Consider the following 487,587-nt stretch of genomic DNA (forward strand, 5'->3'; position numbering starts at 1 on the left):
TGAAATATTTTGTTTCAATTCTGCCTCACACAGTCCAGCAAGAACCATCAGCTTTTCCAACTGCCCATCCAAATCCACTGTGTGAAAAAACTTCGTTTTGACAGCAGCCACTAGTACCTCTACATGTTGCAGTGAATGGTACACCCAAGTAACTTTCTGCAAATACAGATTTTTCTTTCATTTAATACAGCTTTGTATTAGCTGAATATCTGTACAGTCAGCTACTTGGGATGAAGTCACAAAACAGAATGCATAAACTATTGTGTTTTTCTTCTGATGTGTGATTATAATTTTTTTCTCTTACACGGATTATGAGCCACTATATTTTGGGAGATTATATTGTAATGACCTATTTCAAAGAAGAACCTGTTCATTTGATATGAAAATAACAAGTTTAATAAAGCAACAGTTGCAACATTTGGGAATAAAAATATTTTGATTGATCTCTGTATGTAGGTTACATTACAATTTAGCTAAACTTTCAGCAACTGCCATCTTAATGCTTATGTCTGATTTGGGCACCCTTTTTATTTTTGAGGTTCCAGTTTAAGTAATTAATTTCTAGAATGATAATGGGAAAACATGACAATCATTCAAAAAAATTACTTCACTGATTTTTTGGAGCAATAGTTTCGTCTCTGACTTCAGCTTAGACACTACAAATTTAGCAGAGGTAGCTTTTCTATGTTTGCTTGTCTCAAACAAGGTATATGTCTTTTATTGTTCTTGAGGAAAATTTTGCATATGGCAAATTAGCTGCCCTATGTAAATAAAATTAAATCACTAGTTACATGAAAACTTGCTAAAATTTGTAGACGAGATCCCTGGAGATTGGATGTATACTGCACCTGTTCCAGTCTGTGGTTAGGGATTTCTTCTGCAGTTGGTGCTCCTCGCAACTTTGAAACACAAATCAACACCGTGAAAGAAAGGTTTGTACTCTGGAGATGGAGACTATCCAGCTCCTCAAATAAAAGGTCTGTAACTTTAATCTCAAGTCTATTTACAGGAAGTCGGAGGGAAAGGTGAAAGAAGCGTTGCAGAAACATGTTCTTACTGTCTGAAATATAACCATGGTCAAATTTGCCTCCTGTTAGGCTTCAGCTGTCTAACAGTTAGGGGTTTTTTGAGTAGTGATTTAAGATACATTTCTGTTGAACAAATAATTTCCTCATTAAATTTAAGAAGGTACTTTGTCTTTATCAAAATGGTCTTCTCCTGTGTGATGGTTTAGCCCGAATCACCACACAGTTTCTCGCTCACCCTCCCCCTCCCCAGTGGGATGGGGGAGAGAATTGGGAAGGAAGGAGAACTCGTGGGTTGAGATGAAGACAATTTACTAAAATAACAAGGGAAAACTACAATAATAACAACAGAATATAAGGATATTAAAAATACACAAAGTGAACAATATGTGCTTTCTCACCACCCGATGTCCCAATGACCGATACAGCCCGTCCCAAGCAGCGATCACGGAAACAAAACCGAGCAGCAAGCAAAGGAGCAAAAGGGAGCCAGCGAGGTACAGGGAACAATGCCAGCAAAAAAAGCAGGAAAGATAGATGCCAGGAAGGCAGATACCCACCCTCTCCTGCCCCTACTTATATACCGAGCATGACGTTTATGGCATGGAATACTCTCTTTGGCCAGTTTGGATCAATTATTCTGTCTGTCTTTCTCCCAGCTTCCTGCATCTGCAAATTAGCAAGACTTGGAAAGCAGGACGGTGTCCTTGGTCTCATTCACAGCAACTGGTATCATCAGGGTGTTTATCAACATTCTTCACACACGAAATCCAAAACATACCAGCTACTGAGAGGAAAAATTAACTCCATCCCTGCCAAAACCAGGACAGTATCCACCCCTTATTCCATACCATCCACGTCATGCATATACATATATATATATATATACACACACACACAGATGTAACTCCTTCAGTCTATGAGCTATCCCTCTAAAGTCTGTTGAGTTCATTTAGTCCATGACTTTGGGTTCCATCTGTCACGACAGTCTTTCAGGACAAGAGAGATGGTATGTAGTATGGGGCTGTTGCATGCTGCATCTGGAACTCGCAGTTGGTACATCTGGCGTGGCTGATGTATCATGTCCATGGTCTGCGAGCTGAAGATGTTGATCTTGAGGAAATTGTTGGGCGCCAGTTCCTGTTCCATCATCGTTGCATCTCTCTTGGTTTTATTGGAGCTCATTCTTCACTGATCATGGTGTTCCTTCCTGCAATACCTGTGATATGACATACAAGAACTATAGAAATTATTATATACAGTTTAAATTATTGGCTGTTCTCACCTAAAATCAGATCTCCTCGAGGTACACATCAGACTTCCCCATCCTCCCGCATCACCCACCAAGTACATGCAGGTCCTTGAGCAAAAGCAATCCCAGGGGTGGGTTTGCCTTTGCCCAGGAGAGGAATAACCCAGACCGTCTTTCCTAACATATTCCTTAGATGCACTACAGGGACTTTATCACCTCTACAATATGTAACTGTTCTGACTGGGCAGGGCCAGCTCGATTGGTGGATCCCCAAGTGTTAACTAACCAAGTGGCTTTTGCTAAATGTTTGTCCCAGTTTTTGAAGGTCCCACCACCCATTGCTTTCAGTGTAGTTTTCAGCAGTCCATTGTACCGTTCAATCTTCCCAGAGGCTGGTGCGTGACAGGGGATGTGATATACCCACTCAATGCCGTGCTCTTTGGCCCAGGTGTCTATGAGGTTGTTTCGGAAATGAGTCCCATTGTCTGACTCAATTCTTTCTGGAGTACCATGTCGCCAGAGAACTTGCTTCTCAAGGCCCAAGATGGTGTTTCGGGCAGTGGCATGGGGTACGGGATAGGTCTCTAGCCACCCAGTGGTGGCTTCCACCATTGTAAGCACATGGCGCTTACCTTGACGGGTTTGTAGGAGTGTGATGTAATCAATCTGCCAGGCCTCTCCATACTTATACTTCAGCCATCGTCCTCCATACCAAAGAGGCTTTAACCGCTTGGCCTGCTTAATTGCAGCGCATGTTTCACATTCATGGATAACCTGTGCAATGGTATCCATGGTCAAGTCCACCCCTCGATCACGAGCCCATTTGTATGTTGCATCTCTTCCTTGATGGCCCAAGGTGTCATGAGCCCACCGAGCTAAAAAATAGTTCACTTCTGCGTTGCCAGTCTAAGTCCACTTGGGAAACTTTAATCTTAGCAGCCTGATCCACCCTTTGGTTATTTTGGTGTTCTTCTGTGGCTCGACTCTTGGGTACATGGGCATCTACGTGATGTACTTTTACAACCAGATTCTCTAGCCGGGCAGCAATATCTTGCCACAGTGCGGCAGCCCAGATAGGTTCGCCTCTGCGCTGCCAGTTGCTCTGTTTCCATTGCTTTAACCACCCCCACAGAGCATTTGCCACCATCCATGAGTCAGTGTAGAGATAGAGTTTTGGCCATTTTTCCCGTTCAGTGATGTCCAAAGCCAGCTGGATGGCCTTCACCTCTGCAAACTGACTCGATTCACCTTGGCCGTCAGTAGCTTCTGCAACTCGTCGTGTAGGACTCCACACAGCAGCTTTCCACTTCCGATGTTTTCCTACAATACGACAGGACCCATCAGTTTACAGGGCATATCTCTTCTCATCTTCTGGTAAATTATTATATGGTGGGGCTTCTTCAGCACGTGTCACCTCTTCCTCTGGTGGCATTCCAAAAAATCTTTGGAATCTTTCTGGCCAATCTGTGATTACTTCTAAGATTCCTGGGCGATTGGGGTTTCCTGGGCTCGCTGTGTGATCAGTGCAACCCATTTACTCCACGTGGCATCACTTGCATGATGTGTAGAGGGGACCTTCCCTTTGAACATCCAGCCGAGCACTGGCAGTCGGGGTGCCAGGAGGAGCTGTGCTTCAGTACCAATCACTTCTGAAGCAGCTCGAACTCCTTTGTATGCTGCAAGTATCTCTTTTTCAGTTGGAGTATAGCAGGCCTCAGATCCTCTATATCCCCGGCCCCAAAAGCCTAGGGGTCGACCTCGAGTCTCTCCTGATGTTCTCTGCCAGAGACTCCAGGTAGGGCCATTTTCCCCGGCTGCAGTGTAGAGGATGTTTTTCACATCTTGTCCTGTCCGGACTGGCCCAAGGGCTACTGCATGAACAATCTCCTGTTTAATTTGTTCAAAGGCTTGTTGTTGTTCAGGGCCCCATTTACAATCATTCCTCTTTCGAGTCACTTCATAGAGAGGGCTTACAATCATACTGTAATTTGGAATATGCATTCTCCAGAAACCCACAACGCCCAAGAAAGCCTGTGTTTCCTTTTTGTTAGTCGGTGGAGCCATAGCTGTTATTTTGTTGACCACATCCATTGGAATGTGACAACATCCATCTTGCCATTTTACTCCTGAAAACTGGATCTCTTGTGCAGGCCCCTTGACTTTGCTTTGTTTTATGGCAAAACCGTCTTTCAGAAGGATTTGGATTATTTTCTCTCCTTTTTCAAAAACTTCTGCTGCTGTGTTGCCCCATACAATGATGTCATCAATGTATTGCAGGTGTTCTGGAGCTCCACCCTTTTCTAGAACAGTCTGGATCAGTCCATGGCAAATGGTGGGGCTGTGTTTCCACCCCTGGGGCAATCGATTCCAGGTGTACTGGACACCCCTCCAAGTGAAAGCAAACTGTGGCCTGCATTCTGGTGCCAAAGGGATGGAGAAGAATGCATTGGCAATATTGATGGTGGCATACCACTGGGCTGGATGATAAGTAATATCTTCCTTGAAGGGATATCTTTCCTTCATACTTGACAGGAGTCGCCTCCAGAGGCAGAGAGCTTGTGCTCTCCAAATCCAAAAGATACCAGCTACTGAGAGGAAAAATTAACTCCATCCCTGCCAAAACCAGGACATCCTGTGACACAGTGTCGTAGCTTAGCCCCACTCAGGCCCAACCTAAGCAGTCTCTCTCTCACTCCCACTACCCTCCAAGAGAATAGGGAGAGAGAATATAAGAAAAAAGGCTCAAGGCTTCAGATGAGGACAGGGAGAAAGCCTTAAAGTTACCCTTACAGGCAAAACAGACTTGACTTGGGAAAAAACATTTGTTTATTATTAAAACCAGAGCAGGATAATGAGAAAGAGAACAAGATAACTTTCCCCCACCCCTCCCTCTTCTCAGGCTTAACATTATCTCTACCACCTTCCCCCCACCCCGGGCAGCACAGAGGGAAAGAGGGAATGGAGGTTATGGTCAGTTCATCACATGTTGCTTTACGCCACTCCTTCCTCCTTGGGGAAAGAACCCCTCACATTCCTCCCCTGCTGCAGCGTGGGGTCCCTCCCACAGGCTACAGTCCTTTGTGCGCTGCTCCGACAGGGATCGTTTTTTCCACGAGGTGCAGTCCCTCCAGAATGGCTGCCCTCCACGGGCCACAGCCTCCTTCAGGCATCCACCTGCCCCAGCATGGCGTCCTCCACGGGCTGCAGGTGGATCTCTGCTCCTCTGTGGGCCTCCATGGGCTGCAGGGGGACAGCCTGCCTCACCATGGTCATCACCACAGGCTGCAGGGGAATTCTGGCCAGAGCTGCATTTCTCCTCCCCCTCCTTCTTCCCTGACTTTGGCATCTGCAGCTGCTCCTCTCAGAAAAAAATTCTTCACAACAGGCAGGCAGACTCCCTCAGGTTCTCTTCACATCCCTTCTCCTCTCCACTTCTTGCAGCCGGGCTGGGCTGAGTCAGGCCCAGATGGCCACCTGGCAGGAGGCCAGCAGGTGATGGCCGCAAGGCTCACAGGGCTCGAACCTCCCCCTCTCTGCTTCTTCACATCTTTTTTTTTCTTCCTGTTTTTTCCCTTCTTAAATATGTTACTGCAGAGGCATTATCAGGGAACATTCTGCTATCAGTTGTCTCGTCCCTGGCCAGCAGCAGGTCCACCCTAGGCCCAGATGAGTCCACTGAACAAAGAGGAACAACTTCTAGAAGCTTCTTACAGAAGCTGCCACCATAGCCCGCTCACTAAATAAAACCAGGACACACAGAATCACAGCGTCTTACCAAAGCATTATTCAACTTTGGAAGGTTGAAGTATTATGACAGTAACATTGATACTAGCTGTAATTGAGACATCTGTAAAATTGAGATTTTATACCATTTACTTAAATCTCTTTCAAAAGGTCATTATAGTCAGTTTATTATATAGTGATCTCTCCAATCCCCTGCTGTTTAAACATTGTACCCATAGGAGCAGAACTTATTCTGACATTTCAAAATTTTTAGCAAGCTACAATACTATTTCCTAGACAATACCAATTTGAACAAATTTTAGTACAAGTTAATTACATGTTTTATGCCTACATGGCCATATGCATGCTAAACTGGATTTGTTTCAGGCAGAGATAGCGTCCAAGGTCCTGTGATAAAAAGGAAAACTTTCATTAAATAAAAAACTGAAAAAAAAGCCCACAAAAGAATGGCAACTTTTATTCCATGAATGAATTTGGTTTTCTTATGGAAGAAAAAAGGGCCTTTATTGTACATCACAAGACTGACTGCAGCAATACTGTACTAGATCATGTTAACTGTATCAGGCCAGGTAAGGGGCAGGTACAGCTGTACAGTGACCTCACTTCAGCTCTGGTCCATCAAAGGAGCAGTGGATCAATCGGTCTTTACGTGCAAGGAAGCAGCTTTTTTAAATTTGCTTGAGACTAATGTTATGTTCAACTACTCGCTTTTGATGAGACTTACCACTGAAGTCTGTATTTTTGCCTCAATGGGACTGGGGTAGCCATATTGCTTAATTGTCTGGTAAAATTCCCTGCTATTAAGAAAGAGCAGTTACAGCATTCCAACGTTCTGTCTTAGTTTACAATTTGATTATAAATTTGCTTGCCAGAATTGCTACTTTTTGTATGTAAGCCTTTGCATCCTCTCTAGTCCTTGAAGAGAAGCTAAATGATTTTGAATTCTCTTTCTCCATTTTGTGCTTTCAGAAAGAGAAGTCAAAGGAAGGTGATGTCCTCCAAGTGTTTTTTACAATTTTTTTTTATATTTTAGAAGTGGACAAATTAAACTTAATTGAAACTTCGTACAGCCAATTCCAATTCATGCGGACATGGAAAATTTCAGTTTGAGAAGGAGTAACTCGAAATGAGTAAAAGAATTACAGCATAGGATCTCATCAGTTTTCATAGATAAATCTACAAAACTATCATGTTAAAAGCAAACAGATAACACTACCTCATAGCTAAGTATACTTAGAGTGACAATGAACAATGTTCCAAAATTGATATTTTTACTAATTTGCTTTGACTAGAAGGGCCATAACTAAAGCTGTAGTCATGGAAGTCCTGGCCCCAAGAATGATTGAAATTTGTTCTATTACTGCTTTGGAGCTGTTGGAAGTTACCTCACCAACTTCTTCCACTTCAGTATAAAGTTAAGTGGGTAACCAATAGTGGGCTTCCCTGGCAGAACAGGAATGACTTCAACTTCCACAGCCATCAGTGCACTTAATTGCAGCCAAAGACCAACTTAGCTCACATGTTACCAAAGACAAAGCTGAAGAGTATGTTAGAGCAGCATGCATTTAAAGTGTAAGGCCACTATGACATTTAGAAATCAAATACAAATAATTTTCAGTAAATCTATTAACTACAGAATGTCATTTTAAAAAGAGTGTTCTCGAACAGCTTGATATTTTACCTGATTATTAAGCCACCTGTCAATTACATTAAACATTCTGTAAAGCTTAATATACAAGCTTTTTGGCTATTTCCCATGTAAATTCTTCTCTCCCAAAGTGCCCATAGCATGCTGTTTTCTGATAGATTGGCCTCTTCAAATCCAGCTCCTTTAATTAAAAGAAAAAAAAAGCAAGTGTTACACTTAACTCTACTCCAACGTATGTTATGATTTAGACACATCAGAGAGATAATCAGTATCACCTTGGAAAGACAATAAAACCTAGATATTGTTTCCTTGCCCAGTCACCCAGATTTACAGCAAGAAAGGTAAGGAGCTGATGGTTTCAATTTTAAAGTGACTAGGAACAGTCAGATTTCTTCCAAGGTATGAGATGCGGTAAGTGTGCAATTAGGCTTTAGAAGCATTACAATGCAGAAGCATTACAATTGGAGTAAAGTTCAGCTATACCTGTTAAAGCATCAACACACTTTCTGTTATTGCAACTCGGATATAGAGTATTTTCTAATGCTACTGTGCTAGAAAGACAATGATGGTCTCAAAAGAAGCAGCACAAAGTCACTATTTAGAACAGGGCTTAAGACTGATTATGTCTAGATAAATAATGAAGGCGCAAATCACGATTATTGCTTTTTAGCCTGCATAATACAGCGGATTGCAGCTGTGCTAAATTGTTAGCCACACGTATCTACACAGAAGTTTCCCTTCATGTCATGAAAGGCCTGAAACATTTTCTTCTACTTGGGCTTTCTTCTATTTGGCATTGTATTATTGAATTATCTGGGAAAGCACATTTAAAATAGATGGTTCATATAGTAAGCTGCTGGAGAGGAAATTGGTGGAGGAATGGCAAAGTAAGGAAAGAAGCACAAATACTAACAGAATAATGAATACATTTCAGACGGTGAAGAGGTTACACATTCTTGCACTTATGGGGCCCTTTATGATGTACAGCAGCTAAGTCTTGTTTTAAGTAATATTTTGTGCAACATGATCACATGCTCTACATGTCATTTGTATGACCTGAATACAAAAGTCATAGAAATGGGAAGGCTGACTAAGTAAAAAGTAAGACATCATGAAGTACTTTGATGCATAGTTGATTAGAATGGATAGCCAGCACCATTTACAGGATTTTAAAAATTGTGATGTAACTTTTAACAAGGAAATGCTCACTAAACCTCCTTTCTTCCCTTCTAACTGCCTTCACTGCTCTCAGGGCTATGGTAATGTATTTTTTAAAAGCAGCATTTTTGAGCACAATCAAATCAAGGGGAGTGTCTGGAAACCACCACACAAATTACTGATGGTGATGAACAGCCACAATGACAAAGGCAAAGATGAGTTTTGACTATAGTTGTGAACTGGTAACACTTGGAAAACATTACCTAGCAACAGAAGTTGGCATAACACCTTGCATTATCTCAGACTATTAAAAATGAAAGTTAGCTCTACTCTTAGCATATACATTCAGGAAACATTCTGAAAAGGCATGCAAGAGGTTGGTCTCACTGGCAAAATGTCAATATACCTTGTCAGAAATGTCTTTCTTTCTTTAAGGAAAAAAAGAGACTTCCTATTCACTAACATGTTGACATTTCTCCCCTCAGAGTCAAATACACTCAAGATGCCTCTGGAATATAGACTGGAATGATATTAATAGCTCTGGATTTAAAAGAGATGTGAATCATTAAAAGCATATTCCTCAAACAATGAAACAGCTAACATGTATGGTTTAGCATTTTAAAGCAGAGGTTTTAAAACTTGCATTGCTCAAAGTGACAAAGTGGTTCCTCTCTGCATGGAGTCAAGTTCTTGCTGGTATCTATCTCAGGCTTGAGCTCCCATGTCAATTTTACAAAGTTTAATAAGGGGTAAACTCACAGTGTGGCTACTCCCTTGAAAGAGGAAAGAGCGTTTCTCTCCTTTAGTCAGTATTTTATGAAACTTTTAATAAGTCCAGCTTCTCAAGTTTGATGAAAATCAGCCAAGAGATTTGAAAGTTCTTCAGGACTGAGAAAATGAGCCTGTACCATTAGGTCTTAGGAAGCTGTGCTAAAAATAGGCAAGAAGCTCTACCTCCTAGAAGTTCACATAAAGGATCACATGAGTTAGTCACAAAAGGGAGAAGGAAGAATGCTAGGGTCAAATTACAGCTCCCTGGAATGTAGATGGGTAACTGCTGATAAGGATAGGTGCTGATCTGCCTCTCTCCTTCAGCCCTTTCTTCTCTGAAAGAAAACGGTCATTCCCATGCTTCTTTAAGTGAAAGGAACATAGCTGGTTTGGCTGCAGGAGGCAATATAAGTAGGTTTGGGTTTTCTTGTCCTCTATAACTTCATGGTATCCTCAATGACGCTTCCGATCACAACTGAATTTTCACTTCACAAGAGCTCAGGTGGGATTTTTATCTTGTTCAGTTTTTTAAATGGCAATATTTCAATGGCTTACCAAATCTTAAGAGAGCATTTAAGAAACCTGTATTGCTTTTTAATTAAGTTTAGTTGACTTCAAACAGACTGCACAAGTTTGACTAACAACTAGAGACAGGCTCTGTGTTCAGTTTTTCTGATGCAGAAGATAGGTTACACTTAGACCTCATGAAGAAGCTAGTCACTTAAGGGCGTTCTTTTCTCTTCTGGGCTAATGGCCAAGATCTCCAGAACAGCAACAGCAAACACCATACTGCCACTATTGTGGTAGAGTGACACTCAGCTTCTGTGCATGTGTAAGGGCAAAATACACCACATAACATCTCACTTATTTCAATGGGATTGCTTGTGAAGTGAGGGCACTAGAACCTTTCTGTCTTGTGGCAGCTGCTCACAAGTTGTTGCCAGCTAAAGATCAAAGGCAGGCAGACCATGCTGACTGCGGTATTTCTTTCAGAAAGAGCCAACATTTCTGGTGCCTTTCAGATAAAGCAGGAATTGGGAGCATTTCACACCGTGTAAACAAACTGGAAAGCCTAACTACATCTAATGTTAAATTTTTTTTTTCTAATTTACCAAGCACACTACCACCTGGCTAATGAAGTGCAACACAGCACACTACCAGAGATAGTGGGAGATGTAACATGGTATAATTTAGACTAGAGGAACTTATTCAGTACATTTTGTGAGCAGATTTATGAATTGGCCCTTGTATGTTGTACTGGCTGCTTATGTGAGGGAAGAGCAGAAATGACAGCAATTACAGATTTATGGGGCAGGTGACTTTCATGAAGTTAGGAGCCAGAAACTTTAACATTAAAATGTTAAAGAAAGCATTAAAAATATGATTCCCTTCAGTAAATACTAATAGCATGCAAACCTTATGATAGTTCCAAGGCGTAGATCAAAGTTTTTCTGCACAATCTCAAGCAGTTCTTCTTCAGATCTGTCTGATGTTCCATAATGAAACACTGAGATTGCAAGAGGATGACTCAGACCGATAGCATATGATAGCTGTAGAACACAGGCATACAACCCAAACACAGTTAAAACTGTCCTTCCTGCTTTTTTGCTTAAGGAAAGGATATGCTATGTATCAGGGAAAGATTTCACGCACACCTTTTATGCATAAAGAAAACCAGGAGATATGTTTTTGTTATTTGTCTTTTATGTGAGAAAATTATCTGTTTTTCTCAAAGAATGCTCAGCCTGGTCAAATATCAGACCTAACTGACATTCCTTAAAAGCAAAAGAGGTACTTTCTAATCATCCTCAAATAATGCCATTCTGCATCCATCAGCCTCAGCTGGACACAAGGATTTCATGCCTTTGAGACTGGAGAGTCTGAAATCTACAAATATTTCTGGCTTTTTTTTTTTTCCTGTGGCAGATAAAATATTATCTAGGACAAGATGAGAAAAAGCTTTACATGTTCCTAAAGCACTCAGAGACTTGTTATCCCAGAGTGAGTTATTCCCATGTACTCCCTTGAACTTCATTCAGTATTGCCATATACTTTTTTTAAAATAGCTATCGAAAAAGTAGACAAAATAACCAAGGAAGTATTCTCACTTCATTCAAAGGAATTTCACTGCTTTCAAAGGAGGACAGAGGAGCTGTATAGGTCCTTTCTGACATCCAAGAATCACACTAGCCTCTTTTCACCACATCACAGCACTGCAGTGCACAGCACAGAACTCACAGGTTCTCCTGAAATGTATTTGCTTTTATCATTCAGTCTCTTTCCAAAAATACAGTCCTGCTGCAGCATAGGCTAATACACGCTTCATCTTCTTCCATCATGGTGTATTTGGATGAAAATATATTCTGAATGTCACTAAGCAATGCAAACCATTCTGTGGCTTTCACTGATCTTCCTCAATGTGTCTGCTTTCTACAGGTTTCAAGAAGTACTAGTCCAATGGCTCAGTTCTATCTATATACTTCTTCGTAAACAATAAGTTATTTTTATTAGAAACTGCCCTAATTATTATTATCTTCCCCTTAGCTAATTTTGAGATCATGCTAAGTCTGTTTTTCATTAACGAATAAGCTGACAATTCTATATCACACTAAATAAAGCCTACATGGTATTTGTGATAATATACAGCTAATTAGTCTGCAGTTTTCTCCATCATCCATTTTGCCCTTGCAGTATGAAAAGGTGGTTAGCATGGAAACAATATCCACAGCAAAGCCAGCTCACTTGTCAGCCTCAATGGAGGCTGGCAAGGTCTTACTGTAGCACACAGACTGGGCTGAAAACACTTTAGCATTTCCACTTGATACATTTTTCCTTTTGTTAATCTTCAATCTAGCCTTCCCTGACTCCATAGGACATTTGCTTTTCTGCTCTCCCATCTTCCTCTCTCTTCCCATCTTACCTTCATTGCTAATATCTGACATCTCGATAGTTTGCTGTTAACAAAATCAATCTTGCCTTGCCTAGAGTCAGGCTCAGATATTTAAGGAGGGTCTCTGGGAATTACTGGAATAATAACATTCGCATCTAACTCAAGAATTAAGACAGTGATGTATGTGTTCAAAAATGCCACTCAAAATGTGTGTACCAAGAAATCAGAAGTTTATCTTCTGTGCCCTCAGGAAAAAAAAAATTGTCAACAATTTGCTAACTATCACTATTTGTGCTTGGCTTATTCCCAATCTCCCCTTTCCTTGACTAACTCTAAACTTGAAGTTTAATAAGGTATCAAACACATGCATAACATCTAAGGCAAGGGGCCTTGTTCCTAATTGGGATTTCTGGATACTTTGTCATTGATCATAACCACATCCAGTGGGACTCTCCTCTAGTCCACAGACAAAGTAAAAGGTTTTGAACAGACAAAACATCAGCTACATTACTGCTACTTTTTACTGTAGTAATTTGTTGTACTGTGTTAAAGTTATTACATAGCTGTTACTCAGAATAAGTATGTGTGTAAACTAGTATTGCAAACTGCCTAGACAAACCTCAATTGTTTAGCATCCATGTTGGGTTCATGTTTAATAGTGAAACTGTTTATGGGTCAATAAACCACCTCTTTTGACTTCTTAGACTTAGTATTATCAAAACTTCATGCACAAGGAAGGTACTGCATTTCTTCAGAGCACATAAGACTGATGAAAGTTGTTCTTGTTTTAAACTCTTAAAAATAATTGAATTTTGCTTTTAGTCTCATCTCCTAGTAGTATTCTAGGAACACACAGTAGAGAACTCATGGTAAGTTTAAGGTAATTTCAAATACAGCTTAAAATGGTTTGAGTTACAACTAATATGATCACATAGTACAGCAGGCTGCACAACTACATCTAAACACTGCTAACATAACTGTCTGTAATGTGCTGTGCAGCCCAGGCTGGAGTGCTGGGCATGCATGTATGTGAAGAGGATCACTAGAGTTGCTGGAAGTAAAAGCAAGGATGATGCAAAGAAGTACCTAAACAAGGGATGGCAATAGAGTTGGAGAGAGAATGCTACTGAGAACACACTCCCTGTTTCAGGACCATCCTGGCCTGTGTCTTTGGCTTCCCTCAAAAGGTTTCTTAATAACACACTCTTAAGAGGAGAAACTTGCTGGAGCCCCATTCTAGTATGAGAAATGCTTTTTTGAAACTGTAGCGGGGCTGTGACCGTAGTATGCATTCCCAGAGGGTGACATATGAGACAGAATTTCTGTTATGGTGTATTACTTTCATGGTTGCTCTTACCTGGATTAATACTCTTTTACAGAGACCGGCTTTCACCAGAGATTTTGCGATCCAACGAGCTGCATATGCTGCAGAACGAAGGTGATAAAAGGGCTGGAGCACCTCTCTTATGAGGACAGGCTGAGAGAGTTGGGGCTGTTCAGCCTGGAGAAGAGGAGGCTCCGGGGAGACCTTGTAGCGGTCTTCCAGTACCTCAAGGGGGCCTACAAGAAAGATGGGGAAAGGCTGTTCAGCAGGGCCTGTTGCGATAGGACGAGAGGTAATGGTTTTAAAATAGAGGGGGGTAGATTTAGATTAGAAATTAGGAAAAAATTTTTTACAATGCGAGTTATAGAACACTGGAACAGGTTGCCCAGAAAGGTGGTGGAGGCCCCATCTCTGGAAACGTTCAAGGCCCAGCTGGATGAGACTCTGAGCAACCTGACCTAGTCAGGGATGTCCCTGCTCCTTGCAGGGGGGTTGGACTAGATGACCTTTGAAGGTCCCTTCCAACCCTAACCATTCCATGATTCTATGATTCTATGAACTTTGGAGGGATCTTTTCCAGAGAATGCACCTCCACCATGGGCTCCCCAGCCTCCATAGGTATCAACAATTATCTTCCTCCCAGTCAGTCCAGCATCACTCTGCAGGACAAACAATTGAATACATTTATGAGACACAGTTTATCCAATCCCATACTACGTTATTTGGTACAGCTTTGTTTTCTATTTGCCATAGATATGACTCATTGTTCACAGTGTTTGCCTTCATATTCAATTGTTTAATTAATAAGAGCTACATGACTGGAGTATTTTTCAGAGATGCACTAAGCCACCTGTGCTGCTATCACTTTTGAAGACTGATAAGAATGTGGCACAACTGTAAACATCAGAAAAAGTGCGCTCCCTCCAAATCAGAAATCATAAAATACTGTCTCTGGATTACTGGCCAGTAACTTCATTCAGTAACACGTGATGGAGGCCAAGAATTTAAAGACAAAACCCTTCCTGAAAAACATATGACCTAAAAGGTTAACAAGCTTCACACAGATACACATACTAAAGGGGAAGCGGGGGCTTCACAGAGCTGCAGCTCATTGCTGCCAGCACAAGAGTACTGAGAAATTCTAGCTGAGTTCACCTTAGTGGTTCACTAGCAGCACAAGAAGCATTTGGTACTACTGTTCTTTCTTCTCTATGTCTGCTTGTGCCCCTGATAATGGAGTCCCACCCTCTTGTATGGACTTTTGCCTGCCTCCTACAATTTGATGAGCTGATGCAACTTGTTCAACTAGCAGAGAATTACTGCCTTTCTGTCAGATTACCAAAGCTGGTGACTGCAAGCTGATAAATGGACTCCAGAATTTTGAGAAACTCCATTCTGAAAGAAATAAACTGCATTAACCCACTGATTTTCAATCCCCACATAAGTAATATGGGGGTAAAGTTGACATTTATTCCTCAATGACAGTGGTATCCCTACATCATCCCAGTGGGATCATAGTCACACCTTGTAGTTTTAATCCTTCATTGAACTCTTAATACAAAACTAGGAGTTTTGTGCAACAAAACTTTTTACAATTTCACAGCCGTGACCTGCTTACCTAGTACCAGCACCTGGAAAGCAGAACACATGTCAAATTCTAATGAGTATTGAGACTTAACACATTAAGGTTTCTTTTAAATTTGTCCAGCTTTCTGAATAATTTTGATGTAGAAGATCAGATCTGTTGTTATTTCTGGTTTTAATTTTTTTTTTTGTGAAAGTGAAGAGATACTTCCAGTCAGGTGTTTTAGCATGTAACTTAAGGGCTGGCTTTTGGTCATTTAAAGTACTTTCTGGAAGCAAGACGAAGATCCAAGAATCTTTACATTTGGCTATCCAAGTAGGTACAGCTTCAGTTTAGATGCCACCTGTCCAGTAGGAAAACTCCAGTAGAAGTAACTGAAGCTTCCTTAAAAATATATAGACTTTCTTGGTTAAAGGTATACCAGTTCATTGCACTTTAGTGCAAAATAACATTTAGAAACATGTGGCAAAGTAGAATCCAAGTCTGTATAGAATCTTCTGTTTGAAAGTACCGTACCTTAGGACCACCTTCTACAAACTTTTCACTTGGAAGGAGATGATAAATTGTGCCCTCATCAAGATACTTCTCTGGAATGACTTCTTTAACAACTTTCTCCATTAGCTCCTTCTGTATTTGTTGTAGAGGTATGTCTGGGGAATGATGTACTGAAATCACAAGTGTGTGCACTCGGATGGGCTCCACTGCGCCGTTACTCTCCTTGTATTCCATTGTGACCTAGACAGACAAAAAAAGAACAGTGAAACAGTGAAGAGTCAAGGCCAAGAGCACCAGTTTGGAAATGGTGAATCTCACAGTTATTTTCTGCAGCAAAAAATAAATAGATGAAAATAAATGGGATGAAAAATGGTGGATTGTTACTAATGCTTAAAATCTATGTAAGAAAAAAATATACAGAAAGTACTGAAGTACTACTACCAAAAGAGTTAAATCTTGGTATTATATTATTATAATTATATATATTATATTTCAGATATAATTATTTTACATAATATATATTATTAATTATATTAATATTCAATATTAAATGAGTCAACACAAAGAAGCAAAATAACAACAAGAAAGCTACAGAAGCCTAAGATTTTACCAACAGATGCTAAAATAATTCACAGTTTGTCATTGTCCTGGTTTTATTTAGTGAGGGGGGGCTATGGTGGCAGCTTCTGTAAGAAGCTGCAAGAAGTTGCTCCCCTTTGTCCAGCGGACTCAGCCAGGCCTAGGGCGGACCCACCACTGGCCAGGGAGGAGACAACTGGTAGCAGAATGTTCCCTGATAATGCCTCTGCGATAAAGTATTTAAGGGGAAAAACAGAAAAAAAAAAAAAAAAAAAAAAAAAGATGAGAAGAAGACGTGAAGAAGCTGGAGCAGGGGCAGAGAGGGGGAGGTGCGAGTCTTGTGGGCCTCACCCGCTGGCCTCCTGCCAGGCGGCCATCTGGGCCCGACTCAGCCCGGCCTGGCTGCAAGAAGTGGAGAGGAGATGAGATGTGAAGAGAATCTGAGAGGCATCTGCCTGCCTACTGTGAAGAATTTTTCTCACGAGAGGAACGGCTGCAGACTCTCTGGGGCAGGCAGATGCCTGAAGGAGGCTGTGGCCCGTGGAGGGCCCGTGCTGGGGCAGCCATTCTGGAGGGACTGCACCCCGGGGAAAAACGACCCACGGCAGAGCAGTTCATGAAGGACTGTAGCCCGTGGGAGGGACCCCACGCTGCAGCAGGAGAGGAATGCAAGGAGTTCTTCCCCTGAAGAGGAAGGAGGAGCGTAAAGCAACACGTGGTGAACTGACCATAACCCCCATTCCCTCTTCCCCACTGTGCTGCTCAGGACGGGGGAAGGTAGTGGAGATAATGTTAAGCCTGGGAAGAGCGAGGGGCTGAGGGGGAAGTTATCTTGTTCTCTGTCTCATTATCCTGCTTTGGTTTTAATAATAAACAAATAGTTTTCCCCAAGTCAAGTCTGTTTTGACCGTAACAGTAAGTTTAAGGATCTCTCCTTGTTCTTATCTCAGACCTCGAGCCTTTTTTCTTATATTATCTCCCCCTATTCTCTCGGAGGGTGAGGGGAGTGAGAGAAAGACTGTGTAGTCTGGTTCCGATCGGGTCTAAACTACGACAGGCATGTTAACATACCTTCAAATAGTGAATCACCAAAGTAAAGCCAAAATAGCTTTTGGAGGACTCTGCTAAAATGAGCAGCTGTAGACCATGATGTGATAGGCTGTATCCTTTGCTACCTATTGCACAGCTTTTATGTACAAGCAAATATATACTGACATTGCTTTATCCTTAGTATGGGTTTTCTTACAGACTAAGAAGACCTCTTCACTTTCCGACCCTTCACAAATGCTTGGATAGATGCATGATAAAGAAATCAGTCTATTCACACGTTCTGTGCACTGCTGACAACAACCCATGTTGCACCACAACAACAGCAGCGGTATAACTCAATGCAGTTGAGAAATTAAGACTAAAACACCTTGCTGTCTTGGAAATGCCACATGTATGGCTTTCCTTCCCTCACATGAAGATCTCACAGCCTGGAACACAGAGAACTTATGCCTTTGAGACTGCCAAGGTGCATCACTTTTACAGTAGGCTCTGTGACTCATTCTCTCAGCTCTGCAACACAGCTGTCAGTGGCTCTGACCACTGATCAAATATAGTATACATGAGGTTTGAATCAACAGCCCTGTTTTATCTGAGAAACCATAGTTCTGTCCCAGTCCGTGCTTCTGGAATGCTGGTATTTATTCAGAAAAAAAAACAAACAAAAAAAACCAAAACAGCTGATTGTCATTATTTGGTTAATCTTCTTATAATGTCCAGAGGAAAAGAAGCAAAATACAAGTGTTAGTTTGAAGAAACCTGCTGAGACACTGATAGAACAGTTTAAACAAATAATGTGTGCAACATGCAAGTGTATCTTACAAAACTCACATGACCTTGAAATGTGAAAATGACAGCACCATTTTTGACAAACATGAATTCTGATTTAGTAGCAGACAGAGTAAATTATTTCTATTGTTTCTCACCTTCACAGTTTATGCATCTATGTTACAAACCTGTGTTTTCCCATCTGGTCTAACCCATGGCCATGTTCCATTCCGTTCCAAAGCCTTTATCCTTGCAGTCAGTTTGTGTGCCAGGAGGACTGTTAAGGGCATACATTCCTCAGTTTCATCAGTGGCATAGCCAAACATCAAACCCTGCATTGAAAAACAGGGAACTGCATTGAAAAATGGAGAAATAAGCCACTTGTTTCATGTTCTCTTTCAATTTCCACACCTCTCTTCGCCAAATAGTACTTTAAACCCACCCAAGCCTAGAAAGAGACAGCAGTAACATGCAGAGTGAATACACTTTGACATATAACCAGCCTAAAATAACATTTATGTTTCTGCATGCACAAGAATCAGAGCCATAGCAGGGTCTGGTTCCCAAGAATGACTGCTCTAAGCATCGATAAGAATCGACTGCAAAGGCTTAACAGACAAAGTTCATAAAAGACTGCTCAGTCTTCTCCCCACACATGACAACTAAAATAACACAGCATTTGGTACCCAAAGGACTTGAAAGACAGAAACTGACATCTACTGATAAAAAGCTTAATTGTAGCTCTATCCAGCAAGGCCACTGTATATGGAAAAGCCACTTTCACTGAAACTAGTGAAGGCTGTGTTACTTTTTTGTACTTCTAGTGATTAAGAGAGTGCATATTCTTTAGCTTCTAATTTTTTGACTTTGCACAATAGCTTTTAGGGAAAGGCTCTGGTCCTATGCAATTCTAACTTCTTGTGCATAAACTAAATTTGAATAAGTGCCTTGAATTACATCCCATTACCTGATCCCCTGCTCCAATGTCATCGTCACTTTTCCCATGGGAGACAGCATACTTGATCTCTTTACACTATTGTTCTAAGGCCACTAAAACTGTGCAAGTCTTATAGTCCAGTCCTAGTGAAGGGAGTTTTGTAAAGTTAGGTCATACATTCTTGAGAGTTCACAAATTGCTAAAGAAGCTTTTAGGTATTATCCAGTAATTTCAGCTAAAACTTTTAAAACTCTATAGCAGTAAGCTTCCTATATTACATTTTGTATTGCTAACAGAAACAGACAATCAGCACATTTATATAATCGTCGCAGCATGTGGGCAAGTTAGTGGTATTAGTTCAAACTTGAGCACTTGAAACTGAGAGTATAAGTGCAATCCTACAAGCTGCCCCACCAAAGCTTGTTAGATTGCTTATGATGACTGGGGTTCAAACCATTTAGATATTTGTCGTAGTTCAGCCCCGATCAGGACCAGACTACACAGTCTCTCTCACTTCCCCCCCACCTCCAAGAGAATAGGGAGAGATAGTATAAGAAAAAAAGGCTAGAGGTTTGAGATAAGGACAGTTAAAGTTACCGTTACAGGCAAAACAGACTCGACTTGGGGAAAGCTATTCATTTATTACTAAAAACAAAGCAGGATAGTGAGACAGAGAACAAGATAACCTCCCCCCCAGCCCTCCCTCTTCCCAGGCTTAACATTGTCTCTACCACCTTCCCTGGTCCCCTGAGCAGCACAGGGGGGAAGAGGGAATGGGGGTCGCAGTCAATTCATCACATGTTGTTTCACACGGCTCCTTCATTGTCTGGAGAAAAAAATCTTCACATTCCTCCCCTGCTCCAGCATGGGGTCCCTCCCATGGGCTGCAGTCCTTCATGAACTGCTCCAGCGTGGGTCGTTTTTTTCCACGAGGTGCAGTCCCTCCAGAACGGCTGCCCTCCACGGGCCACAGCCTCCTTCAGGTATCCACCTGCCCCAGCATGGGGTCCTCCACGGGCTGCAGGTGGATCTCTGCTCCTCCATGAACCTTCATGGGCTGTAGGGGGACCACCTGCTCCACCATGGTCTTCACCACAGGCTGCAGCGGAATTCTGGCCAGGAGCTGCATTTCTCCTCCCCCTCCTTCTTCACTGACCTTGGTGTCTGCAGCCATTCCTCTCACAAGAAATTCTTCACAACAGGTAGGCAGATGCCTCTCAGGATCTCTTCACATCTCATCTCCTCTCCACTTCTTGCAGCTGGGCCGGGCCAAGTCAGGCCCAGATGGCCACCTGGCAGGAGGCCAGCAGGTGATGGCCGCAAGGCCTACAAGGCTTGCGCCTCCCCCTCTCTGCCCCTGCTCCAGTTTCTTCACATCTTCTTCACATATTTTTTTTTTTGTGGTTTTTTTTTTTCCCTTCTTAAATACCTTGTCGCAGAGGCGTTATCAGGGAACATTCTGCTACCAGTTGTCTAGTCCCTGGCCAGCAGCGGGTCCACCCTGAACAAATTCCAGCAGCTTCTTACAGAAGCTACCACCGTAGTCCCCTCTCACTAAATAAAACCAGAACAGTATTAAAGCTGGGAGAGGAGACTGGAAAATGTTACCAGAAACTAGTACTCAGTTTTTCTTGTACTGGTGTCTAGGGTTCAATAGAATTAGAATAAAGCTCCATATATGATGCATGAAAATGGAAGACTGAAGTGGAATAGTCATGTAAGGGGTTCAACTGCTGAAAGGAAGCTACTTTGGGAAATATGTTAAGAATACATAAGCAATTCCCTTGGGTGTGAACTTGAAGTTTAGTAGGCATATGCACCTCAAGGACAAGCAACATTAGTGTTAAAGCTTTCACTGTAAAAACCTGCAGATGTAACCACCTTCTGACACTTGTGCAAACACTAGTTGTTCTGTATTAGAGAAGCAAGAGGTACCTGGCACTGTCTTTTGCCAGTATGACACCTTAAAATAGCTCCTTCAGTACCAGGCACTAAAAAATGCTTATCAACGTCTGTGCAGTTTTCTCCTAGGCCTGAATACGCATTTCATTTTATCTTCCAGAGTATTATAAAAACATGATTTTGGCCAGATGCAGAACAGACCCAAGAATGAACACATGAAAGATCTCACTCACCTTTGGAAGAGTCATCATAACCTATCTTCTTAAGGGTCTGTCTTACAATTTGTTGGTAATCTACTATAGCCTCAGATGTGATCTCTCTACAAAGCAAAATCATTCCAGTTTTTGCTACACACTCTGCAGAAAAAAGATCAAACATAAGAATTTTACTGCTACTATTTTACAGTTACACAGGGAGATCCTGAAGATGGTTCAATGAACAAAGGATTAGTCATAAGGGAAACTCAGTGTAAAGCCTTAGTATAGACACAGGTCTGAGTGGAATCACTCTACTCTTCAGCTGATACAAACATTAAAATGCCTGCATGGGGCAGGGCTTCCATCTTGCCCAATTATCCTATCTCCACAGTGGCCAGTAGCAAACGTCTATAAGAACAGGTCAAGTATATAGTGCTGTTTCTCCAAATACTTCCCTGGTCTCCAACAATTTCAGCTCAGAGTCTTCCTGAAGCTACAGGGACATAATTTATTAACATTACCAGTCTTTGACAGATTTTTGTTACAGTAATTCACCCAGTTGCTCTTGGCAACTACGAAAACTTTTAGCATCTAACGGATCCCAGAGCAAAAAAGCTACGTAACTTCATTACAAATTTAGTGCAGAATAATTTCATATTTTATTTCATTGTTTGTTTCAAGCATCTGCCTGCCCTCCAGATTTTTCTGGTTTTTGTTAAAACATACAGCAAACAATCACGAAAAAATCACCACATCAATACAACCTACAACTATATAGTTCTATTTCATATTCCATTCAATCCTCTCTTTTCCAGATTGGGAAGGCCTAGGCTATTCACTGAAAGGCACTGTATGGCTATGATGGTGTTTGTTACTCTTGCCATAAAAGCTTACTATAGCCTTTTTGGGGATGAGGAAAGAGAAACAGATTGCACACAGTACTCAAGACAGACAACCATGCATTTATGTGACTTAGTGATGTTTTCAGTTCCATTCTTCATTCCTTTCCCAGCAAGCTCAAGCCCACTGGATTTTTAGTGCTACTGAGCACCGACTCTTTTCACAGAAATATATGTCTATTATGACCCCAAAATCTCTCTTTTGAATGCTCGCAGTGAACTGCAAAACTTAATTTATATGTATTCCTTCCCCCTTGCATTAGTCTGCAATGAATTTCATCCATGACTTTTATCATCCTGTCACCATCTCACCTGAATGATTTAATTTTATTTCAGGATTAAATATTATAGGCAGGAATATGCTATAAAATTGCACAGCTATGGACTGCAGCATCACATAAATATAATCAAGCTGGCTTTAACTGGCAGCTTATCTTAGATAATTCAGACAAGCAGCTGAAAACTTAGCACAGGGCAAGCTTTCTCTGTTTGTCTGTAAGAGGAATTAAGTCTATATTAAACTATTAAGCTACAGCCTAGCTGGCATGCTATCTTTGAATTACACTGTGGACACAGTGAGAGCCTATAATAATACAGTAGCCCTAAATGTATATAGCACATCAGCCCCAGGTAGTGATACCACTACAGTGCAGGGTATCCTGGTGCCATTACTTGCACACTCAGTCTTGTGCCCCTGCTCTACTGACCAGCAGTGCTCTTCCCGTCTGCTAACAACCTAGCAGACCACCAATGTGTGCAAGGCGTGTATGGTGCTGTGAATCCTGCACTGAGGGAAGAGACTATATTACAGGTGTGAGGCAGAGAAGAACTCCCAGCTTCTCTGATGTGGTCATTACAGAAAGGCGAAGCCTCTCTGGAAGGACGCAAAGTTGGGGAACTGGGGCTTAGAAAGATGGAAGACTAAGGCTGCAGTCACCACCAACTAGAAACTCTCCTAGGTGCATTACAACCAAGCAAACCTGACAGTGATCCAAGACTTCATGGCATGATGATGCTTTTTTAGTATCAGGATAAGAGAGATTCATCTTCCTGCCTTTGCTTTCCATGCTGACTGAAATTTAATTCAACCAAAACACGGCTCAGGAGCTGCACTATAACTGCCATGTATAAGTGCGCCCAAACAACACCCCCATCTGGTCTACTCAAGAGAAAGTTACTGTATAAGGGTTTGGGGTCTTCACTGGCAGGTGATCTTACATGTTTAAGTCTCCCCAAAATAATATTTTGAACACCATTAGTAGGTAGAAACTTTCACTTTCTCTTTTGTACTGTCTTGGTTTATGGTTAGGTTTTTTTTTCTCTCTTGACTGTCATTTGTTGGGCATACTGGGAAGGACTTTTTTTTCAATCAAGCATTTGGCTTCACTAAATCAGAGATTTAGTAAAATATTCAGTAAAATATTTTTCTGCCTTCTGCTTTATGCTACTTGCAACCAGTATTCTCTTGCTTGGCTTTACTGATACTCAGTTGGTGGGAAGCACAAAGAGAGACCAACTCTGTCCTGTTAAAATGAGGCAGTGCCAGTGTAATAACTTCGTATGCAAAAATTGCTGATCCTGAAAGACCAAGCAGCAAATAAAACTCAGAAAGCCACAGATACATTTTTCTACCAGTAGATAGAACCTAGTTTCAACATCTCCGTTAACTATATTTCATAGTTTTGTAAAATACAGTGTTATAGTGACTTACATTTACATAATGCTTTGAGATTTTTTTTTCCCTGAAACTTTGAGGCAAGGCCTGCACAACTAAACAGAAATTCTAATATTCACCCATTAAACCCTTTATTGAGAGTCATAACTGCCTTCTGTTCTCCAGCCCACTACTTTTTCAGCAAGCTCTGTGTCTCATAAATCAATTTATCTTTTCCAGATCTACACTTTAATGTTATACTCAAGTTTTCTGACTCCAGTCAACAGCTTTGACATGTTTTGGTTTTTTTTTTCCAACAGATTACAGAAATTAGGTATTTATCTATGTAATCATGTCACATCTCAGTCTTCTTTTTTAGTAAGACAAACTGATCATGTTTCTCACATCTCTTATGACACTTTTTTCAGTCCTTGTCATTTTTGCAGCATTTCTCTCTTACTATCTCCAGCTTTTCAGCAATTTTGGAAGCATAACTGCCTGCAATACTCAAATACATGCTTCATCAAGTCTAACACACATGCTAAATCCTACCCTCCATGTCTCCTCATGTCTATGCATTAAGGATCACATGAGATTTTTCAGAAAAAGCGTCATATTAGATTGTATTTGTGGGATGCAGCTGGTCCTCTGTGTTGTAACTATGGCCTCAATGGCTTGTTCTAAGAAAAAAATGACTGCATTCAGAAAGCTCTTTAGACACATTGCCCTTCTGTGTCTATTCCCCCTTGGTAACCCAGCTCATTCCAATTTGGTGGTATATTCTTAGCCTCTGGAGCAGGCAATGTTGCCTAGTGACAACGTTCATGTAGAATATAGAGTAGTCCTAACAACAAGGCCCAAGAAAAAGGCAAGCCACTTTGATCAGCATTACATTCAAATGAACTGTGCCCTTATCTTCCTGTGCACAAAGGGTATCACCCTGCTTCTGTAAAGGCGCAGTAAGTATCTATTTAGCACTTATGGATTTTGAGTTTTATTAACACCTTTTACTTTATGAAAAAAATGCATCTTGACATACGTCTTTCCTCAGTTCTCTTTTTCCCTAATTTTCTTAGATTCCTTATTATCATTAGCCCTGTCAACCACAGTCTTCCCTGATACACTGGCTTCTCCTGATCTACTTCTTACACTTAATAATTTTTAATTTGTACTGGAGTTCTATGTATTTCCTTTTTTTCTGTTCATTTTTTTTGCAGCTTTTTTCCTGCCTTCCCTTCTCTTCTGAGTCAGTGTGCCAGAGTTGGCCTCTTGACTGATTGTGAAAGTGTTGACAGCCAGTCAGCTATTGCAAGAATTTTGGATTGTGGGATGTTATGTCAACATGGATTACTTGTTGTACTTCATTAAGCTGTTTTTCTATCTGTATTGTACTTACCACAGGCAACCTTGGCATTTGGATCAATACTGAGATGAGCGTCTAGAACAGTATCACTTATCTGATCACATATCTTATCTAGAAGTAAAAATAAGACAGACGTAACATTTCTTTTTTGTGATAACAACAAAAATTGATTTATTAACAAAATTTCATTTCCACTGGATAAGAGACTTCTGTCTATTGAGCACCTGCCCAGAGGCAATTTTAGAAACTTCTATTCTGAAAGGTATGTCTTACCCTGTTTTCACTCCTCCCCTCAAGTCAACCCTAACCAACATTTTACTATCATCCACACAGGCCAGCAGCCTCCCACATGAGGGGACAATGAAAAAGGCCTGCAAAGGCATCCTGAAATATTAGTTTCAGGAGAATAGACAACATAAGTAGCAACTTTGGAAGAAGTATTTAAGCTAAAACTTTTCTGTAGGGGTTTTGCATTCTTCCCCTCTTTATTTTAAACTTCTACAGCACTGTCCGTATCAATGAGCCAGATGCCTATATTGTTTGCAACAGCCTACATAATCATAAACATACCTGCCAGTCTAAAATAACTTCTCTTGCAGGAGTGAGTACCATTGGATATGTGTGTAGACTTGAGGGCCCAAAGAGGAAGTTAATAAAGAAGCATAACTGAATGTGCACCTTAAACTACTTATTTACTTTTCAAGATAATTTGCTCTGGAAGCAAATGTAGAAAAGCAAATCAGAATGAAATTGTAAGTTAAGAGCAGAGTTATTCTTTACCTCAAAAGATCTATAATTCAATGCAAAGTTTAAGTGCAAATTCAATCTTAGTATGAGAACTGTAGAGTAGTATCTTCCAGTACAATTTAACCGCAAGGAAGAGTGGAACATGCTACCCTGTAGCTTTGAATGGATGAGCCATTGTGCCATCAATACTACCTCACTCAAATACAAATCAAAACCAGGCTAAAAGCAAAGCACAAGTGCTAAAAATGTATCTGCCCCTTTTATTCACACAGGGTAGAGTGATCTTAGTGTCACTATGAGATTTGCTTATAGAAGTGCACAGATATCTTTCTTCACTGGCATAATTTTCACAATCTGAATGAACAATTTCTGTAACTTTATGTTTTGTTTCTAGTGTTCTCCCCAATCAAGCTGAAGCTAAACATTTAACTGTGTGTTTCATAAATATTTGCAAAGTAAGTCCAACAATTTAGAGGCTTGAAAGAAAGAAAAACAACCAAAAAAGCCAACTTAATAGCTGCAAAGCCTGTCTTCAGCTATTTGTGCTACACTGATCCCCAGTTCAAGCATTATCTTACTGAAATTTCCTGCTAGTGTATTTACTCAGAGAACCAGAATCCTCGTTAGTTACTTAAGTTATATTGCACCTTCACTGATAAAAATTAACCACAGTTTGAAGACACAAGGACATAAGATGAAAGACAGAAACATCATAAGGTCATAATTTCAGACCCAGAAAACATTTGTGCAATCAAGTATAAAATAAGTAATGCCAGGTTCCAAAGTTTGTCATCCAGATAATATGTCAACAACCTTGCTTCAAATGGAATCCTGAAGATTGTGAAATTGATTCACATCAGAAGGTGCAATGCTCAAGCAGGAAGGGCATAATCTGGAACAATTGGTATGTTTTACTGCCTTCAGCTATTTGCACCATTACAACATACAGTGCAGTGTTTCAAAGCAAATAAGTGGTTGTGGTTCAAGATATGCTACACACTGCAGTGGTCTTGCAGCTGTGGGACTGTTCACTAGAGGCTGGGCAGACAGACTAACATAACTTGTCTCATACTGTACCATTCTCACCTAATGAATAAGAACCCTGAGAATATAGATACACAAGAAAAACTCAGCTTCAGTGTTTGACACCACCTTCATTTTCTCCCTATTAGGTTTTTTGTCTTTCCTTCTACTATGGAAAAAGTAGGAGGTAATGTTATATTTAGTCTTAACTTTAAAATATTCCATTTGAAGGTTCCACCGTAAAAGAAACTGTTGCTACCTTTACTGTAAATTTGAGTCACTAGTGTGTCTGCTGGAGGGCCAAACTTCCTCCAGACCATCCGTTAACATAGTTTCGAGAGACATACTTGTGTACACAAAGCTTTGTGAAAAATAGCTGAATTTAATTAATAGCAATTAGACCTGAAGCATTGTTTTACAGTCCCAGACCTGGAAAATGTCATGGCTTAGTACAGCCTTCAGAATATGTAAATTTATGTTAGGGAGAGCAACATGGCAAAGAGGCATACTATAGAAGTATCTGGAGTGCAGCTCTGATGAAAATCAATGCTCAGTGTTCCAAACATTTCAGAGATTCAGAGTTCAATGATCACCTATAATAAACTTGCATAAAGTAATATTTTTTTTATTACAGAATTAAAAATGAAATTGTAATTCCAGTATATGTGGCAGCTCCAAATCTACCTGTAGAAGACATCTCCATGCTTTTTTCTCTCAAGCAAAAGCTTAAAGTTGTTTATGCCAGATTGTATTGCATACTAAACAAATAAGATAAATTATTGTCAAGCAAACAAAGATGCTAATCTGAGGTCTACTCAAAATAATTGTTTCTTTCTTTTCTCCATGGGGGAGATATGACAACTTTAATCAGATAGCATTCTTCAGTGCAAGTATTAATAAAAGCAAAGATTCAATCTGCATTTTTACTTACCAGGATGTCCTTCAGCAACAGATTCTGAAGTAAACAGAAATCGTTTTTCTTTTTTTGACTTATGAATTGACATGTCTTGGTTTCTTTAGTGATCCTGCAAATAAGAAAGACCCAAAGCAACTGGACTACAGAACAAGTACAGGCAGAAGGTGAAGTGAAAAGGTTAATGTATCTATGCAAACAGCTGATGTAATTGCTTCCACATGTTTGTTCCTCAAAAGTTCAATAGATTAAGACTGATCTGTGTGGATTTTACAATACACTGCTACAAACTCCTTTCATAAGACTTTTGTGTTTGGTTAACCTTGGTTCTGTTAAACTTTGCAGAAGTGTTATCATTATGTGAAATGTAAACATAGCTAAGCCCGAGTTCATTGCTTTTACACTCTTCCCCGGGCCTCCATTCTTACTTTTTCTTCCAAGTGCTAACTGAAAAGCACTTAAAGATAGTAACACAGCACAGAAATTTTATCTGAATTTGTAAGGGCAAAATGACGCTTTCTCCTAGGCATAATATTCATACATTATACTTGACTGCAGTAGTGAAATGTGCAGAAATGTTATGCGAGAACAGATGTTCATAACAGCTCCGAGTGGTAAACTGTGCTCTTCTTCCCCACTACTGTCAGTGGCTAAGTGAGGAGCTGTAAAGCAACCAACAGCATGCTCTGTAGAAACAGCAATGAAGACAGTGGGTTTATATTAAGTTACCTTGAATTTTGAGTCTAAAGGCTATGCCATCGCTTAATAAATCTTAAACTTGTCGATGGTCAGGCTCTCACAATTCCTTTTACAGATGCATTTTCTCCTACTATTAACCTTGGTGTAAAGATAATAGTAGGAAACAGCTGGACTCAAGTATCTAAACTAAGCAAAGAAGTGCTGCCCCTTTGGAAGCACTGTTTGCCTTTGGTTTATTCGAGAACACTGTGCAACAGCACACCAGAGCACTTGAGTACAGCACAGTGTCACAAAACTACTAGGAATGACAACAGGTGTGTCTAGTCTTAAAACCCCTTGTCCTGCTAAGCAGCTCTACACTGCTGCAATACATTATGTTGACCTCAGCTTCTCTAAACCAATAGTAATTTCTGAAAATGTGCTCAGTAACCTAAGCATGATAAACAGCGACAAGAGTGGTACTCAGATGCAGGTACAACTTCATCTACAACTCAAGGCTTTACTACAGGCCATCACAGCCTCTACCAGGCCACCAGCAAACATCTCCCAAGACACATGTATTCATTCTGCAAAGAAGTCTTCACTGCTAGGAAGCAGCATGCCTTCACTGCAGAACACTTCCCAGTAGCAAGGTACATGAGGTAATAAAAGCAGAAATGAAGGCAAAGCATTTAGACAAATGAGTTCAAGCCAACTCTTAAAAAATAAAGCAAATTTGTATTTCAGCTACAAGAATGCACTGCCTAACTGTGGTAACTTAAGTGGTATCTTGTGTGCTGCAACAGGCCAGTCACTGTCAGTGAAAACCACCACTCTACAGTGATACATGAAGAGGTAACTTGGTTAGAGGAAAGAGACCATCTGCGCCCTTTTTTAGTTTTGCCTTTTCTTTTTTATTGTAGGAACAAAAGTTTTCAGCACGTAACACCAAAAAAAAAGCAGTTCTCAGAGGACAAGGGTGTTTGCTTAAGGGTGCGTGAAAGAGAGCAATAAAGAGGAAGACTTCAAACCACAGTTAGTAATTACCAGAAGTGCCCTCTGAAATCCATTAACTCATCTATTTCATTGCCTTTCCTTAGCCTCAGAATTTATTATGATACAATACAAAATTAAACTACATCATACAGAGATTTTTGTACCTAGAGGTATTTCAATTCTGTGTAATAAATACACTTTGAGCTCAAGTTGCATGTTCCATAAAACACTTCATACAAAGCATAAAAAAACATTCATATGAAGAATTTTAATCTCCCCCATTATTAATTCATATTATGCTGCAGTCTAAAATACTTACACTTTACATTGTGTTTTATACACTATTCTAATTCAACATATGCTCCTTAGCATGTTTTATAATGTAGAGTATACATATACAGCAACTGCAGCCTCAAATGTAAAAAAAAAAAAAAGAAAATATAAAGAACAGTCAACCTTTGTAACTGAGAAACCGGAAAAACAGCATCAAGACATGCCAGAGCAGAGGGAAGAGGAAGGCAGGAGAAACATGAAAGCAGGAGGATGCTGGAGATGGAGGAGGCACAAGAGAAGTTGCCTGAACAGGACTAAAGTAGAGAGACACCCATGCAAGGACAGACGTACAAAAGAAAGTATGCCTCGGAGGGGTCTGCAGATGGTGGAGGAGCTCATGCCAGAGGAGTGGAGCCAGGAGCACAGAGAAGCCAAACAAATGCAATCACAACACACTGAGCCCAATCTCATGCTCCTCATCGCCTCACCCAAGGGAGGTGATGGGTGGGGAGGAGAGGAGTCCAAAGGGAAGCTGGGGTGTTTTCCCTAAGTAATCTTTCATCTTCTTTGTTTTTCAGTACTAGAATGAGTAATTAGTTTGTTAATTGGGAATAAATTAAGTTAAATTCCCAGCAACAAAACTGTTCTGTTGCCTGTGACAGTGGGGTTATGTTTTACAAGGTAGCTGTCCTAGCCAAGATTCATCTGCCACTAGTGGATTTGTTAGAGGAGTATCAATTGCTTCTGTAAAAGTCATGTTTTCCTTTGCCTCTTTTGCTGGTGTTTCTTGACCAAGCATAAAAAACACCATCAGTGTCACCAGATTGAGAAAGCTCCCATGGAAAATAGAGAGATGAACTGGAAGACCTTTTAAAAAGGTGATCATTTCAGCAGCTGAACTTTCAATATTGCTCTGCATCCCAGGGCCTCATGAAAAAACTACTGTTGGAGCCACAGAACTGTACCTGTCCCAGCTGAAGTCCATGCAGATTCTGCTTATACTGGGCACACCAATTCAGTATTTCAGACAAAGGCTTGCCCCTTTTTGTTTGGCAAACTTATTTTTTGCCACAGTCCTGCTATTTTCTCTCATCATCTATACAATACTTCAGTTCAACTTCCTTATGAAAAGAGATTGAGTTCCAAGATGTCACAGTTGAAGTGGCTCTTGTATAACCAGTCACTTCTTCCACAGTCAGTTCAACAACATGTGCTCCAGCTCAGACCCCTCAGGCCAGCCCCAAATGAAAATGCCATTCATTCACATACCTGCCTCAGGAAACTTCTGCAGAACAAATGCAGTTCTTAGGGGCAAATGTGTTCAGGCCCTTCTCTCTGGACTGTTTCTGGCACTCCACCAAGATCTCCCAAAGTGATTTCCCAGCCCATTCTTTGCGAAGGCCCACTGCTAGTGCCTGACCTAAGTCTCCCCATCCATGTAAAAAACCACCTGGCTGCTGCTTCGGTCCTGGTGAGGCTGATGCATGGATCAAACTCTACAACTCGGAGAGAGTTATAAAGCAGGCATGTTTATTCGGTGCCAGGTGTGTGGGGGATCGCTTCTCCAAAAGCACACACACCGACAGCACATTTTACAAAAAAATTATATGGTGCAGGTATACATATCCATAGGATTGCACAATACAGACATACATATGCATAAGTGAGGCGGGGTTATTTAAATGCTTGCGTTAGCTTTTCAGATCTGTCCTTGGTGGTCATTTACTTCTTCAGGGGTCTTATCTTCCTCTAGATGAACTTTAGTCATTCACCCATGCTCTCCTTTCACTTGGTGATTTCAGCAGTTTCCCAGCTTCTGACCGAATTTGTGGTGGAACTAACATTCCGTCCTTTGCTAGACATATTAGTCCTTGACAAATACCAGTTTCTTGACAAATACCAGTTTCTTGACAAATACCAGTCCCTGATAAGCTTAAGTGAGTTTCAAGGCAAACAGGATTGTTAGGCATTATCTAACAGAGAGTTAGTCTCCTAAATCAAGCAGTATGCAGACAGTTAGTCTTTTAAATCAAGCAATATTTAGCAGACAGTTAATTCCCTGTATCAAGGCCTCCCAGCTTTTCAGCTCTTTCCTCTGGCCTCTTCTTGCTTCTGATTGCAGCCAAGATTCCTGGCTTTTCTCACATTCTTCTTCCCAGGAAGATCGCTCAAAGTTTCAGGCATATCATGCTCTCAGGCTGATCAGTTCTGGCACATAGGCAGGTCTACCGCATCGACCTACTTCCTTGCAGACCCCAACTGGTTTAAGGGCTAACTTCCACCAGACTTAGAAATACCTCTCTTGAGCAGAGTCTGGGGCACAGCTGAGTGATTTCCACAGGTACTTTCAACTATTGACTAGATCGTACTGTGTTATTTACAACTCCTATTTATGAATTTCAGACATTTCCATAGCAGTTTTAGAGTATCTGCTGGACTCATCCTTCCCAAAAGCGTATTACAAATTAAATTTGTAGTATGTACTCAGTTGGGTACTTCCGATCCAGCCTCTGTACTCTTAGCTTCAGTTGACACAGGAACTGGGGAAAATCAGTTACCGTCTACTGGAGGCAGCATCCTGTAGTACAAGAATGCAGTATAGTGACATTTTTCAATCTAGAACATCTTGGATATCTAATTCCCATCAGTAAGCTGACCCAACTGTTTATGAATTAAACTGCATTCTCAACATATTTTCAAATTGGAATCTGTCCAAACCTAGAACGTTTTCACCTCATCAAAGCAGGTGTTTGCTCTCTGCAAGTTGAGTTCTTCACATGAAATCTGAATTCTTGGCTGCTTCTCTGGATTTCTCTTATGAAATCCATTATTTAGTGAATAACCTTTCCAGAAACTGAAAAGACAAAGTTTATGATTATACAGACACTGCCAGACAAAAATCTATCACAAATTCAAGTATGTATCCTTTGAAGACCCTGATTCTTTTCCAGTTACAGCAAAAGACTTTAAAAATGCAAATATGTCTCTTCAATAAAACTACTTTGCAACAGTATTGGAATCACTTCAGTTAGAGCACAACTTGACTAAAAACTATAAGCCTTATATATTCTAAATAGACTATAATTACAGTCTGAACTAAATGTGTCATCAGAATAAAAACCTGAACATAAACCAAAAGCCTTCAGTTCACAATTCCAAAGGACAGAAGGTGGCACATAAAACATATGCCAAATGGTTTGAAGTGATGGGACAAGGTTGATTAGGCTGGGAAAAAACAAACAAACAAACAAACAAACAAAACCCAACCATAAACCAGGGGGAAAAAAAGTTGGAATTCAGATGCTGATTTTAAAATATAATTTGTAAAGACAGATGAGAATCTATCTACAGCCTCTGCTAAGTGTACTTTGGCATAGATACATTAGTTTCAAAGAGCTTTAGTGGCATCTAACACACCAAGAGGTAATTTATCACACCATTTCCGACACATGGAGAAAGAGACTCCACAACCCAGAAGGTTGTAAAGTAGGTACACTTTATTTTCGATGCACCGGCCGCGCGGGGAATCACTTCCCAAAAAGCTGCACGCTTGTGTCAGTGGACCTTTCTATATTTATACACAGGGGAGTTTACATATTCATAAGGATTGTGAAACGCCTATACATATTCATAAACTTTCCCCGAAAAGGCGGACCCATTCCTCGAACTTATTTCCCTAGTCCACGCCCCGGACTCCTCGTTGTGCCTGCGCGGTGATGTCTGGTGGGTGCGTGCGGGGGTTTTTGGGGGTGAAGGCACCGAGAAAGAGGAGGTTGAACTTTTTACCTCTGGGTCTTGGTATGCCATTAATTGTTCACGGCAGCTGTTTGTCATCTATCCGTGCCCCCGATGTTTCGCCAGCAGCTTGTTTGTTCCTGCTGTCCTTGTTAGTTTGAGTAATATCTTCCTTCTTCGTGATTAATTCCGTATACTTACATCGTGTGAGATCAAATAAGCTACATATTTTACCATCTATTGCCAAAAATTATCCTTAATTATCATGCTGCTATTTTCGGTGTTTTCCGTCCCTATCTCATTTCTTCCCCTCGGAGCCTACCACCTCATGTCACCTGTACCAGTCGTCAACTTTAGGATTTCAAGGCACCAACACAGACATTCCCAGTTGTAAGGAGAATCACCCTCCATCCACGCTTACTCCGTTACTTGCCGAAGCAGCAGGACTCACCCGTGGCAACACCGCGCCGCCTCACTTACGCGACCCTTCAAACCTCCCCCTCCCGGGAAGGCCGGCGCCTCCGGCCTCGCAGAAGGCCGCGGGCGGGAGAGCACCGCCCCCGCCCCAAACCCGCCCCGCCCGACGGCCGCGGTGGGCGGAGCGCAGCGGGTCCATGTCGGCACAGCGGGCCGCGGAGTCGGGGCCCGGCGGCGGCGCGGAGGAACAAGCCGAGCCGGTGCCCGTGCGGGGCCGGGGATTGGAGTTGGAGCTAGGGAGCAGTACGCAGACGTCGCACCGGCTGCTGGCCTACAGCGACGCGCTGCTCTCCATCATTGCCACGGTGATGGTGAGCGCCCGGCCCGGCTCGGCCGCGGCGTGCGGCCTGCCCGACCCGGCCCCGCCAGGGAACCTGGGCCCGCGGCAGGCTGGCGGGGCTGGGGGCGGGCTGGCGCCGCGGGGAGGCCCGGCAATTGCGGCCAGGCCCGGGGTCCGCCCTTGGCGGAGTGAGGGGAAAAAGCCCGACCAGCCGCGGCGTCTACTGGGCGCTGCGGATTGCGCCCGTCTGCTCAGCGAGCTGCCTCCCAGCCCGGCGCTTTCCAGGAGCCGTGCTGGCCTGTTCCCCCCGGTTCCCTGCCAGCAGTCCTGCCGCGAAATGTCGGCGCCGGTCCCGGAGCCAGGGAGCCGTGTGCCGGTGAGCGCGGCCGGCCATCGCTAGACAGCAGCGCACAGTGGTGGCGGGGCGTAGGTAACAGTGTCGTCCCTCTGCGGCCGACAAGCGGTTCTGTCTGCCAGATTCGCAGGCTTGGTAGTAGCTACGTGATCCAGGAATGTGTGCGACCACCTGAAGTTTTTTGGATTTTAATAAAGCTCTCCATAAGGAAAATAATGTCATGTACTAATAACGTTTTGTTATTTCAGATTTTGCCTGTGGCTCACACAAAAATACATCCTGATCAGGTATCATGTCTTGTGTTGTTTCTCATGTCCTTACAAGCACATATGACATCCTATTTTAGCATCTTCACTTTCAGACTTTGAGAAAGCCCAGACCGTTAAGTAACATTAAAGCCAACAGAAATTTCCCTTAGGGGCAGGAGCTGATGAACTTGGTGTGAAAAACTTAAATACTGAAGGTCTGTGTAATCTGCAGGAGTTGTGAGATAAAGCCTGAATGTGCTGTACGTTGTACACCATAGATTGTATCCAGTTACTTCTGTATGAAAAATCAATTGCCCAAATGACCGTCATTCGGAAAGCATCTGCTGTTTTTGGTAATACATCATCACTTAGAGAAGCCGCTTATATAGTGCAAGCTGAATGCTGGTTTTAAAATCAGATTAATAATAAATGTAATCAGAATAAACAAAGGTGGAAAAAGAAGACTAAGGAAAATAAACTTAATTCTGAAAGAAACAGGAATGTTAGGAAATATTTGAGAAAGTTTACAGGGTTTTTTTAAATCAGGGTTCATTGTTCTGCTCTTAATAATAAACCTAGACACAAATATTTTGTCTCATTTCATTTAGGAAACTCAAGTATGATCCATAACACTGCAAAAAATCCCACATTAGTCTAGGTAAGCCATCGTGGTGCTACATGCAAAATTTGCTGTGGTTAAGTCCTTCCCTTCCTCATTGTTAACAATCATCACAAGATTGTTTCTGCTCCAGAAGTCAGTGCTAAGAAAATAAAAGAGGCATTTTGTCGCCAGCCCTCCTATGATGAAAGGATGACATTGTACAAACAGTGATAAGAGATTGCATAAACGAATCACGGGGTGAACAGAGCATTGGGAAGCCCTTTTACAGATTGAAGAGATGTGTTGGTACATCATATGACACATTTCAGCATGCTTAAAAGTGTCTAATAAGCCAGTTTCTCTGGCTTCTCGTGGTAGTAAAAAGATTGTTTTAAGAGAACTGCATTCTTGGCAGGCATTTTCAAGAAATCTTTTACATGACTGCATGTCCTTCCTCATTTGCAGATACTGCTATTAATTTCACAATGTAACACTTAACTTTCTTTTCTCTGTCTTTGGGTGTCACAGAAACTAGGTGAAAGTGTTCAGCAACTTCTTCTAGCAAAAATTGCAGTCTACTTGATGACCTTCTTAATAGTCACAGTGGCATGGGCAGCTCATGTAAGGTAGGAATACAGTCTTTAAAGGTACATAAAAACTATTGCTTAAAAGGATGGGAGGTAACCATGTGTCTGATACCTTTCTGACGCAGATATATTTCTAAATTGTCTTTTGTTGGATAATATAAAAAATTTGTTGTAAAGTAATGCTACTCTGAGCAGTCAATAACTGTACTCTTACACCACTGACACAGTGATACAGAGAAAACCAAGCATTATGTATCTTCTATATTAGAGTTACTTTTGATTTACTTCATATCCTTGATGGAATTAAACTTCTAATTATGCTGAAAAAGTATGACTTTATAACTTGGGTGCTACACAAATAGGGGAACTGATACAGTACAGCTGGCCTAAAACTTGTCTGTCTTAGTCCTCAGCAGTGGTTTTCACAAAATCAATTGTAATGTTGCAGATACTGCATTTTATAGAGCTGTGGACACTGCCACCTGCCCTTGTCTTGGTAGTTAAAAAATTGACATGCAGGCATCACACTGGACTCAGGGCAGTTTTTGTTTTAATTTTGAAATTTACAAATGTTGCTGTATTCTTTCCTTAAGTAAGTGGATTGACTGCATTCTAATAGAGGTGGGCAATCTGTAATTCAATACTTGAAGCTGGTACTTCACATCAGTGCTTTTATCACATTGCTTTTGTTTGCTTTTGTTGAGGCTTAGTCTTTGAATAGTTTAGGGTTTTGTGGAGGATGATTGGTTCCATTGATTCTAAGTGACTCTTCCGTGGATCAGGAATTTAATTAACAAGGTGTGGGGCAGTTTGGAAGAAAAGCTTATTTTCTTTGCATGATGATAACTATACTGTATCTTCAGGAGAAATAATTTTAAGCCTTAAAATTCTGAAAATATATTGGCCCTAACAGCTCTGTTCTCCCAAGTAAACACAGAGAAAATCAGAATGATAGCTCTTCACAATGGCATGTGAGACAAAGAAAAATATGAGACTCTGGATGGACTCTGAACATTTGGATTTACTCTGAAAGATCTGTGCAGTGCTACTGCAGAGTTCAGATGCCTACACAGCATTGCTTTGTCTGACAAGCTAAAAGTCAGTCTGGTTCCTGTATTTTTGTTTTGGCATCACAGTATCAAATGGAGTTGTTGATGTTCTTATGTGAGCAGTGAACAGTGCTTGTTGGTGAAAGTCTGCCTTTGTTCATGCTTTTAGAAGCATTTGTTTGAGCGGTGAGCACAGGCTGTCGGTCTCCATTTAGTTCTGGGCCTTGCCCATGTTTAAGTAAATAGGTGATTAATTGACTGTTGTCCTGTGGCTCTCAAGCCTTATGCAGCTCACTAGCAGTTTGCTGGCTGTCCTGTCTGACACACCTGTGTGTCAAGTGGCAAAAGATAGAGCTGTTCTGGAAAAAACTGCTATGCAAGAAAGCAGACCAGTGGCCTGCCCTGTGACTTGGCTGCACTTCATCCTATAGTGAAATGGAAAGTCCTCCAGAGATTCGTCATCAACTCCTACTCCCAGATCATCCCCATATCTTCCATTTTCCCAGGAATATCCATTTGTAGCTCACTGCCATGTTAGGTTTTCGGTATGCGACTCGATAGGTCAGAACTGACATCTGCATCACTTCTTCACAGATGAATTGACTCTTAACAATGGTGAAATTTACTTCAAAGTAAATACATAATTTCAGGAAGGATAGAGTAGGGGCAGAAAAAAGCCAGTTTGCTACATCATATGCCACTTGTCCTTCAAATAGAAATTATGTTCTTAATAACTGCAAAGTGATTAAAATTGACTGTTTATGTCTTGCTTTTCAAATTTTTCTAACAAATTATGTCTGTGTTTGAGCTGATGAGTTTTGGTAGCACCTGGATTACTTTTATAAATTCTAGAGCAAAAGAAATCTAGTTTCCCTATAATATAAGCATACAATTTGTATAAAAATACGTAAAAAATATTTTGGGAGCTGGCTTGTTCATGATATCTTGTCTTACCTTGACAGATTGTTTCAGGTGATAGAGCTTATAGATGATGTCCTTGCTCTTCTAAATCTGGTAAGTCTTGTCAGACACACTGGATGTTTAACTAGCAAATACAGGTCACTTTTTCTTAAGTCTTTATGTACATATTCAAAAGTTTCTAATTTAAATAGCATAAGTCTCCCAAATTTCCAAGTCAGGAAAATACAAAGAGCTTGAATTCCTCCTTGCCAAAGTGACTGACTAATAACTAGCTTGCATTTAACTTGGACATGTTTTACTGCAAGCGAAAGAAGCTCTGCAACAGGTTAGTCTGAAGTTCATCTGAGGGAACTGAAGCAGCACCTATGGCAAAAACTTTTGATTGTTCATCTGTATCCAACTGAAGTATCTGTCCTCCAGGCTTAAGAAAAAGAAATGCTATGTCTTTTGTGGAAAAAAAAATGTTAGTGATATGCTTGAATTAGAGTTTTGTTTTCAGTCATTTCCCTGTGTAAGTTGCTCAGAAATCCATTCTGAAGCTTATTTGAAACAGAGGATTATATGTGCTTTCAAAAACTACCACTGAGAGACCAATGTTTGAATCAATGTTTTGAGCTTTACACTTGCCTAAATCTTGTATCTTAAAAATTCTTCTTTTCAAGCCACCCTGTAATATCTTGGTTACTAGTAGTTGTAATGGGATGCTGCAATGGTGAACATATTCTTGCGTTTAGCTAGAGCTTTGTATTTTACTGTATTATTTAAAGTTATGTTCTCTGACGGTGTGCAAGCACATAGTTAATTTAATTTTGTTAATAAAGTACTGAGTTTAAACTCCATGAGATAATACTACAGGAAATTATGTTGGAGGACTAGCTTAAGCCATGTAATTCTTATCTAATGTAGCTTTCAAAGCAATACATTTCTTTGTGCGTGAGGTATTTTTCTTGATTTGGCTTTTTTATATATGAAATATTTGTGATGAGAGATTAGTGGTTTTGACAAACCAGAAACACTTCCTTAGGAACTGTTGTTGCCACTTTAGAAAGAAGGCTGATAAGAACCATAGCAAAACTTTTACCTGTGGTATTGGTAACAAAACAAGTGTTTTGTAAAATAAGCCTGTACAGTTTGGATAGCAAACATGGAAGAGGTATACAGAACAAGCAATTTGTTACAGTCAGAGCTCAGCAAGTTCAGAAATGTGGGTTTTTTTCGTGATGCAGCACAAGCATTTGATTTGTTTATGTTGCATTCTCTGGACACATCTGTAATGAGGGAATTGCTTGCTTTTTATTTTACCTAGTGTTTCAGTACTTTTTTTTTTTCATTTTTAGGCTTGTATGATGACTATAACTTTTCTGCCATACACAGTAAGTACTTTTTCTAAAATTTGGCATATGTTTAAATTACAGGGTTTTTTTTTCCTTTATTTATTTGGAAATGCTTTACCAAAATATTCAGAAACCCAGGAAAGTGTTAGTGTAGTATAAACCCTGAATCCATTTTAATAGTTAAGCCTTACTTTTTTAAAATTCATAGGACATGTTTTAGATGTGGCCAAAAAATGGGTATTCTCAAAGAAAAGTTATAATAATGGAAAGCCATAGTTTCCCATTGTTTCTTTTAAAAAAGCAGCTGTATTAAAAAATGTCATAGTTGTTTGATGACAATTTCTCATTTTGCAAGGGAACTAAAGCTGTGATTCAAACTCCTCATTAGAGGACAGAACAATTTCCTGTTGTAATCTGGATGGAGTTTTTGTTACCACTTTTGACTTATTCATCAAAGTTGATTCTGGCAGCCAATCATTCATTTTTTTAATCTGCAAATTTGATATTCTGCACAATTTTTGGTCAGATGACCTTTAGACCTAGCAAGAGTATTTGCAACTGAACACCATATTAGCAGAACAAAACAGGTGCACGTCTTGAATTTTATTGTATGTGTAACACAGATTTGTGTAACAGGCACCTGTTTCTCTGTCAATATATCTGTGTTATATATTAGTCTGCAAAGAGTACAGCTGTGATCACTAAAACGATCTTTATCAGGAAGAGCACATACTTTTTATGTTGCCTTGAAGCTGAAATAATTTTTTTGAAAGTTGTTGATGTTACCTTAATACTACTCCCTGCTTCCCCCCATACCCAATGAAGCTGCAGAAATTAATACAACAGGGAGCCATGAAGGCAGAAAAATTAAAAGATTTTAAAAGATATCCTTATTTCAACAACTTTTGTGGTTATGACCATCTTGTCCACAGAAAACACTGTTAAACCTTATGCTAAGCTACAAGCCAGACTGTAGTTATTATGGAGACATGATGTCAGAGAGGTTGAGGTTTTGCAGAATCAACATGAGAGCAAAGCCATCTCTCAGATGCCTGTGGTTGGGATGCCTGCATGTATTTGTGTCTAGAAATTGCATTTACTGGAATTATGTTGAAATGCAAAGTATTATTTGGGTTTTTGAGTTTCAGTATTGAATGAAAAGTGCTTTCATTTCCCTACTGTTATTCCTCCATTGCTTCTTAATTAAGTATTTGATCTAGTTGCATTGTTTTGTAGTTTTCCTTGATGGCCTCCTTTCCAGAGGTACCTTTTGGCATTTTCCTGTTCAGTGTCTGTGCTGTTGTCATCGGCCTTATACAGGTATTTGAGCTATCCATTTACATTTTCATTTTTAAATAGGTTTTCTTGGGTAGAACTAAAATTATGTTTCTTAACTATGACTATATTGCTAAATATCTTTTTTTTTGCTTGTGTAGCATTCTTTGTCAAAGTTGTGACTGTTGTAATAATAGAGTATCTGTATGTAAGATGAAAGTTTGCATTGCCACTGTCCTGTAAAGGTGATCTATGCCAATAAATTAGCTGATCTCAAGGTCCACAGAATAGTAAGTCCTTTCCCACTCTTTAAAAATGCATTGGGGAAATAGCAGTTGACTGACTTCTTGTGCTGAGGTTCTTACTGAGACATGCAGCCTCAGTCCAGTGGCACTGGGTTTCTCTTGGTGCAACGTCTTGCCTCTTTCTGTTCCTCATCGTGGCGGTCTCAATTTCCTCTTCATATAAGATTCGTGGTCATTACAAGCTCTGCAGAGGAAACTGAAATCTTGGCATGCAGTGGATTGTGAAATCTCAGAGTTTCAAAGACCATCCCTCCATGTGGGAGTTAAGAATAAGGTTGAAAGTGTTTCAGAATTCTGTAAAAATTTACAGTTTTATATTTGAAATCTTGCATATACTTGTATGTAATAACTTCAATAATGCTCTTCTTGCAGGCTGTCATAGTAGTGTATGGATTCTATCACCCACACTTACTGAATCAACAGATACAAGTGTCTGAAAATCAGAATTTCTATAAACATCATATCTTAAAGATTATCCTAAGAGGACCAGTTTTATGCTTTTTAGCAGCCATCTTTTCCTTTTTCTTTATTCCTTTGGTAAGTTCTCCTAGTTAACTGAAAAATTTGATTCAGCAGTTTATATTGTATTTAGAACTGTGCATTAAAATAATGATGTCCATGTCAAATATGCAAAGGTTCTGTGGTGGTGTAATCATGGCTGCTGTGTTGCGTTGAAGGTGTTCAGTTCAGATTTTATGAGTTTGGAAAGAATGTTCTACTACAATATTTGCTTTACTTGCTCTGCCTCATGTTTTTAATGCTTCTCTTAATTAGAAGCAGGTCTTCTAAACTGTAACTTAGCATCCTGTTCATCATAAGTAGGTGAGATAATGTGGAAGGTTACATTAAATAAACGTTACATTGCACAAACTAAAGGCAAGTGAATATAATTGCTACCCTAACTCAAGGTGTAAAAGCAAATAGAATAAGCAGACTAGTTAGCTAACTTGCATCTCAAAGCAAATGTTTTTGGCTAAGGCCTGCTCTTAGGCAGCCTTTTTCTTTGTTGTCTTTGTTAAATGGCAGTGAGTTGCTCCTACTTAGAATCATAGAATAGTTAGGGTTGGAAGGGACCTTCAGAGGTCATCTAGTCCAACCCCCCAGCAAGGAGCAGGGCCCTCTCCAACTAGATGAGGTTGCTCAGAGCCCTGTCCAACCTGGCCTTGAATGCTTCCAGGGATGGGGCATCAGCCACCTCTTTGGGCAACCTTTTCCAGTGTTCCACCACCCTCATTGTAAAAAAAAATTTTCCTTATGTCTAGTCTGAATCTACCTTCTTCTGTTGTAAAACCATTACCCGTGGTCCTATCACAACAGGCCCTGCTGAAGAGTTTCTCCCCATCCTTCCTGTAAGCCCCCTTTAGGTACTGGAAGACTGCTGTAAGGTCTCCCCAGAGGCTTCTCTTCTCCAGGCTGAACAGCCTCAATCTCATCCTGTCCTCGTAGGAGACGTGCTCCAGCCTTCTGATAATCTTTGTAGCCCTCTGGACTAGCTCAAACATGCCCACATCCTTCTTATAATTATTAGTAACTTTTATCTTTCTCAGAACCCTCACTTGGAACTGAAACCTAGGTTTTGGATGTATCCTGGCTTTCTTTCTTCTGTCTCGTTCTTTAGGAAAAGGTGTATTTACCTGAATTTTGGAAAGATTCCATGGGAATCAGCAGTGTTTAAATAATCCTCAAATTTAGGACGGAATGAGATTGCTGTTGGTAAAATGGACAGTTATGAATCCAAATATGAAAAGGCCTAATTTTGACTGAAATATGTTTTCCTCTTACACCTTTACTTCCCTCTTCTCCCTTGCCTTGTTCACTAGTGTATTTTCTTTTAATATTAAATTACAGTGAAATTAGTCTCCAAGTTGCTCTTCTGCTTAGACCTGTGCAAGGCCTGTGAACCACTTATGACCCACTGAGGTGTCTTTGAGACACACATAGTAGAATCATAGAATATTTCAAGTTAGAAGGGACCCATAAGGATCACGTGGGATAGTTCTCCAACTTCCAAAGAAGTAATGACTGCATTTTTGTTGGCAGAATTACTTCCCTTTTTGTTTTAGCTTGCTTCATTACTGATACTAAATTAGCTATCAAAAAGCAGCATTAGGGTGCATGTACATTTCACATGAGCCTTTTCCATGTCATGAAGTCGAGGTTTGTTTTTCTTAATGTGATTATACCTAAAGATTGAGAGTAATAGTTTCATATTAAACTTGGAAGGTAATTGATATTTTGATAACTAAATTTTAACTATGTTCATTTTCCTCTTCATAGTCTTATGTACTTCTTGGACTCGTAATCATTTTTCCACACCTCACTCGATTCATTACATGGTGTAAAACCAAGATTTTTGGTGAGTAACATATTCGTAGGAGTATGTTCAGACATATTATTAGGTTGTCAACATGTTATCCAAAAAGCCTGGAATAAAGTAATTTTAGTTCGAATCCCATTTTCAGTCTTGAAATATAGTTATTTTGGGGTTTATTGCCATGCTTCCAAACAGTTTCTCCCTTGCTCCCTGGTTTCTCTTAATTTGTGCAAGGCACAACACATTCAAAGATCATTTCTGACTCCAAAACCTTTCTGGTTTGTCCTGAATATGCATGTGTATGCACACACACATGAGTACATGAATGATGGCTGCAGGCCAGTTATCCCTTTTCCCTCCTTAAAAAGGGAGCATGGGTATTGAAGAATGTAGGAAGCCTGTATCACTTTTTTTCCCAGCAGTACTGTATGGTCCCACATGTTCAAACTGGCAAGCAAAGCACCTATAAATCAAAATTTTTCAGGTTAATTAACTGTTTAGGGTGTTACATCTCGTTAATCTAACTGCTGTGGTCCAAAGGTGTTGCCCATACACATGGCTTAAGTTAGCTTAAATCCATGCTTCCTTCCGTCACGCTCCTTGCTTATTTTCTTTCTGACCACCTGGTGTCAGCACTAACAACTGCATAACCACACCAACAGCCGGAGTTACTCTTAAACTGTGCTGAGAAGGATTTTGCCAGTGCCAAAAGAAAAGAGAAGGTGGTACTGTGCAACCTACTCAGCCAAAAGGGGGAAGTGTCCATCTTTGAGAACAATATAAACTGACCACAAAAACACTGAACAGTTCCCGAGGTGAGTCGGGAGAGTTGGTGAGAAAAATAACACCTTTGTCCTTCTGTTCCTGTTGTTCAGCCTAGTACAAGTCCATCTGTGTACACTGCAAATGGGAACATACTTTTAACTCACTCATGGCAGCACTAATAGACAGGGAGGCAGAAATGCTCTGAAAAGGCTAAAGCAAGACTCTCAGAGCCAGGGAATAATCACACATAAATGTTACCTGTGCCTACTGCAAATGGGGGCACTGCAGTTTGCAGTCAGATCATGTCTGTGTATGTCTCACCCCATCAGATGGCTGACATAAATGAACTGCTCTATTGACTGTAATTTAATAGAGCAAGTGTAATCACACTTGCTTTTCATTCACTTTTCTCCTTACTTCTTCTGGAAGCTGTAAGCTTTTGCTTTGTCCAGTCTATACTCTGGAAGTGCTGCAGCTTGGCTAGCTGGTCAGTTCAGAGTCCAGTCTTTAGTGATGTGTTTGACATTTCCTATAAATGCTCCAGACTCCCACTTTTTGACCAAAGACTGGATTTATTTTAGAGCAGGCCATTTGATGTTGCAGTGCAGACACCATGCTCCAGTGCATTTTTTCTCCCATGCAGTATAAGTTCTCCATAGTGTCTTAGAGGATGAACAGCTATTAGGGCTTCCCAAGGCACAGAACCTGATTTGTTTAGCTCAAATGTTTTGTTCAATTACAGGGTTGAGTCATTAATCACTTGCTAGAAATGGTCTGCCATACAGTTTAAAGGATAGAGGGGTTTTGTCCCTGAAGCACTTGTTGTCCTGAAAGCAACATAAATATCAGTGAGAGGTATAGCTGCCGAAAAAAGTGGAGGGACTGACTTGTGCGGATGAAGAGCATCCTTCTTTCTACAGATTGTTTAACTACCTTGTTTCATCATACCTGATTTTGTCTTTCATACTACCTTGTTTTTAATTTCATCTGGATTTGTTTTCAGGTCAGAGAGAGGAAGAGGAGGAACACCACAGCTTAGAAACCTTTACTTTTTACCTCAGTGAGCCTCTGAGTAAGGAACGGGTAGAAGCATTCAGTGATGGAGTCTATGCTATTGTAGCAACCCTGCTCATTTTGGATATATGGTAAGGCTTTGTGTTGCCCCTTACACTTTTTGTTGTTAAATATAATATTAACTTTTGTCTATGTGTAATATTTGAGGAAATAAAATTAATCAAACATTGTCTTTGACATCTAAAACCTGCAGTGGTTACTTTAAGTATGATTTTCTGTAAAGGTACAGAACACAATCAAAAGGTATTTCTAACACCCCCATTTCAGCAGACGTGATCATCAGTCCATTTAATGTATGTTGTGGTGTGGAATCTTGAAGAACAAAGCTTCCTTTTTGCTTAGTCATGTTTTAAAATGAAAGGCTTTTATCAACAAAAGCTGTTTAGTCAGCAACTTTATTACATTAACCTAAAGGAATCGCAACTTACTTTCAGATTTCCTTTCACATCTAATTTATTTGCAGAGCTGCTACTTGAAATGCTGTCTTTAAGTTACAGATTAAGAGAACTACCAAGTTGATGCCTGTTATTCCCCACTTGCTCAGAGTAAAGCAACATAGTGAGTGTTGCTCCAGGTGTGTTTTTATAACAGTAATATGCAAAGTAAAGTAAACTTTCTCTCCACAGTGAAGACAACGTCCCCGATCCCAGAGAAGTTGAGGAGAAGTTCCATGGTAGCCTTCTTGAAGCTTTACGTGAATATGGGCCCAATTACCTTGCCTACTTTGGCTCATTTGTAACAATTGGTCTCCTGTGGTTTGTCCATCACTCACTTTTCCTTTATGTAACAAAAGCTACACGATTAATGGGACTGCTTAATATACTTTCATTGGCTTTCATTGGTGGGCTTCCACTGGCTTACCAGCTGACTAGTGAATTTGCAGAGAAGTCTCACAATGAAATAGAAGCCATTCAGGTGAGCTGTGTTATCACTTTCTTTGCCAGCATATTTCAGTTTGCAATATGGACTACAGCCCTACTCCACGAAAGGGAAACTTTGCATCCTTTTGCTAGATATGGTGGCAAGGAGCATGCCTTCATGTTTGCCAAGCTGGCTCTCTACCCTTGTGTAAGCATTGGGGCCTTTTTTCTAACGTGCTTGTTAAGTGAATTTAGTACAGCAATTTTCCATCTTATGCAGATTGTAATCCCATTTGCTTTTCTTGCCTTGCGCATTTTTGTTAGAATTTCTTTAACTGTCATAAAGTCTATGATGTCTCTCTCCAGACGGAAGGTTATATTGTTAGAAGAAGAGGAGGCATGTTTGTCTCCTGCTGAAACACTGTCATAAATTTCCATGCAGTGCATGTGAAGTTGTAATGTTAACTTCAGTTCTTCTAACTCACATTATCTTCATGTGTGGATCATATTGAGCTAAACCAAAGCCTGCATTGGCCATAGCCGGGACATTTGTAAGTTTTAGCTGCTCATGCTTGAGGCTCTTTCATCAAAACATGTAATTGAAGAAAATTAGTAAATAGAGGATACAAAGAAAAGCATGTTCCCCTTCCTTTAGAGTTACCTTTTTGGAAAAAATGCTGCTTGACATGTAGCGGCAGTGATGATCAGTTAAGAAGTGCACAAACAGACACTCAGCAAGACACCGTTTTTTCTAACATATGGCAGTCATTACGGCAGCCAGACACAGGTGTAGAAGCTGGTTGTGCTCCTGTAAGGTAGGAAGTGAGGCTTGGAAGACATGGAGACCTCTGGATTTCTGGATGGTGCATCCTGGTAGAACATTTGTGCATAGAGGTTACTGGTCTTCACACCATTCCACCTCCCCACCCCCACCCCCTTTTTTTTTTTAGCGGTTAGAATGTGACTTGCAGAGTCACAAACTTGTCATAGCATTTTGAAAACTACATGTGTTTGAGTGGCTCTGAGCATGAGTTTAGATGGGAGTTGGAATTGTGACCCATATGCAGTTGTCCATGCTACCTGAACACAACTTCTTCAGGCATATCTGTTCTTTTAAAAAAGGATGTATTTAACAAATGAGGATTCACGTGGCTATGTATCCAATGTGTGAACTAGCTTTGATATCTCCCAGGGAAGACATTCAAAGACTTGTGGGACTAGCAGTAAAATTTCAGTTCTGAAGCAGCTGCTCATCTGAAACAAAAGGCTTGGATTTCTCAGATTCCTTGTGTCTGTTTTCATGCCTATTGAAAGGAACATCTTTCTGTTATTCTGAAGGCATGATATCATATTCAGAGAGAGTATGACACTTTCCTGCCACATATAAGTGTTCCCTGTCAGATAAGGGAACCCTCCCTAAGTAGAGGCTAATTAAGGGATCCCACAGATTTCTGAGTGTCAGCAAAAGAAACTAACGCTGCAGAAGTTTTCAGTCCATGGCATGTTGGGTTTTTTACACTTGTGTGCAGTTTGGTAAGCTTTATGCTTATCAAATGTTACTCTGCAGAGGACTGTACAGAAGGAGTGAGCAAAGTCATCTAGTCTCTGTCCTGGGAGCCTTTACATTTCTTTTTAGCAGAGCCATTAGTTTGTACCTTGAACTGTCTTAGTGCTTGATAACTTAATGCCATATTTAAAGGCATTTGAGGCATTTAGTTGTTCCTCTTAAAAAAAAAAAATACTGTGGCAAAGTATGCCACATTGTTAGTGAAAACAAATTCAGTCTTGAAAATACTTGTGCTTTTGGTTCGAAGCACCTTGGTAGCAATATGTAATTGTTAGTATTATGAACTTCTTGTGAGAGAGTATGTTCAGTTATTGAAGGGGTTTTATACGTGGTTGAGGTTAAATGACTTGCAAGAGGATTCTACATTGCGTAGCACAGGGTTTTTCTGATACTTAATAAAAGCACTTTTGGTTCTATATGGTTTTGTTTCTCATGCGAAGTGGGCACACAATAAGCAGTGAGTATATGTATTTGTAATAAATTTCAATCAGTGAAAAACCAAAACTTCTAGCCCTTTATTTATGCTCTTCAGGTGAAACTTAAATCTGATGTCTACAATGAAAATTATGTTTGATCTATTCTTTTTTTCCCCCTCAGAATCATCAAGGTCCTTTCCAACGTCAACCATTCTGTGATTTTGTGTGAAACATTCAAAAGCTTTTAATATGATTTAAAGAAATGTTGATTCTATTTCTGTTAGTACTTTAAGAAGATGAGACCTGAAACTGAATCTGACTGAGCAGTTGCATTCCAGTGTTTACACAGATGCTTTGAAGGGCAGTGAATTGCAAGGAACTGTATTGGCTAACGCATTTTTCGGGTTTTTTTTTTAACTCCACTTGCAAGTAAGTCATTTGTTGTGCAGAAATAACTTTTTTTTTTTTGTGCTTGTAGTCAGGATACCATTATTCAAATGAAATTCGGTCATATCTCAGACTCAAAACTTGAGGGCAAACTTGACCTGAGATTTTGTATAAACAGAGTCAGTTTAGAATTATTCTGGTTGTTTTGGTAAGTTCTGGATAAATAAACAGCATTTCAGACATTAATTTGAATTATGTGATTCTCAAGTAGAACATTACCAAATCTAACTGTCACTAGCAGTTCTTTACAGAATTACTAATGACAACAGGTCTCTGTCGCTAGAAAAATTTAAGGGAAATACTTATATTATAAGTATTATATATGATAATTATTATTATTATATATAATTATATTATATATATAATATAATTATATATTATATATTATATGATATATAATACTTATTATAATAATCCCAGAATTACAAAATGGATAGGGTTGGAAGGGAGCTCTGGAGACTGACTAGTCCAGACCTCCTGTATAAATAGGTTGGCTGGAGCTGGTTGCTAAGGACTCTGTCCGGTCAGACTTTGAGTATCTGCACAGATGGAGACACCACAGCCACTCAACAGGTCAGCCTGTTTGAGTGTCCAATTGCCCTTAAGAGTGGGGAAAAAAAGGGGGCTCTTTTTTCTTCTATTTAAAAGGAATTTCCTGTATTTCAGTTTGTGCCCATTGCTTCTCATTGTGTCACTGGTCACTACTGAGCTCAGTATTTGCGCTATTCCACCATTCCATAAGCATTGACAAGATCTCCCTGATCCTTATCTGGCAGCTGCATATAATCCCAGCTCTCTCAGTCTCTCCTTGTATGAGAGATTGTCCCTGTGTTCTCTCCATTGCCTGTTGGTGGACTCGCCTTAGAATGTCTATGTTTCTCATGTAGTGAGGAGGGGAGAGGTGGACACAGCATGCTGGACATGCTCTCTCCAATCACCTCCCTTGACCTGCCAGTAGCACTTTCCCTAAGTCCAGGAGGGTGCTAAGCTTCTTTGCCAGAATAATAGTTTCAATTGAGTAAAATCTCCTAAATGCAAAGAAGTAAAATTGCAGTCAAACATTGCAGTAAAACTTCCCTTCTAATGACATTTAAGTTTTTTGCCTGTGGTACTGATACTGCCAGTCAGGAACAACTGCCACCTAAACTGAATAGATCAGGTTGGACAAAATGTGGTCATGCATGGGAGGGTATTTGAGAATTCCATTGTCTCTCGGTTCACAATTGTGATCCAATAATGATGGCTGTTTTGTTTGTTAGACCAGTCGGCCTTGTTAATGGATTCATATTCAAGATTAATACATTTGAGACATTAAAAGATGGTAACAGCCACTTGCAGCACTCTTACCTTTGCCTTCCATAACAAACAGTGCTAGCTGAAAAAGTCTGTTAAAGACTGCCGAAGGATGGTTTCAGTTTGGAGTCTTCAGAATAATTATGAGTATACAGAGCTGTTCTGGTTTTGTTTAGTGAGGGGGGGGCTGCGGAGGCAGCTTCTGTAGGAAACTGCTAGAAGTTGCTCGCCTTTGTTCAGTGGACTCGGCTGGGCCTAGGGTGGACCCACTGCTGGCCAAGGCCAAGCCAATTGGTAGCAGAATGTTCCCTGATAATGCCTCTGCGATAACGTATTTAGGAAGGGGAAAACAGAAAAAAAAGGGAGAAGACATGAAGACTCTGAGTGGGGGTCACCTGCCAGGTGGCCGACTGGGCCTGACTTGGCCCGGCCCGGCTGCAAGAAGTGGAGAGGAGAGGAGCTGTGAAAAGATCCTGAGAGGTGTCTGCCTGCCTGTTGTAAAGAATTTTTCTTGTGAGAGGAATGGCTGCAGGCACCAAGGTCAGGGAAGAAAGTGGGGGGAGCAGTAATGTGGCTCCTGACCAGAGTTCCCCTGCAGCCTGTGGTGATGACCATGGTGAAGCAGTTTGTCCCCCTGCAGCCCATGGAGTCCCATGGAGGAGCAGAGATCCACCTACAGCCCGTGGAGGACCCCATGCCGGGGTAGGTGGATGCCTGATGGAGGCTGTGGCTTGTGGAGGGCCTGCTGGGACAGCTGTTCTGGAGAGACTGCACCCCATGAAAGAAATGACCCACACTGGAGCAGTTTCAGAAAGGACTGCAGCCTGTGGGTAGAGATAATATTAAGCCTGGGAAGAGGGAGGGGTAGGGGAAGGTTATCTTGTTCTCTGTCTCATTATCCCACTGGTTTTAGTTTTCCTCAAGTCGAGTCTATTTTGCCCGTAACGGTAACTTTAAGGATTTTCTCCCTGTCCTTATCTCAAACCTCAAGCCTTTTTCCTTATATTATCTCTCCCTGTTCTCTCAGAGGGTGGGGGCAGTGAGAGAGAGACTGCGTAGTCTGGTCCCGACTGAGGCTGAACTGTGACAAGAGCTCTTGGTGTACTTTCAAAGCATGACAGTCATAGTTCTTTGCAGAGATAGGATCTGTGTTTAATCACTGTAAATATTGTAAATGTTTTACAACCTTTTTCATTTTATTTGAAAGCAACTGAGTTAGTGCAAATAGTTCTCTTACAAGTATTTTTTACCATTACTCAAATGTCCATGTAAGTTTGGAGCAGACATAGTACAAGTTTGGCATCTGATAAACTGAGAGCAGCTCTTGCAATTGGATTTTTCAGTAAAATAAAGCCAGTCACCAGGAATTTTGGACTTGCTCCATTTGATTTTTCAGTGTGAAGTACTTGACAGTAGCGTGTAAAGCTTAAATTCACTGTAGGAGCTTGGTTTGCAGCCTTCAGCTTGGTATCTTGTGGGGTTGCTCAGCACAGTGTCAGGTAACTGTGACCTATTTGTTTGCTACTATTAAATGGGGCACAAAGATAAAAGTTTTTGTGGCAAAAAGAAAACACACGGATCTCTTCAGACTTGTCATTTGAGATTTTATTGCAGGTAACTACATGGCGCCATTTACTCCTCCTTTCTTCTGCATATGTGATGGTATAGCATCACAACTTGTAGTCCAAGTTGCCTGCTGCATCAGTGCAGGAAGACTAGAACAACTGTTCTTTCTGTGTATCATCAAAAGAAAAGAAGAGCACTAGTGATTTTTCCTCAGAGATTTAGTGCTTTCTGTTTAAACTTCCAGCACAGGGATGTCATTCAATTGCTCAAAGTCATTTAAAAATGGAGTATTTTGTTGCTTTGGATAAATCAAGCTCAATCAGTAACTCAGTTTGCCCTTCTGCAAAGCAAAAGCTCAGAAAATGAGTTACTGCTAATTAATAGAGGCACTGGCTAAAGAACACAATCTGCTGTTACTGACATACTCCTCTGTACAACTGATTTTTTAAAAGATGTAAAGCATGCTTCTTTTTTCTCACTCTGTCTTAGGAGTTTGGAACTTTTAACATACGGGGCTTCATTGCTTTTTTAAAAGTAACTTGTATTTAGCACCCACATTCACGTGTGTGACAAAACCAAGCCAGCACTGAATTTGTTAGCCTGGTCATCAGAAGGCATTTCAGGCTAGTGCTACACAGAAAAGGCTAGTTAGGTGGCTGATGAAAGTTAACTGTATTCAGAATAAGTGATGCAGTAATCCAAGACCGCCACAGTTCACAACTTTTTTCTTTGTGGTAGTAAGTTGAAAATCACTTCTGGCTAATAGATGATCTAACTTGAATTGTTTGCTTTTGAAACTGGTATACTGGAGATGCCAGACTGGGTTCTAGTTCTCCAGGTGCCAGTCTCCCAAGTTACTGTGTGTTCTCTTAACAGGCCAGCCTCCTCATAGTTACGCTACTACTGCTTTGTGTGTGAGAGATTTATAACATGTAATTAGTCATGCCAGAGTCATATATTGAAGGATTTTAAAACTCTAATCTGGACATGCTGAATAGGCACTGTGCCACTGGTGACTTCGCTCGTTTGTTACTGACTTGGCATTGAGCTTTGCGGTGAATTACTATGCCATTACAACTGATACCGGTGCTTGGAACTAAAGTGATAGCCATCCAGCAGTGACCTCTTATTTGTAATGCTGCAAGTGTCCCTCAGACTTCTTGCTACTGAAAGTAAATTAAAAAAAAGACATGTTTTGTTTTGGTTTTTTTAAAGTAATAGTGTTGGAGATATGCAGAGGTAAGCCAAAGAATATGATTCAATCCCTGACAGCACGGGAGGCTCTCGATGCCGCTCCTGCCGGCTGCGGGGCGTCGCTGAGAGAAAACGCCGAGGCCTTTCCCCGTGGGCACGGCTCCTCTATTTTCTGTCACCTGGGAGCGAGTACGGTCCATTTTGTGGCGTGATGACTTCTCACTCTTGGATGACGTGCGACCAGACACTGAAACACAGCCCCTTCTGGTCAACACACCGCACAAAGCACCCACCACTTCCACCCTCCCGGTGGGCGGGGCCTTCTCGTCCTTCCGCCCCGCCGCCGTTCTGTACGTGTCACTTCCGGCTGCGGCTGCCGCCAGGATGATTCCGCCGGTGCAGGTCTCGCCGCTCATCAAGGTGAGGGCGGCGGGCGGCTCTGCCGGCGTCGTGTGGGCCTCCCGCTGCGAGGGGTCAGCCGGCGACCTCGGTGGGCCGGGGCGGGCGGGAGGCAGGCAGGCGGCGGCGGGAGCCTGGCCTGGCGGTCCGTGAGATCTGAGCGAAGGGCGCTCCTTGTCTCTGCCTCCTTTAGTTCACCCGGTACTCGGCCCTGCTAGTGGGGATGATCTACGGCAAGAAGCGATACGGTGAGTGTGGCGCCCCGGGCGGCCTCTCTCTCTCTCTCTCTGCCCCACGCGGCCCACAAGGGCACCTTGAGGCGACCGGTGCGGGCCGCGCAGCCGCGGGCCCGGCCGCCATTTCAGCCCCGCCCCCCAGCAGCGGGATCTGCGTAGACCTCGCTGAGGTGTCCCGCGGAGACGGGCCCTTCCTCGTTAGAGGTCACGGGCTTGCATGAAACGTGCCTTTGTGCCAGCCAGACTGTTTTTTTCTTTCTGAGTGAGTGAGCTAGCACGCGCAGAGCTTTCTGCTGCCTTCTAGAAATTGTGTTTTAAAGCAAATGTGTTACTGACAGACTATTTAAAGCCTATCGCTGAAGAAGAGAGGAGAATAGAGGCTGAAGAGAAAAAGAAACGTGAAGAACTTGAGCGGATTGCAAAAGAACTTGCAGAAGGTAGTGTCTCAGTTTAATTTATGCATCGCACGCTGAAGTGCACACACTGGCTTGTAAGTGGACTGCCATTTTATTGCAGTGTTTCTAGGAGAAATTCAGGCTTAACAGCTAGTGGGCTGCAGACCCATGTGCATCCATGGAGCAGTGGTTGGGGGTTATGTGAAGGGTAAATAGTACTGCTGTTCAACGGGTTTTCTGGATGTAAGCGTCTGTAGAGGAGGAGTTAGAAACACTTTTGCAACTGAACAGGACTTCTTAAATGGGTATCTGAGTTTCTACTGAGAAAACAAACTGCTAAAAGCTGCTGGTAATTCTGTGAGGAATAACTAGAACTATGCATTAACTGTACTCGGAGGTCCCTTATTCAGCTGCACGCAGCAAACTTGTGATCCCTTTTCTCCATGCAAAATAGAAATCTTACATGTGACTGATGATCAAAACCAGAAGTCATAGCAACTATTTGTGATTGCAACTCAGAGTTCTAAGTGGTATCGCTATTGTAGTGTTAGAGCTGAACTTTATTTGTGGTATCTCTTATGTGAAGAGAGTATGCTGGAGGTAGTCAATTGGAATTAGTACTGCTGCTTTTTTCCTCATTCTCATCCAACCTATAGTATTCCTGCTGCAGCATGCTTTCCCTTGTCCTTAGGATTATTTCTTGGGTCCCCTGTGTATTTCTAACAGAGGATTTCCGTCCCTCACCCCCTTTACAGAGGAGTGTGCTCTCTGGCTTGAATTCTTCTAGGTTTTTTTGGGTGGATTTAAGAAGAACTTTAAGAAAATTGATTAATAATTCAAGCTGTTCTCAGTGCATGTACACACTTAGTAACTATTTCCCTGGGAAGTAGGGACATTTGCATTGTCCTTAAGATTAATGTTGAACAAAACCCTTTTAAATGAAATGAACTACACATATATAAAATCAAATATGCAAGTTGCTGAATTATATTGCGTACTAGATATAAAGCTATTTTGTACGGGTGTTTTACCATCTTAAATGGAGACATAGTCTCCATTGGCCATGGACTGATTAAATGGGTCTTTTATATGTTTCAAGTTTAGCTGAAACTTTTTGTATTTTTGGAGATGGAGGCTGTACTACTGTGTTGCTACTCCACTTGTTAATGGAATTCTGTGCTTTTTTTTTTTTTAATGTCTAATGTCAGATGTCTGATCTGCTTTCCCAAACATTGTTCTTGGTGTGATTTTCCAGTTAGAAGAACAATTGTTAAAATTTAATTCAATGCAATGCAGTTGTTGAAGACTGTTCTTTAAAGTTGGATACTGGACATATCTGTAATGATAAGTTTTTCTTTTCTCGTGTTATTTGAATTGTCAGTTCAGAAAAACTGTCATTTACTAATGAGTAAGCCAGAAAAGTGCCTTTGCCCCAAAGCAGTGAAATAAACTTCTATTGAATAAGCAGAAGCAGGAATAATAAAAAACTGACTAGAAATAAATGGCATACTTAAAGGTAGCCTTTAGTCTCACTAATACTTTGCATATTTTAGTACTCCATGGGAATGACAAGTAGTCCTAACTATATTTGTTTTTCTTCCCTTCTAGCAAGTGAAGAGTCCATTTTGAAATGAACAAAAGATTGGATCTTCATTTCACACCAGGAAATACATGGCAAGGCTCTGAACTATTCAGTGCTTGGTGGATGCTGCATGCTATTCTATCAATAAAGTACTTAAAACACTCCAGCTGGTTATTTTTTGAGTGAATTGCACAGAACAACAGCAGAAGTAGTTACAGAATGTGACGGGAAGTATTTGTCACAAGCTGGCCATTGCTGCAGCTGAAACACCCCGTTGTATTCCTCCAGCAAAAGGCAGTCAGTACACCTATTATTCATAGATAATGTTTGTGATCAGAAAATAGATACAACTTTATGTGGGCAGGTGGTGGAGGTGGGCATGGCATGGGCTGCCTGAACCTATTAACTGGCTTGCCTGGGAGTTGCTGTCATTTTTTTCAGCTTTGTTATCACAGCAGATTATTGCACAATTCTTGCAGTTGACAGTGCAGTCAAACTTGGTTGTGATTTGTCAAGCCATGCTGAAATTTGAGGAATTAGTCCTGACAGACGTTTTTAAACACATACTTTTTTCAGATTTTCAAATGTTGTTCCCCCAAGCTAAGAACAAGTTACAGTCAAATTGTAGTCAGTCACTTTTATAAGAAGTAAGTGGCTATGCAGGTGACTGATGTTTAAAAGATTAGTGCCCTTTAATTTGAAATCTAAGTCTGCTTTTAGCATGTAAGCTACTAAAGCACCTACTGAGCTGTACAGACCTCGGATGTCCCAGGAGAAGGTAAAAAGCCTATCCCTGTAGACTGTGGTGTTGAGTGACTTGTTTTGAGTTACTGTTTTTTCTCAATGCAGATAATAGTTGTAATGCTCAAAGATTCAGGAGGTCTGGTTTCTTATTTGGACATTGGCTAGATTTCCTTTTCTGACATTGCAGATTACGCAGCTGAAACAGTGATTTCGGATATAAATTTTTCTAAGCGATAGCAATCTTCTCAGGAATTGTTGTCATATGTTTTATTGAACTAATTGCTCTTAATAAATATACAATCTCATGCTTCGGAAGAAATAAATCCTTAACTACTAGTTACTCAAATAATTAAGCAGTCCTATGGAGTACAAGGAAATGAAATAAAATTGGATTTCAGTAGAAAGTGTAACATTGAATGGGATATTTTCAAGGAGAAAAGAGGAAACAGGAAAATCAGCTAGCTATTGTTATGAGTGGGTTTTTAGTTCTTGGTTTGAATGTGAACGGCATGGTATTGAAATGATTAGGTGATGCCAATGAAAGTAAAGATGTAGACTGCCAATTAGTTTAAAATTCTGTTTCTGTAAGATAGAAGTAATGCATCATATCCAGACCTCTTCGGATAACAGGATGTTATACTTAAAAGTCAATATTCTTCCAAAAGCCTCTTATTTTCAGGAGCTGTAAATGAGATCTGAATTGTCAGGAAATTACTTTCCTTTTTTAAAAAAAAATACTGATGCTGCTCAGCCCATGTCTGTGCTGCCAGTCTATAAGCTGTCAAATGATGGTAGCCCCGACCAGGACCAGACTAGGCAGTCTCTCTCTCACTCCCCCACCATCTGAGAGAATAGGGAGAGATAATAGAAGAAAAAAAGGCTCGAGGTTTGAGATAAGGACAGGGAGAGATCCATAAAGTTACCGTTACAGTGAAAACAGACTCGACTTGGGGAAAGCTATTCATTTATTACTAAAAGCAGGATAACGAGACAGAGAACAAGATAACCTCCCCCCCACGCCTCCCTCTTCCCAGGCTTAACATCTCTACCACCTTCCCCCCCCAGGCAGCACAGGGGGGAAGAGGGAATGGGAATTTCAGTCAGTTCATCACATGTTGCTTTATGCTGCTGCTTTGTTGCCGGGGGAAGAGCTCCTCACATTCCTCTCCTGCTCCAGTGTGGGGTCCCTCCCACAGGCTACAGTCCATGAAACTGCTCCGGTGTGGGTTGTTTCCTTCACGGGGTGCAGTCCCTCCAGAACGACTGCCCCACCGGGCCCTCCACAGGCCACGGCCTACTTCAGGCATCCACCTACCCCAGCGTGGGGTCCTCCACAAGCTGCAGGTGGATCTCTGCTCCTCTGTGGACCTCCATGGGCTGCAGGGGGACCACCTGCTCCACCATGGTCATCACCACAGGCTGCAGGGGAATCTTGGCCAGGAGCCGCATTACTCTTCCCCCTCCTTCTGCACTGACCTTGGCGTCTGCAGCTGTTCCTCTCTCAAGAAATTCTTCACAACAGGCAGGCAGATGCCTCTCAGATTCTCTTCACATCTCATCTCCTCTCCACTTCTTGCAGCTGGGCCGGGCTGAGTCAGGCCCAGTTGGCCGCCTGGCAGAAGGCCAGAGGGTGAGGCCTGCAAGGCCCACAAGGCTCGTGCCCCACCCTCTCTGCTCCTGCTCAGCTGCTTCACTTTTTTTTTTTTTTTTTTCAGTTTTTCCGCTTCTTAAATACATTATCGCAGAGGCATTATCAGGGAACATTCTGCTACCAATTGGCTCGGCCCTGGCCAGGAACAGGTCCGCCCTAGACCTGGCCAAGTCCCCTGGACAAAGGGGAACAGCTTCTAGCAGCTTCTTACGGAAGCTACCACCGCAGGCCCCCCTCACTAAATAAAACCAGAATAGATGGTTATGTGAAATATGTGGTACTGAAAAACCACTCAGACTCAACACCTTGGATTCAGCTGCGACTCAATGCGTGAGCAAAATGTGATTATAACAGGGTGCTTATTTACTTCAAGCTGAAATACCTTTACTGCTGTTATGTTAAGGGCTGGCCGTAGAGGTAGGCACTGCTTTTATCTTTGGGTTGCTGGAGCTGAACCCTGTTACTAGAACAGCCGTGGCCTCCTGCTCCCCAGAGGGCTAAATGTGCTCACCCTCACCTGCTCCTACAGTCCCACCTTGTTAAAGCATAGAGTGTGCCAGAGAGGGGGGGGATTTCATCCCTCCCCTTCTTTTTCTTCTACCATGATGTTTGTTTATGCCAGCACTGATGTAGTTCCCGCTGAGGGCAGTGTGGCTGCTCTTGCCAGAGCTAAGCATGTACTTCCTGGTGAGTAAATGCAGTGCTTTGCACAGAGCAGGATCCCAGCCGATGCAGTGGCGTAAGAGGTCTCTTTTTCATAGAGGACACAATGCAGTGGCCATACACAGGGATTTCTGGAGATCTAGCCACCTAGAGTTTTTGCTTGCCTAGTTCTAGGACCACAAATGACTGGATCTGAACTCTCCTGTTGCCCGTTGCATCATGCCTTTGTTACCATCCTTCCCCTGGAAGCTGTCCTGCTTTTGGGGCCAATGTCTCTCTTGCAACCTAGCTGATAAATGCTGGGCTGGGTTTTAAATGTGAAAGGGGTGAGTTCTTCATCTGCAGCCAAGGATGTCTGTCAGAGCTGTAGGGGTTAGGGTAAAGGAATCCCCCCACACAGGATGATGCAGAAGTGCCACCCTTTCCATACAGTCAAAACCTGGCTGCAGGGCCAGGCAAGAAAGCTGTCCCTTGTAATACCTCTTACATTGGGTTAAATTTCCATGTGGATGGGAAAGGTGTCACAAGCCTCATTACAGCCACCCCACAGTGACCAAATTACTTTTCTGCCACCTCATTCTATCCAGACAATAGATGATTATCATGTTCCAGACAAAAAAAAAAAGCCAATGCTAAACAGTTATAGTAAGTAAAACACTGCAGCAAGACTAAAGTACCTGTAAACACTAACACATCTTAACAGCATCACTTAAGAAAGTTAACATGCAAAAGGACTGAAATGGTGTTGCAGTTTAGCCCCACTCAGGACCAACCTAAGCAGTCGCTCTCTCACTCCCACCACCCTTCAATAGAATAGGGAGAGATAAGAAAAAAGGTCGAGGATTGAGATAAGGACATGGAGAGATCCTTAAAGTTACTGTTACGGGCAAAACAGACTCGGCTTGGGGAAAACAGTTTGTTTATTATTAAAATCAAAGCAGGATAATGAGAAAGAGAACAAGATAACTCCCCCCCCCCCCTCTTCCCAAGCCTAACATTATCTCCACTACCTTCCTCCCGCCCCGAGTGGCACAGGGGGGAAGAGGGAATGGGGGTGCGGTCAGTCCACCACTCGTTGCTTTACGCCGCCCCTTCCACCTTGGGGGAAGAGCTCTTCACATTCCTTCCCTGCTCCAGCATTGGGGTCCCTCCTATGGGCTACAGTCCTTTGTGAATCTGCTCCGGCGTGGGTCGTTTTTCCACGAGGTGCAGTCCCTCCAGAACGGCTGCCCCAGTGGGCCCTCCAAGGGCCACAGCCTCCTTCAGGCATCTGCCTGCCCCAGCGTGGGGTCCTCCACGGGCTGCAGGTGGATCCCTGCTCTTCCATGGGCCTCCATGGGCTGCAGGGGGACAGCCTGCTCCACCACGGTCATCACCACAGGCTGCAGGGGAACTCTGGCCAGGAGCCGCATTACTCCTCCCCCTCCTTCACTGACCAAATAAGGCCCAGTCGGCCGCCGCCGCCGGGTTGAAGGCCAGAGGGTGAGGAGTGTAAGGCCTACGAGGCTTGCACTTCCCCCTCTCTGCCCCTGCTTCAATTCTTCACATCTTTTTTTTTTTTTTTTTTTTTTTTCCCTTTCCCCTTCTTAAATACATTATCATAGAGACTTTATCAGGGGATATTCCTTCACCAATTGGCTTGGTCCTGGCCAGCAGTGGGTCTGCCCTAGGCCCGGTCAAGTCCCCTGGACAAAGGGGAAAGTTCCAGCAGCTTCTTACAGAAGCTGCCACCGTTGCCCTCCCCTTCACTAAACAAAACTAACACAAATGGATGAGTGAATTGTAAATTTTTTTTTAAAGAAAAGGCCGAGGGGTTGTTATATGACATAAAATGATTAAGCAATACAATTTTAGAACAATATAATTTTTGAAAATTATAGAAATATTAGGCAGTTTTTGCTCTCCATATAACTGCATTCACATAGGCTAATTGTTTCAAAATAGAGGGAGATAGATTTAGATTCGATATTAGAGTGTGGCCAGCAGGTCGAGGGAGGTGATTCTCCCCCTCTACTCTGTCCCTGTGAGACCCCACCTGGAGTACTGTGTCCAGCTCTGGAGCTCCCAACATAAGAAGGACATGGACCAGTTGGAGAAGGTCCAGAGGAGGGCCACGAAGATGATAAAAGGGCTAGAGCACCTCTCTTATGAGGACAGGCTGAGAGAGTTGGGGCTGTTCAGCCTGGAGAAGAGGAGGCTCCGGGGAGACCTTATAGCGGTCTTCCAGTACCTCAAGGGGGCCTCCAAGAAAGATGGGGAGAGGTTGTTCAGTAGGGCCTGTTGCAATAGGATGAGGGGTAATGGTTTTATGATAGAGGAAGGTAGATTTAGATTGGATATTAGGAAAAAATTTTTTACAATGTGAGTTATAGAACACTGGAACAGGTTGCCCAGAGAGTGGAAGCCCTATCCCTGGAAATGTTCAAGGCCAGGTTGGATGAGGCTCTGAGCAACCTGATCTAGTTAGGGGTGTCCCTGCCACTTGCAGGGGGTTTGGACTAGATGACCTTTGAAGGTCCCTTCCAACTCTAACTATTCTATGATTCTATGATCCTATTAGGGAAACAGTTTTTACAATGAGGGTGGTAGAACACTGGAACAGGTTGCCCAGAGAGGTGGCTGAAGCCCCATCCCTGGAAACATTCAAGGCCAGGTTGGATGGGACTCTGAGCAACCTAATCTAGCTGGAGATGTCCCTGCTTCTTGCAGGAGTGGTGGACTAGATGACCCTTGAGTGTCCCCTCCAACCCTAACCATTCTATGATTCTATGATTTCATATGTAATCTATTAATCCTTAGAGAGAACTGGTAGTTTTAGGATTGTCAGGAAAATTTCTTATTGTTTGTTAAAAGTTAGCCTAGCATATCTGACATAATTAAGAGGGATGGTACAACAAAGGTAGGCCTCGAGGACTGAGCATAAAACAGGCCCTAAGCCAGTACTTTGGAAGTAGAGAAGATCAAGGAACACCGTTACCTGTTCTCAAGACCATATATGCAGATTTTAAGGAATGTTCAACCAGCATATTTGAGGAGGGGGCTCTCTGATGACCCCGAGGACCACCAGATGACCCTTGATTCAAAAGACTGAGCATGTGCAAGTGGGTGGGTAATATGATAATGATTTCTAGGAAAAGTAATGATTATGTATCAATATTCCGGGAATTGTTGATGGTTATGTATGAAGTTACTGAATATATTCCATTTGGATTTTTAGACCAGCATACACATTAGGTGGAAGGATCTTCTCTGCATCTGGTGCTGCAATGAAGTATGCCTGCTTCTTAATGCTACATTGGTGTTAAGGAGTTTGATTCCCGATTTTAGTGACAGGGTGAACTAATTGTTGAAATACTGGGAAAGACAGCCTCATACTCAGAGGTGCACTGCGAACAGCCTGGAGACAGCAGACATGAGTTTCAGCAAGTATGAAGAAAATTCTGACACTAGTCCGGAGCTATTTTTTTTCCTTGATTCTGTGACAGGCTTCGTTACTGCATTTCATACACGTCCTATGAATAGGATTCATACAGATGTTTGGATCCAAAGCTTTGGTTTTTTCATGGATAAAACACAGGGAAGAGAGAGGCAAGCCCATGGAAAGTAAAGATAATCCATCTGATTATCAGTTTTGGAAGCAGTCACCTGAAGGTGCAAAGGGAAAGAGTTCTGCTTTGCGCCTGCAGCAGACTAAGAACACTTACGTGGTTGGGTAGTGTTGCTGAATAGTGGTTTCCTGGATCATACATGATCAGACTGCTTGCAGTTGAAGGAATTAAATCACAGTCTTTAGCTTCTGCAATCCTGAGAAAGCCGTTAGAATTGCCTCTAGAGGAAGGGAGGGAATGTGAGAATGGACTGGAGATAAATCTGAAGACTGCTGCAGAAATAATGGGCATGAATTATTTTCCAGATTGCTAGGGATAAGAGAAAAAAATGAGATGGATGTGTTAAATGAGAGATAAGATCCTCCATGTTTACCCTGTAATCTGGAAAACACTGCAGCCACTTTGTCTTCTGCTGGAACTAGGTTTATCTGATTCCTCTAGTGCTCTGCTGCTGCTCGAGAGGGTGTCTCTATTGACTGAATGTTTTTACTAATCTTACCCATACTCCACCTTAAGGTTTTGTGGAAGGAGTAGAGGAAGAGGTACAGAGAAAAAAAGGTTTTTCTCTTGCAAGCATTTGTGATAGATGCAAGCCACATTCAGCCCAGACAACAACAAAATCTTGCTTGGGTCCAATACTCTCTGCGCTCTCACGGAGGTTTTCTTAAACAGGATCTGGAGCTGTCCGAAGGAGAAAGCCACTCTGCTGAATGCAAGACATGCAACCCATCTGCCTGGAGGGTGCAGCTGGGATCCATACCCCACTTGTGGCATTCAGCACCATTCCTTTGAAGAGCTGGGTGGAGGTTGAGCTCTTCCTGTCCAGCCTCCCTGGGAGGGGTGCCGCATTTCCCAGCCTTAGTTGGAGTCAGACTGTAGCCAGCTGGGAAGAGACAGTGAACACTTCTCCCAGATGTGTGAGAGGTGGCTGAAGACAAGACCACAGTCTCCACTCTCCCCAGCAGTTTTTCCTTCCCTCTCTGCAGGAACTGTCACCCTCAGAGCTCTGCCAGCAGCAGAGGCCTCATCTCTGCTCCCACATCTCTGTCGGTGCCAGATCGTGCCCCTCCACTCACAACCGACCAGCAGCCGCAGCAGTGGACTAGGGTCCAGCAGAGGTAACAGCTGAAGGGCACCATGTGCCCTTTTTCAGAAGCAGAGCAAAAAGACCCTATCTTGAGTTAGCTTGTACTACCCCTTCCATCTGGGACAGGAGATGATGGCCAAGTCGTGGCATTAAAAATCCATAGGTAGCTTCCCACTCAGGCAAGCCCCTTCTTCTGCATAGAGCGAAAATTTACTCTCCACTCCTGAGCTGCTCTCTGAGAAACCTCCCCACCAGTCTCACTGAGAATGGAGGTCTGTATGCACTATCTCCTTCAGTGAGGCACTCACAAAACAGGTCCCCTCTCATCACCCACCAGGTTTGACAGCTGCATCTAGTCAGAGGTGAAAACAACTCCCTAGGGTAAAGTCAAATACACCAGAAACAGAGCTAAACTGCTCTACAGCACTCAACAAGGAGCTGATTGGTCAGGAAACCTCTCCTGAAATTGTGTTACAATGGCATCACTTTTCTCTCAGGCCTCAAAAAAATGCTGGAAAAAATCTATTTCTTGGCCCTTCCCTTCTCCATGCCCAGTAAGTCCAGGAAGCCAGCTCCCAGCTGCCAAGTGGGAGCACTGCAGGTGGGAATATGCCAGGTTTCACCTGCATCTAACTGGATAATGCCTCCAGTGGGAAGCAAATTGCAAGTGGTGTGGTTGCGATGGGACAACAAGATGTAGAAACATCTGTAATAAGGAATTGCTGACCAGAAAAGACAGTGATCTCAATCTTCTCAATCTTTTGGCAAAGTGGCTATGTGGTTAGATAGTACCCTTTTGACAAAAAAAAAAAAAAAAAAAAAAAAATTAATCACCTGGCCTGCATAGTATGAAAAAGTCAGTGTTCTCCTCAGACACTCAGCGTGTGTTATGCAGTGGGAGTGAGAGCCACAGTGAGGTGCAGAAGGGAAGGGCAGACTGCCCGCAGCTCTGGACTGTACCTGCTGTGGCTGGACATGACCTTTGTGTCAGACGAGAAGACAGTGTGAGCAGCAGATGGAGCATCTCATCACAGCATCTCCCCAGGTGTGGGGAGGGAAGAGTTTACTCCCTCCTGCCAGCTGCACCTCTCTGGGGTATTGCATTGTGCCATTAATGCTTTCCCTGGATAAGCCAGCCCAGGAGGCAAGGGGTTGGACCCTATCCCAGGGTACCATGGATGAATGACAAGTGCTACCCTGCACTTTACTGTTGGATAATTTCAGACTGCAGCTGTATGTCATCTTGCCAGTCCTTTCACCCCACCCTGCACCTCCTCTCAGCTCCACCTGTGCAAACATGCTGCTTGCCTATGGACTTGCAAGTATCACTTCAGCTTCGTGCCACAAATGTTTCCCCTCAAAGGAAAAGTTACTGATGACTGTCCAGCTGAGATGTAACTTCTGTGCAGAAGACAGGCAAGAACTCTGCAGCCACTGAGATTAAGTTGTAGTGAAAGAAATTTTACCTACAGATCGTATCTGTCAGAAACTGATATAATAAAGGGGGGAAATGAAAGATTTTGGCTTGCTGTTTCTCCTACTGCTCTCTGATTGCTGCATGCAGCTTCCCGCAGCGACATGAGAGGCAGTCAGCTGCAGAGCAGCTAGGACATGCGATGTACAGAAATGGTCCAACAAAATGGAGCTGTGTGCTCTGCCTGGGGTGCCCAAGGTGCCATGAGCAGACAGGGGAGTGGCAGAGAGGGACACACAAGCTGGTGGGGAGACAGGGAGGAGGCTTGCCGTGTCCCCACTGGTGGGCCACAGCTTCCTGTGGCACACACACACGAGGTCCCTGCTGTAGAGGGGCTCCTGGGCTACCCCAGCACCACTGTTGCAGAAGGGAGATCTTCCTGCTCCCATGGAAACGGGCCATCTGTGAGAAACAGTCTCCTCCACTGGCACTCCTACCCACGGACACCCCTCTGCATGCGTGCATGGTCCCTCTTGGAAATACAGGGCAGCACACCTGCCCTGACACTGTGCAGGGAGAGCTGGGCTCCCAGGTGCATGCAGGCAGATGAGGCACGGCTGCCCACAGCCCTGCATCCTGCCAGCACTGCTGGGCACTCTGGGCAGGCACCGTGCATTCCTTGTGTGAGATGCCCCACTGGAGCACCCTGTGCCGCTCCCAGCACCTCGCAATGGGAGCAGGTAGCAGGAAGATTAGCCTTCTGGCTTGATTTCCCAGAAGATGTGTGAGGACATAAGGAGCTTTTCTTAGTATTTAAGTGTACAGTGATCTTTAAAAACCCACTGCTCATCACTCTGCAACATGATAACCTTGTGGCATTTTTCCCGCTGAAAAAAGTGACTTGCTAGACTTCGTACACCGTATGATGAAAGCCTCCTACATGGTTCTTAATGAAACTGAGACACACACCATGAAATAATTACTAGTGGCGTATTTAGCTTTCATGCAAGTGGGCCGCTTTCTGTATTTTCATGAAAGACAACTTGCTGCTCACAGAATTGCTGCATAGAGGATTACATCTTCCTTACTACACTGAGACATGGATTAATGATCACCAGGTACCACCACAGCTCTAGTTTTCCTTTTACTTGCAGTATTTTTGTAATGCAAAACAAGATACTGAAGGGTAAAAGCACTGAAGGTAGCAGGAGTAATAGAAGAAGAAGAAGAAAATCCCCAGCAAAACATATCTTAAAATACTTTAAAAAAAGAGAGAAAGAGGATCAGAGAAGGGTGTCTCTACTGCTACAAGAGTGTAGTTAAATGTTCTAACATGTTTGCATAAATAAACATGAAAACTAACTCTTATCTGAAATAAAAGAGTACAAGTCATCAGTCTTTCAAAGTCTGGAGGGGAACCTAAAAACCAGACATCTCAGAACAGGAGGAGGAAAGGAAGGAGGGTTGGTACTGATCGGAAAAGGACTGCACTAGATAACATTGGCATGACGAGGCAAAACAGAACAAATTTAGGAAATGCTATGATTCAGGTTGCTTGGGTAACTGTAACTGAAACTGTAATGGGTAATGATAACACAATCACCTGTTAACAGAGCAAGCCTCGGTTAGCGCACAGTGTGGATCCTGCTCGTGAAGATGACAGCTACTGGGCATTGCACGAATGGCTCCATGCTTTAGAGCAGCAACCTATCCAAATTCTTGACATAAGTGCAGAACTATTATCTTGTGACTGTTTCTTGGATTTACATGGAATTGGAACTTTTTAGAGCAGTTCAAAAGTTTACCATGGTCAGTTTTCATGCTTTATCCTTCCCCACAGTTTTCTTTTTGATATCCTAACAGATACAGGCTTAGATATGATAAATTTGGCTCTTCTTCAGTTTTCCTACTCTGGCACCTATGGTTGCATGCATTGTCAATTACATGGGGTTGTATGGAGCAGGATATGAATTAAACTGGCCCCATCAGCTTTGGGGTAAGAAGTGTTTCAGTGCAGGAGAAATGATCTTCCATAGTCATGCAACCTGACTTACTGGGCCAAATGTTGTTCTGACTTGCCAAATGCCATCTGACATCAGGTGCATTAAATGAAGCAAGAGACAGGACAGAACTGGCTCCTCACCATCAGGAAGAGATGCAGTTAAGGCAAACGAGATCTAGCCCTTCCCTGGTTGGTCGTAAGCCTAATTAAAGTAGCAGAACAGTCCAATCAGGATCGCATTTGTATGCCATGATTTTTTTTTTTTTTTAAAAAGTGTGGGCATTCTCATTTTGGGTGGCATATATTGCATTGATAATAGGTCTAAAGTATGCTACAGGTTTTGGAAGCTGGAGCTGTTCCTCCATTACAGGTTATTCCATCTGCCATATAAAAAGAAACATAGAATTAGAGGTACAGTCATAAATGTTCTTCTCAGTCATTACAGGAGTTTTTTAGCACTTTAAAGTTATCTAGTGATCATAGGTCATACCTATAGTACCCATATCTAGAGCTGTTTAATGTACAAAGTAATTGTAAGGCTACTTGGAAAGAGTGTTTTAGAGCTAGTAGAAACCTTTCTAATTTAAATATCCATTACAGTGTCAGGAAATAAGTCTTCAGAAATTTTCCAAATCGTACCTAAAGCACTGACTTTTGGTATTTTAAGTTAATTGCTGTGAATTAAGCTGAGATAAGATATCTAGACAGCTCTAATAATTTCTAAACTGTGTCATTTGAGGAATTTCAACCCCACGGGTTGTTGGGATTTTTGTCCACTTTGGAACAAAAGGAGACTTCAGATGCAGTCTCTGTAGAGTGGAAGCACCAAGTTCTGACGGATGTTTGCTCAGACACTTGGGAGAGGCCAGGAGAGCCTTCTGTTTCCACCTTCCTGAGAGTCAAACTGAACCTTAGGCTATCAGACAAACTTTCACCCAAAGCCCACTGCAGCTGATGGATTTCAGTGCTAGTCAGGCTGGGCCTACAGAAGAAGAAAAACAGATTTGACCAATATATATTGCTACTAGGTACTACTACTACTGCTTGCTTCTAGGTTGTACCTAACCTGGGCTAGAAATGGGGTGAACTGTAATTCCTCAAGTGTTCTTCCTTGGAGTGTGTTAGCTTTTCTTAACCTCTTCTGCTTCATGACCTTTGGGCAGACCCTGTGTACAATGGGATGTCTCCCTGCTCTTTTACAGGGACATACGTATACTGTAAAGGACTTTCTGCTGTCTCCAGCTGCATGGGCAACTGCGCTAAATGTAGTCTCACTAGTTTCTCAGGCACTAGCTCCTGGGCATTTGAGCAGGTGGCATTTTTGACAGCCTGTCATAGTGTCAGGTTTGAAGACAAGGTGTCTTCAACCTTGCCAGTGGAGCAACATAGAGGAAACTTGCTCTAGGAATCCGACCCTTTGCCATGTCAGCAAAGCTTGGAAAGTATTGGATAAGTATGTTTTTGAGTTAGGAATGAAAAGCTAAGTACTGTTTCTGACCTTTCTTTGCAGCCATTTTCTCTTCCTCTCTTTTTTTCTCTTCCTCCAGAGCTTTCATTTTTGCATCATACTCATCAGCACGGGTCTTCCACTCGTTTCTGTTATTCAGCAGCCCATCAAGCATAGGCTGAATTTCCTCATGGAAACGGGAAAATTCCTAACCAAAACACACCTGTCAGCACAACACAGTGCAGAGGCAGTGCTTGTTCATCATGTCACAGAACAGACCGCAACACCTTGCTTCTCAGGTTGGCTCATGTAGGGGAAGTGTTAACAGTGCAAAGAAGGACCATGCTGAAGTGACCCAGAGAGGGGCAGTTGTTGTCTCCTCAACCTGTCCCTCTTCCCATGAGTAGTGTTGCTGCACCGGGACTCACTGACCCGGGATTTGAACCCCTCTTAAAAAGGATGGGGTGTGCAAGGGTGGGTTTTGCATACCTTATAGACAAATGTGCACACAAAGTCGATGAAACCCACTTGAAGCTTTGGAAGCTCAGCAGCTTTCCTCCGGTCCATCATGGGCTGTGGGAGGACAAAAGTTCACCATGATTTATGGGAACAATTCCCTGAAAAACACACCTCTATTTTCTCCCCAAAGCTGCCTTCTTGTGTCAGCCTGGCAGTTCTGCCATGTCATCCATAAAGGCTGTCCATCACAGCCATCTCCCTCCGCTGCAGAGTGAAGTGGGCTCATTTCCTTTGCCATTTTAGCAGAAATTTTAGACAGCTCTTTTAGTGTCTGTGGATGAGAAGGACAGAGAGTTTTCCAGTTGCACCTCTCCACCAAATACATGAGACAAATTTCATGTTATAAAGTGCTGAAGAGGTTTTCAATTCTCTAAAAGATAACTGAAAATTAAATTATATTCTTACAAGGCCTTTTTGCTTACTGCATAATTTCTGATGCCTCTGTAGGTAGAGGGGGTGTATGAAAGTCTGCTTAAAGGAAACCCAAATCACACAGGTGGAGGCTGCATCAAGGAATGACTCTGGGCTCTTTTAATGTCAAATTTAAGTATTTGTTACTGTAGCAGAAAAATATGTTATGAAACACTGCTTTAAGGCACTTCTATTTACCAGAAATAATTTCTGGACTCTGCAGTTTGTGTTTGTAGTTTTTCTCTTTATCGGAAACTCTGCTCTCCTCTACAATATATGTATTTCACTTTCCTTTTCTCTGTAAGGGACCAGCACAAAGTCTCCAGAGGGACAGTCACTCCTTGCTGGTTCACAGCTATGGGGACTTTAACTATATGGAGAGCTGGACAAGAGGCTCTGTCACAAAGGGTCTTCCCTAGCTGAGTACCCACTTTTCCAACAGATTTTGGCAGGATGGTGAGTTCAGGAAGAGTCACAGTGCTCTGAGAGCAGCACTGCTTGTGGTAAGTTTCTGCTGAGACCTGCTGTCTGAAATGAACTGCCTGGCTCTCGCATGGTACTTACAATAGGCTGTTGCTGAAGGACGCTTATTTCTAAGTCTCCTTGCTCCCAGAACTCAGCTGCTACCAGGAGAGCTACCTACATTGCCAAGCAGGGAAAAAGAAAAGTTAGCACCGACTTTGGCTTTATAACTTGATGTGCTTCAGGTCTCCACCATGAAGCAAATCTCACTTCCAGCCCCTCTGTTGCTTCATGACCAAACCCAGCCCCAGACTTTATCCTGTGAAAGGCAGCAGCGGCGATGGGACTGCACCCATCTAGTAACAGCTCAACAACCTTATTGCACTGGAGCTCATTAGTTAGTCCACTGCTCACCTAATAAGAAACACTTCCAATGTGTCCCCCTCAAGGATAATATGTCTCTTGGTCATAGTTGTAGCTGCCTATTATGATTTCTTCAGCTGTCCTTTCTCCATGCTGAACAGGGAGGTGGGTTTTGTTTCTTTTATCCTCCTTTAAATTTTCATGTTTCTTACTTAGCAATTGCTCAAGTACAGTTCAGGAAGGAACTCATAAAGAAAATCAAACAACTGAGCAGGTATTGCTGTAAAAAAACAACCCCTACATTAGGTGCCAAAAAACCTCACTGTAACCCAAGGAGCTAAATACTTGGGGTTTTTTCTCTTATTTTTTTTTTGGTATCATGAATTTTCTACAGAATTCACAACTACTTCACTACTTGGTTTACCTATCAATACCATAGTTATTCTGAAGTCCTTTTGGTAGTTTTGGTAGGAGACTTTGATTTAGCTTCTAGGCAGCTTAGGAAATTGCATTACTTTGAAATATAAGCTAGAGAAATCTAACAGCACCTGACCTTACTCTGGACTTCCCAAGGCTTTGTGATTGCTGACAAATCACATGCAGTCATCATCATGGCCCTAAAAACAGGAAATAAATTAGTTTCTTCTCTACAGCCTGCATCCTACCCATTGCACGCTCAGGATGCTCATACCCTGATACTGTCAGGTATCCCCTCTTCCCTGCTGAAGTGATAGACAAAGAAAGACATGTTGCAGTTACAGCCTTGGCTCTGATGGGATTGCTGTCTTGGTTAAAATGGATTTACATTAGGGAACTGCTTGCTCTGGCACTGGGATGTTTGCTGCTTTAGTCGTTGCTGGGCTGAACTTCTTGACTTTGAAATGACATCTTTGGCTCCCTCATGGAGGTGTAGCAGTACAGACTGCAGTCAGGTTGCTGGTGTAGTTCATCACCAGTGCAAAGCATCCTGCAAAGCGTCTCTCTGGTCAAAACAACAGCATTGTGGAACTCCCATTGGTTGCCACTGGGAAGAGCAACTAATGGACTGGATTCCTGTAGATGTGCCATTGCAGCGTGCCCCTGCTTGTGGCCTACAGGGTGGTCTGGTAGGAGTATATAGCCAAAAGGGATCCTGCATCTTGTTAGCAGTTTATTTCCAGAAGAACAGTCCAAACTCAGTCTCTTATCTGGACAAAGAACCACTTTAAGCTTTTTTTCCCTGTTTTTTCCCTGCTTCTCCAGAAGATCAGATTTGAGTGGACAGTAAAGTATTATGTGCTGATTTTGCACTAAGTGTCATGCAAAGCATGTTCTGGAGCTCTCACTAGGTGACTGCATCACTAACCTTTCCGGAGCTGATTACTCACATGACAACCTCTTTCTTTGTTGTCTCCAGAGACAGGTATTCAGTCCAGGCAGTCTTACTATCATACGTCTTAGACTCGTCAACGATCTTTTGAAACATTGTTCTCTTTCTTTGAGGAGAAAAAAAAAAAGATAAAATCTCCAAAACAAAGAAACAAATTTGTTAAAACAGATGGCTGATCCTGGTATTGATAACTTTTCCAGAAGGGTTTCCAGTAGCTGCTGTCCTGGTATTTAGGTCCTCAAGGAAGCCCCCAACAAAACCAAACACCATCACTTGCCTCTCTTAAGTAGGAAAAACTATTGTAAATGACTTAAAAATAAGTATAGTGGTGAGACTTGAGCAGGAACTTGAAAGAATGAGCTACTGCAAGTTATGTCAGCTAAGAAACGCTTCCACCTTTGTTGGCAGCAAAAACAGGCTTTTCCCCTGAATGTTAAGCAAACTGCAGAAAACCTAGAGCTGGCTGGAGTATTTGTAAAGCTACCTAGCTTTATATACTTAGTCTTACCTTGTCAACTTTATTTATATACCTAAATATATGTAGCAAGTTCTAGGGAGGTGTTTACATACAACACTCCCACATTTTGAGTGACATGAAATCTGGAAAAATCTGCTGTTTCAATGCTAGCAGACACAACATTTAGGCCAAATTCACAAAGTGACTTGATTATGTATTGTGTCTGTATAATTTTACCCGAGACTGATCTCAACCAAGCCTTCGTTGCAGACTGTGGACTAAGGAGGGCGAAGATCACCTTACCACCAGGTAAGGAAGTGGTGGCATCTGCTCCCAGATAGCCACCCTACTTCCAGAGTAAGAGGTCTGGGTATTGCACCCTCCCTCATATTCCTCTTTCATGGACTGTTTATATTTTGCATAATCATTCTTCAGTGCAAAACACAGAAGCAGTCTCTGGTCTTGGCACTGTATTTCAAAAGCGTATTTTGAAATCTCCTTCCTAACTAGGAAGTCATATGTTGTTGACTTCCAGCCTTACATCCCAGGGAGTCAGCACATGCTGCTCCAAGATGTTTGGCATTTTTGGCTTTTGGGTGTGAAATAGACTATGAACTGGATATTCACCTACAATGGCCACTTGTTATTTGAGTTGCACTGCTCTCCCAGAGAAGTTAGTGTAGCCCTGCCTGGGCTATTTGACATTTTTATTTGACATCTTTTAGTGCTAAAGTGCTAGGTAAAAAAAAAAAAAAAAGAAATTAGGGATCATATAGCATCGCCTTGCTGGAAATAGAGGGTTAAAAAGTCATGTATGTGATCTAATGAGTAGAAGTTCAAAACTCTTTTGGACAATTTGAGTTCTTCCCACGAGCTGTGATGTCAGTATTAAAGGCAGCCTCCCAGAGCCAGTGTCTGTGAAGAGGATTGCTGCACAAGGGAATTCTCAGAGCAAAGCATCACATTTTGCTTTTGTAAAGTACCAGCTGCTTTCTGCCCTTCACAGACAGTGTACGTGACCAACTTACTTGAAGTAGAGTGCCAGGTCTGTTGCTATAATGGCAATTTCCATCAGGTGAATCATGTGCTCATGCTGCCTGCGGTTGAGGTTCTGACATATATTCAGTGACTGAAAAGCAAAGCAAAGGGAGCTGCGAAATCCAAGCTCTGTGTTGTTGTGAGTTACTGCCCATCTCACTTTCTCAAATATGCTCACTTTGTTGTTTTTTTTTTTTTTTTTAATAGCTTCAGCTTCCTCCCCTAAGGTGCAAGGGTGGCTAGCCCTGTTCACCATGTGTTGGTGCCTAGTCTCCACTTTTGTCCACTGAACAGGGTCAGTCTTCTGAAGCTTTTTACACAGTGTGTGCCCAAACCCTGTTCCCTGGCCCCATTGTGAATTTGCCTGAAATTAAAAGTTAGCTAGGAAAGTGTGTCAGCCATGGCCCTGTCAGAGCGGCAACAGGAGGACAATCCTGTATTTAACTTATTCCTGTGGGGATAACGTTATGGGTCCTGAATAAACCAAGGCATGTATTTAAGAAGGCTATATGTTTTGGTCCCGGGTGAGCCTAGAGTACTTGGGGAGTATGGCAGCTGCAGTTCCTCAGGTATCTGCACCAGAGAAAGGTCTTGTGCTAAGCTGGCAACTCTGTTGTTGCTGAAAAAACTTCCCTGAAAGTAAAGTGTTCATGTCCTTACATTACAGTTCATTACCAACCTCTTCAGAGAGCAAGAATTTTCCAAATTCCAAGTGATGTCTTTCTAAAATTGAGGATCCATGAAGTTTAGCTAAAGGATTTTGAGATCTGGTTGCATAAAGGAAAAATTACAGATGTTAGTGCAGCACTTAAAATAAAAGGAAGTGTCCCATTTTATATTTTATTTTGTCATACATACAAGTTCAACTAATTTTAAAAGGCTTAAGAATATTTTTTAATAGCTAACGATTTCAGTCTAGTAAAAGACTTTTGTGACACTGCTTATAACTATTTGGACACTGTATAGAACAGTCTTCCAACTACAAATTTCACGCAAAATGTTGTTTATGACTGGCCGGTTATTACTCAGCATCATAAGCTTGTTTAATTCCTGAGTAACTACATGTTCTTGGACAATCCTAACTGAAAAGCAAGACCCTCTTGTATCCAAAACACCAGCCAGCCTGACTTACCTTTTTCCAAAGCTCCAGAAAACAATAAGGCAGTATAGCCAGCAAGCATTGCAGAAGAGCTGTGATCTGACACTACTTTAAGTGAGCAACAGAGGCTTGACTGGTCAATGAAATTATGCAACTATTTTTTCTGTAGGTAGTAACTACCTACTGAGAGCAGTACCCTCATACTCATAGGTGTTTTGTTTCTGCAGGTGGTAACGGCAGTGCCATGTATGGTGCTTTCTCCAGAGATACCTTCCAGCAAAAAGCAGGCTTCTTACATCCAGGATGCTCCTGGTGGCATCCTGAGTTTTCTATGATGCTCAGGCTACTAAATGCCTGTGCTGCACTTGTTCCACCCTGTAACGGTAACGTAGAGTGTTGCTTTAATCAAAGGAGGTTTGCTAGGAAGTAAAGAAAGCCCCAAAGAGCACTGCAAAATTGTGGTTTCCAAACTGGCAAAGCATAAGCCCAAGTGTTGTAGCAAGGTGAAAAGCTAGGTTATTTGCAAAAGCAGGTTGCTACCCCTCTGTACAAAACAGAGCTGTTTGCTGTGATCACAGCCAGATCCCACTCCATGTGAGAGCAACAGAAAATGGTTTGAAGTGGTAGGAAAGTGCTTACTTCATTTGGTAGAGGTTGTTGGTTCCCCTGTGGTCAATATCGTGGCACAGAGCAGCAGTTACCATTGCAAGGGCTTCAAGGTCTGTGTAGTAACGCTTCAGTTTTCCAGTCTGGAAGGTGAGAATTTGCATGTTGTCTGTTAGTTATCTCTTACAGGAAAAGGTACTGAGCTGTTACTGCTCTGTGCTGGGGGTCTTCTCATGGAATCAGTCCAGAAGAACTGAAAATACTTGTGAAGCTAAATGCAATACACAGTACACTTAGATTAAAATGAGGAAGCAGCTGGAAACAAAACATTTCAGACTCAAGTAGGCATGTGTGTCATGCATATGTGCTTGATGCCCACCTCCGATGTTGGCTACCTGCTGCTACAGCAGCCTTATGCCCTAGGGACACCCAGGTCCTCATAAGCAACCCTCCAGTCACTGGACACAAAGTACTTTGCAAAGGGGCTCTGCATCTCTCTGAGTGATGGGGTCTCCAAGCTGAATTACCTAAAGGATTTTCCAGGGGTGATAGGCATAATTCTGTTGCCAGCTGTGTAGGTCATACCACCTACACTGGCTCCTGGTGCTGGTGATCCCTGGTGTGGTGCAGCAGTCTGACTCCTGTTTTTCTTTTTGGGGCACCTGTTGCCCTGAGACCATGGGAGAAATAGCACTTGCCATATTCCCACTAGCGACAGACTTACACCTGTGTCTGTCCTGCCTGGAAATAGAAAGTGTGAGGTTGTCTCCATCCCAGCCAGCCAACTTCAGTCTGGCTCTTACTGTCAGAAACTACTGGAGGAAGGGAAGTCTCCTCTACCCTGCAGAAGGATTTCATTTGGAGGCTATTCAACACTATACACATCTGTACCTATTAGAATTAAAGCACTCAATTAATTGGGCAGTATTGGCCTCAGCTTTAAGTGTAATACAAGGACTGCCACTTAAGGCAAACAGAGAATTCATTTAGCAGGATCTGTGCTAGGAGTGACAAACTGTTATCCCATACCAGCATTCAAAGGGAGCCCAGCACATCTCCAGGGTGCAACAGAAGACGGCCTGTAAATAAAACTGTGCCACAGTATTAACTGGGTTGGTGTTACCTTACCATCAGAAGGGTGAACATGGTCTGCGCAACGTTGAAGCCATGGCGCCAGTTGTGGTAAGTTATCTTCCGGTAGCCTTTGCTGACAGAGTACACAAACCTTACCAGAACCTGCAAATTTGGAAAGAGGATGTCACTTTGCGTGATGAAGCTGCTGCCTGTTGCTCTTGCAGTAAAAACTATGTAAAGGCATCATGGATGAGGTTCAGATCAGCTTTACAGAGGTGGCCCCAGAAAAGAATCAGAAGCTGTAATATCATCAGGCTTCCCTGATGGTGAGGTTATAGTAAAGCCTAGTAAAGAGCTAAAGGGGACACTAAAATACAGCTTTCTGCTTTCTAATGTAGTTTTCTCTCTCTCTCTTTTTTTTTTATTTTCAAAGAAAAATAAAATTACAGAGATACCTGTGGGGGAAACAAGAAACAGGAATGTCTACAGGAAAAGAGATTTCATCCTACTCTTTGTGAATTTATTGACTTTCTGCGTTTCTTCATGTTGTCACTTCTAAGATTTATCCCTCCCATATCTTGTTATTTACTAATATTGATATGTCTCTTCAAGAGATATGGCTCCATACATGTAGAGATAGGTGGTGTGTATATCACCTAAACAATTACAATGTAGGGCATTAAGTAACAAGCTGGTTTTTTCCCTCTGTATTCTACACCTCCATCTGTACTGCCTCTTGTAGCTGTACAGGTTTTCTCATTAGAGAGCAAATTAATAACGAATGAGCATTCATTTTTAAAACTCTCAACCGCTCAGAGTGGCAGCAAATAATGACTGTTTTTCACACCTGTATCAGGGGTTAGTTGTTCCAGATTAGATATTATTAACACTTTTTGACATTTACATGCTATAAGTAAGAAGCACGTAATTCCCATTCAGAGCCCTTCACCTTCAGCCCTTCACCTTCAGCTACTTCGCAGGCTGCCTTTCCAGGGTGAAAGCTCTTCCTGCAGTTACGTCCAAGTCCCACTAGATGGAAGCAAACCTCACATGATGTGCTGAGAAAACCCGTGGGGCGGCAGCAGAGCTGCTGAAATGCCAGTTTCTCAAGTCCTACAGGGACTTGAGCTGTGACCAAAGCCGTGAACTTGCACATCAGGGACTACGGGGTCCTTGTTCCCACAGGGTCACACCACTCCTGTAATCAGTACTGCTGGTACCAACTGCACCGAATGAAGGCACGTCCATGTTTACGGAGGAAAAAGAGCAGAGGGACCTGCAAACGTGGGTTTCAGCGTATGTTGGCTGAAAGCTATAGGATACATACTATAGCAAATTAAACATGTATACAAGTATGTGCTGCCCCATGTTGTGCCTGGAAACTGCTTTTACACTCCGGCTGTCAGTGGCATTAGACGCAGCAAATGCAACCAATTTTTTGCATGGTATAGCCCCCATCCATAGAGACCCAATAGCAAACGCACACCTGTAGCAGACAGTGCAGAGCAGAAGAGTCCAGCTTCATGCTCCAAACTCGCATGTAGCTATCAGGGGCTTTGAGAGGGATTTCCCTTCCCTCAGCAGAGCAAGAGGGCTCAGGACACAGACCCCTCTCCCTGCAAGCCCCTGTGAACCCAGATCTCTGGCCACTCCACAAACTATGCAGGGCATGCATGGGGAATTCAGCCATGTGAGGAATCTGCTGACCATTCAAGATGGGATTCCCTGGGTGTTGCCAGCTCCTACCTCTTGTGGGATCTGGAACTTTTTAACCACGCCAAGCTCGTAGTACATCTGAATGCCACACTTCACCAGCTCCAGCTCAGTGCAGTCAAAATCGGAGAATCTGAACTCGTAGATTTCAAACTTGGTGGGCCCTGGGAGTTCTTCTTTCTGTAAAAGAGGTGAGGCAGTTTGTTGCTGTGCTATATACGCCATTCCGAGAAACCCCTGGAATGAATTTTGCTTAATAAAAATTTAGCAGTCTGATACTTCTGGGAACTTTTACTTTTAGAATGTAATCCATAAATAGATTGAAATGCAGCTTTTCATAACACCCTCAGTGGTGGTGGAAAGAGGGAGGGCATGTTTGGTTAACTGCAAGAAACACTGTTTTCTGTTAAGCACTTTTCTTGTTGATTTGATGTAGTTTGGAGACTCCAAACTTGACAGGCCTTACAGGAGAAGACTTACAAGCCCTCTGTATTTACCCTGGAGAAAAAAATCCATGACAAATCAAGGTGGCTGATGCGTTTCCAGATGGACTCTGAACCCCCTGAAGTAAAGTGGCAGACAGCAGGTACTCCCCGGGAGCTGGGGAAGGCATTTGCTACCATCTGAGTAATAATAACCTCAAACTCACACAGCAGAGGAGGGCAGGGCATGCTTTGCCTTCACCCTTCACCAGGTGCCCTGCCGATGTGTACCAGTGTGCCAACACTGGGAACTCTTCCCTGCATCCACCCAGGCAATATTTGATTGCTAGGGCTGTCTGTTCCAGCAGTACATTGCTCTTACCAGGATGCTTGCCAGCTCCTCTTCCTCACACTCACTTGGCTCCTTCCCCAGCTTTTCTCGCGTTGGCTGCAAAGAGCATGGATGTGTTAAACTGATGGCTGAACCCCACTGGACTTTGTACTGTGCAGCTTTGGTGCAATCTTGGGCAGTTCTCATACACAAATTGTGTTTTCTTCCTGGACCTTACTTCTGCTTCTGGTCTTTCAGCCCATTCTTGGTAAAAATGGTAAAAATGTTCTCCCTCTCCTTGATTTTGGTTGGTGTTTCCCCCACTTGCAAATGTCGCCCTAGAGCCAGTGTCCCAGCTGGGTCCTCTAACTCCACATTCTCTGCACTAAGGAGGTTTTGCGGAATAATTCAGCTTCTCTTCCACCCCTACAGCCCTGCCTTGAGTAGCACCTGTGTGAGCAGCACCTCCAGGGCTGGCTTTGTGGAAGAAATTAGAAAGGACACAGTGTGGCAGCGTGCCGAGGTGGAAGTGAGACCACAGAAACACGACAAAGACTTGTTCTGCTGCTGTGCAGTAACAAGAGCTCTGGGTGCTACCTCCACACAGTGGTGGCTGGAAGCATTTCCATGGCATGGGAGACCTGTGTCTGTGCTGTAAGCCATGGGCCAGGCCAGTACACTTGGGGGTGTGCTGCATGTTGCGAGGCATTACCAGAATTTCCTGGATTTCATCCTTGTCACATTTTACATGGTAGAGCACCATATCCTGAGCAATGTCCTTCCGGTTCTCCAGCTTGTTCATCTTATCATACGTGTCTGTGTTGAGTACAGACCAACCCAGGAACTGTGTCAAGGACTTGGTGAGGAGAAAAGAAGGAAATGGTGAAATAACCAAAACATCTCTTCCTCAAAGACACAGAAATGTAACACTGCATGATATATTTTTAGCGAAACAGAAGTTCCACTTTGGCCACAAGTCTAGCAATAAGCAACTATGTTTTTGTTCCCAACCACTACTTGCTCGTCAGCAGAGCAGCTCCTCAACTGTTGAATCTGCCTAGGCCTCCAGAGCATCCATGCTGTGGAGGTTCAAGGACCCTCTGTCCAGTTCAGCATATGGAAAGCTATTTCTGTGTTGTTGCAAGTGTCTCCATGCCTGTGGAAAGGCTGGTGTCACAATGGTGACAGCAGATCAGGAACCCTCGTATTGAGTTTCTTTGCAGTCTATTTCAGGAAACATTCTGATTTATAAGAGATGCCAAGTGCTCAATACCTATATTGCATTGAAACTGGCACAGGAGCATTTCTAAGCAGCAAGGTCTTTAATTACAGCTTCCATTGGTAGTTTCAATAACTGGCCATCCTTTGTGTCTTAGCTACACAGACAATTTCCATGTAATTTCTCAAAGTTGTTGCCTAGGCAGTGTGAGCTAGCTGCCGTGTACGAGAACACACGTCAGAATGGTCATGTTAGCACATCGTAACTGCTTATGGCTAGGTGTCCAGTCAAAGAATGCTGAAACAAAATGGTGCAAACACAGCTGCGTTTTCAAGACCAAAACTCCCCTGTATTTCATACAGTTTCTTTCAAAACTTTCAAGCTGATGCATAATACCTCTACAAGCAACAAAGAAACTTACTTAGCTGCAAAACACTGGGGGATGCTTTGCAGATGCACAATGAGCAATAGTGACCTCTCTCAACCATATGAATTACTTCCAGTTGCAGCAAGGAACTATACCTCCATGAGGGTCTCGTCCTGTTCGTCAAATGGCTTCCCATCTTTTCTGTTATAAAATGTGACAACGCCAACAATTTCTTCCTTTTTGTTGACTATTGGCATGGAGAGAACATTTTTGACAGTCCATCCTGATTCATCTACAGGACCTTCCTTGAAGCAACAGCAAGCAGAAAGACACTATGTTTTTCTAACTACATCAGCACTCCCATTTTACATCAAGACTGCAGGCTAAATAAATATTTATATGCCTAATATTGAGTCTAAGTTACATTTCTGCAAGCAAAGTAGAATCCTTGATGGGACTGGAAGTTTTCACGGTACCTGAAAATTAAACATCTCGTCTGCAGCAGCATTCATAATGTTGCAAATCTAGGGGATCACACAAAAGAAAAAATTTTACAATATAGGCAATGAGAAATTTAAATAAAAAAAAAAAAATTATATGAGAAAAATTATATAAGAAAGCAGTATTAGTATGGCTTCATCTCAGAAAGCCTTAATGAAGCCTAAGTACTTACAAATCCACTTTCTGCCACATAGGTTGGCAGTCCAGTAACTAGCGCCCAGTGATCCGGGGTAGGATTTCTGAATAAAAGAAAAACACATAAAGGAAATTAAGGATATGTGTTTACTGAAGAATTACAATGGAGCTGAAATGTATTGAGCTGATGGCACAATCCACGTCTACATGTTTCACCCTCAGCTACTAAACAGTCCTATTACTTTCAAAGGACCCATGTATGCATGCAAAAATTTTTCACATAAGTAAATGCTTTTCCTTCAAGTATTCAATACAGAATAACTCATAAAATATGACAGTCTGCGGAGACTTAAGAAAAAAAGTCATTCCTGGGAGTGGGGGCTATGTTTCAGACCAGAGGAAGATAAAAGGAAGTTCCTGTCTAAGAACATCTGCCAGCCAGAAATTTTGAACACTGCTATACCTAAGCAATTGGAGGCCTTTCTTGCAGCATTTACATTGATGCAGAGTTTGGCCAGAACTGGGCAAAACTCCTGTAAGGTAAGATTTGTCCAAGATACCCAATGCTTCTCTGAAAAATTCAGCGGCAAGAAGAAAGGTTGGTTTTCAGAAAGAGGGAGTCTCACAGTGGTGTCGAGAGAGGAGGAAAGGCCAGAGAGCCTTGAAATGGGGTCAGTGACCAGAGGATAAGATGGAACAGGTAGAAGCCTCCAGCTTCCAACCTCTTTCTGAAAACCACCCTTTCTTCTTGCCATTGAATTTTTCAGAGAAGCATTGGGCACCTTGGACAGGGAAGCTGGAAGATAGGCAGGGCAGCAGGAGTCACCATGAGAGGTTGGGAGGACAATAGAGAGGTGAGGGCCAGGGCTAGGATAGCAGGTGCCTCAACACAAGGGCAACCTGGATGCCAGGTTGCCATAGGTAAGATGCCAAGGAGGAGTGATACCTCAGCCTGGCAAGGAGACTGGCAAAATCAAGGCAGTCAAGGCAGTTCACTTTCACATCTAGAAAGAATCACTGGTTGCAGCGACTTTTGGATCCCAATGTCCTAGAGAAAATCTTTGCCCTGTAGAAAAGTGAATCAAAGCATCAACTTAAATTCTGGCTCTCTTACTCAGTCTTTTATCAGTCCTTTACATATCATAGAATCATAGAATGGTTTAGGTTGGAAGGGACCTTAAAGATCATGTAGTTCGAACCCCTCTGCCCTAAGCAGGGACACTTTCCCCTAGACCAAGTCACTCAAAACCCCATCGAACCTGGCCTTGAAGATATCCAGGGATGGAGCATCCACAACTTCTCTGGCAACCTGTTCCACTGCCTCACCACCCTTACAGTAAAGATTTTCTTCCTTATGTCTAATCTAAACTTACTGTCTTCCAGTTTAAAGCCATTACCCCTTGTCCTATCACTACATGCCCTTGGCAAAATTCCCTCTCCAGTTTTCTTGTAGGTCCTCTTTAGGTACTGGAAGGCTGCTATAAGGTCTCCCCAGAGTCTTTTCTCCAGGCTGAACAACCCCAGCTCTCTCAACCTGTCCTCATAGAAGTGCTCCAGCCCTCTGATCATCTTCGTGGCCCTCCTCTGGACCCACTCCAACAGGTCCACATCCTTCTTATACTGGGGACTCCAGAGCTGGACGCAGTACTCCAGGTCTCCTCATCAATGTCTTTAAGTCACAGGGAACCTTGGTTTTAGCTACACTCTGTGGCAGTACCTAGCATACAGAAACTGGGCACTTACGGGATGACTTTAATGTCTTCTTTTCCATGTAATATATAATCAATGACCTTGTAAAAAACTATTTCCTACAAATAAAAAGAAAAGCAGTGTTAAAATCAGCAGTAAGGCAATCCAGCCAGACAGGAGAGGGTTTAAGAACTCTTGTTTTCACAATACCCTGCCATCTGGGGTGCGAGGTCCTGAGTAGGGGGGAACTTCTCCCAACAGGACTGGCCACAGGTCAAAAAATTCCTGTTTTTAAAAAGAAAGAAGTATTTTTAGAGTAGAAAAGTCTGTTCTGCCCTAAGCCTCAAAGTAACCACTGCTCTACCCTGCTGGATTTGGTACTGTGTAAACAAGGCATGAAATAATAAGACTAGTTAAATACTAGGCAGGGCATATCTGAGTCAGGAAGTGTCAAGTGCATTACATGGCTGTGTACAGTCACACACTGCCTATAAACAGGATGCTGCTTCATTCAGTGAACAGTACAGGCTGTACTCCCAGAGCAAAAGGCTAAGTCAATATTTTATGTGTTCTTCATTTTCCAGAGTGTGACCACAAGGCTGTTCTACTATTTGCTAGCTTGCTAAAGAGAATTTTTGTTTGTTGTTTTTCTTAGACTACATTATAATGCTGATCAAAGTGCGTTTAGCACACTAATGATCTTTTAATACACCTCTTCACAAGATAGCATGCTATATAGGATCTGGCAACGTGGTGGAGATTAATGTCCATGCTAGCCTCAATCAGTCTGACCAGGGAATAAAGAAGGGCTCCTATGACAAGGATGTATGTAACCCCCTGCGTAAAGCTTGCCAAAAGTGCAAACAATCCTACCAAAGTAACCAAGTAACTTCGCTTCTGTCAGCTTATTTTCATTAAGCCAAATTTCACCTAAAAGCCTGGACAACGTGCACATGGATGAGTCCTTGAGGAAGGTGGCTGCTTTCTTGCTGGGGGTTTCCACTGGTATCTCACTGGACTTCTGACATCCACACTTTGTGAGGCTGTGCTTATGTTGCCAGCTTTGACCTGGATTGCCATGGTCAGACACATTTGCCCTCCCATTGTCTTTCCAGCCTCTGGCTCCTTCAACAGTCCCATTCCAGTGATAAACCTTTCCCTTTCCCTCTCTTTATTTTTTTTTTTTTAATCCCAGGCTCTTTGTTTGCATAATGGGAAAAAAAAAAGCCAACCAAAGCAGGAATAATGAGTCAAAGCTAGCTTGCACTTTGGCTGCCCCAGCAAAACTCTCTGCACATAACTGCTCCATGGATAGCAGCAATGCAAAAATATGTACAAAGATGTGAACACTCACCTTCTGCTTCGTCATGTCCAGGAGACCTACTGAGTACCGGTCACAGTTCAGGTATGCTCTCACCGTGTAAAAAGCCTTGTGGAACTGCCTCTCAATGTCTGTCAGTTCCTCAAAAACCTTATTAGCTGACCACAACAGCACCTGCAGGATGAAATCCAAATGTAAACAGAGCTAGGCTTCCCAAATGTGTTTGGAGCAACAAGGAAACAATTGAGTTTTTATACTACAGTTCCTGAAAAGTGCAGTAGCAACCTATACTACAAAATGTAATAGCATTGCTTAGTCCCACTGGGAATTACTAGGGAAAAATGCACTCTGAGGAAGAGTTAGGTCATTATGGAGTGCTATGTAAAAGTCCAGTCTTTAAAATATAGCACAAAAAAGTAGTAGCACCAGACAAAGAGATGACTCCACTTACATTTTATACCCATAAGTAAAATCTTGCATCCAAAACCAGTTAACACCAAAAGTGCTGCAAATTATGGAGGTCAGAGTTGGAATATCTGAATTAACATTTTCCTCAAAGGCTGGCGTAGCTGCTTTGTGTGCACATCAGCATACGATCCTTTTCCCCATCCCACGCCCTTAAGAAAGCTATTGCTGTTAGACTTTTTCATTTGTGAAAATGGAGGCTATGCAGTGAGTTAGGCAAGTACTTCTGGTGGCACAAGGAGGGTCTTTATGGGCCTAACAGAAAACTTAGTTTTCTCTGAACTGGTAAGGAAGCCATCTATGCAATTGCCTAGCTGAGCTAGAGCATGTGAGCCTGTATCTGAATGTGTGTGCTTTGCTCTCCGAGTCCAGGAGACATGAGAAGCAGTGCTTCAAAAGCACTGAGAACTGCTACCTGAAGCTGACCGGGCCTGTGCTTTGAACAAGAAGTACTGTTACATGGCCACGATCAGAAAAACTGTGTCTCACCTCTTCACTGGGTATTAGTAGATATTTTTGACAATTCTCAGCTGCATCAGTCTCTGTTTCTAATCCATAAATTGAGACAACTCTGCCACTCCTATAAAGTCTGAGGTGTCCAGTGTCTGAGCATCCCTCAGATAGGATAGTGGTGTTGTCATACAAACCATTAGAGGAAAATGAGCAATGGGGTTTTTTGGCATTTTACAGCATGCAATAAGTAATGCTGAAAGCCACAAGCCCAGTGAGGAGGACTGAAAGAAACACCTGAAGAATGGCCGGTTCATGGAATGATGTAAAGAAGTTGAGCAAAATATATTATATTGTCTTCTAATAAGACTCTTACACAGTATCTGAGCACAAACAGACTGAACTGTCTTTGCCCAAGCCATTTTACTTACAGTATCCCCCAGTCTTTGCAGCTGGGACTTGCAATATTAAAATCCTAGACCTGCTTTGAGAATGTAATTTGCTCACTCTATACTTCAGTACTTCTAAGTCTAACACAATGCACCATATTAACTCTCACAAAGACCTTTAGATCTAGATGACCAAAGGTCTCCCAGTTGAACTATAGATAGAATAGAATCATGGAATCATAGAATAGCTGGGATTGGAAGGGATCTTTAAAGGTCATCTAGTCCATTCCTTCTGCAAGGAGCAGGGACATCTCCAACTAGAACAGGTTGCTCAGAGCCCCGTCCAACCTGGCCTTTAATGTTTCCAGGGATGGGGCATCCACCACCTCTCTGGGCAACATGTTCCAGTGTTTCGTCACCCTCATTGTGAAAAATTTCTTCCTTACGTCTAATCTAAATCTACCTTCTTTCAGTTTAGAACTAGCAGATTGTCTTGCATCTCGTTCTTGCTTTCCTTCCTTTCTGTGGGACCTGCTGACAGAGCAGTGATATATGAACACAGGACTCCTGAGTTCAGCCACAGACCAGAGCACCCTGCGGGAGACATTAGACCTTCTACCTCTTGGATCTCCACTTTATCTTCTAGCCCCTTCCTTACCTTCCCTAGCCCTACTACTAAGCCCTCAACCAGAATAAACCTTTGCTAGTTCTACTTCAGTTTAATAACTCAGCATTGCTAGATGGCTGTATCACCTTCATGGTTTTGATTACTGAACAAAATTAGACAAAGCACAAGAGATAATGAATTAGTAAGTATAAGCACTGTCCCAAAGCTTCTAAAATAAACTTTCATTCTGCATCCATTTTGCTGAAACCAGCATTTATTCTCCACAGGAACCACCACTGCAGACAAGAGCATGGCTGCCAAGATCACAGAAGCTATTGCATGTTTTCTTCAATGACATCCAGTCATCTGCTGCAGAAAGTGATTGCATGGATTCACATCCATCCCAATAAATTTGAGAGTCCTTTCATAACACAAGTCATGGTAAAGAATGGTGGCTGAATTGTTTCAATTCAGAATACCCTGAAACCCTCCTCTATGTTTATTTCTACTGAGGAAGGCCAATACAACAGGCATATGAGAATCAAATTACTGGCACTAAAGAAGAAAGTCAATAGCACTTTTTAATAAGTGGATAAGGTAAAAATGCCACATTCTTAATTGTTTTGGGAAATCTCTTGATGCTGCTGGCTGAAGTGGTTAAATACGCCAACAGTGTTTCATAGCCTGAGTTCAACAAAACATCTGGAACTCAGTCCTGCTGAAGCTGGTGCCACTGCGTCAGCTCCTGCAGTTTTGCCAACAGCAGCAGGAAGAGAGACTAATGAAGCACTCTGGAGAAGAAGCAGTATCTGAAAGTGGATGAGAGAAGCTTTTTCTTTCTGCTTTTCAGGCACAAATTTCTGCACCATGTCAGCTACACCTCTGACATCAAAAGAACACACTGATTTGATTTTGAGATACGGCCCAATCTGCATTTTTGCTCTTACCTGGCCTCTTCGAGTCTCACAATTGTGAAGATAACTCAAGTGATAAATTTTCAAGTTCAAGGAGGCAAAATTCAGGTACTTCAGAAAAAGCTGAAAAGGCAAACAATGAGATTGAGTTGAATGCAGTAGCAGACTTGTGTATACTGGATTTCATAACACCCCTTTAGGAACGTCATGGTAATTCCCCTAGATAAATGCTTTGCTTTGCACTAATGTGAGATGAGGCTTATCCCACTGTAACTTCCCTGAAAGATTTCTGAGATAAGCATCTTCATAATAAGCTGCTTCTGCTGGAAAGTGAGTCCACTGTAGGAAAATTTGCACCAGTGGATCTTCACTAAAGCAGACATCCCTAGTGTAGAAGAGTATGTTACATGGCAAAAGTGACCACTGCTTGATAGAAACTGAGCTACTGACCACTTACTGTTTCATCAGAGCTGGTGAAATGTGGGCCGTTCAGCTTATTAATAGCCAAAATAACAGCAACTAAATCTTTGCCATTCAAGATGGGTGTCGCAAGGATGTTTTTCGTAGTGTAGTCGGTGAGCTCATCAACAAATGGACTGAACTGGGCACACTGTTCAACAGAGAATTTACAAATTAAGCATTTTCCACAATATCTGTAGTCTTAATATCAAGTCAAAGCACAGCCTCTCAAAGTAAGCTGCCTAAAGAAAGTGTTGCTTAAAAAATTATTGAGGAAGAGAAATGAACTAGCAGTAAATTGGATAATGTACAGGTGATAAAGCTAGTATCAAGATAAATGCCTGTGACTTCTGACTGCAACACATACACTTTTTCACTTTTTGGAAAGATATTGCAAATCATGATTTTTAACATGTCAAACCCAGTCAGAAAAAGGAGGTTCTCCTCTGGCCATTCTCACATCACTGATATCCTTCATAGTACCTCTTCTATCATTTCCTCCAACTTCTCATTAACACTGTGAAGCGGGTATAGCCAGTTACCACGCACCTCTGCATAGCTACGGTTTATAAATCAGTGCTGTCTGGTACAGTCACGGGGAAGCTGACTCATCCTTATTTTTCTCCTGCTTTTGCCTGAGCCCTGAAGCTGCTGGCAGCTTGCAGCCTCCATGAAGCCATCTACTTCTCATTTCTCTTGAAAATGTTCTCCCAGGCATTTCCTCCCATGTTGCTGGGCCTTTGTGCATGGGATGGGAGACGGTAAGGAAGGTATCCCAATGGAAGATGCAGCTAGCATCCATGGTGTGTGGTTCCTAGCACTCTCCTCCTGCCCCTGAGAGTGACCAACCCTCTTCTGTCCAAGGAGCATTTTGGCAGCAGTTGCAATGCACAGATAACACCGCTATGGGCTGGGCTGCCCAGGCAGTCACCTATGAGGGAATGGCCATTCAAACCACTGGGAGAGTGCTCAGTCTTGCCATAGCGGCAGCACAAGGGGAACATGTCCAGTTGTTCTTTATGTGAATGTCACTGTCTCCTCAACACAGAAGAAAACAAAGCAGAGAAAAGGTAGCGTGGGGAAGGCAGATGCCCCGTCATCTCACCTGCACAGAGCCTTATTGACACCATCATCACCTGCCAATAGGGAGTGCAGGGATGGTCTTGCTGACCGAAGATGTTCTCCCTGCTCAGCTGAATAACTTGTCAGCTATAAGTCCTCCTAGTAGGGTAAGAAAAAGCCCCACAGCTCTGATCACATTCAGAAGGCTGCACCAGAAGGAATAATCACTCCCTAATGCATCTTCTCCCTACACCTCCCCCACTGCTGTCTTTCCCTGCCAATTGAGGTAGACCAAGCATTTAGTCTCTGGGTCTTCTTCAGAGGAATTGCCTTATGGCAATGCCCGAAAGCACTGAACTTGGAGTACAGCTCTTGCCTCACAGCACTGAAATCCTTCCATATTCTCAGAGAAATGTCTGAAGCCAGTGAGCTTTAAAAAGTTCAAGTCACATTCTAATGCTTCCCCCTCCCACCAAAAAAAATAGTTGCAAAACCAAATCAATGTCTCAGTATGTTCTGTGGAGGACAAGGAAGCTTTTGCTGAAGCATTTGGATATGCTTGTACTTGAGCAACAAAGGAATGGATAAACAGATGGCCTCTTTGTAACGAGCAAACAATAGATGGAGTAATCTCAAATGCCATATTTGGGTCACATGGATTTTAGTTTTATACTGATGATTAGAACAAGCGGATTATTATTACTGCCATTCAGGTTTACATGATTCAACCCAGGAGTATAGGGGGTAAATATTGTCATGAAGGCATAGAAATAAAACATTAAAGTTCCTGGATCCCCCTGGTATTTCTGTGTGTAGTGTTTACTGAAAGAGGTATTTGGTCAGAGTTTGTCTCTTGCTGCTTCTGATGAATATCACCCATACACAGGTTGCAGTTAACCCACCTGCTCTGATGTCTGCTCCCTCTCATTGATGAAAATGCCTCTAAATGCCCTTCGCCCACACTTCATCAGACAGCAAACATTTTCAAATGTCATTTGTGGTGGAAAACCATTTCTAGACTCACTGTAAAGGATTTCTCTCTCTTTGCCAATTACTTATGGAATATAAATGTGTGTGGACATTTCCATGTGCCTTCAGTGTACTGTATCTCACTGTCTCTTCTACACAGGCAAAGTGTGACTGTGCACTTGTTTGCAGGCATTAACACCTAATGTAATTAATGTGCTTATCTTCACCTCACTCCACAAATGCAATTGGAAGCAGACAGACTTGCTACTGGTGCTTTGGTTTCCGCTACCTAGCTATTACACTGCAAGAGGTCTGACCAAGCACTGAGATGCCCTGCTACCTCTTGACTCCTTTGTACTATTAAGCATGTGAGCCTCTTTTCTACCAATTGAATGAATAAATGGCAAACCTACCTCACTGACATCCTTGATGTTCATGGTTTTCTTGGTTTGTGCAACGTAGCCCACAATGCCTATGTCCAATGGATAGACAATCTCGCAGTCTGGGGAGACCAGGCATTCCTCCAGGGTGCTTCCCTCTTGGATGTTGAAAAGCCTTGTTGCCAGTTCAGGTGTGCCATTTCTCTGCCTGTACATGAAAAGACTACAGCGGTCAGCGTGAATAAGGGACCTGATTCTTCTCAAGGTCTTGAAAACAACTTTCTCCATGTTGATGCTTTCTTGCATGTCTTGGATCAACTCAAAAAGGATTTCACTCTCATTGCTATCGCAGGACTCTGTTCTTAGTTTCTTCTCAAAGTACTGCTTGGCAAAATCAGGGTTGCCATCAAGAAACTTCTCCACGTCGTCTTCACTAATGCTCATTGTGAATGCCCTAGGTCTTGTGGTAGGTAGTAGTCCAAAGATGTGATCTATGCAAACAGCACTCTAATTTCTGATGTAGTTCCTAAATTTTTGTAATAGAAGATGTTGCTTCTAGAATGACCAAGGGTGAGGTAACACTGCAAAGAGAGCTAGTCATCAGGAAGAGGTATTCCTTTATAGTGCCGAAGGTGAGTCTGTGGGAGGACAGATCTTCTCAACCAAACAGATTAGATGACCTCTACAAGAGCTCGGGGTCAACTTTCTTCTTCTTAATCTAAATGCAAACAAAAACGGAGTACTCACAATATCTGAAAACACTCTCCTTTCTCTTGATAAGCAGAACACTTACTGAAACAATAATATTGAGGCAGCAGCAACAAGGAAGAACTGCATCTCCTAACATTGAAATAAGCTCTTTAAAGTCTAATTAAATATACACTACTTGGGCCTAATCCTTGGCTAACAAGGTGAGCATCTTATTATTTCTGCTCTCCCAGCTCCCTGCCGTAGTAGGAAGTGAATCCTTAACAAAAGAGCACACTGGTCAGAAGAAAAATAGTGAGGCAATGATGCTCTTTGAGGGCTCCCTCTACTATTGCATGGTTCTTTATCTACTGCTGTAAGAGCTGTTCTCAAACAGGATTGGAAGCACCAATCCTGAATGCTTTAGTCCAGGATTGGATCCAAATTTGTGAGGTCTGTGGCCTTTTATTCTTACTAGTAAGAACCAGGAAAGGAAAACATGCCTCTTAGTGGCAACCCATTAGGAAAGAATCCAGAGAGCTTCAGGTTAGGGTGGCTAGGTTGAAACACTCTAAGGAACCATGGGAAGCCCTGCAGATATAGAAAAAAAAAACCAACAAAAACCAATGTCCAGGAAGGTAGAAAAATTTTACTCATCACTATCAGTGGAGAAAGGGTGGGAATTATGACTGTGAGGAACAGAAGTTTTTTCACATCAATGAAGCCACAATGCTGAGGGTGGCAACATACTGGGAGGCAAAATGCCAAGGAGGTCACCACTCTTCCAGGGAATTAAACAATGGACAAGGGTTTTCGTCAGTGGGGAACAGGGATAAATCCCATCCACCGTGTTGCTGGAAGATAACTGAGGCTCATCTGCTCAAGGAGTAAAGGTGCAGGCTGCCTGTCCCTGTGAGCGTTGGCACTACTGCCAAGAGTGATGCAAACCAGCCACAAAATGTGCCTGAATATAAATGTGCGTGCCTTGAGGGAGGGTGAAGAGAAGGAGCTGTGGTGGCAGTGTTAGACATGCTTAAGCAGGTGGGCCTGGAGCTTAGGAGACACACAGGTGGAGAGAGCCTTGACTCCCATCAGAAGGGACGACAGAACAGGTAGCTTCTGATCCATCCGTGCCCACCCTTGAAACAGGAGATGAACACCCTCACACAAAGGCTTGCGAGTATAGGGGAAGGGACTTAAGAGATAAATCCTTTCAGTAATTTGCAGGTAAAACAGTGGAAACTGAGACAAAGATCTACAAATCTATTATTTATAATTCAATTTTCTCCTATTCCCTCTTTCAGTTCTCTAGATCACTGGAGCCGCAGTAGGAAAGTTGTTGGGTCAGCTGGTTGAATCTTAGATGCCTTTATGCTAGTGTGGGAGAGACTTGCTCTGGTATTTCTCATAGTTAGGATATAAAAACAGAGTTATTGCTCAAGAAGACTTGGAGGAGGTGATGTGTGCTAGGGGTGCATACACTGCCTCCAGTGTCCGTGTTCTAATGGATGGACAGGCACCTGCGCAGCACTAGCAAGATGAATTTCTGCTCCAGGTCTCCAGAATGAAGCCTTTTTGTGAGCAGCGAGCAGGATTGTTCCAAGTACAGGACTTGGTGGCAGTGGGGAATTTTAATAGCCTGACATCTGTAGGCATGGCAATGCTTCAGGTGGCAGGCCATTCAGCAAGGTCCTGCACAATGCAGCAGTTTTCTGGGTACAAAGGGTGGCAGAAAGAGCAAGAGGAAATATTCTTTGATTTTGACCAGAGGCAAGTCAGAGAACTGGCTGAGAATTTGAAGGTGAAAGACAGTTTAGATGAGTGAGATGAGTAGATGAGAGTTTGAAACTAGAAAAACCAGACCATTTTGTAAATTATGTGCTCTTGTTAGTCTTAAGCAAGAGGAAAACAGACAGAAAGTGCATAAGCATGGCGAAATTATTGAAGATGAGTGTAAAAATACCATGAATGAGTAAAAATGGAAAGTCGGAAAGGTCAAGATCCAAAATTAGATTAGGTTAAATTAGGAACATGAAGGGCAATGAACATATTCTTTTATCATATTGGGAAGAGTAGGAATATCAGGGAAAGTATTGAAGGACTGGAGTGCTTAGAGGGTTGTGTGAAGTAACCTCTGAGCTGTTAATGGCTTTTTCTGACTATTAATAGAGGATCTTCTGAGATCCTGATATGCTGGGAAAAGGTAGATGTAATGATTCTTCCAGCAAAACAGGAAAGAGGAAGAACTGGAGAATTCCACAACAGACTGCTTTAAATCTAGCTTCTAAGAAAATACAGGAACAAGTACGTTTCTGTAAATAACTACAGGAGATAAGTAACAGCAAATGTGGTTTTGTCAAAAGCCAATTGTGTCATACTGGCATAATTTCCTCTATGCCAGAGTGAGAAGTTTATGGACAGAATGAAAGTTAATGACTGTCACAGCTCTTGACTCATCAGGAAAGAGACACAAGATATTCTGTCTCTTAAGGTGAGAGCTTAGATTAAATACTTAAAAAGTGGTAGCCAATCTGTTTGGAAGCTGAATAGTTACTGTAAGAAGCTCACTAATGAAATGTAATAACTTCTTGAGTAGGATCCTCTGCAGAGGCTGTCTTAGATGTAGAGCATCTCAGTATTTCCACTGATGGGTGGAAAAATGCATATCAGCCAGCGTATGAGCTGCAGTCAGGTGTCTGTGCATGTGTTTGAGCACCATCTTAAAACTAAATTGCAAACAGGCGTGTACAGGAGAAGAGGACTAGAACTCACCAAGGGTGCATGGAAAGCCCTACTTATGTAGAGAACAGTCACCTGGTGAATTCATGGGGATGAGTCACTATCTGGGCTTATCACAGGCTCAACATGTGTCATCACTGCCAGGCAGAAGGAAATGTACCTCCATTAGGATGAACCTTCTATTGTATAATAGATTATTCCAAGTTGTACTAAACAGACATGTCACCTGTAAGACAGTGGGAAAATGTGACCTCTGAGGAAAGACTGAGGTTTGTTGTGTCTCTTTTGAGTCACCTCTTTTCTAAAGAAAGCAGTCCCTGAATGTATAAAAGGCTACTGCTAAGAAAAAGGGAACAGCATGTTCTTGATAGTCATATAGGACAGGAGATTTCAGATCTGCACTGGAAAGTCTTCCACAACAGGGGGAAAAGGTGGCACTCATCTCATCTCAGATACACCTAGAAACAGAGATGCCATCCTTTTTCCCAGTGAATGCCTCTTGTCAGAAGTGATGCACATGTCATGACACCTGCCTGCTGGAAGCGGTATGCACAAACAACTTCTTACGGCTGGAGGGAAACCCATTTTTCTGTGAGTCCATCCTCCCACAGTCCACTGCCTCTCAGGCCAGTTATATTTGAGGAAACCACTACCTGGACACCAGGAAAAACTCCATTTGCAGCAGTGTAAACTTGTGAGATGGGAGTAATTTTCTGGATTATTAATTCACGATGAAAGTTGGAGGCATCCTTCTGCCTTCCAAGGCCTCCACTCCCATATCAACCTGGGCCATTCCAGTGTGCTGTAAAGTACAAGCCTTGTTTCATTCCACAATGAGGGGGAGGAAAAAAGACTGGGTAAATTAAACCCAAATAAAAATCTTGCTGGGGACTAATGCATTTTGGATTCTGGTATCCCAAAGGCATGATATTTGAGTTTTGAAGAAAGTCTGAAGCGAAGTGAAATGCAGCTCCACTTACAGTCTAACATACTGTGGCCTGGCAGTTTTTCTGATCTACTGGACTTTCCCTGTGCCAGGAGGTCAGATTCGTGAAAGGAGAGATTATCTCCTTGGAGCTCATAGCCACTTCCCTGAATTATTTCAATGTTCAGGAATCAGGCTGGGTATGAAATGGATATCCCAGCACAGAGCTATACAGTCATCAGAGGATGTATTCAGAATGCTCTGTGTCTGAACAGAAGGTCCTTTGGGCTTGATAACAAATGGTGTTTTCCAGGCTGTATGGCTTCACTCTTTATGTGTAAGATGACATAAACAGGTTTGGTGGCTGTGTGAAGCAAATGCTTGTATCCCTCAAAGGGTTGTGATTTGGGAGCTGAAAAGTTGCAAATGAGTGAACTATTCATACCGAATCAAAGTTGGCACTCTTTTGGATCCAAATCTCCCAGGTATTCATGCTTTGGTATGAAACGTTCTGTTCAGTTCAAGATAAATGTTTTTGTTTTGAAACATTTGTAAGAAAAACAAGCAGTATCCAACAGTGACACTCCAGGCTCAAAATATGAAAGATCCAAGCTTAGTGTCTTCCTCTGCATGCAGGGTTTGAGACTTAACAAGATTTCCCCTTAACAAGGGGAAAAAATAAAGGTCCTAAAGTACTGAGATTTATAGCAGAAGTGGAGAAACTGAGGTAATATTGGTTAAGCCTAGTCAGGGCTGCATAACGGCAGTGCAATTGAAACCATGTAGGAATGGTGGATGGAAACCTAAATCATCAGTGCAAAGGGAACCAGCAGGGCCAGAGATTAATCCCTTGGAGAAAGGTGGGCTGACATCCCCAGAATTTAAGCGTGGTACATAGGTTGCAGGTGCTTCAGGGAAACTGAGGTGGCACCATGAAAGCCATTGCTGGCCTACCAGTGATAACTGAGGTGGATACAGTCTAAGCTTGCAACAGTATAATGCTGTTTGATTGGACTTAGGCAGACAATGGAGGATTTTGGAGGAGGATAAGGCTGCTATTTTAGGAAACTTGCACTAGGCTGTCACACAGTATAATAATATCTGAGGACATGTGGTTGCACACATTTTTTTTCAATAGCTTTAAAACTGAATTGCAGATTTGGCATAAAACCTCTGCCTTGTTGGGTGTTGGTGGATGTCCTTTAAACAGTGTTTCAAATGGAAACTCCAAATGCTTAGGCTGCCCTGAAGGCTTTGCTGGTGGCTGGGAAAATGAGCTAGAGCCTCTAGGAACAAAATTTCTCCCCTCACAACAACTCATATCACAGTCTCTCCCCAGCCCTGGAATGGACACTGTAAAAACTCCAGTTGTGAAGTAAAATCATCCAGCTAACGTGGTGTGAAGTAAAATCATCCAGCTAACTGCCCAAGAGAAGCTGTGGGACTGTGTCCAAAGCAGATTGTGTAAAGGTTGCACTAACTGCAAAGCAGAAAGAGTGATGGCAAGCATTGGAGATGTTAAGTCTGAAGACGTTTTTGCTCCTCCTTCATAGGAAAAGCGTTTTCCTTCTAACCAAGAAGCTGTGGGGAGGGGAGCTGCAAGTGCCTAATTTGATTAGACATTATCCTTACAGGATGCTGCATTGACAGCTACACTCAAACCTTTCTGGCCCACTCATCCGTTGGCATAACAAGATTGCAGCTTATCTGATTTGCCAAGTAATATTCTCATGCCACCTGCTTGTATCCAAGAATAAGCTTTCCTGCCTGGAGCCATGGGAGCCCAGTGAGGATCAGAGCTGTGTCCCTCATGCCTCCTGCACCAGGAGCACCTTCTGCTCCTAAAGTCCAGTCACTCCTCCAGGCACACACAGATTGTCTCTTGTTGCATTGAGGACTAGTGTGCAAGACCTCATGGCTGTTGCTCAGCATCCTCCCCTGGCCTTCCCCTCTGTGACTGGCTGTGGAGCTTTAGATGGCACCACAGCAAGACACTTGGACTCTCGCCCCCCCGTGCCAGGCACTGCTGAGGCCCCATTCCTGCCTGCAGCCCCAGCTTGCGGAGCTGCCAACGAGTGGGTGACTGCCTCAGTCTCCCTGCAGGAACCCATGGGCAGGGCAGTTGGAGCTGGATGAGGGGTGGAGGGCACTCAGGCAGGTCTGGAGAGGGTACCAAACTGGGGGAGCGGAGGGCAGGGCTGCCCTTCAGAGGGACCTCAGCAGGCTGGAGAAAAGGGTACCAGGAACCTCCCACAGCCCAGCCTGGATAAGCACCAACAGAGGGGCAGGATGGCAGCAACAGGGACATGTATCAGCTGGAATGTGTGCATGAGCAGACCATGAGCAACATACATGTTTTAATGTAATTTGGCTGTTACACAGAAATATAGTAGTGGCACACAGAAGCACAGCTTAGTGGTGAACCTAGGTCTGCAGAAAATGCAGCTTGAGCAGAAGCTGGTTATGCTAGAGCTCTGTTTTCTTGCTGGCTGGATGGGTAGTATCTGAATTGTAGCAGGATTAAATGTTAAATGTTTGTAATAAGGTATAAATCCCATCCACTACTGTAGACAGGAGAAAGTGTGCTGCTGGGAGTTCAATTGCAAAGGGTGAGCAATGTGGTTTAGAGTCAAAATTAATACCTGGACACTGGACATCCCTCAGAAAATTTTGCTTGCATTTTGGCCAGAATATTGGCTTCATCTTTTCATGATCAGGGAACATCAACCTTCCCCGTAATTCTTTTGGAGAGTTACTTTAAAATTTGTGTACTACTTTAAGTATTGCATTGGTGAATTGCAGGAAACAGTCAGAGACTTGAATCTTAATGATTCTCACTGAAAGGAGGTGGTGCTATGGACACATATATAAATACAAAGTTTTACTTTAGATCAGCAGTGTGGTCTGAGTAAGCAAAAATCAATAGGCATGCAGGGTCAGCCTGACAAAATGCTTTCAAGCTCCATAAAATGATAAGACACAGAAAGTACCTCTTCAGTTTAATGGGAGGCTGGTTCTCAGTTAATTGTTTTATTTTATCTCTGAAAAAAAAAACAACCTCTCCCTAAATGCAGAATCTCACAAACTTTTAAAATAAATGCCAGTATTTTCTCTGTTTGTTTTAATAATTGCCTAGTGTTAAGAGGAGCTGTAAGAACACCTGCTATGCAGGAAGTACTTTACTCAAGGGAATGGACTCTGCACTGCTCAGCACTGCAGCACAAGTCCTGTATTTCCAAAAGTAGCAGCACTTCACTTGCACTTTAGCACTCAAGTCAGTTTGGGATTTGACAAGTCTGGCTGTTGTTTTTTTGAGAGTTATCTATGAGAAAAGATATCTTTGCCATGCCAGAAGAATAGAAATGTACCTGAGCCTTGAGTAAGTCCACCAGACCTAGCATGGCGATATGCCTTCGTGTCTTTATCCTCCTTGTACACATTGTAAACATGCACAGATTCTCTTCCTCTTAATTTTATGGAGAGATGGCTCAGTTAAAAAAAAAAATTACAATACAGCAATGGCAATTTCTGCAATAAGACTACATAAGTTTATTATCTTTCAATTGACAGATTGTACTCAAAGCTCTTAGCACAAATCACTGAACCTTGAGTAAGAAGATTACTTAGTTGGTCAAATGTCCTGTGAAACTGAAGAACAAAAAAGATCATTAAACTCCTCCCAAATTCTACCATGTGCACTCCTTGTGCAACCACCTTCCCCAAATACTCTAGCATCGGAATTAAGGAAAGCACAATAGTAGAACACATGAAATTTTAATAAGGAACACTAATAACACAATATAGGTGCTCAGATCTGCCCAGAACTAGGTTTGCTCATGCAGTGTCAGGAGGAAATGATGAAGGGGAGAGAATAGGCCCGAAGAAAAGGTTTGTAGATGTCTACAGAAAAAGGGGGCAGCATTACAGATAAGTGAAGTCACTTAGAATCATAGAATCATAGAATGGTTAGGGTTGGAAAGGACCTTCAAAGGTCATCTAGTCCAACCCCCCTGCAAGGAGCAGGGACATCCCTGACTAGATCAGGTTGCTCAGAGCCTCATCCATTCTGGCCTTGAACGTTTCCAGGGATGGGGCCTCCACCACCTTTCTGGGCAACCTGTTCCAGTGTTCTATAACTCGCATCGTAAAAAATTTTTTCCTAATTTCTAATCTAAATCTACCCCCCTCTATTTTAAAACCATTACCTCTCGTCCTATCGCAACAGGCCCTACTAAACAGCCTTTCCCCATCTTTCTTGTAGGCCCCCTTGAGGTACTGGAAGACCGCTATCAGGTCTCCCTGGAGCCTCCTCTTCTCCAGGCTGAACAGCCCCAACTGTCTCAGCCTGTCCTCATAAGAGAGGTGCTCCAGCCCTTTTATCATCTTCGTGGCCCTCCTCTGGACCTTCTCCAACTGGTCCATGTCCTTCTTGTGTTGGGGACTCCAGAACTGGACACAGTACTCCAGGTGGGGTCTCACCAGGGCAGAGTAGAGGGGGAGAATCACCTCCCTCGACCTGCTGGCCACACTCCTCTTGATGCAGCCCAGGATGCGGTTGGCCTTCTGGGCCACAAGGGCGCATTGCCTGCTCAAGTTGAGCTTCTCATCCACCAGCACTCCCAAGTCCTTCTCCTCAGGGCTGCTCTCAATCCATTCCCCGCCCAGCCTGTATTTGTGCCTGGGATTGCCATGACCCAGGTGCAGGACCTGGCACTTGTGGGAAACATGGCCACAATGGGGAAAAAAAAAGGCAGAGAATATGACTGTTTAGCAGAAGCAGAGAAATTGACTCTTAACTTCAAGAGTAAAGAAACAGCAGAAGAGATTATAAAGTAATAAGGAATAAGAAAACGGCTGTTGAATCCATAAGAAGCTCTGGAAACAGCCAAGGACTAAAACCTGGGAAGGAATATGGAAAGCATGGATAGTACGGTGATTAAAAAGAGTGGTGATGAGCCAGGAGGGCTGTGGGGCAAAAGCCAAGACAAAATGCCCATCAATCCTTCTGGAATTGGTTATTGAGGAAAATCCTTAGGCCTCTCATTGGGCAAAATCCTGGGGATAGAGTATTTCTGCAAAGCAAGGGGGCTGTTGGGTAGGGGGAACTCAAGGCTGAAAGTGTCCCATGAGGAGTATTTCAGAGTTTGCTTCTGGCTACATAGATAGGGACAGGTGAAGCTGAGTGATACTCAACACAGCTACTTCAGGATAACTAAATCCGGCTGGGAAGATGCTCAGGGAAATGTATGTTTAGGTGAGTTTAGAAAGAGGCTGATGGCACACTGCGATAATGAAGATGGAGGTGGCTCAGGGATAGGCCTTGCCAGGATGAGGTGATATTGCTGGGAACAGGAATGCAATTACAGAAAGTGGCTTTAACTCAAAGGACAGACTACTACGAACAAGTAGGGAACCAGAAGTGTGGGACTGAGCATAGACACCATGGGTAAGAAGAGGTCAAGCCAAGAAATCAGGTGAAGAAGCTGGGAGAGACTGTGTAGTCTCAGCGCACACAGCAGAACAGTGTAGAGAGGGGTGCAACATTGGCAGGTACACGGCTGCACCAAAGAGGAAGTCAGTACTTATCTACAAGAGACCAGCATCAGCGTTGGTCACACAAGTGTTCTACTGGTTGTAACAGGAGTGGCTGTAGCTCCCCATGGTGGAGGGGAGCCACAGAACTGCAGTAAATCCTGCAAATGTTTTAACAGTGTTTGGGCACATTGCAGCCTGTCTCCTTCTTCTCTGCTTGTGGGCAGAGGGATGTTTAATGTTCATTTCCTGCACAGAGGTAGCTACAGCGATGGCATTTTTAATGGGCATTAGCGACTATCTCTTTGAGGCATTACTGGAATTTTCAGTGTTTCCAGCTTGTTGCTCAGTCTGAAGTGGATGTAAGCTTGATCAAGTGTATTCCAGCTGCAAGTTTACAGAGGTGGTAAGAGTTTGGGACCCTGAGAGTTGACTGGAACCTCTGGGCTGCTCTGTAAAACAAATCATTTTTCTATGTAAGCACCCTCAGCTTACAAGAAGCATGCCATGGTGAAAATGATGAAGTTTCCTACCCATGGAAAATTTACCCTATCTCAGGTCTTGCAGGTTCAAGGAAATTCAGCTGTTTAAAGCATAAAACAAACAAACAAAATCCTCTGTGAAAAAAATATTTCTATCATCTTTGATAGCTTAGAAAAAACTTAACAGTTGTTTTCCCTTTTCCAAAGCAGTATAACGAAGTCCATCCTTTTCTGATACAGAGGAAGCAGAGATAGAAAGCTGCAATACAGTTGTATGTGAAACCTTTTGTCTTGTTCTCTAGCTCTGTGACTCTAATCAGCCTCACATTCACACCTGCCCTCTCCTTGGACCTAAACCTTCCCGCATTAGCCTGCTTCCGTCTTCTGTTGCAGATGGAAAATTAATGCTTACTAAGGCCAGGTGCATGGCCTTTGGCTGCATGCATCTTAAGATTCCCCTGGCTTCAGTAATTTGTGCTTCTGGTTTTAGCTTTTAAATCCATCATCAGGGCTGGCATGGACATCCTGGCTTATCCAGAACTACTCAAGGTCTGTGCCAGCAGTATCACTTTTGTAAAGCACCTTGAGAGGCATCCATGTAAGGAGCTGTAAATATCCCACCGGCGTAATCTGGAGCAATAATCTGGAGGCAGCACTTACTGTTTTCAATAAGCAACAGAGGACACACATTCTGCCCTTACATCATGCTTTGCAACAGGTTAGAGCCTATAGATTTATTCCTGCATTTTTGGTGTTTTAAGCTATTTCTTGAACAGAAAACTTCATGAACAGAACTTCATGAACAGAAAAGGAACCAGACTTAGAATACCACACACATGACTTACACCTTCAGGGATGTTCATGTACCTTCTGTGCCTCTTCTTTTTGCAGGGCATCCTGGGAGTAACACCAGGGATTAAATTAACTGTCATGACTTGGAGAGTGAAATCCAGCAGCTCACTGCTCAAGCTGCAACCATTGTCCATACAGCTGTTCAAAGTCAGGACACGGCACAAAAACTGATCTGCCTCTTTGGCCAGTGGATCCCTTTATGTTAAAATCCCACTTCAGGAGAGATTTTAGCCAGCTCTGCATTCACCCTGTGCTGCCAAGGCAGGGAGATGCTGAAGGGTCTGGGAAAGAGGCTGTAACTTAGTTTTGCTGCCAAGCCCTTGCCAATGTCCCTGAGAAAACCATTCCCTCAGGCTGGCTACTCATTACAGCAGAGGAGCTGAGGCTCCTCGACTCCTCCATGCTTTGAGCAGCCTCCTGTTTTCACTTGTGAACTGGGGGCACACATGTCTGTCTGTCTGAGACGGGTTGTGTGCAAGGGAGCACGTGAGCCCCTGCTCTACAAATTGTCAGTCAATACCTTTAGCAAGAGTGACACTATCATACTTCAGAAGGGAAAGGTGCATTTCAGTTTACGTCATTTAAAGCTGTGAGGTATTTGAATGGCACCTTGAAAGTCATAAGGCAGTGATTTATGATGCTTTTTTTATCTAATGATCGAACACACCCAAGAACCTTATCCTTGAACCACAGAGGAACAAACTTCAAATTATTTCCTCTTCATCTGTATTGCATCACTCTCTTCATTGGGAAAGATCAGCATTTCTGAGCAGAAGTCACAGAAACAGAGAACCTCTTAGCCAATGGCCTTCAGGTGGTGTTTCACTATGGGGAGGCCTTATTTCTCCTGCTTCCCATCCTGGTAAGGGGGTAGAGCAGACTATTGCTGTCCTCTCAGCCCTTGTCAGACCTGGGACTGGGGTGCGGGTCCTCCAGCAATGCAGAACAACTACATATAGATGTTCTCCAGCACGCTGGTAAACAAGCCCACAACTTGATTGCCTGCTGGACAGCAGAGAACTTAATGCCCGATACAGGAGGCTATTTAGAGATCCCATATTGTGCCATCGGCTGCTGAGTAGGCACGTTGCTAAATCTGAGCTGGCAGTGCAATTGCAGTAATTCCCAGAGCAGTTTACCCAATGATTATGCCAATAATAAGGCAGAAGGAGGGGGCTGCTTGGGGTAGGAAAACCAAAACTGCTGCTGTTGTATTTCACAGGATAGGGCAGAAGATAAGATTAATCATCTCGCCTGTATACCTGTTTTACTGCAGGCCATTAAAACTACCAGTTACACTTGTGCTGAGTCCAGTGCACTGAATATATGTTTTATTTGTCCAGGTCACCTCTTATATTAAAAAAAAAATCCAGTTTTGATGAGCAGGTCTGGAACAGGCCCTTGGATATCTTCTTTGACAACCAGACCCTGCAGTGCATCTTTGTTTTTATAAGATCCATTTCATGTTACATCAAATTTAACACGACCAGGAATACACTTCAATGCCGTGATGCCTCCCTTTTTTTTCTCTGCCCAGCACAAACTACCACAATACTGTGAAAATGAAGATCAGTTTGATTTTGTTTTCTTCTTGCTCTAAACAGCAAATAATGCAGTGACAGATGTTATGGTCACCAAACAAAATCTTGGGCTGTGATTAGCTATTATTAGCATGTCTCTAATCTCCAGGGGATTAAGTGGTCACCTAAGCATGGCTTCGAGTGTCACCTATGTCTCACATGGACATAAACTAATCTGTTTTGTTGGAAACAGATGAAGTGATAAGTGTTTCAAAGCCCTTCCAATTTACTGAAAACACTGCAGTTCATTCTCTCTCAGATCCCTGTGTCAGGGTGGAAAAGTGCCAAGGGAAAGTCTTTTGAAAATCTAGTGGGCATCTAGCCTTCAAAAAGCACTTTAAGAAGTTACTTTTTATGTCATTCTTCAAGTGGCCAGAAATTTTAAAGAAATTAATTGGGCTTTCTGCTGATTTTCCTTTAACTTCTAAATGAAGTAAATGCTGTTGGTGATGAAGACAGAAGTACAAGGAATGTGTGCCAAGGGAGCTGAAGGTAGGCAGCACAGTGTCTGCACAAGGCCATAGGTAACAAGCTCTGCCTGAATGAGCAGAGCTAGTTAGCTTCACACTGGGTGCTGGAGGCCACCAGCCCTGTGCAATCCTTTCAGGGACCATGCTCATCCCTAGAGCAAGGGTACATACGGTGAGCAGACAGCTGTAGCTGAAGGATTAGTTTGGAAAACTGCTGTTTGGCATCTTTCTAGAAAATCAGGCCAAGGAATCCAGGCAGGACAAGGTAGATCCACACTACCCAGGATGCGAAGCAGTCGGTATCTTGTCACAGAAGCTAGGTGTGTGCCGTCTTCCCACACCTCCAGGTCTCAATGTCCCTGGATAAACCCAGCCAAAAGGCCCAGGGAGAAGAAGGGGCGATTGTGCATAACACTGGCCGGACCCAAAGTGCCCCACCTGCCCCAAAGAAAGCCATTTATAAAGAGTCAAGAGCACAGGGTGTGATGGTGTGGTCTCACCATGGCTGCGGAGAGCATGGAGGCTGCACCCAGCCCCTCCATCAGGCAGATGCAGGCATGCTGTGGCACTTGGTCCTGGTCTATGTCAGCCTGGGATGGGTGCTCTCATCTTGCTTTTCCAGTTACCAGCAGGTCACTCCCCTGTGAACTTGCCCAGGCTGCCTTTGAACTCACATAGATGGTGTGCATGCAAATTCATAGAGCGCATGCAAATTCATAGAATCATAGAATCATAGAATGGTTAGGGTTGGAAAGGACCTTCAAAGGTCATCTAGTCCAACCCCCCTGCAAGAAGCAGGGACATCCCCAACTAGATCAGGTTGCTCAGAGCCTCATCCAGCCTGGCCTTGAACATTTCCAGGGATGGGGCCTCCACCACCTTTCTGGGCAACCTGTTCCAGTGTTCTATAACTCGCATCGTAAAATTTTTTTTCCTAATTTCTAATCTAAATCTACCCCCCTCTATTTTAAAACCATTACCTCTCGTCCTATTGCAACAGGCCCTACTAAACAGCCTTTCCCCATCTTTCTTGTAGGCCCCCTTGAGGTACTGGAAGACTGCTATCAGGTCTCCCCGGAGCCTCCTCTTCTCCAGGCTGAACAGCCCCAACTGTCTCAGCCTGCCCTCATAAGAGAGGTGCTCCAGCCCTTTTATCATCTTCGTGGCCCTCCTCTGGACCTTCTCCAACTGGTCCGTGTCCTTCTTGTGTTGGGGGCTCCAGAACTGGACACAGTACTCCAGATGGGGTCTCACGGGGGCAGAGTAGAAGGGGAGAATCACCTCCCTCGATCTGCTGGCCACGGTCCTCTTGATGCAGCCCAGGATGTGGTTGGCCTTCTGGGCTGCAAGGGCGCATTGCCTCCTCCTAAATAGTGGGGAACCCTAAACAAGTGGCCTGGAATGCAACACAGTTCACACCAGCTACGTGGCAAGGTTGCCTGCTTCTGTTCAGGAGTTCCTGGGCAAGCAGCTGTAAGTGATCTCTGCAGCAAGTTCAACACATCCAGAAGACTTCAGCCTTATTCTGTATGTCCAGATTGTTGAATCAGCACCAGGAGGTTCAGGATTCCCTGGACTTACTCCATAGTAACTACAGCATTATCCCTACTGGGAATGTCCAAGGCTCCCCAGAACCCAGCAGCCCAGTGGGAGAAGTAATTGCCAGGGCTGGCAGCTCCTAGATGAGTGCCTGATGTCTTCTATCTCCCAGGTGAACCTGGCTAGAAAGAGTATGTGGGCAGCCTTTGCAGCTGGGGAAATTCTTTGTGCACTTGGGAAAATTGTAAGAATAGCAGGCACACTTTGCTACCAAAAATGTTTTTCTAGCCATTTCTGCCCTTTTATCTCTTTGTGCTTTATTGCATGCCCATGGAAGGCTTCTAGAAAGATCATTGTGGCAAGGAGAGAGCTATCTATGTAACTGGAAATATTGACAAGATGAGCTGGAAAGAATGTGTATAAGGATATTTCAGTGCACAGGAGAACTAGGGATTCCAAGATTTTCATGTGAACATGAAGGCAGAGTCTTGATTTTTGCACTCAGTGCAATGCCCCAGTAGATAATGCATAACATCTTTCTACTCTTCCAAGGATCACCTTAATTTGAGGATGCAAATATTGGAAGACTTAATTACATATCTACCCCATGCAAGTTGTCACGAACACGTGCCTATGCAGATGAGTATGTATAGTCCACGAGTTTCTCTGGTTAATGCTCTATGCTTATTTTCCTAACACGTGTTAGAAGCAGAGAGGCTTCTGTGAGACAAAGGTGTGGTACAATCACATCAGCAGACTTATTATCTTTCTAGGCAGCTTTTTCCATTATGTAAAAGCTGTGTTTATATTAGTATAGCAGTCAGACCCACCAGCATGAGGATTACAGTTGGTTTTTACATAATGGATTATCCACGATTAAGCGTTTTATTCAGGCACACGAGCAAAAATAACCAATTAGTGACTTTGCAGATTCATTATTTAAAGGCAGCTGGAGGGCAATTGACACAAAACTCTCCTGCTGACTGCAGCCCAAAGACTGAAGCAGAGTAGCCTCAGGGATCTCTGACGTCTCTACCCAACAGGTAGGTCTCTCTTCAGCAGAGGCAGGCCAGATTAACATCTCTTGCACTAGGGAAGCGCAGCTTGCATGGCAGCAACTAGGAACGGAGTAGCCGCTCGGGTGTTCGGAAGTCCTGGGTTGGTCGCTCAGCTTGGATGCTGTAAGCAAGTTTCAGGTAACTGTGTTTTATCTGGGCATCAGAACAGGTATTCAAGGCCAAGTACTCTGCAAGAATGTATATACAGGTGCTCTCTTCCCAAAGCGTGAGAAACAAATATGCTGGGATACAGATGAGGAGATAAATAAAGCCATGGCCACCTTACAGCTGTGCTGCAATGGCAGATCAAGCCTCTAGAAATGGAATATTATCTGTCATGTTTGTAGAGGTCTACTGTCATAAAGAACATGGCTTTGCTAGCTTGAAAGCAAAGTAGACACTCACCATGAAATAATTAGAAACAACATCCTTACAACTGACAGTGCTTTACCAGAGCTCATCAGAATATTATTCTTCTTATGAAAACAAACATTTTTTAAAATTTAAATTTTTATCAATTCTTACTAACCTTATCCAGAGTCTGATTTGATTTATAATGTAAAAATATCATGAACTGCAATACTATGACTGACAAGTAAAATACTCTTGCAAAGTAGTTGCCATTGATGCTCAGTTTTGGCTGGATTTAGGCACCACAAAGACCCAGTGGTTTCTCAGTGGAAGAGCTGGAAGTCTGCTTAGCATGGGAAGAAACTAGTTTTAAAATGAGCAGAATGGATACATAGGCACAAAACCAGCTACCCACATGTACTGTGTGAAATAAAACTCCGCGTTTGCTTTTGTCTTGCAGAATGAAATACGCACAGTATGTTTTCCTGGCCTCGGTCTTCTCTACTGTTGAATATAGCCTAGCTCAGACCTGTGCAGTGGAGTCTTTCTCTGTGAAAGACAATTTTGATCCAAAAAGGGTAATTATCAACAGGATATGTGAAGAAGCTTCATATATAAACTGTTTTTCCAGATTATGGGTTGTGTTAATCTAAGGGGGTTCCTCACCAAGAAGTTAACTTCTTTTGTATGTTGACTCTCAGTCACTGTTCCTGTAGTTTGCTTTGCTCACTACTGTTTAACCTTCTGAGCATAAAACTGGCCTTTAAAGTCAAAGATATTATTCTGTTAGATGCATCTTCTGTTAGCTCAAAGCTCAGTACAGATGTCAGCTTTCAGCAGGCCTGTGAATGAAACAATTTATAGCCCTATCAAAGAGAAAGCCCAAACACAAGCCCTAAGGGATTTGCATCCACCCCCAGCCATCCTTGGGAGTAATAGCAAACTGAAAATTTATCCATCTGGGTATCCTAACTCTTGTTTAAATGTAACATTTAATCTGTCTGCCTCTGAGGAGGAAATCAGGGATAACTAGGTGTTGGAAAGATATGTGTGCTAGTACCTCCTTTGGCTGTCCCTCAGGAAACATCACTTCAGCCATAGCTGTGGTGGGCCCAGCACTTCCTCTGTACAAGATTTGCTTTGGTGGAAACAAACACATATCTGGGGAGAGCTTTGTGACCATCCTAATTTTAAAAGGTCTGGTTTTCTCAGGCTCCTGTATTTGGCAGTTGCAGACTCTGTTTCAGGCTTAAACATGTAACTTGCCAAGCAGATCTCAATAGAAGAAGAATGAAATTCAACACAGCTAAGTTCTGCTTTCCTTAACATTTCTCCTGAAAATGTTTACTGATAGTGTGTACTGATCATGTGTACTGATAACTTTTGAGGGCCTTCCTGTCTGTTAGTCACCTGTTTAGATCTTGTTTTCATTTTGCCAGATACTGCTTGTATATTTTCAGGGACTCATTTTTTCCTGGAAATTTTCTTGCCCGTAATCTCAATTAATTTTCCCCTGCTGCTAGTCTCCCTGACACATCCCTTCCTATTCATAGTGCACAGACTCATCCTTTTCTGCTTGGCTGGGTAGACCCTTTTCACCATCAGAGATCAACCGTGGCCCCCAGCAGCCACAAAGAGTGCCTCCAGCCAACTTGCTCAAGTCTTTGTTGTTGCAATTTGGTATTGTTGGTGGCATCTTCCACAGAGAAGCAGGGGCCTAAATGGGAACAGGGAAGAACCAGCCTGACTCCCAGCAGGCATCTCAGGATGGGAGAAGATTTGGAGTGGGGTCACTGTGACAGGAATGTCTCACGTGACAGCAAGTACATGCACACAGAAGTGCAGAGCTGCTAGACCCACTCCTCGAGGCACGGGCTCATCAGAAGGCATAGCAGTACTTGTGTGCTGCATACCCACCCAAGCTCAGATTTTCTCTATAGGCCAGTCTATGGGTGGTTAGGAGGGCACTAAGTTTACAAAAACGCTTTTGTGCTAACCTTGCCATGGTGATTAATCCAGATATTAATATTCTTTCATGTTAGTATGCAGGGAAATGGTACGCCCTGGCCAAGAAGGATCCAGAAGGCCTTTTCCTTCAGGACAACATCTCTGCTGAATACACCGTGGAGGAAGATGGCACAATGACAGCGTCTTCCAAAGGCCGAGTGAAGCTTTTTGGGTGAGCTCTCTTGACTTTCAGCTCTGGCTGCTGCCATGAAGTACTAGAGGAGGGGGGCATGGATGGTGATCTATCCCGAGCACACAACACAGCTGGGTTTTCTTCATCAAAAAGGGAAACTCAATCAAGGTAATATATTAGAAGCCAGAGGTTAGATGCTTTTGAATACTGGGTCTCAGCCTTGCTCTGATCTGGGTCCATCACAAAACTACTGCATAAAGTCAATTATAAAGTCAAATCTTGAATGATGGAACGGTTAGGTAAATGAATTGCAAGCAAGAAGAGAAGCTAGTGAAAAGCCTGTGGGGCTGCAAGGGCAGGGCAGCTCTCATTTCAGTAAAAGGTTCAGGGGTAGGGGTAGAGTGTAAGTGAGCATTACTTTCACAGACCTTTCAACACAGTGTTGGATGGACTTCTGAAGAAAACATGTGGCCAGCTCCTGAATGCCACTATGATGCCTGAATAGATTGATGGAAAGAAGCTTAAGAGTTTGGCCTGTTGGTCACGGTTACTAAAAGGAATTACAGCACATAAAGGGATTAAATGCCTTTCTGAGTGTAGAAAATAAAATCTGGGGCTTCCAGAAGGCTAGCACTAGATCTGTTGTGCATTAGCTGTCAAAAAATGACTAACTGCATGAATAATAGAGTGAGTAGCTACGAACCTTGTAAGTCTTAAAAGCACAGCACTCTAGGATATTTTCGCATGGGGCAAATGAAGCTTTGCAGGCAGCTCACGTAGTGCAGGTTGGGAGATTCTTGAAAGGACTGCGTGGGGTCTCAGGGCTGCTGGGAATTTAGTTCTGTGATGGCAGGGTAAAGGGGAAGCACAGCCTGTGCAAGGCAAGGAATGCAGACTCTTCCACTGCTTCATAAAACCAGCTAACGCTTGACAAACTCTGCTAAGACACAGGTGGTATTCAAAACAACCTGGGCATTAGAAGAAATGGACAAAGAAGACAGGATGTTCAGGCACTTACAGGGTTCCCCACTGTTCACTGTGTGAAGGCTTGAACAGCGGAGTGGCTGTAATTATTTTTGTGCTTGTTAACAGTCATTCCTGTGCCAACAGAGCGAGGAAGGGTTAGAGAGACGAGAGCCAAGTCCCCACCTCCACCCAGGAACACAGCACATGAGCCTAAATGCAGGTCAGCTCACTCTGCAGGCTGCTAGCAGGGAGCCAAGAAAAGACCTCCATCATTTTGCTTGGTGGCTGTCCATTTGTACAGAAACGAGTGGTAAAAAAGCCTGTGGAGCCGAAGGAGGGTCAGAGCACTGCCCCAGCTGCAGGGTAGTTGCACAGCAGATGGGGGGCCAGACAGCAGCAATGCACTGTCAGTGATGGGGGGCTGTCAGAGATTTGCACTACTTAATGACAGACAATGACTCTCCATAAAGAAAGGCCATGCCCGTGCCTGACATAGTTGTGCTAAACTGTAGTCTGGTTCTTGCCTGAGTTCTGAGTGAGGGACACCCATTTGAAGATCACATGGTGCAGAGTTTTACCTTCAGTCTCATGGATCTTGTTGCAGGTTCTGGGTGATCTGTGCTGACATGGCTGCTCAGTACACAGTACCTGACCCAAGCACTCCAGCAAAAATGTACATGACCTACCAGGGCCTGGCCAGCTACCTCTCTAGCGGTGGTGAGTGAACTTCAGCCCCTCCGTGTTGGTCAATAACTTACAGGTGCCCAGAGTTGTGTGTTTCAGTATACGAATGGGAAAAACACTTGAGCTCATATTGCTCCAAGTGAAGACTAAACATCCTTTTTTGGATGGGACGCTTTACCCAAGCAGTGCTTTTTATCTCTACAAAAGGGGCAGGACCCAGAGACTCCCCAGAGACCTCACCTATGCACCATATATATATTAGCAGAGAAGATGCAGCTTAGAGGCAACAGGGCATGCACACAAATTTTGTACAGCCAAGTAGGGTGTTGAACTTAGGGAAGCAATACTTCCTGCGCTCCACAGTGGTCATTATAAAGGTGCTGAGGGTTAGTCATCCTTCTACTTCTCATAGCTAATGGGAGGCAACATGTGGACCCACATATGAACTCCAGCCAGGAGGACAGCTGGACTCAACAAAATGGAGCTGTTAACTGAAGTAACTCTTGCAGCAACTGCTACTGCTGAACCTCAGTTATGAACTTTGCACACCCCATACTTTGTGCCCAAGTCTCCCGTAGCTGTGGGACTCCAGCTGTGGAAGTTGGGCAGACCTGGCCTCCTAATGTGTTAGAAAGAAGTACATTCATTTAGTACTGGCAAGTAAGCCACATCAAAATGCACTCAGTTGAGCAAGGCTGGAAAACAGGTAGCATGTTTTGCTGAGGCTTCTTGTACAGGAAATTTAATCTGTATGGCCAAAATTTAATCTGTATGCCCCACACCCCCATGCTTGAGCAAGAAACAGCCATTTTTTGCCACTGAAAACCTGGAAAGTTCTAGTCCTTCTTCCCAGTACTTCTAGCATAAGAAACTAAAGGTGAAAACGCACTGAGCATCATGGTCTCCAGATGCCCTGTGCTTGTCCCAGTTCTTTACTTCATGGTGTGGAGATAAGCTGGATGTGGGAGGTGACTTTAGATCCTTTGGGAAGCTATTCCTGCCATGTGATGAAGTGAGGCATCTCCCTGTGGCATGACTAGGTCCACCTCTGCTCTGTTTTGCCCACCGTGACAAACAAGTGTGTTCTGATGTTTCAGGGGACAACTACTGGGTGATTGACACTGACTATGACAACTACGCTATTACCTATGCCTGCCGCAGTCTAAAGGAGGATGGCTCTTGTGATGATGGCTACTCCCTGATCTTCTCACGCAACCCCCGCGGCCTCCCCCCTGCCATTCAGCGCATTGTGCGTCAGAAGCAGGAAGAAATTTGCATGTCTGGCCAGTTCCAGCCTGTGCTTCAGTCAGGTACTTCTGGATAATTAGCAAACTCACTGAAATGGCTGCATGGGCAGCATATAGAGCAGGTGATCACATTTGCTGTAAATGTGACAGAATCATATCAAACTAGAGCTGTACTCTTTTTTTTAGCAATGGTTTTTTAACATTATATCTAATAAGAAAAGAGCTACAAAGTAAAGTCCACGCAAGGGAGCCTGTCATAGGGTGGTTCTGCAGCCTTAATTTTGCCCTTATAGAAATCCTGTGTGCTGAAACTGGTACACTACAAAAAGAAGATCAGCTTTCTTACTTTAATAACAGCACAGGGACAGGTGTAACAACCTGGAAACGCTTGTCTTTGCCACCTGGATAAGAGCATTTTACCTCAGGTCTGTGCACTGCCCTCCAGGAAAGGAGGAGAAGCTGCCTCCAGGAAGAAGCACCCTCACTCTTCTCAGCTTCCAGGATTCATGTCCTGGGCGGTCTGAGCAGCAGAGACAAGGGGCTCCAAGCAGTGGTTCTGACCGTGTCTGCTGGCAGTGGGAGTCAGCCGTTGTTGTGCCACATACATGTGAACAGAGCATGTCTAAAGACCATTTTGAGACAACTTTTTTTTTTCTGGAGGCATGGGAGCTATCTTCTAGCTCATATGCTGTCCATGTGGTAATTTTTTAGGGCTATGCTGGAGGCAGAAATTCCTCTTTGAGTGGCCACATTGCCTTGCCTGGAGATTGGCCCTTAACTAAGCCAGAGGCCTGAGGACCTGGACTGGGGGACTGCCACAGTAACACACGTGTTCTACACTGCTGGACAAGAAATGGCAGCTAAAATCTTCTGAACGGCACATCATTGTGTGAGCCAGTTCTCCACTACAGAGCAGGTGCTGCCATGACCCAGTGCGGTCCCTGTCCCATGCCCTTCCATATTTCTTACTGTAGAAGAGGGAAGGGGGCTTGTGGGCTTATGCCTAGGTGCTCGCATAAGCTGAAACTGGGACTAGCAAAGGCTGTGCAAGTGCTATGCCAACAGACAGAGCAATGCAAACAGCAACTTTTGCACCCCCCACATCTTAACCTTGTACTGTGATTCAGAAGTACCCTAGGAAGGTGGTAGCTACAGCTTCACTGAAGACTAAAAGGCTGTTAAAGCACTTTGCAAGTTTGCATACAAGGACTAAAGTTTACTTTTCTTTCTTTCCAGGGGCCTGCTAAGGGTACACTTCTGATCCTATCCTTAAGCACAGAAACCAGACCTCTTGATCCTGAAGTTGCCACTCAGCTAATAAAAAAAAAGAAAATCATAGTATGGACAAGTGTTTTTTTCCTGAAAAACACATGAAAATATTGTGGGTTTTGTAGATTATGTGCAATACAGTCATATTTGAATTTTCAAGGGGATATCTAATGTGGCATTTCTCAATAAATTTTTTTTTTTTTAAATCTCTGGAATTGCTTTTTGTTACCTGCTGTCCTGTTGGGGAATAGGAAAGGAGTGGCTGGCCCCAGCACAGGCAGGGCAGTGTCCCTCCCCAACACCAAGCATGGGGAGCAGGGCAGGGGTGGTGACAGGGACAGGTCCCATGACAGTGATGATCATCAGACAAACGCAAGGTGACAAGGCAGGTCTGGAGTTCACCTCGGAAGTTCAGCCAGCAAGCAAGGGCAGCAAGGCACAGGACAGGGCACAGGCAAGCCTCTGAGGCGGCTCTGGCCAGAAACGGGACTGAAGACTGGGTCAGAGGCAGAGCTACCTGCAGCAAGGCTTGCAAGGGGCAGAGGCCTGGGCTGAGCTGAAGAGGGTCTGTGGTCCAAGGGCAAGAGCTATGCAGGTGGAGGCTCCACGTGAGACTGTGCAAAGCAACGAAGGCTTGTGAGTGCCTGCAGGGTCCTGGCATACACAGCGTAACTCTCCCACCAGCAGTTCTATTTAAATTCTGAAGCCAAGAAATCCTCTTGAACAAAAACTCTGAGATGAGGCTGATAGTGTGATCCTTGCTGCCTGGTAAAATCTTATGGTTATTTCTGCTACATCTGAATAGTCAAAAGTCTGCCCACAGTACTTCTAATTAGCTTCTGAATCACAAATGCAATAAAGCAGATGTTGCTTTCAATAACACTGGGATATTGCTTTAAATGAGCAGTTACTGGCATTTCTAACAGCATTGGCAGTAAATTACTCCCCACTGCCTTCATAATCCACCCACCAGTATCTGAGACATACAGAACTGATGATTTTATGGGCAAGAATTTAATAGAGGGAACAAAAAGAATAGTATATAGACAATTTTATGTAAAAAAAGGGTAACCTTAATCAGCATTTTTGACATCTGTTTTACACTGCTCTTAGTAAAATCACATTCACTTTGAATGTTTCCTATGAATAAAAGTACCAGCCTAGAACACCCCAGCAACCTCCTGAACCATGCAGTCTGCCAGCAACATAAATTTTTGCAAGTCAGTCACCAATCAAAGAGGGAAGACCACCCTGAACAGCCCCTGCACCTGAGGCTTTCAAAAGGTATGTAGCATAAGTTTGATACTGAATGAAGACCTTCAGAGTACTACACTGTAAAACAGCTGCTGCAAGATGCTTGCACAATCTTATCTACAATATCCAATGATTATCTGCTGCATCTGTTGGAAGGAGCATAAGAACCACTGACTGCATACCAGAGATACTATCCCAGGGACGCAGGAAGTCTCTCAAGCTTGCATTTCCTGGGATTTTCATCGAAAAAAAGGAGTTCCTTGCTCTTCTTGTCTAGAGAAAGCTACCCTGATGGGGAACAAGATGGTGAACTACCATCTAAAACTAAGGACAAAACCAGAAAAGCAGCAGCAAGCAATGCAAACAAAAAAACACACAGAGACTACTGACTGTTGAAAAAATATCAGCTGCTTGTGCTGGACTAAGTGCAAGGTCAGTGTATTGATCAAATGTTCACCTCTTCCATGAGGAAGTATTGAGGTGGAGATCTGTGACCTTAGGACTTGTATTGCAAGTGATTAGACAACACTAACCCCCAGCTGAAGGAGCCTGGGCTTTGGCCAGGACATTCAGACCAATACTATCAGTCCTAGAGAAGGGGGATTTTTAATGTCTATGGTTATAATAACTGTATGACCAGAGCAGATGGGAGTTCTAGCAAGAAGGATCTATATGCAGGACCAAGTGCATCCTTATTGTGCTAGGTATAGTCTGTCCAGGTAAGTTAGGCAGTAAAATCCCTCCTCAGACACACAAGGTTGTGCCTCCAAGTTTGTAGGAGGATAGTGATGATTCAGGGAGAGTACACCATGGAGTTATACATGCCCCAGGAATCTGTCTTGATCTTTGAGGAACTGGAGGAACACAATCCCATCAGGATCACATGCAGGCCCTTGACATATGATCTGGTAAGTTAATAAACAGACGGGAGTTTTAGCTCATACCCATTTCTCTCCACTGACTGCAGGAAATGCGAAAGAAAAGCTAGGGTAGGGCAGGCAGCTACGAGTGTATTCGGATCTGGTTTAACACTTCTGTTGTTATTCCCCTGAGTTCAACATAAATCCTCTAGGTTATATCTGCTGTTTGAGCTGGCTGATGAGAAACAGTCTATTATTCCTGGTTTTAAGTGTGTGTACAGGTTCCAAGTCATAATTTCTGTCCTGCACAAACCTTCCACTAACAAGAGAAAAGAAAAAGCTGTTTACAAATGAAAAGGACTATTGTTTTGTCCTCAGAAGTTCCTTTAGTGCTGGCAGAAAGGCTAGGACTGTGCAAGAGCAGGATGAACCCTGCAATGATACTGTCCTCCAAATGTTGGTGAACCTCCCCCCAGCAAGGACACTGCAAGTCCTGAGATCTGATGCTGCAATATCATGTTGAGTTAGACTAGCCTTCCCTGGGCTGTGGTAACTAAGATAATCTATGCTTTTAAGTTCCTTGAAATTTCTTATGGTCATACTCCCTTCATGCTTCATTTTCATGTAATGTTGGAACTTACACCAATCAAGCCATCTTCTGTATCTTGAGAACAGGCTTTACTTTCCCAGATTAAGTTGCTGCTTCTAGAACACAATTATTAGATCCTATTTTTACAGGGTTCTTGTGAAAGATTAAAAACTGTTTTTACTGGTAGCACAAAAGATGGTAACAAATGCAGTATATACACAATTAGACAATATAAAACACTCCTTTGAAAGGTATTTCCCTGGCATTGATTTTAACAAATAGTTGCAGAACTGCTACATAGCCTCAGAAGCTTTTGCGTGAAGAGCAGGCAAACAATTTTACCATGCAGTTGCAGTTAAATTTTCCTATTTGGATTTATGGCCAGCAAGAGACATACCCGAGCACTCTGCAGTCTTGCTTTTGTTCTGGTGCTACAGAATTACTAAGCATCTGCTACTTTCACTTAGCACTATGCACATCTGGTACTTCTGAAAACTGAAACTGTGAGGGGGAGCTGATCACTGCCCAGTAGTGAAAGAGATAGTAGTGTTAAACATGCCATTTTGGAAGCTCTATCAGACAGAGTCAGTGACAGATAGTTACAGAAAGCTCAAGTTTCAAGTATTAAATACCATTTTTCTGTAGACGTTAAACTGTAAAAAAGATAAGGGCAGCCCAAAACATCTATACTTTGTTGGAAATAAACTCAAGCCTCAAATTCTCTTCTCTGCTGTAGTTGTTTAGACTTGCTCATTGTTTAATGGAGTAAGTTTATACCAAAGCAGTAAAGAAGAAGAAGAAGAAGAAGGAAAAAATCTTACTGAACATTCAAAACTTGTTTCTGAACAGACAGTGCACCATTTCTGGTCAGCTCTGCTTTACATGTATGTTTTCCACTGCCAGGAAAATACCTGGAAAAGCACCGTGCCTTCCACACTTTGGATTATGTTTAATGTAGAAGCCCTAAAAGAGGGACCTAGTGACAGATTTTCAAAGTGGCTGGACTTGACCCTACAAAATTGGATTTTATTTGCATGTACAACATGTTAAGCTCTGCCCTTACAAATAAAATTTCTGCTTTTTTTTTGTGGCTTCAATATGCAATACAATAATGTATGAAATTTTACCTTGAAACTTTAGAGAAAACAGCACTCTTACTTTGCTTTTTAACAAGACAAAAAAAGTAAGCATGAGAATTACAAATCACTTCAAAGAGGCAGCTGCAAGCCTCATATCTGTTACTGCTAAGAAGCAGAAATCCTGGGCTAGCAGAACTCCCAGCCTAAAAATCTTCTAAAATATGATAACTCGCCCTAAAGGAAATCCCTTGCTATAGGGTCAGACTTCAATGCATGGCAAGAGTAAGTGAATTGCCATTCTCTGTTCTGTACCTTTTCAAAAGCCTAACATTCCAACAGGACTCATCAGCTTTGGATCATTTGCCTCATATACGCCATTACTGACCTCACTTGTGTGAGGTATAATTTGTCTGCTTAATAAACCAGGGCAGTGATTTTTGATCTTCTGATTTTCATGATCTGCACTGGTATACATTTTCTACTACATCCCTGCAGAGCAAAAATCAATACTGTTCATGACGGCTATGCTTCATTTTTTTTCAATCGCCTGTAACTAGTGCATGGTCCGTGGTTTGATAAAGACTGTTATATTCTAATTACCAGTGTGGGAAAATTTTAAAGCAGAGGGCTACTCAAATAGGACATCCTAACAGGGTAAACTGTCCGCTCAAGCTCCTGTATCTTCCCTTGCTTCAGATGCACTGAAATCTCTCAAGGACCTATACCTGAATATTTTTAAAAGTAATTTTTCTTGTGGTTCCACTTCATACCAGCAAAACAATATGTCTTAACTGCTAGATTTAACTGTGTATTCTAATTCTTGACTTAGGGGCAGTTATAACAACTTTGAAATGTATTTTTATTATCTCTATCCAAGTAGAACTTCTCACCAACTTTTCTCAAACTGAAAAAAATTATCAATTAAGTAGGCTCCAGTGGCCCTCTTCTGTTCTGCACAAGCCTTTAATGCCAAGGAACTGGCAGATTAGGATGTGACAAGCAGTCCTTATTCAAATTTCAGTGAGGTAAGAAATATTTCATCTGAATTCTGCAACAAAATTAATGTTTTAAGGCTAACTTTCAGCATAAGCACATTAATAAGTAGCCAGAGGTAAGGAGATACAAGGCCTCATCTCATGTATACTGACTTTTTGTATATGTTTCTTTTCTGTGCTGTAAAAGCGAGGCCATTTGAGGTAGCTCAGCTCTCTTCTACTGTGCGAACTTGGGGTTTTTTTTTGTCTGAGACCTAAATGTTTCATCAAATATGCAGTCTTTGTTGTTATGTTGGTGAGGTGGCTGATGTCAGCAAAGGGAGCAGTAGGGGATTTGTTTGTGTGACAAAGTTGCTCCTCTTATGGAAAACACTCCAGCTGTTTTCACTGGCATTAACCTTCCCTCTAGAAGCATTTTAAAGGCACAGTTCAAACTGTGCCAGTTGTGAAAAGGGGAGAGTAAAAAAACACCCTTGCAATTTCAGGGAACTTTGCTGTTACGTAAAGTGTTTGGCAGCTGCAAGGACAGTCAGAGGTGTTCTGTAGTCCATGATCTGGGGCTATCACACACTTGAGCAGATGCTTTGCAAAGCACAGAAACTCAAACTATTTTTGGTTAATTTCCTAACTTGTTCTCAATAGCAACCCTGTTACATTCAGCAGTGTGCTCTCCTGTAATAAAAAACCACAAAAGGCTCTTACTAGCATTTCATCTTTCTCCTGGCCACCCAAAGCCAAACCCCAGGTCACTTACAATGTGAGAGGGGAGGCATGCTGGGGAAGACATGTTAGCTGTAATGGCTGCAGATTAGAGAAGCTCATACAACTGAAGACATAGCAAATGCTCTGAAAGAACCCACAGGAGCATGTGTGACTAACTGGCAGGGAAGCAGGGATTCTTCACTTCACGCTTTGGATGCATCTGGTTGCTATGCGCTTTTCCATCAAACCATTATGTCAAGATAGCCTGGCAGCTGAGGCAGGCAGTTCACTCTCAGACAGGTTCTCCTTGCGCCGTTGCCGCCACTCTCACTCATACAGTGAAGCAATGGTCCCGTTCCTGCTGCAGTTTGTGACTTCTAGAAATCTTTGGTTGTCCTAGTCATTAGCTCAGTGTAAAATATGGAATAGTAAATATTTATTCCCATAATTCCCAGGTACCAAGCTGAATCCCAGTCCTATGGTAGCTTCTTAACAATTGTACCAGTTGGGTTGTCAGTTGTGGCTGATAACCAGCCTTTTGAGCTTTGAAGAGTTAATGGGGCAGTTGCTTCTAACTTGCATTCCTAACTTGCTTCATCAGGTCTTTTCAATACTCCCTCCTCAGCTTGGGAGGAGTTTATTTTTCTGGGGAGTTGTCATTTGCAGGGAGCATACACTGCTCTGTCACTAAGCCAGGCACCATTCTTCAGAGTCACTTGAAAGCTTCAACATACTCAACAGGATGAGAGGACAGGCCTGCCTTCCCCCAGTAGTCAATGGCACGCACTCTGTAAAAGCCGGAGACTGAGCTTCCTGCAAATGAAAAGGTTAGAAATGGTCACTGTGGAAGGCTGACACCTGTGGTGCTTGGAGGATGTGGAACAGGCACTACTTCTATAAAATGTAGGTTTGTGGAACGGGCTGGGTAAATTAAATCAGTTCTATACCCTATGCAAGTGTGTCTGTGCCTGTATAACTAAAAATGGTTATAAATTCCTCATGGCCAAGTATTGGCTCTCTTTCTTTGCTGCACCAAGGACTCTCTCTCTCTCCATTAGGATGTGCAAGTGCAGCTACAGGACTGCTGTCCCAGCAGTCCCTTTGGAAGAAGGCTATGATATCTTCTGCAACCCATAACTAGTAAGTTTTTTTTTTCTGACTTACTTTTCTACCCGAATTATGCCTTTGGAACAGGTAATGTGGAGACAGGATCAACAAAGAAGCAGAACAAGATGTATGCAGGCTGACTGAAAACCCTCTGCTGAACTCAGGAAGCAGCACCACTTGCTCCAAAGGTATGTGAGTTGATGTTCTGTGGCTCTGCTGGTTTTCATCCTTGATTCAGTTCAAAGAACATGGCCTTCACTAGCACACTCTTTAACCTCACAAACAATATAGATGTTTTTTCTCATCTACTTACTCAGTTTTAATATGTGCTTTAGTATTTTTTTTTCCTAAAAGAATGCTAGAAATAATGAGTGTCTAGCAATAAAAGCTCCTGAGATGTGAGAATTATTCAAGTAGTCTCTTTTTTTTGTTTGTTTTTGAAACAAACAATTAAATCTGGTAGGTATCCCAAATGTGCAGCACTAGATGATAATGAATCCTAATTTTGGAGATTTGCCTTAGCTATGACTTACAGTCTTTGCTTACCTGTGTAGTGTTTACTTTACAATAATAGATCTGAACTTTATTATGCACCCACTGCTGCTGCAAAGCCTTTCTCAGGCTAAATTGAGCTTGTGTTTCTGGCAAAAGCCGCTCTGAATTGCTCCTTATTAGTACCACCTTGAGGCAAGATCTGTCTGTTTCATACAGCTTTTATCAGTGTTTATTAGTAATAATTGTTGGACAGTAACATTGCAGATCAGACTGGTTAAAAAAGCCTAAAAATCAACAAAAAAATACCCAAAGAAAATACTACTACCTTCTTTCAGTGTTTTTCACCTGGGTATGTTTCTACTGCATCTAGGCTGTACTTGAGGAGAAATGACCACAGGCTCTGGGAGAAGCTTTCCCTCTTGACAAAGATGAAACTCACTACTCTCTGATGTGAAACATCTAAAACTGGCAGCTAGTCAGGGCTAAAAAGAAAGCTCTAGGAAACACCACAAGAGGTGTCTCTCCTTGGTTAGGTGTGGAGATACCCAGGACTCTCCTACTGGAGGACATCTTCTGTTCTTACAAGGGAGCACCTTAATAGCTTTTATTGCTAAGCCATAAAAGGGACAGGTGACCACAACAAGAGCAGAATTGCGACCTTCCCCTGGAGCCATTCAGAATGTGGTAAATGCAAGACAACCAATCCCTCCAGGAAAGGTGGATGTGACCTCCCACTTATTTGTGTGTTGATATCATATCCTTAGGCAGTCTAACACCTCAAGACTCAGTGATACAAAGCAAGTATTACCAAGGCAGTTTGTTCCTACTGCCCTACCCCAAAAGCATTGTACAAATTTAGGTAAAGGCATGGCCAATACCTGTGAGACTGAGCCCAAACCTCAGACTTGCCTTGATGTGAGTCTACTATCAAGAGCACACCACCAAGCTCTGGTCAAGTAGAGCAATTTTTTTTCGGTTCTCATTTTTGTGTCCTTCTATACCAGCTACAAATAGAGACAAAAGTGCTGCTTTGCCTCTCAGGGAGCTTGCCAGGCCTGCAGCTGGGTGAATTCTGTGACAAGAAGCTTACTCATAGCAGTACTCCTAATAAAGTCGTCAGGACTATTTGTCAATTAGTACTTGTCTTTGAGAATAAGGCTTTCACTGATAACATGGTCCTAAAGGAAGAGATGTGCTTTTATTTGCGATAAGAGTGTATGTATGTCACTAGCAAGCTACATACCTTCAGTCGTTACTAAATGATGTTTCAAACACTCATGAGTGGCACTGTTAACACGACAGATTACATAATATGTGTATTCTTGCCTTACCTGGACTGTAAACCCAGAGAGTGAATATTGTGTCTTTGGCATTAATCCGCCGGTATGCTTTTCCATCTGGTGAGAACTGCACTTCAAATGTCTTTATACATCTAGAAAAGAAAACCAGACAGCTCAGTAAATACAACTGATAATGTGGTGAGCAATCAAATCCTTATCTCAGAGCCATTTCAACAAAGGCCAAATATAGGAAATATTCAGTTGATGCATTCCTACCAAATGTGGGATGGAATAAATTGTCAGTATTAGGAAGAACCACAGCTCCAAGATCCCACAGGAGAACACCCAGGCTGACTTTCCATACTAGGTACTTGCAGCATCACTAACTGTCAAGCATCTTTTACTCCCAAACCAGAGGTATCGAAGGCTGAACAGTCTAGAGAGACTGGCTTGAAAAGGAGCTAAGTCAGTGCTTCCTGAGGGAGTCTGGATGTACACTGGATTGCCTCTGATAGTTCACCTACAGAGGGTTTCCAGTCTAGTACAGCTTGCTGGAGCAAGGAACTAGAAGTTTTCTCTTCCAGCTCACCTCCCTTACAGGGATGTGCAAGATTCCACCTAGGCATCTGTTGCTAATGTAACTTTTATCATGGATCTTCCTGTCTGCTATGCTGAAGGTAAGTCCCTCAAAAATGCCATCGGATGCTGAAGAGCAACAGGAAGATTCCATTGCTCAGATTGCAAATTAGTTAGGGTTGCTCTCCATAGTTCTGCACGTAGGTTCCTATAGTTCATTTTGTTAGACAATTGCTCTGTAGCATCTCTCAAAGAGCAAGTAGTTATTAATTTGTGAACTTGTTTCACTTTGTAGGACTGGTGGCAACTTAGGGAGTAATGTGTTGGTAATTTGGTTATATGAGCTTTACTTTAAAAGCTACTTACTTTGAATTTACACAGCCATCTTCCCACAACACAATGACTTGCCCCTTTGTGAGAGGGATCAAACGAACACCAGTCACCTGTCCAAAGACACATGCCCATGTAAGAACACTGCACAAACCAATCAGATAGGTTAGATTTCTGTGTTCATCCTTCCTTACTAATTATTTGCTTTGATTCTTCCAATTAACACTGGAGAAAAAAACCAAAATTCCTGGCTCTGTGGCTTTGGAGCTTATGTCTTCAAACTCTCAACCTTGCAGAGGATCTTCAGAGGCTCTGGGCACCACTATGAACATGAGTGGGATTGAATGAGCAGATAGAGATGTCAAATCCATAACAGCCATGATTCCATTTTATTTTTAGCTATCACTTATTAACTGGAGAACTGTTGTCAAGCCTGGTAGCACATGATATGATTTTAAAAAAGATACTGCACTTTCCAGTACTGCATTATTATTTTCCCACCATGGATAAACTCACACTTATCATAGTGATGGCTCCTATCACTTGCTGTGGAATGCTTTATCTTGAATTATGCCTTGGAGAACCTTCTCATCAAAAGAGAGAAGAATTGTTTATTTACTAAGTCTAACATGGCACTTTTAACAAATAATAGGTCCAAATGCTAATCCAACTCTTCCGAGTGAGCAGGAAGCAGTTTCTAGTTTGGTGAGACTGACAGTAGAATATAACACATACCTGATCAGGAACTGATCTGGGTCTTGCACAGATGTGAATAAGAAAGACTGAGGGAACGGGAAAGTCTTGCTTCAGTGTCAGGATGCCACCTTCAGGAAACGGGAATGGGCCTGTTACCACTGGGTCCTGTGGAGCCAAAGAGAAGTGTTGTGAATAATCTTTCATTACAGCACCTAAAGGCCATCAGTCTAAAGTGACTGTGTATTTACTTTGGGACTGTAAATTTCCAATAGAGTTGGTGCTGTAAGTGGCTTACAACCATCAAAGTTCCCCAAGTTGAGAGACTTTTCCATCTTGCCTGTCCTCCAGCTCTTCAGGAAGCAGAGGGTTTGTTCATCTCACAAACTGGGTTGATCACAAATGCCCTTTAGGTGCAATCTGTCACTTTTAGTAACCTCCCATGGATGCCTTTCAGATTCGTGGTCTTTACAAACCACACCCCTGTCTCTTAGCTATGGATTCCCAGTGTGCAGGGAAAGCTATTGCTAGCTACAACAACCACTCAGCTGATCTCTGAGCATGAGGCTTCACCAGATGGCCAAAAGTATCTAAAACCTTGCTGCTGCCCTGTTGAAGGAAGATCTGGCTTCTATAGTATCCCATAGGCCTTCACAATAGTGGGTTACAGTGACTGGGAAAAGAAGACATAGTACTATACACCAAAGTCAGAAGGCAATTACTGACTATGGGCTTCAAAGGGAATAAAGGTGGCCTCCTTTATTTTAACCCCTGGGTCTGAATGTATAGGGAAACTATGGGAGAGGGAGCTAAAGTGGCAGGCTGCTCTCATATTCTCATATACAGTAAGTAATCCAGGCATGGCTTTACTCAGTAGGGAGCAGAGGAGTCCTCAGGGAGAACTCCTCAGTCCCCTCTGGGGTGCATTCAGAACTGGAAAGGATGAGGGAAAACTGCAGGTCTCCCTGTGAGCCCCTCAAAGACATCAAGTGTCTTCTGGACTTGCACTAGGTAGCTTCCAGCTCAGGGAGCTGTTTGTTTTCTGTTACTGAGGGGGGTTCATTTCAACTCTCTAATGCTGCAATTTGGCTCTTCTGTAACATACACAGGGCCATGTGACTTATTTGGGGAGACAGAACAGAAAGGGTCTCAAAGGTCACTGAAGTTTCAGAGAGAAGGTGGAACTTGCTCTGGAGCAACTCTGACTACTTAGTTAAGGGTAGGCCAGTAGCAAAGAAGCTGGTGATCTACATTTAGTCTCTGATATAATATAAACGCAAAAGGATCAGTTGTGTGTCAGTTACATTTCTCTGTGTGACTGCAAGTGCATTTTTATATGTATACGAGATACACATTACTGTGGGCTACGGAAATTTTGACTACCTGAGCTGATTTCTTATCTCTTTAGCTGTAGCTAACCAACTCACCAGCACTTTACCCATACAACACTTCAAGCAAACACATGGTCATACCTCAGCATCCCTTATTTGCTGGAACTGTTCTGGGGAAGGAAAATCAGGGCTTCCTAGCTTCTTCCATGTCAGGTAGGGATTGGTTTGGTTGTTATCCAGGTAATATGTTGCATACACCAGCTCTTAAGGAACACAAATGAAAGAGAGTAAACTCTTTACTTGGATTTAAAGACTAGCAAGAATAAATTTAGCAGAAGGTGTTTAGGTCTACCTTTTCAAAAGTGATTTCAGCACTTCGGAGGCTAGTTGCCACTGGAAAGTCACAAGGCTAGCACTCCAACAAGGCTCTACAATTTATATTTGCCAAGTTTAAATTTCAAGCTATTACTTTCAGAACCAGAATTGAAACCGTCTTATTTTTTGCACAGGTGCTGCACACAGTTGTTGGACAACCACTTTAACTGTGTAATCATGTGGTCACGTCAGCTGTCTTGGAGTCATCCCAGTAAAGGAACTGTTGCTTGGCAATATCCAGCCAAGGACACTGAGATTAATAGCTTTCCAAAAAGGTAACACTTGCAGCTGCCATTAAAGGTAGGGTCAAAGCACAAGCATTAGGAAAGAACCTCTCATAGAAGAGTACCATCATATCTCAGAAAATCAGGGAGTGCTCAAAAGATGAGAAAGTTAGCAAATGAAACTCACTCTTCAATAAAAGGCAACTCAGCAGTAGTGTTTCAGCAGATGTTCTGTCCTAAAGATCAATCATGTGAGCTGCCTACATGCTGTTTGTTTACCTCTAAGTTTGGGGAAGTGGGTGGCATTCATTATGACAGTGCTGATGTTCGATGAAGTCCTGTTATCTTCACTTGAATACATCAGTAGAGTAGCTTGCCAGCTGTCTGAGGGTTGCATCTCACTTGCAGTGTGTACAGATGCCAGGACACCAATTGTGCCGTTTTGAGTGCTTTTGCCTTCACTGCTGTTTACTTCTGCAAAGATCTGTTTTTCTCCTTTAAAAAAAAATGTGACAACTCCGTAAGCATCACTGCTAGTCAGTCCTGTATCAGCTTCTGACATGGGAAGGGTCAAAACATGAGGATCTATAGGCTGAACTACGTTCTAGCTTATTTTACCAGGTATAGCATTCAGTCACACTTATTTTACAACAGCAGAGCATGCACATACTACAGCAGTTCTTATGCTTAGCAGTTCAGCTAGCAACATCTAAGCATGTGATTTAGGATCTTTCTTTAGTATGCTGCATGGGTCTTCCATCTGTGGGGATTTCTTAGACATTTGCAGCCTGATGTGATGGCACAAGACGGAAATACCAGTCAACAAAAAAGGAGTGCTTGGCATAGAGGATATAAACAAAGCAGTAAATCAAATCAAATGGATAACAGACTGTCAGGAACATCTCCTAAGCTATTAATATCTCAGAGGAAATGAAGTTTCATTTTCTTAACACAGCAGGTAAACAGAGGGTAGAAGAAATACTGCTTCTATCATAGAATTATAGAATGGTTTGGGTTGGGTGGAACCTTGAAGATCATCTAGTTCCAACTCCCCTGCCATCGTCAGGGATATGATACCAATGGTGAGATGACTGGAATAATCTCTCTTAGGCAGGAAGCTTTTAGGTAGAAGAGGTTATTAATGTGCTCCTTAATCAGTAGTTACTATACCTAGCAGTGCCAGCAAGCCCATGACAGTGAGCACTGGTTTCCGCACCATCTGGACATGAGGTGGCTTTGTGTTGTTCATCTGAAAACGTGCTGTCAGAGTCCGCTGTGTAAAGTAATGAGGGTAGTAGCTCAAGAAGGCATTGTCATTACTCAGCAGTGTGTAGTTGATGGTGTTGTTGGCTTTGGAAATGAGCAAGTTTTGATGCTGGATGATTACCTGCAAAGTCATAGAGAAGATGGAACTTCACCCTGGAGAAAATCCAACAAATACATGATGTCTGTATTTTTAAAAAAATCTTTACAGCATACTGAAAAAAGCAGTCACTCTACCATTTAGAAAAGCTTGCAGAACTAAACTGTTCCTCGCAACTCTTGGAGAAACTATTCTTTAGGTGGTACACTAAATACTGGAAAATTTGAAGTATTCACAGTTTTGCCAGTGGAAAGTCTCTGGAGTAACTATTACTAGTACTCTGCATAACTTATGGATATATTTCCTTGGCTACTACACTACACATGACGCTCCTCTGTCTTGAATATTAAATTAGTAATCTGGATTTACCATCTGAATTAAATCTAAATGGCTCTCCAATTCTGACATTACTTTGTACCCATTACATGAGTGTCTGGGAGGCTGGTCCTGGATTCTGTTCCTTAATGAGTCATTTTACCTACTTGGCGCTAAGATGGAACTTGTTCTCCGGGTACTGGGTGCTGTGCTGCTTTTCTGTAAAATGTAAGAACTCCCAAGCTCTCTGTCTACCAAATTGTGCTCAAGTATCAGAATCAAACAGGACTTCAGAAGGCTGACAACTGAAAAGGCCTCATAATTGTATCCCTGAAGGAACACAGCACTCCAGCTGCTATCCATCCAAGTGTTAATTTTCTGTTGGACGTGTCTTTTTTTCTCCCTTCCTATTGCCATGTCTTTATTAACACTGTTGTTTGCTCTCACAAATTCCCTGCAATGCAGTTAGTGACTTGTTGCTTTGGAGAAGACTGCTTTTGTATGCAGCTTAAAGGAGCTGGGAGCCTTTGTCTCTACAGGAGCAGCTGATAAGACATATCTTGTTTCCGGGTGACATACATGCTCCCAGATTTGGGAATTACTACTTTTCACAGGAGCATTTGGACTCTGGATGCTGTACGAGGTAGTGGCTCACAAAGCAACAAACCCACAGTGGGAAGTACTGCTATGCAGGGCAAGAGCTAAGCATGCCCTGGGGCCAGGCTACAATTCCTGCAGGGGCAGGAATGCTAAGCATTCTCTTCTCCTCCTGCTTTTCTGATCAACAACAGCAATTGCTAGCAGTAATTAATAAAATCATGTGTACAGACATTATTCAAAACCAAAGAATGGGCTTATGCTGAGAGTTCAAGGGACTTCTTAATTATACCTGATGTCTCTTGATGAGATAAATTTATGAAGGAGCTGGGAAATAGTGTCTTACATAAAAGAGGTGATAGCTAGCAGTAGTGAGATGACAGCAATAATATTATATGGAGAGAGGATGCGTGAGTATAGTCTTATCATAGAATCATAGAATAGAGGACCTTTACAGGTCCTCTAGTTGAAATGCCCTCCAAGAAGCAGGGACATTTCCAACTAGATCAGGTTGCTCAGAGCTCTCTTCAATCTGGCCTTGAATGTTTTCAGGGATGGGGCATCCACTACCTCCGTGGGCAACCTGTTCCAGTGTTTCACCACGCTCAGTGTAAAAAATGTCCTCCTTTTACCTAGTTTGAATCTACCTCTTTCTATTTTAAAATCACTACCTCTTGTCCTATTACAACAGGCCCTGCTGAAAATTTTCTCCTTGTTTCTCTTATAAGCCCTCTTTAGGTACTGGAAGGCCACTCTAAGGTCTCTGCAGAGCCTTCTCTTTTCCAGGCTGAACAGCCTCAACTCTCGCAGTCTCTTACCAGGTGGATCTAACTGGCGAACTGTATACAATATCTGACACATTCTCCAACATATACAAAGCTAGTTCTCAGGTTTTTTGGTGTTTTTTTTTTTTTAAGAGAAGATTAAGAAAACTAATACAAACTAAATAAAGCTACTGAAACTAGATTATTCAGGGAAACACCAGCAGTATCAATAGGGAGCTCTCCTTTTGTTGGATCTATTATTCTGAGCAGCTGCTTAAAAATTGACTGTAAGTCTATTTTTGCAACTTCATTACTGCACTGTGACAAGACTGTCAATCAACTGAGTTACCTTTACAACCATAGCTGCATAGGCCACATCAGCCCGCCACAGTTGGGGAATGGACCATCCAACCATTGGATCTGCTTCATCGTTGTATATGGCAACAGAAGCAAAATTTGGAAACAGCTTCTGAATTTGTTCAACTGCTTCTACTTCTTGTTGCAAGATGGAGAGAGAACTCCCACCTCCCTGCAACAATATTTCACATCTGCTTAGTGAAAGTGAGCAAGCAGTAGTAAACACACAGATATAACATACAGACATAAACATATTCTGAAAACGTGTTTCTGGAGTCCCTGGGGAGCTGTGGGCCAGACATTATTAGTATTTTTACCTAATCCATTGCAGCATGTCTTGTTTGCATGAGCTCCTCCTAGAATATAAAATGGAAAAGAGGTAGAGGAGTTGTTTCACCTGGGAATTAGGCAAAGGCAAATTTGCTTTGAGTTGAAGTCTTGCCACTGAACATCATCAAAGTTTCATTAGAATAGGTAGCTATGCTTCCTGCTATAGGCTGGATGCTCATCTGGAAGCCAACTTCATAAACGAGAATAAAATGTAACTTGGAATGTGCTGATTAAAAAAATAGCCTTAAACTGAAACATGGACTGACCTTCTTATGGAGAGAGATGTAGTCCAGCCTTACACCAGCTTCCCCTGTGAAGAAGTTGGTTCCATTGTAGCAATGACACAGAAGACTCCAGCATATGGGTGACTTGGGTAAGGGGTGGAAGGAATCCCCAGGGCCTCCAAATTTTAGTAGAGGACTGGCTGCTCTTAATCCTTCTGAGCAAGCATCATAGTAGTTAAGAAACCCTGAAGCCCAAGCAAATGCGTATGTCAAAGATGATAACTCAAAACAGAACTTTGATCTAAAACTACAGGGACATGTTGTAACTCTATTACTGCATTTATTGGCAGGACCTCACAAACTGGGGCTATTCTTTCCTATGGACTGACAACATGAGAAGACATCAAAAGCTCAGCTGCATTCACAAGGTTCTTCCAAAGGTGTTGTGAGGACAGATTCCCAAAGCATGCATCTATCAATGAACAGTTTTTCTCCTACTCCACCCTTCACCCCCTTATCCCCAGTAACCTTACTTTATATCCAAATAATGAACTGCGTCTTCTCAGTGTAACTCTTGTTTTGTTTTCCCTCTTATACTATCCCTGCAATTATACTGATGTTCAAGTAGGGAACAAAGTATAGTCAGTAACGTGACCTTAACAAAACAGACTAGGTATACCTTTCACATTCCTTATCTCTCCTATCTACCTTATTTCTTTGCCAGCATCTCTCCTTTCCCACTGTCATCTCTCCACTCACCCCACAAACTTGTCTCACTTTACTACACCAGTAAGTGCTTCAGAACATGCTTACCTTTCACTGTCATAGACACATTGTCAAAGTCATGGTGGTCTGGTTCATTCCACGTTTCAAAATTCCATTTAGCAACATGCTCCAATCCGTACCTATCTGTAGGAGAGGCCTCATTTATCAGTGAGCTGCATATTCAGACAACCCTATTAAACAGTCACCAATCCAGACAATCCTATCAATTAGGGCTGCAGGTAAGGTTAGGCACCACAGGGTAAAAATATTCCCTATTTTTAATAATGAGGGAAATGTGATTTTGGTCGTTTCAAAATGATCCCTAATTTTCAATGAAATACAGCAATATTTGAAAAAGATGAAAGGTGAGAGGGATGTGATATGAATTACAGCCTTGTGGTTAGGGCACTCACCTAGCCTTAATTCAAGCTGAGGCTTCCATCTCATTAGAGATATTTGAAGCTGGCATTTGGGAAGTATTCAGGTTATCATAGTCCTAGAGGAAGCTGATGATTTACAACCAAAACCAACATAACAAACTTAAAAGTCAGTCCTCAGAGGTAGGCCAAATGTGCTATCCAGAACACATTCAAGATGTTGGTCACCGATCAGAAAAAAAAGGGGCTATTATCCCATTGTCTGTTCAGGCACGGGTTTTTTTCCTATTCTGTGCTGAAATTCAGGGTCTTGAAGTTGATCACAATACACAGAACTTTTTGAAGTAGTTAGAAGACATTACAATAGAATAAATAACAGGGCTTTTTTCTTCTTTTTCTCCTTTTGAACTCACCTATGTATCTGCTGGCCAGAAGTGTAATTAAGTCTCTCCATCTTACTACCTGTTCTTTATCTTCAAAATCTAAAAAATATCCTGATGGATTCCCCATCAATTCAAATCCTAAAAAAGACACAAAAGATTGGTCTCCTTTTTTTTGTCAAGACTATCTTCTTTTGATTAACAAAAGGGTTATTGCATTATCTGAAACAAACTTGTTGATGAAGCAGCATCATTAAATGGGCTTTCTCTCTTGTTTCTGCATGTGCCCACCAGGAATATTTCAGATTTGAGGTTGCTCATGCTTGTTACTTGTCAATGACTATACTAATCAATACTAATATTTACCATGATGAATTCACGGCTCAGAGGGAACTTAAACAGTGGATGTTTGCAAAAATTCAAGGGAAGTTTTACCTTGCATCTCTAGCCCTTTTAGGTACATGTTAATGTGTACAAAACTTTCTCCTCTCCAAGACACCTGATTTCCTAATTCATACACCTCAAACTGCTGTTGAAAGCAATGTAAAACCATTTATGTTCCCTCAATTGTCCTAACAGTGTTTTGCTTACACTGTTTAAATTTACACGGACATGAGATAAAGGCAAGTAGGAAAAGAATAAATTTTTATCAAAATGTGCTTTGGCAAAGCTCTCTAAGAATTTTCTGATGATTGCACAATACAGGCAGACAGATGTAGTAAGTTGTGGAGGTAGAGAGCTGCCCTTACCTGGAATTAGCTTATTTTCCCACAAGCAATCCATAAATTTATCCAAGGCAGTGAAATTGTAGTAAAGTTTCCCATTCATCACTCTGGAGAATACAGGTAATAAAAAGTACAAATGTAATTATTATAGCAAAGGTGGCACTTGGTTGCAGATAATGGGTCAGATGGCTGCCTTCTTTTGGCTCTCATAATTTACATGTAACTAGGGTTCTTGGAATTGTACATAAACTTCCTTCCTCTAAAGTCAGGGCTGTTCACCATAGTTAAGTCATGTTTCTTATCTAATCCATGCCCTTTTCCTATTCCAGCAGCAGAAACAGATGAATGCAATGAACTTCCTTGCTGGATTTTGAGTTTTTTAACAGGAAATTCAGATTTCTAAGTCTTTGCTGAAGTGAGATTTACCTAGACTTTTTTTTTGCTTATTGTTTTTTCAGTTTCCATTTGATTACCTACTGCTAGGCCATCACGATTCCACCATGTCTCATAAAGTCTTTCTTAATGTTCTCTTAATTTTCAATATATAATACCACTTTCTTAGCAGCACTTCTTATGGGTTCAGCTGAGAAATAATTTTGTATCTTTCAAAGAATTCTGAATTTATACACACAATGTCTAGAATTTTTCCTTCATTGTTAGCATTTGCTTACTATTTCTCCCGTACTCCTAGAATCTCAGGCTGCAATCCTTTTATTCATCTTTGAACACATGTGTTCAAAGACTTAGGAGCAGCTCCATGATGCATCCCTTTGTGTCAGTGAATCTTGCAGGAGCACAGGTAGTAAAATTTAGGCATGCATCTGCATGGGAACATTGGAGTTCTTCTATCCAGGGGACAAAAACTGACATTTGCAATTTATGTACTGCATTTGAAGATACACTTTGAATTCCTGAAAGGCTTTTCTTACCTGGTACCCAGTGAAAACAAATGTAATGTAATATGTGGACTTCTCATAACTTCTGAACTTGTGGCCTGATTTAACTGAAATCTGACAGGGCAGGAGAAGTTTTGCCAGTATGAAGTGCCAAATAGGAATTAAAAATGAACTTCTATTGACTATATTCTGGTAATGTGACTTACTGCCATTTGGCACAAGCCACAGCCTTGGCCTGGTGCCCAAATTCTGACCTTAGTATGTCTTGAGCAAAAGGCTTCATAAGCACCCTTGCGACAAGTCCAGCCCTGGTCAAATATGAGGACTGATAAAGGTCTTGCCAGCACCTCTCAAAGCTGATTTCTCCAGCCTTGCCAGAGCACTACACCTAATTTCTCTGGTACAGTGCAGCTTGAGCTCTGCCTCTCCTATCTTGCCTACTCTTTCCTAGGCACCTTGCCTCTTCTTGGGTGGAAAGCTGTACAAATGAACTGCAGATGCAATGTCCTAGGCATAATGGAAGGGAGAGAGACAATCACCTACAGTTCCTGTAACTCACTGGTGCTATCAAGGCAAGCTGGGTACACAGGATAAAAAGTTAGAATGGGGGAGTCAGTCAGCAGATCTCTTAAAGCAACATGGGGCTCCGTGCTGAGATTCACAACTTGTTACTGTCGGAGCCTCTTAGATTGAGGCACTTCCTCTGTGCTTTCTTGCCAAGGGAAGGTTTCAGTGAAGAACCTGTAATAGCTATCCTGAAGTTCTCAGAGCGTTAAGAAGGGCTGACAGAACTGCCTAGTGAATAAAGAAGGGAACTGTGCAACCTGGAGACACAAAGTACCACAGGCATCTCTGACTAGGATCTAGAAGAGGAAAACAGGGCAGGCAAAACAAATGTAACATAAGTCATATCCATTGCACCAGCTCCACCTGTGATGTAACCAAGAACACAATCTTAGACCCAGCACCCTCACACTCTTTTGCCGAAGACCTGAAGCTAGCTTTTAAAGTATGTCCTACCACCACGACAGATGTTGTCATGTCTACAGCCACTGATGGGCTTGCAGTTCCTGCCAGAGTCAAATGGTATAGCTGTGAAAGAAGCAAATAGTAGAAATATATTTATTTACTTCAGTACCCAGAAGAGCATTTTAGAAGCTACTGTTGAACTAACGAATGGCCATTTGGAACTAGGGAGGGTTTTTTTGGCTTAGGTAGACATTTAAAAGAAAGTCTAAAAGTCTTATTACAAAGTTCAAAGACAACCATTTTGTTACAAAAGGTAGCTCTGCTTCCTCAGATCCATTAACTATTTCCAGTTGTACCTTGTGTTCTATTGAAATATTTGCTTACACGCACACTTACAGTCAGTGAACATAAGAATGATTAACTCTACTGTCTTGTAAAAACTTAATAATGCCATTTAGATAATAGCAAGGGAACTAGTGTCTTCCCAACTTCAGTCTAAGGTCTACACACTACTATGTGAAAATATTTGGGTAAATAAGGCCTTCTATGTGATGCATGTACACTTAAGATCCCAGCACATTTACATTTTCCTCCTGTATCAATTAAGTAAAATATTTAAAACGGAAAGCCATTGCTAGTCATGACTGAAGTGACAGTACATGAGATCCTCTGCTATGTGTGTAGGTGTAGAAGCACTTCTTGTCCTTTGGCTGATCTGTCACCTTATGAGAATCTTTTCTTGCTTGCAAATTGATGAGGCAGTATGCTCCTATTAATAAAATGATTAGCTGACTGATAGGATTGTGGCTTTCTCTGATCTTGATCTTATCCTTACCCATACTACTTTTCTGATGTGGAATTGATGCTTTTTTTTTATAACCGATACAGAATTACTAGAGTTTGGGTTGCATGATTGCATGCCGTGCAGTGTCTGGAAGCCACGCTGACTGCCACGCACAAGGCACAGCAGGAACCTCACAAGCTGGTATTATTTACAAATATTCTGCATGGGGAAGATTGTCTCAACTGTCAAACTGTTACCAGGAGTGCTATAAATATAATTTTAGGACACTGAAGACCAGATCAAAACTGTTACAGGCATAGGATAAGGACAGGCATGTGATATGTCCTGATCCAGGACAAATTCACTTGATATTGTCAAAGTCATTCAAAACCGCTTTGTACATCTGACCTAGGACCTGCTGATCACATACCTATTATTGGACCCTTAGTAGCAAGTTCGCAGACTTTTAGTCTTCTTCCCTTTTTTTGCCTGCTCCTCTTCCGGTCTCTCTGCCCTTAAGTTATGCTTTCTAGACACCACCGTCTTCATTTATGAACACAAAGAAGGCTATGTCCTTGTCATTTCATCTGAGTGCTTGCCAGACTGGGATAGTTCATCATTTGCTGCTGGGTATTTCTGATGTAGAGCAGCAATTGCTGTCTTGTCAGTGCCTGGTTTTCCAATGCTCCTCAACTGGGCTTTTTCTGGGACACTTGCCAGATAAGGCCTTCCTCATCTTCAGCTATAACAAGCAACTAAACTACAGCACATTTATTGGCATCCTGGCACCAATGCCCTTATAAGCCTCAGGCCTGGGGCTGCTATACTCCAGAGATTGCTGCCTGCTGGTAAGGTGTCTTTCTAGTCTTTGCCACGGTCTCAGTTCCAGACCCATTTGTATGTGCTGCCTCTTGAGGGCAACAACTGTGCTGTGAACATGAAGAGCAGTGATGAGTATGGAGGGGAGTCTGCTGGCTGTCACAAAATCTTGTGGCTTGCCTCCTTGGAAAGGCTTGCTTTGTGGGCCACTGTTTGCTGAGTCAAAGGTTACAGGCTCACATTAACAGCTTTCCACTGCCTCCCTTTACTGGAGTAAGGTTTTTCCACCACGGAGGAAAATTCTTTTCAGGTACATAGGCAGCTACTGGATAGCTTGCCAAAGTGTTCTAAGATAATCATGTTGTGCTTCTTATCCATGTCACTTTCAGTCTACTCCCATTCATGAACTTCATCTCTTGGGAGGGCAAGGGTATGCTAGCTTTGACTATCAACACTCTGCATCACAGGCAGATCTGCTCCAGTTAGCATAGCTGTGGATACTGCTCCTCAGCCTACAGCTACAACTTCCCTCCTGTGCCCAGCATCTGCTACTTCTCTTCTGTCCTGGATTGATCCTGTCCAGTTGCACGCCCTGGAAAGCAAGTGCACACACAGACATTGGACCAGATATCTTATCTTCAGAGAAGAGAGTAAGAAAAACACAGGCAGGGAGTGTTTCCATTCCTGACAATCTTCAGTCAAGTACTGAATCTCTGATAACATGTCAAGCTAACTTTATCAAACTTTATTGTAATGTACCGAACAAAATTTCCTGGGATAGGAAGCTTTGTGGCTGACCCCTGTCAGTAGGTCACAGCCCATTTAGGAACTCAAAGGTAACATGTAAGGTAACCATCAACAGAGCTATTCTACTGAAGAGACTTTTGTGTGGCCTAGGACTGATATGATCAGGAAATATCCACATACTGGAGTAGCACCTTTCTCATCCTGACACTCTCACTCAGCTAGTGTGGACTCCCTTTGCATTTCTGGTGAACACAGTTACCATGCACATGAGAAGTTAACAGTTACGATGCACATCAGAAGTTAACATAATCTAGATTGCTTTTACCAGTGTCTGAGAACAGCCTCTCTTCTGGTAGACGAGCCATAGTGACTGGCTCACACCACTCCCAAAGCAGCAAATCCTGCTTACATCCTCATGGGGAGCTTCTGCTGGGAAAGACTGCATGCCCAGTGCCAAATACAGCCAAGAAATAGGGACAGAAAACCGGCACATGGTGTTGGCAGACAAGAGATGCAAATGACATCTTAACAGTAAATACAAATTTTCTGCAGGGCATTGGCCAACCTCAGACTTGAAAGGTGCAGTCCATGAGGGAGCCACCTAAGAAAGACTCTGCTACATGTGAGGTTTTCTGTGTTACAGTCTTACAGAGAAGTGAAAGTGCAGTCAGTCAAAGATACTACCCTGCTATGGTGTGTGCTGAGATAATGATCATATTACATACCACTATGCATCTCATAGAGACGCTTAGCTGTGTGCCAGACCACCTTTGTTTGGCCTTCTAACCTGGTTCCTGCAAACATCTACTCCCTTGGCCATGGTGCCAGGATCTGGACCAGTGGTAACACCGTCACTGTTGTTCTGATAAGTGTAAATATACATGATAATTAAATTCCCTCTCTCAAAAGTTAATCAAGAGTAAGCAGTTGTTGCAATAGGTCACTACTATCAGGAGCATCCTTAGACACAGTGTCCCAAGGAATTACTTACTGCCTTTCTAGAGTCTGTGATGCCGTTCTAGGGATCATAAAATTCCAGAACAGACACCAGTGCCCATCTAACTTGGAGGAGCTCAGTGTCCAAAGCCAAGATGTTAACTGGAAAGATACAGGAACAATCACCGATAAACTACGCCAGTTCAAACCCTTACTGCTACCAGGTCCTCCAGAAGGAACTGTCTTCAGAAGTAAATGTCTTATTTTTTTTAGCAAGGAGAGCAGGCTGCTGAAGTGATAGTGAAGTATGTAAGCTGTGAGCATAGTATCTTCAAGATGAAGGTCAAAAGCTCTGGATAGGAAATCTCAGCAAGTTTACAACAGGGCAACTTGTTGCCCTCCAGGTCCCTCTTACAACACAAAAGGATCTTGCCTCCTTGTTTTTTACTTACTTTTGCAGCTATGAGGAATGAAATGAAGACAGTTTAAAGTACAGGCTGTTACATAGACCTTGTTTGCTCCAAACCCACCAATTACCTACATAAGCTTCTTGTTCTGCTGAGTACTTTAAAAACCTCTGGACCTTAAAAGCAGGTCGTAAGGGACTGTGAGTACTATGGAAATGATACTTCAGAGTATACAAAGGGCAGAATAGCCCTCATTAGCATTACCTTTCCAGAGACTGCCTTCTCAGCAGTTACTGCTCCAGGTTTCCTCAGTGTCAACCAAAAAAACCCTACTAGATTGGCACTTCAGGTTTAAGCACAAGATCATTAATGAATAACTATGAAATCAGCAGGCTTCTGGGTTATTAATAAACAACACTTCCCCCTTCTGAATTCAGTGGAAGCTGACAATACAGTACTCATTCACACTAGAGCTGCTTCTACATGTTCTTGCTCCACTCACTCTTGCCTCCTATGATTATTACAGGTGTGGTAAATTGGCTCCCTTCTGTGAAATTCCCACATCCCAAAATAACCACGATCACTTGACCTTTTGCAGGTTCATGAACACTGATTCTTCCTCCGCAGCGGTCCTCACGCAAAACACAGCCTGTGCTTTTCACACATGCTTTGCAGACCAAAAACCTAATTCAGAGGCTTTTTCAAAGTTGCAAGGTCAAAAGCAACTTCACTGATGCTAAAGAACGGGCATATGTTAGCACTTCCAGGTTTATTTATTTGCATTAATATTTCTCTGCATTTGCTTGTCAGCTATATCATTTGTGTAAGCAGGGACTGAAAATCTCCTTGCTTTACAACTATGGCACAGCTTCTGCACAGAGTCACAATGCCAAAAACTTCCGTCCATGCTGGGCCCATACAACACATAATTTACTCACCTTATAGTGTGAATAAGTCAGCCTAGTGATAATGGCAGGATGTGTAACAAAAACATACAGCCAGGCAGCATCCAGCCCTTGCTGATGTCACAGCTTGTCACAGTTAATCCATCCACACAACCAAGCAGCATGATACATGCGCAGAAAGAAGGATGAGTATGAATCTTTGTGGTTTAGGAACAAACTGGCTTCAAAAATGCAAAATACAACATCCTTTATTTATTGGAAATCATTGCCTCTTCTACAAGCGAGCAAGGAAGCTGTGCATTCAGCTGAATCTTTTTATTTTTTCAAAATACATAAAAATAGAATTTACTTCGATTTATACAGCATCTTAATTAGCTCCTTTCCTCTTTGAAATCAACGTTATTTGACCTTTACCTTGCAAAGCAAATCCCCAAATCCTTGTTGTGATCTGGCAAACACTGAACGCTTTCAAGCTGATGCTAATCACAGACTATGATTTTCCATTTCTTACTCAGCCTGCTTTTGTGAGCACAGTCTCAGTCCTTCTTTCAGCAACGAGTGTGCTGTATGGGGGGGGGGGAAGAGAGAGGCAGACAAAGCATCAACAGCTTCCTGTGCTGAGGTGAGTTAGCTTGCTAGGAAAATGTTGTTAGATTGTTGTGTCTCTTCCCCCCCTATTTCCCTCCTTTTGAAACAAATTCAAGATGTATAAGAGGAAACAGGCTATGAAAGGTTAGCAATTCAGGCAAAGCCATAATGTATTATAGTATCTGGCCTCTCCAGACATGCAAACATTTCTGATCAGATCATCTAGGCATGGATAATTTAGCCTGCTGTGACATCTTGTTGTGATCCCTTGTTGAGATCTGTTGTGTCTACATTCATTTATGAAGGGGTGTAATCAAATAATGATAAGGCAAATCCAGTAGCAGGAAATGCTTTTTGGCTGATTCTTCACTACAAATGTAAAGGCTCAGTCACTGTATGTGAACTGGGCTGCTAGAAGATACTTTTCTTTCTGATTGAGTTTGATGTATGGAAGTTATTTCCTCCTGCATAACATATGACTACAAGTAAAATGTTCATTGTGATTTTATGCTGTGCTTGATGATGGAACTCCAAATAATGTCATCTATATGCAAAAGCTTTGGAAAGAGGGGATAGGGAGACTAAATCCCCAAAGCAGATTAGAGGGCTAGTTTTCAGATGCACAAGAAAGAGGAACTATAATCAAGTGCTAAAACTAGCTTGCTTCAGGCACACGTAACTCCTTTTGACACTGACTGGGAAAGCTGTCACTGAATTTTTCTTTCCAAGCAGCAGCAGAACTGTGCTCTGTATGCATCCAGCATTCTAATTCAAGCACTCAGCCTAATACTGCACCTTCAGTAAAGAGTCTCCATGGTACATATTTGACTTACCAGTTTCATTTCACATTACTGTTATTGTCACTCCTTCATTTTCACATCTTTTTTGTTTATGCTCCTTCTGCTCTTCTGCCTGTTATCTGTATGTGGAAATACAGTCTAAAAGGATGGTAATCCAACTATAGCACAGGACATAGCTTACTTACTGTTGTGGAACACCACAACAAGGAGTTGAAATTATTGCCATCCCTGCTGTCAAATATGCAAGAAGAACCAAACTCAGCAATGCTCTACTTAGTCTGCTGTCCTGGGTCTGGCTAGGACAGAGTTAATATTCACCTGAGCTGGGTGGAGAACTGGAGCTGGTGGCCCCTATGGCTGGGGCACCTAGCTGGGATAATTAACTAATTAGCTAACAGCTGAGGTTAATTTACCCAAATTAGCCAAAGGGCTATTCCATCCCATCTGACATCATGCTCAGTATATAAGAGAGGAGGGTAGTGAGGGTAGCCTCCTACTACTTGGAAGAAATTAGGTGTGGAGATTTGTTGTAAGCCATTATACTGTATTTGTATTCCATCACTGTTTTGTTTTCTTCTGTTATTGCTGTTAAATTTACCTTTTGTTCAATCTCAACCCACGTGTTTTTGCTGGTTGTTTTTGTTTACCAATTTTTCCTTCTGTCCCACTGGAGGGTAGGGGGAGTGAGAGAGAGACTGCGTAGTCTGGTCCCAATTAGGGCTGAACTACGACACTGCTCTGTACATCTTGCAAGAACTCAGGTTGCTCATAGGTTCCACTCACATGCTGTAACTGGACCTGAAACTTTGCATTAATGCATAGTGTGCTGCTTTTATTAGGTGTTTTTATTAGCTGCATATTATGGTTCTCAAAACTTGTTTCCACTGGGTGAGATCTGTATTGAGGAGCAGAAAACTAAGAAACAGTCTAAGAAAATAAGAACATGGAGCTAAATACTCAATGTGTAAAGATTTGCAGCTAGACTTCTCAGCTGATGTACTTCTCTAATGTCTAAAGTACAGACAGCATATGGTGTCTGATGAAGTCCAGCTGCTCTTGAATCTATTTGCACGGCAGATGTACTTTCAGCTGTGTCTTTCTGGATCAATCCTTGCCTGTCCACTGGCAACTGTATGTCTATCTTGAATACATCACTTACTTGCAAAATGAAAAATAGAAGACATCTTCACTAAATGATACTGAGTTAATTTCCTAATTTACTGATGTTTAATAACTTACGATGGTGAAAAAGCACAATGAATATGTCATCCATTGTCTTGCTCTTAATCTCACAGAATTTTTGTGGTTTCTGAATACTTCAGAACTGACAAATGAGCACTACAACCTAACCTGGAAAGAGCAGCTCTTTAAATGGCATCTTAGTGCCTTCTCTTGACGCTTGAATGTAAAATATAGCAAAACCTCTTACAGTTAAGGAGGTAAACCTAACCAATTGCATTTATAGACAGTTTTCAATGAGATACTAACATACAAGTCTCTTCAAATTGAGAGCTGATAATTCTATTCTGAGCTTGGTTTTCGCATTACAATTCAGGCTAGTGATGTATAACAATACATCACTAGCCTGATTAATATGGCAGTCATAGCTCTTCCACTCCATGGTCTTCATGTTCATGTATAAGCCTTTTTACTTTGTTCTTTCCCCATCCCAAACAACTTCCACTACTACGAAAAATGCCTCCCTTTTCAGTATAAAAGTGCATTATATTCTGTGCTAATGAAAAATGAAAATTTACCTCACAATGCAGTAAGAAATTCTCTATTTTCTTTGCACACAGAAATGGCCTTTGAATATCCAGTTAAGATTACATGTGAATGAAGGAATGGGTGAAGAAGCTACAGTATTCCTGAGATATTATCTTGCTGCAGTAAATTTGTTTGAGATTCACAAGCATCAGTAGTAACGTTCACCCTATACCAATCAATAAGCAGGCCTTGGTTCCACAGTTCTGGCTGTTTACAGATAAAATAATAGGCAGCTTTGTTTACGAGGCAGACAAGCTCAGACATTTTACACTCAATGGTAGCTGAAGGTATGTAAAGTCTTCCTAGACATAAAATTTTTTAGCAAACCCTGTTCCATGATGTATTTTAATAAAAATCCTTTTTCAAATGACACAACTCCATTAATGAGCAAGGGCAGCGCAACACTGTGTGTAAGAACAGTTCTACCTGCTACCTATCCTAACTACATGTAACACATCAGAGTATTTTTCTAATTGAAGTAAGTATACAAAACCCCTGAAACTGTTAAAGCTAAGCCAGGACTTCACTTCTATTTGACCACATAGTGTAACTGGCTCTATTAAAACAGATTAGCAGGGAAGATGAAGAAAGCAGAGATTACCAGACCCTGTAATGTAATGACTTTAAGCTTATCTTCTACCTGTAATTACACTCCACAGGACAAAGATTTTTTTCCAGTGCTACTATTTATTTATGTTATCACACTGTAAACACCATTGGAGTAATATCATTGGACGGACCCAAACTATATTACGATAGAACTTCTAATCTACTCTTGTAAAAAGCTGTGCTCCTGAGGAACTGTGCTACTGTGTGCTGATAAGAAATCTGCTGTGGAACTACTGCAGCTACTTTGTGCCTTCAGTCTAATCAATTGGTTCTATGTTCATAGTGGGAAACAGAAGGAGGGATGTACAGTAAATGAGGGACTTACTCAGTTTTGAATATATACATACTTGCATTGAACTTTGCAAATCTCAGAATTTCTGCTGCAGCAGGGACAATCTCTCCTCTCCCATATACATATCACTTTCAGCTGCACCGGACACTTGCCACAGCTAGGGAAGGAATGTTAAGCATAGCAGATAGGGGCTTTTGAAAGAGTGGACACTTATTTTTAGGGCTCCCATCTTTCCTATTAAATAGCAACCAAATGTGTGCTTTTTAGATACATCACCTGGTCACTAGGCTATAAAGGTAAATTGTAGACTAATTGAGGCTTGAGGACATCTTAAATAATGCTTTTTATAACTCAGTGAATGTACGAACTTCAAATACTTTCACAGAAGGAAGAACAAGGCCATCATGTTCGCACAATGTACTTTTGAAAATTAGATGTTATTGATTGTAGCCCAGTAAAGAAACACTTTTAATCTGTCCTGTATGAATAATTCAGCATTATTTTTTATGTATATAATTAGGTTACTAGATATTAATTGTATGCAGTAATGCTGTGAATTATTCTGAAATCTTCTGAAACCCTCAAATAAATATGTCAACAAAGTCAAATATACTTTATCTCTTTACAGCATGTATTTCATAAATACCTTCAGGTAGATTTTGCTTTTAACTTTCTGTAGTTCTTAATCCAGTTAAAATTAGGCATCTGTTCATAAAGATAAATAGTAAGTTACACAAAGGAAAGTAATCTGTAAACTCTCAATTACTGGTCAATGGTCATCTTTTTTTTTTTTTAATGTAGTTTCTATTCTTAAAGATAGATGTTTCATTGTAGCATGTCTTTTGGTTATTTTGATCAACTGCCATTGTTTCTTAAATACACAGTTGAGCACTTGACATGGAAAGGCAGTCCTTATAGAACCTTGTCCTACTTTGTTAGTGTCAGTGGAACTCAACCAGGACACCAGGAGCAGCCCAGAAATTATTGTTGGACTGAAGCCTTGATGAATGGCTTCATGCTATTGAGTGTGAACTAGCATCTCCATAATTAAAGCACTGATGAACCTTCTGCTGTCACTACGTCAGTATGTTAAGTAAAGCTTGTTCATCATAAAATGTAGTTTCCTCAAAATGAGATTATTTTCACAATTCCTAGAGGGAGAATAAGAGACTGCTTCATTTTGTCACTTTTGTCCCTATGTGGAATTGTCCTGTCCACAGATATTTATCCCCACTTGAATGGTGCTGTGCCTAAATACTGTTCACATATTTCAAAACTACAATTTGAAATTTCTTTATTTTAAAATTTCAGAAAGTGTTATTTTGAGACTAGCCTGAGGCAAACCAAAGTTACAACCTACTCTGTATGGTAGGGGTCAAGTGATAACCTGAACATCTTGTAGGACTCTTAGAAGAATGATACTAGGAAAAGTGCTGTTGGAGAGAAATGCAAAGGATTTTCTTTCAAAACATATTAAGTGGGGCAAAACCCAATTATTCTGCAAATTCCAGGATGGCAAATACTAGAAGTTGTAGAGTTTGCAAATATTGGAAACATGTTGTAAAGGAGAACTGATTAGGCAAGCTTACTTTGGTCGTGAAGTAAACAGTATACACATTTTAAGGTGTTATTAGAGAAGATGACTGTTGGTTCTAAGAATTAGGTAGTAAAATGGATGAAAGGACAAAATTGAGGGACTGAATTTAAGTCACTTTATTTTCAAGAAAGAAATACTGTAGGCCTGAAAAGAAATTAAAAGACATAATAGAGCCACTTTCTGTCCACAGGACCAAAGAGATACACTATCTTATTGCCACCAGTGTGCAAAATTCATTACACTGATTAAGTGCACTGCTGCTCCCCTTTTATTCTAAGAGCTACCTTGGGAATGGCAAAGGGATATGAATGCTTGACAAGTCTTTCTACAGGAAAGGGACAGGATTTTACTTAGATGATCTTCCTTAGCTTTTGGGATTAGAATGTCACAACTACTATCACCAAGTTTGATAAACAGTCAGTAGTTTTAAGACTTCATGACTGGTTTAGCATCACAGAAGTGAGATGTGCTTCCCTTTCTGTTCCACCCTCATGTAGGTGTTTTGACTTTTCATTTCCATAATTTTAATGTTTTCTTTTTATTTTTAAAGAGCAGCAAACAACTTTTTGCATTGAGATAAAAGACAATGTTGGAACCTGGCACTCTGTAGACACAGCTGTGCAGTGCACCTCTCTGCAAGCGCTCCTGCTGACAGGGAAGGAGGAACTATCTTTCTCTGTCCAGCAACACAGCATTTTTCTGGCTTCACACCTTCCACCTCAGATTCTTACTGCATGCATGTTCATGTTCTTCCTTGGCTGAGAAACATACATGTTTCCTCATCCCTTAGGTTGCAGGTTAACTGAATGCAGTTCCTGTGAGTCCTGGCCTTGTGCCCAATCTGTTAATCTACACTGCTTAGTAACCACTAAACATTACCATTGTCGAGGGGAGGAGATGGATGATTATTTGTCATTTGGATAGGTCTGCACCTATCCAAATTGCTCAGGTAACAGAGAGGGGACTTCATCATTTATATACCTCACAAAGAATTAACAGAAAGTCAATCTTTGTCCTGTTGATCTGCCTACATTTCACAGTCTTTGGTTTACACAGAAGCAACAGAGATCTCGTGCTCTCAGTGCGCTGACATGTAAGAAAGGAACTCTGACTTTCAGCAGTCCCATCCTGTGTGCTGAGCAGAACAGTACTTCATCCAGCCTGCAAAATGCACAAATCTCAGGAAGACTGCAGTTCCATTCTTACACCTTGAATGTGTAAAATCAAAAGCTAATGCTATATGAGGATGCATAAACCAGATCAAATCTCAGATGAGAAGCAGCTTCAAAGGTCAGAGATGTGTTAGCCTGAACTCAGCATAATTTTTGGATCAGCATTAGTTAATTAATAATCTTACTCATTATTTAAACTCAAATCCTCAGCAAGTGTTGCATATACATCCAAGTTTTCAGAGTGACAAAACACTACCGAGCAGCAAGCTCAAGATTCCATAACCACCCATTCTTTCCTTGAGGAATATTTAGCTAATAATTATCCTTTATGCAAATAGAGCAATGCCTGACTGAAGACTTTCATGCATTCCACCGTGCAAAACCAGAGCTGAACATTCCTGTCAAAAAGCTATCCAGGTAAGAGATTTGACTTCTCTCCCACACCTCTGAACTCAGGTTTTATTTGTTCTTTGCCTGTTTTCAAAGGTGGAAAACTGCCCCTTTTCAGTTATTTTGCATACCAGTATTGCTTTTTAAGTTTTGACATTATTCTGTTCTTCGTAAATATTGCTTACAAGGTACATACTGGGCAAAGGTTTGTAAAACACGTAGTTAGCTGCAATTAGTATGGAAGTAAATTTTCCTGCAAACCCTGGTCTAAGAGTTCAAGACCAGTCAGACAGTTTTTACTTGTACTTAAGAAAAGTGGCTTATACAAAGCTTATCTGGTTTTTAAAGCATTAAATTATTATTAGAACTGAGAATTTTCTAAGTGATTAACTATGAGAAAGGGTTTCCAAAATATTGTCCTTATTGCATGTAGTAACGCAAGATACTAGGAAAAGCAACAGGTAAAAACATGAGAACAGTATATCAATTTATTTTTCTCTACAACAGCTTAATGTGACTAAACAAAGTCCAGCAAAACCACAGGGCAGAAAACAGAGCTTAGTGTTTAGCTTTGTGACTGATGACTAAGGTCTTGGGAAGTTGTCTTGAAACATTTTTTTAAAAAACAAGACTTTTACTTTGGACCAGCTACCTTTCCAAATGCAAGAAGTCTGATTTTCAAGAATGGTTCTTTGATCCCACAGAAAATGTCTTTTTAGTGGTGATGCCCTAGGACTCTCCAGAAGAATAACACTGCCTTGCCATCAAGTGCATGCCAATATTTTGACCAGCATGTTCTGGAACCCCTGAACAAAACCAGTCCCTGGAAAACTACTGAAACTACTTTATAATAATAATTTATTTCTAAGGTCTGATAATTCCCAAGGATGATCTGATGAGACAGCCTTAACAGCAGTTGCTGGCTGACTGTGTGAGTTCTATTGTAGCCTGCTCATCACCTGTGGCATTGTTACATGTCATCTTGCTCACTAGGACACTGGACTGAGAATCCTTGGGAAAATATGAATTGAATCACAGCTGCTGGTGAATGCAGGCATTTGAAAAAGAGCCTAACCTGCCTTGGAAATCCTAGATCAATTTATAGCTGGAAGGAGAATTTGTGAATTGAAGATTTTAATTAGAAATACAAAAATCTGAAAGATTGCTTGACTCTCAGAATAATTCCCAAGTATAGCAGTGTTAATTTGAAGAGGACTTAGACTAATGTACTGGCTTTCCTGACTCGTAAAGAGTATTTTTTTTCTTCCTTCACTTTTTGATTAGCATAACATTGAAACCCAATAGGAAAATGTTTTGCAGCGACAATATTTTCCCCAGACACAGTAAAAAACTGAGCCCATCAAGTTTCATACAATTTTCTTAAAAAAGAAAAAAACCACTGTGCTGTTCGTTGCCTATAGCCTGAAAGGTCACTAGGTCAGTGTTTAAATAAACGGTTTTGGTTGCTGGCACCTTGTTTAAGTCTGCCTCAAAGTACATCTAGGTCTTGGTGCTCTAAAGCTGAAAATATAATAGGTTATCCAAGACAGAGAGAAACATTCATTTCACTTGTTCTGTTTTGTCACTTGATCCTTTCTAAAATTCATCAGTTATGGCAACATTTTTAAGTAATTCTGCACAACAAAAGTAGATTAATAAATCAAAGCAGTAGGTGCTGAAGCATTATTGTATTATATTATATGCATTTCAGGGGATTTTCTTTTAGACTAGTCAGGTCCCACAGACTAAACATCCTCACTACATCTGTTCAAAGAACCAACTGGTCGCTTGGGTTTTTATGCCACCACAAAGGGTCAGAGTGCACTGGGGCAGAGCTTCTGAGTACTTTTCTCTGAAAAAAAGTCTGGTTTGCAAGCATAACATGCCTCTGGACATTCAATCTACAGACTGTAAATGAGGCTAACCAGAGATTTTTTTCAAAACTGAACAGTAATGTAGTCATAGCCATTAGAGACCAAGAGAGGTTTCTTACAGGCAGAAAAAGTTGCTGATATGAAAGATGAGTAACATGAACAGTTTAGCTCAATACTTACAAGTGTTTTAAATCAAATGCTTAGCTAAACTGATGTCTGTCATGCTTTTCTCTGATTTATGCAACAAAAATTCAATGAAACTTCACATAATAAATACAAAGCCTGCTGTATCCACATTAGTTTTTAGCTCATTTCTCATGGTTTGAACTCAGAGAAAACTGCAAGCATCACCTGGCTCAAACTATATAAAGGGCTCTATCCTAACTTACACTTCCAATCACTGCTTCAGCAAGAGTTAGCAATTCTAGTATAGAGTTGTGATACCCTGTCTGAGTTCTGTCTCAAATACAGCATTTAAGAGATCTCCTTAGCATTGAAAGGCAGGCCCACCCTGTCTACTCCCTCTTGGACTTTCTAGAGTTACAGTACAGCTTCAGATTTTCTGGTGGACAATCAGGATGGGGAGACAAAAGGATGCATCAGAATACAGTTTTTTGGGGTCCTGCTGTTTCACAAAGAACAACTCATCCAGTCAGAATGGCTATATATATATCAGCACAAACTGCCTTCCAAGGAATCTGCAAAGAGAAATCCCACTGAACACGTTGTGATGAATGTGTCTTCTCCTGCAGAGATTTTGTCAGGTCAGTGGCATGGTGGAAAGACAGAAAGAAAGGTGGGACTGAGGCCAGAAGGAAAGTCAGCAGTTTGTTTGGCTTGAATAGTTCTTTGCTTTGTTTCTGTTTTTCACAAGATAAACTGAGTCACGCATTAATCCTGAAAGACAGTGGTTCTGCTCAAGCAGGTTAAAAAAAAAATACCAGCTTTTTGCTTTTGTTCATGTGGTTAAGGGCAACTTGACAAAACTTAACTGTGAAGATTCCAAACATCAAAATACAATTAAAAATAACCAAGACTACTTTTTGTTGTAATGATATGGATGATACATATGTATACAAATGTACATACAAGTAACTTTCACTTGTATTAAACAGTTGAGAATGTTCTAACACCAAAGCCAAATGCAATGGACAGACATGTTCTAGGCTATATACTGCTTCATTTGTGCATCCCTGTTAACAACAGTTCTTTTAGCAAGTGATGGGAAGCCTTCACTTGAATGAAATGCAAATGTTACATTCTGTGAAGCTCTGAGGGGTGAGGGGGTTGTCCTTTCTCTTACAGACAACTTACCGTGGGCTGTACTGAAAATGGGTCAGTTTGGCAAACCAGTAGAGGAATCTATTTACTGACGCCCCTAGGGCTCCTGAATATTGCTTATTGCTACTGTGGAAGGACAGTGTTGTATCTCAGAGCCAGAATCAGAAGGCTGGAGTTTACTCATGTGTACATGAGTACACAGATCTGCTCTCCACCCTCCTGCCTTTGGAGATGGTAAGAGCATAGGAAGCTCCCAGCTCTCTGCTAGGCTGCACAAATATACAGGGCATAGCATGCAGTCATTGTGGAATCTCATTTTCTTCAGGTCAAGCAACTAAGTTATTACTGAGCTACAGGCACCACAGCCTGAGAATTCTTGGGTTACATAGCCAAAAAATGTAACAACACCCTTTCTATTATTTGGTGTGCTTTAGTATGTTCTAAAAGCAACAACTAAACTCTAAAGATTAACAGTTTCTGGAAACAAATAACATCACATTTTAGAGCTGTTCATTTGACATGGATTCTGAAAGTGCACCTAGCAGAATAAATAGTTATTTACAGGAAGAAAACCATTATTTTCAGGAAAAAAAAAAAATTTAAGAAAATGACCACCTGCCAGTATTTGGCTGTGTTTTAGCTTGAATGCATTTATTCCACCAGGAAGATTTTTTTGACCTGTGTCTAAAATGCATCAAAACTGCTGAAAAGATAGATGTTTTATCATACTAGCTTATTTTTGGTTGGCTTTTACAAAAAGCTACCATTATGATTATCCAGTAAAGCAGTACAGCCTAGATATATTACTAAATTATCATTCATACACAAGATCTCTTAACAGATTTCCGGAAAGATTATATTCCAATAACATTATGTATTAAAAATTATGATCATTCCTCAGGAAGCTGCACAAACAATGCACATGTGTGAATTTTAATGAGGTTTTTTTTTGTAAATACAAATTTACTTGCAAGTCAATTGTGTGAGTTTAGAGAGAGGCAGACAGCAACTGTACAATTAAATATATGAGCCTAGTGTACAGAAGCCAACGCAATCTTTTTTATGTAGCCAATCAAAAGCATTCACTGGATATTGAATTGCCCACTAGCTTTTAAGTATGTAGAACAAGGGCACTGTGTTTATTTCTTGGCTGCCTGAATTCACTTGACTGTACGAAGTGGGTGGCATTCAAATAACACTTGCTGTCCTCACGCACAAGCCTCTCATTCTCCAAACTAATTTAGGTAAGACAGGAAGCGTTGGTTTTTTGCATCTTAAAAATGAGTGTCTATTACAGTTGGTAGCATTCTGTATTTGGTACACTTTAATCATATGCTCTTAAGTATTTCTCCTGATGTTGTAACTTTTGCCTTTTCTCTGACATTTGCATTCTAGCAAAGACTAGATACAACTTATTTCCTGTCCAAGCAGATCTTGCATAGCATTATCACACAGTACATTAGAGTCTAAAGTAAATTTGTCGTTACTGATAAAAAAAAATAGCTATCTTTCTAATTAATTACATTCAATTGTAATTGATTTTCCTTTATGATGGAAATAAACCTTACTTACAAACATAAAGAAACTTACATAGTGGGAGCTAAAAACTATGTAATATAATTGAGATGGATAGAAATCTACTCATTTTTAAAAATATATTTAGACTACTGCGCAAGTCATTTTCAACTTCAACAATCAGTCCACAGAGCTCCAATAAGAATCTCTTTTCTGCCTTTTACCAAATTATGAATCATGTATCTGTAACGCTTAAACATCCTCTATCAAGTTTGGTTAAACTTTGCAAGAAATCATGCTGTGTCATTTAAAGTAATACCTGGGAACTTGTTTAAGACTTTTGCACTAATTAGAGATGCATATCTTCTTATTGTTCTCTGTTTTCTGGCAGAAAGTATTAATTAAAACTTGAAAAGAATTTCTAACCAGAATAGACAGATGACTTTATAATAAGACATTCTCTATTTGGAGTGCCACAGATCAAAAGCTTACAGGCTGTTGGTAATCCATTCTTTTGCTTATCAATTATGCTTTCAGTTGGACTCATAAGCCCTTTGTTTTTTCTCAGCTTGGAATTCTATACTCTAATTGGGTGTTACCAAACATTAACAAATGAAAATACAATTCTTAACCAAAAAAAAAAAAGAAGTATGAAATTTACACAAAGAATGATGACTTCTGTCACTAAAGTCTAAACTTACTATTAACTGTTAAAATCATTAAAATATACTGACAAGAGTACTGTGCCAGTGAGTGTACTTAAAGTTTTAGGAAACTGATGGATACGACTTCTGTCTGTAGATACTGAAAGACGAAAGAAACAGCTTTAACTTGTAAGTGAAGACAAGCTTTGACATTATATTGCAATGTCACACCTGAGATCTGGCTGTTTATGACACTGGGAGTGGCTGGGCTTGAGAAGTTCTTCCTTCCTAGAGATTCTGCATACTGCTGTATTAGCACATACTCTTTTCTTCTAGGTCAGTATGAGGCATTCCTTAGCTCCCAGTACTTACATATGGGCATCCACTCTTGGAAGTGTCTTCTTTCTTTCTACTGCAAACCAGAAGACAAGATTTGCCACTTGGAGTAGTCTGTTTCACATTTTCCATCTTCCTGCTCCTAGCCTTATTTTTAAACTGTTTAAAGTAGGGCACTTGCATGTGAAACTATTTTGCCTCTCAGTCATGTCCCCATCTACTTCCAAATAATTTATGAATGCACTAAGCTAATTTCAACTTAATTTGACAATTGAGCAAAAATGCAGAGATTGAGTTTGGTGAAAATAGTTGTGTTCATAGAGGCAAGAGACACCAAAAGCACCTCCATCTGGAGAATACAAATTTTCCCAGTCTTTATGTATCAGAAAACCAACATGAGGAAGAACCATAGGAAACACCGCTTGGACTCATAAGCCCATTTGTTCTGATGCCCACAGCATTATTTTATATTACTCTATTATTTACATTATTTATATTATTTACATTATTTATATTATTTACATTATATTACTGTTCCTTGGAGAGCAAAGCTAGGGAACTATGGATTTAAACTTAAAAATACTAACACGTAGCACTCTTCTGAGATGGCAACAGATTCCATGACAGTGTATGGTCCATACGTTGCCAAAGCGGTATCTGCAAGGAAATGCTTAGTAATTAATGGAAGCTGCACATTAAAACAATCTACAATTCAACAGGTTCACATTATGTAGCAGCTTCTAAGAGTACATCAATGGTTTGTGCACAAGACTAAATTGTTGCTCTCCTGAAAACTCTGCTTTACAGGTTGTCCTAGCAAAATTTTTCTCCTGTGCACTGAGGACAGCTGCAGTGACAGATCACTATATCACATGAGTTCCACATCAATGATGACCGATTCATTACGAGAAAGACTATAGCCTTCCTCACTAGTATATGTTTACTTCACACCATCAAGTGCTGCCTCTGATGACAGAGACCAGAGATGGAGCATTTGGAAGAGCTGAATGAAATATTTGTTGTACAAATAAATGACTAATTTAACTCCATTTTTCCTTAGTAAAACAATCTGCATTCAGTCAAATGTACTTGTACATGAATGCAACAAAGGGCTCAATCTGCAGATTTATTTCTTAGTGTTGTGTCACAGGAGCCCTGTGTTGGAGTTCTTGTTGGGATGATGCTTCCTTAAAAGCACAATCAGGTGATAAACCTTTAGTGTTAAGCATTTGTGCTAAAAAACCCTTAATGAACTGCGATCTAACAGCCGTTTTCTTCACTTTGCAGGAACACATACATGAAGTAAACATTGGGACAATGGAAAGACCACTTGAGGCTAGCAGGATGGAAAACAGCACCTCTTTCTGCTTTCTCATGGAAAGAAAGACTCATGTCAAGATTAATAAGAAAGAAGTCATGCTAGCTAAGCTGAGGAAGAGCTTTTCCTGTACCCCAAAGAAGATGAAGAACTTTGTCATGAACTTTCTTCCTGTTTTACGATGGCTTCCCAAGTACCCCTGCAAAGAGTACATTTGGGGGGATGTTATGTCTGGGTTAGTGATTGGGATCATTTTGGTGCCCCAAGCAATCGCATACTCACTGCTGGCAGGTCTGAAGCCCATTTATAGTCTTTACACTTCATTCTTTGCCAACATCATCTATTTCTTAATGGGCACATCTCGTCATGTCTCAGTTGGCATTTTCAGCTTAATAAGCTTAATGGTAGGACAAGTTGTGGACCGAGAACTTCTCTTGGCTGGGTTTGACTTGAATGATGATGCCCCACCAGCCCTAGGTCACGGCTCTCTGCAGAACGACAGTCAGTCCAACACAACTGCCTTCAACCTTACAATTGCAGGGATGAATGCTGAGTGTGGGAAAGAATGCTACGCTATTGGCATTGCTACAGCCTTGACATTTGTGGCTGGAGTGTATCAGGTAAGTGGTTGTTGACACCCAGCGTCAAGGTATGAAGTTCCTAAAGATTCTTTGCATGGCCTTAACTTTGGTTTGATTCTATTTCAATGAGAGATACAGCATCAGTTCACTTGAATGACCTTGGACTGTTTTCTCCAGGAAGCTTAATGGTAGGCAACTCAGGAATAGCATGAGGTAGGCAGTTTTCTTAGCTACTAGCAGCACAGGTAAAACAAGAGTCTTCTGCAAGACTGTTAACATCGTTTTGATACTCTACTGCCTCTTGGCCTTGCTGCTTTCATGGGACCATTAATCTAATACAGATCGTACCATGAAGGAAATTCCCAGGTAGCTGTGTACTTCAACAGTGAAGAAATAATTCTGTTTCCCTAGCACTTTAATAAAGGTGCAGACCCACTCACCTACTTCTATACAGATTCAGAATGTGCTGCTCAGTGTTTTGCTAGTGGATACTATGTTCTACCAAACTGCTGTCCAAAGATAATTCAGAAGCAGAAAGGACAAGAGAGGAAACAGACTGACTAACCCACTTTTCAGATAATGGCTGTGCTGGACTCTTTGAGACTTAACAGTGTGCTGCCTGTCACAAGAACATCAAAAGAACACAGAAGGAAGCAAGATGAACATACTTACCTATTAATTGTATATACATAGGAATTCAGAAAGAGCTAGCTATCTTCCTGTATACTAAGAAATTTCAGGCCACGTTTATGAACAACAAAATGCCCTTATGAAGCTGTATTTTCTAAAGCCACCAAAACAAGGAGAAGCAACTAGTTAAGGACAGTATCCTGAGATCTGGGAAAGTCTGCAAGCTCCTCTGCCACTTCTGACCTTAGGCATGCCACAACGGCTGTCTGTGCTCCACCTTCCCTTCTCTTCACAGGGCTAAAATTAACAGCTGTTTAATACAACAGTGCCACTGAAGTAGGGATCTTAGCTGTTGTCATTCAAGTTCTGTTTACAATGCAATGGTTGTAAGTTTTAACTTTATTCACTTTAAGATAGCAAAAAAAGAAAATCTGCTGTGGTGTAACAGAAGGATTTTTGGATCCCCTGTTCTTTTGCATGGGAAATAAAATTCAGATAAGCTACTTCAGTGAAGTCACTTCAGATGAATGCTGGAGTTAGAGAGTTTGACTGACCCTGTCTCAAACTCTTTATTCACCTCTTGGTTTTGTAGTATCCCACAACACTAAAAGAATCACATGTTTTAAAAGCAGACTGGAAACATCACAGGATAATTCCTGTTTTAAGATTCAATAGCCAAATGCTATTTGCCTCCAGCTCGTTCCCTCCCATCTGTACTTAATCATTTGCAGCATCATTTAAGCTCATCTTTTTTTTTCTTTTTTTTTTTTTTTTTTCTGTGTCTCCTCAGGTTCTAATGGGGATCTTCCGTCTGGGTTTCGTATCTATGTACCTATCTGAGTCTGTACTAGATGGTTTTGCAACTGGTGCTTCCTTAACCATTTTAACAGCTCAAGTGAAGTATCTGATTGGAATAAAAATTCCACGTAGCCAAGGGCATGGGATGCTTGTTATTACCTGGATTAACATTTTACGGAACATTTCTCAGGCTAACCTTTGTGATGTCATCACAAGTGCCATTTGTATCACGGTGCTGGTCACTGCTAAAGAACTGGGAGATCGGTATAAGCATAAGCTGAAATTTCCTCTTCCTACAGAGCTGGTAGTTATTGTTGTGGCAACACTGGTGTCACACTACGGGAAGTTAAATGAAGTGTATGCATCCAGTGTTTCTGGAGCTATTCCAACAGGATTTATTCCTCCCAAGGTACCACATTTCAACTTAATGCTCCGAGTTGCTGTAGATGCTTTGCCTCTTGCCATAGTTAGCTTTGTCTTCACTGTATCCCTTTCTGAAATGTGTGCAAAGAAATATGCCTACAACATCCGAGCCAATCAGGAAATGTTTGCTGTGGGGTTCTGCAACATCATTCCTTCTTTTTTCCACTGTTTTGCAACCAGTGCAGCTCTGGCAAAAACACTTGTCAAAACATCTACAGGCTGCCAGACGCAAGTCTCTGGAGTAATCAGTGCAATGGTGGTTTTGCTCGTGCTGCTCTTCTTGGCACCTCTCTTCTACTCCTTGCAGAAGTGTGTCCTAGCTTGTATCATCATTGTCAGCCTCCGAGGAGCCCTGAGGAAGTTCCAAGATGTGCCAGCACGGTACCAGGTGAACAAGGTGGACACACTTGTTTGGGTTATTACCATGTCTGCCTCTGCCTTGATCAGCACAGAAATAGGGTTGTTAGTTGGCATTGTCTTCTCCATGTTATGCATCATTGTTCGGACACAGCGGCCACGGACAGCCCTGCTTGGTCAGATCCCAGACACCAGCTTTTATGAGGATGACTTAGAATACAAAAATCTCTCTTCGGTTCCGAAGGTCAAAATATTCCGTTTTGAGGCCCCACTTTACTATGCAAATAGAAACTACTTCCTAAAGTCTCTGTACAGATTGACTAACTTAGATCCTAACCTAGAAGCTGCTAGAAGGAAGAAATACGAGAAAAAAGAAAAGCAGCATCTGAAAAGGGGAGATCACACAACTGCTAATGGACTGAGCATTGGAGAAACCACTCTGCAACTAGTTCCTAAGCAAATCGATTTCCAAGCCCTTGTTGTAGATTGCTCTTCCATCTCATTTTTGGACACCACTGGAGTTAATACTCTAAAGGAAATCCTGAATGACTACAAGGACTTAAACATTTCTGTTCTCCTGGCTTGCTGCAATCCCTCAGTGATAGACTCTCTGAAAAGAGGAGGTTACTTTGGAAAAGATTTTGGAACTATGCAGGAAATGTTGTTCTACAGTATACACAATGCTGTACAGTTTGCAAAAGACCAAAAGCTTCCAGCAGATTGCTCAATTTAATCCTGTGTCTTCCCTGACAATTTACTACAAAAGTGACAGATGAGGAGGGGCAGTTGGCAATAATTAAATTATCAGACACACACTGTAGGCCTTTCTCGCCTAAAGAGCTCTGGTGTTTGTCAGATGCCACACAAAACAGCCACTGGGGATGCAGTCATGACCAGGATGGAATAGGCTGGATTATTACCTGCACCTTCACTTCAAAAGGCAGGTGATGTGCAATACAGCAGTTTGGGATTGATTTCCCCCTTGTACCATGATCATGTGTGACCCAAAATATATGTCATGAGACTGTTGTGCTGGAAGGTCTGCCCAGTGTCAGCTGACTCTCCCAGTGGTTTAATGGCTGGTTTGTGTTGACGGATAAGCCATCTCCAATGAAAATGCAATGGATCTAGCATCTTGGACACATAATGGCTTAAATTCTGGCTTGCAAGGCCCTGCCCCTTCCATCATTCTTGATGTGGTCCTAAACAATTCCCACTATTTGCATACAAATAAAATGTACAAAATACTGTGGAATGTAGCATGTCTCTCCACCTTGATTACATAGGTTTAATGGCACAACCTGCCACAGGAGAAGAAATCATGATCTATCACAGGTTTCTCTCAAAATTATAATTTCCAAAAATTACTGCTGGAGGCACCTGCGTTATTGGCTTCAATCTGTGGTAATTAGTTACTAAAAGTTTTGATGTCCCTAATGATGCTGGAAGAAACATTACTCTGATGCACCATTTTGTAACTAGTAAGAGGATAAACAGGACATGGCTTTAACTGGCAGTCACAAAGTTACTCAGGTAGTTCTACTATCCTGTAAAAATAAGTTGCCTCTGGTGGGCAGATGCAACTCCAGTTCAGGGACGCACAAGGATCAAACATAAAACCTCGTAACTCTGATGCAGCACATCATGTTCTTCCTACAACCGCCTGCCTGGGTGCAAAGAGAAACAAGAAAAGAGCGTTGGGTGGGAAGGTGAATCTGATCTGCCTAGAAGGGGAGTGATGGGTCAGTTAGAACTGCCTTGCTAGTCTTCTTTGATGCAATGCTAATGAAGCTTTACAGTAGCATACCTGGGCTCGATAAAGTGAGCAACACTTTGTAAGCTGTGCATTCTCATATGCTGGAAAAACTCCACCACTCCTTATACAAGCTACAGACATTTTAGGGTTTTTTCCTCCTATCTTATTATTCCTTGATTTGAGGTCCACTAAACCATATTTTCCAGGGCTGGGCTACTTTTTTTAATAATTTGTATCATCTGCTGTTCATTCTGCTTTCTGTCAAATGATACCCCTAGAGAAGGTTGTGTGGTTATATATGCATGTTCTCTCTCCACAAATAAGCATAGATTTAGATTTTGATTGTAACACAGTCAGTACTCAGTGTTCTGGCCCATGGCATTGGCAGAATATCCTCTCTCATACTCAAGCTTATAATTACTTGCACAAAAGTAATTGTGCTTAATTTGTCCTAAAGATAGGACAGCTGCCCTATCTTTCTCTTCTTATTCATGGCTGGTTCACATGCAGGAAATTCTGTCACAGCTACGCCTCTTACAATTACTAGACTCTAGAAAGAGGTTACATGTATGCAAAGTCATTTCTCTGCTGTGCCATTTAAAAAAATGTCAGGCTGACACATCATGTGACTGACTTATTTCAACTGTTCAGGTCAGTGAATGAAAGCACATTCAAACTGAGGTTCTTCAGGTGGCACAGAGCCTGTCTGGCTCTCAAGAACAAACATTTTGTTAAAGGAAAAGCAGTGCATTCCCAAAAGACAAAATAAAAAATGTCTTCAGAAGGATTGAGAATAGCAAAATATTAGGTAAGTGATTCAATGTTGACATTTTCATGCACTCATCATAAAAAAGCATATCAGCTGCACACATTAGTACTGTCAGAGAAGCAAAATCTGACAGAAATGTCTCTCAAGAGATTAAAGGATTGGCCATTGGCAGCATTTTCCTGCAATAAAACAGTTTAATTACATTATTCTCTAAATTGCTGACTTGGTATGACTAGCTTATTTCTGTCATAAAAGCAAATGGGCAGAGCCCAAGGACAAAGTATTAGTTTGTGTCTGCTTTTGTTTGTAACCATTCTTTGATTAGGGCATATCTCTTTTTAAGGTTCTGTCAGGGCCTAGCATGAGGAAGTTGGTTTACCAGAGTAAATACTGCCATATTCATACTGCCAGACAGTATGAATACAGACATTCTTAGGCTGTTGTGCCAAAGCAAGTCGTTGGAAATCAAACTGTTTCAGGACAAAACCACATACATCCTAGCAATCTAGACTTCTTTTATCTTTATGGGTCAAGCTATAAGCCTAGAACATAAAAATGCAAAAACACCCTAAACTCTAGATCAATCTAATTTTAAAAGAGAAAAAAAAAGAGAGATTCCCACAGAAGGTGTATCCTTGCAAGAGTTTCTGGAGAAAAATGAAGAGAGGCTGCCCTTCTCTTATCCAGCAGGCTGAGAAATGAAGAATCAGAAGTCTTCATCAAATTTATTGCAAGAATGGCAGTAAAGGATACCTAAGCAAAGCAACTTGGCTATGTATAAGAGGGAGGGGGCTTTAAGACTTGTAGTGGGAAGAAACTATTGACCGGAAGAAACCATACGAAAAATTTTCTGTTTCAGTTTCATTGGCAGAGCTGGCTCACAAGTTGTGCTGGACTTCGTCAAACACAGCTGGGAAACAGCTTTCAGTGCTATGATGTAGGGATGCTGGGAGACTGTAAATTATTTCTAAGGAGTATGTAAAAGGTAACTAAAAAAAGAAGCCTTTTTCTGGCATATCTATGTTTGCTATACTGTGTTATACCAAGATTAAGGTTATGAAGACTGAAAATGTTAAAAACCGCTGATACTCTTCTCTCCTATTCTACCAGGAATTAGGTAACATAACTTGGAGAGGAACTGGGGATAGGCTTGTAATTCCAACTAGGTTAATACTAATGTTGAAATAAAATCATTATATGCCTTTAGGAAATGTTATATCCATGTCATGTAGATTGACTATACTTCTGTTAACTCTGGTGCCTTGTATAAATCACGTATTTGACAAACTTTAGCACTGCTACACAAGAATAAGAAAGGGTTCTTATTGCAGACTGTGTGCATCCCATGGAGCTGGGCAAACAGTTGGGAGTCTTCACTTCAAACTCTCCTGTTGACTAGTGCAGCACAGCACAAATGTATGGTCTAGGTGTCAAGAATATTCCTGTGTCACATGACCTAGAGACAAATGTGTGCTTTTGGTTGGAAAATAAAACTAGTAATTATTTGAAAACAGTTTGCCTTGTCGTATCCTTTCATGGGTGGTAAAATAACAGGATAACTTGGAATAAAGAAAAAGCGGTGGGTTCGCTGTCCTGGAAAAACGTTAAAATACAGGGATGCACTCGGCATTGCAGGATGAGAAGACATAATGAGAAAGGGCATTACAGAAGTGAGAGCAGAAGATGTCAGTCTTCTATGTGAGCACATCTGCTTCTTGGGAGGAATGTTTATTGTACCTTTTTACAGATGGCACAACTGTGAGGAAAAGCAATGCCTGTATTGTTAGCCTTCCATAGTGGTGATACCTCCTAATCCTCTGTTTTCTCTAAGTACTCTTCTTCAGTCAAGTATATACCATTACTTTCCAAGAAATCTTCTCTACTCACCAACCCCATGATATAACACAGTTTTGCTGTTAAAGGTTCTCACTCAAAATCTCTTTACATCCTTCTGGAAACCACTGGTTCAGGAAGAGAATTGCACATGGACAGAATTCAGCATCAGCACTGAACTCCTCCTGTTTGGACTTGCATTCTTGCCCCTGTTGCTGTTTTCAATCCCAATGTTTGTCTGCAGGCTCCACACTCCCTCGCTTTCCAAACAATTGCTGCCACTTAGTTCACTGTGTCCTTCCACAACTTAAATGTCTTCTTGTCTTTGACAAACACACATTTTTGCAAAACCAGCTGTTTTAGCTTGGTTCTAAACAGCATTAAAGTTTGTAATTTCTGCATGTCAAAGCTGGGCTAAGTATTGAGGCTGGTGGGTTAGAATCCTGCAGTCACTCAAGGAACTACAGTTTTTTGTGCTTGACTGCTAAGTTTCCATGCTCCTAGAATTTTGATTGTGTCAAGGAGTGCGTCAAGGATTGTGTGAAGGACTCAGTCCCTCACTCCCTATAAAGGATGAGCAGAATCCATAACAGATGCATTCCTTTCCCTCAGTCATTTGGAAAGCCTAATCCAAGATATGGCACAGCTGAGACAGGCTGCCAGGAGGAATTCTGGCCTTTGAGTGTAGATGTGGCTACTTTCTTTTTACAATTACTCACTGTTTTTTTTTCTGTAAGTCAATTGGTCACAGAAACCTAAAAGATGCAAGCCATCTCTCCGGAGAAACCTCCAAGATCTAAGATAGGGACTCCAGTGAGGGCGAGCAGTGACAGTTGTCCTTGCCTCGGCTGAAGCTGGGTCACCGCAAGAGTAAGTACAAAACCCACAGCCCAGTAAGAGAGGGAGACACAGCACAGGAAAGGGTGTTTACTGCGAAACATCCACAGGGAAAGACAGGAGTGAGAAGCTGTGTTACCTGCTATCTTCACAGATGGACTAACATACAGAGGCAGCTCTGGGGTACAGATGCAATACTCATCTGCATGCAGGAGCTCTGAACACCTTCCTAAAACTATATACATAAGCACACTCTAATACCTAGGAAGAAAACTTCTCATTTCTAATGTACACTCTGAAACCCACTACTTCTCTGCTGTTCTGGTTTTATTTAGTGAAGGGGGGGCTACGGTGGTAGCTTCTGTAAGAAGCTGCTAGAAGTTGCTCCCCTTTGTTCAGTGGACTCGGCCAGGCCTCGGCTGGACCCGCTGCTGGCAAAGGCTGAGATAGCGGGTAGCAGAATGTTCCCTGATAACGCCTCTGTGATAACATATTTAAGAAGGGGAAAACAGAAAGAAAATAAAAAAGATGTGAAGACACTGAGCGGGGGCAGAGAGGGGGAGGTGGGAGCCTTGTGGGCCTTACAGGCCTCACCCTCTGGCCTCTCGCCAGGCGGCCAACTGGGCCCAACTCGGCCCGGCCTGGCTGCAAGAAGTGGAGAGGAGATGAGATGTGAAGAGAATCTGAGAGGCATCTGCTTGCTTGTTGTAAATAATTTATTTTGAGAGGAACAGCTGCAGATGCCAAGGTCAGTGAAGAAGGAGGGGGAGGAGTAATGCTGCTCCTGGCCAGAATTCCCCTGCAGCCTGTGGTGATGACCATGGTGAGGCAGGCTGTTCCCCTGCAGCCCATGGAGGCCCACGGAGGAGCAGAGATTCACCTGCAGCCCGTGGAGGACCCCACGCTGGGGCAGGCGGATGCCTGAAGGAGACTGTGGCCCGTGGAGGGTCCCACTGGGGCAGCCATTCTGGAGGGACTGCACCTCGTGGAAGAAATGACCCACGCTGGAGCAGTTTCACAAAGGACTGCAGCCTGTGGGATGGACCCCACGATGGAGCAGGGGAGGAATGTGAGGAGTTCTTCCCCCAACAATGAAGCAGCAGCGTAAAACAATGTGTGATGAACTGACCATAAGCCCCATTCCCTCTTCCCCGCTGTGCCGCCCGAGGTGGGGGGAAGGTGGTATAGATAATGTCAAGCCTGGGAAGAGGGAGGGGTGGAGGGAGGTTATCTTGTTCTCTGTCTCATTATCCTGCTTTGGTTTTAGTAATAAATGAACAGTTTTCCCCAAGTCAAGTCTGTTTTGCCTGTAACAGTAATTTTAAGGACTTCTCCCTGTCCTTATCTCAAACCTCGAGCCGTTTTTCTTATATTATGTCTCCCTATTCTCTCAGAGGATGGGGGCAGTGAGAGAGAGACTGCGTAGTCTGGTCCTGATTGGGGGTAAACTATGACATCTGCTCATACCCCATTTCCAGAGCCTGAGCTCTCCTTCCCCTTGTTACCTCCCCAAACTTAAAACTAGTAAATTCCCATCTTCCCGTGTCTGGGACTGCAGATGCAGTAATGATATGGATTGTAAATATGCTCAGCTCAGCAACAGCTTGAGCCAGGCAGAACCTTAAGAGCAATTACAACTTTTGATGGGGTTTTTATGGTTTGTCTTTCTTTACAGACCAACCACTCCTGTTCTAGACACCTCTATTTGGTTCCTTCCACTGGGAATATTGGTATGAGTGTGTTTAAACTGAGTTAAATGGGACCTGAAAGGCAAAGAATTCCAACATTGTCCTCCCAAAGTCTGACATGTATTTCCCTAGAACTAGAAATGTTATTATGTATAAAAATCCCTTTGGAAGAATGTATTAACTAGTATTAATTAAAGCCACTCTGTTTTAGTTGTCACTACCTGTCACAGTGCACAGGTGGGTTCAGGATGCAAAAAAAAATCTCCCAAGTTCAGTGGAAGGAAGATAGAAGTAGTACTAAAATAGTGGCAGCTCTCATTTGGACCTCTTAGTAAGTCAGGCTTGTTTTAAACCTCGTGGGACTTTTTTTGCTATATCATGTCTCCTAAATGAAACAACAAAAAAGTAAGCCACCTTCCTAGTCCCTCACCACTGTTCTTAGAATGGCTAATGGTTAGCAAAGCATATAACAGGATGCGTGAGAAGTCTTGTTTGGGACAGTACTGCCACCTGAAATCCTTTGGTAAGAAATTCCATCCCATTCCTAGCTTTCAGCACTCATCTACCTGGAGAGGGAGTGTAACACTATAACCGGAACATTAAACCCAGACCTACGGCCAGGGGGAGCTCTAGGTATGTGAACAGCCGGGATGCGGACAGGAACTGAACTCTAAAAAGTCTGGCTTCTCCCAGCAGCTCATCTCAGTACTGAGTAGCTGCTGCTGTTACTGCACTAAGACCAAACTCTGCTGAACTTGAAGGAACGGCAGTTATAATGCCTAATATGAGTCTTGAAAAGAGTCAGAATGACCATTGCCTGGAATCCAGCTGAGAGACCTCTCCCTAACACTGCACGTAGATGCCTTGACTGCGAAGCAGTACTCTGCTTAAGGAACCATTGCAGACTCCTCTAGAGCTCTCTTTTCAAAGTTGTGCCAAGCAGTATTTTAGAAAGGATGCACCTAGTTAAAAAAACTGCACTAGAACCTTGTACATGCAATGGTCTAGGAAACCCATTTCTGACACCCTGAAACCTCTCTGGAGGTCATGGTACAACTGTGAATCAAAATGCCGAGGCCTGGACATGGCAGCAGGGGAGACTGATAGGGACTTAATTAATGTCTTAACATCGCTAGACGATGGAAAGAACCAAACCACACCATCAGCAATAGAAATTACATGAGATGTTTGGTTTTGGTTTTTTTGTTGTTGTTGTTTGGTTTTGGTTTTTTTTTTTTTTGAAACCACCATGGATCCACAGGTGATATAAAATTGACAGCAAATTTATAGTGTTATTGTTTATTTACTCTGCTCTGAGTTGGAGGCGTGGAAATCCATTTTCCTGCTGCGTATCCAGACCCCAGTTCCACTGGACCGGGATCGCACAGCCACCAGCCCCACGAGGACCTAGTTGCCAGCCTCACTAAAAAGCAAAAACTGAACTGTTTTGCTGAAGAAAAAAAAAGGTCGCAAAAAAATGAACAAAATGCTTAGCATTTTGATGGTGCTTTATCTTGGGGCATTTATGATGTTATGCATTGCAATAGTTTTGTTGGTTTATCTTTGTTTACCTTGTGATTGTCCTTGCAACCAATCACTCACTTCTTCTGATCTCCCGGAGCCATAAGCCTCAAACTCAGCCTGGGACACATGCTTATATGTTAAGATCATTTATTCAGATAAAATACTCTTAATAGCTATAAGATAAGATAAGTGTTGTTATTGAGATATGTTAAGATCATTTAGTTAGATAAGATATTATTAGCATTTAGATGTCTTTGTACACTCATATAAAGTTTAGGAAAGAACATTTCTTTCTTTCCTTTTAGTTTGGTAACTTGCCTGACAAACAATAATGTTTAAAATTGTATATATCTTTTAAAAAATTTATTATTATTCTTTTCTCTTTTTTTTTTTCTCTCCTTTCCTCTATCACTTACGCCACCATGGAACCCTCTCCCTGGGGCAACAATGTTGAGCCACGGGGTGGTGTAAGAGACTGTGTCGAATGTTTGTCTCAACACTGTCGAAATGCCAAACCACCACTTAAGCAATGGAACATCAGTTAAACCACGGGCCCGTTATCTTGCAAGCCAATCCCTGATCTCTTGCAAGCCAGTCAAACCACAGGACTAGAGGCTTCCTGTTTTAAGGACAATGAATATGCAGTGAGAGAACAATAAAAGGACAGAAACAACCAACATCAAAAAGGAAATCATCATCAAAAGAACCATCATCGACGGAACTATCATCGACAGAACCATCATTGAAGCAACATAGGAACCAACATCGGAACCAGCATCGGACGGAACGTTTTCCCACTGAGTGAACTGGACTGTCGGGACACCGCAGCTCCACAGTGGTAGCTATTGCAACAAAACTCTTTTCCCTCTTTCCCTTCTTTCTTTCTTTCTCTTGCATTTGCAAACTTCTTGTTGGGCAAATAAAGTTACCTCGTACTTGACTCCGTTTTGAGTCTTAATCCTGTTCCCGAGAATATGAGCAAAACCACGCTCCAGTGTGTGAGAGGTCGGTCCAGCCACCCCTAGCCTCCCAGACTCATCTGAGCTTGGCTAGAAAGCAAGGGGGCCTTCCTCTCATCCAAAATTGGAGCGTGACAGAGACATGCAATGACTGTAGCATATGACCTAAGAGGGTCTTCATAAAACTTGACCAGCACACTCACAAGACTCTTCAAATGAAATGAAACCTTAAACTACTTCTTCAACTGTTTTTAGGATGTAATGTGTACAGGTTATCCCTATCTTTCTCAATACAAGCTTTCTCTTTCCTAATCTCACACACCCCCAAACTGATTCCCCTCTATTGGCACTAACCTGACTTCCAAGGAAGCAAAGACATGCTCAGCTTGTAATTATACTAAAATATATATCAAACAGAGCACTTGTTGGACACTTTCATGTGTCACATTTTTCTGGATTTTGACTTACCTGAGAGCAACTAATTCCAGTAACCAGTGAATTCTAACTTGTTCAATGCCGCCATGGGGAACAGAAGAAATGTAGGCAAGGTTCATCTCTTGGTCTTTGCTGAGGTCAAATAGGTCAGCACGGCTGTGAGGTAAAGGAGGGCTTCAAAAAAGGAGGGACAGAAAAGAAACAACACATTGCAACATTAAGTAGCAGCCCCACTGGGTATCCAAAGATCCCTCCACTAAGTCCCCAGACCACATGCAAGATCCTCCCTGACACAAGGACTACTGTCTACTGTGAGATGAAAGCAAAATGGAGTTGTAGGTTATTTGGGCCTAATTGGCTACACATGTAGTTTAGCAAAGCAGAACACAACTCAGGTGCATCTCATTGCCACGCTCAAAGGAAAGTATTACAAGAGTCATTGCTGCACAGGGAGCAACCTCAGGCAGCAGTGGCCTGAAAAAGCCATACAACGGCAGTCATCTTGTCTCTGAGTAACTGATGATAAAGGGAGCTCAATATCCTTTAGGCTTTGGAGTGGAAGTCAGATTTTCTCAGGTCTGTAATAAGACAAATATGGGCGTCACCTCCCTCCTGAAGTCCATGCAATGACATCAACTCCTGCTCTGCTGAAGAAGCTACACTTACTGGAAGAAGGACTAGACCCTCAGAGCCTCCACATTCTTCAGCCATGTTCAATTCACCCCTAAGCATAAGGCAGCACAGGAGTATGTGGTTTGAGGTTTCTATGCGTGATGCTGAAAGCAGTTTAACCCGCTCATGGCTATACAGCAATGACCATGTTAACGCGACTTTGGTGTCTACTTATTCCACCAAAATTAACAAAACACTGGGGCAAATTTCTGCTGCCTCTATCTCCACAGATGGAGGGAGATCTCATTCCCATCCTCCACAAGTCAGAAACTTAGAACATTGCCCAGTTTGCTGGGTTTGGGCATCCTTAGAAACTCTCATTAAGCCTCCTGGCAACATTCAAATTCTGAATGTTAAAACATTTGTATTATAAGAAAAATAAAACAGTACTGTCCGCAAGGTTTGGTAAAATACTTCCACATGTCTTCACATTGCAAAGAGTTGTCTTGTGCTCTAACTACAGACTGCATAATAACCACCTACATGAACAACTAATACAGTTTATAGTTTGCCTGCTGTCATCTGTCTCCTCTGAAAGGTGGGTCATCTCTGTGCTGACTGTAATAATGCTGGGAAGAGTCATACTCTCATTCTCTCCTCCTCTGTCCTCCTCCACATATTCATCCCACCTCCAAGGACCCAACTGAATGAACCTACTACTGTAGAATCATTTGTGCCCAAATGGGGAAAAGCCTGATCTCACCTGGACAAGAACCTGACACAACTTTTGTCCTAGCTAAGATGCTGCCTATCTATTACCCTATCTCCTTCCATTACCTGAAAAAGCAGATCTTGATACAGATTACATCCTTGTAGTGCTTCCGCACCAGGAAGACAGTGTGTGGTGGATGTGTCTTGCAAGAAGAACGCCTAGAACTAACAGTCAAGGAAGCTTTGGCCAGACCTATTTAGGGACTGTGACAATGGAAACATCAAAAAGGAAAGGGAATGAGCTCCGAGTATCAACATACACGCTGTTCTGGGGAAGAGGAGGGACTTCACACATTCGAGGGCCCTGGAGGCAAGGGAGCAAGTCAGAGAGGGGATGGCAACAGGCTATGTCTTGTGATCTGCTTTGCCTACATCAATTGGCCACATCCTACAACCAGCTCCAGGCAGGTAACACGCAACAAGCTAAGTGGCAAAGGGCAGCGACATGCCGGGCCCTCTGACCCAGCAGTGGCAGGCCCGGAAAAGCCTAGGTTCCTCCAGAAAGGCCGCGTCCTTACAGCCCGGGCATCCTTTGCACGAGGAGGCCAAGGCAGCTGGCTCTCGCCCCGGCTGCTCCTCGCCAGCGGTGCGTGGCCTAGCGCCGGCCGCAGAGCTGTGCGCGCTTACCAGAAGCCAGTGCTCCTCCAAAAGTGCTCCAGGGGCCGCTGGGCTCGCCGGACATCCACGTACACCACGTACCCGGCGAAGCCCGCGCCCAGCTGCACTACCAGCCACAGCAGCGGCCCCATCGTGACACGAGGAGCCGAGCGGAGCCGAGCCCGGCCGAGGGAAGCCGAGCCCGGCCGAGGGAAGCCGAGCCCGGCCGAGGGAAGCCGAGCCCGGCCGAGGGAAGCCGAGCCCGGCCGAGGGAAGCCGAGCCCGGCCGAGGGAAGCCGAGCCCGGCCGAGGGAAGCCGAGCCCGGCCGAGGGAAGCCGAGCCCGGCCGAGGGAAGCCGAGCCCGGCCGAGCGAAGCCGAGCCCGGCCGAGGGAAGCCGAGCCCGGCCGAGGGAAGCCGAGCCCGGCCGAGGGAAGCCGAGCCCGGCCGAGGGAAGCCGAGCCCGGCCGAGGGAAGCCGAGCCCGGCCGAGGGAAGCCGAGCCCGGCCGAGGGAAGCCGAGCCCGGCCGAGCGAAGCCGAGCCCAGGCAAGCGGAGCTGAGCCCAGCCGAGTGTAGCCGAGCGACACCGTCGCGCTACTGACGCACCACGGACGCGACGCTAGGCGCCTACTCACGGGGCGACGGCCCCCAACGGATCCAGCCGCAGCGGTTCTCGCCGGCTCTGCGGTGTTTAATTCGCTTCAGGAAGCGCAGCTCGGGTAGTTCGGATGATAACGTCTCCACCTGAAGCTCGAGCGCCTCGTACTGTGTTGTCGTGGCTCTTCTGGCCTGGCTGGTGGCCGGGAGCTGCTTCTCTGAAGTTGCCGCTCGGTGTGCAGTCATTGCCGTTGTCCTTGCCGTACCTACCACACGAGGGGAGCATGCTCCTATGCTATCGTTGTGTCCTTGGGCTCTGTGTTGACAAAGCTGTCGGAAAGAGTAGTATTCTATAGTGGTGCGGGTGATCAAAACAGCCTTCCCCGGAAGAACGTGTGAGCAGAACTGAAACCGTTTGTTTGTTTTTTTTTCAGGCTATACGTATTTAAGGATCTCAGTATGGCAAAGAGCTTTAAATGCACTTTATAATAGAGAGGCTGTAGATTTGCTTTCTAAATGCTTCTTTCTTATGGCATGTATTGGAAGGCTGAGTTTTCCCTAAGGATGGGACTCTCAGCATCCTTCTGTTTTATGTATGGTACTGCCCTTGGGAATCTCTCCTTTGCCAGCTAGGAGAGAAAAGTGGGGAACTGGGCTTCCTTTCCACCTCCCCAAATACTGCAGTAGTATCTAATTTTGTGTTCATTGGTTCTGGTTAATTGTGTGAGTGAGGCACTCCAGTCTGATTTCATAGAATCATAGAGTAGTTTGGGTTGGAAGGGACCTTTAAAGGACATTTAGTCCAACACCCCTGCAAGGAGCAGGGACATCCCCAACTAGATCAGGTTGCTCAGAGCCTCATCCAACTTGGCCTTGAATGTTTGCAGGGATGGGGCCTCCACCACCTTCCTGGGCAACCTGTTCCAGTGTTCTACCACCCTCATTGTAAAAAATTTATTCCTTATTTCTACTGTGAATCTCCCTCCTTTCATTTTAAAGCCATTACTCCTTGTCATATCACAATAGGCCCTCCTAAAAAGTTTCTCCCCATCTTTCCTGTAGGGCCCCTTTAAGTACTGAAAGGCTGCTGTAAGATCTCCTTGGAGCCTTCTCTTCTCCAGGCTGAGCAGCCCCAACTCTCTCAGCCTGTTCTTATAGCTCCAGCCCTCTGATCATCTTCAGATGATCTGGACTCTGGACTCTATTCCTCTATTTCCAGTAGAGGCTTTGGTTTTAGCAGGGGAAATCATTGGCCCCTGTAACAGTACCCGCAGCAGGGAAACTGCAGAGAGCTGCCAGGCAAAGAGCTGGCCTGCAGATGTTCTCCAACAAGACAGTAAAGTGACAACTATGTAAATCAAGGCTACCAGTCCTAGTGGAGCAGCCAAAATTTGCCACCCTAAAAGCTCTGGTATGTCTGCCCCTTTCACCAGAGCTCTCCCTGAAGCAGTTGTGCCAGAGCTAGCAAAAGGGAAGTCAGACAGATATTTACTCCTCAGCTCAAGAATATTGCAGGTAGGAAAAGACTCTGCACAAGTAAGTTTATGCCATGTGTAATCTTACTTGAGCAGGGAAGTTTCCTGTTTCACAGGAGTGACTAACTGGGACCTGTCTCTAGAAATTGCAAAGTGACTTGGTTCTGATTGCTGATATGTTATTCCTCTGTTTGCAGCTTCATCTGTCTTTGGTCCCTGTGGAACTTGTGAGCTTACAAGAATTACAGGCTCAATGCAGGCAACAGCATTACACGCTGGAGGCTCAGGCAGGAATGGCAATCTGGCATTATGACTTGACTCTGGCAAGTGGGATTTCCCTAAATTCCCCATGGATGCTCATGCTGTGGCTCAGCTCCAGTATTCCAATGCCTTGGAAGAGCAGCAAGGCCCAAGCTGAGCTCTAGTGAGGTTTCCATGCAGGATATTTAAGAAATTCCCTTTATGTTGACAGTTTGGCAGCCAGGGCTTCCACAGGGGGATACTTTTCTCCTCCAAACTCTCTGTGTTCTGGGAAGGTGTTAAACCACTCAAGTGGGATCTGGCAGCCTCGGGGCCAGTAGGCAGGAGTGTCAGCCCTGTGCTGCTAGCTGCATCCTGAGCTGGAGCAACAGCTCCCTTTGGGATGAGTGCCGCTGCGTGGCCTGCAGTGAGGGCTGTACACATTTTGCCAGGTGGAAAGGATGGTGCATGGCTGGGAGGACCACACTGACATTGCCTCTCTTGTTGGCTTCCCCTCCAAAGGGATAGGCTGGCGGAGATGAACACCTGACTACCAGTGTCATACTGTGGTTTGTTGCGTATTAACAGCAACTCTGCACCTTGCTGCTTTTAAGTATGGAGGGTTCATTGTGGGGCAGGCACAGGTACCAGCACCTCCACCACCTAACTGCAAGGGCATAGAAGCTATTGCTTGCAGAGGAAGACAAGGTGTCAAACCAAAACTATGTCCCTTGGCCCTTCTCAGACAGGATATCAGGCATGTTGCAGAAAGTCCTGAAACACAACAGAGCCATGGATGCAGGTGGCACTCTGTTGTCATTTTAAAAGAACTGTCTGTTTGAGCTCAGGGAAAGACTCTTCCTCAGGAGTCTGACAAGACCATGATCTCCAGAGCATTTCCAAGAAGGTCTTTCTCAGAGTAAAAGTGCTTTCTTTCTTATTACTTAGTTTACCTAAGATGTGATCAAGATGTCTTGTTATCACCTCTGCAGAATACCACAAATTTAAAAAGTGTTATGGGATGCTTGCAATTCTAGGCACCATCCATGTACTTATGTCTAATATCCCAAAGCTGGATACCTTCAAGGACAGGATTTGACGTCTCTCTGCATTGCTGATACCTGTCATTCTGTCCTGGCTTTCACCCAATTAGCCTGGGGTTGCTGAATAAATGCTTTGTCATTTTTCCAGGGACATGGACCTTATAATCCAGATGTCACCTCCTAACCCACCTTGATTCAGTGTGACTCAAGGAGGTTGCTTTGCTGCAGTTCAGCATTGTACATCTATTTTTTGTCTTCAGATGTAACATAGTATATATAATTCTGTCATTACAACTATTAGGCCAAGGGCTTTACATTAACCTGACAGTGTGTTGTCTTGGCCTGAACTTGTTTTAGCTGTGGTAATGATTCTTTGGTGGTTGAGTGACTGTTGCCTAAATTTTTTTCAGCTTAGATTAGTGAATAGCATTGAATGTGAAATCTGTCAGGGTGCAGCAAGGGCCAGCTGCTCCCTTAGGCAGAGAGATCCAGGGGTCTAACAGGGCTGGCAGGGGCCTCACCAAGCCCCATCCATTGCCTCTGAATTGAGGAGCAGGGCAGGCACTGAAGTGGCAGATGTGGTCAGCCCGGGGTCCAGAGCATTGAACCTGTACCAGGCAAATTTATGGTGACAGGACAGCTCTGAGGTCAAGCTGGAAAGTCAGTCTACAGATCAGCGTCCAGATCAACGAGGTCCATGGCTCAATGTAGGCACTTCTACAAGATAGCTGAGGTAGAGATTAAAGGCCCCAGGCTGAGCTGAAGTGGGGGTCCTGGCCCATGGGCAGGGGCTGTAGGTGGGGGCCTCAGAGGAGGCTGGTCAGGGTCATTGAGGGCTATTAGTGCACTTAGGCCCTGAATAAAAGTCTGTCAATACAGACAGTCATTGCGTAGTTCCTTGTGTTAACCGAAGTTGGGGAAGTTGTGTTGCAAACAGTGGCAACACTTACGTTTTGTTGATGGAGAGAACTACTGTGGAGATGCAATGTTCTTCCTATGCTGGGTTATGTACTTGTTGTGGTTTTGCTAGTGAGGGGGGGCCTAAGGTGGTAGCTTCCGTAGGAAACTGCTAGAAGTCGCTCCCCTTTGTTCAGGGGACTTGGCCAGGCCTAGGGTGGACCTGCTGCTGGCCAAGGCCGAGCCGATTGGTAGCAGAATGTTCTGTGATAACGCCTCTGCGATAACATATTTAAGAAGGGAAAAACAGAAAAAAAAGAAAGAAGAGAAGATGTGAAGAAGCTGAGCGGGGGCAGAGGCGCAGAGGGGGAGGTGCAGGCCTCATGGGCCTTGCAGGCCTCACCCTCTGGCCTCTCGCCAGGCGGCCGACTGGGCCCGACTGCAAGAAGTGGAGAGGAGATGAGCTGGATGATGTGAAGAGATTCTGAGAGGCGTCTGCCAGCCTGTTGTGAAGAACTTTTCTTGTGAGAAGAATGGCTGCAGACGCCAAGGTCAGTTCAGAAGGAGGGGGAGGAGTAATGTGGCTCCTGGCCAAGATTCCCCTGCAGCCTGTGGTGACAACCATGGTGGAGCAGGTTGTCCCCCTGCAGCCCATGGAGGTCCATGGAGGAGCAGAGATCCACTTGGAGCCCGTGAAGGACCCCACATCGGGGGAGGTGGATGCCTGAAGGCGGCTGTGGCCCGTGGAGGGCCCGCTGGGACAGCCATTCTGGAAACACTGCACTCCATGGAAGAGATGACCCATGTTGAAGCAGTTTCACGAAGGACTGTGGCGTATGGGTGGGACCCCACAACAGAGCAGGGGAGGAATGCGAGGAGTTCTTCCCCCGACCATGAAGCAGCAGTGTAAAACAACACATGATGAACTGACCGCAACCCCCATTCCCTCTTCTCCCCTGTGCTGCTCGGGGGGGGGAAGTAGTAGAGATAATGTTAAGCTCGGGAAGAGGGAGGGGTGGAGGGAGGTTATCTTGTTCTCTGTCTCATTATCCTGCTGTTTGTAGTAATAAATGAATAGTTTTCCCCAAGTCGAGTCTGTTTTGCCCGTAACGGTAACTTTAAGGATTTCTCCCTGTCCTTATCTCAAACCTCGAGCCGTTTTTCCTTATATTATCTCTCCCTATTCTCTCAGAGGATGGGGGTGCAAGAGAGAGACTGTGTAGTCTGGTCCTGATCGGGGCTGAACTACGACAGTACACTTCTTCCTCAGAAGTATTGTGATATTGGGCTTGATGCTGGTGTGTGCTTCCTCTGCACTTAACCTGAGAGGGAAATAAATCTGAAAGATTTTACTGCTGGTTGTAAAATTCTGTGTTTACTCCACGGTCCCTGAGCAAAGAGCTACACTGTGTCCAAGTGTCAAGGTTTAACTGGGATCTAATAAAAACAAAGCAGACTTTATTAACAAAATGTACCAAAATAACCACAAGCAGGGCTCAGACAACCACCCCTAGCCTACCTGTGGCGAAGAAATTGGCATGCCAAGGACTCAGCTTGTAAACATGTGGAGATGGTTCCCTCCCATGTCAGACATGACGATTTCCTGGGAAGCCTTCTGGGCAACATGGTCTTTTTTGAAACTGTCTCTGCTGGCTGTCACAAAGATGGAGCTGAAAGCATGGCTCTGGCCTATTCTTTTTACTTCACTTTTCGGCTCTGCTGAGCAAAGCTTACTCTGTACTTATGCACAAAGCCTTTGTAATGTTCACACAGAGTGACCTTGAAGTTAGAACAGGAAAAAACAACTCTTTCCCTCCATCACCCATGCAATGGGCAAAAATGTGAATGACCAAAAGCAGATAAGAGGGCCATGTAGCTTCAGAAGAGCACATCTGTCAGGAGCTTGGTTCTGAATATGGGGAGGAAAAAGTGCCTGCCGGGATAGAAGAGAAAGGATTCACGCCTGTGTAAGGACCAGGTAGAACCCTGTTGAGTTAGCTTTCATTGCAGATCTTGTGCTATAAAACACGGTCATTTTGGTAGCAGTGCAGCAGCAGCAGAAGCAGAAGTGCCCATCAGAAGTTTTTGGTCTAGTTGTAGGAGGAAACCGTACTATCTGCCACTCTATGATTCCTTATGTGCTTTGGGTCTGAACAGGACGGGGTGGTCAATCTTTTATTCTCTCTTAGCAGCTTTTTTCTGCATGAGTGGGAACCACAAAAAACCAGAAGGGAAACTTTTAAATTCTATGGTCCAACAGTGGAAGTGCTAGTGCTACCATTCAAAGCATGTTAACTAGTGGACCTTTCACAGTATTGAGTTGCACTTCACGGTACTGAACAATTGGAAATTGAGTCTAGTCACTTGTAGCAAAAGCAAATTCTTGAACTATGGTTACAGTTTCCAGGTGCTCCCAGTTGCTATAAGATTTGTGACAGCATCTGTTTTGCAGCTAAGCCAGGATAGAGTATTTATTATTTATATGTCTGTTCTTAACAGGTCAGTAAACTTATAATATGTTGTTATGCTTGGTAAACAGAATCCAACAGACACTTTTTTTTGTGTGTGTGAATTAGAATTAAAATTATCTGTATCTGGTCTGACAGCAAGTCTTGGAAATCTATTATGCTGATTGCATTAATATCAAGGATGGTTCATCGTTTGAACTTTAAGTTCAGGTTAGATGCCAGTCAACATATTAATTAATATAAGTTTGGAAGCCTGCCTCTAAAATGGAAAGGCACAGGATTTACACATTCTCACTTGTTTCTTCTACAGGGTGTTTTGTGTGCACTGTGGAGAGGCAGAGGCAAAAATAATAACAAATCACAAAGTGCTCTACAAAAATCAGAACAGCTGCTCTTTGAGTCCTTTGAAAAGCTTTCATGGGCTCATTTTGTCAAAACAAGTCAGCCTAACTGTACTCAATTAAAGCTGTATTTCCATTACAATGCTATTTGCCTCTTTGACACTGAGTATAGCCTTAATTTCCATATAAGACCTCCTGTGGCCATCACATGAACTCATGAGGCAGCTCTTCCAGTTAGGAACCATGTCAATAATTGAGAATATAAGTACTCTCCCAGCGCTGTGTTTGTAAAGTGGATAAAGAAAACTAAGGGCATTGGGCCACCACCCTTTTCAAAACAAGGAATAAAGATGTTTTCCTCTGGCATATGCTCTTCTCAGGTGTAGGTCTGTATTGCTCATAATCAGTCAAGAAACCAAAGTTCAGAAATAAATGCTCTGGCTTTCACTCTGCCATTGCTACAGCAAACATGTGGTTTGTCTCTAATCCCTTTTATATCCATCTTATATAAGCCTTAATTAATGTTTAATTCCTTACCAAAGTCTTCCATTAGGGACTCAGTTTATTCTGGGAGGCATAGGGCCATCACAACTAACATGTATCATTTCTTTGACAGTTTTATGGTTCAGTTGGAATAATTTGCAGAGCTGTCCGTCAGTATCTTCCCTGCAGCTTTGCAGCCTTTCTATTTTTGTCATGAACTGTGGAACAGGCCACTAAGTGATACTTAGAAACTAGAGGAATAAAGTTCAGAAAAGCCACAGGAAATACTTTACCTAATGATTTATTAATTTGTTTTACTTTGTTTTGCAAAGGCCATTGAAAGAGGAGCTGTGCTTCAGAGACATCTCCTTAGCAGTGCAGGACTTGCAATATTTTTCTGCTACAGGTTTACACAGTTCTCCTCATCGAGTAGTAGCACTGTTACTTCTCTGAAGCTGGGTAGAGGATGACAAACACCTGTGCTGTCTTAGCGTGGGCTTGACAGTGCACTGTGGAAGGCTGGTAAAAGCCTTTGCATTCTCCAAGTGTTTGGACATCATGTGGTAGGGCAACAGCAGGAGAGAAGAGAAGAGATGTCAACAACTTCAGCCATTTGGTAGCTCTGCAAGCTCATTGCCTTGCAAAACAAGAACAAGTCTGTGCGCTTACCCCTCCAGGGCTGTTAGACAGGATAATCTCTAGCTGTCTGTGGAATGGCTATGCCTCTCCTCTGTGCTCCTCAAAGATCTCTTTAGGTACTTGCATACAATTCTCAGGCATATCCCTTCCCTCACACTGCCTGGTTTAGACTCATAACAGACCTTGTCTCTTGACAGATTTATCTGTAGTTGCAGTTATACACAAGCCATAAGTAAATGGTGACAGTTTGTGATAACCTTCTAATTTCATTGCCATTCCAAATTATAGTGCAGAATGTTCGTGCCAGCATTTCATACAGCTTCTTCTAAAAGAGGGATGACCAGTCCCAGGGCAACAGCCTCTTGCCAGCTGCTCCACCATTTTATACAGTGGTCTCTAGAGGCTTTTTGTAATGGCAGGGAGAGCCTACTAAAACATAGAGTGAACTCATGTGAAAAGAAAAGCTTGGGATTTGCACCTCAGACTTGTATTCATGCTTAACCTGATACAGAATGAGAGAAACAAGTCCAGAAAAGTATGTGTGCATAGTGGTACCCAGGCTAAAGCAAGATGGACTTGTTGGGTTGCTTGAAAGATTGTTGTTATGCTTGCCCAGAGAGTTCAATTTGAGATGTAGATTATACTTGGGGTAGGTTATTCATGGGAACACTTCTCAGGTAAGGTTTTCCTGTTTGCCCAGTGGTAGAGCGGATGTGCTCAAGTTAACTGAGTACTCATTTTCAAGGAGTGGAACTCTTAACACGCTTGTTGAACAGGACACAAGTTTTTGAACAGAACGCAAGGTCATCCAGCTTCAGAGGTTTGCAGATGCTTCCTTCTTTTGCACAGTTAGACTTCTCAGTTTTACCACTTTCTGAAAATGAACTGGTAAACTCCTTGGACTGGAGCACAATTGCTTTCCTCCAAAGTGCAAAGCAGCTTTAGAAGCTCAACAGACCAGTGCTGCACACTCATTTGGGATTTTATGGGTATATGCTTCTGTACCAATACATGCTGTGATGCAGCCTAATCTGGACAGGACAGACTCATCAGAGGGTTTAGATTAGCATAGTGCCTCAGTTTCAAGTATGCTTTGCACTCTTAGGGTCCAGCCTATCAACATTAGTAAAAATTCATATGCATGCACACACACAAACACACAGATATATATTGCCCTTACCAGGGAAGTCAGCTCTCAATTTCTTCTCAATCAGAGAAGAATATCAGAAAAGAAAACAGAAGAAACCGAAGAAAATCAGAAGAAACAGAAAGAAAATCAGAAGAAACAGAAGAAAATCAGAAAATCAGAGAAGAAAATCAGACCAGCAAACAGGTCTCCTTGGAGTGATGACATCTTGTATTATCATTTTTGTACATAGTGGCTTCATTTTTGTTCATGGGGTGTATTTTACTGCTCCCAGATTTCAATGTTACTTACTCCTTGCAGTTTTTATCTTACCAGATGGGCGAGAAAGGATGTTTTTTGAGGGGAAAAGAGGATGCAAAAGAGCAGCACTGGAATCTCTACTTTCCAAACCATATCCTCTTCTTTGGCTTGTATTTTTCAAATTTCAGCCACACTAATAGGAATTTATTCAGAGTCATTGGAATCTTTGAGTTAAAGGGAAAAGGATGAAACAAACTATAGAAATGATAGAAACAAAATAGAACTCAGTAATCTCTTTGATAGCTTTTTATGTGACAAGTAACAAAATGTTCTGTGGGTACAGGCTACCAAGGCAGTAAAATCTAGAGATGTTTATCAGACTGGCTTAAATTTTTTCTTTTTTTCGCCTACCACAATTAATCATTTTCTTTTCAAGAGAAATCACTTTGAAAAATACAAATTAGGATACTTGAAAAATTTCTGAAAAAGTAGCTGGTAACTGCTGTAGAGGTGGCTGAGCAAAATGAAGTGTCTTTGCAAAAAATATATCTCTTCTTCAATTTTTGCCTTCTTTCCAAATTTGACCTTGTCTGAATTGCAAGGCTTCTAGCTATCTCTTAACTAGGGGGTCCTGTTGGCTGAGCGAGCAACATTTTAGTTCCAGCAGACGTTAGCTGTTGCTGCTGCTCATTCCTCATGAGTCTACTTAGGGGATTTAACACCTTGCTTTTCCTTGTTAAGCCGCAGCTCATTAACAATGTAAATATGTTAGACAAGCAGTGACGTGCTCTTGCCTGTCTTGGTGCTGATGTTTGACATGGCACCAACTTGCTGTGATGCCCAGTGAATCACAGTTGCCACTTTCTGTCACTTCTTGCTCTTCCTCATATTTTCCCTTGATGTTTGCATTTGTTGCCCTGGAACTTTACAGTTGAATTTGCACCCCTGAAGCCAAGGGTGTCCTGCCAATTTATATTTACCTTCTTCACTACTTTTGATTCAAAACTGCTGGACCTTTTGTAGTATGTATGAATGACAATCAAAATCTGCCTGGCCTGCTCTGCACATTCCAGGTCAACACATGCTTCAGCCTTGATTGTGACTGCATATTTATATTCGTCTTTCCACAGGTAGTGCAGGCTGAATTAAGATGTTCTTAATAAGGTGCTACTGGATGCTCTGCCAAAAAGCAAATCACAGCCTGACTATATTGCTGACTACAATCATATGTTTTGCTCCAATTTTTGCTTCATTAGATATCCATGTAGATAAGTCAGGAGCTCAAATGTATATATATACAATATTATAGTTAAAATGCCTTAAGGCACATAGCATAGAAACTAGCATAGAACCTGCTGGACAGCCTCTGGAGGCCTGCAGAGGAATGGTCGTATTTTTCCTCACTTCTGTCACCCAGTTTTCTCCTTAAATAGAAAAAAAATTATTCCTATTGTTCATGTAAGTCTGCGCTATTATCAACCTGAACATCTTCCTTTTTACTTCCTACTTTGCAAATTTTAGGGGATGTTGGGTGGTACAAGCATACAGCAAACAGAGAGTCTATGCCAGTCTTAGAGTCTAGAGAAGATCTAAGAGTCAAAGCATTGTTATCTTGTTGTGCCAGATGGAACAAGGGGAAGGAAAAAGTTTGGGATCTCTCTGCCCTAACCTAAGCCACGCAGAAGGCAGAGTTAGCTAGCCCCTGGCTCTTAGATGTCCAAATTCTAAGTCAAGCTCTGCAGCAGCAAATCTGGTGATAGAGAAAGCCTTGAAATGGATATCTCATTTCTAGCTAGCTAGAGTTAGATGGAATGAATCCCCCATTAAGCAGTTTGTCTACTTCTCCCTGAAGTAAATATAGGAATATCTTGGCTCTGCCAAAACCTCTGCTGAAACTGCATCACAAAGACTGTGGCATGGCAACTGATCACCAAACACTCCTGTCTAATCCCAAGCCTATGCACAAAACTTTAAGCCGGTCCCCTTCAGACATTGCCTTGCTTATAGTTAATAGTCAGTGGCAATACTTGTGTAACTAAAGCAGATGATGGTTTTAATTTATTTTTCCGCTTCCTCCCTCTCTCAGTCACAGTGCTCATTATGAAATTGCTGTTATCCTTTCTTCCTTACAAATGCTTTTTCAGAGCACAACAGACAAGATAGTTTCTGACCATAATGACATCAGGCTTTCTCTGTACACTTTTTGGCCAGAGGCACAGGAGGTATTGATGGTTCAGCCTGTCCTAGAAACGTCTGAACTCATAAGGTTCAGAAAACCATACTTTAAATGAAGTGTACAGATCTCTGTAGCCATCAGACAGTCATTTAACAAAAATGAAGCGTTGCTACATGAAGAGGAAAGTCAGTCAACTTTGCTGATGGCCTCCATGCCTCCCTCACTAATATGAAGGTGGACATAGGAGAGCCAGACAAGTCCTCCAACCTACCAAGGACAAGATCCTGTGGCTTGGCTCTTATTAACCTGAATGCACTCATTTGTGCTTTCAGTTACAGAGTTACTGTTTTCTTGGTGAGACTGCTCCTCACATAGCAGAGGATAGATTTTTTTTTCTTTCTTTCTGAATTACCAGAAGATTTGGATCTTAATTTGTCATCCATTTAAATGGGAATGGGCAGCTGGTCTTCTTTGACAGCCTTGAAGTACTTTCCTTCCAGATGCAAACATAGCCCTAAGAGGTTAAAAACTCCTAACTCAGGCACCCGAAAGTAACGTGTTTCAGGACTACTGGAGCTTTGGTTACTTATACTGCAGTGTCTTTGTTCTTTGAACCTCTGCAGGTGGTGATTGATTAAAATTCTGTCAGTCTCACAGCTGTCTTTCTCAGTACACTTTGTTTGAGAGCCAGCAATTAAGTAATGAATAAAGTCAATTAAAAATATTTTCAGCTGAAGTCTGGATTTTTGGCAAAGTAGAATCATAGAATCATAGAATAGTTAGAGTTGGAAGGGACCTTCAACGGTCATCTAGTCCAACCCCCCTGCAAGAAGCAGGGACATCCCTGACTAGATCAGGTTGCTCAGAGCCCCATCCAGCCTGGCCTTGAACGATTCCAGGGATGGGGCATCCACCACCTCTCTGGGCAACCTGTTCCAGTGCTCTACAACTCTCATTGTAAAAAATTTTTTTCTCATATCTAATCTAAACCTACCTCCTTCTAATTTAAACCCATTACCCCTTGTTCTATCACAACAGGCCCTACTGAACAGCTTCTCCCCATCTTTCCTGTAGGCCCCCTTGAGGTATTGGAAGACTGCTATCAGATCTCCCCAGAGCCTCCTCTTCTCCAGGCTGAACAGCCCCAACTCTCTCAGCCTGTCCTCATAGGAAAGGTGCTCCAGCCCTCTGATCATCTTTGTGGCCCTCCTCTGGACCCTTTCCAACTGGTCCATGTCTTTCTTGTGTTGGGGGCTCCAGAACTGGATGCAGTACTCCAGGTGGGGTCTCACCAGGGCAGAGTAGAGGGGCAGAATCACCTCCCTCGACCTGCTGGCCACGCTCCTCTTGATGCAGCCCAGGATGCGGTTGGCCTTCTGGGCCGCAAGGGCGCATTGCCCACTCATGTTGAACCTCTCGTCTACCAACACTCCCAGGTCTTTCTCCTCAGGGTTGCTCTCGATCCAATCCCCGCCCAGCCTGTATTTGTGCCTGGGATTGCCACGACCCAGGTGCAGGACCTTGCACTTGGCCTGGTTGAACTTCATGAGGTTGGCACGGGCCCACCTCTCCAGCCTGTCCAGGTCCCTCTGGATGGCATCCCTCCCTTCCAGCGAGTCGATGGCACCACACAGCTTGGTGTCATCGGCAAACTTGCTGAGGGTGCACTCTATCCCACTGTCCATGTCGCCGACAAAGATGTTGAACAGGGCCGGGCCCAACACGGACCCCTGAGGGACGCCACTGGTGACCGGTCTCCACTTGGACATTGAGCCGTTGACCACCACTCTCTGAGTGCGGCCATCCAGCCAACTCCTTATCCACCGAGTGGTCCATCCATCGAACCCATGCCTCTCTAGTTTAGAGAGAAGGATGTCGTGCGGGACAGTGTCAAATGCCTTGCACAAGTCCAGGTAGATGATATCCGTTGCCCGTCCCTTGTCCACCAATGCTGTTACCCCGTCATAAAAGGCCAACAAATTGGTCAGGCACGATCTGCCCTTGGTGAAGCCATGTTGGCTGTCACCAACCACCTCCTTGCTCTCCATGTGCCTTAGCATGGTTTCCAGGAGAATCTGCTCCATGACCTTGCCAGGCACAGAGGTGAGGCCGACCAGCCTGTAGTTGCCCGGGTCTTCCTTGTTCCCCTTTTTAAAAATGGGGGTTATGTTCCCTCTCTTCCAGTCATCGGGGACCTCACCAGACCGCCACGACTTCTCAAATATGATGGCCAGTGGCTTGGCAACTTCATCCGTAGTAGTTCTGTTTGCAGACAGATGGCACCATTTTCTAAGGGTAAAAGGGTCCTCTCCCTGCCCTTCATATAAATTAACCGAAAATTGAAATATTTCACATAGGAGGCATATCATGATGATATTTCATGGGAGATGTCACTTGGCTGCTTGCTTTTCTGAGGCTACTATATGTCACTGTAGTCATAGCGTGCTCCTCTTCTCCTTGCTAGGAGCTCTGTCAGAGAGTTGAGGTTTGTCTGAATACTTCTTTTTATCATTTTTCATTTTTGACTAAAAGGAAATTAAAATGGCCTGTGAAAATGTGCATAATGTTCTGACAAGCTGTAGAACTGGGCTCATAAAAATAGCTCTGGGCTGTTTGAAACAACACTGCTAAGACCTGTTGGCACAAACTGAGTACAAGTTCTGTGGCACAGTGCAGACTCAGTTTTAGAATCATAGAATCATAGAATGGGTAGTGTTGGAAGGGACCTTCAAAAGTCATCTAGTCCAACCCCCCTGCAAGAAGCAGGGACATCCCCGACTAGATCAGGTTGCTCAGAGCCTCATCCAGCCTGGCCTTGAACATTTCCAGGGACAGGGCTTCCACCACCTCTCTGGGCAACCTGTTCCAGTGTTCTACAACCCTCATTGTAAAAAATTTTTTCCTAATATCCAATCTAAATCTACCTTCCTCTATCTTAAAACCATTACCCCTTGTCCTATCACAACAGGCCCTACTGAACAGCCTCTCCCCATCTTTCTTGTAGGCCCCCTTGAGGTACTGGAAGACCGCTATCAGGTCTCCCTGGAGCCTCTTCTTCTCCAGGCTGAACAGCCCCAACTCTCTCAGCCTGTCCTCATAGGAAAGGTGCTCCAGCCCTCTGATCATCTTCATGGCCCTGCTCTGGACATTCTCCAGCTAGTCCATGTCCTTCTTATGTTGGGGGCTCCAGAACTGGACACAGTACTCACCAGGGCAGAGTAGAGGGGGAGAATCACCTCCCTCGACCTGCTGGCGACACTCCTTTTGATGCAAGCCAGGATGCGGCTGGCCTTTTGGGCCACAAGGGCGCATTGCCTGCTCATGTTGAGCTTCTCATCCACCAGCACTCCCAAGTCCTTCTCCTCAGGGCTGCTCTCAAACCATTCCCCACCCAGCCTGTATTTGTGCCTGGGATTGCCACGGCCCAGGTGCAGGACCTTGCACTTGGCCTGGTTGAACTTCATGAGGTTGGCACAGGCCCACCTCTCCAGCCTGTCAAGGTCCCTCTGGATGGCATCCCTCCCCTCCAGCATGTTGACAGCACCACACAGCTTGGTGTCATTGGCAAACTTGCTGAGGGTGCACTCTATGGTGAGGGGTCTGGAGCACAAGTCTTATGAGGAGCGGCTGAGAGAGTTGGGATTGTTTAGTCTGAAGAAGAGGAGGCTCAGGGGAGACCTCATTGCACTCTATAGCTTCCTGAAGGCAGGTTGTGATGAACAGGGGTTTGGCCTCTTCTTCCAGGCAACAAGCAGGACCCGAGGAAATGGCCACAAGTTGTACCAGAGGAGGTTTAGATTGGACTTGAGGAAAAACTTTTTCTCTCAAAGAGTGGTAAGGCACTGGAACGGCCTGCCCAGGGAGGTGGTGGAGTCTCCGTCCCTGGCAGTGTTCAAAAGGTGGCTTGATGAGAAGCTACAGGATATGGTTCAGTAGCTGTGGCAGCAATGGTAGTGGGAAGACGGTTGGACTAGATGATCTTATAGGTCCCATCCAACCATGTGATTCTATGATTCTATGATTCTATCCCACTGTCCATGTGGCCAACAAAGATGTTGAACAGGGCCGGGCCCAACACGGACTCCTGAGAGACACCACTTGTGGCCAGTCTCCACATGGACATTGAGCCGTTAACCACCACTCTCTGAGTGCGGCCATCCAGCACTCCGATAACAATTTTCTCTTTCGAAGTGGAAGAAATTCACCAGAGATTTGCATCAGTTCCTACAAGAGAAGGAAAATGCCTCCTGAGACATATTCTGACCAAAGTTCTCACTTGGTGGGAAATCCAAGCACACTTATTGTGCTTGATTGCATGTCAAGGGTCTGACATCAATGCTTCTTTAAACCTGCTTACTTTGATAGGTTTTCCTGGAGTCAGAAGAAAAACATTTATACAATTTCTCAGTTCTACATTAAATTTTATCAGGACTGTTGAAGTCTGACTGACCAAATTCCTACCTATTTTCGTCATTCATTTTACTCCAAAATTTCTCAAGATTTTGCGACTTTAGTTTTTTCCAGAAGGGCTCTTGCTGACCAATTTGCAGTGAAATCTGATGAAAAACAGAAATAGAGGCTTAGTTTCAGAAGAAATTATGATTGTGAATATGCCTAATTGTCCAGGAAGTATCCCTTTGTGGTTAGTGCCCTGAAATCCATATTTTCCTTATCAATTTTTAGTTGAGGGAGTGTTTTGGCTGTTTCAGGTGTTCATGTGATCACTGAGATCTTTTTCCTCCATGCCTTGTCTCCCATGCCAGTTTAGATATTGACTCTTTTGAAGATGGGCTATCTCCAAGTGTGTTTGTGCAGAGGTCACGCAAAGTTGGTCTTTTTGACAATAGAATATTTGGCTGCCTGTGCATTACAAGACTGTATCTTCACTGCCCACTGGCTTTGAGAAACATTTGTAAATCATTCCAGTATAAGGAGTAATGACTGAAGTCTTGACAACTTTCAGACAAATTTTATGGCCTCTTTACTACCAGTGGAGAAGCTATGTCCTTCACCATTTTCATCAGCTGGGAAAGCATTTCAGATTTCAGGCAGAGGTAGCACAGTTGTTTTTAAAGGGTTGTTATTTTTGTTACAGGGGAGGTCTGAGAAGTGAATGTCAGAACTCCTGCTGACATGCATTTTTCACCTCATGCATTTACATGTTCTCTCAAATGGCTTTTTTTTTTTTTTTTTTTTTTTTTTTTTTTTTTTTTTTTTTTTGTAGTGGCTGGGGTGCCAACTGGAAGCTAGACGTTAGAGTACCCAGTGCATTGTTAAGGTTTTTCTCCAACATCAGCAAGGTACAAGGGTTTACTTAGGTATCCAACCTGACAAAATCTTCTCCCTCACTTAGCTTCTTTTCAATTTCTGTCCTCTGACAGAAAATTAGTGACAGAGGACTGTCAAGCTGCCTCGTCTAGATTTGGTGCATTTCTGAGGTTTCTATCCCAGGTGGAATCTGACATTTAATGAGACATGAATGGATACAGTGTTTATCACCATATAGTCAAGCGTTTGTTATCTCTGCTGCGCTTGGACATGCTGTGGGCAGGAAGCTTCCAGGAAATACACTTGTATTGAGAAGATTTATCCTGCATCCCTCTCTTCTGCTTGTCCAAGTGTTCGGTGTTCTTACTGCTCCAAATTTTGGGATAAAAACTGGGAGAAGTACTGTATTTTACTTACTACCTGTCTGAGAGTTTAATTTTCTATCTATGTTGCTAATGGTTAAAGCAGGAATAGAAAAACTGTTCTTTATTACAGCCCAGCTTCCTATTCAAACAATATTTATGTCATAACATTTTTTCTTCTGTCTACTCACTGACCTCTCCAAAGGCCAGTTTATGTTGAATTTTAAAGATAATTATCCATTTTGCCCCATCTGAAGGAGCAACAGACAGACTGCATATATCCCATTTGGAAGTAGCCACATGGCTAGTCAGCCTATATACATTAGTCCACTAATTGGCATACACATAGCTCCTGCCTAGCTTCTGCACATACTGCTTTGTACCCTGTAGGGATCTAAAAGGAAGCAGATGGAATGGTTAAAGCTGTTGAGGTATGAGAAGTTCAGAGACAAAAGATGCATGGGCAAGAAATAAGGTTTCATTAGTCATCCAGCTCACTGACCAGCCCATTTCCCTCATGAAAACAATCAGCATTTTTAAAAAATTACTAGTATTTTTTTCACACTAATTAGCTTAAGGACTTTTTTTTTTTTTTTTTTTTCCAGTTTCCAGCAATATAGTTCCCTATAGATTTTATTGTTTCCTCTGAAAAACACCCATGAATTTGCAGAAATACATAAGTTTGAAATGTCAGTCCACTAGAATATGGCCTCAGAAAAGGTATTCAGCCAGCATTTGAGTGTATTATTGAATTGTCAGATCAGCAAGAGCACTGTTTGGTATGCTTTGCATGGCTCAGTTCACATGGTGCTTAACTTACCTGCTCCTTGCAAATGGTCTATTATTTAATGAACTCATAAGGGCTAAATTTGGACATTTGCATTGTCATTTTGAGCAGCCTAAATTTCAGTTCATTCTTCCAAGAAATAAATGTGGATGAAGAAGAAATCTGGCTACACAGATTTGTCTGGATACACAGACAAAGACACAGTGTCCCCCAGTAATTATTTTCTAGGGCCATCATACTCCTCCTCATTTCCAAGCAACTGTTCCTGTTGTGCTAAGTGCTCTAATCTTCTTTTTCTTAATCTGGTTTAAACTAGGAAATTTCAGACCTTCAGTGTGGGACTCTTTATTGCAGTCATATTCCCATCACTCCCTTGCTCAATCTGACCTTGTATCTTTTGTCCCAAGACACCTCCCTTTCCAGTCATCATACTCATTGCTATTGTATTTTTCATAATAATATTGCTACTATACCGATTATTATCAATACAGAAAGAGGACATTAGGAGAGCCCCCTGCACTTGCTGAATCCAACAATCCATCATTTCAGGGTATTATGTCATAGCATCCCTTTAAGCATTTCCATTTACACTTCTGCTTGATGTGGTTATTTCCCTACTTATGATATGTTACATTTCTTAGAAGTTAAATGTTAGGTATACTAGCATCCCTGGAGATGCTGCAGATGTCATTGTAGGATTAGGTGACTTCCAAGAGATCCTACTCAAGCCTGTGTGGTCTTTAAATTATTTATGTTATCACAACTATGTACATAAACGCAGAGATCATCTGCTGGTTTGTCTCCATTATATCCCTTTGGAGTTGCTTCAAAATAGGTCTTGATTTTCATTTTGAGATTAAGGAGAAATGGTGTCTATGGCAAAGAAGTTAAAAGAAGGTACAGAAACATCCAATCGACCCCTCCTTACAATGTAAAAGTATGTTGGTACCAAATAAAGGTATTTACATTAGTGAAGTGTGGAAACATGTATTTTACATGTTGAAAACATATTCCTGGGACTTTTTTTCATTTAGTAGAATGCTAAAAAAGCCAAACAGAGATGATTGGTTAGGGTTTTAGTTCCTTGAAATGGATCAGGTTTTATCAGCCTAGCGTCATCGTTTAGGGGGAGGTGTGAGCCTTGTGGGCCTTACAGGCCTCACCCTCTGGCCTCCTGCCGGGTGGCCAACTGGGCCCAACTCGGCCCGGCCTGGCTGCAAGAACTGGAGAGGAGATGAGAAGTAAATAAGATGTAAAAAGGATCCTGAGAGGCGTCTGCCAGCCTGTTGTGAGGAACGGCTGCAGACGCCAAGGTCAGTGAAGAAGGAGGGGGAGGAGTAATGCAGCTCCTGGCCAAGATTCCCCTGCAGCCCATGGTGAAGACCATGGTGGAGCAGGTTGTCCGCCTGCAGCCCATGGAGGTCCACGAAGGGGCAGAGATCCACCTGCAGCCCGTGGAGGACCCCACGCCGGAGCAGGTGGAGGCCTGAAGGAGGCTGTGGCCTGTGGAGGGTCCATGCTGGGGCAGCTGTTCTGGAGGGACTGCACCCCGTGGAAGAGATGACCCACGCCGGAGCAGTTTCACGAAGGACTGTGGCCCGTGGGAGGGACCGCACGAAGGAGCAGGGGAGGAATGCGAGGAGTTCTTCCCCCAACAATGAAGCAGCGGCATGAAACAATGCGTGATGAACTGACCATAACCCCCATTCCCTCTTCCCTCCCTGTGCCGCTTGGGGTGGGGGCGATGGTAGTAGAGATAATGTTAAGCTCGGGAAGAGGGAGGGGTGGGGGGAGGTTATCTTGTTCCCTGTCTGATTCTCCTGCTAGTTTTAGAAATAAATGAATAGTTTTCCCCAAGTCGAGTCTGTTTTGCCCGTGACGGTAACTTTAAGGATTTCTCCCTGTCCTTATCTCAAACTTCGAGCCATTTTTCCTTATATCATCTTCCCCTATTCTCTTGGAGGGTGGGGGAGTGAGAGAGAGACTGCGTAGTCTGGTCCCAATCAGGGCTGAACTACGACAAGGTACAAGAAGAGTTTGTCCAAGCTGGAGGTCACTGAAGCTAAAAAAAGCCATGCTGGTTGACTCCATACGTACAATGGAAGGTGCTTTGAGGATGTTGCCATCAGTGATGTTTTGGCTTATAAAAAATGATCTTTGTGTTGTACTTTGGGTACTGCAGCTGCTTAGCAGGCAGCATCATGGAAACAGGCATCCCCATTAGTATACTTGGCTACTCAACTGTCTGACTTATCAAACTTTATAGCTGGGGCAGCAGGGGGAATCTGACAAAGGTGGTTCAATCTCTTTAAAACAGAAGAAAAAGGAAGAAAGGATTGTATCACAAAGGAAGCTACTGAACTGAAGCAATTCTATGCTCAGTATGTGGAAATGCCCTAATCAATGCAAGCTACAAGGCCTCTTCCCACCCATAATTTAAAATCTGACAAAAAAAAAACCCTTAATATAAATGATCCTAAAGCATGAGCACACTACTGTGCACATTCACACACAGCTGTTGAAGTTCCATCCCTACTCACACTTCACATCTCCTGCACACGAGAAACCACTGGTCAGTGCCTTGTGGATCAGTGACTAGATGATGTTGGCACCTGAGATCCCAGAGCAGGAGAGAGGCCAAAGCTAGGGCTTACATGTGAGTGAGATCCAGGCTTTGCTGCAGGGAGTGCAGGAGGTGAACCAGCTGTATGAATGTACTGCTCAGGGTGTGAAACTTGAAAAGCTGGACTGTACTAACACTTAAACAGAGGGTAATGACCTGAAGTGTTTCTGTAATAGTTGAATGTCCACCAACGAGGCAGTGAGAACTGGATTCCTAATGTTCTGATAAATGCTTTATGCCAGGCATCAAAGAAAACAGGAGATCCCAGCTGCACTCAGCGCTAACACAGGTTAATAGAAACATTCTGCCCTGATGAAACTGTTATCAGCACAGACAAGGCAGGTACAGCACGTGAAAGGTCAGAGCAAAGAGCAATATAATGCTTTGTTCTTCAGTGCCCTGGGAAGAGCTGTGTTTCTCCACTTCCCTATGGCTGTCACTCCACAGAAGAAGAAGAAAAAATGGAATGGAGAAGTGCTACTGTTGGTATTGCTTCTATGCAACTGTGGGAAGTTCTATTGGATCTCAAAATAATAAGGTTTGGCAGGCTGGTGTCACCACTTGAGTTTCCATGTCAAACTTTTATGGAGAAGATATGCCAGATTTCACACAGGTGGAAGTGCGTGGCTCTGCAGATGTATGCACATACAGGAGAGAGGACAAAATAATGTATTTGGAGTTGTCTGAGAGTGAGGGTGTTTGTGCATGTCTCAGTGTGAAGATGGAAGGTGCTGCTTCGGCACCTGTGGAAGCCAACATGTTTATGCTTTGTGCTGTGCATTTCAGTGTTGAACACTAAGCTACGGCAGGTGGAGCAGGCTTCAGAGGATGAAACATTAGTAAAGGAAGAGAAAGGGGAGCACAGGGAGAGAGAGGCAAAGCAATTTCAAATATCAGGATAAAGAGGAAAAGGACGGAGGACTAGAAAGACAGAGGTCATAGCAGGCATAAAGGGAGGAAAAAGAGTAAGAGCAAGTAACAGGAACAAAAAGGAATAAGAAAAGGAGGAGAAAATTTACCACTCTTCTCTTGCTCCCCTGTCTTTCTCACCACCTCTTGATCCTCTGGTGCTTTGTTAACAAGAGGAACAGAGGCAGGAAGTTGGGTAGATAGAGAAGAGAGGAGAAAAAAAAATGAGAGAGGAGAAAAGACAGAATGAAACAGGTTTGGAGGAGAGCAGCAGGTTGGGAGTGGAGGGCTTTGTAGTAGTTGAAGTGTTTTCAACATGGGTGGATGCATGGTGAAGGGGAGAGGGAGGAAAAGAAAGTGGGTGCAAGGGGGCAGGCAGAAGCTAGATCACTGAGGGATGACATAGAAGACAAGAACAGTGCCATGATGAAGTGGTGGAAGAATAGCATGAGAACACTAAACTGACTGAAAGGTGGGGAAGGAGAGAGGTGGAATTTACACTTAAAGCCCATCAGAGAAACATTTGCCTACTGAATTTGGGGAAAGCAGGTAGGGCTGGGGGAATGCAGTTCAGAAACTGGAACGTTTCCATCCCTGGAAACATTCAAGGCCAGGCTGGATGAGGCTCTGGGCAACCAGATCTAGTCGGGGATGTCCCAGCTCCTTGCAGGGGCGTTGGACTACATGACCTTTGAAGGTCCCTTCCAACCCTAACCATTCTATGATTCTATGATTCTATGAAACAAAGAGCAGGAGTAACCAAGAAAAACAGCTGAGACAAAATACCTCCTGGATGATGTCAGAAGGGAGAAGGTAGGGAGCAATGATTTGCTCTGCCTTAGTAATAGATGGACACTTGTTAGTGAAGGATAACTCTGACAACACAATTAATAGATTCTGCAGTTTTCCCTCCAAAAGGTATAAATCTTTGTGATCATTTCGCCCAACTACTTGTGAGAAAAATGTCTCTTGGTAATTTCCACTTTGAGCCCAATACTCACCAAGACAGAGCACTTCTTTCAGAGGGTTGTCCCAGAGATGGCCTCTGCTCCCTGCCTAAGGTCTGCAATGCCTTGAATGGTTAAAAAGCCTGCTTTATTTGTACTGTCAACTGGAGTTATGCCTGACAAAGGATGGCAGCTTAGCTTGAAAGACCTGGAAGGTGACAGTTTCCAACTGCCATGAATCAGAACAGAGCATTTTAAGGCAAAACGTCTATATTCATAAGCAGCAGAGTGCTTTTGAACAGCATGCAGCACAGGCATGGAAAAAGCACCAGTCCTCTGCAAGCTAAACTATTCCTTCATCACTCAGAGCCTGCAATGCAGCTTCATGCCCCAGCCTTCAGAGCTTGTCCGTCGTTTGCCTGCTCAATTAAAGCATCAGAAATGTCTCCTCTGTCTGTGAGTTTTACCAAGTTCCCTGTCAGTAAGATGGTGGGATTTAACTGAGACTTTCACTTTCTCATTAGAATTTCCTTCCTCTAGCATCATTTTTATTAGCAGTAGGTGTCCCATGCCCAAGGAAGTGCTGTGTGTGAACACCCAGATAGGAATGAGCTATATAGCTGAGTTTATTATTTCCTTAACAGCCGTCTCCTTGCAAAAGCAATAAGTGGCAGAGTAGACATAGCATGCAATGCTGCCGAGATCCCAACCATCTTCATAGCTATTTCAGCACAGCCATAACAAGCAGAAGTAACAGGTAACCCTGAGCAAGAAAACAATGAGAAGCAGCTCCGCCCCCCCCCCCCCCCCCCGCCCCGCCTGCAGTGTTTCTAGACCAGCAATGTAAGGGAGAATGGGTGCCCCTAGGTGCAAACTCACCAGGCTAGTGGTAGGTAGCAAACAGACAACAGGATTGGGAAGTTAACTCCTATATTGGCTTCAGTGGCTTTTCAGCAAGTGGCCACTGCATGAGTGGCTCACCATGGAGAAGATGTTTGTCACAGCCCCACTGCAGATGAACCCATTGCATTGTCAAAGCCTATAAACAAATCAGATATGGCTCTCCAGCAATGGACTACTTAGCTCTAGAGGGAAAAATCAGCCATTCAAACCTAGGCCTGCCTCCGAAAGTCAGGATCTGTCATTTGCATTGCCAATAGCACTGGGGCATGTGACTTTAGCCAGAGTTACAGGGCACACAGGCAACCCTCCAAATGGGTCCTGATCATTTTTTTCACAGTCAACCATGGAACCTTTGCAATATCACACTCCAGTGCTGAAGTGCATCCATGTGCTAGAAACCTGTACAGTGGCCAGACTTTGTGCATCCCTGTAAGCTGCTTGTCCTCTTTGGCCTGAGCCGCCTCACCTGAAGAAAAAAGACTGGAGATTTTGCTCTGAATCAGCATGTTCTTGGAGAGAAAAGTACATGTGAAAGGATTAAATCAGCCCTTTTTTCCACACTTGAAGGGCAAAGGAGGAGTGAAAGCCTGTCACTATGTGCTTGCTGTTTGAACTGGGCATGTTGACACCTTCCTTGGCCAGTTTATGTTAGATTCAATTGGATACCCTCCCTAGTGGCAAGGATTCACAAACTTTTTGCTCCACTTACAACTGTCCTCCTTGTCACTGAGGCAGTACCTCAGCTGGTCTCTCTGGCCTCTCCATCTGGATGCCTCATCAGCTGCTTCTCGTGGTCCAATTTGAACTCTTGCCTTCCTCTTCAGCCTTTCCCAAGGGCAGCACCCACTTCAGCAAGCTCCTACCAGCAGGGCAGATGTGGCACAATCTCTCCTGCCATCTGCTCACTGAATGATTGGTATTGCCTCCTAACTCAGCCTGCTTCCCCAGTCCCTTCCCTCCCCATAACAAAGCAGCTCTTTGCTTCAAGTGTGGCAGTAAGGATCACCTTGCCAGCTGGCCTGCCATTGCTTTCCTTTCCTCTGGAGGCAAAGCGCACTCATTACCCTCACCTCTGAAGATCTTTCAGGTTAACACAGATACGCTTTTGCAAATATGTTAACTTCTCACACCCCGTTCCCTGATCCATCTGTTTTTTGGAAGAACAAAGAGTTTGGAAATGTCAGAATATTTTAATTTGGGGTTAGTTTGATTTCAAATTGCATCTGACTATGTTACTGTATGTCATCATTCTACAAGAACTGGACTTTAACAGGAGTACATATGCCATGACTACAGCAAGCCACAGGTGTCCTGTGATGCCAAATGACTGCATAGTTCTGTTAGCTACAGTGTACCATGGGCAGCATAAATTCAAGAAGGAAGTAAGAACTTCATTGCATAAGGTGAGGGAACTGCAAGGTTAGGGACCTGGGCTGTTAACATCATTCTAACAAACATTACAACTTGGGAAATCCAGTCACAAAGCAAAATGGTTTTTGTGTTTTTTACTTTTTCCCCTTGGAAAATGTTGGCAAAATGGAAATTTACAAGAAAAATTATTATGCTGAAACCCACATTTTCATCTTAAAATAATTTGTAAGGAGAATTTATATCTAACTTCAGCTTGGAGATGCCCCATAGCATGCCTTGTGGCCTCTACTTCACTTAAAACCATGTTTAGTTTGCTGCTGGTTTTTAGTCTGCAAGACAACTCCTAGCACATCAAACACTCTTGTGGGTTTTTTTGGTTTTGTTTTTTGTTTTATCCTCTCTCTGCTCAAGTTTCCCTGACTCCAGTGGGGAGGGCCTCTGTTAGTAAGCCTCCCAAGGTTGCCTTTTCATCCCTCAAAACTTGCCATGAGCAACTTTGTCTACTTCAAATATCTTCTCTATGCAGGCAACTTGTTCCCAAGTCTCTTTCTTCCAGAAATACCTTGTCCCTTGTACCCATATTTTAACAACTTGAGTAGAAGATAAATCACTTTCTCATCCTGAGCTGCAGCGTTGCCTCTGTGGGCTGCAGTATGAAGGGCATCCTTTTTCTGTTTATGGTTTTTCTCTTCTCTCCAGGCTTACACAACAATGTAACTGCCTGGAAATCAGCAGCATTTCTGTTTTGATCCACTCACTGAGGTTTGTCCGTGCTGGATTGAGCACATATAAAGGAGATTCCCTGTCCGAGCTGCTTTCTGGGAGGCTGAACGGCATGGAATAACCTGTGGTACCTTCCACTTCTCTGCAGTTAAGCAGGCCCTCAGTTGCTCAGACCCTTTTCCTACACATTGTTTTCAGGCATTCCTGTTGCAAGGATATGCATATTGAATGCTTGCGGAGTGAAAACATGTTAATCTCTACAGGATCAGGATCTCCAGTTTTTTTACTTGTGTGATTAAGTGCAACACTCTGCCCCGGTGAATGTACCCTGTTAGATACTTTTGTGGCAGCATCTTATGTTTTCCCTTTGTTCTACTGCTCCATTTCCCCACTAGCAGGACACTGGCACCAGAATCACTGCACACCAGAAAAATGATAGAAAAATCAGTGTTGTGAGCTGACTCGTCGGTCAGGAAAGAACTTAGCATGCTTAGTTTTTCCTGTCAGGTGGCGATAATAAATCTACTTGCCTTAGATTTATTCACTCAGAATACTGTTGAGCAGTTCTATCACATGATGCTGTGCTTATTTCAGGGTTCATATGGTTTCTAGTAGATGTGTTAAAAACATATAGCGTGCATTTCTCCTGCTGCAGATTTAGTCCTCAGCCAAGAAACTGAAGTTGTTTCCTCTCTGCATATGCTGACAGACTCACTCAGGTGAGCACCAGGCAATAGCTAAAGCAGCTGCTTTAACCAGTAAGTAGAGGGCTGAATTAATTCCTTCCCCCCTGCTCCTCGCTGGCTGCCCTGTGTTTTGCTTCTCTCTCTCTTCTGCACTCTTATACATTCCCCCAGAGGCAAGGGTGCGGGTGACTGGAAATGTGAAAAGTCACCTGATAGGATGCTACCCGAATCCCTTCTCTCTGCACGGCATAAGCTCTCCTTGCCCGGTGAGAGTGGAAGCAACTCTGCAAGGCTTTGCTCAGCTCAGTGGACTGCAGAGTTTGCTGCAAATACAAAACTGAAATCCATCTTTGTACTACCTACTTAGCATCCAGGGCGCTTTATGTCTTCTTGCCTTCTGTTTCTTTCACCAAAAGAAAGGTGAAAAACCTTTGCAAAAGGAAGCTCTATTCTGCTGCTAGCAATGAATCCTGAGAGGTGGCTGTGTTACTCTGCTTTCTGTGCGTGGGCATTTGTGTTCACATCCTTGATTAAAGGTAGGCTCTCTTTGATACTAGTCTCTAAAATATTTTCTAGTCACTGTCTCCGCTTCTATTTTCCTGGAATGAATTCAATGCAAAGCTTCTACCAGCTATTTCTAACCTGAATTTTGTAATATTCAACAGTACTTTAAAAGAGATAAACCAATACTAGTTTTCACACATAAAACTTCATTTTTAGTTTGATAACTGAGTAACTGTTTCTAGCAAAGAATGAAAATTAAATAGGAGTCCTATTAATTTTGTTTGGTGCTTGAATTTTGCAATTGCGTAAATAATGCAGGCTAAAGATGTGCACGTTTGGTACTCACCCCTTCAAAAGTGAGAAGTCAGTATATTTGTGGTCACTGTTGTTTGTGATCTATGGTTAGATATGCTACAGTGATTTCCATGCACAAGTCTCACTGAAATGCAGCAGGATTTCTGCTTTTAAGTCACTACATCTTTTTGGAAAGCCTCACTTCTGCTGATGACCAAGGTATGTATGAATTATAGTGCTTGTGTTAGCAAGGCATAAGGCATTGTCTTAAAGCAGCACCAATGGGATGAGAATCTATAACTGAAGTATAAAAATGGAAACCCTAAATACTTGTCTGATTCTGTTATTTTATTTTAAAGCATGCGTCTGTTAAGAACCAGTACGAAAATTTCATTTGAAATATGATTTTAGACTCACCGGCTTTAGTCAGAAGACTTTGGTAAGAAATTCATGTTCCTACAGTAGGGTACTTCTAGTCACAGTGTGATGGATGATGATGAGGAAATCTGAAAAGGAAATTACAATTTCCTTTTTGAATGGCACAATACATTATATACAAACATCCAAACTTTGCAGACATTCATGTTATCTTCTCTGAATGATGCTAAAAGGATGAAACAAAACAGCAATTCACAGAAGTTTTTCTAGGATTTTCTTTTCATACATGTAAGTCACCAGTAATGAACATTCCAGCTTTTCAATTTGATAATCCCCTGAATCTGAACATGCTTTGTATCACCTTGGAGATAGAAATGTCTTTTTTTTTTCAAAAACAAGGGAAAGATAGCCTAAGCATGAAAACAATGCCATAGGCTGAGACTAAGCATCTCCCTATAGAACACATCTGTGCCACCACAGGCCCACAGTGTTCACTGAAGGAAATGGAAATTGCAATTTTATGTCCTATACTGTGCCAGAGGCCACCCTGCCTGACATAAACCCCTTCTATGTTTGAGATTTTCACAGTCACAAGGCTTATTGTCATTGCTTTCCTGACACTTTCAGTGCAGTCTGGGACTAGCACAAAAAATCTTGACCATGTATCTGAAAATCTAATTTTTCCTCAGTTGTATTGGTAATATATTTGGTATCATCATATAGCTTTGGTAACACAGCTGTGCTCAATATGAGGATCGAGTTCTAAATCTTTGCCTTATAAAGTATTTTGAATTTATGTGCTGAATTATAGTAGTTCATTGAAATAGCAAAGCCATTCAAGCAAAATATTTTTCTGAGCTGATATTGCCAGAGTCCACATGATTTAATCTTTCCTTTTGAAATCAAAGTTTGTAGCCTTTAGCACTGTGAAAATAACTATTTCAGGTTTGGGCTGTATGTAACAGATTAAGAGCATTTTTCTTGACTCTGCAGTGAGGCAGCTCAGTGTCTGTCATATACCTTATTCCCCCTAATCTATCCAGTCTTGACTAGGCTTTACAGCTATGATCTGCTTGTTCCCAAAGAACAGCTCTGTCTTACAAACATGCATGCTATTCTGTAAGAAATTTTAGTATTTCCACTTATTTTTTTCTCATAGAACCTAATAAATGAGCTTCCTTCAGAGCTGAAATTGTGCTATCTAAAAGGCTGAAATAGCAAGCATGAGGATAAAATGTAGTTATAGTTTTTAAGACTAGGAGACATCATTATAATTGCCTAATCAGTGTCCCTGATGTAGATTTTTATCTAGTAGTTGCAGCCTCAAGCTTTTAATTTGTAAGTAGCTATACTCTTCATAAATGCTCAGTTTTACCATTAAAACTCCCAAAGATTAAATCCACCACATTTATACTTTTTCTCCTTCACACGACCTTATTCTAGTTCAGTCTGATACCGAGGTGGGCCAAATGGAGGCTGATAGGCTAGATCCAGCTGAGGAGACTTTTCAGTTCAGGCCATTACCTTACACTTTGAGGAGGCAGGGAGCAGTGGACTGCATCCTGCACAATGCTTTTAACTGACAGCGTACTGGCAGCCCTCTTCTCTCTGTGCTCCAGTGTCGACAGGATCCAGAAGCACAGGATCCAGAAATATAGTTCAGTCTAGCGTGTTATCCAGCACCTTCTTTCCCTCTTCCTTACCTCCGACATAGCCATTCTTTATCTTTGCAAACACAGATACAACAGCCTGCGAATCAGAGGAACGGTTATTTCACAAACTCTTCTCCCAGTACAACCAGTTCATCAGGCCAGTGGAAAATGTGTCTGATCCTGTCACAGTGTATTTTGAAGTGGCCATTACCCAGCTTACAAATGTGGTAAGACTCATTACAGAATACTGCTGAGATTTGGGGATGGTTGCAAACACACACAAATTGCTAAAGCAGCAGATGTGATTGTGATGGTTGCGCCTACAACTCTTGTAGCTGACATTGTCATGTGTGCATGTGTATATACTGAGTGAGACCTTTGCTGTTTTTTTCTGCTAGCTGAGTTGTTCCAGTTGCTCTAACAAGCAGTTTCAACTATACAAATTTCATTTGCTTACTTTGTAGCGTCAAATCCCTCTGCACCGGACAGCAGCCTCTGGCACCTACAGCAGCAGTACCAAACATTCAAGTTTACTCTCCATGGGGCTAGCCTACTCCAAAGACATCTGGTTGTGTCCGCATTGTCTAGCATGTGGCCTAGTTCTCCTGTGGGACCAGTATAATTTTCTCGGTAGTCCTGAGAGATTTTTTTTGCATGCTTTTTCAGTCTGTTTGTTTCTGACATAAGAGACGTGCAGCTTGCAGAGTGGTGTTTTAAAGCATGGAGCTGGGGATGAATGTTGTGTGTTGTGGGGTGCCCTGTATATAAGGGTGAGTGTGTCTGAGGTGGCAGACCTGCTGGGCAGGGTAGAGGGACTGTGGAAGAAGCAATACATGACTTTAACACCTGCTGAAGTCTGCTCCATGAAGAAAATGATCAGCAGAACAGACGCTGAGTTTTGAGTCTGAGGTACCTAGTTCAGTCCATAATGAAGTGGCAGGCAAGCAGTGAGGAGCAACATTGAACAGCAGACAGGGAGCTAAGTTATCTGAGAGTATAAATGAAGGCATTCTAAGTCCTCATGGTGAATGCAGTTGTCACCTTTTGGAATTCCTTTGTCAAAGTATTTTGTTTCCATGTTACAGGTCTGTTGGCAAGTTTCAGCAGTTCTGTCTCATATTGCATCCCCTGGCTTCCAGTGCTGTCTTTGGAGAAAAAAAAAAAGGAACATCATAAGTAAATCAGTTGTGTTTTCTCAAGAAAGAGTAATGATTTTTACAAGAACTTAGATAGTTTAACCCATAGACAGGAACCCTACAGGCCTTTCAAAATTATCTTAATGCTTAATCTTCAGTGGGCAATGTTGAAAATTCATCTACAACATTTTCTACCTTTGGCTTGTAAATATCTTAAATTTTTTGAGTCCACATGCTTAAAAACTAAGAACTACCCAAAGCAATATTCTTGCAGATGTTTTAATTGTGAATGTCAACCTGCGTTCATAAATACATGTAATATGAATCTTTCAGAATACTTTTAGTCTGAAGGCTTGTTAGAACAGGATCCAATATTTTATTTTTGTGTCTCTTGCAGCACCTTCCTGATTCATCACTGATTGATAATGGCAATAATTGACTGTAACAAGAAGGTTTCAGTACAACAGTACCTAATTTAATGCTGGTTTACTGCATCTTCTCTAGAGGTTTGCCTAGAAATGCAAGAACACTGTGGTACAGATGCCATTTTCCTTGAATCTTGACTAGTACTGTATTGCGTAAACAGCTTCTTAAAAACTGAATCCAGCAGAATACATAGCCACCAGTAGAAACTTATTCCTCTGGTACTGGTCAAAGGAATTTTCTGTTCTCCAGATACTCAGGCCCCTGGCACAGCAGTGCAGCTCTATGTGTACCTGATATTTGTGGGGTATAATTTTTCAGTACAGCTTTAAAAATTTTCCAGTAGAGCTGCACATGACTGTGCACGATATGTAAGCCCCTTGAAAATGGCTAGAAAAAAATCTGATATCAGTTAATGTGGAATTCTAGTTTCTTTTTTTTATCAAAATAAGCTTGTGGCCATCTCAGGATACTATAACTGATTTATGGAATGAAGATGTGCATGCTTGTGTTTTTTTTTTTTCTAGGATGAAGTCAATCAGATTATGGAAACAAATTTGTGGCTAAGACACGTAAGTGACTGCATTGCATTTCTCATGCATTTTGTGTTGATATGATGATAGGTGTGTTACCTTGTAAGCGACATTGGTAGAATACATGCTTGTTTTGTAACATGGGTTTTAAAGGTATGAATAAGGAGAAGCTCTGTTAACCAAAGCCACATTTGAAAAAGTAATTTCTTCATTCTTATTTCCAAGAAGTTACATCTCCAATCTTTCCTGTGTAGTATATTCTCGTCCAACTTTATGATCATTGATTTATCTGGTAAAGCTAGCTGGATATACCCATTAAAGAGTCCTTAAATATGCAGCTCTGCAGTCTTAGGTCACCTCCGTATCGAAGATTCCAAACAAAAAGTTTATGAACAAAAGGAACATGCCTTCATTTTTCCTGATGGCTTTAGCATTTATACATAGACAAAGATCCTAATCTGCTGAGAAAAACAAGCCAACATCCACCAAAACTGGTTTCCTTCAGGCACACTGGTTGTGGTGCACACAAAGCTTTCTGTAAATCATACTGTACTTACGATCAGGATCTTCAGGGTAGGCTCCGAGCGCGTGGCCCCATGATAGGCCACTAGATGACAATGCAAGAGAGCTGCTGGGCATCCCTCACTGCCCCTGGCTTTGTAATTCAGTACCGCTGTGGAACCAATAATGTCCCCTGTCAGCATCTTCCTGCTAAGGTGCATATGTACCTCCTTTCTCATTAGGATACTGTTCTCCTTTGATGTTGGCCTCTTAGCCTGCAGCGTGCACTCTCATAACAGTAGCAGCAGGGCTATATTTCCTCTCTGCAGTGGGGAGGTAATGGTCCGTACTGATGTAGCAAGACAGAAGAAAGATCTCAGCATGTCAGCAATGGATAACAATTGCCCCATCCCCTCACACAGGAGAATGCAAATCAATGTGAGCAATATTAATGTACATCCAGTGTTTCTCCAGGTCATGGCCTTGTTGTCTTCCTGACCATTGTCCCTTCCTACATGTGCTGTAATTTCAGTCTTTATCATAGCCTGTCATTTTACAGATATATATGAAAAGCAGATATTTGCTGATAGTATAAGGTTTAAAAATCCTTGTCCACTCTTCTTTCAGATTTGGAATGACTACAAATTGCAATGGGATCCCAGAGAATACGATGGCATTGAATTTGTTCGGGTACCAGCAGATAAAATTTGGAAACCGGATATTGTCTTGTATAATAAGTATGAGGAATACTTTTCCATTTTACCCTTTCTGTCCAAAGCATCCTCTTGCAGTGTCCATGAAAGACATTTTACTTTCACGGTAATTTTATTTTCTTTGCCTCATGTATTTTTCTAGTGCTGTGGGAGATTTTCAAGTTGAAGGCAAGACCAAAGCCCTGCTTCGCTATGATGGAATGATCACCTGGACTCCACCAGCTATTTTTAAAAGCTCCTGTCCTATGGATATTACCTTTTTCCCATTTGATCATCAGAACTGTTCACTGAAATTTGGCTCATGGACCTATGACAAAGCCAAAATTGATCTTCTGATCATTGGATCCAAAGTAGATATGAATGACTTTTGGGAAAATAGTGAATGGGAAATAGTTGATGCTTCTGGCTACAAACATGACATCAAATATAACTGCTGTGAAGAGATCTACACAGACATAACATATTCCTTTTATATTCGAAGGCTGCCCATGTTTTACACGATAAATCTGATCATTCCCTGTCTCTTCATCTCATTCCTGACTGTATTAGTTTTTTACTTGCCATCTGACTGTGGTGAGAAAGTGACTCTTTGCATCTCTGTGCTGCTTTCTTTGACTGTATTTTTACTGGTGATCACAGAAACAATCCCATCTACTTCTTTAGTAATTCCCCTCGTAGGTGAATATTTACTCTTCACTATGATATTTGTGACTCTGTCAATTGTCATCACAGTTTTTGTCCTGAATATACATTACAGGACTCCAACCACACACACGATGCCCAAATGGGTAAAAACTGTCTTTCTTAGCCTGCTTCCCAAAATCCTCTTGATGCAGAGGCCACTAGAACAGCAGAAAAAAAACATCTCCAGAAAAAGCAAGAACTTATCAGCTGATACGTCAGGCAAGTCAAAGCACAACAAACACAAAGATAATAAATTGCACAAGGAGCAGCAGTGCAGTCACTGTGTTAAGGCAACTGAACTTACTACCGCCAAAAGAAGACGACTGAGCCGTCAGTCACTGAAATGGATGGCAGAGTATATGGAGTACTCCCCAGAAGTGAAGGATGTTATTAGTAGCATTCAGTTCATCGCAGAGAACATGAGGTCTCAAAATGAAACCAAAGAGGTAAGGGAGGTAACCACTTAGCTGGGCAGGGAGCCACACTACCAGCACTCCACAAGAGAATAGCAAGTGAAAACATGATCTAGGTGGGCAGCCCAGAGGAATTGGAGTTGTTTGGTCTGGAGAAGAAAATTTTGAGACCTGTGAGTGGGTCAAAGTTTCCTACAAAAAGGGAGGATATAAGTCATCCATTGGGGATGGGACAAGAAAAGTGATCTCATCTGTTCTTGCTCTAATCCCAGTGGATCATTTAACCAGCAAGATAATTTTAGGTTAAACATGAGACTCTCCCTTCAAAGGAAAAGAAGAAGTCAGCCTGTTGCAGCCATGAGAACTGAACTTTGATCAGTAGTGATTCAGGCAGAGTTGATCCTGCCATAGGGGAGGGGATAGGCTAGATGGGACCTTTTGAGATCTCTTTCAACTCTACTTCTATAGATTCTCAGAAGCAACCCTCTTCCACTGCTTACCAACTGCTCAGCCCTGGTAAGCAGTGACATCTCAATACTAAGTGTGCTATTTGCCAAGCGGAGTGCTTTTCTGTTTTAGTGATGAAACATGTGAATCTGGGAACTGCTTTTTAAAGAACAAGGCTTGTGTAGCAGAGCAGTAGTTGATCTGGAGCTATTCTCAGCCAGTGATAAATCTGGTAAAGATATTCCTTTCCGAATGCTGTTGTCTGTACCTTGTTTCAGTCTAGTGTGTTCTGATTTTTTTACAGTGATTTGACAAATTGTGGCTTCAGTAATGCAGTACTTTCAGCCAGGACAAACATAAAAGTTGAGTTTTGGGGGAAGATAGCTGAATAAAAACAGATAACAGATGCATAAAGACAGATTTAAAAAAAAAAAAAAAAGAGAGAGAGGTATTTAAAAATGAGGCTTGGCATTTGAATTAATGGATTTGCTTATGTGAGTTTATAAATCTTTCAGCCTAACTGAGATTACTGTCATAGAAAATTATGCACGTTGGAATTCAGAGAATTCTGAGGCCATGTCCTCAAGTGTAGAGACGAGCAACTAAAAGCAGCTCCAACAAAGACTATCTGACATCCCCCCACACTCAGGTCTCAGAAGGAATAGGAATTCTCTGACACTTCAAGATGTTTTAAAAAACTGTTTAGAACCTAATGAAACATTTATCTCCAATCTGTCATGAAATATTTGCTTTTGATTTTGAAGTTTTTTAGATGCTCTATGACAGCAAAATCTATTTTGAAATTAAATACTGCTGTATTTGTATTGAAAAACACAAATACTTTGTCAGGGAAATATTGAGAGGTATTGCATCAGAATGTTTTATTGAAATCAGCCCAAATTCATGCAACTTCTGTGCAAGCCTTACTGTGCAAATTACTTTTTTTCCTTTTTATGTCCTGCAGAAGAAGTTTCATCTGAAAACAAAGTCCATAACTTTCTGAGTAAAGTGCTACAGTTAAGACTTGGTGACTGAATTCATAGGATGAGCGGGTAATACATGCTAGCCCAAAGCAAAAGACAGGAATCTAACAGCACAGAGGAGGATGGAGATTGAGCTCAGCCTTTCTTAGTACCTGTACCCTTAATGTTTCGCTTGACCCCAACAGTTTAGCCCTACTCTCACTGCCACGCAGGCTGCATAAGACATATCCATGTACCATACTCAGCTGATTTCTCCAGTGCACTGCAAAAAAAAAAAAGAGACGTTGTGTGAAGCAGTCTGAGTAACATGCCATCTTGATTATATAGCTCATAATAAGTCTCCCATTGCCAGTTTTGCTGATTTGTATTTTGCAAATCTCTCCTGCCACATGAAATTGTATTCTTGGTCTGGTGTGTACATCAGCAGCTCTGTATCTTACCTTTCAAAACATAATAGGGATGGGATGCAGGATCTTTAATTTGGAAAAGCCCTCTCTTTGGAGAAAAAGGGGATTTGTTCTCAGACAAGCACTAAGGAAATTGTTCTGCAGGCTGCTTCTGCTTCAGCCAGGCATACAAAGCCATGTGGGTGATACCCTGCACTATTCCTGTATAACTAAATGTCCTTTAAAAATTGTAGCAGCATTTACAGTAGCTGGAGTTCTTGCTGTATTTTCTTCACAAGAAGTGCAGCAGCAGCCTTTTGGAGGAAAATATCAAGAAACTGGGAAAACAAGTGGAAGGTCCCTCAGCAGAGAGCTCTTAACCAGTCACTAGTTTTATATGAGTGAATGTTCTTCTGATGCAGTGGTCCTTGTATGCAGATGCAGTTTAAAGGCCAGCAACTTCATTGAATGTGGTTTTAAGGTGTGTCTCCTAGACATACAAAATCCACTGGGACCTGCTTAGCCTGTGACACTGTGGTTTGCTCAGTCAGGGCACTTGCTTTGCTATAGTCCATGTGTCCAGCTGTCCAGTTTGCTGAAATCAGTGGGGCTTGACTGGAGTGACAGTGGAGCCAGAACAGCAAACTGTCTCTTGTGTGGGCTGTCAGGATAAATCCAGGGTCTAGTGACGTGCAGCCATGGTGATTCTGCCTGCTATGAAACCACCCCACGATCAGGTTCTATTTGTTAATCCATCACAGCCATGGCTTGCCCATAGACTTTAATATTTGCAAAAATTCAGCAGACTAGGACAGTGTTCAATGTTCTCAGCCGAAAGTGATAAATACTATTTGAAAATCAGACTCCTCTAAGGACTCTTGAAAACTGCAGCAACTATAAGCATGATAAGCAACATTATTGACTGCATATGTGTTCTTCCTCACATTCAAAAGCACAAGGGACGTTTCTACTACATAATGTCAACTCACAATTGCATGTTACCTTACATGTAGTTTATCCTTTTCTTTTTTTTCTTTCTCTTGCAGGTGGAAGATGATTGGAAATACGTAGCTATGGTGATAGACCGAGTATTTCTCTGGGTATTTATAATCCTTTGTGTGTTTGGGACTGCAGGGCTCTTTATCCAGCCGCTAATAGCAGATATGTAACTGGATCCACTGCTTTTTGTCTGTTTTTGCTCTTGTTTTGTTTTCAGTTTCAAACTGTCGCCTATGTTTCTCTCCTCTTATGTAACCCCTCTGCACATCGCCTACTCAGCACCCGGCCACAGAAGAAAGGAGGAAGAGAGGGAAAGGTCCTCTAGAAAAGCAAACAACCCAAAACAGAATGAGAAGACGATTGAAAATGGGAGATGAGCATGTGGTCTTTCTATGGTGGAACATTTGGGATTTTTAGAGTGTCTGCCTGTCTTTACCTCAGTGAGATGAGCAGTAACAATCACACTGAGAGTCACAGAAGCAGACTGAATTTATTGAGCTTTTCCCTTGTTTTCAGTACAGGGGGCTAGTAGGACAGTTCAGGCAATTCTGAGTTCATTACCCAAGGATGACTCTACCTGGCTTCATTTTTCTCTTCTGATTATAACTCTTCCTCAGCTTCAAGTTAATTTATATTTCTCTCCTCATATAGCAGCTAGCCTTTGGTATCACACTTAGATGAAGTACCACAGTCCAGCTGACTGGAACAATGCTCTTTATTGTGTTCTTGTGTCAAGGCAGACAATTGAAATAAAAGTACAATCAAACCAATCTCTTGACCCTGTAACATTTTTAATACAATCTTAAGATGCATTATGGAAAACCAGAAAAGACCTGAACTATTTGCGGTTACTATGTAAGGCATCCACATTTGAAATCCACATTCTTCTAAGATCTTTAAAAACTAGTTATTCTGCCACTTAACTTTGTGTGTGACCAAAGTCACCTTTACTTCCTGGTACTGAATATCAAAACCTCAGTGAGATGCAGTAGGATGTCCAAGCCACATTTCTCTCATCAGGTTAACAGCAGTCCCAGTCCACAGGGTCTACTCTGAAAGCATGCTTGCTCAGGCTCATACGTAAGCCCAACATGGAAGGGTTTTTCCCTGCGTAGCTACTCATCACAGATAGAATTGGCTTGCAGAACTGGATTGATCTGAGTTTTCCTGTGTTTTTAAAACCCAAGACCAACTTGAATTACACACATCCCAGGAGGAGAAGGCTGGCTGTTGTGAAACCTATGCAGAGCTGGGTACCTCAATCCAAACAGCTCTGCAGCAGTTTTCCATTTGCTGGCTCCTCATGGGTCAGTGCTGTGTATGCAAACCGGCAAGTGTAGTGACACTTCCTTTAGGGCTGAAGCTGCTGCTATGTAACCATGCTCCCAATCCTAGTGCACTTAATCCTGAAACACTTTAGATGTGCACCTGATGTGGTTTCTATACTATATGGACAGTTTACCCTCAGGTGCCTTGTCTATTTAGGTTCCTGTTGGTTTTGTGCTGCTGTTTCTTCTCTAAAAGACACCATCCAATTAAAGCCAATGGCTTCAAAAGTCCTTCTATCTTATAGGAGGCTCTCAGTTTAACTGTACAGTGTCAGTGCAGTGTTTTCAGTGTCTGCCATGTATCAGTCTCTCCTTTGAACATCACCAGTCCTTGGAAAGTATGACTCCCTGTTTCCGATGTCCCTGACAGGCCTTTTACTCTTTTTTGATGCTCCATAATAAAGAGAATAAATGTATATGTCAGAGATAAAGATGGACTGACAAAAATATAATCTTAATCCAGTAGTTGAAATATGTAAAGTCATTATTTTCTAGAAGAAAACCATATTTTCTGTAATCCCCCTGAATGTTCCATAATTATATAGTGACTGGCAAACAGATGTGTGAACAAACATGTGTTTTGTCAGCCTGTTAATTAAATATTACTCCTAGGATATACTTTCTTGAAGAATTGGTATTTTTAAAAAAAAAAAACAAACCGGCTGTACAGTGTGTTTAGAGATGCTACTAAATTACATTTATTATGCTGGCCCTTTAATCAGAAAGGAGGGGAGAGAAAAGAGAGAATTTGAAGAGGAGAGCTGCATTCTGAGCCTGAAAGCTTCATTTCTACCCAAAAGGCATCTGACTGCCAGCATTCACTGTTGCAGTCTGTGACTATACAAACAATGAAAACACTGTGGCTCCAGGTGTACTGAATTGGTGTCTTAGGCATGACAGCTACTGCCAGAAAGCTGACTTAAGCAAAATCCCTAGCTTTCTGTCAAAGCATTTACAATTGTACAGCTCTTCATCTCCAGTTAGGAGGCTTCTGTGCCCCAGTACCACCTCCCTGTCTCTGTCATTTACAATACCACTTATCTCCCTGTCTTGCCTCTGGACCTCAAGCACAGGGTTTGGACAGTTTGGCTCACCAGCCGGCTCTCCTAAATGTAGGATTTACGAAGTCATGTTCTGTCTCTTTCTGAGTGTAGTGTTTCCCCTGCCTTCCCCCCACGCAGTAACTTTTGGAGCCTTTTTTTTTTTTTTTGGTCATTTTCAGCTGCATTTGACATATACAAGATTGGGAGCCTTGCATACTTCTGTCAGCTTTGTGAAAGTGGTTGGCTGGTTATAGAGAATGGGACTAGGGGACACAATAAACATCTCACCTTGGAAGAAGCTGCAGTAGGGGTCCACCTCTGAGCAGACATTGAAGAACCCACACTAAAGTGGCATTTTTCCTTGGCTCAACTCTTGGGGGGACCGTCTATCTGAAACAGCTGGAAAAGTTTCAACCAAAGCTGCTGCCATCCCAGATGCTGAGTTGGGTCGCACACCACCCTCAGCACACAGGAAAAGTACCCATGTTCACTGCAGGGGACACAGGTGTGTCTGTTCTCACTACATCAGCTCCCAAGCCACATCAGCAACACCCCTTATTACATATAGCAGTGATAAATGTAGCACTGGCAGCCAGAAATCGCCTTTCCTTGGGAGCGATGGCATCTATTAATTAATTTTAAAAGCAAAGAAGCAATTTGACAGCTTGACCAGCTCATTACATTCTCTGCCCAAGGGAGATAATCTTTTTACTTTCCTCCCTCTAAAAGGCTCAGAAGAGTTTGTCATATTTGTCTCTTGGTGAACGGATGATACACATGGTCCTGCTAAGCAGTGCCAAGTGTGCATCCCTGGCAAATCAGTGCCCAGAAATCAAGGCAGCACATGTTGAAGAAGTAGTAAGGCAGAGGGTTGCTGGGTTTCTTTAAGATTTGAAGTTTGCAATGTTGTCATCCATAGGCAGAGTACATGGAGCAGAGGGAGGGAGCCCATCAGAGGATTGTCTGCCCAAATGTTGTCCCTAGTTGTGGGTTTTGGAGGCAGGCCAGGCTGTGGGATGTGCTGAATGCATTTGTGGGCCAGTGGCAGAGATTCAGGGGAGCTCAGAAACAGTCAGCACAAGGAAATAATGAGCAGTGAGACTACAGATGTAGCGGTTCCAGATGCAATGTTAGGAAGACCGGAGGCCAAAAGCCATACTTGTGCAGTGCTCATACATTTCCCTCTCCAAGGACCTAGCCCTGCTAACCTTTAACAGCATAAGCCAGAATAAACAGCTTAGCATCAGTACACAGTCACATGAGACCCAGCCATGTGTTGCCTGCAGGCAGGCAACTGAAATTTCACAAAGTGAGGACAGGGCCATCTGCCTGCTGAGCACCTGAAGCACGTGCCCAGAGGAGGATTTTGTCATCTGTCATGATTAACAGGCAGACCTTGGCAGCAGTGCTTAGAGGGAAATCTACCACTACTTGATTTCAAGAGTTTGTAAATGCTGGGAAGAAGAATTTCCTGGTTGTTTTCCTGTGGATATTTCACAGTACTGGCCCAGGGAACAAACTGACTTAAACAATGTAGGAAGAGAGGAGCAGCTGGTGGTAAGCTCAATGTGTAAGATTTTTATACCAGTGTCTTATATTAAGACATCTATCTGTATATGCTAAACTATGCTAAATGAGTCTGTTCTAGGGTCAGGCAATATAACAACCAGATCTGAACACTCCCTCCTCAGACTCACACACAAAGCTAAAAAGTTATTAAGACTTTCAAAAAATTTGAAAACCTCAGTTCGAATAGATTTGAGACAAGGCTTTTAAAATTGGCTACAATCTAGACTTTGTTGACAACAAAACAATAACAAAGCCCAGCATATGAGCATGCTCATCCCAGGAATCATTTACTAAATAGATCTTTATTAATAATGATTGCACAAGTGAACAGAACTTTCTGCAGTGACACAGCAAGATGGGATAATATTAACTAGCAGAACTCTGGTGTGCACACACAATCCAAGCATAAGAATACCTCCATTTTTAACACCTTCTAACCTTCATCTCTAAGGAGAAAGTATCAAGGCTAACTAAAGCTTTAACATCAGATTCACATTTGGATTGTCAAAAACTGCATCTCGAAATTCCTTGTTAGCCTTGAAAACCTCTGCAAGTTCTGAATGGGATTTTCTATCACTTCACATTGGCAAAACACTGCTCCAGCAAAAGTGGTGAGACCTTCACTTGTGCCTTTTCTGTCAGGTCTTATTTACACTTTTAAGAGGTGTTTCTAATCGTGCAGAAGGATTGCATTTAAAGGACTCAAAGGAATGAAATTCTGAATTGCCTGGGAAACCTGAACACCCAAAGATACACATCTTCCCAGAAGCCAGCCCAGCAGCTCTCAGGAGAAACTCCACTTCTGCACCAACTACAAGTTTCATTTGCCAGAAATTATGTCTGCAGCTTCCCTCCAATTGAACTACTTAGAAAGATCACTATTGCCTTACAGAGTGGCACAGCCACCTTTCTCCATGTGATATGCTTCAGGTGATATTCCACCTCTGGTCTTGTGAACAAGCACATGCAGGAATAATAGTTTCTAAATGCGGAGCATGGGGAAATTCCTTAATTGTTCAGCCTTTTGGTATATTACAGAGCAGAAGGCGAAATGGCAAATAATTCTGAAAAGTCAGCAACACCTTGCAGCTTCCTGATGACCAAGAGGAGAGACAAAGTGTGCATATTATAAAGGCTGGTAGCAGGTGGGCAGAGTGGCAAGTTCTGCTACTGTTGAGCTGATCCTGCAGCAAAGTGGGGCCACAGAGTCAAGGTTTGTCCTACATAAAAGGTATTTGTACTTTTCCTGATGCATATGCTGTGCAATTGCTAGTTCTGACGTAGGCATAAAGCAACCTGTAGAGACTTTGTGGCTTTTGCTTGGAAATGTAAATAAACTAAGTGCTGATTTGTGTTCCTACTATAACTTCTTTTACAAAGTAGCATTTTAAATGACAGATCTGCCAAGTATAATCATTGTGCCAGAAGTGCTATTTTAAATTTTAACTAATAATCTTGGCTTTTATTGTAATATAACCAAGCTACTAGTAAAATACTTATAACCCAGTTGTGCAATCCCAGTTCACTTTAGGACTCAGCTGTGCATCAAGCCCTTCTCTGGCTTCAACCAAATCTGTGACTGGTAGAGTTGTATGAAGATAGAAAGCACTAGTCATTGCTTGCTGTTACCACCACCTTCCCTCGTTCTTGCTGTTGCTTCCCATCCTGTACAACAGAGACCAAGCTTGAAGGCACCACCATCACTTGGCAATATACTTGTACGCTACTGTGGGAGTATTTTCTACAAAGTGCTGTTCAGCCACATCTGTAATGCAGGAGTAAAGATGAGAACTGAACCCGTTACTGACACCACCAGAAATAACCACAGGAAGATCCGATCCAGAACTTGAGCTACGAATTTCCAGTCTTGGACAACCTGGGAAGGAGAGAGGGAAAACAAACAGAAACAGTAATGAGCTCAATCCTTTGTTGATATTGCTACATGTATTTCCTCTCCAAAAGTTTGTTTTTAAAATTAGACTTTTGTAGTGTGCTGTATCCTAACACTGACATGGATCACCTTTTCAGCACCCATAGCTGCGAGTCACTTAAAACACCAAAACAATTCCATCATTTTAAGCACACGGTAATCAGACTTCTTTCAGCCTCTGCAAAAGCTTTTAGCTAAGTGCATATGTGAAAGTTTACAGACTCAAGCTTGAAGATGGCTTTGTAATGAACTGGGTTTCTTTTCACAGAACTGCTTTTCCTTTGAAGTGCTGGGACTTGGCTTTAGCAAAGCACTGTCATGCAGACATTTCTTCCAATACAAGTGGTCCCATTGGCTTGTGTTTGCTTAACTGCTCTGATGGCTCAGGTTTGTGCATTCAGGAGGGGGATTTTGCATTGTGAGTACTGGCACAATCCTACAGACACGGAAAAAAAAAAAAGGTATTTATGAAAGAAATTCAAGGGACTTTTTTTTTTTTAAATTATTTCAGCTTCAAACAGACGGCTGCAGTCATGTACACCATATGCTCACATACTGCACGTTAGATTTACTGTTCATCTTTCTGCTGAAATATTCTCAGCATAGTTTAAACAAAGCTCTGGCTTTTTCTAGGAGAGTGCTAACAGTTTTTCTCTTTCCATATGCTGCTAGGTGCATGGCTTTTCTCATGATCTCACAATTGCATGAGATGTAATTTTTATGCATATTGTAATTTGCCATCTTAACAGCCAGGTGGATTGTTGGGAGGAGGAGAAACACAGTACTTAGGGACTAATTTGAACAGATGTTAGTGAAAATCCAGAAGACCTCCACTCAAAACAGGTCAGCTATGCCATGTACTGTTGCTGGGAGGTCAGGACTGAGACCTAGCAACTGCCATAAATCCTGCCTATAGCTGCTGTGAAAGATCCACTTTCAAAGCATGTGACAATTCACAGGTTTTCCAGATTAATGTCTATCCCAATTTAAGCAGAATGAGGTTATTAAAATAATCCCAAAACAAGAATTCCTCCAGGAGAGGCTGCTGTGGCCTCTTGGGTCCATGAAGAGCATGGACTTTCACAGCACAATATAGTTCTCCTTGAAGCAATGTGTTTTCCCAGAAACCACATAATTTATCAAGCAGGGGAAGAAGCTCCCAGGACATGTCTCAGATGAGAGTAGGAGAAGAGGCAAAGGGAAAGGCATGCAGAAAAGGTAAAATCTTGGAAGCCACTGCTGTCAAGGAAATTGTGATCCCTCCTTGCCCTCCCTTCACCTACCTGTCTGATGAAATGCTCCTTTTTAACATGCCTGGAAATGTATCGAATGGAGTCAGCTGCTTTTTCCAGAAAGGCAATTACAATTTTCTCTCCGTCTTTTGCTTGCCCGTGTTTCTGCTTCCCTGGGAGCTTTGATTTCAAGGTGGTTTCCTTTTCTTCCATCTCTGAGAAGGAGTAACGATCTACGTGGCCCTTCATGCACAGCAACTGAGGCAACTTCTGGAGGAAGAGTCTTTTAACCCAGGGAGCCATGGGATGGTAAGTTGCTGAGGAGCGGTGGTGGACGTTGATAACAAACACAGTCACGATGATAGAGAGGGTCACAAAAATCATGATGAACAGCAGATACTCACCAATCAGGGGGATGACTTTGGAAGAAGAAGGGATTATTTCCTCAATCACTAAAAGGAAAACAGTGAGGGAAACTAGAACTGATGTAGACAATGAAAGTTTTTCTCCTTCATCTGAGGGCAGGTAAAACACCAGGACAGTTAGAAATGACAATCCCAAACACGGGATTATTAAGAAAAGAGTATAAAACAGCGGAAGGCGTCTCAACACAAACGAGTAAGTGACAAATGGGTAAGAGTACAGCCCATCCTTCCTGTTGCCTTTCATACCTTTGGCATTTAAGATCTCCCACTCCCCATTATCAAAGAAGTCTTTCCTGTCTACATTTTCATCCACTAAAATCAAGTCCACCATACTGCCGTCATATGTCCACGACCCAAACTTCATGGAGCAGTTCTGCCTGTCGAAGGGGAAGAAGGTCACATCCATCGTGCAGGAGCTCTTATAACTGGCTGGTGGCATCCAGGTCACCACTCCATTGTACTTCACTATGACTTTGGTCATCAGGGATCCTTCAAAACGTCCATCAGCACTGTGAGTTGGACAGGAAGAAACAGGACCAAGTTCAAGACTCCATTTGACCCAGTCCTAGCCCCTCACAGCTCCACTTTCTACCCATCACCTGGAGCGCATTTGTGAAGCCAAGCTTCACGATGGCTGACATGCCTTGCCCAAGCTCTGGCCTAAGCCCGGAGCAAGGAACCATACTACTCACTTTTCAAACAAAACAATGTCGGGAAGCCACAGAGACTCAGAGGGGACACGGATGGCAGTGATCCCACCATATTCCTCTGGATTCCAGGAGAGCTTGTGGTCAATCCATTCCTGTAACAAGCCAGCAGAGTCCTCTGCCCACTCATACACAACAGCTTCATCCCTCCTCCCACCACATGCCTTGGAGGGACTGCATTGCACAGTACAATGGGCAGAACTCAGTATAAGACTGCTTGGCTGCAGAGAGGATGCTGGGCAGGCATGGCTGGGAGACGTTAGTCCCCATAAGCACTGCCCCTCCAGCCACAGGTGGGCCCCATCAACCCATCCTTTTGCAGGCAAAACCTCAAGGCAGGCACTCCTGGAGGGCACTGACTCTTACTTCACTCATCACCCTGCCCAGGCCACCTGAGGGCAGTCCAAAGGAAGGACCCACTTCGCTTGGGTATGGCACCCCTTCTTCCCTCTGAGAACCAACCCAGAGTGGTTTTGTCTGGCACTGACCCCATAGGAGAGCCAGCTAGCATGGTACAACTACCCAAGTGTTGGAAAGGTGGCCTTTAATTGCTTTTCAGTGGAGACTCACCTTTTTTTCAGTGAACAGAATACAACACCTAATATCTGTATACTGTCGTTGCAAATGAAATCATTGTTCTTTCATCAGAAGGACCTGCACACTATTGCAGGAAAAATAATATGACACCATTGTAAAGCATTTGGTTAACACTATAAAAAAAAAGCAGAATCAGGTGGAGTCCTATCCATTTTCATCATGCTGAACTCCAGAAAAAAATTTCTCTTTTTGTTTTTCAGGTGGAAAGATTCTAGCAAAGTGGCTCTAGCAACCTGGAGATTTCCACAGAGATGCAGTGAAAAAGCAGCTCTGTGATCCCCATTCATTATTGATGGGGGTTTTCACTTGCCCATAGGAATAGCAGTGAGAGAAAGCAAGAGCTGGAGACTGTAGTCAATAGCAAGAAGCAGAAGATGAACTACTTTCCGTTAAGCTCCAGCACTAAGAGCTCCCTGGGCATGTGGGGCCCTCAGCCTTCTCTGGGCAATTTCCTCCACGACTTAAAGATGAACCAAAAAGTAATATTCTCTACTTCTTCTCCCACCATATTGTTCTCTTCTTACTTGTTTGGTTCCACATGCTTTTCACAGCTATACCTACAGATGCTTGTTACTGCAGTCCTTTACACTGTGACAGCAACCCAGAGCCTCAGTAGAGAAATAAACACAGACAGTGAGAACAAGTGTCTTCATCCCCCAGGTGCAGGTAAGGGATGGGGCCCATGAGCAGATGCCTGGCAGACCCCTCTCAAAATCTGGCCCAAGGCATAAAGAAAGAAGGAAGTTGCCAGTGGTACCATGGCAGGATTAACAACCCCACTGCTTGCACCAGAAGACATACGGACCCATTCTCTGAACTGCCCAGGAGGCTGGTGTCTCCTGTCAGGCATAGCCCTCCACTCCTGGCTCCTCCTGCTGCCCAAGGAGGGATGGAAGCTGTTCTGGTGTGGAAAGAGAGGAGGGGTCATTGCTGCTCTTAGCCTCAGCAGCAGGGACAGACCACACCACTTTTAGAATGAACTTTTCTCTGCAGATGGGTATCTACCAGATGTTTCCAGTAGACTGGGCTGTTGGATGGGCACAGACTCACACATGTCCTGGACACCTCCTTTAACAGGTGCAAGGGGAGTTAGGCTGGACACACAGCTGTTATGTAAGGGGATAGTCAGGACTGACAGCAGCAGCCAACACAGTCAGCTCATAGCCTGCACTAATACAACAGAAGCAAATATGCTGTGGGCAACCCAGAGACATAATCATCCCTCTGGAGTCGAACTGGAGCAGCCTGTTAGCCTGGCTTATTTGCTGCAACTGCAATACTCCTCCCTCCTCCCTGCCCTGCATTGATGTCTCTCACAGCTGAAGTGCCCTTTCATGTCTGCAAGGCAAATGGTTGCGTGTCTTCTTACTAGAGCAGAAAATAGATTGTGTGCAGCCTTTGAAGATGAACAGCTTAAAATGGGAATCTCCCTGTGGGCTATGCTGACATGAACTGTAGCAGCAGATGCAACAGACTCTTTCCTCTCTTCTCTCTTTTTTTCCAAGCTGCTCTAGATGCTCCCATTGCTCTCCCCTTCCTCCAGTTCTCCCAAATTCCTATCTCTGGGCTGTCTCTTGAGTGCTTAACCCACAGCAAGCGGACCAAGAAACACTGGACCCAGATTCTCAACCCTTGCTAGTAGACTCCATAGCTTTGCCCGAACCCAGATACTTTCTCAGCAACCACTAAAAGTTCCTTTGCACTGTGTGTGTTGGCCTGCATGCACATCATCAAGTCTCACCATCCTCAGCATCTAAATTTTTTTTGTAAAAAAAAAAAAAAAAAAAAAAGAGAACCCTTGGATTTAAGTTTTCCTTGCTTAAGAAAAGGAGAACTCCTTCAGAGAAATGATGACTGTGATTCCGCCTTAACCTCACACACCCAGGGTGAGGTCTTGACTTCCCTGACCTCCCTAGCTCATGCAGAAGGACAGGGTCTCTGTCATTAGAGAGTTCTGTTTTGTTCTAGTGTTTTTCTCTTTTCTCTTCCCAAAAGAAAAAAATTTTTTAATGCTGCTTAGTTTTATGGACCTTTTGCCAGCTGTTGTGCTTACGCACTCCAATAATGTCCCAAGCACTGTATTGTATGTGGGACTAGTTCACACTAAGCCTGTGGGAATGCGTGACTCCCAAAACAGGACACCTGGGTAGGTCCTTCTTTTAGCCACAGAATGAGGCAGAAGGATCAGATAAAGTGGCTTTTCCCTCATCTTTCCTCACACACAAGAGGCAATGAGTGGATGGTGGCATGTCCCGCCTTCCTGCAGCGTGTTTGGAGTAACCTGCAGCAGAACCTGATTTTCCACAGCAAGAGTGGTGATACAGGCTCCAGGCTATGCAATACTAGTCAATGGTGCAATACAAATAAGGGGCTCAGCGTGGATGGGCTAACCCAAAATGTCCCCACAGAGGTTCATGTAGCAATGGAGAGGGGATCAGTAGGTGACTCTCTGCATTAGCTTCTCAGGCCTAATGCTCTTGGGCAACGGGGCTTGCATTTGGCCTGCTAATGTGAGTCAATACTTCGGGTCCCTCTCTTCTGTAGTCACAGTAATCTGGGTGATGATGACACCCAGACAGAGGGATGAAGGCTGCCCCAGGGCATAGGAGACTTTGCTGTCCTGGATGGAGCAAGCAGACAAGTCTTCCCTGTGAAGAAGGAGATGGTCAGACCCACGAATATTCTGTGAAAGACTGCAAAAGGCTGTAAAATCATTCTGGTGACACTTGCAGGAATAGAGAGAATGATAAGAGTGAAGTAGGTTGTTTTCACACCTGCAGACTGCAGTGCTTGGACCCGCAGGGGGAAGTGGGTGATGCAACCTGCAAGGAGAGAAAGAATGGGAATGGGGAGAGGACAGACAGGGGGCCAAATGTTGCCTTTGTAGGAGGGTTCTGCTGTCTGCCCAAGAGGCTACTCAAACAAAGCAAGGAAGCCAAGATCTGCCCCTGTGCACGTGAGGGGCAGATGAAGGAGAGGAAAATGTAACACCATAGCTCTTTCAGGGCAGACTCTCAGCAGTTGGATTCAGATCAGTGGCAAATTTCACCAGCAAAAGGAGAAATTCCTGCCCTCCCAGCAGAGAGAAATCTGAGCTGCTGCTTCTTCTTCATCTTTGCATATAATGTCCATATGGCCTTTAGGGGTCCTGCTCCGCCCAGAAGCTCACCCTCACTGTAGCACTACAGGTACAAGATAGAACAAAATCTGGGCTGCATTTCTCCTCCAGCAGCCCAGTGACCCCTGGGAACCATTTCCCATGGCATCATTTCAAGTACGTCTTTGGTTTTATGTTCTCTGCCTAGGATCAGCTGACATGTTTATAGATACTCACATGGCTGAGAGACTTAAAATAATAGACACAAGGTCAATAAAGCAGTGCAATGTAATCTAAACCAAATGCAGTGCCCTTCAGGAGTGAAGAAGAAAGGAGACCTTCAACTTGCACCTTTCCCTTGTTTTTAATAAATTATCGTCACTTCCAGAACCAAGTATGTTAGAGATCTAATTAATTTGCCACAGATTTTAATTTTGGGGGTAAAATGCTGGTCTTTTCTTTCTCTTTACTTATGCTGAAGAAGAAACCTCTCTGAGGCACTACTATTAGCTTGGGCAAGAGAGACACTATTTGCATGACCTCTAAGTCTGAGATAGGGCACACACAGCATCCCAGGGGCAGCCACTGCAGTATCAGGAGATGTTGCTTCCTCAAAATACAGCTGGCTTCAGTGCACAGCTGGGGTGCAGGCCAGGGGAAGAGGGTACCCTGTTTCCTGAAGGCCCCCCTACCTGCCTTTCTGCCCCTTTATGCATTTGCTGGAGCAAGAGGAGTAAAGTAAAAACTTCAGGCAAGGTAACATGGTGCTGCTTTTGTCTGGCCACTCAGCATTACAAAAGGGGATGGATGGTGCCGTGGGCAGCAGGCTGGTACAGTTGCTCAGCTCAGCAGCCCCACACTGAAAGGGGAGGTCTGATTTGGTCTAATTTACCTGCTTCAGCCACACGTTGGTTGTCATCAGCTGATTCTTCTCATCCTAGGGTGACACAAGGTAGAGATTATTGCAATAGCAAAACAGCCATCAGAAACAAACCCTATGCCTGCTGGGTCCAACCCTGTGCTGAGCAGAAGAGATCCCTATGGTCCTGCTCCCCCATGGGCCTGCTGTCTTCAATTACTGTTGGGAGAAGTGAACTGACTTTCTAGGTGCTGTCCCTGCTCTTCCTGGGAGCTCCTGAGGCTAGAAAATGGAGGTCTGGCATTTCAGAGCAGATTGAAGGCATCGGATGCCAAAGAGCAGGAAGGCAGCAGGGCTCAGCCAGCAAGTGGGGTCAGGACACATGTGGTTGATAGCTCATCTCCCCACACTGCTCACCCTGGAGTGAGTTTGGGAAGATACAAGCTGAAACGTTGTCCTGAATATGTAAATAAAGCACAAAAAAGAGTCTGCCTTCCATGGCACAAAGCAACACTGCCAAGGGCTGGGGCATGCAAGGAGCACACTGTTGTGTGAGTACCTCTGGGCTCTGTGCAAATTCCAGTGTGCACTGCAGTGACACACAGTAAAGGGAAGGGAAACTTTCCACCTGGGCAAAAACATGGGATTGTCTTGTTTGCTTCTAGTGTCTTATATGAGTGGCCAGCTGGCTCAAGATAGCAGCTGCCTTTGGCCTGGATACAAGCTTGCTTAGAGTGAACAACGTCCAACCAGCTCCTCAACCCTGCACTGTAGCTGCCTTACCATTAAATTGCAGACATAGGTGCCATGGACTGTCTGGCATGGGCTGTTTGATTAATACCTGATCCAATGAGGCCTTATTCACTGAGAACAGCAGGGAAAAAAAGACTTTCAGGTCTGCTGCGAGACAAACGAGTCCTATGGCCCATGCTGTCCATGGTCGTATCACCAGCACCACATCACACTCAGCATTTCATTGGCTGACCATCACTTTACATTTTGTGTGTAAGGACAAAAAAAGCCAACAGCATCACCAGGTGGATGCACAAGTATCTATAAAAGAAGAGATGTTTTACCAAGTCCAACACAAGACTTACCACATCCACAAGCTGTGATATCTTTAACCCAAAAAGGACTTTGATAGTGTCATTGGAGTTTTCCACAGGGCGGACCCATTTCTGATAGCCTTGAAACAAATGCTTGAGGAGCGCGTCCTCATTTTCAGCGACTGAACTGAAGGCAGCCACATCTGGAAGACAGCAACAGAGAGTGAGACGTGCTGGAAAGCAGACATGGAGAATGGCATGACCTGAAGAAGTGAGGCAGAGTGATGATGTGAGACAAATTTGCCTCTGGGCAGCTCTTGTCAGTAAAATCTGTAGAAATTCAGATGCACAGACTCTCAGCAGAGCCAGGGCAAGGGGAAGAGAAGGCAAAACAGCCCAAGCCCAACCAACATACAAAAATATCGTCAGACGAAAGCAGTGATGACTTTGTACTAGGTTTCTGTTTTCTGTGGTCTTTTTGTCTTCAGTCAATGCACTTGCCCAGTCTTTCTGATCTATTATTATTTAGAAGATCTGGAGGCTGAGAGCATCAGGCTCTCTTTCACTCTTGAGTAGTAACTATCCAGCCTGATAAATGCCACCCTGAGAAAGAATTCAGGATTTTCAGATACCGGTGGTGTACCACAGAAAGCTGGGGCCATGGGAGAAATCTAGTCATGGTGGGGCAATCCTTGTCTGTCTGGCTTGCAGCTAGAAACAGCAGCAACACACTGTGGGCATTTTAGGGCCCAGGGATTTCACTTGCACTTGCTTGGCTCCTATGGCCTCTCTGAGATGGAGGCTTCTCTGCACAAGGATGGGCTGGTGGGATTTCCTCGCTGGAAGCTGCAGAGCTTCTAAGCCAGAACTGGGGGCACCTCAGGCAGCACAGGAGGAGGTGGATGACACAGTCCAGGCCAGCTCTGCCTGCAGCCAAGCATGGAACCATCATGATCTGTACCTGCAAGACCTGGGACTCTGCTGGCCACAGCCACCATGCTTCCCGTTCCACCTGCTACCGTGAAAGGGGAAGGGCAGTTCAGATGCTCCATCCTCTCCTAAATGCCAGCCTCACTCTCTGTCATGCTGAGGTCCTGACATGACCGCTACCTCTTCCCTTGTGACAGGAGAGCCCTCGCAGGAGGGCACAGCTGAGGGGCTCACACATGCTGTGCAGCAAACCTCATAGATAAGGCAGCCCTTAGCAGGGTCTCTGTGCCACAGGGAGAGAAGAAAAGGCATCGGAGCCCAGCAGCCCCTCCAGAGAGAAAACCAGAGGCAGAGGATAATGTTCAGCCACATGCATGGAGGAAAAGGAGTGACCACAGACCACCATCACTGTCCATATCCTCTTACCCTCACAGCTGTCGCCCATCTCCTAGACGAGACAGGCTGTGCAGCCTCCTCTCCCTTGGCTAGGTCTATGTGAGACCATGGGCAGGGGCAGACCTGGTAGGATGCAGTGCAGCTGAAGGACTGCCTGAAGAAAAACCTGCTTCCATACCAGAGGTTCCCATCAGGCAAAATAATTCCCTAACACAGTCTGGATTCTCTCAGGATGGCACAAGGTCCAAGCAGCAGTGTCATCTGCCACTCCCAGCCACAGCAAACACCCATTCCTCTTTGGGAAGCTGTAAACTCTGAAGCCTCTCATAGGATAACAATTACTTTACTATCAGACGTTCTAGCATAGGCTGTACTTGTCCTGTGTTGTTGGACATGCAGCTGTGGTGGGGTTACCAAACCCCAGGGAGGTGGAGGCCAGCTGGTCAGAGGGAGCTTTCACACTCCTTTCCACCTGGGATGCACCACAGCCGGGAATGGGCTCATCCCACTGCCAGCACAGCTTATAGCAGCCTCTGCGGCCACCCTTTGTCTTGCCACTCTGTCACAGTCCTTTGAGGTCTGCTATTATGAACCGGGAAACCCTTTCTGCTTGCTCCACAGTTTATCTTCATGCCAGGGCTAACCCTACCTCCACCGCAGCAAATGGGGGCCAGAGTCTGGGGTCTGATCCAGGAAACTGGACGGCCTGGCCACAAGTGCCAGACAGGCATTGCATCCAGAACCAAAGGAAGAGAAAGAACCTATTTCTTCCCACTCACTACCCACAACCTCAGTGGCCCAATCCCCTGACACATTACGAGTCTTTTCAGAGACCCCAGATTCCAGACGTTTCACTTTCCTTCTAGGTTCACAGTTGTTAAATACAGGAAATTTAATGCGAAAGGCATTGAATAGAAAAAATCCACAACCCCAGAACATGTAGGTTCAAAACCAGCTTTGTCTTAATGCTGGAACACATTGCTCCAGGTTTGAGTATAAGTCCCTGCACACACATATTCAACCACACACCCCATGGGCACAGTGTCTGTGGCTGTGTATGAACTCCCTCACAGGAAAACGGTGCTGTTTCACAGCCTGTACCTCACATGAAGTCTAAGGCCCCTAATGCTCTAAGAGGGCAGAGCAGAGAATGGTAAAGCTAGTTTTGGGGGCTAAATGTGTTGATTCTCAGCTGCTGGGGAGGCCACGGAAAAGAGTGAAAAACACTTGAGAAGTCTCACAGAGAAGAAAGCCAGAAGGAATAAGATTGGTGCTCTTATAAGACAGCCTCAGTACTTGCAGGGAGACAATTTAAAAGCAGAAGTTTTTCATGAGAAGACATATGAAGCAGAAAAAATACCTTGACAGCTTCTTTGATCAAGCTCTGGCTGATGATTAATTTAGACAAAGCCACAGAGAAAGTACTGAACACAGTAGCACTGCCTTTTAAGAAAAGCACCCATAGGACACAGGCATCCCTGAATTTACCATATGGTGCCCAGAGAAGGCAAAGAGTTTGGCAGGTTACCACGCGTACAAGTAACAGAGCACTTTTTGCCATTTCCTCTCTGCCCCAGGCTCCCATTTCTCTCTGCGGTCTGTGCCAGGAGCAGTTCCCCACAGGCGCAGGAGCAGGACTGCTGGGGCAAGGAGTCTGCTAAACAAACGTGCAAAACACCCCGAGAAATACAGTCAGGACACTCAGCCTTCCATCAGCTCGCCTAAGGCATTTCAGTTTTCCTCCTGGTGATGGAGATTCTCCCGTAACTCCCTTTAGCAGTGAGGTCGAGCTTAGGATTTTTTTTTTGTTAACTTCTACCCAGTGAGCATCCACCACACCCTAGTTATTAAAACCCCATTGCCAAACTGGCTGTGGTTGCAATACAAAGGCAGCAGCTGATACAACCCTCCTTTGCTAGTCAGACAGTGGACCAAAGGAAGCCAGCATCTACCTTGTCCCAGCAAGCAGCAGATAACTGGCCAGCAGAAAAGAAATCTTGAACATCTGCAGCTCAGCTTGCAAGAAAAAGAAATTGCACTTACCTGAGCGGCTCAGACACAGCACAAAGAGCACTAGGCAAAGCATGGGCACCTCTGCGGTTTCTCCTTTGAATTGGATCTTTTGTTTTCATAAGCAAAGCAGTCTCATCCTGGTAGGAAACTAAAACAATCTAATTAAAAATCAAGGCAGACAATTGAGTCTGCAAGGCAAGACAGCACCTTTTGAGCCTTATCTTGGCTGATTATGATGCTCTGTAAATCACACTTCATTGATTTTCAGTCAGCTGTCACATCCCGTAAGCCTAAAACAGGGCTCTGGGTCCTAAACTCTGACTGATTTGTTTGTGGCAGTATTTGTGTGGCTATAGCTACTGTGATCTAGAAGCAAAAGCCAGGCAAGGTTTTTAAGGAGGAGAACTGTCTTTTATTATGCTGCCAGTTACAGCTGGGGGAAAAAAAAAAAAAAACAGGTTGTGGATCAAACCCAAAGACAGATCACATGCCTGAAAGATTGTCTGTTTGCTCCAGCTGTATCAGTTAGTCTAATAAAAGAGACAGTCTCCCTACAGACCTAACTTAGCTTATTAATTTTCCATACTACACTTGCTGTTTTACGGCTATTAAATGGATTTTGGGAAGAAAAAAAACCAATAAAATGTAAATGGGAAAACAGAGCTGATTTCTAAATTTGTATCATATCACTCATGCACAAAACATCACAGACAACAGCACAGAAATACTTGCACAGTACTATGCATTGGCACAGCTGAACAGAGTATGTTGCCCCAGAGCCTTGTATTTAGCAATAAGAGTGATTGGGCCTTTGATTATTTAGCCAGTTCCTCTGTAGGTGCCACTCCTCCTCAGTGACACCTTGGACAAGGTTCCTTCCAGAGGTCACCAGAAATTGCTGATATAAAAAGGCACAACGGTTCCCCTTTTCTGGCCCCCCTGCCACTCCTCTGCCAAGAGATCTCGGGATCTTCTTGGTTTTCTTCCCAAATTGGAAGTGATGGAAAGTCACTTTGCCATCTCTCTCCAAACACAGCTTTTCCTCTGAACTATTAAAGTTCAAGAAAGAGTGATGCAAAATTCTTTTAGTTTGCACCTAGATCTGAAACTCTTCCTGCTTTAATTTATTCTTTCTGGATATGCCTGCAGCCCAGAAGGTGAGCCACATCCTGGGCTGCGTCAAAAGAAGCGTAGCCAGCAGGTCAAGGGACGTGATTCTCCTCCTCTACTCCACTCTCATGAGACCCCACCTAAAGTACTGTGTCCAGCTCTGGAGCCCCCAACATAAGAAGGACATGGACCAGTTGGAGAGGGTCCAGAGGAGGGCCACAAAGATGATCAGAGGGCTGGAGCACCTCTCCTATGAGGACAGGTTGAGAGAGTTGGGGCTGTTCAGCCTGGAGAAGAGGAGGCTCCAGGGAGATCTTATAGGAGACTTCCAGTACCTAAAGGGGGCCTACAGGAAAGACGGGGAGAATCAGGGCCTGTTGTGATAGGACAGGGGGTAGTGGTTTTAAAATAGAGGGAGGTAGATTCAAACTGGATAAAAGGAAGAAATTTTTTACAGTGAGGGTGGTGGAACAGTGGAACAGGTTGCCCAGAGAGGTGGCGGATGCCCCATCCCTGGAAACATTCAAGGCCAGGTTGGAAGGGGCTCTGAGCAACCTGATCTGGTTGAAGATGTCCTTGGTCCTTGCAGGAGTTTGGACTAGATGACCTTTAAAGGTCGCTTCCAACCCAAACTATTCTGTGATTCTATGATTCTTTCTGCCCCTTTGCTGGCAGAGTAATCCCACACATATTTTGCAAACAAAACCATTAATGACTATTTGCATATCCTCACAATTTGTCTTCATTCAACTGATACACATTCATAACCTAGAGGAATTTAATTGCTTGCTGACTTTTATATGGGAAGCCTGTTTTTTTTCAGCAACAGTTGGGCCCATTTCTTGCAGTGTCCCAGATTTTGGTAAAGTCATAAACTATGTGATTCAGATTTGCCTTATCTAAGATCCTCACAGAGTATTGATAACTAGCAGCTGTAACCCTAACAGATTTTTCAGCTTCCTGTGTAATGAAAAAGATGTTAATTTCAGTATGGTTCAAAATCATGTTCTTGTAGTGTCCTACCATGTTATTCGTGCTACTGTGGACTTGCAGCCTGCCTCATCTGTAGCTCTCGGGCAGGCCACTGGCAGCAACTCAGTAGCTTTGTCTTTTCCACTACTGTACTACACGTGAGAAATCTGCAAGGGCCCTCCTTAGCATCTCGTCTCTGCCAGTGTTCACCTGGCAGGGCTGGAGGAGCAGCTGATTTCCTCTGCACCTTTCCTCATCCAAGCTGCAGAAAGCAACTAAAAACCAACAATGTTATCAAGAGAGTATCTTGAATGAAGTGTCTTCTTATCACCAGCTGCCATCAATACCAGACTGCCCAGTTTACCCATTATATCCAGATCAGGCATAAGCACACAACTCATCAAGGTGCACAGGTCCTTTTTTTTTATGCTGGCATCAAGAGAAAGCGGATGTCTGGCTGAAGTGATGTGGATAGACAGCACCACAACCTGCCACAAAGTTGAGCGTGGACTAAACAATCATCCTGCCTGATGCATATTTTTCTGCAACAAAGATACCCCTTACAATTGTTCTGTGTAGGCTACCCGATGCTTTCCAGCATGTTTCTGGTCCTGTACAGGGCTCAGCACCCTTAGGCATCACCCATCATCTTTGCTGAACCACAACTTCATGACTACAAGCCTCAGCCTTTGCCCATTGACACCTCTGATTGTAATTGCTGCCTAAAATCATGTCCAGGCACTGCTCTGTTAGACAATGCTGTATCACTAACTGGAGAGAAATTTGTTTTCATACGGCTTTAGCCTTCTGCCTTGAGGTAATCTATTAGTTGGCTATAGAAGTAGGGGTTTTTTTGCTATGACATGGTAGTTGCTTGGAAGGAAATATATATCCTTAATATATCGTTGCTTTACCATTGTCTCCACTCACTGCCTAGATTGTGACAAGAGGTAAGGACCTAGCTTGCCTAGTTTTTGGCTTCCAGTTATCTGGCAACCACAGAAGGGTACTGGAGAAATAAATTCTGTTCGCTTGCTGATGATGCTTTCTGTTTACAAGTCTTTATTCAGCCATGATCTCCAAGATTGTGGGAAGGGAGATACGCATGAATACTCCATTTTACAAGCCAGGCATGAAGCATGGGGAGCACCCACTTTGAGCTAGCAAAAGAATTGCTGGGTAAAACCTGAATCTTCTCTGTTGAGAACCTGCCTTTGCTTTTCCATGGAATTTGAAACCGCTTTCCCATGGGTTTCATAGGATTTGAAACTGACACGAGGCTGCAATTCCAGGCTGCAAAGAGCTGAGAGCTGCCTGAGCACAAGCCCTGCTGGAACTGGGCCTCACTCTCTGGGTAGCTCAAAGCCCTGGGGAAAAAGAAAAAAGGGGAAATCCACCTAGAGGCACAAATCCATCAGTTTGAGCCAATGTTGTTAATATTAGGAGCACCTGAAAACCTGAGGTTATGACAGAGATTGCCAAGTCGTGTTACCTGTAAGCATCATGCAGCTGAGTGTGGAAAGCACATTTTCCAACGAGAGGTGGCAGTACTGGCTGGTGACCAGAGGGTGGGGAACTTGGACTGAGGGGAGAGGGAAGCTGGGGAGGAAGGACATGTATGGGAGATGCAAACCAGAACCGAGAGGCCCCATTTCCAGAACCAAGAACCCAAGAGGGTTTTGCAGTGCTGCCAGAGTTGTTAGCTACAGGGAGAAGGTGGCCGCATTGGATATGAGGGAGGAGGCTCCTTCCAGGTGGATGTGCCTTCTCCTTCCTCAACCTGTCTCAGCTTCCCTGGTCCCTGGGGCTAATACACCAGGAGCCAAGGAAGGCACACCTAGGGTACCAGTATCTGGGATGGAGCCAGCCTCCTCAGAATTTCCAAGGGAGGACTGAGTCACCTTTGTGCCATCTCACACCGCCCAGGGAGCCAGCAGGCAAACACCAGCCACAGTGATGAGGGACAGTTTCTGGAACAAAAGTAGGGGTGACAGGGCAGCACTCCTAGAGCCCGATCTTTTCCCCAGTGCTTCCCCTCTGACCCTCTCTGCTCTGGGTCCTTGCTGTCAGCAGACACCTCTCCCCATCAGCAGCTTCCTAAAACGTGCATCTTCTCCGAGCGGGGGATGTTTTCAGCCCAGCTTGCCAGCAACTTTTGTAGCACCAGGCACTTCCACATGCCAGAGGGCGCAGCGTTAGCTGGCAGCCATCCGCCTCCCCGCGCACCCTGAAGCCTCTCTCTCTCCTTCAGCTTCCTGTCCCTGCTGTTCCCGCTGTCACTCATCTTGGCTCGCTCGCAGGCCCCACCGGGCACAGCCCCACTCGGCCTCTCCCTTCCTGCTCTTTGCCCTCCATCCCTTCCTCCTCTCCCACGCACCCACGGGGAGCTGCAACCGCATCCCACCGTCCTTCATCCCTCCCGCGGTGCCGCAGCGCAGCCGCCACTTTCCTCCTCCTCCTTTTTTTCCCGTCTCCTACGCCCACAGAACGTTCTTTCCCCTTCTCCGTGCCTTTTTCCAAGCTCCGCGCTGTTTCAGCACCGCTCCCTGGCAGGAGCTGGGCAGCGCAGGCAGCACCACCTAGGGCCCAGGTTGTACCCACGTCCGTCGATATAACCGGCCCGTCTGACTATTTTCGGGCTGCCACGTACTGTGAGCTTTATTTGGGAGCCCAGTGTAATGTCTGCCGTTTTGAAAAACTCATGCTTTGAATTATACGTTTGTAGCTGGAACTTTGCATGGCGTTAATTTGGGCTAGATAATGAGTTCTAACAGAATTTTGCACTTGCACACGGACCCGGTTGTGGCAGCAGTTACAGCTTGCCTTCGAGAGATTTAACCTCTTCCACATAGGGGACTTGGGGAAAATGGTCTTTGTGTCAGCTAGGGAACAAGCAGCTGCCTAGCACAGCAAGCTGGGAAAGCACTGTCAGGAACCCTTAACAGAGGCCGATGGAAGAGAACTGATTCTCAACCTCATTCTCCCAGTCAGGGAGTTGTTTCAGTGGTGACCAGGCTCTGCACGTACATGGACAAGATTTTGCAGAACACGAGCCATTCCAGTCCTGGATTTCCTTGGTGCTTTCCTACTGTGACAAACTCCTGCCTGCTCTCCTTCCCATTTCCACCACGTTTATGTGAATGCAGACTTGAGACAGCTTTGAGTCCCTGTGCCGTCTGACAGTGGCACAGGCTCTTCAGCACTGTGTGCACATAAATATGTCTAATAGATGGTGCATCACTCTCTGCATTAGACTATTTTTCCTTTTTCAGCTCTAACTTTACAGTGAGGTCTCATTCAGGACATGGCACTGTATCTTGGTGCTCTGTGGTCAATTCCTGTGTTTTGATGACACCACCTAGCTCTGAAATACGATAATTTTTACAACTGTTTGGTCTGAGTTGATAACTGTAAACAAAGATCTGGCTCAGCTCTGCTATTTTCTCAGCTTTGTCTTTCCATTTTAGCAACCTTATCTCTGCTTTGGTAAACTCTCCTCATAGCCCAAATTTTATCTGCAGCATCATGGACTTGCTGTTCAGATGTCAAGGCCTGGAAGACTTCAGGGGTAAGCAAACTCTCAGCAAGGGTCAATATTTTGCAAGGTGTGAGAGAAAACTCTGTTTTGAAGACAACTGCTCTGGGAATGATAGAAGCCTGGTTCATGTCTATCCCTGCATCGACCTCTCAGCCTCTGATTTTCAGCGGTAACACTTGGTGCCTGGAAGCCCTTATCCCAACACATGCAGTGCTCCATGACAAAAGGGAGTGCCATTGTCCTCTTTTTTGCTTTCTCCTCACAATTTAGTAAGGTTTTTTTATCCCCAAGGCAATGGTTAAACCCAAAGGGCAATTCCTGCCATGTCCTATGGCCTCAATAAGCTGCCTGAGTCCTAGCAGCAGCTTTGTTCATTTTATCGACTGCTCCTTGGACGCGGTAGTCCCACCACACAGTCTGAACAGTGGTAGCTGACAGACTTCCTTTCTGGAGTGGCTACCATGCTTTGCTTTGCTCTATCTGGTGTGGGAGGGTGGGGAACTTCCTTGGAGACATCATAGCAAAATCAAATACTCTGTCAGAAATGAGGCGAGGTCTGCAAGCTCTGTTCCTGCTGGTGTTGGAGGGCATTTGTTCTTTATAATCTTATCCTGAATTAGTAGACATGGTTGCTTTGTGGGTTCACATCAACCATACATGATTCACAGAGCGCTTCCTTTTTAGCTTTAGAAATATATCTGGTCATAGATAATAATTCTCTATATTCCAAAAGATGAAAATGTGACATGTTTGCTAGGAATGCTGGGAGACTCATATTCTTTTGTCTCTTTCTTCATTATGTTACTGGATACTGTTGTTCCAGTGCTTGCGTCTTCTTTCATGATGTTTCAATGAAAAGAAATGCAATTGCTGTTGTGCATTTTCTTCTGCTGCTCTAAGCCTCTTGCTACTTGTTTGGATTACAGAAAGATAGTTATTTCCATAGTTAACTTCTTCATCATATGCATTTTCAGTTTGTGTATTAGGAGTTGCGTTTCTGTGGAAAAATGTTATATATTATATACTCAAATCTGCAAGTACACAATAGCATTATGAAATTGTGCTTCAGCAATACCCTCATATTTTAATTTTTGTACATCATGAGTTGTTCAACCTTTTTTTTTTTTTGAAACCTACTACTTTTACAGAAAACAGCATTGTCTCTGCCATATCCAGCCTCACAAAACTCAAGGGCTGAGAAGCATAGCTCCTCAACATGGGCTGCTGAGCTACAGAACAGATGCCTGCGCTTTCATCTTTGGCTTTCAGAAATAAAATGGAAGAGGACAGGAGTGAAAAAAAAACCAAAACAAAACAAAATAAAAACCCCAAAACCAAACAAGTGTTAAATCCTTGCTTAGGTCACCACTCTCTGGTTGATTCAGACTTGTTCTGACCATTTCCCTTCACCTTGAGGGCTCTTCAGAAACTTTCCCCTGCCAACCATTCATCAGCAGCATGCCTCATCACCCCTTACATGCCCTCCCTCTCAAAACTGGAGCCAGAAATGTTAAAAGGCTCCCTGTTCAGCTGACGGACAATGTGAGTGCAGCCACCTCATTCAGGCACTGTTTTGCTGTGATTCTATGTGCCTGAATTTCCAGATGCCCACTGAATGAGAAGATGCTGAAGTCTTACAAAGGAAAACTGAGTCTGTTCCACTTAGAAGTGCTACATCTCCAAATGGTGGCTGGGTTTGCTTATGTTAGGAGCCACTGGCAATGCCAAGCATCTTCAGCCACCCAGGATCCAGGCTGTGAGCAAGGCCCTTGATGTTTGAGATGCACCCATGACACCAAATGGTTGCCCAACTCTTGCCCAAGGTCTTGGCCCTGGGCTGTATGCAGCCTGGACTCATATTTTGGAGCTGTGGCACATCAAGAGCAAAGTCTTCCCCACTCAGCTACACTACAGCTAAGAATTTTACAAAGTGGAAGTTTTAACATAGCAGTCGGGACACTCAGTTGAATGGGTCAGCTCCTATGAAGTGCGTGCATTTTATTTCGGATCATCCCTGGTTAAAAAGCAGAAACTGCTCTGGCAGCAGCCAGTCAGCAGGCCAGGCGTCACCTCTGTCAGAGTGGTCACCCTAACCAGCATTGTAAAGCCAGCTTCTCCATGGGAAAACAGTGGTGGGGGAGTTTGCAAGAGGTTCTTCATTTAATATGTGCCACTAACTCACTTCTGTCCTTCTCTAGTCATGTCACAGCAGGGCTCAAATCAGCCCACTGCTGTTCTGAAGACTACCTGCTGATGGTTTGAGCTTGGGTGTGAGCCTTCTAGCCAGAGATGCCTGCTTGCCATGCTGAGTCTGTATTGTTTGGATTAATGAAAAATAATGTATAAAGAATAATATTAATTCCTTCTAGAAGTTTCTTAAGATTAGATAGAAATGCTCCCAAGTAGGGACCAAAGAGATAGAACATGTAGGATTATCATTTTGAACATCTGTGGCATATTTTGGATTTCCATTTTCACTGGCTTGTGAACAGATAGTACACTTAAATGTAGACCCAGAAACCAGCTTTCACATACAATAACTTCTGGAGCTTTCTATCCGTAATGATGTATAATATGAAGCCATTATTTCTAGTTCAAAAGGAGATATATTCCTTAAAAGTCTTCCTATGTGCTTAAAATTTAGTGTCATGTACCTCCAGGTATTTGCTTGTTACATTAACATTTTTCACAGTTATGCTCATCAATATATACTGTCAAAACCCAGTTAGACTTCTCAGTGGCACAAATGAAACACTGGATATTAGGTGATCTTACAGTGTTTTTTTTCAGTTTTCATACCAGATGTCTAAGCATATTGACTACAGAAGAAATAAAGGCCTTGGACATGCACGCATAATAACCTGTATCTACAACAGAACACTTCTGAGTAATACCAATTAGCCTGGGACTATGGGAACACTTGATGTTAAACATGAGTGTAAACAAAGCAAAGTATCAGATGCCTTCACAGTTTCTGAGTGAAGTCAGAGTGTTTTTTATGTGTTTTTCAAAAATTAACTTTTAGGCAATAGATAAATCATAGCAGAAAGGATGTGAAGGTAATGTGATCCAGTAAAATGTCCTGTAATTATTTGGTGGCATATATAACTGTGTAAGTTCATCGAATAATTTAAAGTTTTGAAAGAGCAAACAGAGAAGTTCTGAGACCCAAAAAGCTATCAAAAAGTTTTGAGACCCCACATCTAGTGGATGACATCTTTGATATCTGTCATTTATCTTGCTTCTGACAAGCCAGAGAAACTGAATACAAAACTCAAAAGTTTACAGATTCACCTCACTAGAAAGCGTAATTTATGTTATTTATAAAAATACGTAAAAACTAAATTTTACTTTCCTACCATGTCAGAATATCCTATTTCCTGTAATTGTTTTAATGGCCTGTCTGTGCCAGAAGAATTAACCTAATTAAAGGTATTTAGGTAACTTCATCTAATAGCAAAAAAAAGGCTGGGTTCGAATAACTCCCTGAAGTGGGAGGACAGTCCAACAGTTTGTGGGTGTTAGTGGGATGTATGGGACCACAGCCAAAATGCTCTCCAGACGGCTTGCACAGCACAGGGGGGCTGGGGCTGGGAAGAGATCCAGCTCTCCGAAGGAAGGCTGATAAGGGCAGGGCCAGACCCCGGTAGGTCAACAGATGATGGGGAAGAGTGCCAGGAGACAACTTGACATGGCGCTTGTAGAGCTTGCAGAACAAATGCCACCCCCACTGAACTCCACTAAGGCCCAAAAAGGCCTTTGAACTGCCTCGAGCCCTAACAAAACAAATTGGGCTGCTGTCACCCTTCTCCGCGTTATCACCCTTATTTATCCTCACCGAGGCAACTCCTCACATTCACTTACAGTGCAGTGTGCCTCAGATGATGTTTCAGTCAGCCAGTTGACCAGCCAGGCTGGTTTCAGGAGGTTTGCAGTGTCTTCAGGGTCTCAGCAAGGCCAGAGAGCAGGATGCGTGAACACCAGATGCATCAGATAATTAGCAAAATCAAAAGGAGTTAAAAGAAAGACTGCAGGAATGCTTCAGAGTTTAATTCCTCTACAGGTAATGGGGGTGACTATTTGGCTAGGAATGCTATCAGACACCTTATTCACTCAGGAAAATAACCATTTGTCATTGCAGCTGGATTTTACCTTACTGTAATCTCACAGCAGTGCAGCAGACAGTCACACTGCTGTGGAGTCCATCTCCCGTTGTGACATTATGAGCAAACGCTTAGCAGCTGAAGCTATATATGGCTGCATGACTTTGTTGCCAAAGAACAACGCTGTTTAGTCTTGTCTGAGACAATGACCCTGCCCTCTTCTGCACACAGCTGATAAGAAAAACCTACAGTGGATTTTCCAACAATACAACTACACCATTTTCAGCAATATAAAGAAACCCCTGCCCCGTGGGACTCAGTGAGGCTTTGCCCAAAATGTTCAGACTCAGGCTTTCAGCATTTCAGCACAGGACTTTTGCTGTTGATTTCTGAGGGAGAAAAGTGTAATTTTCCTCAGGAATCTCTCAGCTCTCCTGAGAAGCACTGAGCTCACTTTTATAACCCCTATATTGTTTTATATATAGGAAACAAGAGACAAGTAGAGTAAAAGTAAAAACTGAGCTTGAAAGCACAGAGAGTAAAATGCATTGAAATAATAAGCAAGACTCCTCTTTCCTCAGGCCAAACCCAGAGGAGTTAATGTTGACGTGGAAGTCACGGACACTGCATACAACCAATATGATCAAGCAAATGCCAATTTATTTTTAATACATCCCGGTTAATATAGCCCTTCTAGTTCCGTATCATGTGCAAGCTCTCTACTAATTGGCTAACTTTATCATGCACGCGCTCTTAGCTAAAATATGATCCGTTAAGTCTCTTTGTTCACGCGCACAGTCCTCTCCACCTGCATCCTGCTTTGCTTTCTGCTTTCAGTCACATACAGCAACTTTTCTTCCTCTTCTCAAGGTTGCTTCATCACTTTCTCACAGGCAGCCTCCGCGATTTCCTTGAAGCCTGCTGCTCACAAACATAAAAATTCCATTCGGTCTGGATTGCTCACTAAGTGTCCCTGATTCTCCAGATATCCAACAAGTTAACCCAAAGGAGTCTTCAGCTGAGTCTCATTTCATTCCAATGCTGTTTCCAACAGTGTTTTGCATTTCCATCTCTGTGGCACATTTTATAGTATGAAACAATTAAAAGTTACCAGTCCGTAATAAAAGGTTTACTGCCCTATGTTCCAAATAACCCAGTGCACAATTGCTCACAACCTCTATACCTGAGCAGGTCAGTGTCTCATATTACTGTGTATAAGAGATGAGAAAAGTCAAATACGGTAAGAAACACAGACGGTTAGACTCTGAGAGTATTAACAGAAAAGATCAAATGAATCTTGATGAGAGAGAAGAGTGATGCTGTAGAGGAGCAAGGCACACAAGATAAAGCCGGAGAAAATGAGATAATGTCAATATTAGAAAAGATTTCTAGTGAGGAGAAAAGTCTTGCTTCTACAGTCATACCTCACCACTGAGGTGATGGATTCAACAGACAGCATGTTTATAAGACTTTGTGGTGATTGTACTGTGAAAAACAAGCAAGGCCAATGTCATCTACTGCATGTGTAGGCTTACGACTTCTTCTGTGACTGAAGGAGTAAAAGGTGTTGGAGGAGGCTGGGTTTTGATTTGTTATAGGACTCTCGTCTGTCAGGCAGCATTGGAAAGAACCGAAGAAAGCACCATTTGCAGATATTAGTTTAGTTTAGTTACATCTTATGGTCAAAGTTATATACATGTCAATTACCTGGCAGCTATTAAGCTGGTATATCATGAAGCAAAAAATGTAAGTCATAACCACCAGGACAAGAGGTAAATGTCGATAATGATGGAAAAATGTTTATCAACAGAGTGATACTGTTAGATTAATTATAAGCTTGCTGGAATATTTGAGTGTAAAAGATATTATCATACATATATATATATACACACACACACTTTTTTAGTTATATGAAAATTTACCACCAGGAAATCTGATTTTGTCAGCTGATGGCAGTATCAAAGAAAGATAACTCCACTGATACTATAACTGTGGTTTGTGTGTGTGTATATTTTAAATAAATTACTTCCAAATAACTAGAGTTCCTCAAGCTGAAATATCTGCATGCACATTCACTTAGGGGCACAGGCATGTTTCCTACTATCCATGACAAGGACATTTCCATGCTGTAGTACCTGTAGTGCAGAACCTGCCCAGTTCCTCGCCATGCTGGACACATAAATAAACTCTGAGCCATTTCAGTCCCTTGTCAGTTAAAGAAAAGAAAACTGATAAAAAGATTTTCCTGTCTGGATTCGAGAGAAATGAAGATAAGAACTGAATGTACATGCAGACTACAGAATTTTAGGTTATTGATAAATAAATTATTTTTCAGTCATTGGACATAACACCACAAGTATTAATTCATCTGCCAGTGACTCCTGGAGTCCCTCAGATAAACCACCATCACAAAATCACTGGATAAAACACCTTATCAGCTCAGGACAACTATAAGATGAGGCTACAAATGTATATCAAGCTTAAAATATTAGAAATTGAAACATTTATCAGTAAGGCCAGCCTCTGTGGCCTGAGCTTATGTGGCATGTGCTCTGGTGAAAGCAGAAGACTCCACCTTGGTTTCACACAGCCAGCTTGGGAACAACTTTCTCTCTGTTCAGATTTTCTTTGCGTGCAGGTGCCATTCCTCTGGAAGCAACAGCATCTTTATCAGTGACGTGATGAATGAAGCGTCTGATCCTATCAATACAAGAAAAGAAGAAGAAAAGAAGAAAAAAAAGGAGAAACAAAGGAGAAAAGAAAAAGAGCAAGAATTCTGGAATGAGCTGTGAAGGTAAGTATCCTGAAGCTTCCTCCTTTCCGTGGTTATTATCCTAAACCTGAAAGTGCAGGTGGAAATCTTGGGATTTCTTAAGCACAGAACAAGATCCCTCCCTCTGAACATCAAAAAAAGTACCAGCCCTGAAAATTCTTTCCTTTCTGAGCCACGGGTCCAGACTGCAAAGCACCTGAAGCCAAAAAACTTCACTTCTTCTTCCTGCAAAAGACATATGTGAGGAGACTCCAGAAAAGAGGCAGTGTGGGGATATCTGGCTGACCCCTACAATGGAAGAAGGCCCAGAGGAGATCGGCAAGAATGATGAGCTCAGGGAAGAATGTAAGGAATAATGATGAATTGTCATAAAGCAATCTGAAATTATCTCCACACAAGGGGAACTGGATGGTAACCTTTGTTTTAGGCATACAGCTGTATCACTCAGTGATCAGATTGCATAAACAGGCTTCCCTGATATTTCCTAGTTGAGAGGAATGTTTTCCTGAGCTAGGCAGACCAGCCTGGGAGGGGAGCCTGTTTGTGACTCAGCCCAATAAAAAGTATAAAAACTGAACAAACTTGGAAGAGAGCAATTGGCTCTAGTTGGGTTTAAACCACAGATTTCTTCCCAGTAGCTGGGGAACAGCGTCATGCATGTAAGCATTTAAAGACCAGTAATGGCAATTTGTACAGTACATTTGTATCATGATTCCGCTGTAGACTGCAATTGCTATACTATGCTTGTGCTGTGATTTCAGTATATTGCTGTATCACTCTGCTAAATCAAAATCCTGTGCATGGCTATGAGAACCTGGTCAGTCAGTATTGGACCCTGGCTGGGGGATTGTAAACGAGCCCAAGACAAAAGAAGAAACCATTACTGAAGGCACGACCTCCTCCTTTTTCTGGATTACCTGTCCTAGGTCACTGAATTGAAGATCCCCCAATAGGAAGTCACGTCTTTCACAGACTCAAATACTGAAGAGCTGGTTCATCTATAGATGACTAGTATAGCCACAGACCCCAAACCTTTAATAGTCACATCTAGGAAAACCTGAAGGGAAACAAGAAGCCTGCCTAATTTGCTCAAGTCCTCCATGACTTTAAAAAATAAAAAAAAAAAAAGACAAAAAATAAATGATGGTATTTTCCATGCTTGTCCCTAACTAAAAGACCTTTTATAGACCACTAACTAAAAGACTTTTTAATGGACCACTAGAACCAATTAAGGTGCAGGGGACAATCACTTTTTCAGAGGTTCCAGGAATGTGTGACCCCAAGCTTTACAATCTATTTTCCCTGTAGAATGAGAGGAGGAAGCTACAAGAGAATCACTAGACCATTTTGCATGACTGGCAATAAAAGGCTTGATACTCAATGCTAAATGAACTAATAGTGGCAGGACTGTGGAGAGATTTAATTATTGCAATTATTTAATTATGACAATAAATGTATGTATTCTCAAGAGAGGTTCTTGAAAATTTCCTTCTGAGTAACTGATTTAAATGTTTTCTTTGACTTGAGAATATTTAAGATTACTTTCCTTTGGGAACTGTTTCAAGTTATTCATAGTGGATCAAACAACAACTTTGCAATACATTTTTTTGCACCCTTTTAAAACTCCTTGAGTCTGTATTACACTGTAAGGCCTTTTGCCCAATTTGTGCAACAAAGTGCTGCAGTTCCATTGAAAGATGTCTGTAAGATAAAATTCCCACTGAAATCACTGTACAGGCACAAAGAGAAATCTGTAACATCAATTGCTGTCATCATCATATTTTTGAATCATGTGTCCTTTTTTACTCTTTGTCATTTATTAATAAATCATTATCATGGCTGAAATATGGCAAATAACCTGCTGTGCTTAAAACAGCAGGAGTTACAGACCTGAACTTGCAGTCGACAGACTGTAAGCATCAGTGTGCCTTGGCAGATTGTATTCTGGTTGTTAAAATTAGACAGTAGCTCCAAACATCCCTTTCCACCCTGCCTGACAAAGGTGTAAGCTGGCAGGAAACAGATAAGCCTATAGACTAAAACCTAAGACAGATCTCAGGAAAGAAGTAAAGCAAAAGGGCAACTAGGAATAACTGCCTGTGTTGTTCCAAATCAGGGTTCTTTTACCCAGTGTGCAGTACACCAGTCTTACACAGAGTGCAGAGGTATTTATTTATTTAATTTCTGCCCAGAGATGGGTGCTAGGTGGTAAATCCACAAAGCTAGACACGTGGTTACAGCATTACTCCTCCCCTTCCTTCTTCACTGACCTTGGCGTCTGCAGCTGTTCCTCTCACAAGAAATTCTTCGTAACAGGCAGGCAGATGCCTCTCAGATTCTCTTCACATCTCATCTCCTCTCCACTTCTTGCAGCTGGGCTGGGCCGAGTTGGGCCCAGTTGGCCGCCTGGCAGAAGGCCTGACGGTGAGGCCTGCAAGGCCCACAAGGCTTGCACCTCCCCCTCTCTGCCCCCACTCAACATCTTCACATCTTCTCTCCTTTTTTTTTTTTTCTGTTTTTCCACTTCTTAAATACGCTATCACAGAGGCGTTATCAGGGAACATTCTCCTATCAATTGGCTCAGCCCTGGCTAGCAGTGGGTCCGCCCTAGACCCAGCTGAGTCCACTGGACAAAGGGGAGCAACTTCCAGCAGCTTCTTACAGAAGCTGCCACCACAGCCCCCCGTCACTAAATAAAACCAGAACACACTGCTAGGTGCAGGTACCAGCTATGGCCAACAGAAACAGTAAGTGATGTAGTCCTTTTTTTTACAGGTTGTGTGAACATACAGACCACACTTTAGGAAAAAAGGAAATATCAACAAATGCTTGGGGAACATATTATGCTTATTAATTTTACATAAAATCTATTATTTCTTTCGTAGCCTGGTCGGTAGTAGGCAGCCTTCGTCTTCTCTTTCTATATTGCTATCAATCAGAGAGATTGCAGTATAGCGTTGGGTAGGGCACACTGCAGGAAGTCAACTGCTGAAAGACAAATCAGTTGTTTTCGTGCCAGCCTTTTTTCCCCACTTCAGAGCTCTGTGATACTGACAGCCCCATGGGCCTAGCAGAGTCCTCACCTAACTTTTACATCACCACATCAGGAATTAGAGAGGGGTTCTTTTTTAGGGAGAAGAAAAGGAAAAAAAAAAGTTGCTGCAGGAGAAATTCAAGTCCATTGTCAAAATGGACTGCATCTCTTCTTAGAAAAATCCTTTGATAATAAGAAAGGAAGTATAAGCAATTGGGCAACAGTCCCCTCTTCAGCCTGAAGAGACTGAAACCCTCAAGACAAGGAATAATTGCCCCTCTCAATGGAAGGAAGATTTACTTGAGTCAGCCATTAAACCAACTTCATCAACATGAAAAGCTTGAACACACAAGACTCTACACACCAGACATCAGCATGCCTTAAATTTACCTTCCTGGCTTACTTTTGTTGGGATGCTTCTCTGGAGGTTTATGAAGCTAAAAATACCTGAAGGAAGGGCCCAACAAGCACAGCAGCCAGAGCATAAGGTGGAGGGAGATCATAGAATCATAGAATCATAGAATGCTTAGGGTGGGAAGGGACCTTCAAAGGTCATCTAGTCCAACACCCCTGCAAGGAGCAGGGACATCCCCGACTAGATCAGGTTGCTCAGAGCCTCATCCAGCCTGGCCTTGAACGTTTCCAGGGATGGGGCCTCCACCACCTCTCTGGGCAACCTGTTCCAGAGTTCTATAACTCGCATCATAAAAAAATTTTTCCTAATTTCTAATCTAAATCTACCCCCTCTATTTTAAAACCATTACCTCTCGTCCTATTGCAACAGGCCCTACTAAACAGCCTTTCCCCATCTTTCTTGTAGGCCCCCTTGAGGTACTGGAAGACCGCTATCAGGTCTCCCCGGAGCCTCCTCTTCTCCAGGCTGAACAGCCCCAGCTCTCTCAGCCTGTCCTCATAAGAGAGGTGCTCCAGCCCTCTGATCATCTTCGTGGCCCTCCTCTGGATCTTCTCCAACTGGTCCATGTCCTTCTTGTGTTGGGGGCTCCAGAACTGGACACAGTACTCCAGGTGGGGTCTCACCAGGGCAGAGTAGAAGGGGAGAATCACCTCCCTCCACCTGCTGGCCACGCTCCTCTTGATGCAATCCAGGATGCGGTTGGTCTTCTGGGCCGCAAGGGTGCATTGCCTGCTCATGTTGAGCTTCTCATCCACCAGCACTCCCAAGTCCTTCTCCTCAGGGCTGGTCTCAATCCATTCCCCACCCAGCCTGTATTTGTGCCTGGGATTGCCATGACCCAGGTGCAGGACCTTGCACTTGGCCTGGTTGAACTTCATGAGGTTGGCACAGGCCCACCTCTCCAGCCTGTCAAGGTCCCTCTGGATGGCATCCCTCCCTTCCAGCGTGTCGACGGCACCACACAGCTTGGTGTCACTGGCGAACTTGCTGAGGGTGCACTCTATCCCACTGTCCATGTCACCGACAAAGATGTTGAACAGGGCTGGGCCCAGCACGGACCCCTGAGGGACGCCACTCGTGACCGGTCTCCACATGGACATTGAGCCGTTGACCACCACTCTCTGAGTGCGGCCATCCAGCCAACTCCTTATCCACCGAGTGGTCCGTCCATCAAACCCATGTCTCTCTAGTTTAGAGAGAAGGATGTCGTGCGGGACAGTGTCAAAAGCTTTGCACAAGTCCAGGTAGATGATGTCAGTTGCTTGTCCCTTGTCCACCGATGCCGTCACCCCGTCATAGAAGGCCACCAAATTGGTCAGGCACGATCTGTCCTTGGTGAAGCCATGTTGGCTGTCACCAACCACCTCCTTGCTCTCCATGTGCCTTAGCATGGTTTCCAGGAGAATCTGCTCCAAGACTTTGCCAGGCACAGAGATGAGGCTGACCGGCCTGTAGTTACCCGGGTCTTCCTTATTCCCCTTTTTAAAAATTAGGGTTATCTTCCCTCTCTTCCAGTCATCAGGGACCTCACCAGATGAGGAGATGGGGATCTTTGGCCAAGATGGAAGGAAACGGTGCGGAACATTAAGAGTATGAAGTTAGCTTTGTATTTTCAGAAGCAGCTCATGTAATGTAAGTTACTCTAAAGAGAAGTTACTTCTCCCCATCCCCAGCTCCTGGCCCTGCCTTTTTCTATCAGATCTGATACTGCTGGTCTTCCTCTGCCTCTCCACTACATGCCAAACCTGCTGATTTATTGAGCTGAATCACCCCAGAGAAAGGAGCAACTGGCACCAGAACCAGTGCAACTAAGAAGGGTGGTAATGGGAGTACAGAGCCAAACAGTGTGGGGGGGGAACATGGGGATGGCAGAGGCACCCAAACCCCAGGGGTGTGGTATTGCAGCAACCCACCATGCCTCAGGAAGTCACAGTTCAAATTCCCAGAGAATAAGAGAGGGTATTTTGCAGAGAAAACAGCAACAATCTGCTATCTGGCCATACATGCCAACAGCATCACAACAGTTTTTTTAAACGTCCTTTACTTGTCACTTTTTCAATTTGAGCATTCTAAAGTTTATTTTAAGTATAAAGAGTAACAGCAACAAGACTTGGGAACACCATGACAAAAACCTAGCATCTAAACCAGGAAACTACTTTAGAATAAAGATACAAAACATCAAACTAGTTTTGGCAAGGTCCTGGGAAAAAAAGAGAGAGCAGTTAAAAAAAAATATCTAACACACCATTTGCTTTTTATTTTTAATCTGGTACAATAAATGTACACAAAAGGATGCATCAGCATTTTTGCTCATCTTAAGTACACTAAATCATAGAGAAAGGGAAAGTAGATACAAGGCATAAGTGAGGTCAGAAGTATCAAGACTGGTTCAAAACATTTCAAAATGTCATGCTAATAGGACATTAAGGGAAGCTTTTTAAAGCCATCATGAACAGGGCGTGATTAATATCAGAGCTTGATTAATATCAGAGCTAGAATCCACACTACACAAGTGTATGACATGGACCAAGAAAAGTCATTTTCCTCATGTCTAATATATCCAGGAATTTCAGCTGTGAAGGCTATAATAGGGTTAGCATGATGCCATTTTCTCAGATTTTGAATGAGTTAATTGACTAAACAAATTATTACACAGTAAGTGTAAACTGCTGCACTACTTCGTCAAGGCAGTCATTTTTAAAAGAGTCTTAATAAGGCTGAAGGAGAGGCAGCATTTGAGATATTAAAAACCAGTCTAGCACCAAGCAATTCCTAAAGTGTAATTCCATAACTGCCTTTTGGTGGATGCCTTTTGGGGAGTGAAGAGAAAAGAAAACAAAACAAAACGACCCAGAGTATACTGCAACAAAAGTCACAAATGCCCGACACCCGGGATAAGTAAAAAAAACTTCTTCATTTCCTGAACCTACACACAGTTGAGAAGTAAGTTAAGACCAAGAATTTCAAAGACGAGGACAAGATCCTACCCATTACAGCACTTATGGGAAGATCACACTCCAGCATACTGGGGACTGTATATTATCAGGGTACTTTTGAAAAGCAGTCATCCTGAACAGGACATTGCCTTCTTGACCCTACCAACCGTCCAATAATATGTACGTTCAGTGTAGCACTGCACTTCAGAAGTATCTGTAAGTGCCCTCAAAACAAAAGCCTCTTCTACAGCTCTTGTCAGCTATGTTAATGAATTGTCCTCATCTCCCTCACAACACACACATGGTGAAAGTTTACTCCAAAAGAAATTGTTCATTTACATACGTCACCAGGGATCCAGGAATTAAGACTTTTTTGCAGTGCTTTGAAGGCATAGCAAACTGAGGCTGGAAGTTTTCCTAGGCTGAAAGGTTTATCTTGTCTTTATCTTTCTGCAGCATTTGCAGGTGTTCTTAGCTGGCCTGATTCTGCTCCTCCAGTGAAAACTACTTCCTAGGGATCACCAAAGCCAACACTAAATGCCTTGACAAAGCTTTGCACTAAATGTACAACAACCTCAGCCTCTCTCTCAGCCAGATTCAGTTCCCCATCCTCTGTAAGCATAAGACAGCCATTGTAAAAAAAAAAAAAAATTTAACAGATTTTAAATGTATTCAACCTTGCATCCTTTCCTTCTGTAAAGCAATTCAAATTTTGTAAACTGAATACATACTCTAATTCTGAGATGCTTGTATTTTCAATACATTAATAGTGTATCAAACTGAAATGACAATGAAAAAAGTAATCTCATTCATATGACTGCTTATTTACTGTTTTAGAATTCTGAAGAGTCTTACATACAGAATTAGAGAGCATTTACTTTTTAAACTGAATTTCTTGCACTAGCAATGTGAAAGCTGATGTTCATGACTTCTACGCAGGTACCTCTACAACTTCAAAATAGTCATTGGGCAGAATTACATAGCCTTTTCCTGCCAATATGTCTTTTTCTTTCTGAAACTGAACAATCTCTCTCAGTTTTTCAATCTGTCTTTCCTGACGCCGGCATCGCTGTTGCGCTGTCTTCAGCTTCTTCCGCAGTTTTTCAACTTGTTCCTCCAACTGCTGAATTCTTTTTCGCTGATGAACTGTATCCTCTACGGTATAATTGTGATCACAAAAAACAACAAGATTGCTAGGGGTCTGGAGAGGAGGCATCAATAATCCAATACTTGGATCTACAAATCTGGCATCTATTTGAGATAAAGTAAAAGAAGGAGTTGATGGAGATGGTGGTAGTACTGGAGTTGCTGATGGTGGTGGCGGCGGTGGTGGCGGCAGCAGTGGCGGATCTTCTGGCTGTTCTACAAACTCTTCAGGCTAGAAATAACAAGAAAAAAAAAAAGTACATTTTCATGCTTAACATTGTTTAAAACACAACTCCCTTACTACAGTCCCACAATAACATGAACAACCAGAACTGAAATTAATAAAACAAATTTCAAAGCCTACATTTTCAAAATTAACAAACAGTTCTGGGCCAGTTTTGTTTGGCTTCTAAACTGGAGATATTTTTAAGCAGTTTCATTTTCAGGGTTCTTTGAAACTCAAGTCCGTGATGTCTCAAATAAATCAAAAACCCACAGAATGTAGAAATTACTCTCACTTGAAGACTTAGGTCCAACACATATCTGCAATTAGCTAAGAAGCAAGAACGGAGGCTGCAGTTCTGTAAGGTGGAGTTCAGCTGACCATCACTCATCACTGCCATCCCATTCCCCCTTGTTCCTCCTTCTTTCTGCTGCTTCTTACCATTCTGTACTTTGAACCTAACCACTAACTTAATCAAAAACACAGCAGAAGCTGATAATCTGCTGAGACAGAATAAGGGTGATCTATTCATGGGGCTGACAAGCTGGCAGAGCAGAGAAGTAGACGCAGCAAGGCCTGCCTCTCAACAACTGGAGGGGACTGTGTCACTGATTTTGGGCTGCAGCATAAGGGTTTGGTTTCAAGAGACATAAGACAAAATAAATAGCTCTTCAACAGCAAAGCAGCCCTCCCAGCCCTCGTGTTTACTCTTTGCTCAAACATAGGAAGTTGCTAAGATGACAGAAAGCTATCCACTCTCCCTCATTACTTCCGTTCATTATTAAAAGTCAAAGCTATGCAACACAAGGTATGGCCTACACCTGCAGTGGTGTGCGGAAGGAGTGAGAAACAGGACTGCATGGCTGGCAGATGGGAGAAGCACGATTCTCCCTTTTGGCAGCGGCAGAATATCGATTGGCTCAACTCCACACAAAACTGCAGTCTTTATCATACTGCTCTTGATGGGTTCACTTGCACGGTTCAGGACAACACCTCTCGAGTATAGGCCACAGCAGAGAATCAGACTCTTGCTCCCCCAAAGGAATGCTGGATAATTCAGAAACGCTTCCCTGTACATGATTATGAAGAAACCCACTGCTTAAACAGAAGAGCTTGCATATTGCCTGTCAAAAACAAAGCCTAAGAAATTCTCAGTGAAAGAGGCACCGAACCCGTCAACTAACTACTCATCTGTTGCCAATATTAGTACCACATATAAAATGGGGGCAATGTTGACTATAAGAGCAGCTGACAATCCTCATCCTCTAAATATCAAGCTCACCAGATCTGAAGGTTATGTCATTTACATCCTTGACTTAACATGCAAGCAAGCTAATACTTGATACTGGAGGGTCTAGATATCCCTCTCGTACAAACTGCCACACCTGGCAGATAGTAATTGAGAGAGCAGTTTTGTGATTAGTGTTGAAGGGAAGTTTCATATGTACTCAAATACTACTGATCACTTGAAAGTACAAAATCAGCCAACCACCACTCTTATTTCTCTACTATAAAAAAATTGCTGCTAACAGTCTGCCTATCTAATTCACACATGAATATGCTAAAGAGTTTGAACCTATCAGCTACCACTTTCAAACTTTTCTACTGAGAAAACTACATGGCAAAACCATAATTGGCAAAGAGAAATTCACCCTTGATGGAAGTGCAAGCAAAAATCAGATCACTGCTGGATAGCTGAATTCTCACACAGACTTCTATTGGCAGCTTATCCAGCACATGCTACCTCTATAAATACATTACTATTGCCACAACGTATCACAGAGAATAGACCACTGGTATCACCGACACATCATAAGTGAATTCTAATTACTTATTACAACCAATAAATGGTTTTCCTAAGGTGTACGTAAAGAAAAAAAAAATGTATTTCAAATTACATAATGCAAAAGATAAAAAGCTGTATTTCAAAAACAGTGTGCATTCAATTCCAAAACAACCACTAGTATTCTTCTTTGTTACTATGCTACTTCTTGAAGATATATTTCATTTAAAAGCGCTGTGAGACAAACGGGAACAGCACTAAATCCTTTTCTATAATTAAAAGGCACTCTTGTGTTTTTGTAGATCCAGGCATGGGGAATGTGGCTCACCACTAATCCTGATGTACCAATCACTGTTTTGCAGATAACCCTATAGACCCTACTCAGCTTTCAGGCTGTCAAAAATTTTTCAACTATTTTACACATGACAAAGAAAATGTGTGTCATATAGGTAGCAGGGAAATGTAATCAAAGAAAAAACTTTACACAGCTGTTATTTACCTGTAAACTGTCTCTCTTCCCTTACATAGCTTCTGCTTATATTCTCTTCTCTGTTACCAGCCACTTTTCATCTCAAATACATTCCCTTTTTATTTCTGCATCAAATCCAATATAAAGAGCAAAATCAAAAAAAGTCCCAGTTTTCCTCTGTGCACTTCATCCCATTACAGTCTTTCACCCCGCAGAACTATCATATCCATTCTCTTCTTTGCCACTTCCTCTATGACAGAGTGCCAGATCTAATATTTTAGATCCTTTGGAGCAGTTAAAAATCAATCTTTCCAATTCTTGTCTTGCAGTTATTACATCAAGAAGGAAGAACTCATAACTGACTTGCATCTCACAGTAAGCTGCTTTAGCAGCACAGTGAAAGGAACACAGGAGACGACTATCATCAGAAGTTCAGAGAAAGAAGTAAGGGCCTGGTCTGGTTTATGAATCCAAGGTATCTATTAAGGCAAGACTGAGATGGTTTCAGCACAGATAGACAGCAGGTGCAGTGCCCCTCTGTTTGCATCTCACTTCAACTCTGTGAAGCCAGAGCCTTTTAGAGAGGACAGTTAAGTTTCAGAACTAAGGTCCGTCATCTCTTCAACGTCTGCAGTAGCCACCAGTCAGCGTGGGAGAGCACAGTGTAATTTACAAGCACTACTCAAGGCTCTCTAAAACCCCAAGTATGCCACAAATATAGTCGAACAACATAACTACAGGGCAATACTTTTTTACTTTGCCCTCCATTCTATTTAATTCAACACAAGGCTTTAGCTGAAGCTGTACTTTGCAAGCTTCTGTGTATGCATACGAGAGCAGATCAGAGCTACTTCATGTCTGTACAACGCTCTCCATGCTCCAGAGCCTTGGACAGCCTACATCCCTGCTCTTGTCAAAGCAAACAAGAGCAGCTGTTGGACGTGTTTCAGCCACCACAGCCCTCCACGTGCCTCCAGGTGCACACGCTGAGCGGGTTTCCTTGACCATCTGCATCTTCTCCCAGCTGCTCTGCTACATCAAGCCCTGTCAGGCTAACAGAAGCAATACACACATGTTCCGGTATCTTAAACCACGAATGCTTTGGGTTTACCTTTTCACTGGGTTCAGTATAACAAAATATTGTGGGCACAGCATTTTCTTTCAGAAGCTTGTTGTTGCATTCCCTTTTAAAGCAGTCGGGAGTAAAGTGTTCTGAACAAATGCTGCTATACTTGGTTGGCTTGAAGTTTTTCCTTTTAACAGCAGCTTCCCATTTCTTGCAAAGATCAGGTCTGGTAAGAGGAAACCTGTAAATAAGAAGTACTTTCAGCTTTTCTGGAAAGCCTTTTAGCACAGCTCTGACAGACTGCACGATCGCCTGTTTTTTCCTCTGATGGGCTTATCCTCGCAGCCCAACCCCTCCTGCCAACCCACACCTCATGCACGGGCCGGGATGGGAGTCTCAGCCCTCCGAAAAACCGGGAGGGGGAGGGGGTGTCCCCCTCTCCCTGAATCAGGAAGGGACCCTCGGGACGGGAAAGGCGAGGCGCGTGGGGCCCGGCGGCGCTCCCCCTCCCCCCTCGCTGGCAGCGGCCGACCGCTGCGCCCGCGCTTACCCTCACCCCCCGGTAGGCCGCGCGCGCCCCCCACGTTCTCACAGACCCCGCGCGCCCCTCCCCTCTGGGCGGGCGGGCAGGCGGGCGCGCGCGCCGCGGCCGCGGCCACGGCCACAGCCCCAGCCCCGCCTCCGCGCGGCCCCGCCTCGCCCTGCCGCCCGCGCTCACTTGTGGAAGGAGATGGGCTTCTCTTTGTCGTATCGGTTCCGGCAGCGGTAGGCGGAACAAGACTGCACCATCCTTCCTGCCCCGCGCCCGCCGCGGCCCGGCGTCGAGCAGACGAGCTCGAGCCTGCCTTTAAATCACCCCCGGGCGCCCATCCTTCCTCTCCCCCTCCCCCCCCCGCCCGTGACCGTCCGAGAGGTACAGGAACGGGACGCGGCCTCTCCCAACTCCAAGATGGCGGCACCAGCTTCAGCGCGATTCTCGCGGTAGCTGCGCGCGCTGCGCTCGCCTATTGGCGGGGGCGGAGCCTCCTCGGTGAGCCCTCCAATCGGAACGCCGCCTACCAGCGCCAGGCGAGATTCCCCCTAGCTACGCCCCTTTGCTCGCGCCTGCTTCCCCCCCCCCAGCCACATCTGGGCGGCCCCGGCGGGGCTGAGGCAGAGGGCGTGTTCTGTGCAGACCCGCGGGACGCGGCGCCGAGCCCGAGCCCCGGGCGCGCCCCGGGCAGAGAGCTGCAGCGGCCGGCGGGAGCTGCGCCCGCGCTGCGGTCCTGCGGCGGGCAGTGGGGGCCCCGGCCGGGGAGGGCTCGGCTCGGGCGGCGGGCAGTGCGCAAGGCGGCTGTCAGACGCGTAGGAAGTTGGCTCTGTGAGCACCGGGGAGTTTCCAAGCTCTCCTCAGCCGAAAACAAAACTAAACAGAACAGGGAAGGGGGAAGAAAAATAAAACGACAAAAAGACCACATTGCCATAGCGCATGGCTGCATTAAGGACACACAAAACGGCTCTGTTTCACTCGCTGAAACTTGGCTTGCAGCTTTATTGGCAAATATGGGATAGTAATCTAAATAAATTGATCTGTTGTTACAAATAAGTTTATTGCAAGCAGCTTCTGCATTTTTCCGTTCTGTAGGTTCACCTTCTAACTCTGGATTAGATTCTCGAGTAAAACCACCTGACAGAGCTGATCAACAAGTCTCATCAGCGGGCTGACAAAGGGACCTACCTGTAGTGTCATCTCTGTCATGTGTCACATTGTACCTAGGATTTTTCCTGACGATGACCCCAGACCCAAGTGAACCTCCCTGTCTTTTTCTCTTTCCCCACTCAGGCCCTCATTTTCTTCTCAGTCTACTTTCGCTCTCTGCACTTGCTTTGTAAAGGAAAGAAGAGAAGCTGTACTGACTTCAGCTTGGACTGGCTTCAGCTTCTCTGCCCAGGCAGCCCACTGTGCCCAGCTGCAAAGAAGGTACCAGTCACCGCCATTTGCTTGCCCATTGATCGGACAGGAAAAGCCCCTACGGCAGGCAGCTGCAGCAATACTTCCACAAAGCTGCTCACGTTAGCTGTTTCCAGTACTTGGTGCTGGCTGAGCACTGCTAGCTCTGCCCCTCTGCTGCTAGGTCAGCCAAGAGACAAGGAAATAAAAATAAGCTCTTTCTAGCACCACCTTCCTCACCAAGAAAGACAAGCTTACTCCTCCCCTATCCACGCAAATGCCTCCATTTCTGGCTTTTGCCTGACAGCTTTTTTCTCACTGGAGTCTGGCTGCCGTCAGTTTTCTGGGCAGTGATTCTGCCACTGCCTCAGGGAGCAGCCAAACAGGGCTGCCCCATGGGAACATGAGCTGGGGGTGGCCAGAGCCGAGGCGGTGGTCCTTGCCAGCCTGGGCAGAGTCCTGCAGTGCCTGGGCAGAGCAGGCACCCGTGGCTGGAGCCACCGACACACCCAAACGAGATGAGGTGATGAACCATGTACAAGGTCCACCTAGGGAGTCCAGGCAGGAGCAGCAGGAAATGGTGCCAGGAACAGGACTAGAAATGCAGGCCCAAGGTCCGCCCAGCAGGTGGGCATGGAGAGGTGGTCGCATGGGCACTGGCGACCTAGCTGGGCAGGGGCTGCAGGCCTTGGGCTGAGTTGAAATGGAGCTTCTGCCCCATGGGCAGGGTGTGCAATTGGGAGCCCCAAGGTAGGCGAGTCAAGGTCGTGAAGGTTAATGCGCTTAGACTCTGGTTCTCCTATGGACCCAAAGTGGCATGTCTGGGGCAGAGTCCTTCCTGACATGACACTGGTGTCTCTGCCTCCCCTGCTGCCCTCCAGGATTTTGGAGTGAACCCCAGCAACAGCGTGGCTGTGCAGACAGTGGGGCAGCATTGTCGCTAGAATGTGGGAGAAGGGGCATTTGGTCTTGTTGTGCAGGGAGGAAACATCTGGGGAGAAAGCAGGAGGAGGTTGCAGAAGGTTGATGCCTAACTGGGGAAATGCTATTGAATCCCACTGCAGATGGGGAGAATGGGTGAATGTGTCGATGAACCACTGAGGGCCTTCATGAGTAAGCCAGCTTTAAAGATAGCTTTCAGCAGCTCTGTGAGGATCATGTTAGTATCCCCAGCAGAAGGGGTTCTTAAAAGACTGGGTGGAGAGCAATTTCCTCATCTTGTAAGAATTCTGGAGACGTGGAGAGAGGCAGGGGGAATCGTCTCAAGTGAAGATAACAAATAAATACCACCCCCAAACTGAAAATCAGTACTTTCATGTTTCAATAATGTTGAAAATACATCTGAGCTCTTTCAAACCCTTTCTCTAAACTTTTTTTTTTCCTCAGAAGAAAAGCTACATCAGATCCATCTCCTTCTTGCGAGTGGCTGTTGCTTTGACAAGCAGGCACATTTCCCAACGGTCGGGCTGCCCTAGCCTACTTTGTCGCGAAGCGTTAACCTGCTCTACCCGGTGCCCGTCCATCGCCGCCCCGCGACGCCAGCCGCCACGCGTGGGTGTTGCTCGCTCTCCTCCTGCGGGACCCGCGCCCGTGAGTGATATCAACGGGAAACCCCTCGTCCAGGGCGCAGCCCCCCGGCAGCGCCTCTTCTCCCGCACAGCAACTGCGGGGCAAGTTTCCGGTGCGCAGCAGAGCGCGTTCCCCGCGGGAAGCCCTTTCGCGCAAGCCCGGCGGGCCGGGGGAAGGAGCGGGGGCAGGGTGGGACGGGACCGGCGGCGGGGAGGGCGGGCAGCGGGCCTGGGGCGTGGCGTCGGGGCCGGAGGCGCGGGGAGGCGGTTCAGTCTCCGCTGCCAGCTGAGGGTGGCGGGCCACGCGGAGCAGGCGCCCGGTCCGGTCCGCCCCGCCACGGGCCGGCGAGGGCGGCAGCATGAGCGGCGGGCGCAGCGGGCGATCCGCCGTGAAGATGGAGGCGCCGTTTTACCCCGAGGAAGGGCTGGAGCTGCTCCCTGACTTCGTGCCGCTGCCGGGTTTCGGCACCGCCGGCGGACCCGCAGCCGATGCGGCGGCGGCGGGGCAGAAGCTGCTGCTGGGCGCCGGGAAGAAGCGAGACCTGTCGGCCCCCGCCCCGCTCCCGGGGCCCTTCGCCCTCCGCCCGCCCGCCGGTGCCCGCGGCAGCGCGGCGGCTCTGCGCTTGCTGCCTCCGCCGCCGCCGCCCGCCGCCCCGCCGCCGCCCGCCGGCTCCGCGGAGCCGGCGGGCGGCGGCGGGGCGGCGGCGGCGGCCCGCGGCGGCCCGGAGGCCGCGTTGGGCTCGGCTGCCGAGCTGCCGCTGCTGAAACTACCGCCGGCCGCCGACCTGGAGCAGCTGCTGATCCAGGGGGGCGCGGGGCTGGGGGCCGGCAGCCCAGGGCCTGCGGCGCCCGGAGCGGGTAGCAGCGGCGGGGCGGCGGCGGCGGGGCCGTTCCTCTACCGGCAGCCAGTGACGCAGGAGCAGGAGGGTTTCGCCGACGGTTTCGTTAAGGCCCTGGCCGACCTGCACAAGCAAAACCAGCTCTTGGCGGCGCCACCGCCGCTCTCCACACCGGGACCCTGCTGCACCGCCCGACCGGGGCCGCCGGGAGCCCCCGCCGCCGCCGACCCGCCGGCCGTCTACACCAACTTGAGCGGTTTCAACCCGGCGGGGCCGCTGAGCCCTTCCGGCAGCGCCTACCCTGCCGCCTCTGCCCCACCGCCACCGCCAGGCCTGGCCTTCGGGTCGCCCGGCCTGGGGAGCAGCCGGCTACCGCCGGCGCGGTCGCTGGAAGAGCCGCAGACGGTGCCCGAGGTGCCGCCGTCGGCGGGCGGGGAGGGCGGCAGCAGCGCGGCGACGCCGCCGTCGCTGTCGCCGCTGGACGCGGAGAGCCAGGAGCGGCTGAAGGCAGAGCGCAAACGGCTGCGGAACCGCATCGCCGCCTCCAAGTGCCGCCGGCGGAAGCTGGAGCGGATCGCCCGGCTGGAGGAGAAGGTGAAGGCGCTGAAGGGGCAGAACGCCGAGCTGGCCGCCACCGCCAACCTCCTCCGCGCCCAGGTCACCCAGCTGCAGGGCCGCGTCCGCAGCCACCTCTCCTCCGGCTGCCACATCAACGCCGCTGGCCATCCGCCCCCCGCTGCCGCCGCCCAGCCCCGGGAGGCCGCCCCCGAGCCGGCCGCCGCGCCGGAGCCCGGCGCCTGCTGAGGAGGGAGGAGGCGACGCAGCCGCCAGCCGGGGCCGAGGTGCTCGCCCGCCGCCCGCTCTTCTGCTGCTGTTGTCCTTATTTGTTATTAATTATTATTATTATTATTTATTTGCGCCCAGAGAAGGCGGTCGCAGGATGCCAAGCGTTTCCCAAAGGTCTCTTGTCGATGTTGCAAGCTCAGCAGCGAGGGGTCTCCGTGGGTGGTTTTGGGGCAGGTGGTTGGTGGTTTTTTGGTTTGTTTGTTTTTTTTGTTTTTTTTTTCAAGTGAAGTACTCGAGGTCTGTGGAGATTTCGGAAATTAAGGAAATTCCTGTTTACAGAAAGATTCAGCTTTATTTTCATGGGGGATATAAAAAGTGTGTTTCCTAATACACCTTACTGGACTGTATAGCGACGGATACGCTTTTCAAAGTTTAAAAAAAAAAAAAAGCCAGAATCCTACCCTTTTGAAAAGATGTGCGTGTATATATATATATTTAAAACATAATATGGCTATGTATATTTTCTTGGTCTTGATAAAGAACTTTTTTTAAAATACTGTCTTTCTCTAGAGCTTTAATTTGCCACTGAGAGTTAAGACAACTATGTGGGTGCACTTGCACTTACACAGCTTCGGTTTTAAAATCGAACCCTGGAGGGGAATGACTTTTGTTGTAAATCTCAAGGAGGATGAAATGCATTGCTGACTGAGTTGTATGAAAATACTTTTCTAAACTATATGCTCCATATTTCTTGTGCCAGTGTAAACTTGGGGCATTGATAATTATTTATTGAGACTTGAACACTTTTGAACGTTGCCTAGATCTTATTTTTCTAGATAACATATTAGTAGTGAATACGGTTACTTTGGCAAGAAAAGTTTTACTTTTTTTCCTTCACTGTGTACATTCCAGTAGTGTTTGCTCTTTAGGTAGTATAGTAACAATACAGTGCTATATGGAAAAGGGCTCGGATTTGGGGTGGGTTAGCCACAGAGGTAGTAGTTCATTGTATTCTGTTTGAATAAATCGCAGAAACATTATGAAGAAGTAGATTTATTTTTTAGTAGAGATCTGTATATCTTGCTTCTTGGTCTACTTTGTTCTAAAGAAACTCTCTGCAATACTCTAGAGACGGAAAGAGCCAGCGCTCGAGTGCAACATGTTTTTCTGATTGGGAAGAATTGGTGGGGTTTATTTCTTTGTCAAGATTTTACTAGTAGAAGAAAGTAGCGAAGGAACTCTTTCCTTTGATTAGACATAATCCTCAACAAGTTTTTGAAAGCTTTAGATCCCTTGCTTGGTACTGCTGCCTCCCTTGCATCTGCTGCACCCGTGTGTTTTGAGCATAGCCGCTAACATCGTGCGGCCGAGCCCTGTGGCATGCTGCCGTGGGGAAGGGTCTGTTGGAGTGTGATGGTCACCCCACCAGCAGCCCCTCAGTGCGAGGGCCACAGGCCAGGCCTGCTGCTGTCGGAGGGCAGAGCTTCTCCTGAGCAGATCCAGCTGCGGAGTGGGGCCCCGCTTCCCTCTTCAAAACTCTGCGAACAACTCTGCTTGAACTCACAGAGGCCAGACTTACATGGGGATATGTGTCTGTGCCAGCTGGTGAAAATGGGGGATTACATGAGGAGCCAAGGGGCATAGACATCTTTATGTGTACAAGCCATTGCTCAGATCTGTTAAACCCACTCAGGAGCTGTAAAACATCTCTTACTTCTTCTGAAGGCTACGCTTGACGCTTTGAAATGCAAGAAGAATGGGATAGACTCACAGTTTTTCTTGCTTTTATTGGGGATACGTGAGTGCTATCTGTTCAGAAAGTTGAGCTGCAGCTGTCAAGTGCGTGAGCTTTTCCTTTTAGTGCATACTCGTCCCTGGCACATGTGTCAAATGACATAGCAATGCATCGTAATGGTGTTATTGTAGCTGAGATGTTCTGAGGATATTTATTTTCTTAATGCATATGCAAATAAGATAGAAGCCATATTAATAATTGTGTAACTGTCACCAGAGCCTTTTTTGGTGGTTGAAATGATTGCCTGTAACAGTACATTCTGCTGTTAGAAATACTAATGAATAGACAAAAACTGTTTTGATCTTCACACAAGTTTAAAGACTTCTTAAAGGCATTCTGAACTGGTCAGCATGTAATCTGTAGCACTGCCTGATGTAGAATAACTGGGTGGAAAAAAAAAGGAATTTAGTATATGACAGGCATCACCTATCTGCAGAGATGCTGCAAGAGAGGAGAAACTGATAAAGACTCCCTTCTCCCCTCACACTTCACAGCCTTTTCCTCGTGAGAGAAGTGATGCTGCCTGGTAGATACATTGACACGAGATGCTTCGCTTTACTGTATATGTAATGAGGTGGGATGTTTTTAAGGAATCCTGGAAAAATAAGTAAAAATTATGTGGGTGGACACTGCTGTTTCAGTTCTTGTATTGAGTTTAGGACTAGGTAAAGATCTTGCTGTAGGACACGGGACAGTGATAAATGTGGCTGTGCAGTAATTGTTCTACTGGTTTCACCGTTCCTGGTCAGAGAGAAGTGGGGGATCTGTAAGACACAGGAAATCACTGCCATGCCCCTTCCCAGCCAAGGGGAGGGCAGCATTATAACCAGTTTGCCCTTTTCAGCATGGTAGTGTTGGAGCTGGAAACTCCCAGGCGTTGCCTCTCTCCCATTTGAGCTTTCTGCAAGAGTAGTCCTGCATCCAGCCTTTCGAAAATCTCGTGTGGTAATTTCTTTGATGACCTGTGTTCTAGCTGACATCTGTTAGGTGGTAGAAGTGCTGTCGGGCTGGCTCTGTTACCCCGATGACTGACCAGAGGTTGCTAGTAGGGGTTGCTAGTAGAATAGCTGCCAGAGGCTGCTATTCTGGTAGTCCAAAAGAAATGTGTTTTCTGTAGAGTGGCAGCTTACCTTCATAAATGCCTTATTTTATCTGGTATTTAGGCTGAGATGCAGGATCTGACACTGACGTGACCAAAGCCTGAGAATAGTGTGGGGTGGTGGGTTTTTTTTTTGCTGTTAATTCTGCCAGAGGTTGCTGCCCCTACAGTGGAGGTGTAAGTGGATGGCCTAAGCACCTGACAGTTTGAACCGATAAAACAAGACTCAGAAGTGCTAGCGTGCTGCAGCTGTTAGACTTGACTTACTATCTTCTAAAATGTGTCAGTACTTTGACTTTTACCACTCTCCCATTCCTTAATCTTTAAATCCGACTTCTTTAATTTCTCCTGCCTCTTTTGTTCAGTTCGTTGCAGCATTTTTCACATCTGTTTCTTTCAGGTTTTGATTTTCTGCCTGAAACTTTGGTCACTGTGAGATGCTGGGTAAACATTTTCCAGACTGTTGATATGATTTGCATCAATGTAGCTCCTGTTCAGTAACTGTAGGCAAGTTGGCTATGTAAGTGTCACTGTAAAAAAAAAAAAAAAAACATTTAATGGAACCTCAGTGCTTCTTATTATTTTTCTCCATCCTTCAAAACTATACTATGTTTTGTTACACTTGTGCACACTACTTGCTAGCCTTTACAAGGGTTCTCACTATGTGACTTGATTTGCAGGCTACTCTCATGCCCTTCTGATCTGGTTTTGCATTCCAGGCGTGAACCCATAATGAATAAACATCCTTCGTTGTTTCTTTGCTCTAGGTGTAATCTCTGCTCTGGACATTATGCCGTCCCTTCCTTTGTCTGTTTTGCTTGGTGGAAGCTTGTTCCTGTGCACATCTCGCTTGCTGCTTATCAGCAGATTTTGGACACTTCTTGATCTAGGTGTGAAGTGCCTTTCTATTTAGGTGCTACAGCAAAATAGTTTGATTCCTAAATTACTTTTATTTATTTGAATTGTTACTGGATCTTTTCCATCTTGAGGAGTAGGAGGAGAATGTGTGTGGTGAGGGAAGTCTTGTTCACTTCTTCCTTGGGCGGAGGGAGGAGCTCCCAATCAGATCTGGCACTGCTTGCTGTGAATGCGGGGAAGGTGCTCTGCTAGGCCTGATCCAAATTATGTCATTACTAGAAAAGTTGATTGGTTTGCTCCTCAGCATAGAACAGGTAGTGAAATCACTCAGTCACACAAGGAGTCCAGACAGGTCTGGGTGGTTGGTGTGTTGTTCTTGCAACTTCCACTGTGACTCCGAGTCAGGCCCATTTGGCAGGCTTAGAGGCCAGTTCCCAAAAGACAAGTACTTTGCATGCTTTGAGAAGTGTAGGTGTTTGGGGGTGGAAGTTCTGATTACAGAGGGGTGATTCTGGTCATGGTGGTGGTGACATTTTTTCATGAGCCTTTAATAGTCCTGCAAGAGGACTATTAAAATCCTCAAAGGATTTGGACTCTTCACTGCATTTCAATAAATCGTTGTTGACTATCATGCACTGTTCAAGATCAAAGAGTGGCCCTACTACAGTTTTCCGTTATCTTGGTTCATGTTTATGTCATTACTGAAGGAAGAGTCATAAGACATCCTTTTTTTGGTGGTTGTGTAAGTATCTGATTGATTGTGTCCATCTCACCTTTGACAAATCTAATCCCTGAGGTAATGTGCAGTTTGCAGCTGTTAAAATGGAAATTTTATTGGCAACTAATTTCTAATCAGTTACATAACTTGATAATACTTCCCAGATTACTGTATAGTGTTGTTTGGTGGTGTCTGAAGTACAGATGAATGCTATGTCTGAATTACTAGTTGTGCTGAAAATAGTGACTTGGCTGCCATAACCTGAGTCTTGGCTATTTGCATCCAGTAGTGTCTTATAGAAAATTTCACTGTATCTGAAATTAATATGCAAGGAAAAAAAACTCTATCTGTTTGTAATGTAAGGCATTCTTCAATGCTTTTCATGTGTCCTTCTGCTTCTGGAGTGTAAGTTAAAAGAAAAAGCAATGAGTTACATTTTCATTTATGTGCAGCTGTAACTGCTGCTGGATAATTTGCTCTTTCCTTACTTGACTCTCTAAGTACATTTAGCAAGTAGTCAAACTGAAGTATGACGTATCTGTGTACATATTTGATTGGTACAAAACCGTTTCCATTTTCCAAGTATTTTGCTTGCTGTTTTACTGTAACTGAGATTGAGTGTTGTAGAGTTCCTAGGCTGTTTTGACACTCTCTGGTCACTTCATCAGTATTGTGTGCAGTGACTGTGCATGTTTCAGTGGAGGTGGACCATAAAATCTGTCAGGGATTCACCTTTTTTAACATTTAGCAAGACCTGTGTCAGCAGAAAAAGCCTTGAACAGAAAGCTTTCACAGGGCATAATAATCCTGCAGACTGATCTTTCCAATGCCACAGTCACTTGCTGTGGGGCTGCAACAGGGTTTACCATACCCAATGCAGTGTGGTAAATTTTCCTACAACAAACTGCAGAACCTAAAGGTTCTTATAAACTTGTTAAATCTTACTGCACATGATGAAACTTTACTGTGAAGGTGTTGATGAATTAAATCTGAATTTACAGAGGCTTAGGCCGTTACGGTATATTACAGGAGATGAGGTCCTGTAAATTCTCAGTTACTCCTATCCTGTGTTTCAAAGATCTCTCTGTTTTTATCCTGCCTATGAAGTGGCTTGCAGCTGTTTGTGCTATGAACCTTCTCTGGTAGTAACTCAGAGGCAGGACAAAAGCAACTTCTGCACAAAGTGGTCATGTGTGACAAAACTAAATGTAGGTTTCTGAAAAACACTGCGACAATGAGTGCACAGTGGAGAACCTGCTGTGGTCTGTGTGTTGCTAAGGGGGTGTAGAAGCATATACACCTAATTTATAATGAGGGCGGCTTTCCAAGACATTGTCGCGTTGACTTGCTACAGGCATTGATCCTTGCTGCTTGCTTTAGTCTGGAAGCAGTTTTCCTAGGCTATTGCATACCAGAAGGTTTACTTTCTGTATCAATACAGTTGCAAACTGGATCTCTGCTTGAACATTAAAGCAGTCCACTGCATGTACGTCAACCAGAATGCCATGCTCTAGTTGTCTTTGCAGGTTCCTGCTGAGGATACAGTGGTGGAGAGAGGAAGGAAACCAGCCTAGGATCTGTATCGTTACACCAACACCGTGCATTTTTGAAATGCAGCTTTCTGATAAGTAGTCTTGACAAAAATGTGTTGCTGATGTAAAAGCACTGAGTCTTGGTCTTGTGCCTGCAGGGAATTCGAGTTCTTGTGCTGGAGTTCTGCTTTGGGTGGTGTCCTCCCAGCTCAGTGGTAGCCACTGATATGGGGAAAGCCAGCAAATCCAACCTGTATGAACACATTCTACTGAAGCACACACAAATGTGCAAACACCTGACAGGGTGTTGTGCACAGACACTAGCATACATAGAGAAGGGCATGGCCAAATGGAGGAACTGCGATTTTCTTATCTGCAATGGTACAGGATGAGGCATCTTCATACTCTTTGTCGTGGTCGAGTTCTCCCACTTGAAAACTAAGCTGTAGTTCTGTGTGTGATTGCAAGGTGATTTTTTAGATTTCCAGTCATGTGGAGGACTGTCAAATTCTGCAATGCTACATTAAGACAAAAAAGATCCTTTCTTTTAAGTCACATTTAGCCTTAAAGTAATCTGAAGTGCTGCAGTTCATATGTAGTAATTTGCTGCAAAGTGAAGGGAAAGTTATTATAAATAATGTTTGCAAGGGAGTCGCCCTGAATAATTACCTACCTGCTGTTTGCTTTTTTGTCTTTTATCAGAAGGTCTGTATCCATACCGTGGCTAGCTGTAAATTGAGCTTTGCTCTGAATTTCTAGTCCTAGTAACAAACATGGTCTGCAATAGTTTAAGGAGTATGTGTGCTGGCTAAATGGCTTTTCTGGAGGAATTGTAATTTCTATAAGAATGCTTTGGAGTGACAGTTGACTATGAAGCCTTGCTAATACATGGAGATAAAAGATACGACCAGTTCACTGTGCACTAATACACTGCTAGATTCTGATATTTAGCACACTGCTGAAAAGATTTACTTCTACTGTTACTTACTGGTTTAGAATGAGTTCAGGGTGGAATTGTAAGCCGCTTAAATAAGGTCGACATGGTCCGGAAAGCTCTGTCACTGGAGGTCAGTAACAGACCCTCTGTTCCTCCCCGAAAAAAATATCTTTGGTTGCACTGTTTATTTTGCTTTTGCAAGTTTGGTTACTTTTGCAGATTAAGTCCTACTTCACTCTTCCCTTGAAATGAATTTTAATAAATTTGAAAACCTTTCTGCTAAGTACCTTGAAGCATCTCTTGCAACTGTTCACTTACAATCAGTGAGATTGTGGTATTACTTCTGTCATAGATGGAGAAAGCTGAAGCGGTTAAAAGTCAGGCTTCTCACTGTGTCCCTGTTCTTAGACGACGGACTGAACATGCAAAAAATCATAACCAGTAGCGGAAATGTGTATAACTGTTTGTTACTATTTTCATGTCCTCTCCAGAAAGCTTCCCACCACCCTGAGGGATGTGCGGCCCTCCTGCCCGACATAGAAAATTGACCTTTAAGAATGAACAGTCTTTAAAAAAGAAGTCTTACAATCTTGTGGTTCACACTGAGCCTTTTGAAGGATAACACGTTGAGTTTGAGAATCTTTCCCACATCTCTGTTTCGTAAATCCCCAGATTTTCTTGTAATGCAGGACACAAGAAACTTGATGGCATAGAGCAAAGTTAACAAATTGTTCAGAGGGCATATTTAGGATACTCTCCCTCTTTTTGCCTAGTAACTGCTAGGGAGAGATACCAGTAGAAGATACTGATATTAAACTCACCCTTAATGAATAGAGCTGGAGGTTGAACTCCTTGTTTTTTTCCAACTTTTACCATTCTGTCTTTTAATATTCTTCATGGAAGGGTGACAGAAATAGTGTGAAAATACTGACTACTGGAGAGTTAAATAATCTTGTAATAGATGTAATATGTCACATAAGCTATCGCCATAAGTAGTTAGGACACCTATTTAGAGTCTGCAAGATGACACCTTCAGAGCAGTGATTTCTAAAATGTTGCCTAAGTGTCATTGCCAGTCCAAACCATTTTATGCCAGTTACTGAAATGGTATTGAAAATAGTTGCGATATTTGAAAGTCTTGCTGGGCACACTGTAACTGAAATCACAGCACAAGCTGGTGTGTGTGTGGTATCTTTCTGGTAGGATACCAATTTCCCAGCCGGCCAAAAGTCTATTTTTTTATTCCTTTCCCTATGGCAATAGTTAGAAATGATAGTGGGAGGAACCAGCAACAGGAAGAAAAAACAAGGAATCCAAGGAAGAAATAAAATGTATCTCCGATACAATATTTAATGGTAATATGGATTGTATTTTTAAGTGGCAGAGAATTAAGATTGCTCTTCAGAATGCTTTTTAGCTTATCCTGTTTTGTTATTACTGCTTAAGTGTCTTCTAAACTTCTCGTTTTAGGAAACTGTGCCCCTCCCTCTTTGGCCTGGTGACTGGTAATTTCACACTTACCCTTATTTATTTAAAGCCATGGCAACCACCATACTGAAATATCATCAAGTAAAATCCAGGTCTGATTGCTGACTAATGATGCAAAGGTCTGCTCTCTAATAAAATGCGGCTCTTGAAGGACGAGCTCCTTAAGGCAGCTACGCCCTGTCTTCAAGCGTTTGCTCTAATTTCAAGGCTTCTCCATGTGGTGTTGCTCAACATGTAGCAAAACAAGTTCTTTCCAAGCCCCTTGAGCATTCCTCCGTATGTAGCAAATTAGATGTTCAGTCTTTGTTATCTTTTTCCTCCTCCCACCTCCCCCCAAAAAAAGAACGCCACCAAACCTGGAACAAAAGACCCAACAAATGCAAATTTCGGAGAATTGTTTTGTTTTGTTGCAAAGCGCTATTTGTTAATTACAGAGCTATCAATGTAAACACTTGCTTGCACCAGTGATTTTGCTTCAGTTGCACTTAGCTGCATTGTAGGGTCAAAGGGAAGGCAGCAAGTGTTGCAATACAGCATTGTGCAATTCCTGGCTTCAAATAGAAAATGATGAGCAAGTCTGAATAGGCCTCTCACCCATCAAAATTTAGCCAGTGATTGTTAACGCTCGTGCTCTTCTTAATTAGGAATGGGTCTACTGGCTTCTTGAGGTCAAAAGGAGAGAAGGGTAGTGGTCTTAAGAGAGGGCCGTATCAGGGCTGTTCTGGTGTGAAAGGCCCTGAGCCCCCTGGGCCTTAAAACTCAAGTTAATATGTTGGATTACCTCTAGTTTATGATGTCTGAAGATAATCCTTAGGCTCCCTATGCAGGGTCTTAACAGGAAGGGTGGCTGGGTCTGTATTGCTGAATAAGTCTCGTCAGTGGAGTAGATCTTCAGTTTTCTGTGTTTTTCAGTCTGTGGAGATGTAGGATGTTCTTCCTGCACAGTTTCTCTTTCCTGGAGCAGTTCATCTAAGTTTGGCTTATTCTTCCTGCAGTTTCTGCCTAGACTGAAAACCTATCTGAGGTTTAGGGGACGACACACGTGCCCTTGCGGTGTGGTGTTTGTGATGGCTAATGTTGTATCACTCAAAATATTCCCCCTGAGAAAGGAGCAGCTCCAGAAAAGTGCAGACTAGGAAAGAAGAAATTAATCATTCTTTGAGCAATATCTCTTTCCATCACTTGAGTAGGGCAACTAACTTCTGTCAGCTAAAAAGGAGAGAGCTCTTGGGCAATAGGACCCAGCTTTGAAAGCGCTCAGTGGTTTCTGGTGCCTAGTTCTTGCTGAACTTCCGTGATGCAGAAAATGTTTAATGCCTTGCAATATTGTGTGCTGGGGCTGCTCCTAGGATCAGGCAAGTCTTATGGTTCTCATTGGGATTACAGTTGTGCCACATGCTGATCAACAAACCAAAGGGATCTCCTGAAAAGGAGAAGCAGCCCCTCCTGGCTGGGCAGCCACCAGCATCCCCAAGCTCTCTTTTTGTCCAAAAGGAGAAGTGTGAGCAAACTGCCACTTCTACAGCTCTCAAATCCAAACTGTTTTTTCCCAGACCTTTGGGCATGGCGCTGAAACTTTTTCGTTCAGGATAGCCATTCAAAACGAAAGATGGAGACAGAGCAGTGCAGATTTGGCTTTGCTCTTCCAGCAGCTTACGTGCTGGAAGCTTACTAGTCAGTGGGTGGTTGTCTGCCTACATCCTTTCCTGGGTTCTTATAAGTTGGGTTTATGTGTACCTTCTTATTCTGCCTTATTAAATTAGCTGGCACAGAGGAAGCCTCTGAGAAACCCTTTCAAAATCTTCTGCTTCAGGAAGAATTTTTAAAAATTACAGTATTTGAATACATTTTTAAAAACCCAAAACGAAAACAAAAAAAACCCCACAACAAAACAAATTACTTTGCATGGATGCAGAAACACTTCCCCCTTTTTAAAAATCTGGTTATTTTGGGGAACTTTTCAAAGAGGTGTGCTGGCAAGGACATTGCACACAGACAGAAGTAATAATAGTGAAACAAAATTTGGTAGCTACTCATTTGCTGGATTTGATCGGGAGAGGTTTATCAAGGACACTTCTGACAGCATTTTTTCTGATGTAGTGGTATTTTTTTATGTTAGGAGAAGCTACAGGGCTTAATACTATACAACTGAGGATTATGTCCATTGTAATTTTTTTAATGTTACTTTTACAAACTATGTAATAGTATATTCAAAACACTTATTTCTGAGACAAAGTGGACAATATTAGTTGGCATCTTGCACTTGGTTAAATGTAAGACATTTCCTTAATTTAGTGATGTGTTTAGAAGAATACTGTAACGTACTGAGTATACAACGGTGATAACTGTGTTTACAATAATTTTCCAATTCCTACTGTTCAGTGGTAGCCAACTTGTTTAAGAATTAAACGTAAGGCATACTGAATTGGCAATCTTGGAAAAATTTAACTCAATGCTGCTACCGCTAAATATTGTGGGATGGATACCATGGGTTTAAATGGTAGCAGAATTGTATTCCAAGCCTCTGTCTTAAGTGCTTACGACTAAAAGGCGACTTGCCTTGTGCTCATTTATGTATCCCTGTCTGTAGTACATCAGTTAGAAATCTGTTAATTATTGATCTGTAACACTAGGACCTTTATGGAGATCACAGTGGATTTTTTGTTTGTTTTAGTTTGTTCCTAAACAGACATTTAGACATTTTGGAATGTATAACATTGATCCTTGTGCTGGAATTGTTTACATGCGAAAAGGTATTTATGATTTTTTGCAAACTGCAATGTGCAATTTTGTACATGTGTTTTAAACTAAAGAGTTTATAAGGAAGATATTGTATGTATAGTACTTGGACATGAGTATTATTTCTTTGATATAATATCTAGAGGAAAATTAAAATTGCTTTATATTCATATTTGTGGCTGTGTTCTTCATTATTTCAGCAAGAAATTTAAAAGTCAGCTTAAGGTATAGTTGTAATTTTGTTGGAAATTCCAAGAAGAATTTGCTTATCTGGGCTTTTTAAAAAAATACTTTAAGATCATGCTTAATGTGCTGTTTCTTTTAATTGTATCAATGTTTTGAAGTGCAAGGAAGGAAGAATTTATTCTTGTAAAAGTGCTGCTATTCTGGATAACTTCCCTATATGCTAGTGCAGATGCAACTCACAAAGTGAACTTTTTAAAAGCAGAAGAGAAGAGAAAGTCCAGCTGTGGTGACATCAGATTTCAGGCCATTATGAAGAAAAGCTGACTGGAGTCATCAGCACTGTGGGACGGGATTCCAGTTGCCCGTGTCTTGACTTTTCAGCAGAATGAGAGATTGTTAGAACTTTTTTTTTTTGCCATTTAAACAGTTCTGAAGTCACGTCTGGAGTAAATCTGTTGAATAAGGCAACTCTTTTTCTGTCCTGTGACTGTTCTTATGCCCGTTGCTACATCTTGACATATTCCTGAAGGAGATCTACTCAGTAAACATTGCCACGTGCTAAAAACAGTTCTGAAGCCCCAGTTGAAAGCTCCCCTGCTCTGGGAAGGCAGTCCTGCCTTCCAGATACATCCTTCCAAGCTGACTGATGAGGGGAAGGACTGAGTGCCAAGCCCTGCTAAAAATGCTCTGAGGACACGAAGTTCAAGCAAGAGCTGAGAAACATGGCAGTGCCGGTGATGTTGGCTACGCCAGCTCATACCCCAGCATGTGTCTAGACCCTGGCTCGTTCTCTAGAGGTGCATGGATTCTCTGCCACTGAAGAAATGGTAGAGGAACTGATTTCTTCTGGTTGAAGATATGAATACAAAGATTTCAGAAGCACACAAAAGTTAAGAGGGGAGGAAAAAAGGAAACTGTGAGCGCACTGTAATTCAAGCTGTTGTACGTCGGCATTTATGGTTTATGACTGCATAATCGGTTTGGTGCGGGATTACTCTGACTTCTAAATGTGAACCATGCCGCCCTCTGTGCTCTGGGAGTTACTTACCACTTTTTAATCTCTGTGTTTTTCATGGCTACAGGCTGTGTTTCACACACGCTAGCCAGACCACTCCTTGCAGATTTCCACTCCACTCTAATACAGATTTCTTCCTTGGAGGGTCTGTAGCACTCTTGCAATAGTCCTGATGCTTTCCAAATTAAATACAAAGGGTAGGCAGAACAACAAGATGGTGAGGGCCTTTAAGAGATGCTTGAGGGTATTATTGCTAATTTTGGATGTCAATTTGAGCTTCAGAGCCTAGTTCCATAGGAAAGTGTTCTGAACATGTGGGTAGGAACCGATCTACTTGTTCTCTTTAAGCTTTCAGTTCTTCTGGCCTCGAGTGTCTCAGAGTGGTGCCTGCAGAAGTGCTGGGGAGGAGACAGTTTAGACTGATTGTGCTCTGTTATGCACAGGGCATGGAGTAAAAGCTGGGTGCTTTGCCTTGGTTAAATAACCTGCAGGATCTTTTGCCTCTGAGAGTGTCCCTTTCTCCTCCCCCTCTGCCTCTGGAGTCATTGCTAGAGTGGAACAGACATGGCCCTTGCATGGCTTCCAGAATTGGTATCCTTAGGTAGTAATTGAACAGGTCATCACTTATTCCTGGGTACTGCCCATCCTCTAGACTAAGTGAAGTGCAGGCCCAATGGTGCTCTTGCAGCCTACTCTTTCTTTTCCTTCAGCCTGGGTGACTCAGGTTCTGACATATGCCCTTCAGGTGGAACTGGCAATTGAATCAGTTGCCAGAAGTCAAATAGCAGGTGACACACAAAAGCTGTGAGCCTCTCTCACTTGTCCTGATGTGGGCTGCTTAATTTCTGTTTCACCTGCAACTGGCTGCATTAAAGTAATTTTAAAAAGTTCTCCCTTTCTCTGGTGTGACGTAGCAATGTGCAAGATATGACACACAAGTTGTGTTGGGTTTCCCCCCACCAACTGTAAATGAGGTCAGGAAGTGTAAATGACGAGATTCCAGCACATTTGGGCAGATGTCTCATCATCTGAGCCATCCTGCCGAATCCAAAATTTGTGCCTTTGTCATTCTTGCTGCAGCTCTCAAATGTCAGTCGCAGAAAGACATTGCTGCTGAGGAGGTGGGAAGCTGACGACTGTAACTGATGGGTGCATCAGTTCAGAGAGGTGGTTGGATGGATGGAGGCTGTTCTCTACCGTCAGCCTATGGTCTGCAAGTTGGGCAGGGCTGGAGGCCTGATTGCTGAGAGTCCAAGTCGCAAAGGCCAGTCCCAGCTCCCTGGATACATCTCGTGGCCAGTGATTTGACTGCAATGGGTAATGCACCCTGATGATTAACTTTTGGAGGATATCTCAAAGCTCATTCTTCAGGAATAAAGTAACCCACACCAGGAGATGCAGGAGGACACAAATAGGGCAGCCAGATCACGTAATTTCTGACCATCTCCTTGCAGCTTTTAGTAATTTGAGGAGTCGCCTGGTCTCTGAGCCATGCTGTTGTGTTAAAGAAGTCCTGCTGTGCTTGGACCTGGCAGCTCCTGTGCATTGTAGCCACAGAGTCACCCACATAACCCGCAATACAGCAGCTCTGAACACTGCGCTACCTAAGCTGAATAAACCTGGGATTAAATGTCCATCCTTTGCTCATCTTGTTGGTTGGGTTTTTTTTTAATCTTTGATCAAGCAAGTCTTTTGCTTTGAGGCCTGGTAGAGCAGTCTCTCTATTTTCTGTAGGGAGCTTGCTGCTTCTGGTGACTGGCAGGCAGGACAGCAAAAAACTCAAGTCATCCATGGCCCTGAGCTTTGGGCCCAACTGAACGGAATATGAAGTGGGTTGTTAGCTGTATCCATTGCGTCTGCTTAGCAGCCTCAGTGAGGGGCCCTAAGCAAATCTTACCAGTGAAGGGGGTTTCCAGGTACCTGTGGCCTGCGCTCTATAGTGGAATAGCTGTGCCTCTGCATCACCCTATTCCTTAGCAAACAGCTAGACCTCCTGATGCTCTGCAAGTATCCTGATGCTTATCCACAGTTGCAAAAAGAAATTCTTTGCCTTCCTCTCCACCTCTTTCCTATCCTTTCTCTATGCTGGAGCTCTCCTTTGGTGCCTCCCACTCGTTGCTTTTCTCTAACCCTAACACTGCGTCTCCATCTGCTCCCTCCGGCTGCAGCTGGCAGGCTCCCCAGCTCCCCGGCTCCCCTGCCGCTCTCCTTGCCGTCCTTGTCTAGGTGTGTGAGGGTACTCTTCTGCTGTGCAGCCCTCTTCTGAAGAGAGAAGGATGGAGAGAGTACATGCTGGCAGGAGCGTTCCCCTTCACGGTCTGATCTTTTGAGGTACAAAAGAGAAAAATCTCCATTCCATGAACTAGTAAACTGATGGACAACCATAGCTATGGAGGAGAGGTGCTGCCATGAGCCCGCAGGGTTAGCGTGGCCTTACTGTCCTGTGCTGGGCAGGAACAGGGTAAAGCCACAGTGAGAATGTGGCCCTAAACACTGTGTAGGCTTTGTGGATTTGCCCCGTGGCTCTGAGGAGCTCTTGGGTCTCACTTCTCTTTGGGGTTCATGTTTAGTGAGCTTAAATGGGGAGAAGATGAAGGAAAATCCCAGACAGAAAATTACACAAAATTGAGAGTAGTGTAAATACTTTGGGGTAAAACACCAGCATGGGGAGACTTGTAACTATTCCTCAAAACACACTTCAGAAAATCAGCATCTTGAAGGTAATTAAGAAAGTGCAACAAAGGTGCTAGATTACTTCTGCTGACTTGCCACAGGGCAAGGCTCTCCAGCATTTGCAGCTGAAGATTAAGAGTTGACTGGGAGGCAATGTATTGCAGTCCCTTTCTCTTCTCACTGTAGTCTTTTGGGGAGAGATTGAGATTTATCTCCAGGTGCTGGTCAGCTGGGCTGATCTCAGGAGAATAATAACTCTCCCTCCTCACCTAGAATTTCTCTCTTTTGCAGTGCAGCTGTTTTTAGTGGGTGGTGAACAAAATGCTTCCTTACTGACTATTCTGAAGTCTGTTTCCAGAACACCTGAGAGCATGCACTGTGGATAAGACAGACACAAGCCAAAACCCAGCTGTGTGAATGACTCTCTCTCTTATTAAATCATTAAACATCTTTAACCCTCAATATCTCCTTTGGACCACCCCATCCCTTTCTGAAGGTGTTGGAGCCCCACTCATCACCGATTCTGGAGGTTTTAAGAGCCCATGGACTGCTGTTTGGAAACAGCCATGTGGGCTTTGCAGTGCCTGCGTAGTTATGGCTCTGGCAGCATGACTCATGACAAGCCTTTCCCAATGCCTTACCAATTAATCCTTTCAGTTTCTTTAAATGAGACACGGGGCAAATGTGACTCATTGTCGTTTTCTGGAAATGACAAGTTTGCAAAGCGTGGCTCAGGGGAGTGTCTGGCTTGTGCCATACAGCTGGGATCGGTGTGCAGCCATCTCCTGCTCTCGCTCCCTTTCCCTTCTGCTTTCAAAATCAGCATCACTACTTTCCTTTTGAGACCCCAAACCAGGAGAGACTTTCCAGTGTCCTCTGTTGCCTTTATGTGAAGTGAATGTGCTGGGCTAGAAAGATAAATTGCTTGAAGGAAAGAATTTACTACGTGTCAAACTATGTGCTGTCTTTGCTTTATTAAAACCACACACTTTGATTCCTTGCTACACACATCAGCTTTGCAAGAAGCTGCAGGAAGGTGAGTCCCTCTTTGGACAGATCTGTGGCTGTCACAGCTGTGCACTGCGGTGCTGGCAGTGGGGCTGGTGCATTGTGTTTACCCTTTTGTACTGCTTCTTGCTGCTGCATGCCACTGCAGCAGCACATCGCCTCCCCAGAGCAGGCATCCTGCAGCAGAGCGTGTCCATCTGGCCGGGAACTGCTACAGCCAGTGGTGCCTGACCTATCGGTGTGCTGTTCGCCCCTGGTACCTGCCAAATAAACTGTATGGGGCCTTCTGCAAGGCTGCTGCTCCACTCTGACAGTCCTCAGGGTCAGCATTAGCCCTGGTGTTAGTCCTGCCTAAACCTCCCTGTGGTGCATCAGGGCCATCTTTGCTACCACATAGGAGCACCCTGGGAGTCTTTGCTCGGCTGCTGTGTAACAGGAAGGGTTTAGCTGCACTTCTGGGCTTTTGAGGCTGTGAGGTCAGGAGAGGGAAGAAAAAAAAGAAAGAAAAGGATGAGGACACCCAGGTGGCCTTCCAGGCTGTTTCTGGCACAGCACTCCTCATGTTCCACAACTAATAATTTTGCGTAGCTTGCATCTCCTCATGGGGGCACAGCCTGATGGAATAAAACTACGCATGTAATTAAATGCAGCCCTCCCAAGTGACAGCTCTGCACACAAGGCACCTTCAGGTGGGTGAAAAAGGTGGAGCCCCAAGCCTCCACTTGTCTGGGCTTGCAGCAAGACCAGAGTCCCAGCAAACCAAGGGACAAGGGCCTAGCATTGAGACAAAGGTCCACGGAAGTCAGGCCTGGTTTCTGCCTTTGCTCTTTGCCTCGTGGTGCTTACTGGGCATAGCTGGCGCACTCTCCAGCAAGGATGCACTCGTTGTGAAGACTGCAGGTGGGTTTGACAGCCCAGATATCTCTGTCCCTGAGTTGTCCCGTCTTCCTCCATGTTTGCCAGCAGCGGGGAAGGCAGGCATGCAGGAGACCAGTGTGCACAAGGCCTGTGCCCTTCTGACTTGGTATCTATTTGAACACCCCAGAGTGTGGGTGGAGTAAGCACCATGTTCAAGGCATTGAAGTGAGAACCTGAGCAAAGAGGAGTGAGGTAGCGTCTGAGACCACAGAGCAAATATTTGCCTGCAATGCACTTCGGCAGTTCAGTCAAAGGCAGCCAGCAAAGGGTGGAGAAGTCCAGTGGCGACAAGGCACTGCTTGTCTGCTCAGCCATGCAGAGGGCATAAGTGCAAAGCCAGGGCCATCCAGGCCTCTTGGGCAGCTGTAAAAGGTGAAAAACAGCAGTGGGCCAGTCACAGCCAGCCTATGCAAGTCTAAATGCCCTCTGAGCACAAGTATGAGCATCGTCTTAGAAGTGGCTCACCTGCCTCTGATCTGCTGCTTTGTACTTCTGAGAAGCAGCTTTCTGGGCAGGGAGAGGGAGGGAAAAGACCTTCCTGTGCCATTTGCCATGTCTGCAGGAGGAGCTGCCTGTCACTGAGCTCCAACTGGGGATGTTGGGGTAGGGGAAAACAGCTGGCACCCCATCTTGAGCCTCCACACCTACTGTTTGTTTACTGCATGGTCAAACAAACTGCATTTCCTTCCTGCTGGGTCTGTGGCATTGAGTGTTTCTTGATCTACCCAGCTGGGAATCCTTCTGCTACCTGGAAAAGTTCAAAGGCAGATGACCGCCCTGCTTTCTCTCCATTTTCCGCCGCAGAAAAAAAAACCCCAACACTTGGTCAGGCATAATTAGACCCACTTTATCTTCAAGGGATCAGGTGAAAAAAGGCAGAAAATAATATTTGGTGGTGTCTTTTTCTGAGCAGTAGCAAAACTCAGGCTCTGTCTGGATCAGCAATTGGGGTTGGGGTGAGGGGGTGACCTATTTTTTGTACCTGGTTTGGCTGTTTACAAAACCTGTGTGTATCCTGCTTCCTCAGGCAGATTTGGTAGTGCAGGGGAGGCTTTGTCCTGGTGGTAACAGCTGCCTTGGACCCAGAAGTGGGTGTTCTGAGGAGACTGTGTCTGTGTCCCCTCCAGTGCTGGGAACCTCTGGAGCGAGGAGCCTTGAGTCCAGGCCAGGCAGGATGCAGAAGGACATCTTTGTGTTTCAAACTGCCCCTCTCCCAAAAGGTTTCAGACAGTTTCTCCTCAGTTTTCTCCCAGTCATCCTTTCGCTTTGGAAATCCACACTGAGTTGGATACCACCCTCATGTTCAGGGGTGAAATGCTGTTGATGTAGAGCTGTACTCCTGGAGAGAAGCCTCCTGGCCCCTGTGGAAATTAAGAAGGGCTGGATAATGCACTCTGACACTTGAAAAGCAAGAGAAACGCTCACTTGTGTCCCCAAGGGATGGTTTACTCTCCATCCCTGGACTGGATACCAGTCCTGCTAGTAACTGCTAGGGGTAGGAGGAGACCATGGGGTGGGGAGCCCCACCTGAGGTCCAGCAACCATGGCCTGCACTGGTCCCTGTGCCTCTGCCTTTCTCCCCACCTCTGAGCTGCACGCAGCACAGGCTCTGCCCCCCGGGGTAAAAGCCTGCCCTCCACAGGCATCCCCCCACACTCCCTGGAACACCCGGGGAAGGAAGGGCTGTTGGTACTGTAGGGAAGGAGACCGTTTTCTCAACCAAGCAGTGCTTCCTACGAGGTAATGCAAAGGATTTTCATCTGTGTTGCTTTGCACTGCCTGGTTGTCCCAAATCTGTTGCAAGCTGAAAACACGATGCCAGGTTCTGGGAAACTGCTGGTCCAAGGTTGGTGAGTCCTTGGGGCCACTTGACGCAGCTCTCTGGCTGACAGCAGCAGGCACTTCAGAAAACAGAGACAGGATAAAAGATCTTCCTCCATCTACTGCTGATGAGCATTTGGGAACTTTCAGAGAGAGAGATTGCTCTGTGGCCTCCACATTTAACAATTCTTGTGGTACTCATGCCACAGATTTGTTGAGAAGCTTTTGGAAACCTCACAAACTCCTGACATTGCCAGCTCTGGCAGCAGAAGTTAACTGTGCATTCTGTGAAGCAGCTCATCCTTTTGCTGAGTTTAGGACCTATTCTCTGCTAACTCTGTGGGGTGTCACCCAGACCTGGTGGCATGAGAAGCAGTGAATAGTGGTTTCCCTGTTCACATTTCCTATTTGAGTCCTGGTTTCTTAGATCTCTGCCATACCTTCTCTATTTTGCAGGTTAAGAGTCCTAGTACCTTTGCCATGTCCTGGCACAGACATATTCCATACTTCCAGCTCCTTGGAGTCTATCCTGTCCTGTCACTGCACCTGTCTTCAAATGGGGAAATCAGAAGTAGGCAGAGGGCTCACAATGCAGACACACCAGAGAACTAAATAATTACCTTTATTATCTTCCTCATAATTCTCAGCCTTTTGTTTCCTTTTCTGACCACACTGAACCATTCACAGCACCTCCTGGGTCTCTTTCTGAGTGGCAACAGCTGACATGGAGTCCATCAGTCTGCAGCCAAGGCAAGGGCTGCTGTTGTCTCATGCACACAACTTGACATTCATCAAAGCTGAGTTTCATCTGCCACTTTATTGCCCAATTACTTGAACACTGTGGGAGCCTTCTGCTGTCATTAAGTAAAGAGCTTGGTAGATTCCTGGCTGCCAGGTAAGCCTTGAAAATGTAAGTAAGGGAGCAGGATCCCTGAGTTTGAAAAGAGTCTGAAACAAGAGCACAAAGGTATAACTTACCCTGTCCCCAATGTGCTACTTGTCAGAAAAACAGAGGAAAGATTGATATGCTGAGATCTATTCCATCTACTCTTATTTGAGTTGTTTTCCTTTCGGGGCCGGCTTTGGAAATACTAAGGCTGCTCCAAACCCTGGATTGCACTTCATCACCCCGTGTTATTGCTGGGGAATGGTGACTTTCCCCACAGCAGATGGAGCACTCATGTGACACTTCATACACTATGTATCATCTATTTACATCTTTTTTTACATTAGCAACAGATGGCTTGGCATAATTATTTTTTTTTTAATTATGAGGAAAATGTATCTAAAACTTCACACATTTTCTGGAGCCTACAGTTTTTACTTTTACAGCACTAATGTTGAGGTCTTCAGCAAAAGGACCTCCCTCACCCTTCCACTGCCTTCTGTAAAGAGGTGTCACAGTAAAGACGCAGGTAGAGAGGATAGCAATAAGCAAGCAGGAACTCTTCCAGTCATGCAAGGGGGAGAGGAAAGAGCAACTCTGAAGCAAGACAAAAGGGAGAAGAAATGGACTTATGGGCAGTAGTATAAGGGGAGGGGAAGAAGAGACAAACCCTACCTTGAAAAGTTGATTGTACTCAAGTCTCACAAAAGCACAAGCAGGCTTCAGAAATATAAAACTTACCAAAACATGAGCTCAACAGTTGTTTCTTCTTGTTCCTCTTTTGGCATATGAGGCTGTAGGCACTGAGTCCCTGCTATCAGATTTTTCTTGGGAAGTACAAGGCTTAGTGAGGAGGAGGGTTAATGTAAACCAGGACTTTCCCATGCTTATGTGACCTCTAAAGCTGGGGCTGGAAGCAAGCTGCCAGCTTGGTTTGACTTAGCAGTGCTGATGCTGTCGGAAGAGAAGAGGCACTTATTAAGGCCATAGGAAGAGATACAGGATAGATAAAGAGCAGCAAAGGTACTGAAATATCTTCATCAGACTACCTTTGCCTGGAAAACAAAAGGTCTCTGGATGACTAGAGGTGAAAGACCTCCCCAAAATTGCCAGATGCCAACATCATCCTTGTGCGTAGTGTCAAGCCTTGTGCACTGGCTATGTGCAAGGCTGCTGCCATCTGTTGGGAGGTGGCTGGGGCTTGGTGGGAGAGGGCTGTCAGAGGAGAGCATGAGAGGCTGTTGAGACACGGAATTTAATCTGCATCTTTACTGCGAAGGGCCACATCAGAAGGAAAGGAGCCCTCCATGGGGTAGCGCATCTGCCCACAACCTCATCAATGCTGCAGAAGCGTCCATAGGCAGGTATCTGATCTGCCTTGTGGCAACAGGAACAAGTGAAGTACAGCTTTGGGTGGAAAATATTTCTGAACACAACAGTCCCTGCAAAACACCTCTTGGAGAATGGGCACACAGGCAACACCAAGATCTGCAGACAGAACTCTCAGCAAAGGCAGCAGGACCCCTTGGTGGCTAATGGGCCAGTGGGCACTGTGTTTTCAAGCAGGTCTTTCGCAGCTGAGGCATGTACAACTGCTGTCTGAGATGTCACTCTTTTGCTAGATTATTTTGACCCATGGACCTTTGCTGCAGTAAATCAGATGATGCGCCTACTTGTTCTTGCTTGGTGTTTCTTAGCAAGCAAACATGGTATGGTGGGTGGATGCAAAGCTAGTTTACATTTTTACACTAGTTTTACTCCTCTGTAAATCCTACTCAGTAATGACTAATCCCCAAGTTGATTCCCCTTTCCCATTTGGATTATTTTATTTTCACTAGATTTAGGTACTTAATAAAGTTTAACCATTTAGGGTCTACCTGTTGTGATTTTTCACATGCTACAAGGACAAGTAGCTGGCTCTAAGGCAATAAGTACCCCAGTACTGCTTATATGTAGAGGCAAATCCCAAGTTTATGGTAAAGGCAAAGGCATTGGAGATTATAGGACACAGCCAAGAAAGCATAAATACTTAAGGAAAATGCACTGAAATAGCAGATTGCAAAAGAAACTATGCCAAATGCCTACAAGGAGTCAGGGGAGACACCAAGACTAGGTGCAGTAACCTGAGGAGCTCACCCATCCTGGGCTATTTGTGAAACTTCCCATAATGGCAGGATAGCTTGGGCTATGAAGCTTCTGCTTACTTGCCATCATCTTTACGGTGAAGAACACTACCCAGGAGTCATTCCCCTGAGCCCAGGAAAGGAGGACACAAGCAAGCTGATGCTATGCTCCTTTGTGAAGAGGAGCTAGTTCATCCCCACTGGGCTCAAGTCACTCTGCCTGCAGCAGCTCAAAGAAAGGCAGTAACAGATGCCTTGAGAAGCCGAGTGGCCCTCAGAAAAGCTGGAGAGCCCCATAGCCACATCTGAGCATGAGAAGACCCACTTTCCTAACAACGCCAGGGGTACTGGGCCAGCTACCACTGCCAGGTCAGCCCTAGGCCCAGGAATTGGCTTGCCTCTCTGGCGTGCAGAGAAGCCACTCGGCAGCACTGAAGGTGCAGCGGGGTAGGTCTTGCCTTGCTGTTGCTCCCCTCCCATCCCATGCTTGCCAACATAGGGATCCATTTCCCAGGGTGCAGCTGCAACATGGCCTTGCTTTTTGGCTGCCTCACACTCCTCATGGGATCAACATGAGAGGCCCGGTTAGGATCTGATCTTGCTGACCTTTGGAAGATAGCATACCTTACTGGGGGCTGTTCTTTCAGGCATTTCCTGGCAAGCAGGTGGTCCTCTGGCTCCCTCTGTCCCTCTCTCTCCTCCAAAGCATAAAGATCTGCCTGCTTCCTTCTCCCATTCCTTGGCAATGGAACTCCTGTGGTGCAATCTCCTGGCTTAGGAGGAAGTGTTTCAGCTATTCCCTACTCCCCTCTGCCCCAGATCTACTGTGCTGTCTGCAGTGTCCTGCAAGTCAGTGAGGCACTCAGTGGGGACAGCAGCCCACCGCTGAGCAGAAGGCAGAGCAGGAAAAGGTCTACGGGGGCTGGCTAGCCTGTCTGCTTCTGCTGCTGATCCCAACATCTAAAATTACTGGCATCAATCACCTGATTCTTCTGAGCAAGGTGAAATGAATCAACAGGAAAGATCTGAATCCATGAAAGGGTTTGCCTAGCTGCCCAGAACAGGAAGATAATGAGATTTCCAGAGAAGCAGCTTTGCCAACACCATGTTGCCAGGCCTTGTGGTTTAATCATGTGTCTAATATGTGTTTTTTTTTTCTAGGGCTCTTGCAGTTGCAATATGTTTACCGAGTTCTCTTTTCTTTTTTTTTCACATTGAGACAATCCTGCTTGTGGGAGCTGTGAACAAACCCATGAGAACAAGAAACCCCGGGGCTCAAAATACCTGTATGTAAATAAAGGGTAACACCACAGAGGTTATTTTCAAAGCAATGCCTTGGTTTTCCTCAAGAAAAGACTTGCACGACCATCTCAGTGACAGAGAAAACCAGTCTCTCTGCATGTGACTGAAACTGTATGCAATAGCTCCTTAATTAGGCTCTTCTCCAGCCTCCCAGGAGCAAACACAGCCCTAGCTAACTGGAGGTCTGCTTTGATGCCATGCTTCTTCTGCTTCTTGTTCTGCACTTGCAGTTATCAAACCAGGAGGCACTGCTGCGGGAAGGTACAGGCATAAGCTAGAACAGTTGCTGGACTTCAGGTCCTTCATCCTTCCTGGGGAAAGACAGCAGACCGACAGTGCCCAGCTCCTTGCATGGGGAGGAGGCAGAACCACGGGGCTGTGCTGGACTGTCTTCTTTAGGCTGCCACATGAGGAATTTAACCATTTAACCAGAAGTATTTCTACCTTCCATCTTGATGGATGGCCTATAAGATGCAAGGGGTTGGCTGAAGGGGATATTCAGGGGTAAGGTGTGAACTGTTGTGGTACATTAGCAAGTGATTAATCCAGATTTGCTTTGTGATCTTTACCATGGTCCTTACACACCACAATAAGAACATGGGAGGAGAATGAACAAAACTACAAAAACCTACAAGGAAAAGAGAAATGAGACTAGAGCAGCTTCAGGTAGGTTGGTTGGTTGGTTGCTCAAAACCCTAGAAAACATACACCATAAACTGTCATAAACCAGCTCACTGATGAGGCATACTATGATAGTTATTCTAAGTCAGCTTGCATTAAACTGGATACTTCCTTAGAGCCCAGGCACAAAGGCAACAGCATTAGACAACACCAAGCCCTGGCGCCCAGATGGTGAAAAAGGCAAGAAAGACAAAAGCGTGACCTTTCACTTTGGGGAATAAGGACATGTCCCATGGGGTCATGGGAGGTCTCTCCCTGAAAAAGGCAATTTACTCAGGAGTGCTTGGCCTGGATTATTTTCAGGTGGCATGGATTATTTTCAGGTTCTGCTGCCCCCCCATCTTGGGAAAAGAAGAAATAAGTTTCCAGAATGAAGGCAGAAAGGAGGAGGGGGAGAAAATGATTCTCAGCTGTGAAGCACAACATATGCTAGTGTGAAGCTAAACAGCTTTCCATGCAACATATTCTAGCCAAACTATTAGTAACACCTGATACACCCATGGTTCCCCTTCAGTTACCTGCCAGCAATGAGCAATTGACTCAATAGTATCAATTATGTTCCTTTCCCCGCTCCTTCCCTCCCACCAATTAAGCATCTGTTAATCATGAGAAATAATCCGCTTCTTGGAAAATGTGGGACAATGACTTTTTGTAATAAAATGGAATATTATTGAAAATAGTCATTAAGGTGTCCTGAAATAAGGTGGAGCCGTATCACTACCCCAAGGATTTTAAGCAATCCTATTTACCAAAACTCCTGGGGAAAGGTAAGCTGGTCAGGTCTGCCAGCTGATGCATCTCGGTAACATGTGTGAGGAACACCAGCAGCAAGACAGACCAGGTCAGATCAGGACTTCTCTGATCCCATGCCTATTACAGCCCGTACCAGTTGGCTTGAAAGCAGACACCTTTTCATTTATCTGCCCCTTCACCAGACAGGACTAGCTGTGCAGAACCCAGTCCCCACAGATGTTAGTCTGCCTTCAGAAGCATTCCAGCAGAGGAGGCAGTTCCACCAGTTCCCCAGACAATATCCTCTCCCAATTCACTTTAGCAAGTTTCTTCTCATCTAAGTCTTGTTTGCTGCAATTCAACTCATTGCTACTTCCTCCAGCTATACCTAATGCATATTTAAAGACTCAGCCTACCCTATAAGCAAAATATCAGTTTCTCAAAAATTTTCCCATGGGTGTATTTTCTGGAGTTTTCATCATTCTTGTGCCTTTTACCTAGTATTAGCCTATAAAGGAAGAGAGAAAAGAAATTGCCTGTTTGGTTGGCAGCTGGAAGAAGAAATGCTACGTACAACTGCTACTGTACAACAGACCTTCTAAGCCAGCCATTTACTCTAGCAGCCTTGGCTGAGGAAATCCTGAGTGTTTAGCTGAGCTTTCCACAGCAGACACAGTGGCATCAGATGGAACGGCAAGTGTGTACCCATCAGACTTTCAAGATGATTTAATAGGTTCCTACCAAATATATAATTACATGTTTTTCCACAAATGCTGGAACTGTGTACCAAAGCAGGCTACAAAGTTCACTTCCGAGTCCAGAAGACTTGGCCTTGGTCTTCCCAACTCAACTTCCCTCCTCAACTTCCTCCTGCAGGCAACAGAGGAACCAACAAGGAGGGGTGCCATGCTTGACCTTGTTCTCACCCACAGGGAGGGGCTGGTGGGGGATGTGAAACTTAAGGGCAGCCTTGGGTGCAGTGACCATGACATGGTAGAGTTCAAGATCCTTGGGGCAGCAAGGAAGCTATGCAGCAAGCTCTCTGCCCTGGACTTCAGGAGGGCAGACTTTGGCCTCTTCAGGGATCTGATGTGTAAAGTGCCATGGGATGCATGGCCAACCACATCCTGGGCTGCATCAAGAAGAGCGTGGCCAGCAGGTTGAGGGAGGTGATTCTCCCCCTCTACTCTGCCCTGGTGAGACCCCACCTGGAGTACTGTGTCCAGTTCTGGAGCCCCCAACACAAGAAGGACACGGACCAGTTGGAGAAGGTCCAGAGGAGGGCCACGAAGATGATAAAAGGGCTGGAGCACCTCTCTTATGAGGACAGGCTGAGACAGTTGGGGCTGTTCAGCCTGGAGAAGAGGAGGCTCCGGGGAGACCTTATAGCAGCCTTCCAGTACCTCAAGGGGGCCTACAAGAAAGATGGGGAGAGGCTGTTTAGTAGGGCCTGTTGGGACAGGACAAGGGGTAATGATTTCAAAATAGAGTGAGATAGATTTAGATTAGATATTGGGAAAATTTTTTTTACAATGAGGGTGGTAGAACACTGGAACAGGTTGCACAGAGAGGTGGTGGATGCCCCATCCCTGGAAATGTTCAAGGCCAGGTTGGATGAGGCTCTGAGCAACCTGATCTAGTGGGGGATGTCCCTGCTTCTTGCAGGGGGGTTGGACTAAATGACCTTTGAAGGTCCCTTCCAACCCTAACCATTCTATGATTCTATGATTCCCAGCTAAGACTTGTTGGACATTTCTTAGCAGAATGGATCATGTCTTCCAGATGCCCAGGGGCCTTTTATGGCATGAATCAGCACAGGCCAGTTGCAGCACAGGCCAGCTGCATCCAGTTGTTCTCTGCCCCACCCCAACCTCCATCCTTCCTGGAAACCTACAGAGACTATTTGCTGTTTCCTTTAATTTACTTCACTAACTGGACTCTAATTCACTTGCTTTATGCTTTTGTTTGCTTGGAGGATTGATACATGAAGGTACTGATTAATAATCTGTACTGGATTGTCATCCTGAAAGCTTAAATCTGAAGGTACTGGTCAGGCTGCTCAGTGAAAAGATGTTGTATGTACAATATACTTTTGGGACCAAGATCTTAGATATTTTGTAATCCTTCTAATGACAATAATAAATATGAAAAACACTGAGTTATCTCTGAACATCCTGTCCACAGACACTAAAATAAGAACCGATCATGACTGCAGAAGAGCTACTGCTAACTTTATCCCAGGGAAGGGGGAAAGGGGGCAACAGAACAATTTCCCACCCAGAAAGTCAATAAAATAAATGAAGATAGTATCTTACTTTAATAGCAATTTATTATCATTAAAAGTAACAAGTAGGTTTAAATCCTTTCGTCTTAAAAATCTAGTTTAACACACAGGTCAGTGCTACAGTTCTATGAAACCTATGGCAAAATTGTATCCCCAAATCGCACCGTTCTGCCTCATCCTCATAGACATCAATGGTGTGGGACACAAACAACACAGAAACAGATCACTCTATACAGCACTTGTCATAAGGATTATCATTAGGCCTCAAGAAGCTACAAGTTATTCTGCAAGAGCTATTAAGTAAAACTTTAGTTTTCCCCTTTCTTAATATTGCTGGAACAATCAAATATTCACACAGTTTTTGATGAAGTCATAAGACTTTACAAAACTTTGTTTTTTTTCACTGTATCTCTTCTTTGCTGCTAAAATTTCCTTTTTTATTTTTTTGCTTTTCCTCTGTTAGTGACATGGCTGCCCCATTCCAGGAGACAAAACCACAGCAAGTTTGCCAGTACTCAGCTCTAGCATTTACCTTTAATATTGCTGCCAAAACAACTTGGCAGCACACAGTTCAGAGTTCAGAAATACTACATGCTCATGTATTAATCTCCAGCTTCTTGGGAGCTCTAGAGCTTAAGTTAAGCTCAAGCTAAGTACCCAAGATAGCTAGCTTACATCTAGTTTAGATTTGTGTAAAGGAATGGCAGCCAGATGCTGCAGCACAGATGCATCTTCACATTACAGCTGTTCTCAAAAAGGCCTGAGCAAGTCATAATACTGTTCCTCAGTGGCTTGCAGGATCAAAAACTGTCTCCACAAGCAAGTACGCATATTGGTGAAAAGGGAGGATGGTCCTAATTCTATAAAGGATTTAATGTCTTCAATTTAAGGTTACAATGTTACTCAGTATTCAAAAGTAAGCAGAAGCCTCTGAGTGAAACCTTTCTGGCTAGCAGAAATGTAGTGGAGGAAGAAGCAGAACACAGGTAAACTTTGTATAGCTACACAGATGTGGCTTGCACATTTTTTCAGGTACACAAGAAGGTCTGTTCTTCAGAATCCCTTAGATGGATATTTCTGCATGAACTTCACAGCAGCATGTGGAATTGGGGAGCTCAGTGAAAACAAATCAGTAAGTAGCTTCATGTACATTTATATCCACTCTGGATTTAGAGATTCATGGGAAGAAGTATAAACGCAATCACAGGATAAACATATGGAGGAGGTACTAGATCAACAGATTCTTTGAACAGACTCCAGATATTCTGGAACAGTAGGTCACATTCTTCTCTAAGCAGATCCACAAGTTAAAACTCCAGCAGAAAAGGAGGTGTTAAATTTACTCAATTAAAAATATTTTTTTTTGGAGTTTGCTCTCAGCTGGATCTCTTGGGACAGAAAAAAAAAAAAACAACAAAACCAAAACAATGCTTATAGCAAAACTGCAAAATCCTATCTTACCTAACATCCTAAACTACTATCTTACTTTGTAAATGTACCTAACAGTTTATGAATAGCCCACACTTACTCAGTAATACCTTAAGGACTTTTAACTGAGGTAGCCACCAAACCATCACCATACATTATCGATGCCAACACAAATGGAAAAGCTCAACTAAGATGCTCAAGAAGAGTTAGTCATTCTCCATCTTGCTCTCCTCCTCCCACTCTTGTCTCACTTCCTGTTTCTCCTCTTGCCCATCTCTAACAAACAGCTACAATCAAAATTCTGCTTTCCAGTTCACTTGTAAAATGTCTTTGGATTTTCAAAAGCAAATTTTCAAATGAAAAAAATCAGTGAATTCACTTTTAAATCAATGTAATTTAAAACACTAACACTGAAGGACAATCTCCAACCTCAACCACTGACACGTCAGAGGTGCCAGCTATATGATCTTCCTGCACATGCCTAGGTGCTAGAAGCTGTGGAAAGACGCCTGCATTGGCAAAACACAGAAGTTGTGAAAAGGTCCCTTTCATTGTAAGTCTCATCCCATATATGTAAACACTCCAAAATTCACCTGTCTAATTACTGTCTTTCAAGTACTCAGGAAGTTAAAATAAAACTGCAATTATCATTCCTTTAGCTAAAAAGTAGATCTAGAATATCCTTGACCTTTCTAGTGGCATTCAATTCTTAAAATGAAAATATTTTGAAATATAGGCTATGATAGCCTATATTCAAATTCAACATGAAAAAAAAAATCCTCTTTAAGCACAATTAATACCCTGGTATTTTTGAAAATATTTCCAGGATTTTTTTTGTGGTCCCTTATCACGGATCTTTTTCAAGGTAATTCAGAACCCCCTCTACCCACATCCAAATTAACCAACCAACCAAATGAGAAAACCTCAACTGAAAAGCAAACGCCCCAATATCTAAGTTGTTTAATACTTGTATTGCAGAATGTACATTCAGGTAAAGTTCTGTAAACACCCAGTTCTGATTTATTTTCTTCAACCACTATTTAAAATTTCAGGGTTCTCTCCATTGGCTAAATGCTTTAATGCAACTAAAGGAATGCAAACTCTCACTTCAGACACACTGCATTAACCCAAAGCAGCATAAACCCCCCATTTCCAAGACACATACCTGCCAAATAAACAAGCCTGAAGAAAAAAAACAATGCTCCTGTTTAAAAACAGAGCACTAACCAGTCTGGCATGCGTAATATTGGTTTCTTTATCTAGATCAGATACTGTGTGTATATTCCCAAATATAAAAATAAAATTGTATGAATGCATGCAACTGTACATAGTGCAGTTCAAGCAATACTGAGGTGTTCTTGTTTTTGTGAAGCATGTGGACAATAGCAAATTGCAGGGTAATAATTGTAATGTGATGCTTGGGTTTTTTCTTCCACAGAGACATACAAAGCTACTTCTACTTCAAAAAACTCTAGCCCATGACAGGGAGATATTAAACAATTTAGCCTTGAAAACTGTACTGTGAAGAATTTCTGATTTCCTTATGTCTAGATTACCCAATGGATTTTTTGTTAGAAGTCTTTTACTAGAACTCCTTTTTTCACAGGAGTTTCTACATACCCAAAAAAGTGCTTTCTGCTTTGATTACATCTTGTTCATCAGGTGGCAGTAGATGAAGGTAGTTTATTACATTAAAAAAACTAACCTCATCCTTATGGAGTGTATGTAATACACAAATTAAAGATTCCAGTTAAGGATCACCACATACTAACCCTTCATATTTGTATAAGATGACCAGCTATGACATTGTAGCTACTGAAACTGTACATAGGCACCTTGCTATATGATACTTATGCTATAGTTCTCTTTTTAAAAACATTCCACAACTGCCCCTGCACTTGTGTCATTTTTGTCCATTTCATCTGTTCAGCCGCTGTGTTACCACTTCACGGTACATGATAGAGATATATATCAGCAGGAGAAAAATGACAAAGAAATCATCCAAGAACCCCAGAATTCCAAAGAGGGCTTCAGGAAGAAAATCCAGAGGTGAAGCCAGGTACAGCAAGGCTCCAAGCAAGCACAGGAATATTCTGATGCGAAACATCCAGAAGAGGCCCCCAACAGAAAACATCTCCCTGAAAGCATGCCGCAATAAAGTGGGCAGATCCATAATTCTTTCTATAATCTGTGAAGAAAGAAACCAAAAGTTAATATTTTTACTTTAGTAAGAGGCCCACGCTAAAAGGGTCTTTTTTTAGTCTGAAATTTCTATTACTACATTACAGTTTTGGAATCTATTAGTTTATAAGAATTAAAACAAGAAAAAGTAAGACAAAACTTCCTGGATTTAGTTTTGCTGGGTAAAAAGTCAGATTTAGCATACATGTTTTCAAGAAACAGTCAAACTGTATTATTCTATACCATAAAACATACATTTAACTCACTACAAAACACATTGGCATCTATTAAGAAGGAAAAACAATGACTACTGGAGTAAACCAAACAACTGAGAAAGTGAGAAAAAGCAAACAGGTTAACTGGAGTGAAATATTGATCAGAATGGAAGACAACTAGGGATGGTGAGAAAGAAACAATAGGTAAAGTAGAATAAGTTCCAGATCTTCAGAAAAAGAACATCTCTCCTGGCATATAAGCAATGATTTGCATAAGTTTCCAAAGGACAGATCAAGTTTCAAAGTAAACTAAAGAACCTTTAAATGAATCCACCCCAGCTCCTTTCCAGTTCTCTACTATGACTCTGTCATCTTAGTGATGGATTGCTCAGTAGAAAATAGTCAGGTTTTTGTTGTGAGGTGTAAGGAGGGGTGACCTTTGAATTTTTTTTGATACTCGTTCCCTTTCTACCGTACACAGTTTCTACACAGAGCCATGACATAAAAATAAATTACTGCCAAGGCTGAAAAAAGTTCTCTAGAAAGGAATTTTGTATGTGGTTAAGGCAATACACTGTGTATAAATCAAACACAATTTATCTAGTCTGATTGCTCTCTACAACTACCTGAAAGGAGGTTGTAGCGAGGTGGATGTTGGTCTCTTTTCCCAGGTAACTAGCCGCAGGACGAGAGGAAACGGCCTCAAGTTGCATCAGGGGAGGTTTAGATTGGATATTAAGAAAAATTCCTTTACTGAAAGAGTGATCAGGCACTGGAACAGGCTGCCCAGGGAAGTGGTGGAGTCACCATCCCTGGAGATGTTAAAAAAATGTGTAGATGTGGCACTTTGGGACATGGTTTAATAGGCATGGTGGTGTTGGGTTGATGATTGGACTTGATGATCTTGGAGGTCTCTTCCAGCCTTAATGATTTTATGATTAGGGCTTTAATGCAGACTTCTGACATGATGCCAGGCAGGTCACTAGGGACTAGCCACAGAGCCCACAGAGAAGTCCAATGGAACCTAAAAGTCAGTTTCAAACTATTCTGGATCAAAAGCATAAACGTTTTGTGGTTTAGAATAAAAAAAAAATTACCACCTCATACCTCTTTCATCTCTTTTGGACTGTAAACACTTCTTGCTAATGTTTTGTTACTATATCCAAATTCAATGAACAGATGAAGACAAGCAGGGAAGTAACTAGGCATGTGTGAGCATTTCACCTCGCAAACCAGAACACGCACATAGAAGACACAGAACTTCAACAGTCTCTCTTAGCTATTTATAACAAAAAAAAAAATCCCGTTTTCTTCACTCAGAAAGCAGAATAAATACTGCAATATAATCTGAGAGGAAAATAAAAAAAATCAAGACAGTACATAGCTTGAAATCTCAGGAGGAAAGGCACAGAATAGAACTTCAGATTCTTCTAATGAATGTAAAGAGATCAATCAAGTGAATATTCTTCCTTGCATGTCATGTATTTCATTAAGTATTTTTATGACTAGTTACTAATCCTTTCAAATTAACAGGTCAAAATTTAAAAGAGATTAACACACGAATAGGTAACACAAGGCTTATTGTTTTCACTCATAACAAAAAAGCAAGTTTCTATATATTTCCTCAAATTACAAATAAATATTTTCAAGGTTGTAGTTTGCCATAACTATATAATCATGAATTTCCTACGGGAAACTTGCAGAGCCCCTAAGCATCATGAAGAGAAAATTAATATCCCAATGAAAAAAACAAACAAACAAAGAAACAAAGGGAAAAAAAAACCAAAAAATGCTGTTAATCTCGCGTGAACTCACTGACTTCAACCCAAATTTACCCAGAACTTACAGATCTGGGCTGTCCTGAGAATCTCCGATTGTAATCATTAACATCTTGAAATACTTGGGTTGCATCCTGCTGATCTTCACCGAAGAGTGGTAAAAACAATGTAACCTAGGCACAGCAGGGAGATTTTGTTATATGGGCAACTGACTTTTAAACGCAGGCATTGTGAACTATAAATGAAAATAGTAATCTTCAGCTAACTATATAGAACAAACTATATTTTTTGAATATTTAGTAGCAAAACAAAATGAAAACTACTAACATGGATACTGCTGGTAAGTTTTAACAACTTCATTACTTATAACTGTTTACAGAATATTAATTTTTTAAAAAGATTGTTTAAAACAAGCATAAGAACCCTCCTTCTGAGAGAGGCTTACAGGAAATTTTTCTAAACACTTAAATGGTTTATTTCTCAGAATAAGAGATGATTTCAAGAATAAAGTTAATTTATCAAATTAATCTAGTTTTGTTTCTTAAACTGAAAATCAAAAAAAGCAACCAATGAGGTAACTCTTCTTCCATCTTTAGAATGGCCCTGCATTTCAGCAAACAAGCAGCAAAACTCACACTTTTGCATATAGATGTTCATACCAAGACCAAGGAGAATAATACAGAATAAGTTAACAGAAAAAGATATTAACTGTCAGCTGTTTTGTAAGCACAGATAATTCTGCTGTGTTCTTGGGTTAACTTTCATGCAAACATAGAAAAATATGTGAGATCATATTAACATATCTTTTGTTCTATTTCTCTAAAGGAGTTTCTGAAAACTTAAGACTTGTTTTTGCAAGTGATGTTCAGGAATAAAATGCAGATTATCATAGGAAACAGAAAATGCATAGCACCTTAAATTATTACAGGCTTCAAAAGCTCCCTGTGTACCTGGCTACTGAATATATATCTTGTATCCATGCACCAGTCACATTTAGGAAAAGATAGCACAAGCAGATCTATATTCAACTCCTAGCCTTGTGTTCTGGTTTTATTTAGTGAGGGGGGGCTACGGTGGCAGCTTCTGTAAGAAGCTGCTAGAAGTTGTTCCCCTTTGTTCAGTGGACTCAGCCGGGCCTAGGGCGGACCTGCTGCTGGCCAAGGCCGCGCCAATTGGTAGCAGAATGTTCTATGATAACACCTCTGCAATAACGTATTTAAGAAGGGGAAAACAGAAGGAAAAAAAAAAAAAAGGAAGAGAAGATGTGAAGACACTGAGTGGGGAACAGAGAAGGGGAGGTGCGAGCCTTGGGGCCTTGCAGGCCTCACCCTCTGGCCTCCTGCCAGGCGGCCGACTGGGCCTAACTCGGCCTGGCCTGGCTGCAAGAAGTGGAGAGGAGATGAGATGTGAAGAGATCCTGAGAGGCGTCTGCCTGCCTGTTGTGAAGAATTTCTTGTGAGCAGAACAGCTGCAGATGTCAAGGTCAGTGAAGAAGGAGGGAGAGGAGTAATGCTGCTCCTGGCCAGAATTCCTGCAGCCTGTGGTGATGACCATGGTGGAGTAGGCTGTTCCCCTGCAGCCCATGGAGGTCCATGGAGGAGCAGAGATCCACCTGCAGCCCGTGGAGGACCACACGTTAGGGCAGGCGGATGCCCAAAGGAGGCTGTGGCTCGTGGGGGGCCCACTGGGGCAGCTGTTCTGGAGGGACTGCACCTCATGGAAGAAATGACCCACACCGGAACAGTTTCATGAAGGACTGCAGCCTCTGGGTGGGACCCCACGATGGAGCAGGGGAGGAATGTGAGTTCGTCCCCTGGCAAGGAAGCAGCAGTGTGAAGCAACACGTGATGAACTGTTAACCCCCATTCCCTCTTCCCTGCTGTGCTGCTCGGGGCAGGGAAGGTGGAAGAGGGAGGGGTGGGGGGAGATTATCTTGTTCTCTGTCTCATTCTCCTGCTAGTTTTAGAAATGAATAGTTTTCCCCAAGTTGAGTCTGTTTTGCTTGTAACGGTAACTTCAAGGATCTCTCCCTGTTCTTATCTCAAACCTCGAGCCTTTTTTTTCTTCTATTATCTCTCCCTATTCTCTCGGACGGTGGGCGGAGTGAGAGAGAGACTGCCTAGTCTGGTCCCGATCGGAGCTGAACTACGACACCTTGCCACAAACCTTCTATATGACTCATGTTGTACATGTGTACATACTGCTATTCCTCATTTATAAATCAGACCTCACTTTTCTTACTTCACAGGGTGAGAATGAATGCATAACCATGCAAAGAGTACCACCCAATTTACCTGTTATTCAGAGGAAGTTAGAAGAATATCTATGTAAGGACAGACAATTAAACAATCACTTATTTCCCCCTTTTTCATCTTCCTCACCTTTATTTTTTAAGTCTCTCTGCTCACTGGCTACCCTCTAAACCTATTAATTCTTCGTCTAGTCATACCGATTTTTCTTTCCTTCCTCTGTCTTCTTACAGTCATTTCTCCTGCTGACAGACACAATCAAAGCAGGATATTATGTACGTGCAAGGGTGTGAGGCATATTATATAATTCATCAGAAGTTATTAGCTCTATATTTGTACTCTGTTAAAATAAAGACATACTTTTGCTAAAACATACACTACAGGACTCAGAGATCCTAAGTGTTAATGAGTTGCAGGGACAAATTTCAAACTGACAATGTAAGTTGTGTAGGAAGGAAGCTAATTCTTGCTCTACAAAGCTCAAATTAATAATATATACAAACTAAAAATAGGGACAAAATAAGAAATTGACATAGATATGTTTTTTTTTCGTAGGGAGAGAGGGAATGGAGAGAGTATATTGAGTATATGAGTATCCTACTTCACAGAAACCAGTAGTATACTGCCTACTGGCAGTCTTCCACAACAGCCAAGTCTTTCAGATGTAAGTTCTGGTAAAGAAGTTATATAACATCTTGAACAGAAAGCATGGAAGAATTGTAGATAATATCTTATGATTTTCTGTTTTCATATACTCCTTTACAGAAAAATGTCTGAGTTACCAGTGCTGTTCACTTAAATTTGAGTTGCAGGAACAATTTGTATTTTTTGAGCCATTTGGCAAAGCAAAAAGTTTTAAAAAAACTTTATGTCCACGTCTCACATATCCATATTCTTTCAGCTTCTCAGACTTCTGTCTGTATCACCATTGCAGTTCACAGGTAAGGGCTTTTTGGTAAGCTACATTGGGTAGCCAAACTATCAAGTTCATGATTACTTAAAATATTACCGTTTGTCTGCAGATTGGACAACGGATGGCACCCAGCCATGAGCCATACCTCCAGTAGGCAATAATGCAAGAACCTGATAAAGGTAAGTTACAGACATTTAAACTTCTGAGTTGAAACATACATTGCATGAAATAATATGTTACACACCAAGGAAAACAACAGAAGTGTATAAGCAGTTAGGTTAAATCTGTCTTTTCTGGTGTAATTTTGCATACAACATTCACTGAAGATACCAAGAACCAATATGTTCAAATTCAATGCTATTAACGAGAAAAATCCTGAATAGGTTCAACTGCATCATTAATTTTAAGGTATTATTTCTTGAAAAGATAGAAAACTTCTTAATCATTAACAGAAGAAGCAAATAATTAAAAATCTTACCAGTTTAAAATTTAATAGTCACAAAAACGTCAACAGATGTAAAATTTATCCTAAAAAACTGGCTTTATTATCAGAGTTTCAACAGGTGAAGGGATGTATAAAAATCTGAATACTTTAACTGCTTTCCAAATTTGTAAATTCTTTCTTTTAAATGACTAGATATGGTATGCACTATAGGCTCCATAAAACTAGATTAATGCAGTGAAAGAATCTACTGGGAACCTGAAGGAGAGGAAGCAAAATGCTGCATAGGCCATTTGTAAGTAAATTTGAATAGCTGGTCCTCAAAAAAAAGGCAAACGCTATAAGCATTGTGGACTTAGTCTTAATTCTTCAAGACTTCCAAGAAAAAAACCTCACTCTGAGATAAAGATAATGCCAAGCAGAATTTCTTACTCTTTCTAAACTAGCTTTTTTTAAATGGTACATTTGCAAATGTTTTTCAGCCTCTTCAGTCTTTTTACCACCTGGAAATAAATAATACTCTCTGTCCTTGACATTTTTAAATTAACCACAGTTTCAATCCTGACAGCATAGAAAAAAAATACAGCACACTCTCAAAGGGACTGTTTATTCACAAATGTATTTTCTCAACAACTTCTAAAATAATTATTTGTAATGCAGACTAGAAGACAAGCTGTTAAAATCAAACAAAGCTTTGCATTAGGGTGACTGTACTAGTGCTAAAAGTTTGTATTTCTGTTCTGGCTTTATCTTTGGATTTCTTTCTGGTTTTACCTTTGGGGCTTGGGTTTTTTCTTGCTTACCACAGAAGAGATGTCCACAGTTTGTTTCTATAGGAAAAGTAGCCTGTTGCAAACAGACTGGACAGGACATATCTGTATAGAAGTGATGTCTATCACCAGCAGAAGCATCCTGCTGGAACAGAAGAGAAATGCAGAGTGTTAGATATACTATTTTTATACAAACCTACTGAGTTTAAAAAATAATAATAAATACACTGTTCATTTACTAAAAGTCAGTCAAATGCAAAACTATGTGAAATGAAAAAGAAATATATTTAAATTAAAAAATCAAGAATACTTAAAATACAAAAACTGATTCACTAAGCAAGTTGTTGTGACAAGCCCACTATTTTCCCTTCATCTGTTACATAAGTATGTGCTTCAAGCCAGTTAAAGACTGCAGAGAAAGAAGGTACTTGGTCCTTCACATTAAGTTATGTCAGCATAACATATCTAGACTGTTACTTTGTTATACTAAGTAGCAGGTAATGGAACTGCATTGCTTACGAGTTGCAGTATTTAGTGTTCCTAAGCACAAGTATAGACATCAGCTTATATATGTCACTGTCATGAAATTATTTTTGTCTCCATTTTGCCATATTTGTCTTCTACATAAATATGCACTGTAGTTAAAAATTTGTCATTATTTCAATAAGTATTTGATGAAACACTCTCCTCAATACTCTGCAAAAGTATGGCTTTTCACCCGAGGGCTGGGACTCAGCAATTTCCAGTAACTTGGCCTACACTCTCCCATTCTCTCTGCTACATGTCAGAACTGGATGCAGTCATGGAACCATAGAATGGCTGGGGTTGGAAGGACCTTTAAAGATCATGTCGTTGAACTCTGTTGCCATAGGCACGGACATCTGTCAATAGATCAGGTTGTTCAAAGCCCTATCCAACCTGGCCCTGAACACTTCCAAGGATGGGGCATCCATAACTTCTCTAGGCAACCTGTTCCAGTGCCTCACCACCCTCACTGTAAAAAAATTCTTCCTTATGTTCCATCTAAACCTAACCTCTTTTAGTTTAAACCCATTGCCCCTTGTCCTGTCATTAAAGGTCTTGATAGAAAGTTGCTCTTTGTCAATCTTTGTTGCCTGGCTTTTGTTGCTGTGCCATTGTTCTGCTACACACAGTTTATCAGCCTAAACATCCAACCCTTGTCCTGTGGCAGTAAGTACTCCAGATTTCCTTTCCTTTATCACTAAGTTCCCAGGAACATTGCAGGAACAATCATCTAACTTACTCCACCTTGTGGGAAAAACTTGTTTGAAAAAAGAACCAGCCAAGTATTTAATTTTAATTACTTAACTTACCCATAAAAAAGCCTATGTTATCTCATTACTTGATAAATTTCAAGGATGCCTCTGTACAGTAAGCTTCCATAACTTTCAAGACCAGTTTCTTCCAGAACCTCAGAGAAGTCTACACTACTACAAACCAGATAGTTGTATGATGCCAACGCTTAGCACAGCACCTGCTCAGTTTGAAGCTGCTGACGAAGAGCTCGCACTAGCTCTTGATTTTCTGGGTGTATATTCTGATGTTCACTTCTGTGAAAAGAAACATAAGCAGTAAGAAAAATTGACCACCAACACTGAAAAGTAACTGACTGGGGGGGAAAAAAAAAGAACTTGAACCAAGGGAAAAAAAGCATTCTTTCCTGCTCTAAAGGATTTTAAAGGAAGTACACAAATAATTAAGGAACCAGAACATTTATTCTAGATCTTAAACCTACTCTGGACATTTAAAGCTGTACAGCAGCAAGATTTTTCAGAGAGACTCCACAATCAATCATTAAATTATGTTAAAACTAGATTGTAATCTGAAAAAAAAACTAAGTCATTAACCTGCAAAAAATCAAGTTGCTTGAAAGCTTTTATACTCATCATGGAGAAATATTTTTTATTTTTGTCTCCATTACTAATTTTTGTATTGTTGGTCTACTTGTAAATTTCTTATTTTTTTTTCACTCACCAAGTTAGAGAGTTTAAAAATCCTAATTATTTTAATTTTATCTGCTACATGAAAGATTAAGACATAACATTTACCTAAGAAGGGACAGGCAAACTCTTAGATTTAGAATGTTGAATTTATGTAACTATCAGCAGACTGGATATAAAAAGAAATCACTCTTTTTAAATCACTCTTTAAAAAGAAAGACTCTACAGGCAAAAAACCTACAGGTTAGAGATGCCAAGGGGAATCAAAGGGAAGGGACTCATTGAAAAAAGGAGGCTGGCTATATTACAAGTCTGAAATTCAAAAGCACAATGGGAACAGAACTGTAATTAAAAATGATGGTGACAACATTAAGATGTGTTGAGCTACAATAAATATGCATCAACAGCACCATATTAAAAACTTAATTTTTATGCTTTATTTATTCATATGGATTTCACTGGTGACACATTCTCCTCAGCACTGTTGAGGTCTTAGCTGGATTCTGTTTTCCATTTTAGGCTAAATGCATAAAAACACATAAAGAAGTTGGAGGAAGTTCAGAAGAGAATAAGAACTATTGCCCAAGTTTTTTAACCATTAGAGAAGGAGTGAAGAAATGTCAGTTCATATAGAAGACCACTCATGGAAAGAAAAGAGGACAGGAAAAAGCTTTCATTCTACAAATATGAGCAATTATTTCCCACAGTTATCTAAGGTTGGTGGAAAAACATTTCTAACTGCTAAGTGTACAAAATCAGAAAAGGCTACCTCAGAGTATTGTGGTCTATGCTGGACTAAAAGTTAAATCAAGAAACAGGTTTCACTGCTTCCAGAGATGATCTAGGCAAGTTGATCCTCTGCCCGAGCTGAGGGCTGGACTGGTTGAATTTTTAGGACGTTTTCTGGTTGCAGTTCTATTTACATAATTTCCTTTATGGTCCCATTTTGTGGATCTTGTCTGTCATGCATGTTACATGTATAAAAGTATTTGCCTGTTAGGATGCTACAAATGAGCATATTTTGCACTTTCAGTTTGCCAGAAATCTGATATATACTGAAATTCAATTCAAATCACACACAAGTGGAAGCTGTCAATTATAAGCCAGTTTATTCTGATTCCTTCATGAACAAATAATGCAAATTTGCTAATTCCTCTTTATTTAGTATAGTGAAAAGCTATACTAAATAAAGAGGAATCTTAAGTGCTCAAATTAAAAAAGGTAGACATGGTAAAGTTACCTGAGCAATATTAACATATCATCCTTATAAAAATCCTTTATTTATATGACTTTACTCTGGTATCACCTACTACACCGAATACATGAGAGTATTTGTAGAGCTGTAAAGGTACAGTATGTACAACATCTGTCACCTATGCATAAGATGCTGAGGTAAGCAGAACACTGTGCAATGTCCAGGAAGGGACAGGCTGAGCTCAAGACATTTCCAGTTCATAACTTCTGTCATGCAAGTAGTGTGAGAAAATAAATGAAATAAATGAAAAATGGTACGGTCCTATGTAATTAAAGGCATTTTCAAACACATGCCAGAAAGAAATAAAGTTAGATGCAGAGGCTTTTAATTTTCCCTTTTCTGTTAGCACTCCATAACTTGAGGAAAAAAGTCCCACGACATGGAAAGACTGTACTATATATCACAAAGGGCCCCACTAAACTAAAATTACCAGAAGGAGGAAGGCTGCCTACTCATTCAGTGTGCAGTCTCACACAGGGAAAGTGAGCGACAGTACTTATGGGGACTTGTGTATCACTATGCAATGATAGTCAGTTAATTTCCAAAGATTAAGATCTGCTGAAAATACTGACCTGATCTTATAATCAAACCATATAATGGGATAGAAAAATGAGAGAAACAGACCTAAACCTGCAGATTCATAAACATGGGTTAAGTAAGTAATCTGGGACAGACAGGGAATCTCTGATACAAAACATTGCAGGGTCAGGCTACCTTTAATCTGCTGGATAAACTAAACTTCCACAGTCTCACTTGTAATGTGACAACCTACTCACAAGTTTAAAAGATGATGAAAAAAGTCTGGCTGCATTTTATCAAAATTAATAACTCAAAAGCATACAGGCTTTGCAAAAGTATCTTATAGTAACTGAAGTAAACATTTGCAACTTGGTATACATGTTAATTACTGCTAATAAGTTTTGCCACCAAAAGCACACAGACCTTCAGCTCATGCCCTGATGCGATGCTTCACTGAGTTCTCTCTGCTGGAAACAAGTAAAGCAACAATATCTCTCAACAGTTCTTTCATATTCCACTTCTGCCTCCTAAAATCTACTGCAACATACACTCCTTGCTGCCTGTTTTCCCTTTTTATTCTGTTCCTGCAACCTTATTAATTACCCTAAGCTTTCTTTCATGTATTCTAATCCAGGGCCTGCTCCTACCCAACTTAAGTATTTCAGATGTTGCATGCAGAGGCACAGGTGGCAAAAGACTGACGTAACAGACACAATATAAGGAACAGACAGGTCACTGTATTGCCTAAGATAACCAGAGAGGAAAAAGAATAAACTCCTTTTCTCCCGTACTCCCCCTTCTGTGCTAAATAAATAAGAATTACTATACTTTTTGTACTGTACACATTTTCTACTGTACTGTGCAGATTTTCACTGAGACAATACAAAAGAGGTAGAGCAAAAATGCTGTTGAATACAGACAATTTCAGAAGGTGCCAGAAGGCACAGTGGAGAGCTGAGAGGATCCTGATAGGACTTTCAGTAGTCAGTCATATAATGCAGAAGTAAACAAGCTTCAAGGCTTCCAAAGTGTGGGAGCTTTGTGTGCGAGTTTGTTTGCCCTTCCAGAAAATAAACCATCAGAGAATGTAACAGAATCTACAAAAAAACATTTTACTCAGCTCATTACACTGCAGAGGTAGTTAGCAACTAGCCCTTTTCTGCCTCACTAAGCGATCCTTCATCATCAATGAAGGATCTCCGTCTCCCAGAACTCGAATCCTGAGTGAATTCCTCTTACTCTTGCCCATGGCTGACCCTTGTTCCACTCGCTTGTTTTCATGTTCCTAACTTACTTTCCTTCAAGAAGTTAAAAAATAAGGTATTTACTTTTAAACTAAACCCTTAAAATTCAAGTTACAGATGCTAAAAATGTCAATACAATGGGTAGAGAAAGCGTAAGAGAGCAGAGGTAAAAGAGATTCTTGAAGCCACCTGAATAACTGAAACAGCCTTGGAAAGAAAAGCAAGGTGAAGTGCATACGTTTCTCTTAGATTCCTTTGCCGTCTCCTGGTCCTGAATAGCAGCACTGCCTTGCAGTTCAACCAACCTTTCCCACTTCTGGTTTCTTTTGTGGCTTGTTCTCAAATACCTCCTGTCCTGCTAATACTTCTCATACAGATAGATCCTCCACAGCAAATTCCATATGCCAATGTGTCATTAAAACTGAGTTCTCTTAGTTGCTAAAACTGTTCTGTATTCAGAAGTCTACAGACATCTGTAAAAAAACCCACAAAGCTAATCTGAAGCTCAGATTTACTTTCCCAAAACACAGAGGCTAAGATATTTGCTAGGTTGCAAGGAAAAACTCTGAAGTGAAAAATAAGCTTTGATTACTTGACCATTAAAGTTATGGAATTCTGAACTTAACATTTGACTTTATGGAAAGCATATTAAAGTCCATTGTTTTCCAACATATTCATTTATAAACACATCAGTCAACTTATTCAGGTTTGAGGGTTTTTTTTTTTGAAGGAGACTGCAACTAGAACATACATTGGAGGGTTATACCCAATCTTATTTGTGGAATCACTATTGACAAATCTGTACTTTGTAACCAAATATGACACAGAAGCCACAGACTGTGAATTCAGCCATTTTCAGTCTTAAGGAACAATGAGCATTATTGCCTTTGATCATCTGAAGATAAGGAAGAGTTAAAGTTCACTTCTGAGAAACACATAACTTCATTCTAACTACAAATTAAATTGCGAAACTCTGCCAAGCAATTAGTTAAACAGAGTAAGTGATCAAACAATCATTTCCTAAATGTGACAAAATCACACTTGTTTTGCACACTAATGCGAAAATTTGTTGAGAAAGTTAGAATTTTACAAATGCAGGTATGTAGGTTAATTCCTGTCAACATATTCTCACCTTAAAAGCGTATATACCAGAGCTGCAATGAAAGTGAAACTGAGCACAACTGCCACCAGTACCTGGTCACTTATTCCTTCTATAACTGAATCATTATCTAGCTTCAAACTCTGAACTTCTGCTTGGTGACTGGCCATCACAGCTCTAAAACATAAAAAGAAATATATACATACATATATATATTAAAACATACATGCGCACACATACATTTTAACCACAGTTACAAATAGTATGTATACACATCTGCTCATACACACAATAAATTCCTGAAACAACAGATTAGTCATTGCTGAAGGAAAAAATGGTAAAAGAAGGAAAAGATGCATTTTTACCAAACACCGAGCTTGCTGCAGAGGACTGTAAAACATTTGTCTTGTGCAGTAGCAAACAAGTCTTCAAAACCTATGTTGTGATCTAAAGATTTTTTTTAAAAAAACATCAGTCAGATATTTCACATGGGAATCTTTACCAGATAACTTGCTTAGGAATAGGTCATTGCTGAATTAGACATATTCTAAGAAAGGTTTATTTACCAAAAGTATAATGACTCTGCATTATCAAGAATTTTAGCAGTCACACAACACATCACTGCTGCTTGGCTGAGACAACGTAATTTTTAGGGACCTAATTTTCAACACTTATGTGAAGAAAGATACAAGGACGTTTGGGGTTTAGCTGTTTTTAGAGTATTAAATGCTCATTTGGATACACAAGAATCTCTTGATGCACTTTATATTTTATCTGTCTTTTCTATGCATTACCGTCCTTCAGCTGGAAACATGCGAAAAACTTGAAAGAAAGAGTATTATCAGGCTTCCCTAGTTAGATTTTTTTTTTTACATTAATTTCACATATGTAACAATCAGAATGATTTGCCAATGCTAGCATTTATTACCCTATAGCACTAACCTACGAAATAAAATAGTTCCCAGCACACTACTAAATCACTCCTGTTGCAATCAGGAAGTGAAATTAACTACAGTTGTGAGTATTATGAAACCAGAAGAGTGAAGCTAACCTAACTCTGGCAAATGACCAAAAAAGTCATATTGAAGCTGTGTCCATACACAACTAAAGTACTTTTCATATAGAGCTGACATAAAATCTCAGCATCAGTTTATGAGGTCAGGTAAGACTGGTATCATCTACTTTACTTCGTAGTCCAGTGTGTGTGTCTTAAGCTTGCAAGCTTTCATCAGTGTTTCTCTCATGTCATGTTTTAATTTGAACCTTGCTGGCTACTAAACCTCACCAGACACTACCTGGCCCTGAATTAATTGCAAAACTGAAATGGAATACAAGTCATCAGGATTTTAGCGCATACCTGTAATGACTACCCTGGCAAGATTTCAACATGCCAGTCTACTGCCTATACAAAAGTGACATCTTTTCCATAAGATTGCTACTGTCACTCTCCAGATCTTTTCTTGTATGAGTTGTGGAGCTTTTTGCAAGCTTCCTTACATTTGTGTGAGACACACTCTGTAGAAGCAATGCAAGAGAAGCTAGTATATTCCAATATTACTGTAAAAAACGGTAAGCAGTATAATTAAGTATCATAAGAGCAGAGAAAACTCATGGAGAATAAAGATTCCTTTAATTGTTGTTGTATTTTGGGGCTTCCTATGTGAAAACCAGAACAAAATAATGAAGTATATATGAAGTGAAACAATAAACTAAGTTATCCTAAGTGTCCCAACCTGAGTTAAGACTATTTCTGTAACTATAGGTGTATTTTTTGCTAATTACAGCTTTCGACAAGCAACTTTGTCATAGTCTAACTACTGAAATGTTGATTAATATTTGGAAAGAGTAACTTTTCCCAAAGGTGGAACACCAGCAACTCATCAAAAGTTTAAAAGTTTAAAGTAGGTCAATATTGACACAGGTTTCATATATAGTAATGAATAAAAGATCAGATCTTTGTGGAAAGGTTTTACAGAGGAAAAAGGGCCTACACAAGGAGTTTTTTCAGCATTTTTCTGAACAGCTAGTTACACAATTATATTGCTAGAGTTAAAGCCATGAGGCTAAGGTGTTGTGGAAGTTTTCTGAGAAGCATTTTCTTGCTGCTGAGGATCTGTGGTGCTACAATGCCTCCCCAGCTCAACATTCCCAACCTGTATACTTTATTTCTTTGCATATCCAATTATGAAGAAGCCTCTGTCTCTTACAATACATCATTACAAGAAGTGCAGGACACTTATTTCCTGCAATTGTCTCGGGTCTGGCCCCTATATTTTCTCTCCTTAAGTACCATCATCAGTCCACTGTGTCACACTGTCATTTATGGGTTGACCACTCAGTACAAAATTAGAAGTAAATGGCAAGGAATTGGTAAGTGATGATTCCTCCATTGTCCTGCATCAGCTCTGTTAGAATAGACCAATGTTCTAATAACAATTACATCCCATTAAGTGTTATGCACTTTTTTTTTCAGAAATACACACTGTGGCAGATACATAGATGCTTTAATTGCACCTTTGGAAGGCAAGTGCTCACACTGACACCTGAAAGGCTTCCTGTGTCACTGCTTGCTTGGTGCACTCTGAAACCAACAGATGAATTGTTAGTATTACACAAAAGTTAACTCAGTTTTCCTGAACAGCCTTCAAGCCATCCTCTCTAGAGCTCGCTCTCCCTCTCTGCATGTTCCTTGCAACAACACTCTTAATCCTTATCTTCCTACCATTAATAGCACTTACTACACCTGCTTGCCTTTATTTCTGCTCATGCACTCTTCTTGAAATACCAAACTGTGGTGCCAAGGTTAGCAGCAGAATATGAGTAAGAAATACACAGATCCTCACCTTCTCTTCCTTCTCAAACACAATGCCAGTTACTTATATCTACTTCACACCTTCACTTACCACACAGGACTTTTCCAATAACCATTTTCACACAAACTTAGTGTCCAAAAGAAATTCCTGCACAGTCTTTACAGCTACACAAAATCCCACTCTCTTAAACACTTTGCCTTCACTTATGTATCAATAGTGCCAAGATGCATGGGGGAGGGCGGTGGGAGAGTGGAATCTCTGCCTCAGTCTCTTTCCCAGCTGCTTCTATTGCTGAATTCTAGAGAAGATCAGCTATCAATGCTTAAGGCTCATGTTGTTCATGTTTTAGCTTACTTGCCGCTTCTGGACAGTCAACTAGTGCTGAGCATATTCCCCTTGTTATCTCTAGCACTTTTTTCTGAATCAAATCATTGCACAGGAGGGCTGGTATGAATTGTGTAGACTAGGAATGACAAACAGAAGGGTTTTATTTCAAAAGATTAATACTCACTTTCTCAGAATAGTCATTCAAGCCTCAGTAGAGACAGTCTCCTCCCACTCTTATTTCTGTGTTAGCATGTAAAAAAAGCAATGGCTACAAAGACAACACTGCTAAAATACACTATTTGAAAATCATCTGACTGAAGGAGGAAGGAATTTTCTGATCTCAAGTCAGTTATGAGCATTATCAAACAAAATATCTACAACTGTAAGCTTGCAGTTCATGTTTCTTCAGGTGCAACCCCAATAGCCAATAAACACATCTGCAGTGGTTTGACTGTATAACAGGCTAGCTATAGCTAACAGTCCTAAAATAGCTGCTAAGGAATCTTGCCTCCCAGTGCATGTGTTTAGCAGTGGTGCTCTTTCAGCTGGTATAACTACTAAGCAAGGCTATATGAGACGTAATTCTTAAATGATGTCATGAAGACCTTTCAGTCTTTGGTGATAACCAGCACTTACAAGGATTAAGTGTATGTCAGAGAAGACTTCTATAACTAGACTTCATCACAGATATCTAATCTCTCCTAAAATAACCACCACTAATAATTTGATGTAATTTAATAGCAACTTGATGTAGTTTGTATTCATGTTAATCCATGACATCTGTCTGGTTATGCAAAAGTAACAGTATTTCATCAACCTTTTCAACATATAATCCTTTTCAGGGCAGTGTTCTACACCACATGCTTTTCAGACATTAATTTCAAAGCTGTCCTTTCTTCTCTGTAGATTTATACTACTTTTTGTTTATTTTTATAGTTACAAAGAAGATTTGATTTTTTTTTTTAATGCTGTGCCTCTGTTCTTTTATACAAGAAATTAATTACTGTACAGACTAGCTCCCTGAGAAAAGTACTAAATTAATAGAAAGACTTCAGGAAAAAAAAGGGCAGTAATTGAAAACAGATTAAATTTTGAGAACTGATTTTTGGTTATACTTAAGACTTTTTTTCTTCTTTTTAGCCATTTGATAAGGATAGCGTTCTTAAATGAAAGCATAACCCCACCCTGTCTTCCAATTAGGGGATGAAAACCAAAACACCTCTAACAATACTCATATCAAAATTGGAATTTCAGAACGCTAGAAGTATCAGTTGCAAAGTTTAAAATTCCGACAAAAATGCTGGGCCTTTTCGTGCATTAAAAGCAACAACAAAAGCTCCCCAAACTTAATTTCCAGTTTCTTTTCATCTCATGTTCAAACTACTGGCACTTGCTTGAAGTAAAACAATACAACTGCCCAGTGAAGGGAAAAAGGACAAGGAGCTACTCCTCCATTCCACTTGGGCTAGCTAAGTTGCAGCTGGACTTGCAGCACAGTACTTAAACTGGGATCAGGTTTATCTGCATTAGGATTCTTGATGGCTACAGAATGTAAACAATCTCATACTGAATTGCTTACAAAATGCTTGGAAATAGAAACAAATTGAATTTATCGTTTGTAAAATCACAGTTTGTTTGTTTTGTTTGTATTCTTTATTTTTCAGATTTGAAAAGTATTATGAAGACTTTCAATGTTCAACATACAGCACAGCTAGAACAATACCTCATGCCATGATTCTTAAAGAAATTCCAAACAATCCAGTGTTTGTCATGATATATGAAAGACCTGTTGCTAGCTATCCAAAGTCAGAATATCCCCACAGTTTTCTGAAGGATTTGAACTTTTCCAAGTTTATCAGGGAAGTACTATATGCTCTTAAAAACACAGAGACTTTTAGGACCTGCTGCCAAAAGAATATTCAAGCATAGTGAAAAAGCAGCAAGAGGCTCTCTTCATGGCTGAGAAGTAAACAGTGAGATAACGCACAAGTAATACTGCTGTGAGATATAAATTAGCAACCAAGAGAACATTTTATTGACTTTGACAGCATGGTACAATTTGCTCAGCATCTGAAAGATACACTGGATAACAATGTGTCCTTTCAGGAATGGGCTAGGAGTGAACTGGATGAAAACAACAAGGTTCGGGTTTTTTTCTTAATTTTTGCTTGATGCAATACTGGCAACCACCCTCAGTACTTTAAAAATTTATGAAACCAAGACAGTGGTGGTGGGCCAGGGTGCAAGTCAGAACTTGTAATACCCTTTGCCTGTTGTGTTTTATTAGCATAAGCATTATCCTCCTGCTTAAAAATGCTGACTACTTTGTAGAGATTGTGGGCTAGCCAGGATAAGCTAATTCCTCTACAACTAGTAAAATATTATGAGTCACCTTTTTTTTTTAAAGACAAAAAGGCTTTAACTCCTTTAAATTTTCTTCTATGGTAAAATGAACAACAACAACAACAAGTTTCATTTTTTATCAACAGATTTCTAATAAGATTTACCTGTGGCAGATAACAGAAATAAACTTTTAAAAATTTAAGCATACTATAGTGGAGTATATTTATTCTGTAACCCACCACTGCATGCTTATATTGAAATACCTAAGGCATAAATTTAGTGTTTTTCTTTAATTCCAGAGAAAAATAGACATAAATTCCCAAAATAAAGACAAATGTGGGGTAATAATTGAGACATCTCTCATCACAAGTTCTCCCATTACTTCCTACTTCAGAGCAATAGCAGGTTGTGGCCACTCCCTGTGGTCAAGAACGGGCTTTTGTGAACGGATTTGACCCAGCGAACTGGATCCTACAGTTATTTTTACTCTCATTCATGAAGAGCTCAATGGTGTGTCTAGATTGTATTCAGGAAGTGTTAACAGCAGGCATGAAGCATGCATGATGAACAGTAAATTTATAAGCAGCATTGAAGACTCTATCATGAGTTTACTAGCCTAAATCCTAAATCAGCTAAATTCTGAGCGTCAGGTCAGGATTATTATCTAGGTACTTCAGGACCAAATTTGGACCCTGAAATAGTGGTGAAACAGAAATAAGGGAAGTGACAGGTGGTGTACTCCAAAAATGTGTTTTTCAGGAAACATTAACTTCTAATTTTCGCAAGCCTAGTCTTACTTGAATAAAGCACACATAATAATTTCTAATATTAAGTATCCCCATATGTTTTAGAAATCAGAAGGACACATTTACTAAGAGAAATTAAAAAAAAAAATCAAATACAGCAACACACAAATTGACAAGATACATTTTGTGAGAAGGTTATTAAAACTGACTTGGGAATATCTTACTAGGCTTTCATGCAGACTGTTAATACAGCATTATTATGAGTTAACAGCCACTTTAAAGTAAAAAATCAGCTCAACTGTTACACCAAAATTATAGCCAAACTCAGATGTATCATATTCAGTTATACCTTCACCATAAACCACTTTTGCTTTCAGGACTATGCTAACTACACTGATGTGCATGCATGCTTTTTGCAGAAGAGAAAGGAAAAAGCCCTGAGAGTCTTGCTAAAACCGGGGAAAGGGTTATTTCAGTAGACAAATAATAATTTTGCTCAATGTACCTTAAGAACTGACCAGCTGAGGCACTTGCCTGATAATGCAGATGTCTGCAAGGTCTGAAGTCAGTAGTCTCTGAGGCGCATTTTTTTCCTAAAGAGCAAAAAAAAAAAGAAAGTAGGTATTCTACTTTTGCTGATGGAATTATGCTTTGCATGTTAAAAATACTACAGATAGAAACTCCAGATGCAATTCTGTAAGGAAAAATAATCCCAAGTTAATACACCTTTCCACTGGGAAAACAAAGCTTAACAATAATTTTTCTCATAAGCCTGAAATTATGTTGATGGCTTGAAGCAAAAAAGACTAATTCAGTGGTCTGTGTAGCATTACTATTTGGAATAACTTTCTGGATGACACATGACCTGTGTAAAACAGTCCCCAGCAAAGTTTTCCACTGCTTTATAATGCTAAAACATACTGAAAGGTACAGATTTCTAAAACAAACCAAAGGGTGGACCTGAATTCATATGCAGATAGGAACATGAGAAAGACCCTGCCACTGCCTTCAGTTTGGATATCTGACTTTTCTGATCAGACAGGAAGAGAAAGGAAATAATGTCACTTAAATTATAGCAATGTTTACTGAAATACAGTAACACTACAGCTAAGAATGGAAAGGCTTTAAATCTCTTTTAAGAAAAGTGCCCAGGAATTCTTTACTGTAGAAAGCAATGCTTCCGTACACAACCTCACATCTAAAACTGACAGCAAGACAGGTAGCATTACTGACTTTGTTTGCATCAACAAAATAGAAAATGTAAGCTACACATCATGACAATAGGCAAAGCAGAGTGGCAAATGGGCATGTAAAGGGAGATGTGGCAGAAACCCTTAAATGCTAAAGCATACTTGCAAAAGCATTGTTTGTCAGAAGTAGCAAGTGTATGGCTTACAGCACATATTAAAACCTAGAATGGAAAGTTTTATTTGTGCAGCATACATAGCTTTCTAAGACTTTTAAACTTATTTCCAAATGTGAAAGCTAACTTTAAATGAAGAGTGACTGAATTCATAACTTAAAAATGAAAATGGCCGGTCATAAAATGAGTTTAGTGAAAAGATACTTTACTGGGAAAACTTGAGAATTTTCATAGCTTTTAATTCAAAACAGGCTGATATAAAGGAACTCTCAAGATTTTGTCCATGCTACTAACTTAGTTAACTGAAGAACTGTGATAAAACAGGAACAAAGTGATAGTTAGTAGACTGGCAACCCTTCCTTTCTTGGTTGTTTATCCAGCCCTTGGCTGATATCAGTGCACTGTGCTTACGACTCCATGTTGTTGCGCGTCAGGCCAGTTGCTAACTGATTGGGAACTGTACAGCTTATTGTGACGCTCGACACTCTCATTGCCAACTTCAGATGGGCCAAAATTCAACAAGGTACTGAGAATGGAGTCTCTTGAACTCTTCAGGCAGTGCCTCTGCAGGACAATGGAGAGCTTCTCTGGCTGGGGCAGTAAGGACACAGCTACTCTGGCCACAAAACACACTCTTTGTCTTTGAGATTAAAAGTTAATTGAATTACCTGCAGCTAATGCTAAGTAAGTAACTTTTATTTTACATGAATTAGTTTTTACTACAGCAGAGTTTTACTCAGAGGAAGTTAATATAATTTCCAACTCCAAAACCAGAAGAAAACCTTGCCGAGACTGCTCCTTCCACAAGCCAAGCCACATTACTTGCTAGCAAGAAAACGCCCGTAGGCACAGCATCCTCACAAGCCCGCGCTCCTGAAACCAGGGACAGCCGGGGCTCGGGGTGCTGCTGCTCCTGGCCCTGACAGAGCTCCTGCCAGCCAGCTCCCCACCCACCTGCGCGGCGAGAGCCCAGCCTACGGCACGCACGACCGGGGGAAGCGGCCTGTCCCCGTGGAGAGCTGCGGCCCATCCCCGGCATGCCTCGGGGGACCGGTCGCGTACGACGGCCTCTGCGGCCTGCTGCGGGCCTCGCCTAACAGCAGCACCAGCCCCTCTAACTGACACTCTCCGGCAGCGCCACTAAACACCACCGGACCGGACCGGACCGGACCGGACCGGACCACACGCGGCGAACGCCCATAGTGCTGCCCACGCCCCACTACGGACCGACGCCCCTTGCCCCTCCGCCGGTTATAACGGGGTGTGGGGAGGAGAGCCCCCTCCCCTTCCCTCAGCAGCGCGGGAGGGGGGGGGGGCGCGGCCCCACACGGCAGTACCTCACCTCCGAGCGCGCCCCCGACGCTCGCTACCGGCCCCGGCCCCGCCCCCCGCCAGTGTCTCGTCTTGTCTGGTCTCGTCGTCGCCTCGTCGCGTCTCCTCCGCCCCCGCGCGGCGGCCTTAAGGCGCACGCGCAGAGCAGGCGTCTTCTGTCAGGTCGCTCTGACGTGTCGACGCCGCGGCCCAGCCCGGGACGGGGCGCCGGCGGTACTGGTACCGACCTGGCCGCGGCTGTTAGCCCTTTCGGCCGCGCTCCGCCATGTTCAACGTGGAGACCCTGGAGCGGGCCGAGCTCGGGGAGAGCCTCCTCACCTGGGTGAGTGCCGCGGCCGCCAGGCCCCCGCCTGCAGCTGAGCCGCCTGACAGGAACGCGGCTCCGTGCGCCGCCCGCCCCGCTGCCGCGGCCCTGCTCCGGCAGGAGAGAGGGGCCTCACCTTGCCTGCCCGGCCCCCGCCAGGGCCGCGCCCTGGCCCTCGGGCCGGCTGCAGCCCGACCGGTATCGGCGGAACCCTGGCGGACCTGCCCCGCCTCAGATGGCCGCGGCAGGGCAGGAGGGCCGGGGGCTGCCCGGGGCGGGGAAGGGGAGGCCCTGCGGCGCCGCCGCCGCCCCCACCGCCTTAGCTCTCCCCCAGCAGCGGGGGAACAAAGGAACTGACGCACCGGCAGGGCAGGGGAGACCGTGGCCTGCGCCGGCGCAGCCTTGGGGAAGCGCGCCCGGGTGCGCCCCTCGCCTGGGCTCGGCAGGCAGGGTAGTGCCGGTAGCCGTGATCCTGCCGCCGCCGCCCGCGCCCTTCCCGGCGTGGGCCCAGCGTGCCCAAGGCACCTATTTCTAACCAGCCAGCTACGTGCGGCAGGCTGCCTGACCGGAAACTTCATTTTTGTCTGTTTCTTTCTCTGTATTTTTAAGTAGTGCTTGAGCTTCGAGAGACAGAATTCATCTATGAACTTGGAGATAATACAGTATCAACCTAAGAATTACCTTTTCGTATTTTAATGTTCGGAGCTTGGTCCATAAACATCTTCGGGTTGTGCTGTCATTCACAGAAAAGCCGAAGTGCTGTGGATATTGGACCTGGCTTTCCAGCTACTCTGTAATTTGAGCAGTGACTGTAATATAGCTGTGAAACTTGTATTTCTGTAGCAGCTGATTTATTGGTTAGCAGTTTGAAACCACTTGATTTGTTTTTTGGGGCTGTTTGTTTGGTTTTTTTTTTTTCCCTCCATAAAGAAAACTGTCAAGGAAGCACCCACTGTATGAAACTTTGGAGTACAACTTATTGCTGAAGAGAAACAAATTTTGTTTTAGATGCTAAGCCTGTGCAAGGCCAGAGCTGGCTAAAGCTGTGCTGGTGATGAGTAAGTTACTGGGAAATGGCAGATTAGGTTTCTCTGTGCAATTCAAAAGGAAAAATTCAGTGATTGTTAGAGGTGAGCAACTGGTGAAGGTTTTGGGGAAGAGTATGCTTCAGTGCTTTGTACAGGTCTAGAATAGGTAACCTCGTTTCGCTTTCCTTCACCTTCCTGTCAGTCTTTGCATCTTTGTTGCAGTTGGCCGCTTGTCCTTCTTTTGGCTTCCCATGCTTTCTTTTTTCGATATTAGGAATGAAACTCGTCTTACCAATAGAATTCATGAGGAGGTCAATGTGTGTGAATCCTGGCAAAGAAAAACTAAGAGGCTCAGTGCTAGGAGAAAGGGGAGCGTTTACTGGGAGGTGATGGAGGAAGATCTGTTGCCATATGCTGCTAGTTTCCATGCGTTTTCATTTTTGCTGTTTTAGATACACTCTCCTTGCACTCTCTGACAGTAAAGCAGATAATTCCAATGGGAGAAGCATGAGCTTCAAGGTTTACCTAGCAAGTGGTTGCAGTCCCAATGCGGTCTTAACTCACCAGATTGCCAAGTAGCCAACAGACTAGCTCTTGCCTTTATGTGTGAGACTACTGCACCCAAAACATCTAAACTGCTGCAGAATGAGAGAGATAGAATTTTCTCTTTTATGGTGTTGGCCTGTTTTGAGTGATTTGAACTGTTGATAATACCCGTTATCAAATTGAGGTTGGACAAACTTGTTAATGACTTGAAAGTATTTTGTTGAAGTACAGCATCTGTACAGAAGTCCATATTGAGTCTGAAAAGATTTGAAAACTAAAAATATTCCAATATTCTCTTACTTAAGTATGGTGTTCAAATTTGATTTTGAGGTGTTAGTATTTCAGTAAAGTTTCTTTTAAAACCTGTTAAGGTTAAGGTGTTTGCTAGCTAGCGAGGGAAATCACAAAATGCAGAGTCATAAGGCAGTGGCTACTTCCCTGTTTCCCAAAGTAATTCTTTGTACAGCCAAATACAGTACAAACTAGTGATTTATATGTGTTTCAAAGGATTGTTTTGTCAACTTCTGCACATGTTCAAATGCAATGGAAGTTGAATTACTCTTGATAGAAAATAAAATAAGAGTCACCAGTTCCTGTTTGTGGAGATGAAGAGGACAAGTCTATCTGTATGAAGTCTATTCAGTGTTAGTGAAAATCTCTACTGATTTTCTTGCATTAAACAAAAAAATAGTGGAAACAACCAGTGATTTATTTGGTTTTTTTTCCTTACCAGTTTTGAAGTTAGTAGTTGAGACACTTTACTGTTACCCTTGAAAGTAATTTGAACTTTTTAGAAAGGCTAAACTGTTGAAAAAATTATGTTGGCACAAAAAGCTGTCCTGGAATAGTAGACATAAAAATGGAAAGCTTAGAGAGGGAAATCACAGCAACAGAAAAAGTATTGTGGCATTGACCATCTGTAGGAATTATTACTCATTCATATGGACATATTTGAGCAGTAATTAGCATTTACAGTCTTCAGTCCTGAAACTGTACCTATCCAGTGGAATCTTGTCCTGTCTGTAGTAATGGTCCATGCAGGTCCCTTTACATTTCTAACCTTCACACCCTGTCAGATTTTGAGCTGTATCTTTTTTGGTTAGCAGAAATATTGATAAATCCTTCTTAAACAGTATTAGAATTAGTCAACACATTTCTTAGATGAATGTGTGGAGTTACAAGTTATTTTCACGATTTCAGTGTTTCTGTGTGACTGTGGCTTTGAAGCAGACTCAGTAGAAAAAATAAAAATGAAGAAAGGTGGTTTCACTTTGTTCCAGGATACATGAAACTTGCAGAAGAGGCACTGAAGTTTCTTAGTCCTCAGTGAAAATGACTGTATGAACAAAATGTTTGGGGTTTTTTTTGCCTGCCTTTCTCTCAAGTCCCGTAATGGTTCTTGGTAAACCGTTCATTTAGGTCAGAGAATAGAGCTGTCTTAATTGCAGTTTACACGTACCTGAGATGTTCAGTCTTTTCCATTATGCCAGGGAAGCTGGCTGTTCTTAAGAACTGGCTTGACCTCCCGTATCACTTGCTTCGCATTCGTATAGAAGTACTTGAACTGGTTTGTCTATGTTTTAAGTAGAGTAGATACGGCTTTCCACAAGTCTGAGAACTTGTTCAGCCTAAACTGAATATTTGCACCGATGGATGCAGGTGAGAAGAAACTACTCCTCCCTCTGACAACTCATTATTTTAATGAATGAGAATATGCCTCAAGTCTTTTACCTTACATGACTGCAATTCCTGTTCTGGTAGCTTTAAGCTGAAGCAAACTGCTTACCTGTAAGTATGTTTTGTTTTATTCTTTAGTATTTCACCAACACACCAATTTTTGATGTTACACTCTAGCTTGGAGTGTAATTATCAGATTTTTTTTTTTTTACCTCTTCATCAGAATTGTCAAATGGATTCCTGAATCATATTTATTCAGAATTTTAAACAACTAAGAGAGCTTTTGTTTCCTTCTGCTTTAGTAGGTTACCAAAATGTTATTTTGAGGCAGCCAGGGTAGTGGCAACTCCAGTCCAGCAAAGGACTGGAGCCCAACTAATGACATATCAAAGCTGATGTTTATACTTTAGGAGTGTTTGCAGCCTACTGTAATTGCAGAACTATTACTCTACCAAAAATCTACTAGAAGCCTCTTCTGTGGCTGTTCTACGCACTGTGGTATAATTATCCAAACTTCACTGCAGCAAAAGCAGTTTAGAAATATATGGCTGTGAGGTAAACCTGTAATGATACAAAAAATTGTTTCAGCATTTCTAATACAGATTCACAATATGTTTTCTGTTTCCTGTGGACTGGTCCATGGGAACACACAGGTGTTTTTTTCTTTTTTTTCTTTGTGTAGCGTGCCAGGAGTTCTTTTAACTCATACATCACTGAATCATTTCTTAAAACACAGAGAGTATTCAAATGTGCACATGGCAGTTACACTTTAAATATGTCTATATCTGAAGTCTGTGCGATGGCTACAGGCTTTTGCTACGTAATCTGAGAAATTTTGTTTTGTAACATAAAGCTAAGATGTGATACTGACAAGATTGCTCTGCTTTGGTATATAAACGGGATTCCTCAAAGAGAGGTCACTGCTGTCTGGTTATAAGTAGCAGATTACTGTGGAGATGTTGTGAACTTTCCTTCGTTATGATAAATATGTCTTATTTTGCTGTATGCTGTCTCCACCAAGCTGCATTTTGCCTGGTTTCTTTCTCTTTCAATCCTCAAGGCCAAATACAGTTTCTGTGGTAGACACGTTAAAACTTTTATAAGTGAGAATTTTGTAAACACTGTACAAGACCTCTGTTTGTGTATCCTCCATTCTAAAAGCACTTTGACTTTTTATGTGCTATCAGCCTTTTGACCTTTCTTCATTTTGGCTGAAAAATCTTCTCAGTACAGTGTATCTCTGTCTTCTGTGCGGTGGCCTGTCCCCAGCTGGAAGGATTTGCCCGCGTTAGTTTGAAATACAGAGACCATGTGACCAAGTGCTGAAACAGGTTTTAATTCCTCAAGGCAGCTGCTTATAAATGCTTTGTAGGCTTGCTTTTCAGAGAGGTTCAAATCTGTTGGAATATACTAGGAAAGCTGTGTGTTCTCTTACTGTCCACCTACCTACTTTCTAGACTGTTCTTGATCCTTGTGCGTCTGTGGTTTTAAGTACTCTTCTGGTTTCTTGTAGATGCAAAGATTGTAAGAAAACTTGCTAAGCCTGTTTAAGCTCTTTCTTGTTTCAATCCTTGGTCATTGACCACAAAGGTGTAGGGTTTCATTTTCTTCTGATGATATCATCACATCAGCATCTCTTACCTCTTGAAGAAAACCTCAAATTTCAGGAGTGGTTGATTGTGCTGGTGATGATAGCAGGTCAAGAAGATAGTTCTGTTAGAACATGTTGCTGTTCAGACAGAGGGGAAAAAACGCTGGGCTTGCCAGCAGTCATGAAGCATGGGTCAAAGTATCTGGCAGATCACAGCCCCTCCTCTATCTGCTGTGACAAACAAGTAGGCTGAGCACCCTTTTTTATTTTTGGTTACCTCTCACTGAGATGGTAAAGACTTTGTTGCTGCACCCTTTTAGGAGTATGTCTGAGTGTGATATTCTGAGCATATAATTCATTCACTTTGAAGGAGCTGGGGTGTCTAACACCGTTATTAGATTACAGGAATTTTTTTTCACCTATTGCTGAGAGGTCAAGCAGAGGTAGATGAACTTCTCTTAAAGATTGTACTGTAGACCAAGTGATATAAGGCTGATAATATATGAATATGATAATTAAAGGTACAGTGTGTATGAATTTCTCCCTCCTTTTCCCCCCATGCCCTTCTTTTAAGTCAACAACAGGAAAGAAGGCTGAGTTTGAAGGTGCAGACATTATCCTTCATGTGTGCATTTTGACACTGTGTTAGATTTTAATTCTTTGGGGCCTTGTCCCAAATTCTGCCTTTTTTCAATTTACTCCTTTCTGAAGAGCTGCCCTATAGCAGTGGTACATTTATAACAATTGCTAGTTCTCTGAAGGAAAAAAAAACAAAACCAAAAACATTTAGATGTGGTTCTGTATGTGCTGAATTTCATCTCCCAATTCTGCCTCCTCGTTTTTGTGGGGGGAGGGGGGATTGCGAGATGTTTCTTGGAGAATAAACAGATTTTGCTGCTGAGAACTATGAACCTTAAGACAGTATAAAGGAAACAACTTTTCTGTTAGCTTGTTAATCTTAAGGTGGGAGATGAGGAGAGAAACCTGTTTCTAGCTTATTTTTGAAATACTTAAACAGTTATTTCAAAGGTAAAGTCAAATTGTGAATTTTGCATAATTATCTTTGGTTTTTTTTTGTTACTGTGAGACCATTTTGAGGCTCTTGAACTGGGGGATAATATTCTGACATTCTGTCCTTCCTGGATCATCAGAAGTCCCTGCTGCAATGTATTTGACTTCTATAGAGCAATTGCAGACTTTAAAGTCATAGGTCAGGGGAGGAAGAAAAAGAGGGGCCCAAGACTCTTTTACGCATGTTGCTGTCTGAGGACTCTTGAGTACTCTGATAACTTAGAAAGACTTAACTAACTTCCGTTTGCCTTCAGCTTCAGGGCCAAAGTCCAGGGTTGCTTAATCAATTTAATTTGCAAGTCCTAGTCATTAATTAAAAAAAAACACATGATGTTACTGGCCACACAGCAACTAATACTAGCACAAGGGTAGGCCAGGAATGTGTGGCTGGAAGTCAGGGGAGGAGGGTAGTAGTGTCCTTGTTGTGGCTTTTGTTCTCAACAGCCTGGCAGGTCCTGCCATACAGGAAGAGGAAAGGGATTAACTCCTTCCCCAACCTACTGGTGAAAGCAAAATGAAATTGTAACTAAAATGTTTCACTAACATTTTTTTGAGAATAGTTCACTAACTTTTGGAATATACAGGCATGGCCAGAACCTATCACTCTTGAAGAAAAGGTGGGATTGATACCAGACTAAAAGAACAAATTGATAGAGTTAGCTCCAAGTTAGTGGATGATGTGCTCTAATTATAATCACTATAACAATGTGTGAAAATGTAAACCTTGAGAAAAGGAACTACTGAGTCATAAAATTTAACCTGAGACAAAACAAAGCTCCTTAAAGGATGCTCCAGGAGGTGCTAAGCAAAGATTTTTGCAGCTGTGACTGGCATACCTTGAAGGAGTACGGATAAACCAGCAGTCACCAGCTGAAACCAAGATAAGGATCTTAAGAAATTTAGAAGCAATGAGTCAAGACAAAACCCCCAGAGGACCACCGACCCATTTCACTACGCCTGCGCAAAGGATATTAAAATATGCTGAATAGTTCCCAGGAAATGTGATGAATATACTAATAATTTCTTGGAAAACTTATTACATATGTGTGTAACAGGACAATATAAACTTTGACTGAAACCACATTTGGCATGCACGCTAGGAGGAACTATCCCCTATGCATCCAGCGCGGCAATAAAGAATGCCTGCTTTCTGAAACTCCAAAATAAGTCTTACAGAGTTCTTCTGCAAACTTTTACAGTAACATTGGTAGTGGTTTCCTTCCCTGAAGAATATGCATGTGCTGTTTTCCTGGCTGCCTTACTTTGCTATGGATAACTTAGTAATTCCTGTGAGTTACTCAGTTCTTCTCATTTGGCACAATGAACAGGAGACAGTATGGAAAGGAGGAGAAAGAGCTTTTCCCTCCACCAAAACCTAACGTTAAAAGGGTGGTGGGGAAGGACCAGCCACCACTCCTGCATGTGGCAGGCAGAAGTGTCTAAATAAATACAGAGCTGGAGCTGTGTTTCAGTGGACTAGCTGGGGCCACAAAGGGATGACAGGTTTTCAAAGGGGACACACAGGAAATGTTTTCAGAGTGCTGCATGTAGTGGAGCAAGTATTGCACAAAAAGATGCATTGTAAATCTGATAAAAATGTGCTTCATCCCTAGAATTTGTAGGACTCTTTTCATGCCATTTAGCTGCAAGCTTCTTTGCAAGTGTACATTACACTGCAAATGTAGTGCTTTATGTCCTCTGTGGAAGTCCTGTTGACTGTTTGGAGCTAAATCTCTTAGGGCAGCTAAGTTTAGGTACTTAAGCTAAACAACAAGTGGGTATGCATGCCTCACATGATGTATGTTTGAGGGGCATTGGATGGAGAAATGAGCATCTGTATTTTATTCATTTCACAGTTGTCAAGTATTTAATGGGTTATAGCCTTTCCTACATTCCTGGATTACATAAAAGAAACTTTTGAGTGAACTTGTTTGCCATGGCAGCTGGGTATCTATAGTTTTACTTCAGGATAAGAATAAGTAGGAATAAGTTTGTGTTTAACTCTAACAGAGATTATAGGGGCTTTTTATAAATTCTACTGCCCCTTTTGTGACTAGCAAAAAAAAAAAAAAGCCCAGGAGGACTTGATCAGTCTGGCATGCACAATTATTTTATTTCATGCACAATGCCAAAAGATGGCAGCCTGTTCTGTAGTGGCTCCTGCCTTTCTTAGCAAATCATGGAATTTCATCAGCCTCTGAAAAATCTTGTTCTGTGTACCTACACAGTCTCCATGAAGTTCAGGAAAATGTTTGCTGAAATACAAATCCTGGAAATGGAGAAGACTTGAACTACAAGATAGGCTAAATTTAGTGGTGTGCTATGCATCTGAGTTACCAGTTCTAGAATCTAAGTCTGAAATCTTTTAGCCTGATGAAGACTTACTGCCAACTCTCTCTGAATCCTGTCTTTTAGCTGCTAAGTCTTTCTTACTCTTGTGATCCTGTGAAAGACTGTTTCCACACTGATCAGAAATTTTGTACAGATGATATTTCAGTAGAACTTAGTGCTTTTGGATTCATCTTCTGTGCCTCTGGGGGAGAGTTCTTTATTCCACCTGTCAATAGAGACAGTACTTTTCATCTAAATTATAGGTGCAAGAGGGTGGAGTTGTGGGCTTTAAATAGTTATTCTTCTTTTTCTGTATTTTGCAAGGGAAAACTGTCATCTATGTTAACTTTTTTTAAGCAACATTAGAAATATGGACTACTAGCATGCAAAGTTTTTCTGGCTAACCACTAGCCAAGAAGTTAATGGACTTTGCTTTGCCTTATGCTATCAAATAGAAGCTATGCTTTGCTACCTGTCTTTTATCTTAGTATGGATCAGTTTGGGCACATTTACCTATTGTTATTCAGGTTTCTAGCCTGGCAGTCTTCATTTAGGATAAGAATTTCACCCTTTTGTTCATTGAACACTGTTCTGCTATTTGCATTTAACACTGTTACAGTCAGATTTCAGATGAGAGGAAGGCCCCCCTTTGTTCTAGCCGACCTCAGACGAGTCTGGGAGTCTAGGGGCAGCTAGACTAACTTCTCACTGCAGATTTGATCACCTCAAACAAGATTAAGACACAAACGAGGTCAAATGCCATGCAACCAGACTTAGTTTTATTATAAAAAGGGGAATGATAGTAGCGATAGGACAGAGTGGAAAGAAAATGTGGAAATTAAGCAAGCATTTGGGATAGAGTTGCAAGAATAGTCACCACCATGGATTCATGGCATCCCGGGGGTCCCAATCTCGGTGTTTCGGCGGTGGGCGATTGTGTCAGTGTCCCAGGGGTCCATATCTCTTGATGGTTTGGCAGTGGGTGATCACATTGGTGCTTTTCTTTGCTGGACGATTACAGCAGGGCTTCAGTGGTGGGCGATTGCATTGGTGTTTGGCGATCGCGTTGGTGTTTGGCTCTAGCGGTGGGCGATCACTGTGAGAGCTTGTCTCAACAATCTTTTTATCCCCATTCAAGGCCTGTGGCTTCTGACCAGCTCCATGTCTTCACATTTCTGTACCTGTGTACACACTTCATGACCCTGGCCCCGCTCTTCACACAGTTGTTACATAAATCACAAAGCAGGCATCATCTGCGGCCTTGCAGTCATAAACAATTCCAAACTGGGGGGGTCTCTGTGGTCCTTATCTTATCTAGCAGTCGGACGAGTCTTCCATTTAGAAAAGCAGTTCCAGTCTGGGGGCTCTCTGTGGTCCTTATCTTGTCTAGCTGTCAGGAATTTATCGCTTGGCCAAGTGATCCTTTGAGACAAAGACTCTACAGTTCAGTCTCTCACAAACACCTACTTTTAGAGAGCAGTTCCATTATCCTCCTTTGGTGAAAACTTCATGCATCCCAGTGCTATGGGTTGTATTATCATCTAGGCTTCTGTGAGTCAAAGAGTGCTGAAGACAGAAGATATCCTACACTTCCTATATTTAATGTGACATAACTTTAATTATGTTATTTTGTCAACTCTGGGTAGTAGAGATGGAAATTTTTGCACTCAGTAGAGGAAGCTGGTGGTTCACCTGCTGTAAACTCTGCCATTTATGTTTTCTTGCACGAGAAGATGTTTCTAGTCTTAAAAGGCACTTTTCGTGATTTCTAAAGTTTGTTGGTGCTTAGTGAAGTGTGAATGTATGTAACCTATAAATGTGGGTGCATTGAGGTAATGTTTGGCAGTTTTGCACTTATTAATAGCTTGTATTTTGAGAAAAGTGAAAGCATCAGTGGTAAATACTACTTTTAAATAAAACATGATTAAGTAGGTGAAAGCTTGGAAAGAACTATTGTTTTACAGTGCTGTGTTAGGCCTTCCTGTTACACATCGTATTTTCATTTTATCTGTATTGCAAGTGCTGTGTACTGTTCTTTTTCATGAACTAGCTTATCTGGCTTTCAGCTGAAAACAGGAATACATTCATTTTCTGCCCAGGAGTTGGTAGATTAGCTTATCTTCTCATGGATGTTTCTGAAATGGTTAAACCAAATACTATTCAGACTTGAGACTCAGTTCATTATATCTTAGTAATGTGCCGTACTTGAACACTTCAGTTAGCAACAGTTTAGCGGCAATGCCAAGATACTGCAGTGATAACTGGTTTACGCTGTCACGGCTCTCTCGTATAACAATCCTTTAATAAGTAGGCTTTAGTCAAGGTATCTTTTCTACTTTCTGCACTGTGTTTCTGCAAAGGAAATATTTAATCTTTGGAAAATGTATACTATGATGGAAATATTTTGATTGCGATATTTCCTGGCTTTGGCCTATTCAGGTACTTGGGGTCAAACACAATATGTATAAAAAGAGAAGGAAATTAATAAAAATAACATTAAAATAATTTTCCCTGAAAGAATCCCAGCCTTGGCCAGGATTATGAAGATCTTACCATTTCACTGTTTGCCTAGTTGAGTGCCTAATGTTATGCCTGGATTACAAAATAACTGTTGAAATTTTAATAAGCAATATCTGATGACCTAAAAATCAGTGAAAACATCTGGAAATTCAGATCCTGGAATAAAACTGTTGCTTGTTGGAGAGTCTAGATTCCCTTTGTTTTGTGCAGTCTGCTGCTGTCTTGGAAAGCATGGAAAAAATGGCTTACGGTGTGAAAACACTGGAACAGGTTGCCCAGAGAGGTAGTGGATGCCCCATTCCTGGAAACATTCAAGGCCAGGTTGGATGGGGCTCTGAGCAACCTGATCTGCTTGGAGATGTCCCTGCTCCTTACAGGGGGGTTGGACTAGATGACCTTTGAAGGTCCCTTCCAACCCTAACTATTCTGTGGTTCTATGACTGTCGGAGGAGAAGATAGCGATGCTAGCAAACTGGGAGGAGAAAAATGGATGAAGAAACCTTGAAGTTGTCCAGAAGCACAGGATCTGATTAGAGGATGGGAATTCAATTCTCTTTGACAGGTCTGGTTCAATACAAGAGTTTGGCATCTGAGAAAGAACAACTTTCTGTACTACATAATTGGCTTACTGTCCTGAAAAAAAAATGGTCTGGTTTCCTCCAGGAATTGAAGGTAAGTGAAATTTGTTTTAGTGGAATTATTGCGGATCTCGTAGGTAATATCGTCTGAATGAGGATGGAAGTATCCAACACTCCTTGATCTTCTGTGACAATTGCCCTTTCAGGTGTTCTTGCTAATGGCTTTAGTGGTGATTCTCATCAAACCCAGTGAAACCGGTTCCTTTCTTGTTCTTTTAGTGACTTCTCCGTGTCTTAGCTGTGTGATCTGTTTCTTCTGTGGTGATACAGTATTGTTCTAGGCTCTATGTTGCAGCTAGTTGTAAGTTTACATAGTTCAAAAAATGTTGGGAATTAACGGTAAATAATTCTAAATGATCATTTATAGGTTGGGGAGTATTTTGCTCTGATAAATAACTAATAGGGAAACAGGATGTTACCTTTTATTGTGTTTGCACATTAATCAGTCACAGTGTTTTGTCTGCTAAGAACCTCTAATAAAGACTTCAGATATTATTCCAAAAGAATACTTAAAAGCTCTATTATGCATCTGCACCAGCAATAAAAACCAAGCTATGTATATAATCACTGTGCAAAGAGCAGATCTTTCATTAAATTCTAGTGCTGAGAAGGGAGAGGTGCCGGATAACTTTTTTTTTTTTTTCTTTGGGGGGAAAAGAGGGTTGGTGGTTTTGTTGTTTGGTTGGGGTTTTTTGTTTGGTTTGGTGTTTTAAATTTATTTATTTATTTATTTTCTTCAGCTTCATGGGATGCTAGATTCCCCATCACAACTTTATTCCCTGATCTTCAGCCTACTGTCTTGGGAACTGAGTGTTTATCCAATTCTCTGACCTTCATATCAAGAGTATTTTTCATGAAGCACATTTCTGCTTCCTGTCCTTAGTATTTAACAAGTCCTCATTAGTAATATATATAATCTGGAACTGTAACTTGGATTTTCTAAGTTTCTGACTTCCTGCAGCAATTATTTAATCCCCAGTGATAGCCTCCTTCACATTGAAACAGTCACCTGCTACTCCTTATTTTAGAGTCTGTGTAAAAACTCATGTTTATGGCCACGTGAATCAGAAGTCTGTATTAATATTTAATAAAATGAAATGAGAGAACCCTTTTCTATCATTACATGATAGTTGATGGAAGGTGTGAAGGCTTACTAAGGCTAGTGGTTGAGCCAAGTAGTTAGTGTTTTTTTTCCCTTGACTCTTGTCTGATAGAAACATAGAATAGTTAGGGTTGGAAGGGACCTTCAGAGGTCATCTAGTCCAACCCCCCTGCAAGGAGCAGGGACATCCCCCACTAGATCAGGTTGCTCAGAGCCCCGTCCAACCTGGCCTTGAATGTTTCCAGGAATGGGGCTTTCACCACCTCTCTGTGCAACCTGTTCCAGTGTCTCACCATCCTCATTGTAAAAAAATTTCTTCCCTATATCTCGTCTAAAACTACCTCCTTCTAGTTTAAAACCATTACCCCTTGTCCTACCACAACAGGCCCTAGTAAAAACTCTTAATACTTCAATACTTAAGTATTGAAAGGCTGCTATAAGGTCTTCCTGGAGCCTTCTCTTCTCCACACAGGACAACTCTTTCTCAGCCTGTTCTCATTGGAAAGATGCTCTAGGCCTCGGATCATCTTGATGGCCCTCCTCTGGACTCGCTCCAGCAGGTCCGTGTCTTTCCTCTACTGAGGATCCCAGAGCTGGATGCAGTACTCCAGGTTGGGTCTCACCAGAGCGGAGCAGAGGGGCAGAATCACCTCCCTAAGACCTGCTGGTCACACTTTTGATGCAGCCCAGGATGTGGTTGGCTTTCTGAGCTGTGAGTGCACATTGCTAGCTCATTTCCAGTTTTTCATCCACCAGTACCCCCAGGTGTTTCTCAGCAGAGCTGACTGCAGTCATTGCTCAGCCTGTATTGGTACCGGGGCTTGCCCCAGCCCAGGTGCAGGACCTTGCACTTGACCTTGTTGAACCTAATGAGGTTCACATGGGCCCACTTCTCAAGCTTGACCAGGTCCCTCTGGATGGCATCGGTCCCTCAGGCATTATGTCAATGCTCCATATAGTAGTATAGGAAGTGGATATAAAAGAATTGAAACAGGGAATAGGAATTAATTTACAGCTTTGGGGAACTAACGATGGGGACAGTATTGCACACAGTCAAGAAGCAGGAGCAATTCCAGCACGGTGAGAGAGGAGGAAACACATCACAGTGCACAGGAAGGGCAGGGTTTTAACAGCTGTTACTGAATAGCTGTTTAGAGGCACACACACACAAAAATATTTGATTCTTTGTCTCCACAGCTGAACTCTGCTTCTGCATTGCCAGATTCTTATAGTTCTCCCTTCTGGAAGATGAACTCTACTGTCCCTTAGAGTGGTTTAGCCACTTTAAGGTTCTACACCTTTAGAGTGGTGTAGAACTATCTGAGAATAGTATAGGTATAGGAGTTTAACTTTGTCAGAAATTTGTAACGCTGTTTCATGTAGGATTTTTTTAAAGAAAATTTGTTACTTTCATCTCTCTGAAGGATATGAAAAGGATATAGTTCATCTGTTTTAAGAGCTGAATAAATGTTTTGTAGCATAAATTTGACACCTTAGTTGAAATATTATGCTGTGTATTCCTTTCCTATGCAAGCAAAGACATTTATTACAAATTTTAAATGTATGTAAAGAAACAAGTAATATAGTTAGTTTTAGTCTTTCTTTCTGTTCTTTGTCATCTAACTGAAAAGCTTTACTGTCCTCAATGGCAATCCTACATGTATGACTGTGGGGAAAGAGTTCAGACTGGTGCCCTGAGCCTTAGTGATAGTCTTGAACTTTTCTTGAGCATGAAATATTCAGGAAGCATGATGATAAAATTATTTAGAAAACAGCAGAAAGTATGCATCTTGTTTTTCTGTGTCAGGGAAATAGGCTTAGCAACCTATCTTTTTCTGTCAGTATAGTGGTATCTCCTATGTATACTTTTATTTAGTTAAGGAAGTGTTTCATATATCAAGATACAAAATAAACTTTTAAAAATCTGATTGGTTTGCTGTCTAAAGACCTCCTTAATGTCAGTATTGCTTATTTGAAAAGAGCATTTCACTTTGTCTATTTTTGAAAAATCATGATAGTAGCTCTTCGGTGACTTTCGTATGTGGCTATTGTGCAGCAAAATTATTTAAATTTTCATTATTTAAAGACATAATATGCAAAATTAGAAGCAAGTTTTCATTATCTGTACTTGATATTTTTATCCTTATAGCTTCTTGAGCTTCAAGTATAGGCATCTATGATGTCATTGCAGGTTTTTTCCTAGAAAATACTATTTTCTATTGAATGTGTTGCTGAGTTTGTGGATACAGGCTCAGAATTGTCTCTGTATTCTTTCAACAGTACTGCCACAATTCAGAGACTGTAGGTAAATTCCATTTTCTGGTGATATGGCAATTTGATGCTAAGTTCTGTTAGTGAGGTAGTTTTCATCTGTAGGTTGATTCTTTTTCCACCTACCCACACTGATTTTCGGCTAGTGTCTTGGCAATCTTGATTCTCTGGAGAAGAAGTGAGAAGCTTTGTTTTCTGGGTAGCTCAGACCAAGCTATAGGAAAATCTACTGAATCTGAAGTGTAGAAGTCACTTCTGTTGGTTTTGTATGCCACACAGTAATTTATTCTTGTACTCTTGGAACATGAACATCATTCATGACTCTTCGTTGGTGACTGTTGAACTTGCTCAACTGCTCAACAAACATGGGCTGAGAGCTCATTTTTTTGGCTCTTCATGGACATCATTGCTGGGGTTTTTTTTCCCTATTCACGTGCTAGGTTTTTTCCTTCCAGAGTAAAGGAAAGAAAGGAACATTCACTAGGTGCTTTTCTCCAAATTAATGTTAAATGTAAGTGTCATGCCAGAGTGCTTACATGACACTCCAAAGGTATTACGAGGATCTGGATATCGTACTCTTATTTTTTTGGGAGCCTCCTTCTCAAAAAAGGACCTGCAAAATTTGCCACTGTTACATAAATTGTATTTTACTGTAAGATACATATCTAGAGGGCATTTATTGGGAAATGGCTTGGACCAGTGTTAGCATTTCAAATGCCACTAAAGCACGAATGGTTGTACATTACATTCAGAAAAAAGTGATTGATATATCTAACATTCATGTATCCTGAAACTGCAAGCTCTCTTGTAGGCTTTCATATCCCTGGTGCACAAGTAGTCCTTCCTACAAATAAGCCTGGGCTTCGCCTAGGAGGAGGATAATAGCAGAGAGTATTAGGCAGATACCCTCCAAATGACATACCAAAACTGTTTTCACAAAATTCATCCACATCCTTTAAAAACAATGTTCATTTAAAGTATATGATCAAATAACTTAGATCAGCTGAAAAGACTGTGCTGAAGCAGAAAGGCTCTTTTCTGCACCAAGGGAGTAAAGGAAAAAAGAGCTTTGTCTTGTATATTTGTACATTTGCTAATATAGTAGGAGGAGGGTTTCAGATAACCTGTATGCTGTATGCATAAAAATGGAGTTGATGAATAGAAGCTGTACAGAAATTATGTGTATTGATGAGTGTTTTTTTTAAGGTGTTCTTTTTACTCCTGTGTAATCTAGAATATTACACAACATCCTCAGAAAATTAACCTTAGGTTGATCTCTGTGTGTTCAGTGTGCAGTCTGCGGAGGGGAATTGTTACAAACTTAACTCATCTTTAGTCATGAGTAATTCTGTCATTGAACAGCTCAGTCCTGTGGTCCTTGCCCTTCCCATTCAGAATTGCAGCATTTTTGAGTCCTAGCTTCCATCTGAAGACCAGAGGGTTGCCATTATATAGAGCTTACTGTCTGTCACTCTGTTAATATAACACTCCAGACTATTCAGAATGCTAGTAGTGCATAGACCTGTTAGGGTTTAGCAGCATTGTGGTCTCTTCTCCCATCTGATAGCACCCCTGTCAAGTTTGGAGTATGTATGTCCCTCTACATCTGGTCTTCTGATTGTGGGGAGCCTATGAGAGTTTTGTGTGATCAGTGTTACTTCTAAAAGCTGAGTTTCTTACATATGTTCATTGAGAGAATGTACTTGAATATACACTCTAGAAGTACTTGAACAGGACAACAGGTTGTCCAGTGACGTCCCAAATTAGAAAATGCTGTGTAAAATTTGCCTTTTGGGGAATATGCTGCTGTTCTTTGTAGCAAAGTGTACGAGTTCACGAAAACAAAGATGCTAAGCCCCGTCAGTATTTCATTTTCTTGGTGGCTGTTAAGTCTGAAGCGTCTTCATTCCTAACATGTACACTAAACACATAGGGTTTACTCTGCTCTATTTGCTGTTTGGTAGCATATGTTTTTTATTTTGGAAATCCCTTGACATTTAAGTAAGAGAAGATAACCTTTACCTTTCTCCCGCAGATCCAGACATTTAATGTTGAGGCACCATGCCAGACCGTGGAAGACTTAACGAGTGGGGTTGTGATGGCCCAGGTTCTCCAAAAAATGTAAGAAATTGTTTAATTAAATACACACAGTTTTAATATCCATACATTTTTGTGTATTTTAGTTCAAACGTGGCTGGTATTCCATAAGGATGTGGCTTTTCCTGTGCTTAGATAGTACTTTAATCTGGAACATGGTGGTTTTTTCTCCGGAAGTTTCAAATAACTATCTCAAATGCAAAGAAAAAAAACCCTTTTGTTTTAAGGAGGCATTTGTTCAAGTGTGAGCTTACTGGAAAGCAAGTTGGATTAAAACTAAGCTTACAAATTCAAAGTTTTTTAGAAAGTTAAAAACAGTGCTACGTAAGGTATTGGCTCTGATAATTGCTTGAAACTACAGTCAGTATGTCAGTAATGTTAGAATTAGTTTCATCAATAGAGCTTCTGTGATAAACTGAATGGAACTGTGAATTTATTTGTTTGAAAAGATACTACATTCTTGAAAGTATATGAAGGAATAATAGCTGTTACACTAGATACTTTTGTTCTTTTGAACTTCAAAATTAAATAAGATAAAATACATTAGTTCAACATTTCAGTGTATTCTGGAGTGTTTCTGGGGACTACAGATGTGCAACTGAAATGTAGCTATATACAGAATTACCCGTTTTCCCAGAAACACAACTTTTTAATAATTTATTAGAAACCTAAGTGGTGTTTACCAAAGTCAACAGTCCAAATTGAGCCTGCCAGTTCCTACACACCTTTTTAAAAAAAGTTCTGCTTTATTTGTTTTAATGTGACAAGGGTACTGCCTTGAGTGTAAATGCAGAAAAAAGTTTTCTGTATGATTTGTTGAAAATGAGAAGTAGACAGATACAGAATAGATATGAACAGCTTTCTGTTAGAGGAGTTCTGGTTTGCATCAAAGAATCATAGAATAGTTGACACTGGAATGCATCTCTGCAGTGTTCAATCCAACTCATCTGCTCGAAGCAGAGTCTGCCAGAGCAAGTTGACCCAGGATTGTGTCCAGTTAGATTTTGAGTTTGTGGAGTGATGGAGACTCTGCAGCCCCTCTGGGTTACCTGTTCCAATATTCAGTTGCCCTCATAGTTTAAAGAAGGGGTGGGGGGGAAGGCATAGGGGCATTTTTTTTCTTTGTTTAGATGGAAGTATTTGTCTTTCAGTTTGTGCCTGCTACCTCTTGTCTGTTCACTGGACACCACTGACAAGATTATGTGAGGGTATAAAGAAGAAGGAGCTGTAAGGTATTTATACACAGGATTGGTAAGATCCCACTGAGCCATCTCTTGTTGAGTCTAAACAGACACAGCTTGCTCAGTCTCACCTTGTATGACAGATGCTCCAGTCTGTTGATCATCTTAATGGCCCTTTGCTGAGCTTCCTTGTTATGTCCAGGTCTCTCTCCTACTGGCAGCCCAGGACATAGCACGTCAGATGTAGTCTCACCAGAGCTGAGTTGTACCTTCCTTGGGCTGCTGGCAATACTCTTCCCAATGCAGCCCAGGGTGTAGTTGGCCTTCTTTGCTACAAGTACATATGGCTGGAATGTATTCAGCTTGATTTTTATCAAGCTTCTCTGCAAAGCTCTGCTTTCCAGCCAGTTGGTCTCCAGCATATACTGCTGCATGAGGTTTGCACTTACCTTTGCTGAAAGGTTCCTGTCAGCCCAGTTCACCAGCCTGTCGAGATCCTTCCAAATTGCAGCGCAACTATCAGGTGTATCAAATACTCCTTCCAGTTTTATATCACCTGAAAACTTGCACCCTGTTCCATCATCTAGGTCACTATTAAAGATATTTAATAGTATTGACCCATTGGATATGTGGCTAGTGGACTGGCCTCCAGCTGGACTTCATGCTTTTGAGCCTGCCAGCTCAGCCATTTTTTCAGCTCACCTCACTGTCTGCTTACCCAGAAACATGCTTCATCAGTTTGGTCATGATGATATTATCTTGGTCAGATGGTCTGTAGTGCTCACCTATAGCAGGGTCACCCTATGTTGATCTGCCTGTTCATCCTGACCCATAATCTTTCACATGGGTCATCATCCATCCCAAGGCAGAGCTCATTCATTCCCACTGCTCTCTCACATAAAGGGCATCTTGCTGTTGCTCCTTCCCAGCTTGTTCTTCCTGCAGACCATGTATTCATTCATGGCAGCAGCTGTTTCATGTGAGCCATCCTGTCATGTCTTCATGATCCCAGTGGGACTGTGGCCTTCTTAATTAAACACAGAGCTCTGTTCCCTCCTATTAGTTCTCCATGCAGCATGCATTAGTGCACAGGTATTTCACATGTGCATCCAGTCCCGAGAATGAGACCTTTTCCTGTAGAGTTTTTCTGTAGGCTTTTCCTTATTTACTGCATGTGCTTAGAGTGACCTCACTTCAGCACTGTTTTGTTGACTATGAAGTATCTTTTGTTCATGTCATTCTACACCCTTTGCTTCCCAACAGAGTCCACTAACTTTGTCATTGATGTTTGGTTGTATTCCCCATCTCTGTTGTTCCTTGTTTAAAACTGTTCTTACCAGGTTGGCCAACCTGTTAGTGAAGATACTTGTGCCCACTATAGTGAGGTGGATCCCATCTCTTCTAAGCAGTCCTTCATTCTCTGCTCCAAGCTTGAGTTCGCAGCTGGTGGTTGACTTGCAGCACCTGCCTGCTCCTCAAGCCCTTCGCAACTTGAGCTTTGACCATAGCTTCTAGAGCCATGTAATCACACTTGGTACTTTGCAGGTCTCCCTAGCTATATAGCTGGTGCCCAGGTGGAAGAGCAGAAGGAGTAATAGTTGAGGGCTGGACAAGCTTTGCCAGTCTTTCAACAATGCCATGGATTCACGTGCCTAGCAAGCAGCAAGCCTTCTTAGATGATGAGTCAGTCAGAAGATGAAGGTCCTCCATCCTTTGCTAATGCTTGCCAGTTCCTTCTTGTGCTGCTGCATGGCTCAGGTTTACTGAGCCCACTGAATGTAGGAGTTCTTTAGTTTACCACGTTTATATGTAAAGGTCAACTAAGCAATTCTTAGTTCTTCCTTTGTATCCTAGGTAATAATTTGAATCTGACAAAATCAGTATTTATTGTCTTACTTTCTGATAGTTGTGCTTCAGATTTGCCGTTTTGCATGCTTGTGCAATGAATACATTGATTCTCATCTGGAGATTTGGCAATCGTAAAAAATATTGCTAAATCTTGACTGCATTCCTGTTGATATGAAGTGCAGCAGCAAGCTGATCTTAGATTGTAAAACAGGAATGATAACATGAACAATTTTTGAGGGGAAATACTATTGCTTCTTTATTTTGTAGTAACATAAGATGACTACAGTTGATTTTTGAAGTAGATACCAAGTTATACAGAATAGCCAAACATTTTCTGTTTCCCTGGACATGAGAGATGGGAACATAGGCCAAATACAAGGGTAAGCGTTGTATGATTGACTAGAAAACTGATCAGAAGCATACTGACAAAGCCATTTTAAGTATTCCGTCTTGAAAACAAACACAAATTCAGCACTGGCAATGAAATCCTCCTTTTGCTCCTTCAAACAGATAGCACAGGAAGAATAATTAGGAATCGGGCAATGTTCAATGATGTGAAGCAAGTCTAGAGCAAGCTTTTCCAGTCTACCATTCTTTTTATATTAGCAGTGCTGGCTCCCTCTCTGTCCTAAGAAAGATGACCAAATGGAAGAACATCTTTACAAGTATAGATACGTGTAAGAGCAAGACATCTGGGTGCTTAAGGTTGTTTGGAAAAGTCATGCAGTGATGTTAAATAGCAAGGAGCAAGCACAGCCTGAAACTGCAAATAGATGTCATTTGCAGTGAAAAATTGAACAGTTGTGGCTCTGACATGAAAATCTCTCAACAAGTTAATCTTCAAAGGACAAATTTGTTGTCTCGACTGGAAACACAAATCTTAAATACTGTTACTTTTCTTGCATCAAGAAGGGTATTCCTTGAAAGCTGGGTGTCTTTCAGGATAGCTGCCTCCAGTGTAGAATTCTTCATCAATGTGTATTCTTTGAGGCTAATAGTACTAATACTAATTACATAAATGTGAGAGGAGAGACTGCTGAACAACTTTTGAGTGCATCGGTACTTTTACTACAGTAAAATAATTGATATTTAAAAAACAGCTGAAAAGGCAGAATAATATATCAATTGAGAACTAGAAAGAGTTTGCTATGAATGAAGAAAATGCAGTCAGTGAAGAAGACAAATTAAGTGAGGTAGAGCATTGATGAAAATTGGAAGATGTTGGGGTCATTCAGTGATCAGGATATATTTTTGTAGGAGAGTAAAGATAGCATTTCTTCTTCAAAACTTCAAAGTTTAAAAGCCTGAACTCTGTATTCTTCCTGTTTTTTTTTTAATTCCCACCTTCATAGAAAGAGTCCATTAGTGCTTATGAGGGCAAGAGTTAGTGGAAACAAAATCACAGAATCATAGAATAGTTTGGGTTGGAAGGGACCTTTAAAGGTCACCTCATCCAACCCTGCTGCAAATAGCAGGGACATCTTTGACTAGATCAGGTTGCTCAGAGCCCCATACAACCTGGACTTTAATATTTCCAGGGATGGGGCATCTTCCACCTCTTTGGGCAACCTGTTCCAGTGTTTCAACACCCTCATTGTGAAATTTTTTTTTCCTTATACCCGGTCTAAATCTACCCCCCTCTATTTTAAAACCATTACCTCTTGTCCTATCACAACAGACCCTTCTGAAGAGTATCTCCCTGTCTTTCTTATAAGCCTCCTCTAGGTACTGGAAGGCTGCTATAAGGTCTCCCCGAAGCCTTCTCTTCCCCAGGCTGAATAGCCCCAATTCTCTCAGCCTGTCCTCATAGCAGAGGTGCTTCAGACCTCTTACCATCTTCGTGGTCCTCCTCTGGACTCTCTCCAACAAGTGCATGTCCTTTTTATGTTGGTGGCTCCAGAGTTGGATGCACTCCTCCAACTGGGGTCTCATGAGAGTGGAGTAGAGGGGGAGAATTGCCTCCCTCGACCTGCTGCCCATGCTTCTTGTAATGTGGCGCAGGATATGGTTGCCTTTCTAGGCCACAAGCGCACATTGCTGGCTCATGTCGAGCTTCTCATCAACCAGCATGCCTAAGTCCTTCTCCTCAGGGCTGCTCTCAGTCCATTCTCCACCCAGCCTGTATTGGTGCTTAGGATTGCTCTGACCCCTGTGCAGGACCTTGCACTTGGCCTTGGGCCCTTGTTCTCATGGGCCCACCTCTCCAGCCTGTCAGGGTCCCTCTGGATGGCATCCCTCCCCTCCAGCATGTTGACGGCACCACACAGATGGTGTCATTGGCGAACTTGCTGAGGGTGCACTCTATCCCACTGTCCATGTTGCCGACAAAGATGTTGAACAGGGCCGGGCCCATTACGAACCCCTGAGCAACCCCACTCATCACTGGACATCGAGCCGTTGACCCAGAACTCTTTGGGTGCGGCCAATTCCTTATCCACCAAGTGATCCATCCGTCAAACTCGTGTCTCCAGTTTAGACAGAAGGATGTCATGTGGGACAGTGTCAAATGCTTTGCACAAGTCCAGGTAGACTATGTCTGTTGCTCGTCCCTTGTCCACCGATGCTGTAACCCTATCATAGAAGGCCACCAAATTAATCAGGCATGATCTGCCCTTAGTGAAGCAGTGTTGGCTGTCACTAGTCACCTCCTTGCTTTCCGTGTGCATTCTCATTGTTTCCGGGAGAATCTGCTCCATGACCTTGCCAGGCACGGAGGTGAGGCTGACCGGCCTGTCGTTGCCTGAGTCGTCCTTGTTCCCCGTTTTAAAAATGGGGGTTATGTTATCCCTTTTCCAGTCATTGAGAACCTCACCTTGCCTGACTGTCATGACTTCTCAAGTATGATGACCAGTGGCTTGGCAACTTCATCTGCCAGTTCCCTCAGGACCCACAGATGCTTATAATCAATTCCAATGGACTTGTGCACCTTCAGATTCCTTAGATGGTCTCGAACGTGATCTTCTCCTATAGCGGGTGGTTTTTTATTCTCCCATTGTCTTTGCCGTCTGCGACTTGGGCAATGTGGCTAGAGCCCTCGCCAGTGAAGACTGAGGCAAAAAAGTCATTGAGAACCTCAGCCTTCTCGATGTCCTTGGTAACCATATCTCCCATTTCCTTCTGGAGAGGGCTCACATTCTCCCTGGTCTTCCTTTTATCCCTGACATACCTGTAGAAGCTTTTCTTGTTGCCCTTGATGTCCCTGGCCAAATTTAATTCTATCAGGGCTTCAGCTTTCCTTACCTGTTCCCTGGCTACTCAGACAACCTCTCTGTATTCCTTCCAGGCTATCTGTCCTTGCTTCCACCTTCTGTGGGCATATTTTTTGTTTTTTCAGTTGGTCCCGGAGCTCCTTGTTCATCCAGGCAGGCCACCTGGCATTTTTGCTCGACTCTGTTAAGATAAATTAAGACAGTAGTTTATGATGAGGAACAGTTTCAAAAGATCCCTAGTTTAGAGAATTAATGGCTTCAGACATACTGAAAATCTGCACAACATGGAACTGTGGAATTTTTTGTCTGTGAAAGGAAAAAAAAAAGGAAGAATATTGTGTATTCATCAGCTAATAAATAAAAATGTTCATTGCATTGAGTGTTTAGAAGGAGCCATCAGCTTCTTCCATTGTTCTCATTTTTTTTTGTACATTGTTGGTTTTTTGGGTTTTTTTTGGGTTTTTTTGGGGGTTTTTTTTTGCACTTAAGGTAGCAGTCCATTTGTAAGTAAGGGCCATTCATCAGAAGTAACAACTCATGTAGCAGAATTTGCTGTAATAAAACTGCTGGAAGAGACTGAGAAGCAAAGGATACAGAGGGAATTACTGACAGGTTCAGAAGCTTTTCACTCATCTAGTCTGTGATATAAAAGGGCAGAAGTATGTGCTATGTAACCAAGAATGAGCATTTTGCTTACAGATTCGGTTCTTAATAAACAGATTTTGGTAAATCCCAGGATACTTTTTCTTTTTATCGTAAAACCTTTATATTTGAATTTCATGTTAAAGTACCATTGGATGGAATTCTCCAGTGCTAACTGTATTATCTTAGAGGGCGAAATTCAACCTATGCTTTAGCTTATATTTTTTTTGTATTATTCTAAGATTAACTATTCATTTTTGTTCAGTTGTGAAAGTTAGTGGTCCCTCTGACTAGAATTGTTATGAAATACAGTAAGATAAGATGCCTGTACACAATCAGTATTGATTATTTTACAACATGCTTTAAAGTGTAGTAAAGATTGGAAGCAAAAGACAATGTTTGAACTCTCTCTGAGTAGGCTGTCTGCCTAAAATCATGTAGCTTATGCTGGTTAGAGTAGGTAGAAGTGCCATAGCTTGCTTCTGAACTGCATCCTATTCTTCTTCATGGCTTTTTTTTTTTTGTAGCTTTCACTGATGTTACTCATGTTTTCACTGTCCATTGGCATCTCTAGAATAGCATAATTCCCTGGTTTGTACCACAGTTTTAAATTTTTCTTTCATCTGACTCTGGAAACTGTTTATTACCAGGTGTCCCTCTTATTTTAATTCTTCTTCATCTGTCATATTGGCCTCGGTAAACATAAGAGATGGTATGAATTTTCATTTATCATCTGTGTATTGTGCCCCAGTTAATGAATTATTTATTTGTAATATTATACATTGCAGCATGCTGGCTATGTTTTGATACATGCAGAACACAAAATCCATGCTTTTGTATATTGCTGGGGGAGGGAAATTTTTGTAAACAGACATTTCTTAAAGCAGCTTACTGTACTGCTGTTAAAATGAGTAATAATCATGAGTTATACTACATGCTCTGTGGGTTGGTTTTCTTCAGAAGAATATTTCTGTCTCTTGGCATCTATGATGTGGAGAGATGATTGCTTAAAAAAAGACAAATTCGCATACAAAATAAGATGGAGATGGTATAAAAGAGCACTACTGAAAACAACATCACATGAAGTGATACAGTATTAATAACAAGGTAAGTATTTTGTGCTCTAGTTATCTGCAGTACTATTCAGATAATAGGCAGCAGTTAACTGATACACAGATACTTTTATAAACCTGGAAAGTTATACAGTGTAAGAGATTGTCCAAGTTTGGATTTAGGCAGGAGAACTTACTGAATGCAGAATGCTTGGTTCGAACAAGTTATCTCATGGTAATGATGCTGCAGTCAGTTTTCTGCTGACCTTGTTTAGTGCAGTAGCTTTTCAAAATGAGCTGGTAGGTTTTGTAGTCACAGCTGCATTTTCATGTTTGCTTTAGGTGATGCTTTTTCAAATGCTGTAAGAAGTGATGGCATCTTTCTTAATGTCATGGACTAAGGGAGTTAAACAACTCTGATTGAATTATGATTTCCAAAGATTCAGCAGAGGGACATTTATTCACAACAAGGGCTGTGAATGACCTAATGTTTGGAAGCCCCTTTTAAAAAGTATTTCTAGAATTCCCATGGAATCTTTTTTTTATTTCAGATTTTGTTTCCATTAGTTTGATATAGAGAGAAAGCACTGCTGTTGGTATTAATTCTGAACCTTAATTGTACTTTTGAGGACAGAAATGAACTTAGAACAGTGGAAATTAGGCAAATTAAGACTTTTTGTGAGGAGAGCCATTTGTTTCAGGTAAAATCTGAGCCTTATTCATCTTTAGTAGGTCTTCTGTGTATTCTGATCAATTCCATTCTTAGGTTTACCTGTCTTCTGAGGGCAGAGGCTATTTGAGAGCTATTTGAAAACATCTGTTCCAAAACCAGATGAAACTCTGGATAAGACATTGCTTTTTCTGTTTCATAGTTTAAAATTCTGTCATCTGTGCTAGTACTGCATTGTTTTTGAATAGGAGTAATTTGGAGCCATCAATGTGAGAAGTAATTAAACCTGTTCTTCCAGCTATATGTTTGAATGCTGTGTCAGAGAAAAGGAAATGTGCCATAATCTTCAACAGACTGTGTAACAGAACATGTAAAAATAGCAATTGGAGTGTCTTGGTAGAGGAATATTGCTGTTTGTGATCTCTCTGTTGCTGTATATTATATCACGGGCTGCTTGCAGACCTTGATGCATTGTGAAGAAGACATTGTGGGGAAGATGGGAGTACAGGAGATACTGTGCATCAGGTACAAAGTGTGGCTACAAAGTTTGTGGCCTAATGTAAGTACTGATGTGGTTGCTGGTTTACAGCATATATTATGTAGATGTCATTTGAATCTCCAGAGACATTCATAGTTTTCTTGAGCTTTTGCTGAAACATCCCATGGTGTCTTGCCCTTAAAAAAGAGCTCAGCAGAGAACCTTTCTATCTGTAAAGGATACAGCAGAAAATCTAATAGTACTTGGTGGCAAATGTAGTGGTGTAAGTCCAGAAATTACAATACTTCCAATGAAACTGTAACCTGGCCTACCACTCTGACTCTTAAGAGCCTTATGCTTACAAAAAAAAGAAGTGTTCCCCCCCTCCGACTGTATCAACTTTATATGTTGGATAGAATATGAGCCTTTCCTTATATTGTGTTGACCTGCTCCTTTAAAACCTTTGTAGTGCATTTTCTCCTTAGTTCTGATCATAGCATTTTCAAAATTCTATATTATAAGGAAAATTTTATTTAAGTGAAGAGCAGAAAATGTTAGCCTTTTAGATGATCTTGGAGCTTGGGGGCAAGAAAGTCTTGGGAGTTGTCTTGAAGCAACTTACGGAAAGTACTTATAAGAAAAAGGAAAAGAGGGAAGAAGTTTATAGAAATAGAAGTATGCTTTACAAGCAGTACATGTTCTTTATCTTGATTGCCTCATCAAAAGTGTAAAAGATAAAAAAGTTTTAAGGAAAGGTGTTCACAAAAATACTTGTCTAGGGTTACCATGAAAAGAGATTTACAAAAACTGGTAAGTGTTTGATAAATTAAATAATAGTAAAGTGTGTTCTCAGTAGTAAATGCTTAATTTCAGCGACACTTTTAAATTCTTCTCACTGTATAAAGACAAGATATGTATTGTTCAGTCACAAGTTTCTCATTTAGAAGTTGAATAGTTGTAAGCAGTGTATAGCAGTAGGGATCCATAATGTGGAATGTGTAAAAGTAATTCTTGTAACACTTTGAAGTAATGCAAGCAAATATTGCTCCAGCACCAACTGTTGAAGAACTTAAAGGGAAAAACTGGCAAAATGCATTGCAAGTACAGCAGCTTCCTCAAAAGTATTAGCTCCTCATGGCACACAAATGAAGCTGTGCTGTCAACAGGGTGCAAGGCCTTAGAAAAGTGATTCAGGATTCTGAACTACTATATACAAGCCATGTGTCAGATACAGAGGTAGTCATTCAAATAACCTCATCCTGAGATAGAGGCTTAATCACTAAGTTATCCTCACAGTTTCTGTAACCTGTTTTTAATAAATACTCTGTATTTTTTGTGTTTCAGAGATCCAGCTTACTTTGATGAAAATTGGCTGAACAGGATCAAAACAGAAGTTGGAGAAAATTGGAGGCTAAAGGTATTTGATTTACTTTGCTTGTCTGCAAATCTATCTTTCAGTTCTTAATACAGTACTATATCTAAATATTAGCATATTTCTAGATTAAGACCTTCCTTTATAGTACAGCATTTTGAATTTCAGACCATTTTAATTACAGTTGTTTTTATGTTGTTATAGTCCTACAGTTTAGCAAAGAAAAGACATTTTAAGTTTGTAAATAGATTTCAATAATTTAAAAAGAAAATATTACAATTCATTTTATGCATCAATTACCTCTCTTTGTTTTTCAAATGTTGAAACATTTTTAGAAGTACAAAGTGTGAAAGTAGCATTGAAAAAAGAGCTTTGAGAAGCAACTGCATAAAAATAGCAGAATAATAAGCAATTTATTTAAATAAAAATGGCACAGTGTTGTTTCCTTTTACTTTGTCAGCGGTGCACAACTACTGAATTTTAGAAGAGGAAGTAAATGTGTTGTTTATACTCAGTATTTTTTTTTTAACTGTAATCTGTTTGTTGGGTCATTTGTGTCACTTGGTATTCTAGTACTTTCTCTGCAAACCTTAAGGCAATAGAATTTACAGTGGTATGTCAGAGAAGCATTTTGGTTTATAAAATGTGATGGACATAGTTTCACATACAGATGTTAGTGTAGTTTCTGACCAGTTTTGTTCAAAGAATGATACATGCACCTTTCTTAAATTGCCATTTCTAGTCTCACTCCCTGGGGCAGCAAAATAGCGATGGTTTGTCCCTTAGTTCATGTTTCCTATAAAACCATTTTGTTCCAGCCACCAAAAACCCTCCTGAGCATCTGGGGAAGGGCTACAACTGTGAAATGCTCTAGTACTTACAGGCTCATCGACATCACTGGCTGACTAGAAGGGACATACAGATAAGTGCTGCGTGAGACAAGGATGAAGCATACTACTGCTGTTTATGTTTTGACTTGACCAGCAAACTTGTCAGCGTGGTCTCTGCTGCCTGGCCAGCTGTGTGCAAGTCTGGGCTGCTTTAGAATGTTTTGTCTACCAGGGCTGCCAGCAAAAATGGGTACCTTGATGAGAATATGTTGACTGGCTGGTGAATAAAAGATGTGATCCCTAAAAAAGCATTGTTCTGCCTCTTCAGTTAATTTAAATTAACTTTTCAAAGAAACGTATGGAACTTCAAGTAAAGCTGGATACAAGGTTTTATTTTTCTCTAAAATATTTTTGTGGCTTTTTTCTAAAGAATGTTAAAGTCTTGGCTGTTAAATTTGGAAAACAACAAATTGATAACTGCTTGTTTATAATAGCATTTCAGCTGATTGAAAGCAGAGCAGCAGCTTCTGTAACTCTCATATGGAGCTTAAGAAATCTTTTTTTTTTATTTTTTTTTTTATTTTTTTTTTTAAACTATATCTTCCACCAATATGGTAGATACTAAGGCTTAGCAGGTGTGAATTAAAAAAAAAAAAAAAAGCTGTGCAATTTAACTTCCTTATGTGACTGAGGTTGGAAAAATGTCAGGTCAAATTTCAGTTTCTTGCTGATGTGATTCCTTCTTATTTTTCATATATCCGTGTAAATAAGAACTAGAGACTGATTTTTTTTTTTTTTGAGATACATACTCCAGCTTTTTATATAGATTTTAATATACCACTTCCCTTTTCATGAAGAATACGGTGATATTTTAACTCTTATTTTGTAACCAGGAGAGTAAATCCTATACTTTGACAACTCTTCATCTTCTTTATAAGTGAGTAAACACTGTTAGTAATCTAGTTGTTCAAATGGCTATCAGTCAATCTGTCACTTGTGTTCCTACAAGCCAGACTACTTTAAATCCGTGCACTTCTATTTGTTTGTCACTAGATTTAAAATGCAGTTCACCTTCTGATAACATCAAGAATGCTGTCTTATTAAAAATATTTTTCCTGTTGTGGTACCAGTTTGAAACAAATATGTAGATTCACAGAAATTATGTTATGTTCTTGGTTTCAGGGCAAGTTGTCTGACTTGAGAGATTGAGCAATGATCAGGATAGAAAAAGGGAAATGTTAGGACTTGGAGGACTTGCAGAGTAGGAAGCATTCAGCAAGCGTTCTGTGTACTAGAGCTGACCAAATCTTTGTCTACTGTGTTCAGTAAATAAACATATTGTTACTTCTTTGGGGTTAAAATTTCTGGGGCATAGCATACATCAGTGTATGTAGTAGTTTGTTTTCCCCTGGGGAACAAAAAAACCCTACTTCTCCCTCCTGTCTTAACTGCAATTTTATGTTGTAAGAAAAAAAAAAAACAAACTCAAAAACCAAAGACATATCTCCTTCCTGATGTACAGCTGAACACTTTAATATAGTCAGAGTTTAAACTGTGTACACACTAGTATTTCATGCTGAAGAAGACATTTTGAAGGTAAAATGGCCTTTATTGAAAATGCGAAACAGCATAGGAAATAATTCTGTGGCCAAAATTTTGCGGGAATGAAATTACCTAATCAAGAAACAGGAATAGTCCAATGTCAAGTTGTACAGGAATACCATTAATGGAACAGAAATTTAAACAATTATTTGATACACACATGTAAATTTTTGGCAGTTACAGAATAAGTTGTTGACTGTCTGACAGATGGTATAAAACTGACACCCATTTTTTTCCATGCTTCCATTCAATGTGGTTGTACCTAGCTTGGGAAGGGAAGAACATGTATTACTCAGCTTGATTTCTGACTTTTTCCTGTGGACTTTTCGCTTTCGCGTTCAGACTACAGCATCACTTAAACATCAATAACATTGCTACTATTAAAGTACAATCTGTATTCCATTGATGAATAGCACATTCAAAGCATAGGAGCCACTAGACTTTCTGCAACTAGAACAGTTTGAATGCCTTGTGTTTGATACAGTATTGCAAAATGGAATAATTGATGAAATTAGGGTAGAGACTAATTAGTCCTGTCATCTAAGTAAACAAACCTGATTTTTGATAATTGACTTTTACTCCTTCCAGTAATACAGTTATGTTTGCTCTGCATTCTTCTACAGTACAAGCTGGATTGACTGTTGGAGTAATGGAAGCTAGTTTTCAGTGTACAGTATCTTTCTGGTACTCTCTTGTTCCTTTGCAAGAGAAGGGAGCATGTATTTGTGAGCAACCTTTTAGAGGTTTTTGGTTTTTTTTTCTGATAAGGGTGGAAGCCTGTCATGTGAATATTTTTCTGCAAGCAAGAAGCAGAAATTATAGGCATATTGTAAGCCAGCATTCATTTCTGTCAAAAAGATAATTAGCAACTTATATATTTAATTATGTTTCGATATGCCGTTAATTCCAAAGTCAACAATGTCTCCAAGTGTAAGTTTAATGTGGGAACGCTCTCTGTGTTCAGAGCTGCATTCAGTTTTTTTTTTTGTTTTTTTTTTTTAACTCAAAGAAGTGTCTTGTATCTGTTCTTTTTTGGGATTTCTTTTTGCAGAATACAGATTGGAAGGGGGATGACCCGCAAAGCTAGTGGTATAGTTTCTCTCTAGGCTTCATTTCTAATCAGTGAAGAGAGGCTCCTGCAGAATGCAGTTTAGAGCAGAAACCTAATGTATGTGGTGAGAACTATGGATGCACATTCTCCCTTCCCTCCTCCCCCCACCCTCCTGCCACATTTTAAGTGCAGCTGGGAAGAATATGTACTTTAATGAGATAACTGAAGCTGATTGACTAAGAATTCTGTCACCACTTGGACGTGTGTCCTAGCGACACTTCCAGAGGTTATAAGGTTTTTAATTATAACATGTGTGAGGGGAAATAGGTCTGTACATAATCACCCAGGAAAGACACTGTTGAACAGCATTTCAGAACATTGGAGTTCCCATTCAGGCACTTTAGGACCTGAAATGTACAAGGATCAGTCAATTTACACAGTCTTCAGTACCTACAGGATTTCAGTTATCCACGTGATATAAAGATATATGCAGAATTGGGGACTGGCTGTCATGATGTAAGAGAGAAGACAAAGGTTAGATGACCCATGCTCCCTTTTTGTCAGCAATCATGAGCTTAGGGGCATTTCTACTGTCCACTACATCAAGCTTTCCTTTTGTTGCTCAAGTATATTCATAAAGAGAGAAATCTAGGCAGACTACCCATTCAGACCTTCAGTTTGGAACCAGTAAGTAAATTGTAATTAATTAAAAATATATTTCACATGACAAGTGAGAAAAAAAAATAGGAGAAAAAACATATGACATATGGTGTTGCCAGCTCATGTGTTGCCTTCAGTAACCCAAGGCACATTATCTCTGCTTTCAATCCAGTCAGTTTATCAGGTAAATGCTATGTGATAAGGGTCAGTCTAGTACTGAACAATATGTGCTAACTGTACTACAGCCAAGCTGGCTGTAAACTGAGCAGGGAATTATCATTTAACATAAGGAACATCCACACAGCTGTACTGTGGATTTTCGTGAAATGTTCGAGGGATGAATGATAACGTGCTGGTTGCCTTTGTGGGTGCATTAGTTCAAAGTGGATGTCCTCTCTTTAGTAATATGAGATTGGGGAAATGACAGATATAGAAAAGAAACTGAAAATGAATAGAAATTCATCTAGAAATAGTTACTAATCCATGTATTGTGAGTTGAAATAGCTTTTGAAGTGCAATAAGGCATACTTGTGACTGGTTTTTTTTTGCCCATTAAGTTTCATATCTTTTTCAACAGACATGGGTGCAGGGAATGGATGTGAAAGGGGTTGGGAGGGTAATGTATATGCTTTGTAAGGAAAAGGAGGAAGTCAGGTTGCTGATGCAAGCAAATAAGCATGCCCTGTGATCATGGCTGATCTCCAAAGGATGATACAGCGCTTCATAGCCATGATTGATATTGGAAGTTCTATCTGTTGTGTTCTAGCATTGCATGATTTAATGGTCTTTGTTAGCTACTTATAGCTAGGTTTCCCCCATGTGCTTAAGAAAAAGAGAAAAAAATTTCTGAAAAGCCATCACCTGCTGTGATTTAGAATTCTGATGTAATTGTTTGTCTTTAACACTTTCTTATGCTGTTGTTAATTTTCATTCTTCTCTGTTTTAAGTCTTCCTTTTAAAAACTTATGCTGTGACCTGACAAATGTTACTGGAGCTACTGAGTTGAATCTTGAAGTAGAAATTGTGGTAGTTTCCCGTGATGGGAACTGTTGGTCATAGCAGAACTGTCTAAGTGTATTCAGACAGGTTAAAAAAAAAAAAAAAAAAAAAAAAAAAGAAAAAAACCAAACAAACAAACTTGAGAGCCCTCAAGAGTAATACTGAAGATCATTATTAAGTTTAAGCCAGACTATAAAGAAGCTACTTTAGCCTTATCATTGTCTGATTGTTTGCCAGATATAAAGATGGTACAGTTAACTCTTGAAAGGAAGTTATCCTAGGGCTGCTGTTTGACAGGGGAATAAAATAGGACCGCAAAGACAAGATTTTTTTTTTTCCAGTTTGTTTACTATTTTCTTTTTCCAAGGATGCTGCCCTATATGTTAGTTTTGATGATAGATTTTCATCAATACTGATTTTGTTCAAGCATCTCGACTCTAAGCTCTATGAAAGTTATATAGAGGAAGATGACTCTGTATTTAAGAGATTTTAATTCAAATAATGCTTACAAGGAAAGAGGAAAACAAGTGTTCTGTAGGTGGGTACTTTCCATTTTGTTTCTTATTTTTTGGAATTATGTTCAAGTTCAAGGTTCCTCACAGTGTTTTCATCAGTAAACTGGACTTAAATTCTGCAAGATGGCCTTTGTGTTTCTGTGGCATTTTCTGCAGCAGACTCAGGTAAATTACAAAAGGTTTTAATGAATCAAGTTTGAAAATTATATTCCAATCAGTGCAGTATTATTTATGCTGGTGTGACATTAAAATAAAATTATTTACAATTCTTTAAATTCTTAAATCTATTGCAAACTTTGTTTATGATCGTGCATAGCCTTTGAGAGGTGGTGGGCAGACAGCTAGAAGATAGTTACAGTTCTTACAGAAACATGATATGTTTTCTGTAATAGTACAGAAATAGTATGTATTTGGGAGGAGAAGGTGTAAACCTGAAAGTAAACTTATTATTATGCTGTTATGGGAGTGACCGTAATATACTTGTTATCAGGTAGCATCTCCAGTTCTCATTCTAGACTGTCAGAATATTTGATGTGTCACTTTTTAAGTCTGACTGAATTTGGTTGTTGTATGACTTAAAGTTCACTGATTACTAAAATAATCAGAATGTTCTTGTATCAATAAGTGGTTAGCTTTTGCCACTTATTTCTAAAAGGGAGTAGTTTAATATGAATAAGGTAATCAGCTCATTATCACTTTGGATTTCATGGTTAACTCTTTTAGTATGCGTGTGTAGCCTGCTCCTTTCTTGAGTTTCTCTTGAAATAAGCCTGGATTTTGCTTTCATCACCTTTTTCTCTGTTGACTCTGAACTGTTGATTTTTGTCCCTGGATTTCAGTATCTTATTTCTTAACTGTTTTCTGTAGTGTTTCCTCAGATCTTTTGGAAGAAGACAGATTATTTCTGTCAGTGGACAGAATCTCCTAGGTGGATGTTTTTTGAGTGTAATCAGGAATGTATAAGTTATTGGGAGCTTTTAAGACAGGTGGAATTTGAGAGTTTTCGCTCTCCCTTCATTATAGTTCCACAGTTTGCTGCTGTCCCTGCTGTTGTCAGCAACAGCACTTGGTGCATCCTAATTGTCAGGTTCAGTCTTTGCAGGACCTGTTTATAGACTATAGAATCATAAAATCATTTAGGTTGGAAAAAACCCTAAAGATGGAATTCAACTGTTAACCTAACACTACCACGTCCACCACTAAACTATATCCCTAAGCACTACATCTACACCTCTTTTAAGTATCTCCAGGAATGGTGACTCCACAACTTCCGTGGGCAGCCTGTTCCAATGCTTGACAACCCTTTCAGTGATGAGTTTTTTCCTAATATCCAATCTAAACCTCCTGTGGTGCAACTTGAGGCCATTTACTCTCATCCTATCACTTGTTGCATGGGCAAAGAGACCAATACCTATCTCACTACAACCTCCTTTCAGGTAGTTGTAAAGAGCGATAAGGTCTCTCAGCCTCCTTTCCTCCAGACTAACCAAGCCGAGTTCCCCCAACTACTCCTCTGACACAGGAGACAGTGCACTGCTACTGTTATCTAAATTCTTTGCTTAAATTGTGGACATTAATTGGTGGGAATCTGTAGCAGTTACTTTCAGCAAAGTTGTTTGATTTTTTTTTTTTAGTATCACCTATGAGATCCGTTGAGCATTTTTAGAATAAATGCACTGTTTGTGTCAGAGACTTGATTTAAATGGATTTTTGCTGGAAAGGGAGTGGTACTCAGTACTAGAGAAGTGTGGCATAGATTCTGTGTAGCAGGAGACCCTTGACTGATCCCATTGGTTGTGCAAGTGAACAGAAGCTATCTTTGTGTCGCAGTGAAAGCATCACTGAGAAATGTGAATTTTGCCTTGATATTGTAAGACAGACATTCAATTGTAAAGAACTATAGTGGAGGGGAATGAACAAGAACGAAAGAACTAAGAAATAATTAATGAGAAAGTTAATAAATTAAGCTTACATAGGTTGGTAGTAAAGGAGGATATTGAGCAGTACCTGATTTTATTATGGAAGAAGAGTTTTATCTCTGCAGAAAATAGATCACCAGGATACTTAAAGAGAGGAAAGGCAGAAAAGAATGTTTCAGCTTCTGGATACAAAAATAATCAGAAGATAAGCAAGTACTCCACAAAATGTTCATGCTTTGTAGTCTGATCTAAAGCCTATCCAAAACAGTGTGATGTTTTTCATAAATTTAAATGTATTCTATAAATTCATAAAGATTTGTGATCAGGTCTGGAAGTCTGATCATGAGGGACTATTGCATAACTTATAATGATTCTAAAGTAAACTGCTCAAACAAAAAGTCTTATTGTGAAAATAGATGTAATTGAGTGATTCTTTTGTGTGATTCTTCTGTGATTGCCTACTTTATGATCGTTTCTCTGTAATTTGTTCTCTGCATTTATTGTATTTCCTTCTTTTTGTCAAATAGGTAAGCAACCTGAAGAAAATTTTAAAAGGAATATTGGATTACAACCATGAGGTAAGAACCATTTTAAGTAATCTACATCTATATTCCTTTTTTGTTATGTATTTTAGTTGACCTGTTTAATGAAAGCTATATTCTGACTTTTTCTGGCAAAATGTTTGGCATACGGAGTGGCCTATTCTCAGGTGTTAGCCTTCTGTAAAACTTCTCGCTTGCTTTATTGAATATTCAGAGCTTCCAGAGGAGTCTGCAAATTCTGTCATACAAACACTAGATGTCTTTCACTGTGTTCTGATGGTGGACTTTCACAGTAGCTGTGTTTGTTTTTTCTTTCTCTCCTCTGCTCCAGGTAAAGACTACCTTGCTCCTTTCTCTCTCTTTTTTTTTTTTTTTTTTTTTTTTTTTTTTTTTTGTGGAAAGAGAGGAAAGAGCATTTTTAGCCTTCCCTCACATAAAAATTTTCAATGAAATATTTTAATCCTGGAATATTGAAGTTTGCCCATGGTATTCTCTCTTAGGCTATTGAGCAAACTCAGAAGTGAACTACTCCAGAGGAGATACAATACAGTGGGTTTTTTTTAAGTGGTGAATCTTCAGCTGAAATGTGCTTTTTGTTTCAGTGATGTTTTGAAGCAAATTGATCTGTACAGGCTACAGCACAAAATCCATAATATGAATACTCTGGACATTGCTTGTCTCAAAATATTACCTTCCCATAAAAACTTTGGAGAGAAAGATATTTGTATTAAAATTAAGTCTTTAAAAATTACCAGATTTTCAGAAAGAAAAAGTTAGGCTCATAGCTCACGTTCAGTAAACGGTTAAGTATCCATGTTGGAATAAGTAAGTTTTTTTTGTTATAGAAATTAATATTATTGTGACAAAGTGACGCCAACTTCTTTTCGACTAGTTGATGTGTACGATGATTATGTTTCTGGTGTGACAACTTTACTACTAAGTAAATTTTGAGCTGTTTCAAGCTGATTAAATTCTGCAAAGGTAGTGCACGTTTATAAGTTTGGTTTGGTTTTGTTTTTTCTGCTGAGGCAATGCTTGTGGTGGTAATGGAGATGATCTGGATTCTACTATGAATCTTGATTATGTTTTCCTCAACCTTCCCTAGCAGTGACTTTCTACAAAAACGTAGATAGTAGAATGGATGTAGAATCATAGAATAGGTGTGAATGTATATGGCTTTCACCTGATGTAGATAAAAGCATTTGAAAAGTGTATATGCTAATTTTGTTGACTTTCAAAAATTCAAAAATTTGTATTGCATTCAGGACAGTCTTTCAATAGTTGTCCTACATTGCTGTCTTTGTCAATTAGCCTAAGTTGCCTGTTTATAGCTTGTGTGCTTTGTTATGCCCCAGTAATCTTGCTGCAGAATTCTGCTGCTCCAGAATTGAAACTTTCTTTTTTTTTTTTTTTCTTTTGTAAAAGTCTTTTATATTTATTTTCTAAAAAAAGGGGGGCAAAAGCTGTTTTTGTTCTGTGGGTATTTATGGCAGCGTCTATCCTTCATTTTCTTATTTCCTTCAATTTATTTTTTTGTTAAATTAAAATTATCTCTGATGTTGATTTCAAAATCCTCTGTTTACGCCTTCACATCCTTGGCTTTTTCGTAGTGCCTGCCTGTGCCTCTTAGAATTATAGAATAGTTTTGTCTGGAAGGGACCTTTAAAGGTCATCTAGTCCAAACCCCTGCACGGAGCAGGGACATCCCCCACTAGATCAGGTTGCTCAGAGCCTCATCCAGCCTGGCCTTGAATGTTTCCAGGGATGGGGCATCCACCACCTCTCTGGGCAACCTGTTCCAGTGTTCTGTCAGGTTCATTGTGAAAAACTTTTTCTTCGTATCTAATCTGAATCTACCACCCTCTATTTTAAAACCATTTCCCCTCGTCCTATCACAACAGGCCCTGCTGAACAGCCTCTCCCCATCTTTCCTGTAGGTCCTGTTTAGGTACTGAAAGGTGGCTATAAGGTCTCCCCAGAGCCTTCTCTTCTCCAGGCTTAACAGCCCCCACTCTCTCATCCTGTCCTCATAGGAGAAGTGCTCCAGCCCTCTGATCATCTTCGTGGCCCTCCTCTGGACCCTCTCAAACTGGTCCATGTCCTTCTGTTGGGGGCTCCAGAGCTGGACGCAGTACTCCAGGTGGGGTCTCACCAGAGGAAAGTAGAGGGGCAGAATCACCTCCCTCGACCTGCTGCCCATGCTTCTTGTAATGTGGCGCAGGATATGGTTGCCTTTCTAGGCCACAAGCGCACATTGCTGGCTCATGTCGAGCTTCTCATCAACCAGCATGCCTAAGTCCTTCTCCTCAGGGCTGCTCTCAGTCCATTCTCCACCCAGCCTGTATTGGTGCTTAGGATTGCTCTGACCCCTGTGCAGGACCTTGCACTTGGCCTTGGGCCCTTGTTCTCATGGGCCCACCTCTCCAGCCTGTCAGGGTCCCTCTGGATGGCATCCCTCCCCTCCAGCATGTTGACGGCACCACACAGATGGTGTCATTGGCGAACTTGCTGAGGGTGCACTCTATCCCACTGTCCATGTTGCCGACAAAGATGTTGAACAGGGCCGGGCCCATTACGAACCCCTGAGCAACCCCACTCATCACTGGACATCGAGCCGTTGACCCAGAACTCTTTGGGTGCGGCCAATTCCTTATCCACCAAGTGATCCATCCGTCAAACTCATGTCTCCAGTTTAGACAGAAGGATGTCATGTGGGACAGTGTCAAATGCTTTGCACAAGTCCAGGTAGACTATGTCTGTTGCTCGTCCCTTGTCCACCGATGCTGTAACCCTATCATAGAAGGCCACCAAATTAATCAGGCACGATCTGCCCTTAGTGAAGCAGTGTTGGCTGTCACTAGTCACCTCCTTGCTTTCCGTGTGCATTCTCATTGTTTCCGGGAGAATCTGCTCCATGACCTTGCCAGGCACGGAGGTGAGGCTGACCAGCCTGTCGTTGCCTGAGTCGTCCTTGTTCCCCGTTTTAAAAATGGGGGTTATGTTATCCCTTTTCCAGTCATTGAGAACCTCACCTCGCCTGACTGTCATGACTTCTCAAGTATGATGACCAGTGGCTTGGCAACTTCATCTGCCAGTTCCCTCAGGACCCACAGATGCTTATAATCAATTCCAATGGACTTGTGCACCTTCAGATTCCTTAGATGGTCTCGAACGTGATCTTCTCCTATAGCGGGTGGTTTTTTATTCTCCCATTGTCTTTGCCGTCTGCGACTTGGGCAATGTGGCTAGAGCCCTCGCCAGTGAAGACTGAGGCAAAAAAGTCATTGAGAACCTCAGCCTTCTCGATGTCCTTGGTAACCATATCTCCCATTTCCTTCTGGAGAGGGCTCACATTCTCCCTGGTCTTCCTTTTATCCCTGACATACCTGTAGAAGCTTTTCTTGTTGCCCTTGATGTCCCTGGCCAAATTTAATTCTATCAGGGCTTTAGCTTTCCTTACCTGTTCCCTGGCTACTCAGACAACCTCTCTGTATTCCTTCCAGGCTATCTGTCCTTGCTTCCACCTTCTGTGGGCATATTTTTTGTTTTTTCAGTTGGTCCAGGAGCTCCTTGTTCATCCAGGCAGGCCGCCTGGCATTTTTGTCTGACTTCCTCTTTATTCGGATGCATCACTCCAGAGCGTGGAGGAGCTGATCCTTGAATATTAACCAACTTTCTTGGGGCTATCATCCTTCCAGGGCTTTATCCCATGGTACTATGCACAGCAGATCTCTGAAGAGGCCAAAGTCTGCTCTCCTGAAGTCCAGGGTAATGAGCTTGCTGTGCCTCTCCCCGCTGCCTCCTCTTCCCTTCAGCTTTCTTCAGCAGCAGTTTTATTATCAGTAACTATGAAGCTGTTGTAATATTATTAACTTAAATCCAACATTGCTTTTGAAGGAAATTCAGGAACTACAGATCAATATATAAACACGTATCGGATTTGTATAATTCAAAGCATGTTGTGTTTTACTGTATTATCCCAGTCTGTATACTATGATAATATTTTCCATTGTGCTTGATGCATTTACATAATTCTTGTTTTCTCACTGTAATGACCTAAAAGAAGTCTTTTTCCAAAAAGAATGAATCTGTATACTTTAAAGTATACAGAGATTTTTAGTAGTGTTTTGCTCAGTCTTTGAGAAAGACCTTTTTTTTTTTTCTTTTTTTTGTTTTAAAATAAAAAAAAAAAAGCCACAGTACAAAACCTACCATACAAAACAAGAACAAACTCAACCACAACAATCTCACAAAGCCCAGTCCTAGAAGAGTTTTGAGTGGCTTGATTTCGATGTATTCTTCGTGTATATCTGTTAAATGTTTTTTTTTTAAATAACTTTACCCGATTTTCTGTTTTTCTTGAGAAAAAGGGCATCCAGCAAACAAATGACTGATTCCCTCTTTAGTCATTGTTTCTTTATTGCACTCTGTTTAAGAAGTGACAGTTTCTTTTTATCTGCAATTAATGTGTCAAAGGTGTGTTTAATTCCATATTTCATATTCATATTTTCAGCCCCCTGAAAGCTCTTTGAACAATTTAGCAGAATTGTTTAATTCCTTCTACTGACAATCATTAATGTAAATCCTTCTTAATTATAAATCAGATTACATTAATTGTAAGTCACATGGGGGTTTTTTGTTTCAGTTTTTCTTTTTCTTTCTGCATGTGGGCTGTTTAATTATGTATTGTACTACTACCTCAAATTCTCTCCCATGAAACTTGCTTTCTTAGCTCTGAGACTTGCTAAATATCCATAAATTTTCTAAAAGTGTGAGACCAAGTGATTGAGTTTTTTACTTTCTTATGTTTGTCATCCATCAGTGCTCGACACATATATATGTGTAAGTGAAATAATTCAATTTCTGGCTTTCTGATGGTAAGAAGTGTGAGATTTATGTATAAAATTTTGTGCTATGTAAGGGGTTTCTAGGCATTAGATTTTTTTAAAATTTAAATCTAATTATCCATGTGCTGTTTATCACGGTGAAAGCCTGCCTTTGTTACCTTTCTTATCTGAAGAAGAAAACCTTGCTAAGTTTGAAACTAATAGTTTCTTATTAGCCGAGGCAGTTAGGTTTGTCTTCTCCCAAATATTAGTTGTGTCAAGCAGTATGGTTTAATATTTGCATTTGCATTAGGCAATTTAGTTGATTTTAAAGATAGGCTGAAAACTCTGTTAATGTACAAATGAATTGCTCTTGTTGATTCTGAGATCTTTGTATTTTGAAATGTTTGTATATGTGTACTGATACAGACATATATGTACTGGGTCTTTATGCAGATTCTAGGGCAACAGATTAATGACTTCACCCTTCCTGATGTTAACCTGATTGGAGAGCATGCTGATGCTGCAGAGCTTGGGAGGATGCTTCAGCTTATTTTGGGATGCGCTGTGAATTGTGAACAGAAACAAGGTATTAAATTTTGACAGCATGTTTTCTTCAAGGCAGTGAATGAAAATTCAGCTTGTTGTATAACAACATAGGGGAAAAATTATATTTCTCAGGTTACTGTCAGAGACAAACATGGCTTTTTTTTTTCAGTGATTACATTATTTTGTCCTACAGATAATAACTGTTGTTTTGTTAAAAGCTTCAGTAGTTTTGGAGAGTCAAACTGTGGAACTAGTTTTGCTTCCAACATACATATTTTCAATTTTTTTTGCTGAGCTGAAAAGGCACTCTACAAAGGAAGATTATTGGGCCTACCCTTTAACCTTTTATGAGGTATATTAGGATAGCTAAGCATGACTGAGAGCCATCAGTATGACTGGGGGCTGGTCTGAAGATACTTCTGGTGTGATTTGGCATACTGTAGTTTCTGAGACTTTTGCATGGAGTTGGCAAACATGAAAAAGTATTGTTGACAACCATGCACTTCTGGGCAGCAGCTGAAGACTGACTGTGATACGTTATGGGCATCCAAAATGTCACTTGTAGCAGCTGTTAGGTGATTGAATCCCACTGCAGCACTCACTGAAAGAGACTTCTGCCTCTCTTTACTCCCATGGCAACAACTGTCTATCTGACCTGCACAGGTAAAATAGGGACCCATTCATTTTTCCTGCAGATGCCACAGAGGATGTGATGAACAATGGAGACACTTACGTGTCGCAAATCTCATGCTCTAAACTTGTGTTGGGTGCTAGGTGTCTTATTGTTACCCAGTTACCTTGAGTTACACTTAATTCAAGCCACATTAAGGTAATAAAGCAACTACAAACATTTATTACTAACACTTAAAATGGGAAGCATAGGAACATGTTTTTAAAATACATGTGGGTAAATAAAACTGTTTACTGTATTTACATTAAAGTTGGCATCAAATATCTATCTCTTCCTGACTCATTTTGATTTATTTTCTGACAAAATGGCAGCCAGAGTTTCAGACCTTTTGTCGTCCTTTTGCATGGTGCATCTTAGCTTTTATAGCTAGTTTCCCCTTTCCAGTTTTCTCAGGTGTCTAAATAATTTTAATTTCTCCTTCTGAAATTGCTTTTATTCTTCCTTTAATCAGGAGACTGATTGGCTATCCTATTAATTGAAATAGAGGTAATTTTCTTCCTTATTTAAGGAATTTATTCCTAAACTTATTTATGAGTGCATAAATAACTCTGTTTTATTAGGCCTCCTGTCCTCTCTGTTTAATGTAAAATTATCTTCCTTCCTTTTGGTGACTGTTTGACATCTTCAACTGGAATCTATCTTATTCTTATGTTTCTCTTACTCTTTCAATCTGAACATTAAAAATCTAAGTGTTTGAAATACTGGGACAGTCTAGTTTTTTATGTACTTCGAGTGCGACTTGGCATGACATAATTACTTCGAGCTAACTGATTCCCAGCATCTTCCTCTTAGGCAAATCATTAAAATAATATAGGTTGCACGTAAAGGTGATCATATCTAACTGGAAACTGTATGATACTGGGCAAGTCATAAACTCCTTGACTTGGTCTAAATATCAGAATTTTCATTCTAACCATTATATTATCTTACAAGGTACCTGTTTTGTAGCTCACATCTACACATAGAGGACTGAAAAACTGGAGGGGATTAATTTGTGATGTAGCACAGAAATAACAGAAATGAAGAATGGATATGAAAATGCCTTGAAATAAGGATGCTGTAGGAAGGCAGAACATTATTGTTAAATGTAAGCAAAAAGACAACCTATGCATGGATTGTGTATTTGTATAGCCTGAATAGTTTGGGAACAAAGTGAAAAAAGAAGTATAAGTAGTTATTTCATAAATGTGAGATGCCAGAAGGAAAAAAAAATGGATGACAACCATGTACTTTTTCCATTGTTTCAGAGTTCCAGTGAACCTGGATTTATGTCTGAACAGACTTCTGATAAAATCTTGTTGAGTTTGTTGGGGTGGAACTTGACTGGTGAATATGCATTTCAGTGTCATCTGTGTCACCGAGTCATTTTGTAGGAAGAATCCAGCTTCGTGCCTCCTGTTGAAACTCAAGTCACACAGAACAGTAACATTTCAGAATGTGCTTATTTTCAGAGTACATCCAGACCATAATGATGATGGAAGAATCGGTTCAACATGTTGTCATGACAGCCATTCAGGAGGTATGCTGGGGTGCCCACAATGTGTAAAAGTTCAGCCTTTTGGCATTTTACAAAAGTATGCTTTTTCCCACTTTGAAAAAAAATAGTTGGAAGTAACGAAAATAAAGGGCATTGATTTTGCTATTTTGCATTGAAAAATATCTTATTTTTTCTTAGAAAAACAAATCAGTAAAGCTTGTTTCATATCAAGGAACTCCGGTTGAATGTCTCACTTTTCTTTAAATCTAGAAGATAGAAACTTCTAGATATTTTTGATACAGGGTTCCCTTTCCCTTACCTTTATGACCCTGTGGCTCCCTAAGTGCATTAGACTGCTTTTATATGAGTAACCAAATACTGTAGAATTCATTCAAAGTTTGTACCTCGAAATTGCAAAACTCCACGGACTGCTTTGGGTTGTTTTTTTTACTGGACAAGTGAAAAGACAGAGAATGGATAGCAGAGTATTCTTTTGTCAGCTGTAGTGTTGTGAGTATGCTAATGAAGGTATTTGTGCTATTATGTTTTCACAAGTTAATAAGTATACCACAGTGTATTTTGTAGAAGTGTTGTTCAGTAGTAAATTGAAACCACACAGAAAATTAAATAATGGTGTTAGTGACCACTGTAGCCATGAAGCCACCATGTAACTCCTTAGGACCCCAAAGTGCCCATAAGTGAAGTGCCTATCAGTCTTCATAAATGGAGGTTTACTGCAGGGCTGACCACTAAGGAAAACAGGAAATTCCTGGTAATCCTACTTCTTCTGAACCTGAGCAAGAGAAACTAAGTTACACATTGAGGCCTAGAGCACTTTAAATTTTTTCTAATGTCTGAATAAAGAGATGTCAGTGAGCTTAAAGGGACCCTGTCCCCGTTATCACTTTGACCGGTGTTGTATCCATGCAGTTGAACATCTTGTTGTCAGTGTGTGGACTGTTATATCTAAGATTGCAGAGAGGACTTTTGAAATGAGTGTTGAAAGAATCCTTGTGCTAAATCGTCTTCTAGTAAGTGCTGAAAAGCACCAGTTTGCCTGAGTTTTGGGGTGTTTTACATTTGCATTCTTTATAACCGTAATAAAACATTTTGGTGGATTTTTCTAATGTCCTCTTTTATTAAACCCAACTATCATCACTTTATTCTGCACTGTCTTAAAATAGAAAACCTTCTCTTATTCTCTTTCCTTCTGCTGAAAGTCTCCTATTTGTTTTTTGTAAAAATCTCCTTCATTTGATAAAGTAGCCAGATCTGAAGCAGCCCACAATTTTCAGCATTTGATGAGTAGGAATTGAACTTGTTTAGTGTTTGTGCTCTTTCTCAGAGATGGGGAGTAGAAGTGGTGAGAAATCCCAGGATGAGCGTGTGTTCTTCTCGAACAGATTTTCAAAACTCAGTGAATCAAAAAGCTTTCTATTCAGGTATTGGTGCAGTTCTGTTTGATTTTAATGTTACCTTCATGCTGCTTAGAAATCCAAGGCATTCAGAACCAAATGAGGATGATCTCAGGCGCTTAGCGAAGAGGTTAGAAAGTGTCTTAAAAACTTTGAGTCACTTTGAGAGCGGGACCTTCCTCCATTATTTTTCAGTGGTCTTGGGGGTCTAGAGAGGTCCCTGTTGGCTGGGAGCTGGCAAAGATTGTTCTAATTTTCAGGAAGGGAAAGAAGGAAGACTCTGGTAATCATAGGCTTGTCAGTCTCATTTCAGTGCCTGGCAAAGTTATGGAGAAGGTTATTCTGGTATTTATTGAAAAACACTTGAGACACAATGCAGTCGTTGGTCATAGCCAGCACGAGTTCATGAGGGCAAAGTCCTGCTTCACTAACCTAATTTCCTTTTATTACAAGATCACCCATCTAGTTGACCAGGGGAATCCGTAGATGTGATGCTTTTAGATTTTAGCAAAGCTTTTGATACTGTCTCTCACAGTATCCTTCTAGACAAAACATCCAGCATAAAGCTAGACAGGTCCATTATACTTTGGCTGAGCAATTGGCTGATGAGGCAGGCTTAAAGAGCTATAGTAAATGAGGCTACATCAGGCTGATGGCCAGTCATCAGTGAGGTTTGCCAGGGGTCAGTTTTAGGGCTAGTGCTCTTTGATGTTTTTATAAATGATCTGGACACAGGAATTGAATGTACATTAAGTTTGCTGATTATACTAAACTGGGAGGAGCTGTGGATCCCTTGATGGTGAAGTGGCTTTACAGGGAGATCTGAATAAACTAAAGAGCTGGGCAATCACCGGCCATATAAAGTTTAAGAAGAGCAAGTGCTATAGTCTCCACCTGGGACCAGGTAGTCCTGGTCATGCGTGCATACTAGGGGATGAGAGGCTGGAGAGCAGCCCTGCGGAAAGATACCTGGGGGTTTGGGTTGATGGCAAGTTGAATATGAGTCAGCAGGCAGTGTAACCTTGCAGCCAGAAGGGCCAACCATGTCCTGAGGTGTATGAAGCACAGCATAGCTAGCTGGTTGAGGGAGGTGACTGTCCCGCTCTGCACCGCACTGATGTGGCCCCACCTCAAGCACTGTGTGTGGTTTTGTGTGCCTCAATATAAGAAAAGACATCACACTATTTGAGTGTGTCCAGAGTAGGGTGACCAAGATGGTGAAAGATCTTGAGGGCAAGACCTCAGAAAGTGGCTGAGGTCACTTGGTTTGTTCAGCTTGGAGAAGGCTGAGGGGTCACCTTGTTGCAATCTGAAACTTCCTCAAGGGGGGCAGTGGAGGGGGAGGTACTGATCTCCTCTCTCTGGTGACTAGCGACAGGACACGAGGAAATGGAATGAAGCTGCGTCAGGAGAAGTTCAAATTGCGTGTTAGGAAAAGTATCTTCACTGAGAGGGTGATCGGTCACTGGAAGGGGCTCCCAGCAGTCACTCCCAGGCATCAAGCCTGTCAGAGTTCAAGGAGCGTCTGGACAACACTCTTGGTCATATGGTTTAGTTTTAGGTAGTCCTCTGAGGAGCATAGAGTTAGACTTCATGATCCTTATTAATCCCTTCCAACTTAAGATATTCTAAGATTCCAACAAGAGTTTAGATCCAGAGAGTCTCTTCAGAGCTGTGTCTGCAGTCTCTGTCTCTGGAGGGGTGAAACCTCACTGGATTTAAGGAGGTTTTTCTATTTCTTGGAGCAGCTGTCAGAATGCAAATGACTTGGACTAAGCCCTATGTAGGAGACACCAAAATAAAGTGCCTAGGAAAGTAGCTATATATGCATATTTGAAAAGTTGATATGTCACCTATTCCAAACATTTCAAAGCATTTGACATGCAAATACTCTTTCTTCAAAATTAGGTATGTAAAAAGGCATCTCTAAGCTTTATTGATGTGTTATGTAATTCATTTTTCTGTTTCAGTAAAGCACATAAGTGCGTTGTGATAATTCTTTGGTTTTCATAAATCATTTTGCTCAAAGAAATATTTCATGAGGCACAGTAGAACAAGTCTCTGCCCTATTTTCTTTCTTGCATGAAGAAGCTGGTTTTTTAAATGGAAGGAGCTTTTATGTTTTAAATTTTATTTAGTTATTTCAATTTTTTTAATAACCTGCAACTCTTCAGCATTTCCTTTCTTCACTTATTTAAATGTTTAAAATAATTATTAATAAAATATGCCTTCCACTCCATATAGGTTTTATAACTTGAACAATGCTTTTCTGTTATTTTTTTCAGTGCAGTCAAATTTATCTGGTGTGTTGCTGCTGCCTAGATTCTTAGATTCTAATCTGCAGATGTGCACTTCTAAGTGCAAGCTGTGCACAAGATAGAGGTAGAGCAAGAATGATATAGCAATCAAAAATACTGAAAAAATATTACATATAATTGTAACTTATGTATTGTATCGTGTATTCTGTAGTATACACTCCTATATTCTATTTATATTATTATAATTTATTATTACTTGGAATTAATATATTACTGTATATAATATAATGTATATTTTAAATTTCATAATTTGTGGATTTTTTAAAAGGCAAAAAAAATCTTTCCTTACAGAAATTATTTTGGCCATTATTTATTTAACTTAATCTTTTCTTTCCTTGACGTCCTTTGGAAATTCTGCTGTTATTTTCCCAAGTCTTTTCTTTGACCAGCCAAGTTAATTACTGATGAAAGTGGTAGGTGGGGAAATTGTTTGGCTTTGCTGTTTAGAACATCTCTAAACTTTGTCATTTAGCAGATGTCTGTGCAGGTCAAGCTGAGACTCAGAATAGGCTCTTAACAGCAAGAGGTCCATAGCAAAAGGTGATTCCTGTCTGGATTAATACCAACTGCATTACTTCACAAAGTAGAAACTGTTTGTTTTGGGGGATTTTTCCACCTCTGTATTTTGTCCTGCCTGTTTAAAGGTTCATCTTATCTGAAGTAGAAGTGGCTTTTGAATGGCTAGGAAATGATAGGTGACTTTTTACAAGGGCATGTAGTGATAGGATAAGGGGTAATGGCTTCAAATTGGAAGAGGATAAATTTAGATTAGATAGAAGGAAGAAATTCTTCACAATGAGGGTGTTAAGGCACTGGAACAGGTTGCTCAGAGAAGTTGTGGAAGTGTTCAAGGCCAGGTTAGATGGGACTTTAAGTGGAAGTTGTCTCTGCCCAGGGCAAGGGGATTGGAACTAGATGATCATTAAGGTACCTTTCAACCCAAACGATTCTATGATTCTATGGCAGAAAAATATTTATTTGGGTCTATTAGCAGTACTGGAGGAAAAAGAAAGTCCAGTTGTGTGAAAGGTTACACACTGTGTCATACGTAGACTTGACTCTTTAAAAAGCAAACAAACAAAAAGATGTTTTAAAAAAGAAAAACAGCCTTTTTATAGAATACAGAAGCTGGATTTTAACATTGTTTCATGGGCACTTAAATGAGCTCGTACAATATTAGCAACTGTAGAAGAAGCATTTCAGATAAAGCAAATGTTTTGAACTTTTAACATAATCAACTAAGTGGTGCAGGTGCATTTGCAAACTCATGCAAATCATGTGTCAGGAAAAAAAAGCATTCATAATTCAAATTATTCATGCGTGCCGATTTTGTAATGGTTTTACCCCTTCCCTAATCTTTATGTATCCATGACAACACAACTTGTTCACATTTCACAAGCAAAGCAGTTAAAAATTGAAGGTTTTAATAATATAAAATTAGCAGATCTGTAAGTGTTTTGTAAGACATCATACCAAAGCTATGAGCTGAAGATGTATAGATGTAAAGAATTAACAGGGAATGACTACTGCTTTTCATAAAACTAGACAAAAAATTGTAAAAACTGTCAGGTTGTCCATTTATTGTACCATTTAAAATCTGGACTGACCTCCTCACCAGGGAGTAGGCTTTTTTGATTTTAAATGACATTTTGTTCAAATGATTATTTGAACAAATGCTTGTGCTACTTCATCTTCGTTGTTAACAGACAAAATAAACCAGAAAAAGAGCAAGGAAGTAAATGCTGGTTGCTTGCTTTTTCACTGTGGAAGCTCTTAAGCAGACTTCCTTCTGCCGTAGAAGCCTAATGCAATTACTTGATTTTGCAGACACTTTTTTGATTTCCTTTTTTATAATCAATTCAGTTGCAAAATCTCTGCACATTATCATATATTAAAGGTACATATGAAAATAGTTGATAGTACTATACTTAAGCTCAATTGTGAGTTTGGAGCTGAAAGGCAGCTCTACTGCTGCAAAATTGTAAAGGCAGACCTTTATGCCCACCTGTAGTTTGCTCCTGAAGAAAATTCGCAGTTGTGAAGGGATAATGAGAAGGCCACTTCCTTCTGCATTTTATTCTCTTGAGTCAGCAAACTGAATACAAATGAAATAGTTTGCCACTCTAAACTCGAAAGTGTTGGCATTGACCCATACCTCCCAAGACCATGTGTTATAATATCACAGTTGCAGGTTGCATGTGAAGCGCTGAGACCGCAATAGTGTTTCAGGAATTTGCCTGAATATGAGCTTGTAAGTAAAGGAGATTATACAGCAAAAGACAGTAAGGAAATTTGCTTTTAAAAATTAATAATAACCTCCTAGTATCAGATTAGTAGTAAATAATGCAGAAAGAGCTAGTATACTGTCAAGCAGTTAGCTGATGAATTAGCATTTTGGAGTTGTAAACTTCAGTAGTATCGGAGAATGCTGATTGATATGAGACGAAGTGAAGAACAGAGGAAACTAGACAAGTCTGTTACCTTGTATTTTTTAGGTGGATGGAAGGTGCAGTGTGTATTTTGAGTTGACATACATATCTGTATAGAATCCTAAACCACAATATTCAGTAAAACTTCTCTTGAATTTTTCAGGAAATCTTATTAAACAGAGAGAAGTTTGGAAAGATGGATGGAGTTATACCCTTTTAGCTGTGTTGTTTATGGTAAAGTGTTTGCTATTAAGCAGGAAGAAATGGGTAGAAGCAATCCAGGAGCAGAGCACAGTCAAGACATTTGCTTACATATAGCATTGGCCTCTCCAGTGTTTGGGAGATGTGTAGAGAAAAGATGGAGGCGCTCCTTCACCCTGATAACTTTCCATTTTCACCCCACTTCTTAACTTTAGTTTATTGTTAACTGATGATCAGAAGTTGGATTCCTGTATTCCTTGTGAGTAATCAGACAATCTCATTCCTGTTCCTTGTCTAGTCATGCTACTGGGTGCAGCACAATCCCTTAGATTTCTTCTTTTACATCCCCGCTGTATCACAGGCCATGAGATTGCAAGATGCTTCTTGTTGCATTAAATCAGTCAACTGCACGTGTGCTTGCCATCAGTGCCTCATGCATATTTTCCATGACATTCCTGATGCACTCTGTGGAGTTAAATTCACAAATTCTGTATAACATTCACACTAAACCCACACCATGTGTCTCCACTGCCTAATCCTTCTCCAGCCAATGTTCTCTTTTCTGGACGTTTCTGCTAAGGGTTGTCAAGGACAGGAAGTTTTAGGAGAAGTGGCAAAACCCATTGAACAATAAAGGGGCTGTATGATCGACTTTGGCCTGCTTCCTGTAGGTAGTCCACGAAAGCAGCAGGACCACAGTGGCCTCTAGTGGATTGTACAGCCTCTTGTATTCCTCCTACAATAAGTCTTCAGCAGGCTTATGAAGCAGGGTTTCTGAAAAGGAATTTGTGTTAGGGCCAGAAAGGGGCGGTGGCTGTCAGGGACATACTTTTGTACACCCTTGCAGGCTGCATGCAGCCTGGGACCTGCCAGTTGGAAAGTACTGTCGTAATGGGTGGACCTTAACAAGTGTCTGAAGTGTATTTGTGAACAGTGTTGTGTGATATTGAATAGGGAGAAGAGTTCAGTATTTGGTTAATATGGATATCTCTATTAGTCATCTGGAAAAGCATTTAAACAGTAGCTAGTGAAATGAAGTAATTAAGACATGTATAAACATCACTGAGCAGAGAAGAACTGGAAATTGTTTTTTTGGATGGCAAAACTTAGAAAACATGGCCCTAAAATAAATACAGTTTGTAATGCTAGTATATATGGTAATGAAAAAGACATGTGACTTCTTTGTTCTGGGTACATCTCCGAGGCTAGGGACTTTCTAATTACTGTTACAGAGAATGTGAGCTTTATGGAATGCTTCATTTTGGAGTAGTTTATCATTGTAAAGATGTAGACAAAATGGAAGGAATTCAGCAGTTAGAAACAAACATCATCAAAGACTGAGGAGGACTGTTGAGGACAGATAAAAGAATTTAAGCGTGTAGTATGCAGCTAAACCTCAGTTAAAGAGACACGGAAAGGGAGAAAAATGTAAGTGTATAAATATATCAGAGATTTTATCTTGTATGCAGTGATATAAACAGAAAGGATAGAGAAGAAATGTAAGCTCTGTGCTGTGTGTGTGACAAACTTTGCCAGTGAAAAGTAATGCAAAAGAACTGTTTTCTGGAAGGAATAAAGGAAACCCAGTCTCTGGAGAGAGTAACCAGGCTTGGACAGGAGGCCTTAGGAAAGAAATCTTGTCCTGATTTTGGTTAGGATAGGGCCTTTTTGACGGTAACTTCCATGAATCGTGTCATTGGAGAACTCATGAAACATTCTGTTTGTGGACAGGATGACAGAAACCATCAGTGTGGTTCTGTAATACTACCTTTTGAGTTAGTTACGACATATTTCTTATTTGGAAGACTGCTCGTTTTTGTGTCTTACAACTTTCAGTAATAACTTTACCTTGCTGGAGATGGGTGGGAGGAGGTCTTTGGGCTACAACTTCTGTTACATTTAATTAAAATTTTAACTACCTGGCTACCTGTGTAGCTGATCAGTGGGTTACTGAAAGAAAATTTACTTTCCTATCAGCTTTTTATATTTCAGTAAGCATATCAGTCAATTTGGAGGGCTTTCTTTCTTTTTTTTTTTTCTTTTCCTTTCAAAAAGTCATCACTAAAAGCAGAGTTTTCTAGACTAAAACCACTATAAGCTATTCCTGCAATAAAATAGTTTAGTATACAAGGAATTGTAATACTCATTTCAGGAATACTCTCTGTAGACTTGATTTTTAAATTTGCAAATTACAGACAGCCTGAGAGCAGGAATTTTTATCATCTTTGTTTTGCACATCTTTGTTTTAGCTGAGCTAGACATGTCCCCAACTTCAATTAAATAAATAAATAAATTGATGTGAACTTCTAGGTGATCAAAAAATGAAAACCACTAGCAGAGAACAATTAAAAGCAAGTCTTGCATGGTATGTGATAGCTACCATCATTCCAATGCCACTTCAGTAAAATGTTTAGCAGAGTTTGCGGTAGGTTTCATAATAGATAAAGGATGTGCATTTTCAGAAGGAAGAGAGATGATGTAAGATTTCTTTTGTAGTGCTTTAAATATTATAAATACTGAAGATTTGTTTCTGTGATTGTTTCTGAATATGTTATATATATAAATGAATTTTAAAACTTACGAATGAAGTCAGATCGAAACTCCCAGAAGTTAAAATCAGCTTGGTATTTCATTGAAGTTTAGCTTTTAATATAAAAGTAAATCCTTGTTTTTTTCTAATCCAGTGTAATCTAATTGCAGTTGATGAGTAAAGAGTCTCCAGTCTCTGTTGGAAATGATGCTTATGTTGACCTTGATCGGCAGGTATCTAAGACTAGATGTTTCTTTTCCTTCGATCATAGCATGTCAGTGCCTAATCATTTTTCTTTATTAAGAAGTCTGTCTTTTTTTTTTCTTTAATCATGGAAGGATTTTGTGGGGAATTCAAATACAGAGTGAAAACTAAATTTCAATATTTCAAGTCTTTCTGCTTTATAAATTGAGTTTACCCATTTTGTGTATTTAAAGGAGAGAAAAACTCAGTTTGGAAAACAGGTTTAGCTGTATAACATGCTATAGAAAAACTGCAGACCAGTTCAAATCTTTGAGTATTGAGAAAGAAGGGTTAAAAAATGTGTAGTATTTGAATAAAACTTTTTTTTTGCCAGTTCCTACTTCCAGCATGAGTTTGAAAAACCCCATAGATGTGGCTCAAAAATCCTTAAAACAGTCCTGAGAACTGTTAAAAGAATAAGAGAAGTTTTCAAAGAGAATCCTTCCATGTCTAATATATTTAAAGAATATGCAAAACCAATTGGTTTTACACTAGCTTAAACTCGTGCTAACACTGTCCCACTACATCAGCTTTTTCCTAATTGAGAAGTATAGTACAGTGGTGTTCTTCCACCATGCTTTCTCTGCAGAAATATGTAAATTCTGGCAGATGGAATTAATTTTTATATGTCAACAAGCCCTTGAGAAATAAACTTGAAAAAATGAGATACAATGATGCTGTTTGAGAAATTCTATCTAGAATTCATCATATATAATAATACATATGTATATCTCTATATGCATAATATGCACGCACCTGTTTTATCAGGCCAGTTTTCTTGTAGCTGTGTTTTTAATGCTAACTTAACTGCATTCATGTGCAAACTTGCAAGATATGTGTCTTTGAATGTAAAGCCTTTCAAGGGAATATCTGAATATATCCCATTGCTTACAATATTCAGTGCCCTTTTTCAGAAGGGTAGTCTTTTCCCTCACAATGTTAGTTGTATTCCTGTGCAGTAAGAGTAGCTTCCAGTGACTAGAGAGATTTTACTCTAATTGTCCATTCCCTGTGCTCTACCTTCCAGTCCTTTCTGTATTTGAAAAGTAGATTGAAAACTGAAATTACACACTCTTTGCGTCCATAAAGAAAAGTGGTATTGATGATTTTTTTTCAGTGTACAGAGTTGATGAGTTCTTCAGACCCAAGTTCTTTGGGACTTTTGACACAATTCCTAGAATAGATGCAATAATTCTAATGTATTTTTGTAAGACCAATATTACTTTTAGATATGTTTATCTTTTACTGTCAAACAAACCGAACAGTAATGATACCTGCTTCTTTGTTTCTTTATAAGAGCAGAATTGTCTCAGTTTTCCAAAAATGTAATGTGTTACCAAAATGTAAAAATAATTTTACATTCATGTAGTTCAGAATACTTTTAGACACTTCAAAGAGAGTAATGGAACTATGAATTTTTGTTCTTTATGGTAGCTGAAGAAAACTACAGAAGAATTAAATGAAGCACTAGCAACAAAAGAAGAAATTGCCCAGAGATGTCATGAGCTAGATATGCAGGTACGTTTGCTATGTTGTAACTATTGATTTGAACTGGGAAAGAGATGTGTCGATTTTTAGGCAGCTGAAAACAAGAACTATAGTGTGGGAACATAATTTTTTTAAAAGATACGAAAATTGCATGGTAATTATTTTGTTTTACTTGTGCTAGCAGCGAAAATTTCATTGTTTTCTTATCTTGATGCAATATTGCCAGTATTAAGATGATTCATATTAACAAAACTTTTTTTTTTTTTTTTATTCAGGTAGGAAGGGGTTGAGCTCTGTGATTCAACTCTTGCATTAGAGAATTAATAGAGGTTATGCTGCTGTAACAGTTTGAGTTAAGAGTTAGGCTACAGTAACTCCTGATTGGAATTTATCAGCTGTGTGTAGATTTAGACTAAGCCTTGTTGTAAGTGAAGCGTACCTCATCCAGAAGACATGAGGAATATAAAGTGCGAGCCCCGAGAGGCATTGCCATTGCAACCCTACTTTGGAGTATAATTCAGGCTTTTGCCAAGCAGTTCAGTAACTGTTAGAATTAATGAAGTTGAATTGTGTGTCATGGTTTGATTTTGGTGTATTTGATTCAAGCTCTTACTGAAGCATTACCTTCTATTGAAATGTTCACATTCTCTCTCTTTCCCTCCTCCTCCTGCATGTTAATTCTATACTATTTAATAATATATGAACACACGCTTCAGCTGTTTGAGTTGCAGCACTTTGGGTTCTTTGCATTACTGCCTGTTTTCATAACATTGGCTGAAATGGGATAATCTTTGCGACTGTGTTCCACTTTCAGGTCTGCTTGTGATTGGCCACTGGATTAAAAAAAAAAATCTAGGAAGGGCACAGCTGTCCCTTGGACAGCTGTGTGATTGATAGGTTTTGTTTCTTTTGGAAATCAGTTTTAAAAGCCTTACTGTGGAGGGCTGGTTTTATTTGTTTGTTGTGAAAGAATGCAGGCTTACAGTGAAGTTATCTTTTGCGATAAGTAAGACTTCTTCTTTAGATGCTTCTGTAAAATACAATTAAGAACAGTTAGGTTTTCTGTGTGGTAAATCTGCTTCTAATGTTGCAATATGTTTATTATATCACATAGCAGTTGAATACCTGTTAATGTTACAGTATATTCTTGTGAAATGTGATTATTGAAGCCTATGTGTTTCCATTTGTGGGTTGTTTTGGTGCTTTAAAATTGCTCTTTGTAGCTGGATAACTCAGTTATTCCAGTTCATGCTTTCATTACAACAGGTTGCAGCCCTCCAGGAGGAGAAGAGTAGCTTGCTTGCTGAGAACCAGGTTTTGATGGAACGTTTAAATCAATCTGATTCTATTGAAGATCCCAACAGCCCAGCAGGTCGTAGGCACTTGCAGCTTCAGACACAACTAGAACAACTCCAAGAGGAAACATTCAGGTAGAAGAGCCACACTGGGTTAGATTGTTTGTAGTTGGCAACAGACATGACTTACTTATTTCTGGTTCTGCTGACAATTACAAATTAGTATAATGGGTGGTATAACCACAGTAGTAACATTTTCACAGTGATGTACATGTTGTGATTTACTTCCTTACAAGCTCCCGCGTAAAAAAAAAAAGCATAATTTCTTAATGCTGAAAGGCTGTATGCATGTCACTCTCTCATCTGTGATGTTATTTTGAATTGTTTGTGTGCAATGATTTCATCCATGTTTTTCAAAACCAGTGATAATGGAAAGTAGCATGCTTTCCTTTATGTATAATTCTGATTGTACTTTTAAGGTGTAGGAATTCCTAGCTGAAAGTTTGCTATGGGTAGTTCTACTAGTGGTGGTATTGTACAGCAAAGTGTGTCCTTCTCTGAGTTTGAAAACAAATTGTTTCATATCTGAAAGATGGAGATTATCCATAAGTAAGCTTAGCTCTTCATTTGCATTTCCTCAACATGTGGAAATACAGTTCCTCTTTAAATAGCCTTCCTGGTCATTTTGACTGTTGCTTTCAGGCCATGTAAGCCTATTCTGCTGAAGAAAGCATCCACTTCACCATCCACCATCCACTTCACCATCATCTTTTCATTCTTGTTGCTGTGCTTTCCCTATTCTTAGTGAGTGAAACTATGGTGTTTATTTATACTGCCGGTTTTTCTTCTCTTTCTGTCCTCTTCTGGTTGCTCTTTTCTAATTATTATGTCAGCTGCCACGTAACTTTTCTTTATTGCCTATTTTGCCATTTTTCCACTTCTCCTTGCTAAGTCTCTTTCCTGCATGTTCAAACATAGCCTTTTTTTTTTTTTTTCAGTTTCTTGAAAAACGTTCAGTGTTTTTCTTTCACAGCAGCTGGTGCCTGATTTTCTTTCTATACATCTACCATGTAAAGGAATAGTGTAGGGATGTCCCCTCTTATCTCTCCTTATTCATGTCCATGCTCTGGAGTGATTTCTGCTTGAGTCTATTATCAATTCCTGTTTGAACAGGTTTTCTCCCCATGTGCAATATCTGCACTACCTGTTACTGTAGTTTCAGGTTTTTAGGTTCTTACTAAATGGTTTTCACCTATGAGACTCATCTCCCAATATCCTTTAACTCCTTTCTCTGCCCTCCTAGCATGTGATTTCTAATGCAATTTGTGTGTGTTCCTTCTCCAGCTCCACCTGACCAAACAGGACACATGTACAGCTTGATTGATACCAAATGTGATACAGTGGTTTTTCTCCTGGTCTTGGTTCTTTATGTCCTTTGACAGTTCCAGTGTATCAAGATCAAGATATGATTTAGTCTGAGTTCTTTATGTGCTAATTAGATAACAAAATGTATGACTTGGTTCTTCAGAGGTGCTCGGCAGGCACAGGTTCCTTATAAGTAAGTAAATAAATAAAACCACCTTGATTAGAGCTCTACAGCATTTAGAACATCTGACAATCAGGTCAATATTGTTGAAGGTGTATAGGAGTTGAACAGCTGAAGAAAATCTTAGGGTAAAGATGTCATGTTCAAGCTCTGAGTGCCCCAAGATGAAAACAGGTAGAAATTTCTGCTTGAGCTTCGATTATGAAAAATTACTATGACAAAAAACTCAGGATTTGTCTTTCTGAGAGTATATGTTACCTTGTGATCTTCCAAATAGAAAGACTGATGTCAAATCTGGAACACCAGAAAAGTCAGTCCACTTCTATATTTTTTAATAAGCATATGGGCTACTGTTCTCCTTCACTGCAGGAGAAGGCCACGTCATGTGTTTTTGGAGAGTATGATGATGAAGAAAGGTAATTGTGGCTCAAGCTGAGAAATTATTTTCTGTTTTACTTCATTTCTACAGATTAGAAGCTGCCAAAGATGACTACCGAATACGCTGTGAAGAACTAGAAAAGGAAATTGCTGAATTGAGACAACAAACAGAAGATCTTACTACATTGGCAGAGGAGGCTCAATCTTTGAAGGATGAGATAGATGTACTCAGGTAAACTCTGTTCCATTAACCCTTTTTTAACTATTAACTTTTAATCCGTATAATTAGTGTACTTAGTCTTAATTAGCTTTTGTTTAAAAAATGATAATATTAAATTATCATTAAACCTTTCTCAATACCAAGGTTCTTTTGGGTCCTCCAGTTAAGTACACAGACTGCCACACAATTCTGGTTAAGTAAATTAGTTATTTATTATGTACCTAATCAATAACTATTAGTAACTTAGCAATTCTACACAATCTTATGGTCATAACAAGTCACTGACTGATCTCTTGGGTATTCTCTACTCACCTTCATCATGACTTGGACATCTGTTCTCATCAGGGAACTGGACCCTTTCATTTCCTGGGTTTTGCACTGTTTGCATTTTGTGTTGTGCTTTTGATTCATCTTTTAATGCTAATATGAACCACATCTGTTACAGCTCTCTATTCCACTGGATTTTAGCACCTGAAGTGATCATGATTTGAATGGTACTAGGGGTTTATAGGGTGGGGCAGCCTCTTTTACTATGGAACATAATCCTTCAGTGGTGGCATCTTGCTGCCCTGGGTTATTGAGAACAGTTATCTGCTACCCACTTGTATCACTCTAGCAAGGCTTATTTTAATCCTACCGTTTCTAATCCACCAGCAGCCTTCTACCAAAGCTATGTGTCATTGCTTCCTGTGTCACTACTGTCAGGAATGAGCCCATCAGGCTGCACAGTTCCATAAATTACGTGGGCAGCGTGGGTTCAAAGAGTAATTCATTGCCTCAGAGAAAGGCTCTGAACTTCACTTGGGATTAAGGAGGTTTAACTTGCCTCCAGTTGTCCCATAAATTGATCATCAATTCAATGGGGAGTTCTCCAGATTTTGTAGGAAAAAAACGTGTAAATTGGTTCTAAAATGAAACTGGAGACAGTAATAGTAGCAGGGGTGTGGATGACTAGGGATGAGGGCTATTGCTTTCCTGGCAGTGCACCAAGTGGACCGAAAAAAATCGGAACTGTTATGAACAGAGCCTGGTATTTAATTTTTATTTTTTGTTTTAATTTTTTTTTTTTTTTTTTAAGGAATCACACTCCAAAGCCATTACAGTAGTTCCATGTCACCAAGTTGTCCTGATTTTGGCTAGGATGGAGCTAATTTTCTTCTCAGTATCTGCTGTGTTTTGGATTTAGTATGGGATTTCATATGTGAAGAATGTTGATAATACGCTGATGTTACGAGTTGCTGCTAAAGAGACCAAGGACGCTTTGCAGCTTCCTAGGTTTTGCTAATGTGCACGTGCAGGAAGCTAGGAGTGGTTTAGACAGTAGAGTTGAACCGAACTGGCGAAAGACGTTATTGCATACTGTAAACGGCACGCTCAGTATTTAAGTGGATGTAGGTTGGCAAGGTGACTTCCTTTTCTCTCACTGTTTGGAATTGTTCCGGCATTATTTTCAGGTTTGTCTTTTTTGTTCCATGATTACTGCTTGGGACAGGCTGTATCAGTCAGCAGGTCATTGCGTGGTGAGAAATTGTGCTTAATTAGTTTTGTATTTTTTATTATTATTCCTATTATTATCATTTTTAATATATATTATTTTCTTTTCCTTTGCTATCCTAGTAAAATATCATTATCTCAACCCATGAGTTTTCTTTTGTTCCTGATTCTCTCCCCCATCTCCTGGGGGAGGGTGAGTGAGCGGCTCTGTGGTACTCAATTGCTGACTTGGGTTGAACCACCACCTGCAAGTATATGCTGCCCAGGAGATTTATCTTTGATTGTATTCCTGACTATCATTAAAACAAATTGAAGGGCAGAAAATTTTATTCTTTACCCTTATAGAATGCAGGACTGAGGATCAATTTAGATTTGAAGGGAAGTAAGTGGGAGTGAAGGTACTTTAACTATTATTTTAAGATTGGAAGCAGATAAGAAGGCTGTATTAGGAAGTGTGATAGTGTTTAGAAGTACCCCCATCAACAGCTCTTTGAGTTGACAAATCACTGTGGAAGAGAAGCAGACGCTTTAAAAGTGAAAACGTTAGTAATAGGAGCATATGATTGCTTTCTTGTTCTCCCCATGATGTTTCAGAATGTTTTCTGCATTAAGGCAAAATACTGAGGAAGCCTAAGGATATTTCATTTTGTTAGTTTTCAGAGTACAAATCTGATACAAATCTGTCCCTCCAGGCATTCTTCTGATAAAGTAGCCAAGTTAGAAAGCCAGGTGGAGTCATACAAAAAGAAATTGGAAGACCTGGGCGATTTGCGACGGCAAGTGAAACTCTTAGAAGAGAAGAATACAATGTACATGCAAAATACTGTGAGCCTGGAAGAAGAACTGAGGAAGGCCAATGCAGCCCGCAGTCAGCTGGAAACATACAAGAGACAGGTAAGGACAGTTTTCTGTATTGTTCAACACTTTCTCTTCGTAACATGGCTAAAATCTCAAAGGAAAAAAAAAATTATGAACCAACAGCTCCTTGCGTTTAGAAGACTTCTGTGTTTTGCAGGTACTAGCTTTGTCCTCTTTTCCTACAATTCTTATCATTATTTCAAGTGTACATTATTTTGCCAGTAAGTAGTATTTTTTTATTTAAAAAAAATCAACAGATGTTAAGTTTTTTTTCTCAAATTATTCCTAATTCATATTCAGTAGTGGGACTTGAAATAGAGCCCCGCTATTTCAGAGAAGTATCGACTTTTCACTTAGAAATTTCCAGCAGTGAGGAATGCACCACAGCTGAGAAGTTTTTCCTGTGGTTAAGTAATCTCTTTTATTTAAGGTTCTGGTTTGTCTGATATGTCTGAATTTGTCCAGTTATGAGAGTTATGTTGTTTATATGCATGCAGCAGAGTACAAAATGTCACCAGCACGCACTCTGTTTATTCTCCTGCTTATCAAAGTGCCATGTAATCCTGTTTCTATAGAGGTGGAAGATGTGCTTCATCTTCTCTCTACTTTGACACTACATTGACATGAGATCATGCTGGGTTTCTTGTTACAGGGCAAGACAGAGCCTGGTTTGTTGAAGTAATAGTGCCTGCACTGTATTTCTACCCTCTTATAATTTCAAATGGTCATGGCACAGGGGTCCCTATATATCAGGTTACAGCAGAATAAAAAAACAGACACAACACAAACAACATTACAAGCCCAGGAGCAGTGCGTGTCCCTAAGACTTGACAGCTTTTTTTTTCCAGCACGTGGCCATCTTAGTTATTAAGACAAGTAGCTTCAGCCTCTATGGGCTAGTCATAAATACAGTCCAAATGATTCCACCAGAAGAAATGAACTTGGACAAGAAGAATGCTGAAATAACAGATGATCAAAGGGAGAAGTAAATGTAGAAAGCAGTGGCCTTTCACACATGAGTAGTGTCGCGCTTACTGGCAACAAATATTTCACTACTGAGCATGTGATACAGTTGTGTAACCTCTACATCTGCATCTGATCGTTCTTATTTCACTAACAATAAGGATAAGTCCTATAATTTGTATTGCAAAAGTACTCTTCCTTTTCTTTATCATTTGCTGTGTTTTATCGGTATGATTTCATGTCTTAGGAGCTTTTAATTTGTACAAAACTATTCCAGTGGCTGAAACTGGAATAAACCTCAGGTGTCTCCTGTGGCAAATGTGAGTTTTCTTTACCTAACCACAGTGCCTCAAAATGAACACTCAGTGTGTTTGCCTTCAGTGTCTGTAAGGCTGAGCAGCTTTTGAGACCTTCCTGTGAATCATGAGCTGTCACAAAATTAATTTCTGGGAATCCTAAATTGTGCTATAAGAACTAAGACAGGTATAAGGATTCCGATGTTATGTCACTGCTGAGCACTAGTGTGCCCCTGTAGTGGAATGTGTCTTGTCTGGTATGTGAGGGATCAAGCCCCAGTCATGATGATGCCATCAGAGGAGTTCTTTGGCTTAGAAGCTCTGTGCTGTGCAAATGAAAGTGCTTGGTTCAAACTCCTGTAGTGATCTACAAGGAAATTGTATCTTCACCCCACCCAGCAGTTTCTGCAAAATGAGGCTAGTGGTGATGTGTTATGCTGGGACATGTAATAGCATTATTAATTTAAGAGCTTTTGTTCACTCTTCTGAAAGCAAGCACAAGCATTTTCTAAGAAACTTTTTTTTTATTGCAGTGTGAAGACTTGAAATGTGAGGATTCCAGGATTATTTTGTGTAGTTTTAATTCAGCCCCTTTGTGCATGTGCATTCTGATATATTTTTAACAATATGTCTTGCTTTCCTTTGCTGCAAGATTCCTGCTTTACTCATTCCACATGTCAGATAATGCTCAGTAAATGTGATGGTAGTTATTTTTTGTTTTGTTTTTCAGCATTACCATGTAGCTGTATATCTTTCTATACAGTCCCAAGTCCTGATTCAACAAGATTTATTTCCTCCTGTGTTTTTCTACATACCATTATCATACCATGAATTATTACAAACATTAATGCATTTGTTTCCATTTGAAGTTAAAATATACCTGTTTTGCAAGTGGCACAATCATAGGTGAAGGCCTGCATTTTTTTTTTAATACTTGCAGTTATTCTGATAGACCCCGTGATGGATATAACATCTGAGAAATTAAAATATTTTCATACTTAACATTTTGATAGTGATTTTTAATTGGATAATCTCAAAAATAGCAAGCCTGTGCTTTTTTTTTTTTTTAATAGCCTTTAATTTAAGAACAACCACAGCAAAGTCCTTCTCTAAAACTTAAGACCAAGGAGATTTTAGGCCTGGTAGTTATTTTGCTATAGCTAAACAATATATTTTTATTGAAAATTAAAGGTAATTAGAATGACTAGACAGTCTTAATGTAGGTATGGCTACTGCTTTTCTTCACAATTTAAGTTAGTCACTTTCTCTCTAATCTAAAAGCCATGAAAAAACCTTCTTACGAATTGCTTCAGAAGAAGCTTTACATCTTTAGCTGAGTCTTCATTCAGCTTTTGTGTTTACAAGTCAGTCTTTATTCAGCTTACTTGCCTTCCATACTCTCTGCATTATCAGCTTTACTAATGTTCTGGGAATAAGCCTTTGCTAGTAAAGGCTGAGAGTTTTGAAAAGGCAAGACTTCATTGATTTGCCTCCCGTTCACTGATCGTTTCTGCTCAGCTTTCAGATTCCTGCTCATTTAATTTTAAAAGCTCTTTACTGATCTGTAGTTGAAAGTATACATGCAACTTTGTCAGCAGTGTTTCCTTTTGAAGTTAAAAGAACAACTTATGAGCCTATGGCTGAATCTTTATATTAGTATACTAAAAATTGCTAGGAAAATCTCAAGTTGAGAAACGTTACATTACTTCATAAACTGGTGGTTAAATTCTGAGTGAGGCTTGTGAAATGATGTTAATAAAAGGTGTAGATAATTTACTTTCTTCAGATGTTTTGTTTTTTTTTTCCCCTAGGCTTCTCAGAAGGAAGGATAATTTTTCTACTTTTCCTAAGCTCTTTGATCCTTAGAACTATATAGCTTTTTTTTCTGTAAACCATGCTTGGGCTTAAATTCTTGTTTTCCGATGTACTGAGAATACTTGACAGTTTTTGCTTCTTTTGCTTACTCAAAGACCTAATACTTGAATGCTATTGGTTTTGCTGAAACACAGAAAAACTGATTAAAGCAGTTTTTAGTATGTCCTATAGGTAACTATTTCACTTGTTTACAACATGACTCATGGTGCATGGTAATTGGCTACTTTGTCTTGTGTATTTTGTTTTAATATTTGCAGACAAATTATTGATTCTTGTTCTCACAGGCAGTTGAACTACAAAACAGGTTATCTGAAGAATCCAAGAAAGCTGATAAATTAGATTATGAATGCAAACGACTGAAAGAAAAAGTAGACAGCCTCCAAAAAGAAAAAGATGTAAGTGCCAAGGGGTTATGTTTTTCGTAGTAGTGATAGCAACTTTGTGTCCTTTACAACACAGATATGATAATTATAATTAGCCATTTACAGCAAGCTTTTTAAGTTAGGAAGTCTTTTTTTCACTTAAAATTTTCTAATATTTGTGTACAAGATCCTTTTTAAGGCTAAGAACTATACAGGATGGAATAAAGTGACTGTACGAAAACATATGCAGCCCTTTTTTAAGAGGAAAAGCCTTCGCATGTGGGATCTCATATTGTTTCTTGAGCATTTACCATGAGAAGGTTAATAAACACCCAGGGTAATGGTAATGTATTCTGAAAAACTATTTAAAGTAGGATTTCAGTAGCATCATCATAGAACTAAAATCCTGTTGCATTTTTTCTAAAGCATTCTTTGAGGTACTGCCAGCATGTTTCTCTTTGTGGAGTCATGACTACTGCAGCAAGAGGCTTAGGAGTCATGTAGAGGGATGTCTTTTGTGGCAGTCTTGCCTTTTATGACAGCTCCTTGTTGATGTCTCTTGTACTGCCAACATGGAATACACAGGATGGGTACCAGTCTATTCTCTTCCTCTCTGTCATTTGCTGCTAGTGATTCTGCATTTGATTTCTCTGTCCTCTCTTGCCAAGACTGATCCTTCAGACTTCTCTTGCACACTACTGTTTCTCACCAGTTTATTTTAGCTTATTTCTTAGAAATGTATGTGCGGGTGCCTCAGATTACCTCAAACCAAGGCCAGCATTTTGAGTTAGTAATTTCTTGGGCTTGTTTTAGATATAAGTCCATCTATCCATCAGTTAGAATCTCTGTAGGCTTTTCCCTCAATAGTCTTATTTCCTGTCCAATTCTTTCAAAAATTTCCAGCCCCTGCACTTGAATAGCATTTGAATTGAAAGTTTTAAGTTATTTTCTGTTCATAGGTCTTTAATTTCCATTTTTTATTAAACTTTCAAGCTATTGTGGACACTTGTCTTTGATATCACTTCCATTTGCCCTTCAGTTCAGATTGGAATGCTCATAGTAACTCTGTTTGTACTGTGCTTTGGCTTTCTTTCCTGCTCTTTATTTAAAGTTTGTTTTTACAGTTTTATTATGTTTGAAATGGTAATTTTGTGCCTGTGGCTTACCCATAGCTTGGTGGACCACTTCATCTTGCACAAAGGATCTGAATCGCAAGGCTATTGTTGTACAGTTTTCTGTTCTACCCTGGCAAACAGCATTTTTTGGCAGCAGATGTTGTTTTTCAATACATTATTTTGAATGCATGTGTCCGTGAGAAGTAGATTACAGCGGAAGTCTCTCAACAAGTGAATTAGTGATTTACTACCTGTGTTACCTATTTTCTCTGTTCCTTGTCACATACTTATCACTAACATTGCCCACCACAGATTGCAAGCTACGTAGTGATATCTTGTCAGTTGTATTTTGGAAACAGTTATTGGAATTGGTTTTGTCCTTGACTTTGTTCTGGCAAAGTGTGATAGCGTGTTGTGTATCTTCGGCTCTGTAGCTTGGCATTTTACCTCTGTGGTGTGCTGTACAAATATTAAGATAATTTGATTAGTTGACTTTGTCTGCAGTGTACAAGTGAAGCCGTAGGGCTTTTTCTATTCATTAAAATATTCTGGCATTTGATTGATCAACGTAGTATTTTCTGACTGATGGTAGCAGACTGCAGAATCTTTGCTTTCAGCAACTGAGTTTGAGCACTCCTCTGTGTGGCACTTCTTCTGTAGTATTTATGGTAAAAACAGTTTTTTCACCTGTGGGGTTTTTGAAATTGGTCTCAATGCTAACAGAACGTACACTTTATTCAGATTGTTCTGGCAGTTGCACAAGAATTCACCTTGCAGGATTCAGAAATATAGCAGAAGCCGCTGTCGCACCTCACCAAAATATCGTTTGCCAAGTCCTGGGTCCATTTGGGCTGAAATATAAAATACGTCTGAATCAAAGACGAAATGCAAGGAGCTGTCAGTCTACATAACTCCATACTTACAGAGAGCCAAGGTCTGTCCAGGACCTTTTAGACTGCACATGTCTGAAAGTTCTGTAGCACACTACAACTTGGATCTTTACGTATTTGCCATTTTCTCCTTTCATTTTTTAATTTTGGTAACCTTCTGGACAAAAATGTGGTGCTACCTGTAGATTCTCATTTTTTGCCAGAAGGGGACTTGTGCAAAATTGAGAGAGTGTTTGCCTGATGCTGCTGGAGAGCTATCTGTGTAGATCTCAAGGTACTCTAGTCTTGTTCTTCAATTCTCTTTGGACTGAGCCTCAAGCAACTAATTTTCTTCTGTAACGAAGATGCTGGTGAATGGCAAGGCCAGCTGACAAGCAGGAGGAAGGTGACCTGGAAATGCTGCTCACACTTTCACTGTTGAAAGAAACAAAATGAAGTTAATGCAGATGTTTGTGTATTAACTATATACTCACCTGCTTTTTATTTCACTCTTGGCTAAACCTCCGTTTTGTGGTGGGGGGAAAAGTCTATAGTCTCTTAATTCCCTTCCTTTTCCCTTGAAATCAGCCCTAATGAGGGGAAAAGGAGGATGGCTGAGTGGCTCCAGTGGATGCTATTTACTACCTGGTAACAGAATTTGTTATCGCTAATATCTTGATTTTGTAAGCTTAGACATTGATATTTTTACCCCCCGAAGTGTAATACAGAGCTGCAGCCCTTCTCAAAAAACCACTATTCATGTGGAATATATAATATTTATGTTTATTCTGTTATAAAATAGACTAAGATGCCTTAATTTGAACATAATTTATAGGGTTGCATTAAATTCTTTTTAAGGTGTTGAAGGTTATGCCTTTTCATCACTTGAGTATGGTTCAAGATGGATTTGTAGTACCAAGACTGATATTCATTTTCTTTCCAATTATTCAGAGATTAAGAACAGAAAGAGATTCTTTGAAAGAAACTATTGAAGAGCTTAGATGTGTACAAGCTCAGGAGGGTCAACTTACCACTACAGGTAAAGGACAAATACGGAGACTAAATGCACCTTTTCCAAAGTTTAGAGGACTTCTTTGGAGAGTATTGAATGCCATTTTTTTTACCATAGAATAAATTTAAGTTTCTCTAAGATGCTTCAGCTATTCATAACTTTGTAAGCATCTGAAAAGTTCAAACCTTATTTCAGTCAGTCAGAAATTTGTCTTCTCCCTAGTGTGATATTTTTAGAATGTACTTCTGACTTCTGTGTGATTTTCTTTAGAGAGATACTAAGTTTTCTTGTGTGTGTGGTTTCATTTGTTGCAGTTTATTTCTATGTGTAATGTTGCACAGCTCTGTAGTTATTCGATAAGCTAATAAGCAGAAAATATACACCACAGAATTACTTCATCAGAATGAAGACAGAAATCATGATTATTCACCAAATGAAATTGTACTATGTATCTTGCTGTAGCCTGACTTTGTGTCACTTTCCACTGTCTAGCATTACTCTAAAACTGTAAACTTCTAGAATGTTTCCCTGGTCTTTTAAACAATGTTACTGGTCTGCTTGCTAAATTTTTTACTTTTCCTAACTCAGGATTGATGCCTCTGGGAAGACAGGAGCCTTCAGACAGTTTAGCAGCAGAAATTATTACTCCAGAAATAAAGTAAGCTACTGTCTGCTTTGCTTTACTAACCTTTACAATGTACCCAGAGATGTTAAGTTGTTTTCAGTGTTAGAAAGTTTCTACAATTAATGTTTGGGGTTTTCTCTCCTTTTGCATTTCTGCACAATGGGAGCTGTTATGCTTAAGACAAAATTCTGTTGACCTCTCTTGAGTTTATATTGTGCTCAAAAAAAAAAAAAAAAAGGAAAACAAAAAAACCTTTTATCCTTACATTGTGTGTCGTCTTTTCCTGCAGAGAGTTCATATAACTGCAACTTATACATGCATTAACAGACAGACTTGTTTGTAATGACAATTTGTGCATTGTTGTATGTGGAAAAAACGACTGAAATTGTGAAAGGAAGAGTATTCCATTTTGTATCATGGCAAATGTTTACAGTTGAGTAAAAGGAAGAAGAGCAGTGGCAGAGCTGAAAATCAATGTATCTTAAGATGTTGCAGGCTGTGGCTTTAGCCTTGCCAGGATACTAAAAGCTTTTAAGACAAACACATCTCAGAAATCTGTTAGCTCTTCAGGAAATGTTTTATTGTATCTCTACCAATACTGATACAGTATTTTAACACCTGGAAAGCTCAATATGGGGTAAAAATGCACTGTTCAGCAGTAAAACAATATCTTTCTAGAAAGCTAATAATAGAAAAGATTTGGTTTTCTTCCAGCTGTGCTGCTGCACCATACTACAAGAGCAATTATTTTTCATTTTGTTGAGAAACAACAGAAGAAAAAAATAATGTTTTGAGGCAGGGTTAGTGGAGTATGGAGTTACTTCATAAACCTTCCACATGATTGTGTGAGAGAGGACAGGACCCTAAATGGCATAAATACCCAAGCATAGCATGTGGTTTCACTGACTCTTCATCTTTGGCTCCTGAAGGTGACTTCTGGATCTTATGCAAGCATACATCCATGCAGACTTGTTTGCAGCTCCTAAACTTGGCCTCTATGCGTACTTGATAGAGGTGGACAGTAGCAGTGGTTGCTGTAGGACTGGAACTTTCTGATCTGGAGGTCTGGGCTGCTGCTTCTGCTGATGAAGGGGGAAAACTGCACAAGGCAGCCTACCCACAGGAGTAGCCACTACTCCTCTCATGTTCCTTTCATGATGATGGAGCATGGGTCTGTGCTTAAGCACCTTTCTCCATCTCGTAGAGAAGACCTACAGACTAAATGGGTGAGTTTTGTGAGGCGGATTCAGTCTGTGGCCTGTCAGTTGCACCTGAGGAAATGAACAAGTTAAGTGACATGAGGAGTTAGCAGGGCCCACTGAAAAAGCTTTAAACTAGATTTGAAGGGGGAAGGGAGAAAACAAGGCTGACTAGAGATAAGCCTAGGGGCAGCACACCAATATTTGAGGGATGGTGTTCTAGCAAGGTCCTTCAGTCCACTCCATGATGAATAGAATCGTATAGTTTGGGTTGTAAGGGACCTTCAAAGGTCATGTAGTCCAACCCCCCTGCAAGGAGCAGGGACATCACCCACAAGATCAGGTTGCACAGAGCCCCATACAACCTGACCTTGAATGTTTCCAGGGTTGGGCATCTGCCACCTCTCTGGGCAACCTGTTCCAGTGTTCTACAACCCTCATTGTAAATTTTTTTCTTTTCCTTGTGTCTAATCTGAATCTGCCTCCTTCTTTTTTGAAACCATTACCCCTCATTCTTTCACAACAGGCCCTGCTGAAGAGGTTTTCCCTATCTTTCCTGTAGGCTGCCTTTAGGTACTGGAAGGCTCCTATAAGTTCTCCCCAGAGCCTCCTCTTCTCCAGGCTGAACAGCCCCAATTCTCTCAGCCTGTCCTCACAGAAGAGGTGCTCTAGCCCTCTGATCGTCTTTGTGGCCCTCCTCTGGACTCATTCCAGCAGGTCGACATCCTTCTTATGTTGGGGACTCCAGAGCTGGATGCAGTACTCCAGGTGAGGTCTCCTGAGAACAGAGTAGAGGGGCAGAATCACCTCCCTTGACCTGCTGGCCACACTCCTCTTGATGCAGCCCAGGGTATGGTTGGTTTTCTGGGCTGCAAGGGTGCATTGTTGGCTCATGTTGAGCCTCTCATCAACCAACACACCCAAGTCCTTCTCCTCAGGGCTGCTCTCAATCCATTTTCCGCCCAGCCTACATTGGTGCCTGGGATTGCCCCAACCCACATGCAGGACCTTGCACTTGGCCTGGTTGAACTTCGAGGTTTGCACAGGCCTACCTGTCCAGCCTGTCAAGGTCCCTCTGGATGGCATCCCTCCCCTCCAGTGTGTCAACAGCACCACACAGCTTGGTGTCATCAGTGAACTTGCTGAGGGTGCCCTCTATCCCACTGTCCATGTTGCCGACAAAGATGTTGAACAGGGCCGGGCCCTATATGGACCCCTGAGGAATGCCTCTTGTTGCCAGTCTCCACCTGGACATTGAGCTGTTGACCACCACTCTCTGACTACGGCCGTCCAGCCAATTCCTTATCCACCAAGTGGTCTGTCGATCAAACCCATGTCTCTCCAGTTTAGAGAGAAGGATGTCATGCAGGATAGTGCAAAATGCCTTGCATAAGTCCAGGTAGATTAATAGACATCAGTTGCTTGTACCTTGTCCACCGATGCTGTTATCCCGTCATAGAAGGCCACCAAATTAGTCAGGCATGATCTGCCCTTACTGAAGCCTTGTTGGCTGTCACCAACCACCTCCTTGCTCTCCATGTGCCTTAGCATGGTTTCCAGGAGAATCTGCTCCATGACCTTGCCAGGCACAGAGGTGAGGCTGACCAGCCTGTAGTTGCCTGAGTCCTCCTTGTTCCCCATTTTAAAAATGGGGGTTATGTTACATCTCCTCCAGTCATCGGGAACCTCACCTGATTGCCATGACTTCTCAAGTGTGATGGCCAGTGGCTTGGCAACTTCATCTGCCAGTTCCCTCAGAACTCACGGATGCATCTTGTTGGGTCCCATGGACTTGTGCACCTTCAGATTCCTTAGGTGTTCCTGAACCTGCTCTTCCACTACAGTGGGCATTTTTTCATTCTCCCACTCCCTGCATTTGCCTTCTGCAACGTGGGTGACGTGGCTAGAGCCCTTATCAGTGAAGACTGAGGCAAAAAAAGTCATTGAGTATCTCAGCCTTCTCCATGTCCCAGGTAACTAGGTCACCCGTTTCCTTTTGGAGAGAGCCTGCATCCTCCCTGGACTTCCCTTTGTCCCCAGTGTACCTATAGAAGCTTTTTTTTGTTGTCCTTGACGTCCCTGGACAGATTAAATTCCATCAGGGCTTTAGCCTCCCTTATCTGATACGTGGTCGCTCAACCTCTCTGTATTCCTCCCAGGCCACCTGTCCTTGCGTCCACCCTCTGTAGGCCTCTTTCTTGATTTTCAGTTGGTCCAGGATCTCCTTGTTCATCCACGCAGGCCTCCTGGTGTTTTTGCCTGACTTGCTCTTCATCAGGATGCATTGCTCCTGAGCTTGGAGGAGGTAGTCCTTGAATATCAACCAACTTTCTTGGACCCCTCTTCACTCCAGGGCCACCTCCCATGGCACTTTACCCATCACATCCTTGAAGAGGCCAAAGTCTGCCATCCTGAAGTTCACAGCAGAGAGCTTGCTGTGCAGCCTCCTTGCTGCCCTGAGGTTCTTGAACTCCACCATCTCATGGTTGCTGCAGCCAAGGCTGCTCTTAAGTTCCATGTCTCCCACCAGCCCCTTCCTGTTGGTGAGAACAATGTCCAGCATGGCACCCCTCCTCATTGGCTCCTCGATCACTTGTAGGAAGAAGTTGTCACCCACTCATTCCAGGAACCTTCTGCATTGCCTGTGCCCTGCCGTGTTGTCTCTCCAACAGATGTTGGGGTGGTTGAAATCCCTCATGAGGACCAGGGCTTGTGACTGTGAGGCTGCTCCTGTCTGCCTGTAGAGGGCCTTGTCTGCTCGGTCCTCTTGGCCAGGTGGCCTGTAGCAGACCCCCACTCTGATGTCCCCTGTCCCTTCCTTCCCTCTAATCCTGAACCGTAAGCCCTCTGTCAGGTCCTTATCCGTGTCCAGGTGGAGCTCTATGCACTCCAGCTGGTTGCTGACATAAAGGGCGACACTCCCTCCTTGTCTCCCCTGCCTGTCCTTCCTAAAGAGCCTATATCCTTCCATCCCAGCCCTCCAGTCATAGGAGCCATTCCACCATGTCTCTGTGATGCCAACAAGATCGTAACCCTGCATGTGCACACACATCTCTAACTCTTCCTGTTTGTTCCCCATGCTACACGTGTTGGCATCGATGCATTTAAGCCAGGCCCCTGATTAAGCCAATTTGTTGGCTGGAGCAATAGGAGTTCCTTTGGAGTGTGTTCTAGATTCACTCGTACTTATCTGTGATGCTTCACTGGGTTCTGGGCACTTGGTGCTGGCACTGGCGCCATTCTGACAGTGGTGGGCTGGACTGTGCTCCCCCTCCCCTGTCAGCATTAGTTTAAAGCCCTCTTGACGAGCCTGGCAAGCCTTTGGCCAAACATGCTCTTCCCCTTTTCAGTTAGGTGTACCCGGTCCGTCCCTAGTAGACCAGGCTTCTCAAAGCAAGTCCCGTGGTCTAAGTAGCCAAAGGCATGGCTGTGGCACCACTCCTGTAGCCATTTGTTGGCTTGCCAGATTCGGCTGGCCCTTTCAGGCCCCTTCCTTTTGACCAAGAGGATTGATTAAAAGACTACCTGCACCCCAGAGTCCTTAACTGTTGCTCCCAGGGCCCCGTAGTCCTTCTTGTTGCTCCCAGGGCCCTGTTTGCCAGCCCTGGTCGCTGGCGCTCCCTACAGCCTGCCTTATACTTGGAGAGGGGCTGGGCCACTGGTGCCCCCTGGCTCTGCCCAGGTCTCATCAGCTGCTCTTGAGCGAGCTGCAGGCGCATGGCGACTTGTGGCGCCTCTCTCGGCTCCCCCCTGAGCTTCCCTGTTTTGGGAATCCCCTCTGTGCACTGTGCAGTGTGAGCCAGCAGTGTCCTCAGGTGGCCAAGAAGGCCAATAGCATCCTGGCTTGTATCAGAAATAATGTGGCCAGAAGGACTAGGGAAGTGATTGTCCCTTTGTACTCAGCACTGGTGAGGCTGCACCTCGAATACTGTGTTCTGGTTTTGGCCTGTCACTGCAAGAAGGACACTGAGGTGCTGGAGTGTGTCCAGAGAAGAGCAATTAAGCTGGTGAAGGGTCTACAGAAAAAGTCTTACGAGAAGTGGCTGAGGGAACTGCGGTTGGAAAAGGAGGCTGAGGGGAGATCTTATCATTTTCTACAACTACTTGAAAGGAGGTTGTAGCAAGGTGGGTGTCGGTCTCTTTTTCCCAAGTAGCAGGTGTTAGGATGAGAGGGAACAGCGTCAAGTTGCTCCAGAGGAGGTTTAGATTGGATATTAGGAAAAATTTCATCACTGAAAGGATTGTCAAGCACTGGAACAGGCTGCCCAGGGAAGTGGTTGAGTCACTGTCCCGGGAGGTGTTTAAAAGACATGTAGATGTGGTGCTTAGGGACATGGTTTAGTGGGAGACTTGGTGGTGTTAGGTTAGTGGGTGGACTCAGTTAACTTAAGGGTCTTTCCCAACCTGAATAATTTTAAGGTTCTGTGAAAATAGACTAACGGGGTTCAAGTGACTTGCTCAGGTTCATGCAGTAGTTCAGTGACAGCTTTGATTATAACCTCCCTTGGCACCAAGCTTTGTGTGCTCCACATTCTACCTATAAATCTGTCCAGCTGTACTCTGAGATCTAATAGAGGCACTTAAGCAACTTCCTTGTGTTGTGCTTTCTACAATTACAACTCCTTTAATCAGGTTTGTATTTGGGGGTTTGAAGATATGATTGTTGTTTCAGCTGTCTCCTTTAAATCATAGAATCATAAGATAGTTTGGGTTGGAAGGGACCTTTAAATGTCATGCAGTCCAGTCCCCCCAGGGATGTCCCCTGGAGCAGAGACATCTTCAACTAGATCAGGTTTCTCAGAGCCCTGTCCAACCTGGCCTTGAATGTTTCCAGGGATAGGAAATAGGTAAAGATTATTTTTACATTATGTTTACACCTCCTTTGGTAAACTGTCATTTTCCTTATAGAGATTGGTATACTGTTTTCCACAAAATATTATTTTATGTGTTTAGGGAGAAACTCATTCGCCTTCAGCATGAGAACAAGATGTTAAAGTTGAACCAAGAAGGTTCTGACAATGAAAAGATTGCCTTGTTGCAGAGCCTTCTTGATGATGCAAACTTACGGAAGAATGAATTGGAGACAGAAAACAGGTAATAAGTTTTATCCTCTGTTTCAATTGATTTTTCTAACAATGCCATATGCTTTTGACTGTACTGTGTCCAACCCTGGCCTTCGTGGTACAAGAAAGACGTGGACTTACTGGAGTCAGTCCAGTGAAAGACCACAAGGTTGTGATTGTGGGCCTGCAGCATCTTTCATGTAAGGAGAGTCTGAGGAATAGAGACTGTAGCCTGCAAAAGAGAAGGCTCAGGGCAGATCTTGTCAATGATTATAAATATCTGATGTGAGGGTCTGAAGGAGATGAAGCTAGGCTTTTCATAGTGACGGCCAGTAATAGGGCAAGAGGCAGTGGGCAGAAATTAAAATAGAAGTTAAATTAAAGTTTCATCTAAATGTAAGAAAATACCTTCTTTTTTTTTTTTTTTTTTTACTGGAAAGGTTGCTTAACACTGGAATAGGTTGCCTGGAGAGGTTGTCTCCATCCTTGGAGATATTTAAAACCCAACAGGACATGTTCCTGGGCAACCTGCTCTAGCTGACCCTGCTAGATTAAGCTAATCAGCATATGAGTCCATGAGACCAGACAGCATGCATCTGAGCATGGTGAGGTAGCTGGCTGATGTTGTTGTGAGGCTGCTTTCTATCTAAGCTTTGAATCTGCTCTCTGTTTAATTTTCCCCTTTGATTGGGGAAGGTTCCTCAAGCCTGAGAAAAGGTAAATACTGTACCCACCTTCAAGAAGGGCAAGAAACAGAGTCTGGAGAACTACAGAGACTTGTTAGCCACAGCTCTTTCTCTGGGAATTTTGCAAAGCAAGTCCATCTGGAATCCGTTTCCAGCAACATGAGGCACAAGAAAGTAATTAGTAAAGGCCAATTTGAATTTGTTCAGGACAAATCATACCTAACTAATCCAGTTGTCTTGACAATGAGATGAAGAAGGGTGAAACAGTGGACAATGCTTACCTTAGCTTTGGCTTTAGCCTTTGTCACAGTCTCCATAGTATCCTTGTCTTCAGAATGGTTAGATACAGACTGGACAGAAAAGTGAATGGAAAATTGGTTGGGCAGCTGGGCCTAAAGTGTTACCATCAGTGGTACAAAACCCAACTGGCTACCCGAGTTCCTTAGGCATCAATACGAGGACCAGTGCTGTTCATCACCTTTATTAAGAACTTAACTAATTGGAGGGACTCTTAGTGTGTTTGAGGATGGTACTATGTTGGGAGGAGTGATTGATACAATGAAAGGGAGAGCTGTTATTCAGAGGAGCTCAGCAGTCTGGAGAAATGAGCTCATGAGAGCCCTGTCCCTGTCTGGGAGAAGCCAGGCAGTGCTGGCTGGAACCAGTAGGCTCAGGAGCAGCTCTGCTGCAAAAGCCCTGGGGTCGCAGTGGGCAGCAAATGAGGATATGTCAGCTGGGGATCTTGCAGCTGACTGTGACCTGAGCTGTCCTCACCAGAGTGCAGGCAATCAGTCTAGGAAGATGATCCCTCACCTCTTATCATTAACTTATGAGATCACATCTAGACATTGCATATAATTTTGGATTCCCCACTATAAGAAGGACATGGATGTACAGGTGTGCAGCAGAATACTGCTAAGATAAGGAGCACTGGAGCATGTGATGCGTAGGATAAGACTGAGAACTGGCTTTGTTCAGGCCAAAGAAAAGGTGGCATAGAGGAGACAACACTGTGATCTACATATACCTGATGGGAAGGTGTGAAGAAAACAAAACCCAGCTCTTCTCGGAGATCGATAGTGGAGGTACAAGAGACAATAGACACAATATGGAGTATGGGGAAATTCTGACTGAATACAAGGGAAAAAAAACATTCCCAGAAGAAATTTCTGAGCTCTAGAAGAGAGTGCCAAAGAGGTCAGATCTTGGTCTTGAAGGTGTCCAAACCTCAACTGGACACAGTTCCCAGTAGTCTGCTGTAAGTGCCCTTGCTGTAAGGAGCAGTTCTGATTCAGACAACCTCTGGAGATCCCTTCCAACCTACAGGTTTATAGGATTCTGTGACTGTGTAAAAGCAGTAACTAGTAACTCTCACACAGAAAAACTGACTGTTAGATACTCTTGTTTGACGTATAGAGAAATTATTTCTTAATACATGCATTTATGTTTTCTTGGAAGATTATCAGAATGTTCTGGATGACTACAAGCTATAATCACTGGAACTACTTTATGCTCTAACTACTTCTGTAACTTTTCTGTGTATAAAAAACATTATTGCATCTCTGTTGTGGATGACCTGAAAACACTGGACACTAAAAATCTCAGGCTTCCTCTTGCAGTTGTTTGGTTTTTTTTTCTGAAAAACAAAAATATAATATCTTTCCTAGATTGGTAAATCAGAGACTTCTAGAAGTGCAGTCCCAAGTTGAAGAACTACAAAAATCTTTGCAGGATCAAGGTTCAAAAGCTGAAGATGTAAGTAGAAATTTACATCAAACTTATACTCAAGTAGTTACCATTTTTGAGACCTTCAACTTTTTGTAATAAAATATGTGAAAGAAATACACAAATGGAGATTTCTGATAGTTTTCCATATTTACTCGTATGGTGTTATCACTAAATTGTCCTCTCTAAACAGGATGTAAGGCATAGTAAGACATTTGTCTAGAAAAGAAAAACATCCTATGTAGGGAAGGTGTGAAATATCTTTTATTTGATTAATAGTGTCTGTTACAAGTGTAAACTTAGCATCAAAATTATTTAATTAGAATAGAGAGATTTGCAGGGAATTAAGGAAATGTTAATTCTCCATGTCTTAATGAAGTATCTGAAATTATTTTTAGTTGTTTTCTTAATGAAAGTTAAGACCTTTCCTGCCAGTGGAAGCTCTGTAATTGTGGATATCAATATATCTCATAATGCAAGAAGCCAGGCAGGCCAAACAAAAGTCAAATCATTAGGTGCTTAACATAATATAGTGTTTTCTGTTTCTGTATTTGGAGTTAACTTCATTTTTAATGAATGAGTACACATTGTAGCAGAGTTAGTGTGGAAAAAAACTTTCAGTCTTCCACTCAAAACTTGTGTTTGCCTTGTCCTGTATTTGAGAGAAGCTCTAGAACTTTCTTGAAAGCAGTGATTTGCAGGACTGTACATGCAGCGCATATGCTCACAGTCTGAGTGTATTGTCTTGCTAATTGGCAATAAGTTGTAATGTGTTGCTTTCTATTTTTGGGGTTTTGTTTTAACCAATTTATATGAAACAGTGGAAATTTTTATTAGCTGCTTATTTTCATTTAACAGTGTATTTAATTTAGCTTATGCTTTTAATTTTCAGAATAAACTGTATGAAAGTAAAACACCTAGTCGGATTAAAATAAGATTATTTTCATAAGTAATGTAGAATGCATTTTAGAATGCATTTAAAAATAGGTCCATACTATTATGTGATTCTCAGGTATTCTTTGTTGTCTTGATTATTGGCCAAAATCGGATTTTTCAGGGTGAACATGAATATGAAACAAATATTCTCAGATATTGATTATTGTAAATGATTCCTGTCTAATTGAATTCAGCTTTATTTACTGCAATTTTAGTTCTGTCCCTTTTTGAGGCTCTAGTTTGGACAGTAATTTAGGACATGTCTGCATCTCAGTTACAAGGCTGGTTGCAGCCTATATAGGTGTCTTCTGAAATATTCTGTTAACAGCAAACCATCACCATCACAACACCATGGCACAGACTGCTATGGGTACCAGGCAGCCATTATCAAAGCACAGCTGCCAAGTTCATGATGCAGGTGCTGCATTCCTGGTGTCTGTGTAGCTCTGACCATGCCAGTGGTGATTTATAGACACTAATCCCATGGCCTGTTTTGCTAACTCTGGTATATAGGATTTAATTTACTCTTAAAGAAGAAAAAGAGAGAGTGTAGACTCAGAGAATTATTGAGCCTGCAAGAACCTGTGAAGCTATGGACACCTCATCCACTCTCCCACACAAACCAGAGCAAACCTCTAAGTGAAACCCAGCTGCTCAAGTAGATGGAGATTGTCTCGGGACCACCTGAGCTATCCTTAAGATATCGTTACAAAAATAGTGATTCTTCAGAAGCATCAGAAAAAGGATAAGGAGAGGCACATCATACAGTTCATTGATGCAGCATTTTCAGCGTATTTCCTCTAGTTTTCACTACTGTCGTAGTTCAGCCCCGATCAGGACTATACAGTCTCTCTCTCACTCCCCCCACCCTCCGAGAGAATAGGGGGAGATGATATAAGAAAAAATGGCTCAAGGTTTGAGATAAGGACGGGGAGAAATCCTTAAAATTACTGTCATGGGCAAAACAGACTTGACTTGGGGAAAACCATTTATTTCTAAAACTAGCAGGAGAATGAGACAGGGAACAAGCTAACCTCCCCTCCCTCTTCCCAGGCTTAACATTATCTCTACCACCTTCCCCCTCCCCCCCCGAGCGGCACAGGGGAGAAGAGGGAATGGGGGTCGCGGTCAGTTCATCACGTGTTGTTTTACGCCGCTACTTCGTCACTGGGGGAAGAATTCCTCGCATTCCTCCTCCGCTCCAGCATGGGGTCCCTCTCATGGGCCACAATCCTTTGTGAAACTGCTCCAGCGTGGGTCATCTCTTCCACGGGGTGCAGTCCCTCCAGAATGGCTGCCCCAGTGGGCCCTCCATGGGCCACAGCCTCCTTCAGGCATCCACCTGCCCCTCCACAGGCTGCAGGTGGATCTCTGCTCCTCTGTAGGCCTCCATGGGCTGCAGGGGGACAACCTGTTCCACCATGGTCGTCACCACAGGCTGCAGGGGAATCTTGGCCAGGAACAGCATTACTCTTCCCCCTCCTTCTTCACTGACCTTGGCATCTGCAGCTGTTCCTCACAAGAAAAATTCTTCACAACAGGCAGGCAGACGCCTCTCGGCATCTTTTTACATCTCGTTCACATCTCATCTCCTCGCCACTTCCTGCAGCCAGGCCGGGCTGAGTTGGGCCCAGTCGGCTGCCCTGCAGGAGGCCAGAGGGTGAGGCCTGCAAGGCCCACAAGGCTTGCACCTCCCCCTCTCTGCCCCCACTCAGCTTCTTCACATCTTCTCTATCATTTTTTTTTTTTTCTGTTTTCCCCTTCTTAAATATGTTATCGCAGAGGTGTTATCATGGAACATTCTGCTACCAGCTGTCTCAGCCTTGGCCAGCAGCAAGGTCCACCCTAGGCCCAGCCAAGTCCACTGAACAAAGACGAGAAACTTCTAGCAGTTTCCTACAGAAGCTACCACCTTAGCTTCCCCCCCCCCCCCCAAACAAAACCAGAACAACTACTTTTCTGCAAAAAAAATGCACTGTAGATATGCTCAGCCTAGAAAACTGAAGATCTTGTTTGTATTCAGTCCAGAAGTTTATGTGGAAGGCTTGGGTTTTTTTTTTGGTTGGTTTTTTTTTTTAGTTTTGTTTATTTTCAAAGTTTGAAGTAGTTTTTTGGCTTACCCAAAAAGTAGTAAAAGCACTATCCTAACCAAGGCAAGTATCATTGCAATGAGACATGCTGCTTGCTGAGGTCCATGTGGGGAAGCAGTTTTGATTTTTGTATTGAAGGGCAGTGGAAGGCAGATGTTAGGAAGATACCAGTGCCATTCAGCCTGTAACGGGCACTGATAGATCCTGTTGGGATGGATGATTAGTTCATCCTGGCTGTTGCCTTCCTGATCAGGGAAGGGCTTCCCTACCCCAGTCTTCCAGACCACAGAATCAACTCAGACATGCCTAGTGTGACCAGAATAGCAGGTTTGATTTATTGTCCTCCAGAATGCAGTGGTGATGTGTAGGCCTACTCAACAGGTACCCTGAACAACTTTGACTGCATCATTTGTAAGCCTTATTATCACTCTCTTTTGTCATCCTTGTTCTCCCTTTCTCTGCCTTAATCCCTTCCTATATAAACAACCTGCCTTTAGTTACTTCTACTTCACTGGAGCTGGTCTTGCTAAATCCATAGCCAATCTGGTGTTTCTCATACTGTTACATGCACAATCTTGGCCTTACATGCTGTTACTGATACAGTTACTCAGTCCTTCTGACTTGGAACCGCCCTAAAAGGTTCTCAAAACTCTGTTAGCTGTTTGATTACCTGTGAAGTTCAGCCACTTAGCTCATTTGATGAAACAATGGAACAGGTTGTGCAGAGATGTGGTAGATACCCCATCCCTGGAAACATTCAAGGCCAGGCTGGATGGGGCTCTGAGCAACCTGATCAAGTTGAAGGTGTCCCTGCTTCTTCCAGGGAGGTTGGACCTTTAAAGTCCCTTTCAACCCAATGATTCTATGATTACTCTTAGCATCTGTGAAATCTGATCATCCCTCATGGTGCTTTATAACTTCTGTTATCTTCTCGCAGTATTACTAGTCTCATCAGGCGATTTTCTCAAGTTGTGTGCCATAGTTTCCCCTCAGCCTGCAAAGTTAGCTTAACCTTAAGCCAGAGTCTAGACATGTCTGTGGCCTTAACATGCGGAACAAAAACAAATTTTGCCTTCAAAAAGGGGACAGATCCCTTGACTTGTTTAGGTATGAAATAAATTTCCAGCAAGAAGACTTTATTTTTTTTTTTTTGGTGTAAAAGAAAGATAGCAATTAAATACTAGGGAGGATACCTGTTTTCTAAAAGTGCACCATAAAACTACTTTGAAAGTTTTTTTTTTTTTTATTCTAGCATTCTGTAAATGGAACTTGTTAGCAGTGGGAGGAAAAAGCAAAATAACGAGTGTGCATTTTTACAGGTTTGTTATGGAAATATTCTTCTATTATGAACAGATAAAATGTTTGAATGAAGTTAAATGTAAAACTAGCTCAAAATTAGATAACTTTTTTTTTTTTAAATGAAGGGTTTTTTTTTTTAAAGAGACTCGTCTTCCTGTGGGAAAACAACAATTATGATAATTACTTGTTAGGAGCAGAATATTTGGATATGTGGCCTGGAAGTTGACTGAGACTTTAAAAAAAAAAGTAATGCCCATTTTTAGAGTAATGTATTTGAATTTATTTGCCTTGCTTACAAGTACATACAGGATCTTTGGGTGGCTAAAATAACACATTTTTACCTTTTATTCTTTTTCCTAATCTTGTATCTTGGGTAAATTACTCTGGTTAAACTCAGTCCTGCTTCTTCTAATTGTGTGTACTGTTTATCATTGTTAGTTTCTTGCTTGTAAGAACGTATGATCTGTCTAGATGGGAGAGGGATTAGTCCCATAACAGTGCTGATACTATGCAAATAATATTTATTAAAATATACCCATGGAATCAGTGTTGACAAGTAGTTGTGTCTGTTCCAAGCTAAACCCAAGTGCAATACAAGGATTGCAAAAGAAAAGCTAAATTCAATTTTTATTTTCTTGCCTTAGGAAAATGGGCACTGCTGCCAGCAATTTCCCTTTCTTTCCCAAACCAACCAATAATCCCCTAAATGATCAGACATAAGGGATGGTGCCAGTTCAATTGCTTTGTGACCGAGAAAGATGCATACAAACATTTATTGTTACAGAAAAGGTGGTGCTATGGTTGTTCAGAGGACTGGAAAAGAAAAAAGCCAAATGGTCAAAGCCTGGAAATCCTTAGCTGCTACAGATTTCTGACGCTGAAGTCAGTAGAGTCATACTGGCTTGTTTTTACGTGCTGCCGTTCTTTCTTATAGTGCAATAAGGAAATCCAGCTTTGAAATAATGAAAAAGCATGACCCAGGGATGTGATCAAAGACAATATTTGGAAGTATTTACACTATAGCAAAGCTAAAAGCTTTTTCGGGTGCACACTGTAATTGTCGCTGGCCAAGTGTCTCAACTCTTGTTGAAAGGCCATTGGAGGAAAAACAATGAAGTAATTTTGTTGATTTTACCTTATATTTTGATAGTGTTCTGGATCATGAGTCACATGCTAGGCCTCCAATGTGATTGGTACTGGATAAATACAAACCAAAAAGGCAGTTTCTGATTTAAATATTCTACGTTTGTCTTGTATTCCGTCAGTGTGGCAATAACACAGTTCAGAATTGCTCCACAAGAACACATGCATCTCTTAATTTTGGTTGTAGCCCAATAGGCTGCATATTTTCTCCTGCTTTGTTACTTGTATGATTTCTGTTTTCAAATGATTTTCCAAAACAGCAGTTGCTCTCCTTTGAAATTCTGATTTAAATACAATGATTTACAAATGTGCTTCTTTACTATTTTTCTATTTCTGTTTTTATTGATATGTTTTAGAAAATGTTACATGATGAAATTGCTGATGAGAACAGTGGACAAAAATGCACGTGTGAAAAAATGCATAGCTTTAACTTTTTCTGTTCACGACTTTCTAAATAGTTTCTTCTATTGGCTGCTGTTTTGCTTTATACTAATGTCATCTCTGTTTCTTGGCATGGGCTTCTGCTCAAGGCTATTGTGAGTATGGCTTTCTATTTACCTAACACTACTTTGAGTTTATAGATTTTTTTTTTTTTTGAAAGATACTCATTGTGCATGAAGTGAATTTAAAATTAAAAGAAAATTTACTTTGAAGGTTTTATTCAAAGACCTTATCTAATGTAATTTAACCAGAAAGTGGAACACTGTAAGTTGTATGATAATTTTTATGTGTCTGTAATCAGTAAAGATGAAAAACAGGAAAAGGGTCAAATTTCTGCTATACTCCAGTCAGAAACACTCTACTCACTCTAGATTCTATGGGGACAGGAATTTGCTTCAACTAATTTGTTACATGTTTTCACGCAAATTGCATTGCAATATTGGTAGGACAGCTCTTCTAGCAAATTTTGCTGCCCTTTCCAATTTCAGGTTAGTTTATTAAGTCTATTAAGTTTATAAACTACTGCCATAAAATTTTATTGTTTATTTATCTTGCTTTCATTGATCTAGTTCCTGGGAACATATTTGTAAAGCTGTAAAGCACTCTGATTTCAGGAAAGTCACACAGCTGTGGAAGGAAGAATTGTTTGCACAGAGGATGGCTATACAGTTGTGATCTAAAACTGAGTGAAGTAAAAAGTTGGATTTTGGTTAGAATGTCAAAATTATATGTTTTAAAATAATGTTGAAATTATGTTCAAGTGCTGTAATATATTAAAGTAAAACATTTAACTTTCTATTTTAGTCAATTCTTCTGAAAAAGAAACTTGAAGAGCATCTGTAAGTATTTTGTTTGCCTATTTTGATTGTCATTGGAAATGATGTGTTTTCCATATGTTAAGGAGGGCAGACATTAATAATGCATCTGGAAAACATGCAGCTTAAAGAAATTAGATAACACAGGAACATTTGGGAATCTGCTTTTCAGATGCTATTTTCATCTCATAGATTAGAACAATAAACAGTTGCTAGTAACAGTGATAAAGGAACTATCATTTTTTTTGTGATTAGAAAACTAATTAATTTGTTTACATTTTAGTATACATCATGGAATAAAAGTTAACATTTTAGGAAGTGTTATAATTTTGTTCTGCTGTTTCTGCACCTCTTTTACTTCCCTAAAATGCAAAGAGCTGTTTGGTTTTTGACTGGCTGGCAAAAAAAAAAAAAGTAGGTTCTATGGCCTTTGGGTTTAGCCATTCTTTCTCAACATAGTCTCAATTACGAGTATTCATTTTAGGCATGCATTGTACAATTAAGTGTAAGTTCTGAATGAATTTTGTAATTGCTGAGAGTGAAGCTGTTTGCTGTTACAGTTCTCCATACACTGTAACGTTTTTCAGCTTATTTAACAAATATTTCCACAGTCACATTGTCATTTGTCCTTATGCCCGATAGCAGAAACCAATCCTACTCTCAGAAATATATCACTGTCTGGGAGTTTTTTATATCGCTTAATTTTCATTCAAGCACCGTAATAATATTGGGAAAACAATATGTGCTTTTTTGCTTTGTAACAGTGAGAAGCTCCATGAAGCGAACAATGAGCTACAGAAGAAACGAGCTATTATTGAGGATTTGGAACCAAGATGCAATAATAGTTGTGAGTTATCTGTACAGTCCATTTCTTTGTGAAGTATTTCATGTGCAATGTCTTTATTTATAATACCCATAGGAGGTGCAAGATAAAAAAAAAATATATCACTACCATTTAAAATGTACATGTATGTTGTTAATTTCTCTGGAAGCTATGGTGACTCAAAAGATGCTTCTAACACTTAAAATGCAGGGGATCGCATTTTAGAGACCACCATAGCAAGAAACAACAATGGCCATAGAAATACTGAGGCACTGTCATACCTGTCATTGAACCTCAGCTGTTCAGAGCAGTCATGTCTCCTAAGACCCTAATTTAGGAGAGCCTTGCTGCCATCACCAGGTTATTTTTACTCCCAGTATGTATTCCTTCAGTGTGTTTTCAGAGCTGTGTTGTAATTTGAGAAAATTTTCAGACGCTAGTCAAAGTGTGTGTAGGTTATATGTCATATTGCTCAGATGGTATTGGGAACCTAGCATGCAGTTGTTCTTTAGCACGTGCTACTTTTTTTCTGAGAAGTATTGAAGGATGTCGGTTTTTTTTTTTTTTTAAGCATACTTAGAACAAGGCAAAAATTGCAACCAATGACAGCTTTTTTGGTTTGTGCCTGAGCAATTTAGTTCATAAAGAGACAGAGGAAGATAGAAATATCAGTTTAGTATTCGTTACATATATTCTGTATCCAAAAAGAATTTTTGTTCGTGTTGAGCTAAGACTGCAAAATATGTTATAAATCCCACATCTTAGGAAATGTTAAAATACTTGGAAACAAAGTTCAAGGACTTAATGAGTAGCTAATAAATAAATCATCCTATCATACTTGATAAGCTTCAGTGTGAGTGTAATAGCAGTCCTCAGACTCACTAGCTTCTAAACATTAGGGCATATTGAGTCTTCTGTAGTTACTTTACTGAAATTACAACTTACTTTTTAAAAATCTAGGTCTAAACTTTTGTCTTGGTAAAATAAAAATAATTGTACCTTCTTCCTTTCCACGATCACAAAATGTGTGAACTATTTTTTGAGATTCTTTTCCTGGATATGGCCAAAATGCTTCGGAATCGTCTAAGACTCACGGCACATTTTGAAAAATGGATTTTTGCAGTCTTGGAGACCATCTGCTATTGATCCTCTTACTGATCAATGAAAATCTTACTTGGTCCTGTTACCAACTTAGTGTTTTCCAAGTGCTTAGAGAGAAAACTAGGAAAAACATGGAGGAACATTTCAAAATGAGTGTGCAAAACAGATGGAGTGAGGCTTGCCAGTTATCTAACATTGAGAACCAGCCTGTCAATATTACATGCTATTTGATCCAAGATGATGTAATTGATTAATTGTTTTTTTTTCTGAGAATATGTGTAAAAAATATATAAGCAGTAGTGGCTTGACATATTCTTGTATCAATACAGGAAAAGGCTGTGCAATGAAATTGACTTACTGGTCTGCATTGCTGCTTAAGAATATCTGGGGGAAAAATGAAACTGAGTATATTCATGTCTGATAATTTGTGTCCCATGTTACAGTTTATCAGATTTAAGCAAGGGTTGTCCCTGTTAAGAACTATTCCTGTTACAGAAAATAGGAAGAGTCATATTTATCTGAGTTACAATACCAAGATATTATGGAATCTCTAATTCTTTAGTAAACTAATTTTCTCAGTGTGTTCGGTAATAGGATTGATTTATGATTCCATTTCTCTTTATTTTTTCATAATTTTTTAAAAAGCAAAATTTGTGTACGGAACAGCTGTTTCATGGGACTATATTAGGAGTACAGTTTTTCAATGTATTCCTGGGGCGTTCAATAATTAAAACAATGATATCTGCTACATCAAGTTAGCTTTTCTTAACTGCAATGAATTCTAGCTGTGCCTTAAATGTCTGTTGAAAACATTAAAATAAACGTTATATAATTATGTTATTTTTCCAATGTGTGCATCTCCTAACATAAAGCTCTCAAAATTGAAGAATTGCAAGAAGCTTTACGGAAAAAGGAGGAGGAAATGAAACAAATGGAAGAGCGATACAAAAAGTATTTGGAAAAGGCCAAAAGTGTAAGTATGTGTGGTCCACATTAGTGATCTCTCTCTGACAGACTGCACCACATGTCCACTCTACAGGAATAAAAATAAAGGAGGTATCTGTATACACACTAGCAAGTAAAAGAGAAGGAAGGCCTACTGAGTTCTTTGTATCTTCTTACCATTACGGTACCTAATACTGATTATTTCTGCAGATTTTACCTTGGTTTTGTGTTCATGTCTATCCCCTTCTTGCTACCTATCTATAAGCCTTTCTAATGCCTTCGTACAAATGTATACCCACTGCTACAAATTTTTGAGAATCACCCAGACAAACCATCTTAAGCATGTTTTAACGTTGGCTGATGACAAGGAGAGGATGTTAAATCTCTTCTAATGCTGTGATAACATATTTCTTTGTGGAAATTCTTGCAGACTTCTGTCTCTAAGTGACAAATGTGTATATCAGCTAAAGCAGTGTCTGTACTTTTTTGAGGAGCTCAGAACTTACAGGCAGAAATAATTACACATGTGCCAGAGCCATCTTTACAAATTTAAATTTGACTTTGCTTTCTTTGTTAATCTTTTGCCCCAATTTCGATTCATGTCCTGGTTTAGAAACAGTTTCAGTGTGGACTCTTTTGTTAATGCTTTTCCCAAGTAAAGTGATCTTTTTAACTGAACCACCTTTGAGATCTGTTACACTCCTCTGGCATTCAGCATTTTCTTTACTATTTAATACATGCTTATGTTGAGAACATGGCTAACATTTAAGTATGATACTTAAGATGTGGGTGTACTACCAGCTGTTAAATGGCAATATTGTGATCTCAATCACAGTCCCATTTCATCTCTTACTACACCTTGATATTTTATTTGAGTTTCTTAAAATCATACCAGTGTCTTTATTCATCTGACCATGGTAGTACCCAGATCTTTGCTATGGCTGTGTATTATTAAATTGGAATCTGTAAGTAGATTCCTAATTTTACAAAACTTTATACTTCGTTCCTTTACTTCTGTGTAATTTCCTCAATTATTTCTTGTGAAATGTTTCAAAAGTCTTCAGGAAATCTAAACAAATAATTTTAATTTTTTTTTTCTTTTTTACATCTTATGTTGCTGACTCTGTTTCAGAGTATTCCAGTGAAAGACAGAGTCACAATTTCCCTTTTCAGTAAGATTTGTGTATTTGTATGTACTATGTTACTATAGGGTGTTTTATACAACAGTAGCATTAATTATTTTAGGTTAGCTTTTTATGATCTTCTTATCAACTTTCAGTATTTTTTTTTGGTGAAGATGAGTATGATAATTACAGTCTTCCACTATAGAAACTGTACCCAGGTCTAATGTGTACTTTTTTAGAAACGTAGTACACTTTTATTAATCTTCCTTCATTAGTACCATTCAGTAAAAATTACTTACTAAAATTCAAGGCATTGTTTTATTTCAGCATCTGGACATGATTCTGAAATGGGAGAAAAAAAAAAAATTGTGAAGTATCTTTCTATATATCCAGAGGTTGTTTAAAGTTTTAAGCTATTTTCTATTTAAGGCTTAGGAAACTAGGCATTTTGCTGGATTTGTTCTTGATTGAGCTCTGTGTTTGCTAGCACTCACGCTACATACGATGGACGCAGCTTATGAAGATAACCAAGTGTCCCTTCATCTTATTAGTAACATAATGATCATGTGTGTGCTACAGAATGCTTCTTGGCTTAACAAAGCTATCTAAAAATGACAGCACCTGGTACCCCATAGCATCTTTCTGTAAGGGCCAAAGCAGTCCTTCCTCAAGCAAGAGGAATTGACAGGTAGGGAAACCTTAGCTATAAAGAGAGAAACCTTTGAGAAAATGTTTCTACCACTATAGCCCCAAGGTAGTGCTGCTAGGGGTAGGAACTGCATATGTGAATCCGGGATACCAAACCTCTAAGGTGTCACTTCTTCCTATTGGTAGTTTTGTTTCACAGTCCTGTAAAAAGAGACTGCAGATCAGATGCTCTAATGTATCATGGCTGATGTTCAAAGCCAGAGCCTCTGTCAGTGCTGGCTGTCAAGACTGTTTTACAGAAGTCAGCCTCTTAAAACTGCATATCCCTCTATTTCACATCTTGGAATGTCATTTCTTACCACTGACATGTTTTAGGTTATTTTTTTATTTCTTAACCTGACTTAAAAGCTTGCAAATCCTTTATGTCTTTCCCTTCAATTAGATTGCTTTTGCAGGATTTAATTAAAAACAAACTGGTTTTCCCTTACAGGTCATCCGCACCTTAGATCCTAAGCAGAATCAGGGTGCAGCTCCCGAGATTCAGGCTCTGAAAAATCAGTTGCAGGAGCGAGACAGAATGTTTCATTCATTGGAGGTAGTAATTCTCATGTTTCCTACTAGATGTGTATTCCCTCATTGGTTTTTAGGTGTAGACTAATACTTTCTGTTATACTTTGGTTTTAAATGTATACTTTTTTGATGTTTGTTTTATAGAAAGAATATGAAAAAACAAAAAGTCAAAGAGAAATGGAGGAGAAATTTATTGTTAGTGCCTGGTACAATATGGTAAGAATCTCCTCAACTTTTTAAATAATAAAAAAAGGAAAGAAACTATTAATATTAGTTGTTTCTGGGTTGTTTATAACAGTATTCATTAATTTACAGTTTTTTGGTTTGAAAAGCATTTTCCAACACACAGACACAGAAACAAATGCTTTTTTAAAATTTTAAGCTATCACTATATAAGAGTGCGTTCCTACAACCTTGGAGTAAATGGAACATACTGTGTTGGTTATTTTCAAGATTTAGAACCAGAAATGGCAGTTTCTAGAGGGAAGGATACCTCCGATTACTGTTTTGTAATTCCAGTCCTTCCGTTACACTGACTTACAGTGCTCAGATTTACTTTGTTTTTTGATTCTCCACCCTCCAATCTTCCAGTTGTATCTAATGAAGGTGCACAAGAAAAGCAATATAGCTTACTTGCTGCAGTAAATGCTCTGAAAAACAGCCTCTAACTTAGCAAGCTTAGCCCTGTGCAAAGAGTGAGCACAGGGGCAAGACTTACTTTAATTTTTCAAACCATAAGGAAGTGATCTGTGCAGATATACAGCTTTTGCTGGGCCTGTATGCAGGCCTTCATCAAATGCTTTCAAGAGGTCTGTTTGACAGAGTGTGGCTCCATAAGTAGTAAGCCATAAATGGTACTTACGCAGAGTGTTTGAATCCTTTAAATATTGAAGGCATTTTCAAGTGACTAGTGTCCTTGACCGATTTTGTAACATTAATTCCACTGACAAGCAGAAGACAAGCCTGAGCTAAGAGTCACAAACAATAAGATAAGCACTGATAGCTTTGCGTCTTTGCCTAATTAACCTCTTTTTTTTATGTACAACTACACAACCTGTCACAGCTTCCCTCATTTCCTCTTGGATTTACTCTTGCTGAAAACATACTTTCTCTCAAGATGTGCTCCTGCCACGTGAGCTGGTATTTTCAGAGGATGACAATAATTATTTTCAGAAGTCTAACTGAGCATGCTAAAGGGGACCAGGGTGGGGAGGGGAAGCACTTTTGAAAAGACTTGTCCAGTTACCATGTGTTCACTCAGATCTGGGACATTGGCAGACTTGCTTCTGAACTGATACTCCAAACCTGGACAATGATGGGGGAAAAAAACCGCACACAAATAATTAGGAAGGATATCTTAGCTTTATCCTTGAAAATAGCATGCGTCATGTTTGAAATTCAAAATAGCTTGGTGTTTGTGAAGAATGAGATAACAAACAAAATGTAAATGAGTATCAAGTTGTTGGGTGTTACGGTGTTATGTGATGGTATTCACTGAGAAGTTTCTCTTTATTCACAGGGAATGACTCTGCATAAAAAGGCAGCAGAAGATAGACTGGCTAGTACAGGCTCAGGACAGTCCTTCCTGGCTAGACAAAGGCAAGCCACGAGCACAAGGAGATCTTACCCTGGTCATGTCCAGCCAGCAACAGCAAGGTAGAGAAGCCTTGCCCTTAGAAAGAAAACTGCCCTGTCATCCAGGCCACTTCTGTTGCAAGTGACAACATTCAAGGAAAATCAGCCAGCATCCTTTCTCTTTCTTCCTTATTACTGCTATTATTTTACAGTTCAGGAAAGGGTTTTATTATGGTTTTCATTGTTCTGTAATGCCCTTGGCTTATATTTTTTGGAGTCCACCTCTCTCTCTCTCTCTCTCTCCCCCTCTCTCCCCCTCTCCATTTTTTGAATGTGCCAAAGTTTTCAAAACATCTAGAGGAGTGCTGTATAATAACAAAGTCTTATTTGTATGAAGCCTGGTCTCTTATGAAAAGCCTGATACGGGCTGTGTAACAATGTGAATTTCCTGTCACAGCTGATACGTTTGTGCCCGTATGAGTTGTTATGCTTTATAAGATTGTCTTTGCTCAAAGGGAAATTAGGCTTTTTATTTCATGTCCTAACCTGTTGCTTCAAAAAAAAAATGCTGAAAACTCATTACAGAAATGCAAAATTAGTATATAATGTCATTGTGAAATATATTTGCTACTAAAAAAAACTTACCAATGGTAAAAAAAAATATTTTTCTTTTTTAAAATCTCCTACCTGCGGTGTTTTCTCTGTTGCAGAGCTGAATATTTTCGAATGGTTTCTTCTACTCTTCTTAATCAATTGTATGCTTAATATAGATTATAAAAAGATTGAGAAAGATTCAGAATGCTCTAATATGCTATGGCATCATCCATTTAAAAAGGACATTTGTTTTAAGGTTTTATAATTGTGGATGAACAGTACATAATGGATCAAGGCCCCAGTTAATATTGTTGATGTTAATGTATTCCAGTTTCATCCCCTACTAAAAGGCTTGCTTTTAATATGTTGATTCAGGGTATAATTGTATCAGTTGCCTTACTAATGGTACCAGTGCCTTCAGGTGAGTTTGTTGCTGACTTTATTGAAAACTGGCTGTGATTTGTTGTACTGCCTTATTAGTGTGTAGCTGGTTAATTGTACATCACTCATTGTAGCACCTTCATGTTGATTAGTGGAGTGAATGGTGGTCCTTACTATTGATTTAGATTCTGTTCCTACAAAGTTCTACTTTTTCCCTGAGTAATTCTATGCTCTCCCTATCATTTTTTGAAAGAATTGATGAACACAGAGGACCTGAGTATTAATTGAAAGTTTCATATACGCAAATCTCGTGGCGATTCAGTTTTGAACATTTATCATTTAGAGACTGTTTGGACCCCTAATCTGTTTTATAGATTTTTCTTTTGCCTTATTTTAATGCCCTCCCAAGTGAAGACTTTTTTTCATAAATCCCTTTAGAAAAAAGACATACTAGCATTTATTAATCATCTGAAGGTCTATATTAATTCGCAACTTGGGTGCAATGAGCAAAGGAGAATGTAAACAGGCACACCTTCATCAGAGTAAGGAACAGGTGAATGACAGTTCTAGGTTCTGTTTTATCCTCAAGTACATAATCTGTTTTAATCTAGGCTAAGAAATGCATTCAGTATGTGTCTGAACAAAATTATCAGTTCTGATTTATTTTTTTTCCCCCCCCCAGTAATACAAAAACAGATGCTGAAGTCTATTAACTGCATATAGGTTTGTCTTTTATTCCTCACATTTGGAAAAAAAAAAGTGATTTTCTAAATATTCTCTTTACTTACTCAACATATGACACATCTGGGCTAATCTTGCAAGATTAGATAATACAGTGGAAGCATCTTGTGTGCAAAAGGGTAACAAAGTAAAGGAAGTTTATGACAATTTAGCTCAGTGAGGTGATACTGGTTTTGCTGGCTCTTACTGAGATACAGAAGACTAAAGGAGCAAGAAGTCATATGTATTATCTAGCATATGTGTGGGATGTCTTTTAGTGATCTTACTGTGCAATCCATTCTAGTTATTTGAAGAACTCTTTACTGCCTGCCATGTGTGAACAGAAGCAAATAAGATCACTTCTCTGAGGGAGTATTATGATATTCTTGTTTGAGATTACAGCATTTTATATTACCCAGAGAAAGAACCTAAGAATACCTAAAGCTCCATTTTTATTTTAATCTGGCTGGCTCTGTCCGTTACCAAACTGCCAAAGCCTGTTTGTAAAAGCCAGAAATACTAGGACCTTAATGGGAAGTTTTGTCTCTTAATTTTGTCTAATAATTTATTTTTCTGTTGCTATTAATTAGGTGCAGATCTAAAATAAGTTGAACACAATCTGCGTTCAGTTGCTTTTATTATTTTAACATTTGTTAGACCATTTTGCGTCCAAAATTTTGATGACAGGCAAATGCTCCTGACTGTTAGGAGATGAACAAATGCTGATTAGAAGCCTTGTTTTTAGCTTTTGCTTCCCTGTCTCTCATGGCTTCTTTTTCTTCTTAGTGGTTGTTGGCTTTTAACTTCTGCCTTGTGGTTCTCGTTGTTCTTTCTTTTGCCTTAAGATAAGACACTGAATTATTTTCTATAGTTCCCTTTGAAAATATATAGCATCATCATATAGCATCAAAGAGCAAAACAAGACTAATACTGAATCTGTGCTTTATTGTTGCTCATAGTAATTGTTAGGCAAGATTGAACAAGCATTTTGTCTTTTGAAAATATGCAAACTTGTAGAAATTCTGGTATTTCCCAGAATTTGTGTTGAATATAAAAATCTAAAAAAATACTGCAAACTTACAGAAATATAGTCTGTTGCTATCCAGTTGCAGTAAGTAATTTGTTCTGTCTTCTAATGGTAATCATCAGAACATTCCTTGTTCTTCAGTGTTTTACTTCTATTATTTGCTGCGTACATCAATTCTTAATCTTTGGGTGTGGATGAATGCAGGTGGTGAACATCATTAAACCTCTCTCTCACAAGAACAGCTTCTTTATTGAAAGGGTTCAGCTTTATTTTCCTTGCTTGTTACGTGGCTTTGGAAATAGTGTGGTATTAAGAAAAAGAGCTCAGAGTGTGACTTCAGGGAATAAACACATATATAGATGAGCTATCAGAGAATGCTGTCTATTTGTGTTATCTTCAGTAATAAAAGAATATAAGAAGAAAAAAAACCTGTAAAAGAGAATTCTCTCAGTACATTAGACAACAAAGACTATTTACATCAAAATTATAGTGATAATTATTAAACCAATGCTATATCCTCTCCTGATATGCTACAAAAAAACCAAACCCCTACAGATTGAGATTAAAGACAAAGATTCTCCAGGGCAGAGCTGGAGCTGTTAAAGCAGCTGAAGAGTTCACGAGAGTACATTCCTGAGCACTGTGCTGAGGATCTGCCTAGAATAATCTTTCTGAGAGATTTTAATTAATGCCAATAAAAGATAACAGTTAAATGGATTAGTATTTTCATTGTTCAGTGCTGAAGCTTAGTTTTGGTCTTAAAGGTTGTGTGTGCAGTCCACTTTATAGACTTCAGTGGAGTTAGGTTGTTAGCATATCTGATCAGACATTCATCAGAAAAGAATATTAAGGTTTCCCATTTTCTTTATAGCAACACGTAACCACTTGGATCATAACATGTATTTTCCAAGTGCTGTGAAAACTAAAATAATCTAATTTGTTCCACTTCAGTGCAAAGGAAAATAAATGACTAGTGCACACTGTTTGTTTGTTGTAAAATAAGTTAACTATATAATGGCTACAAGATGCTTTTTATTATCTCATTGGAAATAAGAAAATGGTAATCTTGTCCTGTTCTGATGTCACTTGAGATAGCAGTAATGCTTCTGCAAGTGTTCTGTGGCTTTCTATCCATGTAAGGAGCACCAGAAATTCTATATTAATTGTGCGTGAAAGAATTAACCGTGAATATTCCTATTACTGCTTTATCATGATCCTAAATAATAAGTGGTATGTGCAAGCTGTCAAGAAAATTTAAAAGGATTTGGCAATTTTAAAGTCCTTAGTATTTTGACATGTGCAAGTAGCTTTTCCTTTTCCTCAGTTCCCTAACATATGAGACTATTCACTCATCAGCTTCTTGGATGATTTTTAGTGGGTTTAATTGTCTTGATGTGTTGACGTTTTCTATAGATTTGGAAATTGGAAAATATTTCCATTTTCACCACTTGATTTTCTTCTAGTTAGTGGTTTGGAGGAAGACTGTCCTGAATGTGGCTAATTTTTCTATTTCTTATGAAGCAAAACAGTACCTGAATTTTACTAATTTTATAGAGATTTTTATTCTTGCCCAACATTTTTACTTTTTGCAAGGATTGATGAGGGAGGTCTTTTTTGCACTCAGCTATGCAATACTGACTTGTTGTGGGTTTTTGCACACATGTTTTAGGTAGAATTTTGCAGTAATATTGTATTGGTAGGCTTTGGTATCTCCAGACCAAGTTTAGCAATTTTTGCAGGCATCTTCCTCACCAGTGTTGTGGAAATAAATATCTAAAAGAGGTTACTCTGTCAGGAAATACTTTCAAGTGGTGTTTTTTCCTCTAAACCAAGTAGTTATACTTCAGGGCTGTTGCCTATAAAGTAGTTTGATAGCTGGATTATGGCTGAAATGTGATCTCAGGAAATGTAGCACTTAAAAAGAAACCTTTTCAGAAGCCCTTCTGTAGGACAACTGTATTAGCTGACACTGGCAGTATAATACCTTTATCATTCTGTTAAAATGAAGAGGTGATTAATTACAACAATTTAAATGTAAAGAGCAGGTAAGCAAGAAATTTAATGAATAAAGCTTTGAACCTTGCAGACTGCACACAGCCCAGACACATGTCCCCTCGCAAATCTGAGAAGTCCTAATCCCATCTGTATTGGCAAGAGCACTGAGCTTTGATTTTTTGCCTTGCACTGGGAGAAAGAACTGATGTGTTATCTCATACCTGTGAGATGTAGGAGCAAATAACAACTCTTACTTGCATTCAGAACATCTCCACAAGCCAAATCATACTATTTATTGGCTTGTGGCAGATGTCAGATTCTAGGTAGGATCCTAGCCATACTTCCACTTTGTCACTTTCAAGGAATCAAGAAAATGTCCTGGTATGACTGATGCAATGCCTTGCTCCTGTGATCTTTCTTCCCTCTGGAAGTCCAGAAAAGGAGTAGAAGCTTGTCAGTGACTGTCGGCTATAAGTAAAAATAAGGGTTGATTTCTTCAGTTTGAAGGTGAAGGAGACAGATGCAAGCAACTATTAAGTAAAAAAATCTGAAGAGCAGCATATCTTTCACCATTTTGCTTTTTGTATTAACTTAAAAAACAATGAAACCGAACCTGAGCTTTTGGAACTGCTTTTAGGGAAAAAAAAACCAAAAAAACCAAAAAAAACCCAAAACAAAACAAACCACCAAACTTTTAATTGGAGTTGATTAAGTATTAGAGACTTTAGCTATGTGAATAAAGCAGACGCTGTCATTATCAGCCACAACAACCTCAGACTTCTTTCATCTGGTACAGTCAACCCCTGGAGATTTTGACTCAGCTGCTAGCTTCATTGCACCATTTGGAGATGCTGAGGTTTTATCTAGCTTTGTCCTCTGTTTCTCCTTGACTTTACTTGTGTGGAGTCATTGAAATATTAGGACTCAAAGTTCATTTTTCAAATGTATCAGCTCATTGAGTTAGGTAATGAATGAATGTCAACTGAGGAGCTCTAGAAAACCTGACAAATCCTACGGGACATCGAAGCAACACTTGGCAGTATAGCCAAGGCAGCTTCCCAGACAAATTGTTCTGGTGTCGATTGCAGTCAGTGGATCAGTAGGAGCTTGTGATAGCTGCTGTTATTGAAGTCCTCATCTATTAGTTGCTAGGGGATAGTTTTGCTGTTAACTTTACTGTGGCCCAGATTCTAACCTTCACTTTTAGGCCTTGCCCAGGTCATGCAGGACTGTCCTGAAGTAGAATTCTGAACTAGTTGGCGCTGATGGCAAATCAGGAATTTCCTCTGCTGCTGTTTGCTGTGTCTATAAAAGAGCGCATGACCTTCAGTCTCCTTTACATTGCGTGTCGGTTCCAGACTGAAAATGCTGGTTCCATTTGTCAGATAAAAATTTATTGCCACTGTCTTGTTGCTTTGGCTCTCAGAGGTTGATCCATATAACATGAAAAGCATTGCTAGTAGAGGGAAACCCAGGACAGCTGGGAAGCCTTTCCTGTCTGGTGGTGATTTTATTGATTGCTTCCCATTAGATAAGTCCTTTACTATCAGATGAAGTTAGAATATCACACTTCAGAAAGAGCAACATGGTTATTTTAATTGTTACAAAAGTGGTCATTTGACAGCACTTTGAAGACTTATTAACTACTGCAGCATGGCACAAATCTGAAATACTGCAAAAGAACTCTTTCCACAGACACAGGATAGCTTATTCTGCAAATGGAACTTGAATCCGTAATCATTATCCCTAACTTTAAGAGAAGAGAAAATCAACATAAAGGCCAATTGTTATTTCATTGGCATACTCATGTTATTAGGGTGATCATGAAAATGATCAGAATTTTAAGAGAAAATCCCAAATGGTGTAATATTTATGGAGTTATAAAATAGTTGTAGTGATACCATCAGACTTTTAATTTGGATTTGAATATAACATTCATTATGTAATTTAAAATTTTTTAAAGTAGAGATTATAGTTCTCAGCCACCAAAGATTAATAAGCGGGAGAGTAAACCTATTTCCTGGAGGTATCAGTGGTTTCGAGAGATGTTTTAAAGCTTTAATTCATCAGTATCAGTAAAATCTTGGAATAGTTAAAAGCATGACATGAGGCCACAATTCTTAGAATTTATAGTCTGCTTTGTCTTTTCTGGTTGTAAGAGTTAAAAAAATGCTAAGTGGTGTTAATACAGCTCTAGATGATGCTATGTTGAAAGGCTCCTTTAAAAAATCTTAAGTAAATACCGTGGAGAAAGACATAGAATAGATGCAGAAAGAAAAACAAACTTTAGCAGTAGATGCCAGTAAGTAACGAAGTTGAGAAATCTGGAGGCAGCTTCTTCAAAACAGCAGCTTGACAGAAATATTTGGGAAGAGTATCTAGTGTTAGACTTGGAAGTGAGTAGACTGCATTGCTCTGGTAGCTCTAGTGATTACAAAGTACTGCTTACAGACAGCAGATTGTTGGCTACAGAAAGCCTGGTTCGTCTTAGGACTAAACATAGACTGAACAGGAAAAAAAGTGGTTGCTCAGAGAGGACATGTGGCTGGGTTTGGTCTGTTTGGTTCTTGGGTTTTTTTCCATCAGATTTTGCTTATGTTAGCAGTGCTCTGAATTAAAAGTTCTTGTGTTGGTAGGTACCTCCAGAGTTGGCTAGGTTAGTGAAAAAGGATGCTGTCCTTTCTGTGGCTTTAGTATACTGGAGTTGTCCTAGTCACTTCTGTGTGTTGAAAAAAAACAGAACAGGATGGTGAGAAGTTAAGGAAGATTTTAAGGGATGGATAACTACTGGTAACAAAGTAGAGCTAATGAGATTAGGCACTTAATATTGAAGGGAAATGCTAAGAAATAATCCCCCAGACTGGCAACAAGCCTTCATTCATAGCTGGAATGTTTTGGACTGGCAAGGGAAGGAAGTCAGAGAAAGTCACACATCATCTGCTGCATCTGAAGACACTGCAGAAGCAATCGCAGGTTATGCTGAGTGAATTTACCCTCACATCTTGCATCCCTGTTGTCTTCTGAACTGTTGCTGCCGCAACAGGTAGCTTTAAAATACATTGCTTAATTTTGAGGAGTTGTCCAAAAGAAAGAAATTTCTGGGCAGTTTTTAAAGACAGTATTAGAATTTCTAGTCAAGAAAGAGCACTGTCAGATGAATTTGTTACATCCTTGAAAGAGAATATACTCTCCTGAGTTTACAAGACCTCTCAAAAGTACTGTTGACTCAGAGAAGCCTACAGTGTCATTTCTGTTTATGTGCAAGAGGACACTTGAAGTGCTACTAAATAATAAGTCTGAATTAACTAATAGCCAAGTGAGACTAAAGGAGTAGACTATATTCATTTATACACAATAGAGTAGATACATGCTTATGTAGTTTGGACTTTCATTTTTTTTTATAGACTAACTACAGTAATCTTCATATTATTAATCCTGAACTCTGTAATTTTATGCACTCAAGCAGGGACAAGCAAGCTTAACAGACTGATTACTAAAAACACACTCTCAAGGTCTGCTTTGAATATGTTGAATGTGTTAATTTTAAAATTTTTTATTCTATTTGATTTATGTCTCTATGTTTCTATTTGGTTTTCAACTATGGTTAGTATTCTGGGTTGGTGAATGAGAAGGAAAAAAAAAGAGGGATACACAAGCTGCAGGACTTGTAGCAGAAAGATATTTTTTTTTTTTTTTTTTTTTTTTTGCAGTAAGTCCTTGAGTTTAGTTATGAATGTTCTTCCTTATCTATTTAACCTGGATTTTCCTGTCATGGGAACTGTTCTTAGAATAATTTTTGACTAGTGCAATACTAGGGAGAGGGAAGTGGGGAGAGAAACAGTTTGCATGCTTTGATTTCAGTCTGGTGAAGCTATTTTGTTCTTTGTAATGTCACACTGAGAGCAATGCGAAAATGAGAATGAGCAGTTAGTGCTGTGCTGAGCTGTGTAGGGATATTTGTGTTACTTGTAGAAGCTGAAAGCACCGTAGCTGTGTTGGTAAAGCATTCCACCTCTCCAGTTACACTGGCCAAGAAAGAGGGTGCATCAGCAAGGACAGAGAAGTATGCCAGCCTCTCCAATTCTCTTGCAAAATTAGATTCACTTCCACAGCATTGTGATGTGCTCTTTAGCCTACCCAGTGGCTCCTCCTCATCTTATTTGAACAAGAATTGATGTACTTTTCTTGGATTGCATGCAATGAATACAACTTGCCAGTGTAGTGTGGCAGTGATGCTGTTGTAACCTCAAGCACAGGATGAGCTTTGATGAAACATAAACACTTAAAGTCTTCAGTGGTGCTCAGAGCTTGAAGGCTCAGACAGTCATTATGACTCTGATTGTCTTTTAGTATATAACCACATGCAATATTGGACAGGCACCTTTCACTTTATATTGCTTTGGTTTTTTAACTGTTGTACTCACAGACAGCAGGAATGCCTGAGACTTTTTTTTCTGTATGAACTTAGTTTTCCATAGCTGTGCTAGTTAGAGTGGTACCCTGAAAGACTTTACTCAGAAGTGTTTAAATTTGTCTGAATTATGTCTAAATTTAGATACTGTTCAAGCCTGCTTTGTTGCTTTTTCCAATTACTAGTGTGGAACCTTCCTGTTAATTTGAAGAGTTGCTCTGGCAAGGATGTTTTTTCCCATGAATTTGCACAACTCTAAGTAGAGATGGCCTTACTAAACTGCTCTGAAAAATACCTGTTGTGTTCTCTGGGGTGGATTTTATGGTAATATGTTACCTGCTTTTTAACTTTCTTCTTTATTCTTTTATTTGCAGTGATGTGGTTGCATGACCTGCAGCATTATTATAACAGGGACTGTTCAGTGCATGACTTGCTTTTCTGTCCAGACTGAACATAACCAAACTTAACCAGTTCTACACTTAAGACTCATGGCCATCTGATTTCAAAGGGAGATCTACTTGCAGAGAAGCTTACCATCCTGGGGAGTGGCATTCCCATTTCCCGCTTCCATTTACTCTTTCTCTTCACAAAAAGTCTCCTATGAGGCTAGAAGAGAGGAAATCCAGTGTTCAGAACTCAACAAGAGGCGTTCTGCAAACGGACAGAGCACTTTCTGTTTTATTTCCACCTGTCCACTTTATTTAATTCTGATTAACAGTATTAACACACAGACTTCTACAACATTTTCAGTGTACTGAACTATAAAAATCTAGTCTTAATGAGTTCCTAAAAATGCCTTTTGATTACTGTTAAAATTTCACAGCACCTGCACCATTAAAGGATCCACTTTGAATCTTTAAAGTAGAACGAAGGAGGTGTTTTACTGGGAGAAATGACTAATAAATTGCTGCTTGGCCATCCCATCTTCCTTAGAAAACCAGGCGAGGTTCATCTGATAATCTCCGAGCCAGGCAAACTACCGGGCAGTATTTTGTTCACAGACACTGCCTGCTTCCTTACTATGTATATACACAGTAGTTTGTGGGTGTTGTATTTTTCTCTCTGTTTTAGCTGTGTTGTCGGTTTCTTTCAAAACTTTTTTCAATCTGTGTACAGTGTACAACTGTTAATGTGAGGAGAGAACGTGAATGGAGATAAGTATGAAAGCCGTCTACACTTTCAGTATTATGCAGACTGTCCTTACCAGTTTATAATTTGGGTCGTTTATCTTTTACCTGTACTATTATTTTTCCTTTTTTTTATCCTTATCGCAATCTTAGATATTTAATTTCCAATTGCACTAGCTTGCCTGTTTCTTTATATTATGAAGTTTAGCTATAAGATTTGATATATGTAGACAGTGTAACTCAGAATGCTTTTGTACTGCCTATATTAATTTAAAAAGCTGCTTATTTAATATTCTTAAGTATCTGCACATTTGTACTACTGTATCTTTGGTTTGTATTGGACATCCAGTACTGGCAAGATTCAGAAGAGGAGGGAGTGCTGTAATTTTGTCAGTTCAGAGGTTTATTATATAGGAGTTAGTATGTAACAGATTGGGAAAGGGGCTTTTAAGCCATAGGACTTGCCAGAAAATCTGAACAGAGTCTAAAGAGCACTGTAAGTGGTTTGGTTTAAGTTCAGTTCTAGAGAAGCCCCATTCTTGTTCACTTGGATCTTAATCCTGCAAAAATATAAACACGTATATACTCTGCTTACTCTAAGAATGCTTTTGCTTATTCAGGCAGTAGCATAACCACGAGGCCTGTTTTCCACGTGAGCACCCCCATGCTGGAGAAATGTTGTGTCTGTTAGTCTCTGCAGTCGCTTCTGGTCACAAAACACAGTGAGTGCCTTGTCCCTGGCCTGTCATATGGGGTGCTGGGCAGAGCTGCACCTTGTGCGCTGTTCAGTCCTCGGGGATCCTGATACCCACTGTGTCAGTAGTGTTGTGCAGAATGACCTGGAGGAAAAGCAGATCATGTCCCCACCTGTTTCCCCAGGGTTGTCTGTGGAATGCACTCTAAAAGGGCCGCGCGGGAGAGGGAAGGATAAGCATTAAGATCCTGGTGAGAGGTGTGTGGCGTGTTCTCATCTGGATACTGTACCAGACGGGAAGACTGTGGCTGCCAGGTGCTCTGGCTTAAAGCAGTCCAAGCAAGACTCCCAGGGGTGGGGATATGTCTATCCTGGTCCACCAGGACCTGGGACAGTGAAGTCTGATGTGACCTGCAGGCAGGATCTGGTGGTGACAACTCAGGTATTCCTGCAGCAGAGGCAGTAGCACTTTCATCAGACTGAGTCCAGCAGAGAGCTAAAGAATTTGCGTCTTTCCAGGTCCTAGCCATTGATCCCTTTTTACGTGTTAGGGCAAGCGTTATTAGAACAACTTCTTTTTGTTGGATGTTAAAGGCATGGTTTGTTTGTCATTGCCAAGTGCTGCTCCAGCTGGGACCACACCCTGTCCCAAGTCAGGCTGGGTGCAGGATCCCTGAAATCAAGGGCACTGTGCAGAGCAGGAGGGGATCTGTTATGTTTTTTTTTTGTTGTTTTTTTTTTTTTTTGGTGTACCTGCCTGCACAGGTGTCCTGAGGTGAAGCTGAGCAGTACCTCATTTCTCCAAGTGGTCTGTGCAAATTAGAGACTAAGTATCAGTTGTTCTTGAGCCTGAAGACATTTGTATGTAAGTGTGTTTAGCTTGACAAAAATTGTTTTATTTCACTAATGTCAGGTGGAGCCAGTCATTTTCAGCAAGTGAGCTGGCTGCTTCAGTTAGATAAGCCTAGCATCTCTGTCATGAAGTGATCGCAAGCTCACAACTCAGAGGTGATCTCCAGCATGTCTGTGATTGATATACTAACTTTGTTTGTGCTGCATAGAAAACTCTTTTACTTTCTTAATAGCAGCTTGTTTGACAGTCCTGAATTAAGTGTTGACCAATTATCAAAGTAACTGTTTGTGAAGTTGCCAGTGATATCTTTTCTGTAAAAGAATGGATTCCTAGAGTGTCAAAACATTAACTTTCCATTTCAGTTCATCTACAAATTGTGTAACTACCAGATTGTCATGGTAGGAGTATTAATATACATACGTGTATATAGACAAAAAAGTACTCGGTAATGATCATTGTAATTGAAAGGTTTAATATTTTTCCCACTCAAATACACTTAACTCTTCCAAGTTGACAAAGAGTGTACAGTTGTTAAACAAGTTGTAAATAAACGCTTATATAAAATGTAAATTCTTGTTTTAACTTTATTTGGTACTTGGTTATAAACTGAGGCCAATGCACAGTTGATGTTACAGTCACTGGTTTGAGCCTGAAGTGCTGCTCTGCAGTATGAGGTGATGGTAGCTGGTGGGGGCATTTGCAGCCAGTCAGTGATTAACAGGGACCTCAGTGGAGTGGGACTAATCTGAGTAATACAAACCTTGCTTTTAAATTTACTTAGAAACAGTCACTACAAAAGAGCCGGGGGAAAAAAAAAAGTCTTTTTACAAAGCACAGCTACATCTGTGCAGCTTTGGTGTCAGTAGATGTGTCTGAATCTTAAGATTATAAATAGCATCTTGGAAATGCGTTTCCTGGGGCTGTGCAAAAGAGGGTGAATGGCAGGTAGGCAGCAGTAGGAGTGCACCAGAAACCACAAACCTCCTGGCTTTTACTGAAAAGCATCCAAACTGGCTGCCCCATCACACCGAGAATGGCCTGATATGGTTTACCTCTCAAAAGGCCAAGGTGCTAAGCAGCTGAAGTAATAAAATTTTCTTTTGCTGATAAAAGTTTAGCTACAGAGGTAGCTAAAGTTGGTGGGTGAAAAGAATCACTGCTACGGTGGATGGAAACAGTTGTCCTTCCTTTTGGCTTTGCCATCTGAGATGGGAGAAGGAGGCAGCATCAGATGTGAGTAAAAACATTGTTAGTTGTGGAAGAGAAGACAACAGCCAGCAAGAGATACTGAGCCCATGAGTGTAGTGCATGGTGCTGCAGCTGAGAAGGATGTGTGACGACCCAGTCACAGTCTTTCAGGGGCTGCTCTGTAGAAGGAAGTCACTCATCTTCACCTTGGTCATTATGTCAGTGTCTCCTGCCTCTGAGCATCATCATCTCTGCTGTTGTGCTGTTTTCCCCCTGCCAATCTCTCCTTCCTTTTGCTGTACATATTTTTTTTTTTTTTTACTTCCCAGCAACCCCTCCGTCCACCCCCAGTGCACTGAGAACCACATCAGCTTCCCTTGTCTGGCCTCCCACATCTCTTTGCTGTCCCTCAAACTCCTCCACATGAACTCTTGTGGGAGTTGGCCATGGCCACAGCCACTTTCCTACACCATTGCTCTCTTCCTTATGCCTACAAGATGGGTTGCAAGGGGTGAGGGTGGACTGTGTCCCACCCCACTGTGCACTGCTGTCTTGAACTAGTACGTCTCCTACACACCCGACAGCTGCAAGGACCATACTTTTACCATGATATCCTAAGTACATTTAATCCTTGTGGTGCAGTAGATGTTCTTCCAGGCAGCAATAGCCACTCCTGTGTTAAAACAGACATGTGGTGGAAGCACAAGCTAGAAGCTGCACAGTTCCCCCTTCACCTCAGCAACTTTGAGCACACTGCTGCAAATAAACTTTGTGCACATAGGCCTCTCTTGCAATCCTTTGTGCAACTAAGCACACCCCAGCATATTTGTATCCATTGTGCTCTGCAAGCAGGAGCCAGCAGTGCACAAGCAGGGAGGCTGGAGGAGATGGGCTGCAAGGCCTCTGAGGGTAGTACCACTCTGCTCTTCAGGGCAGGATATGGCACAGCAGAGGGGTTGCTAGCAGTGATACGCACACATACTACTTTGTTCCTTTGCCTTAGGAGCTAAAAGAATAAAATGGCATCAAACAGCAAGGCATCCCATTTAGTTGGCAAAGCAGAGACAGAAGTTAAGGCAAGTATGTTAGAAAGAGGAAAGAGAGATTAAGTCATTTAACTGGAAAAGTTTTCACATACCAAATGTACCACTGCTTCCACATTTCAGGTCTTCCGAGAGCCCCAGGAGGCAGCAAGGCACCTCTGGCTGGTAACAGAGCTGCCTTTACTCCTTCCCAACAGACAAGTGTCTCACAACTGCAAAATGTGCACACATCTAGATGTTTGGTTTATGGGCCAAGCGAGTGTCCACAAGCTACCTGGGAGCACAAGTCCACACTGAGAAGGAAGGTCTTACAAACCTTTCCTGAGTTAAGGGCAGAGGAAGGAGAGAGAAAAAAACAAACAAACAAAAAAACCCCAAACAAACAAATAAAAAAACCCCACCAAACACCTAAACAAATACCACCAACCAAAACCAAACAAACTCACACCACCCAACTCCAAAACACAACCCACTCCCACCCCCTAAACATGCCACAACCACTACTAAAATTCAAGGTGGATGGAAGTTAAGATGCATTTTCATTATCACACCACTCTGTGTAACTGTCTGTCTTTGACATTGACCCAAACAGGAAAAAAAAACAGACCCCCGATTAAAGCAGACATAAAACAGAGAATAGTGCAATTGCAAGTAAGTTTTCCATGGAGTCTTGCTCTCCAACACCTTCAAACAAACAAGTCTGTATCCATTCAATGCTATAAAATACTAGTAGTGGATATATGCCCTTCTGCCTGTCCCTTCCCCAGAAAGGCTGTCAGTCCTTACTGAAGACTGGTGCCGGAACGGAAGCTGGCACGCTCTCCACTGACAGCACACTAAAAGACGACAGAGGCTCTGGTGCACTGTCAGGAACAACCAGGGATGCTGCGTGCCAGACCAGGGCACCTCCCAGCGCAGCTACCAACCTGCACATCATGGGAACAGATACTCAGCATCCAAACCTCTGTGAGGGCTCCCACCAGCTGCACCGAAATTTACAAATGCACACTGGTGTCCAATACAGAATTTTGCAAGTGCCAAGTACTAATGCTCCCTTCCCTGAAATGGCAGGGTTCTTGTGTGTGGGATGTGGTTTTGAGAGTTTTTCTGTTTGTGGGGTTTTTATTTTGTCCTCTCACAGGGAAAAGGATCCTCCCACAAAGTTCCTGAAGGGTGTTTTAATTGTAGCCCAGAGCACCTTTAAAGTAAAGACAAATGTTTTAAAACATCCCCAAAATACTATCCTGACAAAGCTTACTCTGTGAAGGAAAAATAATTTCCCGCAAAAGGCATTGGCTGACTAGTAGAATAAACACATTCCCAGCAGGCATTTCCTATTATTTCCAAACCTAAAGAAAACCCCAAACAACAGAAGATTTGTAAGAGTTAATGTGAAGAATACCTTTAAATCCAAGACAGCATATATTCAGTCTCTAAATAAACATGAGCAATACTGGTTTGCACCACCTTCAAAGCAAGTAGAGCTTGAAAGTCATGCAATGCAGGTGTCCTCTGGAGACCAGCCATACACTGATTCTAAATAACAACATACTGAGAAGAGCCTATTTTAAATTGATCTTGTTCTATGGAAACTTGAATTCACCTACCTGTGAAGAGTTTAGGACTACATACTTCACCAACACTTAAAAGCATGTGGTTTTAGAATACGTTTTTGTAAAGCACCTGGGATTTCTATATGAAATGATTTTGTATGGTTTGAATCAGACAGCTGCAGAAATTTCTGGAATGAAATTGTCTGAATAATACATCAAAACCAAAGAAAATAAACTGAACAACAGTCTTGAAAATGCTTTATTGAACTGTGTGTCTTATTGTAATGTGCAGATGTGTTTGAAAAGACTACAGCTTGAAAAATTTTTGAAAATCCTCAACAATCAATAAAAAAGTCCCTACTGGGGGTAACTCTCAGGCTAACCAGAGGCCTCATGTAAAGTTTCCCTTGGAATATTTTCTGTTGCAGAGACTAAAAGAAAACAAAGCAAGTACTGCTCTATGTGGAAAGAATTAGGAATTGAGGATTTAAAAAATAAATAATAATAATAAAAAAAAAGAACAGAAATTAAACGTCCACCTATGGGTTGCTTCTTTTGTTGCTGTTATTTCAGATTAGCATACACGTCACAGTTCTGCTGAGAACACCACCTGGTGTTCAAGTCTGCAAATTAAGTCTAACACACTAGCAATGCTGCAGAGATGGAAGGATACAGAGAAAGAGTGGGGGTGAGGTGAAAAAGATCTGGAAAGACACCATTATGATATAAGCCTAGTTTAAATTTTCATCAGAAGCTGTGTGCACTTTTGTTTTTTATAGTCTAACTTTACATTCAAAAAAACCCACCAAAAAAAGAGGCCAGGGCAGGGGGACCAAAACCAAACATACCCCTTCTGTCCTTGTCTCGGGGTTACTATGAACTTCTACGCACAAGAACATCATACTCTTTTTTTCCAAAGCGGGAGGGTTAACAGTATAGGCAAGTAGGTTGCACAATTCAACTAAAAGGCTTTTTCAACTTTTTTATATCAGCAAAAATAACCAAAAGAAGAAACAATAAATAAAAGGTGCTAAAGTTAGCAGTAAGAATTCAATTGTAATATACTGACAATCTGGGAATCCAAATCCTCAAGCTCTCCTGATACTGACAGGTCTCTGCAAACTATGAAGCAAATACATAAATAACTCAAAATATGATTGAGACTGTGAAAGGCTTTTTAAACTAAAACAACATGATCCCGGTTAACTTGCTTTTTTAAAAACACAGTGAATATGTGAATTGTCTACACCTGAATAAAACGTATTTAACAATTAAAAAATTTTAACAACCACAAAAAGGAAAAACTTTAAACAAAAGTGAACATTGATTTTAGGGCACACAAAAGCCCCTTGCAGTAGCTTCCAGCAGTGGAAGATTGGTGTGTCTCCTACAGATGCATAAAATGAAGTTCAACTCTACACTCAGGTGATGGCTAACAGGGCAACATAATGGTCACATACAGCAAAACGCCACACCCTGCTCACAACAATATATTCCACTGCAGAGTTTCCATCCTGTGCAGGAACAGCACATAAAGATGTCATTCTGTCACATATTATTCAAAAGATACTTAGTGGCCACAAACTGCTAGTCTGCATTAACCTTTTTGTCACGTAACCTTTGAATAACAGGAAAGCTTTGGGTTTTATAGTTTTACTTCTTGTATTTAAGTTTTTAAATGATAAGGTCACTAAAACTCATGCACGCTGCAAAAAACATCATGCAGTAGTTAAGGTAAACCATCCAAGCAGTTTTTATTCATTAATATTCATAAATACACACAGCAGCTTCATTAGAGATTTTTCATTTTTTTTCCTCTTCAGTTTGAATGTGGAGTATTAGGAGAGCCTTTTGCATGTCAAGGTACAGGACAGAGAGCTTTTTGCTCTGCACTGCAACCTACATTTACCTGCTAGAAGTAAAAATTAGTTAAGTGGAAATGATTATCATATATATCTTTTCTCTCTTTCTTTTGAATGTACACAATGTAACAAGAGTGACAGACCTGAAATTACAATCACCAAAACAAACCCAAGATAGTTGTTGTCCACTTTCATTGGCAAATACAGCACAGAGGACATTGTCTGCAAAGTGGGATGTCATCAAAGAGGAGGTGGAGGAGGCTCGTTTCCTTTATTACTCTCTTTTAAATTTAGGTTTTCTAAAGCAACATCTAGAGGCATAATATCTACACAGCCCATAGCACCAAAATCTGCAATCTCCCCCCGCTCATCCTCATCTGAGGAGGAACTTTCTTCCCGCATCAAAGTGGACAGTAGAAGCTCCTGAACAAACAGGCTGCAGTCTGCCCGTTCACTTTCCATTGACTGACGCTCTGCTTCCGACATCTTCGGATCGTTCAATCTGTGCAGCAGCAAGGGAAGAGAAGACAGGCAGTTGGTGAAAGTCCATTTCACTGATTACACTACGGACACACACTCAAAAACCACTCCTTCAGGATAGTCTTGCTTGTCCTTCAACACATACAGCTCTGTCAACCTCCAACACCTCAGTACAACAGGCATGCATTTAATAAACAACCCCTTCCCTGCTGCTACCACAGCATTCAAAGTGGAGCCTAAAGTTAGAGAAAAATAATTTTAAAAAACCCCTATTTGCAAGGTTTCCTGCTACTCAAGTCTTTTAGGGAGGGCTGTTGTGATTTCCTAGGCACTCCTTATGTGCCTGTTTTGTTCCTAGGTCAACTTCCACGTTCACGTATCACACAAAATACATTACTGCATGTGTAAAGCACATTTGGATTCCCAAAGCATGATACAACATTCACTCCACCACTTCTACATTATAGTGCATGCCCTGATAGGCAAGGAAATTGCTCGCTCCAACTCAAAAGTCACAACCTGTGACACTTACGGGTACTTTGATTAAGTTTCTCAAATAATAATGAGTTTCTGATTGAAAGATGTCACATGGTATTATTTTGCACTTAGATAAAAACCGGATTGACACAAATCCAGGTTTCTTGACACAAGAGCTTTTAAAATGCCCACACTCTTTCACAATACCAGACAAACACAAGCATGTATGGTGGGGGGTGTATTAGGGGAGATGTAGAAAATGTTTTTATTTCAGGTCAATAGCTTGCTTTCTTAAAGAACTGGAATGACACAGGGGGTGACTCCTCTTTAAAATAACTCTGAAATCTAAATATAGTTTCTAAACCAGATAAGGATTCTGTTAATAAATAGCACCCTTTATTTGCTTTGTAATCCAGTCTCTAAAATAATGAATATATAAACCCCTGTTCATCCTTCAGCTTTTACTAAAGATTAATTTCTTATTAAACAATCTTCTGACTCTCTCCCTCTCCATTAGAGCTCAAGTCTATATACCTGTAGAACTGGAAATGCGCTTGTTTTATTGGAAGTATGGGGGAAACAAGCACAAGTGACTTAAGAAATACTCCTTTTGTTCCTCTTGAAGTTCAGATGCAGCAACTAATGTTTACCTATTACTTAGGAGCAGACAAACAGTAGGTTTGAAAAGATGTTACAAATGCAAACAAAGTGCACTATGTTGGCTACAGACTTGATGAACGATCAGGAAGTCCTGGAGTCACAAGTAACTTGTTCAGCCAGAACTGAAAACCAGGCTCCTCTTCATGGTTTGCAGACATCCGAACTCATGTCTAATCCTTTAAACGTGTTCCTAGGCACGTCAAAAAAAGTACAGCACACTTGTGAGACTGACTCTCCTTTTTGCAAACAGACCATCACAGGTTGTTTCTGCAGCCAGCTCCTGAAGTTGGCTTTCCAAAAGCAGAATAATTCCCTTTGGGTCAGCTATAAACTACTACTCCTGGCTATTAAATCACTGGTTTTACTTTCAAGGTAGAAATGTGCAAGAAGCAATATTACACAGTCTGTGACCACTGCTACATCTACCATTAATATATTCTGTATGATTAACTAATGAACCTGTTAAGTCTGGGATATTGTCCTGGTTTCAGCTGGGATGGAGTTAATTTTCTTCTCAGTAGCTCCAGTGTTTTGGACTTAGTATGGGATTTGGCATATGAAGAATGTTATTAATATACTGATGTTATCAGTTTTTGCTAAAGAGACCACGGACACTTTCCAGCTTCCCAGGTTTTGCTGACGTGCCGGTGCAAGAAGCTGGGAGGGATACTGCCAGTATAGTTGACCCAAACTGGCCAAATGGTATTCCATACTATAGATGCCATGCTGAATACGTAAGTGGGGATTGGTCAGCAGGCAGAAATCCAGAAATTACTTTCTGAGATTCCTCTTGGTACCGCTCCGTGATCACTGCCCAGGGACACAGACTCAGTGTCGACTGACGGGTGGTGAGCAGTTGCATCACTTGTTTTTCATGGGTTCATTTTCTCTTTTTGTTGTTTTCAGTTTCATTACAATTTATTATAATATTTTATTTTTTCATCAATCATTAAACTGTTCTTATCTTAACTCACAAGTTTCCTTACTTTTATACCCTTCCAATTCTCTCCCTCATCCCACTGGAGAGGATTAGGGAGCAGCTGTGTGGTACTTAGTTGCTGAGTGGAGTTAAGACCCCTACCTCCAAAGTTTCACTGAGATACATGTCGCTATCAGGACTAAGGCAAACAGAAATAGTAAAAGGTAAATACGCGTAAATACACAGAACAAGTTACCTTGTAAGAAGAAACTGGGAATTCTGGATAGCTTGCTGACTGTTTTCTGTGTTAGATGTGTTGGTTGTTGTTGTAGGTTGTGTCATAGTGGCGTTGACATTAATCGTATTGGTGCGTCTAGTTGCATTGCGTGCAGTCTCCAGTTGTTGTCTTGCTGCCTGTGCATGTTGTCGTTCCAATTGCAGTTGCATCTGCAGCTGCTGTAACTGAGAAGCAGAAGGGCCAGAGGAGTTGAGCTGTCCTCCTGCAGAACGTCTCACACCTGATAGCTGAGATAAAAGCTCTGCCAGAGAAAAGATAGTTTCTATGATGAAAAAATCTTAAATGAGCATCACACAACAGCATCAATACACCTTGAACTTCAGTGCAATTTTCTTTCCAGTCAATTAAAAAAAAAAGGAAAGAAAAAAAAAATCAAAGAACAAAATGCTAAACGGCTGACAAAGCTCTTGCAAAAGTCCTAGCATTAAACATCTCAAAGGGAAAGGAAGATTAAGACTCATTTAAGCAGATTTATTCCAAATAAGAAGTTTAATGCCTTCAAAATAACAGAAGAATCAATCTACAGGGAATGCCTGGCAAATGATGTCCTCTGGAGTAATTCTCTGAAACCTCAAGTCAAAATAGCAATTGCTACATAACTATTGGCTTTTGCTTGGTGATTTTATTTTCCTCTCAACAAGTGTTCCCTCAAAACACACGCTTCACCTTCCTAATATCCCAGAGGGAAGCTGTGCTGCAGCCAAGAAGAGAAATATCGTACCGTTGCTTCAAACATTTAATAAAAAAATATTTAGTTAAGGAAACATATTAAAGTAATGCCTCACATCAAAACTGAAGTGGTCAAGCATTTTTTGCTGTAGGAATTTTTATTTCTCCCAGAAGTACAGAGAAAGTCTAGAAATTAAACAAAACTCTGTCCTTAAGTCTTCCAGTTCAGAGGAATGGAATGCTTATATAGCAAGTTGCATCCACAAAGAATTTTTAAAAAGAAATATTAGCAAGAAATTACTGCTTAGTGCATTCCTGCAGAATCTCGGTTACTCTTGCATCACCTGCTTGCTGTAGTTCATGCAAGAGCAGAGGAAGTAGGGGACAATATTGCTCCTGCCCCTCACCTCTGTATTAAAAGGTTTTTATATAGGTCATGACAATTTTCCTTCCATTGCATTAACAAAATACAATATTTCTAAACAGGGCTTTATTTGAGGGAATAAAGCAAAATGCAGTTTTTTCCCATGTCAGGAACTCAGGATGGTCTAGTACCACAGCACTGACAGCAATACCAATATCAAATAATTTTTTATTCCATTGTATTTATAGAAAAAGGTAGAGGGATGGGAAAAAATGTAAGAAATGTAACAGATGCTATAAACTTCATTTATTGTGAACAAAAAAGTTCTGGTGGTCTTTCCTATTTATTACTCCAGCAAAAGAGAAGACATATCAAACCTCCAGACAAGATTTAGATTAATTTATTCTCACCGTAAGTTAAAACATATGTTAAAGCTTAGGGTATAGCAAAACAATATTCTGGAAGCAGATGTGAGCTTGAGATAGAGCCTTGGTAAAGAAGGATATCCACCTCAGTATGCAACTGAGCTCTAAATGCAAAATCACAGCTTCAACCAAAAAGGAAAATATTTGGAAGAATGCAATTTTATCCCACATTTAATGCTGCTAAGTGGTAAGGCCTTGTGAGGCTGAAAACAAACCTCAGCAGCCACTCCACATTTAATGGAGCTTAAAGAGAAAGATGGAAGTCTTCCACTGGAGGCTTCACAAACATCCTTTCTCCTTGAACAAACTCTAGTACTTTTCAGAGCCTCCTGTGATCTCACTTAACTTATTTTATTTTCCTGCTGGGATACTTCTTCCTAACTAATTTAATGAGTTGAAACAGGTCACAGTGGGCCAGCAGAGCACCAGAGCCAGCAGAAGGCAGGCAAGGGCACCATGATTAAGGAAGGCAGTGGAGTCACATCTCCCCTTTTAGGGGCAATACCTCATTAAGCTGGTTGACTACCTCCCTTTGAAGAAGTCACAATATGGTAATAGGAAGCTTCGGCATAAACATTATGCCTTCTTGGCAGCTGAAGCACAGGCAGATTATGGCAGAAGTTCTGAGGTTTCCCTGACACTTACACTGGCATGGTCAAAGATCACCACATAAAAATGTTTATATTTCCCCTTAGGGAAAATTATATTTGTTTTCAGAATTGTCTTCATTCTCTGTTTTTTTTTCTTTCCTGTAAAAAAAAAGTTATTTTCACATAAAACCTAAACATACACCAAACAAGTTATTCCTGGGAATCCTAAAGACATGTCTTTATTATTTTCTGGTGTTGAAAATGAGACATCCTTCCCTCTGCCTCCCCCACTCAGTTTTTCTAAACTTGACTAAAATATACTGCAGATACCTGCAACAGTACATTTATGTAAGAATTTACAAGTACATCTAGAAAAAAAAATAAACTGTGATACTAGCAAGTCTGGCATTCAAACAGCAGCCTGAATGCAAACTGGTCATATTTTAAATGTCCATCAATACTCAAATTCAGCTAATTTCATCTTCACTGAGACAGATACTCTCCTCCATAAACACCTTTATCCACATGACAAATGAAAATGAGATGTACTGAAGTAGGTGATCAAAGTTGGACACAATCAGTTATAAAAATATTTGAGACCTGTACATAGATTAGGTTTGGGAATAAGCCTTACACTGTCTAGAATTAAAAGCACAAGCTACAGGCAGTGGTTTCAGCTTCAGCATCACCATGCACAGGCCTTGTGACAAGCCAGCCAAGCACACTGCTCACCTGCAAGCAGCCAATCACGTTTGCACCATAGAGCATATCTATACACCCAGCTTCGGAAGAATAGAAAGTAGAGCAACTACTACCATCTTGAATTTCACTTCTCTGCGTAAGAAGGACACTAGGGTAAAATTTGTGGTTACAGCTCTTACCAGCTATAGGATCCATGGCTTCTCTATTGCTTGGAGAATATGAACTCTGAGAAGATGAAAGCCCACCAGGAGAACTGGTAGTAAAGTGCATGTTTGATCTACGTGCACGGGGGCCTCCCAAACCCCGTCCTGGGTGGAACATCCTACGTACATGCCGAACACCACTGGATTCATCATAACCAAGAAGTTAAGAAAATATAACTGTTTATTATGGAGTATTAAATGACAAGGACATTTGATGGCTGAGATACTTGGGTGCATACTGTTCTTCATAAAATAATGACTCAGATTCTGAAGCAAAGCTAAGGTGCCCTGTAGATATTGCTGCATGTCAGACTTAATGATTTGAACTCAAGATACCCAATGCTGTGCAAACCAAACTCCCTGTATTTCTCCAGCTTTTTATAGTGTTTAAGAAACATAATGATTAATTTTTTAGAGTTTTTAGATTTTCTACTCAGTAATCTGAAAACTGACAAATGTATGTTCAGCCAAGCTTATTACAGAGAAACATAGATTTTATTCTCCCTCTCCAATTCTTATGTTAAGTAATGAAAATAATAAAAAAGTTTATCACCATTCCTATAAAAAGTACATCATAATTACTGTATTAATTTTTTACTTTTGTACTTCATGCTTTTATCCAAAAAATTCCATCACTTCAGTCCTTAAGAAATTGTAGGTTATGGAGTATTCATCACTTTAATCACATCCCTTCATTTCATCTTTCCTCTTTTAGCCAAATAAATACTACTAATTCCACTTACGACAATGATGCCTTTCATTTTCCCATTTTTCCCCCACTTCTCCATATTGGATGCTTATATTTCAAGTCATACCTTTCATAAGGTTTCTCTCATATAAATTGAGACCATCAATGAAATATTTAATAATTTAATAATTTTTGTTAACATTTATTCCTCCAAGACAGTCCAGACACTTGCTTTTATTTTAAAAATCACTAGGATAATTCACTAGCACAAAACTCCCATGTTTGTTATTTTTATAATAGCATGCTTACCACTCAACTGGTATCCATTACTGTACAAGAGTAGCATCCAATGTACTTTTCATAAGACACAGGTACAGTGCAGAACCTCAGGAAGTCAGGGAGGTCAAAACTTCAGATTCATGGCAAGAAAGAACTTCTGGCTATTACAAAAAGATTTTACAGAACATTTGCCTCTTTCAAACCTATGTTATGCTACAGTGTAAACCACTTAACATCTAGGGTGTTAGAGGAAAATCTCCCCTGGCACAGAACACACTTTGCCTAGCACAGAGTGCCTTGCACCTCTGAGTGTCCTAAATCTGGATGCTGCTGGAGATGAGATACTGTATTAGATGGACTACTGCCCCCATGCAGTTTGGCAAGCTTCTCATAACCAGATCTGGTAGAATCTGTATGATTGATGCCGAAAAGCTGTATTTAATAAATTTTCAAGTATTTTCCTGCTAAAGTAAGAAACTGAGCTTTAAAGAGTTGTCCTCAGACTGCAGGAGTAAAGCACATACCTTGCAATGGATGCACAAGGTTCGTAACAAGAAATATGCAGCCTTCCAGGACAACTTAAGAAAAAAACCACAAACACCAAAACAAACCACACATGTCTAGTCAGTACTTGGGACAATGAGGCCACTCCTCAGAACTCTAGCAGACCCAACAAAAAAAGCTTAGCTTAAACTGCAACAGAAACCTTCACTCTAGAAAAAGTGCAAGCAGAAAGCCTTCTATCTCATTTTTTGTATGCGAAGGTTGTTACGGAGCAAGGAGAGTTGTTTTGTATAGGTTTAACTTCATATTAAGATGTTTAGAACTGCAACACAATGGTATCAGAGAGCAGCCTTATAACAGCTACCTGACTTTGACAGTTAGTCTTTCCTACGCTGCCAGAGCCTGGATGAAAAGGGGCATGTCCTCTTCCTTTTTTCCTACTTCAGTCCTGTCTGTTTCTAGACATGATGTAGAGCCAAACATGGAACAGTCACTTCAGGATACACTTCTTACTAAGTTTCGGAGACTTGACAACGCTGATCACTGAAGCAATAGTGTACAAGCAGAAAATTCTATATGCATTGACTTTAATGCTGAATCATGGACAATGTATTCCCAAAATATATCCAAGATAGATCCATTTTGGGGTGACTGACATTGAAGTTACACTCTGTATTTGAAAAGATCACTTTCTCTAGTTCAAACATTCCCAAATTAAAAGTCATCTGGTGGTATCTCTGATATTGGAGGAAGAGAAAAAGCTCCAGAAGCATGAACTCTAATCAAACATCTTGTTCATTTCAGTAGGAAATTAATTTCACTCTAACTACGAAAATTTAAACTTCCTGGCCTACAGAGTAGTTAAGCCCATGTTGAGGGCCCACAGTCTGACCTTTGGTACATTGCTATGTAGTTATTAGGGATGTAAATTTTGTTAGAAAAAGCATATTATGCAGGTGCTATGAAAAACTCACAGCTGGTAGAAAGAGCAGAACTAAACTGATACAGGAAAAATTGCTCACGGACTCACTACACCAGTCATCAAGCAACATCTCAGAGCCATCTGAGGGCCAAGAAAGATCCAATGGTCTGGAAGATACTCTCCTCTCAATCTTATCCCATCTCTACTCGAAAGGGAGGACTCTGGCTTGGGGGACACCTGACCATGGACACGTGGGATCAAGCTCTCACGGCCAGAGCCACCACACTCAGCATCCTATTCACAGGGAAAGGTGAAGTAAAGATAACAGCTTTGATCTAACTTTGCAGTGTTCTTTGCATTATTACTTACTACTTCACAGAGCCAATAAACACTCAAACTCATTTACATTGATCCAATTGTTGTGTAGTAATTAATGTGTGCATTTAGTCTGTGCTGACCCTAAACCATGATAGCACTAACAAAATTAATGCAATCAAACACAATCGTAACTGAAATGGAGCCATCTCCTTAAATGCTGTCCCTTCTGTTACCATAATGAACTCCAGTTGCTAGGGCTTGTATTATCTTCTTTTCCTTTTTAGAAATCTTTAAACAAAAAAGCCACTATCAAAGTAATAATGTAATCTTTTTGTCTGTTTGTTTCAATGAGACACAAACCAATACTTCAGAGAGATTACTTACTGTAGGTAGGCTACATAGAGCGCACATCATTACATAAAAAGCCCAAAGCAAAATACATTTAATCAGTTAACCCTAAGGTGAAAAAAAAAGGAAAAATATTCCTAGAACAAAGAGGACAGCCCCAGTAGTTGCAGCTCTTCAGACATTAAGTGTAGACAAACCTCCATAATGTGCTGCTAAGGTAACTGAAAGACAACATCCTATTTCTCAGGAAATCTGAAAGTTTTCTGAGTAATATCACAAAACACCAATAACAATGTGAAATTATGTTATTAAAACATGGTGTTCAATGTAGGTAAGCATGTTTAAAATCATTCATTAAAGTCAGCTAAGCTTGAATCATCCTCAGATCATTACCTTCATGCCACAAATACACACAGCACACTACTGAATCTGGAGACACAAAGTAGCATCAAGCAGGATAAACCACAGTGCAAGTAGAAAAACTTCGTGGTGTCTAAGTTGTTTAAATGTTTTTGCTGTTAGAGCAAAAAGTACTATCAAGTATACCTACAGTCTGTTCAAAATCTAGTACTTATGCTTTTTTAAACTAGCAAATGAACTTTTTATTTTTTTGACATAGTCATCTTCAGCAACTTCAGCTACAGGAAAACCAGAGGTATCACCCTTTGATCACAAAAATCAAGAGAAGTTGTCATGGCTACAGTCTAGCCTCTTTGCCTCAACCTGGAAAGGATATTAAATCCCTAGGAGCTCTGTGTTCCAGTGTAAGATGAGCTGCAAAGTCATCGGTGACATGATTTGGATCCCCTCCAGGTAATGCTGCACATATTGGACAAATCTGAAACAACAAAGTGAGAAAAAAACTCAACTTTATAAATTTTACACAAACCAGAACATGTATCATTAGATATTGTTTCTTATGCTTTAAAATCACCTTCTAGGTATTCAAACACTTGGACAGCAGCGTATTTTTAAAAGTCCAGAAAATGTATTCTAGTGTAGACATTAATTTAGACATCTTTTACTTTATGATTTTCAGAATGCTATGAAAACCAGGGCTAAAATTTTCAAATTCAATTTACAATGTCTTGAAAATTAGTCCACGTAAACTAATTCTGCCATATGACTTGGTTTTTTTTTTTTAATGACTCCACAAACAGCCTGAAAACCATCTTCCATTTTTCTTCACGGTAGTTTTGCAGATTGATTGTAAAGTTTTAAAGCTGGCAGACAAAAAAAAAAAAAAAACAAAAAAACAAAACAAAACAAAAAAAATATCTGTTCCACAAGATTCTTCCCCAAAATGTTAAGTGCTCAAATTAAAAGCACTTTGACAGTTAAATGCAACTGCTATCTATTCATTTATCTCTGTTCCTCAGAGTCAAATAATCTTGTCTTTATGGAGCAACTCTGGCAGCAACACAGAATCACAGAGTCATAGAATAGTCTGGGTTGGAAGGGACCTTTGAAGGTCATCTAGTTCAACATCCCTGCAAGGAGCAGGGACATCCCCAACTAGATCAGGTTGCTCAGAGCCTCATCCAGCCTGGCCTTGAATGCTTCCAGAGATGGGGCTTCCACCACCTCTCTGGGCAACCTGTTCCACTGTTCCACCACCCTCACTGTAAAAAGTTTCTTTCTAATGTCTAATCATAGAATCATAGAATGGTTAGGGTTGGAAGGGACCTTCAAAAGTCATCTAGTCCAACCCCCCTGCAAGAAGCAGGGACATCCCCCACTAGATCAGGTTGCTCAGAGCCTCATCCAGCCTGGCCTTGAACGTTTCCAGGGATGGGGCCTCCACCACCTCTCTGGGCAACCTGTTCCAGTGTTCTGTAACTCGCATCGTAAAAATTTTTTCCTAATTTCTAATCTAAATCTACCCCCCTCTATTTTAAAACCATTACCTCTCGTCCTATTGCAACAGGCCCTACTAAACAGCTTTCCCCCATCTTTCTTGTAGGCCCCCTTGAGGTACTGGAAGACCGCTATCAGGTCTCCCCGGAGCCTCCTCTTCTCCAGGCTGAACAGTCCCAGCTCTCTCAGCCTGTCCTCATAAGAGAGGTGCTCCAGCCCTTTTATCATCTTCGTGGCCCTCCTCTGGACCTTCTCCAGCTGGTCCATGTCCTTCTTGTGTTGGGGGCTCCAGAACTGGACACAGTACGCTAGGTGGGGTCTCACCAGGACAGAGTAGAGGGGCAGAATCACCTCCCTCGACCTGCTGGCCACGCTCCTCTTGATGCAGCCCAGGATGTGGTGGCCCTTCTGGGCCGCAAGGGTGCATTGCCTGCTCATGTTGAGCTTCTCGTCCACCAGCACTCCCAAGTCCTTCTCAGGGCTGCTCTCAATCCATTCCCCACCCAGCCTGTATTTGTGCCTGGGATTGCCATGACCCAGGTGCAGGACCTTGCACTTGGCCTGGTTGAACTTCATGAGGTTGGCATGGGCCCACCTCTCCAGCCTGTCAAGGTCCCTCTGGATGGCATCCCTCCCTTCCAGCGTGTCGACGACACCACACAGCTTGGTGTCACTGGCGAACTTGCTGAGGGTGCACTCTATCCCACTGTCCATGTTGCCGACAAAGATGTTGAACAAGGCCGGGCCCAGCACGGACCCCTGAGGGACGCCACTCGTGACCGGTCTCCACATGGACATTGAGCCGTTGACCACCACTCTCTGAGTGCGGCCATCCAGCCAACTCCTTATCCATCAAGTGGTCTGTCCATCAAACCCAACCATTACCCCTCATCCTTTCACAACAGGCCCTGCTGAAGAGTTGCTCGCCATCTTTTCTGTAGGCCCCCTTTAGGTACTGGAAGGCCGCTATAAGGTCTCCCCAGAGCCTCTCTTCTCCAGGCTGAACAGCCCCAACTCTCTCAGCCTGTCCTCATAGGAAAGCTGCTCCAGCCCTCTTATTTTTGTGGCCCTCCTCTGGAGCCTCTCCAACTGGTTCATGTCCTCCTTCTGTTGGTGGCTCCAGAGCTGGACACAGTACTCCAGGTGGGGTCTCACCAGAGCAGAGTAGAGGGGCAGAATTCCTTTCTGGGCCACGCTTCCTTTCATGCAGCCCAAGATGCGGTTGACTTTCTAGGCTGCAAGCGCACATCGCCAGCTCATGCTGAACTTCTCATCCACCAGCACTCCCAAGTCCTTCTCCTCAGGGCTGCTCTCAATCCTTCTTCACCCAGCCTGTATTTGTGCCTGGGATTGCCCTGACCGATGTGCAGGACCTTGCATTTGGCCTGGTTGAACTTCATGAGGTTGGCACAGGCCCACCTCTCCAATTTGTCAAGGTCCCTCTGGATGGCATCCCCTCCCTCCAGTGTGTCGACAGCACCACACAACTTGGTGTCATCAGTGAACTTGCTGAGGGTGCACTCTATCCCACTGTCCATGTCGATGGTCCCAACACAGACCCCTGAGGAATGCCACTCGTCAGTCTCCACCTGGACATTGAGCCATTGACCACCACTCTCTGAGTGCAGCCATCCAGCCAATTCCTTATCCACTGAGTGCTCCACCCATCAAATCCACGTGTCTCCAGGTTAGAGAGAAGGATGTCATGTGAGATAGCGTGAAATGCCTTGCACAAGTCCAGGCAGATGATGTCAGTTGCTCGTCCCTTGTCCACCAATGCTGTAACCCCTTGACAGAAGGCCACCAAATTGGTTAGACATGATTTGCCCTTAGTAAAGCTGTTCACCAATCATCTCCTTATTTCCCATGAGCCATAGCATAGCTTCCAAGAGAATCTGCTCCATGACCTTGCCAGGCACAGAGGGAAGACTGAGAGGCCTGTAGTTCCCCAGGTCTTCCTGTGTTCCACTTTTTAAAGACAGGGGTTATGTTTCCCCTTTTCCAGTCATTGGGAACCTTCCAGACTGCCAGGACTTCTCAAACACGATGGCCAGCGGCTTGGCAACTTCATCTGCCACTTCCCTCAGGACCCGAGGATGCATCTCATCAGATCCCATGGACTTGTGCACCTTCACGTTCTTCAGATGTGATTTACTCTTTTTAGTGCAAAACCACAAAACTTATGACTACTCCCATAGACACCAGCATAATTTTCAATTAAAGTACTCAGAATTAAAGCATTCACCTTCAAAGAAATACCATCTCTCCTTCCAGAGTTCCTCTCCAGGATCTCAACATGGTGTGGTGCCTCTCCAAAGTGCCTGCATACTAATACACACAACATGGGGAATAACCATGATGAGTTAAAGATCTGCGTGCTGTTGCATGGCTACAATCTTCTTGAGATCACAGAGACATGGTGGGATGCCTCCCGTGACTGGAGTGGTGTTGCAACGGAGACACATAGCCTCTTTAGAAAGGAGAGGAAGAGCGCCCTTCAGAAGAGGAAAGGAGGCTTGCTTTTTCTGTAAGAGAGCAGCTGAAGTGCATGGAGCTCTGCCTGGGGATGGAAGAAGAGCTGACGGAGAGCTTATGGGTTTGGATTAAAGAGAGGACAGGCAATGTTGACATTATAGTGCATGTCTACTATAGGTCATCTGACCAGGAAGAACAAATGGATCAGGCCCTCTACAGACATATAGGAGCTGCAGGCCCTGATCCTCATGGTGGACTTCAACCACCCCGCTATCTCCTGGAGGGACAACACAGCATGACAGCAATTCAGGAAGTTCCTGGAGTGCACTGATGGCAACTTCCTCCTCCAAGTGACAGAGGAGCCAATGAGGTGAGGTGCTCTGCTTGACTTCATACTCATCAACAACGAGGGGCTCATTTAGGATGTGAAGGTCAAAGGCAGCCTTGGCTGCAGGGACCTTGAGATGGTGGAGCTCAGGATCCTGAGGGCAGGGAGGGAGATCAAAAACAAGCTCACAACCCTGGACTTCAGAAGAGCAGACTTTGACATCTTCAAATATCTGCTTAGAAGAGTCATGCAGAATGAAGTCCTAGCAGGTAGAGGGGCTTCAAGAAAGCTTGTTAATACTCAAAGATCATCCACTCCATGCTCAAGACACTCCATCCCAATGCATATGAAGTCAGGCAAAAATGCGAGGAGGCCTATGTAGTTGAACAAGATGCTCCTGGCCAAATTCAAACACAAAAAGGGAGGATACAGAGGTTATCCTCCTAGAGTAACGTTGAAGAAATACAGAAACATTATCCAAACATCCCAGAACAAAGTAAGGAAAGTCAAAGCCCAAACAGAATTGAATCTAGCAAGCAATGTCAAAGGTAACAAGAAGGGCTTCTAGAAGTACACCAGCAACAAAAAGATGACTAGGGAAAATATGGGCCCATCAGGTGTAAGACGGGGGACCTGATTACACAGGACACAGAAGAGGTTAAGTACTGAAACCCTCTTTTGCCTCAGTGTTTACCAGCAAGATCAGCCTTCAATAATTCCAAGCCCCAGAGACCAAGGGGTTAGTATGGAGCAAGAAACACATTCCCCTGGAGAAAGAGGATTACTTAAGGGAACTGGACATATTTAGGTCCATGGCTTGTGATGGAATGCACCCACAAGTGCTGAGGGAGCTGGCAGATGCCATTGCAAGGCTGCTCTTAATTACCTTTGATCAATCATGGTGACTGGGAGAGGTGCCTGAGGATTGGAGTAAAGCAAATGCCACTCCCATCTTAAAGAAGGGTAAGAAGGATAACCTGGGGAACTACAGGCTGGTTAGTTCACCTTGATCCTCACAAAGATGATGGAAGAGCTAATCCTGGACACCAGTTCCAGCCACATAAAAGACAAGAAAATCATCCATAGTAGTCAGCAAGGCTTCATGGAGGGGAAGTCACGCTTGACCAACTTGATAAACTTTTATGATTAAGTGACTGGCCTAGTAGATGACTGGAGAGCAGTAAATATTGTCTACCTGCACCTGAGAGTAAGGCCTTTGACACTGTCTCACATAGGATCCTCACAGACAAACTGTTGATGCACAGGCTGGATAAGCAGTGAGGTGGAGTGAAAACTGGGTTAATGGCTGGGCTCCAGAGGGAATTTTGCTGATGACACAAAACTAGGAGGAATGGCTAATATGCCAGAGAACCCTACTGCCATTCAGATGACTTCCACAGGCTGGAGAAATGGACCAAGAGGGGGAACTGCAAAGTCCTGCGTCTGGGGAGGAACAACCCCAAGCACCAGCACACACTGGAGGCCACCCAGCTGGAAAGTAGCTTTGCAGAAAAGAACGTGGGGGTCCTGGTGGAACCATCAGCCAGTAATGTGCCCCTGTGGCAAAGAAAGCTAATGGTGTCCTAGGCTGTATTAGGCAGAGTGTTGCCAGCACATCAAGGGTGGTGATCCTTTGCTTCTACCCAGCACTGATGAGGCCACATGTGGAGTATGGTGCCCAGGACTGGACTCTGCATACAAGAGACATGTGTATACTGGAAAGAGTCTGGGCAAAGGGCTACAAAGATGACTGGAGCATTTCTCCTATGACGAAAAGCTGAGAAAGCTGGGATTGTTCAGCCTGCAGAAAAGCAGTCGGGGGGGGGGGGGGGGGAGGTGAACCTTATGCATGTAAATAAACACCTGAAGGCACAGTGAAAGCAGGACAGAATCAGGCTCTTTTTAGTGGAGCCCAGTGACAGGACCAGAGGCAGTGGGCACAAACTCAAACACAGAAGGTTCCTTATGAACATCAGGAAACATTTTTTCACTGTGAGGGTGACTGAGCAGTGGCATAAGTTGCCCAGAGAGGCTGTGGAGTCTCTATCTTCAGACATATTAAGAAGCTGTCTGGACATGATTCTAGGCAACGAGCTGCAGGCGGCCTTGCTTGAGCAGAGGGTTGGGCAAGATGACCTTCAGAGGTCCCTTCCAACCTCAGTCAGTCTGTGACTCCTGCCCACAAGTAGCTGACACTGGTGTGTCTATCAATGCCAAATGCCTGAGAAAAATCAGCAGAAACTAAATTTCTTATCTGCACCACTCTGAATATAAAAATGGCAAAACTTAATGGACCAAAAATTCTTTCACTTATTCTTTGACAAACCGGGAGGAGCTGTAAAACAGAAGTGATTCCATCTCTGAAAGTTCCTGTAAAGATCTAAAAACAAAATATCTAAAATAAAACACCTCTTTGGATGGACAGAGATACTACAAGGACTACAAGCTCAGTATTTAAACAGAAATAATTGCTGAAAGCCTAAGACCACAAACATTAAAATCCTCTAGTAATGGTGTAGCCTTTCGCTGTCTACAGTAAGGCTGCAGTACCCAAGTAGTCTTATGTGCATGTACACTAAACTTCATGACAAAAGCTAGATTCAAAACTTAACACGAACACATACAATAATATTCAAGGATTAAAATATTGTCCTTTATCATTGTTTGGGACACAGATATAAAAATGCTGCAGACTGACTCTCAAAAATGATTTTTTTTTCCTTATTTAATGCACATACAACTCTTTCAGGAATCAGAGTGGTAGCAGGTGTTCAGGCTTTGTGTACTGTGTTCTAGAAGTCACAGCTGCACACAGGGATGTGTCAGATTTAAAAACCTGGAATCTTAACATTTTGTATCAGGAACATACCACTGACATCAAGTGGTGCAAACCAGAATTGCAATACTAAGCCACCAAAGAAACTCATCCAAATGTGGAACTTTCAATGTTGATGCTATGTTTGAAAATTGCAAAGTTAAAGAAAAACTCAAGGAGATGATAAAAATTGCAGTGTCACTAAGTTAAATTATCATCCTATAGTGCAACCGATTGTGAAGTAAACTGTTTCACTTCATATGTTTGTAATAAAGATAGAACATCTTTAAGCCTCAAAAAGGTGGACAAACCACCACTCCTATCACTCCATTCCAAAGAATTCCTGGGAAGTTAAGAAAACTAGAAGATTAGAAAAGAGAACCTATTTATAAGTAATTTTTTCACAATGTATTAGTGATGAGTAATCCACTTCAAGGATTCACATCTTCCTAGAAATTTACGGCAATGAGACAAGAGCACCCTGGATGTCATTCTGCTAACCTAGTTTTTGGTACTCCCAAAGACAATCAGGACAGCAGGAGCTAATACCTCTGGTTAAAGTATTTCTGCTGACACTTGTTTAAGAAGCACATTTTTAACTGCCAAGTGTCCTGATGGTTAGGAATGGGAGAAAAACCTCTGCTTTAACAGAAATAGTTTCAAAAGACTGGTAACTTCTGCTGCATAAATATACCAGGTCTATTACAAAAGCCATTGGAAAAACACACCAGACTATCTGCATGTCTTCCCCTCTCTTATTGTTACATGAGACCAGCACAGCTATGAGCTTCCAGGACAATTACATACTGGTTGTGAAAAGGGAGACACAGCTACACAGAATAACCATGAGAACATTCTAAATTTTGTCTTACAGGATAATAAACTCCTAAACATGGCTGCCTTTACATAAGGACAACCAAACAGCAACCATAGAAGAAGAAAGCAAGCTCATTATATTACAAAACCCATGAAACAGAGAATAATTTTGATGTCACTGTCAAATGTAGGTATGACTTCTTATATTGCATTTAAAATGAACTCATGCTTCAAGAAAGAAAAAGAACAGAAGGGTATCAGTTTCCCTGAAGACATTATTTTTAATGTATTTCCACCACAACTGAGAACAAATTCTGAAGGTTCTTACCACTTCCGTTGATGTTTCTGCATGCTCAGAAGTAACATGTTCTTGAAGAGATGTTTCCGTATAACCCATTTTTCCACAATAAGGACAAGTAAAAGACTGCGGCTGCTCTACAGAGAAAGCTTCTCCACCATAGTACAAATCTGGAAGAGAAAGTGTTTAAATAGAGATTACTTCAAAGCAGTAGTATCATTTCTATTGTTCATGTAAACCTCTGTTTATAAAATGTACTCTAAATTAATCTAGTATTTAATTGAAATGGCTATTTTAATCTTGTATAAAGGCCACAGGCTGATATTCAAGAAGTGTTGGATTACTGATGACAATAACCAGACAGACTACATTTCATTTTCATTAGCAAACACAGTATAGTTTTCTAATATTCAGTAGGAGCAAAGACTCCTACGATAATGCTGCTGATAGTACCAAACCTTCACTTTTCCACCACCCTTCTTATCCCATGTACAGGGTCACCTATGGTATTTTTCAATCATAAGATGAGTTTTCAAAGGCTGAACTCTCAACAAGTCCTCAGTAATACCATATATCAGTATTTATGCCATAGCTGAACCACTACTTTGCAATAAGTAGTCTTAGAAATGTCTCAAATATATATAAAAAAAGATTGATAGTAAAAAGGAATCTGATTATCTGTCACACGTTTTGTCACACATTGGTTGCAACTTTTAGGTGTGCAGAATTTAAAGATTTAAGTACTTCTGCACTACTGATGAAAAGTAGGCACTTTTTAGTTGCTAATGTAGAAACTCCCCAAACTTAACATTAAAGTTTATCAAACCATGCAAGAAAATAATGTTTTTCTCTGTCATCCTCTGCAGGTATTACATTGTCTATAGGAAACATTCATAAACTTCACATTCATATCAAGATAAAAAGTGTTATTTTCTCCAGCAACTAATTTTAAATCTTTTAACTGACTTTTTTTTCTAGGACTCACTGATAAGTAACTGATAAATATTATTACTACTTTGCTATAAATTAAAAATCACACAAGTCTGAACAGATACTAGAACTCCTGTTTCACACACTGTTAAAAAAAGTCAGCAGGCTGTCCGGGTATCTGATGTTATCCCTGTGGTTTGAACCCTGCATATCCTGTAGTAGAGTCTCAGGCATCAAATATTAAAAAACGTAACTTATTTAGAAGATACAGCCAGGAAAAAAGCAGTTTGACTTGGGTGCCTCCAGAAAACGACCCAGAACAAAGAAATCCATGGACAATTATACCCTTACAAACCATGCACCTGCCCCTCACACATTCTTCATGTGCCTTGCATGCACCTTTTGGTCCAATGGTGTGGGGGGTGTCTTCTAACACCCCATGGGATTCCTTCTCGGTCTCCAGACAGAACGTTAACTGTCCACATCTTGTCCAGCCACAGCAGTCAACAATAGCTGCAATTTGTCAAAATAAGAACAGCCAAGAAAGAGGGGATTGATCTGTTATTGTCTGCTGTAGCCTCCTTATCTTCTGATACGCACTGCTCTCAGGCCCATCCAGATCCTTTTAATAGCTGTTGCCTCCTTATCCTCTAGTCTGCACTCGTCTCAGGGCCATCCTTTACGTAACTCACCAAAAGTAACTAAAGTCAGTAAAAATTAAGTGAAAGCTTACAGCTTGCAGCTTAGGGCTTCTGTAAATCTAGGCACTTATGCTAAGTAAGTAATGCTAAGCAGATAGCATACCACATCATACAACATTATGCTATGATTCTTACATCCTGATGATAAATGATTGACCATAACTGATTTATTCTATTTCTGACATCTTATTTAAGCTAAACGACTAGTATTTCTTAACAACTGCAAGGCAATATCTATCTAACGTGTTAGGAATATGTCCTTCAGATGGCTTACGTAGCAGCTTCCTAAGGTTTATGACATCTTCTGCTACTGACCTCTCTTTCGGGCATGACTAGGAAGAATAGAACAATGTTTTTATTTCTGCAACCTTACAAAAGATGATGCTTAAGCTAAAAATGTAGGTACGTAATCCACTATATTAACAGATAGTATTTTACATAGAACTAGGTTTTGAGGGCTAACACTCCAAGACCAATACAGGAAATTAACTTCTAAGTAACATGCTAATATGCAGAGTTAAAGATGAAGAATAAGACTGAATACATCGTAGAATAAAGTTTCTGTTCAATAAGTCACTGTTCCCCTTATTTGGAAGCTGTTTCCAGAGAATTTAAATACTGGAGGATGAGAGAAAGATACCCTTTAACAGGCATGGTAAGAAATGCCCAAGAAGACAGACAGCCTTGACAAAGAAGAAACACTACCTGACAGACTGAGCTTTTCAACTGGTTCATCAAATTAACTATCACACTAAGCTTGAGTACCATCCTGACTCTAGGCTCCTTTATTCACACAGACACGAGGAAAATATTCTGTCCAACTACCCAAAGTAAGAAGTTTCCAGAAAATTAAGTCTTAGTTCTCCAAAGCAGCATTTGAGGGTCCACTAAATGTTTTATACAATAAAGCACAGAAATAAGTTTTCATTAGAGAATGGATTTGAATATCAGATATGACTGAAATGGAAAACTATACAGGCTGAAAGTCAGCATGAATGTAAGTTGGAAGACATACTCAAAAGATTAGCATCCCCACTTCTCAACCTGAAAGTCATTTAAATAGTACTGACACAAACAGATGCCTGGAATCATTATTAGAGGGAAATCCCAAAGGCCCTTGCACAACATGTATCAGGACTCGGTTCTGAACACATCTGAACCACTCAACATATGAACGATTGGCACTTCCTTGACAGGTTGTCAAACACTCAGCTGGCATCCTAAGACATGTGGTATTAATTCAAAACATCTGTCCTTACTTGATCCCCTATAAATCCATGGAAAGAACCAGTAACATTATGAAGAGGAAGGTCTACCTTCCCATATTTAAGGGAGAGGTCACTGGCCAACACTTAAATGCAACCATATTCAACCGAAGACGACAATACTACCAGACTGAAAGAAAGCTTTTTACAAACTCTTAAATCTGCTTGTTCGGTTTACAAGCTAAGTATCAATCAGCTTTAGAGCGTGTTCAGAATGCTCAAAAACAGGAACAACAGCAAATGCCCTCATGTCAAAGCTTTTAAAACTATCTGTTGATCTTATCCATTACTCACAGGAAGCTTGTGTGTATTCTATGAAAGCGGAATGTATTCTATTTTCCAGACTACAATTAGTCTGGAAAAAAAAACCTAGAAAAACTGAGTCTGAGGCAGGATTACACCACTAGCATTCAAAAGTCTGACCATCCCTATGTACAGGTGTTAAGCAACATTGTAAAGAATAAACCAATTAGATCTACTTAAATGCACAACTATCTTAACTTGGATAGCTTCTCTAAAATTACAGCTCATGTATTTTCCAGGTGGTGACGAGTCTTGTTTCCAAATCTTCCCTTCTCCTCTTATATGGACGACATGCAATAAAGACTTACATGAAAATTAACCTGCTCCATGTTTGAGAAGTCACAGAGACTGTTTCAAATTCCACACACACAAGATCTACATAATTCATGCAATTTCAAGATTTTGGGGCTCCTAACCACTGCCACTTCAGTACATATTTCACTAAGGACTCCTTTGAAAGTCTCTCCAAGAATCACATTCAGACTCCCATTCTGATGTAGCCAAACATATAAGCATGGGTAAAAAAATTACCAATATGCTGCAGCATATTCAAATACATACACATGTCATGGTTTCAAATGAGGAGAGCACAAACATGGTTTATGTAGGACAAAGTTCTAAGCAGTCATTACAACAGTCTCTGAACGGATCAGCCATACAAACTCAGGAACAGATATTCTTTCAGAAAAAAAAAAAAAAAAAGTATCTGTATGGTAAAAGATTCAAAATGATGGTTACATAGAACAGATAAATGCAAAATGCTTCAATGAAGAGAGATGAAAGAATCCTCTTTGCAATTATATGAAGAAAAAGTCCAGTTAAAGCAGCTCATTACAGAAGTTGTTACAGTATACAGCAAAAAAAGAAAGCTTTAAAAGTATTCTTAATTCTACAGTGTCACTGCACAGAAGAAATGTAAACTTCAGTTCTCACTTTTTCAAGTGTCCTAAAGATATAACAGAGTTGGAACTTAAATAAGTATCCTAGGAACAAAATAAGTAAGACGGACAAACTGTCAAACTGAATAGTTGAGAATTACAAATAACTGGATTTAAGCTGCCCAAAACAGCACATGCAAACACTAAATTGTTCTCTGAAACGCAATAATCTAGCAAGAACTTCTACGAAATCTGCATACCTGTGGGAATACCAAAATTCCAGTCACAAACACATCAAAAGCTAATGACAGTTTGTTTAGTTAACCTCTGATTTCCCTGAAGCTTTGCTATGATTGTCACAAGGACAATTAAATACCTATTTAGTGACTGGAAAACTGAAATGCTCCATTGCTGCAAACATACACACATACACACGCAAGAACACCAAGTCAGAATCCTCAAAGGAAAATTCTTCTAGCTGACCAGACTCACTTTTGGGAATTTTCCAGGTCCTACCATCTTATATACTGATCTGGATAAAACAAGATGATGATGACTCAAAGGAGCAAGTTAATGAAAAAAGGGGCAAATCATCTTATTCTTTAGAGGATTTGCATGTAAAAGTAACTTCTCCATCTACTATTGAAAAAAAAAAATCCCTCAAAATTATCAGGTGGTCTAAAAACTTCTACCTATATACTTCGCTGCTTCATGAATTTAAGTATTTTCAAGTAAGCAAACGGCACAGAGCCACAACCAATCTGAAGAGAGTGGTAACCAGATTAGCATGCAGGTAAATGTATCTTCTTCTTAGATACATTGCTAGCTCAGCCCAGATATCAAGAATTCCAACAGTACAGTGTTCTATCACAGAGGGGAGAGGTTTGATGAGTACTGTCAAATCCTATATTTCTGGTCCTTGCTTTTAAAGAATATGAAACAAGCCACTTATTGATTAAAAAAATAAAAAATAAACATCTGAGTTCTTTCCAGCCCCCTGATTATACTCCTGCATGTTCTCCCACTCATACTCCTTCCACATCTTTCTCATAACACACAGCAAACATATAGGCACATGCCAAATATATGTGTTCATCTGGAGAGGAAAAAAAAAAAAAAAAAAAAAAAAAAAATTGTCGCTACCAGAAGTTAAATCAGTCACCAGCAAATCCAAATATTTTTCCTTTGGAAGTTTACACTTCCCTTCTTTTTTCCTCCTCAACTTTAATCTCTCTCCACCTCTTAAAAAAACTGACCCTTTTCTCATCTGAAATACAGGTCACCAGATAGGTTTTCTTTTAAACTATAACATTAAGAAAAAAGGTTGGTAATTAAGTGATATGAGACTTCATGTCTAATTTTAGCATTGAAGTTACTGAATGGCTATTTCTCCACCTGTTTCATTTTTACAAGTACATAAAAAAAAAATCCTAAAAACTATGAATACAGTCATGTTGTTGACTATCAAGGGTTCATTTGCCAAGAAAGACACTAACAATTAAAGGTAGTAGGGAAACAAATGAAAAGGCAATGCCTCCATGACTTCAGAAGCAAGGAAACCTACAATTGTATTACTGTTTTCAGTAACAGTTACGATGCAAGTGGCCTGCGACCAAAGAATTATCCCTTCTGGCCACAAAGAAATCTTTCAGACACTGTATTTCGGTTCTTTCCAAATACCTTCCTACACAAAAGCAGGAGCCCATAACGCTTCAAACTCCTCTAAACCTCTAAAGCCTTCTTTTCAAAAGTAGCTAGGAAGACAAGGTCACTTAGTAAAAGAGAAAAATGGACTAAATGACATCCCTTGGGAGAAGATTCATTACCCACACAGCTTATCAATTAGAGGAAGAATACAAAGGAGTAAAAGGATCAGAATATTGTCTAAAGAGGACTCAACAATAGTTTAAGTTAGATTTCAAGCTCAACAGTTTTTAGACAATATAGCTTTTCTTGGGGGAGAGGGGAAATCAAAACAATATTTATGTGAAAACTCACCCAACAATATGAGCAGTTTTATTATCCATCTATAGCTACATAGTGCTTGTCTTTAACATTTAAATCCAACTAACACATTTTTGAACTTGGCAAGAGGTTAGTAATGAGACAGAAGTACAGCAGGATTCCTTAGATAAAAATCAATCTTTCAAAGACATGACTCAGGGCTACAATTTTTAAGTTTGTCCTTGCTTTCTGTTAAGACATATTTCTTTACAAAGGTATAGAGCAGTCAGGAATTTTAGTTTCACTTTTCTTCATATGAGTAACATAATTTCAATTTGATATATACATATAGATAAAAATGTCAGTATTATACAAGTTGTAGTGTATTTGCTTGCATTTTTTTTCAATGTTTGAAGAAACTAAACAGACAGCACAGCACATTCTACAAAGTATACATATTCCTGTATTACTGATCAAGCAGCCATACTATTCAAAACAGTATTACCCTTAAAACTGCTGCTAGTTCTGTTTTGCTGCATATTTTCTGAACAAAAACATTCTAAAACCTGCTAGATACTCTGCTATAAACGTAAATAATGCTTACCTACCCTCTACTTATAAATATTTGCATAAACGAACGGGCCAAGAAGAATCTTACAAAGTTCAACCTAGCCCTTCCCTGGGCAGGCAGACTTGCACAGCAATGTTGCCAGGGTCAGGGAGCAGCTCTGAGAAGATGGTGCCGGGTGCAGGGATGAGCAGTGAGCTGAGCAAGAGCTAGCTGGCCACGTGCCTAGAGCAGTACGAGTAGGGGTGATTCCCTGGGCTCAGTAACTGTCAGCATCATCCAGGCACTGCATCTCATTTGGGGCCTCCTGGTACAGGGCAGACATCGAACTGAAGTAAGTTCAGCAGAAGGCCATTAAGCTGGCAATGCTGGAGCACCCACCCTGCACGGAGAGGCAGGGCCAGCACTGGTTCAGCATGAATAGCTCTGGGTCACCCCACACCTACAGACTACACCTACAGCGCTAAGGAGATGTAGCCAGGCTCTCCACAGTGCTGCAAGTACAGCGTGATGAGAAGTTATAAAGAAAAATGTTTTCCCCCACGTAGACAGGCAGTGTCAGACAGACAGGATACCCAAGCAGTTCCTGTGCCATCTCCATTCCTGGAGGCCTTCAAGGATCAAGTTAGCACAGCCCTGACTAAACTGGTCTGAACTCACAGCTTGGAGCAGAAGGTTGGACCAGAGACCTCCAGAGATCCTTTCCAACCAGAATTATCTTAGGACCGATCCTATGAAACAAAGATACACAGTGATACAGACGTAATACTCATCTAGACTCTAATATTCTGTTAATCACCAGTGTTGTCCTGCTTTACAAACGGAAGTGATCTGCTCTCAATGGGTGGGATTTCTCCTCATCTCACTTGGAACTCTCCCCTTTCGCTACAAAGGCACTGCAAGAGCCACATCTGCTAGAGTAAAATGCCAGCTCAGTTGAATCTGGAAACAGCTGCTCATTCCTTCCAGCCTGAACATCACCACTTCAATCTTTCAGCAAGTTTCCAGTACAGCTATGCCTAGCAGGGAGAAACAGAACACCCTGACCATTTTCCTTCCTGCAGTTTCATCAGCTCCCAGTCTCAGCATTCAACCTCATACCCAGATAGTTCTGGGCGAACTGCTTCAGTGTAAGGGACACACTGCTGGAACTGACAATGATTACATGACAGGTATTCAGTTCTCTGTCCAGCAGCAGCTGGGCATTTTGTTTCCCCAGCAGGTGTCAGGGCCTTGAGCTGACCATCAGGCCTTAGCTGCCTTGACCAGCCTCAAAGCAGAACTCCACACACATCATTTGTCCAGGGGCTGCATCTATGGTCTGACCATCTGGCCACAAACTATGCTGCAGCTGCACCCAGCCGTCCTGCCTTAGATGGGTTTCCTGCATGAACTCCAGAGCTGACTTGTTATACTTGCTTTGTCTGGGACGGCCAACAGGACCTGCTTCCTGTTACCAACCCTGCCCTGCACATGATGTCAGTGAGGACACTGCCCCTGTTTGTGCTGTGGTCATCTTCAGCTCCTGGCTTGTTATTCGTTGTGGAGCAGCCCTAGTCTTGCTGCCCCCCAACAGTAAGAACCATATGCTGAAGCCACAAATGAGCACAGATGCTCATGAGGGTGAGAGGATTTGCAGCCCATCTGCCAATACTGAGCAGCACCATAACAGCAGCTGCTGCTCAAACGCAGGATCAATTAGTTGGGGAGCAGCTTTTCTGAAAAGGACCAGCGGATCCCAGCGACAGCAAGCCAAGCGTGAGCCAGCACATGCCCGGGCATCACTGAAGGCAAACAACCTGGGCTACATCAGTAAGAGAACAGCTACGAAATCAAAGGATGTGATTAACTCATCCTACTTGGCACTTGTTAGGCAACACCAGCAACACCGGCTTCAGTTTCAATCTCTCCAATTCACAACAGACATTGAAATAAAATGGAGAGGATCTAGGGGGTTTTGGGTATATATTTGGTGTGCACACACACATCTGTGTCCACTAAGATAGTCAGAGGGTTGAAGAACTTGACATAAGAATGGCTGAAGGAATGGATTTCATCCACCCTAGAGAAGGCTCTAGGTGGATCTCATCTTCAACTTCTTTTACTGAAAAAGAAGTTGTAGAGGAAATAGAAGTATGCTCTTCAAATGAAGTATGGTGATGGTACAGGCACAAGCTGCTTCAGGGGAAATTCTGCTTGGATAAAGAAAAACAAAGCACTCACTACAAGAATTAAACACTGGAATAGGTTGCCTGGAAGTGGCAAAACCTCCCTTGAAGGAAATATTCAAGACTTGGCTTGATGGGATAGCCCAACTCATTGCACTGTTTCCAACAGGATGTTGGATCAGATGATCTCCAGAGTCTCCTTCCAAACAAACTAGACTATCCTATGATGCTCTGACTTAGCAAAATACACACTTATGAGACAGATCTTGTTCTAGCAGTTGAAAAATAATCACAAAACCCTCAAGCTGAATTCTGGTGAATCCAGCCAGACCTCACACTACACATTACTAAGGTAACAACTATTAAACAGCTCCCTTTGCCTAAGAATTAGGCACCAAAGGTGGCAGGATCTTACATCATATACGCACCTGAGCTGACATGTGAAGGTACACTTGTTCTGTACTTTTATCAAAGTAACACAGTATGATTTTGGCAAAGAATGCTACTAACAATTTGTATTATTTTCTTTGCCAGTATAACCCTTGTAAAATGGCAGGGGTAACGTGCATGTCACATGCTTAAAATCATGAAGCATCCTAACAGCTTAGGATTCTTTTTCAGGAGAAAGAAAACCGGGAAATGCGCTCTGAACTTCTCCGCTGTCCTGATAAATTGTCCTACAAAAAGTACAAAAGTACAATGACTGCCTGGTAAGCACACTCCTGTTCTTTCCACAGGCCTACTGCAATTCTACTCTTTGACCCTTCAGAAATAAACTAATTGGATTTGTACTTTAAAGGCCACTTGCCATTACATATGAGACTTCATAGTTTATTTTAGGCTCTGTTGCTGTTACAGCAGCATATCACTCTTGGTGTGTGAGTTAAAGCGTTTTTTCCAGTGTCTCTTGTGGGGACTGAAAAACAATAGTACTGCCATTGTTCTGGATCCCATCTTGCTTCAGAATTAATAGTAGGTCATACACTGACTTCTGAAAGACAAATACGCCAAGCAGATGGTACAGAAGTGAACACACATAGCCAGAAATCACTAGGGCTTTTTATTAGTTTTCAGTGTTCTCATACAGGCTCCTATACTAGGATGAGTCTTTGATGGGGGGGAAATATAAAAAAAATACCAAGATGACGGCAAAAGCGCCTTCAAAGCACCTGAAGAAGTCCATCTTCTTGCAATATACTCCGCAACATTACTGCAGTATCTAGGAACCCTAAAAACTGATCAGAATTTTCATGGAGATAAACAATATGATAACTTTTTATATGCTGAAACAATCTCAGCCATGTAGGATCATCCACACGATCAGCTGTCCACCACAAATCTAAACTTGGGTCACAGCTTTAAGCACAGAGTACTTAAGCGAACTCCACACTTACCCGCATATAGACAGTGCTGGCCAGAATGGTGATGGGAACTAGAGGTATAGGGTTTTCATCAGCTGCACCTGGAGCCTGAGCAAATGACTTACTGACCCACATACGCTCTTTTAAAATGAGAAAAATGACACTGACTTCCTCTAAAGTACTTGCCATGAAAGGTCCCCCACTCTGCTTCCTTCTCCTTGGTAAAACATTCGCCTTTTACCAGCTGTCCACTTCCCCTCTCGCCATCAGCAAAAACTGTAAGTTTACTTCCATTAAAAACAGTTTTCATATCTTTGAATCAAACTTGATTTCAGACATCAGTATTGAAGTTTGTCAATGGTCACGTAAACTACAACTCACACACCTACCTATACTTCCACTCTCTACTTCTACTGAAGTTTTCCTTACTCAGAAAAACCCCCTACTCATACTGTCACACATTAGAAAACATTCATTTGACTTCCCATGTCACCAGGAAGTTACTTCACTACTCCTGTGCTATTTATATTGCCAATCTTTCCCTTGAGATTATTTTCTTACAACCCATTAATATCTGCTTCCTTGGTAATTTCTAACATTCACTTCCACAGCTATCTTAACAAGTCTGAAACAGAGAATTCCAGCCTAGTTCTACCCTTCATTATTGATTTTCTAATTAAACTTACCATTCCTTAGCTCCTAATTTTTTTGATGTTTCTCAATGTCACATGATTTCTTTAGCTATGCAGGGCCCTTTGACAAGTTACCATAGTTTCTCTAAGCATCTGTACAATACTGTAAAGGCACACTCCTTTATATCTTAAATTCTACAGAGAACTGTAAAACAAAAACATCTTAAGCGTGATGTCACATACCTACCTGAGCCCTAAGGAACATGTTATTTATAAATATTCCCTAAATCGTTCTCCAGTGTCTAAGCTTAGAAGGTCACTAATTCTCAGGAGCAATTAACTTTTGTCCTGGTTCACAACCTATTGGTGACGTATTATTTCTTGTCCTACAGTGTTAACCAAATCAAGACTCTTGCTGCAGAGCTGAGCTACAGTATTTTTTTTTCCCAGCACTGGTTTTGTGGGAGCAATGCTTGGATATCAAGCCATATGAAATTTCTGGGGCTTGTTTTCTTATTCTTCTTACTTAAAGAAGCCACAGTAGGACAAGTGCCAAGCAATGCAGAAGTAGCCATCAGAATCCTATTACCCATCTCAGTATTTCACTGTGAACCTTCTTCCACCTCACTATCTGTATTCTTCATGCAGACTTAAATAGTAAAGTAACCCTTCTCTGTCCCCATAACATACACAAATAAAATACATTAAACCAAAAGATACATTTAGCAAGGATTTCCAAAAGAGAAATATCCAAGTTGTAAGAAACAACATGTATTTCTTAGATGTTCTTAGGTTCTGATGATAGGCATTTTTTAAGGGAGAGGTGTTCAGAACAAGATTTTTCATTGCAGTACATTCAAGCTAACATTAAATGTCAAAGCTTTCAGGCTTCATAGTGAGCATGTTTTAGTCCTCTTTCCCCTATGATGAGCATTTAATGTTTATGGCAATGCTGTCCTTTTAGTCTATGGGTAACATCCAAGAATAACTGTTGCTAAGGGGCTATGAAGTTTGAATTGTACATCTCAAATAGTGAGCAGAATCCTGAATTAATATGCTGTACGCAGAGAATTTTACCTCATTAGTGAGACCAAAAAAAAGAAACCCGAGAAGAAAAATACGAAAGCTAAAATGGCGGCGTGCGTTTTTGATAATGAACTAAATTATTTCCTTCCAAATCCTGGATTCCCTAAGGTCTGGATTTTTTAAGTCATGACCAAGCAATCTTAGAGCAAGTGCAGGCCCAAGAACTAAAGAAAGTGAAAGACATCTTCACTCAAAGGCCATTCTGAGAAATCAACTGCATGTTTCTATATACAGCTATCCTCTAATCTTTAAAGCAATAAAGAAGTAGATTTCACTTCTGTTTTAATCAAAGAGGTAAAGGAAGTAATTTACAATTCATAAGACTTCAGCTTTTAAGAAGTCATCATATTTAAAGAATTCAAAATGAAGAACAATATAGCCAGAAGTGCTAAAAAAAAAGTTATTAAAGTGCTAGCTTATAATAAAACAAAATACATGTCCAGCATCAGAAACATCTTAGAGCAGAGGTTTGTCACAGAAGCATCTTGTGAGTTACAAACTGTTACAAATATGAAACAATAGAAACAACAAGCAGGATAGGAGACAAGAACAGTTCTTTTTTTGTTGTTTTAAATATTGACACAGCTTTACAGTCAGAAATAACTTAAATTATTAGATCTTCAAAGGAGTTCCAAGAAGACTACATGCTAGTCCTTGCTACTAATCTTATACTCAGTACAGCCCATTACTTCCCCCTGCTGTACGTATAGTCCCACATAAGTCACCAGTGAATAACACTCCTACTAAATCTTGCCAGATTTTTCCTCTTGTATGTTGTGGCTCTTATGTAAAGCACACTGACGGAAGAAGTTAATTAGGAGTAGTCATTGTTACCAAGTATATTTATTAGTCTGACAACCTGCTGTTACCAGACCAAAACAAATAAAAGGTTAAAAATACATATGCACCCATTAAAAAGAAATATATAGATCAGTTACTGTATGCTAAAATAAAATAAAATGTGCCTGGTTTTCAGAAGATGAGAACTTGCTCTTATTTTCAGTGTGCTAATGGAGAAGTGGTTAATAAGTAGAAACATGAAAACTTCTTTGCAGACACAACATAGCAGCAAATTACTAGAGTTTGATATTATTACTTACCGAAATCTACTCTTGTTAATATGCACTGCATTGGATGGTCAGTTGTATGCCTTGTCGTCGTCGCACCACTTTCATAACAAGTTGCACATAGATCGTAATCGTAGCAAATTAAACACTTGTATCGGCGACCTCGAAAATTTCCTTTTAAACATGCATCACAGCTGACACCTGTAAAAAAACAAAACTGCTTTAAAACAGCAATAAAATGCACTTTTTAATGAGGCAGATTTGTTGCTATTACCTCTTAACAACTAAAAGGAGTCAGCCATCTCTGACACGTGCAGCTGACAAGACTCAATTTTTAAATGTATTTATGTCTCTAAAAGACACTGCTCTCCCAAAATTAGAATCTTAAATTCTGGAAGTAAATTAAGGGCAAACTCAAGCATCTGAAATAATAATATGTGAAGTTATAAAATCTCTTTGGATGCAACTTCATACAGGCACCTTTACCTGGTCGTATTGACTGGTATTTTTGACTGTTCAGTTAGGAATCTTGGGCCAAACATGCTTAAAAGCTAAATGGTATAACGGTTGATTGAGAGGAAAAAAACCACAACAAATAAGCAAACCAACTACTGACAAAAATTCACTAGCTTTTCAGCCTTTACTTTCACACTTCCTAATACTTTAATTCTGAAGAACACCTGTCGTAGTTCAGCCCCGATCAGGACCAGACTACGCAGTCTCTCTCTCACACCCCCCCCCCCCTTCCGAGAGAACAGGGAGAGAAAATATAAGGAAAAACGGCTCGAGGTTTGAGATAAGGACAGGGAGAAATCCTTAAAGTTACCGTCACAGGCAAAACAGACTCGACTTGGGGAAAACTATTCATTTATTACTACAAACAGCAGGATAATGAGACAGAGAACAAGATAACCGCCATCCACCCCTCCCTCTTCCCAAGCTTAACATTATCTCTACTACCTTCCCCCCCGCCCCGAGCGGCACAGGGGGGAAGAGGGAATGGGGGTTGCAGTCAGTCCATCATACGTTGTTTCACGCCGCTGCTTCATGGTCGGGGGAAGAACTCCTCACATTCCTCCCCTGCTCAATCGTGGGGTCCCTCCCACGGGCCACAGTCCTTTGTGGAACCGCTCCAGCGTGGGTCATCTCTTCCACAGGTGCAGTCCCTCTAGAACAGCTGTCCCAGCGGGCCCTCCTCGGGCCACAGCTGCCTTCAGGCATCCACCTCCCCTGGTCCAGGGTCTTTCACGGGCTCCAAGTGGATCTCTGCCCCTCCGTGGACCTCCATGGGCTGCAGGGGGACAACCTGCTCCACCATGGTCGTCACCACAGGCTGCAGGGGAATCTTGGCCAGGAGCCGCATTACTCCTCCCCCTCACTTCTGAACTGACCTTGGCATCTGCAGCCGTTCCTCACAACAGGCTGGTAGATGTCTCTCAGGATCTTTTTTACATCTTATTCACTTCTCATCTCCTCTCCACTTCTTGCAGCTGGGCCGGACCGAGTTGGGCCCAGTCGGCCGCCTGGCGAGAGGCCAGAGGCTGAGGCCTGCAAGGCCCATGAGGCCTGTGCCTCCCGCTCTGTGCCTCTGCCCCCGCTCAGCTTCTTTACATCTTCTCTTCTTTTTTTTTCTGTTTTCCCCTTCTTAAATACGTTATCGCAGAGGCGTTATCACGGAACATTCTGCTACCAATCGGCTCGGCCTTGGCCAGCAGCAGGTCCGCCCTAGGCCTGGCCAAGTCCGCTGAACAAAGGGGAGCGACTTCTAGCAGTTTCCTACAGAAGCTACCACCTTAGGCCCCCCCTCACTAAACAAAACCACGACAACACCATAACCATCCCTGACATTATATGTGGGGTAGAAACTAGGAACTTTTTGTCTCTCAAAATACAGAAAAAAGTTGAAGTGTTTTTTTGCAGTTAGGCTGGATCAGTTCTCTCCAACCTATTTCTTTCTTGAGTTCAGTCTCTGCACTGTAAGGTAGACACACTGCATGTGTCAGAGAAAGGCCTTACAGCTTCCAAAGTTTTTAATTTCTTTCTTTGTGGTTTCAGTCCTCTTTTGGTTACCTAGAGTCAAGTGCAGAAGAAGTATCATCATCTTGTAATTTGTCAAGTTTAACATAGGCTTCCTTCAACTGCAGTAACTAATTAAGGGCCTCCATGAAAGAAATCAGTGTATACTATTAAGGCAGGATTTTTATCAACATCCTCTTTCAGCATCAGCTAAGACATATTCTTCATAGCTTGGTACAAGCACAGACAACTCTGAAGAAATAAAACTGCCAGAACTAAATAGTCACATTAGCCACCCCCCAATTTTTTAAGCCTAATTGCCAGAGGACAGTAGTTAATTACAGAAATCTTTCTGCATTATTTGTTGTTTGCAGTTTTTGCAACTCCACTCCGTTGCATCTGAATAGAAGCTTTACCACATGTAACACAGGAATGCAACAATAAGTAATTTATTTTAAAAATCTCTGCTATTTGTTCAAACAATTGCATCACCACACTTAGATGAACAGTGGACAAAATTATCATTCTTTTCTTTAGTTTCTTACCTACAGGGATAGCTTAAGGCATTACCTAATTATTTCTAATGTCTAAGCACGGTGCTTACATGAACACTGAACCTATTTCTTCAGTTGCTTCACTCAGTACCTACCTGAAAGCATCACTTTACATGGAACAGTGTATTTTGAGAAAATATTTCAAGAATCTTTGTTAATATACTCAAAGAAGTGTTGTTTTGAGGATGGCACCGTTATCATCTTCAAAGTAGGGGTTTGGTTTTGTTTTTTTTTTTTTTTAAAAAATCTCTCACATGACATGAATGTCTCTGAAGTTTCCTCCATAAACTCTGAAGGAATTGTAACAATCTTGGACGATGTAGACACTGAGAGCAACCTAACTTCCGAGAACACCTACTTGTTAGCTCCATAGAATGAATTTAATTGCTTCAGTTTGTTTGCTTTTTTTCCCCACAAAGACATCTACAAAATTTTACCTATGCAGTATCCGTATCTCCCCAACAATGCATGCTATACACAAAACACTTACCAGTTATTGGCAGCATTGCAAATCTTTTTGTTGCCTACTGAACTTTCTAGAAAACAGTTGATCAGCAAGTTAGACATCACACTGAGATAAGCAGACTAGTTCAACCTAGAGTCTATGCCAGACACTAACAGCTCTCCAGATGATGTATTAAGCCACAGTTCTTTAATAAGTTATATCTTCTCCACTTTTTTCCTTTAAGCTCAAACCAGTTGATCTAACATAAATCTAAGCCTCCGCAACAGTTACATGTTCTCTCAAACATCTAGATCATTCCTACTTGAAGACAGCCATGTTTTCAAGAAGTTTTCATTTACATGTTTTCTTCTCCATATCATTACAAACTGCAATCTCTGTACACTTTTGTCTTAATAACTTCGGAGAAATCCAGACAAAAACATAAATCACAACATAATGTTTGTATTTAAAACTTAAGAACATTTACAGGGAATATGTACAACAAGGTCTTCAAACAATAGATAAATTTTGCTTTTTATAATCAATTATCAGGAAGTCTACAATCTGAGTCGAACAGAAAAACTAACATTAGCAGAATGTTAGTTAAAATGGTTGTTAAAGTCAGCCCAGGAGACTAACAAAGTTATAGAGACAGCAGGCTTTCTGTATCTCTCAAGGTTAGTATTTTGCCACAACTATCACATCCTCCCCTTTGAGAAACAGGCTGACAGCAGGAGATGTACCATGTTACTTTCATATCCTTTTGTGTAGTGGAGAATGAAAACCACAGAAGGGAAAACGATAATTAAATTTAAAGCCTCAGTTTGGGAGCTAAACCCATGCTTAAATCCCCAGACCTCCCCCTTGAATCCAGAGGGATCTCTTTTCCAGAGGTTACATCACCTGTTCTTCCTTTTTTACAACAGTCTCACCAAGTCAGGCTCGTTACAGTTTTTCCTGTTCTTCAAGACTATTGCTTGGCTGCCAAGACCTCAACCATCTATCCAACATGGGATCTGGAAACTTAAATTTCCAGGCAAACAATCTCCTCCCACTCTATTCTTTCTACTATAGTAAACAGTTTTATTTCCTTATCAAAGCCTTGATTTTCCTTTTTTCTCTACTTCAATCTTTACATCAACTGAGATTCCAAGTGTTCATTTCTTTTCCCTGCACAATCCCCAAACACTCAAAGGTAACATATTCTAGTCAGTACAGCACAACTTTCACCAGATGCCTATCCAACACTTGCCTGCATTTATCTTACATTTGCAAATAGAGCAGGTAAGCTACAGATTCAAGAATGTCAGATTAAACTGAATGCATCCATATTAATTCCAGCTTGTAAGAAGAAAACATGCTCTAGAGAGGTTCACTCTGAAGCAATGAACAAAAGCAAACAACCAAAAGAAGAGCCTAAACACTGTATGACAAGGATTTAGATAGTCAGCATACATTTCTGACTTGCAAGAAACGCTACTGGCTTTTAAAAGAATCCTTGAATGAAATCCTATTAATCCCAAATGAATTGCTATTCAACAAGAACTTCTGATTCACCTTTCATAAAGCAATGACTTGGAATGATGAGAGTAAGAAGTATCCATTTTAATTACCGATTACATTTTCATTATCACAAATGATAGAGGTGGCTTCCTCAACTTTTTTCCTACTTTGTTATTGCTATACAAGTACACACATATACTGTGTAACACGTATCACGTCTAATTAAAACTTTGCTGGTCACTGATAAAGAATGTTGGTTTTTTAAAGGAACACTGTTCCACTAGAGGGTAGCATTGTGCTAAAAGCCTAAGGAGTTTTGGTCCACTTTACCTTTCATTACTAAAACTTCTCAAAGTTTCTTCAGCAGTGTTCCCTCACAGTATCAACAGTTTCAGTCTCTCCAGCTTCAGATTTTGATTGAAATGAATAAGAAGATATTTAACAATCCCGTTAGTAAAATGTCTTTTACCCCTTCAATACAAAATTCTTACTACGTTTACGTCAAGTTATCTCACATCTTCCTCTAATCCAGGGTAATAACTTCAGGGAACATATTATCACACAAGTATTATATACATCACATGCTGAATAATGATGTTAAAAAAAAAAAACAAAAACAGAACAAAACAAAAAAACCCCAAATGAACAACAACAACAAAAAAACCACGACCAAAAAACCCAAACCTAAACCAACCCCTCTCACCAACACCTTTCATACTCCGATCCTGACAGCCAAATATAATTTGCTTTTACGACACAGAACTGTTTTTGCTAGGAATTAACTAAAACAAAACAACTTATCCCAGGTTTAACAGAGAAATCAAAGGGAGCACATAATCTAATTTCATAACGGAGAGAATAACACCAGACAGACATGTGGTTCAACTATCACATACATTAGGATTAATTTGTTTCTACAATTACAAGCAAAGCTAAGGTATAAGATCAATTGAAATGTCATGATTGTTGCAAGCCACTATGCCTTGTATAGACACTCATTTGTAACACAGCAATGATTTTTTTTTTCCCCCCTCCACTTGGTCTCCTGAGATACTATGGCAATTCAAATAGTAATATTAAAAGCCCAATAATCTGGCCCAGTTAAAAACGATCTGAGAAACTGGGGAGAACTCGGCAGTGTTTCTTACTTTAATAGCCTCATCTCTTAATGCAGACTACTGCCTAACTTGAGAAGGTAATTTCTAGGAACAGAAACTTCTGTTGTTTCTGTGAAAATTTCACTAGAAATCCAACCAAACCATATAAATGTTAATTTTTGGTGTTTTTTTTTTCCCCCACACGTTTACTAAAGCAGACTGTGAAAACAAACATCAAAAAAATCTACAATGCCGAACATACTTCGCCTGTGCAGCTCCAAGTGCTGAGCAGAAAATTCACACAATACCCTTGAAGTAACTAAAAATGGTCCTATGTGTAACAGGGCTGAACATGCAGTATCCTCCTATAGCCGACTGGCAGAAGCAACAACCAGACTAGCATGCCTGCAAAAACAACTAGTGGGATTAAAGCTACAGGCAGAGATGATGTTGACTTGTACTGGAAAGGAAGGAGGGCAGAAATGGAGGGAATCAGGCCTGTGTTAGACCAGAAAGGCAAAAAGGCTTTTTTTTTCTGAACATCACTCCTGTTTTCTCTACGGAGTAGAAACAGACACTTCAAATCTGGTAATCTCCCTGTCGTGGACAAATGTCATGAAGCCCACTTACACAGTGTCTGGTACTTGTTTGTAGCTCATTTAAAAAGAGAGAATCAAGCAGTATGGCTGGCCCAGCAGGCTCCAGCCTTGGTCCTAACAAATAAGAATCAGTCAGCCTGCTACCAAAAGGAACTTTTCCACTTTTGCTTTTGCATCTCAAGTTGTGGAAGTTAGACATTAACTTTGTCATGTAGAGTATCAGGAACAAGCGATTAGTAAGCAGTGCAGAACATGCTCAACACTATGCAGGAATCACGCAAGAGAGAGATGGCTCCCCACAGCAACAGTCACCTGCCTTTCCCATTAAACTGTGCTTTTCTCTATGGAATTTCCCAGTTCATTCATTTGTCACACCTTTGAATTCTGACACCACAAGAACCTTACAGAGCTGACTGTGTCTCTGTTTCAGATGTGCAACAGAATACATGTCTCTACTTCACCCTCAAAGCATTCAATCCTATGCACCGAGGCAGTTAGGGTGGAATGTCCCAGACACAAACTAGTATCTGGCCAGTTAATTAAATATTAAGGCCTACATGTGAGAGATGAAATAAAGTGCTAAGTTAGCTTCACTTTGCTGCTTCCTAACTTGAATTTGTAACCTTTGTAAGTCAGTCCATCCATTTCTATTTGTTTACACAAATCATTTTAATAATGTAGTACTAAAATCAGTCAAAGAACAAGATGACCATTACAATAATTTATATTTCCCTAAAACATAATCAGAAATTCATTGAATACTGAAAAAGTCACTCAACATCTCTTCTCCAGATCCAGTCTTGAGAGGAAGGCCACAATATCTAAACATATCCAGTAGGGCTGTAAAACATACTGAAATACTAATAAAGTATTTGTAGTTCTTCAATGTCTTAATAAAAAAAAAAATCCTAAATAGTCTTACTTTATGATTTACGGCTCTCACAGGTGAGTTCTATGTATCTCATAGGAACTGATCATACTGCCCAGTAGATGGCATCCCATGACACCAATGATATTTATACAGCGGGTCCAAGAACAACTTTGCCTCCATTAACTCAAATATAAACACCAATTGAACATTTTAATTATTTACAATAGATCCCAGAAACACTGGTGGTTTCACTAAAAGAGGGAAGCTGTCTTCTCACAACACCAGATGGATGACATAACAGCTGACTAGTAAGCCCTGTGCACGTAACTTTCTTTCAAATATCACCTTTTCCAAAAAAACTCCAACCAAACAAAAAAAAAAAAATCAATATGAATTTATTGATCACTGTCCAAGAATCATTGTAAAGCTCATTTGCCCAAGTACCAAATCATGGAAAAAGGAGGCACTATGCAAAGACTGCTGTAAAATGAGGTTTAAATGTTGCTCATATGCCAAAATACAGAAAGCAAGCATGAATGATAAAAGGATTTTAACAAGTTCATAGGAGTCTTGGGAAACTCCTTCAGATAAGATGAGAAAGCAGCTGCAGGAGACTAATTCTCAAAACATTTTTAAAATAGCCTACTCTGTTTCTATCTAAGGAACTTCATTTAGCAAAATACAAGTGTGGAATCCACCCTTACTGGAGGAGAGCTATTAAGTTTGAAATCTAGAATAATATTTGCTATGCCTTCTATTTTTTTTTTACTACTTTTGCATGTTACTGCAAACACCACAAACAGAAATAAACCACTTTCTCCGGATATATTGGCCAAAAACCAAAAAGGCATATTAAATAGTTACTGACAATGTAAATAGTGTTTTCTATGCTTCATATCCTGATAAGACCCTTCACTAATTGTTCCTTAAATTCAAACAGAGAAAACAAGGTAAAAGTCCTGGCCTTCTACAGCACAAAGATGTTTTCACTCAGAGTACCACAGACTTCTATTCAAGTATGTTCTCTGATGTAATACTCTGAATAGAATATTACATTTAACGTATCTAAACATCTAGAATCCAGTAGAATTCTTAACCTGTCATGACAACTGACTCACAGTGAGAGGTTTTTTCAAGACATGTTTAAGACTTTTAAAGTAGAACTAGAAACAGTGTACACTGCAAGGGTTTTTGATCATGCAGAATTGGATTTCTAATTTAATATTCAATACTCTGTCTCACATGCATCTTATAATTCAATTAATATAATTTAATTTGACCATTTCAAAACCATTACAACACGAAAGCCTGCTGAAGTACTCTAAAGACATTAAAATTAAACAAATTGCAACACATTTATCAGAGCTTAGAAAGTTTGTAATGTGGCAACAAATGGAACTGGCACCAGGCATGATCTTATTTAACAACTCTGTTAATCTGCAAAACGGCAAATAGCATGTGAATTCTATTAACAGAAAAATACTCAAACTTAGGCTGCTGTAAACAGTGCCAGGGCAGGAAAACAACAGTAAGAGCACTGGGATAAATCCTCTATCTAGTAAAATCACTGGTAAAGTTTCTCATTTAATAGGATAGGACCAGGTTCCTGAGTTTCTTTCAGGACTAAAGAGAAATACTCAACAAAGGCAGACACCAACTGAAAGAGAATTGGGCTGGAGGGGACAAGCATCACACACAAGTGAGTATTATAGGTGTAAGAAACATGAAGAAACACTGAGAAAATCATAAAAATAAATTAAACAGAAGAGCTAGTACTCCTCTGTTGCGCCCTGCAAGAATTGAGAGCTAGTCTTCTCAGAAAAAAAATCTTTGCATATTTTGATTTAGAGTGTTACTTAAGAAGAGTGACAAAAAAAAAAAAAAAGTAAAAACAAACAAGGAGAACAAGGCATATGTCCAATCAGGCATGGGAGAGAACTGAGTAGTACAGCTCAACTGAGCAGAGAAGTTAAGGTGCCTGAAGACTTAATAGTATTAACATCTTTTTCTATGAGCCACTGTTTCAGGCATGTGAGAGAAAAACATCAACACTCAATACACCTAGCACAGGCAAAATTCATCAGTTTTCTTTGCAAATTCTTACCTTTGCAAAAAGTTTAGCAGAAATTAAATACTCTATTTAGGTACAGCCTATGCATAGCTCGATGTCTGGAAGCCACACTCAGCTTTACTTCCTTCTGCACCATCAGACTCACTCCTGACCATCCTATACTTAAAGATTCTCCAAGTACGAAAATGTGACAAGCTTTTATCCCCTGCAGCACAGAGAAGATCTAAGATTTAGCACAGGCAGGAAGCAGGGCGTACTGGTTGGGCAACCACATAGCTAGAACCGAAAGACAGAAGTTTTCACGCAGCAATCATTCCAGCTCTCGCAGAAAAGACTAATGATTACAACCTGTCTCGCAATAGCTGAGACTAACAGTCAAGACTTACACAAGTTGGTGTGTAAATATAGATAATTTTCATGTCAGGAAAACAGATCTGCAAAGCAGTTGGGAAAGGGAGGGAAAGAAGAAGCAGCAGCTCTCCTCTTCACTGAAGAAAGCCATGATGTCTGACATACGGCAGACAGCCATACCTAGATTTCTTCTCATCACTCAGCTAAGTTACAGAGAGGAGGGCAAGAACACTCTCAAACTTACAGCCTACTATCAAAATTACCATTCTGAATGGCATCACAATGTCATAAAAGGAATTTATCCTTCTTTAACACCACAAGAGGTCTAGGAACTTCTAAAACTGAGTTTCTCTGAACACCAGATGGAACGATAACAAATTTATTTTTTAAAATGGCAATAAGAGGTTAAAACTACACAGTATATTCATTTTTCTTACTATGAACATAAACAGACTGCCTTGGCAACCACTTTTACTCCTAATCTTTAGCAGCCTCTCAGGCTGATAACAAGCCTGCAGAAACTACAATTGCTTATGATGTGAAAGCTACACCAGAAGAGTGCTGTGGGAAATGCAGTATCCAAAAGCACAAAAGGTTTCATGTCTACTTCGGTCAGGCTTTGAGTTTGTTCCACTCCTCTCTCCCCTTCTTTCCAATTCTCCATGGCACATACTTCTTTGATAACTGCTCATGCATTCCTGGATTGGTAACCCAGTGATTTGCCAGTCATAACAAATGCCTATCTTTGTCTTTTTTCCTCTCATTAGGAAGAGTTTAATTTAGCTTTATTACTTGTAGTTTCTTTTTTCTTCTCCTCTTATACCACATATGTATAAAGAACCAAAGATTATCAGAGCATTACTTCCTGAACACTTCCCTGACAGTCCCATCCATCCTTTACACATATACACAACTTACTTTTCAGAATAATTTACTAACCCCTGTAACTACTTAAAAATGAGTCCAACCAGAACTGCTTAAAAAAAAAAAAAAAAAAGATTTCTGTTCAAGCCTGTCATCAAAGTAAACCTTTCAAAGGGAAAACACTACATAATTGGATGTTAATCCAACATACTAAAAAGGAAAGCATAACTTGGGACAAGTATGAAGAAAAAAAAAAAAGAGATCATCTGTCAAACAAGACAAGAAGGGATCAATTTACTGTAGAAAACATGAAATATAAGTTCATCAGGTTCACTATTATTTTGCTATAAAATCCCAATCATATTCTGAAATTCAAGAACAGGAAGGGAGAGTTCATTTTTATTCCTAGAACTCAGAGCAATCACCTACAATTTCAAAGAGAAAAAACAATTTCTATTTTTATCTGTATAGAAACCAAAGATACATTAAGGTCAGTATTTAGAGCATTGTTTTCTACTGGAGGGGGAAACAACAATTCTGAACAAAACATTCACTGTGGTTTCAATGTAACTGTTTTGTTGCAGGTAGAAACACTAAAGGGCAGAATAAAGACCAAAGAATGAGATTTTTGTTCTATCCTGCCGAAACTCAGATCTCTCAAATCCTCATGTCAAATTTTAACGCAGCAAACTGCCAAGTACTTTGACTTAAACCACAACAGTCAGACAGGTACCACAGTTGCCATCACCTTGCTTCAAATAAAAGCCTTCTGCAGCCCCTCATCCTTACACTGAATAGGAGATAATCAAGAATCACTCAGCCTTGCTCTAGAACAAAACACTCAGAACTAAACAATGTCAAAAAGGTCGGGAAAACTGCATTTGCACAAAGGCTCAACAGCTAGATGAACACAGTCTGAAACTTACAGTTGCAGAGGAATACTTAGTACAGGAATATAATTTAAGAACTGAACAACAACTAACAAAAATAGATCTTACTTACCAAAGAGTTCTAAAAATTTTGAAATTGAACTTTAACAAAAAAGGTATTTTCTAAATGAAAATAACAGATAGCAATTTATAGAGAAGTTTTTCTTTATTTGCTGAACTACAAGAATAAAGCCTAGTGCCTAGGGGCTTAATAATGCAGCATTTTATCAAAACAGAATAAAATATACCCCACTTTGTAATTTAAGAAACAAGGAAAGGAAGTGCCAAAACCCATTAGGCTACAGGTTCAGATGCCATGCTGCAGTTACAAAATGCACGGAATAGTATTTTAAGGATAGGGGGAAAACCAACTGTATAAACAAATCTGATAGATCTTCATTTAAATAAAATTTTAAATGGCCTACCTATTAGACAAAAAAATCAGAGCTCTAATGTAAAGATACTGCTGAAGAAAACCAAGATGATGAAGCTGAGGAAGGTGGAGATACAAGAGGTATTTTCACTGTTTTACTTCAATTTCTGCATTTTGGAAGCACATAGTGCATTCACAACACTGAAAAATCATAACTTTTTCCTTTGCATTTTTAGCTCTGTTCTTTGTTACTCACTGGACTCTGCTGGAATTCCACATAGAAAGGTAGCTTTTGGCTACTAAACTGCTGAGCTATTTCAAGTTCTCAGATGTTTATGAGCAAAACCACTCACTCTCATACTTCCATCTTCTGTAGTTAGGACCTCCTTTAAACACATCCGTATTTTCTAAGACTGCCTCACTGCATACTGTGTTGGATTCTCGGTTTGATTTGGGAATGCATGTCAAAAATACAAGTTTTACCACAAAAATAGCACAGTCTTCTAGTCTACAGAGGTTGGGTACGAGTGCGGAACTCTATCCATTTACCTTGGCAGTCTTCAAGGTGCTATCACTGGGGAGCAGGGATGAAGAGAGACCTTCAGCCCATTCAGCAGAACAGAATGTCCACATTCCTTGTACAACTTTAAGCCAAATGTTATTTTAACACTTTTTCTGAGCTCCCTATTGACTGTTACAACACACCAGCTCCTACAGGAAATAACACGCGTTAACTACTTTCCTTACAGATTCTTCAGCACGTGCTAGAACTGGCAGCTACCTTACCTCACTGATACACCTCTCAGCAGAGCAATTAAACTCAGAAGCAATTCATCACCTCATACCTTCCCAAAGTTCACAATTCTCCATTAATTTATCAGGAAGAAAGAGGTATGACCTTGCACCCAAAATACTGTCCACATAAAATATATTTTACAAGACAGTTTTGAAGCTTTTTTTCCGATTTGCAGGCCTCTTTTAGTAAAGATAACAGACCTAAATACAGTAACTTAGAGCCTATAGTACAGCAAATAATGAGTCCATTCTTCTTGTGTACAATTAGAAGTCTTTAAATTGTTGCAGAAGGAAAACAAAAATATTAACAACCCTATTACTTACACACAACTTCTCTAGTCTTCTTTACCTCTAAGGTCTAATTCATCCTGAACATAGGTAATCAGATAATTCAAATATTTCCTCTGTAATTTCTCATTTCTGAGACATTCCTCAGCAGCTTTTCTAGAGTTCCTGGATTAACTGCATGAAACTACAGTACGGATCTTATCAATGGCTATACAGTGGCAAGATCTCCAAATGCTTAGCACAATGAAAGAGTGTGCAGGCAGCATCATCTTATAGACTAGAGACATTTAATGCAATGTTGTATTACACAAGTTAAGAGTGTCTGCTTTCTTCAAAAGCATTAATTTGTGAATAGGGACATTAAAAGAAAGGGAAAATAGGTTTGGAAAAAGCTCAACACAAAGTTTAATGCAAGCACTACAAACAGTATTCATCAGCATCAGCTGTTGACATGAAATATTTGCTCTGAAAAAATATGTAATGGTATTCCTCAAAGTTAGGGTCTGGAGTCCTGCATCTTAATCATCTCATCTCAATGACCACCCAAGAGTACTTTACTCTTGGCTAGATTACTGTATTCTGGCTTGTAATTCTCAACAACCCCCTCCTTCAGCTTTCTGATCACTTTCCATGAATTCCTAACACTTCCAGGAACAAAATATTAACTGAGTTTTGAGGTACAATGGGAATGATACCTGCCAGTAATTAGCTCCAACACTTAAGAGCTGGATAATACCATAACAGACTACAAAATAGCCCCAAAAACCTATTAAAATCCTGTACTTATATTATTTTTTAACATGACACCATCAGTTAAACTCGTTAATTTGCATCCTGCAGATCCTCTGCTTCTACATAAACTTCAGGCACCATTTTGGAATAACACAAGATCATTATCTATAGCTCTACCACTACAAATTTGACTAATAACAGTCAATTATTCTAAGGAATCTTCACTTACAAATCTTCACTTATAAAGCTACTCTTCTAAAGTAAAATCGCAAGCTGTTTCCTCAGCTCCTCACAAAAGTCTTTCAGCATAAGGAACACTTGATATGCTGTCAGATCCTGCCTGGCAATTTATGCCAAAGCAACCTGGGAGAAGACACTTGCAGATCATAGCATCCATTCTTTCTGTATTCAGGAGGGCAAACAGGTTTATTTACCTCTGCGGTTTTCCAAAAATTGAAGACAAGCAGGGGAGAAGAGAGGTGGAAAATGTACCTGACCTCCTTCTGAATCAAGACACTGCATAGCATCCACCCCTTCTTAAATTCGTAAAGTATCTAATTAATATAATCAACAAATACAAGTCTAAACAATAAAATAGAAAAAAACCAGTCATGGTTTACAGCATGGTTGCATCTTACAATCAGAGATTGTAACAATCAGAGATTGTTTGGTCAGAGATCAAACTACATTTTACTGTCATTTTCAGCTTATCAGAACAGAACAAATGATAGCAAGGAATAGGCATGGAATTAAGACAATCTGAGCGATCATATGCACATCTAGATTGAAAAAAAAGTTAAACCATGACAAAGAAAGCTCAGCGTTCTCTATAGCTTAGGTGTCTTTCTGCAAGGGCACCCTGAATTCCCTTTCCCAATCTTAACCTCATTTTCCACAGCTAGATTCAGGGAGAGAGTCTACTCTGGACATGTGAAAAATAATACTAACAGTAATTCAGGTGCTGAAGTTAGTGGCCTTATTTACTTCCAGAAAATAATGAGACAAAGTTAGAAGGAACTTTGGAAACTGCAGTAGTCTGTCCAGTTGTGACCCATGTTATACCACTGTTACTCTTGGTGAAGATGCTCTCATAGATCTGATTTCACAAGTGACTCACAAGGTGCTTCTCACTACAGAAATTTTGGACTTGTAGAGAAAATCCACATCTCAGCTTACATACCGATATAGACATAATACCTGTATACTAAATACCATTTGTGTTAGGAACATCTCATAAGTACTGCTTACATTAAAAGCATATGCCAATACTTGCAGTAATTCAAACATTTGCTATGTTGAAGTGAAAGTGAGGTGATGGTGTCCTCAGCACAGACAAGCCTTTGTGCCTAAACCAAAGATTTCTTCAGAGCTAATTTAATTTTAATTATGACAAAAGAAAGTCCAACTGACAAAGGATTACAGTCAGACTCCCAGCAGTTTCAAATTCATTCCAGGTGAACGCTGGCTTCTAAGCATGCACAGCCAGTACACAAACTGGTAAGTTACGCAAAAAAATGTACCTCCAGTAAAACTGAACACTGTTTATTACCAGAATTTTTTATTTGGAAGTAAAGACAGAGGTTACTAACAGTCACACAAGAAGAACTTACATGACTACATTCTGCCACATTTCTGACCTTGAAAGTCAGATCTATTGCTGCTTGAGATAGGTATCCCGAGAATATCAGCTGCTTAACAGCTCACAGCACTGCCCTCCGACCAGCCACCTTCAGGCTGCCTCCATTCCGCCTCCAAGCAACTCTACTGTTGTTCTAGGCACACGCCCATCTGTTTACTTCCAGAAACCGCCATGACGTTCCTGCCATACTATCAAGCATCCAGAGAGCAACTCTGTTGGTCTGTAGAGGTGCAAAATTTGTTTAGAAATTGGTTTAAGATTACAACCCTAATACGAATGTTCATATTCTAAAACTGCTTTATCCTATCTGTCACATTAATTCATGCTGATTTCTACACTAGCTGTTTATACATAAAGTCTTCACCTCATCTTTTTCATTTTTAGAGTAAATATTGTCTAAGAGAGCTCGCCAATAGTAATTGCCTTCAGCCAAGAATACTGGCTGCTTTAGTACCAATAAGCTAACAGAAGTCAGACCTTAAATACCATTTACAGTAGGAATCAAGTGTTACTGAAGAGTTTTGTGAACAATGACTCTCCTCAACAAATAATTAAATAATTAATCAGTCATAATCTAGACTAGTAAGTAACATTTTCATTATTAAAGCCACCTTGTCTCATCTAACAAACAAAAACAAAACACAAATCCATCTCTTTAACAGGTCACAGAAACTATGCCTAAAAACATTTTCAGTAATAACTATTTTCTGAAATAAGCATGGGCTAGTTGTGATACCAAGAAACTCTAGAGCTTTGTTTTTCAAAAAGGCTTATAGAGGCAGGTGCTAAACTTCTATTGCACTTGAACCCAACACGGGTCTCCAGTTTCCCCAGATGTTTTTGAAAATCCCATCCTAGAGCACTCTAAGGAGGAAAGTAGGAGAGGGAGAGCACAGCAAAGGAAAAGAAGAACAATGACAAGGAAATAAGAGGGTGAAAGATAAGAGATCAAAGACAAAAAGAAGGAAAACAAAGAAGATAATGTATCCTACCAGAGACAGCACCTCTTGTCAGTCAAGACAAGAAACATTGCCTCCCAAAAAGAATCTGGCACCAGGAAGTGGCAGAAGTGATGGGGGAAGACCAAATCTGACCTGAGGTAAGAAGACAAAAAAAAAAAAAAAAAAAAAAAAAAAAGTGTTATGATTTTTTTTAAACTTTCTGTTGCTTCATCTTGTTTTTGAAATGTATCTTTTTTAAAAAGCTGTGATTTTTTTTTTAAATTAATGCTTTTCTTCAGCTGGGTTTTGTCAGTGATGACAGCAGGATGATCCAAATTAAACGTGAAACAGGATCAATAGTATTTGGATTAAAATGTGAAATTCTATTTCTGAATAGCGAAGTTAAAAATTGATTTAAAATACTACAGGGAAGCTGTATGAAGTGATAGCTGCAAACAGCATACGCCACTGAAATGTCCAATGAGTCAAAAATTTGAAGTAATGGACTTGCATCTATAAAACTCACTGGAGTATAAGACCACTAATTCCCATCTTTAGGACACTTTCCCAAGTGCCTTCTGGCAAGATATAAAATCTCTAGCTGATATCCCACATGCAAATGGAAGAAACATCACAGCCTCCTGTGTCCAGGTTCCTTGTTTAATTGTAATAAAAAAGTTTTACCCACTTCTCCAACTGAAAATGGGGTGACTTTCAGAGAAAGTCTCCTAAAAGCTCCAAATAAAGCAATCACAATATAAAGAATTAACACACTCATTAAACTCACTGCAGGGCAACAAATAGGCAATAAAAAGAGGAATTCTTGTGCAAAGGCAAAACAAAAGACTAAGTCTAAAAAAGTTATTTAAATATTTTAACATTTTAAAAAAAGATAAAAATTCCATCAAACAATTCATCCTCCAATAAATTTTGCCAAATATGTCAGAGGCTCCGGTGACTCCTCTCTGTACTTAAAAATTAGTTCCAGACTAGAACCAATGACTTCAAGTTGCAAAAGTCAAGCCATCACATGCACATACCTTCAAAATACAATTCTGAGACCTATGGATGCAAAGCAGTTATGCAAGTGATAAAAAAATCATATTAAAGCTGAAGACACTTCTATGATGATGCCCCACAATTTTCACTTGGTACAGACGTCACTTACCAACTTAGTAAATGTCTGTAAGCCAAATAAAACATTTCAAATAGCTCTAAACCGAAACCTTAGGTTTATACATACATTCTAAAATAGTAAAACTAGTAAGTTTGTCTCTACACTCCACACTGAATTCGAAGTGGTCTTACTTCATTGTGTCAAAATTAACTGTAATACCACTATGCAGATATAAAAATGTGGGTAACCATAACGACCATATGTTACAAAAAACAACAGGAGTAAGTTCAACCAGATGTTCAGGTGATGCTCCAGGGAAATGTGTAGGAAGCAAACGGAACGTAAGATTTGAGTTACTTGACAGCCAAATTTGAATCTGAAATAGTTAAGAGACTTGAAGTATAAAATTTAAGATAGAATCAAAAGCTTTAATAGTTTAATGTGTATACTAGGTAGTCTCAAGAACCTGCAGCAAAAGGATTCTTCACAATCTTATTACATACTGTATGAAAAAGCACTTCAGTTTTATTCACCCTCTTGAATTCATGAAATACCTTCTTCTCGTATTAGGAAAGGGAGCTTACAGACTCCTACGTAGATGAAGCCTTTCTGTCAGATTCCCTCTCTGTATCAGCCTGAGGTGAACACCTTTTCAATTTCCATCCATGCACTAATTCCCCCACACATGTGTCCTGAGTCCCTAACAGGCCTTTTTGAGTTCTCTCAATTCGATGTGCCCAAGCTGGTTACAGTGCCTTTCAATGCTGTTTCTGTATGGGTGAGCAACATTGCTGCCTTTGGTTAAGCTCGTATATCTCTTCTCAGAACCTACAGCAACGAAACCCACCCATCTATGTTAAATCCTGCAGAGGGAAGAATGCACTGCATATGGAGGACTTGGTCCAAGTCATTCCAAAAACAGAAACAATGAAAACTCATAGTCTTGCTCACATTAAAATACCCTAAAATAGGGTACCCTAGAATATATGATCCAGAATCCATAGGAAATGCAATCTAGCACAATTATATTCCTTTCTAGAAAAATACCACCTCACTCAGTGCACCAGGGCATATGGTGTTCAGTAAACAAACAGAAAAGTCTTTATTTGTTTTATCACTGGTCACTCTGATGCTTTATTTATCACACACTTAGAAAAATTTCCATTGACTATGGATTTTCTCACTGCCTTTTTCCTGCAAGCATTTCTTTACAGCATTTCAGGGCAGCACAAATATCACTGAATTAACTTTAACAGCCCTTCTGAGCAGTATTTTCCTTCTTCTGAAATAGAGGGAATCCAAGGCATGTAAAGATTAAAACTGCAAGTCTACTGAATCCAGTTACCCAATCTGAGATGCCAAAGGATAGATTTTTCAGAATCTTCCCTTTTCTAGAATTAAGTGTTTTTTCAAAGCTCATCGCTCAGTTACCATAATTGCAGTCATGAACATTCAAATCCCAAAATCCCAAATCAGGTCTTCATAACATAAGGAACAAACAGCTAACAGCCACCTGTGAATTCTTGCTGAGGTGATTTGCCTAGCAGTTCACACAAACCCTGCAGCAGAGGACAGGAGGGTCGATCCAACTTTCCACAACAAAACTCCACTGTCAACACACCAACCATCCTTTCTTTCTGTAATGCTTCTACCTGCTCATTTGCTGTACACTCCCAAACACAGAGCAGTGGTCTAACATACAAAACTCTCTTGTGCACCCTAAAAGAGGCAGAGGTGGTATGGAGCAGATAATACGCAGCTGTTTATTTACACAATGGAGATACTCAAAGAAGGCTGAATTAGTGCTGTGTGTGCAACCAATTTCTGGCAGATCCCAACTCCTGAGTACTGTTGTTCAAATCTGCTGCTGTGTCCAGCAGTGTCTTGAATGTAGTAACACTTTTTGTATCAGACACTATTCTGTTTTTGTATTTCTTAACAGTAACTGAATTGATAACAATAAAGACTTAACTATGGACAGTGACAACCACAACTCTTCCCCAAATATTATCAGTAATGTAAACATGCAAAGGTATTTTAAAAGCTTTCTTACTTAACATGTACAAATTTTACTTGTCCAATACTGCTCAAGCAACTTGCACAGCTCTCTACACTTCCTCTGAAACCCTTCTAGTCACCACTAGTTCAAACATTTGGAAGTATGAGTTATTTCACCATTGTCTTCCTCTTGACCCTCACCCAGTAATACTGGAAGTATCACAGCTCTGTTCCAGTTTTTCTCCTTAAGATACTGGCTATGAACCTTTCAACTTTGATCATTTAAATATAATCTTTTTCTCTTGTTTCCCAAAGAATAATTGATCCATGGAGTTACTTCTTATCATACACCCGAGAGAAAAAATTTATTCTTTTTACACATATTTTTGGAGGACCTTGTTCACAGATTCTGCAGGGATAGCAGCATACTGGTTCACACATAGTATGTTTCCTAAACTATCAGAGCCAGAAACCTTTTTTAAAAATCAAAACCTAGCTTCCTCAAAACCAGTAAGTATCTTGCCAGTTAAAATATCACTGACACGTCCAGTTCTTTTTGTTATTAAATGATGATTCAGTTGAAAGCAACCAACAGTTTAATAATAAAGCAAATTACTGCACTGCAATATTTCTAACCACATTTTCAGCTGTTTACTTTTAACATTAACATTTTTTGTCTCGAACATGGGTCTTACTAGTTAAATTATCACACTAACTAGTTTTCAGATATGGCACTACACCCATAATTATATGCATTAATATGCTACCTTAGAGTAAGAGTAACAACAGCATGAAATACTTTGACGTATACAGTTAGAAAATGCTTTGTCAGAGTCAAATATTAGTGCAAATTCAAGAAACTTCACTGTTTTGTTACATGTACAACTTAATCCGGATTTATTTTCTACAGACAGATATAAGTAGCAGCAACACATGAAAGAATTTGTGATTATTCTGTATTGTGGAATATCACAATACCATATTTGGAGAAGATATAAGCAAAGCATTAAAATGCATCAGAAAGTAGCAAGTTATAACTGGTTTCACAGACACATGCTTCATTGTTAAATGCAACACTCCACTAACACAGTATCTTGAGTACTTTGTATGAAAAATAGGTAGTCTTGTTACCTAAACTAAGAGCTTTACATGCAAAAAAAAAAAGCAGATTAATTCTGCATTTAGTGGCAATTCTATAACTGACACTAAATGAAATACTAAAAGTTACATATCAACTGCTGAACTCTTGACAAGTTTGTAGTACCCTTCTGTTGAAGTATGACACAGCTATTGCATAATTATGAGGGCTAGAAATTACTCTTTCTTTTAATGTTATCTGTAACTTACTCTTTTAATGAAAAAGTTTCATTTATGTTTTGTATCATGATCATGCAGAAAATATCACCAGCCCAGACTCCCAACCTGGTTATTGTAAAGCTAGGAGACTGGAGCTAACATTACCCTTACACTAGCTGCTTCTAAGCGGTTGGTACATATTCAAATGTAACTCTAGGATTTATTGAATTTCAAAGACCAAGTTCTGTGTATCTCTTTTTAGGATGTACTTATTTACACGTCTACTACAAATAAGCATTTGATTTAAAGATGTCTATGCAAGACATTTATACAAACAGGAAGAAGAGGAGCACTGAGACTCCAGCTCCCTCAAACACAAGGAGCTTGAAGCCAGCAGAGAACATGTGGAAATTCCACATGGTCCTCACAGTCACTAGTTTCACTTTCTATCTTTGTTACAACCATCCACTCACAACTTTACTTCACAAGGGACTACGAATAACTGCAGAGCTTTGCTGAGAAATGCTGACAAATGAGCACCATCAAAAACAATCATTACCCGCATTGCTGCTAGCTCTTTGAAGCCTCAAGTATACATCCCCTAAAGAAAATAAGAAACAGAGGATGGAACTGTGGCTGGGAGCGTGGTGCAGTGTGCGAGACCGAGAACCAAGTGGTGCTGGCGGTGTAGTGCTGGGAGTCCTCTGGAGCTGCTGTGTGTAGAGAACCTGAAGCCAGGCCCTTGTACACTGCAGCAACCTCGTTTCACAGAAGCAGCTGCAAAAAATGTCCACCTAATGATATTCCTGGAAGTTGTGATTCTCTATTTTTCTGTTGTCCTGGGTAGTTTCTACTGCCATAGGAGAGGATTATTGCCAGATGCATGTCCACAGAAAGAAAATCTGTAACATGCAAAATACTTTCTGGTACACTTTCCAGAGTCTAAAAAAATTACCTACCTGCTCCTTGTAGGCTGCCAAATATTACACCACCACATACTCCTCAACAGAGGGGCTAACACAGAGAAACACAGCATGTCACTCCTATAAAGGGAACAACATGAAATCCAAGACCAGGGGATGACCTCATGCTGCACTCTAGAAAACCAAAGGCAGAGGATAGCTAGTCTCTTAACACCAAAACATAGAACAAAAATGGTTTTGAAAAATTAGAAGTGACTAGCAATAGCAAGAGGTGGATAAACACTAACAGCTACTCTTGACAGTATTACCAAAGTCTCTAGAACACCAAATGAACATTCCAAGAAAGGGCAACAATAATCCAGGTCCTACTTGTGCCTGTTTTTTGAGGAGAAATATGAGCCCAGAGCTGAAGTGTGAAATGAGAGTACAGTGGAAAGGCAGAATATGGTCAGATTTTCTGAAGGGTAACTTTTTTAAAAAACAAACAAACAAACAAATAAACCAAAACCACAACTGATTGTATTTTATGGATTATCACACCAAAGAAAACATTCAAGAAACCCTGATGGAAAGTAAGCTTGAATCTCCATCAGATGAGATTCATGGCCTATATAAAGTCCCAAGACTTCAGAATTCCAGTTTCTCCAGCGTTTACCCTTCCAGAGACATCCTTTCACATCTTAAAAGTGGTAAAGCATCCAGATTCTGGACGTAACTTGTTTCTTGTTTGTAACTTTGAGGATGGACCATTTTAAAGGAAACATGCAGAAAAGATACCACTTATTAAACATGATTAAAACTATTTTCTTCCGTATACCGTGTTCTTCCAAGACAGCCCTTCCCAAACTAGTCATGTTGGATCAAAAACCACCAGCTGTGAACGACACCATATAGATCTGAGACAATAATTACTTTTTTTTTTAATATTTCATTTCTAAGGATTTCCAGATTTCTAACAAAATTAAGTATCCAAATCTCTTTTCCATGAAGTTGGAAAAGCACACCTCCCATATTAATATGAGTTATTCTAACCCTGTAACTAAAGTTGACTAAAACAAAACACCTAAGTGTGAAGTAACAGCAGAATCACTGAGAAACTGAAAGATGGACCAGATTTTTAATAAAAATAAATAACAAGGATACAGTGACAGATGTCACTTTTAACCTCACAGTCTTCTCATTATTTCACTCATGCATGTGTGTGTACACACACACCTAAGGAGTCTACATGTGCAATACGAAATTACCAAAAGTCACACTCACTTATCAGGAAAGAAAAGCAACTATTAGCTTGTCTTCTGACTAGGCACGTCTAGAAACAACAAACACTGATGAATCTGCTTTGCAAAGAGAATATGAAGTCACTCCTTCTAAAAATATCAACAAATATCCAAGCAAGGGAATGTAATTTTTCCTGCTACTAACAGAACCTAACACACAATAGAAAAATGTACTAGACAACCTCCATCAAAAACACACTTACAAGGAAACTTACTTTCCAGTTTTCTGTCTCTTAACAAAAATGCTGCTCCATGACCGAAATGTCTTTTTAGCAAATATCATCGACTTTATAACAGTTCATACATTTATCACTGAAAAACAGTAACAAAAACTCACAGTATCACTTCTGTAATTTTAACCTCTTCAAGGTAGAAAAGCTTGTATTCTACTACTGTACTTTAAAGAGAGTATCATGGATACATGCATCACAGCAGAGACTTACAGACTGCACAATCCCACAACATCACTAAAAACAACTTCGCGACCAATGCTCATTTCATTCACTACTGTTAGAAACTGCATCTTTAATCATAATCAAATCCAGCATCTCTATCCTCTTGGGAAAAAAACATGTATTTTATCAGGGAGGGCAGAGGGGAAGAGAGAGACAGAAAGAATTTAGTATCCTCTACTCAATTTTAAGTTCAGAAACAAAAACTTAGTGGATTCAGGGAAGACAATTATTTGATACAGAAGCACACATCCTCACACAAACAAGAAGTCCGCAAACTACTGTGATGGCACACTGAAAATCCATCATACATATCATTGTCCAGCATCAGCCTACCAACTAGAAGCCAGCATTATTAGCCACAAATCTTGAATCCTCCTATAACATTTCTGTCAAAATATTTTAAGATTAGACAGAGAAATGAGAAATTAGATAAGAAAGAGAAAATGGAGACAGGTGCTGAATGAAGTTCCTAACATGGCAGAAAGTTATCCTTTCAGGTGACAGACCCTCGTTTTACACAGTATTTTAATACTAGTTCAAGCACCTTACCTGCTGGGAAGAAAGGATGAACAAATCAAGCAACTTTCTCTCCTGTTTTCACACTCCCATCTTCTTCCAGTAGAAACTCCTTTCTTAGCTTCCAGCTCTCTCTCCATCCTGCTCCTTCTGACTAATTCTGAACTATCCACTGAACTCACCGACGGCAGTAAACACACCGGGACCAAAGCAAACACACAAAACACGTTTCTCTGATGGCCGCAGAACACTCCACGACTTCAGGACAGAACGGAGAGAACACTGGCAGCCCTCGGGGCCGCCAGCACATAACCTACCCCTCGGCAGCACCTGCTGCCCACACCCCTCTTCCCCCAGGCCCCGCACCGGGGTCCGGCTACTCTCACTGCCTGCTGGGCGCGACCCCCGGCACCAAGCGCGGGGCCAGGCCTCCCTCTTGGCGCGGCCCCCTGCCGCACCGCCCCCCGAGGGCGCCGTGCCCGGCGTGGCCCGACCCGCGGCGGCGGCCGACACGTCGGCAGGCCGCCTCGCGCCACCGCCCACCCCGGCGGGGCCCGCCGGGAGCTGGGGGTGCCCCGCACGCCCAGCACGACCCCGCCTCCCTCCGTCCGTCCTTCAAGCGGAGAAGCGGGAGGAGAGGGGCAACACAGACCCCGCCGCCTCCCTGCCCGCGGCCGCAGACCCCAGCTCCCCGCCCGGAGGGGCGGCGGGGGAGGCGGCCAGGCTCGCCGCAGGCCGCGCGGGCAGATGGGCCATAACGGCGGCGGCCGCCTTCTCTCCCATGACACTGCAGAGCGCGGCCCGGCCGCCGCCCTCCGCCGCGGAGGCCTCCTTCCGCCGCCGGCTCCGCGGGCCCCCCTCCCGGCGGCGGCGGCGCCATGATGATCCGCCCGAGAGGGCGCCGCGCCAGGCCCTAGCGCCGAGTCGGGCCCCCGGGTCGCGCCCCCGCCGCCGCGACTTGGCGCCTCGCGCCGCTCACCTTCATGTCGGGACATCCTAGTCCAGAAGCGGCGGCCCAGGCCCGTCTCGGGGCTCCCGCGGGCTGTTCGGGCGCCGCTGCGGCCTGGCCCGCCGCCGCACGCACGGAGCCCCGGTGTGAGAGGAGCGGGGCCGGGGGCAGGGCTGGGAAGGGGGCAAAAATACAAGAGGCGGCGAGCAGCCGGCCTCCCTCTTCCTTCTCCTCCTCCTTCACTCGCACCGCGGGGGGGCGGATCCGGCGGCAGCGGCTTCCCGGGCGCCGTGACACGGTGACTCTGGGCCCCACCGGCTGCTGGCACCGCCTCCCGCTCCGCTCCGCCCGCTGCCGCAGCGACGGCGGCGGGCCTGCCCGCCGCGCTGGAGCGCTCCTGGCCCCTTCCCCTTCTTCTCCTTCCTCCTCCCACTCCGGCCGCCCTTCGGGAGGAAGAGGAAGTACCCAGCCGGGGCGGTGGCCCTCCCGCGCGGGCTGCCGGGCCGGGGGCTGAGGGCGGTAGCGGGCCGTCTGGAAGGGCTGGCGGCTGCCGAGGGGGGAAGCGGCCAAGGTAACGGGGCTCGGTGGCGGCGAGGCAGCTGCCAGGAGCGGCCTAGCCGGGCGGGGTGAGAGGACACACACATGCGTTAATCAGCTTTTTATTTAAAAGCAGGGGTAAAAGAGCGGCGCATGCTCTCAGCCGATATTTCAGTCACTGGTCGCGTTACTCATTCCGCCGTGTTTGGGGAACGGCTCGCCGCGGGCTCTAGGGCTGGCAGACGGTTGATTCTCTTCTTATTTTTACCCCTTTCGCAGGCCTGCAGAGTGCTCCTGCTAGAAGCGTCCTCTGGTCAGGCTCCAGCGCGGGGGGAAGAAGAAGGAGAAGGCGGCGAAGGCCCAGCGTGCCATGTGTTATCAGCCTCCGGACCAGTGTCTGGATCTCTGCACGCCGTGAAATAGTTTTGTCCCGTCACGGTTGCTTCCTGCCCTGTCACAAAAGCAGGGTGATCTTGAGATGAGTAAAAAACCTGCAACATGGCTGAGTTCCTTCCCTGGTTCAGGTGTACAGAGTACGTACATCAAGTGGCCTGATTCTTTGCTGCCTTTCTTACTCAGACTTTCTGACCTTTCCCCCAGATTTCATCCTGAATAGCACCATCTCCCTCACCTTCTCTGTCCATGCTACTCCCACGTGCCTTCATTTTCCTCTAAGTTTTTATCTCCTACCCTGCTCATGGCATTCCTCCATCTTTTATCTCTGCCTCTATCTTCTCCACCATCTTATGCCATAGACCCCATACATCTGCCCCAGCCCTGCAATACTTGTACATTCATGTTGGTGAAGTACCTCCTCAGGAGTCTGTTTCCAAGGCTGTGAGAGACCACACACCAGAGTGGCCTAAGCATCAAGCTGCAGTGTTGAAAGGAGGAAGTGCTAACCTCATTCCTTGCACCATCTCCCTCCCAGGCCAGTTCTATTTTATGGCCTATGTTTCTCACCCTTATATGTGTGTGCACACTTCTCTCCCCTGTACCCATGCCACCTGCTTCACTTCTGTCTTTCCCTTGGCCACATACAGTTTCACAAACATGGTGCCTACTGAGAGGGTAACCTGGATCCAGTCTGTCTAAAAGTCCAGTGGGTTGTAGGCATTTTCACCTCTGTGTTGGATAAGCTGTAGGAGAAACTGGAGGTCATTTTGACTGACAGGAGCCAATGGCTTCGCTGCTTCGGAAAGCAAGGGAAGAGTTAGTGATCCTGCAAGGAGTTTGCAAGAAGCACAACACAGATGACAAGAAACTGAAGTGAAATCTACAACTGTTGTAAAACTCCCTACCAAACTATGGAAGTGGTTTCCCAAAGATCATTCTGGAGGCAAAGCTGTGTCCGTACTTCACAGCAGCAGTGCATAGAGTGAGGCAGTGGGTCATGTGTGTCCTACTACTTTATTTTAGCACCGGCATTTTTAATGCAAATGGCAGTTGTCTCAGCCAGATGCAAAATACAGACCATCAGGTGCTCTTGGCTGATGTTATCTTTCAGCCCCTGGAAAAGCAAGCAATCTTGCAAGGTGGTAGCTCAGCTGGCTAGCAATATCTTGTCTCTGTGCAAGACTGCGGTTCCCTGTGTACATAACTGCCTCACTCTGAGCACTATGATGCTTTGTTGGCCTGTGCTCAGTTTTGTCCTGTTTCTGGCAGAGCAGCCTCCCACAGGAGCTTCTGCCCATGCACCTAGTAAAATACAGACTGCAACTCAGGTGTTTCACTGGGACTTGGAAGATTCAGTCTTTGGTCATGGAAGACCTTAGCCTAATCATCTCATATCTCCATGCTTCAGTTGCAAAATGGTTTAATAACCTTTCCTGCCTCTAAGTGTTATTTACATGGGTATCTTGAGTGCACATGGTGGAGCACACACTGGTGAGCCCGTCAGCACGCGTCTTTCCTGAAACACCCCTAGTGCCCATGGCAGCCAAGCAGAATCCCGCAGTCTTTGTAGGCTTGACTCTAAAATGAAAACTGTAATCCTGTTATTATGTACTATTTTATTGCCTTAAGGGCAGTATCTATATCCAATAAGACAATATAGATAAAAGCCTTGGTACTTTTGGAATCATATTAGAATATGCCTGTATATGTAATAGTATGTAAAATGCACCTGTGTTATATCCTTTTTGGGAATTTTGCTGATTACCTCCTCTGCAAACATAGCAAATACTGCAGATGTAACATGCCCAGGCTCCCAGAGATGAGCATGTGGCAACTCACTGAGTGTGGAAGGAGGTGCATAGCAGAATTTGAAAGTCTTTTACAAGGTCATGGCCACCAGTAGAAAATGTTCTTATCTTCTTAGCATTAACTTGATAATTCATAGAATCATAGAATCATAGAATAGTTAGGGTTGGAAGGGACCTTAGAGATCATCAAGTTCCAGGGACATCTTCAACTAGATCAGGTTGCTCAGAGCCCTGTCCAACCTGGCCTTGAACGTTTCCAGGGATGGGGCATCTACCACCTCTCTGGGCAACCTGTTCCACTGTTCCACGACATTGTAAAAAATTTTTTTCCTGATGTCTAATCTGAATTTACCTTCTTCTATTTTAAAACCATTACCTCTTGTCCTATTGCAACAGGCCCTGCTGAAGAGTTTCTCCCCGTCTTTCCTGTAGGCCCCCTTTAGGTACTGGAAGGCTGCTACAAGGTCTCTCTGGAGCTTTCTGTCCTCCAGGCTGAACAGCCCCAAGTCTCTCAGCCTGTCCTCTCAGCAGAGTGATCCAGCCCTCTGATCATCTTCGTGGCCCTCCTCTGGACTCATTCCAACAGGTCCACATCCTTCTTATGTTGGGGGCTCAAGAGCTGGATGCAGTACTCCAGGTGGGGTCTCACAAGAGCGGAGTAGAAGGGCAGAATCACCTCCCTTGACCTGCTGGCCATGCTCCTTTTTATGTAACCCAGTATGCTGTTGGCTTTCTGGGCTGCAGGCATGCATTGTTGGCTCATGTTGAGCTTCTCATCAACCAACACGCCGAAAGTCCTTCTCCTCAGGGCTGCTCTCAATCCATTCTCCACCCAGCCTGTATTTGTGCCTGGGATTGCCCCAACCCACATGCAGGACCTTGCACTTGGCCTCGTCAAACTTCATGAGGTTTGCACAAGCCCACCTCTCCAGCCTGTCAAGGTCCCTCTGGATGGCATCCCTTCCCTCCAGCATGTCGACTGCACCACACAGCTTGGTGTCGTTGGTGAACTTGCTGAGGGTGCACTCTATCCCACTGCCCATGTCGCCAACAAAGATGTTAAGCAGGACTGGGCCCAATATGGACCCCTGAGGAACACCACTCATCACCGGTCTCCACCTAGACATTGAGCCATTGACCACCACTCTCTGACTGTGGCCGTCCAGCCAATTCCTTATCCACTAAGTGGTCCGTCTATCAAACCTACATCTCTCCAGTTTAGAGAGAAGGATGTTGTGCAGAAGAGTGTCAACTGCCTTGCACAAGTCCAGGTAGATGACATCACTTGCTCATCCCTTGTCCACCAGTGCTGTAACCCCGTCACAGAAGGCCACCAAATTAGTCAGGCATGATCTGCTCTTACTGAAGCCATGTTGGCTGTCAGCAATCATCTCCTTGCTCTCCATGTGCCCTAGCACAGTTTCCAGGAGAATCTGCTTCATGACCTTGCTAGACACAGAGGTGAGGCTGACCAGCCTGTAGTATAATTAATAACCTATGCTGCCCTTGTTTTGAACAATATTGTTTCTCAAACCCACATGCTGTTATTCCACAGGCAGAATGAGAAAGAAAGATTTTAGTGAGTTTTATAAAGTTCTGGTGTGGATGAATCCTTTTGTCTCTGAGGGGAGAGCCTGCCATAATCAGGTTTCTCATTCTTTCTCTCCTGTGCAGCAGAATAACCCATAGGTGAGAGTTCCTATAAAGCTGTGAGGAAAAAAAATTCAACATTAGGTTTTTTTTCTGATGGGTAAATGCAAGCTCAGAAATGAAAATTTACTTAACCAAGGACAGTCAAGATTAAAGCCAAACAAGGGATTAGAGACCCAGATCTTGTTGCTAATTAGACCATTGTATAAGCCACAGTGAGAAACAAGTTCATTAATTTTCCCAACATGAAATCATAATACGATAAAATTTGTGCCTGGAAGTAGTAAAATCCTCTGAAATAGGGAAGAGATGCTTGTATGGCATCTTTATGGTGCTATGCAGAGTGGTGGTTCCTCGCCCTGCCACTGTAAAAGGGCTCAGTGTCTGGAGTGGAGCCGGACAAGTTTGGATAATAAACTGAATAGTGTCATCATAGAGCAGAGCTCCTAAGACATAAAACTATTACATTAGGAGCCACCTAGTCCATTAATCTCCTTGAAATCTTTCACCTCTTTGTAAAGGTGGGCTACTGAAAAGCCCACTCAAATAGTTTTTTTACTTGTTAGAGTTCTATCCCTACGAGGCTTCATCCATTTGAGGAAGTGATCTCTGCTTCACTTTGCTTGGACTTGTTATCAAGGTTGTGCGCCTCACTACCTGCAACACTAGCTCCTTGTCAGTTTGATGGTTCAGTTTCACACTTGGACGTAAGATATGTTGTCACCACAGTGGTATAAAAGTTGCATAAATCAGTTGCTTGGATCAGTCTGGTCATCATAAGATAAATACGGAACTGTGATTGCATACATGCTCAAATATTAAATTTGTACACTGGTACACATCAGGGCCTCTCACTACACTTTCTTTTCTAAGTGCTGCTTTTCTGCCTCTTGCTCCATAGTCATTCAGTGTGATACAGAGCTGCTTATTGGCTGTGTTCAGCATGATCTGTAAAGAAAGCTTTTCGAATGAGAGAAAGACAGTCTTGCTGCTTTCTGACTTGCAAGGAAAGACCTGGAAGAACTTTGCATACTTACCTTCTTTTGTTTTGGCATCTGCGCCAAGGACATCTGTTCTGCCAGGATAACAGACCAAAAAACAGAAAGGTTCTGGCACTCCTGTGGCTGGATGCTAGAAAGGAAATGGTATTTCCACATAAATGCTTCCTGTGAACTGAATTCTTCCACGTTCCCAGGCCTACTAACGGTGTCTCACAATCCAGCTTGAAGTAGCTAAAGTACTGGGGAACAGCACAAGCAAACTTGGCCTCATCAGGAATATCAGATGGCTTTGCTTAGTGGGCCTTATTTAGGTCTTTTGCAATGGAGTACAAGCATCCCACTGGAAGGGAGCAGGGCTTGAATTTTTAGCAGAGACATCCCTCTTGTGGGAACTGTATTTGGCCTTGGAGCTAAACTGAGCTAAGCACAACTAAATATGCTATAAAATGCTCATCATCAGTTTAAAATTTTACTATAACTCCTCCTTTTGAATACTGGGCACGGCTAGGATGTGCAATGCAAATGCTACACTGCTATGCCCATACTTTACTGGCATCCAGCAGTGGCAGAAGCTGTCCATTTTTTAGACATACAGTCCAGGTGTAGGTGTCACATCTGCCATCTTCCCTGAGCAGTAGCATCCCCATACTCATCTGCACATACTGTGAAACTACTGCCTTCTCCCCAAGCCATCTCTAACAGATTTTGCATGTTCCAAAGATCTTTTTGGAAGCCAGACAGGTGCCATGAAGAGGTTAAGCTGATCAGTACTTGTACATAGTCAGAAATACGCATGCAGGTACTGCACAGAAATATGTTGCTTCTCTTTTCCATCAGCAAATACATCTGGACTTGGGCAAAACTAGGGATTGTCTTGTCAATCTCCTCACCTCTCCAGACCGCTTCACTTTGGATTCAGAGGTTATCCCAGATCTGTCCTTCACTACTGAGAGCTCTCATCCTTCTCAGCAGTCAGGTTTTTTTTTTATGTTGGTTATGATACCAGATGTTAATATAAAGCTAAAAGTGCCCCAGCTACCTCTTTCTCTCCTACTTTTCTGATCAAACCTTGTCGTAGTTCAGCCCCGATCAGGACCAGACTACGCAGTCTCTCTCTCACTCCCCCCACCTTCCGAGAGAACAGGGAGAGAAAATATAAGAAAAATGGCTCGAGATTTGAGATAAGGACAGGGAGAAATCCTTAAAGTTACCGTCACGGGCAAAACAGACTCGACTTGGGGAAAACTATTCATTTATTACTACAAATAGCAGGATAATGAGACAGAGAACAAGATAACCTCCATCCACCCCTCTCTCTTCCCAAGCTTAACATTATCTCTACTACCTTCCACCCCCGCCGAGCGGCACAGGGGGGGAAGAGGGAATGGGGGTTGCGGTCAGTTCATCATACGTTGTTTCACGCCGCTGCTTCATGGTCAGGGGAAGAACTCCTCACATTCCTCCCCTGCTCCATCGTGGGGTCCCTCCCACGGGCCACAGTCCTTTGTGGAACTGCTCCGGCGTGGGTCATCTCTTCCACAGGTGCAGTCCCTCTAGAACAGCTGTCCCAGCGGGCCCTCCTCGGGCCACAGCTGCCTTCAGGCATCCACCTCCCCTGGTCCAGGGTCTTTTACGGGCTCCAAGTGGATCTCTGCCCCTCCGTGGACCTCCATGGGCTGCAGGGGGACAGCCTGCTCCACCATGGTTGTCACCACAGGCTGCAGGGGAATCTTGGCCAGGAGCCGCATTACTCCTCCCCCTCCTTCTGAACTGACCTTGGCATCTGCAGCCGTTCCTCACAACAGGCTGGTAGATGTCTCTCAGGATCTTTTTTACATCTTATTCACTTCTCATCTCCTCTCCACTTCTTGCAGCCGGGTTGGCCCCAGTCGGGCCCAGTCGGCTGCCTGGCGAGAGGCCAGAGGGTGAGGCCTGCAAGGCCCATGAGGCGTGCGCCTCCCCCTCTGCGCCTCTGCCCCCGCTCAGCTTCTTCACATCTTCTCTTCTCTCTTTTTTTTTTTTTTTCTGTTTTCCCCTTCTTAAATACGTTATCGCAGAGGCGTTCCCACGGGACATTCTGCTACCAATCGGCTCGGCCTTGGCCAGCAGTGGGTCCGCCCTAGGCCTGGCCAAGTCCCCTGAACAAAGGGGAGCAGCTTCTAGCAGTTTCCTACAGAAGCTACCACCTTAGGCCCCCCCTCACTAACAAAACCACGAAGAACTTGAGCCAAAACAAACACTGAAAATTCATGAAAGCATTCTGTCCTCTTAAAAAATATTCCAAATGGACCAGATACCCTTGTAATGGCATGGTTCCAGTAGGCACGCTGTTCTTGTAGGACCTAAGTCACAGTGTACTAGGAAATAGAAACAGCTTTAAAAAATTCTCCAAATTCCATCTCACTCTCTGTCAGAAGAGGACAAAGAAAAAAGAATTTATCGTTTATTGAAATTAGTATTACTGTTCCTTTGGAGGTTACTGCTGAACCAATTGATATTCCTCTACTTGATAACCACAAACATTGCTGGTTTTACTCCATTCCCTGTGAAGGAATCAGAAACACCGTGTCCCAAGCACTGTTCCAGCAAGGAGGATATATCAAGGATGTATCTTGTTTATTTACAAAGCCCTCTTTCTGCAAGCAGGAGGAAACAAATAAAACAATATCTGCTCATCACCATAAACACTGTTTCCCTTGCTGCTCAGATCTATTTTATGCACATTTCTCAGGGCCATGCTACAATACTGGTTCAGGCTATGAGCTACGTTTTTATTATCCTCTGTTTTTTCCTGCCCTTTTCTTCTTTGCTATCCCCACCCTCTTTCAAAAAAAATACCCACACTTAGGCAAGTTCCCTACAAATTCAAATCACTGAGTGACCCTATTTGACCTTTTTGAGTGCTGTTCCGTGCCTATTCTTACAGAGGATGCTGCCATCTGATACAGGAGACAAGCTGCTCTTTGCAAAGCGTAATTTAGATCTACACACATCGATTTCACTAAAATTTAAGCCGACTGCTGTCTTATGCCTAGACCTCTCAACTCACTTGCTGGAATCATGTGATGGGTGGGATGCTATGATGAGATGGTACAATGAAGTCACATATCTCAGTCTCCACAACAGGCCCAAGACTTGCTGAGGGTCACAGAGGGCCTTCATGGTTAGGTCCTTTTCCATAAGGACCCTTGTGAGCAAAGGGTCCCTCTAGAAGTGACTGCAGAATCTCATCAACTCCAGCACTACCTACCCAGCTCAAGTGCAGCATGGCAAAGTGTAGAAAAGCACTGCCTTGCACTGCTTGTATCTGCTATGCAGGCATGAAGCTGAGGAACAGAAAGCAGGTGTAACTCCTAAAGTGACAGAGATACTAGCATTTGTTGGAGGTGGGAACATCTCTGTGTACACCAAGTGTTTTCAAACATATAAGCACATGTGGTTTCTGCTGTAAAAAACCCATGCTATAAAGTGACAGCTGAAAGCTGGCAGCATGGGATATAAAGCCCGTGGAATGAGGGTCATGTCCTGGCAATGGCTGTTGAGTAGCAATCCTACAGTAAAATGGGTTATATCTCATTTTTCTCTTCCTCTCCTCTCCCTATAAATTTTAGCCTTCATAGCTCAGACAAGCACAGAGCCGCCAGTGTATTAGCAATTAAAAAAAGAAATGAGAAAGTCAATACAGACTAACCTGGAGGTAAGGCACTACTCTTACTGCACATGCACAGAAATGCTGGGTGTGCTAGATGGCTCTGTTCAGCAGCAGGTGCCTCTCCTGAAATCATTTGCTGTAGTATTTTTAGCTGTTATTAGTGATGCATGAGTAGTGATTTTGGATTGCCCTAGACTCAGTCATCCCTTATATTCCCCTTCCTTCCACAATGACATGAGAAAATTTCAGCTCCAAGAGGGACTTAGCTATACTTGAGACACTGCTAATGACAAGCAGAACTCATCCAGCTTTTGGGGTTTTGTGCAGACATCCCCTTCTAACAAAATATTAGATCTTGCCTAAAACAAATCTCTCATACATTTTCTCTCTGAATGTCAGAAGCCAAGAAGTTTTCTTTTCTAAATTTACAAGTTTTTAATGTTGCAGTTAGAGAATGATCAACATTTACGGTTGAAAATGTGTGTTTTTTTTAAAAAAAAGATGTTTCTGGTTTTCATTTGCCCAATTAAAATACTGAACACTCTTTCCTTGTATTGTAGCCTTCAGCTGAGCTCAGGGTTTTTGCAGGCTAGACCTAAAACAACTAAAACAAATTAGCAAGATCATTGGCACTACCACTCAACTGGTAGCAGAGTCCTGGCACAGTGCTGCAAAGAGTTATATGCCTGGACTCCCTCCACAATGGCCACGCACCTGGGCTGTGGGTACCTCCAAATGGTCATTTTGGCTCATTTTGCAGCAAAGAAACTGCCAGTGCAAGAAGCAGCCAGCAGAGCCAGCAAGCACAATATGCTATGATGTACAGGGAGATTGTGTTCTCACTGTCCTCTAGTAAAACTAGGAATAAAACTCACATTTATTATGTGCCTGGAAGCTAGAGAAGGAACAGATGTGCATACGCACCCTAGCTCTGAAAAGGGAAGACAGTTATGTACCTGCTACCTTCTTGTCCTGGTGACAGGCTGTGGCAGAAGGGGAAAGACAGGGGATGCACATCAACAATACAAACACAGTTCCCTTTTCCTTTTCTTTTCCTCCTTCCAAAGCAGCTGTTCTTGGGTTGGTTGAAGAGATAACTTGAACAACAGACAGGACACATCAGGAAACCACTGACGTAATTAACCAAATACACCTATACCAATCAACACAAACCCAAAAGAAGGAGAAGCCCAAGCACAGCAAGACCTCTTCTGTGGTGGAAAGATGACAGCTCATGAGCAGTACTGATAGGGCAGCATTACACCTGTCACCCAGCCATTTCAGATAAGGGCAGAGGCACCAGAGCTAGCATTCTACCCATGGAAGCATGTCTTGCAGCTTAGTCCCATACATATTTAAGAAGCAGCTCAAGCTGACTTGGATAAAGTTACACGTAGCATCTCTTCATTCACTTAAAAGCCCTGCACGGTGGTGACAATCCACAAGACTCAGTTTTGACAAAGCAGTGGATGAGGAAGAAAGGTCTGTTTGCCCTTCTTCACCAAAGTCCTTGGTCCTGCTTCCTGATGAGCAATACAACCGCTTTTGGACCTGCAACAGCACAATTTTGTCAATTAGGCCCAAGTCTTCCTCTAACTTCCAAGAAGCAGGAGCAGGTCCTCTTGTCCTGCAGTCCATATTCACAGCCAGCAATAGCCAGCACTTCATTACAAGGGACCAGAGAAACTTACCATAACAAGGCTGGCTTTAAGGTACCAACTCATGAAGGTGCATGTAGCACTCTGACTGGAGGCACGTCTTCAAAAGGTGTAAACTCACCACAAACCCATGCTCTGAGCAGAGGATTTTAGTCACGCGGTTATTTTAGTACACCAAGACTCAACAGAGTCCAGATCTGGTACAAGGTGTCCAGTGTCAGAGGAGACATCGTTTCAGTTAATGAAAAATTTCTCTCCAATTAACACCAACAATTCTTAGTGAAGCTAACCATTTAGCCCCTCCCAGAATAGTTGTGCTTGAGCCCTCTGTGTTGCTATTTATTGACTTACCAAGCAGCTGCCTTTTCGTGTTTAATTAGCAGGTGTGAAATTAGTGGTGTTGCGTGGAGAAAGAGTTGTCCTAGTTACACCTCTGCTTGCCTAAGCATAGCTGGCAGAGTGAATTTGGGTGGATTTCACAGTGCCATCTAGCGATTAACATCCACTTTCCCCACTGTGCAGCAGTGAAAAAATGACACAACGAGGATTTTAATTCCCCAAGGCTAAAATCTTAGGTTGGCTTATATCCCATGGCTTCCTGAGGAACAGTGATGGGTGACAAACGTAATGGAGCACAGAGTCCTAGCCACAAGGAGCTTATATAGGAGAGCTGATGTAGACATCTAGACATCCTAAGGTGGGGTTCCTAGCTAAATTTGGCAAAGCTTCTATTAGCTCTTCAGTACTTGTAGAAACCTAATAAGTGTGTGAACCTTTGATGTTGGCAGTCTGGTCCTGAATGCTTACATACAGACACTTGTATGCCTCTTTACATACTTACAATGCTCTTTATTTTGCTTCTTTTTTTCCCTTTCCTGCAAATCCAGGGCCCACTCTAGCAGCAGAAAAGTAATGTATTATTTTCAGAGCAGCCACAGGGAGGCCCAGAACCTGCAAACATGCTCCTCTCTCAACAGTGTCAACAGCACCACTTCTTGTCCAGGAATAGGCTCCTAATTTTCAAAAAGTGTTGTGTCCAAAGGGTGTATGTTCTAAAGCCAAGTGATGGCTTTGTTAAGATAAAAGGATGCTAAGAGTAGAGAAGGGATGAAGAGAGAAAATGACCATGTCACTTTTATACTGTGACTTCTGCTAGGTACAGATTATCCTTGTTTGAACACTTAGGCATTAGATAACATCTTGTGGAGAAAAACAAATGATATGTCTACTTTAGAGATTTCTATTCTCTGCTTCAGATTTTGTACACTGTTCGCCTGTATTGAGTAGGCACCCATACAGAGTGTACTCACGTAGATGTATACAAAGTACTTTAAAATGGCAATGTTATTCATGAGCAGAATTAAACAGACCAGTCCAGACTGACAGGGATTCTGGAAAGGACCAGTTATAGGACAAAAATAATGCATTTCTTACATTCAAGTGCTGTTAGAATACATTGTACCAAAACCCTGACAGTACAGCCTTGAAGAGAGATAATATGTTTTCAACTTGAGATATTTAATAGACATGTTTATTTACAAGAAAAACTAAATATTGAAGGATATTTGACACCTGAGGACTAGAAGTAAAATGCCATACTGCCACATTAACAGGCTTGCCAAAACTCAGCCAAATATCATCTTACCCAAGTTCTCCAAATCAATCTGTCGTAAGCAGAAGATACACTAGGGAAATCTGCTGCCAACTTAAAAGCCACAGGGGTAATAAACTAAAACCATGCTTGTAATAGAAAGTGCAAAGCACACACCTTATCCTACAATGTCAGTAACATGCAGAAGGCACTGATGTTCAGAAAAGTGTGTGAGCTACTCTGAGGTGCATTTTCCCTATCATTGTATCCACCATGCCATACCTGGGACAGCATCTATGACATGTGGCTCAGGGTGTTTTAATAAAGATATTCTCTCTCCATTTGCGTGCACAGGGCAGGAAAACCACAGCTGCAGTGTCTCCCCTGCCTATTTTGAACTTGCACATAGGCAAGTTGACAAGCATTTGCAAAGCCTCTGTGTGAGCCTGTAAGGGATGACTCCACAGCATGACTTGATGTTGTTCCCTTACCCCTTTGTTCTAAAGCCACAGGCATTGAAGGCATTTTGTTCTCTTGTAGGGAGCCATCACTCCATAAGTCCCTTGACACTACTGGACTGCATTAATTGCCTGCTAGCACTTGGACAGAAGTGTCTCGTGTGGTAGGAGTGATTAGAAACCTCACTGCTTCCCTGCTGGAGGATACTGCTCCCACAGAAGGTCCAGCTGAACAGCATGCTCGTAATCTGCCTCAGCAAACAGCAACTGATACAAGCACTTTGTGCTAGCTGAGGTGGTTTTGTACTGAATCGATTAGGAAGGACTTGTGCACTGTTTTGTCAGCCAAGTTGCAGAGACAATAAGGTGGAAGTCAGTAACAGCTTAGACAGACAGACAGACAGACACAGCTAGACCAATGCAAGAACATCAGCCTCTGATGAAAGCAGAAATAGGAAATTATTTCACATGCTTTAATAATTCTCCGTACTCCACTGAATGTTCCAATTACACTGATTTACAAGGGACAGTTGTACCAATACAGTTTTCCATTTAGGCACAGCTCTTTGGTAATAAAACTGTACACAAGAGTCACATCTCTACACACAATCAGTAACAACAGTTAAATTTTCTTGTACAGATGAACCCTTGGGATAAATCAGTTTGGCATTTCCCCTTATCATAGGCAGTCAGTACCAATGCCTACAGGTTGAAGTCATCTAACACTTCCTAATGTAAGATCTTTCTCTCTATAGCTCATACATTTTGTCAAGCTCCCACTACCATGAGAAAGATTCTGTCTTAGACACAATTTTAAAATTAAAGGCTTGGTAGCTGCAGTTGCAACCTGGCTGGGCAGCCTGTCATTTTCCCAGCTCTGTCAGATCAGTATTTCTGAGTATGGCTGACGACCACAGAACTGAGCTGCCTTTTGAAGATAATTTTAGGGCTTCCTCGTAGTCTGAATGACAGTAAACACAAACATTTTAAAGAAAAACAAACATTTCTGTTAAAACATAATTATCCTCCAGCATGGTGTTTTCTTAGGATTTGCATGATTTGTTTGGTCACAAATTTGTTTTACATGAGATGAAATACTACAGAATCATAGAATGGTTAGGGTTGGAAAGGACCTTTAAAGGTCATCTAGCCCAACCCCCCTGCAAGGAGCAGGGACATCTTCAACTAGATCAGGTTGCTCAGAGCCTCCACATATGCTTCTGTTTGAATACATACCTGATTATTCCTTCATTGGTAAACTTAGCTCAGAAGTGGCATTATCCTTGCAAATATCACTATGCTTCTATACCCAGTATAAAACCCTATTAAGCTTGTCAGAAGATGACTCTCTACTGATTACTTCTAGACATAATTTTCAAGCATGAGATGGCCCTAAGCTGACCACATCATAAGAAAATCGTTTAAGAATCTTGTCAGAGGATCCCACCATTCTTGACATAGAAGCACAACAGGGCTGAATCTTAAGATCTTTCCTCAGACCACAGGTGACTAAGAGGTCACATCCCAAAATACCCTGTCTCAGTGGACACTGTTCATCATTTTACCCTGGGATGAGTTTTCTCTGAAATTCATGCCAGTATCTATAAAGAATACTCTGCCTTACTCCAAGTGCCGTCTGAATTTTGTTTATGAAAGATACAGGAACTTGGTACCACCACCATACGCTGAAGCAAAATTCTGCTCCCTCTTCATTGATTATTTTAAGAATTGCTTTTGCCTGTTCTATCTCTCTGAGCTTTTTTGACTGGCAGTGGCAAATATTACTTTGTCCTGAAGACCTTGAACACCCTGTCTGATCAGTACTCCATATTTAAAGTAGTTTCAATCAGGAACAATTAATGGGAGTAGGAACATACACTTTCTGTTCTATACTGGAGCTGCAAATGTGGTTTAAAAAAAATAACAAAAGGGAAAAAGCAAGTAACAAATCTCCAAAAGTTTTAAGTTCATGTCCACTTTAAAAGCTCATGTGTAAATGAGCTCTGTAATGCTCTGTAAAAATGTTTTCTCTATTGCTGGGAAAGCAAAAAAAACCCTCTAAAAATTATATAGCTTTCATATATTGTCAGCCAGAAAATGAAGGTCAAAGAAAGTACACCCCCACAATAGGCAAGACTGGTGATCTAGTAATAACAGATGAGGAAAAGGCTGTGGCACTCAATGGACTTTTTTGCCTCAGTCTTCACTGGTGACCCCTCTTCCCACACCTCTCAACTGGATGGACCGCAAGACAGGGACTGGGGGAGTAAAGTCCCTCTCATTGTAAGAGAAGACCGCATACTGGGCTGCATCAAGAGGAGCGTGACCAGCAGGTCAAGGGAGGTGATTCTGCCCCTCTACTCTGCTCTCGTGAGACCCCACCTGGAGTACTGCATCCAGCTCTGGAGCGCCCAACATAAGCAGGATGTGGACCTGTTGGAACGAGTCCAGAGGGCCACGAAGATGATCAGAGGGCTGGATCACTCTGCTATGAGGACAAGCTAAGAGAGTGGGGGCTGTTCAGCCTGAAGAACAGAAGGCTCCAGAGAGACCTTGTAGCAGCCTTCCAGTACCTAAAGGGGGCCTACAGGAAGGATGGGGAGAAACTCTTCAGCAGGGCCTGTTGCAATAGGACAAGGAGTAATTGTTTTAAAATAGATGAAAGTAGATTCAGATTAGACATTAGGAAAAAACTTTTCACAATTAAGGTGGTACAACTCTGGAACAGGTTGCCCAGAGAAGTGGTGGATGCCCCATCCCTGGAAACGTTCAAGGCCAGGTTGGATGGGGCTCTGAGCAACCTGATCTGGTTGAAGATGTCCCTGCTCCTCGCAGGTGGGCTGGACTAGATGAACTTTAAAGGTTCCTTCCAACCCAAACTATTCTATGATTCTATGACACATTAATTCCACTCCTTGTGAGTTGTTTTAAATTTAAAGAACACATTAATGTATTTCAGGCATTTAAAATAAACCCCACTACAGTTTAATTACAGAAGCAGCTTTTAATGTTTAGTATCAGAAAGAGTGTTCATATTAGGGAATAAATAATAGTATTTATTTGTTCACTTTATGGTCATCTCCAAGAAAATACTTCCTATCAGACAAAAACTCTATGCCAAGAACACAGCTTACAACAACCACTTACTGAAAACAGGGCAGAAGCAGCAGTTTTTCTTGTACAAGTACACACATCCCTTGCAGTGCATCCTGTGCAGCGCCTTACAACCCTCACTGTAAATAATTTATTCCTTATATCTAATCTAAATCTACCCTCTTTCTGTTTAAAGCCATTACCCCTTGTCCTGTAACTACACACCCTTGTCAAAAGTTCCTCTCCAGCTTTCTTATAGACCCCCTTTAGGTTCTGCAAGGCTGCTATAAGGTCTCCCCAGAGCCTTTGCTTCTCCAGGTAACTAACCAGAAGTACGTTACTTTACATCCATTACAGCTAAGTTACCTGCAGTCATTACTGCAGCATCTGATGTGACTGTGTTAGGAACTATGAGCGGATAAGCCAGTGCATGAGAAATTGGTTTAGTGCCTTATAAATAGCAGCTATAGCTTTATGTATTTATTATTAGGAAATAAACTCTTTACTTGGCTCTTTTCAGATGGTCAGGCACTGGAACAGGTTGCCCAGAGAAGCTGTGGATGCCCTGGAAGCGTTCAAGGCCAGGTTGGATGGGGCTTGGGGCTTGGAGCAACATGATCTAGTTGAAGGTGTCCCTGCCTGGGGCAGGGGGGTTGGAACTTGATGATCTCTAAGGTCCCTTCCAACCTAAACCATCCTACAATTCTATTATTTCAGTAATTAAGCCTTAATATATTTATTGACTGCACCTAGAGCTATCAGGAGTAGCAGCAGCTACCCAAGACTATACAGCACTCTCCACCACTCTTTCATTGCAATATCTCTTCACCAGGGGAATACTACACTGGATTTTAAACTAGTTGGTGACTCTACTTAGTACTGGTTTAGAACAGCTTGAGAGATTAACACTGTTTTCTTCCATATTCAGTTGCTGCTGCTTGTCTGTCAGTGTGCTCTTTTCAGTGCCTGAGCTGTGCTTGTCCTTAAGGCACCTTCCAAAATATCTCCAGTATTCTTTTCGGATGGTGTCTTTTTCTGTAGCCAGAATTTCACACAACTATGAAAGAAAATTGGGAGATAAGAGTGTTACACCAAAAGCTCATGGAACCCTTAATTATCTTTATAAAATGCATACAATATATGGTTCAGCCAGTATTAGAAACACGTTTCTTAGCAACACTTGTTTTATTCACCAGATTCACAACTGTCCAATGGCCTCAAACTGATGTCAATTCCAACTGATAGTCAACCAATCTGACTCTGCACAAGAATCTCTCCAGTCCTATTTCAGTGGCAACTGCTCCCTTGGGACTCCTTTTGGTGCCTACCATTCGTCATCGACCCCAGTCTGTCCAGCCTGTAGTACAGTACAGTATACTTGTGACTTCCTGATAAGGTTAGTCTTTTAGTGATCCACCAGGCTGTAAACCACTTCATTCAAAACACAAGGGGAACATCCTACTCTTGAATCTTCAGTACTCCTCATGGACTGACAGGAGATATTTTGTTTATGGTTTTTCTCTTAGCAGGGTGTCCCAAAAGGACTCTCCATGCAAGTCAGTAACCTTATGTCACAACATGTTAGAGCTGGTGCTGGTATATGTTCTGATTTTTGTTTTATTTTGATCTAGGTAAGCAGTGAGGTGCAGTAAAAGTCAACTCTACCCACTGGATATGCTGTCTAAAATTTATATGGTATGAAAACTGCCTACAAATGTTCTAGTCAATTCCCTTTTATTATGCAGATGACATTGCCTTACTCAGTGAACCAGAGTTGAGAAATAGGAGCTTTCATGCCCAAATAGATGAAGAAGTGAAACACAGTGAAACAGCAGAAAGGGACATGAATCTGGGAGGTACAACTGCACTTACTTACACTCTGGTCCTGGAACAAAACAAAGCAAAAAACATTGAGAAAGAATGATCCTGGAACACAGAGACTCCAGGTAAGAACTGCATCCCTAATTACACTGAGTTCCAGTCTGTCCCACAGTGAATGAAGAGTGTTCCTGTAAAAATTACACTGCAAACCACAGCAAGGAGTTTCTCGAATATGAAGCATAGTGAGATACACAACATTGCAAGAAGTAATTTATTCCCTGTAGGAAATGATGCCTGACATTCCTTACTCATCTCCCAAGTGCCTGCTGGCCTTTAAGCTAATTCTGCCAGTCACTTCATGCTACAAAGTTAGCACTGGAAACTCCTCAGTTGTTCAAATATCATCTTTCTTCTGTAGGAAGTATTAGAAACCTTCCTTCACTACAAGGGGAAGAAAACTTACAGTGATTTTGTAACTGTTGTGACAGGACAAGGGGTAATGGTTTCAAAATAGAGGGGGAGAGATTTAGACATTAGGAAAAAGTTTTTTTTTACAGTGGAGGTGGTAGAACACTGGGGCAGGTTGCCCAGAGAGGTGGTGGATGCCCCATCCCTGGAAACATTCAAGACCAGGTTGGATGGGACTCTGAGCAACCTGATATGGTTGGAGATGTCCCCGATACTTGCAGGGGGGTTGGACTAGACTTGAGGGTCCCTTCAAACCCTAATTGTTCTATGATTCTATGATTATTCATAGATAATTCATGAGAACCTTGTGATTATCTGGCTTTCACGTTCTCTTTATGAAAATCAATCTCATTGTGTTGGGATATAAAACAAGAGAGCAACAGATGGCATCCCTGAGAAGCAAAATGAAGCTCTCAAAACGTACCTCTAATGCCTTGTTTAGTGTTTCTTCTTTGTTATCACACTGGTTTTCAAGCATGTCTTCATATATGTCCACAAGAAAGGCAATCAGAAAGGGTGAACTGTGGCTGGGCTGTAAATTCAACAGTTGCTCTAACAGCTTTGGATATTTAGAAAGACCACGATCCTGTAGAATCCTAGAACAGAGGTTAATAGGCTTGAAATATAACACTGGGAAATCTGGTGTGAAGAATTACATTTTTGTTATGACTCCTTTATTTGGAGATCAGTTTTGAAATAAGGGTGCAAATACAAGTAAGGCAGAAAGTAAGCAGCATGCAGCAGTAACACAGCTTAATGTTGTAGTAAGCTAGTATAGCTCAACTGAACAGAAATTAGGCTGAAAGCATGCTCATTACATCCTACTCTATGGTCTTGAACCCAGTAGCTTTATAGGTTAAGTTTTTAAAAGCATGAGAAGTACTTGCAATCCTCCCACAAGAACTACAAGGCCAGAAACTTAGTGGAAAGTTACCGAGAAACTAGGTTAATACATTAACCTCTTGTGGAGGTTTTTGCCTGCCCACTTACGCACACAACACTAGAATGAACAGCAACAAGCTCTTTCCAGTTAAGAGCATGACATAAGACATCTTCTACAGATATCCTCTTTGCCCCACAGAGAAAGATGCCTCACCCTTTTAAATAGTTCCAAGCGCTCTCATTATGTGGCACTGCTGCGATCATCTCAAGAGTATATCTATGAGAAAAAGATAAGTCATGAATACAACCACTAACAATGCAGTTAGGTATCACCTGGATATGCTCAGACGCTCCCAAACATGTCCCTCTAGTTTATATTTCAGAGTCTTTTTGCAGACCATTTCAGCTATGTCATAGATCAAAAATGTCTTGCAATATAATCACCACAAGTCTCAGAGAGGCAGACATTTTGAGAACTCTTAAATTCTGAAGTGTGCCATTTGCTACATTTTCTACAATAATGAAACAGTTCTCAAAATTATGAACAGTAACTCTAAGAAACAACATGATATACTCTCCTGGTATGCTAAAGGAATAATTTGTGTCTTGACGCTCTGAAATGACAAGGGATTGAAATGGGCTGGGGTGAGCTATTTTAATAAGACTACATGTGGTATGTTCTGTACCTATTTGCAGAACTTTCTTCACGAGGCTGCATTTAAGCAAACCCACAGAAAGGCAGAACTTGAGCTTTCACTTCACGCAGCCTTCTGCAGCACTTCTTTTAAAGTAGCTGTCAGGCAACTCCACTAAAAACAAAGCAATAAGAGGCACCTGCCATACAGTCGCAAAGCCACATTTCCTCTTCACAAAACAGACTTTATCTTTTGCCTTTTCCCAGCATAACCAGGCATTCAGATGATTTTCAGACACAGCAGATACTGATAAAAAGTTCTACAAGCAGTACTGGGAAAAAAATCCCCAACCAACTCTAAACCTTTTTAAATCTCCTGCAGTCACTATGGAAAATACTGAGTTTATCAAGCAACAAGCAGCCCAACTATGGTTCTCTAATGACATCTGGGAAGTCTTAACCTTAGACAGTCTGATTCTTAAGATGGTATCCAATTATCCTGAGCATCGCATCACTTATAAACAGGTCAAGGGAGGATGTCAGATCTAACCTCTGGAGAGAAAAAGCTAGAAATATCCAAGCCTAAGTAATGGAAATGGTTCAGATTTATTAACCTGCAGGAAAGTTATAAACCAGAAGGGAAGTACAACTTACAGCAGTTTGAAAAGACAATCATGAAAGGTGGTGGGGGCTGGGATCCTCTAGGAACAACGTACCAATGTACCTATTCAGAGACTCAGTCTTTCTTCTGAAGAAAGACTCCAAAAAACTGCAGTACCTTCTTTTCATTGCTTCTTCACTTTAGATAAACATCTTCTCATAACCATCAACCCTGATCAGCAGGGTTGTGAAAACCTGAGATGTGAAAACCATACAAGGAAGCTTCCCTTACCACCATCAGTAGTAAAATAAATGGCTAGAAGCCCAGTTTATCTTCAGTTACAAACATAGCACTTTGAAACAGTTTCCAAAGCTCATTTTTTCTCAAAACTAGGCAAGTGACACATGTAGTTGTCTTTCTGCTGACCACATACCCCTGAAAGTTCCTTTCTTTTATCCAGTTGCATCAAATTCCTCACAAAAGGCAATTCTTATTCCTACAATCCACAACCATGTTATCTTTAAATCATTGTGGCTATTGTATGATTAAAACAGCAGTTTAGCACAACACTGAGAGTGCCTCTCCTTCCAAGTCTTCTAGGGGTAAAATGTAAGATACTAATGAACAGAACAACTTATGTGGTTCTAGTGTCACAGATTTTCTGCAGGTTGTTCCAATATAGCTAGTTGACTATAAAAAATGATAGATTTGTTTGCACAACAAACAACAGGGTGGGAAGATATATTCAAGAGAATAGCTTGCCCAGGGTAAGCATAGCTCGCTTCAGTACTACTCAACAAGTCAGTGGTACTGAACACATCTATATATGCACTAACACTTTATCTGCCATCCATGAGAGTAAGCCCAAAAACTGCATTAAAAACCAGGAAAGAAAAGCCCATAGGGACTGTCAAAGTACTCCTTTGCTTTCATGTAATGGAGAATGCTTCATGTGAGCATGAACAGCATTACTAACTGGACTTCTCTGTCTAGGACTGCTGGATCATCATAGCCAGTGGTGTTGAAAATTACAAAGTGTCGTTGGTTCCAAACAGAGTTGTTTCGCACATCTTCTCTCAAAAGCTGGTCTACATACTCCAGTTCATTGTCCCATAATTTGAACTCCTATGGAAAGAGAAGGAAGAGAGAATATCACAACCAGAAGTTTTTATTTTTAAAAATACATTCTCCTTGCTCCTAAGTTCTCTGAACATTAGATACAAAGACTTTTTTAAAGAAATCAACACAAAGTTAAAAGAAAACTAAGGGAGAGCGCACTAGGAATGCTACACTATTCAGCTGCACACAATGGCATTAGCTCACCATTCAATATACACACATAACAGCAAGCAGCCCACAACAGATCTTTTTGAACTTGCTTCCTAGAAGGCAACTCTACAGCTAACCCCTACCACACATTAAAATGCAATTGTTTTCTCCCCTTCAGCCCTAAGAAATAAAGTGCCAAATGCCTGCCTGAGCAGATATATAGTGAATCAAGAGTTCTGTGGATACAGTACCTGAATAACCCATTGTCTGTGTTGCCATGCATGGTAATTTTTGCCGTCTTGGTTAAGAATGTCAGCTATGAACTCAAGCTCTTGGGATGGATCCTGCAGCCACTCCACCAACACCCGTCTGTGATGCCTAATGACAAGAGGAAGAAACTATTTTCAGAATAGTCTAAAATTGATTTGTGAACGTGTGGTCTGTATTAAAACAGCATGTAGCAACTGTACTACTTAGAAAACATATATCATGCAGATCATTGTTTAGTTCTGTGTGCTTGACAAGTAGAACCTCTGTGCTTAGATAACATAGGCCCATGATAAACTCAGAGACACTCTACTGAACATGCTTGAGATTCCTGCCCTGCTGTGAGAAAGATCAAAGCACAGTGGAAAACTACATATGCAAGAATCCCCAGTATACAGGTGAAAAAGTAGCAGGTCTGGTATCTGCGCTCTCTTACTAACAAGGACGGAGCTCTGCATCCCCACTGGCATGCCTCTGCCTGCGTGTTGCTTCAGAGATCCCCTGGTTCGTTAAGTAATGAAAATGAATTTACTCTTTGCATTTAATCTGTGGTTTTGTGGTTGTTCCTGCATCGTCTCTGTGTCATGTCACACATTTTGCACAGTTGGCAGGATCCAGGAACAGCCATGCCATGGCTGACAAAAAGATTGAGGGCTGGGGAGGCCATGATGGTGACTACCCATATTCCGCGATAGCCCAGTACTGAGCAGTGGAGCCCCGTGGTCACTTTCCTAGCTAAAGTGGCTCTGCTGGAAGCATGGCCTGACATAGATGACGAGGCAGTGATTACACCTCAGACAACTGAAATGGCTATGCATGGATTGGCATGGAAAGCGGCACCAGATTCTACTTGCAAGTTAGCAGGGAGATTAGGATCTGGTCTTAGAACTCTTGACCATGAAGTTGTTGCATTATGGAGTAGAGTGAGAGAACTGGAAAAGGAAAACAGGACTTTACAAGACGCAAAGCCACAGGAAGTAATTACTATTCAAGTAGAGAGGTGCTACAAGCTACAAGATAATGCAGAGCGGTTGGTAGTGTGTATTTCTAATAAAAAAAAAGGAACAAATATAGAAAAAGTAAGGTTTTGATTTCCCAAGTTCACATTCTCAGCATGAAACGGTCATGGGATCCTGAGGAATGGAATGGAAATATTTGGACTCTGAGACAGAATTTGAATTTGATCTGGATTTAAAACACAAGGAGGTGGTGGAAGCATGACCCCTCATACAAATGATGGGGCAGCTAAGGGGATTTTTAGTTATCTCGCAGCAAAAGAGTAGGGAAGGCATATTGGCATGGATTTTGTGAGCCTGAGATAGTGGAGCTGCAGCTACCGGCTTATTAATGTGTGAAAAAGATTTATTGAGTTGTTGTAGTTTAGCCCCACTTGGAACCAGACTACACAGCCTCTCTGTCACTCCCCCCACCCTCCAAGAGAATAGGGAGAGATAATAGAAGAAAAAAGGCTCAAGGTTTGAGATAACAACAGGGAGAGATCCTTGAAGTTACCATTACATGAAAAACAGACTCAACTTGGGGAGTCGAGCAGTCAAAGCAGTACAATGAGAAAGAGAAGAAGATAACTTCTTCCCTCCCCTCTCTCTTCCCAGGCTTAACATTATCTCTACCTCCTTCCCCCACAAGCAGCACAAGGGGAAAGAGGGCATGGCAGTGTCCTGGTTCTGGCTAGGACAGAGTTAACATTCACCTGAGCTAGGAGGAGAACTGGAGCTGGTGGTCCCTATGGCTGGGGCACCCAGTTGGGACAGTTTACTAATTAGCCAACAGCTGGGGTAAGTTTACCCAAACTAGCCAAAGGGCTATTCCATCCCATCTGACATCATGCTCAGTATATAAGTGAGAACGGTGCTCAGGGGAGTCTCCTGCTACTCAGGAGGAAACTGGGCATTGGGATTTGCTGTGAGCTATTGTACTATATTTGTTTGCCATCTCTGTTTTGTTTTTTTTTTTTTTTTCTCTTAAATTTATTTTTTGTTTCATCCCAACCCATGAGTTTTGCCGCCTTTTCTTTACCAATTCTCCTCTCTGTCCCACTGGAGGGTTGAGGGGAGTGAGTAAGACACTCTGTAGCTTGGTCCTGAGTGTGGCTAAACTATGACATAAGTCCTATAGCCAATGATGATCAGATACAATGAGGACATGCACAGTTGCAAAATGTCAGAGATCCTGATGGGTGAGATATTATTCCCTTATACTGTATCAGTCCTTGTATGCACCAGTTTTAACAGCGTATGTACAACCTGTCGAATCAGTGTCATCCCTCAGAAACTGGTGTACAATGGAAGAAAGTATGAATTTGGTGTGGCAGACGGAGATGGCTTGTGTTGGTTATGGGATCAAACCCAGACAGTGTAGCAGTAACAAGAGCCATCAAAACGCGGTTTTTGAGAGGAGCGCCTGCCTCGCTGAAACCCTTGATTATACCAGCAGTGACAAATGCTACAAGTTATGCAGCAAGTTATGTTTATTTGGAGTGACATGTTTCCACTTTTAACACTCATGGCCAAACTCTTCAGCAGAATAAAATTTTATAATACTACATAATTTCTCTAGCAATAACAATGTTACTGTTTGGCCTTTTCCTATCCACTTGGAAAAAAAAAAAAACAACAGGTAAGCAAACTCCAAGAAAAAAAAATACTAATTCCTATTTGTCTCTTTGTTTGCCTTTTCATGAATCATTTTTCGATCTGTCACTTATTTTGACAGTTCAAAAATCAAAATTAAAAGAAAACAAGACCTTGTAGCATGTTATAATCATATGTTTAGAACAAACTGCTAAAGAGGACTTTGGCAGCGATACTGATGCAACTCCATTTAACTCCTCCACTACTGCCACTGCAGTAGATGCAGGAAGCAACTCTTAACAACTTTTAGGATCAACAATCACAACTTATTCTAGACAATTTACAAAACAAAATTATCTGCAAAAATGTTCAGAACTGGAAAGTAAACATGATTTTACCAGACTTGGTAGTTCTTTGGCTGATCTTCAATGATAGCTGTAATATACTTAAGTTCCTCATGGAGATCCTTTCCCAAAGACTGCAGGAGGACTCTCCGGAAATGCCTGTATAAAAGTAAAGCATTCAAACACTGCAACAGAGCTTTCCTAAAATTTAGACGACAATACAGAGAGAACCTTTTTTCATGGTTCCTCTAACAGATATGGAGTTAAAAAGAGTGCAAAAAAAACTAAACCACATATCCAGGTCTGTTAAAGGCCACTCGATTATCGAACAGTGAACTGGAATACAACTGGTTATAACAATACATCACCTAAGATCACAGCAATCTTGTTTCAAATTAGCCTTTGTCTACGCACACTAGACGTACCATCATATAAATGATGACTTATGTGCCTAAAATAAACTTTCTGATTTTATGCAAGTTAGTGGAATAAAGATGTACAAGAGGTACTTGGTTAGCAATCACGAGTTAAAAGGCCCTACTCTGAATACCAGAAATTCAGTGCTTATTCATTGCCTAACTCTAAATTAATCTGATAGATCTTCTAAACTGCACTATTTACTAAGTAAACAGTTATTTAGCAGGAAACAGCACCTATAATGCTCTTTTACGCTCTTGAAGTCAACTGAGGGCATCTTCAGCATTTTGCCAAGGCCACATTATCAGGTAACTGATCTAATTTTAAACAGCCGTCCTTTTTGGTGGCTAATCTTGACCTTGATTGATAACATCCTCAGAGCCAAATGAATGAAAGCCACTGAATAAAAATGAGACATGGAAAACACCAAACAAAGGCTTTCTTCAGAAGCTCACTGGAAGTTTACACTACTCCTCTGTGTAAACTCAGCTAGTTATGCTCTGATTAGATTAAAAAAATTATTAAAGACATAAGAGGTCGTCAATCAAATAGATAGAAACAACAGAAAATAGAAATCAGCCCAAGATTATCACTTACCATGCCGTGTAGTTTGCAGCATTTAACTCAATGGCATCTGCTGTTAGCCTGAAAGCTCTTTCGCTTCTCTCATCCCGATGCAAAACAGCCCGTAAGTAATCATAGACATCTCGAACTAAATAGATAACAGCATCTTATCCAAGGCTATGAAATAATGGCCTGATTACGTTAATAATTTGGTTAATAATCATTTGAAGTCACTTCCTATTTTATGTACTTTAAATATACTTCTTTAAAATGATAGCTATGTACTGCTCTGACAGCACTGTTGACTGAAACAGCCAAACAATATTAGTATACCAAAAAGCTGTAAAATTATAGAATCATAGAATAGTATGGGTTGGAAGGGACCTTTAAAGATCACCTAGTTCAACCCCCCTGCAAGAAGCAGGAACATCTTCAATTAAATCAGGCTGCTCACAGCCTCATTATCTTAAAAATACACCTTCTCAACAATATCCAAAACAATCAGTAAGTTCCTTGATACTTACTCTATTTTCCCAGATGCTGTAACTTCATATGTCTCTCTTCCACTTGTGGGTTAGAAATACCTTTTTATGTGAACCAGGCTATCTGTTATACTACCTCTTAAGCCACATGATTTTAAAATAAAACCTTGGCTATTAACACGTCAGGTGAAGATTCAACTTCAGAGACGCTTGGTGAAAACATCACACGCAACCACCATAACACAATAAATACTAAATTAATTTCTTCGCACTGTTACTGTAGAAAATATTTTATCCAAAACATGAAGTCTTGCTTTAACAGAGCTAAGGTCAAATACAAATTTAACCACATTAAGTTTTCAGTGCAGAACATATTTAAAACTTACATTTTTCACTGTAGATGATCTGAACAACAGGACTTGGCCCATCACTTTGAGGGACAGGTTCAATATCTGCCCATTCCTTCCTGTTCCTGTAAATACATGTTTCACTTCTTAAATGCTACTCAAACCACTACATGCACAAATCTATGTCCAGCAGCACATCTTCATTCTCAGTGGCCACTGTACTGTTGTCTCTAACACAGACCAGCACGTGAACAAGAAAAGGAGGTACTGGCATACGTTACCCGACCAATATCCAGTTGTAAGACAACTTGGGAGAGGAAAGTAACCCATCATCCCGCCCTCGGGCTGTCACAGCCGCAACGCTGTGACTTGTTTGGGTTTGAGCAGTGCGTAACACCAGGGGCTGTCAGCAGGCAGCCGCCTCTTCCACCCCAAGGCTTTCGGTTCCAGCTGCCACCACCGACCCCTTGAGGCGGGAGCCAGCACCCTGCCTCCCCGCCGACTCCCACCTTCCCGCCCAGCCTCTCCTCCTCCGCCCAGCCCGCGCGCCCGGTACCTGATCAGCACGTAGCCAAGACCGCCCTCCTCCTCGCCCTCCTCCTCGCCCTCCTCCTCGCCCTCCTCCTCGCCCCTCAGCCCCAGCAACAGCAGCGGGGGCGGCTGCCACTGCCCGTCGCCGGCCCCCAGCTCCGCCATCCTGCTTCCCACCCCAAGAGCCGCTTCCGGGGGCGCGTGCGCAGCACGCCCCCACGTGACGCGACGTGATAACGAGATGCGAGGAGACGCCCCCGGTGGAGGGAGCCCTGTCCCGACCGGTCGGGGGCTACGCCGCTGCGGCCATACCCGTAAAGCAAGCAGCCGGCGTCCTCCTCCTCTTCCTCCTCATCCAGCAGCTGCCCGAAGCAGCCCTCTGGCTCCTCATCGTCCTTCCCCTCCGGCTCCGGCGGCGCCGCCGCCGCCGCCGCCATCGCCCTACGGCCGCTTCCGGGGCGCGGCGGAACCATAGAGGCCCCCCGGCAGGGGCAGAGCGGCGGCGTGGCTCGCTGTCGCCCCCCCTGGCGCGGAGGGCGGGGCCATGCTGCTGGCCGTGGCGGCGGCAATGCGCTTGCTGGGAATGCTGCTGGGCTGGCGGCTGGACTGGCAAGGGGGCCGCCCTCCGCCCCCAGGCCCGTGACCGGTACCGGCAGGGCCCAGAGGAACTGTAATCCACGGGTTTGCTCGTTCACCGTCAGAAACCTACCGGCGCAGGGGGAGGCAGCGGGAGGCTGGGCTGGGCCTTGGGC

At 41.8% G+C, this 487,587-nt stretch overlaps 15 protein-coding genes and 2 long non-coding RNA genes across 35 annotated transcripts; 9 read left to right on the forward strand and 8 right to left on the reverse strand.

Moving 5' to 3' along the window:
* Positions 1-6,348: 6,348 nt before the first annotated feature.
* LOC104478599 (S-adenosylmethionine synthase-like) lies at positions 6,349-28,103 on the reverse strand. The gene is made up of 10 exons (XM_086770496.1): positions 27,940-28,103; positions 25,272-25,349; positions 21,359-21,481; positions 18,475-18,618; positions 15,914-16,132; positions 14,373-14,471; positions 13,846-13,947; positions 11,015-11,148; positions 6,746-6,818; positions 6,349-6,408 (listed from the first exon to the last, which is right to left on the reverse strand). The coding sequence occupies exons 3-10, from the start codon at positions 21,374-21,376 to the stop codon at positions 6,349-6,351; spliced, it is 849 nt and encodes a 282-aa protein (XP_086626622.1). The 5' UTR covers positions 21,377-21,481; positions 25,272-25,349; positions 27,940-28,103.
* Positions 28,104-32,491: 4,388 nt separating this feature from the next.
* On the forward strand, positions 32,492-47,531 carry TMEM175 (transmembrane protein 175). 2 transcript variants are annotated; one of them, XM_086770209.1, is made up of 10 exons: positions 32,492-34,391; positions 34,964-35,002; positions 36,093-36,190; positions 38,163-38,214; positions 39,459-39,494; positions 40,692-40,775; positions 41,408-41,572; positions 43,313-43,391; positions 45,118-45,259; positions 45,815-47,531. In XM_086770209.1, the coding sequence occupies exons 1-10, from the start codon at positions 34,218-34,220 to the stop codon at positions 46,476-46,478; spliced, it is 1,533 nt and encodes a 510-aa protein (XP_086626335.1). In that variant the 5' UTR covers positions 32,492-34,217; the 3' UTR covers positions 46,479-47,531. The 2 variants fall into 2 exon arrangements, with proteins under 2 accessions (XP_086626335.1, XP_086626336.1); XM_086770210.1 differs by having other exon boundaries at positions 34,266-34,786.
* A 5,280-nt stretch (positions 47,532-52,811) lies between these two features.
* ATP5ME (ATP synthase membrane subunit e) lies at positions 52,812-55,305 on the forward strand. The gene is made up of 4 exons (XM_086770211.1): positions 52,812-52,951; positions 53,124-53,178; positions 53,505-53,603; positions 55,170-55,305. The coding sequence occupies exons 1-4, from the start codon at positions 52,916-52,918 to the stop codon at positions 55,193-55,195; spliced, it is 216 nt and encodes a 71-aa protein (XP_086626337.1). The 5' UTR covers positions 52,812-52,915; the 3' UTR covers positions 55,196-55,305.
* Positions 55,306-62,003: 6,698 nt separating this feature from the next.
* Positions 62,004-89,374, reverse strand: PDE6B (phosphodiesterase 6B). Of its 2 annotated transcripts, XM_010120003.2 has the most exons (22): positions 88,584-89,374; positions 86,138-86,290; positions 85,714-85,803; positions 82,889-83,029; positions 81,745-81,819; positions 81,589-81,653; positions 79,883-79,949; positions 79,686-79,733; positions 79,365-79,514; positions 78,336-78,479; positions 77,675-77,740; positions 76,904-77,050; positions 75,212-75,319; positions 74,117-74,226; positions 73,058-73,145; positions 72,369-72,469; positions 70,882-70,989; positions 70,068-70,131; positions 69,254-69,328; positions 68,249-68,332; positions 67,811-67,967; positions 65,442-66,692 (listed from the first exon to the last, which is right to left on the reverse strand). In XM_010120003.2, the coding sequence occupies exons 1-22, from the start codon at positions 88,992-88,994 to the stop codon at positions 66,634-66,636; spliced, it is 2,511 nt and encodes an 836-aa protein (XP_010118305.1). In that variant the 5' UTR covers positions 88,995-89,374; the 3' UTR covers positions 65,442-66,633. The 2 variants fall into 2 exon arrangements, with proteins under 2 accessions (XP_086626334.1, XP_010118305.1); XM_086770208.1 differs by lacking the exons at positions 65,442-66,692; positions 67,811-67,967 and adding an exon at positions 62,004-62,118.
* Positions 82,808-85,201, forward strand: LOC147596329 (uncharacterized). The gene is made up of 2 exons (XR_015261425.1): positions 82,808-82,939; positions 85,054-85,201. It is a non-coding gene; the product is annotated as an uncharacterized LOC147596329 (long non-coding RNA).
* Positions 89,375-104,322: 14,948 nt separating the features above from the next.
* LOC104474853 (purpurin) lies at positions 104,323-331,276 on the forward strand. Of its 3 annotated transcripts, XR_015261499.1 has the most exons (7): positions 104,323-104,399; positions 105,226-105,343; positions 106,808-106,944; positions 108,476-108,588; positions 109,653-109,865; positions 111,039-111,121; positions 331,256-331,276. XR_015261499.1 is itself a non-coding variant. In XM_010118988.2 (6 exons), exons 2-6 carry the CDS (start codon positions 105,227-105,229, stop codon positions 111,047-111,049), a joined length of 591 nt encoding a protein of 196 aa, XP_010117290.1. In that variant the 5' UTR covers positions 104,323-104,399; position 105,226; the 3' UTR covers positions 111,050-111,134. The 3 variants fall into 3 exon arrangements, 2 of the variants coding, with proteins under 2 accessions (XP_010117290.1, XP_086627359.1); XM_010118988.2 differs by lacking the exon at positions 331,256-331,276 and having other exon boundaries at positions 111,039-111,134; XM_086771233.1 differs by lacking the exons at positions 111,039-111,121; positions 331,256-331,276 and having other exon boundaries at positions 109,653-109,879.
* IDUA (alpha-L-iduronidase) lies at positions 117,172-164,620 on the reverse strand. Of its 5 annotated transcripts, none has more exons than XM_086770357.1 (15): positions 164,405-164,620; positions 163,844-163,942; positions 162,428-162,568; positions 129,183-129,265; positions 128,467-128,574; positions 127,725-127,820; positions 126,954-127,156; positions 126,350-126,529; positions 124,132-124,348; positions 123,241-123,456; positions 122,504-122,625; positions 121,074-121,199; positions 120,375-120,451; positions 119,484-119,584; positions 117,172-117,363 (listed from the first exon to the last, which is right to left on the reverse strand). In XM_086770357.1, exons 1-15 carry the CDS (start codon positions 164,524-164,526, stop codon positions 117,263-117,265), a joined length of 1,992 nt encoding a protein of 663 aa, XP_086626483.1. In that variant the 5' UTR covers positions 164,527-164,620; the 3' UTR covers positions 117,172-117,262. The 5 variants fall into 5 exon arrangements, 4 of the variants coding, with proteins under 4 accessions (XP_086626483.1, XP_086626485.1, XP_086626484.1 ...); XM_086770359.1 differs by having other exon boundaries at positions 163,844-163,981; positions 164,405-164,510; XR_015261432.1 differs by lacking the exon at positions 120,375-120,451.
* On the forward strand, positions 149,804-156,611 carry SLC26A1 (solute carrier family 26 member 1). Its single transcript, XM_010118989.2, has 2 exons — positions 149,804-150,424; positions 151,806-156,611. Exons 1-2 carry the CDS (start codon positions 149,804-149,806, stop codon positions 153,324-153,326), a joined length of 2,142 nt encoding a protein of 713 aa, XP_010117291.1. The 3' UTR covers positions 153,327-156,611.
* On the forward strand, positions 191,163-200,915 carry CHRNA6 (cholinergic receptor nicotinic alpha 6 subunit). Its single transcript, XM_010121935.2, has 6 exons — positions 191,163-191,235; positions 193,615-193,754; positions 195,614-195,658; positions 196,748-196,857; positions 196,976-197,963; positions 200,793-200,915. Exons 1-6 carry the CDS (start codon positions 191,163-191,165, stop codon positions 200,913-200,915), a joined length of 1,479 nt encoding a protein of 492 aa, XP_010120237.1.
* CHRNB3 (cholinergic receptor nicotinic beta 3 subunit) lies at positions 206,337-218,051 on the reverse strand. The gene is made up of 6 exons (XM_010121934.2): positions 217,948-218,051; positions 214,630-214,781; positions 213,566-213,610; positions 208,965-209,074; positions 207,899-208,781; positions 206,337-206,561 (listed from the first exon to the last, which is right to left on the reverse strand). Exons 1-6 carry the CDS (start codon positions 217,988-217,990, stop codon positions 206,427-206,429), a joined length of 1,368 nt encoding a protein of 455 aa, XP_010120236.1. The 5' UTR covers positions 217,991-218,051; the 3' UTR covers positions 206,337-206,426.
* On the reverse strand, positions 236,721-242,446 carry THAP1 (THAP domain containing 1). The gene is made up of 3 exons (XM_086770416.1): positions 242,204-242,446; positions 241,531-241,726; positions 236,721-238,176 (listed from the first exon to the last, which is right to left on the reverse strand). The coding sequence occupies exons 1-3, from the start codon at positions 242,272-242,274 to the stop codon at positions 237,730-237,732; spliced, it is 714 nt and encodes a 237-aa protein (XP_086626542.1). The 5' UTR covers positions 242,275-242,446; the 3' UTR covers positions 236,721-237,729.
* On the forward strand, positions 245,199-247,165 carry LOC147596330 (transcription factor JunD-like). The gene has a single exon (XM_086771213.1). The coding sequence runs from the start codon at positions 245,343-245,345 to the stop codon at positions 246,624-246,626; it is 1,284 nt and encodes a 427-aa protein (XP_086627339.1). The 5' UTR covers positions 245,199-245,342; the 3' UTR covers positions 246,627-247,165.
* Positions 273,405-298,460, reverse strand: RNF170 (ring finger protein 170). 7 transcript variants are annotated; one of them, XM_086770803.1, is made up of 7 exons: positions 298,392-298,460; positions 289,491-289,634; positions 284,875-284,950; positions 283,413-283,524; positions 282,264-282,337; positions 279,074-279,178; positions 273,405-277,019 (listed from the first exon to the last, which is right to left on the reverse strand). In XM_086770803.1, exons 2-7 carry the CDS (start codon positions 289,625-289,627, stop codon positions 276,750-276,752), a joined length of 774 nt encoding a protein of 257 aa, XP_086626929.1. In that variant the 5' UTR covers positions 289,628-289,634; positions 298,392-298,460; the 3' UTR covers positions 273,405-276,749. The 7 variants fall into 7 exon arrangements, with proteins under 7 accessions (XP_086626929.1, XP_086626924.1, XP_086626925.1 ...); XM_086770798.1 differs by lacking the exon at positions 298,392-298,460 and adding an exon at positions 296,192-296,612; XM_086770799.1 differs by lacking the exon at positions 298,392-298,460 and adding an exon at positions 296,192-296,555 and having other exon boundaries at positions 283,413-283,521.
* HOOK3 (hook microtubule tethering protein 3) lies at positions 298,507-399,757 on the forward strand. Of its 5 annotated transcripts, XM_086771227.1 has the most exons (23): positions 298,507-298,703; positions 315,496-315,581; positions 325,982-326,054; positions 334,113-334,163; positions 339,410-339,542; positions 341,645-341,712; positions 350,734-350,796; positions 352,241-352,324; positions 353,561-353,724; positions 355,605-355,745; positions 357,920-358,121; positions 361,504-361,614; positions 364,517-364,604; positions 365,166-365,235; positions 371,355-371,495; positions 373,818-373,905; positions 380,589-380,623; positions 381,364-381,446; positions 383,396-383,496; positions 385,731-385,835; positions 385,955-386,026; positions 387,330-387,466; positions 396,888-399,757. In XM_086771227.1, the coding sequence occupies exons 1-23, from the start codon at positions 298,647-298,649 to the stop codon at positions 396,901-396,903; spliced, it is 2,169 nt and encodes a 722-aa protein (XP_086627353.1). In that variant the 5' UTR covers positions 298,507-298,646; the 3' UTR covers positions 396,904-399,757. The 5 variants fall into 5 exon arrangements, with proteins under 5 accessions (XP_086627353.1, XP_086627354.1, XP_086627355.1 ...); XM_086771228.1 differs by having other exon boundaries at positions 387,330-399,757; XM_086771229.1 differs by lacking the exon at positions 387,330-387,466.
* Positions 399,758-404,700: 4,943 nt separating this feature from the next.
* LOC104479257 (E3 ubiquitin-protein ligase KCMF1) lies at positions 404,701-460,025 on the reverse strand. Its single transcript, XM_086771234.1, has 7 exons — positions 459,804-460,025; positions 435,205-435,372; positions 422,299-422,438; positions 414,416-414,517; positions 410,597-410,771; positions 407,626-407,908; positions 404,701-405,335 (listed from the first exon to the last, which is right to left on the reverse strand). The coding sequence occupies exons 1-7, from the start codon at positions 459,817-459,819 to the stop codon at positions 405,074-405,076; spliced, it is 1,146 nt and encodes a 381-aa protein (XP_086627360.1). The 5' UTR covers positions 459,820-460,025; the 3' UTR covers positions 404,701-405,073.
* A 568-nt stretch (positions 460,026-460,593) lies between these two features.
* Positions 460,594-478,090, forward strand: LOC147596331 (uncharacterized). The gene is made up of 3 exons (XR_015261500.1): positions 460,594-460,843; positions 476,814-477,013; positions 477,249-478,090. It is a non-coding gene; the product is annotated as an uncharacterized LOC147596331 (long non-coding RNA).
* FNTA (farnesyltransferase, CAAX box, subunit alpha) lies at positions 473,123-487,308 on the reverse strand. The gene is made up of 9 exons (XM_086771232.1): positions 487,148-487,308; positions 486,344-486,429; positions 485,509-485,623; positions 484,549-484,653; positions 481,544-481,670; positions 481,000-481,148; positions 479,003-479,065; positions 478,331-478,502; positions 473,123-476,674 (listed from the first exon to the last, which is right to left on the reverse strand). The coding sequence occupies exons 1-9, from the start codon at positions 487,306-487,308 to the stop codon at positions 476,474-476,476; spliced, it is 1,179 nt and encodes a 392-aa protein (XP_086627358.1). The 3' UTR covers positions 473,123-476,473.
* Positions 487,309-487,587: the final 279 nt, after the last annotated feature.

This window comes from Chlamydotis macqueenii, chromosome Z, assembly GCF_036417535.1.
Source record: "Chlamydotis macqueenii isolate bChlMac1 chromosome Z, bChlMac1.mat, whole genome shotgun sequence".
Taxonomy (NCBI): Eukaryota; Metazoa; Chordata; class Aves; order Otidiformes; family Otididae; genus Chlamydotis; species Chlamydotis macqueenii.

Coding starts and splice junctions, on each gene's coding strand:
- CHRNB3 (XM_010121934.2), bottom strand. CDS start 217,990: ATGCTTTGCCTAGTGCTCTTTGTGCTGTGTCTGAGCCGCTCAG. Junction 208,782..208,964: donor GACATTGTTTTGTTTGAAAA/GTGAGTAGTATG, acceptor TCCAACTCACAG/TGCTGATGGACGTTTTGAAG. Junction 206,562..207,898: donor AGGAGCATTTCATCAGACAG/GTAGGTGAAGGG, acceptor TCTCCTTCCCAG/GTTGTCCAAGACTGGAAATT.
- ATP5ME (XM_086770211.1), top strand. CDS start 52,916: ATGATTCCGCCGGTGCAGGTCTCGCCGCTCATCAAG. Junction 52,952..53,123: donor AGGTCTCGCCGCTCATCAAG/GTGAGGGCGGCG, acceptor TGCCTCCTTTAG/TTCACCCGGTACTCGGCCCT. Junction 53,179..53,504: donor CTACGGCAAGAAGCGATACG/GTGAGTGTGGCG, acceptor TGTTACTGACAG/ACTATTTAAAGCCTATCGCT.
- FNTA (XM_086771232.1), bottom strand. CDS start 487,308: ATGGTTCCGCCGCGCCCCGGAAGCGGCCGTAGGGCGATGGCGGCGGCG. Junction 479,066..480,999: donor GTCCTAGACAGAGAAGTCCA/GTTAGTAATGCT, acceptor TTTTTCTCATAG/ATATACTCTTGAGATGATCG. Junction 476,675..478,330: donor CACTAAACAAGGCATTAGAG/GTACGTTTTGAG, acceptor TTTCTTTCATAG/TTGTGTGAAATTCTGGCTAC.
- THAP1 (XM_086770416.1), bottom strand. CDS start 242,274: ATGGTGCAGTCTTGTTCCGCCTACCGCTGCCGGAACCGATACGACAAA. Junction 241,727..242,203: donor AAGCCCATCTCCTTCCACAA/GTGAGCGCGGGC, acceptor TCTTATTTACAG/GTTTCCTCTTACCAGACCTG. Junction 238,177..241,530: donor ATACTGAACCCAGTGAAAAG/GTAAACCCAAAG, acceptor TGTTATTTCTAG/CCTGAAGAGTTTGTAGAACA.
- CHRNA6 (XM_010121935.2), top strand. CDS start 191,163: ATGAATCCTGAGAGGTGGCTGTGTTACTCTGCTTTCTGTGCGTGGGCA. Junction 191,236..193,614: donor GTTCACATCCTTGATTAAAG/GTAGGCTCTCTT, acceptor TTGCAAACACAG/ATACAACAGCCTGCGAATCA. Junction 197,964..200,792: donor CTCAAAATGAAACCAAAGAG/GTAAGGGAGGTA, acceptor TTTCTCTTGCAG/GTGGAAGATGATTGGAAATA.
- LOC104474853 (XM_086771233.1), top strand. CDS start 105,227: ATGAAATACGCACAGTATGTTTTCCTGGCCTCGGTCTTCTCTACTGTT. Junction 105,344..106,807: donor ACAATTTTGATCCAAAAAGG/GTAATTATCAAC, acceptor CTTTCATGTTAG/TATGCAGGGAAATGGTACGC. Junction 108,589..109,652: donor CAGCTACCTCTCTAGCGGTG/GTGAGTGAACTT, acceptor CTGATGTTTCAG/GGGACAACTACTGGGTGATT.
- HOOK3 (XM_086771227.1), top strand. CDS start 298,647: ATGTTCAACGTGGAGACCCTGGAGCGGGCCGAGCTCGGGGAGAGCCTC. Junction 365,236..371,354: donor ATTATTACTCCAGAAATAAA/GTAAGCTACTGT, acceptor TTATGTGTTTAG/GGAGAAACTCATTCGCCTTC. Junction 386,027..387,329: donor TTAGTGCCTGGTACAATATG/GTAAGAATCTCC, acceptor CTTTATTCACAG/GGAATGACTCTGCATAAAAA.
- LOC104479257 (XM_086771234.1), bottom strand. Junction 414,518..422,298: donor CAGAAACATCAACGGAAGTG/GTAAGAACCTTC, acceptor TTGTTGTTTCAG/ATTTGTCCAATATGTGCAGC. Junction 407,909..410,596: donor AGCCATGGATCCTATAGCTG/GTAAGAGCTGTA, acceptor TTTCTCTGGCAG/AGCTTTTATCTCAGCTATCA.
- LOC104478599 (XM_086770496.1), bottom strand. Junction 14,472..15,913: donor TTGTAGAAGGTGGTCCTAAG/GTACGGTACTTT, acceptor TTTGTCCTGCAG/AGTGATGCTGGACTGACTGG. Junction 11,149..13,845: donor GTAAAAGAGTATTAATCCAG/GTAAGAGCAACC, acceptor TGTGTTCTACAG/CTATCATATGCTATCGGTCT.
- SLC26A1 (XM_010118989.2), top strand. CDS start 149,804: ATGGAAAGACCACTTGAGGCTAGCAGGATGGAAAACAGCACCTCTTTC. Junction 150,425..151,805: donor TTGTGGCTGGAGTGTATCAG/GTAAGTGGTTGT, acceptor GTGTCTCCTCAG/GTTCTAATGGGGATCTTCCG.
- TMEM175 (XM_086770209.1), top strand. CDS start 34,218: ATGTCGGCACAGCGGGCCGCGGAGTCGGGGCCCGGCGGCGGCGCGGAG. Junction 41,573..43,312: donor CCTTTTTCTTTATTCCTTTG/GTAAGTTCTCCT, acceptor TCCTCTTCATAG/TCTTATGTACTTCTTGGACT. Junction 45,260..45,814: donor CTGCTCATTTTGGATATATG/GTAAGGCTTTGT, acceptor TTCTCTCCACAG/TGAAGACAACGTCCCCGATC.
- LOC147596330 (XM_086771213.1), top strand. CDS start 245,343: ATGAGCGGCGGGCGCAGCGGGCGATCCGCCGTGAAGATGGAGGCGCCG.
- RNF170 (XM_086770798.1), bottom strand. CDS start 296,343: ATGCAAAGCATAATTCCATCAGCAAAAGTAGAATACCTACTTTCTTTT. Junction 289,635..296,191: donor TCAGCTGGTCAGTTCTTAAG/GTACATTGAGCA, acceptor TTTATGTTTTAG/AGCTGTGATGGCCAGTCACC. Junction 279,179..282,263: donor GTCCAATCTGCAGACAAACG/GTAATATTTTAA, acceptor TGCTGTGCCTAG/GTTACATTGTTTTTACCACT.
- PDE6B (XM_010120003.2), bottom strand. CDS start 88,994: ATGAGCATTAGTGAAGACGACGTGGAGAAGTTTCTTGATGGCAACCCT. Junction 77,741..78,335: donor ATGAAATCCAGGAAATTCTG/GTAATGCCTCGC, acceptor TGCTCTTTGCAG/CCAACGCGAGAAAAGCTGGG. Junction 77,051..77,674: donor AGGAGCTGGCAAGCATCCTG/GTAAGAGCAATG, acceptor CCTCTTTTACAG/AAAGAAGAACTCCCAGGGCC.
- IDUA (XM_086770357.1), bottom strand. CDS start 164,526: ATGGGGCCGCTGCTGTGGCTGGTAGTGCAGCTGGGCGCGGGCTTCGCC. Junction 127,821..128,466: donor TCTGGCCAGCAGATACATAG/GTGAGTTCAAAA, acceptor CCTCTCCTACAG/ATAGGTACGGATTGGAGCAT. Junction 117,364..119,483: donor TCTCTGGGTTTACAGTCCAG/GTAAGGCAAGAA, acceptor TTTCATTTGCAG/GAAGCTCAGTCTCCGGCTTT.